Source organism: Diabrotica undecimpunctata, chromosome 3 (genome assembly GCF_040954645.1).
Source record: "Diabrotica undecimpunctata isolate CICGRU chromosome 3, icDiaUnde3, whole genome shotgun sequence".
NCBI lineage: Eukaryota > Metazoa > Arthropoda > Insecta > Coleoptera > Chrysomelidae > Diabrotica > Diabrotica undecimpunctata.
The window spans coordinates 139432140-140008855 of NC_092805.1; the positions used below are offsets into that span (position 1 = coordinate 139432140).

A 576716-nucleotide genomic window follows, 5' to 3' on the forward strand; every position below is an offset into this window, starting at 1 on the left:
TACATTTATAGTTAAAAATAGGATAGAACAGTATTGAGTTCAATATTTTTACGACTGATTTTTATTTTATTAAGTGTTACTACTTAAGTACAAAAACTATCATTATTTGAAATGAGATATTACATTAGGAACTACCGGGATACCAAAAAAATTGCTTTAAATATTCGACGTTCATATACTCATGTATTTTAAATCTTGTAGGACCTTGAAAGGTGAAAACTGTTATATATCAAATGAACCTTTGGTTATTTATATAAACTGTCTAGAAAAAGGTTAAGTTATAGGCAAAATTTTTGTGTTTGAAATGAATAAAGAGGACCACTAGTAAAATTGACAAAAAATTTTTAGTTTCTAATTATTTAAGAAAGTTTACCTTAGCTGAAAGAAATAGTAAGGATAGCTGGTTCTCTTATAATAATAAGTTTTATTAATTTTTACTTAATTTACCTAATACAACTACTTGCTTCTAATTATTAATTATTTACGTTGAATAGTTGTTGTTTTTTCTTTTTATTTCAGTTATTATCGAGCCTTGCGTAACCTTACCATTATTTGGTTTCAGAGAAAAAAAAATTAAAAATAAATTTCAATTTTTTTTTGTGTATCGTATATAAAATAATGATATTAAGTAAATTTGCTCAAATGATTATTCTTTATCTCGTACTCAAACAATTGCCTAATTAGTCTAGTAGTCAGAGATTTGGCCTTTAAAATCATACAAACAAGCTGATTTTTGCTGAGAATGTTAAATTTGGTTAGTGGTGAACAAAAAAGGTTCACCACTCCTAATAAAATTCTCTAAGGGCCCTTAAACGCCCTCTCGTAGGAGGGGAAAAACGAAAAAAAATCGATCTATCAAGAATCCGTACGCAGTACAAAAAATTTTAAAGAAATGTTAGAGAATCTAAAACAAAAATTTTTATTTAACCGTACGCTAAATGTTTAGAAATATTTGGCCGGATTTAGCTTGATATTAGTAGAAAATTGTTTAATCCTTTATTTGCGTAGTGAACGTATATAAAACTTTTCATCAATCAATTCTGTTTCGGTTTAAGTTAAATACTGTTTAAAATGTTGTAAAAACGGACACCTCAGCAACGAATGCCCCAAAAAATCAATTATCTGTCCATACTGTAGATAACAATACAGGTCTACTGCATTCCCCACGATAGGTGTTTTCAAATGATCCAACTGTAATGGAGGCCAGCCGATATGTTCACAAAGATGCCCACACCGAAGAATACAACAAAAAGACACAAAACAAAGACAACCCATACACACTTTTAAACAAATCCCCTCATACAACCTATCCTCGGACATGAAATCCCTAATCCACTTTACGTCCTTGATCCTTTGCAATGTCTTCCCTAAAACGAGGAGTGATACAATCCGCAATTTAAATCAAATGTTCAATGCATTGTATGCGTTCTCCATATCAACCTCCTGCTACAATAATTTAATAAACCAAACCTTACTCAACTACACATAAATACACAATACACATTCATTATTAATCTATACACTTATCATTTACCCACACTTACACTTTACCTCCACCCAAGCTCACAAATCATAAACATACTTTCTTTCTTTCTCCCCTTCCTTTTACCCTATCAGGGTGTTGGATTTGGGTTAGCTATTTTAATTTCCATTTAACCACCTCTTCCATTCTTTTCTGTTTCCTGCCATTATTTTTTAATTCCTTGAGTGATTTTTGTTTAAGTTTTCCGCCTCTACTACTTGCTGTATCCATTTTTTTCTTGGTCTGCCTTTTTTTCTTTTTTCGATGTTTTTTGCTTCATAAACTTTTCTTGTTATTCTATTGGATTGCATCCTCATCAGATGCCCATACCAGTTCATTTCTCTTTGCTATTTTGTTCATTATCGGTTCCTGGTTGGCCATTCTCCTAATAGTCTCGTTGCTTAATCTATCCCATTTTGTATTTCCAACTATCTTTCTTAGATGTCTCATCTCCATTGCTTTAATCCTGCTCTTATTTTTTTTTCAGAATTGTCCAGTTTTCACTTGCCTAGAGCACAGTCGGTATCACTATTGTGTTATATATTTTTTTTTTTGTTTGTCGTGCAAGTTCTCTTTTTCCCATTATTGGAGCTAACGCATAATATAACTTGTTTGATTTCTTTGCTTTATTTGTTATTTCCCAGTCTATTTTTCCGTCATTAGTTATTATACTTCCCAGGTATTCGTAAGTTGTTACTATTTCCAATTCTGAGTTTTTACAATTTATCTTGATTTGATTATCTTCCTCATCTCCTTTGCCGCTGATTATCATTATCTTACTTTTTTCCTCGTTTATCTCCATTTTTAGTTGTTCTATTTGTTCTTCCCATATATCCATTAGTTTCTGCGTTTTATTCTCGGAATCTGCTATTAGTACTATGTCGTCTGCATACATTAAGGATTCTATTGTTACCGGTTGTAATCTGCGGTAACCTATATTATTGTCTGTAGTTGATTGGTTCTGACTCTAGTATTTCTTATCAATTCGTTCATTACTATTATGAATAGCAAAGGGCTGAGACTATCTCCTTATTTAATACTTCTCTTCCAATTAAATGCTTCCGATCTTTCCCCTGTTATTTGTACCCTTCCTTTTACCTCTTTGTAAGTACTTTCTACAATTTTTATCAAAGCATTAGATATGTTTATTTTTCTCAAGCATTTCCCTATAATATGTCTTTCTATCGTGTCAAATGCTGCTCTTAGGTCTATAAATGCTAATACTAGTTTTCCCCCCGTATCTATGCTTCTTTCTATTAGGTTTCTAATGATATATATGTTGTCATTTGTCTGTCTTCCCGGTCTAAATGCCGTTTGTTCTTCTCCCAATACCATTTCTACTTCTTGTCTCACTCTCTTCTGTATTATTTTCGTATATATTTTAAAGAACACCGATGACAGACATATTGCTCTATAGTTGTCGCAGTTTACATGTTCTCCTTTTTTGTATATTGGCACGATGATATTGTTCTGCCAGTCTTTGGGGATTGTTTGTTTTTCCCACGCCTCTTTATATATTTCCATAGCCAGTTTATTCCTTCTTCTCCCATGTTTTTTACCATTTCCGGTTCAATTTCATCATCATAAACATACAAACACCAAAAAATTAAACAAGCCAACAACACACAACCAATAACTACACAAATCTGGTCATTCACACACACCAAACACTAAACAGTGAGCACCCCGTACACTCCTTAAGAGTCGCATTCAAAATCACAAGGACAGGGGGAGAATGGTTTTTAAACCGGACAAAACAAAAAAAACAACAATTTGGAAAGGATCGTTTTTTCAACAGAGCTTGTACTTAGTAAAAGGCTTGGTTGAACCGGTATCCAAAAGGTAGAAAATAATTCTGACACTACTGCACCACTTAGTCTCGGAAAGCGGCAATATGCAAATTCACGTTTATCCAATAATTAAAAAATTACCCTTAAAGTGGCAACAGAGCCTTAACAAGGTGAAAGTAAAACAACATGTAAAGCTTTGCATTCTACCAACGAATACATGCTAGCTTAAGCTGTCAAGTGATTTTGTTTTGTGTTACGTGAAGTTACCGATAACGGATACTAAGCACAAAACAAGGCACACGGATTTCTTAAAGGATTTCTGAGGTAAACGATATTACCTTCCTTAAATATTATTTACTTATAATTAGAAAGTATACCAAGTTTTACATGAGAACGATTTACCTGATACTGAAAAAAAATCAATATCACTAACTTAAAAAACTGATCAAACCTTAATTAGAGAAAGTAAGAACAAGTATGCTGTTTAAATTGGTTCAGGATTTAGCTATTTTTTATCATCCTTACAGAAATTATATTTATATCAAATCAATTAGAGTACCTAGTAAGTATATTAAAAATAATTTTAGTTACATACTTGCCAATTACATATTTCTCCTCCTAAATATCTTTCAAAACTTTGCCATGCATGTCATATGCAATGTTAAATGTATGTAATGTATATATATATATATATATATATATATATATATATATATATATATATATATATATATATATATATATATATATATATATATATATATATATATATGTATATATTTATAAGTTTTTTAATACTTTATATAAAATCGTAACAAAAAGAATACACTCTTCAAGAGAAATTCTCATTTTTCTAGTGGTCCCCTATATTTCTCTTAAATTATACATCAAAATATGACTTGATACTCCATTTTGTGCATATAATTAATATAATTTAACAACTATTGTGCACATGTTTAATAACTATTTGACGTTTGCCGTTTGACATTAATTACATATTTACATTTCGTTTCAGACTTTTGCATGAAGTGAGAATCGTGCCTAAACTCAAATTTCAAAAAAATATATAATCTGCTGAAATACACAATACGTATGAAAAAAAACCTTGAAATTGTATACTATTGGATTTAATATATTATTTTGTATTAAATAAATTTGCTTTGCTTGAGATAGGTTGTTTGCTAGAATTTTATAATAATCCAGTTACTTTTGAGAGTAACTTTGATATTCGAATAAACAAAAAACATAATATGTGAACTGATAGGATGCGAAATGATTACTTTAACAATTTGAAAGCTGATCAAAAAAGAAAATATAAAATAATAAATATAAAATTAAGTTCTTATTTTTTTTCTATAAAAATTAGCAGATGTGTAATGATTATAATTGTTAAAATTCTTCAGGGCTGATTTTTACGCTAGATTTCCATTTAAAATTGCACGATCCAAAAATTTTTATTTAATACGAATCGACATGAATTTTCATAATATAGTATTACTACGGTGAATAATTGGGGTGTTATATTGGACGCGGAGGTCAGCTGGAAAGCTTAGTACCCCAGGAAACAAAGCCAAAAAAACTAAAAAAAATCGAAAAATTACTGGGCGCTCTCTTTCAACTGAAGTATCTTGGAGAAGTTAATAGAAAAGGCGTACCATCTCGAGGTTATCAAAATTTTTACTTCTTCATGGATTTACATTAACAAAACAATCATTTACGCAAAAAGCGACTTTTTTCATCAATTTCATTTTTGTGAAAAAACTGCGCATTGTAGATAAACATGTTCAACAAACGACTTTCTTGAAAATAAACTCACTTTCAAATCAAATTTTCCAAATTATAAAAAATTTTTCAAACAATAAAGTTAAGTATTGCAAATTAAATTTGAAAGTTATCTTTTTTCGATTGTTTATAAACCTGAAAAAAACAATAAAAATATTATAACACCCTTTAAAATGTGAGTTTTTATGTAGTTATGTAGTTACTATGTGCAAAAGATGGGCCTGACCGGTCGAGTAGTTTTTAAAAAACTCTTATTTGTTTTTTTTGATAGGAAAAAGTTCATTTTTAAATGGCTGTATAGGTGCTTTGTCAATACTTTGGTTTTATGTTTTAGATCACATCAAAGTATAGCAAACAATCTAGCAGTCCTCCAGTAATCAATCATCAACGACTTTCAGTGCAAACAAGACGTAATAGCTGTTTCGTTTGATATCGAAAAATCATTCGATACTCTGTATAGGCCTCTTATGACAGCTATACTCGAGGCGTACAGTATATTTTGGAAATATATCTTTATTTATAATTCATTTTCTAAGAAATAAAACCTTTAACGTAAGAGAAAATGGCAAAATCTCTAGGACTTTCAAACAAACGAATGGCATTTCGCAAGGGTCGGTATTGAGTCCTACACTCTTTATACTTGTTTTAAACGATACATGTAAAACAATTGAGCTTCCAGTCAAGTTTGCACGGTACACAGTTAATTTAATAATTTTCTTCCGATGTAAAGACACTGTTGCCACTTGCAAACTGTTTTAGAATGCTACTGATCATTTTGTTTGACGACATTAGTAGGCGGATTTAACCTTTCTGTTGAGAATACAGTAAACTTTCCCGTGATTGCAATTTAAGAGATCTCAAAACTAAATGAGTGACAAATCTTAACATATTAATAACTCTGTCCTATTATCATTGGGGTGCAGACGAAAACTTCTTACTTCAGATTTATAATTGTCTATGATTTGTTCTAAAATAGTTAGCTAGCCCATTAAATTTAAAATTTCTGTACACAACACTGCATTTCGAGTCGGCCTTGGAGCCTATAGGTCAAGCCCCGCAAAAATTTTGTACAGAAAAGCTAATAAACTTCCCCTCTAGTTACATCGCCGGCAACTCCTTTTAAAATATTCTTGTCTCAAATCTCAGCTAATTCCGAAAATCTAGCCTACAAGTTACTAAGTAATAACCTTTTAAACTCTCCTTTTTTTATTAAACTTCAATCTATACCAAAATATCTTTCACCACATCTGAATAACATCGATCTTTCAGTCACAACTCCAATATTAATATCACCTAAATCTTTTTGGGATAAATTGAAAGCAGATTTTAATCTCTCTTATGATAAGCATCTGACAAATCCACAACTTCTAAAGCAGACCTTTAAATAATTAATTGCTAACAACATATTTGACCAAATTGTATACACAGATGCCTGTAAGAGTCCTATAGCTGTTGGATGTGGTGTAACTTTACACGCAGATTTAATCATATCTTGTAATCTTCCGCTCTTCTGCTGCATGTATACTGCTGAATTATTATCTATTATCCAAGCTACAAACTTACTACTATCACCAAAATATAAAAAAGTAGCAATATGTACAGACTCATTAGCATATATCTACTCTCTTAAATGTATGTACACAGTACATCCTTTTGTTTAAGCTATTCAAAACCTTTTGATAGTTTAATCTCACTAAGAGTATCCATAACAATGATTTGTATTCAGACTCATGTAGGAATACCTGATAACGAACAAACCGACCTTTAAAAAGCTTGAGTTTCCTTCCATGACACGAAAAAACAAATCGACCATACAAGACTAACTCATAATCATTTAATGGCATCTCAAGATCTACCTACATATTGTAAACACTGTGGTAATATTTTATCTGTTAAACATATTCTCGTTGACTGTCCTTATTTTAATAACAACAGAAAAAAAATTTTAGGTCGAAACTTACAAAATATTCTCAGCTCACCAGATTAATTCCAAAACCTTATTAATTTCCTCTATGAAACCAGGCTTTACCAGAAAATTTAAAACAAGAAACGTAGTTTAGAATTTGATAATTTAATATTTGTACCAATATTTGATGTATTTAATGTAATTATTTATCGATTATATTGTTACTGTATATCTTTGTAATGTAATGTAGTAAAATTGTACCTGTGTCAGTAACCTACGTTGTCGAGACACGTAAAGCTAAATAAAAAAAAATATCGATGGGTTTTTGACAGAACATCGTAAGTGACAATAAAGTATAAAATGCTCTTTTGGTCTCATACGATTGTTGGGGTTGTTCTACATCAGTCGTCATAAAACATCGTAAGATAAACGTAGCACAATTATGTTTTATTTTGTATCGTAAGCACATATTCAGTAAGCCGTCCTAAGAAATTGTAACCGAAAATTATCGTAAACACCAGTTGATCCCTACAAAACATCTTATGCGACATGAATTCGTGTCGGATACGTTGGAGTGGAAAGCGTTTACGATACCCGACTCTGAATTGCTGATAATAGTTCTCGCCGAAATAGAACGGTTAGTATTAGGTAATAACCACGTGTATAAAGTGTATCAACATAAAACTTTACAAATTAATCGTCATTATTATTATGGTGGTTATTTTACAAGATTTTTTGTGTGCCATTTTTCATTATTCTGGTGAGTTAAATGTTTAATAATTATTATTTTATTGATTGTTATTGTACAACACTTTTGTAGGTTAAGTATGGCTTATTCTTCAAGAGGTTGTAAAATTCTAATGGCATTGGAGAATGCTGAAAAGAACAGTGTTGCAAAAGCTCTAAAAAACAATGATAATTCTGCCATTGTTGAAAATATGGAGACTGATTGCTCTGTTTTATTGATCTAAAAATTGATCTAAATCAAGATCAAGAAACACCAAACAAAGACGTTTAGTAAATTATTCGAGTTCTGATTCTGAAACATCTCTGTCTTTTGCGAATAATTTCCAGAAATTAAAAAAAATTAAAAGGTTTGACTTCTGATTTTTTCTTTTCAAGCTCTGATTCTGATCACGACATTTCTGCTAAATTTTTAGATAAGGTGTTTGGTGCCACAAAATCTGTTCAGGAAAAACTCATGTGCCAATTTCACTGAGCAACAACGTTATGAGATCTTTGAATTTTATTGGGGTTTGGGTAGCTATCAAAAACAAAGGGATTATTTTATACTATGTATGAAAAAAAAACAATTAAAAAAGAAGGCGAACAGGCACTGAATCAAGAAGAAATCGAACATTTAAATATTTTATTGAATGGGATGGAACAAAAGTCGCAGTATACCAACAATTCCTTTAAAAAGAATTGTGCATATTCCAAATGACATTAGGATACACCAAAGATAATGCAATTGCCGAAACATTTGCTAAAAACGATAAAAGAGGCAGACATTATCCTGCTCACAAAACTAAAGCTCTAGATAAAAATTATGTTCACGAATTTATAAAGCAGTTACCAACAGTACCCTCTCATTACCGCAGAGCAAGTACATCTAAAAAATATTTGCCTACTGAGTTAAGAAATGTTTTTTTTTATATAGAATTTTCGTAAAGGATCAGAAAGAAAACCGTAACCTGCAAAGAAAAATTGTTTCTTTAAAAGTATTTTGTGACATTTTTCATAAGGATTTCAATATTGGTTTTTATTTACCAAAGAAGGAAAAATGTAGCATGTGTGAGTCAAAAAAGGATAAAGATATTACGTTTACAGCAGAAGAAATAGCAAAACATGACAACCAATTCAAAGATAAAGATAAATGCAAATCACAATTTCTTTCAGATCAAAAACTTTCAAAGCAAGATACTAGTTATTTATGTGTTAGTTTTGATCTTCAAAAAGTTTTAAACACCCCTCACGGAGACAGCTTACTTTTGTATTATTCCCCTAAATATGCCATGTACAACGAAACTGTCTATGAAAGTGGAAGCAAAGACGCTTTTTGCTACCTCTGGGATAAAACAGATGGTAATCGTGGTAGTAATGAAATAAGTACAGTTATTTTTAAATACTTAAAAGAAATTGATGAGAGGAAATATGTCAAAACAGTGTATACACAATACAAACAGCTTTGTATTGTTACAGCTGTGCTGGTCAAAATAAAAATAGAGCCATATAAGGCATGTTGCATACATTCTTAAGATCATCAAAACATATATGTAACATTAAAATAACATTCCTTCTTCCTGGCCACACTTATATTCCTTTTAACTTAGTGCATGCTTCTATAGAACGATTCGTTTGCAAACGTATTGTATGGGTACCTTCCGAATGGCCAACATTAATTGCCAATGCAAGAATTCACCCAAGACCGTTCAAAGTCATTGTTATGAAACATTTAGAATTTGAAGATTGGAAGACAAGGGCATCGCATAATTTACCTAAACGTATTAATAAGACGAGTGATGGTCGCGCCTTCCAAATTAGCAAAATAAGAGTAGCATATTTAAAGAAAGGGAAAGACTTTATAAAAATAAGTTATTCGTATTGCGATTCCGCTGATGCGTACATTCTGCCGATTTCTAGCAAACCAATAGCCTAAGGTAAGACTTATAAAGTGGTTATTTTTAACTTGTAATACTAATGTTACTACATTTTTTAGGCAAGAAATACAACGCAAGAGGTCAAAATTCTATATCCATCTCCTTTAAGTATCTCGGATAAAAAATATGATGATCTTAAAAAGCTCTGCGAAAATCATGTAATTTCCGAAAGATTCTGGAATGAGTATAAAACTTTAAAAGCAAGAACAGATATACCAGATGCCTTAGCAAAAACAGACGAAGAAGAAACAGAAATGCACATTTCTTAATATTAATAGTATTCTATGAAATAAAATTTCTGAATTTTCGGTTTTGTTTATTATTGAATAACTTTTGAGGTAACTTATATTAACAATATACTTTATTGTCGCTTACGATGTTCTGTCAAAAAGCCATCGATATGGACAAAAAATCGTATGTGCATCGTAAGCTACAATTTAAGCAAAAAGTTTGTTTGACAGAACATCGTAAGCGACAAAATAAATATAAATGATTGTTCATTTTTCCAATTTTGACCTTTAAAACAATTCTTGGGAATGTAGAAACCTACTGTAAAATTTTTATTAAATTTCAGTTTGAAAGAAAGTAGTTATTCAAAAAAATCGATTCCTGTAAAATTTGCTTCTTGTCGCTTACGATGTTCTGTCAAAAACCCATCGATTTTTTGATTTTTTTTTTGTTTTTTTTCTTAATCGTATTCTTTTTCTTAGTTTTTAAATTTTCTTTTTTTCAGCAATACATTTAGTTTTCATTGTTTAATTACAACTAATTGATGGAGAATGAAGTTCCATGTTTCGCCTTATAAGCTTTTAATTGTCCAGTATTGGTTAAATTGTCAAACTAAATTTTATTCTGTCAATATTGACCCACCATACCAGTTAAAGGTGGTTATTAATAATTTTTAATTTAAAATATCTTAGTGGCGTACTATTTTTTTCAATAAAAAATTTCAGACCATTACCCGTATGGGCGGCAATGGTGGATATACAATTATTATTGTATGTCAAAAAATGCACAATGGACCTCTTACATCTTACCAATTTTATTTGCATATTTTAACCAGTTTTAGGTTATAAATAAATCATCAGTTTGTAATAAAAATTTTAATATTCCGTATCTCGAAAACGAAGCCTTTGTAGACATACGTTTATGTAATTGTCATTCTTTTTCATGCAGAACTATCCCACACTTATATACTATTACATACAGGGTGTTTCAAAAAGGTATGTCATAAATTAAACCACGCATATCGGGGACAAAAATTAATTGATTTAATCCAACTTACCTTAGTAAAAAAGTGTACACAAAAAAAGTTACAGCCCTTTGAAGTTACAAAATAAAAATTGTTTTTTGCATTATCTCCTAAACTACTTAACATTTTGTAATAAAAATGTACACATAACTTTCTTGTTCTAAAAGCATGTTTCATAGAAAAGAAACAACAAAATCTAAATGCACAGAAAAATTTTAAGGGGGGTGTGCAGCCCTAAATCCCCCCAAACTTTTCAGTACGTTCAAATCAAATCAATTTTGTGGCATTATTATTTTAACACATTATTTTTAATACGTTTTTGCCTCTTACCACTTTTTAGAAAAACTAGTTTTTTCCTAGTTGGCCATAAAATTAAAATAAGTTTCTACGGATAGAATAATTACAAACAGTCCCATCAATAATAGTCAATAATTTGAAGCTATACTCGGTTCACTATTCCCAGTCCGAACTGTCTAGTGAATTTAGTAATTATTTTTTTGCGAAGGTAGTTACTTTTTGACACACTAAAGGTGGCTGGAAATTACTATACAACCAAGCACACGTACTCATAGCCAATATTAATAGTAAACAAACTAAATAGTAAATAAAATAGAACTTTGCGAATTACTGACATTAAATATTTATTTATCTGCACCATATAATAAATAGTTATGTTAAATTATAACAACTAAATATATATTTTTTAAATATATACTACCCAAAATTTGATGGGTTTAGTATACACTTCGACTATTTCGAATAACTCTTCTTTTTTTAAAGAAAGAAGTCTGTAATAGTAGGATACTTCAGCTATTAATACTGAGAAGTAGGAATTGTTGTGTTGTAGGTTTCCGACAATGAATCTGTCAAAATATGCCCCAGCTAAGCGAATGGAGTTTATCATTTTTATCGTGTGAATAAGATTAATATAAAAAATTTTAATATCACAATGGCCTACATATTTCACGAAATGGCAGATATGCCAGACATTTTAAAAATCAGTGAAGAAGTCCCTGGAATAAGTACAAGGATAATCGCTGCTCAACTAAATGTTCCTCACGTAAGGGTTTGGAGGGGTTTGAAGGATCAGCTGCTTAAACCCTATCACTTAACAACGGTTCAAGAGTTATTGGTTAAAGATTATCCGAAAAGGATTGGATTTTGCGATTGGCTGTTAATGGAAAACACTCGAAATGTTAATTTTATTAGAAATATTTTGTTTACCGACGAGGCTACCTTCAGTAGAAATGAAAAAACAAACGATCATTACGAGCATATTTGGGCCGACGAAAATCCTCACGCCAAAAAAACGACACATCACCAAAGGACTTTCAAAGTTAATGTTTGGTCAGGAATTGTGGGTAACAATCTAATAGGCCCAGTATTTATTTGCAACAATTTGAATGGTAATAAATGGTAATAAATTTATGGTAATCACGAAATCAAAGAACATCAGAGCTAATCTTGTAATAGACAATACAACGATTGAGCGTGTGTCCTGTTATAAATATCTAGGTGCTTGGATCACAGACGATACTGATCAAACAAAAGAGATTAGATGTATAATAGAAATCGCTAGATCAGTCTTTAATAGAATGCGCAAACTCTTTTGCAATCGTGATATCAATATAAAGTTACGAATACGAATGCTGCGGTGTTATGTCTTTTCTACCCTGTTGTATGGAGTAGAGGCTTGGACACTAAAACAGTTGACCACAAAAAACATCGAAGCTTTCGAGATGTGGTGCTATAGGCGCATTCTCAGAATATCATGGATAGACCGCGTCACTAACACGCAAGTACTCCAAACTTTAGACAAAAGATGCGAAATTCTAAATGAGATAAAAACTAGAAAGATGGAATACTTGGGGCACATTGTGAGAGGTGAAAAGTACGAACTTTTAAGAAATATCATGCAGGGCAAAATTAAGGGCAAAAGAAGTGTGGGAAGAAGAAAAATATCGTGGCTTCGTAATCTACGTGAATGGTTCGGGGGTAGTTCGATTGATCTTTTTAGGCGCGCTGTTAACAAAGTCGCAGTGGCCATGATGATTTCCAATCTCCGCTAGGAGTAGCACAAGAAGAAGAAGAATTTAAATGGTGATAATTATTTACAGTTCCTGGCAAACGATTTACAAGAGTATTTGGAAGAAGTGAATATTGCAATAAGGCAAAATTATGTGGTTTCTACAAGATGGCGCTCCACCGAATTAGAGTAATGAAGTCCGGGAATACCTTTGCAGGCAGTATCCTGGTCGGTGGATTGAAAGGGGTCGTGGCGCACCTAATTCTTGGCCACCCAGAAGTCCAGGTGTTAACTCCGTGGACTTTTGCTTTCGGTGGTTTATGAAAGGGAAAGTGTATTCTGTAACAATAGAGGACGAACAACAATTGAGAGTTGGAATAATTAAAGCTGCAAATCAGTTTCGTCAGAAAAATATGATTTTTCAGCGCATTCGGTTTTCCTTATTAAAACGATACCGAATGTGTATTGAAAAAAATGGGGGTTATTTTAAAAATTTATTGTCATATTATATTTATAGGTTATAGACATTTTTTGTACTTGTTTATTTATATAAGCCATTTACTTAGTTGCACGTAATTTTTTAAAGGTTAATAAAAAGGCCGTAACTCAATAAAAACTGTTTTTTGAGAAAAGTGATAGGAGGCAAAACAATTTTAAAAATAATGTGTTAAACTAATGGTGTTAAAAGTGACTTAAAAGTTTGGGTTGATTTAGGGCTACACGACCCCCCTTAAAATTTTTCTGTGCTCTTAGATTTTGATGTTAATTTTTTATGAAAAATGCTTTCAGAACAAGAAAGTAACGTGTCCATTTTTATTACAAAATTTCAAGTAGTTTAGGAGATAATGCAAAAAACAATTTTTATTTTGTACCTTCAAAGGGCTGTAACTTTTTTTGTGTACACTTTTATACTAAGTAAGGTAAGTTGGACTAAATCAATTTATTTTTGTCCCCGGAATGCGTGATTTAATTTATGACATACCTTTTTGAAACACCCTATATAATAACCTGTATTATGCAGTTTAATTTTCACGAAACATTTTAATGTTTATATGCTTCAGTTTATAAATATGTTTTTGTTAATACTTTGAATAATAACAGTTATTTAATTAAACATATACACACGTTGTTTCACACATAAAATAAAAATTAATAATACAGAGTATATTTAATCTACTAGTATTTATACCCATAATTAATTAGTTATTAGCAAACTTACTAAATATTTCAGTAAACACATATCGAAAATATGTTTAAATTATCGCCTATTTAAAATAAAAACAACTTTATTTAAAAATCATTGGACCGGATACAAAATGTGTATTTATATTAATTCAATTAATTTTAATTAAAGCTAATTATGAAATATCGAAACGCGATATATATACAAAATAATTATTTAAATGTATTTTTAAAATTCAATTAACATTAAGGAGGGGCCAAAAATATTATTTGCATCTTTTTTGAGTTGCTTTGTGTATTCAAAATAATTTCCGAATCGTGCCAATCTTGTTTAAAAGACCCTTAAAAAGCACGAAGAATATTAATTTCCCTTAACACGACATAATAGGGAGTATAAGACATTTAAAATTCAAGAAGAAAATTAATTATTTATTATTTCTTGCTAAAAAAATTGATTTTTAGGAGGCACAAGAAGCTAACCTAATACGGTCATAGGTATCATCCAAGGAACAAATAGTTTATCGTATATTTGTTAACGTACTGGTAGATCTACTGTTTACCATTTGTTTTGCATTACACAAATTATTGAAAAGAAAATAGCCTTTAATCAAGAAGTAGATTTATTGTATGTAGACCTACGAAAGGATTATGATAGGATCACATTATAAATTATGGGAAGGGTTAGAGAAAACAAACCTAAGAATGAATTTAATAAATGCGACGACGAAACTGTACACTAATGCTAACTCAAAGGTAAAGGTTGGAAATAATCTGTCAAGTGGATTCCAAATGAATAAAGCCCTTAAGCAGAGCTGCTGTCTCTCCCCCACATTATTTAAAATTTATGTATCTAGAACAGGCTCTAAAACTGTGGAAGCGCAAATGTAGAAATATGGGAATGCCGATTAACAACAATACCATATACACTTTGTCATTTGCAGATGATCAACTAGTGATAGCATAAGATTATGAAGATATTGAGTATATTCTCGAAATTCGAAAATTAATCGGGAAGTATAAAAAATGGGGACTTAAAATCAATATCCAAAAAACCGAGTATATGTGTATCGGCGGGAAACAACATAACCTCATATTAGAAGATAGAGAAGTTATCAAACATTGCAACACATATAAATATTTAGGTATGATCATCACAAAAGAAGGCAAGGTAGACGACACAATTGGGGAGAAAAACAACCAAGCAATTTTCCTTCTCAATAGTATCCTTTGTGATCAATAAATCTCTAATAATAACAAGCACAAGATATATAATACACTAATTAAAAGTATAATTACAGTGAAGTATGACAAATAAAGGAAATATACAAGAGAAAACTTGAGGCAACGGCTATGGATTTTTGGAGACGTTTAGCTGGAAAATCTAGACTAGAAAGGGTAACGAACAACAAAATAAGAGCAATTATGAAATAGTAGACGATATTGGTACCCAACAACTCATATGGTACGGTCATGTACAGAAAATATCTGAAAAACGTCGCCCAAAACAAGTTTTAATGTGGTCTCCTCACAGTATAATAAAAAAAGAGAAAGACCCCGCCTTAGTTGAAGAGAAGGCTTTGGCTTCTTCAGGGCTGTAAGAGAATAAATTATAGTATGGTAGCTAATTGATAAATAATGGTAAATGGTAGCTATGGTAATATGGTAGCTAATAATAATGGTAGCTAATTATAATTTATTCTCTTTCAGCCCTGAAGAAGCCAAATTAATTCTCTTTGGCGAAAACGTTCGGCGAAACAATTAATACTCATTAGAGTCTTTCTTGCAGATTTCCCCAATATTTAGGAGTTTGATATATATATATATATATATATATATATATATATATATATATATATATATATATATATATATATATATATATGCATTTGTTAACGTATATCAAATGTGATTACTTGGAACCGGATCACAGTCCTAGAAGGGACAACCAAACTCAAAGAGTACTACTTAATCAAGGAACTAACGATTTTACCATGAAATTCGTGATAAAAGGGTGCAGACCGGTAATTTATATAAAAAAGTTTCACGATTTTACTGAAAAAGTCGATTTTCTGAAAATTATTAATAATTTTTCTAAAAATACACAAACAAAACTTTAACTATGCATGAGAAAAAGAACAATATCACAAATATTAAGCTTATACCTAATACCTTAATATAAAAGGGATATTAAAAATTATAAAAATATTGTCGCTTTCATCGAGTTGCTATCATCAAGTTCTCGTAGACACATCGTCTCAGGACCAGCAACTTCACGAGGAGTCTTGTCCCTAAACTAAATTTTAAAAAACAACTTTTAACGGGTTTGTACCCACATATTTAGTGGCTCAATAGATGTATACCCACCTACTGCACTGATGATGGAATATGGATTCCAAAAACGTTTTGTGATATAGTTCGATTGGGTTTTTTAAATTATATACCTTTTATAAAGGATTTTTAATAAAATTTTTTGTTATATATGGTATAAAGCCAACTACAGGAACTTAGATTCCTTGTGGATAAAAATACCTTAGTATAAAAGGGATCTAAGTGTAATGTTTTGAGTATTGAGTTAAATACAGATTTGAATGATGAATCCAACTTAAAAAAAGATCCACAACCAATGGTAGATAATAGTGCAACTTCCTTTACTATAGAGGCTGAATTTGAAATCGAAATAATACCTGTTAAACAAGTGATTGAAGAAGATATGGACTACTTAAATTTTTTGCAACCTGTGAAACTTTTATATAATCCAGGTCAGAATTCTTCAAAATGTAACGAAGAAAAAGAAAATACGTTTATTTCCACAACACTTGAGGTATTTAGTCCATCTCAAAATGTTCCAGTCCGCAGTGAAGTAAAAACTTTAAATAACACGGTTATACAAGAAAAACACAAAAAGAAAATAAACAATTCAAAGACAAACAACAATTCATTGACCCAACATTAGAAGTTTTTAATTGATCAAATTTAAAACAAAATTTTTAAGGTGAAAATGATCCAGTACAAAGAGAAAGAGAAACTGTAAAGAATAGTGTAATTCATATTAAAAAATCTTAAGAAAAAGAACAGCAGTTAGATTTAGAACAAGAACCAGATAGAGAAAATGAAGAACTTGGTATTACAAAAAGTGGAATTAAAAGGATACAGAAGAAAACAAGTACACCTTTAAAAGAAAAAGTACGAAACAGAATAAAGAAGTTGAAAGAAGATCATCCCATGCGCGATCCTTGTGGTGATAAATGTCGCTACACATGTCGTATAAAATTTTCGGAAGAGTGGCGACAGCAATGTAACGCCGAATTTTGGAAAAAAAATTTCACCGAAAGACGAGAATTTATCGTCTTATGCGTCAATGCGCTCCCGGTTAAAATGACATCGAGGTATATGGCAAACCAAACACACTTCATTTCGATTTTTTTAATGACCAAAAAGGCGAAAGAGTCATGGTATGTAAAATATTTTTTCTAACGACTCTTGGATTTTCTAAAGAAAATAACTCAGTTATTTATGATACTCTAACATCTGGTGACAAAAATAAAATGACAGGTACGGCGTCAGGTGTAACCGATAAAAGGAGAAAGCTTTCTAATCATAAGAAAATTGACAGAAGCGTCATTAGAAATCATATAGAGAGTTACAACCCAAGTATTGCTCATTACAGAAAAGAACATGTACCAAAACGCCAATACCTCCCAAATGATGTGACCATTCGAAGGATGTACTTTATTAATCAAGACAATTATATAAAAAGCATACAAAATTACAGTCTTCCAATGACACCATGCTCTTTTGTGCTGATCTTTAAAAAGTCATCATGTTGCCACGCATGGATTCCTTTAAAGAAGTCGTGTTTACTCGACGAATGGTAGTATTTAATGACAGCTTTGCACCTATTAGTACTAAACGTAAGACCAAACCTCTCGCGGTATTGTGGCGTGAGGCAATAAGTGGAAGAAAAAACAAAGACATCCTAAATGCCTTTTACTTGTTTTTTACCATTTCAGAGATGTAGAGCATATCTGTATTTGGCTGGACAATTGCTCAGCACAAAATAAAAACTGGACTTTCTTTACCTTTTTGGTTTATATTGTTAATTATTGTCCGAAGATTTCTGTCGACGCCATTGATATTTTTTATTTCGAACCAGGCTGCTGACTCCTTTCACTATCAGGTAGAATTAGCTATAAAGCATAGTGGAAAAGTGTATGATTTTCAAGATTTTGTTAAGTGTGTTCAAGAAGCAAACTTAGAAAGTGGAAACAAAGGAGCTTAGTGGTAAGGATTTTTTCGCTTGGAAAGACTACACTTTTAAAACAAAACTTAAGCATCGTGGCAACTATAGCGTTCCGTATCTTACAGACATTGTAAAAATAATAGCTAAGCGAGGCAATACAAATCTGCTATATTCCACTGATTATCAAGAATCTAGTACTAGAGACTAGAAACTAAGAAATTTAGCACCAAAGTGCTAAATTTCTTATAAGCTAAATATATCAAGAACTTTTCAATGCCTGAGAAAACTAAAGGAGTGAGAGGATTCATTAAAGCTAAGAAAAAGAAATAATTGAACAAGTGTGCCCTCTTATGCCATCTAATCGCCGTGGATTTTGGTGTGTCATAAAACCAATTTTTTCCTTATGTTACTTAATTTTAAATTATTTCATAACTTTAAATTTTTATATGTCTATTCATTTTTAAAAATTACACAGCTCTTAAAAACAAACAAATTTTATTTTCAATAAACTTTTTATGTTCGGTATGTATAAAATTAGTTAATTTTTAAAGTAAAAAGCTTTAACTGCCTATACGAGGGAGTTAGGGCTTCTTAGAATCTGATATGTCAGCATCCAGCTTTAAAATAAAAAGCCCTAAATCCATTTTTCTACTAAAAAATTTAATAAATGTGTACGTTAAACCATAATTTTAGCATTAAAACACAACCATTTACACATTAAATTCATTTAAAAATATTAAAACTGTGATGCTGGAAAAAAAGTGGTTTTCCTTGTCTCCTGTAAAAAATTTTTCTTTGGAGATTGGGCTTTTTAGCTTACGAGGACAGTATAGTCACGCATCGTCAAAATTGTAATTTTACAAACCCGCGTTTGTATCATTATATTGGTCTAAATTTAAATTCAATTTTCGCCGCTGCTTTATTGTCCTTGAATGCGTGTGTAATCTTTAGCAATTTAATTTCCGCAACACCTCTACTAAAAGGTTCATGTTCCTTAAATATGCATGTCCGAGCTTTAGAAAATACCAAATATTTCGGATAACATCTGGGGTGGAGACCTCATCTATCATTTTTAAATTTCGACATATTTCCATGTGACGTCTGTGAATTACGGGCGGACCGAGATACTGACACTGATTTAGATTATTCTGTGTAAGTCGAGTGGTCATGTTACAAAACCGTAAATTAATATTTCGGCATCGGTTGTTCCGAAATTTGTTTGATTTATAACTGAGATCCATATTTTTTGCAGAAACCTCTATCAAACAGCTTGTCTAATAAGAAAAAATTGAATACAAAAAGTATTCATTATTTATTCCATATTATTTTGTTTAAATAAAAAACAGAAAACAGTTTAAGCAAATATGTTTTATTTTAAAATAGGAAATAACCTACAATGCAGTTTGTGTTACTTTTCACAACACTATTGTTCTCAACAACTCAGTTTTTTGTCCTTTCTTGTTAGCGAAACACGTAAGAAACGAGAATTTGTGACAATATAAACGTCACATGCTTGTTAGTGTTCTTTAAATATTTAGTTTATTTTAATTTCTTTTGATTTTTTTCATCTATTAACTTCAGCTTTTGTTTTATTATTTTTATTCTAAAAATAGTTGTCGCTCAACTATTCAATTAACTTTCTATTTATTAAATATCCTGTTATACTTTAAATTCCAATTTTAATTTTTACTTAATATTCGAATTTTCTGTATTTAGACCCCATTATATTTTATAAGATAAAACATATATAAATTTCTATGCCCCACTTCAGACGACAAAGTATTATATCAGTTGGCAACTCTTGACGTATGTCATGCAGTCTTCACTCTAAACCTAGACGATGGTGGTAGCAATATTTTTTTCATCTTTATTCTATTTAAACAGATGTCTGTGCAAATACATTTATTTAAATATATCGTTAAAGCTTCTCTAAGATAAGTTGATTTCTTTATATTTAATATTTAACCAATAACCAGTGTTTTTTTTGGTAATTTTTTATATTTTTCTATTTGAGTTAACCTAAAACTACACACCACGTTTTATTCTACAATGTATTATTCCCATATGCAGTAATAATCTTTAAAATAATTTAGCTAATTTGTTTAATAATAATAATGTTCTTTTATTCCTTGGCAGTGTTCTGTTTTCTATTTAATACTCGGTTTAAATTTGTAATTATTTGTAATCCTCATATGGCAAGGAAATATTTAAAAAGTTATGATATTGCTAACACCAGGTTCATTATTTAAGTTTTTGACAATATTAAATATAGTAATAAACAGTATAATAAAAGGGACAACAAATTTGGCCTTGTAGTACATAAGGAAAACACAAAATACATGATAATTGGAGAAAGAGATAAAGAAAAAGAAGACAATTTGACATTGGATGTTGATGGAGAACATACATGCATGTTCAAAAGAGTTTTAGAATTTGCTGTTTTTTAAGTATTTTAATTCTAAAGTTCATATTCTTTTTTAGGGTCTACAGGGTCTACTAGGGACATTTAGCAATAATAACCTGATCATCTGCAAAAAATAGTATTATCAAGCAAAGATCTTCAATGGGCTATCCCCATTCCTGCACACTTTCTTCTTCTGCCTTTTAAATTCCTCTTGTATGTATATTTTAAATAGGGTAAGCGATAAACCACACCCTTGCTAAGTTCCGTTGTCTGCTTGAACGGTTCCAAAGTGTTTAACCCTTTTTAATGACGGAATTTTAAAGAAAATGATAAAACTGAAAAAATTTACATAGAATGTTTCTATGATACAATGAAATAAATCTACAATGATTGCCCCAAATGTGACATAATAATTATTTTGCGTGATCAGATAGAGCGACGACATATGCATCTAAACAAGCAAGAATCATAACACAATAATAATGCATGGTAAAATAAAACCTAAGGGACAGCCAAAAATATGATGTATACACAAAGTATAAAAGGATTTAAGAAAATTCGAAAAAAGAGAATAAAAGCTAGATAAAGGAATAAGTGATAAAATTATTTAAACAAAACAAGACATTACCGGGATTGTGGGGCTAACTGTGATTCATTATAAATATTATTCTTGATAAAAAGGACTATTTTACTCTTTATAGGAAGCTATAATAATAATAATTGTTTTTAATATTCTCATCAAAAACAATAATTACCCCATTAGGTACTATCGTGCCATATATGATCCACTAAACAACGATCTTTTCATCGTGACTTACAGCGCTTAAAGCGTAACCTTCAGAAACTTAGTAGACGTTTTTAGACCTATGTGTTTTAATAAAAGCCTATTATTTTACCAGTACATATTAAAAATTTTATATATCTAACTATATATAACATTTTGTTCAGGTGATAGGTTGTTAACATTTATGCATGTAAAAAAGAAACATTAGATATACGCAATGCTTATAAATTTTGTAACGCAATTGTTAAATCTACAAAAATGTTTTAATTTTTTGCTGCAGACTGACAGTCCAAGAGATTGTAGATCTCATTGAGTCAGAACAATTTTGGGAGGATTTTGACAATGAAACAGTTGATCGGGTTTATATAGAATCCTCAGAAAATCGAGAAAAATCAGACAAAGATTCCGGAGATGAATCTGGTGGAGGACTAGACAATTTATCAGGCAAGCAACTGCAAGCTTCGGCAAAAATAATATTCAATAGTGGAGAACGAATTATTGGTGCTGACGATTATGAAAATACTCAGGATATTGCACATAACGACTCTAATAAAGATAATACCATACTTCGTACTAAATCGGGTAAAAATAAAAAAAAAATAAAAAAATAGTAAACTGGTTAAAAAATCATGACTTACCCGAGATTACAAACCAAAACATATTTCCAATTTCAAATTTCTCGAAGTATACAAATATATCACCAGTCGACCTGTTCAAGCGCACCTTAATGGTTACCTTATCAATTTTAAGGTTTTTTAGGAAAATATGCCAAATTCTAATCAAGAGCTTGAAGAAAAATTTGGTAAAGTAGCAGCTCCGTTATTACAGCTTATTGAAGAGATGCCCAAGGAAACTAGATCTTTGCCGTACTATTTTTATTTTGATAACCTATTCACATTCCTTGATATTCTTTATTATTTAAAAGAGAATAGTTAGGAAGCAACAGAGACAGAGAAAATAAACTAACAATGAATTGTCCACTCCGGAGAGTAAAAGAGATAAAAAAGACACCTAGAGGTATTTATGACTATGCCGTAACCACAGATCAACAAGTCATGGTTACACGCTGGATCGATAAGTTTGTAGTTGCTGTAGCATCAAATGCAAGCCGATCATAGACTAAGAAAAAGAAAGTAGTTATTCCTGACCTAATTGTATTGGAAAATATAATGCATTTCTGAGGGTACCTATCAAATGGATGCGAATACAAATGTTTAGAGAGTTAGAATTAGTGGCAAAAAATGGTGGTAGCCCATTTTTACTTGACTAGAAAACATCACTCAGGTTCACCCAATTAAATTTTCGAAGAGACATAGCAAAAGTTTATTTAAAAAGATTTTAAAGCCTACATAGAGCTGCTGGAATATTCATATGAAAGCAGGACTGCTGTTGATATTAGGTACGATCACAGCGATTAATCTGTTGAATATATTCCGAATAATAAAAGAAGACGTTATGCTGCAGTGGCGTACAATCGAGCGCTGTGAGAATACAATCCGGTAAATGCAATGTAGGGTTGTGTATTCAGTGCTTTAGTCACTTTCACAAACAAAATTGCAAGTTGTGTAAACAATTTTTATATTTTTATAATTTTTGTAAAATTAAAAATAAAAATACATCTTTCAAATATTTGTTTACTTTAGTAGTATAGAGTCCTAGTGTGTCATATATGGTATATTGTGTAATATCGTTATTACCAGACGGGTATTTAAAATATGAGTTATGTAAAGTATTTGGACACTCCTATTATAAAAAAAAAATAAAAACTACAGCAAATTCCACAATTTAAAAATTAAATACTTAATGGCTTAATACAGCAATTGATATTTAAATAGGAATAAGCCACAATTAAAGGTTCTCAAAATACCGATTTCCGAAGTGGAAATTTAAACGTCAATAAACGTACTTTAACCTTTATTTGTGGCTTATTCTCATTTAAATAGTAAGTACTTTAAAATGCCACAAGAAACTATCTTCAGAACAGGCTTAATACAGCTAATGATCATTTACTGAAAGAAAAACTCTCATTGCCATAATCATATAATAAGAGCAAATCATTATGTATTTAGACATTGTTTAAAATGGTCGATTTATTTTATATCAAATTTATAACAAATCCATAAATATATCTCTATCTCCTAAGTAAAAGAAAGCGTTGTTGTGTTTGCCACCAAAAGTAAAAAAAAGAAAAATAAAAAGAAAAGAAAAAGCTACTACTGTAGATATTGAGTGTTGTCATAAGTAATCTCCTTTTAAATAAAATATATGTTTATTCAATTTTTTTTTATTTTATTCCATATAGTCTCCATTTCAACTTCTTTATGCCGTCTGATAAATACGATTCGAAAAGCTCTGCAAAATAGGAGTTTGTTTTGTCAATTATCGGTTTATCCGAGCTGAATTATTTATTGAAGACTCTTAAGACTTGGGAACACATTATAATTAAAGCCGTTTCTCTAAACACGTCAACTTTCTGCAGTTGACAAAAATACACTAATGGTTTCATCGTGCTAAAATTTAATCCGTATTTCTAAAAGGTTAAACTTTCTAAAACTAATGTTTATTTAATCCACCACCAAATAAATGCTGCAGTAAACTGTAGCGCAAGAATATTTTAAAAGAACGACAGAATAATTAAAAAAAAAAGAATAGAAAGACAACAAAAAATAAAAAGAACAAGGTTGTATTTAAATAACGTCACTGAATTACCAGTTCTCTTCTGGGTTATCTCTTCTTTTGTATGTATTTCACTAATTGGGATTATATTTTGTTAAGCAGTGCAGACGTCCATACCTTGTCAATGCTGTAGTCTCCCAGAGTTTGTCAGCTTATACTGGTGTTACACCTCAGGATTGAAGAGCAAAATAGTTAGAGCATAAATCTGTGGCTTGGTAGAAAAAATGCCTGAGTCACGTTTTGCACTTTTGACATGTTTGGTTCAAGTGTCTTAAAAAACCACAACGGTTTCAGTGCAAGACATGCCTAAGTCTATCTAACCTTAAAAATCACATTTTCATACAACCAAGAAATACCTATCTCTCAAAGTCTCGTTTAAAATTAGTACTAGAAATACCTATGTACACATAGGCTTTCTGGTTAAACTGAAAATTTGTACAAGAAATGCATAAGTCGACTTATGCTTAAGCATTATTAAAATTTAAATTTTTAATGTCAGAACTGCCTATTTCGTAACAGTCACTTGTTGTTTAAATGTATGGTTTTTATATCCTTTTTTAGTACTTACTTTTTTTATTATTTCATACATAATCTACAGTTGCATAAATAAAAATAAACATGCCGTTTGTTACGTTTGGGAGGAATCGATAGGCGCTAGAGGAGGACAAGTAATAGCATCCTGTTTGAGGCACTATATCCTTTCCTTACCGGCAAATATTAATAAAATTAACATGTACAGTGACTGCTGTTCAGAACAAACAAGAAATATTTATATTACTGTTATGTTGTCTCTTTTGATAAAAGATTTTAACAGAAATAAAAGAAATCTTATGATTAATCATAAATTTCTTTAACCGGGGCATACTCATCAAGAAGCGGACACGATCCATACAGCTATTGAAAAAGTCTAGAAATATACAACTGTCAAAATAAAAGTACCCAGAGACTGGGCGAACTTAATTAGAATGGTTTCGAGAAATCTTTTTATTGAATTTATAGAAATGGAACAAAAAGATTATCTGAATTTTTCACAAATTCTAAAAACTCACTACGTGCATCGCAAACTAAACAATGACAATGAAAATATTTCCTGGCTTCACATAAGATGGGTACATTATCGCACAGATGCACTTTCAAAAGTTTTTTATCAAACTTCTTTTGATTCAGATTATTTTAAGGTAATATATTTATCAAGAAATAAAACAACATGTGTTACACGTTCAGCTCAACTGTCTGGGCTTGCATCAAGCAGTAGTTCATGAGAAGTTACGTTTACCCCACTAACCAATCAGAGAATTCCACTATCAGATAAAAAAATTAAAGACCTCAAGGACTTAATGCCTTACATTTCTGTATCAAGCAGGTACTTTTATGAATGTATTTTTGCTTGACCAGCACCAGCCCACGCTGTAGATGATGAATATTTACCTGACGAGTGCATTATGTAAACACCTGGAATTTACTTGCCCATCTTTATTTTTAAGTAGAATATGTATCGCAGATAATTTGTATTAAATTGTCTATATCAATACACAATTATTAATTTACCTAAAATTTTTATTTCATGAAATGACTATATTACTCAAGCATACAAAAAAAAAGAAATTTTGGTAAATTTTTAACTGAAACTTATAAAACAACTTAGTATCTCAACAAAATCACATGATCAGTGTCAAAAATATATTAAATAAACTATTTGTACAACACAATTTTAAGGGAGACAAATTTGGCCTTATTCAAAAACATCACATTTTGACTTGTGTAGGCACTTCTTGTACCAAGCCACACAAATATCTCCGTAAGATGTGATTCTTTATTGTGGTGTTGGCCTTCTGGTTATTGGATGACTGAGATTTGTGTGTTTGTATGTATAATGCTGCCGCTGTCTCTGTGCCATGTTTTCAGTTCATCCGTGGTTGTTTATTTGGTAGTACCTTACTTACACCTATCCTATTTTTCTACTTATCCATCCCCTTTTCCTACTTCACTGCCACTGCCACCGCTATGTCTTAATAAAATCAGTAATTAATTTAATAAGGCTTTTATACATTTTTTAATTTAAAATTTTTTTAAAGTCTACTTCCGTATTTTGTCATTTTTTTAAATTTATAAACATATAGTATATTGTTTTTGCAACGGAAATAAATTCTGGCATATAAAGGATTAAACATATAAAGCTAATAGCTGTAGTTTATTTTGAAATGCAAAACGCTTATTCGGTTTTGTTTTTACTATAAAATCCTACAAAAAAACACCAACTGGTATTTAGTTAATAAATAATGCGTTGAACATATTTTCAATGTTATTCTTCATAAAATATTCTCCCCGGTGGTTATAAACTGAATGCTTCCGTGGTCGTTTATCGTGTTTTTCATATTTTTCTTTATGAAACTTTAAATAAAAATATGGTAGTTACATAGGATTAAAAGTTGGGAACCAGTAGCGCATTGCGTTGAATTTTATGGTTTTATGTAAAGCTCTTTGTGTCCTAAGGTCATATTTTATTAATATGAAAATAACATAAGTATATTGTTAAATATACAGTGGACATAATATTTTAAAGTAAATACCAAATAAAAGTCAATTAACCTCAGAAAATCATCTAGAACATAAAATTTATGGTAAATTACCCGCAAAATAAAAATGTAAACATTTACTTTCTCTAAAGATCATCACGTACAGGTATTTTAGGTAATGAAATGGTTGACGCCTTATCAATTAAAGCAACCTCATATAAAAGCCTGGATATTATCAAAAAAAATTCCAAAAATTCCAGTCACACATAATTTGGTGACTTTGACTCACTTTCGAAGTTTGAACGTAGATTTCAGTATTCTAAATAGTATGTTTCTAAAAAGTATGTTTCTTAATTTATTTGTATTTGAGTCTTTAACTACTTTTTTAAACAAATTACACTAAAACACAACGAAGCGCTTACTTAATTACAAAAAAAATAAAAATGTGGTGTGCAAAGTCGCTTGCTGGTGTCGGGTGACTTTGTCTCAAGCCACATTTTACATTAATTATCCGTGATTATTAGTGTTTGGGCTTAAGTCACCCTACACGATGAATAATAAATAAACATTTTATTGGTTAAAAACATATTTATTTAAATTTTAAACAAAAAAAACTAAAACTAAAATGAAACTCTACATAGGACCCTAGGTTTACAAAGAACATCATTTTTAAACAAAAAATGAAAAATAAAACAATTAACACGCTTGTTTTTAAATCTGGAAAGAAATATTGAATATGTCCAAGTTCCAATGGCTATGTGAAATCAACATTACCCAGGTGGTAGGATTTTCTTACGAGAACTTTGGGCCATTGCCACAAACTTCTTTCACCAAGTACCATTACTTGCACCCAACCGTAACAGTTATTACTGATTCTTACAAATCCATCGAATTTTCCTGGAAAGCTGTCGACGTAGTTTAATAAAATTACGAAGTCTTCAACTCCAATGGAAAGCTTTTCTGGATCAGCATTATTGCTGTAGCTCTTATTAGATGCAGAATTAGACGTTCTATCTGCAATGTGTCCAAAATCTTGTATTTTATTTAAACGTTGTGTTTTTTCTACCGTCTTATATTTAGTCACTTTACTACAGCGAGCTGCAGCAATGGTCGTTTGTCTAGACATATCTTGATCTAGGCTACTGTCAAGTACAACTTCGTTATTAACGTCTCCGAGGACCTCATTTTGTTGTAGATGTTGTTTCTCTGTTTCGCAAATCTAATTATTGGCTTAATTATTCGCCTGTTCAGTTTTCTTTCCAATCTTACTTTTTGCTGTCATTCTAGTTTTGGTTTTTGATTTTCTTTTAGTGCCATTTTCTTTTACTGACTTCTTCTTAGCAGCTTTTATTGCAACTGCAGCCTCTTGTTGGCTTTTAACATCTTCAGCACTTATACTTTTTCCTGCAGCAATTTCTATTTTTCTTTTTCTTTTAACAACTTCATCAGCTATGAACTTTACTCCCCTTTTTTCTGCAAGAAAATTTAAAACAGAGTCACTTAGAATTCAACTTAATACTTCTGCGTTTAGGGGAAAAATGCCACACTTTCTAAATCCACTTTCCAAATTTTTTCCGCCATTTACATTAATTATGTCAACCATTTTTTTTAATAGGGTGGGAAAGGTACTTTTTGGGATTAGGTTGGTGTTAACATTCAGTGTTTTGTATTCTACCAAAATATTTCGCCAGGCTATTTTCATCGGTCGAAAGTAGGCGACATCTAATGGCTGTGTTAGGTGCGTAGAATTGGCAGGAAGGCAGACGAATTTAATATTTTCTGTTGCACAAAGCTGTAAAACTTTTATTGATATATGGGACGATAAATCGTCACCAATTAGCACTTTAATGCCAGGAATGGGTTTCAATGTTGGCAATAAAAGAAAAGCGAACCAGTCTTCGAAACAAGCTGTGTCGAACCATCCGCTTTTCGATCTGTTGTACCGTGCTCCATTTGGACCATTTTCTACCCAAGTCAATTCTGCCCAGTACATTTTATTTGATTTATATACGACATATGGAGGTAGCATTTTTCCAGCCGCATTTCCACAAAACATTATTGATGTTGCCGATTTACTAAATTCATCATTCTCTCAGGATATTTAGTTCCACGTTTTGTTAAAATTTTCGTTTTGCCGGGGTCGTCACTTAAATTTGTTTCATTATAGTTCCAAATGTTGTTAGCTGGGACATCGGTGAGTTCATTCTGCAATTGGTTAAAGAAGTATTTTATAGTGATTTCACTGATTTCTGCTCGCAATCGTTTGATGTTGCTTGCAAAACGTTGCGTTAACAACGGATTTCGTTTAAGGAAAGCATTTAACCAGTCTATTCCTGGCAAGTTATCTTTAAATTGCTTAATAGTTCGACCATCACGATCTAAATAGTTTTTCACTAAATTTCGTAAATCTGTCTGATCCAATGAAAATCCGTATAAAGATAAGCTACAAATATGAGACGTGAAGGCGTCCTATTCAACTTTTGTAAAAATTATTTGACCACCATATTGTTTTGTATGCCTATTTTTAATTTATTTTTTAAAGTCTTTACTGGCACTCCGAATTCTATTGCAGCTTTTCTTTGAGATAGGACTCCATTTTTGATAGCTTCTAGAGCTCTTTCTATTGTGTCTGCCGTGTAATTTCCATAATTTCTACTACCAGCAACACGTTTGTAATTTGAGGCCCATCTAAAAAAAAGTCGTTAGTTCTATACAGTTAACAAACTCTGCAGTTGTTACAAGGCTAAATTTAAATTAAAAATCAGCATTTACTTACTTTAATTTAAATATAGAACCAACGAATGACCAAAATCCAACATTCAACAACCTGGGCCAAAGTCACCCGAAAACCGTTAAATTCTGTACCACTTTGCAAATAACAACCGACCTTATTAGCATCTACGTTTAGACTGAAATACTGACGACGGGCGAGTAAGAATTCACAGATATTCAATGTGCAACTATGCAATTAATCTTACTCTTTGAAGTACTCTTGGTTGCCAACCAATTTTTACAGTCAAGAAGTCTTACGTAAAATGGCTATATTTTAAAAATTTTTCTTATTATAACCAGTATTATCGTGATTTATTAAAATTTTCCTAAAGTTAATATGGTACTGATGGTGCGGTATAATGAAATGTACATGATAATATATTGTACATATGCACTAGTTACTAAAATATCTTTTTCCCAAAATGAGCCAAAGTCACCCTGGCGGGCCAAAGTCACCCGAAATTACGGCACCCTTAACCTTCCGTTGGTCGCATGTGTATCAAAATGATACAAGCTCGCCAATTTTCAATGCTATTATTGAACCCTAAGGTAAGGATAACCCACCTTCATAGTACGTTCCTAGACTCTCAATCGATAGTTGTATCTCAATTAAACTGAAGATTTTCAATAGTTTCAATAAAATTACAAAACATACATCTCAAAGTAATCCCTCATTATGCTATAAATATGTTTTCGTTTTTTGCCGCTCCTGTAAAATTGCTAAAAATGAATTACAACCTTGTTCGATAGGGGTCTTAATATATTAGGAAAAAGTCTGAACAAAGCAGTCAATGTAATTGAAGGTATGTGTCCAAATGTGACTATATTCAACATTGTTGATTATATACTGTATACTAATTAAATATGTTGAAAGAAAAACGTCAAAAAACTGTCAAAGTGTTTAGACGCATTTCAAAGTTTCTTTTAAAAATTTAAATATTTAAACGATTATTTCTTCAGTTCTAAACATGTAAATAGTGAATTATATTAAAATCAAAATCATGTTAGGGTCTAATCTAAAATAGCTCGCAAAGAAGTTAATTTTATAGTGGTTTAATAACTTAAGAAAAGTAATTAAGTATAAAAGTGAAAGTGATTTGTATACTGAATATTGGAATCGTGAGTAGATAAAATATACTTTTTTCATCTATTTGGATTTATGTATTTAAGTAAACAACTGCAATCAGTTATAAGTATTATCCAATTTACATGAACTGGTATCACAACGAAAGCTGTAAAACTGCACCGGTTTTAGTCGGATTTTAAAATCCATTTAAAAGATGTCATCTTCCAATCAGCTACCACAAAATGCATCATACTCAAAAGCAGTTAGTAAACCACGTAGTATATTAATCCCAAGCAGAGATCAAGCTATTTTGTTTAACACTCTAGATAATTGTACAATTAATGACTATCTTGAAGGATTGTATCTATCTTTGCATATATCATTCATCCAAAAACCTAGTACATAAATTCATGGCCGAAACAAAGAAAATAATAGTAAATGAAAATATACTAGAAGCGAGAAGATTAATAACTCCATCAGTCCGCTTAATTCTGTCCAATGTATGTCCAAGCATACCTTCTAACATAATAATGGACGAATTATTAAAACTAGGTTTAAATCCTCTCTCAGGCATATCATATCTACGGATAGGAGCAACCAATCCTGCCATTAGTCATATTCTAAGCTTCCGAAGACAAATTTTCGTTTTACCTTTTCCAGATAACTTTGTACTACCTGAATCTTTTATTATCGAGTTGGAACAAACGTCATACCGCATATCTATAGCCCAAATCGAAAATTGTTTCAAATGCAAATTAACTGGACACCAGGCAGCTAATTGTCCAAATATTTTACCTTCTAACCATCCTCACAATGATAGTGCAATGAAAACAGAAATAAGACAAAATTCATCAATAAATCATACTCAACAAGATAATCTACAAAATACTCCCGCAATCTCAAATACCACTCCCTCCACACTTATTACGTCTTCTCAAACCACATTGCAAAGAGTAGCAATCCCAAATTTATCAATAAACCAAACCCAACAGTGCTCACTACAAAATACATCCATACATTTGACCACGTCTTCAGTTAACACTACAATCGCAACACCTACATCGTCTGAGTCATCCTCTAATACCCAAAAACATAAATCAACCTCCCGAAACAAGTCAACACTTACCTCCAAATAAAAATATACATTTGAATTATTACGAACCCCAAGTAACTTCTAACAAAGCAACCGGAAAAAGAACCCTAGAAGATGCAATCACGCCACCCTCCGAAGAAAACTTTGAAAAACCTAAGCTTCAATTAAAGAAAAAAACCAAAACTGATGACAAAAACTTGACAAAAACAAAAACAAATCTCCAAACATTATTGGAACCAGTTAGAGAATATGTAGAAAGGGAAAAGCAATTGTTAAGCTTCGATCAAGTAGTGGATCTATTTGAAAATATACAAGGATCAAAAGACATAATCAGCGTAACAAAATTGTACTCAGAAGACTCTTATATACTTATAAAGTTTCTAACGGAATTACATTCACACTACGACAAAAGAATGAAAACCATAAGCACCAAATTAATACGAAAACTTGGCAAACACATAGGTTTACTCTCTACAGTGAAAACTTCATTATCGGAAGAAGATTCCGACTCATCGGTAAATAATTCCTCTAAAGAATAATAATATCACTGTTGACTTCATGTCTGTTCCATCACAAGTCTTAGGAAAAAACATGAATATTAAAAAACACAATAAGTTATCTTTAAGACTCAGAACTGTATCAATTATTGTAATTTTTTCTACCTTTACCCGTATTATATTCTTTAGGTCGCTAATAACCCTTGTGGTTGCAGCGTAAATAAATAAAAAAAAATATGTTGAAATTTGATTAATTATAACAGTAGCAATTATCGATATGTTGAAATTTAAAGTCTGATTTATAGTGTCATTTAAAGTGTTGAATTTAAAATTAATTCAATACGTTTAAAGGGTTTTTATCCATTTATTTAGTGGCTAAACATGTAGATACAGTAAGTATTTACATGTTATTATAAAAAACCGCATTTTTGTTTTAAGGGTGGTAAAAATTTTAACTTTCACGTTTGCTTTAATAAAAGTGGTAATTCTTATTTTAGGATAGCACTGAAGATGGAATAGTTATTTCTTGAAGGTTCTTCGATGAAGTTCGATAGGATTTTTAAATTAACATACCTTTTATAAAAGATTTGTTTTAAATAAAATTTTTTTCACATTTTAGTTCATGATTTTTAATTATTTTAATATAAACCCAGAAACAATATACCCGCATTACTACTAACGGCAAAAAATAATATAAATATAATTAAATACATCAATAAATTAATTACATTTGCCTTTATGTTACCATATAAAACCAGAGTGAGTTTTAAATTAAATACAGAACGCATTTCAAAAATAATAGAATTCCAAATTTTTAATTAAATTAAAATTTGAAAATGCATGCTATAAATAATAAATATTAAATATCTATGAAATGTTATCCGGTCACCAAAATAATACACTTTAATAATATTAAAAATGAAATTGTATTTAAATTATTTAATTACACTTATATATTTAAGATGTCAATAGATAAATTATATTACAAAAAATTTACAAAAACACTAAATTAATTATTTAATTCTTCCGAAAAAGAAAATGAATAGTGAGAAAGAGCAAAAACAAAAAGAAATATATGTGCAACGATTTAATGATAAAACTGGGGTGATAGGAGAGATATGTGAAATTTGGGAATATGGATTGCTAGAAGTACTAATGGAAAAAAAACCAATCAGTAACAGAAATAGCAAAAGTAAAATTCTTAATTTCATTTTTTCTTGTAAGGGGCTGTCACTTGTTGGCGCCCCATTAAACAACATTGTATTGCAATATTTTTCGACTTGAAAAGGGCATTTAATACTTGTTGGAAATTCAATATTCTGAAAGAACTACATTTATGGAATATTCGTGGAAATTGCCTAAAATTTACTAAAAACTTTTTACAGAACCGGTCTTTTTGCGTACGAGTACATAATACTTACTCAGAGGAGAAAAGTGAAGAAAATGGAACACCCCAAGGATCATTCCTAAGCCCTACTTTATTCTAAATGGCAATAAATAATATTGTTAACAACCTTACTAAACCTCTAAAGGCTCGACTTTTCGGAGATGACCTTGTTGGCTATATCAAAGGAAATAACATTGCATCAATGACAAACGCTTTGCAGTGTTTTCTAAACCAATTAGAACAATGGTCTCTAACGACCGGATTTAAATTTTCAGTAACAAAAACATCAGGTATACTCTTCTCCAAAAAGGTTTCATCAATGGCTCCTACATTAAAATTATACAACACTATACTCCTATTTAAACTTACTTACTTTAAACAACTTACTTGGCAAGAACATATAAAACAAACAATTTTAACATGTCATAAAAGACTGAATCTAATGAAAACATTGGCAAACCGAAACTGGGGATCAGATCAGGAAACTCTGTTGAGAATATATAAAACACTAATTAGATCTAAATTAGATTATGGATCAATTGCATATGTATCTGATTCAAAAACAATACTTAAAAAACTTGACAATATACACAACGCTGGTATTAGAATTGCACTCGGAGCCTTCCGGACAACTCCTTCCAAAAGCATACTGAGCGAAGCCGGCGAACCACCTCTAAATTACCGAAGAATATACTTAGCTCTAGCGCATGCTACATCTATAACCTCAAATATAAAAAACCCCTCTACTGTAATACTTTTAATAACAAATATAATAATTATTACAATAATAAGCCTCGTGCCCCCAACCTTATTACGAGAGAATCCGATTATATAGCTCCAGACTGAACATTCAATTCCCAAACGTATTTCAAACGAATACCAATAACTATCTACCTTGGACTATATAACAGCCCAAAGTCAATACAGCGCGTTAAGTATATATATAATAAACATGAAACTAGTCCTATTATTTTTAAAGTTAAACTAAATTCAATCCCAGATCAACAATACAACGAGTGAATTAAAATTTATACAGATACATCCAAAGGTGAACTTGGCGTTGGAGTAGCAGTGGTAACCCCAAATGACACTTCAATTTAAACTTCCTCTAAATTCCAGCATCTATACAGCTGAACTATTTGGTTTGCTCAGAACCATCAAGCAAGTAAATATTAAAAACATCCCTTGTTGTCTAGTTCTTTCTGACTCTCTCAGCGCAGTCAAAGCTATGCAAAATGTATACCCTAAACACCCATTGAGAAAATTATCAGGGCCGAATTAATGAAAGCTCAAGAAAATTTCAGAAGAGTCCACTTCCTATGGATACCATCTCATATAGGCATAGAAGGAAATGAAGAAGCAGATACTAGTGCGCGTATCACCAGTGACGCATCAGAAATAGAGTGTCGGAGTATCGCAGGCGATCTAACAGTTTATTTTAAAAATAAGGTGTTAAGTGCGTGGAATCGGGAGTGGAATGACTCTAGTTCGAAACTCAGAACCGTCAAAAGTGATATTTTTTTATAGAAGTCCACAGCCTGAAGTAGAAGATGCCAAACTGTTAATGTTCAATTGTTCACAAATTGTAAATAATTGTTACAATGATTGATTGTTACAAATGTTAAATTTATTATTATTATAAATGTTACAGGAATGTCGATAATAACCTTTGGGTGGATGCGACTTTGTTTCTTTAAATAAAAAAAACGTAAAATTCAAAGAGCAGTCAATGAATTATTGACAAATATTTAATACCAGAATTGGTAAGAGTAAACTTTAAAGCCTTCAATACTATGGAAAAGGACAAGGGTCATATGGAAAAGCTTGGTATGGTCAGTAATTGACCTCATTGTCATGGAACTATTACTTACTTTTTCGCAAGTTCACAACTAGATGAGATGCTTTTTGGGAAACATCTCTATAACATTATTAACATCAAATGTTTATTATTTTTTTAATTAATATTTTATTAAAATTTCTGGTGTTTTTATTTATTTGTTAACTTTTCGTTTTATTTTTTTTTGTTTTTCACCTTCTGTATATTAAATATTGTATATTTTTTCAATTCTAATTTACACTTATTTTAATTCTATACCCAATTAAATTCTATTCCATATACATCTATAAAATGTCTATGATCTCAATTTGTTACAAACTTTATTTGCCAGCTGGCAACACCGTTCTGTCATGTCAGTTTTCAATTGAAGATAACAGAAAGGGAATAATTTGTTATGTATTTCGTTAATGCATTATGGTGGAATTTTTTCTCGTGCATTCGTTTATTTCGTTAAATCTCCATTGGGTTTTTTTGGCTTTATTAATTTTTTTTGTCCAACTTTTGGTGGGACATAGACAGGTAATAGTTCTTAAGCCTCGTGGTACCACACAGGTACACCTCGAAGCACATGGTCAACTATAAAATATCAAAAAATGTCTGATCCAAAAAAAAGTCGCAGAGGGAAACCGTGTCAAACTGGGTCTAATGAAGCAATACTCAAACTTTGTAGAAGTTATCTATTATAAACTTGTTTGCCGACGGGCCCTTTAATTATAAGTTTACGAATCTTCAAACTTCTATATTTTTTCTTCTTTTTATGTAAACGTGACTCTATCTATACTCCCGTTAAAAACCTTATTAATCGTCAATATATAGAAACTAAATATTTGACAGAGGAAGTAACAGTGCTACTGCCTTTTTTACACTAAATTGACACTCTTAAGTTTAAGTACAATATTTTCAGGTACAATTGAGATACGTAAGTTAAAGTTAAAGTAACGGAGTATTAGTGAAACTATTGAGAATTAAACTATGCTATTTATATTGACGTGTGGGCAATTTTTTACTGAATTTGCCTGTCATCAAATCTGAAAATAGATATAACTTGAGTTACAACCTTGTTCGATGGGGGTATCGATATCATATTAATTCCAGAATTATTTAAAATTCTATTAAATGCAAAATATATATACACCGGTTTAGAACGTCTTTCGACGTTGTCCGATACCTAAACACCATCTCTTCCTATCTTCGCAGTCGTTTGTTGTTAAATTTCTTTCGCTCATGGACTTGTTTACGCCGTGTTGCCATTCTTATCTGGGTCTTCCTCTTTTCTGTCGACCTATCGGTTGCCATTCTATTACTTTTTTGAGGAGTCTTGATGCTGGCATCCGTTGAACATGCCCATACCACCTTAATTGTTTCTTCTCTATATCTTGAGTTATATTTCCTTCTACTCCCATGCGTTGTTTTATTACATCATTTCTGATTCGGTCTCGTCTGGAAATACCTAAAGATCTTCTCATTGCATCCATCTCTACTGCTTCTATTCGCTTTTTGTTCTTTTCACTAATTCTCCATGTTTCAGCGCCATAAAGAAGAGTAGTTTTAATCATGGTCTCATATATATTAAATTTCCTTCCTTTCGTTATCTCTTTACTCCACAGTATACCATTGAGACATCCTAAGACTTTCTTTGCTCGAGTGATTCGTTTTTCTATTGCCCGTGTATCAGTTCCTGTAATATCAAAGGCAACACCCAAGTAGTCATAGCTCTGACAGCAGGAAATATGTTGTCCGTTTTCGAGGTCTATGTTATCTGACTCGTTTCCAATACAAAGATATTTGGTTTTTATTGTATTGACATTCATTCCCCAGTCGTTATATTCTTCTATCAGTTTTCTTAACATGTACTGCATGTCTTCCCTGTCGGTCGATAGCACTACACTACCTGGTCATCAGCAAACTGGAGTGTATATATACATTCATTACTAAGCTCTATACCCATCCTATGTACCTTTCTTTTCCATCTTTCCAATGCCGCTGCAACATATATCTTGAATAAGGTTGGTGAGATACAGCATCCCTGTCGCAAGCCTTTTGTAACTAGGAATTCTTCCGTTAGATATTTTCCTGTTTTTATTTGTGCCTTTGTGTCTCTATATAGTTCTTGTACAGCATTTATCAATGTGTGGTTGATGTTAGATCTTTTCAACGTTGTCCACAGTTTTGTTAAGGGGATGTTGTCATATGCTTTTTGCAGGTCTACAGAAGTAATATGAGTTTCTAGATTCTTAGCCGATCTTTTTTCTTTTATTTGTTTAAGACAAAATACGTTATCGGTGCACGATCTTCCTGCACGGAACCCGCTTTGTTCTTCCTCTTCATTGTGCTTATATTCTTCCTCGATCATATTTCTCAAAATTCGTCCATACAGTCTGCTCAGGGTGCTAGTTACCGATATGCCTCTATAATTATTACAATTCCTTTTATCCCCCTTTTTGTGTATTGAGGACATGCAAAATATTTTTAGATAATTTAGTTAGTTTAGTTTTAGTTTTTAATTAGATTTCACCAAAACTATAATCTAATGTCATAAAATAATTATTTCTTTACATATTTTTACCTCTTTACATACCTAATAAAATTTTATATTTTTTTTTTGTAATAAAAGGTAAATAAAAAACGAAACGGCATAGAATATTACAAGTTGATTTGCAAATCACTTTAGTAAGTAACCATGCCTGACGGATTTTCAAAAATGAAAATGTAGCTAAATATAAATCAAATGAGTCGAGCATATTTAGAAAGATAAAAGTCGTTTTTGATATCTGGCTGTTGTTTTTTTCCCGGTTTCTTCTAGTCGACAACAAAAGAAATCGGAATAAATTGTAATGCCTTTTGACTCGGAATCGATAAATTTATCGTCACAATATTGAAGTTATGTAATAGATATTCTTGATACCGTTGCTTTTCCTTTTCGTATTACTCGCTTTGAAATACAAATATTTAACGAGAAATTCGATTCTGGGTTTGACACATATGACACTTTATGTTTATGAGAGAAATCGACATCGGAATGAAAGAATAAATTGTGTTGGCAACACCTCATAGGATTTGTCTGTTACAAACGACGCAACATATATCTAATAAGTATTTCCAACTGTATAGGTACCGGGTACAGTGATTGACCACTTATGGAATTGCCAATTGAAATTAATATTATATTAATATTTTATAAGGGTTTTTAATAGCAATATATTATCAAATTTTATAAAAAAACTCAGGTTATTTTATTCATAAATAATAATATATTATTAAAAATTAACACAAATTTGAAAACTTACAGAACTACACAGTTATTGGCCATACAAACATAGTTATTGGCAAATAGAATTACGGTCATTGGCTATTCATAAAATTCCTAATTTTGTCTTGTTTGTGCAAGTAAGGCACACAAATCTACTTAAGTTTTCAATTTCTTTTCGTTTCTCTGCACAAGAACCAATATGGTATCCTCTATCACAAAATAGACATTTTATTCCAACTTTTGATTTAGATATATTATAGGAACAAGAATAACACAATCCTGTATACAAAAGGTTATTTACAGGTGAATTGGTGTCGTATAATTGTTTCACCGTTATATCTAAGATAATTTGTTTTTTTTTTTCATGTTCTGAATATCCCTCAGTTTCAAAAAATAACTTTCTTTTAGCCGAGTTACTAGCACGTTTTTTTCCAAATTTGTACATTTGCTTTGGGATGTATTCTTATTTGATAAATTCATATTGTTACAGACATTAAAAAATACTTTATCAATTGTGGGCAGATTAACGTTTTGGTTCCGTGACAAATTTGGTTTCGTGACATTTCTTGTTTTTCTTTGAGGTTAATCACTTCTGTTATATGTACTCTAACTCCAATTTTCAAAGTAGTACTTTTAATTGTACGATTAATAAGTGTGTGTACTTTCTAAATAGTTGTATCTGCAATATCGCCTGTATTAACTGTAATATTTTCTTATTCTTCATAACAGTTTGACATTTTTTGCTTCCGGAATTGACTCTTGTGGTAATTTTTTTTATTTCTTTTATCTTGATTTCCTTGTTTTTTTGACCTTTATTTTTTGCTTTTTCGTCAATTCACTTTTGTTTTCGTTCTAATTTTATTTCTTTTTTTGATCTGCTTTTTCTTCAATTTTATGCCTTTTTACATTTTGACGATCTGAAAAAGTGAGCACGGAAGGCAGCCTTTCTGTTTGCTTTTTCCCCTTTCTTTCTGGGGTTTTTGGCCAAAAATAAAACATTTGTCAGATTAAAGTATCAATTTTTTTAGATAATGAGTTGTCTTAGTTAACTTAAGGCAGATTATTGGATGTCGGTTAAATATATAATCTCATTGTATCTTCTGTAACATCTTTTATAGTATATTTAATATCACCTTTTTCTGGAATAAGAATATTTTGTACGTTGCATATGATTTCGTTGCCATCTACAGGGTTAACTATAATATCTGAAGATATATGAGTTTCTGTGATGATAAAGTTTTCTTGTATATCATTTGTGATTCCACTTGTCTCTGAACTCTGAATTGTGAGTAGATCTATGGTATTGTAAAATAAATTAAATATATTTAAGAGCAATTTTGAATCTCCATTTAGTTCTTCGCAATTATTCAAACTTTAAAATTCTAATATTTATGCAGCTCCGATTGTGTTTACAAAATTTTTATATGTTATTGATTTTGTCACAGAACTGATGTGATTATTACCTTTATTCGCGTCTTGAATCTTACCTAAACATTTGGAATAGTCTATTGCTTCAGGGTTCCATGGATACAATTTAGATGCTTTAAAACCATTAAGTATGGAATCTGATTTTAATTGAAAATTCTCTTTGGCAACTACTGAGTTCAGGTTTTCGCATCCGAACTTTAAGATTGCACGGTTCCAATTTATTTTTAATGGTATAAATGCAGCAATATCTGTAGGTTGTGTAATATAAGGTAAAACTTATACTTAAGGAGCTATATATCTATGTATCTACTTATCTACGCCAAGTAAAGCGATTTCAACTTACAATGTCTCATTTTATTTGTTATAATGTCAAATGTTTAATTAAAATATTTACAAAACATTAAGAGTTAAGTTTTATTTTATAGATTTAACCAAACGAAGATATGAAATTGTAGAAACACTTATATTACAGAAAGCTATTTATAAATAGTCATTTAAAAAAAAAATAAATATCAATTAAAAGACGGTTCAAATTAATAGTTATTTATGCCCTAAGGGTGATATTAAAATGATTATGCCCGCAGAGCAACATAATCCAGCCAGGGTCTCTCTGACCGAGGGATTGATGTTGCTCGATAAACGTAATCATCCAGTAACACCAGTGGTACATGTAAAATAATGCACATATATTTTTTCGTGGCAATAAAATAAAAAATAAAAACCTGCTCAATAAGGTAAAAGGGCTCAAACTTTATTTTTAAGGCAGCAGTAAAAGAAATAGTTAAAGGCCAGGACCAAAAAATATATTGGATCCTAATGTTCTTATGCATCAATGCTTATTTAAAATGTATATATATATATATATATATATATATATATATATATATATATATATATATATTGTTATGATATGTAAAATCGAGAAAAATATTGGTTTGTTTAAAAATATTTCAAAATTCAATAACATCAAAATAATTCAGATAAGTAGGATAATATCCAACAAACATTTCGAAGAAGGAGAGTTATTAATTTCTTGAATTACCTGTACTAAACAAAATGTAAGCTTTACATAAATCATTTCTTTGTTATACTTGAGTGACCCGCATAAGTTTAAGTGAAAGCCAAAGAATTGAACGGGGTTTTTCAAAATCCATTAATGCAGTGATTAAAGACAATAGAAGGGATTATAGAAAGAGGTTTTTGTTTGTTTTTAAGATTTATAGAAAAATATTATTTGTAAATAAGTTTTAGGAAATTTATAATTATAGGTAAAAATTTGTTTGTTATCGAAATGAAAAAATGGGGGAATTGTGACGAGTTTTGATTGGCGGAGATTGAAAAAGGTGGGATAAGTATGTAGGAAAAAGTTTAGCGAGATTGAGGAGAGAGAAAAGATATAATCAGTTGATTTTCCAAGTCTGTAAGAGGAACAGGATTGTTCTCTGGTGGTTCCAAAGAAGTAGCAAGCAGTAGTGTTGAATGTTAGTGAGTTTTTTGTGGAGTTAGTGTATCTGACAGAAGCTGAAGCAGCAAAATATTGTAAGTCATATTTTCCTACTTATATTCCAAGAGTCATTGTTCAGGCCAACGAGAGATTCAGTTTATCGTAAAGAGAAGATATTCCAAGAGTCATTTTTCACTCGGGCCAATGAGAGCTTCAGTTTATCGAGAGGAGAAAGGCTATCATAATTTGAATGACTGTTGCTTTTGAAAGAGATCATTAAGGACGATATATTTGCAACAATCTGTTGTAAGATTGCTGATTACATAGGGAGCGGTTGAGAGGAGATAATACAGTCTACAAGGAACAAGGATTTGGACCACTCATCATCAGAGAGAGATATTTTTGTTTTCTGCAGTTTTTTTTCTTTTATTGATAACACAATTTTTACACGTAATTTAGAAAGGATATAAATATTTTTATTAGGAGAGTTAGAATAGTTTGGGATTTTGAGTTTTCAATTAATATTGTTTGTACCATAAATTTTGATTGTTCACGTACGGAGAACAAAATTGTGAGAATCCTTATATGAGATTTGTTTATTGAAAACTTTTGAGTGTGAATTATTTCATTATTTTTATTTCAATATATAGTGTTAGATCATATGTGTTTTTTATTATTCCGGTATTCTCTGGACCTTACCTTTCACATGTAATAGCATAGATATTGAAGCACGAATTTAACCCTGAGATAAAAGAATTAAAAATTGTGATAGAGTCATAATCATATCATTTAAATAATTTTAATTAATCAAAAAAAATTAATTAGCTAATTATTGCTTGGCGCACCAAGACTTTAAATATCACAATAACTGGCTTCCAAAACGTGGGGCTTGAAAATATCGCAGCTTTACATTTGAAGGAAGGGAAAGAGATCTGGAATAAGTACAGGTGATCCAGAGATAAAAACATATAACATTGAGGGAATTTGAATTTGAAAGTATTTTGACAATTTTTCCAGAGAATATAAATTTGATTTATTGATTGATCGTAGTTAGTGGATATTTACTGCTATTGAATTATTTGATTTTATTTTCTTTACCAATCGTACATTTGATATTTATTTTGAATTATTTGAATTTTACTGATTGCATATTTGATATTTGTCGTGAAAATTTAATACATTTGGGGAGAAATATTGTCGTGTTCTGAAACATATAGAGTGTTGTAAAATTTCACATTTGGCGGGCACAAAAACAGTAACGAAAAGAAACAACATGTCGACCACAAGGAGTCAAAGCAAAATGCAAGAAAGGAAGGAGGATAACAGAGAAGAGGAAACAATTGTTGAAGAAGGATCGGATAATGAAGGAAATGTTACAATAGTTGAGGAAAAAAAAGAATTATCAGGAATAGAGAAATTATTAGCAATGATGCAAATACAGACACAATCAATGAATGAAACATCAAAGAAAATGGATAGAAATCAACAAGAAACAAAACAAACAATGGAAGAAAACCAACGGGAAACAAGACAAGCAATAGAACTAAATAACAGGAATATAGAGCAGCGTTTGGAAAACTATGAACAAGAAATTAAAGGATGTGTTGAGGGGATAAAGAAAGAACTGATACAACAGATAGAAGAAATAACCATAAAGAATGCAAAACAAGAGACAGAGATAAAAGATATCCAAAATACGATGAAGGAAATAAAGATTGTCCAGAAAAAGGAATTAGAACAGTTAGAAGAAAAATTTGAAATGGCGCTACAAGAAGACAGGAAGGACGTAGAAAGAAGATTAAAGCAAAATGAAAAACAAATGGCAGAAATTGAACTAAGAGGGGTAGAGAGAAAAGAAGTTATCATCCATGGAACAAGCGAGGCGAAAATACAATTTGGCGGGGATATTCGGAAAACACACCCAGTACCGTTTGTTAAAAATCTGAAAACCAAATTACAACATATTAGATATTTTGACGATTGCAAAGAAACAATTAGAAACCATTTGAAAGAAGGAGCAGCGTTATGGTATGAAAGCAAGGAAGATGAGTTTGAAAATTGGACAGATTTTGAAAATAAATTTCTCAACTATTTCTGGGGGAAAAATAAACAGAGAGAAATCAACCAAGAGCTACAGAATGGAAAATATCACGAAAAAATGGGAATATCTGAAGAAAGATATGCTTTGCAGATATATAACAATTCAAAATATCTAGAATACAAATATTCTACCGAACAGCTGGTAGAAATGATCAGCAGACATTTTGAGGAAACGTTGGAAGATCACGTGATTTTGAGAAACTATCAAGATATTGATAGTTTGTGCCAATTCCTTCAATTAAAAGAAGCGAAAAGAAAAGAAATGAGAAATAGAAGACAACATGACCAATATAATGGAGCGGAAAGAAGATATTCATCAAATTATGACCAGAGAAACCGACATCCCAGATCAACAAACGAATATAGGCCGAGAAATTACAATAATTACAATAGACAACAAAATTACGATAACCGGAATGATACACAAAATAGAACAAATGAAAATCACAATAGGAATAGAGATGCACAAAATCCTCCGAATAGGAATACGAACGAACAAAGGGACGATAGAAATAATCAGAGATTCCAACGACAAAACAGAAGAGAGATGAATCATGTGGCAATAGAAAAGGAGGAAGAAGAAGTATTCAATGAATCCAGACAGGATTTTCAATAAGGCATCCACTAAACAAAAGTAAAAAACTCTCCGGTATATTTTGTCACCCGAGAGAGTTTATACAGTTGGCGGGAAACGAAAAACAAAATTCTAATTCCAGTCTAATTTTTTTAGATGCATTTATAAAACATAAAGCGATTAAAATTCTGATTGATTCTAGATCGGAAATTTCGTTAATCAATAAAAAACTAGTAAAAGAATTAAATATGGACAGATTTGTGTATAAGATTCCGAGGGTTGCTTTAGTGGGTGCAAATAATAAAAAATTGACGACAGTAAACGAAGGTTTAGGAGTACGGATCAGAGTGGGAGACCAATTCTATATTATGCAATGTGTGGTGATCGAAGATCTAAATCATGATATGATAGCGGGAATTGATGAATTGAGTGAAAAACATATCACCATCAATTTTTCGGAAAATCAACTGGAAATCAGAGCAGAACCAGACAACATAGAAGAAGAAAAGGAAACAGATAGGAGAAAATTTTCTGAAAGGATAAATGGACAAGAAAAACATAAAGAAATCAATATGACGGTAGAGGATAAATCGAAAGCTCAAGAAAAAAATCAATCCGAAGAGGAAAAGAGACTAAAAAAAAAGAAGAAGAGTTCGAAAAGAAAGCAGGAAAAAAAGGAAGTTATAAGCAGAAAAATGGATGGAGCCGAAACATGGTGCTCGGAATACCAGATAGAAATTAAAGATAAAAAAAAATAGAAGAAGAAATAACGGAAGAGGACAGAGAAGAAATGGCAATTATGGACGAGAATCCAGAATTTTGTGAAGAAGTAATACGGACAGTGAACACATGTGAACAAACTGAGGATGAAAGAAAAATAATATGTGTAGAAAACATGGAGAAGGAAATAGAGAAGATTTTAGAAAATTATGGAGATCTCATTAATGAAGAAAGCCGAGTGGCTAAAAATTATGAACATTCTTTTAAAGTTAAAAACTTAGAAAATTTTAAATCGAAAACATATCAAATCCCGTATAAATACAGGCAAAGCGTCGGACAGGAAATTGAAAATATGATCAAAGACAAGGTGATCGAAAGATGTGACTCTCCATATATCAACCCGATAGTATGCGTAAAAAAATCAAATGGTGATTTGCGATTATGTTTAGATGCAAGAAACATTAATTCGCACACAATCGCGCAATACGAAGCGCCTTTGGACATAGAAGCCATTTTTGGACGAATCACAGGATCACACATTTTCTCCAAAATCGATTTGAAACACAGTTTTTGGTTAATACCTTTGGCAGAAAAGTGTCGAAATTATACCGCTTTTTCTATCGACGGAGTGGTGTACCGATTTAGGGTAGTACCATTTGGACTACAAAGTGCATGCGCTGCTTTGGTTCGCGCATTACACACAATTTTAAATAGGCATGGAGAATTTGTTGTACATTATATAGATGATTTATTAATTTTCTCACCGGATATAACAAGCCATCTACGACATATTCATACTGTTCTCGAAGAACTTGATCAAGCCGGATTAAAATTAAATATTCAAAAGTGTCAGTTTTTCCAAAAAGAGGTATTGTATTTAGGATTCAAATTAGACACAAAAGGGATTTGTCTTGCAGAAGATAGAATTGAAGTCATAAACAACTACCCTAGGCCAACCAATTTAAAAACTTTGCGGGGATTTTTAGGAATGGTAAACTATTTCAAAAAGCTGATACCAGACCTCAGTACAAAAGAAATACCGCTAATAGCATTACTTAAGAAAAATGTCAGATGGAAATGGGGAACGGAACAAGAAATCGCTTTCAAAAATTTAAAAGGAGCGTTTTCCACAGCTGTAAGAGTGCACCACCCAAGATATGAGCAACCTTTCATTCTCAGGACCGATGCTTCCATAAAAAAATTTGCAGGGGTGTTATCACAGATACAAGACGATATAGAGGTGCCAATATGTTTTGTTTCCCGTGTAACCAAAACGTATGAGAGAAAATACAGCGTTACTGAATTAGAGTTTGCCAGTGTGTTATTTTGTGTAAACAAATTACGTTTTTACCTACTTGGGGCAAGATTCACCATTGAAACGGACCACGCAGCGTTGATACACATAATGAAAAATAGGTTGGTAAATAATAGAATTCATAGGGGCATTCTTTTACTCCAAGAATATGATTTTGAATTTAAATATATCAAAGGAACGGAAAATATTTTGGCTGATGCGTTGACGAGAGATGAACAATTCCGCAAAGAGGATCACAAAACTCTCCACGTAGGCATGAACATAATGAGAGAAGAAGCAGGCTTATTTTCGTTGGCCAAAATCAGGGAAAATCAGGAAGAATTGAATGAAAGAGAAAAGCAAAGGGCTGAACAAGAAAATAACCTATATTTTAAGAGGGTCGATGGTAAAGAACTCTATGTAATCACGGAGCAAATGGCAAAAGAAGTTTTTTTAAAGTTACACTGTAACAACGGACATATTGGAAGTAGAAAGGTGTGGCTTATGTTCAGGGAGAACTACATTTGTCGACAGGACTATACAATAGCCAAAGAGGTGACTCGAAATTGTGTGACATGCCAAAAGTGTAAAAGTAGGAACTTTAAAAATGAAAACGTCACAAAAAACGTCGTAGCTCGGAAGAAACTGGATATTGTTGCTATTGATATGTTGAGCGATTTGATACCAACAACTCAAAGGAATAAACACATATTAGTTATGGTGGATCTTTTCTCAAAATATGTTAAATTGTACGCATGCAGAACCACAAAAGGAATTGAAATACTTAGGAAGATAGACAATTTTATAGAAACGGTGGGAAGACCAGACAATATTTTATTGGACAATGCGACATATTTTAGGAACGAACGTTTTAAAAGGGAATTAAGAGAGAGGGGCATCGATACAAAATTTATAAGCATCCGTCATCCACAGAGCAACCCATCGGAGCGTTTTATACAAGAAGTCACAAAATTTCTACGAATTGCCGCGGAAGAACATCATCGACATTGGGATAGAAAAGTGTTTGAGATCGAGACCTATTTGAATTGTGCTCCAAATACGGTTACCAAAGAGACGCCTTTATACATAATGAAAGGAACAATGCCTACAAGACCGTGGGAAGACACCGCCCCCAGACAATACGAAGAAGTGATCGAGTTGGTTCAAAGAAGATTGAGACGAAGTGGAGAGAAATATCTCCAAAGACAAGAAAGAACCCGAAGAAGAAGGCCGATCAAATTCCAGAAAGGAGATAAAGTCTTAGTGAAGGCACTGAGGGTGTCGAATTTACAAAATGGTATTTGTGCTAAATTGATGCCGATATTTGAAGGTCCATATAGGGTCAATACGGAAAATGGGGTAAATAGTTATGAATTAGCGCACATAGAGACAGGAAATATACGGGGTATTTTTAACATTCACGACATCTATCAATATCATGAATAGATTTTAATAACATAGTGAAATAATTTGATCCTAGAAAACTTTTGTCATTTTTAAAATTTAACAAAGAGTTTTCGGCAGATCAAATGGCGGGGATTTGTTATGATATGTAAAATCGAGAAAAATATTGGTTTGTTTAAAAATATTTCAAAATTCAATAACATCAAAATAATTCAGATAAGTAGGATAATATCCAACAAACATTTCGAAGAAGGAGAGTTATTAATTTCTTGAATTACCTGTACTAAACAAAATGTAAGCTTTACATAAATCATTTCTTTGTTATACTTGAGTGACCCGCATAAGTTTAAGTGAAAGCCAAAGAATTGAACGGGGTTTTTCAAAATCCATTAATGCAGTGATTAAAGAGAATAGAAGGGATTATAGAAAGAGGTTTTTGTTAGTTTTTAAGATTTATAGAAAAATATTATTTGTAAATAAGTTTTAGGAAATTTATAATTATAGGTAAAAATTTGTTTGTTATCGAAATGAAAAAATGGGGGAATTGTGACGAGTTTTGATTGGCGGAGATTGAAAAAGGTGGGATAAGTATGTAGGAAAAAGTTTAGCGAGATTGAGGAGAGAGAAAAGATATAATCAGTTGATTTTACAAGTCTGTAAGAGGAACAGGATTGTTCTCTGGTGGTTCCAAAGAAGTAGCAAGCAGTAGTGTTGAATGTTAGTGAGTTTTTTGTGGAGTTAGTGTATCTGACAGAAGCTGAAGCAGCAAAATATTGTAAGTCATATTTTCCTACTTATATTCCAAGAGTCATTGTTCAGGCCAACGAGAGATTCAGTTTATCGTAAAGAGAAGATATTCCAAGAGTCATTTTTCACTCGGGCCAATGAGAGCTTCAGTTTATCGAGAGGAGAAAGGCTATCATAATTTGAATGACTGTTGCTTTTGAAAGAGATCATTAAGGACGATATATTTGCAACAATCTGTTGTAAGATTGCTGATTACATAGGGAGCGGTTGAGAGGAGATAATACAGTCTACAAGGAACAAGGATTTGGACCACTCATCATCAGAGAGAGATATTTTTGTTTTCTGCAGTTTTTTTTCTTTTATTGATAACACAATTTTTACACGTAATTTAGAAAGGATATAAATATTTTTATTAGGAGAGTTAGAATAGTTTGGGATTTTGAGTTTTCAATTAATATTGTTTGTACCATAAATTTTGATTGTTCACGTACGGAGAACAAAATTGTGAGAATCCTTATATGAGATTTGTTTATTGAAAACTTTTGAGTGTGAATTATTTCATTATTTTTATTTCAATATATAGTGTTAGATCATATGTGTTTTTTATTATTCCGGTATTCTCTGGACCTTACCTTTCACATGTAATAGCATACATATTGAAGCACGAATTTAACCCTGAGATAAAAGAATTAAAAATTGTGATAGAGTCATAATCATATCATTTAAATAATTTTAATTAATCAAAAAAATTAATTAGCTAATTATTGCTTGGCGCACCAAGACTTTAAATATCACAATAATATATATATATATATATATATATATATATATATATATATATATATATATATATATATATATATATATATATATATATCGAGAAAAGGAGTACGACCGTCAATCCAAAATAAACTAAGGTACACTCGAAGAGTGGTGGGTTTTTCGGTCAAAGTGGAGAAATAAAAGACAAAGAAGACAAACAAAGGAATTTGTTTTCTAAAACTAAAACACCTCTGTCCCTTCTGGAACAAGTTAATGTAATATATCATATACCTTGTGCTGAGTGTGACTCATGTTACATCGGTCAGACAGGGAGATCACTGAGAGGACGTCTTACGACACACCGCAGTGATATTAATTTATCTAAACATACTTGTGCTCTTGCCCAACATGCTATTAGCACTAAGCACGAAGTAAACTTTAATGAAGTTAAAATTCTTGGCACTCAACGTAATCTCGTTAAAAGGCAGTTTTTAGAAATGTGTTCAATATTAAAACATCCTAATACCCTTAATAAGAGAACCGACATTAGTAATTTGAGCCAAATTTATCATGCATTAATTTTGCAGAATTAGGCCTGATATGTTGTTTACTTAAATTTTGTCCCACAATGGGTTTTTTTTATCATATTTTCATATAATAAATTCAAATAAAAATAAATAAAACAAATTATTCTTTCTTAAACTTAGATTCATCAACTTACATTTTATTAACTATTTGTCAATATCACTTTTACATAATTAAGTAATTGTTCTTTTTGATGAACTTGGTTGTTAAAATTTTAAACTGAAATTGATTCATAGAATCTTTTTCATTACGGTCCGAAATGATTTGAACCTTTGGACTGTGGAAGTTCTATTAATCTTCACCTGTTGGCTGGCTAACCAGTGACGTCATATTATTATAATATATGATATTTTGTTTGACTTCGCATGCTTTGTTCTTTGTTGACAAATCAATCACTGTAGGATAAATGGTGATCTAAACTACCTTTTCCTTTCATTGTTTGATTTCTTAACGACAAGTTGTCAACCAAATTTATCACATTTTTTGAATATACCGCCCTATTACATAGAGGTTGGTATTTCGCCTTGCTGTTCTTGTCATTTTGACCTCAAGGCCATCTCTATTCACGTTGTTTGCGTGGGTGTTAAACCTGTAAATTCATTTATCGGCGAGAATGGACGGCGAGAAAATTGTTAGAAGTGCTTTCTCATGATCTTTCTAGTTCTTTACACTTTAAAATAAATCTTAATGTTTTTTACTTAAGTTTTTATAATAACTTTTTTATATATATGTATGTTTATCACATGTTTTTTTGCTGTGCTAATTTTGTTAAATTGCAAACTATACCAAGTTTCAATTAACTGATTTATACAACTTTACTCTAAATGTCCAGTTTCGTAAGCTTTTTCATATTTTTAACATCTTTGACTACTACATGTCTTTGTAAGGTAACACACTTTTATTGTAACTTCTCTATGGATGTTTGGTTTCATATTGTTCTTTTTAGATGAACTGATGATGCTTTCTGAGCAGAAAGCGAGACGTCTTCAATAAATAGATGAAGTAGCCACCTTCTTTGTCTTTTATTTCTCCACTTTGACCGAAAAACCCACCACTCTTCGAGTGTACCTTAGGTTATATATATATATATATATATATATATATATATATATATATATATATATATATATGTATGTACATTATGCAAGAAGTGTTTGTCAAGTACATTTACTGTTAACCTTTCCGCTGCGATCGATAAACCGGGAATGTTCAGCAGGTAGAAGCTGTAGTTATGTACATGAATAGTTCTCATAAAATCTTAATATTGCAATTAAACTACAAATCCAGAGGATGCAGATCTTTGTTATCTGCCTCAAACATTTAGTAACATACCCGAAGTAATTAGAGCTTGGCAAATGTGTAGTTATTACTATGAACAATGTTGATGTATTCCAAAGCTAAAGTGATTTCAGATTACAGATATTCAAGACAACATAAATTTGCAGCGCTCATGCTTGTGTTCTCAATTACCCCTACAGTTCTATTTGTTGAAAAATTGCATGCAAGTCACGTAATACGAAGACCATTTGGATAGATCATGGTAACAAAGGCGCTCTGTTAGCGACTGGAATAATAGAAATACTTAAAATTTATCTTGATAAGCTATACAGTATATCTCATATATTTATATATTACATATGTATATTATAAACGATGTCAAAAATTATAAATTTCGCTAAAGAATAAAGTAGGTACTTTTATATATCACAATATCGAAAATTGTTATCATTTTTCTCAAAATACCGATACCCAACATAATTTTTATTTATTGCAAAAATGATAACTTTTTTATTATTATTTTACGAAATTTGTTTTACATAAAAGGCTTTGCATTATCTAAAACTTAAAATGCAACCATCAAATGAAAAAAAAATATATGAATTTCGTTCAACAGTAAATTACCTTTATATTTTACAATATCGAAAATTTGAATTATAAAAAGTTGTTTAAAATTTTATTTCTTACTGATATAATAACTCCCGTTTCGACAAAAAATGATAAGCAAATTTGAACAAAACAAAATACATCAAAACTGTAATGAAAATTGAAGAATTAATAAACTTTTTTAAATAGGAACAAAAGAGTTATCATTAGACTTCGGCAAATATGCATATTGCATATTTTGCATATTGTGCATATTTTATGCAAATATTTCATATTTTGGCATATTTGTATAAAAGTTTGCATAAAGTGCATAAAAGTTCAGATTTTTATACTGTATTTGAAAATTTTTAAACATACCAATTTATTTCAATTCTTGTATAAAATTTTGTAGTTATTTTAATCAAGAAATGATCTAAGTACGTAATCTCTACAGGTACAAAACATTTACAATTTCAAAGAAGATCAATTTAAGTAGCCCTCAACATTCTTAGAAAGTCTCGGTCACTGAGGCATTCAGTTATTGAATAATCGCTAAGGGTTCGCTCATTTGCATTTTATGATCTAATCCCCAAATCTATCTACAATTTATTGTATCTTGACAGCAGGTAAACTGCTAATAGTTTTGTTCCTAATTTAGGGATTTTCCAAAATCTCCCAGTTTATTGAATTAGGTACCTAAACATTTCTAATTTGATGCTCAGATTGGTAAATCATTTTTGTTTTGATATTCAAAGCGTAAACACTCGTTGTGCGTAACAAAAAGGAAGATTGTGATTTTATAATGCCTAAAACAACCAGTGCTTCAACTTGGATTAAACCTTATAAAGAGCTGACTATGGATATTGGAAAAATCTACTGTTCAGTCTGTGGCAAAATTGTAAGTATCTAATATTTTCTATTAAATATCTAATATTTCATACATACAGGGTGTTTCCAAATGACACTTACAACGTTTGACTGTAGATACTTCTCGAAAAATTGAACAAAACGATATAGTTAATGAGGGGTCAAACTTATTTACTTTTCGAGATACAGGGTGTTAAAATAAAAAAAAATTAAATTCTTTTAGTTAATAACAACAATAACTTTAAAACCAATAAACGTATTTACTTGAAATTTAGTACTCGTAGGTTGTTTTTAAATGAAAAATAGCTTCCTTTAGTGAGAAAAAATTGTCCATGATACAATACAATGGTGTGTATTTAGAAAAATTTTTCACCTTTACTTTTTTTTATGAAGTCAGCTATTCTAAAACACAATTATTTTTATTGTAATTGAATTAACAAAAAAAAAACTTTTGTTGTATTTTAAAATAAGTTATATGATGTACTAATGGTTAGTAACAAAAACTAATTTGTGGATTAATACTGCATTTAAAACACTTAGCGAGTGTTTTTTTTTTCCAAACCAGTTATTTGATTAACCAAAAACACCTTGTATATTTTTATATTTTAAAGGTTGGGTTAAAATAAAGGTTTTTATTTTTATTTATAGATAGCATGTGAGAAGAAATTTCAGATAGACCAACATGTGAGAACTGCTTCACACATTGCAAAAAAAGGAAAAATAGGAGGAAAACATCAAACTTCAATGGCTAAATGTTTCCAATCTACTTAAAAAAAATTAGATGAGCAAGAAACTTTTAATGAAGACTTGTGTCGCGCATTAGTGTCTGCAAACATACCGCTTTCAAAATTAGCAAATGTAAATTTTAGTTCGTTTCTAAAAAAATATTGCAAACTTAATGTTCCAAGTGATCGGTCTCTAAGAAGAAATAATGTGAACGGGCTATACTCGTCGGTGTTAATTAATATTAAGGAAGAAATTGCAGATAATTATTTTTACATATCTGTAGACGAAACCACTGATTCCTCAGGAAAGTATATTGCTCATTTATTAATTGGTGTTCTTAAAGAAGATACCTTACCAAAATCTCATCTTATTTCATGCCAGCAACTTGAGAAAACAAATGCTTTAACAATTTCGCGTTTTATACAAGAAACATTAGCAACTTTTTTCTTCCGACAACTATTCCTTCTAATAAATTACTGCTTATTTTATCGGATGCTGCTCCTTATATGGTGAAAGCAGCACAAAATTTAAAAATATTTTTCCCAGATTTAATACATGTTACTTGTGTAGCGCATGGATTAAACAGAGTTGCAGAGGAAATACGAAAAAAGTTTCCTCTTGTAAATACCATGATATCCAGTGTCAAAAAAGTATTTCTTAAATCTCCTATAAGAATTCAACTTTATAAAGAAATGCTACCTAACATTCCTCTTCCACCACAACCTATTTTAACGCGATGAGGAACATGGTTAGAAGCAGCTAATTTTTATGCAGATCATTTTGTTAAAATAAAGAACATAATTGATACGTTAACAGATGAAAGTTCCCAATCTCTTTTGGATTCTAAACAAACTTTTCAGAGTAACTTGCTTCAACAAGAACTTTCATTTATAAAATCAAATTTTAGTTTTGTTCAAAAAACAATTACTCAGTTAGAATCACCAAAACTGTCATTGTTCGAAAGTACAGCATTAATAAAAGAATTTGCGTCATGTTGTCGGAACGTTAGAGGTAATATTGGAAAAGATATTTTAAAAAAATTTGAAGCTACTATGGAAAAAAATAAAGGTTACCATATTCTTTCTGAAGTAGTCAGTGTTCTAGCTGGAAATATTTCGGAAACAATTAATTTAGAACCAAATGTTTTGGTTAGTTTGAAAAATGCTCCCGTTACATCAGTTGATGTTGAACGAAGTTTTTCCATATATAAATATATGTACTCAGACAGAAGCCACAAGTTTTTGTTAGAAAATTTTGAACACCACTTGGCCATTTATTGTTACCATAATTCTAAATAAGTTTATTCATACTTAAAAATGATGTAGTTACTTAAAATAAATGTAAATCTTAATGAATAGTAGGAAATATTTAGTTATGTACACTTTTTTTTTAAATAAAATTGTTACTATTTTACGATTTTTTTATTTATTTGTATGCATATTTTGTAAAATATTTGCATATTTTCGGGTAAACACGTGCATATTTATGCGCATATTTTCTACATTTTTATTTGCATATTTGCCGAAGTCTAGTTATCATATTTGTAATAAATAAAAGCATATGTTGAGTATTGGTTATTTGAAAAAAATTGCATTTTTTTTAATTAAAGGGACGTAATAACATATTAGAACATAATTTTTAATTCCAAACAACTTTTTTAACAAATTTTTTCAATATTGTGAAATATAAAGCTACTTTACTCTTGAGCAAAATTTATATTTTGTGACTTACCTCGTATAATACTGATAAAATTACATATATATCTGATGGTTGTATCTTGGAATGGAGAGTTTTGTAGAATAACTTTTTTTCGTATAATTAATAATAAAAGAGGTATCAGATTTGAAATTAATAAATGTGATGTTAAGTAATTTGGGAAAAATTTGAATTTTTTTTTCAATTAGATGAATTTAATTGCATATTAAAACAAAGAACTTTTTATCATCTGTAGTGGTGTTACAGCCATAGTTGAACCATGACCTTCGCCAGTCTGTTTCGTCGTTTCTACTCATCGTCAACCATTGCCAGTTTGCTGTGCCGATCTTCCTCTCGTCTTCGTCCACAACATCCCTCCATCTCAGTCTTGGTCTGCCTCTACTTCTATTTCCTACTGGTGCTGCTAATAAAATTCGTCTGGGTAAGTAATTTTCATTTGATCTTGACATACCAAACAACTTTTAATAAACAAAAAAATTTGATATTGTGAAATATCTTTACTTTTGAGGGACATTCATAATTTTTGACATACCTCGTATATTATTCATAATACTTGATATTTCGTAATTGCGTCTTATGTTTTAGTCCATGCACAACTTTTTATAAAGGCTGCACAACTTTTTTTTTGTAAAATTAATAACAAAAATTTTCCATATGATCTCGAATTAATTGAACACACTGTTTATAATATAAATATAATATATATTTTGTAAACATAATATACGTATATGCATTTTGATAAGCAAATCTAAAAACAACGTTATCCTGAATACTGCATATGTGGTATTACCAAGCGGATTTAGTAGCTCAATCGTACTGTTTCCAGTGACAAGGCCTGATAAAGGAGGAGGGTTGTAGCAGCAGCTTAGTTCCATGCTGTAGGTAAAAATCAAAATTGCCCAAAAACCGCTACATCGCCTCGTATATACTGACAAATCTAATGATAGAGGACAAAAGCAACGTCAACAGTTAATGAATATAGAACATGTTATTGGTAGCAGAAAAACGTGAAATGTATTATCTGTACCGACACAAACAAAAAAGACCATAGCGCTGAACGTTAAATTGTATTTACCGAATATGTCAAATTTGCAAAAGAGAAGAACAAAAAACCTTTGAACTAAAGTTCGTTTACTGTAGAATTTAACAAGTAAAACTTGGGTATATTTCAAACAAAGAAAGACCAGTGCGATTTATGTATGGCCTACGAATATGGTCATGAAACAAATAAAAATTATTAAGCTTACCAGAAAAGAAAAACAGAAGCAAGAAAAAAAAAGAAACAGCTTTATGTAACCCAGATAAGTGTTTATTGCTCACTGTTGATACGCAAGCAGTAAAACTTACTGTTGATTTGCGATATTCCGCTATGTATTACAAGAGAAAGTTCTCTCTCTTGGTCAACCATTTTCCATCCATTCCTGAATGTAGGTCTCTTCCAATTGCTTCCATCTTTCTCTATCTTGCGCCGATCTAATCCACTGTTTGCCCGCCACTGCTCTTATGTCATCTACCTATCTTTTTTGAGGTCTTCCCATGCTTCTTGTTGTCGTCCTTAGTCTCCACTCTAGAATTCTCCGTGTCCACCTGTTGTCATTATATCGGGCTACGTGACCTACGCCATTTCATTTTTGTAACTTCTTTCACAATATCTCTAATCTTCGGTCTACGTCTTATCTCGGTGTTTCTAATCTTATCTTTCAGTGATATTCCAAGCATGATTCGTTCCATTGCTCTTTGCCTTGTTTCTAATTTTTTTGCAGATTTTTTGGTAAAGGCTACTGTTTTCAAGCCGTAGGTACAAACTGGTATTATGCATATGTTATACACCTTTTTCTTTAAGTTTACAGGAATAAAGGTGTTTTTCAAGATATATGCTAGTTTGCCGAAAGCGCCCCATGCCAGTTGTGTTCTTCTTTTAATTTCAGCATCTTGATTTGGTTTTCCCAGTTTTATGGCATAACCTAGATATACATAATATTCAACATTTTCTATGGTATGATTTTGTATTGTTATATTTGTCTGGTCTTGGCTCAGAATTTTTGTTTTGTTGTAGTTCATTTTTAAGCCTACTGCTCCTGAAACTGCATTCAATTGTTGTAACATATCATTTAGTTCCTGGATATTTTCGGCTATTAAAACTATGTCATCTGCGAATCTTAAGTGGTTTAAGTATGATCCGTCGACGTTGATACCCTTGTTGTTCCATTCTAGTTTCTTAAAAATGTCTTCTAGAGCAAGGGTAAATAGTTTGGGAGAGATGGTGTCTCCTTGTATTACTCCCCGTTGTAGTCTTATGGAATTAGTTTTTGTGCTTTCGTCCAGCTTTATCTGCATGGTGGCATTTTCATATATGTTTTTAATTATGTTAGTGTATCTTGAATCTACACTTGTATTTTCTAGAGATTCCAGCACAGCCCATAATTCGATGGAATCGAATGCTTTATGGAAATCGACGAACGCCATATGAATTGGAACATTATACTCGGTGCATTTTTCTATCAGTGTTCTTACGGTGTGCAAATGGTTTATGGTACTAAAATATTTTCTGAATCCAGCCTGCTCGATAGGTTGATAGAAATCGAGGTTATGTGTTAGGCGGTTGTTATATTAAGTTAGCGGCAATAGTTATATTATAGTGATGGTTGCTGCTACCAAAATCGTAATGTTGTTTTGTCAAATGCCTTGCTTAAATTATCATAGATTTTTTATTATCATAAAAAGAATTTTATGAAGGCATATTGAAAGTGTATACGGACTCATTGCTTTTAATTATTACAGAAAACAAATAGATTAATGAATTTAAACGTGATAGTACAAGCCTGAGGACAAACAATCAAATACAAACATATTTATAGACTTCTGTAATATATAAAATAAGGCCAATTTTTGCACAAATTACATCTTAAAACTGTAGTTGTTCCAGTATATTAGTGACTTGTTTACAATATTGGCTGTTAACGTATAAACAATATCGATCTACGCTAACTTTTGTGAAATAGTATTCTAATCTGTATACAATAACTAATCTACAATACGTAATTAATATTGAAACCTATTATTTATATGCTCGCATTTATATTAAGCTGCTTTTGACATCCCAATGTAACTGAATGTTTATTGACGTGCGAAGATTTAAGTTTGACTGTTCATACTACAGTTAAACATACACGTCAGTTCATTGTTTCTGTAATTATTAAACATTTATATTCTTAAACTTTTAAAACTAAACTCTTAAAACTTTAATTCTTTATATTGTATTGTAAGACTTTTTTGCATCCAATGTTTAGCAGACATTTTTTTTTCAGCAAAATTTAGAGACTTTAGTCTATTATCATTATACTGAATCAAAACAATGATACTAATCGGCCAAGAATGTGTTTTTGGGACGTTTTTTGACTATCAGTTTTTTTGTGATTCGAAAGGAATAGTGTGCCAGCGTGTCATATAAGCATTTTGACCATGGCTAAAATTTATTAATTAAAGTTTCAGTTGATGCATCCGCCTTTTTCACCAGATTTGGCCTATAGTGACTTTAGTTCGTTTTAATACCTTAAAAATTCATGTGTGGACATAAGATCTATGGATGCATATTTTGCAGCCTTTGTATATTCTCATGTCAGGGATGAAATTCAGAAATTGAACTCTCGTTGGAACATGTGCATTGATATCAAGGGAACCTATTCTAACTAATAAAGTGTATTGTTGTGTTTTTCTTATCAAACCGCAAAACGTACTACACAGCCTTTTATCTTAGTAACGTATTTCCTAAACGATGGATTAGTAGAAATGCATTTAAATAACCATCAAGACGTATTTATTAAGCAGTAAGAACAATTCGTTTTAATAAAATAATAGAGTCTTAATAAAAGGTTACAATCTTGTGAGGTATGCGAAAATATTTTTTGTATTGCTGTCTTTTTTAAGAGTTCTACTATTCTAACATTAGAACACTTTACACATGTTACACACAGGTTTATCAGCACGTTGTAGTTGGTTTATCAGCACATATATTTACCGAGTATGGCCAATCCGAAGGCGAGTGACGGGTACTTGTTCTCTCCTATTTTTTAATTTTATTAATATGTAGAAATGTCGATGTCTGCCTCGATGGAAGTCGAGGTTAATTTGGCGAAGAATTTTATTTTTTTTGGTTGCATCAACTTTTAATTTTTCGATCATTTATTTTAGGGATTTTTTCAGTATATCTGAGACTTTAGTACTTTCATTGGTATACATTCTTGCAATGCTTGATGGGTCTAAAAATCCTATATAACTGTAATTTTTGGTCTCTAAATAATTTTTCTGTTGGTTTTATTATTTCCTCTAGCATCTTTTTTGGTTTCTTGTCTTTGTTTAATTTAGTCTTTTTTCTCTTTGTTAATTGGTAATTTAAAAATATGTTTTAATGAAGAAGGTAGGGACGGTGTAGAACTCTCGGAATCTGTGTGTTCGGGTGTTGCACAGCTTATTCGTTCTGTAGGGTTCTCGACTGCTTTTGGATTGTGAGTTATTAAAGTTGTGTCCCCTGATACAGATACCTTTTCTTGACAGTCTTGTGCTAAATGCTTGGTATTTTTGCATATTTGGCAAGTCTAATTTTCTAAAGAGAAGTATATTCTATATGAACTTTGATCAGATAAAAGGCATATATCGAGCACAGTTTAATTAAATCTTGCCCACTCCAGTTTCTATTTTATCAGAGTTTATTTACAACACAATTCAGTCTATCACTAATTTTAAACCTAAGTTCTCCATCAAAAATTCTTTAGATCTAATAGAACGGTTAAATAACATTAGGATAGAAGAGGGTTTTTATTTAGTTTCTTTTGATGTTTCCAATCTGTTTACTTCTGTACCAAGAGATGAAACATTACCTTTAGTACACAATCTTCTAGACAATTGCAACATATCGGCAAAAGACAAAGATGCTATCTTAACTATACTTAAATTCTGTCTGGATCAGGACTTCTTTCAATTCAATCAAAAAATATATAAACAACCAACAGGTTTAGCAATGGGATCTCCACTATCACCTTTTCTGGCTGACATTTTCTTAGACAGCTTAGAACAGAAGTTTGTTAACAACAACAACAAAATAGTTTTTTGGTCAAGGTATGTTGATGATTGTATAGCTCTCATACAGGGAACCCAAGATGATGCTTTACAGATTCTGGATGATCTTAATAACCTCCATCTCAACATCTCTTTTACTCTGGAACCAGAATCTGATAAAAAGTTGAACTTCTTGGATATGACTATTTCCCGTAATAAAGATTCTTTAGAGTACAATATTTACAGAAAACCTACCCAAACAGATCATGTTATACATGATACATCTAATCATCCAACCCAACATAAAATGGCTGCTTTCAACAGTTACATTCATAGGTTACTCAAATTTCCACTTTCTAATGATAATTTTAATTCAGAACTCAATACTCTTAAACAAATTGCTTTCAATAATGGTTATGATCCTAACATTATCTATAAGCTTCTAAATAGAGCTAACCTAAAAATTGCAGAAAAGCTTGCATATTCATCACAATGTTTTCTTCAACCTACTGCTTCAAATAACACCAGATATTTCTCCTTCACCTACATTAGCAGCATTTCCAATAAAATATCTAAACTTTTTACTTCTGCAATCGATAACATCAAAATTTCCTTCAAGTCACACAACACCTTAGGTTCCTTCTTAATCAACACCAAAGATAGGATGAACACACTTGACAAAAGTGGTATTTACAAATTAAAATGTGATGATTGTGATGCCTCTTATGTAGGTAGAACCATTAGAAAGTTATCCACTAGAGTTTCAGAACATTTGAAAAGACCAAACTCTTCAAGTTTTGGTCAACACTTATTATCCAGTAAACACAATTTTAACATCAACACTGGTTCATCTATCTTACATGACATTAGTAGAAAGAAAAACTATATGGAGTTGGATTTATTGGAAGATTTGGAAATTACAAGGGAAACAAATGAAAACTCTCACTGTCTTAATACTCAAATTAATTTAAATTGTACTAAATTTAAACCTATTTTTAAAAACTTTATTACAGCTTCACCTCGTAGGGGACCCAGCTCGACTGTTTAGACTTCCTGCACTGAGCACATCCATAGTAATTTTATAGTTATACCATTGACTGTGGGTTCAACTGAACTACTTGGATTACACCCCATTTATATACTTTGCTTTCCATTTTGATTTTCAATTATTCGTATTTTAATTACATAGTCAGATCTCTTCCTTTTTACATTACAGATAGTGCTTGGTAGACCATTTTATTGTAGTCAACCACCCACTGTCTAACATATTGTTTAGTCCACTTCTTGCATTTTTACTTTTCGTCTATTTCAGTTGCTCTCAAACTAACACCTTAATTATTACAGACATGTTTGAGTGTGAGATCTGGATTATTCAATCTACTTAAAAAATATTCTATATAATTTTATATTTCATCAGTGACCTCCTATAGTAGTGTCAGTTGGACTTTTGGTCAATACTTAGTTTCATAGAATTGTAAAAGGTGCAGATCACATATCTATGATTGTGACTGCTCATCCAAGTTGTCATTTGTCACATGTCACCCCAACATTTCCGTTAGATCAGGAGCCATTCTGTCTCCGGCTTCTTCAAGTAATGTAGCCTTCCTTAAATTATTTTAAAGTGTTTGTTTGTCCATTTGTATTGTAGTGTAATGTACATTTATATGTTTATGACATCTTGTTCTTGCCGGATAGGCCACAATTGACGAAGTAAGTCTATAAACGTTAATCACATAAAAACCTTTTTTCAACCATAAACTTCGAGTTTTTATCGAAGTTAATCAATTTCTTTGGTTATAAAAAAACGTTTCTTGGCTTATTTCAGATGCCCCTGAAGATGATCTAGGGATCGAAAGTACTTGGGCAAGATTTAATTAAACTGTGCTCGATATATGCCTTTTATCTGATCAAAGTTCATTTATTCGAGCATTCAACCTTATATTTATTTATATTCTATATGTCTCCTCATGAGTGATAACACAAATATCGGGTAAGGTATGTTAGGTTAAAGTGTATATGTATGTTTGCCGCCTAAAGATTAATACATGCTGGAATTTAGGGCTTGATGTTCCTATCCGTAAAAGTGATTAGGGTAACAAAAGGTTGACAACAAGTGTTTGCCATACAGATTCAAAGATTAAGTGTGGAATAGACTGACATACGTTAGAGATTACTAGTCGTTGGCTGGGGGTGATTAGTCGATGTGCTTGTAAGAGCTGTTGATTGTTTTAATTTTTCCGTGGTTGGTAATAAAATATATGATGATACAATAGTGTTTTCTGATAGCATAGAAGGGCTGCAAAATATAATGAACAAAATACCGAAAACAAGTAGAACATAATTATGAACTGGATATAAACACCATCAAAACCAAACTAATATTCATCAACAAGAAAAACATAACTGAAGCAAATCTGTATGTGAACCAAATGACAAATGAACGTACCGAGAGATTAAATAAGACATAAAAAAGGCAAAAAGTGTATTCTTGACTATGAGCTCTGTGTTCAAGATCAATGACCTCACCCTAGAAACAAAAATGTTACGAGTACTCAGTGCTTCTATGCGGAGTAAAAACGTGGACATTAAAGGCTGAAACTCTATCGAAACTTCAGGCTTTTGAGCTATGGTTATACAAAAGGATCGAGAATATACCATGGACAGACAAAATTACCAATGAACAAGTATTACGGAGGTTGAACACAACTGCAGATTTGGTCAACATCGTGAAGGGCCGTAAGCTGCAGTATTTGGGACATATAATGAGAAATCAAGGCAGATATAAGCTACTTCAATGCACTTTGCAAGCTAAAATTAAAGAATAAAGCGCCCCAGGATGAAGAAGAATATTCTGGCATGCTAACCAAAAAGCATGGTATAGAAAGACCTTAACACATCTATTCCGTGTAGCAACCAACAATGTCATCATAACCGGAATGATTGTCTATATTCGAAACTGACAGGTACCCTAAGAAGAAGGTAATAAAATCATCCAACAATTTTTCGTTTGCTAATTAAATGTATATTCTGTTGTTGGATAGGCTTAAACAGAAAATAATATTAATTGGTCGAATTATTAGGCTTAAACTGTAAAGGTAATCTTCAATTTTGGTGTTGTTAATAGCGTCAAATACGATTGCTTGATTTCTTGGTGGAAAAACATTAGCGGTTGTTGTCTGGTTACTGAACTGAACTGGTACGGAAGAGTTATTTTTAGATTGTATAGATTGTTGGTCTAGTGCAAAACTAGGTTAAGTTGACATAGATGAGGATGCCATAATGTGGTTACTAATATTTTGTATGTCAAAATATTAATTATTTGGGGCCAGAAAATACTGACCTATTTATTGAGTTGTCGATATAAATACAGTCACCTTACCAATGTTTATTGTTAAAATACATATTTAAAAAACACGTTTTTAACTTTTGCAAAAAACATATAAACGAATATTTAGCATTTACCTTGCCTTCTCGTTGACTGTTTTGATAAGACTCCCATTTTTTTTTAATTTTATGTTTAGTATATTTTATTTAAGACAGCTTTATATATTTAATAAAATTATACAACGTGTTTAACAAATTAAAATAAACATAATATATTTGTTTTTTTTATGTACTTTTTTCCAAATCCAATGTGTACTGTAGTATGATGCTGAAAAATTTCCAGTAATTTAAGCTTGTGAAGTAACTATACTTACATACACTAGCGACATTGACGGGTTACAATAGTCATTTGAGGAGTATTGAACATTGTAGAATCCCTTGAATGGAGCCTCGAGCGAAAATTCTCTATTCTTAGCTGTGGATGTTCGAGACTCCAAATATATAGTATACTATCGATCTCTTTGCTTCTAGTTTTCAATATATATATAATTTGGTATGAGTCAGAAGAACTTGTTTATTTAAAAAAGCAATATTAACAGTATTAGTACGAAAGCAGCGTTTTCAAAATATTGACATTTTAGATAGTAATATTACAGGGTGCGCCTTATAAAATTAGATTGAATCTACTAGAAAAGTAAATATAGATAATTATTTAACTTGTTTTGGAAGGATTACTTAGCTAAAAACTTAACTAGATATTAAATACATGATGTGTCCAAAACAAAAACAAAAGACTTTTTTTTTGTACATTTATTTTGAACATTTATTCGTTTTTAGTTGATTTAGGGCCATTCTTATTTCATAGTCGGTTATGTCCGGTATTTCTTCTGAGCCGGTGTTAATTATTGTTGTTTCAATACGTCGTTGTTGTGGTTGTGTATTTACCGAGTATAATTTAGTGTAGAATTTTTCAATGACCTCGCTTATTTTCTTTCTGTCTCGGACGGTGACGTTTTTCTCATTTTTTATTTCTATGATTTTTGGTATGCCGCTTGAGTTTTTTGCTTTCAGTACTTTCATATTGCAGTTATCCTGTATTATATCTTTTACTATATTGTTAGTATAGTTTCTATGATCGTTCACAATTTCTTTCTTTACGTTTTTGTTTAAACTTTTAAAGCTGTCCGAAGTTCGATCTGTTCTGTTTCGTCTTTCTTGGAGTAGTTTAATTGTATTAGGTTGGAGTTTAGATGTTTTGGCTGTTTTCATGTTTGAGCATATTTTCTTAACCGATGTTGTTACAGTTACTTATATTATTGGCTAGTCCGTTTATATCCATTTGTTTTAGTGTCTCTATTGATCTTATTCTTGTACTTAGTTCTTTTTGTTATTCCGTTTGTTTTTGAAACAGATCATCGGTGGTTGGGTATCGTGCTCGTTTAATAAATTTGTTTCGTTCTACTTCCATCTATATTTCAATATTCGCTCTAACCAATCTATAGTCACTCCCGGTATAGAATTTGTTTAGTGACTGTCACGTCGGTGCATATGTTTTTGTTATTGGAGAATATGTAGTCTATTTCGTTCTTAGTTTTCTTGTCTGGGCTGATCCATGTCCATTTACGTTGTTTATATTTTTTAAAGAAAGTGTTGAGACAAAAATAAATTTTCGTTGTTTAAGTAGTTTTTAACATCTCACCGCAACATAACCATGAATAATTGGTTTATATAAGTAGACTTCTTTTAAGGTTTACTGCAAAAAAATTAACAGATGATTGAACCATCCTGGAAGACAAGAGGAAACTGCTGCCAGAATTCGTTAGCTTCAAAAATATAGAAGTAAAGAGCACTATTTTTGGACTTACAAATAACATAACTTTACTATCCCCTTGGACTATACAAATTTCATATTGTAACACAGATTGGTCAACTTATACAAAGGACAATATCTTTTTCTCCAATACTTCTACAACATTAAACATAAATAGGTTAGTCTTTGTATGTGGGTATATTTTATTTTATAAAAACCCTTAAAAGGGCAACATTAAAAGCACGAACGTTTTCCTAACAACTGTTCCATCATCAGGTTAAAATACCTAAAATAAGTATAAACCATTTAATTACAGCAAACGTGGTTTAAAATTTTGACAAAGGTTAAAAAAACAAAATGGTTATACTTACAGGTTACCATGCCTGAGCCACCAAAATGTTTGGGTAAAAACCCTTTAAAATGTAATGTGTTACCAAAGATTGTACATGATGTTAATAATATTATATGATGTTTAATATTTTAATTAAATTTTACTTCAGGTAACATACACCCATGCTTAAGTGAGTTCCAGTGTCCGGAGAGTAAACCTCTTCAAACGGACTACAGCTGGTAACTGATTGATAAGAAGATACCCATGAACGGTGTCAAAAACAAAATGTCAATGTACCATGAAACAATATTAGTTAAACATAGTATTACTACAGCCAAAAGATTAAACAAATTTTTGATGATGTTAAAATGATAACAGCAATCCAGGTGTTGGGATTTAAAAATTTTTCTATAATTATTTAATATTGGATATAAAAGATGTAAATTACTGGTGTTGTTGAAGGTCATGTTTAAGAGTTATTAGGCAGCTTATGTTAAACTCTTAAACATGACCTTCAACAACACCAGTAATTTACATCTTTTATATCCAATATTAAATAATTATAGAAAAATTTTTAAATCCCAACACCTGGATTGCTGTTATCATTTTAACATCATCAAAAATTTTTTTAATCTTTTGGCTGTAGTAATACTATGTTTAACTAATATTGTTTCATGGTACATTGACATTTTGTTTTTGACACCGTTCATGGGTATTTTCTTATCAATCAGTTACCAGCTGTAGTCCGTTTGAAGAGGTTTACTCTCCGGACACTGAAACTCACTTAAGCATGGGTGTATGTTACCTGAAGTAAAATTTAATTAAAATATTAAACATCATATAATATTATTAACATCATGTACAATCTTTGGTAACATATTACATTTTAAAGGGTTTTTACCCAAATATTTTGGTGGCTCAGGCATGGTAACCTGTAAGTATAACCATTTGGTTTTTTTTTAACCTTTGTCAAAATTTTAAACCACGTTTTCTGTAATTAAATGGTTTATACTTATTTTAGGTATTTTAACCTGATGATGGAACAGTTGTTCCGAAAACGTTCGTGCTTTTAATGTTGCCCTTTTAAGGGTTTTTATAAAATAAAATATACTCACATACAAAGACTAACCTCTTTTGTTATACGTGGTATACAGCCAGCTGCAGGAATTATTTTCCTTGTGGATTTTATTTTAAACATAAATATTCATCCTGTCAACTAGTTTATACCGATGCATCAAAAATACCCGAATTAGAAATATTAGGATCCGAGGATTGTCCCAGAGGATTCTGTGCTCAAGTTTCCACTACCTAAGGACTACTTAATATATTCTGCTGAACTTTTTGCGATATCCAAGGCAGTACAACAAACTCCTTATCGACTCTGAAAACTTGACAGTAATATTCACATATTGCTTAAGAATTGCTTAAGTACAATCCAGGGAATTCAGAAAATATATCCGAATCATCCGATTTTAAAACAGATTAAAACATACCTTGTGACTCTACAAAATAGTCAATTACAACTAAATATTATGTGGATACCATCTCATGTGGGAATACCAGGAAATGAGATAGCTGATCAAATGGCCAAAGAAGCTTGTAAAATGGAGAGATCCGATGATAGAACTTACCAAATTCCTCACTCAGATATGACAAAATGTATCAATGAATACACGAAAAACTTATGGTTACGAAGATGGCAACACTTACCTAATAATAAATTACGGTTATCAAACCCAGACCTATCATCGAAAACACCAAATTTAGTAAAGAGAAAGCACCACTACAAAAGCAGTTGTACTACATTGTATCCAAATAGGACACACCAGACTGACGTACGAACATCTACTAAGAAAGGAACCTCCTAGAATATGCTACGCCTGTGACACCAATATAACTGTAGACCACATTGTTATAGACTGTCCATTATATCAAACGGAAAGAGAAACTACTGGACTAAGAAGTAATATAAAGTGAGCTTTAGACAGTGCGGAATGTGAAAATCATTGGGATTTTAAAGAAAACGAAATTGTATAATCAAATAGAAGTGATACTTCAGGAAAAATTATAATCAACTTTGTAAAAACTTTATAGTTTATATTTTATATATTATTCATTATAATATATTAGTCTAGTTTGTATAATAGTCTATATTGTACCACCGCTAATAACCTTCTATGGTTGATGCGGGTTATTTCCAATAAAAAAAAATAGCTTTACTACTTTTTTATCATACGTACCAAAAAAAGGTAAATCTGTTACATTGTTTTCGTCGATGCACTATAATCGACAATCTTAATACGATGCTATTAAAAAACTGTACTAAAACTATACTGTACTGTAAAATAATATTGTACTTCAATGAAACCTAGGGTGCTATTGATAAAGTAGATAAAATAAAAGGTAGTTATTCAGTTTCACGTAAAACCTGCAAGACTCGTCTTTCAATAACTCTTGCCTAAGAATTATGTACTTAACTAATGCTTAGATGACTGAAAATGGATATTCCTCTAACAATTAAAAGCAATATTCGTAGTGTGCTAAAGATTAGTAAACCAGGAAAACCTGTAGTATCATATAGTATCGTATAAAGGTGTAAATACTCTACCTCAAAGAAAAACAGAAAAACAAGTACAACTTATTACGCTTGCCAAAGGTACATCTACTGGAAACATAGAGTTGGCATGTGTCTAAGATGCGTAGGAACTTAAGAAAACTTAGATTTAGTTACTATTATTACGTATTATTTTTAAGCTTTTAGAAGGCAAGAATTTTTTTTAAAAATTGTGTATATTTGGATTGTTTTATTCAAAATAAAGTTAATTTTTATAAAACGTGTTTTACATATCAATGGAATGAATTATAACGTATAAAAAGATAAAGAAATAGATCAAAACGACCAACCGCGAGTATTCGAGAACTATCTACGAGCAAGTGGTTTGGGTTAAGGACCCTATATGCAGAAGACACCGAGATTATTACACAAAAAATCGACAGTCTCCAGATACCTCATTTAAAGAAGAAAAAAAGCTGAAAAAATCTTATACAGATATTTGAAGATTCTAACAGGTACATGAGGGGTAGCTGATAAACAATCCATGCAGACGTACAGCTGATTTTGCCTTGGTATTATTTTAAACAATCTTAAAAAGTATTTTTCATATACATTCTAGAGAAAAATGTTTCAAATAAAAGTAATAGTCCATAAAAGGTTCTTCATTATTAGAATTTCCAAAATAAAATAAACATACATAACCTACATAAACATAAACATAACATAAACATACATAAACATAAACAGTTCACCGAGATAATTATAAAAAACACTTATTTTTAGTAACTTATAAATGTTAATAACTTTGTTTTTTGCGTAACCACATGATATATAACTACTTAAAATGGTGGCAGTTAATGAATTATTAAAGCATTCCAAATTTCAAACAGATCGACCAAATAGTTTGTTTATAAGTTATTCAATTTGTTTATCCCGAAGTGCGATTATTAAATCAACTGTGCTTGCCCAAACAGTTGCTTTAGAGGTATTTTATAAATCGCAATTCTTTCTTTAGGCTGCTAATCATTTATAAATTACTACAAAAATAAGCATTTTTTGAAATTATCTCGGTCAATTCTTTATGTATTTAAATTTTGAAACTCTCACTATTAAACAACTTTTGATAGTGTATAACCTTTATTTAAACCGTTTTTCTATAAAATGTCTAATAAAAGTTTTTTAATCAAAAACCATTTTTTGTCAATTTTTTCGATTGTTTAATAAAAAAAACAAAGCAAAATTAGCAGTACATCTTCACATAATTGTCATCAACACCGCTCATATACCTTTTAGAACCTTTAAACTTCTCTATACGATTTTTTTACCTTTTTGCCTTGACTGGGGTAGACTGGGACAGTCTAATGTGAAAAACTGTGAAAAAATCACTGATTCTACGTAAAAATCATTTTCAGCCATGTAATAGTTCGAAAAGCTAAATGAAGAGTAGCTGATCCGAAATCCGTAAAGATTTACAGCTGGTTTTGCTTTTTTTACTTAAAAAGTAAAAAAAAAATATTTTTGTGAAAATGCAAGATATTTTTGAGATCCCTAACCAAATTAAAAAAAAAAGCGAAAAAAACAATGCAAAAGTTACTACCAGATAAGTCGAGAGATGCCTACGATAAGGTATATGAAAAATTACAGCACTGGATGAAAGAAAACCATGTAGAACACATTAGTGAAATTGTGCTACTTGTATACTTTTCCGATCTGGCCGAAACATTTTCTCCCTGTGGTCCAAATATTCAATGGTAAAGAAGACTTTTTTCGAAGTAAAAATATTCACATTTCCAAGTACCATAAATTGACCAAATATTTGAAGCAAGGCTCGAAAGGATACCAGCCAAAAAAGTCTAGTCTTGTCTAGAGAAAATGTTTTAAAATTTATTCACGAAGCACCGAACAAAATATTTTTAATAAGCAAAGCAGAGTTAATATTTGGTATATTTGTTGGGTTTCAACAACAAGAACTTGTGAATATGTTGGTTACTCACGTAGAAAATATAAAATCAGTTTTTGTCGTAAACATACCAGCGACAAAAACCGATAAACAACGTGTTTTTACAAATATTGACGAAGATGAACTGAAGAGTTTGAAGTCAGTACGGGATTATATGTCTTGTAACGTGGTTTTTCAGAAAAAGGCTTTTTTGACCTACAGACAAGGTCGTTGTACTGTATAGCCAGTTGGAAAACACAAATTTGGAAAAATCCCGTCCACCATTGCAAGATATCTGGGTTTGAGCAGTCCTGAGAAGTACATAGGTCATTGCCTGCGTCGGACTTCGGCAACTCTTTTGGCAGAAGCTGGATCTAGTATGACCACGTTGAAGCGCCATGATGGATGAAAGAGTACGTCGGTTGCTGAAAGATATTTAAAGGACAGCATATCTTTAAAGAATGAGGTTTCAAGAATGCTAGCAGGCATTCCTCCTGGATCCGGCGTTTCCTTACAGAAACTTGACACCCAAGCTATGAAACATGAGTCAACGTTTACCGCGGTAATCTAAGTATCATCGGATCCTTTCAGAATCGCCAGTTGAATGTGAATTCTAAATAATGATTTAAAATGTTGTTAAATAAAGATGTTTCTAATAAGTTGTCTTTTTGTTTGTATCTTTACGCTCGTACGGGCCACAAAGTATACTATTACGTAGTTGGTACCTAAGCAATAAAAACACAATAATAAACTAATATGATATAAAAACAGTTTGGAGTTGCAAACACATGGAAGTTACTTCATTGTCCTTTGTAACTCTGCACGTATTTTTCTCTACAGCTTGGGCTATTTGTGCTCTTTGTCTCAAGTTTGAAAACATCTCTCGCATTCATGTCCTGTGCTTTTACCTTAACCTACTTATTTAGTAAATATGTTCCTAACATTTGTCAATTTAATTTTATTTACTTGGAAACTCAATTTGTTAGTTTTGTTAATTATGTATTTACTAAATAAATATTTCGTTTTTATTATTTTATATTTTTATTTTGTTATTTTTTCTAATAATTTGATGTACATTTTTATACTTTATATAAAGTAGAAGTTAAACCAATTTTATTTCGAAAAACATCTAAACTGTTCGAATTTTAATCACTCTCTTAATATACATACCCTGTATATACTTCTGTATATTTAATTTTTAATTATAAAAATTTTAGGGTCAAATGATATTTTACCACAATGAAATAGTATTTAAATTATTTAAATAGTTCAGCAATATGAAAAAATATTAAAGATTAGAGCACCAAGTAACACAAATTCTCACTTCATTTGGCTTTTTGTTTACACCTGCTTATAACAGGTAACAACTTTTACAATATAAAAACAAATAAAAATACTGTTAAATAAAATGGACTTTTTGTTGTTCCACCGCTTTCAACGATGTTAACGCCTGGTGGACTACCTTGTTTTACCGTAATAGGAGTTGGTCTATACTCTGCGGGACAGGGCAAATCCCGTACAGGAATTGACATCAGAAAGACTTTACCGCTGTCCGCTTCATTATCCTTATCGAAGTAATCATCTTGATCGAAGTTTTCTTCTATGGAGTTCGAGAAGACGGATGGTGAGCAAACCAGATTTTCGACCACTTCTGTGGTAGCCGTGGTCCTGTCGTTATTCATTGAGCATTGCAGTTCCTCCAAAGAATTGCGAATGTGAGATTGAGCTGTCTTATCGTGGAGTACGTACATCCAGTCCAGACGGCAATCGCAACTAAATCGATTCCCTGAAATAAAAAAAGAGATTAAAATAATATGTCATATATTTTTAATAGAAGTGTACAATAATAGCAATATACAATACAAGTAAGGAGTGTGGGATTAGTAATAAACGTAGGTTTCTTTATATTTTTATGAACTCTATTATTTAAGAATATCACATGATAGATACAGTTATGACACAAAGTGCCATCATTGATATTTATGACAATTAACATTAAACATAAAACAAATGTGCTATCTAAAATAAAACATAAAACTAATAGTATAATACTTAGAGCTAAATATATGACATCTTCCTCTTTTTAATTTTTTTTAACATAGAGAGAAAATAACAATACTTGGGTTGTGTGTTAAGAGGTGAAATATATGAATTACTCCAAATCATATTGGAAGGTGAATTTCAGATCAAAAGATCAGCCGGAAGACGCCAGAACTCGTGGCTAGAAAACCTAAGGAGATGGTTTAACCGCTCATCCACAGAAATCTCTCGTGCAGCAGTTTCCAAAGCTACAATTGCCATTTGGACCGCCAACCTTCGAAATGAGACGGCGCAATAAGAAGAAGATACATATTGTTGAAATTTATTCGGTTGCTTAATTACCCTTTCCTTGTTACTCATGCGTGGAGCCAAATTAATTATATATAGTTCAGCTCAACAGGCCTCAAAGGCCTAAGGCTTCAACGGTTTTCTTCCATTTCTTTCTATCTTGTGCTAAGTTTTTCCAATCTTGTATCCTCAGCGACTTCAGATCTTCTTTTGCCGACTCCAGCCATTTTCTTCTTTTGTACCACCCTCCGTGTTTATTAATTCATTGGGAACTCTTCCTTCCTTCATTCTTGCTATATGTCCGAGCCATCTTATTCTTTGAAATTTAGCGAGTTTTGTTATTTTTGGTTGCCCATATATTTGCATTATTTCTTCATTTGTTCTTCTTCGCTAGATGTTCCCCTCTTTTACACCTCCGTATATTCTTCTAAGAATTTTTCATTCCCATCTATCTAATTTTACTTCCATATCTTTATTTAGTGTCCAGGTCTCGCTAGCATAGTGTACTGTAGGTCGTATAACTGTTGTATATATTCGTATTTTTTCTGTTCTGGATATTATCTTTGATCTCAGTATCTTAGTCAGGCTCCCAGCACTCTTACTACCTTTGGCCATTTTTTTTATAATTTCTTGGTTCTCTTCGTTCCTATTTGTTAGTGTCACTCCTATGTAATCGAATTGGCTAACAACTTCAAGGTTATATTCTTTACTTGGGCTTTGTATCTTAAAGGACTGTCCTAGATGATTTTCGTTTCCCCTCATCACCATATATTTTGTTTTTTCTTCGTTTATTTCTAACCCATATTCCCTGGCTATTCTCTGTATTCTAGTAAAGATTTCTCTTAATTCTGCAGGTCTCCTTGTTATTAAGGTAACATCATCTGCATACGCATTGATGCCTGTGATGATCCAAAGGGATGAGGAGCCAAATTAATTACTTGTTGATAATTACATTTTATTATTAGCTTCGGTCCTTTATTATTAGCTTCGTTTTATGTTTGCCCATTTCGATCCCTGGCACTGTTATTCACTACATCATTTCCAGCACTTCTTCGCTTAATTTATTTCTTGAGTGTTTTAAAAGTGTCCTGTTTCTTCGAATCATATTGCTATTTTATTTTTCTACCATGTAAGATTTAGGGAAGTTTTTAACCTTGAATATAATTCTAAATGGTCACCAGGTTGATTCCTCTCCCATTACAATATTTTTATTATTCTAAATTCATTTCTGTTCTGTGTCGTTCAGTCATAATACTGCTTATATATATTTTTTTTATTTCCGTTCTTATTTCTTTCACAAACGTCGTCAATGTTCTCTGATTCCAGCAGATCTTCTTTTATTGAATGAAAGCTTTGTTCACAATCTTCTGCTTTTTAACAGCTTAGATAAAGATTTATCTGTTTCTAATACTGGCGTGTTTCCATATTCTAATAATGCTATATTCAAATCTTCACATTTTCTTAACATATTTTTAAATATTTGCACTGCCCTTTTTCTTAGTCCGTTTGACCAAAGGTAACATGGACTGAAGCTGCAAAATTTAAAATTGCAGTTTTCGCAAAATTCCTACCTCCAGAAAATACCTCCAATGTGATTCCACACCATGAGAATATTATTTTAAAACATTGCGCTACTATTTCAACAGTTTTATGCTTTACAGGAATTACCTCCAACTTTTAAGATGGACTTTCTGCTTTTTCATGTGTCATCTCCTCTAAGAAGGTTGGCAATCATCATGGCAATTCGCACTTTCGATACCGCTACTCTAAAGAGGTCAGCAGAAGTACAGTTAAACCAAGCTCTCAAATTGTTTAACCAGGAGATGCGTCTTCTTCCGCGACTCCTTCTACCCTGTATTCTTCCTTGTATTATTAATTGCAACAAGTTATAACGCTCGCCCCTCATGATATGTTCTAGATATTGCAGTTTTCTGACTTTAATTGTATTTAAAACCTCTTTATCTTTTCCCATTCTTCTCAACACCTCGACATTCGTGACTCTATCCACCCAACTTATTCTTAATATCCTTCTGTAGGCCCATAACTCGAAGGCTTCTAATATGTACGAAACATATTTCTTTAATGTCCAAGCCTCCAACCCATAAAATAATACGGAGAACACGAAGCATCTCAGAAGACTTGTCTTTAAAGAAACTGAAATGTCCCTGCTACAGAGTACTTTTTTCAGTTTGTTGAAAGAATTTCTTGCCTGTCCTATTCTTACTTTAATCTCTTCTGTGTACTCATTATTTTCGTTAATTATTGTACTCAGATATTTATATTTTTCAACTTTAATTTGTTCTCCATGTATAGTTATGTTTTCTTGGCACTGTTGGACTTTTGTAATTACCATAAATTGTGTCTTTTTGTGTTTAGGGACAGTCCGTTTTCTTCACTGACTTCTACCACTCTGTCAACCATTTGTTGTAAATCCTCACGACATTCATATAATACATGCATATAATCTAAAAATGTGCTTTCGAAAGAAGTGAGGTTACGAATATTGGAAATGCTGTCAGGATTATAGAATAAAAATTACAATGAAAGTACTCACCCCAAGAGAATATTGCAGACTATAAAATGAAGCTTATTATAATTCCTACCTTCTTTTATAAATTTTAATTATAAACAAAAAATAATCCCACCATTAAAGGTGATTGACAGAAAGTAGGAAGGGACTGCATGAAGTTAGCACAAATGTTATAGGATGTTCATATATGATGAAATTAGCTTTTCTGTCAACATAGAACAGAATATTTAGTCTACCGGATAGAAAGATAGAGGGCGAATATTTATTCTACGAGACAGAAAGTGAGGGAAAAAAAGATAAAGGGTGCCAACTACTTTTTGAAAAAAAAAATAGTAAAAACGAAGCTGGAGGTTAAGAAATTAATAAATTAATAAAGAAATTAAAATAAAATAATTATTTAAATGTAAATTAATAAAGACGTGACGTTTATAACGTTACAAGTTTTAAATGATTTTGATATATTACTTTGTGTTCACAATTTACATTCGACTTTTATCATTGTTATTTTTAGTACTACGACGAATTCTTTTATTGCTCGAAGGTGGATCATAGTCAGATCAGGCCTGTCACTAGAACCGTAAGCTATCTTAAATCCACAAAGATGTAATGGTAATTTGTGCTGTCGTTATTTCTAAATTTTTTTTGATGTAAGATATACATTTATAATCATTGATAGATATGCTGCTCAAAAAGCTTGTTTGGTCATATACGATGATATTGTCAGCATAATGTTCTAGCCATTCGTGAAAAATTAAGAATGTATGCCCTAATAAGGACGAAAATCCGTATAAAGTTAAAGCTAATTAGTTCAGTATGTTTCCGTTTTTGTATAGAGCGCACAACATTTCTGTATTCCATTATTTAGACACAGTGTTGTTTTTGCCATACCTGTGTCAGAATCAAGAAATAAACGTTTAAATGTTGTAGTTACAGGTAAATAACCTTTTAAAATGAAAACAAAGTAAATATGTAATATAATTAAGCTACTTCCTAGTAATAAGTTTTTGTTTGATTTAAAAATAGTTAAGTAAGAATTTTTATATGTTGGTCATCAGTATTTTTGAAGTTATACTTCTATACGCCCGCTCCACATTGGAAATTTGTATGGGAGTGAATCTGTGAAATCATTACATATGTAAGATAATGAGTAAGAGAAAGACAGAAGATATATTTTCTCTCTACTTCTCTCTTGAATATAAAAATGTTCCTTTTTTATATATAATTTAATATTATATATATTATACAAAGATATATATACATATAATATTATAAATATATAATAAAATATTTATTAATATTATTATTTGTGTGATATGTTTTGTATTATTTATTAAATGTTCATAATTATATTAGTCTTTTGTATTTCATAATAATAATCTCAATAAATCACTGTATGACCCAGAACTGTCAATTTTGAAATAAGTTTGTGTCATGTCCTCGGTAGTATAGTAGTCAGTATCCCCGCCTGTCACGCGGGAGACCGGGGTTCGATTCCCAGGCGGGGAGGACTTTTTTATTAATATTATTACATGGTAAATTAAACATATATGCGTAAGTAGAAAAGTTATGTATATTATTGTCATTTTTAAATACTTATGAATATTGCATTTTAATTTGTATTCTATTATTATATTGAATTATGTTGCACTGTATTGTAGTGTATTTTTTTATGTATATTATTATCATTTTTAAATACTTATGAATATTGCATTTTAATTTGTATTGTATTAATATATTAATAACAAAATAAACAATGAATTTTACTGCAGAATATGTGTAAAAAAATTGTTGCATTCAACTCCTTTCATACATACATGAAAATAAAAATGCTGTTGTGAATTTATTAAAAGGTTCAATATTAATAACACTTACGGATTTAATTTATTTCTTTATTTATATTAACTTATCTGACAATAATTTATATATATCCGTACGTAACAAATTCGCTAGCGCGGGTCTTGAGAATTAACTGTCCCTTCCAAATAAAGTTCCGTTATTATATACCAGTGCCGTTATCTCGAAAACTCTAAAACCTTCGATGGCGAAACGGTAAAGGCAAACTGGATTTCCCTCGCATCGGTTCTGGAAGGTCGCTCAGGTAAATCGAAGTCTCTCGTAAATTCTAAAACATATTAGAATAAAAACATGTTTACAGGTTAAAACTATGACTCATATTTTTACGTAACAATACTTATACATTTTCATCAAAATATTGATTGAATCCTTTATTTACTATACTCTTATTACAGGTCAAAAGTTGTTTATTAATTGTTAGTAAGTTGTTATTAATTATGTTTCATGTTCTGCTATATCTTACCTATAGCATTACATATGTAGTGATTGTGCAGATTGACTCCCAAATAAATTTGTAACGGCGAATGCGTGTATAGAAGTGTAACTTCCACCGACAGTCCCACTGTTCTGCCACACCTGTTTTTTTTAACGTACCTATAAGCTTTTTATGATAAACTTCTAGTAAAAATTTACAGAACACATCTAACGTTCATCTATCTGTGTCCATATTATTTCTAAATCCGATTTGCGTGTCAACAATTTCGTAAGTAAGAGTTTCCCCAATTCTGTTGTGTATAATTTTGGAGAATGTTTTAAGTATGTAACCCATTAAAGTTATTAAACACATCGAACCTGCAATGATATAATGGACTTTAAAGTTCGCGTTCGTGTAAAGTTATTATATAATTATTAAGACGTTAATTACTTCTAGAACTTTACCTGCTTTAATCAGATAGGTATGTACTACAAGTATAAACAACATGGTGCCACAAAACTAATACAAGCGCTAGAAAATTTGACATAATAATTATCAGTAAGAACAAAGTTTGGCCGTATCTAATGCAATCAGCGCCAGCATGACTGTAAACTGGGGGTAGACATTTGACAAATGATCGATTATGGAATGAAATTTCAAACCACTCAAAATCAGACACTTTGCTACACACACTCGCTAGAAAGCATTAGGTTGAGTTTTTTGTTTCGTAATAAAATCATATTTTAAAAATGAAAATGTGACGAAATGATTAAAAAAAAGATAGTATTTAAAATATTTGTTTTAAAGCAAAGTTTTATTACTTTTTTCTCTACAGTAAAATGCTGAGGCGAGCGTCACTCACCTAGCGCCACAAGATGGCGTCGTCATGGGTAGCGTCTCGATCAATTGGACTCTTGTATCATATAATTTTTACTATAGACATTAAATAAGAACTAAAAAATGTAAGAATATCTGTCACTAAAAGATTCAATTCGCAACGATTGTCAAAATGTGAAAATACTCATAAAATATTATCCGAATAATAACATTGAATCATCTGTTTAAATTTTTATAATAATTCTCATTTTAAAATAATTTCATATAAATCAAATTATTATTTTTCGACATATGATTGAGAAGCGACTGAATGTAAATTAGTATCCATAAAAAAAGTCCTAATAATTTTGGGAAAAGCTCTTCTATTACATGAGACTACCTAGGTGAAACTTGATTTTCACAAAGTATGGAAAGTGTATCGGTATTGAGATATTTTCAAGTAACTATTTGTCAGAAGGGAACATTTTTTCTGCGTCCAATATTTATGAGTTAGATCTAAAATTAATAACATATATATACCCTGCAAGTAGTTTGTATTTTTATAACTATGTACTTCAGTCGTCAGAGACGAAAATGATACTGAATCTCTAAAAATCATACGAACAAACTAAATTTTGCGGAAAATGTCAATTTTAGGAGGCCAAAATTTTAGGCTTTCTCCTAAAACCCACCTAGTAGAGAGGGAAAACGGATAAAAATCGATTTACCAAGAATAAGTACGCCATGGAAGAGAAAGTTTTAAATAAAAAATGTAGCTCAGATAATTTTGAAGAAAAATGTTTATTATAAAATCAATTCAGACGGTATCATCTCGACGGTAAAAATTCGAAATTTTTTGATCCGAGTATTCTATCGACAAAAACTAAGATGCGTTTTAAAGGTAAAAAATATTTACCTTTAATTTATTTAAATAAACTTATTTGTTATCAAAATGCCACAGAAATAAACGTGGCACGATTTTAGATAATTTTTATAATTCTTATGAGATCAATACAATTTATACCCTTTATTAACCGGCCTTTAAGTTTCGATAAATAGAGTCTAATCTTTGAAACCAATAACATAAAATTTTAGCTTTAAGTTATGGCAACAAATATGAGGCATTTAAAATATGCTTATAAACAATGAATTTTCATATTACAACCGATCTAAAAGATTTAAAATTGCTCTATTTTAATTAAAGTAGTACATTTTTTAAAACCACCTATTTTCTGCTACAAATTACACTCAAAACTATCTACCTTGAGGCATTTCCCGTGACGTTCGATCTTTTGTAATGTAAAAGTTTAAATTCTGCATTTTTTGGTAATATTTCAAATTCCTCATATTTGTTGCCACCACTAGTATGCTATAGGTCAGAGCTTCCCAAACTTATTTGTACTGTGACGCCCTTGGGACTTTGCTATTTTTTGAGACGCCCCTTCAACCCAACCCCCAATAATACTTACCAACATTTATATTTTTTATTAAAAATTAAGAATCAAATCAAAACATAGGCACAAAAAAAATGTATGTTTATTTATGTAACTGTCTGGTTAATGTGGGGGATGTGCTTCCTTTTTTGAGCACAGCTTATGAAACCGGGGCTCCAGTTTAGACATTGCCACTCTCATTTCTTTTTTTAAGTTTATGTTTGACCTCTACTTGTTTTTAATTACTGCAACTGTAGAAAATCTTGTTTCGCACAAGTACGAAGTCGCAAATGGTAATAAAACCTCAAATGCAGCAGTGCTGATGGCATGATATTCATGAGAAAGTGAGCTCCAAAATTTAAACAGTTTGTCCTTGTCGCATTAAAGCTATATGCTGGAATTACAGGACAATTCTGTCAGTTATTTTTTGTCCTCTGTTGAAAGTGTCGTTGGCGTGAATGAGAAGAAAGGGTTTCTAACCCAGTCATATTTCTTCATATCTTCGGGAAAATATTTCTCAAAGTGTTCGCTGAATAATAACATGTGTTGTGTAAACATATTTTTTTAAGAGGGATCAAGTATTTCTATTGATTTTTCTTGCCTAAGAGCAACTACTTCTGAAACACAGTAATTTTATTTGCCAATTGTAGGATATGAGTATTGTTTCCCTTTAAAGACTCATTAAGATTAATTTAATCTTGTTTTTAACGTGCGAGTACGTTGCCTTTGGACAGCCAACGAGAGTTGCAATAATAAATTAACGAGGTGTGCTTGGCTCCCATATCTTCACAAAGTTCATGGAAAAGTTTTGATTTCACTGGTCGTCTTTTAATATAGTTCACCACTTTAATAATAATATCCACCACAACACGTAATTCAGGAGTAACGTTCTTTGCTGCTAGGGCCTCTCTATGTATGACACAATGTGTGCATTTTACATTTGGAGCCTTGGTTTTGATGAGAGCTTGTAGTCCTCCATACTGTCCAGACATCGCTCGGGCACCATCCGTACACACGCCTACACAGTTATCCCAGTTAATATTATTTTGAGTCATATATGAGTTTAAAATCTCGAATAAATCAGCAGGTTTACAATTTTCACATATTTTTCTGCAAAATAAGAAATCCTCACATATATTCGTTTCTTGTATGTATTGTACACAACATATCAATTTAGCACCATCATTACTATCAGTCGCCTCGTCAAGTTGAATGACAAATAAACCTGAAAGTTTTCCCACAATTTGATCATTAATATCTTCTGCCATGTCGTGAATATGGCGACTAACGGTATTGTTTGAAAGAGATATATTTTTTATTCCTTTAGCTGGCGATTCTCCAATCAGCACTGTTACCATATTATCAACCGCTGCAGGAAAGATCAGTGCCTCAGCGATCGTATGTGGTTTTTTACATTGGGAACATGGTAAGCTACCATGTAAGAGGTAAGCAATGCTTTGATAGGAATTAATGCTTTTGAAACCATAGCCGTGGTCTGATGTTTTAGCTCTCGCAATTTTCTTACAAGAAAGGCTCTTGGCTTACCTTGTAAATGACTGTAAGTTCATTTCAAATCCCGTTTTAGTTTATTAGGAAGCATACTTTCAGCCGCCAACACTTTGTGACAAACAATACATTGTTGAAGTTCTACATTCACTTTAGTAATGCAGGTAAATCCGGAATCCAGATATTGGTCGTCATATTTCCTATATTTCTTCTTTTTACTTAAATTAACATTACTGCCCTCGCCTGATTCTTCACTTCGTTTTCTATTATTTTGAATGTAAGTATCCATTGTTGATAGCAAAAAACTCCACGGGCATAATAAAACAAAACAAAATCTTGACTAAATAACATAACACACGCGACAGTAATTTGCCACATTTTACAAAAACCACATTTTATAGGATATTAAGAAAACTTAATTTTTATTATCAGCGCAGGTTAAGAAACGCCCCTTAATTAGACAGAGAAGGCATTGTAATGTGGCGTCGAGAATATATTTAACAGATAAGGACTGATAGAAAAGAGAACCGCAAAATTTATTATCTGGATGAGACATGGTTAAACGCTGGGCATAAAAAATCTGAAATATGGGTAGACACTACAGTCAAACCGTCTAAACAATCTTTTTTGGATGGATTAACTACGAGATTCAAAAATCCTTCAAGTAATTTATTACATTCTACATATTTTAAATTCCAAAACTTACATACTTTAAATTTTTAGGTAAAGACTTATTATTTGTCACATTACCAGCGAGAATGGGTCCACTGTGCATTGCAGTCGAATAAGTCTGGTGATTACCATCTTTTAAAAATCTTTTAAAAATGATACAATATCATTGTTCCTGAAAACGCACCGTACCATTCTCATAAAATAGAGACAATACCAACAAGTGCATCTAAAAAAGCAATATCGAGAATTAACCCCGAAAAAATATAAAATTTAATGAACATATATGCTTAAAATACACCTTCTTACAGTCGTAAAAAAAGCACAAAATTTTTTATGATAAATACGTAATTGATAAAAAGGCAAAACAACCTAGAATAAACTGGTATTGAGACTTCCTCTGTATCAATCTGGTCAAATTTTAAATTTTATATTTTAAATTTTAAAATTGCAGGAAAAAAACACCAACTTCTCATTTTTAGATGTCATAAATCTATTTTATAACTCAATTTCATTAATTACGCTAGAAATATGAACAAACTGCATTTTACATGGCCAAGAAAAAGTAGAAAAGAGAATGTGGCGGCTGGACGACATAAATAAAACACATGTTGAACCACCCATTATAATCGTTGATAATACTGACCTTATTATCCAGTTCATCAGAATAATGTTCAAAACTAGCCGAGATCTCGATCTCTGCCATATATTTACGAACTAACCGTTTTGCAATATTTACACTTTTTGAAATCGTACAAATAACTGCAACAAAAATTATAAATAAAACTTATATTTTTTGGAAACACCTGTATCCCTAGAAAGATAATCATATTGTGATGTACATAAAAGATAATCATGCGTAAAATTGACGCATGCCAATATGTCGAGGTTTATACATTAATTTGAATAAACTGTACGGCAATTTAATATTTACTCACATATACAAATAATAAATAATACAAAGAATTTATTTATATTATATTTATTTATTAAAAAAAATCAAAAACTAAACTTCTGTTATACATTAACAAAATTTGGGAACATTCTTCCTTACACCATAAAACTTACTTTTTACTATAATAATAAGAAATTTTGTATTATAAAAGAAATAATAAATATATCTTATATATAATAGGAATATAGTTACATAAAAATTCGTTACAAACAGTTTTTACACATATCAATATTATGCTCTCGACAACTTTTAAACATTTTTTGCACGATGCATTTGCCTTTCGCCTTATTTTTGAAGGGCAATAAGTACAGTAAATGCGTTTCTTCGTTACTGGCTCTTGAATGTCGTTTTCTGATGTACCAGGCTCTTCTTGCGATATCATAGTAGATATATTGTCGCGCAAATATCTCTTCAAAGTAGGAGCTTCTAAACGCTTACGCATAAACGACGATGACAGTGCCTTGCTAAGGCTGTTCATGAAATTTTTGCGATTTAGAGCCTTTTCACCTTTGCTGGTAACATTGTGGCTGTAGATTATATAAGCGTTTATGCAGGCAATGTTTATCATTCCATACAATAAAGCCATAGGCCATCTGTTAGTCTTCCTATTACAGGACATAAGAGAACACATTTGGTCTAGTGTGTCGACTCCGCCTTTTGTCTGATTATAATACATAATTATTTCCGGTTTACCAGTAATTTCATTGATGGTAGCATCCTCATCACAAGATGATAATAAGTAAACCATCTTAGTTGGCTTCGGTTTATAGGAGACCAATGTCAGAGGTCCGTCAAAACAAAACATCGATGTACCCACTGGCCTAGAGCGACTGTTTTTCAGTTCTTCCGGTATTTCGCGTTTATTTGATCGCACGGTTCCCACAATAGTCAATTTATACGGTTCTTGGAGTAAGTTTTTTGCCAAAGGGATTGAGGTAAACCTATCACACGTAATATTACGACAACTACCATGCACAGGCTTTGATAACTCCTTCACGTAGTATTCACCGAGGGGTACACCATTGGTCTGGGTTCCTCTTCCCAAATAAGGTATTCCATTTATCATATACTTTGTAACACTATCACACATCATGAGGATTTTTATGCCATACTTACTTGGCTTGTTTGGAATATACATCCTAAACGGACATCGCCCTCTAAAGCCAAGTAACTGTTCATCTATCGTCAAGTCAGCCCCTGGAGTATAATTACGTGTGCATTGATAGATAAACATATCCCATATTTTTCGAATAGGAGTAAATACATCGTTTTCTCGTAGTGTGGGCCGTATAGTTTTGTCATCCATTCTAATGCATCGTATCAAAAAATCAAAACGATCACGACTCATCACAGATACGTACACCATCGATGAAGATCGATCAAACAGCTCATCGGTGGACATATGGTTGTCTTTTCTCACTGCCGTCATTACCAGAATACCAAATAAAGCTCGGATTTCATCGTCATTCGTGTCACAAAATGTAGCACCTGTCATAGATTCCCGACGTTTCAGTGATATCTCTGCATTTGTCCATTTTATTATTTCCGTAATCATCTCGTCCGTAAAAAACAAGTTGAAGTATAAGATGGGGTCAAATATATTACGGCACATGCGCGTGGGACCTCTTTATGATCTAACAATATTCTGTGCTAAAACTCGGCTACGCCTCGTGGACTTCGAAGTCGACCAGCAATGTTTATTCTTACCTCTAATAATTCTTTGTGGTAAGACTAAGATTCGGTCGGAAGAAGAACCCGGTTAAGAGACTGGTTGTTCAACAATGCCTTGTTCATCTAAGATTTCATTTCCACTTGGCGTCGGCTGTTCATCTCTCATCTCAGCTTCAAAAGCTTCTTCTATGTCGCTCTGCACATCATCTTCACTTTCGTGGTCTGCTACTTCACTACCGGAATCCTCACTAGGAAGATCATCATAACTTTGTAAAAGAGCGGCCAGGATACGATCATCTAAATTTCTACTTGCCATTCTAGTATACTATAGTCACAATACCTATAAAAAAAACAACAATATATAATAAGTCTAAAAACGTGAAAAAGTAATACAATTACTATATAAATCAAAATGTTAAAAGTCACGTAAAAGATAATCGTGGGTAGTTTTGACTCAGGCAGTCGTTATATTTCAAAATGGGTGACACTTACCTTAGGGACCACTACGTATCGTGGAAGCTCCTAACAACGACTGAGATGTCCTAAAAGCTCAGCGACAGATTCGCGCTATTTAGAAAGAGAGAGCAATACTTACAAAACGCATGCGTCCATTTTACGCAGAGTATCTTTCTAGGGGTATGTAAAATTTGTTGGCCGTTTTTGAGAAAAAAAACTATTCCTGATTATTTTTTCGCCACGTATTTCTTCACAGTTTCTTTGTCTTGCATTTTCGCAAAATTAAAATATAACTTTCGTATTTTACAAGATAATAATTCTTGCAAAACGAAAAGATAAATGCGGCCGTGCTAGAAGCCTATACCTGCCAATGTTTACGAATCCTGCATAGGTTATTGAATTTTAGTAAACGCATATAACAGGTAAGTTTTGCTTTTGTTAAAAACAACAAGGAATACCAACAAAAAAAATACTTAGGTATGTCTCCCTCAATTTTGTTACAAAAATACTACTCATTTGTGAAACAATCTTAGCATTTCTTTACTATGTTGTCATTAACAATGTATACTTTTCTGCAGCTGTAAACTTTTTGAATAAAATCTTATTTTTATTTTTCAGTTATTTATTTTACTTATTTAATTTTTTTTTATGTCGATTGCCCAATGAAGCTTCAATATATACTGCCAAACTATCAGCTTTATTTCTTGCGTTAAAATATATAGCCTCTAATGGTATGAATAATTATATCATTCTGACTGATTGTAGAAGCATTATGGACAAACTCACTTCTATCAAAACCACAAAAAACCTAAACCATATTGAGATAGAAATAAAGAAGTTACATTATGATATTATTTCCGCAGGTAGCTCGATTATTATTTGTTGGGTCACTCTGGAATATTAGAAAATGAAGAAGTCGACAAATTAGCTAAATCTGCAGCTTTAACCAAACATAATATAAACAACATACTTCTTCCAGTAGCAGACATAGATAATATCAGTAGAAACAACTGCAAGCAAAGATGGCAACGTTTATACAACCAAAGTACAACTGGAATAAACTTTAGAGCTTGCCAACCACTAATACCCAATGAGAGATGGTTCAAATATGAGACAAATAGGTTATTTATAAAAACAATAAACAGAATAAGATCAAACCACGCACTCACTCCTGCATACAAACACAGCATAGGTATTACTGATAACTCATATTGCTCCTGTGGTAAAGTGGGAGATCTGCAGCACTTTATGAGTCTGGACAGTACAAACAAAGTATCAAGATGATGTATGAAAAACTAATTGAGCTAAATTGTTCATTTCCTGTCAATTTAAATACAATTATTTTTTCAAATAATAAGCAGATATTAAAATGTATCTACGAATACATAACATCCTGTAAATTTAAATTATAAGTAGTTTTAGGTATTCAAATCAAAAATTGTAAATATGTCAAAAATTGAATGTGTATACCAACATATTACTTCCTGTAAATTTATATTATAAATAGGCTTAGGTAATAAAATCAAAAATTGTAATTACCACAAATAGTCTGGCTAATTGGCTATGCCAAAGCCATTATACAATAAAAAAAAAAAAAAAATTTTTGTCTCCCATTTTTTTAATCTCTTTTAAACATATTGTTTATTGTTATTAAATAAAATCTTTTCCGTATGCAGAACATTCCTTTAATTTTCGCATAATTTTTTATTTAGTCAACCAATCGATAATATATTTTTATATAGTACTAGATCCTGGTTTACAATACTGTGAGCTGCATTAGCAGAACTGGTGATTTCATTTATTTGGCCAATTTACGCAATAATTATCCTTCAATATATTCAGGTCGCGTCCAATTCTTAATGCAATTAATTTTAATTGATCTTTTGTCTAACGAGACTTTTCTCCTTAAACATTTTAACAAAATTAGGTGGAAGTCGACATTATTTGAAACCATCAGGGAAGGCTTAAAATTATGTAAAATAGATTAAAATTTCTTTTAAAAAATCACTGCTGAAATATAAAAAGAATATTATAAGATCTAAAATTATTAAAATAACGGCGATTAATATGTTGCAAAGTGAAAGTAGGACAGAGATAAAACTGCAAATTGTCACTTCCCTTACTTTCAGTACTACAAACTTTTTATTTTAAGTACACAGTATAAACATCATTAGACAGGTATTCCGCTAGAAAAATTTGAACATCCATGACTTTTTTTCATATTAACCATGCTTGTGAAAAAAAAATTATCAATTTATGAAACTATTACATCTTTTAAAAATTAAACATAACGCAAATGTTTTACTAGTGTCAATTTTTAATTTTCATCACCTCAAAAGCTATTACATCAATAGGAAGCTTTATTAAATATAATGGAATTAAAATAAACTAAATTTGGTATTAATTAATTTATAATTCAAAATAGTTTGCCCATCAGCTATAATAATTATTTAATTAAATTTTCAAAATGATATGCACTACCGTCCACATGATTATAAATTCGCTGTTCAAAATGACGACAAACATTTTGTAGCGTTTCAGGGGTTACTATAATTCAGGGGTTATAGACTATCCTTCTACCACTGACGCGTACTTTCTGGAACATAACTACGGATGTGGTGACATGTAGACCCCATGTAATTTCTATTTGGTATTGCCAACATTTTTTAAAAATATGACAAATTATGTTCACTATAATTTCTTTGATATATTTTACATTAGTGAATGACTTTTTTTTATAATATTTTTCCAAATTGTTAGTTATTAAACATATTACAAATTACATGTCAAAATAATCTAAATAATGAAACGGTTTACTTAAACTGTTGTAATTTTTATATCGTTTAAAATGTTTATAAAAAAGTTATGCAAAATTAAAGACCAAATATACGAAATATGAAAAAACGAAATAAACCAAAAAATAAACCCCCATCGAAAAAACTACAACATCCAAACTCTAGCAATTTTGGAATTCAAATAAAAAATTATTTTGCACATTATTTACAAATATTATCTCTACAGTTATCACACATTGATACCTTACAAACATTACATGAAGTCTTAGTCTTTTTGTCATTGTTGGACAGAGCCCACAGCTTTTTCGTTTTTGGTTCATATCGGGATGCACGTTTTCATCAGTCATCGGTTTGTTCAGTATTCTACTGATGTTCATTCTCAATTCTCTTGCAAGTCTTTGGTTGATAATTCTTCTATTTAAATGTCGTTCAACGAATTGCTAGGCGAGCAGCTTTACAAATTCTGCCCGTAGTATGTTATTTGCTTCTGGATAGGTTTGGTATAATATATATGAATTAACTCCTACGATTATGATGATGAAATAAAATACCGCCATATGCCAACGCCATATAGTACGTCTACTTGAACTACTATACATTGCACAATTTTTGTCCAGGGCATCTATGCCCCCTTTAATTTCATTAGAAAAGACAATCATTTCAGGTTTGCCAATTTTAACATCAGTGTATTTTTTTAATGTATCGTAGAAACTAAAAGTACAGCCTTGCTTTTCTTTGGAACATAAAACACAATTGTAATATGTTTAGTAAAACCGTAGATACAACTCCCTACTTCTCTCTTTCGGTTAGGCAAAAATTCGGTGGGAATTTCTTTCTTGTTCTTCTTAAGCGTACCTACATACGTTAATCCTCTTTGTCGCAACTCATTTGCAAGTTCAATAGAGAAGAACCAATTGTCTGCAGTTACATTTCTTCAACAAATTGGGTGATACAGCCAAACGTCTTTCTTTATCTGTGAATAATTTGCCATCGCTGCCTTTGCCGGTATAAATATATCCATTGAAAAAATAATGAGTACGGCCATTTAATAAAACTTTACCCAATTCCCTTATATGTATGCTATAATGCGTAGGTTTGCCTACGTCTTTTAGTATTTAACAGATTAAATAAAAAAAATTAGTTATTTTACTTTCCATTTTACTTTCCATTGCGACAAAAAGCAAAAGCTTTCCAAAGCTCTCCAATGTGACATATACGCTTGTCACTAGAGTCTTAAATCTTTTCATACAAACCGATAATTTTCTACCTGCCAAAAGAATATGCCATTTGAATTAGTGTAGGGTCCTTTAGTGTAGGGTCTTGTTGATGAACTCGATGGTGTTTACTTTTGTTATATCAATCATTCTTTGCAAGTGAATGTCTTGTTCATTTTTAGTATTTATACTATACAATAGACTGAAAATATCGCCTTTTTCATCATTGTACAGCATTTCTTGGAACTCCTACAACAAGGTTGGCTTTAAGGGACTAGACAGTAGATTTGCTATAGTTTAGAGGTTAGTCGTCATTCAAAAATTGTACAAGCACTTTCTGTGAACAAACAATAAGCTGTCACAACTTTGTGAACATTAAATATTACATTATAAAGACTTTTACCAGCAAGGTAATCCACTATAATCCATGTTTTCGTGTTCAGAAGCACGTTTTACAATGTGCCTTTAATTTGTTTTACATTAATAACACTTTTTCTTTACTTCTGTGTCAGAAATCGTGAATGCCTGTCGCTGTCACTCATTCTTGAAAAAAACTAAAATGTTTTCAAATTTACGAATGTCACCTCTAATTAACCCTCTAAGTACTGGTGGGCTAAGCGTTAAGACACATTTTAAACAATTTTTATGCTGTAGCTTGGTGTTCCTTGCGCTTAGACACAGTCCATACGTGGATTTTTGAGATCTCCTCCAACGACTCGCACATTAAATTTTGTTTCGCTGATCGTTGGTAATATTTTTATAGTGGTATGTTTACAGTGGCTTAGCACGTGATTGATGGTGCTGTAATTTTTATGAGTTTTTCTAAAAATATATTGTATAGATAACCTATATTTGTTTGTATTTGTATGGTAATGTTTATTGATGAATTTAGTACATTTTACACCTTGTAATTATGGTGGTGGCAGTGCTGGGACACAAGGCAAATGCATGCTTTTTTGTTCCAGGCAAAAATAAACATTCCTATATTAATTTGGAGCGTATGTCTCAAGAGAAAATCTATACTCTAATTGAAGACATTCCATCTGATGTTGATTCAAATATTGATGACAGCTCCGATGACGATGAGGAAACAGATTTAACAACAAATATGAATCAAAATATTTTTGATATAAAGTCTTTTACGATTATCTTTCAAGACGCAGTTTCAGTGGAAAACCAACTTAAGGACGTCTTAGAGACAAATCAAATTAAAGCAGATAAGAGGGACGATGATGATACTCCTTTAGATGTACGTAGAAGAAAATATTTTCTTTCAAATACAATTTAGACTAGAGACTCCCAAAATTGCTTTCCCTATAAAAAGTTAATGAACCAGTCGGCCCCAATATACCAGATAATATTAATTCTCCTACGGATGTATTACTTGAACCCTTTACAAAGGACCTTATTGATAATATTGTCTTTCAAACCAATCTATATGCGGTCCAAAATAGCGACGGTGACGGTGAATAAATTTACACAAACCAATGCAGAACAAATGCGGGTATTCTTAGCAATGAATTTACTAACGGAAATAAAGCGACTTCCTAGTCTGAGAGACTACTGGTCTTCCAGAGCGGATCTTCGAGATTTGTATATTAGTTCTTGTATGCCAATAGATCGGTTTGTGTGGTTGCTCAAAAACTGGCATTTAAACGACAATTCTCTTCAACCTAAAAATACATGAGGCCAACTATGACAAACTATATAAACTTAGGCAGTTACTGAATCATTTATCAGAATTGTTTTTTGCTTGTTATAATCCCTCAGAAAATCAAGCAATAAATGAGTCAATGATAAAATTTAAAGGACGTAGTTTCTTACGTCAATATTTACCAATAAAGCCCGTCTTCCCTATTTACCAAAGAGGCTACAAGGTCTGGATCAGGGCCGACGAATCCGGATTTGTATGCCAGTTCGATGTTTATACAGGAAAAGTTGCTGATACGACGGAAAAAAAATAGGAGCTAGAGTCGTAAAAATTCTTACTTGTAAATTGGTAGGAAAGGGCCATAAAGTTTATTTCGACAATTTCTTCAATTCTGTGGAACTAATGAAAAACTTACGCAAAGACATAATATACGGGTGTGAAACAGCAAGAAAGGGAAGACAGAACACACAAACGGATATAATAGCGGACAATCTATTAGCGAGAGGTTAGTCGGATTGGCGAGTTAGCAAAGATGGTACAGTTTTTATGAAATTCAAAGACCGAAAGGATATTTTGTTTATAAGTAATTATCATAATCCCGAACATATTGAAACAGTGTCTAGGAAGATAAAAGATGGTACTATGGAGGACATTGTTTGTCCAATACTAGTCAAGGATATATAATGCTAATATGGGTTTTGTTGACAAAATGGATATGCTAAAGTCAATTTATGAGGTTGACAGAAAATCGAAGAAATGGTGGCACCGTATCTTTTGGTATTTTTTGGACGTGTCGCTAGTAAACGCCTTCATTATTTTCAAAAGTAGATATGGTGGACAATCGCTTACGTTGAAGATGTTTAGGTTAGCGATTATAAACAGACTTACTGGCGCCCTACCTGACGTACCAAGAAGAGGACGCAAAAGAGCTAATGACACTGAAGTAAACCACTTCAAAAGCACGGTACCCTTAGGAGTCCGATTTGATAAATATGCACATATGCCAATTCACATATTTCACAAAACCATGAAGGTGTGCTCTTTGCAACACTCAAAAAGAACCACACAAGTCTTCCTGGAGCTGTTCAACATGTAATGTAGGACTCTGCCTTAACGACAAAAAAAAATGTTTGTCTTTATACCATTCAAAATAAAGTTCTACTTCTGAAAACATTTTATTAACCGGCGTAGTGTCCTAATACTTATGACACGGTCTATAGCCTTTGTAAGCTGATAAAAAAAATAAAAAATACGATACATTGTTATTAAAAATAATGATTTTATATAAAAAACCAAAAAACTTGTTGTTCTTGTTAAAAGTTAAAAAAAAAACAATTCCGGCGTCAAGGGGTTAACTTCCTAATAGTTATTCCATATTGCAGCATATCCTCAAACAACACTAATATCAGCTAGACAACACTAGATGCAGGTTTGCCAACCAACTTTGCCAACGTTTGCTACTTTACTGCATAAAAGTACCTCAGTCACTGACTTGGGTCCTTTTCTGTAGTAAACGAAAAGTACGCCATACGATTTCTTTATTACAATAAAATGTATCGGGTCCCTTTCTACAACAAACGATGTGTCTACCATCATAGTGAATGAATTCACTGATATTAAAAAGTAACAAAAAACTGACGCAAGTAAATTTTTGAAATAAGCTGTTCATATCGTCGGTATACTGCGAAAACCAAGTAAATGACAAATTTTAAAATATTGAGTTAAGTATACCAAAATACTCAACTTTTTTCGCTCTACATACAGGTAAAAACCAATAAATGATACGACTTTCTATTCAGCAGATAATTTGTGTAACAAACAAATAAGTTAACCTAACACACCTAATAATACACCTAACCAACTTTTTATTTTCAAATAAAACAATATATCGCTGCTTACTTCCATAAAATCAAAGTTCTGTTGCATGTAAAACAAACTAAGCCCACATATTATTATTATGCCGGACAACAATATATTTCTACTACTGCATACCGTATTCAGTAAAAAGGTGATAAGTGTCTTTAATACATTTTACGTGTATAATTTACTAAAGTTTCTCTTTCATATCGACTAGCAAAAACCTTTAAGTACACTTACTTCATTCTACTTGAAAATGGGTTGAGTTAAAATTTAGAAATGATTACTAAGCTAAAACCATAAATGATCTTATAACACATACACAGATATAATAACTGAAGACAGCAGTTCAATTATAGGCCAGAAATATTTTCTTATTGCAGGTATTAAAGCGGAGCCACCAAAGAGAGTCGTGGCAGTTCGTCGAAGTTTAAAAACCACGTACATTTTTCAAAAAGTGTTACTATTCTTTGAATGGTCAAGACACACAGGTATGTGAGAAATTTTTTTGTAAGACACTTTGTATATCAGCGTCGTTAATACAAGATGTTGTAAGAAAAACTAATATTCTAGGCTGTTATGCAGATACGGATAAAAGCGGCAAGCATACACCGCCAAATAAAACAAGCAATAAAACCCGAAAAATCGTGAAGGCTCATATTGAGTCTTTTCCAACCATGGGTCCACATTATATTCGCCAAAGTTCAAAGCGTAGATATTTGGACGAAAATTTAAGTATAAGAAAAATGTACCAACTTTATATAAATGACTGTGAGCAGAAGAAACTGGAAGTTGTTAGCGAAATTACATATCGAAAAATAGTTTCTCATCATCATATAACGGGGGTCCTACGGCGATTGCCGCCTCCCGCATTGCAGCCTCCATCTTTTCCTATCTCTCCAATCTCCCTCTTCTAAGCCTCTAGATTGCATTGTTTTTGTAATTTCTCTTCTCCAGGAATTTGGTGGTCTTCCCCTTTTCCTTCTTTCTGGCGGAACATACATTAAGGCTTTCTTTGGCCACCGCTCCTCCTCCATTCTCATCACGTGACCATACCATTGTAATTGCCTTCTCTGTTGAGGTTGCCGATCAATATGGCAAATTTCTCTCTGTTCTGGGCTTGATAAATTAATTCATTTCCTTTTGTGTGGGTCCAATCTCTGATGTTTCGTAGCCAAGATTTTTTCTTTCGTCCTATGCCCCTTTTACCTTCAATCTTGTCTTCTAATATTACCTGGAGCTGCTCAAATTCCCTATGGCGCATTATGTGTCCTTGATATGACGTCTTTCTAATTTTGATAGTATGATAGTATGATAGTAATAAATATGATAGGGCTAATCCAACTGACAAATCGGATTTAGAAGACAGTTACAGCGAACATCAGAAAAGAAAAGAAGTATGTAATCTTAAAAAATAAAATGATAAGAAAAGATCTAATGAACAACGGGATTTTGTTTCAATTACTTTCGATCTACAGGCCGTACTACAGATTCAGATGATTGACTGGACAACTATATTATTCTCGAAAATTATGCGTCTAAAAGTTATGTGTATATGAAGCCGCATTACCAAATGCAGCTTACTGTTTTGCCTAGTCAGAAATTAACGGTAGACGAAGAAGTTCTGAAATAGAAAGCAATATACTCCACTACTTATCAAAATGTGTTCCAGAATATCGCACCCTCAGTGCAAGACTGCAGTAACTCAAAATTGTATGAAAATGAAGTAATCATGGAATTCGATTGTAAACATGCATATCTATCCCCTGTAAAACTTTAGTAACTTTCAAATGCTTAACCGGCCAAATATTACAACAACAACAGTTTAACTATTTTGCGTTTTTGTACATAAGTTCCGTGCAAAACTGTTGTAACTCTAATGTAGCAGAGTTACAACAGTTTTGCACGGAACATTGCAATGGTTTCGATGACAAGCAATGAAACGCACGAAAAAAGTAAGATATTTGTTATTTTAATATCTATATCTGTGGTGTTTAATTTTAATATACACCGTGTTTACGTCATCCATTAACGACCGAGATAATAAACAAAGATTTACGAGACCAATATATTCATGTAAGTTTTATGTCCTTTGTGTGCTATTATATTTTTCATAAAATGTGTGCGATGTCGTTCGACCATTTATTTATTAGATTGGATTAAAAACACATAAATTAAGACTAATTATTTACAGCCAAAAAGTATTTTTTCTTATGAAAGGAAAAACAGTTATCTTAAAACTTGTGTATTAACAATACTGACAGATTAAAAATATCTATTCTCAGAAAACTTGTTTTATAAAAACTTAATCCCAAATTGTATTAAATCTTCTTGTAACCTTTCGGGGCGATTTTCTGATCATATTCTCCCCCCGTAATTCCCAACTTTTACTGAGGTAGTGATTTTCATTCCCTTTGTTATTCACTATCCTCAAGGTGGCAGCCGTAGCTCAGTGGCTGTGTTACTGGCTTTAACAAGCTGGAGGGCTCGGATTCGAATTCTGGTACCGACAAAATTTTCAATTTCTAATGTAACTGAGCTGCCACCGTGCTTCGGAGGGCACGTAAAGCCGTCAGTCCCGGCTACGAAAGTAGTCGTTAAGTCATGTTAGGGGCGCTTGCGCGACCTGAAAACCCTAACACTAGATCTTAGCCAGAAGGTTACACAAACTTACTTACTTACCTACTGTACTCAAGGTAGCCTGATTTGCATATTTTTATTATAGTCCTTTTGTTTTGAATTTAAATAAAAATATTGAAAAGTTCAAATGACCAAAAAGAAAGATTTGGTATACTTATGCCATTCGGGTATGATACCAGAAGCTCACCATAGTTTTTATAAAAATATTTTGGCGAAGATGATATACGAGAAGAGGACAACAATTAACAGAAAATGTGTCTACACTTTTTACAATTTTTCCGCGCAAAAGTGTTGTAACTTTAAATTTCTAATACTAAATGTGTAGTGATTAACAATTTTCTCCGTGCAAAAGTGTTGTAACTTTGAAATTCCTAATTTTTTTAGCATTAATATTATTTTATTTAAATTTCTATTTTTGGATAATGTAACATAGGCTGAAAAGCATACAAAATCATAATTAAATGTTAATTTTTCTTAAAACTTGTGTCTTATTTCACCGATATTAGCACGAAAAGAAACAAAATCGTCTTTATCTCGAAACTTACTTATTCTGACTTACTGCATTCTTGCACCGAGGGTGCGATATGTAAGTGAAATAAGTTTATTTTCTGATACCTGCGGAGGACAGAATCGTAATTAGCATATTGCAGCCTTACTATTATGGGCTGTTCAAAACATAGACCATTTAAATATTATTGAACACAAATTTTTAGAGTCTACACATTCCTATATGGAAGTTGACTTTATGCATAGTAGTATCGAAACCGCTAAAAAACACAGATGTATCTATGGGATGCCAGATTAGTTGTCTGTTTTTCAAAATACAAGAGGAACTAAAAATATCAAGGTTGATGATAAAAAGTATGCACAGAACCATACAAATGTAAAGAATTTAAATACTACGACTTTTATAATTTAAAAAATTTGTCACATACTTTAATTAAAAACCGGACAAAAGACCAAAACAGCGAAAAAATAATGAGGTTGAAGATAAAAAGAATGAGATTCGTGAAATGAGAGACAAACAGAATCTATTAATTATGACAGGTCAACAAGCTTCAATTATATCCTTACTGATACTGCACGACAGTCAACAAGAAAAAAGCACGCCAAGTTATCAACTAATACAAGCAATCTCGAAGAACTTTACCGACTTTATGATGCACATTTGCCAATTAGCATAGCAAAAAAGAGAGATTTGTACAGCTATGTGATAAGGGAGTGATACCGGAGGAATATCACGGGTGGTATCGTTATTTGAAAACGGGAAATTATGTAACAGACATCTTGCCAGAGCGTGCTTTCAGTGACGAATCGGACGAGGAAGGCTCATAATAATAATATTGTTATTATTATATTCGAAATAAATTTGTTTTTTTCTATAAAACTGCCTATCTTTCACATCACTAATAACTATAACTACAAACAGCTGTTTTTTCATTTCAATTTTCAGGGAAAACCAGTTAAATGTCATAAATATCGACTAATACCTTAAAACATTGCTATTAGCTAGTAAACGCCTCATATCTCGATCACAAAACTGGAAAATATTATACTTGATTTATTATATTTGTGTTAAATATGTTATTTGAAGAGTAATTGATTTATTTAGATTTACAGGTAAAACCAGGTAAGTGATAGCATTTCCAACTTAAATTTATGATTAGTCAGATAGGTGTCTTAACTTTTTCAAACTAATGATAGAATATTATTTCAGATATATGCATCTTTCACTAGAATAATTAATATTAAAAACAAGCTGACTGCTTAATTCACAATAAAAAACTAAACTTTAAAAACGTTTTTTCTCGATTTCGGTATTCCGACATTTACCTGGTTTTCGCAGTATACCGACGATATTTAATATTTTTTTATATAAATAAATCCAGATTTAATAAAATAAATGCGGCAAAACTGTTAATATAATTTTAAAATCAATTAACCAATGTAGCCCGTAGACACTGTTAGTTAAAACGTAATATTTAAATTAGATTCAATTTTCCGGTTCCAAACACGATGCCGGAAACCGTGAAATTTTCACTTAGTACGCGGTTGTAGCAAAAACTGGTTTGCAAAAGGAAATAGGATACAGAAAGTCGTTATGTTGTTATATGCGTTAGAAAGCTTTAGAAAGAATACTACTATTTACATGATTTGCAACATTTCGTTATGTACTACGGATAAAGTTTATACACAAGTATTTCTCGTCAAGGAGAATTGAAAATTTTGAATTTTATTTATATTGATTTAACATATTTATACAACACTTTTAAGACATTAATGTGTCATTATCATATCCTCTAATTTAGTTCTTTAAGAGACTTTATACATTTATTTAGGAAATGTATCCTAACATTTTCATACTTTTTTCAAAAACTACAATGAAAGAATGAATGAAACATTAAATTCTTAACAACGTTTAGGACACAAGAATACACGTGTAAATACAGAAATTAATAACAAAAGTATTTATTAACATTTAATAAACATAAAAATCAGAAAATAAAAAAAAACAAAAAATATATATTATGTCACTTTGAACGGACACTAGAAAGTTAAAGAAACGAGCAGCGCAGATCCAAAAAAAAGTTAATCGCCATAATGAAAGATGAGGACGTGCATCATTATAGTATAGTCCTACCAGAGATCTAAGAGGGTCATTAATATTTATTAACGATAAGTGTCTACCGCAAGGCGGCTGGGGATCGCCTCTGGGCAGGATCGTCCATTTATTTTCGATTTGAATTTCTTATTCTATTGTTTGGTGTATTTAAAAGCCGGTCTTTATTATTGTCTACTAAAGTTATAATAGTTGCAAAAATATTTACATACACTACATTTACATATTTATAAAGCTTTATCATTTTTTAATAGAGTACAAAAAGAATAGAGACAGAAACGTTATCAAATGAATTTTAAAATATTAACATAAATTACGTGTACATAGAAACCAGTGTAGTGTACCATTTATAACTGTATGAACTTTCTGTCGCCAAACTGTCGCAATAATATTGCTTTCTGATAGAAAATGATTTTAAAGTTTCAAGTAATTGTTTCTTAGAATACATATCTTGATAATATATATAATTTTCTAGCATATATTCCTGGATTTTAAGTTTGGTATGATTCTAAGACTGTGGTAGCTGGCATTGTCCATCACAATTACACTGTTTGGTGCTATATCTGGCAACAACTTCGTTGAAAACCAGTTTTCAGATAATTCTGATATGGTGTCATCATGATAGTCGACAGAGGAGTCCTTAATGTTTTTGCATGACAAGGCTAAAGCATTAGGTATAAAACCATTTTTTGTTTCTGCACGGATTATTGTAATACGTTTTCCTTTATTTGATGGAGCTTTTGTTGTAAAGCAACGAGAAGAATCTTCCCAACCATATTTTGGAATGTCATGGATGTTAAACCACGTCTCATCCAGATAAACAATTTCTCTTATAGACAAGCAGATATCTTAATCACTTGGCGTTTATCGATCGTTTTTATTTTAAAGCCGTTTTTTAGAAGACATTGCCATTCTGATTCACTGCAGCAATTGATTCCTGTTTCATCTTTATGTATATTTTGCATGATGGTTTTTAACGTGGGGACCATCTGTTCTTCAAACATGTTATTTTTTTTTTAATTTTTCTTCTAATGATCTCCACATCACTCCGGTCTAGTTTCCTAAACATACCAGCGTCTTTTTTTTTTCTATATACTATCGATTGTTTTATTATGGATCACACTATGTTCATTGGTCTTCATGTTAAGGCTGCCGCTTTCTTCACTGCATTAAATTTGGAAAGTCCTAGTTCAAGGAGGGTAGTGTAAATGTGAAATATCACTTTTTTTGTGTTAACTGACAAAACACTGCGCTTTAAGGGTTTCTTAACAATGACGTCGAGTCTTTCGGCATTATTATTATCAATTACTTCACGAGAAGTACTAGGCTCTTCCCACGGATAACATATTTTAAAAAAACTATTGTAAAAACTGTCTTATCTAGTAAATGATTATTAGATAAGACAGTTTTTAGAATAGTTTTTTTTTAAATATCTTTAGCAGCAATTTATTAACAAAACTAATTTTATTTGGTGGGTTAATATAATTTTTTTGCTAGCTCCACTTTGTAAGATATTTTGTATTTTTTAGCAGCTCTTGAAAATAATTGTAAACACAATTGAAAGCTCGAGATAAAAAATAGTTAGCCAATAGCCCCTTTTATTGACTCCAACCCATCCCAAACATATTTATATATTTTTTTCAAACGAGTCACAAGTACTTCTTTTTTCTTACTCGTAATATATATATATATATATATATATATATATATATATATATATATATATATATATATATATATATATATATATATATATATATATATAGAAAAGAAATTTAATCTTTGCAGATTAGTTAAATAGTAAACTCTTAAATATTGGGGAAATCTGCAAGAAATACTCTAATGTGTATCAATTGTTTCGCCGAACGTTTTCGCCAAAGAGAATTAATTTGGCTTCTTCAGGGCTGAAAGAGAATAAATTATAATTAGCTACCATATATTATCTATTAAAACATTATTGATCTTACCGTAACTTAGAATTGTAGAGTTAGAATATTAAAAAACTTTGCTAGTAACATAGTGGTGTTTTTTGTTACTATGTGCAAAAAAAGTTTTTTATAAGAATTGAAATGTATGGTAGCTTCGAACTTGACACGCAAAGGCTTACCCAAGGTTAATCGAAAAACCCAATGCAACTACATTTAAAAGGAGGTAATTCTTTGAAATGTCGGCAATAACTAAATTTTTGATTTTAAATAGTTAAAAGTGAGGTTCTGTTTAAGCCAGAACGCAAGCGCTGACAACTTCATTATAATTGGTATGAATCTTTATGTCGTTAAGGTTCATTGGTAAAAAACGAATGAATTTAAATCCCAGTAAAGGGAAATATTATTTTGATTTTCTTTATTTAATTATATTATATTGTTCATGTATTATTGAATCTTATTGAGACGTATCTAAGAAAAGCAAGGGAATGTTATATATTTTTTGTTAATGAAAATTAATTATAAAGGTATGTTAGTTGTTAATGGATATATCAGTCAAGTTAGTAATCTGTGATATAGTATTGTTCTTGGTATCTGATTTAAGTAACAGGTGGTATATATCGCTTAGATTCTTGATGTCACTCTTAACATTAATGGAGAAATCGTTAAGAAAAATATAAGACATTTCAATGAACTCTCTTTTAGATTTATTGTTCTCACGGTGGAGAATTGTGGTGTTGGTATAGTCCATGAGATGACCAGTGGAATGGACATGTTTGGCTAATGCACAACGGTCAGGGTGAAGTCGAGAATCACTTTTGTGTAGTGTAATACGTGATTTTAATAATTGAGATGTTTGACCGATGTAGGAATTGTTGCAAGAGAGACATGGAATGTTGTAGACAATATTACTAAGCCTATCTATGGGAGTCTTATCTTTTATCTTAGAATAAAGATTATTAATTGTTAGGGCTGATCTACAAGCTACATTAAGTTTAATGTTGTTATTATTATTGCCAAAGCTATTTTCAACACTTTTCAGAATCCTTGTTAACCCCGGAGTGATATCTCTGAAATATGGTAATGAAAAATATTTGTTTATAGGAGTATCAGAGACTGGGTTCCCACTTAAGCCATCAGGATCAGCATTGTTAGTCGCGAAGGAAGGTGAAATATCTTCGTCATGGATAGTATTAAACAAAATCTTATTAACTAATGGTGTTGGATAAGCGTTTGAAATAAAAAGTTTCTGTAGGATTTGTGTCTAATAGTTCATGATGATATCATTTTGGCTATACCCAATGACAAGGTAGATGAACTATTAGACACTTTTAATGGTTATGACCCCTACATCCAGTTCACTATAGAGAGGGAAGATGGTAATTGGTCCGTCCCCTTTCTCGACATAAGGATGATCAGGGAAACCAACAACATCAAAATAGATTGGTATCGAAAACCGACCCATTCTGGTAGATACCTTAACTACAACTCATACCATAATAATTCTACCAAAGTCAACTTAATCAAACAGATGAAAAATAGAGTAACAAAACTATCAGATCCTTCATTTCATACAAAAAACCTACAAATCCTACAGAAACTTTTTATTTCAAACGCTTATCCAACACCATTAGTTAATAAGATTTTGTTTAATACTATCCATGACGAAGACATTTCACCTTCCTTCGCGACTAACAATGCTGATCCTGATGGCTTAAGTGGGAACCCAGTCTCTGATACTCCTATAAACAAATATTTTTCATTACCATATTTCAGAGATATCACTCCGGGGTTAAAAAGGATTCTGAAAAGTGTTGAAAATAGCTTTGGCAATAATAATAACAACATTAAACTTAATGTAGCTTGTAGATCAGCCCTAACAATTAATAATCTTTATTCTAAGATAAAAGATAAGACTCCCATAGATAGGCTTAGTAATATTGTCTACAACATTCCATGTCTCTCTTGCAACAATTCCTACATCGGTCAAACATCTCAATTATTAAAATCACGTATTACACTACACAAAAGTGATTCTCGACTTCACCCTGACCGTTGTGCATTAGCCAAACATGTCCATTCCACTGGTCATCTCATGGACTATACCAACACCACAATTCTCCACCGTGAGAACAATAAATCTAAAAGAGAGTTCATTGAAATGTCTTATATTTTTCTTAACGATTTCTCCATTAATGTTAAGAGTGACATCAAGAATCTAAGCGATATATACCACCTGTTACTTAAATCAGATACCAAGAACAATACTATATCACAGATTACTAACTTGACTGATATATCCATTAACAACTAACATACCTTTATAATTAATTTTCATTAACAAAAAATATATAACATTCCCTTGCTTTTCTTAGATACGTCTCAATAAGATTCAATAATACATGAACAATATAATATAATTAAATAAAGAAAATCAAAATAATATTTCCCTTTACTGGGATTTAAATTCATTCGTTTTTTACCAATGAACCTTAACGACATAAAGATTCATACCAATTATAATGAAGTTGTCAGCGCTTGCGTTCTGGCTTAAACAGAACCTCACTTTTAACTATTTAAAATCAAAAATTTAGTTATTGCCGACATTTCAAAGAATTACCTCCTTTTAAATGTAGTTGCATTGGGTTTTTCGATTAACCTTGGGTAAGCCTTTGCGTGTCAAGTTCGAAGCTACCATACATTTCAATTCTTATAAAAAACTTTTTTTGCACATAGTAACAAAAAACACCACTATGTTACTAGCAAAGTTTTTTAATATTCTAACTCTACAATTCTAAGTTACGGTAAGATCAATAATGTTTTAATAGATAATATATGGTAGCTAATTATAATTTATTCTCTTTCAGCCCTGAAGAAGCCAAATTAATTCTCTTTGGCGAAAACGTTAGGCGAAACAATTGATACACATTAGAGTATTTCTTGCAGATTTCCCCAATATTTAAGAGTTTACTATATATATATATATATATATTTATATATATATATATATATATATACATATATTTATATATATATATATATATATATATATATATATATATAGAGAGAGAGAGAGAGAGAGAGAGAGAGAAAAGGAGTACGACCGTCAATCCAAAATAAACTAAGGTACACTCGAAGAGTGGTGGGTTTTCTTGTCAAAGTGGAGAAATAAAAGACAAAGAAGGTGGCTACTTCATCTATTTATTGAAGACGTTTCGCTTTCTACTCAGAAAGCATCATCAGTTCATCTAAAAAGAACAATATGAAACCAAACATCCATAGAGAAGTTAACAAAGTGTGTTACCTTACAAAGACATGTAGCAGTCAATGATGTTAAAAATATGAAAAAGCTTATGAAACTGGACATTTAGAGTTAAAGTTGTATAAAACAATTAATTGAAACTAGGTATAGTTTGCAATTTAACAAAATTACCACAGCAAAAGAACATGTGATAAACATACATGTATATAAAAAAGTTATTATAAAAACTTAAGTAAAAAAACATTAAGGTTTATTTTAAAGTGTAAAGAACTAGAAAGATCATGAGAATGCACTTCCAACAATTTATTTATAATCAATTAGATGTTAATTTTAACTTTAGGTAACATTATTAAGTTATTTAAGATTAATATAGTAATAAAGATAAAATGAAGTTACCAGTCTTAAGCTTACTGAATCTCGCAGGTAAATAAATTGACAGGTTTAACACCCACGCACACAACGTGAATAGATATGGCCTTGAGGTCAAAATGACAAAAACAGCAAGGCAAAATACCAACCTCTAATACAATAGGTCGGTATATTCAAAGAATGTGATAAATTTGGTTGAAAACTTGTCGTTAAAAAGCCAAACAATGAAAGGAAAAGGTGGTTTAGATCACCATTTACCCTACAGTGATTGATCTGTTAACAAAGAACAAAGCATGCGAGGTCAATCCAAAATATCATATATCAATGACGACACTGGTTAGCCAGCCAACAGGTGAAGATTAATTCAACTTCCACAGTCCAAGGTTTAAACCATTTGGAACTGTAATGAAAAAGATTCTATGAATCAATTTCAGTTTAAAATTTTATCAAACAAGTTAATCAAAAGGAACAATTACTTTAATTATGTAAAAGTGATATTGACAAATAGTTAATAAAATGTAAGTTGATAAATCTAAGTTAATAAGGAAAGAATAGTTTATTTTATTTTATTTTTATTTAAATTTATTATATGAAAATGTGATAAAAAGCCCATTGTGGGACAAATTTTAAGTAAACAACATATTAAGCCTAATTCTGCAATATTAATGCATGATAAATTTGGCTCAAATTACTAATGTCGGTTCTCTTATTAAGGGTATTTGGATGTTTTAATATTGAACATATATATATATATATATATATATATATATATATATATATATATATATATATATATTTATGTATATGTATAAATACAGTCTTTGTTATCGGCAATATATCAAACCACTCAAATCAAATTCTTTCGGATGACTTGCCATTAGGGAGTCATCGAAGCGAAAAATTCAATCTGGTAATTTTCACCCCGAACAGCTACAGTCCAATCAAAAACTAATTTAATTAAAATTTCAATTACATAATCAAATAATATATGTTAAATTAACTTTGCCTAAAGCAACTAAACAAATATGTTTATAGAAATTGTTTTATAAGTAAATGCTCTTGTGCATATGTGCAATTAAATAGTCATGTTTGCATTAGACATAATTACCAAATTTTATTATCTAGAAATAAAAAATTCCACTAAAGGGCCTAAAAAATAGCATAATGGACGAAAAGTAAAAGAAATTGGGACATCAAATCAGTATCACGTGTATGACATCCAGACATATAATAATAATTCTAAGTAAAGCCGGAGTGGTGATCTATATTAATGTAAAAATTTTGTCGGTAAGCTGCTGAAATGACGATAAAGAATGACAGGACAAATAAAAGTTAAAGACGAGATAAATAAGAGAACACGAACTAATATTACTATAGCGTGTTACAGGGTCTCTAGGTTTTGTGTCTACTTTTATTTCTGGTTGAAATACAGAAATTACAATTTTATAAATACTCCATAGTCCAGCCGTCAGAGAGTTGACCCCTAAAAATCATACGAACAAGCTGAGTTTTGCAGAGAATATTAATTTTTAAACCCCAAAAAAGATGCAAAAAAGTTTTACCCCTACTTTTACCCCCGGGCTTCTTTATAGCGAGGGTAAAAAGGTAAAAAAATCGATTTACCAAGAATCTGTAGACTGTAGAAAAAATGTTTCAAATAAAAACTGTAGCTGAGATAATTCTCAACAAAAATGGGTACAAGCATTTTTTTTTGTAGAATAAACCGTTCTCTTAGAGACAACGCTTGAAGCGACCGTCGGTTTTTGCATGCCTGTTACGCGTGAGAAATCAATGTTCAAAAAAATTTGCATCAGCTCAAAGGAAAAAATTAGATATCTTTTGATCCATATGTCCTATCGACAAAAATCAACATGCGTTTTAAAGGCAATGATAGCAGCTTTTGTATGTATGCAGTGTTCGTATTTTGCCGAAAAAAACTCAGTTTTTATAAAGGTGTTAAATAAATGAACAAAAAAATTTTTTGCCATTTTTTACGATTCTCGTGAGATCAATAAAATTAATCACTTTCATTGACCAGTTATAGTAAAATTTATATTTTTAGAGATCAATCTCTAAAACATATGACATGAAATTTAAATTTTAATTTGTGGTAACAAATATGAGACATTTAAAATATGAATAAAAAACGCAGAATTTAATGTTTTACATTACAAAAATGATCACACGTCACGGGAAATGCATTTTAAGAAGACGGTTTTGGGTGTAGTTTATTGCAAAAGTTTTCTTCTTTTGAAAAACGTACTAGTGGAATTCAAAAAAAGGAAATTTAAATGTTTTAGGTCGTTTGTTGTGTGAAAGTTTAAATCAAGCGTTTTTTTGTTGCCAACACTCAAAAATGGCATCATAAAAAATGGCAAAAATCGCGCCACCTTTATTTTTTAACACCTGCATAAAATTTGTCATTTCTTTAATTTTGGGTAAATATATTTTTAAGTTATTTTTTTTTGAAAAATCTGTCCAATAAAGAAGATCCAAAATTCTTGATTGATTTATTAATACACACCTTCAACCGAATCATACTAATGAAAAAAAGAATAAAAAAATATGAAGAGGTTAAACAATAAACAACATTTTTCTGTTTTTCTAAAAACTTGAAAATATCACTAAGGGCCGGTGTCACCAACAACAAATAAATCACTGAATAGTTAATCGTCGAATAAAATTTATTAGTAGAATAAATTTTATTCCGTTTCAATAACTATTTGTAATCCACAGTTAGTTATTCGTCGAATAAGTTCAAAGTGTAATCATTGTTTAAATAGGACTAGTTAGACAATCCTTATGGAACAAACGTTTGATTTTTATTCTGCCGTTATATGGCGGCCTCTAGTCATAAATTTAAAAAACTATTAACAGAAACTTAATTCTCAGCAGGATTCTATTCGAGTATATTTTTACCTGTCTGGTAACTTATACAAACCTGTACACGGGTGCCAGATTGTGAAGAAAATATAAGATTTTAATAAAATGCTTATTGTTATTATCGTTGTATGCGTTTTGTGAAACATAACTTGACTATTTCGAGCGAATATTTCAAATTGTTTTTCTACTTTGAGACTTGATAAATCTAAACCGGTTAGTAATCTATTTAAATGAAGCAGGTAAATGCTGCCTTTTTTTAATTTTCATTAGTTTACCAGATATTTAATTTGGTTATATGATTTGTTAGAAAAGGATTAAATATTTAATTGAAATAGACTCGACTGCTATCGTCTTAGAACACTCATGCGGAGGTTTATTTTTTAGTCAAGACTTGAGTTTTATCATTGTTTAAAAAAAAATCTTTTTAAACAATGGTTTTATGTATGTTTTGAGAAAATTAAATTTTCAATCTTTTAATCTTTAAAATGACGTTTGAAAATATAGTAAATTTATGGGTATGGTTTTTTGATAATGGTTTTGAAACAAATAAACAGATCGATATGCCACAACAAGAGGCAACACATATTTAGGGACAAATTAATCTATGTGTTGGGATAAAAGGAATAATAATTAAAAACTTTAATAAATAGTACCCTTTATTTTATTTATTTATGTATTTTATAATATACACACCATTTTTGTATTCTGTTTACATAAATGAGAATGTTTTTTTCAATCAACTCGCCCGATATGACTGTTTATGCAAAAATTAAATTCACGTTATTTTAATAGTTAGATAACACTTATGAAAATTCTAATAACTACACCATAGACAATATTAACAAAATAATAATTCAAGGTAAAAAAACAAAACAAAATTGTTTACATTAATAGTTATAGAAATCGATTGTAACATTGTTTGCATGAACTAAAATAAGCAATGTATGAGTTGGATCTATGTATGAACCAGCAATACTAGTTTAAAAATATTAGATCGATGTTTAACTACAATGGTATCAAGTCCAACAAACGTTATGATAGTAAAGTGTTCAAGAAAAACTGCAGCAGAAAACTGAGTTTGTGGCTTTCGTGCAGTTTGTACAGATTTTGTCCTAATCTTAACCAGTCTCTTTTTTTAGTGCTGTTATGCGAGTTTTAAGAAGATTAATCCGTATTCGAGATGCATGTAATCTCCTTTAAAGTGTGTGATAATTATGAAATCTTTTTTTCTTGACCAATGGTGATAACGGCATATCTAAAAAGCTCATCAACAAAATCGTCAAGTTCAGAATTATCACTGTGCGAAACAGTATTGGCACTGGTTGATGGTTGTTTTTCTATTGAATACGTATGAAAAACGCGTGGTGTCGTTAACGAACCTTCCTCTTCTACCTCACTATATTTTTTTGGTATAGCAGTACTGGGTAAATATTTTGCATTTAGATATTTTTGGTCATATGCTTACTGCATAGATTTTTTTTAAATCGGGTAGCTCCAGACTTTCCAATGCAGCATTACCTACAACAATATTATTATTAACACAACTGAAAAAAAGCAACTTTCTGCACAATAAATTAAAAAAATAAGTTCTGTATTTAAGATATAGATAACTTGGCAGTTATGCCAATATATGTTTATATATATATATATATATATATATATATATATATATATATATATATATATATAAATATATATTATATATTATATTATATAAGAGTAAGAAAAAAAATTTTTAGATAGGAAAAAAAAGAAATTAATTACTATTTAAATGGGAATAAGCCACAATTAAAGGTTAAAATACGTTTATTGACGTTTCAATTTCCACTTCGGAAATCGTTCTCAAACATGTTTGTTTTTTAGAACGATTTCCGAAGTGGAAATTGAAACGTCAATAAACGTATTTTAACCTTTAATTGTGGCTTATTCCCATTTAAATAGTAATTAATTTAAAATGCCACAAGAAAATAGCTTCAGAACAATATTAGGAAAAAAAAAGATCCCATATCACTACCAAAAACAAATTTTTGATAGTCCTATGGGATCTAGTCATGTATGATGTTATCAGTGATTGTATCAACAATTACACTTTTTTCATTCCTTTTATTAAAAGATATGTAGATGATTTAGTTTTGGCACTTCCTAAGCACAAAATTAATGAAATAGTCAACATTTTCAACAATCATAATCAACATATACAATTTACAGTTGAGGAAGAGGTAGATGATTCTCTAGTTCCTTAGAGAAGGTTTCAAGTCCAGTGCTTTATACAGGTTGGTGAATTGTTTGCAGTCGGTAAGTTTGGTATGGTTGATTCGTAGTCTTCTAATAGTCGATGCTTCTCTTCTAGTTATGAAGTCTAGGGAGAGATGACCAATAAAAGATTGAAGTTTATGAAAAGTTGTTTTGCTCTTTTGCTATAAGTTTTGTCAAATATCCTCTACTGACTTTTTAAAAACGAATTTCGAAATTCGTTAGCTAGTTGAATTGGGGTGACTTCAGTCACCCCATGGTTGGTAGCTTCTTTGGCAAAATTATCTGCTGTTTTATTACCAGTAGTTCCGGTGTTAGAAGGCAGCCATATGAGAGAGACTTACATCGTAAGCAGAGAGATTTTGGTTTATGTCATGAATGTTTTGAACTAATAGGTGGTCAGTGAAAATTGTATTGACTAAATGGATATATGAAAGTTAATCTGAACAAATGGCAATATGTCTGTTTTGATGGGAGATGCATTTAAAAGCCAACAGAATACTATATAGTTCACCTGTGCAAACGTTGCATATTAAGGGTAACCGAGATGATCTTACAAGTTCATGTTTAGTGGTTACTGCGCAACCAATACCAGTGGTAGTTTTAGAAGCATCTGTATAGAAAATTAAATTCTAAAAATGCTTTCTTTATAAGAAGGTTAGAAGATTCAAGTTTGTTAAAAATGGTGAGAGGTATATATTGAAGGGAGATCTTTAGCCCAGAGGGGAAGTAAAGTTAGAGGAAATGAACTAGTCTGAAAAAGGTCAATATTTTTAAGTAGTGGACAAATTAATTGAGGTATAGGTTTTAATATAAGGTGTTGGTTATTGTTAGTGGAAGAAGACGCCATTGTGGCAATTAGGGAATGAACGGGATTAAATGGATTTGCGGATGTTGATGCAGCATACGAAAGTAGAAGTGATTATCGTCTTAGGGTAGGAGAAAGTTCATTAGATTCACGGTATACACTCTCAATAGGACTAAAGCGAAAAGCGCTCAGACCTAGAAGAAGTTTTATCGGCACCCCATTGAAGATGACTGAGGGTTTTAAAACAAACAAACAAACTTTTAAAACAATTGGTTTTAAGTTCAGAGATTTGACTCTTTCAATTTAATCTGGAGTCAAACATAAAACCGAGAATTTTACATTAATTAACAGCAGAAAGTAGAGAATTGTTAAATAAAATTTTGGTTAAGGGAGTGAAAATTCTTCTGGAAAATTTTACTAATTTGGTTTTGTTCTCAGTGAGTGAGAATCCTAGTTCGTTAGATCTATCTTGAAGTAGATTTACTACACTTTGTATGAGTTTATATGAGGTTGGGACCTCACCAGGGTTGAGTTACCAGTGGATATGATAACATTTGCCATGTTATTATATCCACTGGTAGCTTTAACATCCTAATATATAAGACTAAATAATGTAAACTAAATTGTAACATATAACTTTTAACGGGTTTTTACCCAGATATTTAGCGGCTCAAAACATGTTCACCTAGACACCGATGATGGAATATAGATTCCAAAAACCTTTTGTCTTCATGACAGCCCATTTGGGTTTTTAATTTATATACCTTTTATAATGGATTTTAACAAAAATTTTTTTTTGTAATGATTTTTCTTTTATATTAGTATAGATTAGGGCAAGATCTTTCATTGACGATTGTCAGCGGTATGTCAGTGGTAAATTTACTGGCTTCATTTAGAGGGTCGTTGGTGCCTAAGAAATTTTCGAGAAATTTTTCAAGATAATTCTAGAAAACCCTAATTTTTGTAAATTTATAGGATTTGAGTGCAGCTTTTAGTTCGAAATAGTATATAAAAGAGTTCGGATAATTGGTATCTTGTGAAACTAAGGATGAATAAGGAAAGGGTGAAGGAAGAAAAGAGTATATATGGTTAGGTCCAGATTTGTTCCAAAACTTTTATTTTATCAAGTATAACCTTTTGATTAAAAAAGGGATTGGATATTTTAAGGTTATTTTTTATTAACAATTTATTTTTTAAACTAGACTTGGGCTAGTATTTGAAGTACATAAAGTTTTCTTACTTAATTAAATATCGTGTCTAAATTTGGCAAAAGATGAAGTAAAAATATACAAAGAGCAGAAAACTCATGATATATGCCTATTGATCATCTGATGTTCCGTATTTCTTAGGGACTGTTCGATTAGTGAATGTGGGATGGAAGGAGATACATTTGAAATAAGGATTCTTTTGGTCGCAGAAAGAAGCCTGCAGATAAAGATGACGGTGAAATTAATTATGACGTTCGGTGTATTAGTTGATCAACGATGTCAGTAGAAGTGAGGAAAATGTAGATTCGATTATTCGAAATGCGAGATTTAAAAGTAATATTTTTTGGATAAACTATTTTACCAATTTCTTTAATATATTCAAATAAAACAGTATTCAAAATGGAGTGCATGACAATAACTTGTCCCCTTTTAGAAAACGAACGGGAAGGAGGTCTAGAGACTGCGGCAACGACATATGATTTTGGGTTGAAACTGGAGTTGTTTTGTGTAAATGTAAATATTTAATTACTGTTCATGATGTGTAGTTTTGGTTACCTAGACCGTAACACAATACCTAAACGTGAGTACCTAAAGGACCCTCTCCCAAACTGGAAAGAAAGAAAAAAAGGATCTCACCTATTTCTTGGGATTTTCTCTGATTTTCTTTAATTAAACCAATATAGCCACAATTAAATTCGACTATTGAAATATAAAACCAAATTTGATACTCGTCTTCTTATCACATTGTGATTAAAGAACTTCGCTTCGTATTGTTAACTCGTCGATGAATTAATTTATCTGTTTAACACTGTTTAAATCTTTAAAATCCATTAGGAACTTTAACAAGGGTGTTTAACCTTTGATGTTTTTTGAATCGATCGTTATTATTAAAAAAACGGTTTGCAAAAGTGCTTTTTAGCTTCTAAACATTTATACTACTTTTGATATTTTTCATGTCATACGGCTGTACGTGGGCTCAATGAAAAGCTGGCGTAAAAGCACAATTTAAAAAAAAAACAGAACTTTCTATAACCACTAACAAGAAACAAGCTGAGATATTGCAGCGGACAGATCTCCCTTGCATTTTTCTGTGGCGATATTTTACGAGTACCATTATTTTTTTGTTTCAAAACTAATTTACTTCTTCACTGTGTATGCTATTGATAAATCGAATTATAAAAATTAGATATTCTTTTACAATGTTCAATTTTCAGCTCTTAATGTTAATAAACAATGAAAATATTTGCAATTTCTTAAACAAGAAAAAAAAATGCTATTTGATTTTCTCTGGGCCATAGAAGGTTTTGGTTTTTTTTAATGTTTTTTTTATTAGCTTTATATTGAGCCTACATACAAGTGTATGACATAAAAAAGTCAAAGTTATTGGAAATTTTTATATGCTAAAAATTTGTTACTCTTCAAACTGATTTTTAAAAACAAATTTATTATATTCTTGATGTTTTTTTTTTAATAATTTAAAACGAAGCCATAAAAAATCGATTGCTATTTACAAAATATCCCTAGAGTGACTGTTTGGACAAGTACAGTTGTTTAAATAATCGGTCTCCTGGATAAACAAATTTAATAACTCATAAACTGTATGGTCGTTCTGTATGACATTTAGCACACTTTAAAAACTCATTAACTGCCATAATTTTAAATAGTTGTATTACATATCGTTATGCAAAAAGAAAGTTATTAACATTTATAAATTATACTTTAAAAATAAGGGTTTTTAAATTATCTCGGTCAATTCTATATGTATTTTAATTATAAAAATATCAATATTAGAGAACATTTTATGATCTATAACTTTTATTTTAACGTTTTATGCGCATAAATTTTTTCACTTTTTACGATTGTTTAAAAAAAAGCAAAGCAAAATTAGCTAAAGTCTTCACATAATTGTCATCAGCTACCCCTCATATACCTTTTAGAGACTTTAAATATCTGTTTAAGATTTTTTCAGCTTTTTTAGAGTTGTAGATCATAAAAAGTAATGTAACTTTTGAGAGTATCTAAATTAAAATACAAGAAACTATTAATCGAAATAGTTGCAAAAAACCTTATTTTTGCAGCTATTTATGCAAATTTATAATGAAGAGTTATTTATAAATTAAAATAACTCTTTTTTGTGCAAAAACATATAACATAGCTCCTTGAAATTATGGAAATTAATAAGTTATTACAGTGCGCTAAATGTCAATCAGAGCAAATGGTTTATAGGTTATTTAATCTGTTTATAAACATTTATATCTTTGATATCGTTTATGCCACAAACTTATATAGAGGCTAATGAAAAACTGATGAAAAACACACTTCCTAAAAAAAAAAGAATCTTCTATGACCATTACGAGCCAAGAGAGCATTTTATATTTAAAACCAAAGCATTTTATTCTTAAAATCATACTTCCATTGTCTATTAACAGTAAAAGATGAAAATTGAAGGGACTCTAAATAAAGATCTGAATTGTGCGATCCAGCTTACAGATGGCATATGCGGTAAAGAAGTAAAAATTTATAACCCGTTAAAATGATGGTACTCGTAAAATACCTCTTCGGAAGTAGAATGGAGAACCATCTGAGCTCCGTTTTTTTTTTTAGATTTGAACTTTTTTAAAATAAATCGCGCTTGTAAAATTTGCAATATCTTGGCTTCTGTGGCACGTAAAACATAATTTTTTTTTTTAACTGGGGTAGCTCAACAAAAAGTTGTTTAAATAATCGCTTTCCATGATAAACAAATCGTCACTATTTTTATTAGTTACATTACATACCATTATGCAAAAAACAAAGTTATTAAAATTTATAAATTTCTGCAAAATCAAGGGTTTTTTGCAACTATTTTGGTGAATTCTTTATATATTTTAATTTAGAAACTCACAAAAGGAAGAACTTTTTAAGATCTACAATTTTTATTTTAACTATTTTTCTCTAAACTGGATAAAAAACGTTTTATAAGCAAAAGAATGACCTCTCACTTTTTAAAATTGTTTAAACAAAAACAAACCACAAACAAACAAAAATACCTGTATGTCTTCACAGATTTATTATTAACTAACACTCGTATATCTTTTAGAACCTTCAAATATCTTTATAAGATTTTTACGTGTAATCAATGATTTTTTTACAGATGGACTGGTGTATAAATTAGTTCTCTAATTTGTTTTTCCGAAGTTTATTATATCATAATTATAATACCAACGAAAACGTAAAATTCAAATGATGAATGAAAAAAAAAAATAAACATTTTTTTAAGTTAATTACGTAACGGAAACGGTGTAAAATAAAAGAATATACAAAAGTTTCTATTTACTTACCAGAGTGTAATATCCATGTTTGACAAGCCGAAAGATTTTTTGTCGGAAATCTGAACATTCTTAAACCATGAATTTTGTATGATGATAAACCACATTTGTAATAACAACAAATATTTCCAGCCATCTGTAAAAAACGATTTATTTATTATGGAAGTAACATTATTTTAATTTAAAATCACTTTTTTCAAATATTATCGAATGTATGTATTATCCGCTAAAATTTATTTCTAAATACCTAATTTGTTCATTTCTCATACAAATGTTTTTTGTTTTAAACACACAGAATTAAAATGTTTTACTTACCTCGGACCAAATTTTTGTAATACACTTCCAAATAAAATAAAATATTTAAATTCTTTAAACTTATTTAGATATAGGAAGATTTAGAAGCCACAGTACGTTTATGTACAATTTTAGTTGACACGATATTTACTAGTTGATAGTAATAACTCTATTTTAAATGAATATCTTAAGTGATTCAAGGTCTGTTGTTTGTTACATGTTTAAAATGTTGTAAATAAACATGTTGCTACTATGTCAGTGAAATATTGCAACGCTGGTGAATTTAATTCAATGGATCAAAAATGGACGTTAAGTTTAGTCTTTAACTTTTTCACATAGCACCATCTAGTATAACGTATATCAAACAAAGAATGGTATATTAAAATCTATTGAGACAGAAAGAGTGGTGACATCTAGTGACTGTCTCAATTAGAATCAAACAAATTTATACATTGCGTTGACTAACTAGTTCTATTTAAACAATGGTGTAATAATTTTCCAAAGACTGTACTCGTTGACACCTCTCTTGGCCTCCACCTCTTAGGTGTTTGGCCAAGCGCAGCGTACTATTTGTCACTGGAATCATATACATAACCTATAATATTTAATATTGGTTGATTAATTTGTCAAAATAATTATAATTGTCAATGTCAATACAATTTATATAAAAAAAATCTGTTTGTTGTGGTTTTGAATTGTGAATTTATTGTGAAAATGGACAAAAAACGCGAGAGGAGTAAAAATTATTTAGAGGAAGAAAAGGAGAACTTAATCTCAATAATTGAAAAATATAAACATATTATTGTAAACAAGAAAACGGAAGTGTTTGGTCCAAACAAAAGAATGCCGCATTCGAGAAAATAACTACCGAGTACATAGCAAAACTGGGATTAGGAATGGGATACAGTTGAAACTGTTGTACGAGGGACTCGAAAAAAGAGTTAAAAAACTCAAAGCTGATGATAAGGTAGGCAGCATAAAATTATAGATATGTTTAAAATGAATTTTAAACAATATTTTTTATAATGAAATTTTTAAGCCTTGCAATTTTTACAGGTTCAAACATACATAACAGGAGGTGATATAAAGGTACCAGTGATGACACCTCAAGATGAGAATATTGTTGCTATCATGGGACCCCAAATAATCCCTATAGAGACGAGGTATGATAGCAATAATATGCATATGCCTGAGGATGTTTATCAAGGTGAAGTATTATTATATCTTAAGGTATTATTTGAGATTAACATAAAATAGTCAAGGTTACATATCATCTGACTACTTAAAGCCATATACATGCCACAATTATGTTCAAATTGTGTCTGCAGTAAGTAAGCAATAAGTACAAATAGTTTTTAATAACACAATTGCATTTATCCTTATTTTGCTTGTAGGTGACATAAGCCACTATGAAGGTGATGCTATTGCTATGGACTACATACCACTTCTATCACCTCCTGCTATGGATATCCCCAGTACGTCTAGCACTATTCTACCAAGAATCGTAATACAAGGTAATAATATAATTTTAAACACTATAATGATTACTTAACGATTACTTACAAACATAAATATTGCTTGCAACAATCATGGCATAAATATCAGTATTAAAAAAACCAAGTATATGGTCTTCAGTAAAAACAGCATTGAAATTGAATAAGTATCAAGTTACAAATACTTGGAAACTCTAATAAACAAAACTAAAGACCAAAACAATGAAATAGACAGATGTATAGAAATTACATTATAACAAGTGCTCGAAACAAATGAGAAGCATTGAATAGCCCTATTGGGAAATTTATTAACCACACATTTTAAATAATTTTATTTTCTATTTTCAAACCATTTATATATTTATATTTCAAATATATAAGTGGTTGTTGTATTTGTGAATGCATTTTAAAAAAATATTTTTTATGCAATATAAGTATCCACATTTTTCTACAAACCATAAAAATTCATGTTTTTTTACAGATGCGAAAGATTCATCACAGCGAGGTGAATCAGTAACATCAAAAACTCCAAAAAGCAAGAGGAAATATACTGAATGTGAGGAAATGGGGAACAAGAAGAAAGAAGTGTTGGAAAAAAAAATTAGAAATATTAGATATTGTAAAGCGTAAGGAGTTAGTGGAATTTGAATTAAGACAAGTAGAATTAGCAATAAAAAAAGCAGAAGCAGAATAAAAAAAATAGAGATAGGAGAAATCAATAAATAAATACTTTATACCTTAGAAAATGTGTTTTATTTACAATATAATATGCTTTATACAGGCTAAACCCTATGCATAAGTATTAGTATAAATCGTGTCAAATAAAATACCACACAATTGTTTACAAAAAATTTACAAAAATCTAAAACTTAAAAACATATACATATTATAAATATCGTCAATACATTAACAGAACACCTAACATTTATTTGTTTATTAAAGGGAGGACCCTTTTTTGCAGTTAAACTTTAAATATAAATATAAACATTCTAAACTAACTATAAAATAAAATAGCACACAATTATTTACAACAAATTTACAAAAATCTAAAACTTAAAAACATACATTATAAATATCGTCAACACATTAACAGAACACCTAACATTTATTTATTTATTAAAGGGGGGACCCTTTTTTGCAGTTAAATTTTAAATATGTTTATGTTTAACAACAATCAAAAATATAAACAGCAGCAACATATAAATAACTATATCATATAAGTGAATACACTATGACGTGTTAAACAACACACATACTCAAAAGTAAAAACACACCTTATGAGAAAATGAGAAGAGATCTTTCAGGGTCATAGGTCAAGTTATCATTTACACTTTGAATACTTGAGAATACCTCTGCAAGACTTGAATTATAGACAGCTGTGATCAGAATCATAAAAGTTACCAATATCCAGAACAGAAGAAAAATAAGATGCAAAAAGATTAGCTATTCCAGATCCAGTAATAAGCTTCATAACACTCTCAAGTCAAGTTTTTTACATTGAGATTGTAAACTAAAAAAACAATGTAGTCGGAAATGAGAATTTTTGAAGGTCATATGAGCCTTCTTTTTTTCCAATATGACACATTAGAAACAGGAAGAATACCATCGAGGAAAGCTAGAAGAAACAAACTTTTTAATAGGAACAAAATTTGCCATACCATTACTCAATACCTGATAAAAAATTTTATGGTAGTTTCAATATTATTCTTTACAATAGTTAAAGCTCAATTGACAAGTCCACAATAATCATTAGGATTACCATAATCAAAATTTTCAAAGTCCAAATATGATTCAGTGGCTGACCAGTTAAAGTAGTCTCTCTCTCTTGTCGTTTCCTCATTGCTGAGGATCGTGATTTCCTACAATGCGGGCTGTCAATTCTCTTCATCTCTTGCGATTTTGGGCTGCTCTCATGGACTCGGAAAACGTCTCTCCAGTGGCTTTCTGTACTTGATCGGACCATCGGATAGGTGAGCGTCCTCTGCCTCTACGTCCTTCTACTTTTCCGCACACAATTAGTCTTTCTAAGTTGTCATTGTCTCTTCTGGCAATGTGGCCAAAAAACTTTAAAACATTTGCAAGACACTGAGAGGAGAGTCTGGTCTGAATGTTTAGCTCTTCGAGAATCGACTGATTGGATCTGTGCTCCGTCCACGAGACGCGTAGCATTCGTCTCCAGCACCACATTTCGAATGCGTCAATCCTTTTCCTATCCTCTGATTTTATTGTCCATGTTTCGGCACCGTAACTGAAGATTGAAAAAATGAGTGTCCGTACCAGTCTCATTTTGAGTTTTTTGGATAAAGAGCGGTCCTTCCATATTTTTGACAGTCGACTCATCGCGTTCTTGGCCATCCCTATTCTTCTGCGAATTTCCGTATGGGAGGAGGCTGCATTGTTTAAGGAAGATCCTAGATACGTGAACTCGTGTACTTTCTCGAATTGATTTAGGGCGAATTGTTTAGGTACTACTAAAAGTAGTACCTAAACAAATATCACATTCAGTTGCAGTGTGGTGAAAATTATTCTCCAATTTTAAATCAGAGGCTTGAACTATAGTTACTGACTAAGGATGATTACAAAAGAAAAATCTAAGAATACGTTATGAGAGTTATGTATGGGTAAACTTGTTTTAAATCTAAAAAAGACAAATATTCATTTATAACAGTAGCAGGATAACATACAGGGAAGTGTGCTAATAAACCATCTTGATCAGGTGAATTTTACAAAGTCAAAGTATAATATCTAAAACTGTATTAATTAAAGCTGTTCTTACAGCATTATGGTTATTTGGCAATTCTTGAAGTGGAAGTTCTGGTTGTTCTAGTGCAATTGGTATTTCTTCATTTGGTACTTCATCACCAATTCCAATTGCTATATTATGTAAGACAGTAGTTGCAACTATTACAGCTAACGTTGTTTGCTCCTTGATGCGCATACCCACTGAAAGACATGGAAAACGTCTTTTCCAAATTCCAAATGCTCTCTCTACAACATTCCGAGTTCGTATGTGAGCCCTGTTGTATGCATGTTCTAAACGTGTTTGTGAATTCAGCAGTGGTGTTAACAAATACTTCTTACAAGCATATCCACTATTACCTTATAAGTAGCAGTCAGGAAATTCATTGTTTTCGAGTCTGGCCCGTAAGAGGGAATCATTAAAAATTGTTGAGTCGTGTACGCTTTCAGGCCACCGAGCAACTATATCTATAAATTTCAATTGGGCATTGCATGTTGCTTGAACATTTATCGAAAACCATCCTTTTCTGTTTCTAAACAATTTACCATGCTCTCCTCCAGGAGCTTGTATTTTTATATGGGTGCAATCTATTGCTCCAAGAACCCTCGCAAATCTTGAAATTTGGTAAAAATCATTTTGAACCTTATTTAATTCATTACGGTTCTGTGGCAATTGTACAAACTGAGGACGTAATAGGGCAATGTAATGGGATACTTTTCTTACAATGCGACAGACTGTTGCTTTTGAAACATTAAAGTGATCACCAGTACATATTTGCAACGATCCTGTTGCATAAAAACGAAGAGCAATTAACAATTGATTTCGCACATCTATTGGTCTATTTTTGTTGCTTACAGGATGCAATTGGTTACCGATCAAATTTAATAATTGATCTACTGAATTTTTTGATAATCTAAACCTAGTTATAAAGTCCACATCATCAAATTCAGCAAAAGGGTTTCTTCGTCGCAGCTGCAAGCGTGGTCTTCTCCTTCGCTGCTCATTTCCGTCATCAGAGGATGATGATGATGAAGATAATAATCTAAAATAAATTTAACGTTTACGTATTAAACATGTATACCTAGACATTGATGATGGAATATGGATTTCGAAAACGTTCTGTCTTTATGACTTAGCTCGATTAAGTTTTTAATTATATACCTTTTATAAAGGATTTTATTAAATTTTTTCTATATCCAAATGTTATTGCAATTCGGTGGTGACACGGAAGGAAAATGACACGGTATCGCCGTATTTCACAATAATTTTTTGGCGGATACGTCACGTCTGTGTTTTATATTAAATAATGCATGCGGTCTCGTATTGTACGCTGAACATAGCGTATGTCTGCTATACAGACATACATACGCGACGTACTACTTTATACGCAGTTTAACACGTTTATTGGAGGCCACCGCATTAGTAGACTTAAAATAAATGGTGACCTGTCAGTTAGCTAAATTGTAGAGCCCAAAACCCCTCATAATATCCGAAATCATTTAAATAACTGTTTTTTACTAATACTGTGATATTTTAATGAAAATTTGCAAAATTACAATATAACAAATAATTGGGGAGCATTCAATTTACTCCGAGGCGATAACTGAACGAAAATAATGCTGTTCTGCATTTTTAATTCACGGTTTTGTGGTTCGAATTCACTCGACGCGTCGCGACGTGCTAGTAATTTGTTTTTAATTAGACAAAACCGAAACCGGTGTAGATTTTTTAATTCACGTGCAACGCCTAACACATCCGATTCGAAGAATGCAGCTTTCAGAACACAATAGAGGATGAGACATGGTGCTGTTGAGAGCTGAGTTATATATAGTATCTGACTATTGTTAACGGTGGTGTGGAGGCGAATGTGAACTTGTTTAGGGAAAGCAGACCGAGATAAAAAAATGTGTCGAGTGAGAACAAAAGGGGAATTTAAATCTGTTAAGTGTAGTTTATTAAATCTGGTATTGTTAGCATCATTATTAATGAAAAATCTAGTACGGCTGCAATAATTAATTGAAACTGATAAATAATTAAAAAATACAAAATAATTAATTTTTCCCTTTAAACATTTATACAATATTTTTAGTACAATTTATGGATAGTTTTAATTAAGGGACGAAACAATATTTTTTGCCATATCTAGACTTATCTTAACCTTCCAAAGCTCGAATCTTTTGATATTGGTTAATCACTTGTATTGTTTTTTAAGTTAAAATAGCTGTAAGTATTAAGGATATTTATATAAATTAATTAATTAATTATATACGCTCTAGTGTACACAGAAAACTGGAAATGGACATCAATAATACCCAGTTTGGATTCCGAAATGGACTTGGAACAAGAGAGGCGTTGTTTGCACTGAACGTTATGTCTCAAAGATGTCTTGACATAAATCAAGATGTATTCATGTGTTTCATAGATTACAACAAGGCCTTTGATAAAGTGCGGCATGATCACCTAATCAGACTCCTGACAGAAAAGAATTTAGATAAACGAGACATCCGACTAATAGAAAATATGTACTACAATCAGAAAGCAGTAGTGAGAATAGAGAATAATACCACTGAAGAAACTGAAATAAAGCGAGGTGTGAGACAAGGGTGTATACTGTCACCAACCCTGTTTAATCTCTATTCCGATAACGTAATGAATAGAACACTCTCTGAGCAATCCGTAGGTATTAAAATAAATGGTGTTAGATTAAACAATCTGAGATTTGCCGACGACACCGTTCTGATCGCAGAAACACTTGAAGAGCTACAGACATTGGTGAATAAGATAGCAGACTGCAGCGAAGAATATGGACTATCTTTGAAAATAAAGAAAACTAAATTTATGGCAATATCGAAATCAACACAAAATGTCCAAAATTTATATTTACACAATGAAATTATCGATCGAGTTAGCAAATACAAATATTTAGGCACTTTTATAAATGAAGACAACGATAGCTCGGCAGAAATCAAAATAAGAATAGAAAAAGCCAGATCCATATTCACTAAAATGAAGAGAGTGTTGTGCGGAAGAGATTTGAGCCTTGAAATGAAACTTCGCCTGATGAGATGTTACGTACTTTCTGTGCTGTTCTACGGAATGGAGTCATGGACGTTGAAAAAGATTGATACCAAAAAAATAGAGGCATTTAAACTGTGGATGTATCGCAGAATCTGAGAATATCATGGACCGAGAGAGTCACAAATGTCGAGGTCTTGGGAAGAATGAATGAAGAAAAGGAAGTCATATTTACGATCAAAAAACAAAAACTGCAATACTTGGGACACATTACAAGAGGCGAAAGATATGAACTGCTTCGAATTATTATGCATGGGAAAATAGCAGGAAAAAGGTCCATAGGAAGAAGACGAAACTCCTGGCTAAAGAATCTACGGGAATGGTATAGCTGTAGCAGCAACGAATTGTTTCGGTCAGCAGTTTCGAAAATACGTATACCCTGATGATCGCCAACCTTCGAAACGAAGATGGCACTTGAAGAAGAAAAGATATAAATTAACATAAATATGTTAAACTATGTTAAAAAATTACTGTTACCATCCGGTTACTCTGCGCTAATATGTAATAAATAGAAACTATTTAAAAATGTACTTTTATTTAGAAAAACCTTGATAAATTGAGCACTTGTCAGAGCGGGGTAAGGCTCTAACTATGGTTAGCTTTTTGTCTTAGTTAGCTGCGATAATCTCAATGTGTCAATTGGACTGCCTTTATATAGAGATTACCCCCCCAGAGCCTTCATTTCATCTAAGCATCGTGTTGAAGATCTCTCTCTCGGTCGTCGGCCCTCTACCTTTTCTTTTACTGCCAGTATTTCTAGAGTTGCCGTTCTTGTAGCTATGTGGCCGAAAGATATTCGTAGATTTCTTCTGTAGACCCACATTTCGAAGGCTTTGATCTTATTTGTATCGATTTTTTTGGAGAATTTTTGCAATCTATTTACTATATAATTTGCCACTTGGTGCATGTGCGGTAGATTATTATTTTCCTTATCTAGGATCATTATTTTGGTTTTCCCTTAGTTAATCTAAAGTCCGAATTATTTACTTATCATTCAGTGATGACAGAAATTTCGACCTCATTTGCTGCTAGTATAAGTGTATCATCTGCATACCGCAAATTATTATTCAGAATATGTGTTCAGAATATAATAATGGCGATAGTATGCAGCCCTCTGTAGTTCCTTTTTTTTGTTTTGCAACACATTTCAATATATTTTGTGTACTTTAACTTTGAATGTGTTTTCATCATACATATTTGTTATTAGGTCAACCAGGCGACTAACTGGTCAATGTAGTAAAGAGAAGCAAGTTAGAATACTTTTGTCACTACTATTATTTCTGCTTGAGATGAAAGCAGATGAAATCTTTTTGTTAAGTGAAACCATGTCTGAAATGAGAAATACTAACGTTTCTTATATCTGTATTTTTGTATAGTCATAGCACCTAGCGTAACCATATGGTCACACACAAGTATATTACACAAAATATTTATCTAATGCACGTCACATTATACTACAATTATTATAAAGATATAAAATAACATGTTTTTACTGAGAATTCAAGAATACAATAAAATAATCCAATAGGCTTATAGTAAAAAAAGTACTTAAGTAATGGAAACGAATGTTCATATTTTCATAAATTCACCAAGATTCCTCAAGATTAAAACGATTTTTACCAAAACCTGTTACTTACGATTACTTTTCTAAGCGAGGTACGCATTAAAATCATGTCTTTAGATTTCTATTAAAATAAAACAAATAAACCTTTCAATTCCCACTGTGATCATATGGTCACAAGTATATGTTACATTGGACAATACCTATTATATTTAAAGGTGTTACATTGGAATTCAAAACAAAGTGTGCTGCGTTAGGGTACTGATCGAAAGGGTCCTACAGTTTCAGGATGATACACAACATGGAAGTTTTACGGTATAAATAATTAATATTTAATTTAAGTTATAACAAAACTCATCAATTCTTCAGACATAATTACTATTTAAATGGGAATAAGCCACAATTAAAGGTTAAAGTACGTTTATTGACGTTTCAATTTACACTTCGGAAATGGTTCTCAAAATACAAACATTAGTAAATTAAACAAATTTTTTTGTTACTTGTTTGTGAAAAATTTTTCTAATAATTTAATTTTATGTGACTCATTTATATTGACAATACAGACATACATTTTACATTTTAAAGTAGACGACTTTAAAATGATATTGCCAATATTGTTGAGTTGCGTTCCTGAGACGACTTTACTTGTAAGATAGTTCATTCGATTACATGAAATCACCTTTAACTTGAGAATATCCGTCAGAAAAAATCATAGCTTGTAAGCTATGGTTACATGTAACACATAATAAGTATTTGGTCGTGCATTTAGTTTACTTTTAATAAACACCAAATTCTGATTTTATATGTTTGTTATTTAAAAGACATAAATGATGTATCCTCTATATGTTACCATCTTACCAATAGTGGTATTTTCCTTTTAATAACTTCCTATTTTAATATGGGTAACCAGATCCTACTACATTCTGCCAAGGAATTTGCGACACAATTGGTCTCATTTAGCATAATTAGAGCCACTTCTTTGATTTTTCTCTTTTTGCCATCCGTTTCTTTTAGGACTATATTTGAATCATTCCATTGAACCCTAAGTTCATTATCTCATGCGTGTTTACATATTTGAGATCGATGTTCACTTATTCTAATATTGAATTGCCTTGATGTTTCGCCTAAATAAAACTGATCGCATTCACAAGGTATTTTATAAATGCAATTATTTGTCCTTTCTTGTTCATGGTTAGGTTTGGTTTTAGACAATATAGATCTTAATGTGTTTGTTGTTTTATATGTTGTTGAAATGTTGAATTTATTTCCTATCACTTAAAGTTTTTCTGAAAATCCTTTTATGTATGGTATTGTTATTTACCTCGTATTATTTCTTGTGTATGCTGTAGGATCTCGTTCTACGTTGGTCTATTCTATTCGGTCGATTGTTGAAAATTGCTTATTTATAAACGATAAAGGGTAATCATTTTTTAATAAAACAGATGTTAACATTATTGACTACATTATCATGAACCACAAAAGCTCCATCAAAGTGAAAGACATCAGAGTGAAAAGAGGGGCAGAGTGTGGAACAGATCACAAACTTGTGGTGGCATGGATGGAATTCCCCTATATCTGGACAAAACAAAAACATACATCGACTGTTACAACGGGAACGACAATAAACGAAAAGAGGCTCAAATTACATCTATTGCAGGAAGAATCAATAAAAGATTTATACAAAAGAAGACTAGACCAAAAACTAGAAGAATTCAGATATGACACGTTAGATGAAATGCATGAACACATAAAAACCTGCCTGATTTCAGCGGCCTTAGAAGCTCTTGGAGAAGACGACCAAAAGAACACCCATCAGAATATCAAATTAAGGGAAGACACATTGAAATGCATAAAAGAAAAGAAAAAACTACACATAAAATACCCAAACACCAAAAAACAGGAAGACTTAGACCTACATAGAGCGAAAAACAGAGAGGTAAAGAAAAGAGTAACAAATGAAAAGAACGAACGATGGGAACAAGCATGCACAGAGATAGAACGACATATCGGAGGAACGAGAAATTCAGAATCATGGCGAATATTAAAAGCACTTCAACGAAATAAGACAGAGAAAACCCAGATCGGCAAAATTAGTGAAAACGAGTGGCAAGAATACTACGTAGAACTACTTACAGAAAACCGTCCCCAATTTCAGGAAGAGAATATAGAACATGCAGGAAATGGGGCATACGACCAGATAGAAATAAGCCTGGCAGAAGTTAAGAGAGCAATCAAGACATTGAAGAACAAAAAAGCCAAAGGACCCGGAGGAATACCAAACGAACTAATTAAAAACGGAACGGAAAAGTTATTCCGCATGCTACATAGAATGTTCTAAAGAGGACTAAATGGAGAAGAAATACCTGCGGAATGGACACAAGCATACATCACATCCATACATAAGAAAGGAAACAGGAAAAAATGTGAAAACTATAGAGGAATTAGTATAATATCGTCGGTAGGTAGACTTTACGGGAAAATTATTAAAGAAAAACTAGAAACTGAAATAATAGGAAAAATTGGAGAAGACCAAGCAGGGTTCACAGTAGGAAAATCATGCCTAGATCATACGTACACATTAGAACAACTGATAGAGAAGAAAATGGCAAAAGGTAGACCGGTCCATCTGGCCTTTGTTGATCTAAAGAAAGCATATGACTCAATACCTAGAGTCAAATTATGGGAAGCAATGAATGATCTCGGAATCCGACCAGCACTAATAAAAGCAGTTAAAGCACTATACAAAGAAAACAAAGTAGCTATTAAATGTGGAAATAAAGCCTACAATGCATTTAAGACGACAAAAGGACTTCTACAAGGCTGTGCTACGTCCCCTACTCTGTTTAAAATATTCTTGGAAAAGACACTCAAACCATGGAGGAGAAAGTGCGAAGGAATGGGCATACCAGTAAGAGACGAATACCTATACACCTTAAGTTTTGCCGACGATCAAGTAGTCATCGCACAAGATGAAGAAGATCTCAGCTTTATGCTCAGAAAACTAGAAGAAGAATATAAAAACAACGGAATGGAAATAAACTTAGAGAAAACCGAATACCTAACAACAGAAAACAAGGATATGAGAAACCTAGAGATAGACGAGGGAAGACAAATAAATGGAACAGATAAATTCAAGTATTTAGGAACCATAATATCGAACCAGGGAACAACAGAAGAAGATATAAACAACAGACTGAGACAAACAAGAAACTGTATAAGACAACTAAACTCAGTGTTGTGGGATAAGAACATTACGATAAAGACAAAAAAGAGAATATATAACACCCTGACAAGAAGTATCCTGACATATGGGTCCGAAAACTGGACAATAAACAAGAGAAATAGAGGTAGAATAAGAGCAGTAGAGATGGAGTTCCTGAGGAGAAGCTGTAGACTTACAAAAAGAGACAGAATTGAAAACGCAGAGATTAAGCGGAGAATGGGAGTGCAATCAGACATAATCGACTATATAGAGGAGAAGAGACTATCCTGGTACGGCCACGTCAGAAGAGCGGACAGAGGACGCTGGATAAACAAAATCACAGAATGGAGCCCGATTGGAAGAAGAAAGAGAGGAAGATCCCGAAGGTCATTCAGAGATGAAATCGACGAGGCTATGGAGAAAAGAACCCTGCGAGATGGAGACTGGAATGACAGGGAAAATTGGAGAAAACGGTTGAGTGAAGGAAGACAGTGAAAACTGTGGAAATCCTTAGTAGTAGTATGTTAACAAATGTTTTTCCTCAAAGAACGAATTTTCGTTAGAACAAGTAACTTTGGCTATATAGTATATTTTTTAGATATTGTCGTTTTAAGTGAATAAACTATCATGATAAAAATAACTACCATAATATTAAAACATGTTGCGTTTTAAATACCTACTGAGTAAAGTTAAAAAGAATAAAATGTAATAAAAAATACCGTTCAAATATATCCACGCACTAGTTACCGTTGCTATTTTATTTTCCAACGTTTAAATTATTCGAGTTGTATTAACGAGTACAATTTTTAGATTAAGAATATGAATTCGAATATCTATTATCAATCCGTAATCTGAAGATTAATCATAATTCCTCAGACGTTCTTAATATCTGGGTTATTAGAGGCCTACCAAAGCGTTTTAATATTATTTTTAACAAGTGGTAGAATAAAACGGACATTTGTTCAACAAATTAGGATGGTGATCTTGCTACCATTTAGAGCGTAGTAAGTAATGTAATTACTTCCAACTTAAAGAACCAAACACTGGCGTGGGAAATAAGAGCACAAGCAGTTTAAACAATACGTAGTTTAATAATTGAATGTTACTACAACTAAGTTAATATCTAGCCTAAGTTTTAGCGCAAGTTTTAATAAAACCGCCGATCACTTTTATTGAAACCGCCGATCACTGGCCACCTTACACTAGCGACACACTACACGCGCACTGATACAGATTAAACCGTAACTAATAATTATTACTTTAACTAAGGATGTTTTCTTCATAATTAGAATACTTGATTAAGAATGAGCGTTCCGCTTTTAACTATGAGCTATGTAACAATAACTAATATGCGAGAGTTCAGACTCTAACCAAGAAGCAACACGCTCAGCTGGGATACAATTTTATACTGACTAATTAAAATTCTGATTTTTAATGCCTGACTATTGCAAGGGATTTGCGGGGGACGGGGGACAACTTTAATATTTCTATACAGAGGAAGGTAAAACCCATCTTTTTAATTTTTTTAAAGAGGGACATTTTGGGAAGTGGTCGGAGGAAGTTAATCTGTGGGTAAAAATATCTTTTGAATACATTTTCGGCTTTCATGAGAATTTGTTGGAGAATTTACCCAGGTAGAATTTAAGACGTGTAAGTTAATTGCTACCAGTGGCGTAGTAACACTTGGATACATTTCTAAATGAAATTTTTCCAACAAGAAAACCGCGTATATGATGGTGTATGGAGCAATTGTCATGTTGGAAAATAAAGTTTTACTTGGGAAATGTGTGTTGGTTTCTCACATAAAACATTCTTTTGATTAAATTATTTTTATACCTTTTGTGTACAAATGTATTGTGAATGTATTGTGAAATAACTATGTAACAAGCAAGAACAACTGATAACTAGTAGCATAATTATTGAAATTATATTCGCAAATCCAGAATTACGTAACGAATAATGCTTTATCCATCTAGCAAATCACCAGATTATTTCCAGAAAAACAGCTTTAAAAATAGTGTTTTAAATAAACCAAACGCGAATTTCATTAGAAAGTGCCTGGGGAATTTCGAATATAATTTGATTAATTAATTAAACCAATCATATTTGGAGAATAAATACTAGCGTTGTGTTCATTTAGCAGATTGTTGTTTTGGGTTAATGGAAAAGAGAGAGTTTCATCAGAAGTAATTATATTATGAAACCGTTTTTATTCACTTCCAATCTACAAATGCGGAGAATATTACATATCCTTTATGATTTTACGTATATATTGGTATACTTAAAAATAAAGAAAAGAAATCCAGTACTTCAACAAAACGTTTTTCCTAATTAATTCGCAATTCTTTATTTAATTTACTAACCCTTTCAGTTACAGTGTCCTCCTATGAGGACAAACTAACAAGCATTATATTGCCGAATAGTGGCATTATTTGAAGGGTCCGGTTGTAAAACATGTTAAGTAACATTACCTAAGATTTAAATGTTTTTGTATAAAAAAGTTGTTAAGTAACCATAAAACAGACTTCAATTTTTAAAATCACATCGTCAAAATCTGTTAAATGTCAAATATTATGTTTTTTGCATATAAAACCTGTGAACTGCTGTGAGCACACTATAAGTGTACTTAACAAGTTGCCTGTTTTTTTTATGCTTAAAAATGTCGAAAAATATTGACGTTTCTTCAGCAGAAGAGCCCTTTGAGGGCTCAGATTCGGATCCAAACTATAGTGACGAAGAAGGTTCAATCAAAAGTTTCGATTCAGAACAAGTAAGTTTTTAGGTTAAGATTCTAACACTGAATGTAAAATCTGTTAAATGATGGCAAATACCACGTTTTACTTGCTATTAGTAATATTTATTTATTATACTGGTAAAATCTGCTAAGTCATATGATACATATAACCTGTTTTACTTGCATAAATAGCTAGTCATATTGCTTAGTACTATGTAGACATTATTGAACATATTAAATTTACATTTGTTTAGAATATTAATGTAGAGAATGAAAGAAAAAAAAAGAGACATATAAACAGACAAAAGAAAACAAAAATATTAAAAGATTCTGAAGAAAAATATAAAAAATACAGAGGAGGAAGTGGTGGTAAAGTAAGCAAGAAAGCTGTTAGGCCTCCATGTACATGTAAAAGCAAATGTTTTGAGATAATATCAGCAGATGAGCGATCCAAAATATTTTCTAAGTTCTGGCAGCTCTCAAAATATGCTATACAAAATACTTAATTCGAATATATGCGTAGAAACAACATAAAACGAAAGAACAAAAAAAGGGATACGAGGAGGACTTCTACTTTTAAAAACTCTATTCAATCAAACAACGAAAGTTTAAAAATTTACAAAAATGCATTTATTTCTTTGCATGGAATCGGTTGAGGTTGAGTAGAATATATTGGGAGTAGGCTTAAGAAGAGTGTTATTGTTCCCGAAAAAGACCGCGAGGTAGACTTGGCAACCAAAACAGAAAGTATTTGCAAAACAACATTGACGCAGTTCATCGTTTCATTGACTCTGTTCCTCGATATGAAAGCCATTACAGCCGAACTGATAACACGGATAAAGAGTGTATTTATGAGCCTTGATTACAATATTAAAACATTATACGAAAAGTTTATAGAAAGTCGTCAAGCACAAAAACTTGAATTTGTTTTCTTCAGACAAGTTCAGAAGAATTTTTACAGAGGACTATAATATTTCTTTTTAAACTTCTAAATCTGACTGCGAAGAGTTCCAAATTAATATAAACCATTCTCAAGAAATTGGTGATAATGAAAAACTTAAGGATATAGAAACTTTTAAAGAGTTACACTTAAGAAAAGCAAAAGCTGCAAGAGACGTTCTTGAAAAAGCAGTGGAAGAGTCTAAAGAAAATGACGTACATGTGATAACGTTTGATCTTCAATAAGCTCTTTCTACACCTAAATTAACCACCGGTCCGTGTTTTTATAAAGAAAAAGCTTTGGTGTTATAATTTTAGTGACCAGTGCTGCAACAAGTCAGACGATGGCTGCTTTTTCCTTTGGGATGAATCCATTGCTAAATTGCTAGTTGCTTAAATAAATATTTTGATACGTTTAATGTTGGTGGTGACACACTTTATGCTATATCTGATAACTGCTGAGGTCAAAACAAGAATTGGACTATCGTAGGATTTTGGCTACAATTCCTGGCATCTAAAAGGTTAAAAAAATAATTCAAGTTTTTCCACAAGTAGGGCACACTATGCTAACTAGTGAAAAATTCGCAAAAACTAAGAATGCAGTGTATTCTCCTAGTAAATGGGACGAAGTTCTGAAAGGAGCCAAAACAAAAAGGCAATTTATTGTAACTCCCTTTAAGCGAGAAGATTTTTAAAATTTTTCTAAATTAAGATAAAATTTCAGCAAATCGTATTTTGGAATAAGCAACTCCGTGAAGCTGGAGTTTAATATTAATAATCATTATGTTATGTTTTCTTATGACACATACAATGGAATTCCACAATCCATTAGTCTTAAAAGAAAAAGGGGTAGACCTAGTCTCTCACTGGAAGAAGATTTTAATAGAAACTTGACTCAGAAGTATCCAGAAGCGTTGCCCATAAAAGAGTTAAAACTAGGCCATGTGATGTCATGCCTCCCTGTGGATTCCACCAGTACATCATTCTTTCTACTATTCACTGAAATCCCAATATTTAACAGTTTAAAATTATTTTTTATGTTCATTTGTTGTTCAAATTCAGTTCATCTCTTGTTTTCTTATAAACAGTGATTAATAACCTGTTAAGTGTCTTTATAGTTGCTTAAAAGATTTTTATTTCCTCAACTAAGACGCATAAAAAACTTGTTAAGTACCATTTTTTGACGTGACAACGTCTTAAATTAGGTTGTGGCTCGGAGTCACTCATGAAAAAGTGTAACGCCCGCTCACGTCTGTTACGATGAGTCACCGAACGAGAGAGAGGCCCGCCGGACCGGCGAATGCCTTGCCTCTCTCCCACTCAAACATGATCGGTCCGCTGCGCGCGTAGCACTAGAGAATTAGGCGCGTTGAATCGGTGCGTGCTTGTGTCTCTGTCTTTCTCGAGCGTTCTTGGCGTTGGAAAACCGAGAAAGCGTCATAATACAAGTTCACACGTGTGGTTAAAGTATCGTCAGCTGTGTCTGTAGTGAAAATGTGGAGTGCTTAGATTCGTCATTTACAACAACTACAACAATAAAGGTAAATAATTGTACACTAATATTTCATTATCGTAAACTATGATTGATTGATTAATTGTTAGATTGACACAAAAGTTGAGAAACTGAGTTTATAGGTTATGTCATACTATTGACAAATGTTGATAGTGTTAAGTAAATTATTAGTTTAATATTGTTGTGACGTCGTCACGTAAAATCTTCGCCCGTAAAACCGACTTTACAGGCAACCGATTTTTTTCTAAATTTCTTCTTGTTAAAATTTGAAAAAAAATTTAATTTGATAAAAACAATGTCTATAAAAATATTTTGTTAGTCTTTAAAATGGGATATTATCAATTTTTTATTTTGTCATTTTACGACCGGGCCCTTTATTTATGCTTACGTAATAACAAGTTACGTAATAAGTTATAATATTCCGCAGGTAATCCTTGCCTTTTTAAAGATTCCAAGATGACAAAAAGTTATTGTAAAACATATGAAAATTTACCAAACGTAAAGGGAGACACTAACATTAATAAACTGACAGAGAGTAAAAATTGACATCTGATTTCTCATTGCTTACTGTCATTAATATATAAACACATTTACATGGGCGTATTTTTGGTGTTTTCAAAAGAGGTACAGTCAAGATATGTTACAACTTTAAGAGTTTTTTTGATTTTTAAAATTTTTATACTTTCGAAGTCAAATTTATGCTTCCTCTCATTCTTATACTTTGTGAGCACAGTGGTGTTGTTTTTGTTATACTGGGGGAACGAATTCTGGATTGAAGCAGTTGACTGGTTTGCAAAATATAGACACCTTCACAATTAGTACATGGTATCTCGAAAGCACCATGTGATTTTTTGAGTTTTTGAGTTTTTTTTTTAGTTTGTTACAATATTTATTTAAAAAATTCTTGACTTTATGAGCCACTATTATGTTATCTTTGGCTAAAAGATTTACTGGTTTTTCGAATTAACCTTTTAATAATGATACTGATATTGATATTCGATTTAAAAAAACTGCAGGTAAAATTTTTCTTTTAACCCGAAAAAGTGTTTATAGTAAAAAAAGTAAATAAAAAATTGATGTACCTGCATGGAAGAGTTACCGGAATTTATATATATTTTTAAAATAATACAATTATAATATTATTGGTGCAAATACACAGTTTTACCGCTCATTGAATATAGATTAAGACAACTTTTTTTGGTGCAATTTATTATTAAGCATTTTCTTTGAAACGGAAACTGTAAAATACAATCTAATTTCATGAAAAATTCGAATCGAAAAAATCCAGCCGAATTGAAAATATCTAGTAATATTCAGCAAAATGGCGAAGTCTACCACAGACAATAATTTCCGAAAGAGGCAAGCGTCAACGCCCCCTCATCACTTTATCACGCGACGTTGACGCATCGTGAAATTAACGTCCCAATGATGTCCTGAAGTGGGGACACGCCCCGGTAGCCACTTAGTCTGACAAATTTAATAATTCCGGAGTTTAACACCTGTTAATATGTCTAGGTGTAGACACCGGAAAATATGAAAATTTAAAGTGACACTGAATAACGTTACGGATGCTTAATACTATTTACTTAAAAATTTCTTCTGTTCGTCGGTATACTATGAAAACCAGGTTAATGACTAATTTTAAAATATTGAGTTAAGTATACCAAAATTCTCAGCTTTTTCCGCTCTACATACAGGTATAACCTAATAAATGATACGACTTACCATTCAGCAGATAATTTATGTAATAAACAAATAAGTTACACCTAATCAAGTTTTCATTTTCAAATAAAACAATATATCGCTACTTACTTCCATAAAATTAAAGTTCTGTTGCATGTAAAACAAAGTAAGCCCACATATATTATTATGCCGGACAACAATATATTTCTACTACTGCAAACCATATTCAGTAAAAAGGTGATAAGTGTCTTTAATACATTTTACGTGTATGATTTATTAAAATTTCTCTTTCATATCGACTAGTAAAAACCTTTAAGTACACTTACTTCATTCTACCTGAAAACGGGTTGAGTTAAAATTTAGAAATGGTTACTAAGCTAAACCCATAAATGATCTTTATAACACATACACAGATAGAATAATTGAAGACAGCAGTTCAATTCTTGATGATTCTGAGAACAATATAGTCTCAATGATGGAATCCATTTTTAATAGTGACTTTTCAGATGTAGACCCCACATATCAGCCAAGTAAAGAGGGATCGCTCTCTCTAGGAAGTCTATATGATTTACACACTTTGATAGCCTAAATGATGAGAAAAAAGATACTGAAATAGGTGCACCCACGAACAATTTAGTGTCAACTGACATAGCTAGTTGGATATTAAATCTACTTCTTGACAAAGTAAGGAAAGACGTACGTCCACCAAAACGTTGGAGAATAGCTAACCCCAAAGATTGGGTAATAAATGTCGCAAAAAGGAGGCGTGCTGAGGGTTTGCCTTATAAGATAAAAAAAGACCATAGACCAGCAATGCCAAAACCAGTTAATTGTTCAGAGTGCTTGTACAAATGTGCCAGTTATTTCAGCGAAGATTACAGACAAAGTCTTTGTCGTGATTATTGAAAGTTAGAATATATAGGCCAGAAACATTTTCTTATTGCACGTATTAAAACGGAGCCACCAAAGAGAGTCGTTGCAGTTCGTTGAAGTTTAAAAAACCACGTGCATTTTCCAAAAAGTGTTACTTTTCTTTGAATGGTCAAGACATACAGGTATGTGAGAAATTTCTTTGTAAGACACTTTGTATATCACCGTCGTTAATACAAGATGTTGTAAGAAAAACTGATATTCAAGGCTGTTATGCAGATACTGATAAAAGAGGCAAGCATACACCGCCAAATAAAACAAGCAGTAAAACCCGAAAAATCGTGAAGGCTCATATTAAATCTTTTCCAACCATGGGCCCACATTATATTCGCCAAAGTTCAAAGCGTAGATATTTGGATAAATATTTAAGTATAAGAAAAATGTATCAACTTTTTATAAATGACTATGAGCAGAAGAAACTGGAAGGTGTTAGCGAAATTACATATCAAAGAATATTTTCTAACGACTATAATTTAAGCTTTTTTGTTGCTAAAAAAGATCAATGTTTAGTTTGTAATAAATATGATAGGGCTAATCCAACTGACAAATTGTATTTAGAAGACAGTTACAGAGAACATCAGAAAAGAAAAGAAGTATGTAATCTTAAAAAACAAAATGATAAGAAAATATCTAATGAACAACGGGATTTTGTTTCAGTTACTTTCGATCTACAGACCGTACTACAAATTCCAAGTGGATTGACTGAAAAACTATATTATTCTCGAAAATTATGTGTCTACAATTTGTGTGTATATGAAGCCGAATTACCAAATGCAGCTTACTGTTTTGACTGGTCAGAAATTAACGGTAGACAAGGAAGTTCTGAAATAGAAAGCATTATACTCCACTACTTATCAAAATGTGTTCCACAATATGTAAGTGAAATAAGTTTATTTTCTGATACCTGCAGAGGACAGAATCCGTTTAAATATTATTGAACGAAAATTTTTAGAGTCTGGACATTCCTATATGGAAGTTGACTCTATGCAGAGTAGTAACGAAACCGCTAAAAAACACAGATCTATCTATGGGATGCCAGATTACTTGTCTGTTTTTCAAAATGCAAGAGGAAATAAAAATATCAAGGTTGATGATAAAAAAGTATGTATAGAACCATACAAATGTAAAGAATTTAAATACTACGACTTTTATAATTTAAAAAACTTATCACACACTTTAATTAAAAACCGGACAAAAGACCAGAACGGCGAAAAAATAATGTGGTCGAAGATAAAAAGAATGAGACTGGTGAAAGAAGAGACAAACAGGATCTATTTTAATTATGACATATCAACAAGCTTCAATTATTTCCTTACTAATACTGCACGGCAGTCAACAAGAAAAAAGCACGCCAAGTTATCAACTAATTTAAGCAATCTTGAAGAACTTAAGCGACTTTATGATCCACATTTGCACAATTACCATAGCAAAAAAGAGAGATTTGGTACAGCTATGTGATAAGGGAGTGATAACGGAGGAATATCACGGGTGGTATCGTAATTTGAAAACGGGAAATGATGTAACAGACATCTTGCCAGAGCCTGCTTTCAGTGACGAATCGGACGAGGAAGCCTCATAATAATAATATTGTTATTATTATATTCGAAATAAATTTGATTTTTTCTATAAAACTGCCTGTCATTCATATAAATAATAACTATAACTACACACAGCTGTTAATAAAATTTTCAGGGAAAACCAGTTAAATGCCCTAAATATCGACTAATACCTTAAAACATTGCTATTACCTAGTAAAAGCCTCATATCTCGATCACAAAACTGGACAATAATATACTTGGTTTATTATATTTGTGTTAAATATGTTATTTGAAGAGTAATTGATTTATTTAGATTTACAGGTAAAACCAGGGAAGTGATAGCATTTCCAATTTAAATTTAGGATTAGTCAGATAGGTGTCTCAACTTTTTCAAACTAATGATAGAATATCATTTCAGATATATGCATCTTTCACTAGAATACCTTATATTAAAAACAAGCTGACTGCTTAATTCAAAATATAAAACTAAACTTTAAAAACGTTTTTTCTCGATTTCGGTATTCCGACATTTACCTGGTTTTCGCAGTATACCGACGAATGTACTTTAAATATAATCAAATTTTTAGTCTTTTAAATATTATTAATAAATAAAATATACCCAGTATTGTATGTTTTTCAACTAGATCTTAAATACTGGTATTAAATCATTGTAAAACTAAAGAATTAACCAAAATAATACCTCCTAACACTATTAAAAAAAGACTAAAATAAAAAGAAAGATAAAAAATGTTGTTTTTAAACTATTCTTAAAATAAGGGTCTGGGTTTTTTATTATTTTTTAAAGAAATGTAGTCATCAAAAAAATTGGAATTAGGGCAGACAATGAGATTAAACAAAAATAAGACATGTTGCTTGTTTGGTCACTACCGAGTTTCTCTGAACTGCATGACTTTTAATCGCTCGGCCGGCAAAACCTCGTATTTTGTACTTTTTAGTAAATTGTGATGTGGAGTAAGACAGGGATGCGTATTGTCGCCAATTCTTTTCAACGCCTACTCCGAAGAAATCCTGAAAAAAGCTCTTGAGGGTGAAACAGCTGGAATAAAGGTAAATGGAGTTCCCATTAACAACATTAGATATGCGGACGACACTGTGATTGTAGCCGAAAACATTGAAGATCTTCAGAGACTGGTAACCAGAATAGCAGAGTATGGAAAAGAGTATGGTCTAACAATGAATGTCAAGAAGACGAAATTTATAAGAATATCGAAAACTCAAAGAAATAACGAGAATCTTCTAATAAATGAAACCAACGTCGAACAAGTGGACAAATATGCATACCTGGGAACAATGATTAACTCCACAAATGATTACAATCAGGAGATAAAAATAAGAATAGAAAAGGCTAGAGCAAATTTCAACAAAATGAGAAGAGTTCTATGTACCAGGGATTTAAAACTGGAACTAAGAGTTAGGTTGGCGAGGTGCTATGTTTTTTCGACCTTATTTTATGGAATGGAATCCTGGACCTTGAATGCTACATCAATGAAAAAACTGGAATCATTTGAGCTGTGGGTGTACAGAAGAGTTCTGAAAATATCGTGGACAGAACACGTCACAAACAAAGAGGTTCTGAGAAGAATGAACAAAGAAATGGAAATTTTAAATTCAATAAAAACAAAAAAATTGGAATATCTCGGACATATTACACGTGGAGAGAAATACACCTTGCTCCAACTGATCATGCAGGGAGGGGTCCAAGGAAAGAGAAGCATGGGTGGGCGTGGAGTGTCATGGCTGCGCAACCTGAGAGAGTGGTACGGATGTACATCAAATGAACTTTTCAGAGCAGCCGTCTCAAAAGTTCGAATAGCTATGATGATTGCCGACCTCCGCCGTGGAGATGGCACTTGAAGAAGAAGAAGTAAATTGTACTTTTTTTGTTTACTTTTTGTCGTCACGTATCAAGCCGCCTAAAGGTCGCATAGTCGTGTAAAATAATATTCCAAAGTCTTTCTTAACCTCGTAGCCCTTGTTCGTAATAGTCGAAACTTCACTTCATATTCGAACGGTGAAGAGAAACAAGAAAATCTTGTAGGAGACATTGGTCTTGGAGAACGCAACGATAGAGGGAGGGGACCGATTTGTAGAATTTTGTTAATAAGTAAATCTGTGTAATATGAAACCCTTTTTAAAATACCAAAAAATAGACTATATGATCGGAAAGCTTCAGCAGACAGTCCTGAAAAATCAGAAGGAATTAGATAGTTTACATTAGTATCAATGAGCGTTAACTAAAGTTGGTAAAAGCTGTTAAAACATATACTAAAGCTAATAAGCCTTTCGCACGATATCCTTTTAGTCGGTGATTTAAAACTAAGACTCAAAAAACTTTGAATAAAGTTTGACGAACTTTATATAAACATAATTCTTTTAAATAATTTAACACATGTTCGGTGTTCACAGTTAAAGTGATTTTAATGACATTTAAGACTCCATATTCTCTTCAATGCTTCACCGCCAACACACAACTAACATGTGCCACGTCATGGCAGACAACATTTTCTGCAGGTTGCAACGATTCTATTTTGATTAAGAATTTATAGGTTAGTGTTGTATATCCAATTGTAATTATTACTTAGTATCTTCTATTGAATGGATTATTAATTTAAACCCGATTTAACACAAGCTGTAAAATGTTTATTGCTGAAACTAGGTTATTAGATTTGGTGTAAATTATTAAATTATCCATCTGAATAAATAATAGCTTTACTAGGAGCCCTGTAAGCATATATACATATATATATATATATATATATATATATATATATATATATATATATATATATATATATATATATATATATATATATATATATATATATATATATAATTATAAGAAAGGACTTAAATGATTTGATTTGGACGCTACAGCGACATCTGATAATAAAAGTCGAAATCCAAAGATTTCTATTGACGATACCAAAATTCAGATTTTTGCTATGATCTGTGCCTTCTATAAATTTTCAAGGCAAAACAGACAATGCAAAAATATGTAATAGAGATATGAAGGATCTTAAAGTTGCATCCCACAACGTATCTCCTCATCTAAGCACAAATCTTTGGTAAATTGATTTTTTGTACTCCTAAAGAGTATACCGAAATATGTGATGGAAAAGATTTGTTTTCGCGTTTAGGGATTCTATACCAGACGCTCTGACGTTTCCTGCTATGGGAAATCAAATCTTAACTTTCCTTTCTTATATTTCGATATACCCTTTATAAGTACAAGAAACCAATGCACCAAAGATTGGTGCTTAGATAAGGAGATATGGTGTGTGATGCAACTTTTAAATCCTCCATATCTCTATTACATCTTTTATTATCGTCTATTTTGCCTTGCAAATTTATAGAAGGCGCAGATTAAAGAAAAAATCTAAATTTTGTTTTCGTTAATAGAAATCCTGGGATTTTTATTTTGGAGATTTATTATCAGATGTCGCTATAGCGTCCAAATCGAAGCCATTTTATTTTTGCTTTCTTTGATGAAAAATATTTGATTTTACGTTTAGGGCTTCTGTACCAGTCGCTCTTATGATTCCTTCTAGGATGAAATACATGTAAGCGAATATACAGAGGCACCATGCGTGAAATCAAATCTTAGCTGTTCTTTCTTATAGTTCGGTATACCCTTTGTGTGTATAAGAAACCAATTCGCCAAGAATTTTTGCTTAGATAAGGAGATATGCTGTGAAATGCAACTTTAATATCCTCCATATCTCCATTATATCTTTTAGCATCGTCTGTTTCGTCTTGCAAATTTACAGAAGTCACAGATTAAAGCAGAAATCTGAATTTTGATTTCGTAATAGAAATCTTCAAATTATACTTTTTTGTATATTTTTGTAAAAGCAATATTTAATTTAAACATTTCTTCTGTGCTGCTTGATGGAAGATGTAAGGCACATTAAGTGCCAGAAGTTGACTATGGCGCACAAAGAAAGAAATTTAAAAACCAAGATCTTAGAAAATACAGCAACATACATAAAGATATAAAATAAAAACGACGAACTGTAAAAGAAGCACGATCTATTCAATTTTACCAAAAATATAAAATAGCGAGAGTTTTGAAACGCTGGCGCTGTCTTATTTGACCGCCAGAGGTATTAAAAAATGTGGTTATTTTTACTCTTGCATTGTCTGCTTAAAATATTTAAAAATATTGAAACAACGTCCCTCTCCTTAAATAAAAAATCGACGAGTTTTTCAAAAATAGTGTCTCTATTCAGGACAATACATCTGTTTCGTCTTCGTCCGGTCATCCTATGTAGTACAGAAGCTCGCCCTTCTATAAGCGCTTAATTATCAATTAAAAGCGATAATTTAAAATAAAATATGTCCAAAATACTCACAGGGAACTTATAGAAAAAGTTCTGAAATTTTAAAAATACCGATATTCATATATTCAAGTTTATAAATTAAAACTAATTAAGTTTAGAGACAAATTGGATGTTATGGTCTCCTATTGTCAGATTCTGTAGGTTTCTTTGATCCGTCGATTTGCTGGTCTTTATGTGTTTGGTTTTTAATTCGTTAATGTTTAGGTCACTGTTTTGTGCCGCTCTTTCTATCGCATTAAATGCTTCTATCATCTTTTTTTTACTTCTAGCTTTAATATCAACATTATCTGCAAATGCCAATATTTGTACATTATTTTCTTTAATGTGATGTTCAATAGAATACAGGATGAGGCATCTCCCTTTCGTAGGCCCGTTCTCACATGGATTGTATCTGTTAGTGCGTTTTGAATTCAAATTTTGCTTTGTACTTTAAGTGTTTCTTTTACTATATCAATGAGTTGAGTTGGAATATTAAACTCTTTCAGTGCATGGATCAGAAATTCTCGATGGATGCTATCATAGTCACTCCCAAAATCAATGAAAAGATGATGTGTGTCTATATTAAATTTACTGGTCTTTTTCAAGATTTGCCTCAAGACGAAGATCTAATCTATTGTGAACTTCTGTCTGCAGAAACAACATTGATATTCCCCAACTCAAATCTCAACCCCAGAGAATATATGAAAGGAAGGCTAAAAACACACAAAAGCACGAGGATATAAACAGAGAATGGAAAGCGTGTAAAAACATCATACGAGCCGTGGCCAAAGAGATTCCGGGTCTACAAAAAAAAAAGCTCAAATCAACTGAAGGACAGTAGTTCCATGAAGAGTGTCGTAACATAACAGAGAGGAAAAATAATGCATATCAACGACTACATCAACGACATAGAACACGAAAGGCAGAGGAGGAATTTAAAATGCTAATGAGGGAGGAGAAGAAAATACATCGCAGAAAGAAAAGAGAACACATGGAAAAAGAACTCCAAGAAATGTAAGAACTAAATAAACCATCAGAAAACAGAAATGTTCTTGGTTTAAAAAAAAATTTAAACGAAGAACAGTAATGTGCAGAGACAAAGAAGGAGATATAGTAACTCAACAGAGTGAAATACTACAAATATGGACAGAATTCTTCAAAGAAAACTTTGAAAAAAACCAAGATCCACTATATGATGGAACTATAATGGATCAAACTGATACAAGAGAAACAATCCCCCCCTTCACTAGCTGAAATTCAAGAAGCGGTTACCAGACTGAAAAACAAAAAATCACCTGGATTAGACAACATTATCGCAGAATTAAAAAGAAGGCGGAGACTCCCTATTGAATGCGATACATGAACTAATAGTGAACATATGGAATAATAAACAACTGCCACAAGACTGGAATACTGGAGTAATTATCCCACTACATAAAAAGGGAGATCAGCTTCAATGTAAAAACTACGCAATAACGCTACTAACTGTGGCATACAAAATACTTTTAAATATTATGTATGACCGATTGAAACCATATGGGGAAAATTGGAGATACCCAAATAAAAAACTAATTCCTGCTACAAATTTGATAACAGTATTTTGCCTAGAGTATTTTTATATTAAAGCAACCAGTCTCTTCTCGTTAATTTGTTTAATATTGCTTTCTAATTTAAGAAGACTTACCAGTATGCTTAATAGAACTAATATTATGTCAATTTTTTAACACTTTTTGATACAATATTTTGAAAACTTAAGAAATGATAAAATTTAAATAAAGCTTCGATACGTTTTGAACCAGAGATACTGATTATAATGTAAAAGTATTACAGAATTCTTGGAAAACTAAAGGAGTAACCTTAGGATGACGACTGGATGAGAAAAAAATATATATACTTAGTTATTATAATTATTTAATTATATATTATGTAAATAATTATTGTCATATATTTAACGAACAATATTTACATTAATTATGCTAACAATAAATTTGGTAACAGTTTCTGTTTATAATTTATGCAGCCATGAATAAGCTTCTATCGTATAATGAGACAGTTGCTAAATGCATAAAATCACACCTCCAGGAATTTCTGTTTCTATTCGGTAAACCTGCAAAGCATTTGCATGTTCAATATGTTCGGCTTGTCTTTAGATAATGTGTTGGGAGTGTTAAACCTTGGGGAAATTGATATTGTATGCCCCAAAGCTCTACCTACCGACCGTGATTTGCGTTTTCATTAAATTACTAAACTATTGAAATTTTCGACTTCAATTAAATGTTCCGGGAGTTTGTTTAAGTCAGATGGACTGTTCAAAAGACACTTGCATTAAGTGGTTTATACATAGCTTAAAAATATGTTATAATTTTACTAGTGAAACAGTGAAGAGGGCATAAAATACTAGTTTTATCTGTAACATATTACAATATATAAAAAAAATAGTTACATCACTACTTTAAATACAACAATAAATAAGATAAAAGTGATTGTACGGAATAAAGAAAATAAAATTGACTTATGTGCTATTTAAGAACATAGTGCTATGCATAAATAAAATACAAAAGACACTAGAAAACCTATCGATTAATGGCATAATTTATTAGAAAAAGATCTTATGTAAAATTATGTATTTTATATCTAATATCCTAATCGGGTCTGTTGTGGATAAAAACGTTAATTTTTTATTTATTTAGATGCTATTTTACCAGGCGGTTTGTTAATTCCTATGTAATACAAATAATGTTTAGCCAGAAATCACTTTTTTTTTATTTATTTACGCTGTAACCAAAAGGGTTATTAGCGACCTAAAAAATATAATAGAGGTAAAGTTAGAAAAAATTACAATAATTGATAGAGTTTTAAGTCTTTATAATAACTTATTGTGTTTTTAATGTTCATGTTTTTCCTAAGGCTTCCTTTATATTATTTGGGATAGTGTGCTTCTTTCTTGTTGCTTCATATGTTTTGAACTGAGTTAGTATATGCTCACGTAGAGTGTTACTTAACAATTTTCATATATTGGCGGCACAGTTCGCGTAAATAGATGTTTATATGTAAAGTTACTGTGTCCTAGTCGCAAACGTGTTATTCTCACTTGGTCGTGTCTATTCGCTGTGGGTTGGGGCCACGGTTTCACTAATTGTTTAATTTCCTTGAGTTTATTTTGTAATGCACTCCACTTATTTTGCCAAGCACTTAACATATTATATTTTTTTTCTGACTTGAAGTCATCTGAAGAAACCTGATTAATAAGAATGGAGTCCTGACTGAAGGATGCCAAGCGGGCTAGTTCATCTGCTTTTTCATTTCCTTGTATACCTGAATGTGATGGAACAAACATAAAGTCAACAGTGATCTTATTATTATTTAGAATCTCTATTTCTGATTGGATATGTAAGGCAATTGGATTATTGGTATATAAACGTCTGATAGTGTGAAGTGAGCTTAGTGAATCGGTTATTATGAGAGACGGGGACTGTTTTGACTCTTTTATGTGGATAAGTGCTTGTAATATTGCAAACAACTCTGGAGTATATGACGAAGTAATGGGATTAAATTTAAATTTTAAGGATGTATTGGGTGTAAGGATGGCTGCACCAACACCGTCTAAAGATTTGGATGCGCCAGTGTATGTCTTATAGTCATTTTTATAAGTTTCTAATTTCTATTAAGAATGATTGTTTGATCAGGTCTGTTATAGCCTTACTTATATATATATATATATATATATATATATATATATATATATATATATATATATATATATATATATATATATGGAATCTTCCAGCGTTCTGTGTTTCTATATTTTTTACTGTTATATTTATTATATTAATTTTTTGATGTTTCTTTGCAATAACAACATTGTAATGCTACAGATCTTTTAAAGGTAAGATCATTTACTTAATTGTTTTTTCATATAAGATGTATCGCTAATAACACTCTTTTAGATGAACTGATGATGCTTATTGAACAATAGGCGAAACGTCTTCAATAAATAGATAAAGTAGCACAACTCTTGTCTTTTTTATCTCCAGACCGATAACATCTCATTCACTTACGAGTGCACATTTTTTATATATATATATATATATATATATATATATATATATATATATATATATATATATATATATATATATATATCGAGAAAAGGAGTACGACCGTCAATCCAATATAAATTAAGGATCAATCGAAAGAGTGGTGGGTTTTTCGGTCAAAAGGTGGAGAAAAAAGACAAAGATGATGACTACTTCATCTATTTATTGAAGACGTTTTGCTTTCTTAATCAAAAAGTATCATCAGTTTATCTTAAAAGAACAATATGAAAAAACCACACAAGCATGGAAAAGTTGTTAAATGTGTTACCTTAAAAATATATGTAGCAGTCAGTGATATTAAAATTGCAAAGACGCTTAAGTAAATGGACATTATACGATTACGATGTATAAACAATAAATTGAACTGAATAAAGTTAGCAATTTGTTCAAACTAAGCACAGCAAGAAGAACATGTGGTTTTTTATATTTTTTTATTACATGTATAAGTAAAAAAACATTGAAAAAGAGAATGAAGAACTAAGAAAATCATAGATGCACTTCCAACAATATAGCAATAGTTATGATTTAATTTTAACTTTAGGTAGCATTATTAGAGTAATTAATATTGAAATTGAATAATTTAATGTATAATGAAATTACCACTCCTGGCTTCTAGAATGCTGCCGGTAAAATGGTGTTATATTAGAACAAACGCGCCAACAACGTAAAAAGACAGTAAACCTGACAGTGAGGTCATTAATTATGACAGAACAACAAGGTGAAATACCAAACCTAATAATAGAGCGGTTTATTTAAATGATAAGATGAGTTTGGGTGACAACCTGCTTGTAAGGAACCGATAAATGAAAGGAAAGGTGGTTTGGTTAATAACACCAAATTTCTCCCAGTGTAGTAGGCAAACATCAGGTAAATACACAGTGCACAATATGAAACTTGCAGATTTTAAAAACTTTAAAATGCTGTTCGATAAGAAATTGTCATCTAATCCTCCTTTTATAAGTAGAAAAAAAATGTTAATTAAGACCCTGTTCTACTGTCAACATGTGTTTTTCTACAAGCTCTTTTATAAGACCGATTTCAATAATCAAAATATGTATGAAGTATATGTATTTATAGTAAATATGTATGAACTTCATGAGGTATCGAAGACAGCAAGTAACGTTTCCAGCCCAATTAAATCAAGTCTCAGTAATTCCATTACAAATCACAAAAAAAAGTACAATGACTTAATTGCACTACTGCCTTTTGTTCCGTCAGTTTGTCATGCGTTTTATCAAAATTTAACACATAGCGATGTAGCCACAAACGATTAGCCACAAGAAGATGAAGATGATATGGAGCATCTTTAACAATTTTGAAACTTGTCGTCTATAATTTTACTTAATTATTATAACATTATAATATCTACCTCTAATAAAATAATAGTGTAGGTTGTTTAATGTGTTTATATTGTTTATTTCGTAAAGACCTTCAAATGCAATGCCACATTATTTAAAAAAGTTTTTAGAGGTAAACAACACTATGTCCAACTACACATTTTTAAAAAAATTTTAAATAATGAACGGTAAACCTCAGGTATATAACACTTCATGCATGGAATGAAAAACGATTATACACACCACAATAATTATATATTATTCTTGGTTAAATATAAGAAACATTATCTTATAATAATGTTATATAATTATATCATTATTAGAGTATTTACTGATTACAAATTTAAAAATTTTTAAAACTGCTCTCCTGAAAAAGTAAGAAAATGGACATAGTGTCCTTTACCTCCGAGGTACCGATATATATATATATATATATATATATATATATATATATATTTTCTTCAAGTGTTTGTACCAAATGCTTAAGATAATCCTGCAATATCATCACACGCCTTACATATTTACGAGAAATTTTTAGTATATCCATCTCATTCAAATGCCAATATTTTACATAAAAACAAAAACACATTCCACCTGAGAAATCGACCTGACTGACCCAATGAAAGGTGTGCAGTTGATTTATAAACTTGGCAAAACTTTCTATGGAAATAAAGTTAGAAGAGTTTCAATAAATCATGCGAACAGCACACAGACAAGCTAAATTATAAATGATGAGGATGCCGAAATTTTAAGGCGCGCCATAAATCAAGTATCGTATGTAACGTATGGAAAAGTGTGGCTTGGCTCGACTTGGATAATCAACAACCTGACAAGTTGGGAAAATAGATTGAAAATTTTATAAGCGCATAGATATAATTGGATAAGTGGGAGACGAATTAAGTAATTATTTAACAAAAAACTTATTTCTCAATCACACAAATGATTAATGACACTTTTAAATCGTGTTAATAATTAAACCAATAAACCTTATTTAGTAGCTATAAAATATTAATATCGGTAACTGCAAACGATAGAAGGCCAGTCTCAGTCAAGAGAAAATATTAAATTCAAGTTAACTGAAACATAGTTCCATACCAAATAAAAGAAAACATATACAGGGCGCACTAAACCTCTGGCTTTCTCTTATTACAGCTGAATTATGGAGTATACAAAAAAATTATATTTATAACGAAACTGATGTATATCAAAGACGTCTACAAATATTATTTTCGAATATATACAGGTTTCATCGGAACAACGGAATAAAACAAAGTTGTGTGGTTTTTTTTTAAATGGGATACCTTGTATATTAAGGCACTTGGAAATATTTTTTTTAATAAACAAAGTTTTTATAACGTTTTAAAGGTCTAAAATAGTATTTTTTTAAAATATTTACACTTTTATTGAGAAAAATTCTAATATTTAAAGGATTGTAGTTTAGGTTTTTAAGATAATAAAAATATATATTGTTCTAATGCGTAACTTTTAAATAATTTAATCTCTTTTACATATATTCATACAATATACAGTATGATGGCTAGTTTAAAATCCAAAATTTTCTTATTTATCTCATTCATTATTCTCATCCAACAACACTCTGTATATTACTTTTGCATTTTGTAGGAAATATTACAGCCTTGATCTAAATATAAAGTTATACATACCTGGCATGATTCGTTTTGTAGATATTTAAAAAAGAACTATGGATTTTATATTTTTGCGGATTTTTTATTAATTTTTTTTTTGCAAAAATAATGCCTAATTTTAATCTGATTTTATAGATATTTCACTCTGCGCCTTGTTAGAAAAATGGCCAATGTCCAAAATATGCTATAATGAGTTAACATCACTATTAAAATACGTAAATTTGGTACACTTATCAGAAAATACGCCAATGTCCAAATATATTAAGTTTTCAAGTTATTTTTATCATAATTTGGCCTAAGTCTATTTTCATTAAAATGAAAAAAGGCCAATGGCAAAATCTCACTGGAGCTTGGCCCTTTAATTATTATTTTAAACAGGGCCAAAGTCCAGCTTCCTGGACATTGGCCGTTTATTCATTTCTTTCGTGGACATTGGCCCTAACTAAGACGTTGTGACAGTTGTTTGTCTAACCTCAAAAAATTTACCAGGCTGTGGTGTGATGTTTTTTCTAAGGGTATATTATTATACAATATAAGTAAAGAATTCTAACAATACTAGAAAACTGTAGATTGTTTTCTAAAAATGGTAAGTTATTACTGTTGTTAATTTGTTTTTTTTTACACCCTTTATTTATTGTAATCTGTTTCTACAATAAAAACAATAATCAATAAGTTTATCACGTAATTACAGGTGAGATCTGTCCAGTGACAAAATTGCTTTAAGATAAATTTCTAATATATATATATATATATATATATATATATATATATATATATATATATATATATATATATATATATATATATATATGTATATATATATATATATGTATATATATATATATATATATATATATATATATATATTTGAAATATAAATAACACTTTACAAAGACATTTACTAATATATTAAAAAAATAGCAATAGTTAAAATACACACACAATTATAAGTTATAAAGGCCAATACACTCAGATGGACAGGGCATGTGATACGCAGTAACGACAATCGCCTTATAAACAATGTGTTCTGGGAAATGCCAAAGGGAAGAAGGTCTGTAGGGCGGCCTAGAAAAAGGTGGAAAGATGCAGTCAAAGAAGATCTAGAGAAAATGGGAGTGCGACAATGGGAAATTACTGGCACAGGACCGACAAATATGGAAGGCAATAGTAAATGCGGCAAAGACCCACAAAGAGTTGTAGCGCCATTGATGATGATAATGACAATTATAAGTTATAGGTATATATAGTATAAGTTGTAGCTATAAAATGATAGAGTATACGTTTATGTATGTAAAGTTACAGAATGGTCTAAGGAAACACGGCATTGTAGTCTTCCTCTCCTCGGTCGCTTAAGTAGGTCTTGGGCAAGCGTATTTGGATGGTTCAGTAGTCTATTTTTGTGCCACTGAGTGAGACAACGGTGTCTTCAATATTTTGGATCTGAAGGTCTCGATGTATAACATAATTGGGCACATACCACGGTGCATTGGTAATATGTCTCAAAACTTTAGATTGGAAACGTTGAAGTTTCAGTAAATGAGAATTAAATGCTGTACCCCATATCTGTATACCATAGGTCCAAACTGGCTTTAGAATACATTTACAGTATTTACAGTACATAGAATACAGTAATAATTTATTATGTAGACTTAATTTTGATTTTTGGTTCATGAACCAATACATTTTCCTGTATATTAATTCTAGTTGCAGTCGCTTCGTCCAGATGTGCTTTCCCCAATTTAGTCGGCTGTCAAAATGTACTCCCAAGTATTTAACATCACTTTTTTGGGTATTATGGTATTGTTTATGCGCACAGATGGTACACTCTCTTTTCGTAAAGGTAATGTTATAAGTGCTGATTTGCTGCTATTTACTTTTCTCTAGTTTATTTAAATGAATTTGTAAATTTTGACAGGCTATAACATTAACCAAGCTAGAAGCCATTATCACAGTATCATCTGCGGTAGCAATTTTGCTGTTTACTCTTGTGGGAATATCTGCCGTATAGAGTAAGTATAAAGTTGGTCCTAATATACTCCCCTGAGGTACTCCCGATAGAATTGGAGATATGATTGATACTGCTTCATTATATCTGACCTGAAAATATCGATTCGTAATATAGGATCTCAGAAGTACATACAGAGAATGAGGAAAGTGAGTTTTTATTTTAGATAGCAGCCCCTCATGCCATACTTTATCAAATGCTTGTGAGACATCCAAAAAAGCTGCAGTGTAGTATTCTTTCTTTTCAATTGCATCTCTTGCTACTTTGGCAACTCTATGTACCTGCTCAATTGTTACATGTTGTTGCCTGAATCCAAACTGATAATCAGGTATTAACTTTTGTCTGTCGATTATAGAATTCATTCTTTGAAGGAGTATCCTCTCAAATATCTTAGAGATAATGGAAAGCAAACTAATTGGACGATAGGATGAATGTTCGTGTGGATTTTTATTTGGTTTCGGTATTAGAATAATTTGTGCCATTTTCCATTGCAGATAACCTTACTTATTTTCGATGTTATTTTATGGATGTTTGGTCATACCAAATGGGTTTTTCTAGGTTTCTGCACCAGTATAATTAGTTACTACCTACTTTTATGTTTTAAAACGTTGATTTCACATCTAATTTTGTAAAAATGTTCACTGTTTATGTATGTTTAACCTGTTGGCTTCAACTTCATAATACAAATTATTATGTGATATATTTTAGTTAGCGAAGGTGCTAGTACAAGTAAATTAACGTCCGCAAGATGTGTTTCCCCTGACTTAGGTTGTATCGTCAATAATAATATGTTACTATTACGTCCTTTAACTCCTAGTAAATGGGTAAGTAAATAAACTGTTTGTGTACCTTCTTAGTTGTTTGTTATTAATTTACTTTTCTATTTTGTGTGGAAAATTCATGATTCAGGTTTTACGTATTTTCCAACTAGGAAGAATTTTTTGGGGAGCAAAGTATTAAAGAAATAACAACACTAAAGGAAATTCCATTTGAGGTAATAATTTAATTTATAAAATTTATGGGTTACAAAAAAGCTTTTGTTGGTAGGTAGGTATATTATTTACCAACTGACAAAAACTTGCCATAGCAAACTACCTATACGTTAGGTAACATGTTGATTTTGTGATGTTGATGACACATTTTGGCCTAGAAGAAATACAGCATGTTCCTGAGAGTGATGATAATTTAAGTCGAAACCCTGATTATGTGCCGTTGGAGGGTGCAGAATACCCGGTTACAGCAGATTTTGAGCTAATTGATAATGAAATATTACAAGATAAAAAAGAAAAGACACCATTAAAAGATAGGACAGGAAGCGAATGAGGAATAGTAAATCCTGAAAAAAAAATAAAAGACCAGAACTGAAAGAGAAAGAGAATCCTGTTGTTACAAAATTAAACATAAAAAATTCTTAGTTTCATTTTTGGGTTTCTCAGACCCAACCAGTCCTTACTTGTATCAAAGTATCACCCGTGTACCAAAGGGATAGACTTCTATAGTACCTTCTAGTGTACCAATTTTATTGTGTATTTTGTTTCGATTGTATTTTTGCTATGCAGATCGTTGGACACATTTATATAACACTTGTAAACCCCCTGTTACTTGATTGTTAACTTTTGCCTTAAACAAAAGGCGACAAGATAAAGTTTAGAAAGTTTTAAATAGCTATATTTAGAACAAACAACAATATACAACATATATATTCGTTACACAAGTTTATAGTTAAGCCATGAGATTAATGTATTTTCATTACTAATTAGCCATGGATACATCCGACAGACATGCAGAATTATTTGTCATTACAAATGGATTTTCTACTCCCGAATGTAAACTAATTTGCACAACGTATGCCCTTTGAACTTTTTTAAACTCATTAAAAATTGGGTTAGTATAGCATGGTTGTTGGTTCGATTTTAGGTAGCGGTGAACGTGCTCCAATTATTGAATTATACTTTGTTGTGAAAACTGATATCGGGGTATAAATTTCAACACACAAACCTCTAATAAACTTTATATAAACTAGATTAAAAGTATTCGTTCGGTTTTCTATCTTAATTAAATTTAATAAATCATAATAACTGTAGTACAAGAAATTGAGGAGGATATTTCACAGCCAAAATCGAATACCTCGGTCACATCATGAGGAACAGAGAAAGATATAGGGTGCTGCAATTAATTCTACAAGAAAATGTTAAAATTGTTCTAAAGCTATTTTCATGTGGCATGTTAAACTAATTACTATTTAAATGGGAATAAGCCACAATTAAAGGCTAAAGTATGTTGATTGACGTTTCAATTTCCACCTCAGAAATCGTTCTTTTCTAAAAAATTTCAAACGATTTCCGAAGTGGAAATTGAAACGTCAATAAACGTATTTTAACCTTTAATTGTGGCATATTCCCAATTAAATAGTAATTAGTTTAACATGCCACATGAAAATAGCTTTAGAACAATTTTAACATTTTCTTGTAGAATTAATTGCAACACCCTATATCTTTCTCTGTTCCTCATGATGTAACCGAGGTATTCGATTTTGGCTGTGAAATACCCTCCTCAATTTCTTTTTTATTAATTTTATTGAATATGAATAATTTTACTCCCCTCCTTTAACATTTCTACAAGTATTTCATCTGGGCTCGTAGCCTTATTGTTCTTTAGTTGGCCATAGCTTGTTTTAGTTCGAATAATTCTATGTTAGGGAGTATTTCTGACTTGACATTCGTTATCTTTGTCTTAAGGTCTCTCTATTCAGTGTTATCTTGGTTGGTGCTTGAGGATTTCGTACTATTCTCTTATTTCTTTTCCATCTTTATCCTTTAATAAGATTATTATAGGCTTTCATAAGTTTGATCTTAAGCATGTCAGGCCTCGGTTCTTTCCTATTATTTTTTCTACCTTGTTTTCATTGTAGATCCTTAAAACCTTCTTTATTTGTTTATTCAATTCTTTGAAACCATCGGTGTTTCGTTTTCCTTTGCTTAGAAACGTGCGTCTTTTTTCCATTAACCGTTTTGGTTTATCACTTATTCTGTCTTCTTTATTTTTCGTTTTCTTTGCAGCAGTCAGTCCTGCTTTCAAGAGCTTTCGTTGTATTTATTTATTAATTATGTGTTCATGTCGAAATATTCTTGTTGATAATGTTCTACAAATTCTTTTCGTAAGACTTCTCTGTACTCATCTCCTTTCTGTCGCATTTTAGTTTGATCTATCTGATTACAATAATAATGTGGAATGCTTCTACTGGTTTTCGTCTGTTTAACAAGAATCTTTACTCTTAAAAGACGATGATCGCTGCCAGTTGTGAATCGATTAAGAGTAGTTACATCTTCAAAAATGTCTTTGTTCCCACACAAGAAGTGTGGGGACCAAACCGAACCGAATCATATAACTCGTTCAAATACCTGGCATACAGCCCTAACATATTTGGTAACCTTCCTTGAGACTATGAATCCTATAGCAGTACGATGATAATTGAGGGGGCAAGAAGGGGGCAGCTCTATTTTTAGCCCAATTTTAGTTTATAGATGCATATTATGTAAAAAAATTAGTTGAATCGATTGGTGCAAGAAAGAAGCAGATCCATTTATAAATGGTAAAGCTATAACTGTTTATGTACCTGCCTCCGAAATTCCATTCGAGGCCAAGCTCAAAGCTTCGAAGCCAACGGAATTTTAAGTTTAGTATTCAGTCCATGATTCAGTCCATTGAAGTCCATTGCTTTAACGGTCAAACGTATTCTCGCAGTGCATTTTACGAAAGTTGACTACGTGTGTGTCTATACTATTGTTTATTTATTTTTTAAGTATTTTTTATTATTTATCTGTATCATGAGTGGTGATTTTGATTATGTTAGTCTGTTTAGTAGAAGTTCGTCTGATCTGTATGATCCATCCGAATCGGATAAAAGCTTTGATCCTGAAAAAGCAGAGCCTTCAGTGAAAAGAAGAAGTGTAAAAAACACAGGCTTCCAGTCAATACAGTTCAAAACGAGGTTCAAAGTATTTCGTTTGCGAAAAATAGAAAAGTGTTGATCCAGCTAAGTGGAAACGAAACATTAAGAGAGCAATACGTGGGATATCCAACAAACGAGTGGATAATATTGCTCAAACTTGGTGCAGAAAAAACATTACACCCTCGAAGAGCAAACAAGGTAAACATAAAAATAGAAAAAACGGCATTTCAAAGGATGTACTACAGAAGGTTGATAATCACATAAAAAGTTTTCCACGACGTCAGTCACACTACAGTCGAGTGAAAACGTCCCGTTTTTATTTGTTTCCTGATCTCAATGTTAAAAAGATGCATGAACTTTATTTGCAAGTGACTGAACCGAAAAGTGTTATTGATAAAAGCTATAAACCAAAAGTAACCTACGATTTTTATTGTAGGTATTTTAAAGCAAATTTTAATTATAGTTTTGGAGCGCCTCGTTCAGACAACTGCAAAAGATGTGACATATTACACAATAGCCTCCAAGATCTAGCTCTTGATGATAGTGAAAAGGAAAATTTACGACTCGAGAAGAAAGTGCATGAGGTTAAAGCAAGTCGTTTTTTTACAGACTTAAAAGAAAAGACAAAACTGAGCAAACAAAATAACGACATAGAAATTTTAACGTTTGGTTTTCAGCAGAATCTTTATCTGCCAAAAATTCCGGCCGGCTTAGCCTTCTACCAACATCAACTATGAGTCTACAATTTTTGCATACATATGGGCAAAACAGGCAAAGCTCATTTTTACATTTACGATGAAACAACCGCTAGAAAATCACCCAATGAAGTTGATTCTTTTCTTTATCACTATATAAAAAATATCCTTCCAAAACTGTTAGATAACTGTATCTCTTTTCCGAGAATGCTGCAGATCAAAATAAAAATTCAACGATACTAAATTTTCTGCATCTTCTTGTAAGATCCACGTCTTTGGAGAATATTCAACATCGTTTTCCGGAACCAAGGCACAGTTTCCTACCGTGTGACCGTTGTTTGTTTTGGTATTATAGAAAAGTTTTTACGAAAAAAAAATTATGTTTTTTCTCTTACACAATACTGTCAGTTTATGCAACAGAAATCCAAATATTTTATACCCAATATGGTTCATCAATATATGATTTACAACTTTAGCAATCAGTTTTAAAACCATTTTAAAAAAGTTATAATCAATTCTCAGAAACAGCGGTTTAAGATTTCTCAACACTATTTTTAAATACAGCAAGGACCACATGGATACAGTTAATGTGTCTGTTACAACTGGTATTCCTATTTTTGAATCGTACTACATTTTGAGGGACAATAAAAATAATCTTTCAGTTGAAACTAACTTGATGGTGTACTAGTCATCAATACCCGTAAAAAGGCCAAGCACAAAGAATAATTCAGTTAGCTACCAACGACGTTCCAGCCAACGAAATGGAGTTTTACCAATCTCTTAAATGTGATGACGTTGGTAATGACAACCATGATTCCCAGATTTCAGGCAAGGATGACGTCCTTGCAAGCAGACGAATAGACTGATTTTCTGTTTGAATATAAAAGAAAAACCGTTTTTTGTTAATTTTTATTAACTTTTTTTTATTTTCCAATAATAACTACAATAGATACTATTTTTTTAACATTTTTGTGCAAGAGTGTCCAGCTCCAAATTTTTTTGCATTTTTTCTGCAAAAAGAAGCTTATATAAATAAAGGAAAACGTTGGCAGGTATACAAATATGATTATTTTTTAACAAAACTGTTTTATTGTAATTAATGCATGAGTAAATTTTTATAAAACATTTTTTCTATTTTCCCAAAATTTGCTATAAATGGAGCTACCCCCTTCTTGCAGCAAGGTCCTCAATTGCTGTCTTTTCTTGAATACTTACTCCATAAATATCTAGCCACCTCATTTCAGTAATACCCAAAATTGATTTGTTTAAACGGTTGACACTTACCGTTAAATTAAAGCTTGCAGTTAAGTTTCATGCTGATATTACTAAGTATCAAAAAACTTTTTAAAAACCAATAGGAACTAGCGAATATGATAAAAAATGGGGATGGATTTTATAGGTATTTCTATAACTGACAAAATATAAAATTTCCAACATGCCTTACTTTTTTTTATTTATTTAACCAAACTACCTTGTATTTTTATCTCTGTTTGACTACCTTTACATTCCCTTTTAAGTACATTTGCAGAATAAACACTTGACATTTCAGCTACAATAAACTTTAAAAAGTTTCCGCTTTTTCATTCAACTTTATTCTACAACACAAAAAGGTGATTATAAAATTACTAGCTCTACGGCTTATAATTCTCAAAATTTTTACTAATTAGAGAGAAAATGTCTTTCAACTGGCAACTGTTGGAGTTTCTGACGAAGCGAATAAAAAGTAAGCATGAAAAGTTGAGCTGCAAATGCAATTAACTGTTTAATGTCACACGGACTGAATTATTACCTTCCGCAAATATTATAAATGAATGGTTTCATTTGGGTCACTTAAAAAACGGTACTTTTTAAACTAATATAAAAACACTTTTAAATTCAAAAAAACGAAGCAAAATTTTATTACACATATATACTAACCCAGATGAAAAAAAACATCGCAGAGAAAATTTTGGTCAAGTTCAAAGTATTTTAGTTTTTTTTATTTTTAGTCCTATTTTGACAATTTTTTAGAACACTGTGTAACAATTTATAAATTTTAGTTTAGTACAGTGAGTTTTTTAATAAAACTTTTATATTGGACTTATTATACGGGGTTAATCGAAAAGTAGTTTTTTATCATAACTTTGAAACATTCTGTGGAATAATTCCGTCAGCGGATTTACGTAAAACTTTATTTTTCGGTCGCAACCGTGTCTTCTACGTATTATGTTATTTGTTTTATGTGAAAATATGGGTTGGTTCATTTTTAGGAGCAAAATGACTGTGACACCCATAATTTACGACTTTTCCTGTTATTACCATTATCTTTGGTATTTGTATTACGACGATGGGGACATTGGTGACAGATATCGAAGGAATGTCATATCAACATTCTAGAAGCAGTGTATTTAAATAATGATTAAAAGCAACGAGATGATCTTGGTTTAAATGAACAATGATAAGAATAACAAAACATAAAAAACAACTTAAATGTAATTTAATCTAGGTACGCAAACAATAAAGAAAAACTACTATAAAATAACTTACTACTTTGCATTGCATCCTCTAGCCTCCATAACTGCCTGTACACGTCAGCTCATGCTGTCTATGAGATTGCGTATATTATCTTTCTGGATATGCTATATTATCTTGCTGGATGTTTTGCCATTCCTCTTCTAGAGGCAGGCGAAGTTCGTTAATTGAGGCTGGTGCGACTTTGCGACCTCTACTATTTCTAACATAAATGTTCCCTGGAAATTTGTAGTCTAGCCACTCTGTGCCGTAAAAGTAATTTGGTCCCAGTTGCTGGTCTGCAACATTGCAAATCAAATTTATGTAATTTTTGACGAACTGTAAATACACTTACATTATTGCCTCGAACCTCTTAAAGATGATTTCTTGTTTGCACCGCTGTTAAATGACGATCATGCAAAGCGTTGACTCGTATAAAACGATCATCTAAAGCGGTAGTTTTTCACTTCCTGTTACTTTCCTGTCGCTTTACGCTTGTTTGTTCCAGTGCATACAAAACGTTTTATTATTCTTTGGATGATACAGAGATAAGTTTGTAGTACTCTAGCCACACGTTTATAATTTTGCTCATCTTCAACCACAGCAACGGCTTTCGCACAATATTTCGACACTAAGAACCATAATCAATCATAGGTATGACATAATGGTAACAATCACCAGAGTCATCTCATTTTATTACAAAATAACTTCAAAATACATAAACATAATTAAAAAAGGCCTAAATTGTGAGTGAGAAATTCATATGGCTCTAAAACATGAACCAAAGCACATTTTAACATAAAATAAAGAACATAATGCTTAAGAGACATAGTTTCAACCGAAAAACAAGGTTTTACGAAAATTCACAAACGGAGTTATTCCACAGGATGCTTCCAATTTAGGATAATAAAACCAGGTTTAAATATTAACCACGTAAATTAAGTCAAATATAAATTTTTTTCAAAAAACTTCTTCTTCTTTCAGTGCCTATTCGTTCCGAATATTGGCGATCATTCTGGCTATAATTATTTTATTAAATGATTCAAAAAACTGACTATACCAAATTAAAATTTCTAAATATATACAGTATTATAAAAATCACCATCTAATTGGGAGGACACACAAGCAGCCCATTGATGCATCGTTGGAGGACACACAAGCATCCACTGCATTGGCAGGGTTGATTGGTTCCTGTTTTTAATAAATATGATTAGTTAAAAATTGTTTTATTTGCTATCAGCTAAGGGTTCAGGTTTGATTCTCAGTTTAAGGCAAGACGAACTCACACTTAAGATACTGAGATAGGCGAAGCATAGACGATAAGCTCCCATGGTTAATTGATGTATTATTTTTATAATAGTATTTCAATTCTCTTTGGTAGTCTTATCGTTACAATTGCTAGATAGTTCATACGTAGATGTTTTAGGATTTTTTTAAACATCTAGAAGATTTTCTTTACTCTTATCTTCACGAGTTGCTGTTTTTAGGCTGCCAGATTTTGAGCGATCTATTTTAGCAAGGCTGTTTAATGTATAAATCCCATTTGGTGTTTCCAAATCTTCATACAGGTTTGCAGACGATATTTTCTTAGCAGTAGCTATTGCACTCTTTGATTTTCTTTTCTTCCTTGTATGTTATCTTGTTGTCTTTTTTATTGGATCTGCCATATCTCTTTTTAACCTCATTCTTCTTACTTACCTTCTATTGCACCACACTGTCCCACCAGCAAGTTCACCTAGAAGGCCTTATAACAGATCTTTTTTCTAGCACTTCCTTTCCCACTCATACTATAACTTTACTGTTAGCTTCCCACCATCCATTTACCGTATCTTGTTCCTCAGACTATTTTAACACTATACTCAAGAAGACTTTTGGTGAGTCCCTTTAATTTCTACCACTTTATTTTCTGATGTCCTTAGACCAACAATAAGTTTATAGTTTTATCTATTGTTCGCAATAAATATTTTTTACAAATTATTGTGAATTCTTTTCTTTTTATTTAACGAATAATTTTTATATATATTTTTTTTTAATTTGTAAAAAAGTTACAAGCTGGTTTAGAATTCAACATCTAAGAAAAATGTCGACTGAATTTAAGAGAAACAATATTTTGGATATACTTTATACAACTCGAGCGGAATATGATATTTTAGAGGTTTTATAAAACCTGATGGGATTAGCCAAAGTGTTAAAACACAAAACCATATTTCTAAAAATTCTTTGCTATACAGCCAACCTCTATTTTACTACAAGATTAAATTGATATGTAACAGGGTCAATATTTCGCTTTGAGTCGGTTTAAGTAGGCGAGATGGCTAGGAAACCTACGTATCCCATATCAAAGAAATTTGTGCTGTGGAATCCATTGAAATATTAGACGGCTATCTCATATATACAGTGCCTTTATAATGCGATACATTATATGTAAGTATTTCCAAATCCAAAATATCAAGATGGATTAGAATATGGCTATGATTACATAGTATCAAATATTCAGTGTTTTTTATTAATTGCATCAACCCTGATGGTTATTAGCGGAATTTTTAGTTACTTGTAAATAAGTCATATGAAATCAAAGATTTTTATTTTTGACATGTGTGGAATATAAAACTATCTCGAGCGAAATTTTTGCATAATTAGAGGAGATAAAAAAAACAGATTAATATTTTGATACTGTAAAATTTTTTACTGCCCAAAATAGTTTTATCTTACCGTTCATAATTTGCTACATAGATCAGAGAACTAACGATTTCCTCATGACACTCGTATCAAACAGAGGTCTCTAACAAATGCTTCTGATAAATTTCGTGATAACAAATATGATAACGATAAATTCTTATCCAGGCAACACATTTTACTTACATAACACAACTATGGTACGTTGGACCCACCACTGTTCTAGAATGTACTCTTCAAATTTACCCATATATTTCTAATATTCTTTTTTGATTTTTTATTAAAGTTAAATTCAAATTGTCTAGATTAAAATGCTACTATAGTATGCAGTTTTGCAGTCAAAATATTGAAATGCAAGAAAACTTTTGTAGCAAAAATATTTATTCACAAGTAATAAACATTTGGAACCAAATAAATAATTAATAAATAAATAGAGACTTTTGTAAATCTACCAGGCCATTTTATTTGAAAAGAAAGGTTTATGTTTACACATACCCTGGAAAGAGATTAGGCTGTTGTTGAATTTCATTATTGTGTGAAATCCCTTCTGAGTAAAGATTATGATAATTAGAAGCTCATGTATAAAGTACCGACAAAAAGAATATTTACAAAATGAATAAAACGCATAATTCAGAAGAATATTATTATTTTACTTTTACAAATTAATACTTTGTCATATCAATTTATAGTGTATCCAGAAATTTAGTGTCTCATTATAAAAGTTATTTTAATAACAGCTGTAAAACTGAATAATCCCTTGTAAATACTCTATTGTTGTATAATTATCACAGCTACCAAAGCTGCCAGGATCGGCATAATAGCCAAGCATAGCACGACTGTATATAGGTATATATAATCAGATCAAATATTATCAATAAAGCATAATGTCACAAAACTCTTTTTATAAACATACAAATTTCCCATAATTATTGTTATTAATCATTATTTTAAGTCTCAACGAAGAAAATGTTGTGTGTGTGTTTTGTGTTTTATTGGCACTAGTTTTCACACTGGCCAGTCAATTCATAATGATTTTTTTAGTCTATAACTTATCACTAACTCAGGGGAGTACTGAGTAGTGTCTGTGTTAAGTAAATGTCTTGTTCCTTAGGTAAAGTCGACTTCATTGTCTTTACAAAGAGACGCTAATTGTATCTGAACGTCTGAGGTCCCTTCGGTGAGTACCGATTTACTCGTTTTAAAAGGTTCATATTTATCCATGTTGACTTGTTATGTTTAAGTTTTCCGTTTCATGTCTGAAAAAGTTGGCAAAAAATGGGAAATATTCTTTATTAATAATTTTACGAAAAAAAATTATTCTTCATTAAAGGTTATGCATCACATAGAAATCATTAACAGATAATCTTATAGAATATTAAGTGGTAGATAGGAAAAATCAAAATTATTAATTAATTCTGAAGAGGAAAGTGATTTTAAATTTAGATATGCAAGAAAATGATATTTTAAAATGTTTGTAGCTATTAAAAATTATGTCCAAGTTTAGATTCATGGCCTTCTAATAATTAAATAATACATTTAAAGTAAAAAGTAAATAAAAAAATACTTTTGCATTTGTTGATTTTGTATATTGAATAAGGTAAATTAGAAATAAAATTAAAAATTAATGCACCTACTGATACATCATTAAAAGGCCATGAATCTAAATTTAAAAATAATTTTTAAATCCTACAACCAAATTAAAATAATATTTTATGCTGCACCTAAATTTAAAAGCACTTCACTTTTAAGCATAAATCAATATTTTTGATTTTCGGTGTATACCACTAAAACTTTTATAAATTTGATTATTGATTATTGATTTCTATGAAATGCAGAAATGTTTATGAAGAATAGTTTTTTTCATGAAATTAATAATAAAGAAATTTCCCATTTGTTGCCAACTTTTTCAGACATACTTTATACCTTACTAACAATTAAAATACTTCTTTCCTTACATGAAGTATAAAATATAATCATATTTAGCTGTATGTATATATCTACATTAATTCATTTTAATTTTCACTTCACCATTTTATTATTTCAATTGCAATTTTTTTAACAAAATAAAAATTGTTTATGACTTTCAAAATTTGGATATATTTAATAAAGAATCGAGACAGAAAATATAATAATTAATTAATTCTAATCCTCCATCAGTTTATGTATTTTTTCCCTTAATTATCTAGATATCTATTTAAATTAAATATGTTATGTAAATGACAAATAAAATATAAAATTCGTTAAGCCGACCCTTTTTACTATTTACCTGAAGAGGCAAATCCCTTTATGGCTTCAACTTTATCAGCGGGATACTTTTAAATTCTGCATAAGTCAGTTCTTATAATTGTGAATGAAGTATACAATTTAAGTTGGGACTAAGACATAAGATTAGCTTATTCCCAACTAGAATAGCAAATTGATATCACAAATTAAATTATTATTAAGTATTATCATAGTCATCAAAAGTTGAATTTTGTGTGGAGTAGTCATAATAAGGTCTTGCTAAAAAAACATGTGGGTGTAATCTTGTGTTTTTTAAAGTAGCTTCTGCAATGTGTTTTTCTACCGAGGCCAAAATAATACCGTTTTCTTTTTTTTTGTAATTTGAAAATAACATCAGATTGGGCAGCTGTACTAGAACCTCAAAATGGAAGGCTATGTCGAAGATGAGACTCGAAGAAAAAAAAATATGTTATTTTGGAAGATTCTAAATTGTTTTCCTTCGAAACAGATCTTATTACATAGCAGGCTGAGATGAGTTTCTTACTAAACAAATCGATGTGAAGGGACCATTTAAGGTTGCCGTCTATAAAAATACCAAGAAATTTTACAGAATCAACGATACTGATCTGGCTATTATTAAGAAGCAAGGGTCGAAAAGCTCCTTTATAGGATAATATTACTTTCTTATCCACGTTAAAAGAGAGTTAGTTAGAGTCGGCCCAAGTTTTTATTTTAAGTAGATCAGAAGTTATAATTATATGAAGAGTTGCAATATTAGAGTTCCTCCAGGTAAAGGAAAAGTAGAGGACCCAATACTGAACCTTGTGGTACTCCACATACAATGCTTTTGTGACTAGAGTCAGTACCATTTGCTCTATTTAGTTGTTTCCTATTCCTCAAGTAAGATTGGAACCAATTAAAGAAATACATCGAATTCCGTAGAAATTTAGTTCTTTTATCAAAATGTCGTGATTTACACACAGCGAAGTTTTGGCATAGTCAAAAAAAAACATTGGCAGTGTAAAGAATATTGTTTGTGCTTGATAAATCTCATGTACTTATTACAGAAAACATATCATTGCTGGTATATTTATTACAGAAAAAGCCGAACCGACTTTGTGACAAAATGTTGTTTTTAACGAGAAAGGACATAAGTCGGGCTTTTATAAGTTTCTCAATTATTCTGGTAGTCAGACAATGGGGCTATATTTGCAGACATTAGATTTTTCACCACCCTGATGAAGAGGAATAATAATGGCTATCTTAAGGCACTCTGAAAATATACCTTTTTCATAGGAATCGGTAATTAGTGAGACCAGGACTTTCTCATTTAGTGAGACTGACAATCCTGAGACTTCGTTGAGCTGATCAAAATATTTAGAAAAAATAATTTCTTTGATGTGTTATTTCAACTCAACCTGAGATCAAGCGAAAATCCAGCTCTAGGCGACAGGATACTTAAAATAACAGATTGTAAATTATAAGTGCTGCCAAATGTCAAGACTTCCGGAAAGGGTATTTTCAAAACTTGTCAAACTAGTTATTTCAGGCAATATTAAATACTACACAAGGACTCTTTTTGATATCGAAAATGTGACTACCGCTAACCCTCATGGTACTGGGAATAAAGAGGAACATAATCGAAAGTGATGTCGATATATATGAATAAAATTTGATGTATACTTACATCATATATTTTTGACGTAATTCTAGTTTTTATTTTTTTTTACAAAAAGTAGTCTCAAGTCCATATTTAAAAAATATTTTTTTCTCATGAATAAATATTTTTTTAATTATTTGGTATCGTTTAATATATAGTTCAATATACAGTGTTTCCGTAAAGTATGGAATAATTTCGATATTTCCTAAATGAAAAGCGTTTCTGAAAAAAACTAAATCACGTCGATTTTTAAATTTAATGTTGTACATTTTACAATAAAATTTCATTATACAAGGGAATAAGCCACAATTAAGGTTAAAGAACGTTTATTGACGTTCCAATTTCCACTTCGGAAATAGTTCTCAAAAGACAAACATTAGTAAATTAAACAAATTTTTTTTTACATGGTGAAAAATTCTACTCATGTAATCTGACTCATTTATATTCACAATTCAGATATACATTATACATTTTACAGTAGACGACTTTAAAATGATATTGCCAATATTGTTGAGTTGCGTTCCTGGGACGACTTTACTTGTAAGATAGTTCATTCGATTACATGAAATCAACTTTAACTTGAGAATATCCGTCAGAAAAGATCATAACATGTAATTCGTCTTTAAAAAGACAAACACATGCCGTGATGACAGTAAAAAATCTCCTGTTAGTAATTCCATAGTAAATTATGAGGGAAAAACCAGGAAAAAAATTTTCCTCTATTAATATGGTTAACCAGATCCTACTACATTCTGCCGATGAATTTGCGACACAATTGGTCTCATTTACCATAATTAGAGCCGCTTCTTTGATTTTTTTCTTGTTACCATCCGTTTCTTTAAGGACTATATTTAAATCATTCCATTGAACCCTATGTTCATTATCTCATGCGTGTTTACATATATGAGATCTATCAAATTCTCTATTTTTGATATAAGATTGATATAATTACGCAAATTCTTCGAGTCGATTATAGAGTTTGGTAAGTATATTGTTTTATTTAAAGCAATTATATTATATTGATAAAAAAACCTGTCTTTGGTTACAGCAATTGTAGTTTTTTCAATAATTAAATTTTACTGACGAATAGAAAAGTAGGAATTTAGAGGTTGAAAACAGAAAATTAAAGACAAATATTTATCATCAACAAAGAAATTATGTTTGATATTACATTTATACTATATTAGATTACTATTGTATTCGTTTACGTTTTATTTATAAAATAATAATATTATACAATAGAACAAATCGATTTTTAAATAAAGTATAAAAAATAACTTTAGTACATATAATTTTCTGCCAATGCCAATGAAAGTATTATACCGTGAATACCCGCATAAGCACAACGCCACAGTCTTGCAACAAAGCCACACTTGAGCACTCTCCTAACCCACAAGATTATTTTAAATGGACACGTTTAAGGGTTGAAGCACTTTGCTGTAGTTGGCTTTCCTTATCGAAGTACATGAAAGTTTCCGAAGTCAGGAGAATTTGTTTTTGTCACGGCATACTTCATAGAACAACTCTCCCGAGGATATTTCCTTATTAAAATTCTTGATCGGAGCGTCTGGTCGTAATGCAACGGATATTTTTCAAAAACTAGTAAAATGTTGTTAAGAACGTCAAGAAAGTTTATCTACGAGTAAAGACGAATACTACTTTAATTTTATACTTTTATACAGAATATTGTGATGTTTATAAAGTATTTTTATATTAAAAATAGGAATCCTAATATTTTTTACTGTTTGAAACCAAATTCAATTTTTTACCATTGTGCTTTCAAATACTTGCAAAGTAGACAAGATAATCTGTAATTTGCATTCCACATGCCGTTCATTACGGCAAAAAATTTTAGTGCATTTAGTATCTGGTACTCGAAACCGAGTAAAGCAGAAATACGGTAATAGATTTAATTTCGATGCAGGGCATCCGCAAGCCGCTTACACGTATTTTTATTTCTATTTTAATAATCTTCTGCTTCATTGCCTTATTCTCACCGGAAGTGGCGAGCATTTTTCTACAATTGTTGACAATAAATGCAAGATTTTGATATTAAGTGAAGCTTACTTCTATAGTCTGTCCCACCTTGACTTTACCAGGCAATGTTCTCTCGGATTTGCTCCTTAACCTCCCCCTACACCGTATTCGTAACCGTGAGCCGACGTTTGTGGGTCCCCAGGGCTTGTCAGTCATCGATCATATCGTATGCACGTACGACTTAATTGATCGATTGGCTGACGAATGCTTCCTGGGTGATTCGATAACGTCGGATCACCTACCTCTGCTGGTTAGGGAACAGATACTAAATCCTCCACCTCCTGACCCTCCTAAAGTAATAAGAGACTACAAACGCGCCAACTGGAAACTCTTCCAAACATACTTGTCAAATAACACTCCAGAGTTAGGCAATTTTATGTACCCAGATGATATCGACCGAGGTATCACGGTAATTACTAACCTGATAAATCAAGCAGTTGATTTGTCGGTCCCTAATAGGGTTATCAGCCCTAACAAACCACCTCTACCTCAGTTTATCATTGATAAAATTAAACAAAAGAGACGTCTCCTCCGTCAATTCCAACGTACCCGTAATCCCCTTGTCAAAACAGAATACAACCGTCTGTCTGCGGCGATCAAACTTCAGGTCAACAATCTGCAGTCCAGACAATGGGCTGCAGCGACCTCCAGTCTTGATTACCGTGACAGCGGTAAATTCTGGCAAAAACTCAAATGTCTAACCAAACAAAAAACGAATAATCCTTCTCACCTTGTGGTGAACAATCACATTATTAACTCAAACGAACAGAAAGCAGAAGCTTTCAAAACCCACTTACAAAATACCTTAGTATCCCCAGACGATCCGAGATTCGATCATGCCTTCTGTGATCGCGCAGTGAGAGACATAACACGACTGCTCAGAACCCCTTTCGACCCTCAGGCACCCCATGAACATCCAATCATGGCGCCTGTGGATCACCAAACCTTCATACATTTCTGCCAAATCGGCAAATCGGACGCACCGGGGCCTGACAAGATTGCCAGGAACTGCGTGCGACACCTCCCGCTGAGCGTCACTCTATACTTGACGAACATAATCAATGCCACTCTTAAACTCTGCTACTTCCCAAAACCTTGGAAAGTAGCACATACAATTATGCTCTTGAAAAAGGGCAAGCCGCGTACCGATCCTCACTCTTACAGGCCGATATCTCTCCTTAACGCCCTGGCGAAAGTCTTCGACAGAATCCTTAAAGAAAGACTCGTAGACTTCACCACAAAACACAGCATCATCCCACCCTACCAATTCGGCTTAAGAGAAGGGTACTCTACCAAAACGGCATTGACTGAAATCGTCACACACCTTACACAAAGTATGAACGACGGCAATTTGTCACTAGGCATTTTCCTCGATGTTCAAAAAGCCTTTGACCAAGTCTGGCATGTGGGACTGGTCAAAAAACTCGTGAGCATTGGGCTACCAACTCCATTCGTCAGACTCATCCACTCTTATGTCTCTCAACGGCGGATTACAGTCAAGGAGCGTGATCGATACTCTACATCCTTCACTCCCACTGCGGGAGGCCCTCAGGGTTCCGTGTTGGCACCAATACTTTACACAATGCACTCCTTACAACTACACCACACGTCGACTCTATACTTAGGTTCGCTCGAAATCATCTGCTCCTTGTTGAACAATGGTGTCAGAGATGGAGAGTGACACCTTACCCTAACAAAACACAGATGATCCTTTTCAGACACCCGTATCGCAGCCAATACATTACACATATCATCACCGAAAGGCACAATTTGAGTCTATGGGGAGAACGACTCCGTCTCCTAAACCAGGTCGAATATCTCGGCGTGCTGTTTACGCAAACACTACGCTGGAGTGACGACACTGAAAGAACCTGTAATAAGGTTAGGAGCCGACTCGGACTTCTCAACGCTCTTACTGGCAGATTCGGCCGCACTCACTCACGCACACTCTCAAAACTACCTGCTCGTCCCTCGGCAATGTATTCAGAAGACGACCTAAACCCAAACTCCCATTCCTACCCGCTATTCTGCTGGAACTCGCCAGCAACGAGCTCCCTGATGAATACATTGACATTCAGAAGGCAACTCCCCTCTATTACCGTCGCTTATTATAATACTAAATGTTTACAACAAACTGACACCGACGGGGGGGGGGGGGGGGATCGGTTTTCTGTGGTTTTTCGATCCCATTGCACAATGATACCCCGTCGTTTTTCGAGGCACCAGTCCACAGCTGCCCTCATGCGTCGCGACATTCATTCAAAAATTAAACAGATTTTGTTAATTAATAAACATATAATTTTCATATATTTACTAATTATGTTTTAGACAAAAAAAAAATTCTTCACTTGTATCCCTTTCGCCCCCGATTGTTCAGGACTAGTAGAGCAGCATCAACCACCAACAAACACCGCAGCACCAGTGGACACATCAAAAATCGCAGTGCCACACCCATCACAAAGGAAACACGTCCTGAAGAGGCACAAGCCTAAAACAGGACAGCGGATACACCCAATACACAAGATATACACACAACACACAAAATCAACGCTACAATGAATCCTTGACTTTACAGTACAGTGATGACCTAGATCTTATGACCAACAATGATGCCAAATTTTATTATAAACAGGTTTGAAGCAAATATACTTTTTTTTATAGGATAACTATACATAACTTAGGAATTAATATTGTTGACAATTTGTGGCCGTCAAGGGTTCTAAAACTTTTTTTTTTTTCGAAAAATACCTTTATGTGAATAAAGTAAAAATAATTTTGTATAAATCATTTGTATAATAATGTATTTAAGCGCATAAATATGTTAAACCGTAAGAAATACGTAGGTACCTACATAAATATTTAAAATGTATTTACACTGTGTATTTTACATTTCTTCTATACTCCCATCTTTCTCACTTTCACTGCCACTTTCGTCATTAAGGTTTATTATAACTGGGTCTACTCGTTCTTTCTTAAAGTTTGTGTTATGTCTTGCCACGAATCTTTTTATTTTACTCCAGCTCTATCGGATCTAATTCACAGTGATATAGAGGTAATCTTAGTAACTTAATATTCTTACTTTTTGCAATTTCATCTAAGATACGCTCATTATACTGCGATTTAAAATGAGCTACAACGTACAACTGTTTGGATTTTAGGTAATCTTCGAAATAAATATCCTTTGAACGCCACCACTCCTTTATTTCTTTCTTATTGTCAGAATTGTTCAGAATTCTTGTCAACTTACTGGAGCGATACAACGCATTGTCCAATAACACTATTACAGTTTTATCGGGAATATTTGGAAGAAGTTTAGTTTTAAAACAATTTTCGAAAAGAGGTCCATCCATTTCTTCATGAAAGTCTACTATATTTTTCTTTGCTAAAAAAGTTAGTTGGTTTCATTAATAAAACCATCTTTACTTCCTGTATGCAGTAAAATGAAGCGCAGGTCACGTGCAGTATGGACTTTCAAGCCTGTAGTGAGTCCACGAACAAATGCATCCATATGACGATAAGGAAGTGTCCTTTCATTCATAATTGACACTGTCACCAATATTTACCAATGATTCGTCCAAATATACAATATTGGAGTTTTGTTCCCGAAATGTAGGAATTTCTCGCAAATATCGATGGCGCCAAGAAATAATTTTGGCGTATGTAATAATAACTATGTCCTTAATTAGTCTATGCAGTGTAGTCCTAGAGAAATTAGGTAGATGTTCGTCTTTATTTACTACTGCTAATAGAGAATGTAATGTTGGGGGTGTATTCTTATGGAAGAAATCATGCACTATTCGACGAATGCTACCCTTTGTTCCTTCATCGTAAGATTTATCACCGTGATAATGAAGTTAGCTTGTTCTTGGATCGTCTCTTTGCTGGTTGTAATCCAAGTGCCAAGAAATTTTGTTTTCTTACAGAGTAAATTGTTTTTTTGGAAATGCCGGTTTCTACTGCCACTGTTTGTATTATTTTTGAAAGTAAATCATATTGTTGATTTACACGTCACCATGTTGACTAAGATTTGTTTCTCCCCTTATGACAATGCATTCCCCTGGGAATGTTTGAGAGTACTGTTCTCCATTAATAAATTCAATCGTTATAACAGAAAAAAAAAACACAATAATAACTATAGTCGAAATGAACTTCAACAAATTAAAAGAACTAACTAAAAAATGAACTAACTAAACTAACTAACAATGAATAAACTTCAACGAATCAAATATAGTCACTGAAAAATAAACTAACTAAAATAAATTTTAAGTTTAGAATTTATACTAAATTTTAATAATTTTAATGAGGGTGTAAACACTTTAAAATGACATTAATGTCAGGTTGGAAATCAGTCATTAAGAATAACAAAAAACTGCAATTAGAATCCAAATTTTCAATAGTAATACCACTAGTGATTCAATTTTCGCGATAAGTCTGTCGATTTACTTCTAAACGAAACTGAGTTGCTTGAAAACACCACGAGTCCGTAGGACGAGTGGTGTTTTCTTTAAGAACCTCAGTTGAGTTTAGAAATAAAAGACAGACTTAATAAGCTAAATTAAATCACGAGTGGTATTTTATTAGACTATTTCATGAACAAAGTGATGGGTCAAAAATTCAGTAGTATGAGAGGAAGGAATTTAGTTAGTCTTTCGTTGTTATTTTCTGCATCTAATTTGTAGTTGCGATCTACACAGAACATCATAAATTGTCTCCATATATAAGATTTAGATTTTCTTGTGTTACTCGGTATATTTTCTTCAATGTTTTGGTTTATAACTTCGGTTGAAGTACCACCGAAACGACTCATTTTGACGTATACAGCTACAATAATTTTTTTGGCAAACGTCAAACTTTGCTTTGCGATCGGTATCCATGGTTACGTCGTTGAAAACACGAAGCTAATAGACCAATCAGAATTGAAAAACAGTTGGTGTTTTCGCGATAACACAAGCTATCTTTGGTTTGTGATTGGTCAGATTATATGAAAATTTTAAGATGAGTTAAATAGTCCAAATAAGCAATAAGTTACTCAATATAATCTCATCAGTAATAATTATAAGCATATTTGATATTCTTTGTTATAATTTAATTTAGGTGAACTGACCATCAACAATTATAATTTATTTATTCTCAACTGTAGGACAATATAAAACTTTACTCAAACTTGACTGACAATCCATTTTATATTTTTCTTGACATTACTTCAAATCTGTTTATACTGTCAATACATAAATTACCAACCATAGAACAACATTCACTTTTAGTGTTGGATATTCTAACATTCTTTACCAAAAAAAGTTAGTGATTACGTCTATCGATTATAAGATTGCTGTTTACTTTTCGAAAATGACTATCACTCACAAAAAACAATGAAAAATATTGTTTTACTATAATTCTATTGACTGTAACGGGTTAGTTTTAATTTAACATTTTTAGGACCCTACATTTTTAGGACACTGGTAATATTTGTGCTGGTAAAAAAAAATCGCCGCGATAAAAAAAAAAAAAGGATTGCATTGCCGTATGTGCGTGTACTGTAAAGTACATTATTTTGGAACGTTAACTAAATCGAGAGTATGGCTACCAAAGAGGACCGTTCTCTACGATCAGGCGTTTTCATCCCACAATGGATGAAGACTAAAAGTACCAAATTCGACTTAGATCCAAGCACTTTTTCACCAACTGAACTGGACGACAGCTTCATTTTGTACTACAGAAGATCAAAACCGGAATTAAACTTTTCTACTACCACCATAACTACAACTAATCTACCTGAAAACATCACAGTTGCCGCAGTGACAACGAAAAAACAAGATTTCTCGCAACATCCTGTCCTTTGTCAAAAATAGGCGTACGACCTCAAATCGCCTGGTACCGACGACGGGTTCAAAGGGGATGCAGCCAAATGCGGTTTTTCTATAATCAAGGTTATTTCGCAAATGATTTCGAAACACGACCTGGGCCTTTGAACCTGTTATCCGGAGGAACCCACAGAAGGGTCAATAAGTATTTCACTGGGACATTTACCGATGTGGCAAATCTAAAGGTAGTTGGGTATTGTCAAATTTATACGCCAAACGAGAAATATTTCAATTAATTGGTCAAAAAAGGAAAAAGTAAAGGAAGATCTCGAACACACTTCGTCTGCAGGGAATCTCATCGAACAGCAATAACAGACTATCAGAACGGCGCCTGTCTACCAAGCCAAAGCGTCCGAATTGCGAGAAATGAATTTTTGGTCTCCGACATTAATGTAATTTATTGTTTATTTTCGCAGTAGGTATTATATTACTTAAAGTTTTGAAAAGAATCAATAATTTTATGACTGCTTTGTTTTATAAGTAAAACTAGCACCACGAGACGAGCTTTTTAAGTTATAACAAAAATAACAATAAAAAACCGTTTGAAACAATTTGTATCGTTATTATGCATTATTTGATTCATTTTTAGTGCTAAGATGTTAAAAACATCGACAGAAAGAATTTTTTATACTTATTGTATAATTGTGTCTCCCCTAGGTGGAGCCATTGGCGTACCGCAAGCCGTTTTCTTGGCGCAGCCAAGAGAACTTCTGTCGTCCGATGCCATGCCCCTCCTTCGATCTTTTCTTTAAAATATCCCCTTAACATGCAGCCTTTGCTGCTGCTACTGGCGTTGCCTACTGTCCTGCTCGAAATAATTCCACGACAGCATTTAAATCAAATGACTGCTTACATACAACTACCACAGTGCTGCATCAGTGTACCATCAGCAATGGGCGGCATAGAAATTGCCGCGGCGAGAGCTGTGTGTGTTTCAAGTTTACAAAATTATCTTAACGTTTTAAAAACAAGTGATGTAGAAAAATCCGTCGATGTCTGAAAAAAACTAACTTGTGAGGAATCCGGAGTATTTTTTAACTTTTGCAGAATGTCACCCATACATTTTGAATTTTTGCTTTAGAAAATTGAGCCCATGATAACAAAACAAAGTAAAGTTAGAATTTCAATACCACCAAAAAAAAAACGCTTGGCAATAACATTACGATATTTTGCTACTGGGAAAAGTTACTAAAGTTTCCATTATTTATTTAAAATATTATCACCAGCAATTTCGCTAATTATGCCGGAAGTTTGTAAAGCAATTAATATCGTTTATTAATTAATTTATTATTAGTTTAATTAATAGTATTAATTAATTAGTTTATTTATTAATTAATTTAAAGGACAAACCGCATAGGGTATATTGTGTTTTTTTTTGTGGTCTTTATGTGAAACATCCCTCAACAATCTCAAGCTAGCATATAACTCTAAAAACTTTAGTACTTGGTCAATGCTCCACGCAACCATAGTTAACGAAAAATTTACCAAACAATAAACAAATAAGTCCGTGCGAGAGCAATAAGACAGCGAGTAGTATGTAAACAGTCACTGTCACTCGCACTGCAAGTCCTTTGATTTCCGTTGAAAAAAACCGCCAACGAAGGGAGCGTCCGACAGTGGCAGTGGCATAAAGGTCGATTCAAACACATCAGTCCCGTCACAGTCCCGGCGCCGAACCGGTCCCGTCTGGTCACAAAACAATTCGTTTGTCTATTCGCACACACCCGAAATGCATCAGTCTTCGGCGACCAATCTGTTGGAAAGATGGAAAGTTTCTCGGATGAAGAATTAGCAAATATTATTATTATTTCCTGCCAAATATTATTTTTAAAATTAATGTCCATGTATTTAACATGCGACAAATCATATAAAACAATATATTTTCTCACACGTTCTATTAATTGTTCGTCAATAATTTTATTTTGTTCACTTGTACCGTCCGTCATGTTCCCGGCAAAACCAAAAAATTCGTCGCTGAGATTATAAAATCGGCCGGGCGATAGACGTGTCGAAACCTGACTGCTGTGAAACTGTTCGTCAACTGATGAATGTGAATACCGGCGACATATTTCTAATAAAGAATATTTTGTATGACGGATTGTTCGCTTCGGCGCCGGGACTGTGACGAGACGTGACTGATGTGTTTGAATCGACCTTAAGTATTGCAGCGCTAGCGACGTATTTACATACTTATGCTGCCAACTTTCCTGCTCAGTTCCCTGCTCACTGCCGCGGAAGTGAGTTGCATGTAAAGGGGGTATATCAACTGCAGAAAACCATACTTATCGTTTATAAAGTACTGGCCAAAATAAGAGAATTTACTTCAAACAATATATTTAAGTGTTTTTTTTTGTTGCCGTTTGGCATGGCGTACATTTATTATTTAATTACTTTGCCTTGCATTTGTATTCTTTGATGTTCTGCCCTTACTCAGATGGTCTTGTCGCAATTGTTTTGCTAACAAAAGTAGGAAATTTTGTCCAGGTATTGTTGAATATTGTATGGCCATCTGATCCGCAACATCTACTCTGTATTTTATGTGATTGTGGTAGGTAATGGTTTCCGGTTTCTTTTTTATCTGTGCATAATTCAATATTATTTCACTGTAGAGAATTTAGCACAAGCACATTTTTGTTTGTTTCTTTTTAAGACAGACATAGTCTTCGTATTTGAAAATATTTATTTTGTAAATTTTCATGTTTCCATTTTTGTTGACAGCGGAGTATCCTTTCTTGCTGTGTTTATTGTTTCACAACTGTTGGTATCTTTCTTTATTTATAAATGGTCCCATTAGATGGCCAACTACATGTTCCCCTAAGAGTTGATTGACTGCCCGTTGCTCATTTTACCCCAGATAAGAAAATCCGTTAAATAAATGTTTGGACTGGACATCAGCTGCAATCCTGGACATCAAAATTTAATTGCAAACTTATCGGGTATTTCGCCGTGTACTAGATAAAGAAGCATCTTACCTTCGTGAGGAAAAGCTGTTCATCGATAGATATATTTTTGCCAGCTGTTTAGCATAATATACAAAACTCTATAAATGGGTTCCACTCGCAAATTTATTTGTTGATAATCGCTCAGGCTTGGTACTCCTTATATCGAAACGGATAAATTTAAATTTTTGTAAACATATTTTTAGACATCGTCTATTGAAAAATTTTGGATCCTATGTACGAGACCATAGCATCTTTATGTAAATATATCTTGTTGTATAAGCTTCCCAAGCATACAGTAAGGATATAAATGCCTTGATTTCTTCTATCAAAATTTGTCAATTTTCACCTTTCATTTGACTTTTACCTTTAGCAAGAGTACATTATCTATTTTATATTACGTTCTCCAATAATGCTTTTATTAGCATAAAGAGCAGGTTCAGCAACTTTATTTAGAATATTTTGAATAGTTTGTATTTCTAAAATAAACTGTACTTTATTCAATTTTAAGATAAGCTCCAGGTAGACAGTTTCTCGGTAAAAGGTTTTAATACCCCTTCCTAAAAACTACATTTGAAGTTAAAGGTGAGCAAGAAAGTAGTGAGCAGCTCCCCAATTCCAACTTCATCTACAGAATCACTATCTGGCGGATGTCCTTGATCAACTATATCAGGTATAATATACTCATCATCTTCATTATTGGACATTTACTCTTACAGTTCCTGCTCGTCAAATATCGACGAGACATGATAACAGCAAAAAGCAGAAAAATCACAATGAAAAGTCAAAAAACAGATTGAACACGCAATTGCAAAGAGCACACTTCAAGTAACTAACACTTTTTGATGCTTTTTTTACAGAAAATAAGTATAAACTTCTCAGAAAAGTAGAATAAGCCGTCATAAGTTGTAACATAATATGTTACAACTTATGACATATGTTACAACTTATGTTATAACTTATGAGTATACTATACTAGTGCATAATGTTCCTCCTCTTCTTTTTTTGCCCTAATTTACATCCTTTTGTGATTGCAATACATTTATTTAAATTATTACGATTCCACAATATTCTTATACCATTTTTGTTTTTAAAAAACTGTACTGGTTCTCCATACATATATCATTTGAATTTCTACAAATACTCACACATATCCAACTATCAATACTCTTTGAATTTAACCAGAAACTCCAGTTTTGCGGTCATGTTTACGAAACCATCATATTATTCTTAAAATATATCCTTGTATTCCTTACATCCTTAAAATTCAACCAATCATTATTGATTTTTTTTATAAAATTCTTATTTTATTAGTCAGTTTTTTAAATGACGTCATCGCTTGAAGGCAAATATTTTTTTAACTTTTTAATTATTCGTAATACAATAATTCTTTTTCTTTAACACAACAAATATTTTTTTAATTCATTCATTCATTTAATCCTTTAAAACAATAATGTATATTTAATTCGAAATAACACCCTTATTTTGGTAAAAAAAAAAGAAAAAAAATTTCAAATCAGAATAGGCAAGGACAACCAGACCTGCGAATTTCAACGACAAATAACACTTGCTTGAGCGGCGTATGGTTCACTAAAAGACATCTTTAAGAGCAACATCCCGATAGCTATGAAACGAAACACATTTGACCAATGCGTTCTTCCTATTATGACATACGGAGCAGAAACTCTCACTCTCACAAAAACAACAGCACTAAAAATGCGAGTGGCACAAAGGCGCGTGGAAAGATCAATTCTCGGCGTGACAAAAAAGACGAAATAAGGAATCAATACTTAAGAAAAAGAACAGGTATCAGTGATCTCGTCGAACGTATAGCCAAGCTGAAATGGAATTGGGCAGGTCACATAGCGAGACTGAAAGACACAAGATGGATCAGAAAACTAATTGACTGGCGCACAAGAGAAGACAAACGCAGCAGAGGACGACCACCAACACGCTGGATGGACGACATTGGACGAATATCCAAGAAATGGCAACAAGAAGCACAGAACCGTGAATAGTGGCGAAAAATTGGAGAGACCTATGTCCAGCAGTTGTTGATGGTTGAATGATGATAATGATGAATAAAACCCTTATTAGGCGTCTACTATTTGATGATTTTTTAAAAATCTACTCATTATTTTATCTTGCACGTCTTGCCATTTCAAAACAATTTTTACTTCCTTGTGTCAACAATTGGTTGTTACCTCTCAGGTTCCATTTTTTGAGCTAGAAAGTTGTACGTTACCTTTTCTAAGGTAACGTACAACGTTCCTTGTAATTTAACCTCATGTGACCTCATCACGTCATGTCTCTAGTTCCAACTACTGTATAGATGTAAGTAATAACCATTTTTCCAATTTAACAGTCAAAATTTTACCCTTTTGTTTTCAGTTTTAGTTATACTTTTAGGTTTTTCACTAATGATGATATGATAGGATCAAAAACGTTCTGAAACTTTATAAATCCATTTTGGATCATTTTTAAAAATTTTAATAATAAAATTTTATACCATTTTACAAAAACAAGTTTTTACAACATCGTAAGTTTCTTTTAGTTTGCTAGTACAAAATTTCCATGTGTTGGATTTATATTTTCATTTTTTTTTTATTATAATAATTTCATAATCGATGAATATAAATATAAAAATTTTTTAATTTAGTTAATGCATTTTGACTACGGATTCAATTCAATAAGGCGGAAAAGGTTTTTTTATATGTCATAGTAATTTCATCTAAAATTAAAAAAAATGTATATTGAATAATAAAAATAGTTCTTTTTATTTCAAACGTAATGATAGCTATTGCGACATTGATATATAGTATCACAAAAAAAGGTTTTTATAAATTATAGGTAGAAAATATACATATACAAATTATTAGATAAAATATTTTTAATTTAAATTGCTTTCTGTTTGTTTTTTTTTTCGTGACTTACAGTGCTAATTTACTGCTATTCGCAACGTTATCACAATCACCAAATCACTCACAAATGTTTAAAAACAAAATAAATAAAACAGTTGACAGTCATTATCGATATTCTATGAAAAATATACAGTATAGTATTTTTCATATAAAAATGCGTGCACGTTACTATTTATGTAAAGTGACGTCACTTATATTTAAAATTTCCAGAACGTCAACCTTAGAGTTCAAATTTTCCCAACACTAAGCTAATAATACGAAACCCATACGAAACTGCTCGATCTTTCATATGCGTCAACATGGTGTAATAATCAGATAAATGTAATCATCATTATATAGGGAATTTTAGAATTATATTGATTAAATAACCAAAAACATTTGTTATTAATATTAATATAAATTTTATGAAATAACCCTTTAAGTCTAATATTCCACAAAATAATAATTTTAATTAAATATATTAGACAACTATACGCAACCGATACTGGAATACTTCAAATTTTTGACAGTTCAGTGTGTGGCAAAATTGTTTAAAGTGTTGCCGCTTGTGTAGAGTAAGAATTTTGGTTATGTTTTGGTTTCTTACACAATATGATCATAATATATTATATATTTATAAATTGTATTTATAAATACATATTAAATTTAGATTAATTGCTTTAAAAACTAATTATTGATGTGTATTCTGATTGTGCTATGCCAAAACAACTAAATAGTCTATAGAAAGCTGAAAAGCTTTCATATAAGATAGATTATTTTAAACAAGAAATAATGGCAGGATTTCTACTATTAATGCTCTAAAATAAGTAAGTTTAAAATTTAGAATATATAATTTTCTATTAAAATGTTTTCTTATGTATTTTAGTGTATTGAAATAGTCTTAAAACTAAGTTTATTTAATGTAAATATACTAGTTTGACAAATAGTTGACATTTTAATAATTCCTCACTTACTAACTATTCTGATGTTTTGGCAACGCTGTGGGGTTCTGACGTTGTAAATCTTGAATGACGTGCACCCATGTTTATATGAAAAATACTATACACAAAATGATAAAAATTTAATCATCATTAAATTTAAATTCCATTCGCTACAAATGTTTTTGGCCCCGTCCCCGATTTTGAAACGGGCCCAGATTAAATCTCAACCAGCAGACTGATTCAGTCGATCAACAACCATATCCAATGCAAACATCATACATACTTCTACAAGAGCCAAACCCAATATTGGTAGATATGTCACAGTATCACCAAACACAAAAACAATCCTTCCCTAATAATTCTGCTAATCAATTTAACCTTCAGCCACAACCATCTTCATCCGTTCAAGTTATTACAAACCCAAAGCAAAGCTTTAATGTATTTCTGATTCTAAATCTGTTGTTATAAGACTACCCAAGGTTGATCTGTCCCTGCGAAATCCACTTTGTTATCACTTAATTATTAAAATATTAAAATCGTAGATTAATTTTCGAAACCAAATTCAGAATTTCGCTTTAATCTGTGCCTTCTAAGAATTGCAAGGCAAAACAGACGTTTTGTCTGAGTAGAATATTATCGTTTTAACACTTTGTTGTGCCTTGAGATCTAAAAATTTCCAGAGGCAACTGGCAATTTCATTAGGACCTCTTTTAGCCACCTGCTCGTGCCATACATAGCAGTAACCCTGATTATTTCCAACATCATAAACTGTAAAGTTATATGTAGAGTATTTGCTTTTGTAGTAAAAATCACTTACGTTAGACAAATGGGTAGCTAAAACCTTTTAAAGGTCAAAGCAAGCCACACACAAGCTCTTATCATCTAGTGCAAGCTGTTTGTCTATGTCTTTTAAACTTCTTTGTTTTTCATATGGGACTCATATTGTTCGAGCAATTTTGCTTTTTCAGCATAACTAGCCATATTAAAAACAGAACATACAATACACTGGTCCTTTTTTGGTCTAAAGAACCCAATATTGAACTGTTCATTGAAAATATCTCTATACTGGCGTGACGTGGCAGCTGTAGTGATGTTATTTCTTTTGCAATGCTCGTTGTACAATCGGTACATTTTCTGGATAGTTAGCCCTTCTTCAAGGAACATCTTCATCGTATTCTTACGGGTATAATGGAAAGGTACTACAGGAAACTGATTTATGTGATTTTTTACGTTGTCTATAAGTTCTGGTGATAGTTTATGTGGTCTGTTAGTGTGGTTTCCACGTTTATCTTCCTCTAATGATCCACCATCCTTCAGTTTCCTTAATGCTGTAGTGATCCAAGTTTCTGAAACGTTAAGGGTTTCCAAAAACATAGTTTTGCAAACACGTTGTTTTTCATTGCGAATGTAGAAGTAATATTCTCGAGAGTAATTTCTTCGAGACCGTTGTTCTGCAGTAATAGTTACTTGTTTTTTGGCAACCTGTCTCACATGACGAGCAATAAAATCCCACTTTCTCGTATGATCTTTTAACTTCCAAAATTCATTGAAAAAAAGGTCTCTATCTTCTTTAGCTATTTTGGTAGCACATTTTAGTCTACATGTGTTTGCGCATGGTGCACCCATCTGTCTTCCTTTAATTTGAATACCTTTTCGATTTTCATGTTCAAGTCCCAGGTTTAGACTTGTTTTAGATTTTTCATCCGCCCACTCACTAACGTCTCTAATTCTTTTTCTACTTACTCTCTCTATATTGCCTCTGCTTCTTCTATTTCTATTTGTGGTTGCTTCAGTTATATTCTTATTAGGTTCAATTATTACTTCAGGGATGTTTTTGTTTTCTGTCGGAATGTAATCTGGGTCAGTATCAGAGTCTGCATGAAATGGTTCCTCATCGCTTTCCTTCTCAATTATTTCATTTTCATTCCTATTGGCTTCATTCTCTTCTAAGCTTACTAAAATTAAGGTAAATGCCTACGTAATATTTTTTTATGCGGAATTTAAACCAACCTCTAGAACATTCAGGATTAATATCAGTCTCGTGGTCACCAGGATCCTCATTCGCCTTTTTGTATTTGCTTTCTTCTACAATACTTTCAGCAATATGTTTACCTTAAAAAATAAGTAGGTTTTTACTTTGCTGTTATTATTTTAAATAAAGTTTATTATAAATTTACCTTCAAAAGAACGATAAGAAATATCCGTTTCAGTGTTTTTATACGCTTTCTCAGCTAATTCCAATATTAACTCACTTCTGGAACACATTATGGCAATTATAACAAAACTAAACTTTTGAACATAACCTTAAACTAACGCAGAATACCGTAGTAACTCATGTTACGATACCTATGCTATCGCCTCAGATAACAACGAAGACTATTGTAACTCAAGATACGATGATTTTCTACGGTTGTTTTTCATAAATCGGAGATACTATAAAACTCTTACACGTAATATTGGTTGCATAACTACGTTTACTGAGATACGATTCTTTCCTGGGGAAGATATTATGTTTTATTGTTTTGCGCTCGTAACTCAAAAAGTGGAAAATTTGAGTTACTACAGTCTTCGTTGGACCAGTCGATATGTAAATAATTAATTTTAGGTATTATTTCTGCTAACAACAAAACCGACAGAATACATTTCTCTTCTGATTATTATTATTCACAAATTTGATATTTATTGTATTTACTTCATTTTCAATTATAATAATAGCAATTATTAATATGTCGTGAATTGATTTAAATTTAATAATTAGTTTAATGGATTATATTTATGTGATTATTATATCGGCATATTAAACAATTATTTACAATTTTTCAATGACTGCAACTGAACAATAATGTGTAATTACCGGTAGATTTATTAGGAAATTTATATCAACACTTCATACAAATAATTACCTATACTGAAAAACTACAATTCGGCAGCTGTTTGGGAAATTATGTGGTATTTATTTTCATATTTTCTTTAAAATATATTGTTCCTGTATCCTGTTATTTTGTAAAATCTTATAAAATTGTTACACTGGCTTAAACAGATGTCTGGTTTTAAGTACGTGGTAGTATATTTACTATTTTCCAGCAGTTTCTAGGTTTATTATTGGAATTAGTAATAAAATCACAGTAAGCTAACTTTTTAGAAATTTGTAATTGCCGATCATATTTCAATTTTTGTTGTTTATATCAGGATCCTTAGTGGCATCTGCAATGTATTTTAATAAGAAAATGATTAGATCTTAGTTATTAATTCATTATTAAACCATTGCACGGGTGTTTTTTCAGCAGTTTGTCATACTTTTTGGGAAAAATGCTTTAATTATAAGTTGTTATAAATTTTGGTAAGAAAGACGGTGAAAAAATAAGGATCATTATGAATATCATAGAAAAAGTCCATCTTTATAAGAAGAATATCATAACAAGTAATAAACCGTTGAAATGTTTAATTAGTGTCAACAAACTTATACTCAGAGTAAATAAATAAAAATTGAGCTCGATGGTCAGAAAGGCAAAATTCAAATACGCCCACTCTGTAGATATTTGCAGAAAATATTGTCATAATGTTGTCGATGTAACTACTGGACTGGGATGTGATTCTAGTATAATCGTTTATAGTTACTTTTAGACCAAAAGATGTTTAAAGTTTGTAGAAGCTTCTAGGTTTCTTACTCCGTCTTATTTATGTGCTGAAAATTAGTTTTAAAGTTAAATCTCCTAATTGATGCTTCTTGGGGCCAAATATTGGGTCTGTAGACTTTGTCAATTTTATCAAAATTTTCCTTTCTCCTGATTTGCTTATTGTAACTCCTAGGTATTTGAAGTATTCTACTTCTTTAAACTTAGAACTTAGTATTTTGATTTTTTTTTTTCATTGGTATTTTTCCTAATCTTAATACTTTTGTCTTTTCCTGATTTCATGTTAGCCCCATTACCTACCCTTTCTCTCTTATTTCTTCTAACATTTCTTTCATTATTTTTCTGTTCTTTGCAATAATAGCAATACCGTCTGCATAAGCAATTATTTGACCACCTCTTGTTCTGAGATTTCCTTTATTTATATTTCGTAGTACATATTCTAATGCTAGATTATATAGCATTGGTGATAAGGTATCCCCTTGTTTTTTTTTTATTTAGAAAATCGCATCGACCAAATGGCAATGGATTACATTTTAGGTACAATTACTGCATTAAAATTTGGTTTATTAAATATTGTGGTACTTATTAATGTCTTTTAATAAATTCAGAGCATTGTTTAAGTTACAGTCTGCACCTAGAGCTTCTAGATGTGTTCCTGGTATCTTGTTGTTACTTCGTTGTTGATTTTAGAGGGGACATTTACATAGTATATGCATTATTGTTAGTGTCGTATTACACGTTTCACATCGCGGAGGTTCGCACTTTTTAATTAAGTAATCATGAGTTAACCTAGTATGTCCAAGTCTGAGGCGCGTTACTATTATTTCTTGGCTTCTTGACGTAGGTAACATATTCCATGTCTCCATGCTGGGTTTCACTTGTTTTAATTTGGAATTGGACCCATTCCATTTATTTTTCCGTGCACTTAAGATTGATTTTTTTATGTAAGCTTTTATATCCGTTGATATCGATGTGTTTACGATTTCGGAAACGTCACTCACTATCGCATCTTTCGCACTATGGTCAGCAGTTTCGTTGCCTTTTATTTCTATACGAGATGAGATCCACATGACATTTATCTCATTATGATTGATATAAGCCTGAAACAGGACAGTTTTTATTTTTTTTAAGCGGGTTTTTTGAATAAAGTTGTCGGATGCCTTGTATTGCACTAAGTGAGTCTGTTAAGATAATATATTTGCAGTTTGATGTCAGATTGATTAGTTCTATGGCGCGATAGAGAGCATAGAGTTCAGCTGTATAGATAGTACTAACATTAGATAGTTTGAATTTAAGGACCTTCTTTGGAGTTACCACAGACGCTCCCACACCTTTGGATGATTTTAACCATCAGTGTATATCTGGGTATGGTTTTTATAACGACTTAGGATTTTTCTAAAACGGAAAATAATTAAATCATGATTAGTGGAGTTTTTGTCAAATGACGTAAGTTCAAAGTTATGTGATGGTATGTTTTGAATCCAAGGTGGATTATGGTCATATGTGTATGGAAGACATTCAGGTATGACAATATCAAACAGATGCAAATGGTCTTTTATTATTTTATAGAAAGGTTTAACAGAACGGTGATTTGCATTGAGGTTTGGGAAATTATCAGTAAAAGTATTTCTATAGACAGGATTTTTTGCATTATCCTTAATTTTTGTTGCATACGTTAGACTAAGGTAAGCTCTTCTATTATTTAACGATAATTCATTTCCTTCGCAAAGTAAACTTTCAATCGGTATTGTATAAAAAGCTCCCAGACATATTCTGAGAGCTGTGTTGTGAATAGTGTCGAGTTTTTTAAGTACTGATTTCGATGCTGAGTCGTAAGCTATAGCCGCGTAATATAGTTACGATCGTATAATAGGTCTGTATGAAATTAACAATGTACTCCTGTCTAAACCCCAATTCTTGTGTGCTAGAATTTTTAGTAAATTTAATCTTCTGTAGCATGTTAGATTATTGTTATGTTCTTTCCAATTCAACTTTCTGTCAAAAGTAACTCCTAGCAAGTTTAGCGAATCATTTTGTTGTAGTGATTGGTTGTATAGATATAATAGAACTGGTGTAATGACTTTGTTTTTAGAAAATACCATATATTTAGTTTTAGCTGTTGAAAAGATAAATCCAGTTTCCTGTGACCATTTTTCAATATCTAAGAAACTGTGCAAGTTGTAAAAGGTTTTTTAAGTTTATCTCCTTGTGTTATCCCTTAATTTATACTGAATTTCTCTGTCTCTCCTCTTTGTGTCTTTATGCTTATTTTTGTAGTTCTCATTGTCATTTCTATTAATTTTCTGAGTTTATGTGGAATTGTTAATTTTTTAAGTGCTATCATTAATCCGTTGCTTTTAATTGAATCAAATGCCTGTTTGAAGTATATGAATATCATTTCCAATTCTAATTTATACTCGTTTGCTTTTTCCATTATTTGTTTTATTGTGTGTATGGCATCTATTGTAGATCTTCCTTCTGTGAATCCACATTGGTACTGTCCTACTGTCGTCTTTGTAATCTTTGATAACCTATTTTTTAATAATTGATGTCAATATTTTATATTATGTTGTATTTAGTAACGTTATTCCTCTATAATTTTCACAGATTTGTTGGTCTCCCTTTTTATGTATTGTTATGATCTCCCCTACCCCCCAGTCCCCTGGCATTTTCTCTCCTTTTCATATATTTTTCAATAGTGCCAGTATTTTTCCTCTTATTTCCCTTCCTCCGTATTTTTTTAGTTCCATATTAATTCTACCTTTACCAGGCGCTTTTCAATTTTTGCTCCTCTGTATTACTTTATCCAATTCCTCTAATGTTAATTCTTTTGAAATTTCGATGTCTACTTTATCTACTTCATCTGCTTCTTCTTCGTGCACCGTTTCCTCCTCGTTATGCATTTTTTCTTCTGTTGTTTCCTCTGTCAAGAGCTCTCTGTACTAATCCCTCCATACTTGCTTGTATTCTTGATCCTCTATTATCACTGTTCCCTCTCTATTTATTATTTTATTTGTTTTGCCTTTGTATTTTTTGTTTTATTTTTTAATCTTTTTGTAAAAACTTTTCGTATTTTTGTTTTTTCTTTCCTGCTCTATTTTCTGCATTTTTTGTCTACCAATCTACTTTTATTTTGCCTTATTACTTTCTTAGCATTCCTTCTTAATTTTTCATACTCTTCTCTGTCTTCTTCTTTATCTGTTCTAAGCCATTTATTTCTGGCTTGCACTTTTTTCCTGTTAGTTCTCTACATTTCTGGTTATATCATCCGCTTTTTGTTTTAGCCTGACTTTTACCTATCTGCATATTTGCACCTTCTTCTATTGATTTTTTGATCATCTCCCATTCTGTGTTTATATATTCTGCTTTATATTTCTCTTTTATTTAAATTGTTACTGCCTCTTTATATCTTTTTCTTACTTCTTCATTACTCATTTTATTGACATTCCACTTTTTATGTTGGCTTTTCTGTTTTGTTTCAATTTTAACTTTTTGTCTTATAGTGGCTGTGACCATGTAGTGATCTGAATCTGCACACGCACCTCTGAATATTATTAAATCTTTTATTGACGATTGTTTTCATTTATTAATCATTATGTGATCAATTTGACTATATATTTTTTGATCTGGTGACCTCCATGTTACCTTATGTATTTTAGGGTATTCAAATTTTGTTGAGCTTATTAACAAATTTGTTCTTGTTGCTAGGTTACATAGTCTTTGCCCCCCATTGTCATTCGTGTTTTCGTGTATTGCATGCTTTCCTGCAATTTTTCGTGAAAAGTCCTCTTTTCCAATCTGGGCATTGAGGTCTCCTAGTACAAATATGACATCTTCTTTGGGTATTTTTTCTATCTCCTCTTCGACCCTATCATAATATATATATATATATATATATATATATATATATATATATATATATATATATATATATATTATAAATATTATAATTATTGTACTTTGTCCCCCCGCTAATAACTCTCAGTAGTTGATGCAGAAAAAAAAACAAAAAAAAGATTGGAATGCTTTTAGCCAAAAAAATTGTCCAAGCAATAATAGGTTCTTACTCGGTTACGCTAGTGTCTCTGGGTCAATTTAAAAGCAGGAAAGTATAAAAATAAATTATCATATTTATGATAAACTATAATGGCGTCTGTTCCGCGTGTATTAAATATTTTCTATTGACAAATTCGAACACATGAACTTTCGATTGGAATTTTGCTGTCAAGAACAAGAGTACGCTTAAACATAATTCAATTAAACTTAACAAATGTTTATATGTTTTACATACAATTAATGTAAATTCTAAAACACTGTAGAACATTTTTAATTAATTTTTAATTAAAATGCATCTTTTACATGTTAAACGCCGTAAACAGAGCTATAATAAATATATAGAAAACTTCAACGCAAATAAAGTAATAAACTGCTTATCCAAAAGTTTTCGCGAAAAATGTAAGTTTGTGTTCTTTTTATAAGGTGTTTTCTGTTTACAGTTTTCAACGAGATTTCGCAACAAAGTGTTTACATTTTAAAAAGGGGTAAAATATTTTAGTTGGAAATTGTAATACTATCGTCAAATGCAAAAAATTGAATTATCTTATAAAATAACTTTAAAACAGGTATGTTCCATCAAAACGGAAAAGGAGCCACTTATAAAGTTGTTCGTAGTTTTGAACTAATTCATTTTATGATTATATATATATATATATATATATATATATATATATATATATATATATATATATATATATATAATATATATATATATATCATTGGTGCTATAGTCCTATAAAAGAGCCTCGACCTTCCCAATTATATTACGCCAGTCAGTTCTATCCATTGCCAACTGTTGCCAGTTTGCTGCGCCTATTCATCTACCATCCTCATCTACACCATCCCTCCATCTGAGTTTTGGTCTACCCCTTTTTCTACTTTCCACAGGTTGTGACATAAGGATTCTTCTAGGAGGATTATTCTGCTGTGATCTTGCCAGATGTCCTGCCCATCTTAGTCTTCCTATTTTTATAAAGGATACTACGTCTTTACACCAAATATATGTTTATATCTGTGATATATCTCGTAGTTGTACCTCCTTCTCCAAACACCATTTTCACAGATGCCACCAAATATTCTTCTCAGGATCCTTCGTTCAAATATAAGCAGGAGATTTTCATCTGCCTTGGAAATGGTCCATGCCTCCGACCCATATGTCAACACTGGTTGTATAAGGGTTTTGTATATGGTTATTTTTGTTTTTTTGGCTTAAGTTTCTGCTTCTCATATGTCTACTCAGTCCAAAATAGCATTTGTTTGCTAGGATTATTCTTCGCTTGATTTCTTCCGTCATGATGTTCTCCTTGGTGATCAGGGAGCCTAAGTATGTGAATTTGTCCACCACTTCAAAGGTAGAATTATCAACTGTGAATTGGTGGCCGATATTTCTGGCTCTATTGTTGGGTGTTGATGCCATTATCTTAGTTTTATTTTTATTTACTTGCAGGCCCATATTTTTTGAGGCGTGTGACAAGGTGGTATACATTTCTTCTAGCTTGCGTGTTGTGCGGGGAACTAGATCAACATCGTCTGCATATGCCAAAATTTGGAATAATTTATTAAAAATGTTTCCTCTTCTGTCTATTCGGGCATCCCTGACCGCCTTTTCCAAAGCTATGTTGAAAAGGAGACACGCCAGCGCATCTGCCTGTCGCAGCCCAACATGCGTTTCAAATGCATGTGATTGTTCGCCCTGTATTTGGACTTTGCAAACACTTTTACGCATTGTAGCCTTAACCAATCTTATCAGTTTATCGGGGATGTGGAATTCATTCATGTCTTCATACAATTTATTTCTTAGGATCATAGGCCGATTTAAAATCTACGAAAAGATGGTATGTGTCGATATTAAATTCATTGGTTTTTTCCAGTATTTGCCTTAGCACAAAGATCTGGTCTGTTGTTGATTGACCAGGCCTAAAACCACTTTGATATTCGCCAACAAGCTCCTCTGAATATTCACTCAAGCGACCATATAAAATACTCGAAAATATTTTGTATGCTGTATTAAGGAGGGTTATTATTACCCTATAGTTTCTACATTCTAATTCATCGCCCTTTTTGTGTAGCGGGCAAACGATCCCAAAACACCACTCTTCTGGGATTTGTTCCTCATTCCAGGCTCTCAGTATGATTTTATATATATGATTGGTCAGAGTAGCACCTCCACATTTAATAAGTTCCGCCGGTATACCATCACTTCCTGGAGATTAATTATTTTTTATTTTTTAGGTGTTTTATTGCATCCCGTACTTCCTGAATTGATGGAGGCTCCAATGGTGTATTGTTGTTTGCTTCTGGGGGTGGTTGATTTGGATCTTCTACTTTGATAGTAAGCAGTTCTTTATAGTGTTCCACCCATCTTTTCAATACTTCTTCTTTTGTATTGAGTATATGGCCCCTCCTTATCCTTACATAGTCCGATCCTTGCTTTAAATTTTTTTCTTGCTTTATTTAGATTTTTATAGAATTTTCTTGTTTGATTTTCCTTTTTTAATGCCTCAAGTTCTTCCAATATTCTAATTTCATAAGTTCGCTTTTTTCTCCTATGGATGTACTTCTCTTCTCTTCTGAGATTATCTGAGATCTTTATATTTTTGTTCTTTTTCTCGGGTTCTTCTTTGCTGCATCAGTTTATATGCATTGTTCTTACTTCTTGTAATGTCCTCACACTCAGTATTGAACTATACATTGCGTGGTGGTGGTCTTTGTGGCCCTAGAATGTTATTTGCTGCGTCTTTATTATGATTTTTACACATTTCCCATTGTTCACTAATTGTTAGATTCTCTTTAGTTATGTATTTAGTTTCGTTTTTAGTTATTTAGTTAATATATATATATATATATATATATATATATATATATATATATATATATATATATATATATATATATATATATATATATATATATTTTAATTTCATCTAAGGTTTTTCTATAAATACAGCAAAGTCTTTGTTACTGAATTGTAAATTTTCTTGTGAAAACAAAAATAAAATGTGATAAATGAGGGCAATATTTATTTTATTATTAACAGCGTTGTTAAAAATTATTTTAAACCCAAACTAATGGCGTATATGGGCTCCTCTAACTCGCCAAACTTGTTGTATGTTTCTTAGTGGCTGACGATTCTTCATGCGCTTCCCGAGTGTATTTCAAATCTGATCAATGACCATAACCTGAATCTGGTCGCGTACGGCTCGCATATTCTTGCTGAAGGATAAATGCTGGACCCATGTTTTCAGCAAATGGGACAACATGTGGTTCAAGAACTTCGTTAATGTACCGCTTTGCAGTCATCGAATCTCGCTGAATCGAAGTACTAGATCAAAGCGGCTATTTAAAGTTATCCCACCCCAAACCATAACTAAACCTCCGCCAAAAGCCTGGGTTTTTTGAATTGTGGAATTCAAAAAGCGCTCGGTTGAAACGCTCGCAATAAACATTACGTTACTTCATTGTGCCCTCGTCCAATTCCCTTCCCATGTTCTGCAAAAAATCGTATGGCTCAACGATTTGCAAGAGTAAGACGAAGGTATTTTAACTTGAGAATACCCAGAAAAAATTATGGCATGTGATTGGTCTTTAAAAACAAAACCACATAATATAATAATACAGTAAAATTCTCCTGTTAGTGATTCCATTGTAAATCATAAAGAAAAAACCAGAAAAAACCTTTATAATACTTTCTCGACATGGTAAGTATTTGGTCTTCGATCTAGTTTGCTCTCAACATACACCAAACTTTGATTTTCTATGTATGTATTTAAAAACATATATAATGTATTCTCGGTATAGTATTGACTTGCTAATAGTGTTCTTTTTATTGTCTTCCTCTTTTAAGATAAGTTATTAGATCCTACTGCATTTTGCTGAAGAATTTGCGACGCAATTGGTCTTATTCAACACAATTAGAGCCGCTATTTTGATTTTTCTCTTTTTAGCATCTATTATTTTTAGAACTATACATAAATCTTTCCATTCAACTATTTTTTCATTTTCCCATGCTTGTTTATATATTTGAGAAAAATAGAGTCAAATTCTCTATTTTTAATATAAGATTGATATTCCGGTTCCTATTCCGGAATCAGGCAGTGACCCCATACAAAATTCGGGACCTTGCAATAGAGTTCGTCGAGGTAACCCAAAAGGACGTGGAATCCTATAGCAGGGAGATATGGTTTGGGACGCAAAAAGCACCGCAGTTCTTCAAGGTGAAAAGCCTCTAGTCGATAAAATAATGTAGGTAAGGAAAGTGAGGCTCTTTCAGATGCTTGGATGTTTTCTTCGACCGCCATTCAACGGTTAGCTCAGGTTTCACAAGGTAATTTATAAATACAATTCTTTGTTCCTTCTTATCCATTGTTAGGTTTACTTCTGGATAGATCTCAATGTGTTTGTTGCTTTAAATGTTACTAAAATTTTTAATTTATTTCTTTTTGTTTCAAGATTTTTCGATAATCCTTTTAGGATATTATAATCCTTGTTTTACTCGTATTATTCATTGCAAATGTTGTATGGTCCCATTCTAAGTAGTTCTGTTAAGGACTGCTAAGGATAATCGTTGCTTAATAAAACAAATGTTAACAGATATTTCTCCTCTAAGAACGAATTTTCGTTAAAATAAGTACTTTTGGCACTATCGTATAAGGAATTGTTGATTACTATTTTAAAATTTTAAAATTGATGTGATTTTAATTGTAATTTAGACATCTGTTGGTTTATGTTGGTTTTCTATATACATAAGTCTCTTATCAGTATCCTTCTTTAAGATTATACTGGATAATTACTATTTAAATGCGAATAAGCCACAATTAAAGGTTAAAGTAAGTTTATTGACGTTTCAATTTCCAAAAAAAAATTGTTTAATTTACTAATGTTTGTGTTTTGAGAGCGATTTCCGAAGTGAAAATTGAAACGTCAATAATATTTATTTTTCATAACACTTTTTTTTCTTCTACTACTATTTTTCTTATTTGAGGTGTTTGATTTCCTACATTTCATTATGATTAATCTATTTTTTGTTGTATCATTTTCTTCTATAATTATTGGTTATATATATATAGCATAAATACTATATGTTCAGTAGATCTTTATGTTGGATTTTAATTAATATCTTGTATTTTTAATATCTTTTTAATTATTTTCTACTTGTTACTGTCATATCCAAAAATATTAAATATTGTTCTGAAGCTATTTTCTTGTGGCATTTTAAATTAATTACTATTTAACTGGGAATAAGCCACAATTAAAGGTTAAAATACGTTTATTGACGTTTCAATTTCCACTTCGGAAATCGTTCTCAAAATACAAACATTAGTAAATTAAACAAATTTTGTTTTTTGTTTAAACAAAAAAAAAAAACAAAATTTGTTTAATTTACTAATGTTTGTATTTTGAGAACGATTTCCGAAGTGGAAATTGAAACGTCAATAAACGTATTTTAACCTTTAATTGTGGCTTATTCCCAGTTAAATATTAAATATTATCGCCAAAATCTTTTCTTCAGCTTTTCACCAGATTTATTAAATCTTTGCTTTTGCCTTTTGTTCACATTTAAAATTTTCAAATTTTTTGCTGATAATTTTTCTGCTGTTATTTCCCATCGTTTGGATTTTTTCATCTTCCAATATCCCTTTATAACATTAACTACTTATTGATTACCTTTCCTGTCTATTTTCTAAAAAAATGTCGAAATTAGCTAACACCCGAGCTACATAAAGTAACCTAATTAGAAAATGTTTTTTGCAAACATTTTCTTGCTTACCTTTGTATACGGGTAATAATCTCGAACAAAAATGGAATTTTCGCCGATACCTTCTAGAATTAATTATCGTTTTTCGATTTTCGCGAAAAACCGGCGAAGCAAAGTTTACATCGCCTTGGAAGTTTAAAGTATGAAACTTTGCTTCCGTTCGGTAAAAACAGGTTTTTAAATAGTTCCTCTAAAAGCATTTTTTGGGTGTTAAAAGTTTTCAGTTTAATTCTTTCGTTTTAAAATAAGCATCTACTTGTTCAAAGTATTATAAGTTTTTATCAAGTGAACGTAGTAATCTGCAAAATCTATAGTGATTTTTTATCATTTTAATGTATAGACTGAAGCACATAAATAACCAGTAAAGGTGACGAAATACTTCATTCTTCTTCTAATCTTTTTATTGTTTGTCTAAGTATATCCTTTTATCTACCCGATTTAATTCTATGGTCTCGGTTTTGTGTCATGTCGGCCAGACCATCCAGTCGGCCTAATCAGATCGTATTTATAGAATTGCCTAAACTTTGATACCGTTAGATGGTAAAACCATTTAAAAAATAGATGTATCCGAGCGATTTTGGTTATCTTTTAAATAAAGGGGTTTGTACAAGGGAGTAAGAATTTATCCTTTTTAAGATCGTTCTTGCCGTATCAATATCAATATATATTCAATCCTTTTTGGGTCTCCGAGATTTATAAAAAACACCTTTTAAAATTTGTTTATACAACACAGATGTATATATTATATTTCTTTGATCGAGAGCCGCTTGAGGATATAAACAAATTAACATACACAGTTTAATAAAAAAGTTCTTGAACAGTCCTATTCATGTTGATATTCTTTGAAGCAGGGTTCTACACATAAAGGAGGCTTTTCTTCACATGCACCACATCTATATCTTGTTTCTCGACACACACACACACACGCAGTGATCAACCCTGCCCCTAGGAACATGTGTATACCAATGTAAGAATGGTATCCACATGTCCGAAGATCAAACCGGTCACACTTCGCTAGTCGAAGTGGTACCTATCTGACCCCCAGGCTTTTCTACCACCCCTCCTCATCGTGTGACTTACGTGAGGAGGCTTATGATCTGAAATTTACTTAAGATGCCCTGGGTAATAGGACATCCTCGGTTTTTAGTGAATGTGGTTATGCCACCTAACTGTAGGGGTAGCCACATCTAGGCTTTTCTCCCTATTTACTTTACTGACTCTATTGATTTTACTCTACTTTACGTCGGGACTTGAGTCCCTAAAAAAAAGAAAAAAGAGCGTATGTTCCGACCATAGAGCCATCAGCCTGAGCTGATTACTCTATGTCCGGAAAAAAATGTGTGCTCGGTCACTCAGCCGCCGATTTGGCAAAATAAATTTTGTTCTCCTCGCCGGCTAAGCACCCGAGAGGGGTCCGGCCACCAAGCCCATGTATGCCGCACATGACATCAGTGCTCGGATTTCGCGAGTAGATCTTTCATTCGATCTGCCTTAAGGGCATAGTCCGCGAAGCGGTATATAGATGGCCTGACGGGCCCCTTCTATATTTGCTTTATAAGGTAAATTTACGTTAAACGGTTGAATGAAAAGTATGAATATATCAATATGAATTTACGTAATTTAATCAGAAAACACATTTTTTGTTTCTCAACGACGATTACGAGTGGTACATATGCTGCAAGCTCTTGTTGGTCATTGTTTCTTTTCTATTGGTGGTATACTTTCAAGGCAATGGAATTTTGTTGGAAGATTTGGTGTAGCTTTTGGCATATTATCACCAAGGAGCGTCGAAATAAACATCTTTCGAAATTTTGTACATTTTATTTTGCTGCCTGTTGACTTACGGTAGAGCAAGTATGCACTGTTTACGTATATTTCGACAATATGCAAAGCTACTTTTTTCGGCCACCTAATGTTTTTTTTTTTCAATGCTAAGCACTGTAGTAGCTTAGCATTTGATCTGACTGGTCTATACCTGACATTTCAGCGTTGTAATCCTTGATTATGTTAGGTTTCCAGGCAACTTTCCCACTTCTGAAATGAACCTTGACCATTTCTACTTTATGCATATTTGAAATCATTAAAACTTCGTGTTTGTCTTTCCACTTACACACAACTACCGATAGCCTCCAAAATGGCATCTTATACATAATATTTTGAGACCAGTTATGTTCAATTGATGATAAAGTACATGGGCCCATTTGTAGCAAAAGGGCAATAAATACTTGTAGTTCTTTTTTGTCAGTTTCAACCCATCTATTCATTCGAGTAGCTTTGTAAGTGTATTTTTCTGAATTTCTTGGGCTGCATACAAATTTATTTGTTGAACCAACATGTTCAAAAATGCATCAGAAAAAAACAAGTTAACCAGATTGTCGATAGTCAGTTCACCTTGATGTTTTAGCCCAACATCCTGTGTAGGTGGGTAATTCTCAACATCACATCATTTTTCTTCGTTCGATATTTCAGCAGTTGGCTCTAAAGTAGGTTGTTCCAATTGTAATTGTGACAAAGGGCTCTATTGATAGTTCATAGTCCGAGTCATCATCCGAATTATCCTTTCCCATTCAGACTCATTCATGTTCGCATAGTTCCCAAATTCTTCCGAAGTTAAGCCTCGTTTTCTGGACATTATTTATAAAAAAACGCGAAAATTAAACCGAATTCACCAATAAAACACACAAAAGACGCACAGCTGTATCCCACGCCAACTCAACAGAAATACTAAACACGTGGTTCTGCAGACTCTTCTATCCTACCAGAGGTTCGACAGCTAAAACGGCCTAAAACTACTGGAATCTCTAAAGCGCGCGTAAAAATTGTTTCGAGATATCTCCTGGTTGTGCTTCAGAATACCCATTCTGATCGGGAACACCCGACCACGAGATATTTCGAAATAATTTTTTACAAAAAAAATGAGTGGAAAGCACGTGAAAATGCTAAAAATAAAGTTTTTCAGCATATATGATTCATTATTTTGATTTTCATATTGTGGCGTCCTGGACCCGTTTCCTTGACAGTGCCTTGTCGGTCAACGAGTTAATAAAACAAGTTTATTAATTAAAATTAATTTATGAATGCGTGTCGAATGCAATTCTGCACTTTTAATTAAATGACATATAATATACCAGTGATGATAGTGCTGATGAAGACGACAATGATAATGGCGTTCTTTAGGATGATCCGACATCTGAATCGGAAAATAACCACAATTGGTGTGGTGACATAATATTATAATACTATAATGTATTTTAATTTTATTTATTATTGTATTATAATTACTATTTTGATTTGTTTCACTGTATTATTTACTTGAAATGATTATCATTATTATCTTTATATTAACACACACAACTTACTTATATGTAAATTTATTCACAGACAGTTTCCAAAGTACAAAATTCATTATGCAATATGTTGCACATTATCACATAAATGTGCATTATCAATATATTGCACATTTTTGTTTAAAAATTGAGGAATCTTCATGTTTTTACTTACAAAATAAGTGTGTAAATTTTGGATCCAGCAGTTGGCCTTGATATGTAATCCCTTGGACCCGAGGTACAATTTTTCGTCTTCACGACTTGCAATTATTGTGCCTTTTTTTGCAGCTTCTGCACTACACTTGCAGACACTAACCGATTAACATTGCATGATTAGGTTTAATTAATACCTTTAGGGTACCAGTAACCTTTAGGCATAATTTTTAAAAATATAATCAATACTCCATTATCGATTTACACAATGGCGTAAGGGAGAATATTGTCATACGACACAAATTTTGTGTAATAACTAAAATTCGATTTTTAGAAGAAAGCCACCTTGTTCAACTCTAATTTTACTTTTCTGGTTATGTGGTATGACATTTTGAGTACATAAAAAGGCATAGGGGAGAAAATCGTGGTTGAACTTCGTATTGAAATCCGATGTTCTACGTAAAGAATTGGAAGTAAATATAAAGTCGTTGGGTAACACATTAATAGTTTAAATATATTCATGTTACCAAACAGGTGATCCATAATACACCAACTCCATGTTTATAGTAAAAGTGAAATTATAAATTGAAACAGTAATATCCTGTACAGTATCGATTATTTTGTTCTATTTTCACACCATTCGCTATTACACTTGTTAAAAGCATCGTTCAAATAAACTCCGTATTTTCACGTTGTGATAAAACTAATGGCAGTATTCTCTGGCACGGTGTTTCGTTACGCTTCCACAAAACGGGAAAATGGAACACATTGCTGATTTCTTTCAATAACCAAAAATGGGACGGGAAAATCGCTTTCAAAAATGTTTGAATTTACTGATTCAGAGAATAAATTTGTGCTAGTTTGGGAGATTACGGCAATTACTCATGCCCGTGAATCGGTATTCAAGTTTTTTATCTAAATTTGCGTTATTGTTCACATGAGTACTGGTTATTGGGAAATTGTTAAGCCAAACAACGATAATTGAAATAAATCTGTTTTGACAAAGGTTTGCTTTTGAACAAACACAAATGGAACTTAACATTAAATATCCTAAGATTAAAGTATTTAGGAATAAACCTAAACTAATTAGAAAGTGTAGACTAATTAGGAGATTTTAATGCTAAATTGGGCAAAAAAGAGGAAGAACATTTAATTGGTAACTATGGCTACGGGAAAAGAAACGACAGAGGAGAAATGCTTCTAAATTTCATGAATGAACATAACATGTACTCAATGAACTCCTTTTTCAATAAAAAACCAAGCAGAAAATGGACATGGATGAGCCCCGATAAAAAGACAAAGAATGAAATAGATTATACCTTAACGAAGAACAGAAACCTAGTAGAAGACGTATCAGTATTAAACCAGTTTGACCTAGGAAGCGATCATAGACTAATAAGAACAAAACTAATAATTAACAAAAAACTAGAAAGAAAAAGAATACATGAAAAAAGATACAAATGGACATCTGAAGAAATCAAAAATAGTGAATTTAATAAAAAGATAGCGCATGCATTAAATCAAGTTAGCATGCAGCAGATAAACTCCAATGATATTGATGATTTGAATAACCTTATTACCGAAACAGCGAATAAAAGCCTTCTACAACTGAAAAAACCAAAAACAACATACAATGAATTAGACAAAGAAATATTACAACAAATAAAAAGAAGGAAGATCTTAAATAAATCTAACAAAAGGGGAACCGACGAATATAGAGAACTTAATAGGCAGATTAGAAAAGGAATCAGACAAAAAAAAAAGAAAAGAAAACGAAAAATAATAACAACAACTATTGAAAAAAATAAGAGTATGAAATGCCTCAGACCGACACTAGGACGACGTCAGATGATATCATTAATGGGAAAAAACGAAAATGAAATCACAACTAGAGAAAACATACTGACACGAATAGAAGAATTTTACACAGAACTTTACAGAACACATGATGATGAGATGAGACAAGCACGGAAATTAATAAAAAATGTTGGATCAGAAATAATGCCAAAAGTAACAATTTCAGAGGTAACTACAGCATTGGAAAATATGAAGAGAAATAAAGCTGCAGGAGAAGATAATATTAACACAGATATGATATTAGAAGGATGTAAGGAACTAATTGCAATTGTAACTAAGCTTGTGGACAGTTGTTTACATCAGGGCAAAGTCCCTAAGAGCTGGAACAACTCTAAAGTAATCTTATTACACAAGAAAGGTGATAGTCGAAAATTGGAAAACTACAGACTCATCAGCCTACTGTCACACCTGTTTAAAATACTCACCAAAGTCATAACTACTCGACTAACAAGGAAATTTGACGAATACCAACCATATGAACAGGCAGGTTTTAGAAAAGGCTATTCAACCTCCGATCACCTGTTAACCACAAAAATATTAATAGAAAAATGTAACGAATACAAGTTTCCAGTTTTCCTAGCATTTGTAGACTACGAAAAAGCTTTCGATACCATAGAACACACGGCCGTAATAAACGCAATGCAAAATTGTAGAATAGACAGCAGATATATTAACTTAATAAAAGAAACTATGAACCAAGCTACAGCTACATACTACCTAAATGAAAATGAACACACGAACCCTGTACCATTAAACAGGGGAGTCAAACAGGGAGATACTTTATCACCCAAACTGTTCACCTTAGTTTTGGAGGACGTTTTTAAAAACCTAAATTGGAAATATAAGGGAATAAACATCAATGGCCGCTACCTCAGTAATCTACGATTTGCAGATGACATAATCCTGATAGCTACTGACCCACAAAAAATGCAAACCATGCTTTTAGAACTACATACCAAATCTTCTAAAATAGGACTGAAAATAAATTTAAACAAAACAAAAGTCATGTACTCCGAAGACACCGTGACAATAATAAACGATAAAGTTATAGAAAAAGTTGAAGAATATATATACTTAGGACAAAAAATAATACTAAATAGGGAAATTCAAACTGAAGAAATAAAAAGAAGAAGAAAGTTAGCTTGGGCAGCATTCGGTAAACTGAACTATATACTCAGAAATCAACAAATTCAATTACATCTTAGATCTAAAGTTTTTGATGCATGCATTATTCCGATATTAACTTATGCGGCACAAACATGGACAATCACAAAAAAGAATATAAATATACTTAGAGTCACTCAATACGCGATGGAAAGAGCAATGCTAGGTATATCACTTAAGGACAAGAAAACAAACACATGGATAAGACAGAAAACCAAAGTCACCGATGTGGTGCAAAAATCATTAAAGTTGAAATGGGAATACGCTGGACATGTAGCTAGGAGCGATCTAAACACATGGCACAGATCAATTTTAACCTGGAGACCATACCAACACAAAAGACCCAGAGGCAGACCTCCTATGAGATGGACAGATGATCTGAAAAGGACTGCCGGGAAAAATTGGCTACAAGTAGCGTACAATAAAAAACAATGGAAAGGAAGACTTGAAGAGGCTTATGTTCAGATGTGGACGTGAATGGCTAGACGAAGAAGAAGAAGAAGAATTAGAAAGTTGTATGAAGTGACTTTTATTCTAAGAGTCATACAAAAGATTTGATACTTAATGATATTGAACTTTTTTATGAAAGTGGGTTTTGCCTTGCAAAATAAGGAGTTTATAATGTTGTTTTATAATTTATACAAAATATATAGAAGTAAAAGGCAACCGTTAATACGTATTTCTGACCGATGACGAACAACTAGTTTAAGGGTTGTCATCTCTGCCTTTTTATCATTCTTCTTGTTCTCTCTAAGTCGAGTCAGGTTTTTGGCACGTATGTTATTATTGGTCTGACTACTGGTTTGTAAATTTTGTGTTTCATTCCTTTAGCGATATTTCTTTTTCTCCATATTGTTTTATTCAGGCAACCAGCAGCTTGGTTTAATCTATTCATTTAATCTTTCACTTCCGTAATCTAGAGCTAAGCTTCTGTATGGTTTCCCTAGCTAGATAGTATGATACCTAGATATATAAACCTAATTATCAATTCATATGTTATCTGACCCTTCGGCTCTTAGTTACGCCCTAGTAGATTTGCTGTTAGAACCATGCATTTTGTCGTTTTTGTTAAAATTACCATGTTAAATTTTCTGGAGGTTATATTAAATTGGTGTAGCATAGGTTGTATATTAATATACACATTCAGATAGTGGTATGGCGTCCTCCCATTTGGTATCCTTTTTTAGTTCTTATTTTTTATTTACTATCATCATTTACCCTTATGCGTCCACTAATGGACATAAGTCTCCCTCAGCTCTTTCCATCTGTCTCTGTCTTGTGCGGTTTGCATCCAGATAGTGCTAATATGCTTCAGGTCGTCAGTCCATCTGGTTGATGGACGTCCTCGGCTACGTAGTGCTTTTTGTCTTGGTCTCCACTGAACAATACGTTTTGTCCATCAGTTATCTGATAACGTCTGATACGACGTGTCCTGCCCAATTTCATTTTAGTGATGTCATTCTTTTGATGGCTTTTGTTGTTTTTGTTCTACAACGTATTTCTTCGTTTGGGATTCGGCCTCTTAGGGAGACACCCAACATCTGGTGCTCCATAGCTCTCTGAGTCACGCAAATCTAATTAACTACCTTTTTTTGTGAGTGTTATTGTATCCGCTTTATAAGTAAGTACAGTCAACATACATCTTTTGCTCCATAGCTCTCTGAGTAACCAAATCTCATTTACTATCTTTTCTGTGAGTATTAATATTGCCGCTCTATAAGTGACTACAGGTAACACACATTGATCAAAGATTTTCCGTTTGAGGCATATGGGTAGATCCAATTTAAATACATAGTTTAATTTATAAAACGAAGCCCAGGCTAGTTCTATGCGACGTGGGTGCTCACATGTCTGGTTGTTTCTGCCCAACCATATTTCATGTTCTTAGTACTTATACGATGCAGTCTGCACAATATCTCTTCCATCAACAGCACTACTTCGATTTAGCACCAGATTAGTAGTTATTTCTTGCATCTTGTTCATATTAATATTTAGACCGACCTCCAAGGAAGCATAATATAATTTTTCAAACATTGTTACTGCATCATACATACGATCGGCTATGAGGACGATGTCATCTGCAAATGTCAAATGACTAAGCTTCTCTCCATTTATGTTGATACCATGCTCGCTCAGATTTTCCTTTTTATGTTCTAAAAGCGTCGTGTCTAACTTTTGAGAGACGGTGTCTCCTTGCCGTACTCCTCGTTGTATAATACTGTATACAGAATTTATCTGTTTCTTTTTCAGATAGCCTTGCGCTAGCTAAGGCGTTGGTTGTAAACTGATTTTGTTTACAACCCTGTAATTTTACAAATAGAATATTTCCTTTGTTTATTATTAAAAATTTACTCCACTCTCACTGTCTAAGTTGACAGAACTGTCTGTTAGAAACTATCGCGGAAGAAGTATGGTGTTTTAATAAGAAAATTTGTCTCCGCGATTGCGAAACTAACAAGTATGTGTAACAACGTATATTATCACATATTGTACCTACTTGTTTCTGTTACCTATAGTACGTAGAGAAATAAAAGTTAGTTGCAAGTTACTCGTATTCTTTACGTACCATAGACAATCAAAATAATACAGTCCACTCAAAAACCTCAGATATTAATGGCGGGATAAGTTAGTAGAAGATTAAAAGTACGTGGAATCACACATAATTCCATCTCAAACGCCGGCATTTTCTCCAGGCATTTTGGAATATATTTATTATGCTAGTTTAGCTATGGTCTATTTAGCATTCTGTGATTGCTTAGAACATTTTCTGCTGGCTTATTGTATCGAATGCGGACTTCCCTCTCAGGTTCTTTATCACTAGTAAGTGGTCGTTAGTGCTGTATCCCGATCAAAATCCAGCTTATTCTCTAGGCTGATAGAAGTCTAACTTAGCGTCCAGTCTTTTTTTGATAATTTTTGTCAAAAGTTCATATTTGTGTAAGAGAAAACTGATAGGATGGTAGTTTTTTAGAACTGTTATGTCTCCTTGCTTTTGTAATAAAATAATTACTACATTGTTGAATTGAGAAGGAGTTTTTCTTTAATAGGTGCATTCGCTAAAAAGCTTGGCCAAAGCGTGAATAATTTTATTTCCACCTAGTTTTATTACCTTGATCACAACTAAACCTGGTGATTTGTTATTTTTCATTATGTGTGTCGTTTTGATTTTGCATGGAGGTATTTCTGGTATTAATTGTATTTTCTGGTTTGATTTTGTGCAGGGGCTGATCTTGCTTTCGTCGGTGCTCTTATATATTTCATGATAAATTACCTTAAAGATTTTGTTCCGTAGAAAGGTTTCTATCTTTGTTTATTATTTTGTACATATTTTTGTTGTCTATATTATTCATTTCACCTCGAAACTTTAAAATTTTTGTTTTCTTGAATTATTTAAGTTATTTTTCCTGTATTGTGTTCTTTTACATCTTTTCGGATTAACTGGTGGATATCTTTATTTAATTTCTTCATTGTTGTGTAGTTGGAGCCGTATTTTTCCGTCGGCTGTCTTCTATTACCTATAAGCTCTTTGGTATTTTGGCTTAGTATTTTTTGTTATTTTTTTTATTAGTTTATCCATAATTAATGTAAACAATAAATGCCTCAGGGACTTATGTATTATCTCATTGCAAGCTTTAATTGACTCAGTTAGTTTTTCTTCTACTTTGGTTTTTATTGTGTTGTACTGGTAGATATTTTTAATCGTTTTGATTATTTCTTTATTTCTAGAGATATGGTTCTTACGTACAATAAATGGGAAACGTCCTTTAATTTGACCCTGTTACATACTTTGTTGAGGTCTACGAAACACAAATATGCCGAGTAATTAAGATAACTTACAGTAAAAAAAAAGAAAAGTTGTCTTAAAGAAAATTATGTTAAGGACCCAAAGAGAGAATTGATCTTGGGATAGCAATTCCTTGGAGCCCAAATTAACACAGGTAACTTTATATTCTTCCTTTTTACGTCCCATCTCTGCGACGAAGTTTGGCAATCATCACTGCTATTCTAAATTTTGACACTACAGCCCGACAGAGTTCAGTTGAGCTGCATCCAAACCATTCTCTGAGGTTTCTCAACCAGGTTATTCTTCTTCTACCTATGCTGCGCTTGCCTTTAATCTTTTTCTACATTATTAGTTTTAGGAATTAATATCTGTCACCACGTGTTGTATGGCCCATAATATATTGTAGTTTTCTTATTTTGATGGAATTCAATATTGAGAGAACCGTGCTGTTCTCTTTTCTTCTTAGTACTTTTTCATTGGTTATTCTGTCTGTTTAGGAGATTATCAGCATTCTTCGATACTTATACGTTTCAAATGCTTCCAAATTATTAAGAAATTGTTTATTTAAAGTCCATGTCTCCACACCATACAAAGAACAGAAAATACATAACACTTTAGTACTCATTTTCTTAGATTTAGGCTGAGGTGTCTACAACATAATATTTGTTTCATATTATTCAATGCACTTCTAGCCTTTTCTATTCTAACTCTAATTTCTTTGGTATTATTGTTTGTTTCATTAATGTTTGCCCCTAAATAGTTATAATTCTGAACTCGTTCTATAACCATGAATTTTGTTTTCATTATGTTTAGAGTGCAGCACTCGCTGCAACAACCTTGTCTAAAATTCTTTGTAGATCTATAATATTTTCTGCTATTAGTATTATATCATCAGCATATCCAATTTTACGTATGCGTAGGCCATTTATTTTTATGCCTGCTACTTCATCTTCCAATACTTTTTAAACATTTTCTCTGAGAATGTATTAAACAGTGATGGGGACAAGACACAGCCCTGTCTAACACTTCTTTTGATTAGTAGTTTTTAAATTATTTATTCAGTTTGTTGTTCATAATACAGATTATTTATTATTCTTATATCCCGTGTATCGGTTTTCTTTGTTTTCAGTACCTAGTATTGTTAACGGATTATGTTTCACTGCAGCTAATGCCTTGTTATAATCTAGGAAGCATATATAGATGTTCTGGTTTACATCTAAACATCTCTGTATTAGCACATTTACTGCATATAATGACTCTCTGGTTCCTTGAGCATTTCTAAATTTGAACTGAGTTTATCATAAATAAAAAACATTACTTATATGGTTTTAAATAAGGTAACTGCACTGATGATGGACATATTAATGCGAAACCGTTCTATAATATAACCTGAAAGGGCATTTTAGGAATATTTATATAACTTTTTTAAAAGATTTTTTAAATAAAAATTTTTATGCTTTATGGTTTGCAACCAACCACACGAATTTAATTTTCCTTGTGGATCATAAAAACTTACAGCCTGAGGTTAGTCTATAAATTTATTTACACTTTCACAAAACATTTAGTTTAAAATTTTTATTCTATTAGCAATAACAATGTTTTAATTTTATGTGGGTTCATGAAGTACATGTTTAAATAAATAATTAAGAAATTAAATCTATCTCAGAATTCTGACATAAATTAATCCATTGAAATATTTTAGCATATTCTGAGGAAGCAAATTAGTATAGTCGAGTAAGACGAAAAATAGGCCTAACCTTGCATGCTGAGCTGCCTCAAATTTAATTATTTTAACATTTAAGGGATTCAATAGTACTGTGAATTTAAAATCGCGATTCAATTCCGCCGTTGTGTTAACCGCCATCTTGAATTTATCTCCGCCATTTTCAACTTTTAAACAAAAAGGGTAGGTACTAAAATTGTTAAAAAGATATTTCCTATATTTTTCTTTTCAATTTTTTTTATGCGGTCGACATTTTCAGAGTTAAGGGAGAAACGGTGTGAGAGAATTATTGAATTATGTTTATTATTACCTTTAAGACCTTAAATATACATAAACAAAAATAATAAGAATTTTGTTTTATACTTTTTTTGCTGAAATCAATATTTGAGGTAGTACGTATGTAGTAAAGGCATGAGTGTAAGACCTTGCAGGGATTGGTTTTATAGGAATCGTTTTTATTTAATATCTCGGTCATTTTTAACTTTTCGACAAAATAATAAGGACTTACATTGCTGCAATTATAATTTCCTATAATTTCTTCTTTGCAATTTTTTTTCGTGCGGTCGACATTTTTCGAGTAAAGGGGGAAAATGTAACTAACTATAATTATGGAATTATCTTGTTTATTATTAACTTTACAAAAATGTATACGAACAAAAATTAAGAGAATTATATTTTAATTCATTTTGACCTTTTTGATTTTTGTGCTACAATTAACATTTAAGACCCTAAAACTAATGAACCCTAGACGGCGACGTCATCAACAGCAAGCTATAAACAGGAACAAACCTACATTACACGCAAACAACATTAAATACAGAGTTTAGCAAAATAATGAAAGAGATCAAAATTGTACAAAATAAAATTCTCCTCATTTTTGCTTATGTACGTTCATGTATATAAAGCAAAGGAACTTATATAAAATAAAAATAAAGCTATTTTCCTATCACTAAATGTGACCTCATTTTTGCTACCAATGCACTAGGTTGTTCAACATATAAAACTGTACCATAGAAAAAAATGTATACGAACTGTAGTGGAATGTGAGGAAAGTTCTATTACTGACAACCTGAAAAAAAAACACCGTAAATAATGGCATTTATTAGATGACGAGGCCTCTGACAACTGCACTCTTAAATTATAAAATCATAAAAGAAGTTGTGGCCAGATTTACAGAGATTTGAAAAAGCTCCATTGTTCCAAGCTCCAATACAAGATGACCTTCTAGAAGTCATACAATAGCTTACAGGATGTGAAAACACAGAAGAACGTGCAATTGCAAAATGGAATAAAGCTGACGACAGTGGGCACCAATAATTTACGGATAAAGATATTGTAGACTTGTGTCTACAATATCTTTATCTTGACTGTGGTCCAACCTTAAGGCCACACTAATAAAGATGAAGAAAGCGAGGAAAAAGTTTCCCTGCCAAATAGAGTGTCATACGCAGATGCCACTTAAGCTCTGGATGTGGCTCTACGTTACGTAAAGTAGAACTCAATGTGTCAGAAGAAAGCGACCGACTTCTTTACTTCTTTAAGAATGCGCCTTAGGGTTGCCAACGTTCTCGTAAGAGTGTGGACAATATTTTTGCACAAGTTGACTACAAGAGAACCGACGTAAGTTTATGTTTAACGTTTATGCACATCGTATAAAGTACGTATTTTTTTTTTAGAAATTTTAAATATCCTATTTATCCTACATTGTTAAATTTTCTGGTTTTACTCTCTATATTAAACATGTTTTTGGTTTTAGCAATAGCAAATTTTTCATGTTCAAAATATGTAAAATAACAATATAATTATTTATATTTATCATTGGATTAATGTATACATTATTAAAGTAGCTTGAACAAATACAATCTTTATTCATACAAAGCCTTTTGTATTTTACTTTTAAATTATCATCAAGTATTACGGACGAGGAAACAGTCCCCTCCTTAATCTTCCTATTAATCATTGATATTAAATTTCGCTCTCATAACGATGTCACAAAGAACCGCTTTTCTTTGTTTTTGAATGATTAGAGGAGAAATGATCAATCAGAACTTCTTGTCTGATTACAGTTGGAAGGAAAAATGGAAGGTAATACAAATTAGCATAAGCTGGGGGTTTGCTTTAGGATGAACATGGAAATTTTACTTTAAATAAACCTAGTTACGTATAAAATAGACATTTAGGGATAAAATAAAAAAACATTTCAAGAATAAACGAAACTTTTAAACACTAAGCTACGTAATTAAGTTTTAATTTAAATTCGGTTAAATTCATAATTTATTGTACAGGGATTTAACTTTAACTAATTATAGGTAACGACATAAATATGTTTTTTTTATTTCAAATTAACCTATATCGATATCTTTGGTCATTGACACGGGAGCAAAGGTATACAATAGTACCTATAGAGTTATGATACACAGTTTACAATAGTAAAGACTAGCAATATTATGTAAATATTTAATAATAATAATATATTTTGTTAAACAACTGGGTAGTATTAAGAAGTCTATTATGCTCTTGAGGCGGCTTGAACAGTACATAAGTTCTTTTAAACTCTGGATTATATTGTTGGCAAGGCGAGTGGCCTGGTAGCGTTGACATTCTGTGAGGCTGTGCTTGATGGTAAAAGGAATATAGTTGCAGTGAAGGCATAACTGTTGGTCTGTTAAAGATATAAGATCACTGTTTGGGTAAGTATTTAGTCTTTATTTTCATATTTAACATTTTATATTCTTTTACTGTACTATAAAGTGATCTCATTTAATGGTCTATTTTAACCACTTATTTGCTTTAAAATATATTTTTTTCTGCTATTCAGTAAAATCTTATTGTCAAACTGGCTAGCACATGTATCTGTTTTTAAGTTCAAAGAATTTGACTTCTTTTGTTATTTTGGAAATTGTCGCCAGCATACAAACCGCTGTAAAGTATCATATTTCAGTGACCATTAAGTTAGATTATCGCCATTCAAAAGTGCCATACAATAGCGCTGAATTATGGGAGCACTTGTCCCATAGAATACCTAAGAACAGTCAGAGCGTTTTTCTGACCATCTTAAGACACACTTCCTTTTGAGACAGCGAACGAAACGCATCAAGTTGATCGATTACGTCCTTATTTTATTTTGCCTCGGCGCCGGGCGTCGGTTGCGACGGGCTCGATACAACTGCACTCCACTGGCTACAATAATTAATACACCAATATTTCAGAGCTAAGTCTCCTACTCTTTGTACAGATAACAGTAATGAGTAAAACCAATTAATTATCGTAATTTATTTACAATTTATATCTGCTATTTTCTCTTATTTATTTACAGTCAAAATATTGCATTTTTTCTTCCATTATTAATTCTAAAATGATTTAACCAGCGACCTCTACGTTTTACACAAAACATAGACCGTCTGTCATACGTGTGTGCCCTTTCCTCAATTTTCGTATTGCTATCTTCTCTTTTCTATTCAGGAATGCTAGGGATAAATAGCTATTAACATTAAGTTATATTTCTCTGAGATTTGTGTTTTGCTGATTCAAAGTTCGTGCCACTTGGAGCTGCATGTTGTAAATAGGTAAAATGGATGTAGATGCTTCTTTTTCAACGCTGTCAGCCATCTTATTTCCTTGGATGAAGATATGAAAAGGCACCCATATTATTGTTATTAAAGTCCCTCAGGAAGGGTTAAAATGGATCGATTCTAGAATTTTTTGCACTAGGTGATGTTAGTTGAAAATATTTTTTAACGAATAAAGTGCCGATGAGGAATTAGTGAACAGAGCTACACTTTGATGATTGTCAAATGGGAACTCGACAGGATACGTTCGTTGGATATTCGGTATTCTCCTAATACTGTATTACTTCTAGTAACTTCATCTGAGTTTTGAGAAGCATCGGTAAAAAGCACCTTATTACAGTGGGATGTATTCACAATATCCTTGAGAGTTTGTCAAAAAATGATATTATTTGTTTGTTGCTTATTAAATTTGCAGAGGGAAGTGTTTATAAAAAGAGATATGCTATACCATGGCGGGTATTCTGATTGTATAGATGCATGTGTTTAAGATAGTTTTGTTTCTTGGCACAAGGGTGGTAGGATTGTACAATTTTCATTGTTTTATATGTCACTAAACGAAGTTTCCTTCCCAGATTTAGAACGAATGAAATAAAAGGTGCAGGATCCTATGTTCAGAATTTGGGAGTGTTAGACAAGAAAAAATAATGGCGGGACGTTCTTATTATTAATGCTCTAAAAGTGGTAACTTTAAAATTTAGAATATATAATTTTGTATTAATATGTTTTCTTATGTATTTTATTGTGTTGCAGTAATCTTAAAACTAAGTATATTTACTGTTAATATAATAGTTTGACAAATAGTTGAAATCTTAAAAATTCCTTAATTACTAATTATTCTGATGTTTTGGCAACGCTGTGGGCTTCTGACGTTTTAAATCTTGAATGACGTGCACGCATTTTATATGAAAATTACTATAAATATACTGTACTCGTCTTGTCGCTAATATCCTTCGTAAGGATGCGGCTTTTTTATACAAAAAAATCTAAGCTATATGCTAATTTAGATAGAAGTTTTAACTGCTTTTCAATAATTATTTTTAGTCTTTTTCTAAGAACATTCAATTAATTTTTATATAACATCATTAGGAAAACAGGAATTCAAAACTTTTGAATTTTTCGTTATGTTTTCTATGAGCTATTCATCCAGTGACTATTTCTTATAGGTTATTTTATTTGATTAATAATATTTTTGTATCAAATAAATATTTTGTATAAAAAAAGTTATTTGTAGTAAATTAAACACAGTTTGCTTGATTGTGATCATTAGCAGCTCTAAATATCAATAAATATGCAGTTTAAATCGTCTTTGTAATATACTAATTAAACTGTAGAACAGTTTAAATGACGGAAGTTTTGAAACTAATTTTGATACAATCCTACCTTGAGCAACTCAGTCCCAGATCTCAACTAATTGAGAAATGCGCTGACCTGAATTTCAACGTTGTAGTATTATTCTGTGGTTATTGCAGTGTATAAGATATGACTTTAATATCACTTACACCTTAAATTTGTCTCTAAGCTGTAATAAACTATATATTTCTATTCAGAAGTTAAGTTGAAATATATATATATATATATATATATATATATATATATAAAGTAGTTAGGTATTATTGATTGACACGTTATGTAAAATAAAGTTTTATTTTGGGGTTGCAGTCATTAATAGGCCAGGAAAGTAAAACTCTTTGTTCTTTATCTAGCTTTCGCAAAATTTATTTGCTTCTTCAGGATAGGCTAAAATATGGTATCAGTAAATACAATGAAATTAAAATTAAATAGCATTGTATAAAACTAGTATAAAAACTTACAACATGAGGTTAATCCATTAAATTTTCAAATTTACAAAACATTAAAACTTAACTTATTAAAATTATCTAGTTATGTAAGTACAATATTTTAATTTTATTTAATTTTGTACAAATTCATTATGACATTGATTATGTTGATGCTTGATTTATGTCAGAAAGACACTCGTTTCTGTTTATTATATTTTTTGTTGTTGATAACTAGCTTTTGATTGTTATTATGGTTACGTACAAAGTGGCGCCAAATTAGAATATTGAAATTTTTTGAAATTATAGTGTTTATAGTCAGAAAATCTAATATTAGAAAATTATAGTATTAATTTTCGTAAGACAGAATGTAATTATAGATATTGCTTAGTTTATCAATATCAGTTTTTTTTATTAACGCATTAATATTTATTTATGCATACCATTTCTAAGAATTCTCTTTTATTTAATTGGTTTTCACGTCTTAATATATTAGTTTCATTGAAATTAAATGAATGATTTTTATTAATTGCATGATCTATTAATGCACAAGGATTTTTATTATTTCTAAGGTCACTTTTATGTGATGTTAGTCTGCCTATTAGATTTCTAGATGTGTGTCCGATGTATGACTTATCACAATTTTCGCATGGTATTATATAAACTACATTTGAGCTTTCTATAATACTAATAGGTGATTTAGTTTTTGTATACAACGATGCTAATGTTTTAACATTTATAGTTGCAATTTTAATATCAGAATAGTTAGCAAAGACTTTGGTTAGTTTGGGTGGTAATGTTGGTATGTAAGGTAGTGATGTGAAAGTAAATTGAGATTGCACGATTTGTTGATTTGCTTCTCTTGTTTGATTCATCAATCATTCTATTATTAGGATTGTTAAATAAAAATTTGTTAATTATTTTAATTGGGTATGAATTCTCTAATAAAATGTCTTTAAGTTCTAATAACCCTTTGTTGATGTTATTGATGTGTGATAATTTGACTATTCTGTTTTTTAAAGCCAATATCAAATTTATTTTCATATGAGGTGGATGTTGTGAATGATAATTAATAAATCTGTTACTAAATATAGGTTTTCTGTACCATTCAGTTCTTAATACATTTTGTGCATTACGTTTGATTTTTATATCAAGATATGGGATGCTATTTTCTATCTCTTTTTCACATATAAATTGTAAATGTTCACTATAATTATTAAAAGTTTGTAAAGTTTCATTTATTTTGTCTGCAGGTAAAGCAAGTATTAAGTCATCCACAAATCGTTTGATAAATGGGATATGAAAAGGCAATTTATTTAAAGAATCTCTTTTTAAATCGTCTAGTACATAATTACATAATATACACGATTTACTTGAACCCATAGGTGTGCCAAAAATTTGTTTATAGAATGCATTATCAAAAATCAATACATTAGAATCAAAAATGAATTCTAAAGTGCTTAAGAACGTTTTTTTGTTAATTTTGCAATTTATTTTGATTTCATCCCAATGTCTGTTTATACTATCATTAATAATATGTAGTGGTAAATTAGTAAATAAAGATATAATGTCAAAGCTTACTATAATATAATTATTTGGTAGTTGATAGTTATTGATAAAATTACTTAGTTCAAAGGAATCTTGTATAGAGAAACTATTATCTAAGTTATATGACCTTATAAGAATATCATTCAAAAATTTTGCTAATTTACTGTTTGGTGAATTAATTGAAGTTACAATTGGTCTCATTGTTAAGTTAGGTTTATGTACTTTTGGTTGGGCATATGAGCGTGGTGTGACAGAGTTATATATAGTGAGAGTTGAGGCTTCTTCTTTAGTGATCATTTTTTTATTTTTCAATTCGGTAACTATTTTGTTAGCTTTCTGTTGCAAGGTACTTGTGGGATTGTTCTGTAATTTTTTATAATATTTAGGATCATTTAAAAGTTCATAACTTTTATTATAGTAATCATCTTTGTACATTGCAACAGTCACATTTCCTTTATCACTTATCACGATGTATATCTCAGGGTGTTCTTTGATAAATTTATTTTTGTGTAAATAGTTAGTTATGATGTTAGTGCATTGAGCTCTGACTATGTTTTTATTATTTTCAAAAAATCTAGTTATTGTACTTTCGATATCAGCCAGTATATTTGAAATTTTAAAATCTTTAAGTGTTGGTAATAAATTTATTTATTTTTATACTAGTTTTATACAATGGTATTTAATTTTAATTTCATTGTATTTACTGATACCATATTTTAGCATATCCTGAAGAAGCAAATAAATTTTGCGAAAGCTAGATAAAGAACAGAGAGTTTCACTTTCCTGCCCTATTAATGACTGCAACCCCAAAATAAAACTTTATTTTATATATATATATATATATATATATATATATATATATATATATATATAAAGAATCTGCAGGATACGACTTAGTTAGTGCTCAAATTCTGAAAGAACTTTCGTACAAATATACATTGCTGCTTTACTTTCGGCTTTTATGGAAGGTAACCCAAATTATACTAATGTCTAAGTCAGGAAAACCTGCTAAGCAAACAATATTCTACAAACCTATTAGTCTCCTTTACGCTATAGCAATGTTACTAGAAAAATTACTTGTGGAAAAAAAACTCTTAAAGAAAATTCTAGTCTATAAAAAAAGTCTATAAAAATAATATATAAATCATTTGCAGATCAAAAATACTGCTCTACTACCTTTTTAGATTAGCTTTTGACACAGTTTAACCTGATGGAATTATATACAAAATCTGAAAAAGTTTCTTCTTCTTCTTCCTATGCCGTCCCCATTAACGGAGGTTGGCGACCACATTTTTAAAAGATTCTCGGTCTTTTGCAACTTGGAATAATTCGTCTACAGTCATGTTCGTCCAGTCTCGAATATTTCGCAGCCATGACTTCCTCTTTCTACCTATTCCCTTTTTGCCATCGACTCTACCCTGCATGATGACCTGCAGAAGACTATATTTATTATTTCTCAGTATGTGTCCAAGGTACGCAGTCTTGCGTATTTTTATCGTTCTCAACAATTTTTTGTCTCGACCCATCCTTCTCAGCACTTCCTCATTGGTGACCCTGGCGGTCCATGGAATTCTCAACATTCTCCGGTATATCCAAAGTTCAAAGGCTTCAATCTTCTTAACTATTTGCGCTAAAAAAGTTTACCGAACAATATTTTCCTTATCCTGTGACAGGTAGGTCTTTTTAATAGCAGACTCAGTAAAACGTAGGTAATAAAAATATTTTCAAAATAAATAAATAAAAAAATAAAATTAGATTATGAGATTTAATATCTGCGAAAAATAAAATACAATTAAAAATATAAAATCTAAACGGCACAATTACGCTGTGTTAATACACTTACACACAGACTCCGACACAACGGACGGAGTCCAATCAGTACTTGGACACAGGAGAGAATAGGTATGTCTCAGATGAATACTCCAGGTACGGAACTGCCAATGGATTATTATTCTAGTAGAAGCGGTTGGCCTTTAGTCAATACCCTAGGACCAGTGGAGTTGTTGTCAGATCAATACCCCGACAAAACTCTGCATATTTTTGCGGCGGCTGCTCTTTCATACGGTCGAAAAACCTTTTATCTCTGCTAGTGCATATCGCTGGAGGAGCAACTTCTGGTAGGGATACGTGACTACGAAATGCTTACGGTATCGAGGCGATGCACATCGTTAAAATCCTTAAATCCTCCGTTTAAAATAGACATTTTCCAGTAAGGTATCAACACAAAACCACAGTTTTTAACCCAATATAAAGTCTGACAGGCCATGGGAGAGTGTACTTGGTCCGCTCATCTATATCATCTCTATAGCTGATCTTTCCACTAGTAAAAACATAACGACTGTAACATATGCAGATGATACCTCTATTATTTCACCAAACAAAGATCCTGTTATTGCTTCTAAAATCTCGCAGACTCACATGGTTGTTAACACATATAGCTTAAAACTTAGCAAATTGAACAAGATATTAGATCGTAAATCTTAATTAGCAGTCGCCAACAAATTGTTAATTGACAAAGCCGTCCTAGAACCGATATGGACCTACAGAATTCAACTGTGTCGGACAGCATCCCACTCAAATATCGAAATCCTTCAAAGATTTTAGTTAAAAGTACTTTTATAGAATAATATTAACGCTCCATGGTAGTGCTATTGCTTGTGATATTAAAACTAAATCTGTCAATCTATCCTACGTCTTCCAGACGTATAACTCACGCATAGAAAATCACTCTAATATATTGGCTCAGTCCCTAAGGAGCCATGCCGTTTAGCGAAGGTTATAAAGGCATCTAAAATGTGATGTGCCTGTCACATTTTTATAACCCTTTTAAAGTACTGCTCTTTAGTGTAGTGTTGTGTCGTAGTTTAGTTTTTCAGACCCAACCTTAGATAAGTTAAAGAAAACTGTCACTGGAAAGTTTTCCTAAATGTCTTGTTACTATCAATAATATTTGCTTATTGTAAAATTTTACAGACGGCAAATTAAATAGGATCTTTATTAAAACAAAAAATACTTTTACTGAAACCCATACAATTTAAATTGTAAGAAACTCCGATAATGTATTTTTGACAATGATTATTAATATCATTAATTTAATGGTTATGTGACCACTATGACTTCACATTTCTGGCTTCACTAGCGTTAAAGCCGTCTGCACTGAATTAGTATCATCCCCAAAGTGGTCATAATCAATTTTCAACTACCACCAACTAGTTCAAAGCATACACGATATAAACAATTCCTTCATGCTTAAAGTACAAAGTTACGCTCACCTAGCCTCTGTCTTAAATAACTAGTCTTGATGAAAACAAAAATGCTGACCAGCATGATTAAAGCTGCCTCCGTAATTGACCAAAATCTAGCTCAGTAATGATCTTAAAGCTATGGTTAAAAAGATAATTTTAAATTCTGGCAAACTGACTGAAATAACAGTAATACAACTCCACACAAATCCAAACCATTCTTGACCAACTATGCCTAAAAAATATAACTTGATGCAATGTACGAATAATCGTAAGAGCATTAATCAGCCACACGAGATTAACACATGCATTTAATGTCCTTCGAAGAAGATCCAACCTACGCGATTTACAATAGTGTCCTTTCTGTTAACCATATACCAACAGACTGCCAGTTAAAGTTAAAAACTCATTTTGTTATTAATTATATGCTCTTTAAAATATTTTTAAGACTATTTTCAATAATAAATGTTTTATTAGTTCTACCTCTCAAATCTTTTTTGCTCAATAATCTCAAACCTAAAAACACTGCGTGGATAATCTAAATTCGCTGATTGTTGTGTAGATTTCCTAAATCCAACAAAGAGAGAAACGTTCTAAAACAACTGACACTACAAAGAGTTCTATTCAAACTTGAAAAAGTATAATACTGGATAAATTTCACTTCAGAACAATGGAAGCTTTCTAGTAGATACCCGTAAGCACGAGAAAACTTTAGAATGACATTTTTAAATCATTTCGGGCGGGTTAGTTTCTTTTCTATTTTTCCGACGCGTTTACTTTTTACAGAAATTCGTTGCAAGTTTAACAATGCCACGACGAATTGGAATAATATTCTGCATACGACATGTAGCAATCTGAAATAAGAAGACTTTGTAGGTGAAATTTAGAAATTTGCAACGCTTTTATAAAGAAAGAAATATTCTAGGATTTATTTTATTTTTTACACAATATTCAGTAATTGTTGTACACAAGACCACCTGGCAAATATTTTTAAGGCGAATCTTCTATACAGTCGTTTTTCTATATAGTAAAATGCTGAGGCTTGCATCACAAAACTAGCGCCATAAGATGGCGTCGTCGCGGATAGCGTTATAAAACAGGGGTTCTTTATTTAGTAAAACTTAAAAGGTAAGTAAACTAAGGGGTAAGTAATATAATTAAGATATAATAAAATATGTCATCATATTAACATTGGTGGATAAAAAATAATTAATTTTCCGTTTGAAGAGGTTTACTCTCCGGACACTGGAACTCACTTAAAGCATGGGTGTATGTTACCTGAAGTAAAATTTAATTAAAATATTAAACATCAAATAATATTAATAATATTATGTACAATCTTTGGTAACATTAAAGGGTTTTTACCCTAATATTTTGGTGGCTAATACATGGTAACCTGTATTTTTAACCTGATGATGGAACTGTTGTTCCGAAAACGTTCGTGTTTTTAATGTAGCCCTTTTAAGGGTTTTTATAAAATATACCCATTTACAAAGATTAACCTCTTGGTGCAATTAAACATGGAGCAATGGACGGTAGAACATCGCACGTTTGCATTCGATACGTTTATCCGAAATCAAGAATCAGTGATCCCGACGTAGCGGCTTTTTCGCACTCACTTTAATATTGGTAGGCGTGGAGTGGTTCCATCTCGCAACACTATCTTAAGGTGTATAAAGAATTTTAAAACAACAGGCTGTGTCATGAAAAAAAGCAACAAGGTCCGAATAGAACAGTAAGAATTCCTGTAAACCTACAGCGAGTGGGAGATGCCGCCGTCAGAAGCCCTACACAGTCCGCCCGAAAACACGCAATTGAGCTAAACATTAATTGGAAATCGTTTAGAAAAAAGTTGCATAAGGACCTAAAATTTCACCCCTCCAAATTGCAGTTTGTCCAGAAATTAATGGAAAGATATGTTAAACAACGTGAGGATTTCGTTACGAGACTGCAAGTTCTTTTGCGGGATAACTGGAGCGAAACTCATTTCTATTTGGACGGAACACTTAATAAACAGAATAACAGGTACTGGGCTCCTTAAAACCTACTAAATCTCCATGAGCGTCCTTTACATTCGCAAAAAGTCACAGTCTGGTGTTTCATTGGTACGACTAGCATTATTGGGCCATATTTTTTCGAAGATACTGGCTATACCATCACCTTTAATTCTAGTCAGATAAACCTAAGAAATGTGTTTTAGCAGTATGGTGCCACGGCACATTCTCAACGAAACAAACTCATTTCGGGTTTTGGAGATTTGCCGTGGCCTCCAAGGTCTCCAGACCTGTCAATTTGATTTTTTTCTATGAAGGTGTTCAAAGAGTCGTGTATATACTAGCATGCCTCGTAATTTAATTGAGTTAAAGAAAGCAATTTGCCAGGATATCCTGACTTTTTATCGAGCAATCTTAGAGGATGTTATAGAGAGGATCGAAAACTGCGTCCAACGTGATGGTCACCATCTTGATGACATTATTTGCCATACTTAATTAGATTGCAAATGGCATAATATAAGCTTTATTTATACTTTAATAAAATAGTGTTTTCTTACAAAATTTTTGTGTACCATTTAGTTCAAAATACCCATATTTTTAGCGGAGCAGCTGCTACACTAATTCAAAAGTTATTTTTAACATTAATATTTTTATAGTTGGTTAGTGTGGCTACAGTTTGAAATTGTATTTGATGACATGGCTAGACCAAATATGACATGGCTAGATAAGATACTAAAACAGAAGCAGATAATCGTTAAAATGAATCTCTTATATGAACTAGGAATGTTGTGAAAATTCAATACAGGGTATGGAAACGATGATTTCCATTTTTTTAAAATAAAATGAGATTAAATTTAAAGGTGACTATGAATTTAATAGTAGCCAAATCAGTATTTCATAACATTATCATAGAGAATGGAGTCTTGTTTTCTGTAGATCATAATCTAGACCAACAAGAAAACAATTTAATTAGAATCATAAAAACAAAAATACTTTTTGAGAAACAAGCGCCTGTTTAGAATTCGTGACAAAAAGTTGCTATATGTCTCTAAATACAGCCAAGTTGTCTGATTCCTGCATTTTTTCTTTTGTCGATTTATCATCAAATCCGATCAAATTGCTTAGCTAAGTAAATCTGTCACGAGATAGAGCTACTGCTGTAATAAAAACTTCAATAAATGATTCGAATTCTGTAATATCAATGTCTTTCTGTATGTTCTATTTCTTCGGATTTTGTTCACTGTAAGTTCGGTGTAAGGGAGTTGTTTCTTGATTGCTATGTTCACAGATACTTGCCTTTATGTCATGTCAAGTAAATAATAAAAATCTCAAATGTATTTTTGGGTTTGCTAGCATATACCAGCTGGTTTGGTAGTAACAATATTTCTCGAAGAACGTCGAGATGAAAGAGGAGCGTCACAGCTCCACCTACTCCCAGATGTTGCAGTATACATTGTATTGCTTCTTCCAACTTCCTTCTCTATAAGTTCTTCTTCCTTCTCTTCTTTAACTTCAATATTTACTATCACATCTTCAGCCGTGTCGTCTTCGTTCTCCTTAACACCTACGTTAGTATGTTTTTAGTTTCTAATTAATTATCCCCTTCTAGCTAAAAATCGTGATCCTGAATGTTATCATTTGTTTGATTGTTTTTACCGCGTTGATTATCACTGCAAAAGTCACTTAAATTATTCTTTTATTTCCTTAAACTCAGCGTGGGTTAAGGGTTTGTTCTTTGAGTTGAGAAGTCATGAGAAGCATTTTTTTTAATTTTACTGCTGTCGTCATCCCTTTAGAAGCAAACATCTTGCAAATTTTCCTCCAGCATTGTTTTTAATAGTTTTATAACTGTATTTTGGAGAAACGTTTGTCAACATCCCCAATCAGTTTATCAACAATAATTATCGACAAAAATTTTGAAGAAAAAACAAACAAAAATTCAACAATTGTTGGCAAACCGCTTTCAGAAAACAGACATGTGTGGCACAGGTGATGCTATAAAATGCAACTATTACTAGTCAAGCTATTTTGAACAACGAGCCGGAGAGTCGTCCCAATCATCAACCAACTCGGTGTTAATACCTCTAAGCGGGCGCACTGCTCGGTCTATAACTACCCATTCACTGAACACAAACAACTTTCTGATTCAATTTTACTTTAGGTAAACACTTCAGTCAAAAGAATCGCGTGTGTCATGGCAATAATAATAGAACCATTGAAGAAATATGTTAAGGTCACTCAAAAACTAGTCTCATGTATACGAGATCGTTCGATAAGTTTACAACAATACCTAAAAGCCTTAATTAGCGCCAAGAAATAAAAATAATACATATCCAAATATGTAATGGAAAATACTACGTGGGGTTTTCCAGGGACCCCACTTGGTAGAAGGTATTAGAAGTTATGTAAAAACCTTAAAAACTCAGCTATGCAAGAGTTTGGGGATAAAATTGGCCATTATTCAACTGGAGTTTGATAAACATTAACCTGGGGTCCCAAAAAGATTCCATAACGTTGTTTAAGGGTTAAGAAAATTGATAAAAGTTGATAGATTTAGACCTTGCTTTATTAGCTCTGTTTCTAAAATAGAATGTGGTATGCTGAAACATACATTGGATAAAACAATTCTTTGTCTTAGAGTAGTCAGTTTTGCGGGCAGTGAGAATTTCATTGATGACTTTAATTGAACCATAATTTTTTAAATAGTTACCTACCAGTTCTTTTAAGGAAATGTAAATGCATATTGTATTTTGCGAAATTTGTGAGACGAAATTATTATCTTTAAGATTTACAACACTTCAGGATTTACAATAATTAAGTACTTGGCAGCGATTATAACATCTGAAAATAAATATGAAAGGGACGTGGCAGCCAGGATCATAGCAGGAAACAGGGCATATTACTCATTAATGACCGTACTTAAATCAAAATACTCTCAATACCAGCAAAAATAAGAGTGTACAATATTCCGTTCCACAATAAGGTATGGAAGCGAGGCATGGATTCTGAACCAGTAGGAAACGACAAAATTACTGGTAATGGAAAGAAAGATACTGCAAACTACCTATGGGCCTTGGAGAGAAGAAACAGGAGAATGGAACAGAAGACACAATGATGCACTCCAGACAGTATATGGAGATAAAAACATAGTACGCTACATTAAAGCAAACCGAATAAGATGGGCGGGCCACGTACTAAGATCGAGTGACGATAGAATCCTGAACGCCACATTCTGGGAAAGGTCCGATGGCAGAAGGTCATTTGGTCGGCCAAGAAAGAGAAGGAAGGACGCAGTAGCTAGTGATCTACGCAAAATGGGAATACAGCAATGGGAAATAGCTGCTCAGGACCGACAACAATGAAGAGAAATACTAAACGCGGCCAAGACTCACATAGAGTTGTATAGCTAAATGATGATGATGATGATGATGATTTACAATACTGCCCAAGGCTATTAGATAATCTTCAATTTTTACGTTCTTAATCGAAGTAAATAAGATAGCTGGCTGTTCATCAGGAACTTTGGATAATGCTTAATTTTTTGTTTTAATTGATGTGTATGATTGGAAATTATATTGAGTTTGGTTACTAGTTATAAGAAGATTTTTTGTTATCTATTATTTAAACGCCAAACGCCACATTATTAATTTAATGGCCCTCACTGTTATTCTTTTCAATTATTATTATTACCACGGAAGACCTTTTAACGATATTGATAATAAATATATACCTCACTAGCTACTATTAAAATCATACTTTACAGAATATCACTATCAACTCAGATTCCTTACAGAAACTTCATTATCATTACTATCCCATGAAATCTAATGTCACTCAAGGCAGTGTCCTTGGTCTTCTCCTGTACCTCATATACACGGCTAATATCCCAAGAACAAATCTTACCACAGTAGCCATGTTCGCAGATGCTACCGAGATAATTTCCATCGATGATGACCCTCAAATAGAATTAGAAAATTTTCAAATACACCTGAATCTACTACAAAACTGGATGAGTAGATGGAAAATCAAAGTTAATCACACCAAGTCTTATCGTATTACATTTACAAACAAAAAAACGCAATATGCCCGAGAATCGCACTAAACTACACTTGAGTGCAAAATAATCGACTCAAAAGCAACATTTGAGATTACACCTTCTGTTTCAATGTAAAAATTATGAAAATAAAAAAAAATAATGTGCAAACAATAACTTTATTATTGAACTTACAAAAACTTCTATTGCATTATTTGAAAGTCGCATTTTAAAAATAATATGCAATACAAACAGAGTTTCCTAAATATTCATCATTGGAACTAACGCAAGAAAGACATTATGAACAGAGAAATCATCAGTTACAACATGAATTTCTTAATTATTCAGTATTTAATATTACCACCCCTACTCCTAATTACACTTTTCAATCGATTTCGCATGGATCGGATGACTTTTCTAATAAATTCTTGAGGCATTGCTTCCCATTCATCATTAAGTGCAGCTATCAATTCCATTATGCTCCTTGGTGCATGATTTCTGTTCCGGACCCTTCGTTTAAGCTCATCCCAAACATGCTCTATTGGATTTATGTCCGGGCTCAACGCAGGCCAATTTATTGTAGGTATACCGATCTCAGTCAGATAGGTGGTGGTGACTCGTGCGGTATGACATCGTTAATTATCATGCAATAAAATAAAGGCATTACCAATAAATCCCGCGTATGGAACCACATGTTCTTCCAAAATATCTCTGATGTAACGATCCGCCGTTAAACCTCCTCCACGTCCTCCACCAGGCACGAAAACCAACTCGGTTTTCCCATCCATAGAAATGTCTGCCCAAAACATACAAGAACCGCCACCATTGCCGACACAATTTCTCGTATACAACATTGAGCAAATCGTTCCCCTGGCCTTCTATAGACTCGACGCCTCTTGTCGTTGCCATGTAGGCAGATCCTACTTTCGTCGGAGAATAATACCGGACTCCATTAATAGTCGTCCCAATCCAGATGTTCGCGAGCAAATTCTAGTCGCCTTTGCTTGTGGGCTGCAGTTAGCTTGGGATCCGTAGCTGCCCTTTTTGGTGTCAGGTTGGCTGCTTTCAGTCTCCTTCTGACTGTCCAAACGCTGGTAACCACACCTCGAACCTCTCTAAGCTCTTCTTTGAGATTAACACCAGTCAAATGTCGATTTCTCAGAGATTTAGATACAAGAAATTGATCATCTCTCTCTGTTGTTATTCGTTTACGACCTCCTCCTTGTCGGCGGACATAAGCACCAGTATCTTGGTACCAACGATACACTCGAGACACAGCAGATTGGCTTAAATTTAGTCGATTTGCCACGGCTCTCTGGCTCAGGTCTTCTCTCAATAATGCTACTGCTTGAGCTGCTTTGACGGATGTGGTATCCATTTGTCATGAAGTTGCGAACTTAATTGACTGATGTATTAGTGGTTTGCTATGGAAATTAAGGCTTACGATGTTCACCGAACGCGTTAAGTCGGTGCGTGTCGATTTCAATGAGTCAAATTCTGACCCCCTCTCTACGTATTGCATTATTTATTTGTAAGACGTCACCCGATTTACCAAAAATCAAAACTTTTTTCAAACTCAATAATGAGGTTAATAATTGTATACTAAATATTTTTAAATTTACACCTTTTTTGATTGAAACAGGAGACGAACTTTCGCAAAATAATTTTGAGTCAATTTTTTTGCACTCAAGTGTATATATTACTATCAGTATAAACATAAGTCAAATACCTGGGAATGGCACTTGATCGAAAGCTCACTTGGAAACTAAACATCTTGGCAGAAAATCTTATATCAAGATAAAAATACGTTAAATAAATTGGCTAATAAGCCGAAAATCGCAGTTATTTACATATAATAAACTTCTCGTGCTTAAGTACATAATATAGCCGATATGGCCATATGGAGTGTAATTATGGGACTATGCTAAGCCTTCTAATGCTAAAATCATTTACTGAATCCAATCAAAGATACTCAGATTGATTTTCAAGGCGCTGGAGTATGTTAGTAAAAAAAAATTGCATGACGACTAGGTATACAGTTCGTTGCAGAAAAAATCAGCAGACGAACAAGAAACTATCTACAACACCTGCTTTAATTTCAATATTACTTTCAAATTTAATCTAACATTAATTTAATTTGTTTTGTTAGTATTGGGAGTGTTATCAGTGGATATTTTCTCCTCTTATGTATCTACAATATTTACATTTACTAATAGCTTCCAATATCCGATTGTAAATTTGCAAATTTAATGAGAAAAATAATAATAATAATAATAATAATAAATCTAGTTTAAACCTTGTTTCCTTTTTATTTAGAATTATTTACTAAACCAATTAAAGCTCAGTAATGCTTGGAATTAAAATCTAATTCTGCGGTAATAGTTTAAATTGAATACCTATATCGATTCACTCATTTATTTATCGTCGTCTGGTATTAACTATGTGTATAAATTACGGTTTTAATTAAATCACACTCAAAAATTACATTTGTGCTACAATAAAATAGTCTAAATAAAAGCACATTATTTGTTAAAATTTTTATTGTATATTTAACTGTAAATGATTAGAGATAAAGTATGTGCAAGTAATATCTTTAGATCTTTTGCATGTGTTTGGAGCCAAATTCAAGTTTTTTAAAGGGCAATTGTTAATACAGTTATATGGTCCAGGATATGATGGTTTTCTGCTTAGAAACCTTTTTGTACGCATAAATTTGCTTGAAATTTTGACAGTAGGTAGAAACTAGCTCAAAGATCAAAATATAGCCTATGTCAATGTGTGCTTTTCCTCTGTGGGTGGTTACTACCTTAACTCTTTTTCTTCTTTTTCTTGACTCCTTTGCAACTCGGGGTGACTCTTATTATTGCCCTTCATCTTCTATAATCTTGCGCTTCCACTTCGCATTGTTGTACCACAATCCTAGATAAATCAGCTTCAACATCATCCTTCCACCTTAGTAGAAAATAACCTAAATATTAAAATCTAGCCTATACCAATATGTGCATTTCCTCTGTGGGTTGTTATTATCCCAACTCTTCTTCTTTTTCTTGTTGACTGAATTTACAAGTAGGGTGAGTCTTCACCGCATTTACTATCTCCCTTTATCTTCTATAATTTTGCATTTTTATTTCTCATTGTTGTACCACAATCCTAGATAAATCAGCTTTAACATAAACCTTCTATTTTTACTGGGATGGCCTACTGATCTTCTATCGTATGGTCTCTCAAAAACGCTGTATTTAGCATAATGTTATCCTCTGATCTTACTACATGACCTGTCCATACTATCCAGTTCGCTTTCACAAGTATGACTGACGTTATTTTCAGTATCATACAGAGTCTCCAATTCAGTATTGCGACGCCTTTTCCACTATTCTGTTAATTCATTTTTTTCACGGCCAATTATCATTTTCAGAACCTTCCTTTTAAATACCAGCAACTTATTTATTTTCCGCTGATGTACAGTTCATATTTCACTTCCACGACATGTTACAACTGGGAGAATAATTGACATGTACAATCTTTACTTAGATTTTCTATTTAGCAGCTTAGATCCTAATGATAACGATAGGGAGTATAATGCTTTGTTTCCCGCAGCTATCTTTGCTGAGACTTTTTTTTCTATGCGGTTGTCATCTGTAATTACCGCCCCCAGATATTTAAACTCTTTTACTACTTCAAAGTTCTAGTTACTTGGATTTTTGGTTACTATCATGTGTTCATTTATTCGAAGATTTAGACTATCTGTTTTCTCGTTAAGTTGTGGTATTTTACTTATTGTATATTATAAGGCCAAATTGAATAGCAACGGTGATAAGCGATCTTCTTGTCTAAGTTCTGATAATATACTAAATGGCATCGCTGTTCTGTTTTTTATCTTTATCTGTGCATATTATTGTGTCACACACATTTGAGTTAGCTCCACTAATTTCCTTGGTATTCCAATCTCTACCATTGCTGGGAATAGTCTGCTCTTTTGATGATAACATATGTTTGCTGGAAATCTACGACAATTTGGTGTACATCTCGATTGAGTTTCCAGTTTTTTTCTAATATTGGTCGAACCATAAATATTTTATATATTGTTGAACTACCAGCACTAAGCTGCATTGATAGTCGGCTAGAATATCATCCATATAAGGAGTGGGCCTCTTTAACAACTTGAAGGTCGAAAATGTTATAAAAAAAACTATTGGAATCGCTAGAATAGTGAATTTTAAGACAAACATGTTCTTTAGAGATTTCTTGAAACGTCAATATTTTTGGATTTATTCGTGACTTAAATTTCACACACCACAAGGTAAGAAACATGTTTTTAAATGGTGTTTCACAAAAAAATTTAATTCACGTCTCATCCCAAAAACTATCGAAAAAACCAGGCTGAAAGAGCCTTGCCGCCTGATCAACCCAAAAACGTTCTACATTTTACCAAAGATGTCACTTAAAAATAAGTAGAACTCTTTATCCTTTAAACATTAAAAACAGTTTCCACGAACATACCTAGGACAGACAAACCGACAAATCCACCATAAATGTATTTACGAACATTCTATATCAGTAAAGTTGATTTTTTGTAATCCTATAAATTGTCTTACAATAAAGTCCCAGGAACGCAAATCAGCAATATTGGCAGTATCATTTTAAAGTCGCCTACTTTTAAATGTATAATTTATGTGTTAATTTAATTAACATCCCTCCCCTCAAGAAACTTCCTTCTTAATTGTCAGACAGTTACAACATTGACCCAAGATCACCCATTATCTGCAATACGGGATAGTTTGAACTATGTATCACCAATCACTATATAAAAACTCTTGTACCGGAATGTAAGTAGTATTTTGTTTATTTCTAATTTATTACAATTCTACAGATTTTTTCTCTTACCAATTTGTGGGTTGTTACTTTGTCTGCTAAAGTAATTTTATGCATATTAATAAACACAGACATGTAATATTGGCATAATTACTATAACTTTTTTGATCTATATCTTTGTAAGACAGCACCCTAATATGGGCTTTTTTATCATTTCAGCATTTAATTTACTTTGTACCACTGACCTGATGATGCTTTGCAAATCTTAGAAAGCGAAACCGGTCGTCTTGGGTAGTAAAATTAAAGTGATTGTGAGTAAGTCTAATTATTTATTTTACCTCTTTTGTCAATAAACTTATTTTAAATTTAAATTGTGGCTTATTTTAAAGAGAAATAGTAATTGGAAAAAGGAGATACTGGACGGAATTAGTTGGACGCAAATTGTACAAGCAGTGAAGATCGACAAAGGGTTGTTGAGTTACACAAACACAGAAAGAGAGAGAGAGAGAGAGAGAGAGAGAGAGAGAGAGAGAGAGAGAGATAAATTCATAAATTTGTTAATTTTTTAAAAAGTTTTGTTACTTTATTTCCAAAGCATTACTTACTAAAAACTAAATGTGGAAGTAAAGGTAACATGTGCATGGTAAGCATAACATGGTTTAAACTTATATAACAATTTTGCCTTGGAAGCCCATTTAGTGAAATTTAAGAGAGTTATACGGCATTTCATTAAATTTACCTAAGAAGAAGAATATTACCAAAAGAAATTACGAAAATAAACAGAAAGTTTATTTTCGTCAGAATAAAATTATTTAATACGAATGTGTTTTTATATTTTTATCATTAAAAAAAAAGATTTATTCTGCAGTATACCGCTAGCCTAAGAAATACAAAATCGCCAACTCGACAAATGTTAGCAATATTTTAACTTCAGGAAAACTAACATATATTGGCATTTCTTTGTACGAAGTAGCATTACTGTCTCCGTCGTCTCCAAAACTCTTCTCTTTCTTATGTAATCACACCGCTACAAAAAATCGTGCTCATTCTCGTTACAATACATTACTCTTGCAAGCGTACAAAAGAAAATGACGCGACATATCCATTCTCCGTCCTTTTTTTTACAAAAGTGACCTCATTTATTCCCCTTGGAGAGGGCAAAATCCACCGACTCCGATACAGACCATTGTGTTTACCTAAGTCCTATTTTCGTGGAAAACTTCTTTCTTGAATTGTCGGATGATGGCTGCTTCAAATGCGTGGGATTGAATATCAGGGGGTGTAAGAAAGAAGATTTGTTGAAAGCTATTAAATCAGAAAAAACTAAATCTGCAGCTCTCGCATCAGCTTGGTATAAGTATATTCTGAAAATAAACTTATTCGGGAATGGAATGGAATATTCTAAAAGGTGGCCCAAATTCAAATAGTATAGAGAGGAAATACGATTATTCCATCAGCTGATTTTCCTATTATATTTCGTTGCTCTGTGTTTACAAATATACAGTAAAATACAAAATTATTTTATATGAGTTATAACTTTTTCAAGAAAGATACTCTACAAACAAACTCAAACAATAAAATTGTGTAACACTATTATTGTAAATAAAAAAAAATCATTAAATATATTCCTAAAAACATAATGATGCTTAAGTAAGTATTTAAAAATATTAGAAATTATTAGTATCTAGTACTCGACTGAGTAAAAAAATAAATCAAAAAGACGGTTTAGATTTAATTTTATTGCAGGCCATCTGCCATCCGCTTATACGTATTTTAACCTTATTAAGCATCATTATAGCGACATATGCAGAGGCTCACAAAGTGTGAGCACTCTTGTAACAGTTATTTCAGTATAATCACCCAACATCTTCAAGTTATTTAGGAAAAGCTCACCAAAAAAGCATCTGAACTCTACGAAATAACTAACTAAAACTACTACTACTACTACTACTAAGGATTTCCACAGTTTTCACTGTCTTCCTTCACTCAACCGTTTTCTCCAATTTTCCCTGTCATTCCAGTCTCCATCTCGCAGGGTTCTTTTCTCCATAGCCTCGTCGATTTCATCTCTGAATGACCTTCGGGGTCTTCCTCTCTTTCTTCTTCCAATCGGGCTCCATTCTGTGATTTTGTTTATCCAGCGTCCTCTGTCCGCTCTTCTGACGTGGCCGTACCAGGATAGTCTCTTCTCCTCTATATAGTCGATTATGTCTGATTGCACTCCCATTCTCCGCTTAATCTCTGCGTTTTCAATTCTGTCTCTTTTTGTAAGTCTACAACTTCTTCTCAGGAACTCCATTTCTACTGCTCTTATTCTACCTCTATTTCTCTTGTTTATTGTTCAGTTTTCGGACCCATATGTCAGGATACTTCTTGTCAGGGTATTATATATTCTCTTTTTTGTCTTTATCGTAATGTTCTTATCCCACAACACTGAGTTTAGTTGTCTTATACAGTTTCTTGTTTGTCTCAGTCTGTTGTTTATATCTTCTTCTGTTGTTCCCTGGTTCGATATTATGGTTCCTAAATACTTGAATTTATCTGTTCCATTTATTTGTCTTCCCTCGTCTATCTCTAGGTTTCTCATATCCTTGTTTTCTGTTGTTAGGTATTCGGTTTTCTCTAAGTTTATTTCCATTCCGTTGTTTTTATATTCTTCTTCTAGTTTTCTGAGCATAAAGCTGAGATCTTCTTCATCTTGTGCGATGACTACTTGATCGTCGGCAAATAACTAACAGGACTCTATATTACGAATGCAATAATATTGAGCTACAGCCTCTTCATAAATTGGAAAAAATGGAAAGAAGCTCATATGATAATGATTTACAAACCAGGAAAGAACAGCATTTTTCCGGAAAATTGCAGGCCGATAAGTTTCTTCCCTGCAGTCAGCAAAATAGTAGAAAGAAAAAAAATACAAACCAGACTCCAAACAAAGATAAACTAGCTTGAGATAATTCCTGAAGCACAACACTCCAGCGAATATCAAGTACTTTGATTAACCGAATACATTGCAGATGGATTCAACCATAAACAATATACAGCAGCTGGCTTTCTGAATGTAAGAAAAGCCTTTGATAGAGTACGTTATCAAGAGCTAGTACTAAAAATGAGAAAATATGAATACAGCAGGACCATAATAAGACTAGTGACCTCGTACTTTAGCTACCGTTGGTTTAGGGTCCGAATAGGACAAGAACTGTTCGAACACAGAGCACCGGATGTCAAAGTACCACAGGGACACTATTGTTTTCCCAATGTACAGCATATACACTGCTGGCGCTCCAATAACACCCGGAACTTTACTCAGACTATATGAAGAAGACACTGCTATATCGGCGAAAGATAGAAAGTCGTGAAAAGTCTACAGACGGCAATAGATACAATAAAAGACTGGTGTATCTAATGGAAAATAGCAATAAATCCAGAGAAGACCCAAGCGGCTATCTTCTCGAAGGAAAGAGATAACCCGGAAGAACAACTCATAGTACAAGACTTATCGAATAAAAAAACGAAGCCAAATACCTAGAAGTCACATTGGATTAAGGCCTTACATTTATACCACATGTAAACAAAAAACGGGTGTGGCAGTCCAGTGGGACTGCCGGTGGACGTTACACTTCTATACACGCATTCGCCGTTACAAATTTATTTGGAAGTCAATCTGCACAATCATTACATATGTAATTTTATAGGTAAGACATAACAGAAAGAGAAACAGAATTAATAACAACTTGCTAACAATGAAGGATTGAATCAATATTTTGAAAATGTATATTTTTATTTTCATATATGTATGAAAGGAGTTGAATGCAAAAATTTTTTTACACATACTCTGCAGTAAAATTCATTGTTTATTTTGTTATTAATATAATAACACAATACAAATTAAACACAATACAAATTAAACTGCAATATGCATAAGTATTTAAAAATGACAATAATATACATAAAAAAATACACTACAATACAGTGCAACATAATTCCATATAATAATACAATACAAATTAAAATTCAATATCCATAAGTATTTAAAAATGACAATAATGTAATAATATTAATAAAAAAGTCCTCCCCGACTGGGAATCGAACCTCGGTCTACCGCGTGACAGGTGGGGATATCGACTACTATACTACCGAGGACATGACACAAAGATATTTCAAAATTAACAGTTCTGGATCATACAGTGATTTATTGAGATTATTATTTTGAAATACAAAAGACTAATATAATTATGAACATTTAATAAATAATACAAAACATGTCACATAAATAATAATATTAATAAATATTTTATTATATGTATAATATTATAGGTATATTTATCTTTATATAATATATATATATATATATATATATATATATATATATATATATATATATATATATATATATATATATTAAATTATATATACAAAAGGAACATTTTTATATTCGAGAGAGGAAGAGAGAGAACATATATCTTCTGTCTCTCTCTTACTCATTATCTTACATATGTAATGGTTTCACAGATTCACTCCCATACAAATTTCCAACGTGGAGCGCGCGTATAGAAGTATACTTCAAAAAATTCAAAAGACAGAATTATATCTCATATTGCCGCAAGAGCGACAATTAGAGGACAAATAGAAAGAAGTCACTCAGAAGTGAAACAAGATACAAGCAGCCCACGACAAATGCTTAAGAAAAATAGCGAAGGTGCCCGATATGTTGCTGAGCGCTATCTGTTCAGAGATCTGAAAAAAGTAAAAGTACTGGAGATAACGAAACAAAAATCTAGGGAAAAATTCGCTGTGCTTGAAAATCACTCAAACCAAATCCTGTGAGAATCGATAGGATATGATGTTTTTCATAAATGGTAACACAGAATACCAAAGCAACAAATAGTAGCAAGTGCTTAACCCTTTCTTTACCAGACCTGATCAGCGACGCAGTGCCCCCGTTTCCAGGGTTTTTGAAGTGCCAGCAGTACCAGCGACGCGACGTATATATACTGTTGCTCATTAAATGCAAAGAAAAACTCAGAAAATGCTCGTTAATATTCAAAAATTATATAAAACGAAAGTATTTTTAATAACTAACTATACACTACATATGGAATGAATACGAAAGTAGTCATTAGAACTATTCCTGGGTATGGTAAATGCCAAACCAAGGATGTGCGCCGAGATCCACGTCACATTCCCGACACATGTACCTTGATTCGCGTCGTTTCTTTGCTTGAGCAAACAGTGCATCTATGAACTTTGTTGCTAGGGACAATATCAGGAAAATGTCTACCTACAAGACGAAAAACGTTCCGCACAGGCACTGCAGTTTTATGTTTTAGTAAATAATACCTAAAAATAACATCTCATTGTAACAAGATAATTTTAAGATTAGGTCCACATACCTGTCTAGAAGCTGACGAAAGATTCAAGTGAAACTGGGCCAATGGTATTTTTTCTGGGTGTTGTATAAGGTATATTGCATGTACATTTAGAATAGAAAGGTCCAATATGTGAAAGAAGAGCTTTTTATACCCTATTTGACGGTTTTCCTGACGCTTTTTGTGGAACTTAGTAACATGTCAGTCCTGTCCATTGCTCCCATATTCATGTTGTATTCTACTACACAAGCTGGTTTTTTAATAAATTCGTTTGTCTTTTTGTCTTTTTTAGACAATTCTACCATTATTTCTTGATGCATGGTAGTAAGCCTAGTGATTTCTCTTCGATCCTTCTATTTTAGTGCCGTCGACTCGACATTGAGGAAGTTGCACATTTTTGTAGTTTTTATGCTAAATTAGGCATGTGTTTTCTGTTAACCCTGACTGTTTCACAAGAGTTAGTTTTATGGTCAAATAGATAACTTGACAAACTAGAAGACGTGTACCAGTTATCAGTAAAGAGCGAGCGACCTTTGTCCAAGTAGGGTTTCATAAGAGTGGCAACCACAGATCCTGAGAGGCTGATATCCTCATAATGATTTATTTTGGTGTTTTTACCTACATAAACGATAAACTCTAATACATAACCCGTTTCACAGTAACACAGAAGAAACAATTTTATTCCAAATAGATGGCGTTTGGTTCTTATAAACTGTTTAAACTGCAGGGTCCTTTGAACAGAACCAAACTTTCGTCGATTACTAGATTTTGGAATGGCGTAAAATTATTAGCAAATGTGTTTTTACCCGAAAAAAATCTATACCTATTAGAGCCATACAGTTAAAGCCTTACAATAAGAATCACAAATTTTGTAAAGATTTAAGATATTATGCCCAGGTAATTTAAGGATAAATCAATGGTTGTTTACTAAAAAATTCCCCTTTCGCCAATGAGGAGCTTAGCTTTTCAGTCAACTTGCAACAGTAACTTGATACTACAACAATGTAAGATATTTGACTGTTTAATATATATAGAAAACATAATAATAAAAAATTAAAGCTAAACAGAAAAAAATTGTTCCTAGTTATAAAAGTGCACATGTCAGTTTTATAATCAAACACGTCAAGCAAAATCTTATATTTAAAGAAAATAAACTAAGATAAATTCTTGATGCCATTTAAAATTAGAAATAAGTTTTAGGATTTTCAGTTAGAAATTAAAAGAGAGAGCTGCAAAGTTAATATTGGAGTGACAAAGTTAGGAAGAGTTAGTCACAATGCTTATTACTTTTTTTAAGAATTAATTATTACAGAACTCTTACCAGAGACTTGAGAAACTCTAAAATCTATTATATTTAAGTCGTGAATAATTTATAAATGTCGCCTGAATTTTTAATGAGGGAAGGGTTTGTAATCGGAGTTGGCCCTGTGTTTAAACAAGTCGAGCACCACTCAGAGAAAGATACGTTTAATGTCAGGGGATCAACATCATCTCTTTAACAATACTTGATGAATTTAATGAAACGGTCAAAGGATCTTATAAATGTGACAAGAGCAATCCTTTTATGATACCAGAATTAAAGGAAGAGTTATGCGGATCATCAACAATTTGCGATTTTCTGTTTGATTGCAGAAAGGGGTGATTTTGGACTTAATTTAATTTTATTATTTTTCATATTAAGATCTTTAAGAAGTTGCATGGTTTTAATAAATAAAAACTCTTACATAACTTTAATTTTAATTTTCCAATATAAATAGTATCAAAAAGTAACTAAATGGTGTTAGTAAGAATAAATTGTCAAAATAAGTTCAAACTTTTTTTTTATTTACTTTTAGATTTTAGAGAAATATGCACCATGTAACGAGGACTAAAATTTAGGCTAAGTCTTAAATTTCTTCACTTAAACTTTTTAATTACTTAAACTACAAAATTTTTATATGTAACATATATAGCATTTCTAATGAATTTTTAGCCGAACTATAATATATAATTTATTCAAATCAAGTTCGATAATACTTAGATTTTATAATGTCAAATGTTCAATCACTTAAGAATTTTTATCCAATTTCTTTGCCATTCCCCATTTAAAATACAACAATTTTTAAACTTTTATATTTACTAACTCAATTTACAAAAAAGTTTGTATATACCAAATGCCATTGTGTAGGAGCGTTAAAAGCAATCAAGTATAAAAGCGTACTTTATACGAAACATCAGAAATAATTTATTTCGAATAATAACAGAAATATTATAATGGTGTCGAACTTGTTCTTAACGATATTTAAATTAGTTTTTTTTATATAAACTGATGGACAATTAAATTGTAAGTTAGTCAAATATGACTAAAACTAAAAACTAAAAAAAGTTTACCAAAATAACAGCCGATGATATAGTATTTTTAAAAGTATTTTAAATATAATAATTGTCACTTACAATGAAAACCTGCACTTTGTAATCAACCGATATACAGTAGGACATATATAAGCACTCCCCAAAAAGTTTGTTTTATAAGAAAGTCAAATACTCTACACTTCTACGCCTATAAATCAAATATATTATCGACCAAAAGTTAAATTTTCTACATTCAAATGGCCCACATAAAACGAGTACAGTTGTTATAAATTTGTAGAATGGGTTAATGCAAATCATATACAGTCGAAAAATGAGAGATTGCTCATGCGTTTTCGATGATATGCATACGAATCAAACCAAAACTTTCTAGTCAAAACAAAAGTTTAATATCTACCTAAAGTTAATACTGAAAATAAATGGATGTGACTACTATTCCAGTGTACGATTTTTCGTACAACAGGAATTTACCAAACAATTTTTGTGATGGTATTCTTGTTCTGATAATAATATCTCCTGGTGATAAATGTTACTATCACTACCATAATTAACTATTTGATATAGATTTATAATACAAAAATAATGAGTAGGTAAGTAAATATAGTTTTATGAATCTCTCTATGTTAAAGTTGACAGTAAATAGTAACATGAATTTAAAAATGTCGTTTATGTCAGCTGCATTAAGCGATTTAAAAAAAAAGTAAGCTTAATGAATTCAGATATTCTTTTAATACTTTACTATGCTACTTACGAAAATATCAGAAATGAAAATGGAGACCTTCTGACGGACCTCTGCAACATAAACGAGATACGTAATATTAATACATTTTCCCTCAAAAACCACAAAGAACAATATAAATATACTTTTGAAAATAGTAGAGGACAAAGATTTATGATAGACTTTATTCTGTCGAATAGAGAGTTACAGCCCCCCCAAATCTTGGATGTAAGAGCAGTAACATTAGCAGAAATAGGAAGCGATCATAAATTGGTATTGTGCAAAAGCTGAATGAAAACACATATATGTGCTAACAAAACACCAGAATATACCACAAAGATAAAAGTCGAAAGCTTACAGGATGACTCCACAAGATACCTATTCAAAAAAATAATAACCGAAAAAATCAGAAATACATATATCATAGAAAGTGGTGGAGTCGAAGAAAGCTGGACAAAAATTAAGTCTAATATCCTCGGCCAAGGAAGTTCATGTTGAAAGAAATATAAATAAAAATAAACCATTCCCAAAGCGAAGAAATCCATCGTTCTGTACAGAAGTGAAGGAAAAATGTAAGGAAAAGAAAAAAGCTTACCTGAAATTCATGTCAACCAAAACACAAGAGGGCATACCATAATTACAAGACAATTAGACACGAAACACATGCACTTGTAAGAAAAATAAAAAATGATCACTGGGAACGCCTTTCGAAAGAAATGAAACATGAAACCAAGAACGGAGGTACGGGAACTAATAGAACCAAAACACATACAAAAGGATACGTGGATTGACTACCTTAAAAAGCTATATGCAGAGGAGGAACATACAAAGCTACAACCGGACACACCAAAAATTATCACAAATAAAGAACTTAATACAAATATACAGGAAGTTTGAAAAAATATTGAAAACCTAAAGAAAAGAAAAGCAGCAGTTAGAGACGGGATACCAAACAAGTTACTGAAACATTGTGGAGCAGCAATGACACAACAATTAACAACATAAATTAATAAAATTATAAAACACAATAAAATACAGGAACAATGAATAACGAGCGAACTAATTCTATTATTCAAAATAAGAGATAAAAAACAGTCAGAAAACTACAGAGGTATAAACTTGTTAAATACTAAGTAAAACTTACAACTCAAATTTTACAAGTGCCAATAAATCAGAAGATAAGTTTAGCGTTAAACCATAAAAGATTTTGTGGGAGACAGTTGGAGAGACCTATGGAATTTCATTGAAGGACCTATGGATTAGTGCAATTGTTAAAATCGACCTCGTATAGGGATAGTAACAAAGATAATAACGACTTGGACTTCTTAATTAAAACAGTTTTAGTTAAAAAATAAAATATTAAAACACTATAAAAAAATCGTGTATTTTAACAACAATAAAATATTTTAAAATTTTTATTGATTATTATAAGCTAAATTTATATTTATTAATTCCTTGACATGCTATATTTTAAATTGATTGAATCAATTTTAATGTTTCTAAAATAAAGCTAAAGTTTAAAGGTAGTTAGTTTTAAAATTAACATGTATTGTGTCAAGAAGTTTGATGAATCACTATTAAAATTTAAAATTTTAATTGCAAGCGAATAAGTTATACACAAAAGAAAAACAATCTACAACAACTACTACAAAAATAGGAAATCAACATTTTATAGATACACACAATTAACATTGCCTTATATTAATCACTATCAGAATCTGAATTGTCCTCAACAAAATTTATAACAATATTTTCAATAATAAGGTTTATAAAATTCTGTTCTCGAGTAAACCAGTCTTCGATAAGTTTTTCAGTGTGTCTCACACATTTTTGCCAAACTTCTACATAACAATTTTCTAATACTTTCTTCATGCTTATTACTTTATTGTCACTATGTCTATCCCTACCCTACTGATTATAATATGATTTACAGTTAACCCAAATTAACTCAATAGCATTAAAGTCACGATGATCATTTCACAGTGTTAGCCGTACTACTTCATGACCATGCTCTGGTAAAAGTTTATCAGTAACATAATTATTTTCTATTCTATTCATTTTGTCGTTGTAATAATTCAGATTTTGTAAAAGTTACACTGAAATTAATATTATTTGCTTTTAGCCAAATAGTTATTTTATCTTTCTGGAAACATTGGAAGGATGATTTTTAACTAGCATACTGTGGTAAGGAGCATTATCCATCACTATTAGTGACTGTTACCTTTAATTATAATTTAACTGTGTAGTAATCCACTGTGTAAAGTTGTGACCATTCACTTCTCCATGATAGTCCATCGACAAAGATTTTCAAGGAAACAGTAAACTTGCTTTTTGGACGAACGTTTTCGAAGAAACTGAATGCACAATTGCCATCATAACCTTGTGGTTTGCGTGCACTTTTTATATAACTATCCTGCCAAGAATTTATTTTGGTTCCTTTGGTATAATATATCAGTATGTCCTTTGACTAGCAGTACTGGCACGTTCCATTATTGATCTTCAGTTATCATCCTTTTTATATTTATATCTCAATTTTTTCAAAACCTGGTATAATGATGAATTGCTTATTAATAAAATTTTGTAAAATGTTAAAATATTTTAATATTATTTTTAAATAGAACGCTAAAACAATTCATTGCGATCTGTTAAATATCTCTATTTCCACTGTTTGGATGAGTACCTACAGTTGTTTAAATATTCACCCTTCGGCAAAAACAAATTGAATAACTTACAATTCGGTCAATTTGGTCTTCCTGGTTCAGATCTAGCACACTGTAATAACTCCATCTACTGGTATTAGCAATCCCCGACTTACTGACCAACGGCTTAGGGCGGATGAGTTAGTGAGTGGTATGGCATTCTTTTGTCCTGGGGTTGAGAAATCAACCCTTAAGACGGATGAATCAACAAGTTAAGGTCAACGGCTTAATAATGCAGAAGGCAAAGGGGAACCAATACATTAATGGCTAATAGAGCACACCCAGGAAAATCATCATTGAATTGACACTCCAATTGCAAACCGTTACCAATCACGGAACACGGAAAATAAAGAAATCTAATTTTAGAATGCGCACATGGTATGTTAGAAATCTATTTGAGGCTGGAAAACTTGACAACGCAATACAAGAAATGAAAAGAAGAAAAATGGACCTACTAGGAATCAGCGAAATAAGATATCCAGAGTCAGGATCATGTAAAAGGGACGGAAGTGTATTATATTATTCCGGTAACAGCATAAAAGACCCGCATCGCAAAAATGGTGTAGGTATATTAGTAACATCAAAACTGAGTAAATATGTGACCAATTTCGTACCAGCCCTGGATGGAATAATATTACTTCAAATAAATACTCAAGAATTTAAAACTAACATACTTTCAAACCTATGCCCCGACTGCAGATAGAAAATATTACGATGAAATCGAGAAGTTGTATGAACAGATCCAAGACATCTTACAGAAACTTAATAAACACGAAATTATATATATTGTACACGACTTCAATGCAAAAATTGGGGAAGGTCGACGAGGTCAGACTGTAGGTCCTTATGGTCTAGGACAACCTACCGATCGAGGACAGAGATTGTATGAATTTTGTAAAGAAAACGATATGATCATTGCAAACACCTATTATAAACTATCCAAGCGACGACTAAGCACTTGGAAAGCGCCATTTGATGATTGTAATAACCCTGAGTGGTCAAGAAACCAAATAGACTATATACTTGTAAAGTAGAGTTTCCAAAATGCCGTCAAAAAAGGTACCACATTTCCTGGGGCAGATATTGCATCTGATCATCAACCACTTGTAGCAGATATTAAACTAAGGTTAAAACGAATTCAGCGACAAAAACCAAAAACCAATGTACTTAACTTTGACGATATAAACATAAAACATAACATTAAAAAGAAATTTACCACTAGAATAAAAAACATCGGAGAACAACTAGAAGATCCAGAAGAACTATGGAGTTAATTTAAAAACCACGTTAACGAAATCTCCACAAACAATGATTATAGAAAAACACTTAATCAAGAAAAATAAATGGATGACAGACGACATCTTGAAATTAATGGAACAACGTCGACTGATAAAATCCAATGAAACAGAATATAGACACCTGCAGAGAAGAATAAAAAAGGAGATCAAATTAGCCAAAGAAAAATGGATGAGAGAAAGGTGCGACGAAATGGAGGATGTAATATCTAAATACGACTTATTTAATATGCACAAAAAAACTAAAAGAAATGAGTAACATATTTAAAAAACGAGTTCCCTATGTACTCGTTGGCAATAATAACAAAATTTTTGTAAATAATCACGAAATGAGAAAAGAATGGCAGCTGTATTATATCAGAGTTGTTTGAAGATGACAGGAATAATATTGACGAATTCTACCAAAACTGTATTAACGGCCCAGAAATTATGAAGTGCGAGGTAGAACACGCTATAAATAATACAACTGATCTTTAAAGCAATAAATAGTGAATGCATTCAAATGGGACTTGACATCAACACAGATAAGACCAAATTTATGATAGTATCAAGGAGTCCAATAAATAATGAACAACTAACTCTTGGTGGACAGCAAATAGAGAGAGTGACAAAATGTAAATATCTGGGAGCTTACATCGACACAGAATTAGATCCAGACCAAGAGATGAGGGTACGAATAGAAATGGCAAGAGCAGCGTTCTTAAAATTCAAGCAATTGTTCTGTGACAAACTTCTGAATACTGCGCTGAGACTGAGGTTTGTTGAATGTTACGTCTGGTCGCAACTATTGTACGGGGTAGAAACATGGACATTAAAAGCGCAAATAGTTAAGAAGCTTGAAGCCTTTAAACTTTGAATGTACCGGAGAATGTTTCATGGACTGCCAGGGTCACCAATGAGGAAGTGCTGAGAAGGATGGGTCGAGACAAAAAATTGTTAAGAATAATAAAAGTACGCAAGACTGTATACCTTAGACACATACTGAGAAAAGATAAATATGGTCTTCTGCAGGTCATCATGCAGGGTGGAGTCGATGGCAAAAAGGGGATAGGTAGAAAGAGAAAGTCATGATTGCGATATATTCGAGACTGGACAAACATGACTGTAGACGAATTATTCCACATTGCAAAATACAGAGAAGCTTTTAAAAATGTGGTCGCCAACCTCCGTTAATTGGGACAGCATAAGAAGAAGAAGAAGATCCGTAAAGGTAAAATAAAGGAGCCGTATAGCTGTAGGAAGAAAACAAGTTTCTTGGTTAAAAAACATTCATGAATGGACACCGATAACAAATGCAGGACAATTATTCCATATTGCAGAAGATCGAGAAGCCTTCGCAATGGTGATCGCCAACGTCGGATAATTCTGATATGGCACTCGAAGAAGAAGAATAACTCCATCATAATAATTAATTGTCATAATTTCAAATACTTATACTACAGACCATTATACAAAAAAGTTATTAACATTTACAGATTACTGGAAAAATTAAGTCTTTTTGCAATTATTTCGCTCAGTTGTTTATGCATCTTATATACTAAAACGCTAAGCCCTTTTCTTGTCCACCACTTTACTCAAAAACCATATTAGATAATAAAAATATTTTTTCGGAAATTATTAGTATTACGTATGAGATTGTCAACATATACTTTTGGTACAAAAATTCACTTCCGGTTTTGAGATGACCGGAAGTTAAAATTTACTTTAAGTTTTAGACCCCTCAATGTATATAGGGATCGAAAGGTCTCGTCGAGACGAATCTAAATATGTACTTCCGGTTGCGATCCGACACCGGAAGTGACCCGAAACGCTCATAAAACGTCAAGATAGAGCAAATCTGACACCGGATTCGTGATCAGCATGCAAAATTAACTGCTAAATTAACTGCTAAATGATATTCATGTCGACATTTGATGAACTAAAAATTGCATTCCGGTTTTGAGGTCGACTTCCGGTTTCGTTTTTATTAGTCAAATCAATAGAGAATTCAACGTAGAGTTCAAAAATGTAAGTTCACGAAATTATAATTTATAGTTTTTGAGTTATTGTTAAAAATATTTTTACTTAATTTTTCTCGCAAAATAAAAATTTCATTTAAAAAACTCGATGTCGAGTTGGTCCGCTAGTTTTAATTTAAAAACTCGCAAATTGAAGAATTTGTTTAGATCAACAACTTTTATTTAAATAATTTTTCTTTCAAATATATAAGAAAAGCTTTATAAGCAAAAAATATTTATTTTTAACTAAGATACTTAAAAACCAGTTGAAACATTTATTTCTTTTAAATATCAGTTATACAATAGATCAGACGATTGAGCGGTTCGTTATCCCTGGTATAACTAAAAATGAGATAATTGTTCCTAGAAGATTACGTATCGGTCACACTAGATTTACACCTTATGAATTCTACACCTTGTAACCGTTTCAAAAGATTTAGAAAATTCATTATAATTTCTATTAATTTTTTTTAAATAAAATTCCTCCCGCCATCTATCAGCCAAGTACTTTAATTAACTCAAGGATTCTTCTGTAATTCCAAATATATCCGTTAGATGAGAACGTTCATTAAGTTGTCAATAGTCTCAATTTTTAGCGGAAAGGAGGTACGATCTTTCTTTTATCTCTTAAAACGTCAAACTGTTAAGACGTGATTTTGTTTTGTGGTCTCTTAAAAGAGGTAAGCCAAAAAAAATCCTTTTCCTTTCTATATTTTCAGATAAATATTTATTTTTAGACCCTTATCGTGAGGCTAGAGATGTTAAATAATATACTTATTTGACTCGAAGTAACACATTCTAAACTCAGTCTAGAGGGTAAAAAGAGCCTTTTCTTCCTAACCACCAGCAGTTGGATAAATCAGGTTGTTTCAAATTTCATATTTCTATTCTCTATTGAGCAAACGAGGAATATTTATAAACTTTTAAAATTAGTGAAGTGTCTTATTTTTATCTAAAATTATAATAGATATTCTTAGTTAATAAATAACTATATTTCTTTGAATGTGAACGAATTTCGAAATTTGGGATAATACATTAAATTCATTCTGAGTTTAACATCATGATATTAGAACGTTTGTTTACATACGATTCTAAAATTAGCTTTATATAAACATTTCTCACAACCAAATAATGTAAACATAAGTTGATATGTTAATGTCTTTCTGGAATGACGTAACTTTTACAGTGTCTTTTATTATTGTTTTTTTGTTCATTACTTGGAAATAAAAGTGTTTGTTGTAAAACTTTCCCTAAATTCTTATTTTTTTCTTCTCTTCCCCCTTCGAGATTAACCAGGGGTGGTGCCCAATAATAAGTTCTAAAATAATACAGTTTTTATATATGTTTGAAAGAACCACGCCCATCTCTCTCCGACAGGAGCAACCTGTGACCTTGGATATAAATTTGTAAGTACTCAATGCTACAACCTAAGCCAATCTGTCACTATTGCGAATCTCCACTAAGCGTTCTACACATCCTTGTGGACTGCCCTCATTACAATAAACGACGCCAAGAACTGGGCATGAAGGGCGACATCACAGATATATTATCGAACCAGAGTCAAGTCATCACAGCTATCCAGTTCCTGAAGCTAGAAAACCTACTAAATAATATAAAACTATAGTATATTATAATATGTAATTGTACCTTATATATAATTGTATCCACGGTGCCTCGTGCTAATGGCCGAAGCTGTCACAAGCACGTTAAATTAAATAAAAAAAAAAATAAAAAAAAAATTAGGTATTTGTTCATAAAACTCAATTAAATTTTTTATTTTTATGAAGACCGATAAAAATCACATTAATGATTTGTAGCAAAAAACCTATTTTTATTACCCAAAAAACTTTAACATTTGTATCCGCTTTTTTATTATCCCTTGTTTTATATTTAATTTTTGGACCTTTCCAGGCACCATTCCCATTCACCAAAACGATTTAATTAAAAATTTATCTGCATATCTAGAACAATAACGATATATAGAGCAATATTCTGTATAACATACCAAATTCCACGTATCGCAAAACAACAAACAATGCTAAAGTAAATACACATAGTGAGACTCATAAAACATTATTGTTCAAATATTAAAACGAGACTAAAGTTTGGGACATATTGAGTAATAAATGGTGACAAAAATTGGTTTATTGCATTGTCGATTTTAGTAACAAAAACAGTCACAGCTCATTTACACCAAAGTTATTGTGCTTTTAAAAACTAAATATACAGAGTTAAAATGGATGATTTATGTAGCCGTTAATAACAGTATATCCAGTAGTTTATTAGCGGAAAAAAATATGAAATAAACCTTTAATTAGTTCATGCTGAAAAAGGAAAAAGAGAGAGATAATAGATTTTTAGCATGTAACACCATGTTGGTTCATACAGGATGGAAACTATTTTATCTGCAGATTATAACGGGTAAACTTAAATTTTTTTATTGAGATTTAGTGAGTCCACCATATGATGTCTATTATTTGTTATTAACGGTGATACAGTAGATTATTCTTAGAAATACAAATTTCATATCTTATGTAATAAATATTACATATATTTTCAATACATTATTAAACTCAAACAATAAATACATTGAATATATAACAAAAAGGACACAAAAGGTTAAAGAAAATTACAAGAGTGTCGACAAAAAGTCTAAAACAAAGCTGGTACAGTAATCAGTATGGTAGACTGGCTTGACTCTGTATTATCCATTAAATACATTGAATATATAACAAAAAGGACACAAAAGGTTAAAGAAAATTACAAGAGTGTCGACAAAAAGTCTAAAACAAAGCTGGTACAGTAATCAGTATGGTAGACTAGCTTGAATCTGTATTATTTTTTCTGTATTTTTAAAATTTAAATAATATTTTTAAAATAGGAAAAAGTAATGTTATTATTTATTTAATATTTATTTTTTAAACAAATTATGTTACATTAACATAATTTAATAAATTATTAAGTTTGCTCCTAACACCACCTTCTATCGTGTTAAAAAAGCATACGTTGTTTACTTCTACAGACGTGTCAAATTCAATCGAAATAATAAATTAATAATAATATAAATTATTATTATTATTTAACAGTAAATTTAATTATTATATAGTAAAAGCCAAATAAAGTTGCATTCACGTCATCATTGTGAACATTTGCAGCGTTGTCAGATGGTTCATAAAGTATGAAAATCAACAGAAAAGAACTGAAGTAAACAAAAAAGGTGAAGGTAGCAAATTTCACACTATATTAAATGGAATTTAAAAAAAAAGTGTTTTTTTTTTCAATTGTTTTTTGTTAATTAAATTCATGAATAGATTTCAAAAAGTAAGGAATTCCACATTAAAAGTGGTAAGGTTATCACTGAGTTACCAAACAATAACTACAATCTAAATAAAACCACAAGCAATAAAATAAAATATTTTTTAATAATGAACTTACTTTTAAAGACAAAACATGACATTTAAAAAAGCAACATCAACTAACTAAACATTTTTTTGCATCTGGTTCCAAATTAGTGTAACTCTCTCCAATATTAACATTTATTACTATTGGGCTAATTTCTTGACGAACAAATATTTTTTCTTTCTCATACCATTTAAATATTTCTCTTTCAGTATGATTGATAGAGTTTTTCCACATATCAGGAGTAATCATGTAAAGTGCCTCATACCACATGTTTACGCAGTTGTTAGCGCTGTTACCATCTCTACCAATGTGCCTATTGTAATAATTTTTTGCTATGCCCTAAATTAATTCAATGTGGTTAAAGATACAATGGTAAGGAGAAAGACGTAAAACTTTGTGTCCATACCGTTCTGCCATATCATCCACTATATACATGGTTTGTGGTTTATTTCTAAAAAAATATTTAAAATAAATGACATTTATAATGTAAGATTATATATGTATATTTACTGAGAAAGGATGCGCAACAGTTCTGTTTTGGACATCATATGGGAATAGGAAATGTTTTTTTCTGTCAACCACTCCTAAATAGCACTTTTTGACCATCCTGTATTCAGAGTTTTATGCAATAGCCTACTGTGATAAGGTGCATTATCAAGTACAATTAGAGAAGGATTCTGTAAGTTTTACAGCAACTGATATTTAAACCATTTCAAGAAATTTGCCTGGTTCATTTCCGCATGATAATCACTAAGTTGAGTTTTTGAACAAAATATTGCTTCAGCACCCTCTAAAAATTTGGTTTCATTTACAGCATGGAGTATAATATATCTGCAATGATATTATTTAAATGTCCATATAACAACTTATGTTAATACAACAAACCTTTTGCAATCCGTGTTAGAGGTTTTAACCCTCTTTATATTTTTATTTTGCCAAGAGTGACCAATGATCCAATTTTGAAATATCCAAGTTTTCTTTGTTCTTTCTTGTTCAGTGTTAGGTTTGGTTTAAGACAAAATTGATCTTAATGTGTTTCTTGGTTTGAATCTTGTTGAAATGTTGAATTTATTTCCTATCCTGTTAAGTTTTTCTGATAATCCTTTTATGTATGGTATTGTTATTTTCCTCGTATTATTGAATGAACTATTTTACAAGTAGTCGTCTCAGGAACGCAACTCAACAATATTGGCAATATCATTTTAAATTCGTCTACTCTAAAACGTATAATGTATGTTTGAACTGGCAATATAAATGAGTCAGATAAAATTAAATTATTAGAAGAATTTTTCACCAAGTAACAAAAAAGCAAAATTTGTTTAATTTACTAATATTTTTATTTTGAGAACGATTTCCGAAGTGGAAATTGAAACGTCAGTAAACGTACTTTAACCCTTAATTGTGGCTTATTCGGATTTTAATAGTAATAACCTTTTGTTTGATTGTAAAAGTCTATAAACTCAGGTTGATTTGATTTGTGGTCAAAATCTCTAACATGATGAAGTGAAGAAGCTACTAACACTATTTTATTTTTCTTCGGGACAAAGGACACCAAAGAAATGTTTTTTTTTAAATCCGAAAATTGCGTGATTTTTTATTACTATTTTTTATTAGGAATTATTAGAAATTACTTATTTTTAGGAATAGTTCCAACAGATGTTAACCGATGTTCACTAAGCAAATGTTCTATTAGCGGTATGCTGGTAAATCAGTTCTCGAATGTAATGTTGCGGTTAGTACCACGTATTGGATTTACAAGCCCGTTTACTACATCAAATGGTCAATTACTAAATTTAAAAGGTACTTCAGGCTGTAAGCCAACATATACCTCTAAATTTGAAATGTAGAATGTTTTGGCCTCCACTAAGGCAAATATTTAAATGCCATGGGGATATAAAAGATATTGGGGATATATTGCCGAAAGGAACAACGTCACCGAAAAGATTCTAATTTTTCGTCGATCATCAAGTATGGACTAGGAATAAAATATTTTTGACAATTGGATACAAATCGATCAAAAATAGCTCGTATAGCTGCTTTTTTATCTATTCTTTTTCGTTCTTCTCTATTTTCGATATTGTCCAATCGTAAGCACTTTAAAAGTAATATAAATTTTTGCAAGGCATTGTTAGCCTGAAAATGTCAATTTCTGTTTCGTCTGCAGCTCAAAGATCCTCCAGATGTAATCTATTTGCTTGATAAACGCCTGGTAGATATAATAATCTGAAAACTGTACAAATTTTTTCTGCAATCGTAGGCTTGGTGATTTACTTATGTTGGTCATTATAATTCTGAGCGACTAAACTGATTTTTTTAATTAGTGCATTTGACAAAATATTTTGCAATATTATTAATGAATAATTCTCAGAAAAAAAAAATGGGTAACTTGCAATGTTTTGCATTATTTTGAACATCAGAAAGTAGAGTAATTACATTGTCTTGTCGTGTTAAAACTGATTTATTAAAACAGTTTTTTGCCCATTCTGTTTTTCCATCCCGCTCAATACAAAACTTTAATTGTCTTACTCTATCATCTTCAAAAGTATTTTTGTCTTAAGAAGATTCTGACAATTTTCCACTGATTGAAGATGGTTTTTTAAAACATTCTCACTGGGACGAAGGCTATTCTGCTTACTTCCATTTTTAGATTCGCTTTCTGATCCTAACTCTGATCCATTTAATTGATCCTGCCAAAGTCTCAAGAGGGCTCAAGAATTCTCCTACCAATTCAATTATGTTTCTGTTAAAAAAATTAAATTAAATTGCGGAAAATTGCCAAAAATTAAATAATACTGGACTTCAACTGTGTGGTGGGGTCAAAATCACCCACAAGTCCAAAGAACGCGACACCATTAATTCAAATCTTATTTGTATACTGAAATTTATAATGCAACACATATGTTATATTACGGGAAGGTACTGTGGCTATGTTGCCGCTATTTTAACAAGCGCTAATGAACGACGTGGGTGATTTTTACCCCACGACACAGTTGCCGGGTTAAATTTTAAATATTGTTACTAATTTTGACAATCGTTACTAATTGAATCTGACAGATATTCTTTTAATTTTTTACTTAAACATTTTAAAACACTTTAAAGTTTTACGTTAAAGCAAGTGAGTATTTCTGATTATTGGATCTGGTAGCTAATATTCGAAATCAAAGATCCTAATATTATACGTAATAAAAAAAAGCTTGTCAGCGTTTTCTCCTAACAAATTAGTTCTTCTGTCAGCGTAAAGTTGCCCTGCACTGCTGAATAACTGCTCACTAGGTACACTCGTTGGTGGTGCCGATAGAAATTTTTTGGCTGCAGTTTCTAAAGAAATATAGGGACTTGATTCCTAATAATGAAATATGTCGGCACTTCTTAAAAACAAAGCCTTTCGTAAATACGAATCTAGGTAATCTGCATTGGGATCGTTATCGTTATGAATTTCTTGTGTTGTATCTAGAACGGCTGTGACAAAAGTATCATGTGAATTCCAAAGACTATTGTTTTCTAGATCTACTACATGTGTAGTTGTAGATGATGATGTTGAAGCGATAGCCGTAGGAACTTTATTTGTATAACTAAACTTAGAGCTATCAGATTCACGTAAAAATTTTAAAATACTTGCTTTACATGTAATTACTTTCTCGTGTGTCAAATATTTTGATTTAAAGCGAGGATCTAGAAAAGTCGTAATTGACAATTCTGCAAATTTGTAATATTTGTTTTTGATTAATTCCTGTTTTAATAAAGAATCATAAATAACAAGTTTTAATGAGTGAACCACACATCTTAGAGATGTAAATTGTGTAATACGAATAGCCGCGACCATATTTGCTGCGTTATTAGTCACAGTTACATGAATTTTGTTTTTTATTTTGAAATTTTTAATTATTTCATTAAGTTTACTTGCAATAAACATACTACTGTAGTCATCATTAAGCACACTAGCGCCTAATATAACTTTAACACGTTTTGAACCATGAACAAAGTGAATAAATTAATTACTATTTAAAATGCCACAAGAAAATAGCTTCATGAACAAAGTAAGCTGTAAAACTCAAAAGAGAACAGGTTTTAGCAAGATTGCTCCAAATGTCTGACGTAAAGCTTATCCATTCGGCTTTAGAAACTAAATATGATACTTTTTTTTCCAAACTCTGTCATAGGTAGCTGGCATTAGCTGGAACTAGTTCTAAAAAACTTTTCCGTTTTTTTTTTTGTATTTGGAAGTAACATTAGGATCTCCAAAATTTAAACGTTGAAAAGCTTCTCCTTCAACGACAGAGTATAACATGTCGACAACAATAAGGTCCATGATACCCTTATCAATCCTAGATGATATCGGATGATCATCATGATAGAGCAGGTGAATTAAGTTCCATTCTTTGATGTAGGTTGGGTTGAAATGTCCTGGAAACTGGTTGTGTAACATCATGCGGAGTTTTCATATGTCCAATTTTCGAACTTTTATTCCCAGTCAATTTGTCAATGTCAAAGAACAAAATTTCAATACCAATACTGATAAAAGTAAAAGTGGTGACAGTTAAATAAATCATAAATCTGTTAGAAATATTGCATATTTAATTGGAAAACACGAACATCGTTGGTCTACACAACAATCCTTAAGACGTGGACGTACAGCCATCAGAAATAATGTAACATATTTACTCGGTCCGAAAAAAAAAACCAGGATACTCACTTTAGTGTCCTGAAGAAACCTGAAACTTACTGTTCGGTATTTAAATTATAGATATTATAGTTTTGTAAATGTTTACAAATGAAAAAATTATCTGCAAAAGTAGCCCAAAGGTATAACAGATTGAAAAATAAAACAAAAGTAAAATCCATCGTTGTGTATTTTTGTCAACTTGTTCATTATGTGTTTCGAGCTCTAACGGGAATAAATTGCATGCTTTAAATATAAGTTCTTTGCAAAGATCCTATTTTGTCCCCACTTTGAATATATAACTGTTTGTCTTTTGATCACACCTATCTACAGATCCCATTATATTTTTACCCGATGATCCCATCTCTTGGAAATAAATTTTTAATCCTATATCAAGAGCTAATGCAGAAAGATTATGACATAGTTCGCTATCCGTCAGTGCATTCATGACCAAGCAAAAATCCGTCTATTAAACAAGATGGGCGCCCAATACTCTATACCCATGATCTGTAGTAAATAAGGCAAGAGACATTTTAAACTTTTAGAACAGAAAATTATATATAAATTTTTCCTTACACACAACTCTTCAATCAGCTGGTTTTATGTAGCTGAACAGTGCAACTCGCTCTCTAATTGAATCAAGTTAATAGAAATAGTTGGACCAGTAGTAAGAGTAACCTCAAAAGTTGTTGACGAGAGACGTTGAATTACTAAAGAGGTGTATAAGGTCTGTTACACATTGGTGCGCCCGACCATAGAATTAAGTCTGGTCTTCATCAAGCTGTTTGGATTATTGCAATATAAAATGTAGCGATAATTGTTTTTCTCCATTCTGTTATTTTAAATACCAGTTATTTCGATTTGTTTTTCATCTGGTTTACTGTGAAATAATAGGTTGACAACAGCTATTCATATCTAAAATGCGGCCAGGATTATTATGACGTAACGCACTGGTTTAAATTTGTTTTAAGAAGATGTGAATAACAAGTAGGGTGTAATCTCCTCAATATCTAACCTATATTTTGGAATGTAGTTAAAGCAGCCAATATCCGCCTGTATACGTCAACTACTGTCTAGCAGTAACGATAGAATACTGCTAGAGCCTTCTTTCTGCCTATCGTGGCGATTGATTGGAATAAATGGGAGGTGAAGAGCATTCATTAAATCGAAGTTACTACTCGACAACTATTACAGAAGTAGGCTCCTCGACTGAGCTGCCATCATGCTTTGGAGGACACGTAAAGTTTTTACTTTATCCAGACACTATCCAGACCTTATCCAGAAGGTTACACGAATTTTCTTACTTTTTTCCTCGACGGTAACCTGGCTACATGCTAGGTCCTGACCTTATTCTCAGCTGTGTTCACCTTTCCACCCGTGGTAGGTATTACGAACAGGTGTTCGTGTAGCAACACAGGAACTACGGGGATGGTAAAGCCCCTCGCTACATTAGCAACGTGTCACCTTCAAATAATGTCGGACACGTAGGTGCAATGGAGTCGCTTACGGTCATTTGTCGAAAGGCCAGGAAGACCATGGTTACGCTTTCCCGCTTTCGCAAGAGGGATAATACGAACGCACTTCATGTATAAGTCAAAGCACCAGTTGCCGATTCAGAAGCAAGATGTGAGTCATATTATAGTAGTTGTAGCAGCAGCAATAGATAAACAGAAAAATAACCACATGATTTCAATAAGATTATCTTGGATCCTTATTCATTAAAATACTAGAGCAAAACATTTAAGTAACAAAAAATTAAATTAAAAAATTCAAAATTCATCTTCAATAAACTTCAAATCCAGAAATATCCAAAAAATCTAAAAGAAAAAAATATTTTTGAGACAAACGAGACAATACTAAATAATTGTACCCCTCGCAGTGTGTTCCCTGTATTTATTATTCTGTCAAATTTTAGTTATCAAACAAACACATTTATGTTTTTTCAACCAGCTCATATTCTCTTTTTTTATTTTCACTATCTTCTTCACCAAAATAGCTTGTTAACAAATCTCAAACATAATTAACTAGGTATATGCCTATCTATTAGGCGAGCCAAAAGTTGACAACAGCAAGAAACAAACACAGCTATACGTTTTAATTAAACCGTACAAGTGGAGAGGTTGCGGTTGGCTCTAGGATACCGCTGTGGAGGTGCAATTACAGGAGTTTATTTTGAGTTATAGAGTTGAATTCGTGAATAAATAGGTATAACTAAGTTTTTCTATATTATATTAAACAAAGTTTTGTCATGTTTGTTATATCGTAAGACGACATACCTACATAAACTATATACACATTACATATAGTATTTTTCATATAAAAATACGTGCACGTCACAATTTATATTAAGTGACGTCACTTATATTTAAAATTTCCAAAACGTCAACCTTAGAGTTCAAATTTTCCTAACACAGCTAATAATACGAAACCCATACGGAGCTGCTCGATCTTTCATAGGCGTCAACATGGTATAATAATCAGAAAAATGTAATCATCATTATATTGTAAATTTTAAAATTATATTGATTAAATAATCAAAAACATTTGTTATCATTAATAATACAAATTTTATAAAACAACTTTTTAAGTCTAATAATCGACACAATAATAATTTTAATTAAATATATTAGACAATTGTACGCAACTGATACATGAATACTTCAAATTTTTTGACAGTTCAGCATGAGGCAAAATTGTTTAAAGTGTTGCCGCTTTTTTAGAGTAAGAATTTTGTTTATGTTTTGATTTATTTTTGATTTATTACACAATTTTATTATAATACATATATTAATAAATTGTATTTATAAATACATATTAAATTTAGATTAATAGCTTTAAAAACTAATTATTGTTGTGTATTGTGATTGTGCTATGCCAAAACAACTAAATAGTCTGTAGAAATCTGATAAGCTTTCATATAAGAGATTATTTTGAACAAGAAATAATGGCGGGACGTTTTTAATATTAATGCTCGAAAAGGGGTAAGTTTAAAATTTAGAATATATAATTTTGTATTAAAATGTTTTCTTATGTATTTTAGTGTTTTGCAGTATTCTTAAAACTAAGTGTATTTACTGTTAATATAGTAGTTTGACAAATAGTTGACATTTTAAATTCCTCACTTACTAACTATTCTGATATTTTGGCAACGCTGTGGGGTTCTGACGTCGTATATCTTGAATGACGTGCACGCATTTTTATATGAAAAATACTATATACCGATATGCAAATGTATTGTTTAAAAAATTATAGCAGACAACGAAATGTCACCTTTAAATAAAGGAACTGCTGATATTACCTTTGATTATATTCAAAAGGAAAATAATTTTGGTTTTTATTAAGTAATTATTACAATAGAAGAGTCTCAAAAACAATAATCAGTTACGGTAGAATAATATTTTTTTTATATATTTTTATATGTTTTATTTAGGTTATCCTAAATAAGTACATATTTCATTTTCAGTTTTACAAAAATACTGATATTTGGCAAGCAATAAAAAGAATATATATTGGGGCTAAACACCCCACACGGGGTTGCGCCTCTTAAGCTCTCTAGATCTATGTTACGAGGTAAATCAGTCCTCATTTTCTTTATTTAGTTTTTCCTGTAATTTTTCTCCACTGTTTCCTATCTCTAGTTTTTTCTCGCCATTGCGGTACGCTCGCCCTGTTGAGATCATTTGTTACTTCTTGTAGCCATGTAGATCTTGGTCTTCCACGTCTTCTTTTACCAGCTGATGTCCATTTAAATATTGAAAATATTGTCGTAAATGGTCCTGATCTCCATATATGCAACTATATCCTCTTTAATTTCGTTTAGTAGTTCATGATTCGTTCTTTGTCTATATTGGTTTTCATTCATTTTTATTGGTCCTAATATTGCTCTTAGTATTTTCCTTTCTAGTATTCTAAGGCCTTCCTCTTGTTTTTTTGTCATGCTAAGGGTTTCGGCAGCATGCATCATAGTCGGTCGAATTATTGTTTTATACAGATTGAACGAATTTAAAACGGAACATACGAACACAATGTATTTCGGCTCAACTTCGCTCTAGGTGGTTGGCCAACAAAAGGTTGTCAAATAATTATATTATAAAAATCCAATACTTCAGCGGGCTGCTGGATTCTGAGCTAATTCAAGAACAAGTCAAAACTCCACCCAAATAGGTTGCCTAGAATCACTGTGAAAACTAGACTAAACAAGCAGTTATTATGCTGTCAAACCACATATCGCTTCCTTATAGTCCAAGAGATACAGCCGAAATTTTAAAGTTTTTCTAAATTTTTTTTTCTTATCGAAAAAATCATTTGAAAATTTTTGGAAAAAAATCATGGTACAACTTACAGAAAATCGAAAGGATTCTACAAATTAGATTTTACCTCAAAAAATTACGAAAATTTTTATTTACGGAAATTTTTTTGGAAAGTTTTGAGGAAAACTCTACTTGACGCTTTTCAGAATATTAACAGAAGTGAGCATACAAATTTCAAATCAATCGGTATAAAAATATCATAATAAAATCAGTTTGAAAATTGTTACCGAGACCTAAAATGCGCAGGCAAGTGGTACATTTGACCCCGTTTTATGGCTCTCTGTATCAACACATCTGTCCGCCCTTTTGGATTTAGAGTTATTAGGGGCTAAATAATGAGCCATGAAAATGGCGGACATATTACTTATCGTTAATTTTTTCCCAAAAAATTGCAACTTCACCCCTGTCCGCCACCCCTTATGTATCCACTCTCGCTTCCGCCCTTTGGGATTTCGTCTAGTTATACCAAGATCTTACTCTGGGCAAATTTTCAGCCATATTATCGATCGTTAATTTTTCCAAAAAAAATGACAACTTCATCCCTGTATAGCCACCCCCTGTACCACGAGGGGCGTCCGCCTGTAAGGCAAAGTCTTAACCCAGTTACAATGAATATATTCCAATAAAGAAATGTCATATTACTGATCAGTTCAAAATTTCGGCTCTATCTCTCTGACTATTAGGCAAGCTCCTCTTTACTTTATCTAAGCAGTCAGGTAGATATTTTGAGCGGTGTTGCCAATCTCATTCCTCTAGATGTTTTTCAAATAAGGTGTTAACCATAAAATATTTACAGGAAAGAAAGGAAATAACAATACATACATACAATACAGACATACAAACCATTAAGCTTATTTTTGTTATTAGTCTGTTGTAGTAGATTGGTAAATACAATGAAAAATACAGGCAAATATCCGATTTATTTAAAGATACGAAGAAGATATAACTCTCAAAAAGATCCGCAAATCGGATTATTACACGGCGATTGACAACATTGACTTTGGGCGGAGCTATAGACTATGGTGCGTCCTAAAAGGAGACAAATAGTTAAACGATATTTTATACAATGTCTATCACCGGGTATGGATTTATTTTTGTCCAAGTTTTATATTGGTCCACTATTTCAAATGCAGTTCAAACAGACATATATTAAATTGTATGTTCCGTTTTAAATTCGTTCAATCTGTATATCTTCATTTTCGATTTCTTGCTCAGTAATTTATTTTTTAGAAGTTTTTTTATTTGCATGGTATGTCTTATTTGCTTTCTCCATTGTTTGTTATTAATATTCCCAAATACTTGGGAATATTAATACAACTTTTCTACTTCTTCAAATATATATTCTCCCAGTCTAGTCTGTTTGTTTTCATATTTTTTGTCAAATCTCATTATTTTTGTTTTTATCTTGATTTATTATTAAGCCCATTACTTTCCCTTCTGCTACCAATTCTTTTAACATATTTTCCATTGTTTTTCTGTTCTTTGTTTTTACACAATATCGTCGGCATATGCTATTATTTATCCCTCTCTCGTTCCAAGTGTACCTTTGTTGATTTTTCTGACTATATATTCCAGGGCAAGATAAAACAGAGTTGCAGATAATAAATCTCCTTAACGTACACCTTTATTTATAACAAATTCTTCTGTGTCTCCTTCTTGTGTTTTTACAGTTACTACAGTTTTGCTCATTGTCATTTTTATTAATCGTCTTAATTTGTTGTGTATTCTCATTTCTCTCATAGCTGTATGCAATTTCGCTCTGTTTATTGAATCAAATGCTTGTTGGAAGTCTATAAAAAGCAATTCAATTTTTATTTTATATCCATAAGCTTTCTCCATAATTTGTTTTACCGTATGTATGGCATCTGTTGTTGACTTTCCCCTAATAAATCCGCATTAATACTGTCCCATGATATTTGTAGTCGCTTCGGCCAGTCCTCGTTGTATTAAGGTTGACATGATTTTATACGCTGTGTTTAATAATGTCAGTCCTCTATAATTATTACACATTTGTTGGTCTGCTTTTTTATGGACTGTGATAATTTGTCCTTTGTACCATTCTTCTGGCATCTTTTCTTCGTCCCATATGAATTTTATTAATTGGTATATTTTTTCTCTTAGGTCATATCCACCATATTTTATAAGTTCCATGTTTATACCGTCTATACCTGGTGCTTTACCATTGCGACTACTGTTTATAATTTCCTCAACTTCATCTTTCGTTGGTTTTTCTAGCTCGGTTTCTATCATCGTGATCTCTTTTACCACGTTTTCATTTAAGTCTTGGTCCTCTTGTACTGTTAATAATTCTTTAAAATAATCAGTCCAAATTTCATGTTATAACAGTCTTGATTATACAATTTTTTTTGTTCTTTCTCTCTATTCCTACATGTTCAGAAGCTGTTTCATTTATACATTTTTTTTTATTTCTCCATTCTGTTTCAACATCCTCTGTATGTTTACAGTATTCCTTCAGTTTTTTTATTATAATATCTTCTGCATATTTAATTCTTCTATCTGTAGCATTCAGTTTTTCTATGTACCATTTGTCCTTTGTTATCTTATTTTTTATGGTGTACAGGCGCCACTATGGTATAGTGGCGATAAACACGTATTTGTGTCGCTGGGAGAACAAATCAAAATAACTTTTATTTTGGTAAAATTTTATAATTAAAAATTGATATAGTGCACAGCTTAAGTATGTGGTATTGAATAGTGTAAAAGTAAGTATTAAAATAATAGAAATTATTTATTGAATTAAGGTTAAATTGATAGCAAAGCCATTTATTTCTAAAATAAAAACTTGCTCTCAACTCAGGCGATAAAATCAGTGAACAATCATAGAAGAAAAAAATGGATAGCGACTATGATTATACTTCAGAGGACAGCAAAAAGAGAAGTCGAAAGTAAGATGAAGGAGATATTGTCAACAAGAGCAAGAAAATCACCAGAACCCCTCTCAAACAACAGAAAGATGAGAGCAAAATTGATCAACTCTTAAAAATGATGCAAAATTTAACGGAACAAACAAAATACCTAACCGAAGAGGTAAAAGTAATAAAAGAAGAACAACGAGAATACAAAAATGAAATCCGTGAATTGAAAGAAGAAATAAATGGATTCAAACAAAGTAACCAACAGCTAAAGAAAGAAAATAACGAAATTAAACAGGAACTAAATATAGTAAAGATGAAGATAAAACAGCTCGAGAAATAAAGAAAAGCTAACAATGTTATAGTAAAAGGACTGTCGATGGATATGGATACAAATAATCCAAATGAACTTAACAAGACCATGACCAATTTTATGGAAAAAGAATTGGGCATACAAGTAAAAATTAAAGAAGCTTACAAACTAGGTGAAAAAACATACGTCTTATAAAAACAAAAAACAGAAATGAAAAAAAAAATTATGCGAAATAAAAACAAACTAAGATCAACGCAGCCAGAAATATACATTATTGATGATCTAACGCACGAAGAGATGAAGATACAACAGGAAATATGGGAAATTGGAAAATTAGAAAAACTTAAAGGTAAGAACATCCGAGTTGGCTATCAAAAATTAAATATTGACGGGGGACAAATAGAAATGGAAAAAAAAAGGGTTGGAAAAAGATAAACAAAGGACGTGAAAAAACTGATACAACAAGAAATATCGGATACCCAACAAGAATCGAAATACGAAATGGCAAAGAAAAAGGATATGAACTCTCAAGAAAAAATAACGAAACATGCGTACATAAATAAACATAACAAAAAAATTAAAAAACACGAGCAAGTAAAAGTAAGTACGTGGAACATCAGAACAATGCTTGAGCCAGTAAAAATGCAAGAGATTGTCTCAGAGCTGGAAAGATACGGAATTGAGGTTGCAGTAATTCAAGAAATTAGATAGGCAGGTCAAGGAGAAATAAATAATAAAAATTACCCATTACACTACTCTGGGCATGAAAAATAAGGTCAATATAGAGTTGCATTTATAACTACGGAAAAAATACAAAATAATATTATGCAATTTAAACCAATAAATGAGCGCATGGCATACCTGAGAATTAACGCCAAACCATTTAATATATCCATCATAAACGTATACGCACCAACTAAAAGTGCTGTAGCAGAGAAAAAAGATAACATTTATGAGAAACTGGAACAAGAAATTGAGTCTTTACCTAAAGCAGACACAATTCGAGTAATGGGAGATTTTAATTGAACTACTATTGAAATTGAATTGAATTGCTACTGAAATATAGCAAAAATTGTTTTTATCTATTTTATAACAATTATAATTTCAAATATTTAAACATTATATATAGGTAAATAATAATTTTTAGGCCATCATTTAAATAATTTTTTAACTTGTGAACTAAATTCAATGATTTATTGATTAATTAAAAAAAAACCGTAATAAAATCAACAACAAAATGCCTTGAAATACGGTAAAAAATAATTTTTTTTTGAGTTTTTTTTAAGTTTTAATCAAACAATAACATAGCCTTCAAGAATGAATATTACGAGTAAATATCTTAATACTTTGACATTCTTACCTCACAAATTCACGAACAAAAAATAATACCAATTGCACGGAATAAATGTTCAAAACCAAAAGTCCTTATTTACTATTTAAACAATTGAAAAAATCAATATTTTCAATTTCTTATGGGACAAATACACACGGATTAGAAATATCTGGAAAGGCTTTCTAAGCCCCGCCCAATGTGACGTCAGAACTTAGTCCGTTGAAGAACAGAGGGTACAGTACCCGATTTTAAAAAGGATTCCTGCACGATGTTTATAAAAGGCAAGTTTGTAAGGTTTGAGTGTAGCTTTGGTGTCTCTTTTGTTCAAATGGCTATTTATTTGATAGTATACCGTATGGAGAAGCGTCGAATGATAAGAAATTTGAATATGGTTTCGGTATTGATACAGTTTTAGAACTGCTATCAAAAAAAAACCAAGCAATCATAATATGTTTTTAGTTTTTGAAGTTATACTTCTATACGCACGGTCGGCGTTGGAAATTTGCATGAGAGTGAATCTGTGAAACCATTACATATGTAAGATACTAAGTAAGAGAGAGACAGAAGATATATTTTCTCTCTCTTCCTCTCTCTAGAATAAAAATGTTCCTTTTGTATATATATTTAATATTATATATATTATATATATAATATTGTATATATATAAATATATATAATTTTATATGTATTAATATTATTATTTATGTGATATGTTTTGTATTATTTAAAATTAAACGTTTATAATTACTTTAGGCTTTTGTATTTCAAAATAATCACTGTTTTAACGAGAACTGTCAATTTTGAAATCCGTTAGTGTCATGTCTAATTGGCAAATCCTGTACGTGTTTATTCATACGCTGGTGGTTGTGAGTTCGAATCCCAATTATAAATTTCATTTTTTATTTTTGAAATATTTAAAAACCTCACGTTAATCTTATTAAATATATGAAATATACGCAAAAAACATATATTTTAAAATAAAATGAAAATTTACAACATAATCCGAGTTGTTGGTTTTTTATTTTTATCTTCGTAAAGTAAGTTATGTATATTGGCAGTTTTAAATACTTATAATTATTACATTTTAATTTATATTATATTATTATATTGAATTATGTTGCAGTGTATTTATTGTATTGTAATTTTTATATTAATAACAAAATAAACAATGAATTTTACTGCAGAGTACGTGTAAAATTTTTTTTTTGCATTCAGCTCCTTTTATACATATATAAAAATAAAAATATATATTTTCATTAAAATATTGATACAATCCTTTATTTACTATACTCCTATTACAGGTCAAATGTTTATATACAGCAAACGATGCACCATATATCTATATAACTAATTATTTTTCTCTTTTTGCTCTTTTTTACCTATAGCATTACATATGTAATGATTGTGCAGATTGACTCCTATATAAATTTTTAACGGCGAACGCGTGTATAGAAGTATAACTTCTACCGGCAGTCCCACTGGACTGCCACACCCGTTTTTTTTTTCTGTAGATATACAACTTCTGTATATAAGTAGTCATCAGAAAAATAAAAGATAGATGGTATGTACACTTCAGAAACACTGAAGAATGTCAGAAACAGCAAAAAGGATAAGGAAGAAATTAAGATATGAATAAAAAATGAAATCATAAGAAAGCATTTTTCTGTTAATTTTAATAAATTATTTACATACCTATGGGTTTATAATTTTAAAATTTAAAAATACTTATCTGTGTGTAATTGACGTATAAATGAAACACATACCTGAAAAGAAAAAAATTATGTAAATAAATATGAATAAAAAGCACATATTAGATATTGTGTGTACCAGAATATCACTTATTTTAAAATTATTATAAATGCCCAATAATTAAAACTTGAATAGTTTTCTTTTTGTCGTGTTCTAGTCTAAACTGGGTAAACACCATCATCTTTTTTTTTCAATTTATACATTTATCTTGCTGAGGTAATTCCAAAAACGCATAGCAAAGGGTTTCAAATTGCTGCAGGGTGGCAAAAATGCAGATATTCCAAGTTACTTACATAAGAATAAATGCTAAATAAACGTTTTAACCCATTATCAAAATGAAATTTCATATTGGTATACAACTGCTTTAATAAACTGTTTCCGTCGACCGTCCATTTATGATCAATTTTGACACCCTCAAAAGCATTTATTAATGAATGATTTTCTATTAATGAACGATTTCATTATAGGCAACACAACATACATTGCTTGCATAAATTAATAATTAAACGCTCCGTGATTGACAGTGACCTGCGGTGTAGGCAACCAAACATATACCTATTTATATTCCCACTAAAAAATTTATAATGAAGTAGCCGCTGTTAGTACTATCTGTCATTGTATGTCATTATTTACTTTATTGTTTAAAATTCTGTGTATTTGAAAAATCAAAAAAATGGATATTGACAAAGAGTTTAATTTAACTCCACCAAAAGTGGCACAAACTGCAAATGAAATATCTTTATGTTTACTGCCTGAAAAAAGCAAAGTGTTGTAAGAAAAAACATAATATGCTGAATTTATTGCATGGTGTAACGAGAGAAAAATAGTACGATATTCAGAATCTGTATTTTTCAAAGATGCCCGAAAAAAGACTAATAACAAGTTTGTGGCCCAAATATTCGAAAAGAACAGTTTATGTACCAAAGAAATCAAAAACACTTGAAAAAGAACAAGAAGTCCAGAAATTCATCTCTGACTTTTGACGGAAAAGTTTTGTAACGAACGCGTGAATTAAAATGGCAATTAACAATCTCGAATATTAACGCGCTCGCTCCGCTTACGCGTTAAAATATCTTAATTGTTGATCGCCCTTATTAATATACTTGTTGGTTAAATAACTATTAAAAAGACCTTGGATTATTTACAACATCGTATCTAACAGCTGTTATTAGTGATCCAAGCTCCTGAATTATAAAAATATTTTCTAGCAGCTTTTATTAGTGATCCAAAGCCCAGAACCAGAAAAATATTGTTATTGATTTACAGTATTTTTTTAATTTCTTTTTCATTTTACGTTAAAAACTGTCAGAAATAGTAAAGTACAATGTATGATCCACTTATAGCAGCATTTGGATCTTATGAAGCAAGAATTGGTTGAACTTTTAGCGTCGATTAGTAACCGTTGAAGTAGCGAAGAGTTGCACAATGGATCAGATTGTTTATGGTCTCTGTATTTTGGAATTGCAAATGCCTAATTTTAAATGAATATTTTGGAAAAGATTAAACTAATAATAGCCAATATCATTGTGCATTACTGGACAAACTGAAGTAGGATCTTAGTGAGAAATAGCCTTATATGCAGAAGAAACAGTATTTCCCCAATTCAATGCACCGGCTCGAAATTTACGTTATACAGTGGTAAAAATTGATGAGTCAGGCTTCGAATTACTTTCTCATCAAGCTTATATTTCTGTTTTGGCCCCATCTGATTATGATATGATTCCAGATTTGAAAAGATGGCTCTTAAATAAAATATTTAGCTCCAACTAAGAGATATTTGGCAAAACAAGTGCTTATTTTGCAGAGCTTCGAAAACTATATTATTCGGACGGTATAAAAAAGTTATAAAATCGCCAATGTCCTTGCATTGTGCTAAAAGAATTTTTTGTTAAAACATGTTTTTCATTTCAAAATTGTACCTACCTGACCGCCTAGTAAAATGCGTCATCATTTCTTAGGTGCAAGGATTGATCTGCCGAATAGTTCTGTAGTTTCAGTACTATCATTTTTAGTTTTTCAGTTTAGAACCTGATTTAAACATTTTGAATCAACAAAACCCAAATGAGATTTTTGCTACAATTATAAAATTGTCGAGACAACTTGTACTCAAAACCAATAATTTATTACAAATTCATGAGTCGCCCTAAAGGGTAATTTTGCATTTTCCTTAAAACGATAATCTACCCACATTTAGTTGTATTAAATACCGATTACTGTCATTCATTTCGTGTTCAATATATATTCAATTGCTGGCACTCACGTATGCTGCAAATTGTAAACAATTTGGAAATTATTCAGATTATCCCAATGGCAATGTAATAGGAAAATATAAACCGTATAACAATATAAATCGCAGTGGGCATGTTAAACCTTTTGCGTGGATTTTAATAATGTTATTTAAACAAAACAAGATGTGACTTTTAGCAGTATTAAGTTTTTTTCCATATATAATATATTTATAATCATACATCAAAGTTAACATACAAACTTCGAGTGATATTAAGATCAAATCCAGTGCCTTTCATTAAGAACAATAAAAAATAATTTTTTTGCACTACTTTTCGCCACAATAATTTTTCTTTTACCGGTTTAAAAACACACTATCTGCCAACTTTTTTTAATGGTGACGTGGTTTGGATAGGGGTTGGCATTGGAATGGGCGTGGGGATTGGCGCGGGGGTTGGTGCATCCATTTTGATTGGATGGTGGAGAGGACGATATTTCTTTATGATAGATCTTCATTTCGAAGGTAACCGGATAAAGTCATCAATTTTATGAGGATAATTTACCACCGCGCAGAGTCCTAAGATGGCAACAAGAAGCCAATTGGCAGCGGTAAACTGGTCGAAAAAATCAGAATCGTCGAATTGACAGCTCTACACTGTCTCTTGATTGCACATTGCAATCACTTAGCCGTCAAGCACATACAAGTGTTTTCGTCTCCATGTCAAGCACCAATCATTCTAATTCTGAGCAGTTATCAGTAAATTTGAACTCTGATAAGGGCTTAAAATTTAAATCTAAAAACCCTATTTCCGATTTCAAACAGAGATTTTCTCACCAATACGAAATAATCATTGTAACATTTGTGAAAATATCGAGGAAACCAACGCAATTAAGTCTGTCTAAGCTTTTTGGAGTACTAGTGAGCCAGTCCGAAATTAAAATCGAAGCAGAAAAGAACCGTAACAGGCAGCGCTCCAGAGAAGGCTCCTGGGATTCCGCGGAGGGGAAACAAAACAATTCCGCTAAAGCATGGAGGTAGAAAGAATAATTCAGTCATTGAAAACATTAGCTGACAAAATAACGCACAGGAGGCAAGAAACGAAATTTGGTCCACGAGAATTAAAGTGGTCAATTGGTGGACCTAATAAAGGAAATTAAAATACTACGAAGCACAATAGAGATAAAAGACAAACAAAACAGAAAGATGACCGACAGAGTATAACCTCTGATAGAATAATCGCAATTTATGACAGAATATGAGAAAAACAAAAATGCAAAAAAAACAACCTCTGCAGAAGTAGGGGGTCTAAAGGCGGCGGAGAGCGTCTTGAACTAGTTAAAACGTGCATGATTGTAGAAGATTACGACTGGAAAATCCAGCATAATCCAAAGAAATATAGATAGAAAAACAAGAAGGCCAGCTAAAAGCCTGCAGAAAGCCAAACCAGCGAAAAGCGAGAAAAAACTGATAATCCAGACAAAATCGAGAAATCGATAAGCCAACAAAAATCAGCGCTGCTATAAAGTTGACAAAAATAGCTTAAAAACGTAACAAATAAGAGTTTGGCAAAAAAGTCAATCAAAGGCAAGAAAAAGACAACACTAAAGACGAGGTAGTCAAGACTACCACACCAGAACAAATAGCAACGACAAAAATCACCGGCGATAATATTAAAATTTTCTAACAAGAGTTAACAGATTTTAAAAATGGTAGCTGATAGAGGAATAGGCTTCTCGAATAAGTTTGCAAAGTATGGCAGATCGATATAATAATTCAGACAAAAGGCAGAAAACACTACTTCGCGATGGTAAAAGTACTAGATGAATTCTAGAATAAAATTCATTGCATACCACATGGATCAGGAGAGACCAAAGAGAGTAGTAATCAGAAGTCATAAAATGACGTTTATTACACGTCAGTTAATGATATTTCATAATTAAATGGATCAAATGAACTAAAATTACAAAAAAAAACTAAAATAACAAAATAATAGAACAAGTGATGGAAACTGACTACTTGGGAATAAAACTGTCAAGCTACGGAAAAGTGGAAGAAGAAGTACAAAAACAAGTGAACATGGCAAACAGAGCAGCAGGATGTCTCAACAACACAACCTGGAGAAACAAATATCTCACAACGGAAACGAAAACCAGGATATATAAATCAACAATAAGACCGATAATGACGTACACAGGGGAAACAAGAGCAGATATGGCGAAAACACAAAGACTACTGGAAACAACAAAAAGTCTTACGAAAAATAACAAACCAAACTCTAAGAGACAGAGTAAGAAGCGAGGAAATGCGAGCGAGATGTGGTATAGAAGAAAATAAACACGTGGACCAAAAGAAGAAAAGTGGAATGAAATCAACACATCGAAAGAATGACAGAAAATAGAATAGTATGAATAGCAAGAGACAAATCGCCAAATAGAAGATCATTAGGACGACCGAGGAAAAGATGGTCAGACAACGTCAATTGAGGCTAAAAACCGAAGTAAAACAGGCATTTTGCCTATTTATTAAGTAGGAAGAAGAAAAAAAAGAAATGAACTAAAATTGTAGAAGTGAAGAAGTATAAAACGTTTTAAATTTACAATTAAAAAACAATAAGTGTCATGCATCGAGAAAAACATATCTTATCTCCTAAGTTGGACCAACAAATACACTTTTACAAAAGTTTATTGCAATCGGTTTAGTGGTTTTTTAATATTAGCTTGGACAAATACCGTGACACAAAATTTTTATGATATATATACATATATATATATATATATATATATATATATATATATATATATATATATATACATTTAACTCTTTAGTTATTGAGTTATTGAACTATGATAATTTCGTGTCCTTTCTATTTTGGCAAGGCGCCGAAAGGGTAAATGTTCCCTTTCGAAGTTCGTCCTTGCCGCTTTCATTAAATATTCCGGTACTAAAGTTTACGTAATTTGAAAACAATGAAATATTATACTAGTAGTTAGGATCCGGAATTCTAATTTTGGATCGCTGATAGTCCTGTCATTGGAAAACATTATCCTGTTAATTTATTAACCAGTATCGCCACCCTACTACATTAGGTAGATAATTCAATTGTTCTGAACGTCAATAGTAATGTTCGCAGCGATGTTTGTATTAGGAAATCAATCCTACTCCTGGGACCGTACGGAGTCCAAGCAAATTCGGAACAAAGCACTTGCTAAATTGGAAATTAAACGGATTCCTAGTCGGTCTCTTTTTAATATTTGCTTATTTGAAGACGCACTAATTAAATTTGCTCTAATGTGTAGAAGAAAAGTTCGCTTTAATAAAACCTCTCTGGTGTCTGCAGTAATTAGAATTTGATGAATAGAGATAAATAACTCAACAGCAATCAAATAAAAATCATCCTGAAAAATAATAAAAATATTGACAAGAAAAAAAATTAATTATTACGGATACGTAATATACCACTATTTTTTTTTAAATCGGCAATAATAATTTGCAGTTTTCTTTTAGAATCTGTGAAAAATCCAGAATTATTAGATTGTTTTTTGGTTCTTGTTGCTTATAATCAAAGTTATTATCTACTTACCCAAAAGTTATAACACCTTGATTTGAGATTATTTCTACTATGGTTTGTTTTTTAACCAGGAGGAGTAAACTAACAAGACAGATTCACACCCAAGAAAGTTACTAGAAAAGTCACCAAATACATCTTCTTCTGTTTGGTTAATTATCTCGGCATTGCGGTAATCCAGCAATCAGTATAGGACAACCTCACACATCGATTCTAATTTAACTTTGTTTGTTTATGTTTGAATAATAATTTGTCCAATTCACTTCCAATAAATGTATTTTTTGTCTTAACTCTTTCATCGTATGTTGCAAGGATAGAAGGTCGATCGCCAATATTTTTAGGACATCTTACTATTCCACTCTGCTTATATTCCTTAATTGTTCTGTAAATAGTTGAATTCGCAACACCTAAAATTAGCACAGTACTGTTGTAAGTCTTGATTTTAACAATAACTTTTTGCTACAATGGCTATTATTTTCAGGTAAGGATTATCAATTTTTATTTGTTTGTACATGTTTGTAATGCATTGTTTTTCATTTGATATCAAATGACTTAAATCTACTCGTCGTTTTTTAGGTGGAGAAGGATAATTATCACTAGTACTTGGCATTAAATCCATATTGTTATCTTAACCTTCCGCTACCGGAGGGGGGTACAGATTGTACCCCAAATTCGATTTTTCATGAATAATTTTTAAAAATGTTGGAATTTTGTTTAACTGTTCTAGTTACTTCTTCATTGGGATGTGTAAAAGTATATCCAACCATTTGTTTTCAATTTGACATATTTTTACCTATGAAAAGTGCAGCACTGTGCTTGGGGTACAAGTTGTACCCCCTCGTCAACCGCGGTACAGTCATTGCGGTCGACGCCACTGACTAAACCAGACGTTTTGCGCACGGCACCAAACCTGTTGTTTGCAATAACACACAAATCAGTTCTGTGGATCCCTTAGTGCTAACATACTGTTTTAGTTTATCCATTTGTGATTACACGATTTACCGCTATGTCGAAAAAAATAAAGTTAGACCTTCGGAAAGAACAGGATCGTGAAACTGCAGTGCAGTGGTTAGAGGAAAGTGATGATGATTACCTTTCTGAAAGAGATAGTTTATCGGATGATTCAAAATTAGATGATAATTTAGAAGTAGCGGAATATGAGCCTGAAATTCTGCAGGTAATTTTTATTTTTGTTTTATGTACGATATTTCTATCTTGAGTTTATTATATTTTAGCCATCTGAGAGCGACAGTAATGATTCTGATAAACCAGTTTTGGGGGCAGTAGATTCCACATTCATTGCCAAGAATGGTACAGTTTGGAAAAATCGTCCTTTTCGACAAACTAGATGTCGCACAAAAAACTTGCTCGAAAAACCAGGGCTTACAGAAAAATCTAAAAATATCGCTAAAATTAGTGATTGCTTCAAATTATTTGTAGATGAGAAAATTATAGGGATCACCGTCAAATGTACAAACCAGAAAGCGGAGAAATACTTTCAGGATTGAAATGGAAAAAATCCTAATAAAACAAGAACCTGGTTTCCTACTGATTCAGTGGAAATTTATGCGGTCTTGGGACTCTTGATTACGGCGGGTGCGCTAAAAGCCAATAGGGAACCAGTGCACTTATTGTGGTGTCAAAACCCATTGTACAGTCGATCTATTTTTCCGGCTGCCATTTCACGCGACCGATTTCTAGATTTAAATTCACTTATGCGATTCGATGATTTGAACACTAGAGAAGAACGTAAAAGTTCTGACAAACTAGCAGCTTTTAGGGAAGTGTTTAAAAAGTTTGTAGAGCACCGTAAAGAAAGTTTTAAGTGCCACTCTCATCTAACTGTTGATGAACAACTTGTAAGTTTTAGAGGTAAGTGTCCATTTAGAGTCTACATTGAATCAAAACCAGCCAAGTATGGCATCAAAATATGGGATCTAGTTGATGCAACAATCACCTATGCTGGTAACCTTCAGATTTATACTGGAAAAGATGGTAACAAACCAGAAAAAGACCAGGGCAAAAGAGTAGTACTTGATTTGGTCTCATTTCTAAAAACTGGTTATGGCATCACTACTTATAATTTCTTCACCAGTGTTCCCTTGACAAGAAAAGTCCTCAGTTTTTGCCTTCACTGAGGAAATAACACTGGCGTCTTACGTTCCTAAAAAGAATAAGGCAGTAATTTTATTGAGTACAGAACATAACGACGATAAAATTAGCGGAAAGGAGACGGACTATAAGCCAGACATAATCTTGCATTACAATTCTACAAAAGGTGCCGTAGATACTATGGATAAGATGGTAAATGAATATTCTTGTAAAAGAGCCTATAAGAGATGGCCATTTGTTTTGTTTTAAAATCTTCTAGACATTGCAGGTCTGAATGTATACGTACTGTGGACGACAAAGAATTTCATTCGTGCGTATAAAGCTTCTCACAGACGCAGAGAATTTTTACTAAACCTGGGTCAAGAACTTATAAAGCTTCATGTCGATAGGCGACTACAAAGTCCACAAAAATTCCATAAGCGAATTATAAACGCGATGTACGAATTATGCCCACCGCCACCAAGGGAGAATCGCGAAAACGACGCCACCATCTTGAAATCCTCAGGGCGATGTTTACTTTGTCCACGCAAGAAGGACCGCAAAAGCAGAAAAACGTGCAATTCTTGTAAATTCTTTGTTTGTGTTTGTTCTAATCAAAAAAACGATAATTAATTTTTTCAAGACACCATATATTTTTTTATTGTTACTTATATTCAATAAAAAATACTTGCATTTGTTCTAATTATGTTTTAACTAAAATTATTGCATTATGTTAATATTTAATCTATAAAAATGCATGGGGTACATAATGTACCCCCTCCGTCAACTACAAAACAACTTGACCCTTCGGTAGCGAAAGGTTAATAACACTAATACGTCGATCAATAGTTTTAAAAAGAACTGTTTTTGTGAAAAAAAAAACTAAAAATTAAACGAATAACGCAGAAAATACAATTAATCGTAAATATAAAATTTGAATTTTAAAATTTCATAAATGTCATTAGTATCAAAACGTCATAATTTAGTGGAGTAAACCTTCCTGCGGTTGATCCAACTACAAACGAGCATTACGGAGCAGTAAATTTAAATTGTATAATAATTTTAGTATATAATAAAATACCCAAACGGGCAATATCACAATTTACAAAACGTTTTCGGAATCTATATTCCATCATCAGTGTAACCTGAAAGAACTTTAATTAAAAAGACGTGAAATTTGAAATGTTGACTAAGGTTGATGCAAAAAAATTATAATAATATAACAGTAGTATTTTAACTTATTCAATTTTTAATATTGCTGGCTTCTGTCATATTTAGACAAATACCTTAAGTAACACTGACTGCTTTGTTCCGACTTCTGTCCTAACATGACTTAAGTTTTACGAGTTAAAAAATTACTTTTTAAAAAACAATTTTATTAACAAGGACTAAATACAAGGATAATGACAATACACAATCTTAAGCAAAAGTGATTTATGTTTACATTTACTTCTATTTATATGTTTCTACTAATCTAATGTACATAAAGAATGTTTATGATAGAAAGTACAATGATTACTATAATGACACTATTAACCACATTTTTTAGATACATAACTCCTCCCTTCCGAGATCAGAAAATAAGGGTTCCTTTATTTTCTGTGGTTCTTGCTTGGGGGTGAGCTTCTTCTTCTGTCTTGGATTGTAGACTTTAATATACCAAAAGGCACAAATTATTATCATCAAACTCACAATAATGATGATTGTGTTGGTCCATGCATGGCTGATACTTTGAACTGTATGTAGTTGACTAACTTGTAAGTCGGTGGCAAGAGAGTTTATTCTTTGTATATTTTCTTCATCTATTTGTTTTATTTGAAATGTTCTTTCTGGTCTATTTTCTACTTGTTGTGGCAAGTATATTTGCGGTAATTCAAGAACAAATTCTTCATGACTGGTTTGTTCTATTTGAAAAATCTTGTTACCAATCGATATCTGGCAGTTTTCTAAGGTTACGATGCTTGGGATCTTAATTTCTTTGATGCCTTCTTTTTCACATTGTGATTTGATATTGAATGGAGCTGCTGGTATTACTAGAATATCTTTTGAATTTATTTGGATGGCACTCGTCTCAGTAAAATGAATAGAACAGGTGGAACACATAGATTGGTGGACATTGATTTTTTCCTGTTCTTATGAGATTTGCTAGGCACTGTTGCTGTTTATGTAATTTACTTTGTAGACAAAAGTACCAATTTTCTACTTCTGGACATTTCTCTGCGGAGGTCCAGTAGTTTTCAGTGTTCAGTAATAGGTATGGATTTTCGGGTAAAACAGTTTGATTCCGGAGAGGTATGGGATATACTTGAAAATATTTATATATTGAGGACACTATTGGTGTGTGAATCTTGAATATAATTGTTTTATTTTGAATAATAACTTGTGTAGAAAATAAAGAATAATAATTAATGATTTTATCTAATTTTGGTACTTGTTCTATGCCATATATTTTTTCAAGATCACTTAACATTTGTTTTATTTGAAATGGACTTATAATCGAGCTATGTAAGATATTAAGTCTTGCAAATGATAATGATGTTTCTAAATTGTTTATTAGGATTAAATATAGGACGGTTAAAATTTGGTCTTTGATTATTGTTATTTGTAGTCCTATTTGTCGTTATATTTTGTCTTTGTGGTTGTCTGTCTATTTGCCTTAAATTAATTTGTTGCTCCATTAAAGAATGATTAACAACTAAGTTTGTAGCTTCTTCAATATTTTTTGGTTTATTTAACATTAGCAACGTTCTTAATTCTGCGTGACAGTTAGAAATTAAGACAGTTACTGCTGTAACTTCATTTTGATTTATTAAAATTAATTTAGTAATTGGTTCGATATCTGTATCTGAATTAATTTTTAAATTTAGTCTCATTTTTATCATTTTTAATCTTTCTAAAAAATCTGTAATATTTTCATTTCTGTTTATACTTAAATAGATAAATTGTTGATGCAACACATGTCGGTCAACTTTGTCACCAAATTTTATTTTTAAGGCATTTTTTACTTCTGGCCATGTATTTAAATCAGGCCTGCAGAGCAAAAAATCACCAGCTTCTTCAATAATTTTAGAGCAGATAGCAGCAAATACGAATTCGCTACGACTATTGTCTTGTGTTTTGCCATATCTGTCATGAAATTTATCAACAGAATTTAAAAATGAATTTAAATGTTCACTTCGTCCAGCAAATGGACGGATTGCATTTGCAATTTCTTTAGCTGCTTGAATAGTAGCCATATTATTATCAATTTCAATTTCAGTTATAGCTTCTAGCAAAGAATTTAATATAATAGGCATAAAATAAGTTAAATAAAATAGTATATATAAAGTAGTAAATTCAATAGATTCGAAAAATATTCAAATTTCACAAACAGTAAATTTAAAAGGAAAAACAAATAAAGGATTTGAACTCAACACTTACTTGATCAAGAAGTCTTCAGAATTCAGCCTAGGTCTTCTTTCCAGATGAGTGGTTGAAACCAGCGACGAAAGGACACTGTACTGTAAGCCAATTCGCCTTCAGGAATCCTACTGACTGCGCCACTTAAGTTTTACGAGTTAAAAAATTACTTTTTAAAAAACAATTTTATTAACAAGGACTAAATACAAGGATAATGACAATACACAATCTTAAGCAAACGTGATTTATGTTTACATTTACTTCTATTTATATGTTTCTACTAATCTAATGTACATAAAGAATGTTTATGATAGAAAGTACAATGATTACTATAATGACACTATTAACCACATTTTTTAGATACATAACTCATGTCAATATTGTCATTTTAATCAGTTGTTATCAGCAGGTTCTCGTAGACACTTTGCCTCATGACCAACGAACCTTATGTAGAGTCGTACGCTGACATGTTACCAATTCCACTGCTAACTTTAACATCTCAACTTATAAGAACATATAATGTAACAGAAATTTAAACTGATAACATTTAACGGGTTTTTACCCAAATATATATGATATTTGGGTTTGATATAGCCCGTTTGGGTATTTTATTATATACCTTTTATAAAGAATGTTAAATAAAAAATTTTTTGTGATACATGGTATACAGCCAGCTACAGGAACTTAGTTTTCTAGTGGATTTTAAACTTGAATTACTCCTTCTGGTTAAAAAACAAACCATATGGTTAAATATGGCCCATATCGTGGTTGCAAAATGTTGTAAATATTCAATTTATAGTTATTATTTTATATTTTATGAAATTAAATATTCGAATGCAAACTTACATTTGCCACATGCCGAAATATACAGGTGAGTCCATGGTTCTTTACCCGTGCGTCATTGATACCTGGCGAGATAAAACACATACTTTTTATCTAGCATCATTGTCTTCCACACATGAGACTAAAGGAAACTAGCTACCGCCTGTTATTAAGTAAAGACACATGTTATTTTTATGAACGCTCTAGACCCATAAATCAAACAAATGGTGGAAAAAAGTGTTCCGTCGCTAACTTATGATATCAGTTGTAAACTTATGGATTAATTATAATAAAAAAAAATAAGAAAAAATTCCTCTGATACAATTTTTGGTACTTCTGGTAGAAGAAATGATTATTGAAGGACAAAAAATAGCTGCTGTACGACGTTTGTCTAAGAAGGGAAGAGTATTTAAAACAAGAAAACGTTTCGAGAGTGTATCATTACATCTTTCAAATAAAGGAAAGACACGAACATAAAGTAAAAGGTGCACTGATAATAAAATGCAAACACCTGCAAAAACCACAGTATCACCTTAAATAATATTTTGAATTTTTGAGAAATTTTTTTGTATTCTCGAGTAATTCTTTTGTATTTTTGAGTAATAAATAGCAATATATGAAGCTTTATTATATGTAGCTGAAGTTGATTTTGCCCATATTATAATTTTGTCGGACTCCTTAGCAGTGTTAAAATCCATTGGTAAATATGGACCACCAAACTTACAAGACTGTCCATACATTTATAGAATTAAAGATATTATTCAAACTCTTTTAACCAAAGGAACCAATGTACATTTTCTCTGGATTAAAGTACATGCAGGATTTGAACATAATGAATATGTCGACTTATTGGCCAAAGAAAGCATTTCAACCGATACTGGTATTCTACATAAAGTAACGCTTTCTGGCAGTATCGTTTCTTGCAAGTCAACATTGCTTCGAAAGTGGAGCTACCAATGGAAGAAATTCTCTTTTGTGAACCAAAATAGATACTCGGTAATTCAGCCAGATATTCCCAAATTTTCTTGGTACAAGTCTTTTAGAGCTTTCAGGAGGCACATAACTTCCATTATTAGAATACGTTTCGGACACGCATGTTATCCAAAACACTTATTTAAAATAAAGGTTTTGGATGATGACAAATGTGGGCATTGTGGAGAGGAAAGTGATTTAGATCATATATTTTTTGGTTGTTCTAAAAACAGAGTCTACTCATCCAAACTTATAAATGATTTATTAAAATATAAAATAGCAGCTCCTTGGAATATACTATATTTATTATCACTTGGTTCTGTAGATATTTACAACTCTTTAATTAAATTTTTAAAAGACAGCAAATTATCATTATAATCCTCTAAAAATAATTTAGTTAATCTTGTTACTTTTGTTTTAAACCATTTCTATAACTTCCTCCTCTCATTCAATTATTAGTATTTTAATTACATAGTCAGATCTCTTCCTTTCTACATTACAGATAGTGCATGGTAGACCATTTTATTGTAGTCAACCACCCACTGTTTAACATATTGTTTAGTCCGCTTCTTGCATTCTTACTTTTCGTCTATTTCAGTTGCTCTCAAACTAACACCTTAATTATTATAGACATGTTTGAGTGTGAGATCTGGATTATTCAATCTACTTAAAAAATATTCTATATAATTTTATATTTCATCAGTGACCTCCTATAGTAGTGTCAGTTGGACTTTTGGTCAATACTTAGTTTCATAGAATTGTAAAAGGTGCAGATCACATATCTATGATTGTGACTGCTCATCCAAGTTGTCATTTGTCACATGTCACCCCAACATTTCCGTTAGATCAGGAGCCATTCTTTCTCCGGCTTCTTCAAGTAATGTAGCCTTCCTTAAATTATTTTAAAGTGTTTGTTTGTCCATTTGTAGTGTAGTGCAATGTACATTTATATGTTTATGACATCCTGTTTTTGCCGGATAGGCCACAATTGACGAAGTAAGTCTATAAACGTTAATCATATAAAAACCTTTTTTCAACCATAAAACTTCGAGTTTTTATCGAAGTTAATCAATTTCTTTGGTTATAAAAAAACGTTTCTTGGCTTATTTCAGATGCCCCTGAAGATGATCTAGGGATCGAAATTACTTGGGCAAGATTTAATTAAACTGTGCTCGATATATGCCTTTTATCTGATCAAAGTTAAAAGAAAATAGTTTAAAAAAATCGCTAGAAAATGCATCTGCTGAAAATAAGGTTTCATTGGAACAAAAGCGGAGGAAATTACGTACTGAGATAACTTTGCACAAATAGAAAGCTGACAGTTTTTATATAAAATAGAAGCTAAAAGAATTAGTAAAAAAACTGCTAAAACTGTAGCTATTGCCATGGACTTTGGCAGGAACCTACAAATTCCAGATATATCAAAAAGTCAGGTATACTTCAGACGCCAATTATTTTTTATTTATTTAATGTCCACGTTTTAGCAACATCTAAATCAGTATTTTACACATACACACAAACAGAGCGTAAAAAAGGAGCAGACGATGTTGTCTCAATGATAAATCACTACATTGAAAACTGACACAAATAGAAAGCTGACAGTTTTTATATAAAAGAGAAGCTAAAAGAATTAGTAGAAAAACTGCTAAAACTGTAGCCATTGCCATGGACTTTGGCAGGAACCTACAAATTCCAGATATATCAAAAAGTCAGGTATACTTCAGACGCCAATTATTTTTTATTTATTTAATGTCCACGTTTTAGCAACATCTGAATCAGTATTTTACACATACGCACAAACAGAGCGTAAAAAAGGAGCAGACGATGTTGTCTCAATGATAAATCACTACATTGAAAACTACTTAGATAAATCAGTTGAGGAGCTAAAAGTATTTTGCGACTCATGTAGTGGCCAAAACAAAAACTTTACTGTACTTAGATATTTCCACTACATGACTGGTATTAAAAAAAGATTCAAGGAAGTGACAATCACGTTCCCTATAACCCATATTCTTCGCATATGGGTTTGATCCCAAAACTTTCGTCAGCCGAAATGCCTGAAGATTGAAGGGACATTATAGCATCAGCAAGAGTCAAGCCTTCGCCTTTTCATGTTGTGAACTTTGAAAGAAAAAACTTCAAGCTATGGGGAAATTTCCTCTTAACTGAGTACACGAAAAAATTTAGAACTGCAACACGTCCCATTCGAGAAGTAAAGATTTCGCAGACAAAATCACTAACAATTGAACACCGGGATAGTTACAATGGAGCGTTCACTTCCACACAGATAAGGAGTGTTAACAAACCCTCGTCCAAAGCCCCTACGGAGCTACAGTCTTTATATCCAGAGCCGATACCTGTACAAAGCTCCAAGTACAGCGACCTTCAGGTCTTAAAGAAGTTCTGTAAAGAGTTCTACAATAGCCTTCCCTACAAACAGCAAGGTGAAGAGGGCAACGATGATGATTATCTTTAAAAGGTTAGTAGATACATATCTTGAGAGACTTCAATGTCATGAAAATTATTTATAATTTATATTAGATAACTAAACAAGATTCATTTTTTAGATTAAAAAAGACAAGACTTCCCCGATTAAAAAAAACATTTTTTGAACATAAACTTTGTTTCTTGTATTGTAAACAAAATAAGTTAATAAAATATAATCCATCCAAATTAAAAAAATATTTCATGTACAATTAAATTACGTTAAACAAACAGCTGTTTTGTTTAAATTCTCTCAAGTTACAGGGGAATAATGATCATTGTCCATGCAGTAGTTTTTTTTACAACAGGTATAATAAGAAATCGATTCTGATACAAGTTTAGTATTAGAGTTATAGCATCTCAATAAGATAAAGTTAATTTTAAAATAAAAATAAAGTGCATAAAAAACATCAAACATTCGACATTTCAAGTCTTGAAAGTTTAAAAACGCTCCCCTGAAAAATTTACTTTTTCTGACTATGATCGTTCTTCCCCTGTACCCTTCAGTTCATAAGTAAAGTTTATACATATATTCTTTTTAACATACAAAGCAGCTGCAGAAAAAATATTGTACGTAACACGATCCAAAAGTAATTTTACGAAACTCGCAAGATTCCAGGACTCGCCTACGTCTCGCCCTGGAAACGTCCTACTCGTCTCGTAAAATATCACTTTCGGAACTTATTACGTAAATTACTATTGCCAGCTTTATTACGTAACAAAATATTTATAATTAAAAACCTTCAGTTTTCGCTTTTTTCAATCTCAATTACAAATATCAATAATATTTTAAATTTGTTTTAGATGGTAGCAGCTCCACTTAAATTGGCTAGAAAAACAGTATACAATATACGAAAAAGAAAAGAAAAAAATACTGTTTTATTTTCTCCAGGAAAAAAAGACCTAATTTTGTTTTTCAGTTTTCAGAATATTCAAAAGGCTCTAAATTTTTTTTTATGTGTAACATTTTTTTTAATTAATATATTAAATTAATTTTAATTCCTTTTACCCATGTGGATGATACGTTGACGGTCGTGTTTACGATCAGAAATTTTTATTGGAAAACTACCGAAATATGACTGAAGAATCTACCTAAGTATTTATTTAAAGACGCCGGTCTGGCGAATCCTTAGCTAATCCTCTTTTTCATAAAAGCGGTAATTGTCGTCGAACGCCCGTTATAATGTTTTTCGGGAAAAACCTAATCTAGGAGATTTGATGTTTCATCACGTTTGTAGGTAGAAGTATACCGTTATGTTCAATGTTAATTAGAACTTTTTACCTTCTCAGAAATACATACAGCTGGCCTATCATTTTTGGGGGAAGATACCCTCACCCTTTCTTGGGTAGCTTGGTAAAATTTTTAGAGGAACCAGGTCACTTATCGGTGGGCATTCGTCGAGTTAAGACGCTTAGTTCACATTATCGTATCTGCTACCTTACCGTCTCTGTGCATTTTCTTTATAAGTGTGTATACACTTGTTATTTTGAGTTTCTTCATCCTATACTATATTAGATTAAATATAGTCATAAATTCAGTGTTTAATACAAGTACAGTATTAACTTCAGTGAATTAAAGCAGCAGTCTTCAGGAATTACTGTAAGTGACATAATTTTAATATCTCCACCTATCTGGGCAAGTCGTATGGTATGGCATCATATCATCTTCCATGATCTGGACGTATCTAACGATCATACATGTCTTCAAATGTAGTTGAGAGTAGCTACTGAATTTTGCAGTCAATTAAAGAACATTCTATATTTTTTTTTGTTACGAATCAAATAATCGACTTAACCAAGTGCGGTTTGGTTAAATTTTTATGTTTTCACTTCAGTAACTTTTTTTGTATTTTTGTAAATTTAAATTTTATTAATTTTTGTTATCTTTGGTGTTTGTTATAATTTTTTATTCATTATTTTTTGCTGTAATATCTCGAGATACACCAAAACTTTATTTGTGCATGATTGTGTTATACTTATATCTTTGTAAAGGTATTTTCTAATTATATTTCTGCTATTTTTTTATATGTATACCTACCACCATTTCATAGTTGTTTGTGTATTTTTATTACTTGTGTTGCATTCAGCAGCGTCGTAATTTTGTTGTTGTTTAATATATTGTTATTGTTTTATGTATGTATTTTATTTGTCGACTCCTAACAAAGTTCCCTGATATATTTGCTTTTTACCTTTAAATATAACTATACCTTTGACCAGTAGAGAAGATCAGGCTTATTAAGTGTCGTAGGTGAGGAAGTATAATACCTAATATCTTTATTATTTGTTTATGTAGAGTGTTGACCAAATTTATTGAGTAATTAACTGTGATATCTTTTCTTGGGTTTGATCTCTGAACCTAAATATCTTTCCTTATCTCTTTTCTTTTCTAAGGTTTCTTAATTTTCCTTTTTTTTTCCTTAAACCCCAAAAAATTAAGTGGCGCCCTGTTCCCTATCTTATCTTATCTTTGGTAATTTTACCCATCTATCTTTTTGTTTATTTCTGTATCTTTTCCAATATCTCTTATCGTATCTTTACTTATTTCGTCCGTTGGACCCATTCCTGGTTCCAAAAGCTAGTTTCGAACCCACGACTCGCTCTCCTCCAACCATCTGGCTGCCGTCCGCAGTGTCTCCATTGGTGACCTTTGCCATCCAAAAAAGGTTTCCGAGGTTACATAGGTATTTACATTTTTGGGTATACCTAGTAATTTCAATCATATCTTTGTACTTCTAATTTGTTTCCCCATTATCAGAAACTTATTCCAAGTTCTTTGTAGATAACTAGAATATTTTTAGTTAGAAAATCTCATGATTTACTATTGCCTGAAAGCTTTGTATCAACGGTATCTACTTATCACAATCTTTTTGGAATACCACACAAGTAGATAAAACATACATCGTAATTTAGGGCTTTAAATCAAAGCTGTGTTCAACATTTCTATCTAATCTATTTATCCTATTTTTCAGGTACATCGGATGCAATACATTTAGTTAATTCTGTCCTTTTTGGATTTATTTTAACCACCTTTGACTACACATATCTTTTGACATACTAACCGTAACATTTTCAATCACGATCCAAATTAAATGACATATATTACCTTCCTGTCGCATTTTTAGTTATTAAGGCATTGCTTATCCTATTACGGGTCCCTACTTAAATATCAAAATCTCTATTGAGTTAGTAATAACTGTATGTATAATAAGCTCTGTTACATAATAAATCTCTTTTTATTTTTCATCCCGAATGAATAATATTTCCATTACAGACAACGCGAAACATCAGCAAAAATGTTTTGATACTATGAGAAAATAAAAAGTATGCAAATGTGTTAGTCCTTTCTTGTATCGATATTGGTATCAAGTCGTATTATATTACATTAAGCCATGTTCTGAAAATACAGTTTGTATACAGTGTGATAACTTCCTATGGAACATAACTATTTTTAATATTAATTTTTTAACGGTGTTGTGTTTTTTAACATTCTACAAGAGAAGGGTCTAGAAAACAACGATATTTAATTCACAGAAAACCTTTAATGGGAGCAAAGAGCATTGTTAGCAACAGTAGAATAGGTCGAAAGGAATGAACTGCTAATACAATTTTAGTAGTACTTTAAATAAACATCCTCTCGATGAATAATTATTGCTGACAACCCAGAAACTTTTCAACAACTTCTAAACTGCGTAATTAAAGAAGCAGATCTTTTGGAATTAAAGAATACCAGAATAATACCACTCTGAGTAATGCTAAATGAACTAGCAAACATTTGGCGGCAGATGAGGCGAGATCAATTTCTGTTCTGATCAATCACAGATCACAAACATATAATAAAAGAAACATAAATCTAACCACTATGGAAATATATAATGGGAACAAATTACGGTCTTGCTAGGAACCATCTGACTAGAGATTTCGGAATATGTTTCCAAGTCTGTCACACTAACATAGAGGATATAAGCAAACCAAATACCGAGTGTTACAAAAAATCGTACACGATAATGATATTGACTTCGTAGTCATACATGAGATTCATGCCGAAGACTAAATTCAGTTTAATTTAAGGGAAAAGGTACCTGGCTACGACTTACTAGAGCCACAATCTATAAACGCAGTCGCAACCTACATTCGAGAAATATAAAACATGGTTTTCTGCTTACTGCATAATAATTAAAACAATATAATATACAGGGTGAGTCATGAGGAACTTTACATACTTCTACCATATGTAGAGTCCCTCAGGGAGCATATCATGTGGCCACTAAAAAATGTCAACTCCTCTTCTTTATTAATTAACAGGGTGATTTGTGTAATTGACCATTTATTTCATTTTACTGTAGTGTTTATACGGCTTATTTGATTTTTTTAATTTTTGCATGATACAGTACACTACTATCAAGCATTCGACTGGTATTAGCTAAACTAAAAAATTCCAGGACTGGCTTTGGAAAAATTAATTTAGGGATTCGTATTAAATATTACACCCTGTATAAATTTTTTTTAAAATGCAATAAGTGATTTTCAAACTACATAAATAGCCAATGAAAACGACATATGCGACAATGTTGTCGCACTTTTATTAAATTTTTAGTGAACGATCAAATCTTACCAAAAATAGAACAACCATAATGAAGTATCAAATTATAAGTTATTAATTTAAACAAATGTTATAAATTTAAAACATTTTAATTAAAATGAGTTCCTACAACATAATCTAATACGTAGAAAATTAACATCTTTACTGTCACTTTGTATTATCTCTACGATAGAATCAATTGTTTTTCAATTTTAAATTGTTACTCATAGATCGTATTGGGGCATTATTTTCGATAAATAATAAATTAAATTGATTAAAAAGTCAACCCTCTTGTATGTGTTAGTTTTTGTTGATTGTAAATTATTAAAATTTTATGTCAAATAATAATACATTGCATCAACTGTACTAAATAAAAATAAATCTAAAAAACTTTAAAATGAAGGTTGGTGTTGACCGTTTGATGTTTCTTGATATTTTATACCCATTGTCATTATTGCCATTATCAATTGTTATTTATGTGTACAGGAATAGATATTTCTTCTGTCATATCTACGTTAAGTCCATTGTGTTAGTTTTGGTAGAGCTTTTGTTACTTTCGTTCAAAATGCCACATCAGTTTTAGACCACAGAATATGCAGACATAATATTTGTTTATTCATTCTGTAATGGGAATAATAGGGCTGCTAGTAGAGAATATCGCAGGAGATTTCCTAATCGTCGAACTCCCAGTCATCCAACATTTGGGTCAGTTTTTAATTATTTGCGAGAAAATGGCACTTTTCCTAGTGGAACAACAGAGCGACATGTAGATGAAGCGCAGGAAGATGACATTATGGACGCCGTTACTATGAACCCTACAATAAGCACTAGACAAGTAAGTCGAGAACTCAATGTTACTCAATCAAAAGTAAGTAAAGTCTTACAAAAAAATAATCTATACCCATATCACATTCAAATGGTTCAGAGACTACATGCTGGAGATGAGATCGATAGGTTGAAATTTTGTAAATGGATTACCAATAATCGACCAACGCTATACAGGACACTATTTACAGATGAAGCCCAATTTACCAGAGACGGGATAAATAATTCACGAAATTCACATGTGTGGAGAGAAGAAAATCCCCATGCTATTCGAGAACGTCGTTCTCAGTTAAGGTTTTCGGTTAACGTGTGGATTGGTGTCATAAATAACCAATTAGTAGGTCCTCACTTTTTTGATGGTCCTTTAACAGGGCAGGTCTATTTGAACTTTCTACAAAATATTTTGCCGAATTTGCTTGCCAACGTGAACGTTGTTATCCGAGGGATGTATTTTCAGCATGATGGGGCACCCCCACACTTTTTACTGGCAGTGAGACAACATCTCAATAATGTTTATGGCAACAGGTGGATAGGACGTGCAGGTCCTATTTCGTGGCCTTCAAGATCCCCTGATTTCAATCCCGTTGATTATCATATTTGGGGACGATTGAAGCAACTAGTTTACGCAGTGAATATTAATAACCGACAACAATTAATTGATAGAATTATACATTGTTGTAATACTATTAGAAACGATCCCCAGTGTATCCGTAATTCAATACGTCAATTAACAATTCGGCAACAAAAATGTGTACAGGCTGCAGGGTTCCATTTCGAAAATCTATTTTAAATTATTTTTATTTTGTTACCATTATTGTATCTTTTCCAGTTCTAATTTATGGGTTTATCATAACTATGTACATATTTTTAGTTTTTTTTTTTAATTGTTCTTCGTTATTGTTAGTAGTTACTGTTTTTTGTTGTGCAGTGACTCAGTTTATCATTTCAATTAAAATGTTTGAAATTTATAACATTTGTTTAAATTAATTACCTTATAATTTGATACTTCATTATGGTTGTTCTATTTTTGGTAAGATTTGATCGTTTACTAAAAATTTAATAAAAGTGCGACAACATTGTCGCATATGTCGTTTTCATTGGCTATTTATGTAGTTTGAAAATCACTTATTGCATTTTAAAAAAAAGTTATACAGGGTGTAATGTTTAATACGAATCCCTAAATTAATTTTTCCAAAGCCAGTCCTGGAATTTTTTAGTTTAGCTAATACCAGTCGAATGTTTGATAGTAGTGTACTGAATATCAAATATAAAATATAAAATATAAAAATATATAAATATAAAATGAATATCAAAATCGAAGAGATTACTGTAATTAACATATATAAACCTCCAGCTAACTACATGAAATCCATAGGTGGTAAAGACATCCAAACCCTACTAAATATATCGACGACTTCAAAAGACGAAGTTGATTAGGAAATGTGTAAACTACGAATAGGAATACATATCTAGGCTTTGTCTTAAAAGATACCAATGATAGACTATTAACTTCTGCGCGAAGTATTCTTGTAGACTTCCCACATACTCAACATTATCCTGTGCTTATAAGCATCGGCATACCAATAATAATAATCACTCTCTTGACATGAGTCTAATCTTAGAAAAATTAATCAGAAGAAGTTCTCTAAACAACTAGGTTACACCTTGTGCTAAATGCCACCAACCACCAACGATTTGTGGGTGCAGTAATAAGCGCCGCAGAAGTAACAATTCCCAGATAATATCACAAAGAATGTGTCTGGATGGACTGATTTGCGCAGAGACTTAAACGCGCAATTTCTAGATAGTGGTGATTAAGAAATAGCCGACGAGCTAGTACACAAAGCCAAATAGCTAAATGCCAAAAATGGATAAAGACTATCGAAAACCTTTTTGAAAAATTGAAGGAGCTATTTACGTGAAGTCTAGAGAAAATAAAATATCTACTAATAGTTGCCTTCCATATAATGTCTCTATTTAAAGCTCCACGGAACCGAACGTACATTATCGAGGTGAAAAGAGACCTAAGGGTATTTATACTAAGTATATTTGCAATATTCCACACTGATACACTTTACTCATCCAAGATTCCTTCTTCACAATCTAGCAAAGATCATTGCAATTCCGAAACTAGGTAAACCAGATAATAATTTAAGCAGAAAACTATCACTCCATAGCCCTATTTAGCATGGTATATAAACTATTACAAAAACTTCTTCTCAACAAAATAAGTCACAGTACACTAGAAAATGTTCCCACTGAAAAAGCAGGCTTTGGCCCTTATCGAAGCTGTTCGGACCAAGTCATGTCCAATGAAAATATTAAGAGTTGTCAAAATGCAAGTCCAAAAATGGAAAATGCTGTCTACATGTGGTTTGTTTAAAAGCGTTCTAAATACATTTCTATATCTGGAGAAATTTTAAAATTCAAAGCAATCGAATTTTATGTAAACAAAATACAAATAAAGATAATTATTGTGCCAGTGTTGGCTGAATAAATTAAAAATGAGATTTTATATCAGTCTTTAAACTATATCGAAGTAAAAATTGTCAAGCAATAAATCTACCGTGCCGTCATTTATCCAGCAATTTAAAGACAATGAAGAACTGGGTCGTACTTCTGATCAAATCTTCAATGCAGACAAGAGAAGTCTGTTTTGGAGACTGTTTTCCAACAATACATTTATATCCTCTAAAGTAGTAATCGTACAAGACCGTAAAATAAGTAAAGATATAATCACATTTGGGATATTTTGGAATTCTACTTATTTGTCTACCTATTTGTGAAAACACAAATTGGATTTGTTCCAATTTGTTCTTTCAAACAATTTGTCTGTCAGTCTGGTACAAAAACCAGTTTTAAAAGTTGCGTCACGTGAGAGGTATTTAGTGAATGATCCATAAAGACTTTGTTCCAGAAGTAAAGAAGTTTATGAAAAAAATCCAGCTAACTTTACTCGAACTTTACTCCTACCACCAAACTAGACAACTTGATTAAAGCGAATGGATTAAAATATTATCTAAAAAGTAAAGAGCTTATCTAAAATATATTAATCATCCATTTATTTTTTAGTGAGCAAACACAGAACTTTAAAAATGTAATTTAAAACACAATTTATTCTCGCTTGTTCTCGCATAAAGGTAGACAATTCGAATGTAATTATAATTTCGAATTGTTTCTAATTCCCTGTGTTCGATTCTTCTCGATCGACGATGATAAAATAAAATGTTAAAGTCGTGGAGTAAATATAGTTTTCATGACAGCTACTGAATTATTACGAAATAGTTGTTGTTAACTTAAAAATTTATAATATACTGCGCTTCAAACTAGTCCCGGAGCTATATTTATAATCTCACTAAAATGCTACGATTTATAAAGAAAGTGTATTGCCCTCTGTATAAAACAAAAACCTTTGACTTTTGAAAGCTAGCAAATATAATTTGAAACGAGGAAATGATTGCAAGCATTTCCTCAAAACCTAAAGCAATCTACAGTTTGGAGAAAGTCAAACCAAGCTAGGAACCGATATGATTTACAATTATACACGGTGAGACTATAAAAATTCAGGAAATTAGGAATAATGTAAGATTACAAGTTAATAGTGTAATTTGTGGTTGAACAGAGGTCTTACAGAGGTACAAGACTTAATCCAGCCCTAATAAAAAAGCTATGGCTTATAATAACTGCTATAATCGGAGTCAAAAAAATGCGATCGTAAAAATATTCTACCTATTGTTGATATATTTTAAACTTTATCAAAAAGGTAATACGAGACAAGTAAAGGATATATAAATTCTTGGTTTGAAAGGGCCTGAAGAAACAAAACAAATTATGATAGATAAAAAAATTTGTAAAGCCGTATAAGAGGAAGAAGAAAGCCTGCAAGAAATATTGGAACCACCAGCAACTACAACTGTAAAAGTTAAACCAGATACAGCTTTAAATTGTTTCAATATTTGCATAACATGCACTGAACCAAACAGCGTATCTGCTACAAATATTATAAATCTGCTAAAAAAAACACCCTCTACAGTGATTGGGACTGATTGGGACGCTGATTGATCAGCTGATAGCTGATTGGGACGCAACATCGGCACGGCATTTACCCAATATCTAATTTACGTACAATTCTCACGCATTCTAGTACTTTATTACTATGACTGAATTCTTCTGTCCCTTTGTTATCCCTGTTCATATTTAATTTCGACTCTTCTCATTTTGCAATATCTTTTTGCTTGCTTCTGGGCACTCTGCATTCCTTTGGGTCGCCTTTTTTCTTATTCCTTTTTCTGCAACGTTCTCCTAATATATCTCTAAACTGTTCTCCACCAATTTGACGACCTAAGTATCTCCTTCACAAGTTCCGTGACTAATTGCACCCTACTTCCTAGCTCTCTCTCAAGCAAGCTTCTCTCATCTATCCATCTATCGCATACCAATAGAGTGTTTAAGACAGTGTCCGATATTTAACAGTAGAGGCATTTGTCATTATCTGCCTTTCCAAATCTGTAAAGATATGCTCTAAAGCATGTCCTGTGAGATGGCAAACAGGTCGATATTTGTCTTTCCAGTTTGGGTGTAGCACAAGCCTCGAGATCTTCCAATTTGACGGAAATCGCTGAGTTTCAAGCAGTGCATTCATGTGTTCCAAAAGCCACGTCGTTTCTCGGAGCTCGAAGCCTCGGAGCCTTTTGTATCTTTAAAGCACTCAACGCTTAGTTGAGTTAATCTACAGTAAAAGGTACAGATTGCTAAGCTTCGGCGTCCCACTGTGCTCCATGCCAATGGCCAAGTGGAAGCAGCTCTCGGGTAACCTCAAGCTTCCTGTCCAGTGGCATATCATTCAAAGAGTACAGCTTAAACTGATTTATTACGATTTTATATCCCTGACCCCAAACGTCCTCATCCAACTTCTCACACAATTCTCTCCAGTTCCTCTTCTTCTCGGCTTAGATCTTCCTATTTAGCTCCTTCTTTCGTGTACTGTACGCTATATCCATTCTGCTAGCTTCGTTTACTTCTCCTCTACCTCTTGCTCTTAAGGCTTGTCTTATGATGGCAATATATTCCTTCCTATTATTGGCGATCTCTTCACACCACCCATAAGGCATTTTTCTTTTTTAACCTACCGGGTTTATGCAATTTCTCATAGTTCAATTAGCTGGCAAACTCTGGTTTTTATTAGTGCTGAATTAGTAAGACTCTACTGTATTTGTCTTAATTCACTGAAATTTCTTTAATTTCTAAAATGTTGTATTATACCACGTATTATGTTATTTTTACTTAAATGTATTTAAAAAAATCGAAAATATTTTAAAATATAAACAAAAAAAATAATAATCTGGATTGTGATTTGCTTGAAAGACTACAGCTTTATTTCTTTTCTCTAGGGTTTTATCCTGTATGAAATGATTATACGAAAAAATGTCTAAATATATTTCTTTAAAAATTCGCCAAAAACCCAAATCTCTTTCTTAAAAGAAATCATTGACGTTTTCCCCACAGGACTTCCTTTGAAATAAAAGGACAATACGAGTTGTTGTAAGTCAAATAAAATATGCTAAACGAAATCTGTTTCCGTTTATTTAAAATTCACTCCCATTTTGTTTTGCTACATAAGACACGACGCACATTTTCAGCCCGAATTGCCTAACAGTGTACCACGGATGTGATATTATGCAACCAGATTGTTTTCTGAATTTTTCAAGGTTTTATTCATGATTTCCGTCCGAGAAAATTAATAAATAAAACATTCATGGAGTATTCAAATTCGGTTACAAAATTAGAATGGCTGATAAAAGGTTAAAGTTCTAAAGCCTGTTTAAACGCCAAATATAAGTTAAATGTATTGTGAAGCATAAAAATATAAAATATTAATGCATTCAAAGAATACTTAGAGTCTTATCAGAACAGCCAACGAGTAAGCACGTTAAATTCCAAATATTTCCTTTTCTGTTTTTGCAAAAGTTAAAAACGCGTTTTATTTCAACGATGAACATTGTTGGTGGAGTAGTTTTAGTTGAATAAATATCTATAGCCTAGGACAGGACTTTCTGGCCCTAATTAATTAATATTTTGGCATGCAAAATATCTGGAAAAAAGCATACAAGTCTATATTCTAATATATATATATATATATATATATATATATATATATATACATATATATATATATATATATGTATATATATATATATATATATATATATATATATATATATATATATATATATATATATATCATTTACCTGCGAGATTCAGTAAACTTAAGACTGGGAACTTCATTTTTTTGTATTTATTACTATATTAATCTTAAATAATTCAATAATGTTACCTAACGTCAAAATTAAAATTTAACTGATTATAAATAAATTGTTGGAAGTGCATTCTCATGATCTTTCTTGTTCTTTACAGAATAAAAAAAACTTTAATGTTTTTTATATAAGTTTTTATAATAACTTTTTTTTATACATGTATGATTATCACATGTTCTTTTGCTGTGCTAATTTTGTTAATTTGTAAACTATACCTAGTTTCAATTAATTGTTTTATACAACTTTAACTCTAAATGTCCAGTTTCGTAAGCTTTTTCATATTTTTAACATCATTGACTGCTACATGTCTTTGTAAGGTAACACACATTTTTTAACTTCTCTATTGATGTTTGGTTTCATGTTGTTCTTTTTAGATGAACTAATGATGCTTTCTAAGCAGAAAGCGAAACGTCTTCAATAAATAGATGAAGTAGCCACCTTCTTTGTCTTTTATTTCTCCACTTTGGCCGAAAAACCCACCACTCTTCGAGTGTACCTTAGTTCATTTTGGATTGACGGTCGTACTCCTTTTCTCGATATATATATATATATATATATATATACCATGCGGTCCATATGTATGGAATAAATTCATTTTTAGCGTTATTATGTACTATCTGAAAAAAACCTGAAACAGGTCGATTTTTATTCTTAAATTGACAATTTACAGTATGAAAATAGTATCCCCTTTCAGCACCTCCTACTTTTCAATATCGATGGATGAATTAAAAGCGATTATGAAAAACTGTAAAAACTAGTTACCCTGGACCAGATAATGTACCCACTATTTATCTAAAAACCTCACCGATCCATCTAAAGAGCAGTAACCTAGCATCTGCTCTACAACCTAATATTTTTATTTTTTTATTTCTAAAATTCTGGCGAAATTCAATAATTATTTCTGTTTCTAAACAAATTAAATCAAAATTAGATCCCGAAACATATAGACCAATATGTCTTACTTGTAGGAAGGGCAAAATGCTAGAAAAAAAAATAAATAACAGACTTATGTGGTATCCGGAATCATAGAAATTAATTATACCAGAACAGAGTGGCTTCCGAAAATATCGTTCTACTGTAGACAATCTTATTAAAGAACTTTAATCAAATAAAAGGCAGATATCAAGCACAGTTTATTACTTAAATCTTGCCCAAGTACTTTCGCTTATCTTATTAATGTAGAATCGGAAATATATGATCGCAAGTAAACACTGAATCGGAATAATTTTCTAGATTAGTAAAGCCTACGATTCGGTATTAAAATACTGAATTTAAAAAACCTTAGCGGGTAGAGATTAAGAAGTATTATAGTTAAATACATATCAAAATTATTCAAAACAGACAGTTTTAACTCTGTTTTTTATAGTTATGAACCCTACTACCTTAAATATTAAATATCCTGTTAAAAGAGGGTATATTGAGTTTAACATACTATGAAATGATATGATATTATTTATAATTTGCAGGGGGAATAACTTAACAACCATCCATAATCATGTCCAAAAAAATCATAAATTATATTGAAGCGTGATCCATTACGAGTGGATTTCCCCCAAAACCAGATCAGTCTGTTTTATGAAAAGTCACAAATTACATCCAAGAACTTACACTTAAACGAAGGACTGCTTAAATATTTAAACGAAGTAAGATTCCTTGGTGGTTGTCGTTGGTAGGCGTTATAACAGGAAGACATCTGTTTGCAGGATCTTCTTCTAATCAGAAATGGGATGAGATGTACTCGTCTACCATGAATTTAACACAAGCCAGCCATCCCCAGGGATGGGTTGACCTGGTACAATTTTTACAAATTTTTATCCTCAGAAAAGAAAAAGATTGCTCGTTACAATCTTTGATCAAAAACTGATTTGGAAGATATATTTAGAATACATAAAAAATATATGTCAGCCTTTTTACATGTTATCTCCTCCAAAAAAGGTACTTAAAAAAATAGATGTGATTTAAAATACAGGTCTTCGAATGTCCTTAGGAGCACATTACACAAGTCTAATACAAACTCTATACTGGAAGACTGGAGAGATCCCAGTTACATTTAGAAGACAATAGTTAAGTCTTTCCGAGGCCGTTGCAGTATCATCTAATCAAGATAATCCAGTTATATACAATGTCTACGGTGATCGGTTTAAAAGTTGTTTTAAAAGTCTAAATCGACTGTTTTTATTACTGCTTACAAACTAACTTGTTAAAAATAGTTATCCATTTTACGGACTCGTACGATATTTTCGCTATCCAAGCCCCTCCTCCTTGGCAAATTTGCCTTTCCTCTAAAAGTTTATTGCGCCTAAACAAAAAAGAAACGTCAGAAAGATAAATTAATTAAGAATTGTATAAAATAATAAGCAAATGTGAAAGCTGTTTTAAAGTTTACACCATTGCCTCCAAAAACAAAGATAAAACTGATTATTGACAATATATTCATTAGATTACACTGCAATTTACAAATTACCTTCATATACAACAATTTTTTTTATAACCTTCTTCGGCACTAGGACAACCGGGCTGTGGTATTTCGATGTCGATGGCTCGACAATTCACTGATCTCTTAATTTCAACATACAAATTTTGATACAAAGGATACCATAGTTATATGTTCCTGAAATCCAAATACCGAGGACTGTGGTTGTCTGTTCTTAAACTGTATAAATTCTGGGGTAATCTTTCGATTGTTTTTCCTCAGAGTTCCTACTGAAGTTAAACTATGTCATTCACGCAAAATTTTCACAAGTTCGTAAGAGGTATACCACTTACCGAAAGTGATATTTCGATTTTTACCAGAAATAGGTGCTATCAGTCTTTGGACAATATCAATAGGTTTATTGCTTATTTGGTACGGCCCATCTGGCTGGGTGCCTGCATAAATTTCTATATTAAAAACATTAAAAGTACGGGAGTCTACTAGGGCCTGAATTTTTATTCCGTATTTCACGGGCTTGTTCGGAATATACTGCCGGAATGAGCAACGCCCACGAAAAGACTCTAACTTCTCGTCAATAGTCAAGTACTGTCCTGGTGAGTAAGCTTGTTGACAATTGGCGACAAAGTTTTCAAAAACTGCTCTAATAAGAGCCAACTTATCAGATTGTTGCCTTTCTTGTCGATTGTCTACATTATCGAAACGTAAGCACTGCAATAAAAATGTAAATCTATTGAGTGCCATAACTAAATGAAATATATCGATTCCTGTACCATTTGTTAGCCAAAGGTCTTTTAGATTACGATGACCATTTCTATATACACCCGCTAGGTAGAGGAGGCCAAATAATGCCTTTATTTCAACAATATTGGTCCTGCTACAAGATGCTTTATCTTTGTAGGCTAACGCTTTTTTATCTATCAATACATTGGTGCAGACCGTGATACCTTTAAGCATTTCTTCATAAAAAAAAAGAAGAATCCAGCAATTTAAAAGACTCTTAGTGTTTTAAGCATATGGTTTGGATCCTGGTAAGTTCGAAATTATGTTCTCTGCCCTCGATCTAACTGCTTTATTACTATGGTGTTTTCTCCATTTTGTTTTGGAATCCCTACCTAAATAATAAGAATATTTTGTATCTTCGTTTCGCTTATTTTCAGATTTCAATACTTCTAATTCCTCAATTACTTTATTTTGTTCACCATCATACTGATAACTTATGTGATCAATTTCGTTTTCATCGTCGGAGTCCATAATTTCGTACTCATCATCTTCGAGTTCCTGCCAAAGTGCCCATCGTTTGGCTTATTCTTTTTCGTAATTCAATCTAGAGTAAAAAGTTTATATGTACAATACATAACGCCACGAATTAAAATTGCATCTTCGTTACCCAGATGGGGTCTAAGCGGATTGCAGAACACTGTACTCTGACGATCAACTTACAACTGAAATTGGTGCAGAATACCCAACGGCAACATGTTTTAGGAAGCTATAGATAACCAATTAAACATCCGTGTATTAACCATAGAATTATGCTAGTTCTAAGTGTGTTGAGGGTACCATTAGACCCCACCTGAGTGACGCCGGGTGTACTGTGGCCGACGCATATAACTTGTATAACAGAAAGGACAGGATATTCATGTTTTGGTACATATTATTCCGTCTTCAAAAATATTTAAAATAACTTACTTTTAAATATTCTCAGTTTTTTTATCCTTATAAAATTACGTCAAAATAATGCTATTTTACGTTAAGGTTTGGTTTAAAAGTTATTTTAATCATTAACGGACTGAAAATGTCTTGCCCATTCTTAGCTAGAAACTAACTTTTCTCAGAACTTATCCATTTACCTTTATTGTTTCAGAGCCAAACTACAATACAAACTTTTCTCCACACAATGGTTTAGAGTATAGTTTAGAGTAAGTGTAGAAATTTTAAGCCAGTAGCTAAGTATTTTTAAAAGATTAAAATATGCGTTCGATTTACGGGATTGTGAAAAGGTTGTTCCGGAGTTTCCAGGAAGAAAAAAAATTTGGTATTAATTCGGATATTATAAAAAATTAAGTAAGAATAGTATAAATATTTAACTAACGTACTATTTAATTGGTATATTATCAATAATAAATTCATCATTTAATAATTATTAGTGACTCTTAAAGACCTGTTTCGCATAGTAAAGTTTTTGAAAAGAAGGTTTTATATTGAAAATAGCCCCTATCAGTTCTCTGTCTATGTTTAGTCGAGACCTATGTTGTAACTAAAGCAGTCATAGCAGAAGATTTGACTAAGTAAAAGTAAGAAGTTAAAAATATCAATAATATACGAAATGCTCTCGTTACGCCATCCACTCTTACCCAAAATTGCCACTTGTGATAAGTCTATATGCATTTCTTCTTCTGCAGTTAAGAAATATTAGTGGGTCTAAATGGATCATTAACCCACTCGTAACGTGCTACTTGGTTACCGCCCGCAAGAAAATAATTTTTAATTGTTGTGTTAACATGGCTAAATGACTTCCTATTTTCACATTATCACAAAAACAACACACGTACCGTTCTGTGTCATTGTATGTTTTGACATACTTATTCATATTTGCAAACATTTTAAGATTTTATGTTTTACATTTCTGCTACAGTTCCAACTTTTTACAAAAAAAAAACAACTTACTTAATCACTAATATCTAACATATGTGCGATTACTCCTTTAAGTTGTAGATTAAAAGTATTTAGTAATTACGTTATCACAAATAGAGTTTTAAACCGATTTGGCTTCCGGGCGACATTCCTGTCGCCCGTGGAAATTTCCTTCTCCTTTACTACGCTCAATCAAGTCTTTAATGAGGTCTCGCATAAAGGCATACGTTATAAGAAAGAGAAACAATTGTAATATCCTTTTTTTCCACTCCTAAAATACTACTTATCTTTACTTCCTGGTAAAGCAGTACGATGAATACACTCAACTCCACCCCAATAAACCCGTAGTTCCACAGGGGAGCTTACTACGACCAATTTTATTTCTAATATACACTTTACACCTCTTACTCAGCAGAAACACAGAAGTTAATTTTTTTGCAGAGGACACCGCAATACAATAGTCCCACAAAAGCATCAGAAAATTTACGAAAATACCTAAATAAAATAGAAACTTGGCTGAAAAAATAGCGGAATATAGTAAATGACCCAAAATACTTAGGTATTCATTTAACAAACGACTAACCTGGCAGAAGCACAACTTTGGTAGATTGGTCAAAACTAGATCTATGGTATTTATCTATGGGACACCGCTAGCAATTCTAATCTGTCCCCCCAGAAGTTAAATTGATAGTCGTTTCTCATATTTTATTAGGTAAGTAAATCCGTTTAAAAAATATTTGGACTGGACATCAGCTGCAAGCCAGAATTTTAGTCTGTTAAAAAGTAACTAACTTCACAAAAAATAATAATAAATATTATAATAAATAATATAATAATAATAAAAAACTTAATAATCGCTAATCCAAGAAACTTAACCTGATAATACACTACAGGACAACAACGAGTTACGCGATACTCGAAAATGGCAAGTGCTGTACACGAGTTTAATGGAACAAATCCACTTAGCAGACCACCGCTACCAAAAATAAACTCTTCTAAAAAACTAGGTGCTCTGGTACAAATTCTGAATATCGAAGTACTACCCAAATACGTCGTAGAAGCCCATATACTGGAATATTTGCACATTCTTATTTACCGTGGACAGAACACGACGGGGTACCATTGCAGGAGGGACAGATAACAGAGTTGCACCCTGGGAGAAACGGCTTTTAAACAAGATTGAATTATTGCGTAAGGACATTGGTCAAATGACAGAATATATACGAGGAACAACAAGTAGAAAAGTCATTAAAAAAGCTGATCAACACAGCCCAACAGTGCCTGGATACATTAAAATAAAAACTCTCCGTTTATTCAGGACGACTAAGGAGGTACAAAGTTAGTGACAGCCGGAAATATGACAATGCACTTTTTGAGCATGCCGAGAAGGCGTTCTATCGGAAACTCAATTCCACTGTCGAAATAGCCAATAAATCATACCCAAGCCAAGAAGAAATTCAGGAGTTTTGGGGAAATCAATTTTCCACACCAGCTGCTTTTAACACCAATGCTGGATAGATAGAAGATACGACGCACAGCTGTCAACACAACCGTACAATTGTCTATGAACCCTTCCCACAGAAGAAGTCTCTAATATCATTAAAGAGCTTCATAACTGGAAATCTCCTGGACCAGACGGAGTTTAAAACTCCTGGCTTAAGAAGTTCTGGAGTGCTCATGAGTGCTTATCAACACTAATTAACCGTGGTGTAATTTCTAATCCGCAGAAAATACCATCATTCCTAAATCAGGGAATAACTTATTTAATACCGAAGGATCAAAATAATACCCAAGATCCAGCCAAGTACCGGCCAATTACGTGTCTTTCAACTCTGTACAAATTGGTCACATCCTGTGTAGCCCAGCTTATCTACAACACTGCGCTCTAAACAATATCATAGAACCTCAATAGAAAGGATGCGCTAAAGGTTCCATGGGTTGCAAAGAACAACTTATTATCGACTCAGTCATTTTTAACCAGGCATACACCAAAAAAAGGAACCTCTTCACTGCCTTTATTGACTATAAGAAAGCCTTTGACTCAGTGCCTCATGAATGACTGGTAGATATATCAAGAATATATAAAGTCGATGATAATATCGACCCTTTTAAGACATTTAATGACAGATTGGAAGACTAAAACTCACCTACAAATACCTGGTGAAAGCAATATCGAAACGGTAAATATCGCAATTAACCGCGGCCTATTCCAAGGAGACTCACTGAGTATATTGTGGTTCTGTCTAGCGATGAACCCAGTATTCCAGCTATTGAACTCCACTGACCCAGGTTTTAGCATTAAAAACAACAATACTGTAGTGGCGAATCTTAATCATCTGTTGTATATGGATGATTTGAAACTAATAACTTCCACTCGAAATCACTTAGATCAAATGCTAAAAACTGTAGAAACGTTTTTAACTGATATCAGTATGCACTTTGGATTAGACAAATGTCGTATACTAAATATAGTTAAGGGAAAGGTTCAGCCCGGAGGATTCAATACAACAAGGATTCGAAGTAAACAACAAAGAAATGAGTTAACGCACTAACTTTTAAGTCTAGACTACCATAAAGCAGCCGAGTGGATGAAAACTTGCAAAGCGGCTACAGAAAATAGTGGAAGGTATGCGAAAAATTCTATATTTAAATTAAACGCGGACTTTTAGTCCGCGCGCGTGTATTGCAAGGTTAGCATCAGAGGGTGTGTTCTATATTTACCCAGAAACAGTAAAGTTTGCAAAAAAATTAATGTACAAGATGAAATGCCCGTTTCCGATACGCAACATTAAAGAATTTAAGGTATGAAAGGAGCATCAAAACATGATCATGTTTAGACCGAGCTGTATAGATCAAAGAAGGAAACGGAAGAGGTAGCTGTTTGAACCAAGGAGAATTTATTTTTTTTCAAAATAAGTTATAATGGTAAAATTTAAGTGTCATATCTCCAAAACTGCTTTTAATATTTAGATATTTTTTGAGGACCGATCAACATATCCAAAGAAGACTAAGCCGATTTGCAATGTTTAAATTTTTGTGATCCAGCAGGTCAACAAGTTCTTTCTACCTTTCCTCACAATTAAGTTTTACATAGCAGCCACATAAGCAGAATGTTATTTTATTTTCTTTAATACAGAGATTTAAAAAAATACTGTAAGGCAATTGCTTTTTTTATTCAACAGGGGAAACAGCAGCTAAGCCACTACCCTTTAAGATACAATGTTGAATTCTTAGAGCTGGAATTATAAAAGCAAAGGTACACTATTTACACGATGTGAAGAATATACCTTTTTTATATTTTTTTGTTAAAAGTTTTACTCAAGCTAGCAACAAAAATACAAAGGACTAAAAGTTAAAAAAACCAATAACTCTTTTTCGTCTTCTTACGGTGCCTAAAAATTCCGGATGTTGGCGATCAGCATAGCTATCCTAACTTTACTTGCAGCTATTCGAAATAGTCCGATTGTAGACGTATTGAACCACTTCATAAGATAACAAAGATATTCTTCTACTCCCTGGTTCTCTCTTTCCAAATACCTTGCCCTGAAGAATGAGTTACAATGAGCCATATCTGTTTTCATTTCTCATAACAAGGCCTCGAGCTTTCCTAAAGAAGCTTCCGAGGGCGTCCGTGCCTCTACTCCGTATAATAATGTAGAAAATACATAGCATCTGATAATCAACATTTTGGTACTAAGTGGTAAACCGTGACTTCTGAAAAGAGATTTCATCTTTACGAACGCTGATCTTGCTTTCCCTATGCATTATTTCATTTCAGTAGTGTGGTCCCATTCATTGTTTATTTTAGTACCAAGATATGTGTAGCTCTTAACCCTTTCAATTGGCTTTTGGTTTACCAAAGGATGTATATTTAATATTTCGCGCTTAGTAACTTCCATGTACTTTATTTGTTCGTATTAAGATCCAGCCCATATTCTCGACTTATATGTATATGAGCGACATTACTGCTTGTAAACCATCTAGGCTATATGCAACAGCTACTGCGTCAGCAGCATATCTAATGTTGTTTAGACGCATTCCGTCAACTAAGACGCCTTCCTGTAGTGGTCCCAGTGTTTGCTCGAAGATACGCTCCGAGTACATGTTAAATAGAACTGGAGACATACTGCATCCTTGTCTCACTCTATCTATGGAGATTGTCTCTGTCAACTGGTCATTCACTTTAATGTTAGTAGTTTGGTTGAAATATAAATTATATATAATTCGCAAATCTCTATCATCTAAGCCCGTTTTTTTGCAAGATGGATACGAGCTTGTCATATTTTACTCAAACAAATGCCTTTTTTTAGTCGATAAAACTAATATATACATCACAGTTGACGTCCCTGCACCTCTGGATAAGCACTTCTGGGTATAGCGAATAGAGCTTTTCGGGTACCTAAGGTATTGCGGAATCAAAATTGTGTTTATGTCACGTATTCTTCGCATTTTTTGTATATTCTGTTTTTTATCACTTTTAAAAGCGTTTTAAGTAAGTGGCTTATTAGGCTAATTATTCTGTAGTTTTTGCAGGTTTTTAAATTATTTAATTTTTTTTGGGTATAGTTACGAAGGTTGACTTTAACCAGCTTTGGGAAATATTTCCAGTTATATATATATATATATATATATATATATATATATATATATATATATATATATATATATTTTGTTAAATATAATCGTTATCCATTTTATTCCTTGTTTGTCCATAAGTTTCAGGAATTTTGTATAAATTTTTTTAGACCCTACAGCTTTATCATCTTTAGTTTTTCTAATAGCTGCCGTGACTTCTTCAATGGTAATCTGGGGTCCTGTTTGGCATTCTATATCTTCAATGACAATCTGCCTTTCATCTGCAAATGTTACTTCCACATATTTCTTCCAAGTGTCTAGTCTCTCTTTCACACTTAGTAGTGGATTACCTTGGTTGTCTGCCAAACATCCAACTCTTCGAGGCTTGTATAAGCCTGCAGCTTCTCTTACTTTTTTGTGAATATTGAATGAATCGTGTTTCTGTTGTAAAAGTTTTTTTGCCGCACATTGTTTTCTCATCTGTGTGTCTTTAACTATGCTGATTGCTTTTTTAATCTCTTTGTCTATTCTTTTGTATAATGTGTTCTCCTGATCTTTGACCTTTCCCCTTTCTTCCATCCTATCTAGAATCTCATTTGTCATCCACGAATTTTTGGTTGTTTCAGGAATTTTTCTTGTATGTCTTGTCCAACAACTTAAAATAGTTAAGATGTGACGTAGCCGGTTATTTTTATGTAACATTTATATATTATGATATTTTCATTTTAATTACATATAACTACCTTATTTATATTTATTTTAAAAATTGTTTTAAACCTTAGTCAAAGTATTTTTCTGTATATGTACTAATAAAACTGCAAGAAGAATGAGAAGACAACAATAAGCATTAGCACCAAAATTTGCTAAAAATATATAAATTGTTTATTATACACCAGAGTTTTTTTAATTTATTAAAATTTTTAGCTTTATTTATAAAAAACAGATAAAACTCTGTAACAGTAAAATACCGTATTTCAAAATTATTCACTCTTCAATAAATATTAATAAAATGAAAAACAAAATTGTGTGTTTGTTTCATGTCTTTTCGCTCATTTGAATCAAAGCTAAAGCAAAGCTCAAAAATAACAATGTTACACAATTTTGCATCACACATGAATAGTAAACAAACAAGTTTTACAAATCGTCAAGCTAATTGCTTTTGATTTAAACTAATCAACGTTCGCATTCGAAAGGGTAGGATTTGTCACCAATTCAATCGTACATCACATGAAGACCACCGCAAACGAAACATAAATTATCCGAACGTAACGAAGGCTAACTAAACATCGATACCAGCCACAGCTGATTGCTTGATTACATGCGAATTTATATCAGACATTATTTAGGATGTGTTTCGTGATTTTGCCTCGATGTTGGACAAATATTAAATATAATTTGTGTAGTCCCTTTCGAATTTCGCTATACGTATTGGTTATACATCATTGAAGTTAAAACTTTTGGTATATCAAACTATATTCCAATAATCGTTGGAGGGTCTATTTATAGAATCAGGAATCTAAATATATACAGTTCTGAAACGGCATTTAAATTCTATTGATAAATAACACACCCATTAGTTAAATTAGTTTGACTAAAAAACTATTAAGCACGAAATATAATCAAATTAAATTTAGTTTTGTTAAAGTATATAATTAATAAAAGACAATTGGTTACTATACACTATACTCTTTATTTTTATTACCTGTTCTTCTTCTTCTTAGCCTTCTGTCGTCCATGTTTGGACATAGGCCTCTCCCAACTCCTTCCATCGGTCTCTATCCTAAGCAACATATTTCCAATTTGTTCCGGATATTCTTTTAATGTGATCAACCCATCTCATCTGTGGTCTTCCTCTTGGTCGTTAATTTCGTAAGGTCTCCAATATTGTATTGTAGCATTCCAACGTTGGTCTTTTTGTCTAGCAGTGTAGCCCGCAAAGCTCCATTTAAGTTTGGCAATTTTTGTTGCTATACCCTCGACTTTTGTTTTGGATCTTACCCAGTCGTTCTTCTTTTTATAAGACAGTCGTATACCTAACATTTCTCTTTCCATTGTTCTTTCTATTGTGGCTAGTTTATTCATGTTTGCCTTGATTAGGGTCCAGGTTTAACATCCATATATCATGATAGGAAGGATGCATTGGTTGAACACTTTGCTCCTCAAGTATTGGGGTATTTTGCGATTCTTAAGTATCCAACTAAGTTTTCCAAATACTGCCCATGCTAGTCTTGTTCTTCTAGTAATTTCCGCACTTTGGTTCTGTTTGTCAAGTCTCAGGATTTGGCCTAGGTAGATATATTCCTGGATTTGTTCTCACTGCCATTTATAGTTATACGTCTGGGGTCATCTGTGTTTGTCATTATTTTTGTTTTTTTCATATTTATTTTTAGGCCGACGTATTGGGAGCTGGCTGCTAGTTCCCCCATTATAATTTGCAGTTCCTCGAATGTGCTCGCTATAATCACTATGTCATCAGCGAATCTGAGGTGGTTTAACTTGCTGAGGTGGTTGACATTAACGTTAATGCCATAGGTTGACCAATTTGTAGTTTTGAAGACGTCTTCTAGGGTTAGGTTGAAAAGCTTTGGCGATATTATGTCTCCTTGTCTCACTCCTCTCTTAATGGGGATGGAATTTGTATTTTCGTCTAGTTGTACTATCAAAGTTGCATTTTCAGATTTATTATGTATTAGTTGCCTATATCTCGAATCTATTCTACAATTATTAATAGCTTGTTCTATGGCCTACATCTCGATACTATCAAACGCCTTTTCATAGTCGACGAAGGCAAGAAATACGGATAGTTGGTATTCATTTGCCTTCTCTATCAATGTTCTCATTGTCAGCAAATGGTCTGATGTACTATATCCTTTGCGGAAGCCAGCCTGTTCAACAGGTTGGTAATTGTCCATTTTGTAGGTTAACCGGTTGTTATTAATTCTCATAAATAGTTTGTATACTTAAGTGAGCAACAATATAGGTCTATAATTCTGTAGATCACATTTGTCCTCTTTTTTGTGTAAGAGTATTACTAGACTCTCGTTGCAGTCTTTAGGGATGTTGCCATTATGGAGACATCTATTAAATGTTTTCAAGAGCTCGGCAATTATACCGTCGTGTCCTGGAGCTTTATTATTTTGTAGCTCTTTTAAAGCTCTTTCTGTTTCGAATCCCTTTATATTTGGTAGTACTTCTGATCCTACGTTTTTTATTTTTCTTTTGACGTTCTCCTTTGTTGTTTCATGAGGCTGGCCTTGCGAGCTGTACAAGGATGTGTAGAAGTCTACGACAATATTTGTTATTTTATATTTCTGTGGCTGGAAGGCAAAAGGGGATAAGTCGATTTTTTGCAAAATAGTGTTATGTATACCATTCGACAGCATTTTTGATTCTTCACAATCTTAGTAAAGAGAGTTAAGTGAAAGTTTACTAATTAAAATATTATTATTGATCAAAAAGGAGTAACTTGGCTACAATTTAATCGTTACGACTGTTTTAAGGATATAACTCAAGATATGTTCTGGAGAGCAAAATAGTAATTACTAGTAAAATGGTATATGTGCACATATTTTCTAACATTATGAAATTAACTGAGAAGCAAAACGATTTAAGTCATGTTAACTTGAGAATTATTCGAAATGTGTGCTAGTAAAAGGCATTAAATCAAGATATCCCCTTTTGCCGAAATGTGATAGAAGAAATATATATGAAAGTATTGGTAGGATATACAAAGTTATCCCTTTTTGCAAGAATGCGGTGTTCACGCAAATCATATTCGTATCAGTTTCTTGTCAGTACTTGTCTAGATTGTGAAGAGAGCACACGCAAATTTTATCAAGGAACGTTCACTACGATGGCAACTCGAAATAACAATTATTATTCGTCCACGTATGGTATAATTGTTGATTATTGATCACTAGATTCCATATTTTTTTTAGTAAAAGAAAATGTACAGCAAGATTTTGACTCAGACGACAGCGTAAAAGACCCGGCCTATGATCACATTCAAGAAGACCACCATAGTGATTCTGACACCGAACAGTAGAAAAATGGCTCAGATGAACCAAATTTTAAAAACAATAAAGAACATGGCCAACCAATGCACAAAATATTGAAAGGAAAAGTAGGAAAAAGAAAAAATAGACAGGTTTTACGAAATACTGGTAAAGGATATGAAACAAACAAAGGAAATGCAATAAAGCTAGGCAGTCACGGTCACTGCGAGATTGTAGAAGAAAGTGTAAAGAAAAAATATTTGATGAACATAGATTATCTTTGTTTCAAAATTACTGGGGAATGGGCAACTACGATAGAGGGGCAAGTTGTATTGCCTCAATAATTCAAACTTCTGACAAGAAGATTACTACTAACAGAAGTGATACTGATAAACCTTCAAAAAATAGGAAAAAGTATTTTACATATTTTATAGAAATCCAATGCTGCAAAGTATGTTTTTGTGCTATTTTTGACGAAAGTAATAAATTTATAGAAACTGTTACAAAAAAGAAAATGTCATCCAACTGTGGTATTCCTATGGCTGATGGCAAAGGCAGGCATCAACCAAAAAAACTAAATTTCTGAATCTAGAATGGAACTCGTCTATAGCCACATATCAAAATTCCCTGTCTATGAGTCTCACTACTCACGAAAACATACTAGTAAAAAGTATCTAGTAGCAGAATTAATAAAAACTAAAATGTATCAATTGTATACTCAGGACATAACATCTGAACCGGTTTCTTATAAAGTTTACTCTCAAACAATCGATAAATTAGGCTTAAAGTTTAAAAAACCAAGCAACGATACCTGTATAAATTGTGATATTTTTCACAATCATATTAATATCAGTAAGACAGCTGATGCAAGGAAAAAGTATAAGAGTTTATTAGCAGATCATCATATAGAAGCTGAAACTGCTTACGAGTCAAAGAGATTAGACAAATTAAAATGTATAAACAGCAAAAGTCAAAAAATATTTGTATTTGTCTTACAACAGGTTTTCCTACTCCTTACTTACAAACTAATACCGTGTTTTACAAACGACAATTAAATACGTATAACTTAACAATTAATGATTGTTTTGCAAAGGTCTCCACTCATTATGTATGTCATGAAGGAATCGCGGGATGAGGTGCCAACGAAATTGCTTCTTGTTTATTTAAGTTTTGCTAATTTACCTTCTGAAATAGAGCACGTCATTTTATACAGTGATACTTGTGACGGATAAAATAAAAACTCAATTGTGGCAGCAATGTCTACGCTTTTATTAAGTCAAAATAATAAAAGGTAATTGATCAAAAATTTTTAGTGCCTGGCCATACTCACATGGAGTGTGACGTAGATCACGGAACAATAGAATGATTTAATAAAAAATGCCCATTTCCTATCCATGTACCTAGAGATTGATATAACTTAGTAAGATCTGCAGGAACAAAATGTACAACTACCGCTAAACAAAAACAAAAAACAGAGGAAACAAACCAAACAGAAAAAAATAAGTTTACGGTAGTTGAACGTACCCCAATTCTTTTTTTTTTATTTTAAAAATTTATTCAAAGGAATGTTAATAAAGAGAAAGAAGAGAGACAATAAGACTGAAATTTGCTGGAGAAATATGAAATGGCTAAGATACACTAAGGAATTTGGCATTATTAATTTTAAAACATCGCTTCAGAAATATGAGCCATTTCAAGAAATAAATTTTAGAAGACAAAAAAAAAGATACACTTATCGATAACAAGAACATTACTTTAGATAATTTGTATGATAAGCTAAGAAAAATAAGTGAAAAAAAAAGTAAGCGATCTTTCAGACCTTATTGAGTTAGTTGATGAAAGTGCAAGAGAATTTTATCGTGGACTTGCCCAAATCCCACGAAATTTACAAGATCTGGATAATACTGCTGATACAGATCCAGACATAGATAATTATTTTAATGATGACGATTTTTAATAAAATATTCTAAAATAAATATTTGTGGAATTTATTATTTTAAAGAAACAGCTTCCGAAAAATATTTGTGTTCATCAAATTTTTTTTTCTTTCTGCGAAAGCTATTCTTTTCGTATTATATAAAATACGTGTTTTTATTTTGTGTTTACTTTTTGAAAAAATTTACGTTTTATTTCTTATTCTGTCAATGCTATATCCAGAACAAAATATTTTCTTTGCTTTATTGTCGTTGCCCGTTGTAAGTAGAAATAACTGCAGTTAACACTACAGTGCACATATAATGTTAGCCAAGTTACTACCGAGCATAAGGGTATAAATCTACATATCCCCCTTTACCAAGATGATTTTATGTGCATTTCAACTATAACTTGACTTATCTCCTTATGCTTTCTTGAAATAATTAAAAATAATAAATATCCTAAAATATTTTTTTTAATTTATCAAAATATTGGACACATAGATATTAATTTAAGAAAAAACACTTAAATATATCTAACAGAATGTAAGTCGGTTCTAAAAATATACAAACGTTACTAATATTACGTCTATAAGGTAACAAAAAGACCATATGAACTAAAAATGTCTGTAGTGAAAAACTTCCAAATGAGAGTTATCCCTTTTTGCCTTCTAGCCACAGATTTGTCCTTCTCTTCCTTATTGTTGGCGTCTTTAATTTTGATGATATTTTAAACTCCCAGTGTGGGTCTTAGACATTTTAAACCTCTGTTGTTTTCAATGACTCGCTCTATTAAGTTCTCGTTCCATTTTTGTATATTACGTTTTAGTTCTTTTCTAATTGTTTTATTAAGTTCTCTGTATTTTTGAGTATAGCGTTTGTTTTGTGCTAGTAATTGTCTTCTTTCCGTCATTGGCTGTCTAGTTTCATTGCTTATTTTGTCTTTCTTAGGCCTTGTTTTATTTGCGACCTGTAGTCCTGCAGTCCTGCTGCGAGAAAATTTATTACCTGTTAGTGATACTGAAATCAGGAATGTTTTGTTTAGATTGAAAAATTCACACCGCATGCATTTTTAATTAAAAAAAAATAATTGTGAAAACAACGATATAATTATTGACTAATTAATTATTATTTATAATAATTGTCTTACTGAAGGGATTTTCCCGGATGTATTAAAAGTAACAAAAGTGCTACCAATGTTCAAAAAGGGAGCTTTGTAATTTTTTGTTCCCATGTTCGTTTGAGAGAATAACTAGAAAAATATAAAGTATTTCACTTTAATCAATATGACGTTAGAAAAAAATGTGTAGCACTACACTAGCTATACAGAAAACTGTGAGATATATAGTTGATGACTTGAGGTTTGGAGGAAGGACATTTTGTATCTTTAACATTGTGTGACTTATCCAAATCTTTTGACTATGTTTTGCATGAATTACTGTTGGAAAAATGCATAAATACGGTATTAGGGGAAACACTCTTATTCTATTTAGATCATACCTAACAAATAGAAAACAGGCAGGTTTAGTTGAAACCGAGTTCAGCAGGTGCAGTTTTTAGGCCACTATCAGAGAAATATTCATTTTTGATTTCAGTTTTGGTTTCGACTCCACGACGGATAAATCCCTAACCCGTTGTCTCAATAGAACACAGTTCTTCTCCTTAGTTCTATAAAACTCTTACAGTATATAAACACAATTAAAAAATGTTTTGTTCGGTAAAATGACACAAATGCTATAGAATATACACAAAAAATAAATTTAAAAATTTAATTTCGATTCAGATAAGTCTTACCTAAAATATATTAGAATTATTGACAAGGTTAATAACGGGAATTTAGGTAGATTACATTCTCTCAGGCCAGCGCCTCACCTGTAAAAAGACGCTTACAAAGGGATTATACCCACTTTTTTTTTGTATTAGTATGAACCAAACCTTCTTACTCGATTATTTAATTATATATACTATTAATATATTTTCTTCTTCTTCTTCAAGTGCCCTGTCCATTGCGAACGTTGGCTATTAACATGGCAATTCTGATCTTGTTTGCGGCGCATCTGAATAGTTCGTTCGACCGATGTGCGCCCGAACCAATTCCTCAGATTTTGGAGCCACGAGTGTCTTCTCCTGCCTGGCCCTCGCTTACTGTCTATTTTTCCTTGGACAATCAATTGCAGTAGACAATACTTATCGTGTCTCAATATGTGGCCTAGATATTCAAGCTTTCTTTGTTTAATTGTATTCACGATTTCTTTCTCCTTTCCGATTCTTTGGATTACCTCTATGTTGGTGACATGTTTGGTCCAGAATATACGAAGAATGCGTCGGCACACCCACATTTCGAATGCTTCTAGTTTTCTCGTGAGCGTCTCCGTCAGCGTCCAGGCCTCCACACTATACAGTAAGATCGGAAAAATGTAGCATTTAACTAGACGTAGTTTTAGGGGAAGAGACAAATCCCTGCTTATGAGGAGCCTTTTCATATTGCTAAATGCTGCTCTAGGTCGTTAATCTCGCCTTAATTTCTGTGGCCTGTTCCAATTTTGCATTTACGTTGGTGCCAAGGTACACATAAGATTCTACATGGTCAATTAGTATGTTACTTATCCGTAACTGTCGAGCAGGCTGTTGCTTCCTGCTTATCAGCATCCACTTTGTCTTCTTGAAGTTGAGGCTCAGGCCGTATTTCTCACTAACTGAATAAACTCTTTCCATTACCTGCTGTAATTCGTCTATGGTACTGGCAAGGATCACCGTGTCGTTAATTATATTAATATATAATTTATATATTTATTAAGACGCTTACAAAGGAAATATACCCACTTCTTTTTTTTGTATTAGTATGAACCAAACCTCCTTACTCGATTCTATATATTCTTCCAAATGTATTTTTTTTTTTATTTTTCCAAGTAGACCAGAAATTGTTATTAAACAAATAATTATGTTCTGAAGCTATTTTCTTGTGGCATTTTAAAGTAGATACTATTATATTGGAAATAAGCAACAATTGAAGGTTAAAATAAGTATATTGACTTTTTAATTTCCAATTCAAAAATCGTTCAAAAAATACAAACAATATTAAATTAAACAAATTTTGTTTTTTGTTAATTGGTGAAAAATTCTTTTAATAATTTAATTTTATCTGACTTCAGACACATATTATATATTTTAAAGAAGACAACTTTAAAATGGTATTGCCAATAATGCTGAGTTGCGATCTTTGGACGACTTTATTGTAAGATAGTTCTTTTGATTACATGAAATCCTCTTTAACTTGAAAATATCCGTCAGAAAAAAAAATTTTATTTATAAAATACCTTGTGAGTGATTTTTGTGATTTTTATATAGGTGAAACGTCAAGGCCATTAAATGTTAGAATGTGAATATCAAAGCTCGAACGGATGACGTCATAGAGTTGTATCCAAAATAACAGTTGTATCGTTCACAAATATAAAATCAGAAATATATAATCACAAAATAGTTTTGCTCGATGTTCAGTAAATAATAAAATTCATTTAAAATCAATATTTTTTTGAGATGTTAATATTGAATTATATTGAATTTTATCCGTTACTTTAAGGAAATATTGTCATTTGACGTCATAAGGTCAAATAATACGTCAAATGACATCTCAGCTCTTAGCTTTGCTTAGAACTACTTTTGGCACAACTCAGCGACTGTAAATATTTTTTTTAATGTACTTTTTTAGAGATAATATAGGTTACTTTCTTTATACATACGATAAAAATATAATATCGAAAATTTTGTGGATGTAGTACCTATATTTAATTAGATTTTTTACATTTTTGAACATTCTCAGTAGCTTTTAAATTTTAAGTTTATTTAGAATTGTTTCATTTAATTTATATTTATTAAAATATATTGAATTAATACACATACTTAAATTTTTAACTTAATTGTAGAGAATATGCCAAAAAATAAATTTTTTATTGTAAATAAACAATGTTGAACATTTTAAAATTTTTTTTAATTCTAAAAATATTTCATTTATATTAATTTTCAATGTCAAAAATAAAAATATTTTACTATTGGCTAAAAATTCCATTTTTTAAAACACTTTATATTCAACTAATGAAAGTTGATATCTGATGGTATATGTTCAGTACATATTATAATTGTTTGTAAGGGATAATAAAACTGCTTTTACTATTTTTCTTACAATTTCTTCATATTTTCCCGAGAATAAGAAAAACGAACAAAGTAAATATTCTTGAAGTTGTTGAACGTCACTTAATGTTTGAATGACCTATCACTGTAACGTTACACTGTAAAACATTTTGAATAAGAGTATAAAATAACTTTTTGTGTGGGATAATAAAACAGTTGCTTCTACTATTTTAATTATAATTGTATCATATTTTCTTACCTATTAGACCTTCCTAGGACTTATATAAATAAATATTTTAAAACCAAAATTAGCCAAATAAATTTAGTCGTTCTCGATTTATTCTAAAAAAAAAGTTATAAAAATATAAAATGAGGTGTCACTCAGACTTTGCACTGTCCTTTTTGTTCCATAAGGATTAACATTTTTTCTGTAATCCATTTTTGTTTAATGAATGTATTAGTTACACTTTGTTCTTTTAGCATCCTGGTCATACCTTCATGAAATAATTTGCATATTTTTTTCAAGAACTGCGGTTGTTCCCATTTCTTTCACGTAATTGTTTACATCACTTTCGATTTTATTTTTGTTGAAATGTAAAATAGTAACAATCTTTTGATGATATTTTTTCTGTTCCTATATAATGATAATAAGGCTTTTTTATAACCTCTACGTGGTACTGATTTCGTCACAGGAAAAGCTCATCAGAAATTCGCGATTATTTAATTTCAATAAACTTTTTATTTAATCTCTCCATAGCACTAATCCCTGCATTTCATATTCTTAAAAACAAGCAATATCCAATGTAATAAATGAATAAATTCAATCCAAATATGGGCTCTTATTTAAAAAAATTGGCTTTAAAATGGCTAAATACCTATAATGAAAATCTAGTAAAGACCTAAATACCTTATTCAAATTTCGTGCAAAATTAATTTCTATTGATCAACACCCCGGCTATAAATAGCTTTTGGGAGGAGAACAAAAAATGAATTTTTAAGTAGGGCATAGCAAAAGGTTATAAAAGAATTACACAGCATCAAACTTGGGTAGCAACTCGCAAAATTAGTTATAAACTTCGTGGAGTAGCAGCCACTGGAGTATTCATGGTTTTAGCGTGAGTTATATTGTATATTAAGAAATATTGGAACTAATATTTCTGGTGTTACGATATTGTTCTTTAACATTTGGTTTTTATTATTTATTTTTTGATTTACTCAACAAATTCTAATATCTAAGTAGAAAATATTTAAGTATTAACAATACCTTAATTATTCGTAACACATACTTCTTTTTAACGGCAAGAAGTTTATTTATATTATCATCCCTTAAAAACAAAATCATTGAAGAAAACTAGCGTGATATTAAAAACTCGATGAACAATAAAAGAGTAGAAGAAATATTAAAACCCAAAGATGTAAAACCAAAGAAAAAATGTATGCCACAAAGCATATTAAAGTTGATGGAGAGAAAATGAAATCTCAAGAACAGCAATCATAAAGATTACGTGCTATGAGAATCTTGAAAGAAATTGAGTACCTTTGAAACATTCATTATGATTTAAATTTACATAAAACTCTCAATGAATACTGTGTAACGACGGAAGAAATGTATTGATAACAAACTAGAAACGATTTAATTAGTGGCACCATACCCACAACAACAGTTATTTAACGATACCAATCGTGAGACTCCAGAGACACTAATCTTAACTGGTTATAAAGCAGAAGACAATTCAAGCGCTCTAAAATCAGAAGCTCAAAAAGCATACAAGGAGTCAAAAGTAAGAAGAACTCCTGAACCCGATGAAATCCCGGTTGAACTAATAAAACAATTGGATGATAAAGGTATATCTGTCCCATGCATTAAAATAGAGAACTGCCATGCGACTGGCAAAGATCGATATTCACTGCTTTATTAAAAAGCAACAGATCCAATAGATATGATAACCTCCGTTTGATTAGTTTGATTTAACTGATCATACAGGTCAAAATTTAAAAAAATAATGAGAAAAGATAAATAATAATAATAACAGAGATGGAATGCCTGCGAAGATGCTGCAGAGTAACAAGAATGGATAGGAGAAGTAATGATGAAATAAAGCAAAGAACATCAATGGCTTCTTTTATTAGATCAATTATTAGCATTAAACTGTATTTAAGTGAAATCTAAAAGAGAAAAAAAACTTTATATCAAATTTGGTTATTCAGTCCTATGGCACGTAAAAAATTAGGTACCTATTATTGTTGTCGTTCTAGTACAGAGAGAGGCAGTCTATTAATATATGTTGCAAAGTGAGTTTACTATCACACACGTAACATATTGGAGGAGGTTCCTTTATTAAAATTAAATCATGGGTTCTTTCCGTAAAATATTTGAAAATTTTGCTTTGTGTGTCATGTTTCTTAAATGCAGAAAGATGTGTATTACAATCAAAGAGAGAAATGATCCATGGTAACGTGTGTTGGCTGACTTGTGAAATATTGAAAGTGGGTAAAATTATTGTTTCTAAGCTTTGTAACTTTGCTTTCATTCGTTGATAAAATGGAGGATTCAATATTTTTCCACAATTAAAAATTGATGAATATGTAGGTGTAAATATGTCTTCCTTAACAGGTATCTGTGGATTAGCTGATAATCTTAAGGCATATGTGATGGCAAGGTATTTTCTCCTGAGTTAAAGGGATAGTTCGCCTGATCCAACATACTTACTTTAAACTAAGCTTGTGTGGTGTGCTCCCAATGCAATACTAATCGTTAAATAATGTACTAGATCTAGCACTTTAAAGAGTGAACCTTTGGCTGAGTCGAACGCAATAGCACCACTACGTAACTTTTAACGAGGTTTTGTACAAATTAATAAAAGTTTGGAAGTTGGCACTCCATGGTTTATGAGAAAAATTATTCATTAAGTTGAGTCCGTATTGAGATAGTCGAAGTGAGTGGACGTGACCTTGCCTATATAGTCGATTATCCAGATTTATTTTTAAAAAATAAATCGATTCTGAATAAATAATTGGTTAATTCTATAAAAAGAGTTTCGGTGGGATAATGTGCTTTTTTGGAGTATTATTAAAGATGTTTGCGTTCGTTTTAGTGGGACAAAATTCTAGGCCAGTAGTGTTCAACAAATTCTCTAGTTTGTAAATTGCTTGCTGAACATGGGTCGTCATTTATTATTGATATATTTTTCCTTGACCAAATATAACAAGATCATCAGCAAATATACTGGCTTTGACTAATGGGCTAATGGCTTAATGATTTAGCGATGTCGTTGATGGTAATAAAGAGAAGTGCAACACTAAGAGTTACTTTAAGAACATTTTCTATTCGAATTTAAAAAATTCGTCTATATACCTAGGAAATTACTAATACATTTGATAATACTTCCTTAAATCGACCCACTTTATAGACTTCTTATGATATACAATCTAACAATTTTGTCTTATAAATTACAGATTCATTATCCACTTCTTCTTCTTAAAGTGCCCTCTCCTCAATGGAGGTTGGCTACTACAATTTTAAAATCTTCTCTATCTTCAGCTGTTCTTATTAGCTGTTCAAAATTTAGCCCTGTCCATCCACTAGGTTTTCTAATGTAGATCTGGACTTTTTTAATCCATTTTGTATAGAGGTAATAGTCCAGTCATTTGGTAGTTTCACCTCTAAAGTTTTCCGGGTGTTTTAAAAATCAATCATTATACAATATAGATTTAAATGTGATCATTCCCAATTTTAACTTTGCTACCTAGTATCTTTTTTTATAATATCACCTTTTCGACGCATGTTACAAAAAATAATTATTATACAAAATTAAACCATTAAACATTTCCTACAATTTATGTATTTACATTTTTTTTTTGTAAAATTATTAGTTTTGCGGCGTACGAGTGCCGCAAAATACATTTCAATATAGGTTTTGAAAAAAAAAACTTATTTCCACAGCACCTGGAGCTAAAGTAAACATCGCGTTTTCTTTTATTATCGTATTTTCGGTACGCCTAAGCCTAATCTACATGTGATCTCTCTCTCTCTCTCTCTCTCACTTGTTGCTTTACCACTACTAAGGATCGTGATTTCTTTCAATATTCCTAAGAATTTTTCTTTATTGGTCTCTATTTCAGCTGCTCCGAGAGCTTCACAGAATGAGTTTTCAGCTGAAATATTAATTTGGTCGGACCATCTGGTTGATGATCGTTCTCTTGATCTTCTTTCCGGAACGTTTCCAGAAACAATTAATCTCTCCAAAATATCGTCACCTCTGCGAACCACGTGACCGAAAAATTTCAGAATACGTTGCAGATATATTGTGGACAGCCTTTTCTTAATCTCGAATTGGTTACGAACGCAAAATATGTGCAGCATTCTTCTCCAGCACCACATCCCAAAGGCATCAATTTTTTGGCGACCGCGTCTGCGAAGAGTCCAAGTATCTGCCCCATATAGAGATATTGAGAATACAAGGGCATTCATCAGTCTCATTTTGATATTTTGACAGATAGATCTGTCTTTATGTCTGTCAATACGTCTTCAAACTACTGCTTTACAGTTACTATCGTAAGTTATAGTAAACTCGAGACAAAACTGTCCACTATCTGGTATTCCTGTAACATTTTAGTCAGTTAAATAGTGTGAAATCTGTCGACTACTATTATTTTTGTCTTAGCTTTATTGATTTTTAGACCAGCTTTATTACTTTCGTTATTAACTTTTCACAGGAGATTAAATTGAAAGTTTTCCTACCAGCCCCTGTTACTTCACCGGTACATCCATCTTAAGCCATTCTCATGACATGTTCACCATAAATGTTGAAGTCAGGTTACAACACACATCCTTGTCTAACACCTCTCTCGGTCTTGAATTGGTTTTAGAACTTAGATTCTTAATAAGGGTCACCAGGTGCATTGGTGTGCCCATTTCTATTAAAATGGGCTACAGATTTATACAGCTTACACAATCAAATCAATAACGAGGATATGTGCAGCAAACTGGAAGCATTTGAGACGTGGCTATATCGGAGAATGCTTAAGATCCCTTGGACTGACCGAGTCACAAATGAGGAGGTCTTCAGAAGAATGAATAAAAACCAAGAGGTACTGACCACCATCAAATCTCAAAAGTTGCAGTTCTTTGGACATATTATGCAAAATTATTTTAGATATGCTTTCCTTCAAGCCATCCTGCAAGGAAAAATATTTGGAACACGAGTTTCAGGAAGAAGAAGAACATCTTGGTTAAAGAACCTCAGAATCTGGTTCAATACAACATCTGTGCAGCTTTTCCGCATTGCTACGGATAAGATAAAGATTGCCATGATGATCGCCAACATTCTTAACGGATAGGCACATCAAGAAGAAGACATAATCAAATGCCTTTTGGTAGTACTTGAAATTCTCTAGACTTTTTAATGAGTTATCTCAGGTTAAAGATTTGTTCCCGTGTACCTTTACCCTTTTACAAACCCCGCTTGTTCATGAGGTATTTGGTAATGTAGATAGGTTTTTAATCTGTTTATGATGATATGTAACAAGATTTCACTAGCATGTGTTACTAGTAACAGTGAGCGGTAGTTTTCACATCTGGTAGTAGTTTCTTTTTTGTGTAGCTGGGCATAAATTGAGGTACACCAATCAGCCATTTTCCTGAATTGCAAACAGCGACACAGATAGAGTAGATGATAAGTAGTCCTTTGTTACCTAGTGAGTGTAATATGTCACCTGGTATTGAATTAGTGCCTGGGGATTTATTTCTCTTTAGCGATTTAATTGCATCTTTGACTTCAGCGAGTAAGACAGTAGGTTTTCTAAGGTAGTCAGAGAGCCACTGATTTTCTGCTGGTATCTCGTTATTTTTATATAGCTCACCACAGTAATTTCGCCATGTTTCCAATATTTCGTGAGTATTGGTCTTTGGATTACCTTCTTTATCTATTAAAGACCACGTTTGAGATTTAAATTCTCTGATAAGGAGTTTGGCCTTCTAAAATAAATTCTCCGATTCATTTCGACAGCCATGTGATCCACACTTTTAAAATTTAGCGCATTTTTCTTCTCTTTGCTGTTCCTGATAAACCAGGCATTGCATGTTCATCTTGGGTACAGATCGCGATATCTCAGATCGAAATTCCGTACGCATCATCTGCGATGTGATTATCAGACTCATCACAAGCCTCTTTATTTTCTATTTTATCAAACCCTGGATTTTTGCAAAGATGTCGCAGGATGCGTCCTTTAAAAGTTATTTTAATATTACTTCCCTTGACGGACAATAATTGATTTCATGTTTACGGCTTTATACTAAGACGCTCTGATAAGTCTTAAATAGGACGAAATATGTATAAGCGAATTGTAGAAGCACTATGTACCAAATTGAAATTTAACCGTCTTTTCTAAACCTTTATTTACTCGTATTTTTTTAGTATTAGAAGCCAGTTTATCAAAGGTTTTTACTAAGATAAAACTATATGATATGGAATGCAATTTAAGATTCTCCATATCGATTTATTTCATCGTCTGTTTGCTTTGAATATCGTAGAATGCACAGATTTGAGTAAGGATCTTAATTTGGGTTTCGAACATGTAGCAGAAATCTTCGGATTTTTAATTTTTGCTTTTCTCTAATTTAATTTAGAAATAATTTGCTGCTAATGAATAAATACAGTTTTTAAACTTGTATTCAAAGCACATGATTGTCATGTCTTGACTTAAATCGTTTAAACCACCAAGTGATTGCTTGAAAATATGACAAGTCTCCAGGTTTTTCATTGAATTAAACTGATTTTTCACATAGAATCAAATCAAAAATAGGTTTTCTCTGGTATATGTTTTAAGCAAACCACTTATATATAGCATCACTTACATTAGTTTTTGAGGCAAGTTTCATCATTTTACGACTTGTGGATATGTCAGAAGAATTAAGCTGGGACATAAAGTCAGTTACGCTAGTGTTTTGTCGGGAGTTCGAATAAGCGGTCGTTAGGTTGATCGACATTCGGATAATCGACACTACTATTATTAAATCGGAATGTTATCATCATTATCATCTTGGTGCTACAGCCCTTAGAGGGCCTCGACCTTCTCAAGCTTTCTACGCCATTCTATTATGTCCCTCGCTTACATTTTCCAGTTGCCGACTCCGATCTTCTCGGCATCTTGTGTTGCCCCGTCCGTCTACCTCAGCTTTGGTCTACCCCTTCTTTTCATTCCCACGGGTGGTGCTGTTAGAATCTTTTTTATCATGTTTGACTCAGGGGCCCGGGCTACATGTCCTGCCCACTGTAGGCGGTTTCGCTTAATTATAGTGGTAATATCTTTACCACCAAATGTATGCGTGTAGATATTCTGCAGTTCAAAGTTGTATCTAAGCCTCCATATTCCGTTCTCACAGACCGCTCCGAATATCTTGCGTAGCACCTTTCTTTCAAAAATGGATAGAGCGGATTCATCTGTTTTCGTTAGCGTTTATGCCTTTGATCCATATGTGAGAACGGCGACTATCAGTGTTCTATACCGCCTTATACGAGTTTTTTGAGACAGACGTTTGTTAGCTAAGTACTTTGATAGACCATGATAACACCTGTTTGCAATTATTATTCGCATCTTTATTTCCTCAGATGTGTTATTACTGGGGTAAACCGATGTCCCTAGATATATGAACTCTTTGACTGCTTCGAAGTTTTGGTCATTGATGATTAAATTTGTGGCAAAATTTCCAGCTCTTGTGTTTGTGTTAGTCGCCATAAATTTGGTTTTATTTTGATTTATCTGTAACCCCATTCGTTCTGCTGTCGCTACTAGCTCGGTTAGGATTTCCGCAGTTCTCGCCCTAGTTCTTGTTATAATGTCCACGTCGTCTGCATATGCTAGAATTTGGACTGATCCATGATGGAGCGTCTCATACAACTTTTTCTACGGCGACATTAAAAAGCTGACACGCCAGCGCATCTCCCTGCCTTAACCCCCTATGTATTTGAAATGGGGTTGACGAGTCGTTTTCAATTTTTACTGCTGATAGCATCTTCGCCATTGTCACTTTTATCAAACATATGAGTTTTTTTTTAATTCCTAACTCATTCATAGCGTTGTAGGTATGTATGTTGTATTCATCGGTATTTTAATATATCAAATTTAAAAAACTGCATTAAATCTTTAAGAATTTTTAGTAGACTACCTAGAATTCATCTGCTTTTCTAGAACACAATTAAAGTAATAGATATTTTTTGATATACCTGTAATAAGGTATCAAATTCTTACTTCTTTCGTTAATATTTAGAGCATTCACTTGAGATTTACGTAAATTAAAAAAATTGTCATAAAACTGAGCTTTTGTATCCTAAAGTTTATTGCGTATTTTGTTTCACCAATTTTAAATATTTTGATGAAAGTCAATGAAGCAAATTTTAAAAAGCATTGTACAATATTTATGCTCTGCCACGGCGTTCAGTCAAGAATAACAGGTTACTTTTCCAGGTAACACTATCCAGCTCTTATTTCAGAGAAGTGCTTTTTAACAAAAACATTCTTTTATCCTCACTTTGACAGAACCTCGTGTTTGTGGCACTCCATAGTCCACTTTTCCTCCGCGTGTTTTGCCTCCGAGGTATTCTCATTTTATGTCCGTTGTTTTGAAGTTAACACTTTTTAATTAATGATAAACGTACACGGATAGTCATATAAAGTCGAGGTTATGAAACTTTTATGTTATGTTTAGAGACAAAAACTTTAGTACAAGTAGCTTACGTGAACATGTTTAAATATTTAACAAAAGTTTGAATTAAGCTTTTTCTCATGGTAATTTGTTTCAAGATATTTATACATCAGCAAAAATCGATTCATTTTACGGTACACAAATTGTAAGACAACCATTGCAGCCAAACAATAACAAAAAGTTTATACCTCTAAGGGGACAAAAAAAAACATGTTCATCTTCAATGAAAGTGAATTTTGCAACAATAAAGAAATTTAATAAAACCATACAATAAATACTTACAAACACTGGGAAATACAATTGAGTAGCACTGAATAGATTAAAAATAAGGTAAAATAGAACATTGAAAATTTATATCTTATATTTTTTATATACCTACAGTCGAATCTGCTTATTGGAATAGCCTTCGTGCCAAGAAAAATATTCCTGTAACCGGAATATTCTAATTACCGATCATTGTTGGCTAGTAGAAATATGTCAATCGTATTATAATGATATATATTTTTAATAAATGGTTGTTATTGTGATGATGATATATATTTATTTTTTTTATATTATATTAATTACATTGAGCGCCAATTTTTTTAAATTTATAATAATAATACTTATTAATGTTATGAATGAACTTCTACAGTTTCCTGTAATTTTCAGAGCTTAAGACCTTAATCCGTAGAGGGCAAATGTACCGGCTATATTTAATGTTTTATTAAATAAAATAAAATATAAATGTTTTTTTTTGGAAAATAAAGGAAGAAATGAAAGATATTCGTTACAAATATTTACAAGTATATTGTTGAGTCAAAGCAAAACCATAGGGTAAGTTAATACAATGATTTAGACAGACTAAATATATTTGCTTATGTTTGATAAGATTTGTTTTAAATAACGGTTAAATTTTTAGGTTATCTTTGAAAATATTATTGAAGATATTATAGTGAACTAAATGAAATGAGAATGGAGTAAACAAGTAAATAATTATGGTGCTTCTGATTCAAGACAACCCAAAAAATTTCGAATTAAATATATTTAAAACTTATACTAACTTATACTTAAACTATTATTTTCATTATCTGAGAATCTGTATTTAATACGGTTATATTTTCTTTAAATGTGCACAGTTAGTTATTTGTGAACTGTTGAAAACAAATTTTAAACAAAATTTTTAAATTAAATGATCACCTGGTAGCAGGAATGTTGTACATTACTGGTGAACTTCCTTGGAGTCAGGTAACAGCTAAATATGGACGTGTACGAACTCATCACTATATAGCCCCCCATAAAATTATTAGACCCTCAGAGATATAGTAAACTGATCACCGGCATCCTTTGGAGATTGGTAAACTCATCACCGCAGATAGGTAAACTCATCACCGGGATTTTTGCCTGGTTTCTAATGCGAAAATTGCCTTACCTCTTAAACTTTTTGTTTATGTAATAATTTAATAAAATCAGAAATTATTTTAAGCAAGTTGCTTTAAAATTTAACTGAGATATTAATATGTCACACGGTGTGGCCTATTAGACGTATCTGCCAATCTAAATGGTTTTGAGATCTAAAAATTTAGTTACATAGGATATCGATAGTGAACTTTAAAATGAAAATATTTGTCAACATTTGCTATTTTTGTTCATATCGGAAGTAGTCCCAACTTCGTTATTTGATTTTCATTTCATTTTTATATTCCTCATTGAATTCTCGAAATAATTTGTTAAGCATATATTCAGTCTAAGTCTTACTGTTTTGGCGTTATTTGACTATCTTGAAAAAAATAGACGATTTTGGAGAGGAAGTAAATATAAAATGTCTAAAAAATAGGAAAAGCTAAAAACTTGAGTGTGCTATTAGTGCATTGAAGTCGAAGGAAACTTAATTTTTTACACGTGCAAAGCACGTACATTGATGGCATCATTGGCGGAAATTTTTAAATTTGAATTAATCAGCAATACATTTATTGTGACAGAATGCATCAAAATACTAGATATGAAAGATAAAGTACAGTTTCCTGTACTTTATCTTTCAATGACTTGTACAAAGATCCCACAATTAGAGTGCTTTTAAAAGCATTTTTTTACATTTTTTGGTTAGTTTTCGCCATTATTTGTAGGAGTCAGATGAGTTGTTCATTTCATTTTATAAACATCATGACAATTAACCTCAATACTCAATACAGGTAGCACCCTGATGATGTAAATAAAGATTTGCGAAAGCTTGGTAGACTAAACAGAGTACTTATTTGTCCTATCTTCAGCTGCACACCCAAATAGTTATGTTTTGAAGTGTAACTGATCAGCCTTGACTACAAGCATTTATCTCTTTTTCATATATATATATATATATATATATATATATATATATATATATATATATATATATATATATATATATATATATATATATATGAGGAGTCCAATTAAGTCGGTACCATATGGAAATTTTTTTTATTTTTATCTTTATGAAAAAAATTTATTTGATCTAGAACTTCAATCATCAGAATCAGATATTAGTATTCTTCAGTCATTTACGCGGTTCGTTAAACAACATGAATTTTATTAAGACTTAAGAATATCCACAATTCATTTTTTTAACAAACCGCGTATACAACTAGAAAAATTTAATATCTGATCATTGTATTCTAGGTTTTAGATCATTCAAAACTTTTTGTGTAACATAATTATTTTATATAACAAAATTCATAAAACTAAAAATAAAAAGGTTTCACATATGGTGCCGACTTAATTGGATACCCTGTATATATAATATATATATATATATATATATATATATATATATATATATATATATATATATATATATATATATATATATATATATATATATATATATATATAACAATGTGTGAATTAAACAATTTAATTAGAAATCTCAAAATGTAATATCAGAAAAGGTAATCTACAGCAACAAAGTGATATTATGCCTTGCCTACAAGAAACATCTTATACAGTTTACTTAAAGAACTTAATTACGCTGATTTTTTTCTGTTTGATCAGAATGATTCGCGAAAACCAGTGCAAAACAACTAAACAAAAACGGTATAAAATTTCTACTCACCAGTTGTATGACATTTAGCCTTACACCCTTACTTGTCGCGCAAGTCCACAAAAGGCAATTCGATTTTATTAGAGTCTTTTGCAATTGAAATTTGATATTATTGATAATCATTATTTTTTGTTCGCGTTGGCTCAAGACGTAATCAATTAGCAGTTCACTATCCATGTTGAAGAAACAAGGGCAAACGAAGAGAAATTTTTCTTTTCGCATGATTTTAGGTAGCTATCAATAGAATTTTGAGGAATTCCCAAATAAAAACCAATAAATTGCAGTTGCATTTAAGATATTTGGATTTGGATTATACTGTGAATTTACCAAAAACTAGCCGTTTGCTGGGATTTTATGGTCTATACCTGATCCGGGGTGCAGGTAGGCCAGTGATCAGTTTAACAATCTCTTAGGGTCTATTTTGAAAACCCCACTTTTATGGCGGTGATGAGTTTGTACTATGTACGAGGGTATTTATGGTAATTGGTGATGAGTTTACGTGTACCCCTAAATATTACGTCTCTAGAACAACTTTGTTTATCTACACTGGTTTGCAGTTTTCCAAAAACACTTTTTATACTTTTTTCACTAAAATGTCACAAATGTGTTTAAATGGAGGATGAATGTTAAGAGTAAATATTGCGATATATTTTCATATTGAATTTACAAAATTTTCCATATTTTGGCAATTTTATGAAAGCAGACAGCAGACAGCGTGTACATTGTACATCCTTACACGTTTCACAAAGTACTCTTCTCTATTGCTTCAAATGCACTGTTTTTATACCTTTTCCTCATAAAATTAAACAAAATAAAGTTTAGTCCACTACTAAAGTTTAGAAGTCTACTTTTGATATAAAATTTCGAAATATATGCCTAAATTGTGTTTTAATGTTATTATTTGAGTAAAATTGAATATTGGAATTATATTTAATAAATTCTCTACATTAATTTATCATATGTCACATTTTTAATTTAGGTTACTAAAACATATGTGGAAAATATTGCATGAAAATTAGAGAACGGTTTAACCTTAACATCAAAACGTAAGAGTAAATGTGGGAGAAAACAAGTTATTCACCACGTAAGGTTCGAAATTTAATCAGACTCTTCCGACACAAAATATGAAAAAAAAAAAGATTAGCTTGGCAAAAAATACAAGAACTTTCCTGTAGAAGACTGAAAATCGTTTGATATGTTTATAGATTGTATAAGATGATTAAAATAAAATTATTTTTGTACTTTTTTTAACAGATTTTCTTCAGTGACGAAAGTACCCTTAAAATACTAACCAATATAGCTCAATATATTAAGAGAAGACCTAAAGAAAAGTATTTACTTTAATATGTTGTTAAAACTGTAAAACATTCAAGAAAAATAATGGTGTTGTATACCATAAGCGGTAACGGACTTGACAGACTTCAAATAGTTAAGGGGATAAATGCAACAAGATCAATACATATCAATATTATAGAATAGACGGATAACCCAAGTGGAAATTCTCCTGACCTTAATCCAATAGAGAATGTTTGGAAGCTTCTAAAACGAGAAATTTTAAATAAAAAAGTCACTAACAAAATTGTTTTGATTGCAAAACTAATTTGGTATTAGAGCCACAATGACAAATTGAAGCAAAGTGCCTTTAACTGCATTCAGAGTATGCAAAGACGTATAATCAAAGCTAAAGGGGGCTCAATGAAATATTAAAAAAATATAAATGTGTAATATGTTCAAATATTTTATTGTTTTTTAATATTAAATATATTAAAGTAAATGTATTTTACATAAAAAAATAAATATAACAATAACTTTTTAAACAAAAAGTAGGGGAATAGTTCATTTTTGTAAAAATTTAAATGTGGTCATAATAATTTGGCCAGGGACTATACATACTTATGTATGTATATTGTTTTAGGACTTTTTTAGTGAATAATCAGTGGTGTTACTATAAGATATTGTATTTAAAAATCAAATTACGTTATCTCTCATGGCTATTTATGGATTTGAAAAATAAAAAAAAAAAAAAAAAAAAAAAAATATAAAAAAAAAAAAAAAATAATAAAAAAAAAAAAAAAAAAAAGGTTAAACACATTTAACTCCCAATGTGAACAAACACCTAAAGTTTACGGTTGAGAGAGAGAGGCAGATGGTATGATTCCTTTTTTAGACATGCTTATCGATCGTGGCAGTGATGGCATGCTAAGAACGGAGTGGTATCGTAAACCTTGTTTTATTAACCTTTTCATAAATTTTCATTCTCAACATCTATCCAAGATGAAGACAAATTTAGTTTTGGCCTTAAAAACTAGGGTTAATAACTTCACACATCACATGTGTCACAACGTCATAACGTCACACATCAATTTCAGGAACAAGGAACTAAAAAAGTTGAGATCTATACTACTAAAGAACTCCTACCCCATAGAGCTTTTAAATAAACTCATTTTCGGTTCTCCTTTTCCTTCGCAATTTTCATACCAATGAGGTGCGACAATTGACATTGAAATACAACACTTCAATAATACCATCTAAAATAACGTTGGTTCCTTACCCTACATTCCAGCTCTGACACCTAAGCTAACGAACATTTCCAAAAATGTTAATGGCTTGAAAATTACAACCAAGAATGTGAAAACGGTATCGAAGTTATACACAAACAGAAAAGATCCTTTCACAATACAGGAGTCATCGAATGTTGTTTATTCTATACCGTGTGCCAATTGCAACTTACATTGGATATTCATCTCGTAATTTTCACAGTAGGGTGATCTCACATCGTAGTGACATAAAAACCAACAAGATAAATACGTCATGTGCACTCAAAGAACATGCAACAACTCAGAAACATAAGTTCAATTTCGAGGATTCCTGTATTTTGGCAAAAGAAATAAACCATGCAAAACGTGTTTTCTTGGAAATGTGTTTTATAAAATCTAGTACATCTTGCATAAATAAAAAGTCTGACATAGATAAATTGAGCAACATTTATTGTTATTTACTGAAAAAAACATCAAAAATAAAATTAATATTAACTTCTACATATTCTTGTATGCATCTGGTTGCATACCATTAAGACAGGTTTCATAATTAAAAATCAAAACTTTTTAATATGGGCATCTTGTTTCTTGAAAAATAAATACAGTATTAAGAACAACTAATTACTTTTTAATCACATTGTTTTTTCTTTCTGTTCTCTATGTATCAAAGGTAAAACATACTATCAAAAGATGTCATGAAATAAACTAAGATTTACTATCCTGACCAACATTTTTAGAATGTATTGTCCATTATTATATTTTATATTTGTGTTATTAATGTTGAATGTCAAAGTTTATTTTAAATAATCTTAACGACTAGTAAGTTGCACTGACGAATTGTGATATTTTGTAAATATTTACACACTTTTTATATATTTTGTATTATATTACAGTGTTTTGAAAAAGGAATAAAACAATTTCGAAAGCTCGACAAAAAGTCAAAAAGAGTGTTTCGCTAACATCTCGGTCAAACTTCTGACTGCAGCCCTAATAAACTGGTGTTTTTGTTTATATCGACAGTCACTAATATCCTGCATTTCTTATATATATATATATATATATATATATATATATATATATATATATATATATATATATATATATATATATATATATATATATATATATATATATATATATATAAGTTTTTATTAAATTCTTTTTCTATTTGCCGGTGACCTAGTTCATCAACTTGGGTTATTTTTATGTTAATTATATGTACAGTTTAATTCAGGGCGACGAAAGACGCCACCCTATTAAGTTTACAGCGCGATTTGTGCATAGCATTACTTGTTCGCGATTTTTTATCGCGTGTGGGGATCTAACCCCATTTCAGAGATAATACGGAGGTTGTGTGAGTTAATGACTCACTGTAGTCGTCGTATATCATTTTAATTTCACTCATTAGCTTAAAAGAAAAAAGAAGTAGCTATTATAGTGTCATTTATTACAGAAGCTCCGAGGTAAATAACGTCGTCGATGGCTTTAAAAGGTCGTTACTTTTTTCATTTGAGTGATAAATATATTTACAATGGTATATTATAAAGTAGCTTTTAAAGTTACAATGTAATGGTTATCTAGTAGCGGGTGTGGAGTTACTTGTAAAATTTAATTTTCTTGTATACCTACCTCTGTTGTTTAGTAATTTTAGAGTCCTTAAGGATTAAAATCGATAGTATTGCACTACTAGTTCAAAAATAATAGAGATAATACAGTCCAGTACAGTCCCTAAAATTTCAGAGTTTCCAAAGATACTATTTAGAGAATATACTTTTCCATTCCATTATGCTTCTGATATCGGTATTAATTAATTTAATTTAATGTAGTTAACTCAGTATTCATTTTAGATTGAATGTTTTGCTCAACATAGTGAATATCTGTTTCATCTGCATACTATTTCCGTATTATTTACTTAAAAATACGCTGGAAATTTTTTTAAATTGTCCTTCAAATTTAGAATACAAAAAAAGTAAAGTTCGTGTGACCTTCCGGCAAAGATCTGGTGTTAGGATTTTCAGTAGCGCAAGCGCCCCTCACGGGACTTAAGATCTACTTTTGTATACTAGATCAATGGCTTTACGTACCCTCGAAGCTCGGTGATGGTCTCGTATAGGTTTTAGAAATTGAAAATTTCGTTATCGTAAAACAACTGACGTAAGTGTATACCGTGGATTAGAATGTGGATTCGACCATCGTTCACTTAATATTATGGCCAACTTAATAGTTAACTATTGCAAAAACAATAACACTCAGCTACAGAATATAGGAAAAAGACAAAAGTAACATCCCCTAAATATAACCTAGAAAGCTTAAAAGAAGATTCAACGAAATTTCTTTACAAATTACGACTGGCCAACAAACGGCTTATAAAATGCATTCATGAGGCTGCAAGTGAATCTTTGGGTTATAAAGACAAACATGAAACAAAAAATCAAGAATAGTGGTCAGAGAATATGCAAATGTTAGTAAACAAGAAGAAAACTGCTTATCAGAAATGGATGTCAACGAGGAAGAAGGAAGATTACAAGATATAAAAAAAAATAAATCAAGATGTAAAAAAAAGTAGTGAAAAGTAAAAATAAGATGTATAATCGAAGATTTGCAGAGGTGGGTAGGTATAGGGGTGCAACAAGAGTTTGGCAAGTGTGGAAGGTGGAAGGTAAGTCTCTCCGGAGGGAAGGAAAAGAAAAATCTAACTTACAGTTAATAGATCTGAAACAGTGGAAACATCATTATAAGTCTGACTGACAGAGGATAGATGTAAATTCCAAGAGATCGAAATGAAAGAAATATCTGAACATACACAAATAATTGAGATAGCAACCGGAAAGTTAAGCGATGCCCACAAAGATCGAAAAACAGTAAAGCAGCAGGACCTGGAGACATCCCAATTAAGTTATTAAAGTATGGACCAAAAATATTATATGAGATATTGGTTAAACTATTTAACAAATGCTGACAAGGACAAAATATCTCTGACGATTGGAATGTTGGATACATCAGCTCAATATTCAAGAAAGGGTATAAACGCAAATGCTCTAATTATAGGGGAATAACTGTTATCAGCTTAGTGGGGAGGTTGTATGGTCGAATACTAAAGAAAAGAATAGAATCAGAATACGAAGACATAGAAGAACAAAATGGATTTCGTACAGGAAGATCGTGCATTGAAGATATATTCGTTTGCAGCAGGTAATCGAAAAACGGAAGGCAAGGAATCTATCTACCCACCTATTGTTTGTAGATTTAGAGAAGGCATACAATACGGTACCTTTGCAACAACTGTTTCAAACGTTGACGAAAGTAGGTCTTAGTAGAGAGTATGTGAGCACAAAAGAGAGTATACAAAAATGCAAGAACTGTCGTTAAAGAAGGAAACTTTATATCTGAATAATTTTCGATAACAAAGGGGCTCTATGTTACACTCTTTTAGCCTTTACTATTATCGGTCGATTTGCATTAATACAATAATATTGCCCAGTACAAGGACCTTTGCAACCTTTGCAGTTATTAAGAGAACAGTACGAAAATATGATCGCATTTATTTTCCAGGCCAGTACAATGCCATCATAGAAAATGGGTTAACCTAACTTACAAAGTAAATCCTTAAAGATAAAAGGATTTTTTTTGTCATAAGCATATCATAATCATCAACCTGCATGCGTCAACTGATGGACATGGGTCTCTTTGAGTTCTTTCCATCTGTCTCTCTCTTGTGAAGCTTGCATCCAGTTATTGCTAATATGCTTCAGGTCGTCAGTCCATCTAGTTGAGAGGCGTCCTCTGCTCCGTATTGCTTCTTGCCTTCATGTCCACTCTAAAATACGTTTTATCCATCTTCTTCTTCTTCTTCAGTGCCTTATCCGGTCCGGATGTTGGCGATCATCAAGGCTATCATGGTTTTGTTGACTGCTCTGCGAAACAGCTCCGCTGAGGTCATCCCAAACCATTGTCGGAGATTTTTCAACCACGAGATACGACGGCGTCCCGGTCCTCTTCTGCCAAATACTTTACCCTGCATAACAAGTTGAAGAATTCGATATTTTTCTTCGTTCCGCATCACGTGGCCGAGGTACTCAAGCTTGCGTTGTTTAATTAAATTAAGCACTTCTTTTTCTTTTGTCATGCGCTGTAGGACCTCAACGTTGGTGACATGGTCCACATAAGATATTTTTAGTATCCTTCTGTATATCCACATCTCTTTTATCCATCGGTTGTCTAATAATCTGGCGACGTGTCCTGCCCAATTCTATTTTTAAGAATTTTTTCGATAGCGTCTGTTCTTTTTGTTCTACGACATATTTCTTCGTTTGGGATTCTCGCGCTCCATAGCCATCTGAGTCACGTGAATATTATTAACATAATAACATCATAAGCATATACTGTCATCTAATTTACAGAAGGGACTAGACAGGATACAATGTTCTCATATACAAAGTAATCAGTTTCAAAACATTGTACAATAACAATATAATAACTCGACTACGATTAGGACATACTATACCAACCCATATTCAACCCATATTCTGTTAGAACGCAAAACACCCAAGGAAGAAGAAAAAATCACCTCTCTACCAACACGAAGGATCTACTAAGTTTCCAGTTCAACCAAGTGCTGAAATATTTGAAAGACATTAAATTTTACAGTGTTTAACCCTGGAGCGGACGCGCCTAAAATTATCGTGTGAGTGGACGCGTGATGCAAATATGCTACCAGCAGCAAATTAAAGTTCTAGAACTGTTTAAATGGCTTATAAGTAAATAAAGTTTTAGGAAATTGTTTTAAATATTTATTAAACGTATATTTTACATAGCAAACAAATAAACAAACACTTAAACATAAAAAATTAGTCACTTTCATCAGTTTCCACTAAATTGGTTTTATATCGGTGACAGGTAATCGTAGTTTCACTGTGCTCTTGACAGACAAAATTATCACATTTGTCACACAATTGTGACGTAAATTTATTTTTCTGTCTTCCCCATATGGCGCAACGTCCCCGCTTTTTTCTTGGTACATCATGATTTTGTGCCTGTTCTTTAAGTTTGTAAGTCGTTAAAATAACTGAATATCTGAAGGTAACGACGACATTTTAGACCTTTTCTCTAAGTGAGATTTCATAAGTTGAAATGATAATTTTTTAAAAAAAATTCTTCTTGGCCTCTTTGCGTTGTTTTGGTTACTGTTATATAAAATCTGGGCATTTATTCCAGTAACATTGAAAAGAGCATAAAATATTGCTAAGGGCCACCTTCTGGTGTTTCGCGAAACAGAATATCCCCCACATAATTGGTTGACTGTACCGACGGCACCCTTGGTCTTATTGTAGTCTAGAATTATCTCGGACTTTCCAGTTTTTTCGTCAATTTTTCCATCATCATGCATAGTAGAAAGTAATATTAAAGATTCTTACTTTTTCGGAACGTAAGACACCATACATACCTCTTTTTGAAAACCATAGCACGAAGATCCAATTGCACGATCTTTGTGGGGCAAAAACTCAGAAGGTATTTCTGATTTATTTTTTCGCAGAGTACCAATGGTTGTAATTTTGTAGTTTCAAAAGTGAACATGCCAAAGGATAACTGGTGTACCAATTATCGGTGGTCAGATTTCTATTAGTACCTTTTATATGCGCAGCTAGTCTGTTTACTATATCCGATGGAGAGATATATTTACAGTAGGGCCCCTCAGGCTGTTTGCCACAGTAAACTTCAAAAGCACTGGTATAATAAGTTTCGGCATCGCAAAGCGCAAAAAATTTTAAAACGTATTTGGCCAGTTTAATCGGGATATATTGGATAAAGCTGCATCGTCCTCTAAAAGATTCCAGTTTTTCATCTATGGTTACATAGTATTGCTTGTCAAATTTAAAGTGATACTTCGCCGATTTGAAATTAGGCTCCACCCACGATGCGCATTCGACCACAACACAATTCGTCCTTATTATTTCTTGGCCCTTCGAAGTGCAAGATACTTGTATAGTCTGCGACAAAGTTTTTTTTTATTTTACTTATGTTTAAAGTTACTGTGTGTTGAAGAAATATCGTATTACAATAGATTTGACTTTTTAAATAATTATTGTTAAGTATTTTAAATTATAAACATGAATTTTCATTCAAAATTAGAAGGCAAAGTCTTGTCTGGACAAACAAGGGAGGTAATAGCAAAGGTAATTATTTTTATGCAGAGAGAATCGATGCAAAATTCGCATGTTAAAGATTTTAAAAAAGTTCAAGAGCGTGCTTCCTTAGCAACGGGAGTACGTATAGCCACTATAAAACGGATCTCTCGTGAAATGAAAAATATAGAAGAAGGTGCTTCTACATCATTTTCGACGCCTAACAAAAGAATGAGATCTGCCCCAAAATCCAACTTGGGCGATTTTGACAAAGGTTTACTTCGGCGTATAATAATAAATTATTATGTCACGGAAAAACGAGTCCCTACATTGCGACATATAACAAAAAAAATTAATGAAGACAATATTTATACAGCGTCGCATGAAACTTTGAGAAAAGTGATGAGAGATATGGGATTTCGATGGAAGAAATCGAAGTATAACAGGAAAATCCTAATGGAAAAACCCGATATACAAGTGCTCCGGAGGAAGTTTCTCAGAAATATTAAACAATATAGGGAAGAAAATGGGCCCATAATTTACATGGATGAAACTTATATTCATTCCTCTCATACCCATGACAGATACTGGGGAGACAACACCACCAAAAGTTTGCACAAGCCAGTATCCAAAGGGCAAAGGCTGATTATTGTTCACGCCGGCGGCCAAATGGGGTTCATAAAAAACGCATGTTTGACATTTAAATCTGGTACGAAGTCTGGAGATTATCATAGCGAAATGAACTATATTAATTTTAAAAAATGGATTCATGGAAAACCTATTCCTAATATACCAGCCCGTAGTGTATTGGGTATTATTATACCAGCCCAACAAGGCTGGTATTATTCTATTGTAAAGAAATAAACAACATATTAAAATATTTATGACTTACTCAAATGCTAAAATGCCGAAGATCCGAAGAATAAAAGTATACGACTATAATATAAAAATTAAGTAATAAATGTTTCGTCGGTATGTTCCAGGTATAAGATTAACTACTTTTCTTTTATTCTTGTACAGTTTACTGTAACGCAAATGTAAAGCTTTTATCTCTGCCAATATTCCTCTTATAAAATTACAGAACGAGACATTTATAGTATTCAAAAAACCTGCCACTTCAACATGATTGAATGTTTAATATTAATGAGTCAAATAAAATATAATTATTAGAAGAATTTTTTACCAAGTAACAAAAACAAAATATTTTGTATTTTGAGAAAAAATTCCGAAGGAAAAATTAAAACGTCAAAATAACATACAATATAGACATATCATAGAAGTTCCATTAATAAATAAGGTCACTCTCTGTAAACTTGTAGTATGGAGTGTACCAACGAGGCGAAGAGACCGAGCGCATTATGTATCTCTTTTCCTCCGAATGCGTTCTCACTTAATTTTCTACGCAAGTGGACAAATTTGTCAAGTATCACCTTAAATTTGACAAGCTGTAACTGTGATTATAATATTTCTTACAGTTGTCTTGAAACTTGTCTAAAAATACTCTAATTGCCGCCAGTTTATCCAATTTTTTACGTTGTTCTCGTGTTTCTTTATCGTCAAACCTTACACATCGCAGCAATAATTAAAACCGCCTATAGCTCATGCAGGCCCTCAAAATTGGCAAACCTGTTCCGTCATTTGTCCACAGTTCCTGGACATTAGTCCGACTTCCTTTTTTAGTACTAATTAGAAACAATAATCCAAACAAAGCCATCATTTCAGATTTATTTGTAACTTTAACTTCTCTTTCTCTGCTATAATTAACCCTCTTTCTCTTTTTTTCAATATACAGATTTGTAAAATGCACGATATCATTTATAATGCTATCATCAATTAATTTTGAAAAAAGCCTCAATCTAGGTGGGAACGTTTTTTGCAGTCCCTTTCGGACCAGGATTCGTTTTTAAAAGATTTTTTGAACTGGTCTTGGAAGTTTATGAATGGTAACTAGTTTTTCTCCATTTGGTTTTCTTGTTTCTACCGGTATAAAAGTTATTACCGATTTCGCCAGGCAGACTGTCAGAATCTACTTCCATATCAGAACCGGAGTCACTAGCATAAACAGCCTCATTTTCCTCAATGTCTTCCAACTCTATCTCTGAACCTGAATTATGATCTTCTTTGGTTACAATCTCTCCGTCTTCTTCGCTCCATTCTCCGTCATCTGAGTCATTAATTTCTTCTATATCGGACATATCTTCTAAAATTTTTCGAAGCACTTTCTCCGTAAGTCGTTTTGCCCTAAAATAGTGTAAAATGTAAGATTTGGCAACGCTGTAATACAAAGAAACTGATTAACGACATTTTTTTAGCAATCTATAATTAGTAGTAGCAGAAAAAATATTATAAAGAAAAAAATAAAAATTAATTCACTTACATGACTGGACGCGTGGTAGCAAAAATGATCCAATTAAATTTAAGTTGCCGTAGACAAAGACGTTAACGAAATTAAATCACACAAATTCAACTAACACTTCCTCATAACATTCAACATAAAGTAATATTGGTAGCACTATTGCACCAGCGCCTCCACTCGAGGGTTAATAGAATATATTTAAGTTATACATATATATACATTGTAAGAAATTGAATACTTGTAATTTGTGTTTGTACCCCCTGTTAATAACTCTTAGTAGTTGATGCAGGGTCATTTTTGTTTAAATAAAACAAAATAAATAGCAATATACATTTATTCCCAATCTTATTAAAATAATTTTTTTAAACCTCTTCTCGATTATTCCCCTTTTATAGATGCATGTTTTCTTAGATATTCTCGCTGTCCTAAAAGAGAATTCTTTTAAGTGATGATAGTTAAAAATTTCAGAGATTACAAAAATTAAAGTTGGAAGAGTTTCCTAAAACTATTATTCTGAAATGCTTGCATTGAAACACTTTTATTTTTTACAAAAGTTTTCTTTAGTTTTCTACAGAATTAGTTTAGAAAATTTCCTGGGCGATTAAATTTTGATTTTTATCCTCACCAAAGGATTTGCCAAAGATTTCGAGAAATTTTCAAGGATCTAACTACAACTCTTAGTGGAGAAAAGGTCGGAAACTTTATTAAGTTTTATCACAGGCGGTACGAGAGAGCGATAAAAAATTTGAATTGTTCTTCTCACTTTTTGTCGAGTTAAAGTTTTTCACTGACTGGCTTTAGAAAACACGTTAGGAAAAAGAAGTTTAAATTTTTAACAGCTTTTCAATAGCGGCTGTGGTTTATGGAAACTAAAGGTTTCCTAAGCAACGAAAGTTTTGTACAAATTATGCCGTGGAATGTATAAAGCTCTAGGACATTGATAAGCTTAACTAACTTTTAAAGGGGTCCTTTGAGGAACCTTGTTATGGTATAAGTTTTGCTTAAGAAAGTTTCTTGAGCGGAAAATTTAAAATAACTGAATATATCATGTATGCATAGCGATATTACTATCATCAACTAAACTTTATAAATATACGAAATTGCCACAGCTAAATACAATAAATATGTCTATGTATTTAGAGTGGATAACTAAAACATTACTATTTTACAATAATTAACAGACTTCGCGAACAATGCTTCACTTATGTAACAGACGAGTCCACACTATTTTTTTAACGAATTCGAAATACATCTAAAATTCGAACTTTTATTTATTTAACCCTGCTGTACCGTTCGAGTCAACTATGCAAATGTACTTTTCGGGTCAATATGACCCAATTATGGTTTACAGTCCTTAATCGAAATAAAATTAGGTAATGGTGCTTAACAAAACTAACAAAAAATTATAGTTAATTAAATAAAAATTATGTTGCTAATGTATATTAAAACTTATAAACAAAAATAAGCATGTAGTTTATTATACCATGAAAAATAAGAGGCATTTTTTTCTTTCCCAGAAAAGCCTAAAAACAAATACCTACAAAATTTAATTTAGTTTACAACTGGAACAGTAATAAAAAGAATGGGTTTTACAAATATGTTTGTGACATATACAACATAATATATTAGTCTTGTTATCGTTTTTAGAACAAAATTTACAGCGTGCTCGTTAAGTAGGCGGAGTTGGTTTGTCCATATACGGTTCACTAGGATTTCCATCTTCACTACTCGCTTCTGTTCGTGTTCTTTTTACCAGTTCTTGTGAGTTTTTAGTTCTTGGTAAATTTTTCCTGGAAAAGTTAAGTGGTTTCGCCAGTGTTTTTCAAAATTCCTCAAGAAAAATCCGCCGTTTTGTAAGTTTGTTGGTGTTCCATTGGAGATTTATTGATATCCATAAAACGAACGCGTTGTAGGCAGAAATGTCCAGCATATTATAAAAAACAATCATAGGCGGGCCAGCCATTTGTCTTCCTCTTACATGTATATGTACCAATAAGCTGATCTAGAGTATCCACTGCTCCCTTACTGGAATTGTAATCTAAAATAATTTGGGTCTTTATGTCATTTTTGTCACTAATAGCCTTATCATAATACAAAGATCCCATAAGAATAACATTTTTATTCTTTTGTATATACCTTATTTTTCAAATTCAAAGCCTCTTACTAGAGACTTTTAACGACGCTAGAAGTATCTTTTTACTTCAACATGCATCTACGATTCACCTTTGAAAATTTGTATCTTTTTCGCTCTTTACGTAGAGAAAGACGTTTAAATGAAAGTAAAAGATTGCATTTCATTTCAATCGGAACTCCACCATTGCTCTACACGTGTTTCGAGTTATTCAACTCATCATCAGGAGCACTTGTGGAAGTTCAACTGAAATTGTATAACTAGTATTTGGTTATTATAACCAAAATAACGGCCAGGTACGTATATATATATATATATATATATATATATATATATATATATATATATATATATATATATATATATATATATATATATATATATATTCTTTTTTGGAATATAGTTAACAACAGTGGTACCTTACGTAAAACAAAAAGACGAACTATGAACTTCTTTATTCGCAATGTGTGCTGGAATATCTGGCTTATTTTTTTTATAGAGTCCAGCATTTTTTTTCCTTTTAGAAGAAGTTGTCCTAAATTGTATGATGTAAAAAAGTTATTACAAGTAATATTGTGGCCTTTCACACCACTACACAAGTCGTACACCACTCGCATTCCCTGATTCCGTTCCGGCGCGGCACCTGCTTTCTATCCTGTATAGATCTGCAGTTTTAAGGCATACGAACTTTAACTGTCACATAAAGTCCGAATTTTAATGCCGTATTTCGCTGGTTTGCTTAAAATGTGCTGTTTGAAAGGACAGCGGCCTCTAAAGGCAACTAATTGCTCGTCGACGGTAACATTATTATCATTGTTAAAAAATTTTGGTAGATTTTCTACCAATTTTTCTTAAATTTCACGTATTGCAGCAAGTTTATCAGTACGTCTCCTATCCTGTCTAGTAGTCTTGTTATCAAAACGTATTACTAGTAAAATTTTTGTAAATACTTCCAGGGACATTGTTGCTCGAAACACACTACGACCCGTTTCTTAATTCCACACATTTTTAGTTGATTCGCCATGGGACTTGAAAACTCCAACTAACATTAAAATACCAATGTATGTTAAAAAACCAATTTTATCCAAGTCTTTCCAGTTGGTTCCAAAAACACGCTATGTTGGTCATATTTAAAATTTGGTTTGCAACTATGTCAGAAAAGAGTGTGTCAAATAAATTTTTATATCAAAAATTCGTGTACATGCGTACCTTGTAACTCCTGGAGCAATATTTATAACATTGGCTGTGGAAAAACTACCGCGTTGATAAGGAGGATTAAGAAACCACTGGATATTACCGTCTCTTAAAGGAACTGTTACAGAAGATTCTACAGAATGTTTTACGAAGAATGGAACAGCAGAATCATCACTACTTTCTTCCTCACTCTCACTACTTGTATTGTGTTCTGTTTCTGATATGCACTCATCATACATTGACATATTCGCGAGCTCACGAAGCCCATCTTCGGTTAGCGTTCTTCGATGCAACATTATCAACATACAAACATGGACTGAAATTTGACATGTAAATGAATGTGCTTGGAATATCAGTGTCCTAGCAGCCTACTACTTGTCTATCACCCCCACTTCCTTCTGCGTGACATGCCCTTCAAAATGACATCGTCCATCTACACTACACATTTTTTACAAGTTCTAGCTTGCAGCAACTTGTTTCTATTTATAGACGTATCTGACTGACAAACTGTTAGCAAATATATAAAATACTGCCAACTAAACATATGTACAGAGGTAATTTTTAACGATTTAAAAAAGTGGGTCATATTGACCCGAACGTACTATAGGTAACAATTTAATTTTTATCAAAAAAATCAGGAAGTTGATTTTGTATCTCGTCTGCAATTAAAAGACCTCATCATCATCGTCATCGGCTCCACAACTCTTGGTGGGTCATGGCCTGCTTAAGGATAAGTCTTCATTCTCACCTATTCTTCACCTTGGCTTTCCAGTTTCGTACTTCCAACATTCTCAAGTCTTCCTCCACCTGATCCTTAAATTGTGCTCTGGGTCTGCCTCTTCTTCTCACTCCATCTATTCTTTGGTTATAAATATGTTTTGGCGGCGCTATCTCATTCATTTTCTTTATGTGACCTAACCACCACCTTCCCTAGAATGGGAAGGAATTATCTAGAAATATAGAAACAAGACGTCAATAGACAGAATTTAACCTTTGTTGTCAGTAGAATCTTCGCGAAGATAGTTATGTCTATGAAATAAAAAGATTCGGATTAAAGATGGTCAGTATAAGGTCAGTTAGCCAGAATATAGTCAATTAGTATAGTAAAGTCAGTCAGTCGGTCAGAATTTCAATATAGAAGGTCAGTAGTTCAGAAAGTCGGTCAGTTGTTCATTAATTTTAAGATAGTAAGGTCAGAAAGTCAGTCAGTCAGACAGATTTTCAAGATAGTCAGTCAGAAGGTCCAGATGTTCAATATAGTAAGTTCAATGAAGATTAAGAAACAAAATAAAGAGAATATTATTAAAGATTAAAAATTATCTTAATATATATTGAATATTGTGATTGGAGATATATTTATTGGAGTTAATGTATATTGGATTGGAGTTAATATATGGTGATTTGAGATTGGAAGAAAAAGAAAGAGATTATTAGAAAGAAGAAAAAATAGAAAAGAAGAAAGAACAATATTTTACTGATTTATAAATACTATTAAGAAGAAAAATATTCTAAAATGGTGGAAGCTGATAATTAAAACATTGTGGTGTATTTGGCAAGGCAAGTTTACAAAAGAAAGATAACCGAGGCTGACAACGAAGACATTGAGTGGTGATTAAAATCTTTATTGTGAAAAACACTTTAATTTAGGCATTCAGTGACAGAAAAGGTACCAAATTTTGTTAATATAATTTATTTAGTGTCATAAGAATTTCAATTTAAAGATAGTTTGTTTTAAATTTACATTGTCTATATTAGATATATATGTGTGTTTCATAATAGATGTAATCAAGATAATTTCAAAAAGTGCTTACAAACTAATTCTTTGAGAACCGCCATAAAAACCCTATATATATTATTAAAAAATACTCATTGCTCATGAAACATCATTCACAAACAAAACATCATTACAATATATATATATATATATATATATATATATATATATATATATATATATATATATATATATATATATATATATATATATATATATATATTGAATAGAATAGGGGATATTATGCGTCCCTGTCGAACTCCAGATTTTAATTTGAAGTTTTTTGAAACCACATTATTAACTCTTACATTAGAAGTATTATTTACATATAGTTTTTGTAATAAATGGATTAGATGTTCTGGCATACCCATTTCTCTAAGTATATTCCACATTTTATCCCATTTTTCGACCTCGAAAGCCTTGGAATAGTAAACAAAGCATAAATATGTTAAACTCTCGACATTTTTCGATAATTTGACGAATATTAAGAATATGTTTTCTGCTTTTCTAAATTTTAGCTTTAATTGCGGCCTCAAAATCTGATTTTAATATTTGAGATTCTTTTTCATAACTTCTTTTCTCTGTATTATTATCTTTGTCATTGTTAGAGAATAGTATTTTGAAATATTGTTTCCACACTTTTGCGATACCGTCTGGGTTTGTTATGGTGTTTCCACTATTATCTTTGATGATCTGTATCTGCGGTTTGAATTCTTCCTCTAGATACGTGACTTTTGAAAAAAAAAAGTTCTCTAGATTCTTGGCGGTCAGCACGTTCCTCTAGTTGTACACATATGTTTTTAATATAATTATTTTTGTCCCTTCTGCACAAGTGCTTTATAGTTATATTTATGGTCCATATCTCTATTTCTTTTAGTTTTGAATTTGATGTGCCGTTTCTAAGTTTTCGTCTTTCTTCTTCAAGATTGAGAGTCTCTTCAGTTATCCAATGTTTTTTTCTAGCTGTTTTGTCTTTAGGATTGGTAGTGTTAGGCTTCAGTGATCCATTTCTTTGTGTATTCCCAGGCTTTGTCAGGGTTTTCCGGTAGTCACTGGTAGGTCAGCTTCTGCCAATGCTTCTCTAAACTTTTCCGAGTATTTTGGAATTAATTTTTGTCTTTTATTTGTGATTGTTTTACTCTGTAACTTAACGCGAAATTCTGCTTGTAACATTTTGTGGTCGGACCACAGTCTGTAGCTAGTTTTGTCTTCACGTTAATTATTGAGCTCGTTCATCGTCTAGTGACAAGAATATAATCTATTTGATTCTTGTATCGTCCTTCAGGCGAAGACCATGTTGATAATATCCGCGGATGATGTTTAAACATTGTGTTTACTATACTAAGATCTATATACATGGCAAATTGAAGGAGCTGTTCACCTCGTTCATTTCGCTCGCCGAAGTCATGCTAACCTATCGTTTCTTTCAAATGGTCATCTATTTTCGTTTTTCCTATTTTTTCATTCCAGTCTCCTATTATCTTCATTGGTTCTTTTTGGGAATGTTAGAGATGGTTTCATGTATCAGATGGTATGTTTCTTTTACTGTATCTTCTGCCACTTTGGATGTTGGCATATATACCAGTATAATATGCATTTTGGCTGGTTGAGCGTTGAGAGTTATTTTGATAATTCGATCATTTACTGGAAGGTATTCATGTACATATTTTGTCCAAAGTTTTTGAATTAATATTGCTACGCCTTTTTGTCCTGATTTGTTAGCTCCTGATATGAAAACTTTGTGAGTGGCCTCCCAATGTCCTTGGCCTTCCCAGTGTGTCTCAGATATCCCACAGATATCTATCTTCTCCTTGATCAGTTCATTTTCTAATACATACAATTTACCTGGCAGCCCCCTAACATTCCATGTTGCGATGCGGTGCTTTTTATGTAATGTTAAATTTGAACTTCCAGTATCCCATTTCGCAGATACTGCCCGGTCGCCGATTTCACACCACTCGACCCGGAATCGATATGGCGCCGGCTGCTAACCCAATTGCAGAGCACATAATTTTCTTGCTTAGTCGTCATTTTATAACGCTCTCTGGAAAGATAATAAGATGGTTTTCCGTTGCCTGCCTGATCGCAGTCTCACAGTCGGTTGAAGTAAGTCGTAGTTGTAGCTTGTGATTAATTTACACTAGACGTGTATGGATCATACAGCTCCAGTGCAATAATGATATAGCTGCTGCCCTACGTCATGCCCTCAGTTGACCCGCGGGTAATTACTTGGTTGTCTTGCATATCTACAGGAACGTTCCCTATCAGCCATTAAGACGCGCCGTGTCGGGGTTGAGGACTTCCCCTGCCCCGTCCATCTTCCGTGGAGTGCTGAAAAGTTCCTACTCAGTTCAGACCTCTTCCCCCACGCAAGCTAGAACCAGCACGGGAAGACTTACTTCGAAAAAGTAATAAAAAAATACTTCCTGAGATGTCCTGGGCAACACTACACAAGAAGATTCCTAAAATATTTAAAATCAGGACGCCGTTTAAAAGAATCTTCTTGCATCTTGGAAAGAAAGTTTCCTCTCCTTAGATTTAAATACAAAAAACACTGTCCCATACAAACCAAAACTATCTGGACTGATAGGAGACCCAAATTGAAGGCTAGCAAATATCAAAACTGGGCCTAAAGTTATCCTGGATGATAACAATATGTTTTCTTTAAAATCCGGCTCCTTATTTTCCAATCAAAATCATGTAGGCCCACCTTCAGAAACGCTGTTATCAGATTTCTTGACACAGAATACAGCAACAGAGCAGTGATTATCTCACTTTACAAAGAGTTCCACATAGAATTTCGAGATCAAATCACCTTCTTTTTATCAAAACTTATGGAATTAAATAAAAATTTCCCGGTCTTTAAAACGAATTTCCGATGACAAAATTCTTAATGACTTTAACAATGAAATCGATAGCTTTTGCGGCTGGTCCAACAAGAAGTGACCTCATCCTCAAAAATCATTCTATTGTTAGCATACATTTTCCCGCCAACTTAGTGGAAAGATTCATATTTATTTCCAGCGTAAATATCTAGGCGGAACCAATATCAAAAGAAAAAGCAATTTGTGTTATTATAAACAGATTAAAAATGTTTATATTATCAATCTTAGAGACGCAAAAAGATTAAAAATCTTCTTCGGTGTTTTATTATATACGGGGTAAAAAGAAAATGCTACAATACGTGGAGAAGTCTTGGAATAAGTGAGTCACGAATTTAATAATAGGCTTGCAGATTATAAGGAAGTGATGAGCGAGTATTTTTAATATTTAAAGTGATTGTATTAAGTTATTATTTCCATTGGTCTTAGTAAATAAATTTACCTATTCTTTGGCTGTAAAGTGATTTCTTTCTCATTTAAACAAATTTTTTCTGTATGGTAGGTATGTGTAAATTATGAATAACAAATTCGTTTAAAATCTGCACCAATATGCAGAGTTTCAGAGTTAAACTGATGTGATATGACTATTATTTTGTAACAGGTATTGGAATTAGAGAGGCTGCATTCTAACATACAATGGTAACACTAAATTGGTAAACATTGAATGAGGAGTACGTCAAGGTTGTGTTGTGTCCCAATTCTTTTTAACGTATATGCATATATAATCCAATCTTCGTTAGAAGAACGTCCGATGAAAGTAAGAATTAAAGGAATTGTGATAATCAACATTAGGTATGCAGATGATACGGTGCACGCAAGCTTAGGATAGACAACACTTTGACATACTATTTACAAACCACAATAGAGGTGGTACATATGAGGAAAATTTGGTATACATTTTGTAATCGGAACTTGGGTGAGATACTACTTGAGTCCTGATTGTTCTCGATCTGTTTTATTTTATGTCCCATTTTCTTTTGTTATTTTCTTTTTTGTGAACTAGTTTTTCTCCTCTGGGAATAAAGCAGTATAAATAAATTAAATAAAAAATAATAATGTTCTGGAACGTTTCAGGTCAATGTCGTAGAGATTTGCATGGTATTTACATTCTGTATAATTATATACACTTAAACTCAATCGATTTGCTTACGACCACAACAAATGACGTAATTTATTATAGATACAGTGCAAACCAAGTTGTCTCATCTATTTTAATCCATTTTAACAATTTCACCAAACTGCATTGTCGACGACGAAGTCAAACTTTGTAGAGGTGGAGCTTCAAAGTTTACTATTATTGTCGGTGTAGTTTAATTTAATTTGAAACGGACGTTACAAGTTTGAATTCTACGGGGCATTTGACAAAATTTAATCTAACAAACAACTACGTTCTACATTAAACTATAGCTTAAAGTAATTAAACGTTTTATAATTCTCACTTTGATCTTTTTAAAGTAAAGTACATATCAACAAACTTTGTATAAGGCCATTTATCACCTAAAAATAAGAGACAATTATATTTGCATAGCATACCCGCAAATAAAGCAGTTAATAGCAACAACAGAATTTATTATAACTGATTTTAACTAAGGACTAAACTATGTCTTTTTTAGACGATCTGTATAATAGCCCCGTTCGATAATCGTATAAAATTTAATAAAAGACGATGTAAATAGTTTTAAAAAATTTTCGCTCCTTGATTTAATTTTTACAAAATTATCAATAGTAATACCACTAGTGATTCAATTTTCGAGATAAGTCTGTCGATTTACTTCTAAACGAAACTGAGTTGCTTGAAAACACCACGAGTCCGTAGGACGAGTGGTGTTTTCTTTAAGAAACTCAGTTGAGTTAGAAATAAAAGACAGGCTTATAAGCTAAATTAAATCACGAGTGGTATTTTATGAGACTATTTCATGAACAAAGTGATAGGTCAAAAATTCAGTAGAATGAGAGGAAGGAATTTAGTTAGTCTTTCGTTGTTATTTTCTGCATCTAATTTGTAGTTGCGATCCACACAGAACATCATAAATTGTCTCCATATATAAGATTTAGATTTTCTTGTGTTACTCGGTATATTTTCTTCAATGTTTTGGTTTATAACTTCGTTTGAAGTACCACCGAAACGACTTATTTTGACGTATACAGCTACAATAATTTTTTTGTTGTTGAAAACACGAAGTTGATAGACCAATCAGAATTGAAAGACAGTTGGTGTTTTCGCGATAACACAAGTTGTGTTTGGTTTGTGATTGGTCATATTATGTGAAAATTTTAAGATGAGTGAAATAGTCAATAGAATTAATAAATGTAACAATGTCCACTATCTATAGTCCTTTTTTATCATATTAATAGCACATTATGTATGCAAATCCTCAACAGGTCAAAAAACCATAGGCGTCACAAATAAATAAAATTAATATTTTAAGATGCCGTCAACAAATTCATTATCTTTTAAAAATCTTCTGTAAAATAAGTGTCCACTAATCTCACTATACCTTTTTTGTGCGTAAAAAACGTCGGTATATATGCCACACGATTATTGTTAATTATACACGGGTGATTAACGAGATAATTCAATGTTTCACGAAATAAATTAATGTAAACAGTAATTTAAAGGTGATTATTGTTTTCTTTACAAGTTATCGCCTGACACAAAAAGAATACCTTCTTTGAACGATTACCTGGAATTACTGATAAGGCTTCACTAATGATAGTTTAAGTGGTTTTTATGCCACATTATAGCTTATGCCAATAATATAAATTAGAAATTGTTTGCATCTTTCATTTAGTTTTTAGATGTACATTGTTCATGTCTTACCTACCTACGTTTTTGGTGTCGATATTTTTTTATTTGCATTTAAAAATGACGTCGACAACAGGTTTTATCCCGGTTAAGTGTAGTTTTAAAGGTGCCTTCAGTCTAAGAGAGAACAATATAATATTAAATGTACACGATGCACTTGTACATCAACGCCCTTTAAGTAATGTTCGTGAAATCGTTAACATGTGTTCACATATGACAGGGGTTGGAGAAGCAACAATTTATAGATTCCTAAAAGAAAGAAAAGGAGGAACTGTTTCATCTCCCAAGAAGAGTGGGGGGAGTAAACCCTTGGAACCTAAAGAAATACATAAAAACATGATAAGACGCAGCGTCCACTCATTTTTTTTTTAACAAAGAATTTCCAACATTGGACAAAATCCAAACATTAATTAGACAAAACGAAGAGTTACCAATCATAAGCAACAAGAAATTATGGGGACTATTGAGAGAGATGGGATTTCGTTGGCAAAAGAATAGAAGAAAATCCGTTTTAATTGAAAAAGATTACATTGTGTGTTGGAAACGAGATTATCTAAGAACTATTAAAAAGTACCGAGAAGAAGGGAAAATAATTTTTTATTTGGACGAGACTTGGCTAAATTAAGGTCATACTGTACCATATCTATGGGTTGATACAAATGTGAAAAGTTCCCGTCAGGCATTCATCGAAGGTGTATCTACAGGAATAAACAATATTCCCGTTGGAAAAGGACGCATACTCATAATAACCCATATTGGAAACGAATACAGTTTTATCAATGGTGGATTATTAAGTTTTGCCTCAAAATCAACCAAAGATTACCACGAGGAAATGACTGCTGACGTTTTTGAAGAATATTTTGAGCAAATGTTGGATTTAATTCCAAAAATTAATAATAAATGTAAAAGAACTGCTTTAAGCATGGTAAGACTTTACTAAACATACATCAAGAGGAAGAACAGGCAGAAAATATATATTTTGTGGTGGACCTACAGGTAGAGGACCCCAAAATAGATGAAACATTGCAAGCAATTAACAAATTGAAGAACGGAAAAGCTCCAGGCTCTGACAATATACTGGCTGAATTCCTTAAGTACGGAGGAGAAACTCTACATAGACAAATACACAAACTAAACTAATAAAACTCATATGGAACGAGGAGAAAATACCAACAAAATGGAACGAAATTGTAATAATCCCCATCCATAAAAAGGGAGACAAAACCAAGTGCTCCAATTATAGAGGCATCTCCCTACTTAATACGGCATATAAAATCTTATCGAACATCCTATTAAGTAGGCTGACACCGTTTGTAGAAAATTTTATGGGGGAATACCAAGCCGGTTTCAGAAAACATAGATCGACCATAGATCAGATCTTTACTCTAAGACAGCTGCTTGAAAAAGGATGGGAATTCAATAGAACTATCCATAATCTCTTCACAGATTTCCGGCAAGCGTACGACAGCATTAAAAGGGATCAGATATGGAATGAAATGGCAGAACTTTCAGTTCCAAAAAAACTTATCCAACTTGTTAAGTTATGTGTGAATAGCTGTAGATCCAGAGTACGGATAGGTAACAAACTTTCAGAATCTTTCGAAATAAGCAATGGCCTGAAACAAGGAGATGCGCTGTCACCTTTCCTCTTAAATATCATGCTGGAGAAAGTAGTAAGAGCAGCACACCTTAAAACAGAATTACTGACAGTAAATGGACAAAAATAACTACTAGCATACGCAGATGACATTGACATTGTGCGAAACACTGTTACCAATGTGAAGAAGACTTTTAATAAATTTGAAGTAGAGGCAAAGAAAACTGGTTTAAGGGTAAACGAAGAGAAAACCAAATAAATGTGCATCAACAGACAAAAGGGACGAGATAGAATAGGGCAAAATGTGACATAGAAAGAGTGGAGAGTTTTAAATATCTCGGAGCAACAATCACTGCAGATAACGATATCGCGAGAGAGATTAAAGGAAGAATTCAGACAGCAAACAGATGTATGTACAGCCTCCACAATACTATTAAATCTAAAAGCCTAACACGAACACCTAAGATTAGAATGTATAAAACGGTGATTAGACCGGTGCTCATGTATGGGTGTGAGACGTAGACCCTGACCAAAGAAACTGAAAGAAAACTTAGATGTTTTGAGAGGAAAATCCCCAGAAGAATATTTAGGCTTTATCACGACATTAATAGCAACCAATACCAAACGAGAACAAATGCTGAGGTCAAGAAGATGTATAGAGCAAGCGATATAGTCCAAGAGAATAAATCCCAACGTCTTAGATGGGTTGGCCATGTCCATAGACTCCCTAATAACTGCCTTGCCAAATTAACATGGGAGGAAGTCCCCACAGAAAGAAGACCCTTAGGACGTCCACGAATGCGATGAAGAGACAATATATGCTCAGATCTAAGAACAATGGGGCTGCCCACTGACTCAACTATTATGGACGACCGTTCAAGATGGAAGCAAGTTGTGCAGCCAACCAAAACCCACTCCAGGTTGCAGTGCTACGAGAAGAAGAAGAAGAACAAGAATTGAACATGAAGAAAGTCTGTGCGAAGTTGGTCCCAAAAAATTTGACCCCTGACCGAAAGCTTGTCCGTCAACAGATCTGCTCAGCTTTTCTTGAGAGGTTACATGAAGAGCCTGAATCATTGGATAACATCATCACTTGCGATGAAACCTGGATATTCAAATACGATGTTGAAACTAAGCGACAATCCACGCACTGGAAAACTCCTGCATCGCCAAGAATGAAAAAATCAAGGATGTCGAAATCAAAATTTAAAGCCATGCTAATCGTTTTTTTCGACATTAACGGAATTGGGATGACTGAATGGGTTCCAGAGGGTCAGGCTGTAAACCAAACTTACTATTTAAAAGTTTTGGCAACACTGCAAGAGCAAGTTCGTAAGAAACAGTCGGAGTTGTGAAAAAAAAAAGCCGTGGATCTTGCCTCAGTACAACGCACCTGCCCATAACTCGCTGTCTGTGAAGCGTTATTTAGCTGCTAGAGGCATTCCAGTACTCAAACACCCGCCGTACTCGCCTGATTTAGCACTCTGTGACTTTTTCCTGTTTCCGAAGATCAAGTCTGCCTTAAAAGGAATCCGGTTTGAATCGATGGAAGAGGTGAACCGAAAAATGGGGGAGCTCCTAAAAGCTCTAACAAAAGAAGACTTCCAGCATTGCTTTGATCATGAAAAAAATGAAAGGAACGGTTTGTGGCGAGGGAAGGTGAATAGTTTTTAAAATAAAACTCTTTTTTATAAGCAGTCTCGTTATTTAATAGCCAGACCTCGTAATACCTTTCAACAAAATGAGCTTCCGTACAATTCATTTAATTTGTTTTGCTTTGAAAATGGGAAATAAAAAATATCAGCTAGGTACATTTTTCGAGTGTCATGGATTTTAAAAAATATTCAAGTGAACCGTAAAACTTTATATAACTAATTGTTCTGTCTGGTTTTTGCTTTAAAGTTTTATTTTAAAATTAAAAAGCTCGGCAGAATATGCTAAAAAATAAACTCTTTCCACAATGGACATTGGGACTCAGGCGGCTTTAAATGACCCGCTTAGACAAGTTATTCCCTAGGCTTTTATTCTAAAAAATAAATGACACAATTCTCCAGTTCAGCTATGCGCATGCAGTCGTCGAGGTTTAGGTTAAAAAGAAATATACGTGTTCATATTTATCCTACAGAAACTAGTTCAAAAGAAGACGGTAAATATTCAAACATTGACCCACGCTCTTTGTATGCAAATGCGGCTGTAAAGAAAGTGTGAAGTACACACGTAATATTTTTATTGCAGATGAAAAACGTGTACTCTAAGCACTTACTGTAATAAAAGACTATCCTAGTTTTTTATTTATTTTCCCTGATTCAAGCACGAGAAATTGTAGTGTTGACTGACTAAAAGCGAAAAAGTTTTTCATAACACGAATGTAATTCGGCGCTTCTTGAACTTTTTATTCTTAATACAGCATTAAATGTTTATTTTACTGCCAGTGAAGTACACATCAATTGCAGAAACAAATAATAAATAAATTCAACTGCTCTATTTTCGAGACAAAACCACAAATATAATATAAAAATAATTTCTATATAAATTCGATTCCGTAGTTAACCTTCCACGGCTCGCGCGGACAAAATCTACGTGCCGATATAAACTTCTCCATTTTTCAGAAACTACCCATCCTTTTTTTTGGTTCGACTATGTATAATCAATCATGTTATACCTCCCACAAATGTTAATTGATTTATTCATACCAAGCGTCAGTCGCATTCTGTTCGTTGATGTGAAGGCACGTGAAGGTATAAGTGATTGCAGACAAATTCTCCGCGCGTCAGCCGTGTTGTTTTGAAATTTTGAACGTTTGCAAGTTATTGTGAATTTTAAAATGTATGCATATAAGGCAGAACAAGAACGATTGGAACATCTAATGGACGAATGCCTTTTAGTCGACGACGAGAATGAAAATATTGAGTACGACGATGACGAAGAAGAAAATAACATAGATGAAATGGATAAAATTAGTGATACAAAACAAGAAATTTCTGATACCGAAGGTGCTGAATTAATGGCTTATGCTGGGCCTTTCTTTCTTAGTAAAGACACAACTACTAAATGGATGAAACATATTCCTCCAAGAAATGTTAAAACACGTTCAGAAAACTTAATTACGCATTTGCCAGGTGCTAAAGAAGTTACCAAGAATTTAAAAAGTGAACTAGATATTTGGAAATATTTTTTTAACGATACCATGATAAACATTATTGTTGAATGTACAAACGAACATATTAGACACTTCCAAGAAAACTATAATCGAAAGAGAAACGCAACGGAAACAGATGCTTTAGAAATTCGTGCTTTTATTGGTTTACTCTGTTTGGTAGGTGTTTTAAAAAGTGGTAGATTAAGCACAGATGAACTTTGGAATAAAGACGGTACAGGAATTGAGATGTTTCGACTAACAATGTCCAGGTACCGATTTAAATTTTTTACTACAACACCTAAGGTTTGATGATATATATTCACGTGAGAAAAGAAAACTATTGGATAATTTTTTCCCAGAAATCAACCATAGACTAACTATGGGCCAATTTGCCAAACCGCAACAGCTAAGCTGATTAAAATATGAAAACACCGAACAATACCAAGGAATACTTGGTACTACGGAGGAGATTATTGGTGAATACCAATGTGGCTTCAGACCAAAGAGGTCAACTATAGACCAAATACATATGTTAAGAGGTATACATGAAAAATGTGTTGCATATTCTTCTTCTTCTGGTTCCTATCCGTTTCGGATGTTGGAAATCATATTGGCAATTATGACCTTGCTCGCTGCGGCTCGATATATATAACATATATGCATATAACATACCTATTTACAACTTGTATATCGATTTTAAACAGGCGTTTGATGGAGTAGATCGACAAAAGATGTTAAAGCAACTATCTATGTTAGGGATAGCCAATAAGTTGATTAAACTTATACGAATGACTCTGGAGGGTTCCAAAGCTATGGTGAGAATAGATGGAGATATGATGCAGGCCTTTGATATTGAAAATGGAGTTAGACAAGGTGATGCCTTATCAACAACCCTTTTTAATCTAACTTTAGAAGCTGTTGTTAGAAAACTGGATATAAACGGCTGTATTAATACAAGATTAATGCAAATATGCGCATATGCGGATGATGTTGCCATCATATGCCGCAACAAAAGGGTATTAAGCAAAAAAGTTATAGAACTGAAACGAGAAGCTGCTACGTTTGGTCTATATATATATATATATATATATATATATATATATATATATATATATATATAAATGAAAGCAAAACAAAATATATGGAGTGCACAAAATCGAATGAACATGAGAATCTGAAGGTAGACAACCTTACCTACAAATATGCCTCCACTTTTTCCTACCTAGGCTCAATAATAAATAACAACAACAACATCAGTCAAGAAATACAAGCACGGATTCTTAGCGGTAATAAGTGCTTTTATTCATAAAAAGACTTATTGAAAAGTAAGTTACTGAATCGTGAGTCTAACCTGAGAAGCTACAGTAATTAGACCAGTGGTCTCATATGGATGTGAAACGTGGACCCTCTCAACCACTGATGAAAATCAACTGAGAATATTTGAGCGCAAAATACTAAGGAAGATATTTGGACCAACCCAATGCAGCGATGGTTCGTGGAGAATTAAAATGAACCACGAGCTGGATGAACTAATGCAGAGCGCAGATATTGTCAGATTTGTTAAATCACAAAGACTAAACTAGCTTGGTCACCTAGAAAGAATTCCAGATAATCGAGCTGTAAAAGTAGTCCAGAGATGGAAGCCCCAAGGAAACAGAGCAAGAGAAAGGCCCCGTAAAAGATGGATAGACGAAGTAGAGAGGGATCTTAAAACCATGAACATCAGGCACTGGCGAAGGAAAGTATCCGACAGGGCAGAACATTGTTAAGCAGGCCAAGACTCACAAAGGGTTGTAGCGCCATTAGAAGAAAAAGAAGAAGAAGATCAAGGAATACTTAGCTCAAATTATTTAATGCCCTTATTTTTCCCATTCCTGCATACGCAGCCAAAACAAAAACTCTTAAAATAATCGATAGGAGTAAGATTGAAGCCTTCAAAATGTGGGTCTAGAGAAGAATTTTACGCGTGTCCTGGACAGAATATAGAACCCACCTATCAATTCTGAAAGAACTTTATATAAAATATAGGCTATAAAAACAGGTAAACCTAGCATACTTAATTTACTTAGCCATAAAGCTGGAAGAACGGGGACTATTGGTAATAAAAGAAAAGGTAGAAGTACGAAGATCAAAAGAAAGATCTCCAACATGATGGGCAGACCAAATGAAGACAATGGTAGAAAAATCGCTACATGAAGCCGACCATATGGTACAGGACCGTAGCCACTGAAGAGAATAAGCTAATAATATTTAGAGTGTTATTACTGACACTCTGAATCTCTGACTCTGACAAGGGCTCAAGGAATGAGGAGAAGGTCAAACTGCCAAAGAAAAAAATACGTACAGAATATTATTATGTAAAACAATATATTATATGTTTATTTTGAACAATATATTAAATATGGTGAGAATTTACTGTTATATCTTTCACCACACTTTGCTACAAGTCAATGTTTTTACACCTAATAAAGAAAATTTTTTAGGGTATACCTATAAATTTATAAACTAAGTCTTAATAAAAATAATTCTGTTGCATAGTCCCATGACTACGTTATATATTTGATATCAAATACAGACCTTCTCATATGACAACCGTATATCTGGAAACTAAAGCATCAATACCAAAATTGAAACAAGTTTATGAAATAGAAATATTGTAAAGAGAAAGCCTTCGAAAACTATCATTTCCTTGAAAATAAAACGTCTCGCTCCAAGGAAAATGTCTAGATGCATATTTGAAAGGGATACGTCTAAATCTGTTTCCGATAAAATAAAGATGTATTTTGAAATATTTATATTTGACTTGGATGAGTCTGACTGTTTTAAGGATATTACCTACAGTAAGTCGTATTGGAACTGCATTGTAGTTTATTTTGTAAAAAGAAAATTTGATCTACTAAAGCGGACGTCTTCGGTTCTAAAATAACTTTTAATATCCAGAGAAAAATTCTACACGACAAAAATGAACAAAATAGAAAAAATGAATAAAATAAATGTACTTCAATATTTCCAAAGGGATGTAGTCTAGCTCGCGTACGTAAAATAATTTTACACGTGCACCCTCATTAACGCTAAATGAGCTAGTCTGAAAGTGGTTATCATTTAGAAAACTCCTGTAGATGATAAAACTATTCCAAACTGTATAGGCACAACACCAGAATTTAAAATATATCTGTGGCTGTATAATATACATTCTTAGTAAGATAGGAAAGCGTATCTGGTAGACACCCATAATGGCAACCTTCAATTTATCAAAGTAAAACACAATTGCTAAGATTTACAATTGTTGTCTCTAATTTAATATATTTTAAACTATTGTCTCATCATTATCCTTATAATTAAAGCGATCCTAAAAAATATCCCATACAGTTTATGGTGTCAACTAATATATCACATCCAGACACAGGTATCCAGACACAGATAATCCGATCCATTTGTTTCTAAATTTAAAGAGTTAAGCTAGAATTTAAAGAGTTAGCTAAAGTAAAATTTAAGAGTATTTCTACAAAATTGTTTTACAACAATAAAGCAAAAACTTCTCAGCTCTATAAGTTACGATAGATTCCTTTTAAAAGTGAAGATTTGAAATTGCAATTAATTCTTCAAGAAAAAGTAGAAGGAAAACGAGGACCAGAAAGGCGTAGAACTTTCTGGCTAAAAAATCTACGTACAGTAGACTCCCTTTTAACCGGTCCCGCATTAATTGGCCGTCGTATTAACCGGTCACTCCCCCTTCCTACTGTTTTGCGTACAAGACGATCATCAAGCGGCGCTTGATGATCGTCTCTCGCCACCGGTTGTCAGCTCGCCACCGGTTGCCACCGATTCTGTTTTTGCTTTCAAGGAGGATTGAATTTTTCTTGTGCAAAAATGAGTGAGAAGCGTAAACGTGTGGTTGTGACGATGGAAATGTGCTTAAACGGATCGACAAAGGTGAATCGGTAAAGAAAATTTGTTCTGAGTTGAATGTGGGGAAAAGTATAGTGAATGACTGGCGAAGGGATCGGCGTTCAATCGAGGATTTTTGCGCCCAAATGAAATCAAATAAAAATCTAAAAAGTAGATGCATTACAAAAAACCAAATTAGAGATAGTAGACGAAACTCTTTGGTTGTGGTTCCTTTAAGAACGGCGAAGGGGCACACCTATTAGCGGCCCGATTCGAAAGGAAAAGGCTTTATGTATACAGGCTGGCTGACTTGGTGGAAGGCACGTCATGGAGATAATTACTATGTACACGCAAGTGGAGAAAAAATATCCACAGACGCTTCAGGTGCAACTGATTTTACCACCAAGTTTGTAGAAATTATAAAAATGGAAAAATTAAAACCGAACAAGTATATAACATAGATGAGATGGGTTTCAATTTTAAAATGCTTCCAGGAAAAACATTTTTGGGAATTCATGAAAAATCGACTTCTGGATTTAAGAAAAATAAAGAGCGCATTACAGTTGCTGTTTGTTCAAATGCAGCAGGAACATACAAAATTCCTCTTTTCGTTGTTGGTAAGTCCGTTAAACCGCGTGCATTTAAAAATTTATATCCAACGTCCCTTTTCGTATTCTACAGATCACAAAAATTAGCATGGATGAGCGCTGATCTATTCAAAGAATGGTTTGAGCGTGAATTTGTTCCGAGAGCAACGCGCCATCTTAAGATCGTAAATATTTCCACTAAAGCAGTCTTACTTGTGGATAATGCTCCAACTGATCCTGGAAACCTAACATGTAAGACAGATGACATAAAAATTATCTTTCTTCCTCCTAATGTGACAAGCTTGGTGCAACCGATGGATCAAGGGGTGATTGAAAGCTTGAAAAGACGATACAGACGTAAATTACTGTTTGAAATTTTACATCACGCAGAAAGTGAAGATCTTAATCTTATTGATATTATCAAAAAAATGAACTTAAAGGACGTAATTTATATGTAAGCTTTCGCCTTCCAATAAATTCCTGCTTCTACTTTCGTTAAGTCTTCGCGAAAACTTTGGGCCAACATTAAGGAACGTGTTTAGTATCAACAATCACACGAAGAAAATAATTCTATCATTATTATTTAAGATCTCCAAACGTTATCCGAAAATGTCCAATTGCACGTCGAATATATTGAAGAATGCATATACTGTGATGAGGAATTTGAAAACGAATTTTTGAAAGACGACGAAATAATTACACTAGCTAGCAACACATGAAGAGCCCTATGAAAATAAGGAGACTGATGATGATGGTAATAACAGAGAGGAAAAGGTCGGCCACACCGAAGCGAGGGCCACAATGGAGGTGGCCTTGAAGTATATTGAACAACAACCTGGGTCATCTTCAATAGACGTCTTGGTTTTTAAAAAATGGAGAAATGTAGCTTTTAAAAATTCACTTAATATCAAGAAATAGAAGAAAGTTACCGATTTTTTTAAAAGAGGTTTATAAAATATTTAAATATGTATATATGTACATAGAAATAAATAGTATTTTTTAATTGTATACTCCGTGATCTTTATTAATATACACCTTCCTATCAACCAGTCAGGCTCTGGTCCCAAGGTGGCTGGTTAAGAGGGAGTCTACTGTACGTGGTTCAACACAACAACCACAAATCTTTTCTGAGCCGCAGCCGCAGTTTGCAAAATACAGATTGCCATGATGGTCGTCAATATCCGAAACGGATAAGCACTACAAAAGTCATTAGTCATTATTTACTGTCAGGAAGACTCTGATAATGAAGATGATAATTCATCAACCAATGATTCAAATACAAAACTACCTACAAAACAAAAATCTATTAAAAAAAGTCATATGACATGGCATCCTTCAAATACTGTGCGAAATGTAGATGAACTGAATTTTGAAGATGGTACATTGCATATTTTCAACCAATATATTGTAAATTGATATAAAGTTGAATGCTCGAATAAATGAACTTTGAAAATTAAAGCTAGACATCGAGCACAGTTTTATTAATTAAATCTTGCCCAAGTACTTTCGCTCCCTAGAGCATCTTCAGGGGCATTTCGTCAATTATGGGTTATCCAACAATTGCAGAATGTCATACACTTCAAATTAAACATAAAGTTGAACATAACACTACACTAAATGAGGACAAACAGTTTAAAATTATTTAAAAAGGCGAGGCTATAGGAGAGAGGATCTCTCTCCTATTGCCGACCAGAATGTAGCCTTGACTTTTTTCGAAAACCTCGAAAATTTTTATGGGGATACTGCTGCAGATATTTCAAATAAGACAACCTTCTACAAGACGCTATTGGGCTCCGACAATAAGAATTTCATAAGTTGCAGACGTAATGCCTATCAATCGTTTGAAAATATTTATATGGTTTAACATTTTACAACAAATTTATAACAAATAAAAAGATCGTTTGTAGATACCTTTGGAAGAATACTCATCTTGTGACAAACAGGATATCTCGTTCAAAAGTGGTTCGAGTGTAAAGAAATACAATCCCAAAATGTCTCGTAATTGTGGCTAAAAGACGTAGGTTTTCTTACGAATCTCAGGATTTTCATATCACTTTGTAATTTCTGGTCGGCGAGACAGGAGAGAGATTCTCTCTCCTGTAGCCGCAACTTTTTAAATAATTTTAAACTGTTACGCTAAACGCGAAATAAAGCTTGGAAAACCAAATGGATCAAACAGCGGAGAAAATGGACTTTAATAGTTTAAGCAGACAATCTGTAGGCCGTTTGAAAAACTATGGGAAAGTGTCCGACCTATTTGAAAAGCTCACTTTGATATCTAATAGCTAGTAAGATAGCAGAATATTGTCCCTATTTGAGACTTCACGTGATAAAAAAACATGTAAAAGCATTTTTATTTTTTTAAATAATTTCTTAATATAAAATGTTTAAAACAACGACTTTTATTGTCATACTCAAAAAGAAAAAATAGCATGTGGCCTATTGATCGTTCACTTAAAGTAATGTTTTAGTTGCGTATCACTAAACTAAATGTCGTTTGGTCTATATTGATGTATTACACAATTACATAATGTACCGAAAATCGTAAGTCAACCAAAAGCCTTTTTACTTTTTTTCTTTTCTTCTACATTAACAAGTTACTATTTCGCACTTAAAAGTAGACATAAAAACTTGTCTTCGAAAACAAAAATTACGACAATTATGACATAATTATACTGAATTTTAAGTGAGTGAAAACTTTGAAGTTAAATATCTCAAAATCAGTTTTGTATGCTTGGTCTAGTGATACACCACGCTGTCCAATTGGTTTACGTCAACTTGCAGGTTGTCCGCGGTCCACATCTTAGTTTTAGTTTTCTCAACGAAATTAGTGACATAATTGCGCCAACTTTGCTTTGTTGCGCGTGCGAAACCCTTGTCGATCAACTGGCGCACCTCTTTCATTTTAAAATTAATATTATGGATAGCTACATATTGCTCAACTCAGTTCCACACAATTTCTATAGGATTTAATTCGCAATGGAAGGAAGTCTTAAAATAAAAACATTGTCTCCGTAATGTGAACATAATATAACATATTATGTTGTGCAACATATTGATCATATGTTGCAACATATTCATCAAGATTAAACTTATTGTATTAGTCTTTAAAAGCAAGCGCTGTTTTATAGTCTCTGAGCCGTATTTTAACTCCAATTTTTTGGGAAAAATTTCACCACAAACAAAAAATTGCAAAATTTTACTTCAAGCTTCATCAGCACAAAGAATGATCAGCATAATCGGTAATAAACATGGGTTCTACTGGTATATTCCAAACCCCAATAAATAGTCAAAAAAAATGTAGAGATTCTAAAATTACTTTCTTGTGACAAGTTATATATTATGTTTTTATGGGAATAAGCCACAGTAATGGGTTGTGATTGTGATGAAAATCACATTTTTAATTAACTAATAATTTACACTCCGGAAATCGTTCTCAAAAAAGGGGATTTTTTACAGACTATGTAAAAATGAGTATAACCAAAAATTTTGTTATTGGTTATCACCATTTTTTATTAAGTTGGTATTTGTTATTGGTTATTGGTCATAACCAATAACAAAATCTTTGGTTATATATATCTTTACATAATTTCTACATAAAACCTTTTTTGAGAACCATGTTCGTAGTGGAAATAGAAACATCAAATATTAACTAATTAAAAATGTGATTTTCATCACAATCACAAACAAAAATTATGCTAATTCCATAAAGACATAATATAAGTTAAAAATGTTTGACTGATCCAGTCCTTCCTGGCATAATAACTGGTCCTTGAATATATTTGCTTCTTTCATCTTCTATTTCTAAATGAATTTTAAACCACCAACAAAAGAGTTTTAAATTTCTCTACTGCCTTTTTATCCATAGCCAATTCGCATCTTTGATTGTTCAATTATACGCTTTATTAAACAAAAATATTTAACACGAAGATGCTTTTACCTGAAGTTCTGCTCGCTTGTAGAATTAAATATATTCAAGGTGAAGCTTGTTTGAGAAACACTTCAGTTAAACGATGTTGAGAATTCACGACATTGAAATTTATGGATATTTTTATTGCCTTGACTAAGACTTCCTTTGATGAGCTTTGAGATTGTTCGGTTTCGTTTGAAATTTAACAACTGGGTGTCTGAAGATAATGACTTTAAAAGTTTTAAATTAATTAATAAGAATGTTTTTGTCTAAGTTACGAATGCTTTTTGTTTTTTATTAAAGAAAAGTAGGTCGTAATCTCATTAATAAATAACACTAAGAATGAGAAGATATAAATTTCAGAAAGTTGATTTTTGAGAACTTTGGTATTTTATGGCTTTCAATTTATTACATAATAGCTGCTTAATAATCTACATACATTGTAACAAATGAAAAATGTTTGTCAACAATAATCTTACACTTAATGGGCTAGCAGACTCACTTCATTGTTAGTAGCTTATTGCTTTCTTGGTATAATCAGCACTCCAGTCAAAAATTTTCCGAATGTCATAAAACTAAATATGTCCAATATCCGAACTTAACCTGGAATTATAATTCTTGGAATTATAAGTTAATACAGATAATTCGATGAGAGAAAGGCCCAAATAGTTCAGTTATACTCTTTTTTTGTTCTTCTTTTTTTTCTATTTATCTCTGCCACTTAAGCATGATGTATTATAACAAAAGTCCCATTGTTAATATCGAAATGCGAATGCGAAAACATGGAGTTGATTCCAGTTTACACCAATTGGCCTCTTCTACTTAAATCTGACTCTCACCTTTACGCTGGTGCCCCCTGTAAACCGAGCAACCCAACTAGAGATCCGGTATCTAACCCAAGTGGAAAGTTGGGTCGGGAACAGACGAGTGCGGGTGAAATGGCCCTCTGAAAAGGGGGTTTGGCGTTGGGGTAACTATTCAACCCTGTAAAAAACCTTTTGTTATGAGAGCTACAAAGAAAGAAACCGGACTGTCTAACCCATGACGAACTTGCAAATGAAATAAGGATAATGATTTAAAAATTTGCACGTGGAACGTAAGAAGCCTTCATCAGCCTGGAGCCACAGCTCTGCTTATACAAGAAATGAATAAAGCCAAAACAGATATCATTGCTTTACAGGAAATGAGGTGGACTAGCTCAGGCATCCTGAAAAAAAATAACTGCAGTATTTACTACAGTGGACATCCTACCCGGCACGAATTTGGTACCATATTGATTGTAAGCAGCAAGGTCAAACATAGTGTAATCGATTTTAAAGCTATTGATCATAGGATATGTCGAATAACACGTCGAGGAATAAAGGGAAGTTCGCGAATATTAGCATCATTAGCACCCATGCTCCAACGGAAGGAAAAGAAGATGGTGAAAAAGACATAAGGCAGTAGACCGAGAGTACGATGAATGTCCAAAAAATGACAACAAAATAACAGCAGGAGATTAATGCCAAAGTTGGAAGAGAGAATATATTTTCGCCCACCATCGGAAAAGAGAGCCTACACGAACACTCTAATGATAACGGTTTTAGAATCATAAACTTTGCGAGTTCTAAAAATATGGTAATAGCTGGACACGATTTCCCCATAAAGATATAGATAAGTGAAATCTCCTGATTATGAAACGATTGACCAAATAGATCATATAATCATCTATGCAAGACACTGCTCTAACTTATTAACCATATTAACTTCTGTATAATCATAGCTCAAAATCCTGATAGAGTCTACGTCTTCAATGTCCACGTTTCTACTCCGTATAGAAGCACTAAGTACACGTGACATTTAAGGAGCAATATTTTTGTTTCTAAAGTGAGGTCATGGCTCTTGAACACAGAGCTCATAGTCAAGAATGCACTTTTTGCTTTTCCGATGAGACATTTAATCTCTTGGGTATTGTCTCACGTCTTATTGATTATAGTTTCGAAGTAATTGTATCGTGAGACACGTTCAATTCTCATTTGGTTCACAAACAGATTTGTTTCAGATACGTTTTTCTTGCTGATGATCATTAGCTTGGTTTTGCTGGTGTTTAATCGATAAATCTTCTTGACCTTAAATCAGATACGGTTATCTTATAAAGACAGAATGGGTAATCTTTGTGCTTCTAGGCTTTTACAACTTCTTTTTGTATATTTCTATTTGTGATAGTAGCAGTGGGTTTCTCACTAAGTTTTATTATCCACGTTTGTCTTGTAATGCAACTTTTAATTGTTTTTAATATATATAATTCTCTGTTTAAAAATTCCTTTTTAAGCTTCCATTTTAATTTTCCATTGTCTTATTGCAATACATTCGACTAAATGCTCTTAATGTATTCACTAATCACTATATTATTTTAAAAAAAGTTCACTTATAACTCATTTCTCTACAAAATACTAATATTCACGTCCATATAAATACAAGTTGACATAAAAATCGATAATATTATATAATAAAATTTCATACTTATCGAGATATTAAAAAAAATCAATGTTCGATAATATATAAGATAAGAAAATCGATATTCCATAATAAAAACAATTCGAAAGGAAGTTTTCGTAGAAACAAATTAAAGTTTTACTTACATACTATAATATACACTGTGTTTTTGTCACAAGTCTTTCCTTCCGGTCCATTTTCGACTATTTCTCCTATTTATTATAACTATTTCCATTATTCTTCAGGATCAGATCAGCCTCGTGTTTGCAGAAACGCCATCTATTATAATAAAAGTTCCATGTGGTATTAGAGGAATGATAAGGGTTTATTAACTATTTCGTACTCTCCCAGTTAACACTATTTTATTTCTTTACATTAGGTTAACGGATTGCATTATCAGCCGAAACATTAACAATGCAGCATCGCCAAGTATCATAATAAAAGTCCCATGTGGTATTAGTGGGATGATAAGGGTTTATTAACTATTTGTTACTTTCCATTTAGCTCTATTTTATTTCTTTACATTAGGTTAACGACTGTGTTTGCATTATCAGCAGGAACAAAAAGACGATAACTCGATACGCCAACCTAAGTTAATTGTTGTAAAACAATATTCTAATACATCTAAGATCTGATATGTACCGTATTTATACCTATAAATACAAAATATCTGTGTCATTTTAATGTTAGCTTAAATGATATTGTTTATTGAAATGAAGCCACTGTCTAGGTTACCAATAAGTACTTCCAATTTGGGTAAATGGATTAATTATTGCCAAACATATTATTAGTTTAATAAAGATAGGAAGAATTTAATTGCAAAAGAGGTATTACTAAACAAGGTCAAGATAGTCTCAGCTCTTTGCTATTGATAATAGTAATACAAAATACTAGAGTAAGAACTAATCAACTACAGACAGTAATAGTAGATTCTGAGAATAAAATGCAGAGACTAATGGATAATATGGGTAAAACAAATAGAAAAACTTAAAATGGAAATTAACGAGGAAAACTGTAGGATAATGATAATCAGCGACACAGAAGATAAGGAAAATATTGATATAAAGATCAAATGTAAAAACTCAGAATTTAAAATAGTTACAACGTACGAATACCGGCGAAGTATAATTACTAAAGACGAAATAATAAACTTGGAAATAAGAAATAGAGCAAAAAGATCGCATAAGTTGTACTATGCGTTAGCCCCAATACTGGGAAAAAGAGAACTTACACGAGAAAAAAGAATAAAGATATGTACACAATGGTGATACCGAATGTGATCTATGAAAGTGAAAACTGGACAATTCTGGAAAAACATAAGAGGATAAATGCAATGAAAATATCTAAGACATCTAAGATGGATAGTTGGAAAGACAAAATGGGATAGATTAAGCTACGAGATTATTATGAACCATCCATGAACCAATAATGAATAAAATAGCCAAGAGACAAATGAATTGGTGTGGACATCTGATAAGGATACAATCCAACATAATTACAAAAAAAAAGTCCATGAAGCAAAGAACATCGTTTAAAAAAAAGCAGACCAAGAAAAAAATGGATACAGCAAATAGTAGAGGCGGGAAAAATATCACTCGAAAAATTGAAAATATTGCAGGAAATAGAAAATAATGAAAGAGATCAGTGAATGGAAATTAAAATTGGATCCAAATCCGACACCCTGATAGGGTAAAAAGAAGGGGGAAAATAGTATGAGTGTAAAAGGCAGCAAAAGATAAAAGGCTTATTCCAATGCCTGTCGTAATTATAATTTTTTCGATGACTCTACACTCCGGATTAAAGGCTTGATATAGTTTACCAATAATTTTTATACAGGCCATTTTCTTACGTAATAACTATCCATTTAGGCAAAGAATAATAAGATCTGTTTTAATTACATTTCCTAGAAAATATCTTGAGACTAAATAGTATGTAGCTAACTTAACACTTTCGCTACTGGCTTCTATGATACGGAGTTGCCTTGTGCGGCATATTTTTTCCAAAAATTTTAATTTTTTGGGTTCGCATATGCTCGCAGACGTATCAATATACTTTTTACTAATTTAAAAGTTTATTGAAGACAATTTTAATAAAACTCAGTAAAAACAGTTAAAAACAAAACAAAACTATTAAGAAATTAGATGAACAATAAAAAAAACTTCAAATTCATAACATTACTACATAATTTGTTTATAATGTATAACACAAAATGTTGCACTATTGATGGTAATTGTTAAAACATTCGTCGCATAATCCGGGCTCTTTTGTACATTGTTGGCAGTGGTAAAGCGTCATTTAACCGATTTTGACTGCGAATACCGTCTCATTAGGAAATTTTGAAAACGGCAAACATATTTTAAATACTTTGTGCCTTAGTAACACGCTAACAAGATCTAAAATATCTGCTGCATACGTTGTATTTAAAATGCTCTTTTAAATATAACAGGTCAGATGTCACGCAAGTATGTCGTCAGCACCTGACAAAATAACTTAGGGTCACGCATGCGTGACATCAGCTGTAAACGTGTTAAGGTGAGTTAACCCATCATGCCTGGACAATTAAACAGGGAGATAACCTTTCTTGTTTTTAAATTAATTTGCCTGTTTTCTTTCAAACAAATTCAAAGTCTTTGTGTTTTCTGTTGATTTATAAAAAATATATTAAATATATTTCGAATTTTTTCTCCAATTTTTTTTATTTCTGTTTTTTTTTTTAATTTTATCTTTCCTAACTTGTAAATGAAATTATTAACATTACCTTGTGGATTGGCATTAACACGTATCTAGACCACTGTATCTGATAATTTAGGCGACTAAATTATTTGTGAGTTTCATGTACTCATTATTTTTCTGGTGCCATCTCATATCAAAGGTTAGCAATAATTACAACTATTTTTATCTTTACCGCTGCCACCCAGAATAGCTTAATGGAGGAGCAGTCAAATCATTTGCGGAGGTTCCTCAACCATGCGATTATTAATCTCCCCATCTTTTACATTTTATTCATTTATTTCATCCATTTAAATTTAATTCTAGTCTAATTTTTAATTACCATAATATTGGTTCAGCCAAAGCTTTCCGAGTCTTTGGCGACAGTCGCTTATCATAACGATCAGGAAAAATGACTTATCTTCTAACGCTGCCAGTGCCTACAGGCCAATCTCACTAACATGCACAATATGCAAACTACTAGAAAAGATGATAAATAAACATTTGCTTTGGTTTCTGGAAGAAAACAATCTGATAGATGCAGCACAGTCGGGATTCAGACCCAATCAAAGTACGATGGATAACCTGGTACTTTTCCAAACAGAAATAACCCAAGCTATATCAAATAAGAATAAAGTCATCACAGTTGCCTTAGACTTAGAAAGTTCCTTCGACATAATAAACAGAGCTGCTATTATTAGACATCTTGAGCAACTCAATTTAACGGGTAATATTATCACCTTCATAAAAAATTTCCTACAAGAGAGATCATTCAAAGTAGTTGAAAACGGGAAAACAGCTAATTCACATATCTCACAAAATGGAGTTCCCCAAGGCTCAGTTCTCAGCCCCACACTATTCCTTCTTAGCATCAACGATATAAACTCTCTTTTTCTTCCTCCAATAAAATACTAAATATGCGCAGATGATCTTCTTCTTTATTGCCTAGGTAGAGGTACAAGGAGCACATGCTCTTTACTACAAAACACTCTTAACAATCTTCATAACTGGTCCACTAAAATTGGAGTCAAATTTTCATCTGGAAAATCTAAGTCATAAACTTCTCTAGAAGACATCACACTTACACTCCTCTACTTTACCTAAATGGCTCTCCTCTTCAAGTGGTTGATAAACACAAATTATTAGGAGTAATATTCGATAATAAACTTACATGGAGAGATCAGATACAGAATACAAAAACAAACTGCCTAAATAGAATCAATATCTTAAAAACTCTAGCTCATTATCAATGGGGGGCAGCAGAGAAAGTACTCTTAAGAATTTACAGAACATTGATCCGCTCTAGGTTGGATTACGATAGCATTCTCTACATATCTGCTTCAGATACTCACCTTAAAAGTCTGAATACAATTCACAACACTTCTTTACGGATTAGCCTCGGCGCCTTTAAATCAAGTTCTTCTGAAAGTTTTTATATCGAAGCTTCAAAACCTCCTCTTTTTATATGACGGCAACGTTAACTTCTTTCTTATTTCTCTAGAATTTCTGCTAATCCAAAAAACCCAGTAATTAGACTAATTAAAACTCCCCACTCTGTCCCAGATAATAGTCACCTTTGAGCACATTCTCTCTCACAAATTTTAAAAACTTTGCTAAAAGACACAGACCTAAAACTCACAACTCTGTTTACTACGTCCAGAATTCACCCATGGACCAAAAAGTTACCTACCGTTCTTACAGCTTGAACCGATACAAAAAAGAAGAAACGCCCAGAACTCTGTTGGTACAAGCATTTGAGGAACTTATACGGACACAGCGTTATGACAAAATACTCTACACAGATGCCTCCAAAGAAGAACAGGCCGTCGGTTGTGCCATCAGTACCTCAAATACAACAGTAGCATCATATTGGCTTTCTCCCTGATGCAGTATACACACAGCCGAACTGTATGGAATACTCAAGGCATTAGACTCGCCCATTGCTAATGAGAAATCATTAGCAATATGCACCGATTCTCTCTCCGCCATTGACTCAATCAGAAATATATACTCCATACATCCCACTGTACAGTGCATTCACAGTATCTGCCAACAGCAGTCAAAAAATGGTGTTTCAGTAACTATCATATGGATACCATCTCATGTTGGTATCAATAGAAATGAGAACGTTTATCATGCAGCAAAACTGACCTGTTCCTTAGAAAATTTGGAAAACATACAACTTCACCAAGACCTAAAAGCCAGTATCAAGAACAACGTACTAAGCACTTGGCAAACACACTGGAACATGCAAAATACAAAACTACGCACAACTCAACCAACTGTTACCTCCATTGACATGCCTCAAATGAGCAGAAAAGATAATATTATTATTAGAAGGCTCAGAATAGGTCACACTCGTCTTACTCATGGATATTTGATGTCTTCTGAAAACCATCCTCGCTGTGAACATTGTAATGAGTCCTTAACAGTCCAGCACATATTACTAGAATGTGTCCACTACAAACCTCAAAGAGATTACTACAACTCAAGATAATTTAAGTGATCTACTCGATTCTACAAACATGTACAGTGCGATAATTCGTTTCCTGAAAGACTGTCACCTTTACTACTTAGTGTAACTATATTAAGATGTTGTTAATGTATCCTAACTTGTATATAAACATATTGTATATGTATGTAAACATAAACATATTGTAATAAACTTGTACCAATGTCAATGGCTCATAGTTGCGGACACACTTTAATTTAAAATAAAAAAAAATAAAAAAAAAATAAAAAAAAAAAAACAAATTACCATAATGTAGTCTCCGTAAAATTAATTGTTTTTTCTTTCATTCTGTATCTCATTTTACGCAGTGTTGTTTTCCGTTGCTCTATTTTGTACCGTTCTTTTAAAATTCCTGACGTTTCCCTTATTTCCTTGCTTTTAATAAAGTCAGACTAGAAGTCGTAAATATGAATACATAATATTACAAAATATACACGTTATACGTACGACATATTTAGCGTTCAGTGCACCAGCGTTAATAAATAAGCTGGAAGTATTTGCATTTCCAATATTTTACATAAAAACTGCAAGGAAAAATAATTTATTCATCCATTACCCCAATATCCGTGTCACTGGAAAATACGTTCAGCTATTCATACACCTTATGAAAATGCATAACTTAGCCCTTACCCAAGGAAAATAGGGAAACCGATATTTCAACCCTTTCACGGAAAATTGCAGGGTTGCAAAAGGAACGGCTTTGGAGAGGTTTAGAAAAGCAGGTGAATATTTGGTGAAGGGATTTATTTTTGATATGTCGCAATATCATCATTGAAGGGACATAACGATTGAATGTGATATGAGATAAAAGTGGGTAAATGGCACATTTAAGCGTTTGCAAAATGCTACGTGTTGGAAACCACTTGAACGTTTATTTCAAAATAAACCACCAATTAAGATCATTATATCGACATATTTAAATAACTATTTTTAAGCTGTTTCCACTATGACGCAAAGAAGAAATAATTTACTTTAAAAAGTCGAGTTAAAAAATCAATGAATATTTCTATTTATTTTTCAATAATATTATTTTTGTTTTTGTTTCTAAAAACTAAGTAATATAAAGGTTAGTGCCCAAGTTTTCTAGTGTAACTAATATTGTGCTTAAAATTGAAACGGAAAACATCGAAAAGGTTAGTTTAGAAGATAAAACGTTACTACAGGCTATTCTGTATTGGTAATATATAGACTATATAATTTGAAAATTTGGTGTTAACTATATTATTTTTATATTCAAACGAACAGATAGCATGAAAATTCCGATATTTAATTTTGTTTTATAATCATTTAGTATTCAAATTCTTGGTATAGTAACTAACAAAAGACAGCGGCTTTTGGTTTGGCCTGGAATTAAGGGTTTGTGTTTGCCAGTTTATGTTCTAGGTGAAAATTTTTATTTTGCCCCTTAGTTTCACTTGGTTTCACTTTTGATGTAAAATTGAAAACGTAAACAACGTGTATTTCTAATTGTGAATAACTATTGTACTTTGAAAATGCCGAAAATAAGCAATGTTTTAACTTGTATAAAACCTTACAAGAAGCTATCTATGGATATGGATAAAGTTTATTGCTCATGTTGTGGCAAAACCATAAGTACACACGTATTATTTTTTATTTTATTTTAAAAATTTACACTGTGGTACAAACAAAGATTTTAAAATTGGAGATTATATTTAAGAAAAGTACCGACATAAGGTTAGTTCGCAATAAATCGATGTATTATTTATTTTTTCAAGCATTTTTTAAACTCCTTGCGATAAAAAATAGGATACCTATTTAAAATTCAAATCATTTAATACTCTACTGAAAGGTAGCTAAAATTTTTTTTCTAACAATAGATTTTTGCTTTAATTTTGCTAAAAACAAAAACATATCATATATTGGACTTAATTAATTAATTGCTTTTAATTTATGCTCACAGTATTTTTTTTAATGTAAACAGAAAAGACCAAGAGCCTCTTGTAAATAGTTGGGGTTCTTCCTTCTTTCACAGTCATTTCTTGACCTTTTCAAGATTACTACACCAATATTTATTTGATTTAATTTATTATTAACATTTTAATTGTTATGCAAAAACGGTTCATTGTTAGTTTATTTCTACAATCTTAGATTTTAAAAATGGGTACAACCATAAAATATTTATATTCTTTTTTAGATTTCATCTAAAAAAAAGTTTCAAATAGATCAGCATATCAGAACCGCGAAACATTTAGCTAAAAAAGTAAAACCACACCTGGTGAAAAATATCAACATTCACGAGCCAAGTGCTATCAGTCAAGTTCCAAAAAACAAACCGAACAAGAAACTTTTAACGAAGACTTGTGTCGTGCATTAGTATCTTCTAATATACCGCTTTGAAAATTATCTAATAAAAACTTTAGTTCTTTTTTAAAAAAATATTGCAAACAAAACATTCCCAGTGAACAAACTCTAAAGAGAAATAATGTCAATTTGTTATACTTCTCAGTTATCCACAACATAAAAGCCGAAATAGGTAATAATTACTTTTACAAAAAGAGAAAGCAAACAATTTCTACCTGGCAAAACCGAATTTCTCTTTTTGTTTTTAGATGGCGTAGTTACGTCCGTATATAGTTATTTTGATACCGCTCTGAGGAGACCTAAAGATGTCAAAATAAGTATTAGCGGCTGTCGCTGCCCTGTATCAAAACAAAAATCTAATACCGTCATTATGTTTTAATTACTTTTACATTTGTGTAGACAAAACGACTGCCTCGTCATAAAGATACATTGTGCACTTATTAATTGGTGTACTTAGCGATAAAACCTTTCCAAAATCGTATTTAATTTCCTGTAAGCAAGTCACTGCTTTAACAATATCACGGTTTCTACAAGAAGCATTAGCGAACTATTTTCTTCCTGCTGCTGTGCCTAATGATAAATTATTGCTTATTTTATCTGATTCCGCACCATATATGGTGAAAGCAAAACAATATTTAAAAATATTTAATCCAAACTTAATACATGTCACTTGTTTAGCGCTTGTAATAAACAGAGTTGCAGAGGAAGTAAGAAAAAAATTTCCACTAGTTTACAGTTTAATAGCGAGCGTCAAAAAGGTATTCCTGAAATCACCTGTAAGAATACAATGTTCCAGAGATCTGCTTCCTGCTATTCCAATTCCACCGCAACTCATTTTAACACGTTGTGGAACATGGTTGGAAGTAGCTAATTTCTATGCTGATCATTTTGTTGATTAAAATAAAATTAAACTTTTAACGGATGATAGTTGCCAATCTTTATTGGAAGCTAAACAAGCCTTCCAAAATAACATCCTCCAACAGCAACTGTCATTCCTAAAATCAAATTATAGTTTTGTCCAAAAAACTATAACTTAATTAGAATCCTTCAAATTATTATTGTTAGAGAGTACAGTTTTAATAAAAGAATTTGTAGTAAGAAGTCGTAGTGTCAATACGTTAAAGGTACTATTGGAAAGGAATTTTTCAAAAATTTAAAGTAACCATGGAAAAAAATAGTGGTTACCATGTTCTTTCTAAAGTGGTTCAAGTACTAGCTGGGACATTTTCCGAACAACTTAATTTAGAACCAGTTACATCAGTTTCTGTCGAAAGAAGTTTTTCTATTTACAAATATATGTATTTGTAAATACATATATTTGTAATAAGTATGTTTTTATTAGAAAATTTTGAACATCATTTGATAATCTATCACAATTCAAAATAGTATGTATATGTTAAAATAATTGTATATGTTATGTATTTATAATATTGGAAGTATTGTTGTAAATAAAAAAAATGTTTTAAGTATATTGTTTATAGTATATTTTTGTAAATAAAAGAATGTTTTAAAAATATTTTTTATTACATGCATATTTTTTAGATAAATATGCATATTTTACATAAAGTACTACATAAAGTACTGCATATTTATGCGCATATTTCAAACTTTTTTATTTGCATATTTGCCTAAGACTAGTAATATATCTGTACCTGGGAGTGAAAGGGCACTATCTTGTGCCTATCTAAAAACTTGTGCCTCTAAAACTTTTCAGTACGCTTTTTAAAAGTTTTTTTTTCAAATTTATTTGCTTATAGAGAGTATGTTTTTAGAAATATCTGAACAAAATTTTGTACATTTAAACTTATGACTGTTTGCTTGTAAAATAATATAATTATATATTTTTTAAATTTATTTTCATTAAAAAAATTTATATTTTTAATGAGTAGCAGACATAGTGCCCTTTACCACTGAGCATGTCCTTTATTAGTAGAAATGGTGGTAATTATTAATAAGGCACTATGTTTTGTGATAATCTATAAAATACTGTATTTATTAGCCTAACATACAGCTAGAACAATGATTATTATGGATTAATACTAAGAAAAGAGTAGGCCTATTGTCCATTGGTCATCAGGATTTTCATCGTCTTCAGCACTTGGGTAGGCTCCTGTCAAGTTTATACACTTCAAAGTATAACATACAGTTGGTAAAAATGGCAATAAGAACATAATAATATCGTCATACTTTTGTTTCCTAATGGAATGCAATTGATTTGTTAAAACATTAAAATCCTCAGGCCAGGGTAATATGTTGCTTATTCGGGATCGTACCAAGTCCATGCATTTAAAATCTTAATTAAAATATGTTTTGAAAAAGAACTGTCCTTCATTTTCTTTTCTTACTTCTAAATGAACACGTTGTCAGATGAGAACAGGTGCCTTTTCAGTTTTAATAGTCTACTTTTCTAGAAAACAGGCATCCTTTCCAACTAACACATCACAAAATTTCTTAAAATCCTCCAATTCCATGTTGTACACAGAATACTTGTCTAATGTGCTGCGAATTAGCTGTTGCCAATCTCAGGGGGTAAGTATGCTCATTTTTGATGCCTTTTTTTTCTATCAGAGCATGAATGGTGTCCGCTTTCATCAATTTTTGATTAATTTCCTTGATCTCAGTGTATTCATGGATAATCCAAAAAAAGGACATTATGACAGATTTATTTTTGTTTTGTTCATAACAATTGTCGGTCCACAGCTATTTTCTCAATAGCTGATTGAGGGATATTATTATCAGCCCATTTTGTTATAGCAGAAGCGATCTCATTTCCTCCCCTATCTCTTTTTTTTTCATACCCCATCATACAGTGGGCTGACAAATTAGAAAGTCGTGAATGATAAAATTAAGAGTCTACAACTTTCTTTTTGTACATTTTTGACAGTCCGCTGTCAAAACCTTATGACCATTAGTCTTATCTTTTAAAGATTTAGTATCTGCTTTTATAGGTCATACCTGTTTTTTGATCTGGCGTTCGGTTGTTAGGTTTGGACCGAATGAGGTCTTTATCTATTGGATTTAAGTCCAGTTTTAGTTGGGCAGAAAACGCGTCGCAAGTATCATATGTGTCAATTTCGGGAGCCTTCAATGATAAATTAAAACATTTAATAAAAATGTCCCGATAATATTACCTTTTAGCAACATTTCTTTTCATGAACATTATGTCTTTGCAGTGATCCAAGGTCTCGGGAGGTATCTATGAAATTTTCGAGAGTCTCGGAAGGTATCTTAATATTTGTGGAAGTGTTTCTGCCTCTCTTGTCTAGCTCAACTATTCCAAAAGTCTTTGTTTTTTTTTTAAAGCATTGATAGCTGCTTTATTTGAAATGCACAATGTATTTTCAAATAATATTTTACATACCCCTTCCTTGAGTTTATAGTAAAGTGGTACAATACTTTATTATAAACTCTAGAGCTAACTAATTATTATTTTCAATTAGATATGAGTTTAATTAAAAACCAAACTCATCTTTTATAAAACTGCACAGAGATTGTAACCATTTAAAGTAAGTCTAAAATTAGAAAAAATCATGTTAAAAAATTGTAATTACACCTTGCAGGGTCATACAAAAATTAGCTGTACAATTTTATAAAATATTCATTTTTTCGGTTACCTCCAGCATTTGCTACAAACTTAGATACTCATGAGAACTGTTTGTTTACTGTAGCTGGCTCAATAGTTGAAGCGTAAGCAAAAAAGTGTAATTTTTATTTAATGTTTTTTTAAAGATTAATAACTTTTTAAAACTCATTTAAGTTCCTTTTATTTAAGGATACTATTAATTGAAGTAAGTTTAACTTTTTTAATTTTAAAAATATTGTTATATTATGAATTTTATTATTCTATAACTGCTTTGTCAGATTAGCTAGAAGATAAATTTCATACACTTTAAAGGTATTTCTTATAGTTTTTTTTTTACTTAAATAAATTTGGACAAAATAAATTACTTTATTTCTTTGATTAATACTTAAAATGTAACATATATTGCGTCTTATTATCATAGACATATATTTTACAAACTTTATCAAACACATAATCTTTTTTAAGGAAATGTATTAAGAAATTGTAAACCACCCTGTATAATATATTCGTAAGACAAATCAAAACGACAACAGCGTATTTGTATGATTTATGCATAAAGTTATGAGTATATTCCAGACCTACGGCACTCATTCATCTTCGTGTCTTATGTATTGCGAAGTACGGAAACGGAAGCAACAAAGCTGGATAAGACGTAAGTCGGAAGGCACATGCCAAAAGCTTTCTCATGCAAGGCAAGGAAACCATAATGAACTGGTATTTTACAGTAAAGGTTTACTTTGTTTCTCCGGTTTCTATCTTGTTTGGAGCGATCGTTTATTGTAGCTTATCGTAGTAATATAGAGAGTTTATTAAATGCATAAGCAGCATACTGGATGAGTGCTCCGTATTTTTAACCGTATTATGTGAATTGCTGTGACATGTAATAAAAAGTTTTAAATCGCTTTAGACACATTAAATGAAAATATGCTTTTTTACCATTTATAGTCAATGACGGTTTGAAAACTATATAATATCTGCTAAAGCATAAACTCTGCAATATTAAATACTTTGTGAGGGTTTAAAATGTAATATGATAATATTGATAATACACAATACCATCAAAAATCAGTTATATAATGTAAATAACATATCGTCGGCTTACTGATAAAAGCATCTAAGTCTGAGTAGCAAAACTTTTCAGGAGAAGCAAAAAACTGCTACTACCGTTATTATGGGACCCTCTCTTATAAAATTTTGTTAAACACCACTAAAATGTAATTTTAGTTAAATCAGTAAAAGAGGATTTAGATGCTTTTCATTTATTTAATCGGTAAAAATAAGACTTACAAGTTACATAAGAGTCGACATTTGCTTTAAATATAATTAGTTTGTTGGACAACCGATGTATTTAAAAAAGTGTATTACACAAAAAATCCTCATGTAAGTGTATTACCAAAAAAAATTTCCCATATGAAATATTTGACTAATAGATATTAACCATAGATATATTAACTGATAAAGTAAGTTAATATATCTAAGTATCATAAAGTATCATAAAATGTATGAAAGTCTTTTGGTATCACGGATTTTACTTCTTGTAAGTGATTATATTTTTGTAATTTTATTTTTAATGGGCCATTGTATAAAGGAGACGGAATGGCACCAATCTTGCTTTTATTGCAACGTCTGGGAAATAAAGTCCACGGCATTTTGTAGTCTACTTTGTATTCAAGACTTAGGACTGAATTGTACTTTATACATCTGAAGTCATAGACAGTTGGATTTCCAGATTGATTTCCAGGTCTTATTGAACTATAAAAATTAAAATTGGAAAATTTTTTCAGAATGTATGATCAATGAATGTATGTACTTCATATAGTTTAGGAGTGAGTCTTACAGTTTTAAAAAGGTCGACATAGCAGCCTTGTGTATAAGTTTCACGATTTCTGAGTTTTCTTTCAATTGTGGAATGCATTGAATCACACTTCATTTGTGTATGACCTTTTTCAAGGTACCTATGAACCACCACAATTTTATTTTCATAAGCCACAGACAAAAGTACGTTTGATAAAATAATATTTCGATTCTGGTAGCCGCAACCATCACTGTAAAATGTTATTTCATCATTATCCTGAAGAGTTGGTATCTTATTAAGTCTAAAATAAGAAATTATTGTAGAGAATTCGTTTGCGGACAGCCCACCTTCTCCCTCGTGCCACACAAAACAATAACCATCTTTGTTTTTGAGATCAAATATGGTAAAATTGTGGACTATCAATGTAGTCTTATAGTACAGCGCTAAAGCTTTTAAATTCGGTGCAAGAAGTACACTCTGTAAATCCATGGTATATACAAATTTACCCTGCTCCTTGTGTTTGGACTTTTCCGCCCTAGCATTTTCTTTATTTTCTATGTGTCTTTTGTAAGCATCCTCTGACACATTTTTAACCCTAAATCCCACAGAGAGGTTACACTGGTCTTTTTTGGACTGGTGTGTGCTAAGATTTATCTTTTAGAATTTCTCCATAAATGTTTTAACTGGATTTTTCATTGCACTTCATTTCATATTCCCGGAATACTTCCATCTTTGGTCTCCATACGGGTTCTAGGTATATTTTTGTAGTAGATGATCTACAATAATATGAGTCAATCTTTGGCAGACTTATTAGAACTGAACGCAAAATATTCCTAGGAGAGTCATACTTTGCTTCCTGAGATATTTTAGACCGTTTCAGATTTTGTGAAGACGTATCACTGGGTGTTGCGTGAGTGGCAAATGGCCCATTTTATCCTTGAGGTTTCTAGTGGTCATTTAGTGCTATATAATATCACTCGCATGCGTTTATTGAGGCTTGGCAAGCCTCTTTGGTTTATTTTGTCGCGCATTTTACAATTTCGTTTATTTTTATTTATAAGACAAAAATATAAAAAAATTACACTGGACCCAATGTGGACAACTGTTTAAAGCTAACCTTCTATACTGGAATTGTATAACGTTTTTTTCTTTACAGTAAAATGCTGAAGCGACCGTCACGGAACTAACGTCACAAGATGGCGTCGTCACAGTTAGCGTCATGTAGTAGCGGTTCTCTGCATCAATTTACTCTTCTCGATCAATTAGTTTCTAGTTAATATATATTTACCATAATCAGGTTTAAATTAAAAACTGCATGAAAAACAACTAACAAAATATAGACATTAAATGGGAAGTAAGAAATTTAAAGAATATCTGTCACTAAAAGATTCGATTCGTAACGATTGTCAAAATTTATTAAAAGTCATAAATGCCATTCTATTAGTAGTAACATTGAATAATCTGTATACATTTTTATATTAATTCTCGTTTTAAAATAATTTCGTATAAATACACTTATTATGTTTAATATTATTTAGTTTATATCATAATTAAATTTACTATTAAATGATATTTATTTATATATCAATATGTTTACGTTAGGTTTTAATGTAGTATAATTTACCAATGAATAAAAATTTATTATCTGTTTTATTTTCTTATTTTTATCCAGTTTATTCCGCGTTATCTAAATTGATCCAATAATGACTCAATAAATAAAAAGGCTAGAATCACATGGTACAATTAAATTATTCCATTTTCATTTAGGGATGTTTCCATAAATTTTCCTGTACAATAAACAAGATGCAGCGTTCTGTTTGTAGAGAGTACAGACAAGCAAGAAGAAGAGTTTGGGTAAATTAACATAGTTTAGATATATTGCTCGAACAACGGAGTTCCTTCATGCGTTCTCCGTAGATGATTGTGGTTTGTTGTGTTTCCTTTGAATTTCAGTGACGTGAACAATGAGTTGTTACAGATACGTAATGAGATCATCCACATCCAATATAATGCAAACGATATTCATAAACCGGTAAAATGATGAAGGAGGATCCTCGTCTGTAAGTTTTCGGCTTAATTAGCGATGCTGGAGTTGGGAAGATGTAAACTAAAACTTTCAGCAATACAGAGTGATTTAAAACGATTCTAGTGTTTTCGCTTACAGAAACAATGTAATTTAATTCTAAATATTACCGCGTGGCAAACTTTCTCACGCATTAGAGGAAATGCAGTAAGAAATTCTAAGTCATGTTTCCCTAATTATTTTACATCAGAAGCCATTAAAAAGTATTCAAAAAGACTGCAATACTTAATAAAAAAAATTGTTTAATTTACTAATATGAAAAACAAGTCTAAATTTGTTTTTCAAATTACCTATACTCTAAAAACGAAATAATGTATTAGCTATGTGTTCAATTTTTTCACATGCGACAAATCATGTCAATTTTTCGCTGTATTACTAAATATGATTCTAAAAAAATTTTACAATCGTTACACTACTCCAACCCTCCTATTACATTTCAATCCCACTTCATTAGAAATACGGACAGTTGAACCATAGCAAACAAGAAGAAGACCCTCTTCCCTGTTGACGGTCGTTGGTAACAGGGGTGTTCTCTCTACTGCTGACTGCCGCTAACTAATTCTCTCGTCCGCTTATAGTTACGCGAAAAATACCGCAAATACTATTTTAAATCATGCACAGACGCAAATGTGCTCTATCTCGTGACCTCAGTGTTAGTACCGCAAGACACGTGTTCAGAATCCGGTACCCGGACAGATTCCTCGTATGAAGGAATAACCGCGAGTGACAGCCTGTAGTGTATATGCAGCAGAAGAATTGGTAAAACTTTGTATAAACTTAATTTGCTATAATCTGTATAACCTTTTACCACATATCCTAATTTATTTAAACCAGCCCTACGTAATACAGTCCTCATACACTAAAATTATACTGATAATTTCACATATATACACTCTTTTTGTACACTATATGCAAACTTCGTATGCATTGTGAAAAATTTAAAAGATTTTATGGATATTCAAAAACACTGTGACCTTTACTTCTAATTGCAGTTGTACAAAATAATATTAAAAATCGTTACCCTTATGCTGATAGGTCGTAACACAATTTAACGAAATTTGACAGAAGGCACAAAAAACTCTATAGCATAATTATAAAAAGTTGAAATCATGAATGTGTTGCTTGTGTGAGTCCATTTTAAAAAGACGTAAAAGAAATAAAATTAAATTAGACTTACAATCAATTTAATTTTACTACCCAACACGACCGGTTTCGCTTTCTAAAATTTGCAAAGCATCATCAGGTCAGTGGTACAAAGTAAATTAAATGCTGAAATTAAAAAAAGCCCATAATAGGGAGCTGTCTTAATGTCTCTTGAGTAATTAGTAAGTACTTTAATAATTTAAATGATAAAAAACATCACATTTTCTTTCAACAAACAATAACATATACCTTACTCCTATATAATCTGTTAACATCCCTCCCATCAAGAAACTTCCTCCTTAGTTGTCAGACACTTACAACATTGACCGAAGATCACTCATTATCAGTAATACGGGATAGTTTGAATTATGTATTACCAATCACTATATAAAAACTCTTGTACCGGATAGTAAGTAGTATTTTGTTTATTTCTAATTTATTAAAATTCAACAGATTTTTTTCTCTTACCAATTTGTGGGTTGTTACTTTGTCTGCTAAAGCAATTTCATGCATATTAATAAACACAGACATGTAATATTCGCATAATTACTAAAACCTTTTTTTGATCTATAACTTTTTTGATCTATATCCTTATAAGACAGCACCCTAATATGGGCTTTGTATAATTTCAGCATTTATTTTACTTTGTACCACTGACCTGATGATGCTTTGCAAATTTTAGAAAGCCAAACCGGTCGTCTTGGGTAGTAAAATTAAATTGATTGTGAGTAAGTCTAATTTATTTCTTTTACTTCTTTTTATAACAGGTTACTTGTGTAATGTTTTCTTAAATAAATAATTATATAATGGTTACTAAGTGAGTTTATTGTAAAAATATTTTTTTTTATTTTTGATCAGAGTACCATAAAAAAAATGAGGATTCCATAGGTACAACGAGTTACTAATATTGAAGTACTTCGTCGCATGTGTAAACAAAAAGAATTACTAAGAATAATCAAAGAGAGGAAAATGCAATACTTGGGTCATGTGCTGAGAGGCGAAAGATATGAATTACTTCAAGTTATACTGGAAGGAAAAGTACAGGGCAAAAGATCAGTAGGAAGACGCCAGAACTCGTGGCTGAAAGACCTGAGGAGATGGTTCGACCGCTCATCCGCAGAGATCTTTCGCGCAGCAGTTTCCAAGACTACAATTGCCATTTGGATCGCCAACCTTCGAAAGGAGACGGCGCAATGAGAAGAAGAAGACCAAAGAATACAACATATTCTAACCAACATCATGGCAGCTTACGAGTTTATCGAACTCTTAGAAAATGTAGTAAGTTATTATAGCTCTAAGGTTTTCCCATAAAAGTGCGGTTTAAGTCACTTTAAATCATAATCCATATTTGTTTATTTTTAATCAATTAAAATAAAAATAGACACAAATTTGTGCTCACTTTAAATAAAATGTAGCACACTAAAGGTGCACAAAAAAGGGTGTACTTATGTGAAATTATTAATATAATTTCATGTATGAGGACTGTATTAACAGGGCTGGTTCAGAATAATTAGGATAGGTAATAAAGGGTTATACAGGTAATAGCAAATCAAGTTTAAAAAAAGTCTTACCAATACTGCTGTTACAGACACACTTGCGGTATTTATAAGCTTCCACTTGCGGTTGTTCCTCGTACGGGGGGAGCTGTCTCGTGATCAAGAGATATATGTAGCATGCAGAGGATTCGCGGTATTTTTCGCGTAACTATCAGAGAGAGAGAGAGAAAGAGAGAGAGAGAGAGGGTGAGAGAGAGCGAGAGACAGAGGGAGAGAGAGAGAAAGAGAACAAGAATGTCTGTTACTAGCGGCAGTCAACAGTCAAGAGTGAGAACGTCTGTTGCTAGTGAAAGTCAACAGTCAAGAGGGCGCGTCTATTGCTGGTAACATTCAACAGTCGAGAGAGAGAACGTCTGTTGCTAGTATCAGTCAACAGTCTAGAGGCAAACTTTCGTTTGCTATGGAGTAAAGTTAAAGTGAGGGTAGAAAGGGTTGGAGTAGGAAACTGATTTTAAAATTGAAATAGAGAATGATAGGAATTATTACAGCGAAAAATGTGACATGGTTTTCGAATGTGAAAAATTAAACAAAAGAAATAACATTTATATAACATTACAGTTAACATTTAAGAAGGAAAAATAGATAATATTGAAATAAACTAACGTTTAAATTTTGGCTTAGTTTTTTTTTTGTTGGTTTTTTTATTCATTCATTTATTTATTTAATCATTGATAATTAAGTCTTCGTGAAGCAACGTATCATAAAAGTTATGCACATCTGCCGGTAGTTGTTACAGATTTAAGTAGTTGAAAAATTCTGAAAAACTTCTCGAAACGTATGTCAATGTAGGTGTTAATATGTGAAACTTTAATATGTTAAAAATTTTGTAAAAGTAAAGGATGATAATTTCGTTTTATTTAAGTTTATGGCGTTATTTTTTGTATTGTGTAAGATTATTTAAGAAATCATTCCGTTATTCTTGTCTGTAGTGTTTAATTTGGAAAGAAATCGTTTTTATTTTTAACTAATTTTGGTAAGATATGAGAAATTTGATTTTTGGTTCGTAATTTGATGAATTTTTAGACTTTATTTATTTAATACGTTTATCCAAGGTTAACTTGAAACTCATTACCACAACAGTTTTCTATTGTTAAAAAGACTTTATTTTCTTCTTAGTTACGTACCATATAAAAATTGTTTTAAGCAAGAAAGTTATACAGAATAAATAAAAAGTTTATTTTTTTAGCCGACCAACCCAGATACTGGAATCACTTGAGGATCAAACTCGGGAAAGAATTTTGTTTAATTTATCATTGGTTACCACTTTTCATTTAGGGATTTCTCAAGCTAAGAATTCAATCCTTGTTTAAGACCGGCTGAATATCTGTCTCCTTACCTAATCATTCAGTGATCAAGGAGATTGGACTAAACCATTTTGGCAGTTTCCTTGCCATTCCACCCAGGAATTGGGAGTCATCGAGGAACGCATCGCTGGTGTTTTGCCATTCTGACATTAATATTGTTTTGTATTTATTACTTATATTAGTAACATAATTACTGAATATACTGTTTGCCCTTGGTAAAAGGTGGTTTGCACAATAATTGGTTATTAATTGGGATTTAATTGTTATTATTTTTATTAAATTATGTACTAAAATTCACTTAATATTTTAAAACCTTTTAATATTTGGTTCTTTTTTGTAATTGATATGTTATTAGTCTAATTATTATTATTGAATAAGTTTCTTACAGGCACTTTCTCTTTAAGATAGCTACCTTGCTTTTTTAATTTAAGATTTATAAACAAGCCACCTTATGAATTATCTCTTCAATATGCGTCCCTATTTTCATTTTTAAATAGTATATCAACCTTACTGTACGATAATTGTCAACTAATCTTAAAGGGTAAAAGCATTTAAAATTAAAAAATGTTTATTAATTTTTATTACTCTACATAAGATTTTCATATATTACTATTCTACAGAGTTATTCCCTTACGGCTCACACTCCCCCTGAGGGAAAATTCACTCATCCCAGATACCTGCGGTATCAAAACTAAAGTAAGTATACAAAACTAAGTATACTAGGAAAGATACATCTTTAAAAACTTGCAAAGAACAGATATAACAACAAACCTATTTTAATAATAAACCAAGTAGTTAATTAGTACCGTTGAAATCCAATCAGCTAAACTGATTTACTGAAAAAGCACATATGCAAACGTAGAACGCTAGAGCAAGCAATAAATAACTTCCAATCATACAAACCCTCGAGAGTAGATTTGTTCAATCACAAATTAATCCCTTAATTTGTAATCTCACATTATTCTTAACCTTTTATTGTTTCACCGTGTATAATTAAAATATTGTGAAAACTATATCGAGTAATATTTTAATAATTAAAGTCCATTCACCTGAAAAGCTGCACTTAATAAATTTCGAATAATATATTTCCAAATTGAACTTCCTAAGTGTTGCAATAATGGTTTAGATTAAATTGTATTTGTAAGCTCATAGTTCAAAGTTTGTTAGTATGATAGAAGCATTAACCTCTGTGCTGAGGTATACATTATTTGTGAAATTATAAATTGGGGATTTGAGCTCTTTTTAGCGCAGTGTAGTGTAGAAAGTTACCTAACCAACATCTATGGTGTAATTATTAGTAGCTGTCAATAAAACCATAATTTTACTCAACATCTTCAACGTTTTATTGTATTTATGATCGTCGATCGAGAAGAAGCGGACAAAGGGACATGACAAAACGATTCGATCCTTATAACTACGTTCGAATCTGTCCAAGATTGAATCCCACAGTTTTATTATATATGGGTTAAGAGAAGATTCTATAGTGTATCATAAGAATCACTCAGAGAATCTTTGAACTGAAATATATACCAGAGATATAAAAAAAGCTAGAGTTAACTTCATTACCAAAATAGGAAAAGAAGATAGAAAAAAGTAGAACATATATCGACTTTCTAAAATCTATTGATCTTATATGATTTGCTTTAACAGGTTGACTAATAGGCGGTCGTATACAACTGACAGTTGTAGTGTACTTGACAGAGTCGTGTAGAGAAGCGGAGTTACTGCAATATTCGACCGCTGTAGCATAGAGTCATCGCAGATACATATCAGTTTTCATTTTGGCAGAATAGAGCAGACTAAAATGATATCGAAATTTTGACATGTCTTTATTTTGTGTAAAAAATATCAAAATGTAGAACATATTCATTGCAAACTAAAAGACATGCAAAAGTTAAATAAAAACATAAAAGAAATTAAAAATTATCGTTTATTTGAAATATTTGTTAAAAAAATCTAAACAAAGTTGTAGTTGACCTTCGCAATTGTCACATTAATTTACTACTTTTTTGACCCAATTTTTTGTTATGTTTCCCTGAATTTTCCCTTTATAACAACCTTAACAGTATTTTTTTAATTTATTATATGGTTCTTCTTCTTTCATATAAGTATAAATTTGCATCGATCTACTTGTAGTTCGTATTTGTTGTTGTTCCCTTTCGCAATCATTATATGGTTCAATGTTGTCTCTTACATGCCGTCTAGATTCAGTTATTTTCATCTTTTTAGCGACTAGTTGGTTGAAAATAATGTGAGAATTTAAGAATGATGTACCAAGAAGAAATTCCGCAGTCAGCTTCCTGTACCATTATAGTCTGAACTTTCCATCTGATCTGACTGGTTAATTAAGGACTTTGCCTCATTGTATTTCATTAAAGCCTGAGGTATATGAACAATACCACTTCGTTGTTAAATTGTCCGAGTTTCGGTAGTGTGTTCAGTAAATAATAATAACAAGACATGTCTTTTATCCTTCCACTTTAAAACGTAGATGCCTCTCTTCCTTTTCCAACCCAAATGTTTCCCCTTTTTTCAATATTTTATTTATTACCTTTTTTTTTGGGTTTCCACGACGATTTGTTCTTAACGTCCCAATATAGTAAATAATTGCCTTGTTAAGTAAAATTTTAGCTAATTCAAGGCTTGTATAGAAGTTATCAGGTACTATTGTAAGTCCTGAAATTCAAAAGGCGTTCTTATAGGTTAGTCACTACTTTAGTTGGTACAGAAGCGTTACCTTCATTTTTCCCCTTTCCTGCATAAATTCCTATATTTCATGTGTAGCCATTGTTACTACAAAGCTTAAACAGCATAGCCCCATACTTATGCGTTTTTTGCGGTATGTACGGCTTCATTACTAGCCGACTTTGTAACCTTTTACGTATCCTCACTTAATGTTTACCTAATCTCAGACTCATCAATACAGAATATAGGCCCTGCTTTATAAACTGCTTGAAAATTCTTAACAAGTCTATCTATCAATTGCTTTACTTTGTTCAAGCGGTCACCATCTGGACACGTGATATTATCGGATAAGTGCCTCATTCTTAGAAGAAGCTGAAATTGATTTATAAGCCTAATTTTCGGAACCATACAATTGTTGTAGAAATTGTCAGTGCTCCAGTGTTTGTCTATAAAAGGCAGCCTCACACGTCGCATATAACTCACAAGGCAAACAAACTGTATCAATTCTTTTCTGATGGTTGGATTCCATCGATGTAGTCTACATTCGTTACTGATATCATCAATATCGTACAAAATCTGGGTGGCATACAGTTAGTTTGATTAAATATTTCATCGATAACTTCATCGTCCACGAAAATTTGAAAACAAATATAGGGGGACAAATATTTTATAAGAGCTGCAGCGTAATTTGCCTGTAATCCAACTTCCGCAGAATATTTGAAAATCTTGTGATTGCCATGTTTTGTTGCCTTTGTTATAGAAATGTAACTAAAAAAAAGTCATCTAATTCTTTTGAAGAAATAGCACTGTTCAATTCCAAAGGCTGTAGTTTGTCAATATTTTTTAAATTTTTACCCGAAGAGGGTATTTCTTTTGGAATGTTATCCCGACTGGAAAGTGACTTAGAAGAGCATGGCTCGTACCAATTTCTCTTTTTTCAACAAGAGTATTGAGCTTTTTACGTTTATTTTTTAAATTATTTTCTGCTTTCGCTTCTGACCCATCGGAGCTATATGCAATTTTTTCATTGCTGGACGATAAGAATAGAAAGTATAGGTCAGAATCAAAGGAACTAAAATAATTGGGTTCGACAACAGAAAGAACAAAAAAATTTGTTACCATGAAACTCAAAAATTTTCATAGGTCCTAACCTAAGGTAAATTATGCAATTTGCAATTTATTTAAATTTTGCAATATATGTCTTGCTTTTGTTTTACTACATTATTTTTTATTTGTATTTACGATTTATATAATTTAAGTAAATTGCATTAGTTATTGTTTTTTATTCGGACTCTTTGTATGCTTTGCCTATAAATTTTTCTATATAACTATATTGTTTGTATAGCTTTCAGTGACAATATAGCATATTTCTAGTCTATTCTACTAATAAATAAAAGTGTATTTTTCAGAACATTATCTTGCTTATTGTGTTCGTAATATGATCTGAAACCATGAAAATTATATCTAACCTGAACGTTCATTGCTTTCCAAAACCATATAAACCATCACTTTACCGCATCTTTCCATTTTATTTCAAGAAATAATAATTGTTTTTACTATTACCTAACTCTAAAAATATCACGAGCATGTTGCCTTACTAAGAATCAAACCTCTAATGATGAAATATTAGTCAAAGTCTCATCATGAACAGAATGACCGTCCGAGTAGAAAGTAATCTACTTTGGTCCACTTTGACCTTTGACCTCTGATGTCACAGGCCCCGTCCACCTTCGTTCCCTCACCGCGCTTAAGCCGCTCCAGTCATGCCAACTACGTAAAAGCTGTTCAACGCTGTTCAAGATCTGTTCGAGACATGATTAAGACCTTTTCGAGACCTGATCTAAAGCTGTTCAAAGATTGATCATATACCTACATTTTACGATGAATAAATCTTTTTGAATTATGTGTCCTTGTTTGAGTTGTCTCAATTTACTTAGAATGTTTCTCCATTTTGTTAGTTGTCTATTGATAAAAAGTTATCTTTTCCAATCTTTATTCATCGTAAAATGTAGGTATACGATCAATCTTTGAACACCTTTAGATCAGGTCTCGAACAGGCCTTGATCAGGTACCGAACAGGCCTTGATCAGGTCTTGATCAGGTCTCGAACAGATCTTGAACAGCTTTGAACAGCTTTTAAGCAGTTGGCATGACCGGAGCGGCTTGAGCGCGTAGTGGGAACGAAGGTAAACGGGGCTTGTAACGTTAGAGGTCAAAGGTCAATGTGGACCAAAGTGGCTTACTTTCAACTCGTCCGAACGACCGCTTGGCACCACGAGAATAAGTATATCGCCTACGTCCCGGTGGTCGTGTTCGACCGCTGATATATTTTTTAAAAATTGGGACTAATAAATAAAATTGGTGAAATATTAGTAATGGAAGTATTTTAGTTGGTTGCCAGATGCAACTAGGCACAATGGACCTTTTTTTGTGGCAGTCAACTTATTAAAACTATTATAATAAGATGTAAATAATTCAAAACACAATATTGGCCAGTACAGTTATTTTGGCTAATTTCAGCATGGAATAATCTTGAATCAAATATGAAAGAAATTGTTACTAAAAATAACAGAATAAAGAATTAGATGAGATAAAAAAGAGGCCTGGATGAAAGAGAAATGAAAATAAATAAAAGAAATAAAACTGTTTGATTCTAAGCCCGATACAAATTAAATATACAAAATATTTAACTACAGAGACAAAGTTATATCTAATGAGCAGTAACAAATACATATTTATTATAAGTTTACTATGATTAGAGCTGTAGAAGATAAAACATATTTCTTCATAACTCATTAAAAGACATATTAAAAAATCAGAAATCGGATAATTATTTTAGAAAAAAAAGACGTTTTGGAGTATTGTATAAGCTGCCGGATACATAGGTATAATATTATAACAATTTTTGTAATTTGCTTTCCCGATCTATCGTGGGAGTACAAGTATAAGAGCAACGTGTAATAATGTACACGGTATTATATATAAAAAATCAATAGGCAACTTCCTCCTAATATTGAATTTTGCGGCATAAAACGGCAAACTTTTTACACAAAATACAACTTTGATATAATCAACTCCCAGGTAAAATCTAATAATAAAAAAACCGGTGCGTGTCGGTATTTTACGACGAATTTTCGATGCTCCCCTAGCTAAGCATTTTTACTGCACACAAAGGAACCAAAATCGTTTTCGAACAACATTTTATTACGTGCACTTTTCAAGTTTTTTAATAATGTGCAAACTTGTTCTATCAACTACAGGAAAACTAATTTCATTTCAAATTTTCTACGAAAAAATTTGTTTCAGATATTTTCGACAAAGCTGCTGGTCTTTAATATTAAGCTCGTCCAAAGATTACTTGTTCAGACTTTTATTTAGAATATTTTGTTACTTTATTTTTATTACATAACATAATCAATATTTGTTTTAAAAGTAATTTAGGTATTTTTAAACTAAAAATAAAAATAGGAACAAACTACACGGAAAAAAATTGTTCATTATTATTTTATTTTTTTCTCTTTGATTTTATCCTTGTTTCTTACTTACCTCGTCCATATAATATGACAGTTTTGCCATATCTATCCTCTGTTATTTTTTCTTTTTAAATGTTTAACAGTTAACCTTTATACAATGACGTGGGGTCCCAAAAGGACCAGGTTTTTCAACCTCTAATTAAATATTGGCCAATTTTATTGCTGAAACCTCATAGCTTAGTATTTAAGGTTTTTACACAACTTCTTAATACCTTTCACCAAGTTTCAATAACTAACATCCATGAAAACTGCATATTGATCAGGGAAATCCTTGGAAGACCCAAGGTAGTATTTTACGTTACACATTTGGATATATATATTGTTTTTTAATTTTTGGCGCTAATTAAGGCTTTTAGGTACTGTTATAAACATATCGATAGATCTAGTTTATACAAGACTAGATTTTAAGTGACCTTTACATATTTATTTTATGGTTCTATTATTAGTTGGCATTGCTGGCAGCTCGGCGGAACTAAAATATCTAGTAATCAAAGTGTTTTCTCGTCTAAATTTGCCTTTCCGGAAAAAGTTGCCTGGGTATCTAATGTTCGAAAAAAAAACTGGTTCATGTCTTATCTACACAACATTAGAATAGATCTGGTTCTAATGAAGAAACTAAAAAACCATAAATGATAATATTATCATATAATTCCACCAAAGGGGCAGTTGATAATGCCAATAAAATGATTTGGGAATACACGTGTGCTGGACGCACTCCTCGCTGGCCTTATTTACCTTTTATGATTTTTCTTGATATAACTGCCCTAAACAGTTTCATTATATATGTAGCTAAGAATCTAGGTTTCTCATCCATGAAATAAATTCTTAAAATATTAGGCCGACAGCTAGCTATACTTAACATGCAACGTCCTGCTTCTTTGCACACACCCTCAAATTAGAAGAACACCTGAGTAAAGTTCAACTTGCATTCAAAGCAGGACTTGGATCGAGGGAAGCACTTTTTAGTTCTACTTTAGAAAGCCAAAAATATTACCTGCAATTTGTATACATGTTTTATTAATTTAGAAAACGCATTTGACGAAGCACAACATTTGAAACTCATCCATATTCTAAAAACATTATGACTCGATGGTAAGAATATAATTTATATCTCCAACAAAAAGCAACAGTGTCATTTGAAAATAAACTGTTCGAGATGCAGACGTATATCCTGGCTGGTAAATCTTGAGAAATCGAGTGGTCTAACGTTAACTGATTTATTTCGAGCTGCTGCTGCAAATAAAATAATATGAGTCAATGTGGTCCTCAAAGGCACTTGTAGAAGAAGAAAAAGTACTGGTCCCGACTGGCTGATTTATATGGCTCAACTGAGTTTATTTTCTTATTTGATTCTGTCTTGGCTTAGAATTGAATAAAAATATGCTTCATTCTCACTGAAAATTGAACTATTTTATGGAAAAGGCTTACAAAAAGTCAGAAAAATAACAATAACAATCTAAAATTTACTGCAATTACATAAATCGTCAATATAACAAAATAAAAGATAATAAAATATACAATCCATTGCAAAATTCAAATAAATTGCAAATTGCGTAAGAAAATTTTAGGAACTAACAAATTTAATTCGCAAATGTGATACCCAAATATGTATAAAAATACTTTAACTACTTGTACATAAAGGTACTGTAATTTCTTAGTTATTCGTTAAGAATCTCTTTATCTGAATAATATGGTCTTTTAGATAGATAGACTTTTGTCATTTGACGAAAGTTTAAGGAAAGAAGTTGCAGATTTAAGTTGCAAAGGGAGATGGTTGTATAATTTTTTTTACTGAATATAATATATATTCTTTCACTAACTCAGTGGTAGGGATGGGAAAAACCTACCGGTTTAAACCGAAAATCGGTTTTTTTACTTCGCAATAACCGGTTTTATCGGTTGTTTTTTTGTCCAGGTTATAACCGGTTTTTTATTTTTAAAGTAAAAACCGGTTATAAGGTTTTTACGGTGATTAGGATTAGATTAGGTATTATTTTGGATCCCAATCATAATTATTATTTTCAAGTAATTATTCCAAACAAAACCATAATTCAAATTTTATTTTATTTTATAAATACAGAAGCAAACTGAAAGTGCAAACTCTCATCAGCCAGAAACAATTAAGTTTTATTATAATATTTCGTTGAAAAGGTATTTGTAATCATAATATTTACATAAGAAGTGATCTGTAATGGTACATCATCTATTTTTCACACTTGACTCTTGACATTGAAAGTGGGTGAATGGCTGTTTCTGATTAACAAAAATAATGTTCTGACTATAAATATCGAATTACCGATTACGAATACGAATCTCCAAGGATTTCTCTACGTTTTCAAAACGATACACCCATACAGGAAGTATTAAATAAGTTAAAATGTACCTATTATACAAATATACAAACGTGTTAAAAGTAATACATGATAATTTTTTTTTGATGGTAGTAAATATAAAAGATGAATTGCATTATTCAATTTATTTTTAAGTAAAATATTTATGTTGATATTATTTTTTTTAAATCCCATTTGAAAGAGTCTGGGAAATTTTTTATAAGTTGAAATGGTTGGGGAGGGGAATTTTTTGGGTTTGGGAGGGGAGGAAAATTGGTGGATAAATTAGAGGATTATATTTTTAAATGGTAAATTAAATTTGCGTCATTAATTGAATACAATAATTGCATATTATATTCTACTTTTATTATATTCATTGACAATAGAACCTGAATTATTTTAGAGCTCTCTGTTGAGCAGTAGTATAATAATTTTGGTTTACTGCTCTCTGCATCTGACTACAACCAGATGGAATTCTGTCTACCATATGCTTAAAAGATTCACACTAATGTCCCCATATATATAGCTGCAATATTGGCAGATCCCTCGATTAAAAAAGCACCAAGGATGATTTCTGGTTCAGATATAAAACTAATCACTGAAATTGTAAGAATTTTATCCCCTTTCGATGAGGCCACAAAAGGGATCTCGGGTTCCCAGTACATTACTGCTAGTCTTGTTATCCCCTTGTGTCTATTTTCGAAAGATTTTTAAAAAACCTCAAGGCAAACCTTAGTACAGCTCAAAAGTTATGCCAAAAGCTTATAACTAGCCTTCAAGAGAGGGGCACTAAGCTTTTACGAAATCCCCTGCTTTGCCATGCTACAATCACGGACCGGGGGTTCAAAAACTATATCTGAATCCGTATATAGCGGAGACAGTCACATCCAATTTAGGCTCAGAAGTTAGGACGTACCTTACTGAAATCGGAAAACTTTCTCCTTCCTGATCCTTTCAGAATGAAGAAGCCAAAGTGAGTTTAAAATAAATCCCTCTTTGGTCTTCACACGATCTGGAGTTGGTGAACAGTGGTTTCAGTTCAAGTTCTTAGGACACACAGATTCTAAGTTTTTTTCAAATGAACTGACTCTATATCTGCAGCGGCCTTTGCTGCCAAGTTATCCGTTTTCATTCTGGGATCAGAACAGAACCTGTATGCCAGGCTTGGCTTTTATAGCTAAAAAAATACATGTCGTTGGTCGGAAGTTCGGTGGCATCAGAGAGACTGGTGTCATCATTGAATGATATTGTGTCAGATGAGAGAAGCCGCTTAACCGACCAACATTATATATGAACGAGTTTTTCTCAATAGGCTTCATGAAAAATACTGGCCAACATAATGCTAAATCCATTTCATATAATATATAACCTATTTGTAACCTTCTAACCTATACTTTTTTACTTAAAATATTACTTCATATTCTTTTAATGTATATTATTGCAATATGTATATATTAATCTTACGCTATATTATATTTAATAATAATCACTAAATATCTATTAATAATAAAATAATAAATAAATATAATAATTAATAGAATAAAATGGTTTTATTAAAAATTGTGTTTTATTTATATTGATATTGATGTTCTTTCGATAGTACTAATTTTGATCATATTGATATCGAGCCGAATGAAGTATCGCAAACTAAAGTGCATTGTAAATATAACTTTGTAACTATTGGATTAAAAAAAACGAAAACCGGTTTTTGCAAAAACCGGTTTTTTTTGGCCGGTTATAACCGCCAGGTTAAACCGTAAGCAAAAAAAACTGGTATAACCGAAAACCGGTGTTTTGTCAAAAACCGCCATCCCTACTCAGTGGACGGGATCGGTAAATACACATCAAAGGTTACATTTCTGGTGGAGTAGTCATGATTAGGTCTTGCTGGAGAAACATATAGGTGTTTACTAATTAAGCAAACCGTTTTGAAAATACCACTTCTTTTGCTACATGTCAGTTTTTCCTAGAAACACAAGTCACGGTACACAGTCTAGTTTCATTTTATGTATCTAGTGGTATTGATTTTATTTTAGACTCAAGAAAGTGCATATCAAAAATCTCTCTCAGGGTTTCTTAACCCTTGTGAACGTATTGCCCGATTCCTTTTGGAATGAGGAAATATTTATCTAAGGGTCCTTTGGTAGAACTTTTTGGAGTTTTCATATTTCTGCAGTATTTTTTATATCCTTCACGATTCCCTTCTTAAATTTTTATTACATTTAAATCTTTGGAATAATTGCCCTAGTCAGTTGATTTGTAATGAAATTCCATTTTTGTGCACCATAGTACTTTCCTGCTGGAATTTTTCACTATCTCCAGATAAATTCCTTCTGATGGTGACATTACAACCCCTTGAAATTGAACATGTCTTGGCTAAACACTAGTTACGGTCCAGTTAATATGCGTTCTAGTTTATTTTACAAGGATTATGATAAATACTCTTTACGGGTTTATTACATGTTTTTAACCTTCCACTAGGTATTTGACTGTTCTTTTTTTTTTCATTTTTACTATGTCCAACATATACACCTCTGAAGAAATACCAACAGAATGGCTTAGCTCTAAGTTTATTGTACTTCAAAAAAAGCAGGAAGCAAAAAATACGAAGAAGAATATTCCGCGATAAGCCTTATGAGTCATCTCCTAAAATTGTTTCTGAAGATAATCCATAAGGGAATATAGAGTCTATGTGAAAGTTAAATTTCCCCCAACCAGTTTTGGTTTATAAACGCTGTTAATACGAGGAAGACTTCGTTCTCATTACAAGTCTTATTTTAAAGATGCAGTTTGTTGAAGTACAGCGTCTAATCTTCAATCTTTACTCTGAAAACATATTTATCAAAGCTTTGCACGAAACTAAAAAAGGCAATCTTCTAAACGGGTACCAGCTAAACAACATTAGATATGCAGATGACACCATAGTATTTGCGGACAACCTAGAAGACCTACAAGTCCTTATAAACAAAATCGCGTATTAGAGTCAACAATACTATTTTATACTATCCTATTCCATATTCATGTGTTCCCACTAGCTACTATATCATCATTTATATCATCATTTTTTCTGTCTAAGAACTGCATCTCAAGAAGTTTATTCCATACAACCAATGGTTTAAATTCCTTATCGTTCTTAAGTAAACAATAAAACAAAAAATATAAAACTGACATTACATACGCAAAGACCATCTATTTACCTCTTTGTCATTTCTACACCCACCTGCCACATCGTTCAGATCTATGGTATTTACAATTTATATACAATATCTAATGGTGCACTATTAGTAACAACGATCATTTTATTCAGAAGTAATTTTCAGCAATAAAACAATAAAGTACTTTATTCCCGATAGCGAATATGTGCCAACAAAGAAAGCAAACCATCGAAACTCTTTAACAAATTGAATTAAATTTCGTTGATAATGCGAATTCGCTTCATGAGCTTCGGATTCACACATAGTTCGGAAGTAGTCGGCAAATAAATTAGCTATTTCCGCGCCATTTCTTGTGGTTTATTATTGAATGTTATCGTACTTGGCGTGTTTCCAGCACCTCGTTTTTTGTGTGATTTACTGCTTGGGCCAGTTATAGGTTATATAGGGTTTACTTATCAAAAACCGGTAGTTTCATTGTGCTCGACAAAATATATTTCTAAAATACTATTTTAATGCAGTAATATCAGTTTATCTTTCAACGGTTTTTTTGCCACAATTTGTTATTAATATCTCTTGCATAGTCTTTGTTTGCATATAAAGTTTTATATACATAAATAGCTATGTATACAGTTTTAGTTTAAAAAAATGTTATATTATATTTACATATAAAGGTGGGCCGAAAAAACACTTTCTATTTTCTAGTTTTTATACTATTTTTTATACTCCACAGATAAATGTGACTTATATAAAAATTCTGCAGAGCCTGATGTGAAAACTATTAAGGTAGCACGCTTCAGATATGTAGGGTAAGTGTAGTCTGCCATAAAACCATAATATGTAATAAAATAGCGATTTGTAAACACAATTAAATAACAGGAATTTTTTTAGAAAGGCCTGAATTATCAAAATATCAATCAATATCAAAATTTACAAGTAAATTCCTGTAGTGTGTGCCTGTGTAAAAAGGTGCGGATTTGTACGGCTCCCGCAGTGAAGCATAAAATTTTTAAATGTATTGTAAATTTGGATATAACATGCTTAACTCTTTTCTATAGGTAACATACAATACATAAGCAGTATCTGTTTCATACGGTTTTCGCAGCGAATGCCGAAAAAGGGTACGCGTATTTAGCCGGTTCCCGTTGTACGGGCACGAAATTATTTTACGTGTATATCTGGTTCCGGCAGTGTTAGCGCTACTTACAGAGGAAGCAAGAGATTATCGCTAAGATACAGACTGCCAAAATGCCTTTGAGACCTTAAAAAAACATTTAATCATAGCACCAATTTTAGGATATCCACTGTGAGGAGGAGAGTTCATCTTAGATACAAATGCAAGTAATGTGGGAATTGGAGGAGTGCTATCTCAGATTCAAGGAGGACAGGAAAGAGTCCTTGGATATCTTAGTAAAGTTCTCTCAAAACCTGAGCGTAATTATTGCGTCACGAGAAGAGAACTTCATCAGTAGTAAAATCAGTAGAGCACTTTTATCATTACCTCTACGAAAGGAAGTTTTTAATTCGAACCGACCATGACGCACTTAAGTGGTTGATACAGTATAAGAATTCAGAGGCTCAGATAGCCAGATGGATCGAACGACTCCAAGAATACGATTTCAAGATTGAGCAACGGGCCGGAGTTAGTCACAGAAACGCTGATTCTCTTTCCAGAAGGACATGCCGAGCAGAGTGTTCCCACTGTAACAAAATGGAGGCCAAGGAAGCAGCAGTGCTAAGAACAACGATGGTCAACGACGATTCGACTACTACTAAGATAAGGAAAGAACAAAAGAGAGATCCAGTTATACAAAAAATTCTAAAATGGAAAGAGGAAAACCATCGACCACCTTGGCAAGAAATATCAAACCTATGCTCAGTAGTTAAGACGTATTGAGCCCAGTGGGACTCATTTATCATGAAACATAGCTTGCTCGAACGAGTACTGGAAAATAATGACGGTTCAGAGAAGAAAAGACAGTGGGTGATCCCAAAGAGCAGAATAGCCGAAGTACTTCGTCAGTTACACGAACAGTCCATCAGGAGGGCATTTCGTTGTAAAGAAAACCATTCAGCGAATTCGGGAACGGTTTTATTGGATAAACAGTTCCGACGACGTAAAGGACTGGTGTAAGAAATGTACTATTTGTGCTACGAGTAACGGGCCTCACCGAAAAAGGAGAGCTCCTATGAGACAATATAATGTTGGAAGCCCGTTTGAAAAAATAGCTTTGGACATCGCTGGGCCATTTCCAGAAAGTGAAAATGAAGGCAAGTACATGTTGGTTGTAATGGATTACTTCACTAAGTGGTTTACGCACTTCCAGACCAGAAGAGCTCCCGGGAAAGCCTTGGAGGGTTATCCAAAGTATAGTGGAGGAGATCTTTAAAGACACCGAAGTCCAGGTGTTAGTCTGTTGCAATCCGCATAGTTACTGGTGCGGAGAGAAAACCGTCCCTTGCCATTTTTATACAAGTGAAAGTTGTAAAAGAGGTTCCAGTTGCCGATACCAGCATACCGTTCCAGTTCCAGTTCCGACAAGGTTTTAGAAGGAACCATCTTTTAAGAGGGGGGCAATGTTACGATAAATATATGATTCATACTCGTATTTAACTGTAAACATTATAATTCTAATTCTATTCCCCCGGCTTCTCCCCAAAACCACCCCACCTCTTAGAGGAAAAAACGGAAAAAATCGATTTACCAAGAATCTCTGCGTCGTAGAAAAAATATTCCAAACAAACAATATAGCTGAGAAAATTGTGAACAAAAATATTTTGCACGTTTTGTGTAAAACTGTTCTTTAAACGTTCTCTAAATAAAAAATAAAGATAAACGTAAACGATAATAAAAAATAAACGTTGTGCAATTTTTGCCATTTTTAAAGATTATCATGAGATCATTTAAATGTATCACTTCTCCATTAACCGGTCACTCTGAAATTTTCATTGTTAAAGCCCAGTCTTGAAAACCTATGAAATTTTGGTTTGAATGTTCGACAACAAATGTGGGGTATTTGAATTATGCCTCGCTCGCACAGATTCTTGGTAAATTGATTTTTTCCGTATTTTCCCCAAAGACGCGAGGGTGGTTTTGGGGGGAATTGGAGAGGTAGAAATAGTAAACTTTTTTGCATATTTGTTGGGTCCCAAAAATAACATTCTCAGAAAAATTTATCTAATTCGTATGATTTTTAGAGGTTCAGTGGCATTTTCATCTATAACGAGTGGAGTATAAATTAATCAATTTATTTATAAGTAAACTAAGGCACTATGATGACTATGGTTTCTTAGATGGCTCTATTTAATTTACATCTTACAAAAATGAAGAAAAATTTTTGGTGAAAGACAAGAAAATAGATTAGAATAGAACAGAAATATGCTTTATTGTCACTGAAAATTGTTCAATTTTATGGGCAAAGCAAAAAAAATAATAACAATAAAAATTAAAATTTACTTAAATTAGATAAATCGTCAATATCACAGAATAAAACATAATAAAATAAAATAAACAATCCATTGCAAAATTTCAGTTGCTTGTACCTAAACATACTGTACTTTCTTAATTATTCGGTAAAAAAAAAGAGAATAAGTTGTAGATTTAAGTTGCAAAGGAGATGGTTGTATAATTTGTTTGCCGAATATAATATAGATTTCTTTACTAACTCAGTGGATGGAATCGGTAAATACACATCAAAGCTTAAATTTCTGGTGTAGTAGTCATAGCTAGGTCTTGCTGCAAAAACATGTAGGTAGGTGTTTACGAATTAAGCAAACAGTTTCTAGAATATATAGAGAGGAAAGAGTTCAAATCCCGTGATTTTTGAAGTAGCTTTTGCAATGTGTTATTCTACTGAGGCCAAAAAGATACCGTATTGCTCTTTTTTGTAATTTAAAAATAACATCAGGTTGGGCAGCTGTACTAGAACCCCAAAAAGGAAGGCCATATTGAAGATAAGAATCGAACAAAGAAAATTATGTTATTTTGGAAGATGCTAAATTGATTTCCTTCGAAACAGATCTTATTGCATAGCAGGCTGAGGCTAGTTTCTTACTTAACAAATCGATATGAAGGGACCATTTAAGGTTGCTGTCTATAAAATTACCAAGAAATTTTACAGAATCAATTATACTGATCTGGTTGTTATTAAAAAGCAAGGGTTGAAGAGCTTTTTTAAAGGATAATTCTACTGTCTTTTCCACGTTAACAGTGAGTAAATTAGAGTCAGACCAGGTTTTTATTTTAAGTAGATCGAAAGTTATAATTGCATGAAGAGTTGCAATATTAGAGTTTTTCCAGGTAATACTGATATTATAAGCAAAAAGAAAAATGTCTCCATCGATTTTTAAGTTAGTGATGTCATTTATAAAGTTAAGGAAAAGTAGAGGACCCAGTACTGAACCTTGTGGTACTTCACAATGCTTTTGTGACTAGAGTCAGTATCATTTCCTCTAACTAGTTGTTTCCTATTCCTCAAGTAAGATTGGAACCAATTTAGGAACCATTAAAATTTAGTTCTTTTATCAAAATGTCGTATATTACATAATAAAAAGCTTTGGCATAGTCACGAAAAACAGTGGCTGTATAAAGATTATTGTTGAGTGCTTGATAGACCTCATGTAGTACAGAAAACATAGCATCGGTGGTACATTTACTAGATAAAAATCCGAACTGACTTCGGCGGAGAAAGGACATAAGTCGAGCTTTTATGAGTCTCTTAATAATTTTGGATAGGACCGGTAATAAGGCAATAGGTCTATAATTGCAGACATTTGATTTATCTTCACCTTTATGAAGAGAAATAATAATGGCTGTTTTTAGGCACTCTGGAAATATACCTTTTTCAAAGGAATCTTTAATTAGTGAGACCAGGACTTCCAACACATTATTTGGGAGATTTAAGAAAATTTTTATGGATAGTTCATCAGTACTACAGGAAAATTTTTGCTCTTGATACTACTGATTGTTTGGATCAGTTCAGAATTATGAACTGGTCTTATAAAGAATGAATTCGAGACATTTTTTAAATTTGGAAGATAGGAAATAAAATATTGTTGTGGCAAAATAGCTGATGTTATATTTTTACTCACATTAACGAAGTATAAAGTTAGATTTTCATGGTTTGGAAGAAAAAATGTTTGAGCTGAGTTAGTTTTATTTCAAAGATCGTTTATTATGAACCTAGTTTTCCTTGCAACATTTTTAGAGCTTCCCAGACGATTCTCATGTACTTGTACTGAAAATATATTCATATATTTATTTATATTCTATAAATACATTCTTTTATGTATACCGATTTTAACATTTGAAATACCGAGCGCAATACCGATGGCTTTTATTATTATAATATAAAATATAGTATAAATATCTTGAAGATATGAAAATTTAAATTGAGAGCTGCGAAATAACAAGGTAATGATTTAACGATTATCATCCTATTGTGCTCTTAAATGAATTGTTTTAAAGTTAAAAAATTAATATTTTAATTTTTTCATTATTGTTCCCGACTTAGTTGAGAGAGGGGATGAGTCAAATATTATTACTAAAGTTATCACCTATTTATTTCTGTAAAAATCCGAATGCCACATTCAAATTTAGGCATTTTTTACAGATCCGCCCTGGTGTATCAAATTTTATTTGTCTACAAATATTTCTACATACTGCTTTTATAGTACGCGTTTTAAATTATTATTGAAACCTACAACATCCAATAAGGTTTTAGGATATAATAAAAAAGCATGCCCATATATAAAACTTACCTTTTAACTCAATAGTCCCGTTGTGCATTAAGTTGTTGTAAAACTGTTCGATGGAATCGAAAACGAGAGTCTCCAGTCGATTATTACTCAGATCTAAATTCACGAGAGTAAATACGCTGGCAAACAATCCAGCAGGAAACCTCGTGAGACGATTGTTTTCCAAGCTTAAAGTTTTCAAGAAACGTAAACCATCAAATGCTCTGTTCGATATAAATTCGATGTAGTTGTCGTCAAGGTACATATCCTGAAAATAAACCAAATATTATTTTAATAACAGTTATTAAAATATTATTCTGTAAAACATGATTTTTTAAATAAATAAAACGCAAAGAATATTTTGCATGATTAACACATCTGTTAATATTTAGAATGTTAGAATTTTTTTAACTTCACCTGGGCAGTTGATGGTTGGATCGAGTAGCTTACCAACTGTCACTGCCAGTTTCATGTCATGATAAAGGAGGAAAGTAGTAGGGTTAGGTTAGCAGTCTGAAATACATAAAAAAGTAACAAATGCTCAAAGAACCTGTAAACAGCCACATATTAGAACGGAAAACATGGTACAGTCGCGGCAACATATATTGTAGAACGCTTTGAATGCAGCGACGTGTTTCTGATCCCTGCGGTCGGCAATCGACCGGATCAGTAAGATAAGAATTTTACTTGAGAAGCAGTTCGTTAGTAGAGTGTTAAGTGTTTGTGGTAATTTTATTATTTTGAATAGCGGAGTGCGGGATGAGAATACCATGGGAGTACCAACGATTAAGAAAAGAAAGACCTCGTACCTAGGCTACATGATGAGAAATGACAAATATAACCTACTACGATTAATAATTGAAGGAAATTAAAAGAGTCGAAGAGGAGTAGGCAGAAGAGTCATGTCATGGATTCGAAACATCAGAACTTGGACGGGTATGAACGTTCAACAACTAATAATGGCGCAGAATAGAGAGCAACCTTCGGTAATGGAGTGCACCAGAAGAAGAAGAAGCATCATATTATTACTCAAGAGATACTTCAAAACTGGCTTCATAAACACCGCATACCTTTGGTTGCCAAAAACAATAATTTTCAAAACTAGCATCGGCCTCATCCAATAGAGGATTTTTGGACTTTACTGTGTACTGAGATGGTTTATCAGGAAGGCTGAAAAATCCAAGACAAAGAAAATATAAGACGGCGAATTTAGGAAAAATGAAGAGAAATTGATCTGAATTTCGTCCAGGACCTCATGACAGATATTCGAAAAAATTAGCATCTGGTAAAGCAGTTTGCACCTTAACATTAATGGTGCAAATTAATTTATTATTGAAATGAATTATGATCGTGACGCAGAAAATACGAGAAACGGAGAAAATGAATGAAGTGTATAAGTATTTTGGGTGATTCCGTGTTAACTTTTATGTTGTACAATTAATATTGCCACAAATTTCAAGTGTAATAATGAAAAGCCCCCGTTTTAAAAAGTTACCATATTTTTCGTATTTGTATTTTTATAAAAAATAAAAAAAAACGGTAACATGCTTGCATTTTTTGCTAAATTTTGAAAATGTTAAATTATATACTTACGTAAATTTTTTATTAAACTCTGTTTTTATGAAGTTCTTTTAGTATAAATAATTGTAACGGGGTCGTTGTAAGGTAAAATGTATACAGTGTGTAAAAGCCAAATGGAATAAATTCATTATTTAGGTTACTGTACATATTTATAAAAAATCCCGAAACACGTCAAATTTAAATTATAACTTGACATTCTTTAACGTGAAATGCAACCCCTACCTTCAAGCCCCTTAGAATGACAGGTACAACCCCCAATTTTTAAAATAGGTAGTATAGGCTTGTGATATATCGTTTGAAAGGTCTTTTCATTCTCCATTCAAAAAAATGTTGTCTCTTTCAAGTTAAGATTAATTAAGATAAAATAAATTAAAATCATGTGGTTACCGAAATTCGCTATAATACAATCAAAAACTAAAATGTAATGCAAAACGTAATAAAATGTAGAACACGAAAAAAAAACTATCAATGTTAATGAAGTAGATGTTTAAAATGTTCACAGCGAACGTCTTGGCAACATCCTAATCTCAAATAAAACTGTCTTCTAACATTATTTACCATAAAATAATAAAAACTTTGGAAATCATTTTTAAAAATAGATTAGATTGGTTTTTAGAACATAATCTCGTTTTTAAAAATACTCAGGCAGGTTTTAGAAAAGGTAGAGGAACTGCCAACAATTTATCCCTCCTTCATACCTTCATTTCAGAAGCCTTTGAATCTTCCCATTCAGTCCTTGCCGTCTTTATTGATATTAAATCAGCATATAATAATGTGAATAGATATAAACTTAAATACAATAAATTACAAAATTTAAATGTCCCTTGTCCTATAATTAATATTATTTTTAAAATTTTGCAAAACAGTCTTTTATATACTAGATCCAATAACAGTGACTTTTTGGGCCCGTCTGTAGCAACTAAAGGTTTACCCAAGGGTTCACCTTTAAGCACAATTTTATTTAATATATACATATTGGATCTATTTTCCATTCTTCCTAAAGATATAAATATTAATGGGTATGCTGACGATTTGGTTTTATATGTTAAAGGATCAGTTATCCAACAAATGGTTAATAAAGTCAATATGGCATTATACAATGTACAAGAATGGTTGTTAGAACATGATCTATCTCTTTCTATAGACAAATGTGAAGCTGTATGGTTTTCGAAGAGAAAACGCAAAAATTTTCAATCTTAGTAACACAATTATACCAATAAAAGATCAAGTTAAATTTTTAGACATAATTTTTTAAAATCATCTCAAGTGGGACAAATATGTTGATAATATATTAGTTAAAACAAAGAAAAATATTAATATTTTACGTGCAATTTGCAGAGTGTGGTGGGGTGCAGACCCTAGGACTCTTAATAGTCTTTAATGCTTTAATAAGATCTCACTTAGACTATGGTTCATTCTTATTCAGACCTATATCTCAGAAATGTATTAATAAACTTAACACAGTATTTTTTGAAGGGCTAAGAATTTCTTTAGGTTGTATGAAATCTACCACTCACTTGGCTTTGCTAGCAGAATCGGCGCAATATGATTTAAAACATAGAAGTTTAATATTAGCTACTAAATTTTTAAGTAAGATCGTTAATATCAAAAACCATCCTTTGATTTTGTCCCTTGTTAGCTTACGGAATAAGCTTATATCAAACCTAATTTTTATAATAAAGATAACTTTCCTTACTTAGTTTTAACACTAGAATACGTTTTTCCATATTTTAACAAAATATATAAAGGTAATAATTTTCCATGTTATAAGATGGATTTTGATACATTAGTCAGTCCAGTAAAAACACTAAATTGCGAAATAACAAAGAATGAATATATATGATTAGAGAAAAATTTGCAATATTTACTGAAAAATATATCAATGATTTCACGTTCATTTATACGGATGCCACAAAAAATTGTAACAAAGTAGGTTTTGGCATTTATATTCCTAGTATCAATTACAAATTTTCATCCAGACTACCTGATGAACTGTGCATATGCAAAGCAGAAAACATGGCTATATACCAAGCAGTTAATTTATCCATTAATAGACAGATCAATAAAGTTATTATATTTTCTGATTCTCTTAGTGCAATTTCTAAAATTATTAATAGCAATATTTCTGCTTCGGTAGATTATTGGTGCCTTAAAACAAAAAATCTTATTACATCTGCAAATAGAAACGGATTTGAAATACTTATCTCATGGATACCGGGTCATTCCGATATACCGGGCAACCTAAAAGCTGACACACTCGCCAAAATAGGGAGAGATCTTAATGTTCCTTTACAGTATTACAGATTACAAAATATTTTCCCTAATAAGACATGGTTTCAAAACTTTTCATATAAAGATAGGAGACACATTACAACTATTATAAGAATGTGGACCGGTTATTGTTTAACAAGTCAACATCTTTTCAAACTGAATTTGGTGGACAACCCTTACTGTGAATGTGGCCTAATAGAGAACCTAAATCATATATTCTTTGAATGCCCCATAAGGATCATTCCGAGTTTTGACCTATACACAAAATTCATTTATATGAATTATAATTCACCAATTACCATATATTCTATATTAAATAAACTTACTGAAGAATCAGTCAGCATTTTGATAAAATTCCTTTCAATTCATAAATTAAATTTGTAATCGACAATGCTCAATACTTTTTGTAGTGTTTACTAACATAACCTATTAATTAACTATTAATGAATTTTTTTCTACAAAAATATTTGGCACAAGTAAGTGGCCTCGAGTTGGATTAGAGCCAGACTTTATCGGGGTCACCAGAAAATTGAGCTGGCGTATCACCATGACGTGAAAGCCATAGAAACAAAAGAAGAAGAAGAAATGAGTTAAAATAATATTTTATTCAACAAAATTCTAAATAAACTTTTTTAAAAACGATTTCCGGAGTGAAATTAGAAACGTAAAATTTTCGTAGTTAAAAATGAATCGTCATTACAATCAATTCTGGCTTAATGCCATATATAAACATTTTATTTAATTTTTAACATACAACAAGAAAACAGTTTGAAAACTGCTTTTAAAATCAATATTATTATTTATGAACAAGACGATAATTAACAGCTGCATATTTGCATACTTAACGCATACTTTTTAAAAAATATTTGCATATTGTTGCCAATGTTGTGCACACAATTTTTGTTTTTTGTTGCAAATATTTCGGTCTCAGATATCACCAATAAATAAACAAAAATTATTCTCGTAATAAAATATATAATATCTGAGTCGACAAAATAATAAGAAATTTTCTTTTTGTTAACAAAAAACCTCATATCTGTAAAACCCATATTTTTTCATCACGCCACTGTCAATGTTTGAATTTATTTATCAAGCTGTGCCAGAAATAACGTTTTAAGTGAAAACGAAAGAAAATTGAATGTATTTTTTCTTCTTTGGGTCTGCTGTGACATTTTTTGTTTTTCCAAAACATACAAACCGTATTACTTAAAGCCAATAAAGTAGTTAATAACAAAAACAGCCATATCAAAGACACCAAAAAAGCATTTTCTACAAATTTAACTTTTGCTGAGAGGATAATAACAGTTCAGGAATACTTAAAATTAAGTCAATTATTACTTGAACACTCTTGATTAAATATGTAACGAAAAAACAGAAATTAACTTAAGATTGACCTAGGGAAATATATATGCTGGAGATAGCAAAACTATTAAGGCACAAAAAATATCGTGTATCACAAAAATATAGGTATATAATACGCATACGCACAATATTATTACTACGATATTATATTTATATGAAATAATTTTAGAATAAATACAACCTAAACGAAACCTTAACTAATGGTCACTTTAGATTTAAGTACACTTTAGTGTAAAATTCAGTTTCATAATACATAGAGCCCATTTCATTATTAAAAGTAAACTTTTGTGTATAAATAGGTGTATAAATTATTAGGTTGGTAATTGTGTTTCTATCAATTTTGCTTTGGTTATGTCGAAAAACCTAATTTTTCTTGTTATATGCTCTATAGCTCTTCAGGCCTGAAGGCCCACGATTTCTATTTTCTCCACTATTTTTTTTCACTTATCTCCGTTTTTCGTCTGTTCCTCCCAGTCTGGCATTCTTAGTTTTCTTACATCGGTTTTAACCTCTTCTAACCACTTCTTTTTTCGTATTCCTCGTCTGCGCTTTTCACCCGCTCCTCCTGTTAATTAATAATTTATTGCATATCTATTTGTAGACATCCTGTAAATATGTCCCATCGAACGTGATCTTAATGCTTTTACTTTTTTTGTGACGCTTGGTCGGATGTGGAGCTATTATTGGAGTATTTACGGTTGGATCTGCTCAAATGACGACATAACTTTATCTTTTGTCAAAGGAAACCTTTCAAAGAAATATAAATCATCATACTAATTTATTATTATTCCTTTGCTGTAAACTTTGGGGAGGCGTACATCTATAAATTCATTTTTGAATTAATTTGAACTTAAAAAAAACTGAAATTTCCACTTAAATTGTACTTTAAATTTATTTAATGTTGACTTTAAATTGATTATATTATCAGGTGTTAATAAACAGACGATTTTTGTATTGTTACTAATTGAATGGGATGACATTTATGACTTTTGATGATCAATTTTGACGTTTCAGAATCGTTACAAATCAAATTTTAGTATTAATCTTTTATTAGTATTATTTTTTATTATTTATTATTTATAGTATTTATATAGTATTAATCACATAAGAAGAATGGGAGGAGAATTAGAAATAGAATTGGGGGAGGAACCTGCAACTTCAAAATATTTTAAAACAAATATGGAAACCCGGCAGCTTTTTTATTATGCAAAAGATGGGGTATCCTGGAGAAAACATGATCGGACAAGAAGTACTAATTTAATTTCATACTTACCAGGTTTAAAAGGAAATGCTTGTCAAGTAGTTGATCTTTTTAGAGTGTTGGAAATGTTTTATTTATTGATGATAATATTCTCGAAACCATTGTACAGAACACACACATATTTATTTTTAAACTTAGAAACAAATATGCAGATCCGAATGAAGCCAGACCTACAGATACCGTGAAAATAAAGACGTTGATTGATGATTGGTCTATTTTACCTGGCTGATGTTTTTAAAGCCAGCCGCCGAAATTGCAAAGAATTTTGGGATACTGATAGAATAGGCGAAATGGCGTTTCCAGCTATTATGGCTCATTGGCGATTTGTATTATGCTACATTGCATGTGTGGTGTTGATGTAAATACTAGAGAAGAAAGAAGAACCGTAGACAAACTTGCAGCAATAAGAAACGTTTTTAATTAATTAAATCAGAAATGCAAACTTATTCCTAACCCAACCATTCCCATTCCATTATTTTTTGACCTTAGTGGACGCCAAATGTTTTTACACGATAAATATGGAAGTATACGTTGGAGCTCAGCTTCCAAGGCCATATTGCATTAGTACTAAAACCACCGATTAAGTGGAAAGAATATGTGAGCCTGTGTTTGAATCGTCTAGACAATATACCCATGGATAATTTTTTAACAAGGTACGAAATTGTAAAACGAATGCTAAAACAGCACAAAATTACGATTGTTGGAACAATTCGAAAAAATAAAAGGGAGATTCTAAAAGCAGACCACCTTACTGTTTACATTTTCCAAATCCATTACTTTGGTGTCTTAGTATATGTGTTATCATCTTTTCACTATGACGACTCGATTGATGAAGATTCTGGAGATGCCTGTAAGCCCAATATTATTACTTTTTATAACATTACAAAATCTGGCGAAAACTAAGTCGATCGGAAATATGCGGCTTATAACGTAGGCAGAAACATTCGAAGATGGCCAATGGTCATTTGTTATAATCTACTCAATATTGCAGGCATAAACTCTCACGTCATACATAAATTTAATGCAAATGAAAACGACCTAATTTCGGAACGAAGATTGTTTCTGAAATCAATTAGCTTATCCTTGACAAGATAGAACATACGAACCAGAGCAAAAGCCTCTCATCTGCAATAGGATATTAGAAACATTGCCCAAAAATTAAGCAGAGTACATGCAGATCCAGCGTCTCTGCGTCCAAATACATGAGTTCGTTGCGCCTATTGTCCATTTCGTAAAACACGATATTTTCGTGTCAAATGCCAAAATTGGCTATACTTAGAGTATGTTAAACCGATTTGCGAAGATTGCAATGAAAATTGAACCAAGGATTACAACTTTGTTTATTATATGAGGGAGAAGTACATTTTTGTTAACTTTTTTTGCATTTTCTTAAAGATGTTGTTTATTATATCATTGGGTTTAAAATGGTTAAAATATACTAAAAATGAAATAAAACAAGATTGTAGATATATCCAATGTGACGACTGCATTTTGTAGCGCTAGTTCCGTGACACTCTCCTCAGCGTGTCACTATAGAGAAAAAAGTAAAATGCAACGCTTGTATAGAACATTCGCTTAAAAAATGAGAACTGCAAAGGAATCAGCCTAAACGGCTTGTTAATGTTTTTATATAGTTTTGTCTGCTTTTATAAACTTTGTGTTCTATTTATTATCATATTTTAGCCGATTTTAGTGATTAAAATCTTAAGTTTTCTATTTATAAATCTTTTTTTAAGTAACCATTTTTTCGCATTAAACTTTATCAGCAACCAACGATATACTTTTTCCGATATCCCTTAGGCATTTTGTAAGAGGTACACCTTGTTCAATGAACCCAATTTAAAAACTTTTAGTAAAATAAAAACACTTCCGTAAAACCCACTGTCACTTACAAAAAGATTGGTTTAATACAAGAACCCTCGGTATACAGGGGTAAAATAAAAGATCCATTAGGTGTTGGTTGTGTCCTCCGGAGGCGTGTCAGCCAATTTGGATATAGGTCAAAATACTTGGGAATTCCAAGTTTGGCCAAATCCAAATTTCTTATTGATTCGATGCAGGGAAATTCCACTTTTGCTACGTAAAACACAGGATTTGTTTTACATAAAAGCAGGTAGATTTTCTCTCATCGATCAGTCGAGCTTGCCTCTTCTACTGTAGACCTAGTCGGTGCTAATATTGTTCCTACTAAGTTATTGTTTTATTTCTGATTTCCTATATACCATTTTATTTTAGCATTATTGTATATTCAGACCTTTTCAGGTTAGAATATTATATTGATCTATATTTGTTCATGTACTGATTGTTTGATATTTTATTTGATTATTTTGATTGTTTATTTTTCTTGTATTTTGTGTCTAAGTTGTTCTTCCGTAGGTTAAGAACACTTAGAAATATTTATCTTGCTTTTTCTATTTTATATTTTGATTTGTACTTTGTCTAAGTAGTTGTTTCCGGTAAGTCAAAGAACTCTTAGAAATATTTCTCTGAATATTTGACTTATTTTAATTGTGCGTCTAAGCCGTTCTTTTCCGGTAAGTCAAAAGAACACTTAGAAATATTTTCATAATCATTGTTGCATTATGATTTCCGATATTTTATCTAAGATATTTTCTCCCTTAAGTTAAGAAAATACTTAATACATTTGTCTCTTTCATTTTCTATTTTATGCTAAGTTGTTTCTTTCGTAAGTCAAGAAACACTTAGCAATATTTCCACATCTTTTCTGTATTTGATTTTTCGTATTTGTAAGTCGTTTCTTCCGTAAGTCAACAAACACTTATAAATATTTGTATTCTTATTTTTCCATATTTGATTCTCTTGTTTGTTTTCAGTCTAAGTTGTTTCTTCCGTAAGTCAAGAAACACTTAGAAATATTTCCATACCTTGTTTCATATTTACATATTTCATTTATCTGTATTTCTGTCCTAAGTTGTTTCTTCCGTAAGTCAAGAAACACTTAGAAATATTTCTGCACTTTTCTATTCTTTTATCTTGTGTATTTTACTTTTCATTCTAAGTTGTTTCTTCCGTAAGTCAAGAAACACTTAGAAACATTTTCTTTGCATTGTACTTTTGTACCATTTTATTTTTCTTGTTTACTAAGTTATTCCTTCCGTAAGTCAAGAAATACTTAGACTATTTTACCTGTTCTGTTTTCTATTTTTGATCTGTTATTTTGTAACTGCTCCTTGGAACTGTTACCTATAACAGATACTTGACACGGTAACCGTTATTTTGTACCAGTAGCAGTATTAAACCATTTCATCAGTGACAAGCAAAGATGGTCAACACCCGGTCTAATTCCGAGGACAGGAAGAAGTCCGCAGAGCCGGCGATGGGTCCTACAGGCCCAAATGCCCCCTCTCGGCAACAGTTGAGAGCATAACCTGCCTCTCTGTCTTAAGGCCAACGGCTACAGTACGCCCACCGGTGTAAAACAGATGTCTTAAAAATTCACCCAAGTCCACTGCGGAATAAAAGTAATTTTTTAAATTATGAGTTGGTTATATGTTTTCCATGTACCTTCTTAGATATTAGATATTTTAGCTTTCAAAGTGCGGGTTTGCTCTCTTTAACTTCTAAGGTTATTCCAAGACGAACACACTGTGTTATGTTTATGATTCTTATGTGATATTTTTTGTATCCTTGATATTTACTGGCTCTAATTATAGCTTACGCTTTATGTATCGATTTGTAAAATTTGGACCGCAATTGGACACATTCCAATACTTCTACTGCAAGTCCTGAGTAGGCAGCACTTGAATTGTTTAATAACAAATAACATTATTATAATTGAACTTTGATCAGATAAAAGGCATATATCGAGCACAGTTTAATTAAATCTTGCCCAAGTACTTTCGATCCCTAGATCATCTTCAGGGGCATCTGAAATAAGCCAAGAAACGTTTTTTTATAACCAAAGAAATTGATTAACTTCGATAAAAACTCAAAGTTTTATGGTTAAAAAAAGGTTTTTATATGATTAACGTTTATAGACTTACTTCGTCAATTGTGGCCTATCCGGCAAGAACAGGATGTCATAAACATATAAATGTACATTACACTACACTACAAATGGACAAACAAACACTTTAAAATAATTTAAGGAAGGCTACATTACTTGAAGAAGCCGGAGACAGAATGGCTCCTGATCTAACGGAAATGTTGGGGTGACATGTGACAAACGACAACTTGGATGAGCAGTCACAATCATAGATATGTGATCTGCACCTTTTACAATTCTATGAAACTAAGTATTGACCAAAAGTCCAACTGACACTACTATAGGAGGTCACTGATGAAATATAAAATTATATAGAATATTTTTTAAGTAGATTGAATAATCCAGATCTCACACTCAAACATGTCTGTAATAATTAAGGTGTTAGTTTGAGAGCAACTGAAATAGACGAAAAGTAAGAATGCAAGAAGCGGACTAAACAATATGTTAAACAGTGGGTGGTTGACTACAATAAAATGGTCTACTATGCACTATCTGTAATGTAGAACGGAAGAGATCTGACTGTGTAATTAAAATACTAATAATTGAAAATCAAAATGGAAAGCAAAGTTTATAAATGGGGTGTAATCCAAGTAGTTCAGTTGAACCCACAGTCAATGGTATAACTATAAAATTACTATGGATGTGCTCAGTGCAGGAAGTCTAAACAGTCGAGCTGGGTCCCCTACGAGGTGAAGCTGTAATAAAGTTTTTAAAAATAGGTTTAAATTTAGTACAATTTAAATTAATTTGAGTATTAAGACAGTGAGAGTTTTCATTTGTTTCCCTTGCAATTTCCAGATCTTCCAATAAATCCAACTCCATATAGTTTTTCTTTCTACTAATGTCATGTAAGATAGATGAGCCAGTGTTGATGTTAAAATTGTGTTTACTGGATAATAAGTGTTGACCAAAACTTGAAGAGTTTGGTCTTTTCAAATGTTCTGAAACTCTAGTGGATAACTTTCTAATGGTTCTACCTACATAAGAGGCATCACAATCATCACATTTTAATTTGTAAATACCACTTTTGTCAAGTGTGTTCATCCTATCTTTGGTGTTGATTAAGAAGGAACCTAAGGTGTTGTGTGACTTGAAGGAAATTTTGATGTTATCGATTGTAGAAGTAAAAAGTTTAGATATTTTATTGGAAATGCTGCTAATGTAGGTGAAGGAGAAATATCGGGTGTTATTTGAAGCAGTAGGTTGAAGAAAACATTGTGATGAATATGCAAGCTTTTCTGCAATTTTTAGTTTAGCTCTATTTAGAAGCTTATAGATAATGTTAGGATCATAACCATTGAAAGCAATTTGTTTAAGAGTATTAAGTTCTGAATTAAAATTATCATTAGAAAGTGGAAATTTGAGTAACCTATGAATGTAACTGTTGAAAGCAGCCATTTTATGTTGGGTTGGAGGATTAGATGTATCATGTATAACATGATCTGTTTGGGTAGGTTTTCTGTAAACATTGTACTCTAAAGAATCTTTATTACGGGAAATAGTCATATCCAAGAAGTTCAACTTTTTATCAGATTCTGGTTCCAGAGTAAAAGAGATGTTGGGATGGAGGTTATTAAGATCATCCAGAATCTGTAAAGCATCATCTTGGGTTCCCTGTATGAGAGCTATACAATCATCAACATACCTTGACCAAAAAACTATTTTGTTGTTGTTGTTAACAAACTTCTGTTCTAAGCTGTCTAAGAAAATGTCAGCCAGAAAAGGTGATAGTGGAGATCCCATTGCTAAACCTGTTGGTTGTTTATATATTTTTTGATTGAATTGAAAGAAGTTCTGATCAAGACAGAATTTAAGTATAGTTAAGATAGCATCTTTGTCTTTTGCCGATATGTTGCAATTGTCTAGAAGATTGTGTACTAAAGGTAATGTTTCATCTCTTGGTACAGAAGTAAACAGATTGGAAACATCAAAAGAAACTAAATAAAAACCCTCTTCTATCCTAATGTCATTTAACCGTTCTATTAGATCTAAAGAATTTTTGATGGAGAACTTAGGTTTAAAATTAGTGATAGACTGAATTGTGTTGTAAATAAACTCTGATAAAATAGAAACTGGAGTGTTACAAAAACTTACTACAGGCCTTATGGGACAATTGTGTTTATGGATTTTAGGAAGTCCATATAACCTTGGTGTTATAGGATTAGATACAATTAACTTTCTGTTGTTATATTTAGTAATAGTATCATTAAACAATTTGACCATTGCTTTTGTTTTATTAATAAAGGTGTTAAGTGGATTTTTTTCCAAAACTACAAAACTGTTATCTGAAAGAAAAGATTCTACTTTCTCTATGTATTGAGTTTGTTCTAAGATTACAACACAATTACCCTTATCAGCCTTGCTGAGTACAAGAGAATCTCTAATCAATTTTTTGTTTAATTGATTTTAGCAAATCCTTTTGTTTTTTAAAATTATGATGATTTCTATGAAAATTGCGTTTGTACTTACATTGTTGTTGTTGAAGTAAGCTAATGCAAGAGTTTCTCAAATATTGTTTAGTATCAGCATTGTTAGTCATACCTTCTATTAGAGTGTCCAGCTCTACTGCAAATCCTCCCAGCACTGAGTCACTTCACCTAAAATTCTGACAAGAAAACTTAAGGCCTAATCCTAAAAAATACAGTTCATCCTCTGAAAAGTTAGTGTTACTTAGATTTAAGACTCTAGGATAAAATTTGTTATTATTATTAGCTTATTTTTTTTATTATTATAATTGTTTAGTTTATATTTATGTTTTTATATAGAAAACTTGCGTTTTTATTAAATAACTCTCATTTATTAAAACTGTGGTTAAATATTTTAAGTTTCCATATTTTATTTCCTCCCTTCAACGGGCACATTCATTCAAAAGACACTTATTGCGTTTAAAATTTAATCTATCAATATTGGCAACATAATAGTGTATTTTATTCCGTAACGTATTATATATAGATATAAAAAGCAGATAAGATATTGCATCAAACAATAAAGAAAGAACAGCATATATTTCTATGAGCAATATTGCGATACAAGTAGACACATAAATATAATGAAGCAAAATATAAACGTATTCCCGAAGCAGAGTTTACAAATTAATGTATGAATTATATATTATACACCAAGGTTAGGTCGAAGTAACAATGAGAATTTTTAAACCTAGCAAACTCGAGAACAAAATATCATTTGAATATGAAAAGAAAAACTCCGCATATGCTCTTTTGATAACATTGTTGGAACCGCGCATTTATTCAGCAATAACTTCTTTACATATTCAAAATAAGTGTTTTAACACTCCAGTACACGAAATTTTAATTTCTGCTCGAGTAGTCGCAATCTATTTGTCAGATCAATACTTGTTACCAATTCTGTATACGAAACGATACATGCTACGTCTATAGTGTATAAAAAACTATATTTATAAATTAAAATAAATATTATTTACAATATAGACAAATTAAATAATTATTATGAATAAAAATTTTTATTTAACAAAATTCCTTTATAAAAGGTTTATTAATATAAAAACTCTATCGGGCTATATTACAGAACGTTTTTGGAATAAATGTTGCATCATCTCTCTCTCTTGTCGTTTCCTCATTGCTGAGGATCGTGATTTCCTACAATGCGGGCTGTCAATTCTCTCCATCTCTTGCGATTTTGGGCTGCTCTCATGGACTCGGAAAACGTCTCTCCAGTGGCTTTCTGTACTTGATCTGACCATCGGATAGATGAGCGTCCTCTGCCTCTACGTCCTTCTACGTTTCCGCACACAATTAGTCTTTCTAAGTTGTCATTGTCTCTTCTCGCAATGTGGCCAAAAAACTTTAAAACATTTGCAAGACACTGAGAGGAGAGTCTGGTCTCAATGTTTAGCTCTTCGAGAATCGACTGATTGGATCTGTGCTCCGTCCACGAGACGCGTAGCATTCGTCTCCAGCACCACATTTCGAATGCGTCAATCCTTTTCCTATCCTCTGATTTTATTGTCCATGTTTCGGCACCGTAACTGAAGATTGAAAAAATGAGTGTCCGTACCAGTCTCATTTTGAGTTTTTTGGATAAAGAGCGGTCCTTCCATATTTTTGACAGTCGACTCATCGCGTTCTTGGCCATCCCTATTCTTCTGCGAATTTCCGTATAGGAGGAGGCTGCATTGCTTAAGGAAGATCCTAGATACGTGAACTCGTCTACTTTCTCGAATTGATTTAGGGCGCCTGTTGTTTGGAGGATATTCGCGTGGTCCACAATCATGATTTATGTTTTCTGATTATTAATCTTGAGCCCACACTTGTTACTTTTGGTTTCTACTCTCTTTATCAGTCTCGACATCTCCTCTTCAGATGTTGCTATCAGTGTTGTATCGTCTGCGAATCTTAAGTTTGACATCTTTTTTCCTGCAATGGAGATGCCGCCTCTCCATCCATCGAGTGCGTTCCTCATTATGTATTCTCCATATAAATTGAACAGGTCTGGAGATAGTATGCACCCTTATCGTACACCTCTGCTGGTTTTGAAGGTATCAGATTGCTGGTTTTCAATTCTTATTTTAACTTCTCTTCGTATAAGTTTTTAATTAATATTGCCAAATGATCTGAAACTCCAATCTCATGAAGAACTGTCCAGATAACTTCCCACTTCACACAATCAAATGCCTTTTGGTAGTCTAGAAAACAGATTATTATTGGAATTTTAAATTCGCAGGCCTTTTCTATGAGCTGCCGCATATTAAGGATTTGCTCTCTCGTACCCTTCCCTTTGACAAAGCCTGCTTGTTCTTGGGGAATTTGTTTGTCTAAGTATTGTTGCAAACGGCGTTTATTGATTCTTAGTAATATTTTGCTTGGATGGGAAATCAGTGAGATGGTACGATAATTACTACACTTTGTAGTTGTTCCTTTTTTGTGGATTGGTATGCACAATGATGTGCGCCATTCTCTGGGCCACTTTCCGCATCTCCAAATTTTATTACAAAGTTTCCACATTATGTAACATCCTTTGTCTCCCATGTTCTGAAGGAGCTCTCCCGTGATATCATCGCAGCCAGGGGATTTATTCTTCTTGAGGTGAGTTACAGCTTCTTCAATCTCGGACAGTAGAATTTCAGGTTCAGGGTTGTATGCGATGTTTTCGAGGGCTGAAGTGTGGCCTAGATTTACGTGTTCTTTCCTGTAGAGCTCTGAACAATAGTTTTTCCATGTTTCCAACACTCTGTCGATATCACTTATGATAATACCATGTTTGTCTTCTATTGCATAGTTCTTGGGTTTAAATTCTCTCGCAAGAATTTTCACTTTCCGGAAGAGGTCTTTGGTTTCATTTCGATATCCGTGATTTTCTATTTCTTGACAGATTTCAGATATGTATTCTTGTTTGTCTTTTCGGCATCTTCGTTGAATATCTCTGGAGAGAGCTTTATATGTCTGTTGATCACAGGGGCCAACTTTAAGTTGCTTTCTTTGTTCAATCACTTTCCACGTGTTTCTGCTGATCCACGGTTTAATGCTATTATTTATAGATGGTTGGCGACATTGGTTCACTGTTGTTACAATGGTTTCTTTAATATCTGTCCAGGCTTCATCCACACTTTGTTCTGCCTGATTGTTCTCTATTCTGGTTAGTGCTGGTTCAATTCTCTCTTTAAAGGTAGCTAATTCGGAGTCCGTTAGCCTAAAAGAACGGAGAGAAGCTTTGCGTATGTTCTTGAAACGTATTCTGTAATCAGCCATCAAGAGCTGGTGATCGCTTCCGCATTCTGCTCCTGGAAATGTTTTTGCGTTGGTAATTAAAGACTTCCATCTCGAACTGATCAGAATAAAGTCTATTTGATTTCTTGTTCTATCTCCAGGTGATTTCCAGGTATAGAGTCTACGCGGATGATGCTTGAAATGCGTGTTCATTACAGAAAATTTCCTTTGGTTGCAGAATTCTAATAGTCGGTCTCCTCGCTCATTCCTATCTCCTAGATCATATGGCCCTACAATCATCTTCATGTGGTCATCTAGATTCGTTCTTGCAAGTTTGGCATTAAAGTCGCCTAGTATCACCACTATGTCTTTGTTTGGTATTTTATCAAGTACACCTTCGAGAGCCATATAAAAGTCTTCTAGTGTTGCTTGTTCTACCGTGGATGTCGGGGCATATATTTGTATGATGTGGAGGATGGATGTTGAGCACTTTAGTCTCAGATGTATAATTCTGTCATTAACTGCATCATATCCACATGCATCATCAGTGCTATTCTAAAATAAGTATTACCACTTTATTTAAAGCAAATGTGAAAGTTAAAATTTTGAGCAAGGTTATAACAAAAATGTGGTTTAATACTGACTGGATTTACATGTTTGAAGACTCTGGATATGTGGGTAAAAACCCTCTCAATGTATTTAAATTAATTTTAAATTATATGTGGTATATGTGGTGTAGTTTAAATTATAAATTACATGGTAACGGAAGACTTCACTAGTGTTACTAGTCCTTAGACGAAATGTCTGTGAGGACTTGTTGACAGCATCTGGTTAAAATGACATGTTAGGATGAAAGTCTGAACATAACGGTCAATGTTATCGGAGGTATGTGTCTGAATGTGACTATGGCCAACATTATGTATAATTAAATTTGTTAAAATTTAAATAATTACCCTAAATTAATAATAATAAAACCCCAGTCAAACAATAAAGAGAAATGACAGCCTATCTCGCTCACTAGGACTATAACCAATTATTTATTTTAACACTATCTGGGGGTCTCACAAATAAAATAATCAAACGAAGCTTAATTCCGCAATGTATATCATGGATAAATAATATAATATTAGAAATAGATAGGCAACTCAATGTATAAATTTCGTTCGTTAGGACCCCTTGCGGCTGGGGTCATTACTAATCATCTTTTGGCGGCAAATTCAAATGGACACCCCTTACATACATACCCTTTAGCGCCTCTTGTGGGCTATTTAGTTACTAGTTAAAATTTACTGGAAAATATCTTATTATTTAAAATTATTTATTATGAAATAATCCCACATGTATTATTAAAAAATAAAAGGATATATAAAAAATGCACAATTTTTTCTAGATATACGTATATTTCTTTGTTGTTTAAGATAAAAGATTTATAAACTAATTACATAATATTTTCAGAAACAAATGTTAAATACTATTATTCTTTGCTTCCTGACAACTTACTATTTGACAACTATCATTATTCTTTATGTAATTTTTCCATAATTTGTACACAACGGAACAATACAATAATTCACCATGTTTAGTTTTTTTACTAGCATGACACAAAAATTATTTGCTACAATAGGTAACTAAAACTAAACTTTAAAAACTAAGGAACCAACTTAAATTAAAATTACTATGAATAAATGCAAACGAAAGTTAAAGATAATACAATAAAATTGAAAGCTTGTAAACGAAAAATTCTGTCGTTACTTTTGACAGAATTGACATTGCTGAATTAAACTTCGTTTGATTATTTTATTTCGTTTATGATTGGTTAAAGTCTTCGTGAGAGAGATAGGCTGTCATTTCTCTTTATTGGATGGGGGAATGATCCAAGGTCATTCATATAAGTTTCCGGGGCATCATGTATATTGTGTCAAAAGTAATGACAGATCTTCTATTGGTTTACTGCTTTCAATTTGATTTCATTATCTTAACTTTCGTCCGTATTTATTCTTAGTAATTTTCATTTAAGTTTGTTACTTGGTTTTTAAAGTTTAGATTTAGTTACCTATTGTGGGATTGTGGGAAAGAATTTTTGTGTTCTGTTAGTAAAAACATGGTGAATTATTGTTTTGTACTGTTGTGTACAGATTAAAAAAATTCATAGAATTCCATGGATGATGATAGTAAGTTGTCACTGAAACTCAAACTATTTTCTTGTTCTAAATTAATGAACAATAATATTTTATTAATATCATTTTATATATTGCAGTTCTGTCAAATTTGGATTGACCAAATTAATAATCAGAAAGTAGCCATCAGAAATTCCAGTAACAAATGGTCTGAAATATTTTTAATAGATTGTTTGAATAAGTCCCTGTCAGAGCGTCAATTTTAAAAATTTTCAGGAAGCAAACAATAATAATAGTACTTAACATTTGTTTTTGAAATTATAAATGTAAAAAATATTATGTAATTAGTTATAACTGTTTTATCTTAAACAACAAATAAATACACGTATATCTAAAAAAAATTGTGCTTTGTTTATATATCCTTTTATTTTTTAATAATATATGTGAGATTATTTCATCGGAAAATAATAGGATATTTTCAATTTTCCAGAGAAGTTTAATAAGTAACAAAATAGCCCGCAATAGGCGCTAAACGGTATGGGAAAAGGGGTGTCCATTTAAATTTTCCGCCAAATGATGATTAGTAATGACTCCACTCGCAAGTGATGCTAATAAACGAAATTTATACATTAAGTTGCCTATCTATCTGTATATACTATATTATTTATCTTGGCCTAAAAGTTTGTTAAAAGAAATGTAAAATGGGTATTATTGTTAGTGGATTTAAGTTCCACCTTAACTTAAGATAAAAGTTATGATTGTAGGTAAGTAACCATCTATACATACATATGTCTGATTCAAGGGTGAAGATGTCTTTGTCAACATTTGGTGCCTGGAATATGGAAATCAGATATGTGCAAGATGCTGGATTCTTTATAATTACAGATTGAGATCAGAAAGAACAGAATAAATGGTTTAATATACTGCTGGTGGGATTATGAATAAACCTCAGAGTTAAGATAAATAATGTTGCTGAACAGTTATATTACTTGGATGTAAATATGAATTATAATTTTGTTGTAGACAAATGTTGGAAACATTATTATTGAAAGGTCACGAAATGATTAGAGTAGTGTTCTGTATTGTTTAAGGTTGCAATTATAGTAATATGGCATTAAGTGGTATTAAGTTATAGGCGTGTGGTATTTTCACACTTAAAATTCTAACATATTGATGGTTGCTACTGTTATAATTATATAATTATACACAATGTTATCTATAGTTACATTTAGACACATACCTCCGGTTACATTGACTGCTTTGTTTAGACTTCCATCCTAATATGTCACTTTAATCAGTTACTATCAACAAGTTTTCACAAACACTTCGTCTAAGGGCTAGCAGTCCTAGTGAAGTCCTATATTACCATGTAGCTAATTTTCTTAATAACCTTATCATCCCAGCTTTTGACATCAAAGATGTAATTTAAAAATAATTTAACTACATTTAAAGGGTTTTTACCCACGTATTTAGTGGCTTCAAACATGTAAATCCATTAAGTATTAGACCACATTTAGTTATAACCTTAATCACAATTTAAACTTACGTTTGCTTTAATTACAGTGATAATACTTATTTTAGGATAGCACTGATCATGTAACAGTTATTTCAAAAACGTTTTGTAATAAAGCCTACTACAGGAGTTTAGTTTCCTTGTGGATTTTACAGTCAATAAGTTTAGAAGAAAAATTAACATTTATTTTAACCCAAAAAATATAAATTTAGTTGGAAACCATTAAATATTAAGTTGGAAAATTATGTTTTTACTTTATAGTTTATTAAAATCTATTGGCTAAATTTTTTAACTATTTATTAACCATATCTTAAGAAACATTAAGTTTTGGTTTCTTTAGTTGATGATTAAAGGAATGATTAGAGGACGAACAGATATCGGATGAAAGAAGTTTTCTTAACTGCAACCATTTAGATCAATGGTTTGACATTAGGGGAAAAGCAAAATTATACGATTAGCACAAGATACAGAAGATGTTAATGGTCGCAACCTTACATGAGAAGAGACCACATAAAAAAGGAGAAAAAGGTATATTTAAACTAATAAAGGAAAAACTCCCAGTGGTTGGCTGTATACGTTAGTTTAAAAACTATACCATTTAACCATCTATCAAATCGTCAGAAGATGCCAAAGAAGAAAACACTTCAGCTTTTTCTATTCACCTAAAAGTTAATAACTCATATAGCGATCTTATTAATCACGATAAGATTACTATAAGAGGCAGACAAATCAGCAACCTGCGTTACGCACATGACATACTTATGTTAATCGCAAACACAATTCGCGAATGAAGTCGAAATGATTACCACCACTGAACGGCTAAGCCGGATAAGCGAAGAATTCCGACTTCAAATCAACACATTCTTCTTTATGTACAATATCCTTTTAGAACGTCGTTTCCCATCATAGCTATCTTAATTTTATTTACAGCCTCCCTAAATAGCATGTTTGTATCAATACCATCATACCAATCTTGCAAGTTCTTTAATCATGAAGTCCTTCTTCATCCTAAACTGAGTTTGCTGTTATTTTCCCTTACATAATATTTTGTAACAATCTATATTTGGAAACTCTCATTATATATCTGAAGTACTACAGCTTTCTCTTCTTGATGCTTTTTATAATCTCAGTCGTCTTACTGAGATGGTCTAGTATTGTTGAATTTCGAGTTTTTCCAGTCCACAGTGTGACACCTTATGTTTCACCAATCTATTGAGTTATACACTAGCCTATTGGCCACCTTAGGCTTATGAGTTCCCCATGCTGCTTAGCTATCTAATCATGTATATATGTAAATTATATATATATATATATATATATATATATATATATATATATATATATATATATATATATATATATATATAATTTACAGATAGTAAAATGGATTTTCTATTGAATGACAAGACAACATACCGTGAAATGAAAAATGATCCTACGAATATTTTCCAGAAAAGAAATAACGAATTAGTCGACAGATGGGAAAAAATGTGCTACATCTCACCAAACACTGATAATTCCCTTAAGATACATAATGCTGTAATTCCGAAAATATACGGTCTACCCAAAACACATAAAGAGGGTGTGACCTATTGTTTCATGCATTCAGTCTCCTTTTGAAAACCTTTTAAAATAATTGAAGAACATTATTTCCAACGTAATAAATAAAAATTCACACTATTTAAAAGACGCTGATCACCTGAAATTAAAACTCAAAAATATACATTTACCTCCAAATTATAAATTAGTTTCTCTCGATGTGGTATCTTTATACACCAATATTCCAATAGCTTTAGCGAAAAACATTATTAAAAAAAAGTGGAATGAAATCAAAGCATTCACAGACATCCCTCTAGAAGAATTTCTGCTAGCAGTCGAAACAAAATTAAAGTCAACCTATTTCCTATATAAAAACAAAATCTTCCAACAAACAGATGGATGTGCTATGGGTGCTAGCATATCCAGTGCCATCGCTCAATTAGTTTTAGAGCATCTAGGGGAAATTGTTTTAAATAAAATAGATTTTGATATACCTTTTTTCTATCGCTATATTGATGACTGTTTGAGCGCAGCATCAGAGGATAAAATGGATATTTTACTAAATGAATTCAATAACTTTCCAACTAAAATTCACATTAGAAATTGAAAAACAATATCAAATTAATTTTCTGGACCTGACCTTACATAGAGAAAACAGCACTATAACTACTTCATGGTACACCAAAAAAACCTGGTCGTCGAGATATCTGAATTTCAACTCTCATCATCTCCTGTCTCAAAAGAAGATTATCCGATACTATCAATAGAACTTGGGCCATTAAAAAAGCAAAAACAGCACTAACACTTAATTCATACCCACACCACCTTATCGACAACACTTTCAAATCGCGACTGCATAAATTTTACAATAACAATAATAACAATGAAACCAACACGGTAAAGAAAAACTATATGTCTCTTCCCTATCTAAAAGGATTATCAGAACAAATTGCAAATCTTCTGTCCAAACATAATATTACGGTTGCTCATAAAGGCACAATCTTTTGAAAAAGAATTTTACAAGATTAAAAACAAAAACCCCTCTATTAAAAAGATCGCATGTTGTATATGAAATTCCCTGCTCGAATTGTAATGGAGTTTATATTGGACAAACCAGTCAGCTATTTAACTCAAGAATACTTTCCCACAAATATGACAAAAAACTCAACCGCCCTCACAAAACATGAAAACGAAAAAAAAAACAAATTTGATTTTGAGAAAACCAAGATCCTAAAAAGTGAACCCAACAGGAAGAAGAGAGAGCTTCTAAAGTCTATACGAATAAAAAAAAATAATAATGCAATAAATGATAAAAAAGATGTCAAAAATTTGAACAAAATATATTTTAACTAACTAAAATAAATTTAAAAACACATAAAAAGACAATCTCAGATCGCCTATGATGTTAAAATAACTGATTGTTTAAACGATAAAATAACATCAATAAACAACACATTAGATTTAAAATACATTTTACATGTAGTGACTTAGTGGGTATGTCCTATGTTTTTAATATTATTTTAATTGTGACGTCTACTTATTAGTACCGAATTTTTACATGCTTGGGAAGTCAAAAGTTTAACTTTTAAACCGTATTATGTATGTCATAAAATGTTTTTTAGTCAATATTACTTCTTGAAAAAGGCATGGATTTCCTGCCGAAACGTCGAAAAAATATATGAAAATGTCTTAGTATCAAATCAAAATTTTTTTTATGAATCTAAGCCCAAGAAAATCCACTAAATATATATATATATATATATATATATATATATATATATATATATATATATATATATATATATAAATATATATATATATATATATATATATATATATATGTATATATATATAATAAGTATATTATATTTTTTATTGGACGGGTGTGCACAAGGATCTAATAGATGTATATAAGCCCTCTTTCTTTGCTTTTGTACTTAAGAGTCGAAGATATATAAAATATTCTTTGGGGACTAAGTGAAAATAAGTTTAATAATCGCATGCTACATAGCATAAAATTAGTATTGTCTTTTCCTTTCATACATAATTAGCGGTCTAGTTATCTTGCCACTATCCGTTACTAAAGTAATGTATATATTTTATATTTTTTCGTTTTAGTTATAAAGGCAATTTACTAGTCATAAATAAATGGAAGGCCCGGAATAAAATCCAAAACATAAAAATAAATTTTCCCATTTGTACGACGCTTAAAGAAAGACGGCTAATATACATTTATTTGATCCTTAAGTGCACGCCCATCCAATAAAATATATCGTGTATAAGCATCTAGGATAAGACTGCCACTGATCCGCGGCATTATTCTGTTTTTATTTCATTCAGTTTTCGTCTGAGGCCCACTCAACAAACATAAAAGAAATCTGCCGCTGACATTTGACATAACATAAACTTAAAAAAGAATCAATACGCTATACCTCCGATAAAATAAAGTTGTATCCCAAATTTCGTACATTGGGGATTTATTCTCCTAAAGTTTATGTAAAACTTCTTATTTTACTTTGGCATTCATGTTTTATTTACTCGATTCAACTTTTCTAACTTACCTGAGCTATAGCTTCACTCCTTGATTATCTAACTTTGAACGACAAAAGGCTAAAGCGTATCAAATTGTGTAACCAAACTTTGTAAAACATAAAAATAAAAATAATAGATGGAACAATAATTGGGTTATACTAAAGTTTAATTTTAAACCCAAAAACCTATATTAAAGAATTCTTATTCTTATTACATATAACCTTTCGCTGATTCGTACCTACTATTAGATATAATTATGTGCTCTTCACGATTTTCAAGATTACTCGGTGAAAAGTAATTATTTCGTAAATATATTGAATGGCCCTAATAAGGTTGCAACCTACAAAAACATGTTATGGCGGAAAACGTTTTTTTCGCTTGTAATCGAATTTAAGATCAAAAATATACTTTGTATTGTTAAATGAGGATAACAAAGAGACTTGTGAAAGTCTCAAACTTTTATATATCAAAAATTACGTCTATAACTGCGAAAGAAAATTTGTTTAGTGGAACAAGGTTGTAACATCACTGAAATTCATCAACATGTGTTAGTCACAAACTTTAAACATTTTGTAGACATCTAATAATTACTTTACTGACTTAATTCTTTTAGACCTGCACGTTAAACTCTGTCATGCAGTGCTTCTTCTTCTTTTATCTACAATACGAAATGAATTTTGGCCTATTCATGGCAAAAATGCAGTCCAGAGTATAGTCCATAAATGTATTAGGTGTTGTCGTGCAAGTCCACCTAAAAATCTGTCTCCAATTATGGGTGGTTTACCGAAGGATCGTGTTGACCCATCCCCTTCTTTTTATACCACAGGCGTAGATTACGCGGGTTATTTTTTAGTCAAGGATCGAAAGGGGCGTGGATGCAAGATTTTAAAGGCATATTATATAGCCTTATTCGTGTGTTTTACTCGAGTTCCAAATGACCTCGTGCTGTTCATTTAGAACTCGTATCCGATTTAACTACCCATTCATTTATAGCAGCCTTTAAGCGCTTTGTAAGCAAAAGAGGAAAACTAACTCTTAGAATTAGTTAGACAATGGAACTAACTTTCAGGGTGCCAATCGTGAACTAAAGGAGTTTTATGATTTTATTAAGACTAATAAGCGTGAGAATCAAGGCCACTCAATAATCGAAAGTATTGAATGACACTTCATACCTCCACAATCGCCGCACTTCGGTGGCCTTTGGGAGGCCGGCGTTACGTCAATGAAATCGCATTTAAAACGCGTCGTCGGCAATGCTCACCTCACGTATGAGGAAATCTCTACAATACTCACGCAAGTAGAATTTGTCCTTAATAGTCGTCCTATATCTGCGCTTTCATCAGACCCCAATGACCTTTGTCCTTTGACTCCGGCTCATTTTCTGACCGGAAGCCCTTTTATAGCCATTCCTGAACCTGATTTGATGTCCATAAACGAAAATAGATTGAACCATATTCAGCGACTTTAAGAAATGGTGCAGCACATTTGGTCAAGGTGGTCTAAGAAGTTCAAAGGAGACCTGCAGCAGCTAAAAAAATGGAAACAAGTTTTCAAAGACTTAATATTTTCACACTAGTTCTTATCAAGGAGAAGAACTTGCCACCTCTAATTTGGCAGTTGGGACGTGTAGTCGAGCTGCATCCAGGTCCAGATGGAGTTTCCAGGGTGGTGTCCATAAAGACGACGAGAGGCATCATCAAGAGTGCAGTATCTGTCATCTGCCCTCTACCATGCAGTAAACAGTGCTAGATTCTTGAACAGTTTTGCTCATTTTTGAAATTGTTAAGTTATTGTATTATTTTAAAAGACTTTAGCCTGTTCTGTTTCGCAACTATATTTATTTTAAGTTATTTGTCACAGTGATAATGTATTCATTTTTTGTCTTCAAATATAAGTGCCACTAGCTGGAGCGCTTTGTGCTTTTGCCCGTTGAGGTAGAGGCCGGCTTTTGGCGCGAACAATTCACTTCGCCATCAACACTCGACCAAGTCGGTCGATATTTTGTATAATCGGCTTTTTAATGATTGCAATTATAACATACGTAATAAAAAGGGTTTCAACCCTCAAGATTTTTCTTCACCTACATCAGTAACACAAATAAAAAAAATATTTTTAGTTTTCTCTTGAAGGAAAGTTTAAATAAAATTCCCTATATTCTGGGTTAGGAATACAATAGGGATAATATTTACTAAGTTGTTTTTTTTTTATTTATTTACTGGCAAATGATTTTTATACAATACAGGAAGACTTTCAATTGGAATGGCAACTGGTGGCAAAAAAACGATTTCTAACTCCGCTTTCTATATTAACCAAAAGATGATTAGTCCAAGGTCGCAATACATTGTGGCTTTTTCGAGATCATAGATTTGTAGGATCAATACTTGTGATTTTGTGCCAAACTGCTTCTGTTATTTTAGTCTTGTTTTTCAGTAAAGCTGACTTGCAGATACCGCATCTTTTATGGTTTCAAAATTTCAAAGTGTTGTGGTATGCATAATATCCACCACATATCGAAAATTTAAATATATCAAAGCTAGTATTTTGCATCTGTATCTTTGGTTGCCTACCAGTCAAGAGAAAGATCGTTATAACCTCATTCGTTTGTACACGTCTAGTGAATGAACGGAATCTTACGTATGACTCCAATTTGAAGCAATCTTTTTTATCGAAATAGTGAATTTATTTTTGTTGTAAAAAATTTTTTGGAGTAAAGTAAGTATTATTTTTTACTGTAAAAATATTTTTCTACATCGATATTCACAATATTATCTAGCTTTATGATGTCATTTATTATCAAACCATATATACGGTTTCGTATGCATTTCGTCTTAATTGGTATAAATCCGTAAAATCCATTATTAGTTTCGAATGCAATCAATCCAATTTTAGTTATACCGTTTTTAGAGAAATTATCATTTGATTTTTGTTTTCAGAATGGATCCTGGGAAGTTTTATTGCTAATCTAAATACGTTAACTGTATTCCTGGTGATGGAGAACTAAGTGAAGATTATTTAGGTTCAGATTACGATAATAAGTATATTCCTCCATGTCGTAAGTCTTAGTCTGATGATAGTGATAGCAATGAACAAAGAAATTTGGAAGAAAATATACCTATTTGCTCTGGTATAAATAGAATTTTCAACAAAAAAAAAAGAAACCTGAAAAAAAATTATGGAAATCAGAGTATTTGAAGCATTTTAATAAAAGTGATTATGGATTTAAAGGCATTATAGAGCTACCAGAATTTATCCTTGTGTTCGAAAATCCTACAGTTTTTGCTTGTTTTGGTTTCTAGAAGAATTAATGTTCATGATTTTTGAACAATCAAACATAAAAGCTTTTCAGGATAACATAAAAAAACCTGCCAAAATTACCGAAAACGAAATGTGGCAATTCATAGGAACTGTAATATTTATGTCATTTTAAGAATGTCGAGAATTATTGCATGACATTTTAGTTAAATCTGACAGTTGCAGGATCGTAATTGGTTAAATGTGAAAAGGTTATTTTTTTTAAATATAAAATAAAAACTTTAACAATTCAAAATTGTATTTTAATATTAAAGGTAAAATTTTTAATTTACATATTAAAGGATTCGTCCTGTATATAAATTTTTATTGTGCATGATATATGAGAATATAAACATTCTGTATACACGAGTTCTAATAACATGTTAATAGTTATTGGTTAATGAACGGCAGAAACTGGTAATAAAGTTGTCTCAGCTTCTTTTTCTAATTGAAAATAATTTAATAGTTTTAATATTAGTCTTTGTTCCTTCTCGGTATATCTCGGCATATTTAAAATATTTTTATGACAATAAATACAAAATTAAATTTTCACTCTAAAATGTCTGAAAATACTAACCTGGAATGACAATTATCATTTTATCAGTTGACATTGTGAAAGTACTGTCAAGATCGAGACCTTCTGCGTCAAATTATATTTATGCGCATCATTGATTGGATATATATTTAGCGTATTATAAACTCCAATCAATTATACATCCGTAAGTAGAATTCGCTTTAATATACAAATACCCGTAAACGATACATAATTTTCTAAGTTCTATGTATAATAATCACAGACTCACGTTTGTTTCTGTCACTTCTAGCTTAATGCGTTAGAGATAATTCGATCAACTATGACGCACTGAAAGAAGGGTTTGGGACGAACTATATTATCGAAACTACTGATATGCAACTGTGGGTTAACCACAAGTATTTGAATCTATGACCTGCAGTAGATGGGAAATTATAAAGAAACACCTTCATTTTAGTGATAATAGTAACTCTGTTCCTGTTGGTAATCCAGGTCGTCATAAGCTGTTTAAAATTTGACCTCTATTAGATAATATTAAACACCACCTTTTACTGGTTCCCAAGGGGGAAGATCTAGCCGTTGACGAACAAATTATCCTTACGAAATGCCGTCACCACCTCAAATAATATATTCCTTCAAAACCCCACAAGTGGGGATTCAAAAATTAAGTACAGTGCACAGATTCTAAATGTGCCGGTGGGAGATGGCTTCTATGCGCCGTATTATAGTCGATGTATGAGAGAAAGTTTTCAAAATAATGAAATAACAAATAATAATATCAAATTTGTTATTTCATTATTTCGAAAACTTTTTCTCTCATACACCAACTATAATACAACGCATAGAAGCCATCTCCCACCGGCATGTTTAGAATCTGTGCACTGTACTTAGCGGTGTATCAGGTTTTAGTTACGACTTTGATATTTTTACTGGTGATCAAAGTATTACTTTTCCAAATGAAGCGGCTGATTTAGGAGTCAGTGGAAATGTTGTTACTAGACGGACAGAGACAGTGCCAAAGAACGTTAATAATAAAAATTTTTCGATAACTGGTTTATAAGTCAAAAATTATAGATTTATCTTACAAAAAATTAATTGTTGCCTTTAGTTACGGTTTGATTGAACCGTGTTTCAAATTCAGAAATCTCATCCGAAAACGAAATAAAAAAAAGAACTTGGTTTTATTGTAGACAAAGTTGCCCTTGTTGAAGATGTAAACATAAGTCTAATATCTTTGTTCGAAAATAAGCCAGTACATATGTTATCAACTTACGTTGGTATTGAACCTAGAATCACAAGACGTAGGCTTTTCAAAAAAAAAAATGTACAAAGAGATTTGTCTATCATCGTTATAACATTCGTGTACACTTCCCGTCATATAAAACTGGTACACTTTTTTTCCCAATGTAAACCTGGGTTCAGACTGGATACAGTGGTTCGTGAATTAATTCGCTGTTGACATCACAGATAACGGAATTGCACTAAATCTAATTTAAAAAAAAGTTATTATAGATAGGTATTATTTTTATCGTTAACAATAAAAAACCGTATTTAATAAATTAATTTAATAACCAGAGATAGGGTTCAGCTAATATCCAAAATATTTGAAGGATCTTTAAACCTAGATTGTTGGCACAGGGAACATTGGAACGCATCTACTGTATCTAATTTTTTACTTCAATTGCCTAGCGAACACGAACTGTATTTTGTATCAATAAGTTTAGTCACAGGCCAACTACCAAAATTAATTTATTATTTATTATATGAACGATAACATTAACAAAAACTAACATTATACTTTATCCTACGTAGATTATAAAGTGACAGATCCAATACCTCACTGTAATGTTTTATTATAATAATTTAAAGTTATGTCTAGATTGATTTTATCTATCACTATATTTGAATTGAAATATTTTCATAAATTATAATAAAACACAAATCAAGGTATGAGTACTTAATTGAGATAATGAAAAATTACAAAATTAATATGAGATTTTTTTAGGATGCATGTTTAAACAAATTTAATGTGACTGACTGATCGAGAATGCTCGATGTTTTAGTTTTTAGAATAGCGGAATATTTTCAAAACTAGCGGTCTGTCACACAGCCCTGCTTTTAGCTGATTTCATATATTTTCGTTGAACTGGCAACAGTGCCCTAAAAATTAGAATGACACATGTGACAAGATCAACTTACACAACTTGAAAAACCTGATTTTCGGTAATAAGAGTTGTACCAGTTTTTTATGACGCGAACGGTACACTGTTATAATAACCCCAAAAACCCCCCGAGTAATGACTTTTGACTGATTTTGAATGAAAATGGCATATAACTCCACGAGATGAGATCCATCCGGGGCACTAGGTAGCTGGTGGACCATCGTCTTTATATTATATTCGTATTTAGCGACCACCAAAACTCCAGAGTAACCAAACTCAAAACAGTTACTCATAATGATCACCAAATAGTCAGATATATGTATTTACGAATTTTGTTGTTTTGCGAGACATGCCATTCCATTTTTCCTTTATTATTCACTCGCATTAACCTTTTCTACTAGCGGACCAACTCGACATCGAGTTTTGATGTAAGTTTTGCTGATATTTAAGAGGGGCGGAGTCTAACGATCCATCGTTTCCGTCGCCTGGTGTAAATGTTCCAAAAATCCTAAAAATAAACTGTATCGACGCCAATTTTTTTAAATTGAAAATCGATACAGTAGTTTTTTAGGATTTTCAGGAAGATTTACATTAGGAAACGGAAACAATATGATTGTTAGACTCTGCCCCCCTTAAATAAAAAACGGAAGTAAAACAGGAAGTAACTTTTTTTTGCATATTTTAGATTGTAAAATGCCACGTTTAAGAAAAAGAAGTCTGTTTGAGAACTCTAACTAACTAACTAACTAAATTTATATTTAAATATTATTTAAATTAAAAAAATAAAGAAAACAGTATGATGCTCCGCGCTAGTCTACACTACCGCCTACTGTTCCACTTTTTTGAGAATACGCCACAATTTTACTTTATAATAAGTTTATTTTTTATTTATTTATTTACACTAAACCTAATTTAAAGTAAAATTGTGGCTTATTCCCAACAAAATTAATAATATATTTCTAACTAATAAATTAAAAACAAAGTAATGCTTACCTCATTATTTAATTCTTCAAGTATTAAACTCAAAACGTAGTCTACATCTCTAAATATCAATCACAACACCTCACACACGCTGCACTAGTTGGAAACAGAATACTTTCTAACTAAACATAAAAATAAAAAAATACCAACTCATCAGATAGTGTAAAACAGACCCCATAAATTAAAATCGAAGACAGGAGGATCCCGAATTTTGAGTGGTCATTATCGTTATTTCTTAAGTGAAAACACTTGGTGCATTCCAGCATTCGGGAATTGACGCGTTGTTGCATTGTGTATAATATTGAATGAGAAATGGATTTTAATATATTTATATATATTTTAAAAATACATTGAAAATTAGGACTTTAAATTTTGAAGAATGAAACCTGTAAAATTCCTATACGTTACTATAGGAAAAATTCATTTTATGGCCGCCATTTTTAAGCTGGTTCGAATTTTTTAAATTTTAAACGTTAGGGGGAATCTACTTAACAATCTGTTTAATTATCCGAAAAAATTATTCTCCTATCTATCACCGTTTAGGAGGAGTATTGCGCACAAGAAAAGGGCTTAGCCTTTTAGTATATAAGATTCGTTTTAAAAGTTGTAACATTTGGATTTGCTTTCCTCATGTAGCTGTAGCTTCCTCCGTGAAAAATTCTTCAATCATTAACAGCTTAAATTATTTTTATCATCTTAACAACAAAAAATTGATTGTTATACTAAGAGGTATGAACTAGATGAATTTGTCACACGATCCATGTAAATGTATCACATTTCTAACTTTATTTCAAGTATTAACAACTCAAATAATTTTAGAAATTCATTATATGTAATATAAAAGTTTACTTTATTACACAACACCACCAGGGTGTTTAAGTATTGAACACATTTCCAAAAACTGCCTTTTAACGAGATTACGTTCATTACCAAGAATCTTAACTTCATTAAAGTCCACTTTGTGTTTAGTGTTAATAGTATGCTGGGCAAGAGCACAAGTAGTATGCTTAGATAAGTTGATATCAGAGCGGTGTGTCGTAAGACGCCGTCTCAATGATCTCCCTGTCTGCCCGATGTAGCATATTTATATATATATATATATATATATATATATATATATATATATATATATATATATATATATATATATATATATATATATATACAACCATATAATCAGAAATACGTATTTATGTTTGCCGTTTATTATCGATGTACCTATTTTGTTTGTTGTTTTCCTATTTTGCGGGACATGGCATTACATTTTACCTTTAGTATTCACTGGGACTAACCTTTTATATATATATTATTTATTAAAAAATTTGCATTTTTAATTAATTCCGCATTGAAAATACCTATTTGCTCTTTAATGTTTTTTCTGTGTATATACTTCCATAAATAAATACCGGGAAATGACACGTTATTTTTTCAACTATATTCTGGATCAGTGAGCATTCACGTTTCCGTGCACCGCATCCGGATTAAAATATTATATAATAGAAGGACTGTCAAAACTTTCCCGCAAAACATTCGCCGTTGACAAGTGATGGATTTTGCAGTCTCGTTATTTGTGATTCTTGAAACCGGTGGATTTGTCGGTCAGGCGCTACGTCATTAATTATAATTTATCCCCTTACCTTTGCTGATTCTGTAGCAATTTATTAATCAATGTAACGATCAAATAAATTAAAAAAGTGTTTTTCACACCAACACTCTGGAAATTAAATTGAAATTTGTCAATTACCATAAAGTTTAAATATTGTTAAAATTTGTGATATCAAAACTGACTAGCGTATTGTTGGAATTGTAAATTATTTATGTTATTTGTTGTGGCTTAACTGCATATAAACATTATATTTAACTTTAACAGGCCGACGACAAGTGCAGGAAATATATTGAGGAACTGTTTGATGACGAAAGAACAGAAATACAAATCAAAAATATATCGACTGGTACTAACATAACCTTCGATGAAATGGAAAGAGCTATACAACTATCAAAGAATAAAACTACTCGACGATGAATGCAAACAATCTCTTCTAAAACTATTTAATAAAATATACGAAACAGGTCAAATACTAATAGACTAGCTACTGTAAAACATTTGCTATGATACCGAAGAACATAAACACTAAGCAATGAAGCGATCATCGCACTATCAGTATGTATTAAAGATTTTCTTGAGAATACTACACTTAAGAATTTACAACAGAATAAAAGTATAACTAAGTGAAACACAGTTTGGTCTCAGAAACAATATTGGAACCAGAGAAGCATTATTTAACAGAAGGCCTTTGAGTGGGTCACCCACGACAAACTGATCATTTTCTTGAAACAGGTGGAAATTGGTGACTTAAACTTCTGTATTATCGGAAATTTGTAGTGGCATCAATGTGCAATCATTAGAATTGATCAGAACACGACAGAAGCAGTGGATATACGACATGGGGTAAGGTAAGGGTGTAATTTTTTATGGTATGGTATGGTAATTTTTTCATAAATGAATAGGGCTTTCTATGAAGAATACAAATCCACTATAAAATACAAATCTATCGAGGTGGTCTTAAGTCGTCTTTGTAACTATGCTACTCATATGTTTTCAATTATATGTTCAAAGGTACTGATCGCTATGGTACTGATTGCTTTTAGTGAAAACGAGTTGCAACGATTTATAAACAGGGTGACCAAAACATGTGTTGAATATGGGCTAAAACTTACTATTTATAAGACAAAACTAATGGTTGTCAGCAAAACAGAGTTACACCAATGAACATTAGAGCAGATGGAGTAAAGTAAGAAAGAGTAGTCGATAAAATCACCTATTTGGGCACCAATGTTAAATGTAACTCGGATATGAGCAAAGAAATCAAAATACGCATTAAAAAAGGAAGAGCCTCCTTCTATAAAGTAAATAAAATTCTCATTAATAAATCAGATTATTACGCTGCTACATATTCTCCACATTGCTGTATGGCATGGAGAGCTACGCTCTTACAGAAAAAGTAATGAAAAAATTGGAGGCTTTTGGGATGTGTATTTACCGACGAATATTGCGAATAAGTTGGGTTTATCGAATAAGAAATTTAATAAAATAGTTTTACGCTAAATGAAAAACAGCACAGAAATAACAAAAACAATAAAACTTTGAAAGTTACATGTAATGAGACATTCAGAGAGATATAACTTTCTGCACCTGGGCAAAAATGGCCAAAATTTCGGAGCAAAACTGCCGGAAGAAGGGGCCAAGGCCGAAGAAAAACATCCTGGCTCGTAAACCTCCGAGAGTGATCAAGAGACATCCGCTAATCTGTTTCGAGTAGCTGTAAACAAAATTATTATTGCCAATATGATCGCCAACTTTCGATACTAGGACAGGATACTATAAAAAGAAGAAAACAAGCCACAATAACAGTTTCAGAATATGACTTTAACTACAATTTTATTTAAATTAAAAGAGGGAATTTGTTGAACTTTATGCAAGTTCTACATAATATAGGTTTCAAATAAAAAGAAACTGGATACCAGAAAAAACCTTTGTGAGAGAAGTTCTGGTATACACCAGACAATTAAATGTCTAAGAAAATATAATAATATAAAGTACTTGGATCAGCGTTTCCTAACCTGTGGTCCCCGGACCCCTGGGGGTCCGCGAGCATGTATTAGGAGGTCCGCGGTTTGATCTATGGACGTTTAAATTATTATATAAATGTCAGCGATCACTACACAAAAACAACATACAAAGTGCGCTAATAGTGATGAAAAGGTCACATACGATCCATTCACAAAGATCGAATCTCTTCGAAGACCCGAATTAGGGTCATTCGAACTATAGGGTCACAGGATGTGATTTTATCAATCACGGTCTTCGATTCATATCGATATCCGAGATTCATACGATAATTCATGAACCGCAAAGGAATGTTCAAACGCTGATTTCAGTTTCCCAGAACGGCGAAACCTTTATGTTGCAAAACTGTAAAATTATATGAAATTATATACACTCGAATTGTCCAGTCAACGAGTCAATGGTCCATGGTCCCGTAAAATGTTCTGTTTATTTTAAGGATTAAAATTGTTGTTTTTATTCATTTTATTAGTCGTGGGTTTACACGCATTGTTTTGTACTGTGTTCCATTGAAGTGTGGATCACTTTATAGGTAAGTATTACGTTTTTAGTGTGATTGTGGCAATGAAATGCTGGTAGCCAAACGATTCCGAAGCAAATGAAAGACCATCGACTTCAAAGATTATACGTTAAATTATCAGGTAAAATAAAAACTATAACCCGTTTAGTCTCGCGGCCTACAGTAATGGATCTCTTTGAATAATGATAAAAAAATTATTCAAAAACATCGACGCCGTTTAGCATACTGAAGAGTCACTTGGACGTATTAGCGTCAGCTACTTAGCGGGGTGCGGGCGTATGCACAGTTTTCAGCAATAATTGGCGGCCACTGGTTAAGGGTAAAGCTAAGAACAAATTTTTAACACGTGTCGTATAACACGTGTCAACACGGCATGTCAGAATGCGACATATTAGATATGCCAGACACATATATGTGTTGTAAAACGTGTGCTGACATTTTGATGTTTTAAAACTAGTAAAATAGTACATAAAATATAATTTAGCACCTACAAGAAGAGATAGATTGGTTAGATGAGGAAGAGGACATAGTAGCTGTTACTGCAGCATTGTTTGTGCTACGATATAAATCCAGAGAGTACTGGGTTCATCCAATACACGAACGTAGACACGAATTTGTTGAATATCATGTTCTGTGGCCCGAAATCAGCAATGGTGATGAGAGGTGTAAAATGTATATCAGGATTACAAAAAAGGAATTTTTTTTTGATGACAGAAAAAAGGAAGGGAACGACTTTTAATTACTTTAAGGTAGGTAACAACAAAATCTTCTTCTTCTTCTGGTTCCTATCCGTTTCGGATGTTGGAAATCATATTCGCAATCATGACCTTGCTCGCTGCGGCTCGAAACAGCTCCGTTGAGGTTTTCTTAAACCATGTTCTTAAATTCCGCAGCCATGATATTCTCCTTCTACCGGGTCCTCGCTTACCTTTGACTTTACCTTGCAATATAGACTGCAGCAGGGAGTAACGGTGCTGATTTCTCATAACGTGTCCCAGATATTGCAATTTTATGCGTTTGATCGTAAACACAATCTCTGGGTCCTTCTTCATTTCAACAACAAAATAAACTACTATAATTTCTTAAACACAACCAATAAATCAAGTACGAAATTATTCTAAAACTAGACATAATATTGTTGGAAAAGTAGGTCATATTTTTAGAGTTATGTAAAATTATCTAATGAGGTGGAAATGGTACTTCCTTGAGTATTTTCTGAAAAATTAATAACGGTTTGAGATTGTTCATCATTGTGAGGAAAATAATGTCTAGATGGTGACTGTACAAAAATTTTAGAGTCATTCGAGTAGGTAGTTACAGAAGACAGAACTGGTGAAGTTAGTGTTACAACTTGGGGTTGTACGACGGGTGGTATAAAAATACTGCATCCCTTTTTTTATTTTCGTTCTATCTCAAACTGCCAATATCCCAAAAGTTTTCCGTCTAAAAGCGTTGGTAAAATGATCTTTAGAATAATTCAGATTTTCAGATGTTTTTTTGATTAGTCCTTCTTGTCACATAAAAAATTTTAGCTTTTTCTGCATTGGGTATTTTTATTTAAACTTTAGAAGGTCCTTATATTTTTCATGTTTCATGTATTTCATGTATACGTTTCATATTTTATTAGGTGAAATTTAACCTGATTAGCGCGTATGCAAAACCAGATAGTAATAGGACTGCCTAATATTGGACTGGATTACTGTTTTGTTAACATTTTTTTAACGTTATATATGTATTTTAAAACGTATTTAAATTCACTAATAACTATGATATTACCTATATATACGCTTTGTCGAAATCTACAAAAGCCGTGTATTACATATAATAATCAAGTTTTAGTCTAAAATAAATTCTCTGATACTAAATGAAATAGTGAATATTAATTACATATGGATTATTTTAATTAAATTATGGATTTACTGTTAACAAAAAACCAGAGCTATCTAAATGATTAGTTTATTTTCAGCCTACTTTATGTTTAAATAGGGGTAATAATTTGAAATATATGTATTTCAAATTATGACCAGTGTATTTAATTTTGATAAACGAAGGTTACATAATTAACCACTTTTTTTAATTAATCAATCAATCAATAATTCCTTGCTCATTCTCAAACATAAATAAATAAAACCTTAAAATTAATAAATAATAATTTAATAACTATTCATATAATATTGGCATAGCAACAAACTAAATGCGTTTATCCTACTGTGTAAAACTTAACTAACTAACTAAAGAATTTAAAACCAAAGCATGATGAATAGAATATTCTAACTAATAATAGTAATAATATTTTTAACAATAATAACAAGACACAAGTCAAATATCATAATAATAGGTATCTAAAATTAGTTAACTTGACTATTAGAGGAATTGAAGGCAGTATTACTTAAATCTGGTTATTAACCCTGGAACTGCACGGTTGGGTCTCAGAAACCCAGAGAGTCATTCATTGCAATGTGACATGCGTATGAGTGGTTTATGTGTGTCGTCACTTTATGTAAATTCAGTCTGTCGTAAGCCGAGTTAGAATACGGGTCATCCGCTGCATTTTAGTGAAACAACGAGGTAAGATATTTCCAGAAGTAAAAGCATGGGTACCCTGGACCCAAGGGTGATGTTTACGGTAATAATTTTGTTTCAACTTATTTTTATTTATTTTAGTATAATGGCGTTAACTAGTAGAGAAAATAGTCGAGTAAAGGCATCAACTAGCAGAGAAAATCGTCTTCCCTTAACTGAGGTAGAACTACAGAGAGAGGCAGACAATTTATGGGAGAATAAGAGTGAAAACGACATCGTAGACGATATGTTTGGAGGGGACGAGTCTGATGAAGATTATGTTGAAGAGCAACTGTCAGATAGCAACAGTTAACAAAGCGACAATGAAGACGAAATAGTGGATGAACCAGTTAGAAATCTAGTTTACTGGGGAAAAATGGTCATCGGTGGAGCACACAAGCACCAGCAAGACAGGGTCGTACAAGACGAGAAAACATTGTAATACATTTACCTGGCCCCAAAGAAGAAGCAAGCACAGTTTAATCTCCTGAACAAACTTGGAATTTGTTGTTGAACGAACAAATGATAGATGTTGTTTTGCACTCAAATGAAGAAGTCATTCGTAAATGCAATGATATTAGACAGCAGAGTTACATAAGACCAGTAACTAGAACAGAAGTGAAGTCTTTCATTAGGCTGTTATTTTTAGCAGGTGCATTACGATTATCTAACTGTAACTTAGATGAACTTTGGTCAGTAAAATTTGGAAATGGAATGTTTCGGGCGACGATGTCACAGCAGCGATTCCAATTTATAGCCTTATGTCTGAGGTTTGATAGTAAGGACAGTAGAGCAGAAAGAAAATTACTAAGCATGCCGAGAAGGCGTTCTATCGAAAACTCCATTCCACTGCTGAAAATGCCAATAAATCATACCTAAGCCAAGAAGAAATTTAGGAGTTTTGGATAAATCAACTTTCCACACCAGCTTTTCTTAACACCAATGCTGGATGGATGGAAGATACGACGCACAGCTGTCAACACTACCGTACAACTTTCTACGAACCCTTCACCACAGAAGAAGTCTCTAATATCGTCAAAGAGCTTCATAACTGGAAATCTCCTGGACCAGACGGAGTTCAACACTATTATTAATTAACACTAATTTATCGTGTTATTTCTAATCCGCAGGAAATACCATCATTCCTAACTCAGGAAACAGCTTATTTAATACCGAAGGATCAAAATAATACCTGCGTATTAAAAGCGATTAACCCACTATCTCAGCTATTGAACTACACTGACTCAGGTTTTAGCATTAAAAACAACATTACTGTAGTGGCAAAGCTTAATCATCTGTTGTATATGGATTATTTGAAACTAATGGCTTCAACTCAAAATCACTTAGATCAAATGCTAAAAACTAAAGAAACTTTTTCAAATGATATCAATATGCACTTTGGGTTAGACAAATATCGTGTACTAAATATAGTCAAGGGAAAGGTTCAGCCCTGAGGATTCGATATGCAAAATGGAAAAGACATCTAGGAGTAAAGCAAGCGCGCAAAATTAACTATAAACAAATGAAAATCGAATTAACATCAGAGTTCATACGAAGAGTAAAACAGCTACTTTGCTCACATCTTAATAGTAAAATGGATATAGAAACTCTTCAGCGAAAAGTACAAACACACCTCACAAAGGCACAAAAACACCATCCTCGAAGTGCAGTAGAAAAAAACGACATTACCGCGGTATTTAGGAGGACCGAAGAACCTCCTAGAAAACATAAAAAAGCTGGGACTAATTAAACATCTATATAAGATCATGCAGAAAGCTGTGCTAATTTCGACGTCCAGATGCGTGCAAAAATTTTTGGGAGATACACCGACGTACCAAGTCACCTAGTACTCGATAACAGGGAAAGAGTCCCACCAGAACTCAATCCTTTTGATTCCATAGGTATCTGGGATGAGTGAATTTTCCCCTTAGAGGGAGTGTGAGCCGTATGGCTAAATCTGGATAATATCATCATCAGTGGTGCTACAGCTCTAGTTGAGCCTTGACCTTTCCTAGTCTATTTCGCCAGTCGTTTCTGTTCATCGCCAACCGTTGCCAATTTGCCGTGCCGATTTTCCTTGCGTCCTCGTCCACACCGTCCCTCCATCTCAGTCATGGTCTGCCTCTACTCCTATTTCCCACTGGGACCGATAATAGAGTTCGTCTGGGTGGGTAATTTTCATTTGCTCTTGACACATGTCCAGCCCATCTAAGCCTACCTATTTTTATGAAGGATATTACATCTCTACCATTTACTATTTTTTTATACTTCTCGTACAATTCGAAATTATATCGCCTTCTCCAAATACCATTCTCACAGAATGCGCCCATTATTCTTCTTAGTATCTTCCTTTCGAAGACGAGCAGAAGATTTGCGTCTGTTTTGGAGATGGTCCATGTTTCTGACCCTGGATAATAACAAGCACAAAAACTCTTACAGGATAACAAGCAGATATATGTGCTACTCTTGACGTCAAGATGCCTACGAACATTTTTGTGAGATACTCCGACGTGTCAAGTCACCTAGGGCTTGATAACATAGGAAGAATCACACCATAGCTCAATCCTTTTAATAATGTAGGTCTTTGGAATAAGTGAATTTTTTTCTCGCCCAAAAACAAAACGTTTTTATCGTCTTCACTGACTACAACAAAACCTTTGATTCAGTACCGCATGAATAGCCTATAGATATAATAAAAATACATAAAGTCGATGATAATATAGTGACTTTTTTAAAGCATTATACTGACGAAGTAGATTACTCAAACTAACATTCAAATACTTGATAAAAATAACATCGAAACTGTAGATATCCCAATTAACCGGGCCTTTTTTCAGGGGGACTCGTAAGTCCACTTTGGTTCTGTTTAGCGATGAACCCACTATGTCAGCTACTAAACTTCACTGACTAAAGTTTTAGCGTCAAAAATAACAATACTGTTGTGACAAATACTGTTGTGACGAATGCTGAAAATACCTTGGACAGCAAGGAAAACTAATGAAGAAGTGCCAAGGAGCGTCAAAAAAGATAGAGAACTACTAAAGACCGTTAAACATCGAAAAATGTCTTATCTGGGACATATAGTAAGGGAAAGTCGATATTAAATATTACAACTGATCCTTAAAGGTAAAATAGAGGGCCTTAGAGGTGTAGGAAGAAAACAAGTTTCTTTGTTAAAAAACATTCGTGAATGGACACAGATAACAAATGCAGGACAATTATTTTATATTGCAGAAGATCAAGAAGCTTTCGCAATGGTGATCGCCAACGTCAGGTAATTCTGATATGGCACGCGAAGAAGAAGAGAAGTTTGGGCAAAGCTTAATCATCTATTGTATATGAATAATTTGAAATTATTGGCGTCCAGTCGAAACCACCTGGATCAGATGCTGGAAACTGTGGAAACTTTCTTAAATAATATCAGTAAGCACTTTGGACTAGACAATTGTTCTAAATATTGTCAAAGAAAAGGTTCAGCCTGGAGGTTTTGATATGCAAGATGGTCAAAACATCGAAGCAATGGTTGAAAATTATATATAATATTATCTCGGGCTAAAGAAATGGCGGAAAATTGACCATAAACAAATGAAAACCGAACTAACTTCTGACTTTGTGCGAAGAGTAAGACAACTAAATCGGTCATACATTAATAGTAAAAATCTGTTTAACATTTGTATTGTCTCTGGGTACGCCTGGACCCAGTAGTAAAATTTAAATGTTTATATATTATTTATTATATCGTAAATTTTAGAAGTGATGTTTCATCATATCCTTAAGATAAGGTGTATATACAATTTAACGTATTTGTGTTTTGAAATATCAGTTTGGTTTTCTTTAAATTGAAAGAAACACATCTACTGTTTATATCTGCACCTGTATCCAGAAGTGTTTCCAAATGTATGTGATGTTTGTTTTGTTTATTTTTCGGAGAAGGGTGATTCGATTTTATGGGTTCTATTTTCGGAAGCGTTTGTCGAGTATCTTTAGTGTTGTACCAGACTTGATCGCTTAAAGTTTAGAGTTGAGAGTGGTGTACAATCATTTGTGAGAAACAGAATAATAAGCGCTTGTTGAAAAATGAGCTCCAGGAGAGGACTTACATAAGAGGAATTACTAAAAATCCTTGAAGCAGACTCAGCAAATGAAGATAAATCTACCAATTTAAATACCATCATCAATATAGAACGTGGCATAAGACAAGGAGATAGTCGGTCAACGGCTCAATTTAATATCATACTAGAAGGAGTATTTAGAGACGCAGACATAAAAAAGTCCATTTACAAAAGTTATGAGGAAGTGGGAAAAGATAGAAGACAAGGATATATGCGGAATAATCTACCATGGTTAATGGATTAAAAAAGCTTAACTCAATTATTAAGCGATCTATGCTCTACCTTAATTTATCAGTCTGGATATAACTAAAAACATACACTGTCATAAAGATTTTTTTTATCTAAGGCTAATTGTGCGCGTTTCTTGCAAATATTGCCCAATGCATTATACACTCAGGTGCAAAAACATCGATCCATGGGTATTATTTGCTGAATAAAGAAAACGTTTGAAGATATTAGTTTTAAATCAGGTATATATATGTAAAAGTATATGTTAGATTAAAATAATTTTTACAGATTATGCAAAAAAATCTATTTATAATAAATATAATCTAAATATAAATTTATTTATAGAAACATAAGCCAAAACTCAAAAATACAAGAATATTCAAAACTTTCTGAAATTAAGAAAAACATTGATAATAAATCAATATCTAGTGTTTCCCCTCGGGTCCTTATAATAGCCTGTACACGTCTAGGCATTGAGGTAATTAACCTCTGGATATCAAATTGATCCAATTGGTTCCATATTTCTTGAAGAGCCGCTGTAAGTTCAGCCAAGTTGTTTGGACAGGGTACTCGTGCTCGAAGAGGTCTTCCCATCATATCCCATAGATCTTCTATGGGATTGAGATCGGGACTGCAAGCTGGCCAGTTCATACGGACAATTCCCACCTCTTCTATAAATTGGTTGACGATTCTAGCACGGTGAGGACCCGCGTTGTCGTCTATAAAAATAAAATTAGCTCCAATGAAAGGAGCAAAAGGTACCACATGCTAATTGAAAATACTTGTTATGTATCTTGCAGCAGTCATAGAACTTCTATCTACAATAATAATCAGTATGGGCTTCTGAACTGATACCAGCCCAAACCATAACGGAACCCCCCCCCCCTCCGTGTCTTCTCCAAACCCTTTCTTGGCCATCTGGTGACCTTAGACAAAATCTGGACTCATCTAAGAACAATACATTGCTCCAATCTGAATCACTACAGTTTTCTTGTTCTCTTGCAAAAGCAAGGCGAGCTCTGCAATATTCTATGGATAGTATTCCTTCTGGATAATAAATTACCTTCTACAAGTCGTCAACGAACTGTCCATCTGCTTACATCCACATTTCTTACTTCGCTTAGACGATTTGCCAGTTCAACTGAAGTTAGATGCCGATTTCTTAAACATGATGAGACCAGAAATCGATCATCTCTATCGGATGTTACTCTTCTACGACCTGATCCTGGTCTTCTTGTGAAGTTACCGGTGTCGATAAAACGCCGAACTGCTCTTTGAGCCGAAGATCGACTAACACCCAACATTTCAGCTGCATAATATTGGCTACGACCATCTTAAACTAAAGTAATCGCTCTTGCAGCATCTGTCGGAGTTAGAGACATTTAGAAAGGATAATTAAATAAAAATATAACACGTTTTAAAAACAAAATCACTACACTAGTTGAATTAAAAAGAACATTCAATGAAAAATATCTACTTGCTTCAGACTCTTTCTGACAAAAACCTAAAATACCAATTTGTTTTAAGAAATATAAAAAGCAATATTAAAAATATTATTTTATTTCTTTTATGTAGGGTACACCTAAATTTACATACGTAATTTAATGTCTCTAAAATTATACAACTTCAAATAAATAAGAAATTAATAATGGATCGATTTTTTTGCACCTGAGTGTATAATAGAGTGTCTGAAATGAATAATAATTAGTATAAACATATTGACAGTGTAAACTGCAGTAAAAACTAAAGGTTTATTTCTTAAAATCTGTTTGATAAATATCTTTCCAAACTTATTTTTCAAACCATTGAAATAGAAAATAAACCACAAAAAATTACAACTATAAACATTTTTTAAATAAAGAATTCAAAAATAAATTCTCCGTAAAGTCATATCTTTCGAATGAAGTTTAAACGTAGTAACGTTCCTACCAAACATTTCCACATTGAACTGTGACACGACAAAACTTTCCTGCAAAATATTTGCAGTTGACAAGTGATAGATCTACCTGTCTCGTTATGTGCGGTTTTCTGAAATCGCTTGATTTGTTGGGACGTTGGAACGCATCATTAATGTAAATTATAAGATGAATAGGAATGAATAGCATGCCATTTGATGGTATATGGCGTACAGGACTGCGCCTTTCATGAAAAATCACAGTCGTATATCAGTTGATCTGAAATCAATGCCATAAATTTTGCTTTATACCTCTTTGGAAAGCACAGCCAACTGCAGAAAATAGTTTATTATAGATTATTCCTGGTTTAAAATCAATTTTGTAAGTAGTGCAGTATTTTATGTAACTTACAAAATATAATTCATTTCTGAGCATACGTGCAGTCTCTAAAATCTTTAGGAATGAATAAAAGCAAGCTTTCACAACTGATTTCGTTGCAAAAACATTGAAAAGATTATAGCTTTGATTTGTTTAATATAGAATTACAAACGATTTAAATAAGCTAAGCAAAAAATTTTAAAAAGTCAGAATAAAAATAGTTATTATTATTATACATAAGGGAGGGCAGAGGAACTAAGTCCCTATTATGCCCAAAAACAAAGAAATTTCATTGATAACCTACTAGTAAAAAACAAAAATTACAAATAAAAGAAATAGAATTACAATTTTTGGTTAAAAAGAAAAACAATATTTTAACTATAATGTAAAAAGGTCAAGTGTGTTTTTAAACGAGTTGGTAGAGGGAGCAGAGACAATGTTATCGTTAAGGTTATTCCAGCACTCAAAAACTCTATTTGGTAAAAAGTTCTGCCTTGATCTTGTAGAAAAATTTTCTTTTTTCAGTTTGAACTGATTACCTCTGAGGCGTTCATCTTGGTTAATGGTAAGCATTTCACCGAGATTTCCAAAATTGAATTTTAGTATTTTAAAAGTTGTAATTAAGTCTCCACGTTCTCGGCGAAGTTCAAAAGAAGTTAGATTAGCAATACTAAGTCTTTCTGCATAAGAAGGTCTTCTCGGTCCCAAAGAAATTCGAGTGGCTTTTCTTTGGACGTTTTCCAACATAGTCTTGTCTCGAACCAGATCAGGATACCATGTTGGTCTAGCTTATTCAAGTATGGGTCTTACGTACAGAGTGTAAAGTTTACAAAATGATTGCATTAAAACTCTCGAAAAACACCTCCAAATAAAATACAGTCTGGAGTTCGCACGTTTACAAATAGAGGTAATATGGTCGGACCAGTGGCGGCTAGTGTGGTTAAATTTTGGGTAGGCCAAGCCAGCAAATTACATATAGCTATGTGTAATCAGTGACGGATCCAGAAGGAGGGGTCACGGGGTCATGACCCCCCCCCCTAACTAATTTTTTAATGATTTCTCTGTTCATTTTAACTTCTGCGTGGTATCTAATTTTTGCGATTTTTGATTTTTCATCTAGCAAAGCCCGAACAGAAAACGCCCTCTTCTGTACATCCTTAAAGGGCAGGAAATTACTTAAATGTTCCTTGAAACTGGAATGTTTTTTAAGAAGGCGGGCATATTTTTTAAATCAAAGTATCCTTCACAATTCCATACACATTTCTTATTAGAAAATAATAAACACGGCCAACAATATAGTCTGTTTTTCGTAATACTTCCAGACAACCATTTGTAGACATCATACCTACCAAGAGAAATTAAAAGTACGCACCTTTTTCCCATTTTTTTGGTCAATGCGCAATGTTGGAGTAGGCCTTTCATTCATAATAATTTTTTTTCTATCAATTTCAGTCATTTTTATGTATCAGTTATAAAACAATCTCACAATATATAAGTTGCATACAATCAGGCGATATAGAAATCACGCAAATCTGATTTTTTTTCTTCGAATTTTATTAAATTTATTTGGGCAACCGTGCACTTGTTTGCAATTGTGTTGTTTGTTTAAAAATATGTTACAATTATATATTATGTTGCATATTTTTTTATCATAATTTAAAAGAAAATTTATATTACAATTTGATAATTACGTTACAAGTGACAACGATGGTCGCCGTAGGCCCGATCGTCTGGTGCCTAAACAGCAAGCATAAACACGACAATAATAATCGCTGTCCGGCAAGCTGCATAACTTCAAACGCTTTTTGTACGGGGATCTTACGTGAGCTGGGTCGGCCAGTTCCGATCGGGCCTATTAATGATATTTAAAATGCCTTAATACGATTCGATGCTTTCTGTGGTAATATAATAACATAGTTATTTTAACTGAAGTTAATGTATTGAGTGATTTAGTACATTTAAAAGTTATTTACATGCATTAACATAATTTTTGAATATATGTTTTTCAATTTTGAAGCTCTTAAAATTATTAGGTAGGCCCGGCCTATCCTGCCTACCCCCAAAAGCCGCCACTGGGTCGGACCAAGTTAGGCTATTGTTTATGCTAACACCAAGATCGTTATACGACAACACAGAATCTAATGGCTGTCCGTTAACAAAGTATGGCACAAGTGGGTTATTTTTACTAATTCGGTTAAAACTGTTCCAAAAAATACTCAATAATAATTAATACTAAAATATTTTTAACAGTTTCATTAACTAAAACTGGTTAAAAACTAAGTAGTGTGCTAACTTTAACAGTGAAAAAGTCGTGAAATTGGACGAAATCTGTAAGTGATTTTAATCTAATTACAGATACTTACGTCAAAACAAGTTTCTATTATCTATATTTCCTTATGTCATTATAACCAAAATGGATGAATGTAATACTTCAGGGGCATCGAGGTTTTAAACCTTATTGACATCATATCAAAGCTTCTCATATTCTGCAGCATTAATCAACTCAACTCCAAAATTCCCTTTCAAAAACAAGCTATTTTGTATAAAGCCGGGTACACAGATGCCACTAAATTGGAAAAGTAGCTGGCATACCAGTTTCTTGCCAGTAACTGACAAGCACAAAACATATTCTTGCTAGTAATTGGCATGCCAGTAGCTCGCTTGCCTATACTGGCAAAGCGAAAAAGCAGGGTCGATTTTACACATGCCTGTGCTAGTAAACAATCGAGTGGTTTTCATCTGAAACTAAAGTACTTGTTTTGTAATTTAAAGTTTTTGAGTTTCCAAAAAAAAAAACAAATTGGATCCATGGAAGATATTCGGAAATAATTAAACAAGCAAATATTGCTAATGACTACAGATGTTGTTAGAAATTTAATAATGAATCTAAAGCAAAACTTAAAAAAGGGAAAAATTTGGACCAGAAATCGGATTAGTAGGCGAAAAAATCTTGGAGTAGGTATTTATTTACTTAGAGACATGAGATTTGAAGACTTAGAAGGGGAGAGTAACCATTTAAGAATGCTTCTGGTAAATTTGATGAACTGCTTGGAAAAATTAAGAGCAATACCATATGCGAGAAGCGATCCCAGCAAGGACTAAATTGGAAATAACTCTTAGATTTTTGGCTACTGGCGATTCATATAAATTATATATATATATATATATATATATATATATATATATATATATAAATATATATATATACATATATTTATATATATATATATATATATATATATATATATATACATACACTACACATCATATAATATTTGTCAAGAAAATCAATGTATTTATTATTTGCACTTTGAGTAAGTAATATGAAACTCAATATTAGATTAGAGTACTATAAATTTGCAGATGTAAATATTTATTTTTAAATTGAATTATTTATGTATATCGATAGATATAATTTTAATTTTTGAGATAAAATTATTTGTACAGATAAGATATAGTTTTGTTTTTTAGTATCAGCTGTAGACGAACATTCTCTTGATTAAATTTGGAAAAGTTTGTGCTGAGGTAGGTAATATATTTTTTCTTTTTCGGTGTAAATCCAAGGTTTATTTATATTTGTTTTAACTTGAATTTTCTGAATTCTATATAATTTTATTTTTTAAAAGCCTTTTGTATTTATTTTTATTATTTCTATGGAACGGAAAATTTGTTTTTTGGATCAGCAGGGTACCTTTCTTTATGCATCGAAAGGTGGATAGTTAGAAACTATTCTATCTTATGTAAAATTTTTCGCTGAATACTCGAAGCACACTATAATACTAAATTTCAATAAACGATGCAGGGCGTGTAAACAACGATAAAATTGTATTTTAATTGTTAAAGATGTTTCAAATTTATCTACTCGTTCCTATAGTAATAGTATATTATTAAGATCACCTAATCAATTTTTTTTCCGATTATTAGTTTTTATTGCACAGTATATAAATTATTGTAATTACTGAATACATAGTTAAAAAAAATAATCATATTAATAAAATAACCATCTCTACTATGTCGGAAAAATTGCTAGTCGAGTTCGTCGGTAACTAACAGAGGACCTTCGTCGGACCAGATTTAATATTTTGGTATTGAAGTGTTTTATTTTGAATCTATTTGTCACTAATCACGATTTAGTAATATTTTTGTCGTTTTTAAGTATTTATTTTTATCTGTATAACGACTTTAAACTATATAAGTGATTACTGTTATTGAAAACAAAAATGTCGTCCACTGATTTTGCTGATGAATTAATTGAAAATACATGGAGTCCTTCTGGAAAAAGAACTACTTAAAGTCCTCTTAGCGGTTAAGTAAAATAAATAATTTTAAATCTATTTAAATAGAAAACAATAGAAAGTCCCAGGTTAGTGGTTGGAGATATTTAAAAAAAAATTGGCGAGTTAAGTTGGATTTTGTGATCGAAGTGTATTTACGGTTATAAAGGAATTTTTTTCCACAGAAGAATGTGGAAAATACCAAGGACAGAAAGATTAACAAATCAAGATGTTCTGCTTAAGATGGGGAAGGAATGCGAAGTCATAAAAACCATACAAACGAATAAACTGGAATATCTGGGCCACATTAGGAGAGGAGAAAAGTACTCTCTGCTTAGACTCAAAGAAAAATCTCGGGAAAGAGAAATGTGGGACGTAGGAGGATTTCCTGTTTGCGAAATTTAAGGGAGTGGTATGGGTGCAGTTCAATACAGTTGTTCAGAGCTGCAGCCAACAAAGTAAAGATTGCTGTGATGGTAGCCAACCTCCGATAGGAGACGGTACTGCAAGAAGAAGAAGGAAATTTTTAAATACCAATCGTGGATACGGTTTTAAACAAGGTGAAACGTTCTTTTATTAGACACAGACGACATTGTGTTGTAACGATGAGAATACTTTTAAATACGTATTTTTAGAGCAGAGAAGCGCAAAATTTATTATCTGGATAAAACATGGTTGAACGCTGGGCATACTATATCTAAAATATAAGTAAGGACTACAGTCAAATCATCTAAACAAGCTTTTTTAAGTGGGTTGACAATGGTATTAAAAAATCCTGTAAGCAGTTTATTACATTCACAATTTTAAAGCTCCCACAACTTAAAAATATTTTAAATTTTTAGGATAAGCTAAAAGACTTATTAGAAAGATTATTTGTCAAATTAGCAACGAGAATGGGTTTCTTAAATAAGTCTGGTGATTACCATGAAAAGAAGGTCAGATCGAGATCAATTTTTTGGAAATTGGTGAAAATTTTTAATGTCTTACCAATATTGAAGACAAATCTATCATTGTTCTTGACAACGTACCGTATAGTTCTCGTAAAATAGAGAAAATAGCAACAAAAGCATTTAAGCACTTACAGTACGTACAGCTTCTTTAAATTGTAAAAACAGCCAAATTTTTATGATAAATACGTAATTCATGAATTGAAAAACATCCAGAATAAACTGTTATTGAGACTTTCTCAATATCACTGTAAGTTAAACCCTCTGGACTTATCTGGGCAAATATTAAAACTAATACTGCAGAAAAAAAAAACACCTTTAAATTTTTAGATGCCATATATCTATTTTATAATTCAATTTCATTAATTAAACCAGAAATATGAACGAACCGCATTTTACATGTTCAAGGAAAAGGAAATGTGGCGACTAAAAAATATAATTGAAACACATTTTAAACCACTTGATGATAGTGACATATTATCCAGTACATCAGCATGCAACCGTTTTGCAATATTTAAACTTTTTGGAATCGTACAAGCAACTATATTAACAATTATAATTATTATTATAAATCCGAAAATTTCCGAAGTGGAAATTGAAACGTCAATAAACGTATTTTAACCTTTAATTGTGGCTTATTCCCATTTAAATATAAATTAATTTAAAATGCCACAAGAAAATAGCTTCAGAACAAAATTAAAAATAAAACTTATATTTTTTAAAAACACCCTGTATATAAAATTTGTTTGCTGTTTATGATATAAAAAAATAATTTTTTGGTTTTTTCGTCCTGTATAATATTGTGGACAATCAACTTAAAACAATCTGTACTATTCTGAAGCTATTTTTTTGTGGCATTTAATTACTATAATGCTATAATGTGGCAAGTAATTACTATTTAAATGGGTATAAGCCACAATTAAAAGTTAAAGTACGTAATTATCAATTTACTTATGTTTGTATTTTGAGAACGATTTCCAAAGTGGAATTTAAAACCTTAATAAACGCACTTTAACCTTTAATTGTGGCTTATTCCCATTTAAATGGTAATTACTTAAAACAATCAGGTTCTTTGTCTCGGATTTTTGTAAAATGAAAATATAAATTTCGTATTTTGCAAGATAGTACTTCTGGCCAAATGAAAAGATAATTTTAAATGCGGTCCTATTAGAGGAAAACACCTGCTAATGTTTATGTCCCCTGCATGGCTTATTAAAATTTAGAGCAATTCACTCTTCCTTCTTTATGTGCCGTTTTCTACCGAAGGTTGGCGAACATCAAACGATAGGTTTCTCTGTTTTGTGCCGCATGTATTATGTTCGCAGCTTCTGGTATTTGAAACCATTCTCTCTAGTTTCTCAGCCAGGATTTCTTCTTTCTGTCCAAACCTACCTTCAATCTTGCCTTCCACGATAAGCTGTAACAGACTGTACTTATCATTACGGAACACATGGCCCAGGTGTGACGCTTTCCTCCTTTTAACAGTTGTTAACAATTCCACCTCTTTACCCATTCGTCTTAATACCTCTGTGTTGGTCACTCTGTCTGTCCAAGGTATTCTCAGTATGCGTCGATACAGCCACATTTCTAGAGCCGCTAACTTCTTTATAGTTGCTGCTGTTAACGTCCACAATCAACTCCGTAAAGTAGCGTAGAGAGTACGTAGCATTTCGTAGCGCGCCATCGGAGGTTAACGCTTAGGTGGCGGTTGCTTAAGAGCTTTCTTATTTTGATACATTTGGATTTGGAAATTCACTCCAGAGGTCAAAAAACTCTTTTAATTATATACTAGTTCGCTGCAAAGACCATATACTAGTTCGCTCTCGTAGTTTGGCAGAGTAAGTATCTATCTACTAAGTTAGAATACTGCCAAATATAAACATTTTCATTCAAACAGAAAGTACCCTGCTATCAGACTATTAGTAGTATTAAATGTTTTTGTTATTTTTGTTACACGAGTTTACTTAATGTTACTGGTTGTCGCTATTATAACAAAACTAACAATTCTGCAGGTTATGATTAAAGATTTAAACAGACAGAAAAATAAATCTTACCGGAAATGAATGAAAATGTACAATTTTATGCCACAGAAACCCACACTTTTGTTTAAATAAAAGAACTGCAACATTTGAGATAAGTAAATATAAAATGATTGTAAAATTATTAGCCACTCATTTATGACATTTGTTGAATATTATTAGCTATGTCACAAAAAATTCTGCGATCAATAATTTTCAAATAGCGTATAGTTTTTATTAACAATGAGTTTTTAACGAAACAGTGTATAACTTGGGATAAATGGACAAACTCTATGCTGTTCTTTAAAGATAAAGACAAATCATAGTTATCATTACTTATCAAAAATCAATTAAGAACAAGCCAAGGCAGTGCTGGAAAGATATTATAGACGAGAACGAAAGTGGGACGAGTTAACAAACTTGAAATATTGATAATGCCGGGAAACAATAAAATGATTAGAATACCAATAGAAGAAAATAAACAAATCTTATAAAAAATATTTATTTTATTTTTATGTATTAAATATATAAAATAGGTATGTAAGAATAATAGTGCAAATTACATAAAATTTTGATATATAAAATTTAAAAACAAAAAATATTTATTTCTTCCTATCTATTTTCAACATTATTGTTAATTATTATTGTTTTACAGCGAAAACAAAATGAAATCAATAATATTTGTTACTTTACTGATTGTTGTACAGAGTCTTGCTAATGAAGGGAGATGGCAGCAGTTTAAAGTAAGTTTATTATAAAAAGATACTTTAATATGTTAAATAAATTATGTTAAGACTTTTTTTTATAATACAACTAGCTGACCCGGTTACGCGTAACTGTGACTCGTTTTTTTTTTGTACGAATAATATTATGATTAAATTGTAAGCTGATCCTATTTACTTGTGGAATTATCTGCTTTTTTAGTCCGATAGAACCTATACTTTTCGCGTGATGGTTTCTCAGCTCACTTTGGTGAATCAGCTTGTCATTTTATTAAGAATACTTATGAAAACTAATGGATCGAAAGAAATGGTCCAAACAATTAACCCCCAAAGTTCTTCAGATTTTACCCTTTGTAATTTTTGTACTTGACATTACTTAAAATCGTTTCTTCATGCTGTTTCAATAAAATTTTATCACCAAATTTGGTACCGGCAAACCTGTAGCACAATAAAGCAGCTTCAGTAGACAAGCAGCTTGAGAAGTTTCGATATGGTTTTGTGAAAGAGACCTGGATATACTGGCGTATAGAATGTTTTAGAGCTTGTATACAATATTTTGGCCAAAGTATGAGGTCTTGTATACTACGTAATCGAAAATAAACAGCAAGGCAATTATCTTCGATATGACTAGTGTAGAAAAGACTGCTTCTAGAAAAAAAAGAAAAAATCATATTTAATTTTCGTAGAAATTTGCATTAGTGATGACTTATCATACTTTTTGAGTTCTTTAGAAATTTTAAATTCAGGTTGTGATTTCCTATATTTTTTACTGGTAGTTAACTTTATTATAATTGCACTATTATACCAAGATTTTAATATTTATTGAAATCAGGGTTAAAAGAAAATATCAATGGTTTAAAAAATGATATAAAATTATTAAATATTTTTAAAACGTAAAAACTGTTTGTATTGTTAATATCCCTTTATATTGTTATTTTAGAAATTATATAATAAAAATTATGATACTACGAAAGAAAATTACCGATTCAACATATTTATTAATAACCTAAAAAGAATTGAAGAACACAATAATCGCTACCAAAATGGTGAAGTAGAATACACCTTAGGCATCAATCAGTTTGCTGACCTTACTGCAGAAGAGTTTATTTCCAGAATTACAAACCCAATTTCTGATACGTTAACCACAACTAGTAACACTGTAGAGATTACAGATGACGTTCCAGATGAAATAGATTGGCGCGAAAAAGGAGCAGTAGTAGGAGTGAAAAACCAACTAGAAGGTTGCAAATCGAGCTGGGCTTTTACTGCGGTAAGACTCTATTGGATTATTATTATTTATAAAATTTTACATATTCTTCCCATAAATGTCTATAAATTTTTTATATGTGCTGTAGAAAAAAAAATATTTACCTTGTGTCATGTTTCTCCAAACATACACACAATTTTTTGTGCAATCGGTTGCATTTTGTTAAAAAAGTTCTTTTTGTCTAAATCTACAAGTTTTTTAAAAGTTATTATTAACTGCTTGGCCCTTAGGTTGATCGAAAACTACGATAAATTATAACGATAACGACTCCAGCCGACTCCTAGTGGTATATCACATGGTCGCTGCGAGGATTCTCATTGTCCAAGAGGACATTGCTGATTTTGGTTATAAATTGTTCATAGATTTTGATTTTTAGGCTAAATTTATATGCTACTTTATAAGCGGTTAATGCCATTTTTGATTCTTTTCTCTTTATTTTTGTATAGTGTTTTAAAATACAAACAATTTGATGTAGCTGACTCAATTTTTCGATTTTTCGATAACGGTCTTAATCGTAACACCAATAAACTCCTAAGCATCCATGACATTTTATTTATAATATAAACTATTATTATAAATCTATATTAAATATAAATATTATTATTCAATTTTAAAATATTTTAGACTGGGGTTATTGAAGGACAAATAGCTATTCAGAACAAACAAAACATCTCTCTAAGTGAGCAACAATTAATAGACTGTTCTACCGAATACCATTATAACCGTGGATGTCGAGACGGAAATTCAGATTATGCTCTGTTGTTTATTCATGACCATGGAATATGTTCTGAAAGTGACTATCCCTATACAGCTACAGAAGGTTCGTGTCAAAACTGTTCTCTAGTACTGGAGTCAGTAGCATACCCAACCAGTGTGCTGGAAAACGAAATTTCACTGAAGCAAATTGTAGGTATGTAGTCACAAAATACTATGTACAGATACCTTAAGAATACAGTTTACTGATGTAATATTATGTTTTACTAAATTTTTACAGGATTCTCGACATCTATTCTTTACTTATTTTAGTTTATACAAGTTTAAATATGCAGTTTCCTTTTGTTTTGTTTGTTTTCTTCTTTTAATACCCTGTTTACTGATTCATATTTTATATTTCATTATAGTGCATCAAAAAAAGTACAAAATCATCTAGACCTATTACAAAACTGGCTTAAGCAATGAAACATCAATTTAAATGCCAGCAAATCAGTACAAATTACTTTTACAACAAGCAGATCTCCACAAGTTTCTATCAATAATACTCTCATTCCCATAAAACCAGTTGTCAAATACTTTGGATTACATCTGGATAAAAACTCACATGAAAAACGCACATTTGAAACGCACACTGAATGGAAAGAACTAAAACTTAAACTAAAAAATATAAACTTTAACCTTTTGTTAAAAATATTTAACAAAAGGTCTTAGTTATCTCTTGAAAATAAACTGCTTCTGTTTAAAGCTCTACTGATGTGTACTTATGCGTACGGAATAGAACTACGGTACTGCAGTAAACCTTCAAATACAAAGATACTTCAAACATTCCAATACAAAATACTCCGTACGATAAGTACAGCGCATTGCTATGTTTCTAACCAAACATTTTAAAATGATCTGGACATCCTACTAATCAAGGACATATTAAAGAAATATTTAATAAAATACAAATATTACTACTGTTCAAAACACCATGCTGATAAATATTTTATTTACCCAATCATTTTTCGAAAAAAGACGGAGGAGATGACCAGAAGATCTACGCAATAATACTTAGACGGTACCCAACTTACGTTAATGTACTACATAACAGATCATTTACTTATTCCTCTGTGTAAAGTGTAGATTGTAAATACGCAATTTAACAATAAAGTTAAATTATAGTGCATACCATATTATTAAAATTTTTATTATGTCTAATAATATGTCTATCCCAAAGTCTCCGTCCATTTTTTTGATACATTTCATTGTCAATCAACTAGAACTATTTCTTTCTATGTGGTTGTGCTTACTGAAAATAAGAATCTTGTTACTTACGTTCTCCAGCACCTTTAATTTCCGGGAGTTTTTTTCTTTACTTTTAGGTTTTTTCTGGATCTTGTCCTCTTGTCAGATATTCGATTTTGTGTATATTTTGTTTTTATTTCTAGTCCATTTTCGACGTAATCTTGATTGAATTTTCGGATCCTAATATGATATGATATATGCATATTTTCTACTTCTTGTGCAGTTAGAACTTGGCTATTTGTGAATCTTATTGTAAATAAAAAAAAGGTATCTATGAATGGGACACAGTTCAGCTCCTGATTTTTTTTACGGTTTTAGAATGGGTTCTAGAGCGTCGAAGAGGTTTTTTTAAGAATTTTGGTTTTACTCAATAAGACTTTTATGGTCTTTAATCTTCAAGTCTTTTTATTTGGTTTTTCTTAGTGGTTTTATTAGTAACCCCATTTGTAAAGAAAAACATGATTATCCCGAAAATTTTTTTATTTCACTTAATATGAAATTCTTTCCCTTTTATCTCAACATAGCGATTCCATATGCCGCATATGCCACATTCGAATAATACGATTCGGGAAGCTTCTGAAAAATAAGCGTTTGTTTCGTCAATTGTATCTCTTCGTAGCATCTGAATTTTAATTTAGGAGAATAAGATGGATGAAAAGCAAATCCAAGCAAAATTTAACATTTATATCTTCTGCATATGGAGCCACTTTCCACTAATCTTTTGCTTTGACTTGTCCAATGATGCACAATAATATTTGTTATTGACAGTTTTATAGGTCAAACTGGCAACAGGTATATGTTTTTAAAAACTTGATAGTGTGCAATTTTTTTATTAAAGTAAGCTAAGTACTTTCAGCATGTCACATGCCATCTTTAAAGCTTTTTATAAAGAAAAATATCTAACTATTATTAACACAACACTTATATTATTTACAAAGACTAAAAAACTTACTTCTTATACGAGGTTATAAATACCTCAAGTAAATGTAATTGCCAACATAAAAAATATGAAAAGACACATTAAAAAGACCAGAGCCTTTGTTATAGGGATTTTTGAAAACCCTTTTTTAAATAATCACATTTAATAGTGCTTATTAGACCAATGGCTGCCTGGTTAAACCACGAGGACAGTCGAGCATTGGAATATCACGAAGGTAGAAGCAAACCTAAGCCACCTCTGTCAACAAATTAAAATTGAAAATGACGAAGTTGTCATATGTATAATAAACTTTTGAAGTTAAGTTTTAAAAGTAAAGATTTAAATATCCAAAAATTATCAACAATCAATTAAATCAATAAATTTTGACCAATTCTAAAAGAAAATTGTAAAAAAATAGAATCAGAAGACGTCTTATTTGCTAATTTTGGAACTGCACTTTATTAAGGGTGATGATAAATTTAATCATGGTTAGATAAGTGGGTATATACTTGAACAAATACCAAAAAAACTTACTCCCCGAATAACTTGTACATAAAATTAATGCATAAACAATTAAATTATAGGATAATGATCAACTAAAATAATAGTTAGGACTAAATAAATTTGTTAAAAATAGGATCAAATTTGCAACTTTAATTAATCTGAGTATTAACACAGCTTTGAGGATTTCTTTTTAGTTCTCTACTGATTTGTAGGTCTTCCAATAAGTTCGTTTTTGTATAGTTGTTAATAGGAATGTTGTGTAGGATCCTACTATCTCATTGGGGTCAAAAAGTGTAATTAGTCTATTGCAAATGATGACGGAAGCTAGATTTATCAATATTTGGCAAGTGTTCTTTAATCCGTATTTTTAACGGTCTCACAGTTCTCCCTACATAAGTAACTGGACATTCTCCGCAGAACAACATAATTGACACATTTTGATAATTTGTTAATTTTATCTTTATTGTGTGAGAGAATAGATTTAATATTTTTACATTTAAAGGCTAGTTGTGTTTGAAATTCTATTTAAGATTTTGGCTATATTTTTTGACGGATATTCTATATGTGATATTGATCTATACAAAACTTCTGAATTAGAGTTATTAGGGGCAGAGTTGTAAGCTAGAGATATATTCCTTTTATGCCAATTATGTCAATTATGCCTTTTATGCTTTTATGTCAATATGTTATCTACCAATGTAGCAGGGTAATAACAAGTATGAATACTATAAGTACTGGATTGTTGAAATTATACGTAGTTTAGAACTAGTATAAAAAAATTGAGAAAGTTACAGAATACAACAAGCGATTGATATTAATATTTGTAGACTTTGAGAAAGTCTTTGACTCAGTCCAGCATACCTCCAGGTTAAGAGTTCTTACAGAGTGCAGTATTGATCATAGCTACACAACTCTTCTTCGGAACATATATAATAGCGCAACAGCTGCAGTTAGAATGTATTATGGCAACACAAATACATTTCCCTTCGAGAGGGGTATTAGGCAAGGAGATACCATATCTCCTAAGCTATTCACCGCTTTGTTGCAGAGTGCTATGAGAAACAATAATTGGGAGAATATTGGAGTCAACATAAATGGAGAATTTCTGAACAACTTGAGATTTGCAGACGACATAGTCCTTATTGCAGACCGGGAAGATTATGCCTGCCAGCTTCTTCAAGACCTTCAGAGCTCATGTACACGAGTTGAACTTAAAATTAATTTCTCCAAAACACAATATATGACCAAACTAGTACTGGCGAAAAACATCTCAACTAACGGCACGCAAATTGAACAGGTGTATAGTTATAAATATCTGGACCATGAGATTAAATTACGAAGAGATAATCAAACAACGGAGCTAAACAATAGGACTGGCATCGGCGGCTTACGGAAAACTCAGAGAAGTCTTTAGATCAGATATTCCCAGTGCTTGAAAAGGAAGGTCTTTGATCAATGTGTACTCCCAGTTCTAACGTATGGAGCAGAAACATTGACCTTTACCAGAAAATTAATCAATAAAATACAAGTGGCACAGAGAGCGATGGAGAAGTCAATGCTGAATATATCCCTTAAATACAGAGTATCAAATACAATAATTAGGAGAAAAACTGGTGTTACTGACGCAGTTCAAAGGATTACAACATTGAAATGGAATGGGTGGGGCATGTTGCCAGATTAAAATATGAAAGGTGGACGAAGAAAATTCTGGAATCGAGACCTAGACACGATGCTTATCGTAATCGAGGACGTCCTCCAACAAGGTGGTCAGATGACATCAAGCGCATTCAGCACAATTGGATTCAGGGTGCTCAAGATGGAATGCATTGGAAAAATTTACGGGAGGCCTATGTCCAGCAGTGGACTCAAAACGACTGATGATGAGTAAAGTTTTAACTTTGTATTCTAGGGAAGGACATTGTTGGACAATTGAGTAGATGTTTCTGGGTATTGGTTAATAGTATAACTGATGAATAACACTAGTTATTTACGTTCCACGTGTATAAAGTTTTTATTGTCGAAAAACATAATTTGGTACGCCATCACTTCTGTCTTAAACATCTAATTATACACACACTCAAAAATGTTTTGCATAATGGAATATTTTCAAAATTATCCACCAAATCTGGTGAAATCTATTTTTTTTTTTCAAAATACTTTATTATATATATATATATATATATATATATATATATATATATATATATATATAAAATTGTATGTTTTGAAAAAAACAATAAACAAAATTTAAACGATTAACAATTTATTATTATTATTTTTAATATGTATTAGGTATAAATATATATTTTTTTAAATAAGTACAGATATAGAAACTAATACTTAATATGCCGTATTTCCACCTCTTGCATTAATGCAAGACTGACTGCGATGTCCCATGCTTCTTATAAGTGTATTAATGTAGTTCTGGTCCATCGTGCCCTATTCTTCAATCACTGCTATTCTAAGAGCTTGTAGTGCCCTTGGGGGTAGCTGCCGGGATTAAATTTTTCTTTTGAGCATATCCCATCAGTGCTCAATGGGATTGAGGTCAGGTGGGCAAGGTGGCCATTGTAATCTGACGATATCTTCTGTCTCTAAAAAATCTGCCACATGTCTCGTACCATGGGGAGGTGCAATGTCGTTCATACAAATAAATTCTGGACCATCAGCTTCTCGCCACAAGCGTACAACAGGCCTAAGAATGGCATCAACATACATTTGTCCATTCATGTTACCATCAATAGGAATTAAGGGAGTTTTATTATTTAGCAAATGACGCCCCAAAACATTATGGAGCCAGCTTTATATGGGACTATTTGGACAGCTTGGTTAAGTCTATCCTGTCGATTTGGGTTTCTCCAAATCCTAATTCGGCGATTATCCGATAAAAGGCTAATTTTGGTTTCATCAGAAAATAACACGTTTCCCCATCTGTTGTCATGCTATTGTAAATGGTCATTGGTCCATTTCAGTCGAGTCCTTTTCTGCTATAACGTAAGCTTTGGTACAAACAATGGTCTTTTTGTAAATAAATTCGCCGAATGTAACCTGTTTCTAATAGTCTGATCGCAAATTACAATAGTATGAGCTTACTGGAGTTTTTTTCTAGTAGCTGGGGCAGTCATAGAGGGGTTTTTCCGGCAGTTAACGTTAAAAAGCGTTCTTGGACATTGGTAGTAATTTTGGGTCTTCCGCTTTCCGACGATCGCTAACAGAATTCATCTCTCGATATTTTTTCACAATCCGAGACACATCACTCTGATTAACTTCAACCCGGACAGTAACGTCGACTTGTGTGTGGCCTTCCTTAATCAAAGTAACGATTCTAGTTTTGTTGAACTCAGATATCACTTGTCTATTCATATTGTTCACTACAACTGATGAACGCAATATGCATAGTGAGAATCTTTGCGACGATTAAGAAACAAAATAAAAGCAATAAAATGCATTATTTTAGTAGACAAAAAAAAATCAGTGCAAAAAATTTCAAATGAGAAACGTTCAGTGGCGTTACAGATAATATGCAAAACATTTTTGAGTGTCTGTATTTGACTGCGAGATTATACTTACTTTGATAATATTTTTAGCAAGATAATAAATTTTATTAATAAAGTAAACATTGGTTAAATTATAATTTTGGTTGTTTTTAAGCAATATTTATTAAACACCCTTAAAGTATAATATTCCGTGGTTAACTTATAAAAGTTGATTAAAATATTTGCGTACAATATTTTCAACAATTATTTATAAATTATCATATTGTTACTTAATTATTTATTTCAGGAACTGTAGGCCCAGTTGCGGTTGCTCTTTCTGTCAACGAAAATTGGCAATTGTATGAAGGTGGTATTTTCGATGATTCCACTTGCACCGGATATGCTATCAACTACTGGGCTTTGGCTGTCGGTTACGGTACTGATAATGGAACAGATTATTGGATAGTCAGAAACTCACTGGGTGAATCTTGGGGAGAAGATGGATACATAAGAATGATTCGTGGAAAAAAAGTTTGTAATATTAACCAACAACCTTGGTATGCATTATTGTAATATTTTAAAAGCTAGTAATAAATTTATGTAAATGGCATGGATATCCTGCCGAAACGTCGAAAAAAGTCAATAAATATATATAAGTATCATAGACAATCTTTTTTTTTAATCTAAGCCCAAGAAATTTTACTAAAGAATATTATATATTAATGTTCAAGAACAAAACTTAAATTATTATATGTATACATACATACTAGCGGACAAAAAATTTAGGTAGTAGTAGGTTTTGAGGTACCTAGTAATTTTTGGATTGTTTCAGTTTCTTAGTAGGCACTGATATATTGCTTTCCTAGAAATTATGATGTATCGTTTGTTGTTGTTATCTGTCAGCTTTTTTTTAATATCTGCATCCACTTTAGTGGAACCTTTACAGTTAATTGCGAATTTTTCAATTAAGTGTTTTTTTTTTTGTGTAAAAGCTATCTGTGGTACAGTGTATTGGTAATGGTGTATATCTAATGAGTTATAATGCCTTTAGACGGTCTTACTGTGGCAAGAATTATAGCATTGATACAAAATGGCTGCGGACAATGCGAAACTGTAAGAATTGTTAAAAGGAGTTTATGTGCAGTTCGAAATGTGTACCAAAGACGCGATCGGTTTCTGGTGTCCGCTAGTTTGCGACATAGAAGAGCCTGTGCGGTTTTCTTACGAAATCAACTTTAAGAGTTGAGAAATATAAATGTTAGTAAATGGACCGTTAGAAGAAGGCTTCGAACTGCTGGATTATCTTGCAGAAAGATGGCTAGAGGCCCACCATTACAACGGCATCGGATAGCAAGATTAATATTTGCCCAGACTCACCTCCATTGGAATAATGTAAATTGGAGCAACGTACTGTTTTTAGATAAGTCGCGTTTTTATCTCAATGGGCCAGTCGTCGGGTATGGAGAAAACTTAGAGAAAGGTATGCTGTGGCTTGTATTAATGAGTGACTCCAATTTGGCGGTATTTAGGTTATGGTATCGGCAGCAATTACTTAACAAGCACGCACGTAGTTAGTCTTCATACGAAAATAGCTCCCTTACGGATTACAGATACATTTCAGACGGTTTAGATAATCTTGTTATGCCTTTCATGACTATTATATGCGAAACTGTCATTTTCATGCAAGATAATGCTAGACCCCACACTGTTAGAGTTGTCAGAGAATATTTTGAGAAGGCATAAACCTTCTCCAAGAATTGCTCAGAAGCAACGAGAATTGTTATTGGAAGAATAGAATAACATCAACCAGAATGTAATTTAATTAAAAGTATGTCCCAATGCATACAGGCTGTAATTAATGCAAGATGGGACAATATACGCATATTCTATTGATATAGATTTTTCTTTTAATAATATTTAGTTAATTTAATTAGTGATTTAAGAAAGAACGATCTGCATTAATTACGTTCTTTATTTCCTCCTGCATATCATCCATTCTACGAAAATCTTGCTTCTTGCTTGAGAAGGGTAACTGCTGAAAATCTCAGAAGATAAACTGAATTAAGAATTTTTTAGTAGGAACATTCTTTACCGATCTTATAGGCTTACCAAGGCTTTTTTTGGTATTTTTAACCGTCTATCTTTATTAGAATGAATGGAAAATTAACTAACCCACATTCAAAAGTAGACAAATATAATTTATTGATATATTTTATATATAACGTTTTTATTTTCTAGCATTTATATAAATTGTGGTAGTTCACTATTGTTTATATCCCCATTTTTCGACTTTAGTTTCCAAATAATTTGCCAACTAACTGTGAAACAGTGCATACCTTTTTGAATTTATGTATACCATTGTATTATTCATGGAACTAATGTAATGTGAGATAATTCTACTAGAAGCATTTATGAGATGTAATAAGAATATAGCAATAATGGAAATTCCGTATTTATTATATCTCCGTGAGTTTCTAGCGAAGTATGATACAATATGTTTTGTAATATTATAAGTGCTTTTAAGCAAGTATCTGAGATAGTTCTATTTTAGCGACAGAATATATCTACTATACTGCACAAACCTTATTTTCATTCGTCTGTTTATAATAGAATTTTATTTTATATTTTGCAAATATTATCTGGTAATAAAATTGTATTTCTATCTTATATCTCATATTATATATCAAATATGTACAACCACTTTAATTTTATTACTAAGTAGGAAAGCCTAGGAAAGTGTTTCAATCGGGAGGAAAGAAAAAATAAAAAATTATATAACGGTAAGTTCGATTTATATACATTGTTATATATACAAAAGCACGGAAGTTTATAGGTACACAAACATTTTCGAAGAGTTAGGAAACGAGTCCGCTAGATGCAAAACTCTGTATTTGCAAAAATTGTAAAAATTGAGTTTTAGCTGACAGTTATTTGTCACATGTTATAGCTATCTGCTGATGTAGAAATTTAGCAGCAAAGTAAGGTATTTACTAAGAAAAAGGCATTAGAAATCTTAGTAGAGATTACAGCAAAGTAAGGTATTTACTAAGAAAAAGGCATACGCAAAACTCTGTATTTGTCAGCCTATGCCAGTTGCATAACTGTGTAATTGCAAATGGCCAATCGCTTACATTATTTAAGTCACATGACACGTCTCATGTGCACATGTCAATTATTCCATCATTCGCCATTACCGGTTTCACTGTTTGTTATTTGAGTACTAAAAACACCAAGTTTATTGCAAATAATTAACATTATGGATCCTCATGTGCATATTAGACCTTGTGAAAAAGGAAAAGGGAGAAAACGAGTTGTACAAACAGAAAAATGGAAACGAAATGTAATGAAACTTAAGAGGTAAAAGGTGTCTACAATTAACTAGATAGGTTTGGGACTTATTGTCAATATTTTTAGGCATAAACCTAAGGATTTACCCGGTTTTCCCACCTGTAACCATACAAAGAAAGTGTATTGTTGTATAGATTTAAAGATACGAGACATTCAGCGTTTCCATAATAATCTGTATTCAAAAACTGACAAAATAAAACAAGATATTTTTTTGCTGAAATTTTGTGAAGGTCAAAAGCCCAAGAGATCAGGTACAAACCTACATGGAATTTCAATTAAATATTTTGTTGCTACAGTAGAGGGTGGACTTTTAAGAGTATGCAAGACAGCATTTTTCTTGGAATAACTCATTTAAGTTCTGAAAGAATAGAGCGTGTTGTAAGAACGTTTGTTATCTGGGGTGAAATACCAAGAGGGGGAGATACAACAAAAGGTAGATTTGATCCAATAAAATTATCTATCCAAACATTTATGGGGCGTTTAAACGGTGCAGAGTCATTATAATAGAGGACGATCGACTAGATTGTATTTACCATGTAATCTGAATTTTACAAAGCTTTACAGAATGTATTGTCAACGTCATCCACATCATTCCGTAAAGTTATCATATTTCCGAACATACGTTAATGAACACTACAACATATCATTCGGCACTCCCTTAGTAGATGCTTGTTCTGCGTGTCTTAGAGCGAAGGAAATTTTGAGAAAAGAAAATTCAGAAGAAGAAAAGTTAAAGGTTATAACAGAGCAGAGAGTTCATACGTTAAGAGCTAAAGCCTTTTATTCTTTGTTAAAAAATGAATCAAATCATAACATACAAATATTTTCTTTTGATTGTCAAAAAAATCTTTCTTTGCCAAAGCTTCCCGACCAGGCGGCTTATTTCTCACAGCAAATAAATTTTATAATTTCACCATCGTGGCTGGAAATTCGAAATCCCATCTTTCTTCTGCAAATGTGACGTCATATGTGTGGCTGGAGTTTGAACATCCAAAAGATTCAAATGCTGTTGCCTCTGCTGTACATGATACTCTCATAAAATTCAACTTTAAAAATCAAATCGAAAAAGTTCACCTATTTGCAGATGGATGTGGTGGACAGAACAAAAATAGCACGATGATGTCTATGATAATCTACTGGTTGGTTTATGAAGCACCTGGTCACATCAAGGAAGTGGAGTTTACGTTTCTTGTTGTTGGTAATTCCTTTTTGCCACCAAATAGGATTTTCGGTATGATAGAAAGGGAGATAAAAAAGAAGAACGTTGTAATAAACAGAAAAAAATATGAAGACATAATTGGAAAACACTCAAAGGTGCTGAGACTTGGTAAAGACTGGCAGATATCAGACTGGAGAAAGACGAGTGACGTTGTTGTTAAAAAACCTTCCCAGTGGCATTTTAAATGTAATGCAACGAAACGATTTATATTTTCTAAGGACAAAGATTATATGGCTACGGTAATGGGAGAAATATTTTATCGTTCTGACATAGGGTTCAGCAAGTCTATAATACGAAAAGGGAAAAAGATTTCTTTATTGAAACCAAAGTTACAACAGATTGAATGTTCATTGAAAGGAGATAAATCGTCCATAGGCACTCTCCTTAGAAACCATTTTGGTGAAAATTGAAGAGACCAGCCGGATCTCAAATTTTATAAAATTATAGATACTGGCGTACAAGCAAATAATATCGAGAGTGCTGCAGAAAATGATCATATTGATGATGAGGACCCAGAGGAACTTAGAGTTTAGGAATTAATATAAATATATACATATTATAATTTGTAATACCTTTTGTACTTTGGATAAAAATAAACTTCACTAAAAGTTTACTTCCACGTGCTTTCTTCCTTATTCCTAACACACTAGGTTTAGAAAACAGACTAATATAACAACCACTAATATCATTAATGGTTGACTATTATCATGTATTTGCAAATGTTAGTTGCATAAATCTGTATTTACATAGTTCACCTGCAAAACTCGGTATTTTCAAATTTTTCTTCCTTTTCTAGCAAACCCAATAACTTTTGTAAGAAAAAAATCATTATATTTTACCTAATTAAGCATTTATCTATCACAAAAAAGTGCCATTTATTATGTCTAAGGTTTTTTGCAAAATTTATCAGTTTTTTGCAAATAACTCAGTTTGACTTATACAGTAAATACAAAGTTTTGCATCTAGCGGACTCAAATTCAGGCATTGTACACCTTATTTAATTAATTTGATTTTTGAAGTGAAGGTTCTATACAGGCGTTGTATTTAACAGAAAGTCATTTTTTGTTCTAGGAAAGAAATGATTGTATATACAAAAAATTAGGGTACCACAATACGCTGAACTTGGACGGTCATACCTAGCAATTGTGGTATATTTTTCTACATAAAAAAGGCTCGTTTACTTCAAGTCAATCCTCTGTAACCGCAACTATCGGGGGAAATCCTAATTCATCTAGAAACAAAAATTAATCATCTGTTTTATATATTTTAGAACGAAAAATAATTAGAACCATGCTACAGTTGTTATCACTATAATAATTTGAGGTTTCGAGTCCCACAGAACACGTCGTAATATTTCGAAAATTTAGTTTTGGAGAGACAACGGAATAGTAATTTTGGTGACTTTTCCTTGATTTTTGCAGGTGAATAATTTCTTCGAAGTAAGAAAGAAACTAAAAGCAGCAAGATCAGTTTCTACCTTAGTTGGACCAATTTCATAGGCATCGTTAATTCTAGACTGTTCCTCCATACAGTTTATATTGAGTATATTCTTGTGTTTAGAATAGATACTAGCGACTGTCATGTTTAGTGCTGCAGCTTATCAGTAAGTTTATCAGTCGTAAGCCATTAATATTACTGACGTTGTGTATGCTATGCTTTTTCTTCTCATGGCGCCGTTTCCTTTCGAAGGTTGTCGATCCAAATGGCAATTGTAGTTTTGGAAACTGCTGCGCGAAAGATTTCTGCGGATGGGCGGTCGAACCCTCCCCTCAAGTTTTTCAGCAACGAGTTCTGGCGTCTTCCTACTTATCTTTTGCCCTGTACTTTTCCTTCCAGTATAATTTAAAGTAATTCGTATCTTTTGCCTCTCAACACACGACCCAAGTATTGCATTTTCCTCTCTTTGATTATTCTTAGTAATTGTTTTTTTTACACATGCGACGAAGTACCTTAACATTAGTAAGTCTTTATACTCATGGAATTCTTAACGTTTGTCTGTATATATACATCTCAAAGGCATCTATTCTTGTTTCTATTTCGTAGTCCATTGTCAAATTTTTACAGCCATACAGTAAGACAGAAAAAACGTAACATCTGATCATTCGGATTCTAGGCTGCAGACTAAAGGCGGGTACACATATGCGAGCAGAACTGTTCGCGAACCGTTTGTGAACGCTATATTCGTTAATTTGTACGATGAGACGAACCGCTTGCGAGCTGTTCGTTCGTTGCTCGTCAGGAACCACCGCCTGTCGGTTTTTGGGACGAACACAAAGAATGTTCGCAGAACTATAAATTGTGTCTATAAATTGTTTCTGCTAAGTGTGCGATGAGATCATTCGTTTAAACAAAATTGCTGAACGAGCGCGGCTTATTCAAAAGTAACGAGAGAAATTAATAACAGATAATCTAAACAAAATACCGAAATGTTTAGAATAACGAGGTAAATTAATTGTCGGTTTGTTATTAGATACTTAGGGTATTGGATAGACTGAACATAAACATATTTTCAACGAACTCTTCGCGAACAGCTCACGAGCAGTTCGCAAACAGTTCGGCTCGCATATGTGTACACACCCTTATGCTTCCTATAGTAGGGATAAAATCTCGCTCTCGTCCTATTCTTGCATTTGTATCTCCTAACACTATCGTATTATCAGTTTTATTATATGTTCTGTAGGCTTGCTTTAGGTGGTCGAAAAACTGCTTTTTTATTTTTTTTTAGTATGACATCAGTTGAAAATTAATCACACGATTAAATAAAACAAATACATAAAATGCATATTCTCGGAAAGTATATAAAATCTAACTTTTTTTCATACATAAACTTTCATAAGCTTCATAAACTACGTATTTCTACAAATATACTAAATCTGGTAATAATTTAAATCGCAATTCGATCGTGTAATTAAAAATGAAATTTGTTTAATGCATTTATAAAAAATGCATGAGAAAGGTTACAGGAATCTGTATGTGCATCCAGATTAGCTACTGTCCATTTTTGCAGCGCTTCTGACCGAAATAAAAAAAACGTTATTTCAAACTGGTCGCTATGTAAACTTTTCAAATTAAAACTTTTATATGATTACTACCAATAACATGCGCTTCGGGGGATTTATATTTAGTTGCGGATAATGAAGTCCCTAATTGAGTTTTATTTTAAACTTTGGATTTATATTTTTCGATTTAATCTAATTTTTTTTATATAATAATTAAAGAATTTGGTTCTTTTGTTCTTAATATATAATATCACAATAATTATACCGGTTTTTAACTTTCAATAAACAAGCAAATTTACAAGTTTTTTGGACTCTGTTATGTAAGGTATATTTTTTATTCAGTACATATTATATTATAGACTTAGCCAAACAATATAACAACATATACCTATTATATGTTGGAATATATATAATGTAGAATGCTATACAGTAGAATTAGCAAAATAATACTGCAACATATACCTGTGGAAAAAGCAAGATTTCGACAAAACCACAGCTGCACAGACCCAGTTCTAGCACTGACTAACTACGTAAAAACAGGCTTTCAAAAACAACTAAACATATCTACCGTTTTCATTGATTTATCAGCAGTGTAAGATATCGTGTGGAGCGCTAAGAATGAGCAACAATAATTTTGCTAAGATATTGCAACAGAAATTTACAAGTCATCGTGGGCGTTAAGAATAGTATCCGAATGAATCTAAACAATGGCCTCCCGCAAAAATCGATGCTTTTTACTGCACTATTTAGCCTTTATATAGCAGATATACCCGAAAACACATTAAAGAAGTTTGTATATTCAGACGACTGGGCGATTTCTACGAGCCATAAGGAATTAGGAAATACTGAGTAAGTATTAACAAACGACCTAGCTACCCTCGAAAGATATTTCTGCAACAGGCCATTACAAACCAACGCTGCCAAAACGGAAGTGTTGTGCTTTCACTTAAACAGCAGACTGGCCAACAAGCAAATAAAAATCCACTTTAAAAATTAACTCCTTAACCATACTAAACACCCAAAATATCTAGTTGACACACCAAATTAATAACGATAAGGATTAAAAAAAATATTATAAAGACGACTGCAAAACTTAAAACACGAACTATTCTGAGAGTCTAAGAATTCTGCAAAAGTTATGCGGTACTGGGACTCGTGTATCTCGTTTTGGAGTATTGTGCACCGACGTGGCTCAACAGTCCATACACCAAACGTGTTGACGTCAACTAAACTAGGATTTACGTATTATATCGGGCACAATAAAGGCCACACCAACATGCTGACTACCAGCACTAAGCCACATAACCCATCATACGCTCGCCAACAATATGCAATTGTCAGAAAGTGCTCCACTTCCAGGTTAGTATCACCTGCAGAGACATCATAAATAAGCTTTGTTCAGCAAACAGCTATTGGAAGTCTAACTGAAAGAAATTTCAAGATATCAAATCGTTGGCGAGAAGCTTGGGAGAAAAATGCATCGCCTGTCACCCGGAATATACCATGTATTACCAGCAAGCCAGAGGGTTTTTACCAACCAAGGAATCTGTACCACACTCAACAAAATCAGAGCACACTGTGGCAGTTGCTCTGACTTACTTTTTAGGTGGGGCAAAATATGCTCTCCAAACTGCGATTGTGATGCAGATAGACAAACGATTAAACAACATAGAGTGGCAATTCGTCTGATTTCTTAGTTGCGACCAAAGAGTAGATTGAATATAATTTTTAACTTAATTTTTATTTGTAAAAATTAATTATTATTATTTGGTCTTTGTAATGTATTGTCCTCTTTAATTGTACACTTAACTGTGATGTAGCTATACGCTAAATTAATAAATTCAGTACAGCTGCTATACAGAACATCAAATAATTATTTACATATTAAGAGATTATCAATACCGGGATTCCTGACCTAGAAGTTAACCAGGATAGTAGGAAAATATCGGCTATTAAGTTAAGTGAATTTTGAGTTAAATATACTCATTAAAAAATTACAAGGGTGAGTTAGTGAAGTTCCTGAGTAGAAGTTACATCAGAGGCTCTGAAAATCAGATTATGTAATAATAATAATTATTAGTAATAACAACAAATAGCCATTTGACAACAAAAGAAGAACCTCCGAATGTTTCAAATACAAACAAGAATTTCTTATCTTTTTTGTGTTTACACCGGCTTAATCTCTAATTAGTTCATTAGAAAATGTAAAATTCAATGATAACCTTGTGTCACTTCGATTAAATATATCTTTAAGGTATAATGTTTTTTTCACGTTTAGCTAATAATAGGATTTGCATTTATTTATCTAAAGAAGATTATTTAACAAATTTATCAATTTTGATCAAGGAATAATCAAAGTAGACAATCAAATAATACAAAGAAGAAGATAAATTACTCCTAGTGAACGACTAATATTATTTAATGTACGCCCAACAATTCCACATAATACTCTTGAAACAGAACTACATAACTTATGTCTACCATATCGTTCCTTAGAATTGATACATCTCGTCCCAAATTTTAAAACGTACTAAGTATCCGTAATTTAAAAAATATTATCCATATCGCCTCAAACTGTCCTCAAAAGCACTTTAGACTTTAGTTCAATAATAAATAATACAGTAACTACAGCCTACATTATAATTGTCGTAACACACCATTCAGCATAAATCTATTCAAAACCAAATTATTTTGTAGGAGACACTCAATCTAAATAACACAAAAATAAAGATGTAGATGTAAATAAACCAAGGTCATAAATTGATAACCCGCTTACAGATAAAGATATAAACGTTAATAAACCGGGATCAGAAACCATTGAATCACTGTTCACTTTACAAATTAGCGCAGAACCTATACTACAAACACAGAGCAAAAGAGTTTTTACCGAAACACCAGTTACACCACTCGAAACTCCTGAATAGTTTATACAGTCTGCTTAAGATACACGTTTAAAAAAGAAGAGACTAACTATCCCAACAACAGATCTTACTGATATACAGAAATTGATGGAGCCAACTAAACAATTTTTTGAAGATGACGCAAACGAAAATGCTCTTAATTACCAAGAAACTATACACTTGTTTGAAAACGCGTATGGTTGACCCGACCCATTGTGCGTTGCTTAAACTTTTACAAAAGATATTAAGTGGTTACTATAAATTATTAGGCAAAATCTACCCTCTGTTCAATGAAAAAATAATGAAAATACGCGCCACAAAAATTAACCGTAAAATATCCAAATTGCTGGATACAAATACCTCCTCTGAATGAGACAGTGATCAAGTACAAGAATAAAAATTAACATATAGGACAAAAATGTCTATACTTCAGTGAAATATAACCGGTTATTATACACAACTAGAAATATTCAAATTATTAATTACTAAACACTATAATATGTCTCCAATAAACAAATTTTACTGACCAAAAATTGGTAGAATTAAACGCATTTAAAGGTATCATAAAAACATATGTGATTTTAAAAAACCTTTTGAAGGAGCCTTAATTTATGTTAATAATAATTTGGAATTTAGACAAATACCTTTAATACCTCGAGGTAGTAGCAGTAACCATAAAAACTGCCAAAACTAACATCTGTAATATTTATTTTCCACTGAATACTGATATAAGTACATAAGATATAATCCATATTCCATCAAATTACATCGCCTAAGAATTTAATGGAAGATATAAATGGATACAATCCACTTTAAGGATCTAGTAGATATAACAAAATAGGACACATAATAGAAACTGTCGTTATTAAAAACAATATTACTTTGCTTAACCATGGATATTCAACAAGATTTTATTTTTTTTTTTAATGTAAAGACTAGTTGTACCTACTTATCTCTTGCAGACCCTTCTTAAGTACAAAACATAACTTAGGAAGTTAGTACACATTAATTGTATGGAAGCGATCATTTTCCCATAATAGTCTAGGCGGGATCTGTTTGGATTGGACATTTTCCATAGGAAGCTATTTTTTTCCTGGAATCACTTCAGGATGTGCCCAATATCAATAATCATGATATGCGCCAGTCGCAAACCCTGTGCGAAAGTTTTTATTTAACAAAATCTGAAAAAAATTTAAAATTTCTCATTTTTTTGCTCCTATTTTCGTTTATAATTCGGAAAATATTGATCCTAGAGAAAAAATTATAACAAGTTAAAAGTTTCGCTATTAAATTTTACACAATATTTTGTTAGCTAAAAATTGAAAATGTTTTGTTTATTGTTGAAAAAATAGCAATAATTGGAAAAAAATTACAAAAAAATTAAGTTAATCCTTTAAATGTTTTCGTTTTAAACTTGACCTACAAGCTCCATAGCCCGCCTAGAAAAACCTTTTAATATGTTTAAAACGTGTGCCAAATTTTGTTAAGATCGGTCGGATAGGTTTTGCATAATAATTTTGCAATCCAGCCTACTGGAAAAAAATCGCAAATTTTCAAATTTATAGTAGGCTCTAAATAAGGCTCTCAGATAGTTGCAAATTTTTTTACATATAAAAAAAGGCTAAAACTTTCAAACGCTTTTTGAAAAATTTAAATCGGTTTACTATGAGGCCCTAGAAATTTTTTTTAAAGTTTTAAACATTTTTTAGGCTTATAAACAAATTGAATAACTTTACGAGCTTTAAACATATCAATTTCAAAATTTATACACTTAAAGAACATTAAAAGACGCTTCTTTTAAAAAAAAAAAACGATACATTCGGCTTCCTGGTTGCCGAGATATTGAAGGTCAAGGTCAGACCTGAAGATTCTTGTCCTTCCAAAAAAAGAAAAAGACTTTAAAAAAAATTATTGAAGATTGAGTCAAAATAAAGTTTATTTATGAAAAAAAATTTTTTTTTCGTTCGCCTTTGTTTTAACAATTTAAATTATTAACAATTTATAAATACATATTTGTTTACTAAAAGTGACAATTTACTTCAATGTATAAATTGCAAGCTCAAAAAAAATGCATGAAAAAAAAATGCAATTACATGTTTATTGCAAATTTCCCAATTTTGAACTCGTCGATTCACATTTCGAGTGAATGTCCCCCACCACCACCTCTCATGCATTTCGAGCGACAATTTAAGCGAAAACGATTTTTATTTGTGTTTTTTATGGATGTTGCATTAAGCGCATTACGTAAAACTTTTCATATAAAAAGTACTTGACAAGACGAGGGTATTTGTTTAAAAAGGAGCCCTCTATCACTTATGGTTACACGGCAAATGTATGCCAACTTTGACCTTTAATATCTCGGCAACCAGTAAGCCGAATGTATCTTTTTTTTTAAGTGGCGTCTTTTAATGTTCTTCAAGTGTATGAAGTTTGAAATTGATATGTGTAAAGCTTGTTAAGTTATTCCATTTGTTTATTTGTTAATTTTAAGCCTAAAGAATGCTTAAAACTTTAAAAAATTTTCTAGGCTCTCCTAGTGCACTGATTTAAATTTTACAAAAAGCGTTTGAAAGTGTGAGCCTTCTTTTATGTTTAAAAAAAATTGCAACTATCTGAGGGCCTTATTTAGGGCCTACTATAAATTTGAAAATTTGCGATTTTTTTCCAGTAGGCTGGGTTGCAAAATTATTATGCAAAACCTATATCTGACTGATCTTAACAAAATTTAGCACACGTTTTAAACATATCAGAAAGTTTTTCTAAGCGGAATATGGAGCTTGTAAGTCAAGTTTAGAAAGTCGAAAACATTTAAAGGATTAACTTCATTTTTTTGTACTTTTTTTCCAATTATTGCTATTTTTTCAACAATAAACATTAAATTTTCAATTTCTAGCTAACGAAATATTGTGTAAAATTTAATAACGAAACTTTTAACTTCTTATAATTTTTTCTTTAGGTTCAATATTTTCCGAATTATAAACGAAAATAGGAGCAAAAAAATGAGAAATTTTCAACTGTTTTCAGATTTTGTTAAATTAAAAATTTTGCACAGGGTTTGCGACTGGCGCATATCATGATTATCGATATTGGGCACATCCTGAAGGGATTCCAGCAAAAAAATAGCTTCCTATGGAAAATGTCCATTATGGTCTGAATTTCTACAGATCCCGCCTAGTCTATAATGATACATTTTGAAGACAAACAAACAATTTAATCTTACACTAGAAAGAATACAGAAATAGAAGATTGGTTACCGTATATACAATTTATGGAGAATTAATTGAATTCTTGTTAAGATCCATCTCCGAATTACAATATAAACGACTTACTTTTTTTTGTCATACTTTTCGTAGCAAATCAATCATTGTCAAGATTCTATAAAGAAGACTCACAGACCATTTAATAAATACAGAATACAAAAACACAGGGAAATCTTCTAAACTATAAGAAGATAAGGGCTACTAGTAGAAAAGCGGTAAAAGAAGCAAAAAAGGAATCGTGGAAAAATTTATTTATTAACAATAAACAGTTCTACCCCAGCAGCAATAGTGTGAAAACAAATTAATAAAATTTCGAGACAATAACAAAATTCATACATCTAGATCTGCAATAGCCAATGTATTAGCATGATCCTACGAGTCATATTTAAGTAATGAAAACTTTTCGCAGGAGTTTTTACAACTTAAAACCAAAGAAGAAGTAGTAGAATTTAATTATGATAAAAGCGATTACCTACCAATAAATGTATCAATGCTAGACAAAGAGTTAACTGAATCAATAAATTCTATTAAAAATTATGATCCTGGTTCAGTTGATATTCCTAATATTTTTGTGAAAAATTTGCCTTAAAGTTAAACTGATTATTTACTAAAGATCCTTATATACCAAAAAATGGATAAAACGAGTGTTTCCACAGACTTGGAATAATATATACACAATACCTATCCTTTAACCTGGTAAACCACGTTCAGACCCAAACTCCTCCCGTCCAGTATATCGGTATGTCCAGTAAAGTTCAAAAAATTTTTTACCCAACGCCTTATTTGAATACTCCAGCAAAAGATCTGTTCTATCTAACAAACAAACTGGACTGTAAAAAGATAAATCAACCCTAGATCGAGTACGAAATACATGAAGCGCTAGCAAATAATCAAAGCTGCACAGCGGTATTTTTTTTTATATAACTTATACAACATGGAATAATTGAAACTTAAATTGAAACAGAAGTTAGGTATACAGGAATATAAATTTTATCACTAACTTTTTAAAAAACCGAAGCTTCTAAATAAAAGTAGAAGATTTCATCTCTAAAACTAAAATACAGGAAAATGGTATGCCTTAAGGATCCTCGAGTAGTGTTACTCTTTCTCTTGCTATTAACAGTATTATGAAAAATGATACTCTACCAGTTAAGAGTAGTCTATACGCAGATAATCTCATAAATATTTTATTTTAAGGGAAAAAACATAGAACTAATTAAACACACTTTACAAGTAACTGTTTCTGCATTAGAAAAATGGTAAAAAAAATCAGGAATGAAATTTTGTTTTAACAAAAGTAAATGTATCCATTTCACTAGAAAACGTAATGTTAGTAGTCAAAAACTTACAATCTTTAATAAAAAAATAAAATATATTGATTGTATTAAATTCCTTGGAAATAATTTTTAAACAAACATTTAAATTTTAAGTAACATTATCTCAAGAAATCCTGTCAACAATATTTGAACATAATGAAAGTCTTACCTAATAAAAATTGGGGATGTGGTCAAAATATTTTATTGATAGTATATAATATAAGCCTCATTAGATCTAAAGTCGAATACGGCTCAATAGTTTATGGATCTACCAGGTAACCACTTGTAGTGGAGTTGCAAACAATCCAAAATGCTGCTGTAAGAATAGAAACTTAGGAGCTTTTTGTACCACACCCACAGATAGCCACTGGAATTAAGAAAACAACATCTTAGTCTAGCCGATTTTTAAACGTTTCAGCAAATAGTGAAAATCACGTCGGAAACAATTTGCTTCTTGTTTCCGCACAATATATCTTTAAAAGAAAAGATCTAAACCCCTTTATATGAAATACTTAATAGATACAGGCCTGGTAATAATATTGTCTTTCTAAAATATAGAAAAGCAACCACTTAACTGCTTCCCTTTCTTCTTCTTCTTAAAGTACCTATCCGTTCCGGATGTTGGCGATCATGACGGCTATCTTTACTTTATTTATTGCAGCGCGGAACAGTTCAGTGGTAGTCGTGTTATACCACTTTCATAAATTTTGAAGCCAGGAAATGCGTCTTCTTCCCGGTCGTCTCTTACCATTCACTTTCCTTTGGAGAATCAGCTGGAGAAGGCCGGAACGTTCTTGATTTCTCATTACATGTCCTAGATATTCCAACTTTTTAGTTTTGACGGTCATGAGAATTTCACATTCTTTCCCCATTCTACGCAGGACCTCCACATTAGTAACTCTGTCAACCCAGGATATACGTAAGATGCGCCTATAACACCACATTTCGAAAGCTTCGAGCCGATTCATAGATGCAACAGTCAGTGTCCATGCTTCCATTCAGTAGAGCAGAACTGTGAATATGTAGCAGTTCAATAGACGGCATTTTGTTTTTAATGATATGTCTCGACTGTTAAAAATGGTTCTCATTCTAACGAATGCTGCTTTTGCTTTTATTATTCGCTATTTAATTTCTGTTGAGTGGTCGCATTGGCTATTTAAATTGGTGCCTAGATATGTATATTGCTCGACTCTTTCGATATTCTGTTGGTTGATTGTAAGTTGAGCGTTTAGTATTGGTTTTTTACTAATTGTCATAAATTTGGTTTTCTTTATGTTAAGAGCTAGTCCGTATCTGTTGCTGACTTCTGTTATGCGATTTGTTAATATCTGTAGGTAATTCAGATTATCTACAAAAACTATAGTGTCATCTGCATATCTAATGTTATTCAACCATTCACCGTTTATTAGTATTCCTTTCGCACAACCGTCTAAAGCTTCCTTATATACCCATTCAGAATAAATGTTGAACAACAATGGAGACAAAATACAGCCCTGTCGTACTCTACGTTATATTGCAATTTTATCAGTTAACTGGTCTTCTATTTTGATTTTGGCCGTTTGATTGTAGTAAATGTTTCTGATAATCCTAAGATCTTTGTTGTCAATTCCAATTTCTTGCATTAGAGTCATTAATTTGTCATGTTTTACTCTGTCAAATGCCTTCTGGTAATCTATAAAGCATACGTATATGTCACAATTCACATCCCTGCATCTCTGAAATAGCACCTGTACAGCAAAAAGGGCCTCCCGTGTTCCCAGAGCATCACGAAAACCGAATTGTGTTATTGTTAGTTGTTCCTCACATTTTGTATATATTCTTTTGTGAATGACCTTTAGAAATGTTTTAAGTAAATGGCTCATAAGGCTTATAATTCTATAGTCTTCGCACTTTCTCGCATTGGATTTTTTTGGAAGATTTATAAAAATTGACACTAACCACTCTTGGGGAACCACGCCCGTATCATATATACTGTTAAATATATTTGTCAACCATTTTATGCCATCATAGTCCATAAGTTTTAAGAATTGTGAGTGAAAATTATCAGGGCCTACTGCTTTACTATCTTTGGTGCTTTTGATGGCATATTTTACTTTTTCGACTGTAAATGGTGGTCCAGATTCGCAATTGGTGTTTTTTGTAATACCAGTGTTACTTCGTATATCTTCAAAAGTTTTTTCTACGTATTTAATCCAAATATCTCTTTTATGCTCTATTTCCAGTACTACGTTTCCCTTATTATCTGTCAGGAATTTAGTGTTCTTGTGTTTATATAAGCCTGTCGTTTCTTTAATCTTTTTATGGAGGTTAAATGAATCATGTTTTTGTTGTAATGACTCTATCTCTGTACACTTCGAGCTAAACCAATTTTCTTTTGCTATTTTAATAGCCCTTTTTATTTCGTTATTTATGTTGTTGTAGTAATTCTTATTATCTTTAGCGTTTCTTCTGTCTTCCATCATACATAGAATCTCCTTCGTCATCCATTCCTTTTTATTTGTTCTTTCAGGTTTTAAGTATTTCTCTGTTATTTCTTGACTTACTTTGTGTAAATTTTCTAGTTCTACATCTGTGTTATCTGTTTCTGTACGGGCCCATGGTTTTTCTGTACGAGCTCATGTTTTTTCTTTTAGGCGTTTTTGTACCTTTTCCTTTACTGTTTTATTTTTCAGTTGGTTTATATCGTACTTCATAATTTTTGGTCTTTGAACTTTCTTTAAACTAAGTTTCATTTTGGCGATAAGTGGATTGTGGTCCGAATTTATGTCGGATCCCGGGTACGCTTTAACAGATGTTATAAAGTTTCTAAATCGTTTGTTAATAAGAATATAGTCTATTTGATTTCGTACTGTGTGATCTGAAGTATCCTGGGGAGATTTCCACGTATATAGTCGTCTTGGAGAAAGATCATAAAAGGTGTTTGTCACTACGAGCTGTTCTTCAGTTGCAAATTTAATCAAACGGTCTCCGCGTTCATTACGTTCCCCTAGACCAAAGGATCCCACTAAATTTCCACTTTGTCCTTTGCCAACTTTGGCATTAAAGTCTCCCATTATTAGTATTATTTCGTTTTTCTGAATCCTTTTGACAATATTAGTAAGGTCATTGTAAAATTCTTCTATGATTTCTTCTGGGGCGTCCGCTGTAGGAGCGTATACTTGAATAATGTTTGTTTTTATGAGAGTTGTGTTTAGCTGAACTAAGAGCATTCTTTCTGATACAGGTACAAAGTGACTGACACAGTTGGCGATTTTATTATTCATAATTAGGCCCACTCCATTTATATGTTCGTTCTTAAGATTTCCTGAGTAGAATATTTTGTGATCTTTGATAACTCGGTATCCCGTATTTGTCCAGCGCATTTTGCTTATTCCCATAATATTAATCGAGAGTCTTTCCATTTCTTGAATGGCATTATAGATTTTTCCCGCCTTGTACATTGTTCTAACGTTCCATGTACCTATCTTTATGGCTGTTTGCAATACTCTTAGAGATCCATCATCTAAAATGTAGTTTGGTTCGTGAGGATTTCTCTTGATAACGACCCCTTTGCATGGTCAGAAAACTCTTCCTAAACATAAGTTTAACAAAGACTAGTAATTAACTTAGTGCTTCCTCTATGGTTTAACAATTTTACAGTAAGATTGATAAGTTTTACCAACAAATTTATACTGATGCTGACAGATCAGAAAAAGAGGAGGGATGTGCCTTTATAAATAATGACTATATTACTACATACAAAATCTAAAATTTTAGCACAGTATATATACAGGAAAACTATTCGCTATCTACAAAGCATTAGAACATGTCCTGAACGCTAACTTAGACAGATTCTAAGATTCTGATAATAACAGATTCCTTAAGATTCATGAGTAGCTTAGAAACCATTTACCCAATCCACCCATTGTTGCGATTGATAAAAAACCATTTGTAGCAACTTCAGCAAAATAATGTCATTGTATAATGTATGTGGATTCAATCACGAGTTTAGTTAACAACGAAAAATTTACATAAACTACATATATAAGAAAGATCAACATCACTGGATTAACTCTACGTTCAAAGAACGGTGGCTTCAAGAATGAAATCAATCTCAACAAAAACTACTAGACATAAAAACAACATACTGGAAGTGTTGATCCAATGTGAACCAAATAAGACTTCAACGTGTCTCACAGTACAATTACTTGGGAACTAAAATCAGTGAGTCGTGGGACAATACCCAAGAGATTAAATGTCGCATCAGAAAGGCAAAAAGTGCATTTTGACTATGACCTCTGTGTTCAAGAGCAATGAGCTCACCCTAGAAACAAAAATAAGGCTCCTTAATAGTAGAAGATACCGTGGACAAAAAAATGTCACCAAAGCTAAGAAAGAGAAGAGAAGGATAAATCAGTGTAACTAACATACAACGCTTCGTGACTGTCTAGAAAGGAACTGTGTCTATTCGTCAGTTTTAAGATTTCTTGAATTAATAGGAACATATAACCAAATATATACATCAGTGCGTGTAAAAATAAATGTTTGAAAGTCAATGCTTGTAAAAACCAATGTATTCAGTTTATCTCAAGTCTATGTATGTAAAAATCTATGTATGTAATAATCTACGTATGTAAAAATCAGTTTATATTAAGTAGGTATCTAAAAATGTAAAAAATTATTGGAAGATGTTTTACGTGTTCAAATATCAGAGAACAAAATGATCTATTTAATTTATGCCGTAATTTTATATATAAAAAAAAATAAACAAGGCCATATGACAACAACATACTGAACAACATACTAAAATTTTTTAAAACACGATATCCTTACCTATTATTGTACATTGTAGCCAGCGCATAAGTGGCATTTTCTTTGTTGTGATTATGAAAAATTCATTCGTCAGCTCGGTTCTATGTCAGTTCTTTGAAAATCCACCCTGTGTCAGTAAACCGTATTAAAATCGGAATAATGTACACGGAAGAGAACAATACAAAATGTTTCGATATTATTTTGAATTAATATATAAAATGTTCAGTATTGTGTTATGAATGAACACGTTGAAGGGTCCATCAGTTTACACAATAGACAGCAGCAATCAGGATTTTTCTCTCGTCTCTAACATTATGGTTAATAAATGATGTTTTTCACGTACAGGGTAATTTACCCGAACTACACAAAATACATTATTTCAAAATTTGTACAACAATATGATTTAATCTCTGTTTTTTTAATATAACACTACATAAAACAGTAAATAACATTTTGTTTTATTAACGTTTTGGTTTTTTTGAATTTGGTGTTAAAGAAGGAAGGATTTAAATAAAATTAGGAATTAGTAATAGAAAATTTAAAAAAATACCAAATCAAATAAAAATAAAATGGAAAAAAAATAATAGAACAGAAAAGATACTGAGAAACTAACTCAGAACAGAACGGATACTATGTATTTGGAAACATACAACCCATATCAACTACTCAGGGTTATAAGTGGAGTAATATACACAAGGCTTTGATTAATTTACATTAAATAGATGTTAACTAAACATAAATCTTTTAAATAATTTACTCTAGTTTTGATGTCACATTTTCATACAGTTAGCTTCAATTAGGTTTCTAAGAGTTTGTTTTTTTTTTGTTGTATATTGTGACTTTATTTGACTTGTGTTTGCTAGGTTGTCCACTTTCTTATTTCTAGCTATTCCTACATGCGGAGGTAACCAGATAAATGCTATTTTTTTTGAGATTTTTATGGCCCGAAACATTGGATTTGTAGGGTATATTTGTATATATATATTTAGGGATTCTACAGTATTCACTGCCTTCCCTCGCTCAACCGTTTCCATCTCTCTCTGTTGTTCCATTCTCCATCGTTTAGGCCTCTCTTACTCATGGCGTCGTCTACTTCGTTCCTCCAGGATTTTCGGGGTCGTCCTCTTTTTCTCCTTCCTATGGGGCTCCATTCGGTTATTCTCTTTATCCATCTGCTGTCGCTAGTTCTTCTTACATGTCCATACCACTTTAATCTTTTTTGTTCTATATATATTTGGCTATATTTGTTTTACACCTAATAAAGCAAGTCTTTTATACCTAAATAGGGTATTTATCCTCACTATGCGTTTTGAAGAACATTAAGGCTTCCAAAATGGCTTTGTTCTCACCTGTAAAGATGCAGCAGTTTGTAGGTATGGATATGTAGTGTGAGTAGTGTATTTACTGTGAGTAATTTGAATGTAATTAGGATAATGAGATATAACTTCGTAGCACAAGTGTTTGATGATGATTGGATTTGTAGTTGATTTGATGTATTTTGTGAGGGTCAGGTCAATGATAAGTAGTTGGGTTTTCCATAGAGTAAAATTTACACGTATGTACCCGTAGAGATCGACTTAGCTGACATATATCAAACTAAAAAGATTGTATTCGTTCTACAAGGGGAGTTCTACTTATAGTTTGTTTCATAGAACCAATACTGGGATTTCAAATTTGGAAGAATATTGGATTTTGTTTCTGTGTTGATATTTTTCCTATATAGTTTAGGCATAGTTATTGGCGGCTTATATGTAAAGGTAGTTCTCTCGCTAAAACTTATAATCTTTTAATATAACTAGTTCTAAAGGCATTCAGTGGTAATCTTAAAGCTGCAGATTGTATGCTATTCTGTTTTTGTAAACCGTTTTGCTTGCGGCACTGCAAATATTAAACCGTAATATAATTTACTTTTAATAAGTAATTTGTATAGGTTAATGAATGTTTCAAAGTCGGCACCCCAAACTTTATTAGATAGTATTTTAAGTTATGTTTATCTGGTTTTGACTTGTTTGTCGTAATTTATAATTATGCTCATTCCAATTTATTGTTTTATCAAAAGTAAGGCCTAAAAAAGTTACTTCCATTGACTAATTTATACAGTATGTAAAAGCCAAATGGAATAAATTCATTATTTAGGTTACTGTACATATTTATAAAAAATTCCGAAACACGTCAAATTTAAATAATAACTTGACATTCTTTAACGTGAAAATGCAACCCCTAATGGGCCGGGAAAGATTTGAATTTCTTGTATAATGTTTACGTTTTGATGTTAAAATATCTAGACCACACAGAAAGGAAACAGACCTATTAGCAGCCATTCGTGAAATATGGGATGATCTTATACAGAACTGCAAAACGTCCTATAAGCCCGGATCATACCTAACAATCGATGAGCAGCTACTGGCTTTTAGGGGAAGATGTCCTTTCCGGATGTATATCCCAAACAAGCCAGCCAAATATGGACTGAAAATAGTAATGCTGTGTGACGTAGGTACCAAATATATGTTCGATGCAGAATTGTATTTAGGAAAGGGAACTAAAACCAATGGACAGCCTCTAGGAGAATATTATGTAAAACAATTAACTCAGGGTGTATACGGAAGTAAGCGTAACATAACCATGGATAATTGGTTTACGTCAGTACCACTAGCAACGGAGCTCTTAAAACCTCCTTACGATTTAACTATTGTTGGTACCCTACGGCAAAATAAAAGAGAAATACCTCCCGAGATGATAAATCTCAAAAATCGTGAAATTGGTCATTCCTTATTTTGCTTTGATGGTGAAAAAACAATGGTATCCTATAAGACAAAAGTAAATAAGTCTGTGCTTCTTCTGTCGACAATCCACAATGGTCCAGTAGAATGTGATCGAACAGGAAAGCCAGATATCATTAAATTTTATAATGCAACCAAGTACGGAGTAGACACATTTGACCAAATGTGCGGAAACATGAATATTTCCAGAAAAACACGAAGATGGCCTCTTTGCCTGTTCTATGGCATGTTAAATATAGCTTGCATAAACTCTTGGATAATTTGTAATCATAACCAACAACGACAGCAGAAAAAAACCATCACCAGAAAAAAATTTATGGCCATTTTGTCTGAACAACTGACTAAACCTTGGCTACAGCATCGTGTAAATTGGCCAACTTTGAACCGCTCGGTAAAGTTACTTATTGAAAATATTTTAAATCTGGAGCCGCAGCAAGAACGAATATGCCCTACTGTGTCAAAACGTGCCATGTGTCAATTTTGTCCGTCTAAAAAACGTCGAATGACAACTCATCATTGCGAACACTGCCGACGTCCATTTTGTGGTGAACATCGCGCCCTTTGTTGTCAGCAGTGTAGTTCTAAAATTTAGAATTTATATTTTTTTGTGATTTTCAGGTTTTAGAAACATCTCTTTGTTCAAAATAATTTGTAAAATTACGTTAAATAAAATACTTTTTCAGTGACCACATTTTTTTTCTCAGTGTAGTAAATTTTACGATGGTTAGTATAAATGAAGGTAAAAATAAGGTTAGTATTCTAGGGTTAAAACTACTTACTCAAAACAATTAATTGATTTTTTTATTTTTTCCTATATTCATGCTTAGGATGAAGGGGCCTCGGTGTCTGTTTAAGTAAGAGCTTTATTCGTCAATAAAATATTAATTAAAGAAACACAATACTTAACCTTGTTATCTACTTAATAATAACATCGACTAAATCAAGCCACTTAAAAGGTATTTCCGCCTTCGTAAATCAATTTCTAAATTATATCCTTGTCTAATAAATCTACGAATTCATACAAAACGAACCATAATTCATACTTTGTTCGGTAGCGGCTGGCGACGATTTTATTATGCTTGTAGTGCGTCTTGTGGATTAAATTGTTCACTTATTTATCAGATTCCGTTCGATTCGGGGCTTTCTCACGTTCCGACGCGAATAATGGAGTCTAGAATTGTGCCAGGTCGTTATTTTTAATGATTTGATTCTTTCTATTGACTTTTCTGTGAATCTATTCTTTTCAATCATCTCTCAATTTTCCAATTCCATTTCAAACGAGTAATACTGATTTCGGAATGCATTGTACGCTACACTATTTACAGGTTTAAAATCTTGAAAAAAAAAAAAACAAACCTGTTGAACATAGTTTTACACTGTTATTTGACTAAGCAAAGAAAAATCTTTGTTTGTTTGTCTTATAAATAACATGATTTTAAGTCTTTATATTGTAAAAATGCCGAAAAAACATGAACAAACTATGGCTTCGGCAACGAAGGCTTTAACCCTTTGCGGACCGAATTAAGTATTAAACAAAAAACTGCAAAGTTATTACAAGTTAGGGATACAGTGATACAAAAGATAACGTCAAGTGTCAATTAAATTTTTTTTATATAAGGGGTGGTTTAGTTTGAAGGTGGTTCCATGGTGGAACCACTGGTACTGATTAGTACTATCTCAATTTTTATAAAATGATAATAAATATTCATAAAGGAGGTAAGTTCACTTTATTTTTTATGATATTCTAAAAAACAATTGATTTTTTCAGATAAACATAGTCCCACCTTACATACAGTGCAATGCCACCTCGTTCGATGAGGTTGGTTTCTTGTGCTGCATCGAGCACATCTTACTTTGGTTCCATGTATTGGCATATGCTCCGACTTGTTGGTGCGTATTTCAATAGGAACGCAGATTTTTAATTTATTTACCTCAGAACCGGACGATTTTCTTCCTTTCTGAGTAAGCGAAGGAGTACCCATAAGTCCTGAAGAAACTGCTAACCGAAATTCTTTTAGAGAAAGTGTTGATGCACCACCAGATCGTTCTTTAAAAATAATGAAGGCATTAACAACCGTTATGTCAACAAAATGCCAGAATATTCTAGGCCACCATTTCTTGGATTTGCGGTTAATTTCGTAACACGATTTGAGCATATCTGACTTGTCCACATAACCCATATGCTCGTTGTAATCTTTGACCAAATTTTGGCAAGTAACATTTTCTTTGGAGCCATCCTTTTGTTTCCTTGAAATAAGTTTAACATCAGTAGGATCATGAAAATTACTCATAAAATGAACTGCTCTGTTATCCATCCATTTCACAGCAAGTACACCAACATCACTTATCTTCCATTGAGTGTCTCCCCTTTCCATGGTTTTGTCCTCTAGAAAATTACATTCTGACAAATATTTAGTATTAGCTTTTACTGTTCCACATCCATATATATACTTGGATCTAAGTTGTTCCAAAAGATCATACGAAGTAAAATAATTGTCCATAAATATTTTATGGCATTTTCCAGCAAGACTGCTTGTGAGGTCTTCTACAACTCGTGCACCTAAGCCTTTTTCAGGTAAGTTGTTAACTTTACCAGTGTAGATTTGAAATTCTGAAACAAAACCAGATTCATTAGCACGAATCCAAACTTTGTAGCCCCGTTTTACAGGCTTCTTGGGCATATACTGGCGTAAAATGCTTCTACCTTTGAATCTAATCATTGACTCATCTACTGACTGGCATTCACTTGGCTTATAATATCGAATGAAATTGTCAGATAACCTATCGAGCATTGGTCGCACTTTATACAATTTGTCGTAGCCAACTTCACCTTTTTTCGGTTCAAGACTGTTATCATTTAAATGAATATGTCCCAGTAACCAACTGAATCGATTGCGAGACATATAAGATGCAATAAAACCATCACGTAGATCTGTCCTCGAAGACCAGTAATCCTTGTAGCTTGGTAAATGCTTTATTCCCATCAGAATGTTTATCCCCAGGAAACACTTCATTTCTTCGCGATTAGTATGAGTAAATTTGTTAGCATTTCCCTGATTCATTTGGGTTGCATAGAGATTTGTTTGAAACACTAATATATCTAACAGCTCCTCTGAAAATAACAACATGAACAACTCCAACGGATCTTCAAGTAAATCCGGTATGTCAGGACCCACTTCTTCAACAAAAGATGAAGGTGTCTTGTAATAAGTTTGAATATTTTCTGACCATTTGACAATCTCATTTTTCTTTGCATGTACATTATTATTTTTTTTCCTTGCAGTTTGTTTTTGTTTTGTAAGCTTTCTTTTCCTTTTCCCAAAAACAGATAGCGGCGTACAATCATCCGAATCACTGAAAACACTTTCGTTATTTTCTTTTTCATGTTCACCTTCGTCAACCATTTGATTCATTTCTTCCAATGAATGTTGATTGCCCGGGATGCCGTTATCTGGTTCACTATTTCCAAGATCCTCAACATCAGAATCAATATCTGACGCTTCTGACTCTCCGTCAGATGGTATTTCCTCAATCAAAGCAAATACACCATCATTACCCATAGCTTCTAAATTATTTATTGTCCATTGTTTTCTTTCTGTAATAAAAATGAAAAAAATGTTCAGGAACTGTAAAGTCTTTCAAATCCCGTATCAATATATTACCCCGTATAAAAACAACAACAAAAAATAATAAAAAGTACTTGTGGGTCCATACGGAACCACACCTTTTAGATGACTTGAAAATATAAAATATACAAAAATATCAGAATAAATTGTATACGATCTCTTTAACAACCATCAAAATTACCTAATTTAGCTGTTCTTACCTGCCATTATCAATTTGTTTACGTTCAGTAGAAATTTTAGTAGTTGGCGCGCAAAATAGCGAAAAACGTGTCACATCAATCACCTACTAGAACACACTATAGCGCTCCAAAACCTGATCGTATGCATGGCCGATAGTGTAAGAGAGGGGATTAAAGAATTTGTCTGTGGTTCCGGCCGGCGCTTACCGGGACAGTAGGATAAAAATTCTTGAAATTGTGGTTCCACTATGGGACCACTGTCCCACAAAGGGTTAAGGTTAGTTCAAGTTTTTACCTGAAAAATTCGTTATCAAATACCAACTTTACAACCAAACTGAACAGCTACAAAAAATATGTGACGAATTTATTTTGCTTGACTAACACATCCCGTGTAAATATAGAATATAAAATTTTTTTAGAAAATGTATCCAATATAAGTAGTAAAATGTTGTTTAAAAAAGCTTCTCTAGCGTTTAACAAAATAGCAGTCGAATCATTTGATTCCCACTACGGTTTCCTTTCTATTAAACGATCAAGGCCGACTCACCTCTCTAACGGACTATTTGGACATCGCCACTGATGGAGTCTGAAAAATATATTTGCCCTCGCAACCAGAAGAAATTTCGTTGTATAAAAACGTTTAAAAAGGTGAAGCCATTTCTAAAGACGACGTGCTTTTTGGTCAGAGAATGTTTTCTCCGATATAATACCTTGTCAGAAAGTGAATTCGGAGTTGTTGAAAGAAAGTTTTGAGTCGTTAACCCGTGGCGCAGTTGTCTCTATTGATAAAAAAGGAAATTGTGTATAATTTTGTGATTTTCTAGGAATTAGAAACTAAATAGAGGCTTAATGTATTCGGTAAATTGTAAATTACGATTGAAGCAATTGGTATCAATTTATTAATTTATCACAGTTATCAAAAAAACCGAAAATATTTATGCAAAAATATTAGAACTAGGAAAATAAGTTTCTAAAAATAACTACCTTTTGATGAATATTCAATACAATAAAATAAAAGATCAGTTTTTCTTTACTATAAGAATCAACATTTATAATATATGCAACCTTCTGTGAATGTATATTAGATAACTAGCTACAAAAAACAATCTAAATAGAAAAAAAATACAAACGATGCATAATTTAATTCGGTACCTACACAGGTACCGACACATCTAATGCTTAAGTTTTTCCATGGTAGGGAGGCAGAAATCAATTCTTTAATGTAGTAAAGTAAAACTTAACCGGAACAAGAACTTTGACAAAGATGATATAAAATATCAGAAATTGACGATAGAGTTGTAAAAAATAGAAATTAAAATTGAAACTAAATTCTGAAACTACTTTTTTTGGCATGTCTAATTTAAATATGTTTTTATAAGATTAAGCCACAATTATTGGTGGTGATTGTGATGAAAATCACATTTTTAACAACCTATTGTTTAACGTTTAGACTTTCATTTGGGAAGTCATTCTCGAAAGAAGATTATAATAAAAAATTTTTGGGAAAAGCTATGACCATAACCTAATACCAACAAATAAAGGCTTCTCGATCTTCTGCCAGATGGAATAATTGTCGTGCATTTGATATCTCAGTTCTTTCACGAATGTTTTTTAAACAAAAGACCCATTTTTTTTTCACCTCTACGACTTTCTATTTTGCCTTTAAATATCAGTCAGTTGTAGTATTCTATATTACTCTAGTGGTCAGAGATTTGACCCCTAAAAATCATACGAACAAGCTCAATTTTGCCGAGAATATCAATTTGGGAATCCAAAAAAGGTGCAAATAAAATTTACGACTTTAACCTCCGGGCTTCCCCCTAAAACCCCCCTCGTAGGTGGGTAAACGCAAAGCAATCGATTTACCAAGAATGTGTACCGCGTAAAAAAATATTTCAAATAAAAATGTAGCTGAGATAATTTTGGACAAAAATGTTTATTGTCACTTTTTGCCTAAAACGAACCGTTCTCTAAGAAACAACGCGATTGAATGTCAGTTCCGCGAGCGAAATCAATGTTAACTCTTATCTGGCAGTCAGATAAGGTTTTTGTGGATTACCTACACGACTTTTATGATTCCGAAAATCCAATAATAAAGGCTGATAATGTATCAAACAATGTAAACTTCTCTTTGATGTTAACATCAAAGAGATGCTTACAGTAGGTGTTACATCTATTCTAAATGAATTTTAAAAACATATAACCATTGTTGAAATGCAATTATATTGTTAGGTAGGTACCTATACATATTTTGTATAAAATGAAATAAATAATGCATCTGCTACCAGTCGTTTCATATCGATATTAGTGTCGGCCACCAAGCTCCTAAAATTATATGAAATTACAGTGAAAGAGGATAATGCGAATAAAATGTCCCGAAAACCATTAGTAGCTGCAGAACTGCAAGATGATGTGAGTGATAATAAAGAAGAATGTGTGTAGCTACAATTTTCCAGATTTCAGAGTGTGTATTTTTGAAACTAAAGATGGAATTAACTGGAAGAGTCATTAACTGGAAGCGACATAATAAAAAGCAAAGTACACAAAGTAATGTTAGCCCCTGGTCAAAGTGTAGATGATCCTGTTGATTCCTATTGATTGTTTGTGGACGAAAAAATTGTGAACGAAATAGTGAAGTGTACAAATAAAAAAGCCGAAAAATTCCTGGTGATATAGAACTGACAATATTGCAATTCTACAGAGTTATATACCTTTATTAAGCTACTACTAACTGCAGGGCATGTAAGTGCTAACATCCATAATGTAGATATACTTTGGAGTAAGTTTTATGGACCTACTATATTTAAAGCTACTATGAGGTTAAAATGATTTAAAAATTTGCTGAGATTTGTTCAAATTGACGATAAGGACACGAGGTCGGAACAAAGAAGGAACGATAGATTAGCAGCAATACGCAATGTGTGGAATCAAGTCAACCAAAACTTTCAGAAATACTATTTACCAAAAAAAATATAACGGTAGATGAGCAACTTGTTCCGTATCGAGGTAGGTGTCACTTTAAGCAGTATATGCCTTCAAAGCCAGATAAGTAGGGCATGAAAGTATGGTAAGCCTGTGACAACTAAATATATTACTCTTTAGGTGAAATACCATAATACAGGAAACAAGAAAATACAGTAGCCAAAGCTCTTGCATCTCACGTTGTAAAGCAACTCGTTGAGCATTATTATAATTACAAGAGGAATGTGACATGCGATAACTATTTCACTGATCTTTCTCCTACACATGAATTACTAGCAAATTCACTAAATCTTGTGGGCACAGTAAAAAAAATAAGGGATTTGTTGCTCGGGAATTTTTACCAAACAATTTTCGGATTCAACCCAAAAGCATCTCTTGTTTCTTACGTTCCGAAAAAACAAAGAAGTGTCCTAGTACTATCTAGCATGTATCACAATGCTTACTATGCAGATAATGTTGTTATATGTATTTCAGTTTTGTTTAAGATTACTTTAATGCCCATTTCCTCTCCTACTTCGTGAATACGATTAGGTAGAATTTAGAGACCTATGACATTTTCTGACACCATTACAGTTTCGTCCACGTATCTGATTGCAATAAGCAGTTCCTTGTTGATTTTTATTTTATATGGCTGTCTCTCAAGTGCCTTTATAAAATAAAAATAACTGGTCTGGTTAAATATTGAATAATGTTGGGGACAAAATGCACCTTGCCTAACATCTCGTTGTATGGAGAATTTGTCAGTGTAGTTATCTCCAATTTTTAAGATAGTAATTTGATTTCAGTAAAGTGTAATAATGACACGAATATCCTTGTTATATATTCCTATATTTTGTACCATCTGTATTTTAACATGCTGTAGCTTATCAAATGCCTTTTTAAAGTCTACGATTTATGCACCTATGTATATCTGTTTTTTGATGACAGCATTTTTGTAATAGGATATTAAGTGCAAAAAGTGCGTAATTCTGGAGGAGATTTAACCGAGGAAAATTAGTTTTTGATTAATTTTTCTCGGAGGTGAATTTGGAGTTTTAAAAACATCAAAATTATGTAGACCCTCATTTATATAGGGTGTTTCAAAAAGGTACGTCATAAATTAAATCGCACATTCCGGGGACAAAAATAAATTGATTGAATCTAACTTACCTTAGTACAAAAGTGTACACAAAAAAAGTTACAGCCCTTTAAAGCTACAAAATAAAAATTGTTATTTTGCATTATCTCCTAAACTACTTGACATTTTGTAATAAAAATGGATACGTTAGTTTCTTGTTCTGAAAGCATTTTTCATACAAAAGAAACAACAAAATCTAACACAGAAAAATTTTAAGGGGGGTGTGCATCCCTAAATCCCCCCAAACTTTTGAGTTCGTTCAAATCAAATAAATTTTGTGGCATCATTAGTTTAACATATTATTTTTAAAACTTTTTGCCTCCTACTACTTTTTCCAAAAACTAGTTTTTTCCTAGTTGGCCATAAAATTACAATTAGTTTCTACGGATACAATAATGACAATCAGTTCCATCAATAATAGTCTATAATTTGTTATAAGTTATCATTTATTGTGTGAATAAGATTAATATTAAACATTTTGATATTACAATGGCCTACACATTCCAGGAAACGGCAGATATGCATTTAACTTTGGGTAAGTTGGATCAGATTAAATTATGATTTCAATACACTATCGGGAATATCTTAGGTGAATGTCAAGGAAATAGTGCAGCAGCCGCAAAGCGTTATGCAGTAAAATAATACCCCAATCGAAATACACCCGATAGACGATTATTTCTGACCATTGAATGTCGTTTACGGCAAACGGGTACATTCCAACCGCAAGTTGCTGGCAATAGTGGTCGTCCAATAATGGATGCAACTGATGAAGACATTTTAGAAATCATTGAAGAAGTCCCTGGAACAAGTACAAGGGTAATAGCTGCTCAACTAAATGTTCTTCACGTAAGGGTTTGGAGGCGTTTGAAGGATCAGCTGCTTAAACCCTATTACTAAACAACTGTTCAAAAGTTATTGGTTGAAGATTATCCTAAAAGGATTGGGTTTTGCGATTGGTTGTTAATGGAAAATACTCGAAATGTTAATTTTTTTTAGAAATATTTTGTTTACCGACGAGGCTACCTTCGGTAGAAATGGAATAACAAACCATCATAACGAACACATTTGGGCCGACGAAAATCCTCACGCCAAAAAAAACGACTCATCGCCAAAGGACTTTCAAAGTTACTGTTTGGGCAGGAATTGTGGATAACAATCTAATAGACCCAGTATTTCTTCCCAACAATTTAAATGGTGATAATTGTTTGCAGTTCTTGGCAAACGATTTACAAGAGTATTTGGAAAAAGTGAATATTGTAATAAGGCAAAATATGTGGTTTCTACAAGATAACGCTCCACCTCATTACAGTAATGAAATCTGGGAATACCTTTGCAGGCAGTATTCTGGTTCGTAGATCGGAAGGGGTCGTGACGCACTCATTTCTTTGCCACCCAGAAGTCCAGGTCTTAACCACATGGACTTTTGCTTTTGGGGGTTTATGAAAGAGAAAGTGTATTCTATAACAATAGAGGACGAACAACAATTGAGGGTTAGAATAATTGAAGCTGCAAACCAATTCCGTCAGAAAAATATGATTTTTCAGCGCATTCGGTTCTCCTTATTAAAACGATACCCAATGTGTATTGAAGAAAATGGGGGTTATTTTGAACATTTATTGTAATATCATATTTATAGAGGTTATAAACATTTTTTGTACTTGTTAATTCATTTAAGTCATTTATTTACTTGCACGTAATTTTTTAAAGGTTAATGAAAAGGGCCGTAACTCATAAAAACTGTTTTTTGAAAAAGTGATAGGAGGCAAAAACAGATTTTAAAAATAATCTTTTAAACTAATGATGCCACAAAATTCATTTGATTTGAACGTACTCAAAAGTATGGGGGGATTTAGGGCTGCACACCCCCCTTAAAATTTTTGTGTGCGCTTAGATTTTGTTGTTTCTTTTTTATGAAAAATGCTTTCAGAACAAGAAACTAACTTGTCCATTTTTATTACAAAATGTCATAGTTTAGGAGATAATGCAAAAAAACAATTTTTATTTTGTAACTTGGGCTGTTACTTTTTTTTGTATACTTTATCTACACTATATCTGCACAAAACATCTATTATTTATTTCTATTATTTCATAAAATATTTTACTTGATAATTATGTGTTGGTATCGAAATCGCTATCATAAGATGATAATAATCCATTACAAAATATACAAAAACTCACCTCTATATCCCAAAGCTCCGAAAATACACTCGAAACTAGATTCACAATTTTGTTTACACTTAAGTCAATCACTTTTAACTTCGATAAACCGAAAAATGTGAGATTAGTAATATCGCAAATATAATTTTCCGAAAGATCAAGTTCTAACACGTTTCCTAAAGCGGAAAATGCCTTATCCTCGATTCTAGAAATGTTATTATTATTTAACCGCACATACTTTAATTCCGGAAGGTTAAAAAACACAAAAGTTGGAATAACTCGTATACGATTTCCACTTAAATCGAGTTCTTTTAGAGAAAGTAGGTTAGCAATGGAAAATTCTTCCAGATACTCGATTTGGTTTTTGCATAATTTCAATCTTTGCAAAGAAGTCGAATTCCCAAGTACATATTTCTCCAACTTTTCAAGCAGCGCAAAGGAAACTGTAAAGTTTTTTAAAAATAGCATTTTCTGTAAAAATTCAGCAGGCATTCCTTTCAGTTGACCTTGATTGTTAGCCATTATGCTAAATTCTGATAGATACGGTTGGGTATCAACAATTAGTCGCCAAATGAAACTGTCTCTTGTAACTGGCTCGAATATCCAACACTCTGCCGATAATACTTGCTGGTATTTGTCTTTCGTACAGAAGCATCTAATACTGTTCGTATCTGTTGGCTCCAGGCTGCACATATTATTTGGTTTTACAGGCTTTGGTTTCGATTTGCTTCTTGAACGGATTTCTTTTAGAGATGCTTCGTTTATCCAGAGAATGGTAAAAAATATCGCCATCAGCTTCATTTTGTAATCTGTAACAAAAAATAAATAGTATTAGATTTGATGTTTCACATATAATTAAGTAAAAACTAAAGATTTCAATAATGTAGTTAATGGAAATGATAATAATAATATATTCAATATTTAGTGGCGAAAACTATTCATGTAATCCCTGAATACATTTTGCTTAATATATTTATTCAAAGGACTAAAACATTTCTGCTTCAATACTCTATTTGATCAATACAATTATTTCAATAATATTACAAATAAGCAATACCTTCATTGAATGTTAATGAATTCAAATTCTCGAAATATCTGTTCACATCAGCGATTACTGGAATTGGACGGAAATTTTGAAGCGCTATCGTCTTTTAATAATCATAATAATCATTCGGTATTTTGGTTAGAATGCACCAAAATATATTTACTTTTGTAGAGTGTGATAATTGAGTAATAGCTGAATAAAATACGTGGCATTATGGATGTTAGTTTAGCGGCGGATCCGGCATTCTTAAGAGGGGGCCGGCTTAATATCTAGATAATATTAATAATGTTTATATTTTTTTTTTGTAATAATAATTTTTTTTTTAAATTAATTAATTTTCAAAATTAATTACTAATTTACTAATTTTATAATTAATTAAAATTAAATACTTAAATTAATTTAATTTTAATTTTGTTTTATAATTAATTGCAGTGAATCGTATAGCTAAATCTAGATAATATTAATTAATGTGCTGATACCTAACAATAGTAATCTACGTGGTAAATACAATGAAAAAATCATCATGTACAGAGAACTGGAAATTTAAATATAAAGTCAATGGAGTAAGAAAGTACCCAGACAATACTTTTTATTCTCTCTACTACTAATATCATTTCGAAGAACCTCCTAAAAAATATAAAAAAGCTGAGTGTGAATGAATATCTCTATTAGACGATGCAGAAAGCTGTACTACTCTTGACTTGCAGATATGCACAAAAATTTTTCGGGGACTCTCCAGCATATCCTGTCACCTAAGGTTCGATTACACGGATAGAGTCCCACCACAGCTCAATCCTTTTGATACCTTTGATATTTGTCTATCTCTATCTCTATCTATAGCCCAAAATTTATTCATGTGTTGAATATAGGCCTATATTCAACTTATTTGTCTCTATTTGTCTCTGTCTTCTGTTTGTCTTTTCCACATTGGACCTGCGCTTTGCTCAATGTCATCTTTCCATCTCATTTGCAGTCGACCTCTTGACCTTTTTGCAGTATATTTGCAGTATTACCGCTGAGAATATGTTTTTGTCTTTATTTACATTAAAATCCCCCTATTCTCTGTATGTATTGTGAGGTAAAAAAATTTCCAGTTACCCAATTTAAAAGTAAATATTTCAAGATGTTTTTTTGTCGGTTCGTTGCTAAGAACGAGGTCAAGAGGGGAATTTTGTTTGTTTAGGTTCGTAAACCACAAACTGGCTGCAAGACGTGAAGGGGAATTATTTAGGTTGAATTTGTAAAATGTAACGCAGATAAGGGGTCGAGCAAGAGCATTCAAACGAGAAGGACGTTTGGCGGATTTTGAATCCACAGCCAATTTTTTGTGTGTAATGTCTTAGGACCGGTCAAGGTGATAATACTCTTTGCATACTGGCAGTTTAGAACAGAGTAATCATCGTAAGATTTATGCAGTGTACCGGAGACTGATGAAATTTTGAAGAGTAATATATAGGGTGTCCCTACCAGCTTTTTTGTTTGCCTGCTCGTTCCAACTCCATTTACGTCTCAGATCGTCGTTCCCGAGTATGGAAATGGTTTCCTTTGTTCCTGTGGAGAATTTGTCCGGTTAGTTTCAATCCCAAAGATGTAGCAAGTTCCTTTTTTAAGTGAAATAAGTGAAAAATAAGGTAACATTCAATATATTAATTTTCAAAGTAAAATAGACATTTAAAAAAAAAACAAGAATTGCTTTCATAACAATTTAAAAATTGTAATATGTATGGCTATGCTGTCAATCTATTTGTTCTTTGTCATCAAAATTAAATGTGGCATCTGACAGCTAGGTTTAATTTGTTTTTTTTGTTGTGACAATTTTTAATTTGCTTTCATAACAATTTAAAAATTGTAATATGTATGGCTATGCTGTCAATCTATTTGTTCTTTGTCATCAAAATTAAATGTGACATCTGACAGCTAGGTTTAATTTGTTTTTTTGTGACACTTTTTAATTTGCTTGTATAGAAAAGATGTTTTATAGAAAAGGTTAAACGTTACGATATCTTCAATTATAAAGATATCTTTGATTTTAATAATCTATTTTGGCCAGTGATAAATAACCTAGGAACCATTTTGAAAGATTTTGTATAAATAGCAATCTCCTTTGTAAACAGATAGACATGTAAGTTTTTTTTATTCTGTATTTTGCAACTATTTATATAGTATATTTTTTGTGCCATTTGTATTTTTGATGACTGTTTGTTTGAGACAAAAATAAATGTTTGATTTATTTCTCTGATTATTTTTTGTCTTTATTTTAGAAAAATCTCCTAACCTTTTTTGTGTGTTTATTTTTAGGGGTATTTCTTGTCTGTCAATTTTATTGATTTTGTCCAGGAGATTTATGTAAGTATCCCTTTGTTTCATTGTGTAGATACCCCAATCCGACCCATTTATTTCAACTTATCCACGACCCAGCTCTCCAACAACCCCCTGAGTGTCGTACGCACAAGTAACGATTGTTTTGCTTGCCCTATCTTCGCCCCCATAGTTTCTGTCCCCAATTTTCTACCCCTATGTTCTCACCCTATGAGGTAGGCAAAATATAATTCGTTACAATATTACGTCAAGTAGTCATTGCTCTTTAGATTAACACACAACAATTAATACTGTACCGTTGCCACTTACATCAGGAGAGTCAGATTTAACAATTATTACAGAAAATGAAGCTAATAATTATCAACGACAAAATCTAATCGACGAGATTAATTTAGATTTTTTACACCTTGACAATAAAAATCCTATTGCTTTAGCATTCCGCAATGCATAATTTTTTTATTATCGTATATTGTACTTTTGTGATAAATACAACTAAAAAGTTATGTACTGACCTTTATGTTTTCTTTCAATGGCTTGAAGATTTCTTCCCATACCTCTGGTATGAAATTAGACATAAAAGACCTTGAAACCCAATAAAAGAGTTTTCTGTAACTAATGCCGAATGAAAGAAAATTTAAAGTGATTTTCAACTTTACTGTTGCTGGAAAAACCTCTCCTATAATAGTTTGCTGTCGTTGAATTTTTGGCATCACAAGACTGAATAGAATATCAAACACTCAACTTATTATATATCAGATATCAAAATGTAGCTTTAAGCTATACAAAATTTATCAGCTAATAGATATTGTAACATTCACTAAAAAAGCCAGTGAAAAAAAGAACAAGAAAAAGACTAAAGCTGAGATACATCAAACAAGTATAAAATGAGATATCAACATTAAAAATAAGAAATTAAAGGAAAAAAGCACGAAGCAAATCAGAATGCACAAAAATCCAAAAATAGGCCAAGATTGATTAAGGGTTGTTGAGCCAGTGGTAATAATGATACTAACTAAACCGTTTTAATCTTACTTTTATTATAACTGATAAGTTGCACCTACCAGAGTATAACCATGTATTTTTCTTCTTTTGGTAGAAATAGGTATGTTTCCAGGATCGCATCTACATCAATGTTATTATCAAAGATTTTCATATAGACTAGGCGGGATCTGTAGAAATTCATACCATAATGGACATTTTCCATAGGAAGCTATTTTTTGCTGGAATGCCTTCAGGTTGTGCCCAATATCGATAATCACGATATGCGCCAGTCGCAAACCCTGTGCTAAATTTTTTATTTAACAAAATGTGAAAACAATTTAAAATTTCTCATTTTTTTGCTCCTATTTTCGTTTATAATTCGGAAAATATTGATCCTAGAGAAAGAATTATAGAAAGGTAAAAGTTTCGTTATTCAATTTTACACAATATTACGTTAGCTAGAAATTGAAAATTTAATGTTTATTGTTGAAAAAAATAGCAATAATTGGAAAAAAAGTACAAAAAAATGAAGTTAATTCTTTAAATGTTTTCGACTTTCTAAACTTGACCCACAAGCTCCATATTCCGCCTAGAAAAACCTTTTAATATGTTTAAAACGTGTGCTAAATTTTGTTAAGATCGGTCGAATAGGTTTTGCATAATAATTTTGCAATCCAGCCTACTGGAAAAAAATCGCAAATTTTCAATTTTATAGTAGGCTCTAAATAAAGCCCTCAGATAGTTGCAACTATTTTTTACACATAAAGGAAGGCTCAAACCTTCAAACGCTTTTTGTAAAATTCAAATCGGTTCACTAGGAGAGTCTAGAAATTTTTTTAAAGTTTTAAACATTTTTTATATATATTAGGCTTATAAACAAATTGAATAACTTTACGAGCTTTAAACATATCAATTTCAAAATTTATACACTTAAAAAACATTAAAAGACACTTCTTAAAAAAAAACGATACATTCGGCTTACTGGTTGCCGAGATATTGAAGGGCAAGGTCAGACCTGAAGATTCTTGTCCTTCTAAAAAAAGGAAAAGACTTTAAAAAAAATTATTGAAGATTGAGTCAAAATAAAGTTTATTTATGAAAAAAAATTGTTTTTTTCGTTTGCCTTTGTTTTAACAATTTAAATTATTTATTAACAATTTATAAATACATATTTGTTTACTAAAAGTAACAATTTACTTCAATGTATAAATTGCAAGCTCAAAAAAAATGCATGAAGAAAAAATGCAATTACTTGTTTGACATACAATGGTTTATTGCAAATTTCCCAATTTTGCAACTAAAAATGGTATTTGAAAATATGATATTTGAAATCCTTGTCGTCCGAGACATCGATTAAAAAAAAAAAGAGCAAATTGGTTAACAAGAAGCCGAGATAATGCAATTTTTAGCGCGCGCTATGATTTTGAACTCGCCGATTCACATTTCGAGTGAATGTCCCCCACGCATTACGTAAAACTGTAAGCGCATTACGTAAAACTTTTCATATAACAAGTACTTGACAAGACGGGGTTATTTGTTTAAAAACGAGCCTAGTGAACCGATTTGAATTTTACAAAAAGTGTTTGAAAGTTTGAGCCTTCCTTTATGTGTAAAAAAATATTTGCAACTATCTGAGGACTTTATTTAGAGCCTACTAAAAATTTGAAAATTTGCAATTTTTTTCCAGTAGGCTGGGTTGCAAAATTATTATGCAAAACCTATCTGACCGATCTTAACAAAATTTAGCACACCTTTTAAACATATTAAAAGGTTTTTCTAGGCGGAATATGGAGCTTGTAGGTCAAGGTTAGAAAGTCGAAAACATTTAAAGGATTAACTTCATTTTTTTGTACTTTTTTTCCAATTATTGCTATTTTTTCAACAATAAACATTAAATTTTCAATTTCTAGCTAACGAAATATTGTGTAAAATTAAATAACGAAACTTTTAACTTGTTATAATTTTTTCTCTAGGATCAATATTTTCCGAATTATAAACGCAAATAGGAGCAAAAAAATGAGAAATTTTCAATTGTTTTCAGATTTTGTTAAATAAAAAATTTAGCACAGGGTTTGCGACTGGCGCATATCGTGATTATCGATATTGGGCACATCCTGAAGTGATTCCAGCAAAAAAATAGCTTCCTATGGAAAATGTCCAATCCAAAACAGATCCCGCCTAGACTAATAGGCTACTGGCCAGTTGGAGCCATTTGTTTAAGTCGTGTAGAATATATTAGCATTACCCAGAAAGCAATTGCGGTATTAGCTATAATATTACAATATTACAATATACACTTTTTTAAGATTACGATTATAAATTATTTTACTCTTAAATTATTTGCGGTAATATACCAGCAAAACATCAAAATCCAGTTTTCCGCTTTGGAAAGAGTAATACATTTTTAATGTGTATATAAGCCGACAGCGTAATTAAGAAGGTAGTTTTCACTGTTTTTGCCATTAATTATATTCGGGGAAAGCTCTCTGGATTTGACAGTGACGTTGACAACATATAAAATTCTATTATAGTGCCAACTCCATTAAAAAAGTCATCTTTTTACATTTTAGCGAACCACACTAATGAACTCTGCTTTAAGTTATTTCGACTGCTCCGTCTTACAGCACTAAATTAATATTTACTCCACTACTTCTGAGAATCGTTAAAAATAACAGTTATAAATACCGGTTGTCCCAATATCAAAAGTTTTAATAAGCTAAAATATCACATATTTTCTATTTTCTCTATTTAAAATATGATATTTTGGAGGTAATAAATAATACGTAGGGTAGTAATATTTATAGACACGAACGGGTTGAAGATACAGTGGTAGGGAGAAGGGCATAAAATATGTTTTATAAAACAAGCTACCGCTGAATTTTATTCTTTTTTCCTTTAATCTTAGGAAATATATTTTTTAAAGCACTGTGCTAAGGTACAGTTGTCATAATAACCTTTTCTCTTCAAAAATATTGGATTAAATTTACTACTAATTGGTTGAACTAGCTATTTAAACAATAACTGTGTTTAAAAATGTTACCAATAAAAATAAAGTTGTTTCCTTAATCGAAAATAATAAACAATTATTAGCAGATATTTTAAGAATACAAACGGAAACAAAATGTTCAGTTATTATTAATTTAACAAACGATAAAAATTTCATAAATATTGAGAATACAAATTCGGTTACAAATAATAGTGCGCAATAATGGAAATTGGTTAGACACAAAAAAAATGAATGGACGTGTTGTTATAGGTAATAATAAGAACTCCTAAATCAGTGGTGTCCCAAAATTTAGCAATCTTCATGTTACTAGAGCAGGCCAACATACAACGGCAGAAAATCTTAACAAGATGTTAAAAAAACAATTTCCAGAAGTAATATGTACGTCGTTAACGGCTAAGCATCCCAACATATATTCATCTTTTAAAGTTTCAATTTTTAAACAAAATTTCGGTAAAGCGATAGACCCAAAACTATGGCCAGTAGGCTCCTATGTAAGTAGGTTTTTTATAAAGCGCCCAACACATATGCAAATAAAGTGAAGTATAAAAAAATGACTTTTAAACAGGAAAAAGGAAGGGATGAGTACGATCTCCTATTGTCAAATATTCAGGGACTAAATCAATTTAAAATGGATTTTTTATTTTACTGATTATAAGGAGTCTGATTTGAAATTTATTTGTATGACTGAGACGTAGTCAGCAGATGGCAAAGTGATTCATTATATTTTTCCAAATTTTAAAATTGTAAATTCTTTTAGTAGGTAGATCCCAATATAAATGTGGTGGCGTTGCAGTTTGGACAGGGGATGGTATAAAGGTTAGTTCCGTTTTACTCGATCAGTACTGTGATGAAAAAGACATTGAGGTATGTGGGTTGAAGTGGCATTATAATTCAAATCAACACACAATTTAAGGTTGCTACAGATCTCCTAAAGGTAAATTTGATGTATTTTATGAAAAATTTAATCTTATTTTAAATTCAAATTTTAAACCAAATCAATTTATATTTTTAACAGGTGATTTTATTGTAAATTCTATGACACTAAATAATTCAGACAAATTTTCGGGTCTTCTAGCGCCTTATGGATTGTCACATAGGAACTTTACACCTACGAGGTGGACTTCCGTATGCGGAAATGTTTTGGAACAAGGATATACAAATTGTGACGTGTGTGTTGTTAGTTTCTTTTGACTGTGTACTTAATCCACTAGCCAAACTATAGGTACTGTAAATGTAAATACCGAATCGGATCACGATATATTCCTTTTCAGGTTGAAGTTTATTAATCTGACTATGACATCAAGTCGAAATACTTTCAGAGTAACACATGAAGGCGCTATAAATGCATTCAACAATCTCTTAAGTAAAGAAACATGGCAAGATGTTTACCATGCAACTGATGTTGAGGGTAAATATAATGCATTTTATAATAAATTACAGTTCTATTTCAATATAAGTTGTCCTATTAAAAAAACCAAACATTACCAAAACCAAAAAAACATGGGTCACACAAGAAGTAAAATCTTTTTCAGATAGTCTGAAGGATTTGTATATTTTTAGTAAGCATACCCTGAGCTAAAAACTCTATATAGACAAAAAAAATGTCAGCACAAAGTTCCTGCTGAGATCACAAAGGGCCAGTTTTATTTTAACAAAATCTCTGAATTCTTTAACAAAAACAAAATGAGCTGTTATAAATAAACTTAATGGAAAACAAAAAAATCACAAAAATGTCTGTCTAAAAATAAATGATACTAAGATTACAGATTCAGACATAATATCAAACAAATTTAATGATTACTTCATTGATGCACCAGTAAATATAATTAGTAAAATACATTAACCAAATTTAAATTTTCAGCATTCCAACGATTTTGTTCAAAATAGTTTGTTCGTAACAGAGGAAGATAATATCTTAGACATAATAAAATATAAAATTATAAACAAAGCATCGTGTGGTTTTGACGAAATATCAGGTATAGTAATCAAGAAAATTCCGTCTCAGATTTTGACACCACTTGCTCGCGTTATAAATGCTTTTTTCAATACAGGTGTTTTTCCCAGTATGCCGAAAACTTTTATCATTTCACCGATATTAAAACAGGGCGATCCTGAATTATTGTAAAATTTTCGACCATTGTCTTTCATCTTTGATGAACTTTTATTATTTTTAGATATCAACCAAATTATCACAAAGCATCAACATAGATTTCGAAATAAATTTCTACTTGCACAGCCATTAATAGTTTCTATGAGAAAGTCTTAATCTCAATTGAAAACAGTGAAAATCCTTCTGCCATTTTTTGTGAGCTCAGTCGCGCTTTTGATTGTGTGCAACACGATGTACTCCTCGATAGATTGTACAGATATAGTGTTAGGGGAGTTGCCTTAGTTGGTTTGCTTCCTATCTGAAGGACCGACACCAAATAGTTAGAGTTAAAAATAACTTCAAGATTTCAATCAGGTCTGTTCCTATTGTTAATAAGAATGGAGTACCACAGGGCTCTATATTTGGCCCGATATTATTTATTTTCTATATTAATGAACTGTCATATGCAATGTATGATGCATTTGTATCAGTTTATGCGGATGGCTTAACAATGCTATATCGCGATAAAGATATAAATTTGTACAAGATAAAATAACAAACTCACTGAAGACCTTCTCTGATTGGTCCACTAATCAGTCGCTCCTGCTCAATGTTCACAAAACTAAATTTTTCTCATTAACATTCCGTTCAAATTCTTTTAAACCTGGTTGAAGTATTATCATCAATGGTATTTTGAGGTGTGGTGATGTAAAGTTTTTAGGAGTGACATTCATCTCTCATTTATCTTTTTGAACTCATTGTTGGAATGTATGTAAAAAACTCAATTTTAAATGTTATCAATTAAGAAATTTGGGTAGAATACTTAGTCTGCAATACCTTCGTTTTTTATTTTGGTGAGGTACAATCGACAATAAGTTACGCTATAACTGTCTAGGATGGCTCTTCTAGTATAAAGGACGTTTTCAAGGCCCAAAAGCGTATCGTCAGATGTATTGCAAGTGTTCCGTATGGTTGGTCTTCATGGTACAATGAATACACAAGGTATGATATTGCGCATGACATTTGACAGCTGGCCCAGGAGTGTGACGTAGTTAAGATAGCCTGAACCACCTCAAACCCATTATTACAGCATAACGTACACATTAATTTTGAAATTATGGTTAAAAAGTGATCTATTTTTTTTTAAATGTTTTGTTTTAGTTAAAATTGAATAAAAAATATATTTTCAGTAGCGTAAAACCTTTACTTCTCCTAGAGATTCAGGCGAAATTTTTATTTTTGTTTTCATACATATACTAATAAGTACTCTTTTTGTATGCAAATCTCTTGAAATTTAAAAATTTTCTGCAGAGGAAATACTGTGAATAGGTAAATAGTAGTAGATTTGCTTATTCTGATTCACTGTCACTCACTTCCAAGCAGTTTTACTAAAATAAAAACAAAATAGAGTACAATAGAGAAAAATCTGTTTTAGAATTTAATATGGTATTTTAGATGAGTTATAATGAAATTTAGTAAAATAAAAAATATACACATTACTATAACCTACCGATTATTATATGCAAAATTTACTTATCAAACAATATAATAATATGAAAATAAGACACAAATTAGTTCAAACGCAAAACACAATAAATATCGACTTCAGACGACTTTACACCGGCAAGACAGAAAGCTTGTATAAAAACAAAAGTTCAACAATAATATCGGTTATCAATGGTGACTATTGCAAATTTCAAGTTATGAGATAATAAATATATTTTAAAGTATCTCAATACTGACTGAGTCATCTATTTTATAATAGAAAAATAATTTAGATATGTGCTTATATATGTGTCTTTATACAAATGGTGTTTAGTTACTATTTATTTATACTGTATAGTATTTTTTTGTAAAACTAAAAGTTTTTATTTGCCATTGTATATCTGGTTTTGTACCTTTTTCAAAGTACGCTGTGCAATTGCTTGTTGCAATAGTGACAATGAAGATAAAATCTTTAGGTTTTATACATTTCCTAAAGATAGCGTGACCAGAAAACTGTGGATTATATCTTGTTGCAGATAGGATAATTTTAATTGTAATACTGCAAGAATGTGTTATACACATTTTAAAACTGAAAATTACCAAAGAAATCTACAACAGGAACTTTTAAATTACGTTTCTAAAAAGGGTCTTAAACTCAAACCTGAGACAGTAAGTAGCCTTTATTTGCCTAAATCAACATCGGCTACCCTTTTAACCAACCAAAAGAAACGCGTACAATGAGGCGAACACAGAGAGTCCAAAAAGTATGTTGAGCAGCTTCTTATTACTTCTAGGTCAACGACGTAAGTCTAAATCTTTATTTTTTATTAATTATTAGTCATGAAACCTTAAATGGTTTTTTCATATCGATTTGTTAAATAAGAAACTAGCCTCAGCCTGCTATGCAATTTGCAATAAGAACTGTTTCGGAGGAAATCAATTTAGCATCTTCCAAAATAACATATTTTTCTTTGTTAAATCATGTTATCATTATTAAAATATACAATGTTGTCATTATTATAAACAATACCAAGATAATTTTATGTGTGAATATTACAAAAATGTCATTTTAAATGTTGTGCAATATTGTGTGCCCTCACTACACTCATATTCGATGGCCAGCTAGCGCATTCGATATAAATAAAGTTGACTTTGTCATTATTTATTTTGATTTTGTGTTTAGTTCAGTAGGTATATATACGTACAAATTTTGTGTACCTCCATTACCACTTTTCTGTATCTTTTTAAATACCTGAAATATCGAACTCTGGAGTATAAGTTAATTAACCTGTACCTACGTGTAATAAAAGATAATTAAAACTTGTCTTATAAAGGATATATATGTTTTATAAAGGATAAATATTATAATAACATAATTTTATCATCTCTTTATAATTACTATAATTAAATTAGCCAAATTATATAAAAAAACTTAAAATTAAAAGTCTTTCCTATACAACTACATTCAAATGTTGCGGGAATAAGCGATCTTGACTACGTCATGCGCGAAAGCGAACCGATTTTGGAACATTATGTATCATACCTTGTGTATTCATTGTACCATGGTTGGTCTTGTAAGAACCTATTTAGAAATTTAAATATAAAAATGTATGGAATTTACATTTTGGAATTGTTGACACTAATTCATAAAAATAAAAGAACTTTTTTCTGTAACAGTGATATTTACTCACACCGCACAAGAAATAAGGGACAGTTTGTAGTACCCTATCGACTAGGGTGTAGTACGATTACTAATAAGTAGGAAGTCATCTACTGTCTGTGTTTTACTACTGTATAATCAACTTCCTTAAAAAATTTAAGAACATTAATTCAACTGCAGTCTTTAAAAATCAAGGGTAAAATATTTGTTAACAGATTATTGGGACGTACGGTAAACTAGCCTATTAAAGTAGGTCCGATTAAAGAGCACGGCAGAGTTTTAATTACAATCTCTAACTTTTATAAGCTAGAAAACTTAAACGAAGAATGATTTATATTCAGTAGTTACTTTATATTCTAAAAAATGTAGATTGAAAGCAGGAAAAGTTATTAGTAATGATAAGAGTCACGGTATATATGCGAACATTTTGTTATACATGTTTATAACCAATTTGCTTGTATTTGCATTTGCCCTAATTTATCCAGATATTCCGATACACACTGGGGTATTTTATGGTTGAATATGTTTATTTTGGAACATGATAAATTTCTAATTTGTTTTGTTTTCTTTATATGGATGTGCGTGTTTTTTATAGTTGTCAAGTATAAACAAATGGCTCTGATACGATTTTCATATTGGTCTATAAATATTAAAGATTTAATATTCCGAGTGTGTCTTCCCCTATAAATTCATCTTGAAATATTGTCATCTGCTTAGGGTGTCGTAAAAAACTTAGAGATTTAATTTTAGGGTTACTTGAATACTGAAGTTCCTTGATTTATTATTGAAAGTGCCTTTGTAGGTCAAAAAAACATTCTAACAATGCAAAAAAACAAGCAATAAATTTTAAATTAATATGATATTGACAGTCCCGAATAACTGCTATATTCATATATACAGGATGATAATTTAAAAACTTCCCGCCATTAATATCTTTATTCTCGTAAATATTATAAAAAATCAGAAGACAGTTCAATTTTGTTTCCCAGTTGGAGACTTTCAGTGATTATTTTGAACCTTTAAAGGTCCAATCTCTTAGAATTAATAGATATTACCCTTACAATTTTAAAAGAAAAAATTCTGGACCTATTTAATGAAGTATATAAAACTGGAAAAATCCCACAGGAATGGTTGGTGTCCACCTTTGTAGCAATACCAAAAACAGTATATGCCAAAGATTGTTCAGACTATAGGACAATATCACTAATAAGCCATACCCTCAAAATATTTCTAAAGGTGATTCATGGACGATTATATAGAAAACTAGAAGATGATATGGATGATACTCAGTTTGGGTTCGGCAAGGGACTGGGAACGAGAGAGGCATTGTTTGCTTTTAATGTCCTCTCTCAAAGATGCTTAGATATGAACCTAGATATTTATTCCTGTTTCATCGACTTCGAGAAGGCATTCGACAGGGTCCGACATGAAAAACTAATAAAAATACTGAGAAACAAAGATATAGACAGACTAGACTTACGAATCATTATCAATCTGTATTGGAATCAAAAGGCCAATATAAAGATAGAAGAACAAAAGTCCGAAAATATAGATATGAAGAGAGGAGTAAGACAGGGCTGTGTTCTGTCACCATTACTGTTTAACGTGTACAGTGAAGCCATATTCCCGGAAGCGATAGCGGATCTGGGTGATGGAATCTCTGTAAACGGAAGAATAGTAAATAACATAAGATTCGCTGATGACACCTTATAATGGCAGACACCCTGGAATCGCTACAAGAATTGGTAAATAAAATTAACGATTATTGCATTAGATACGGACTAAAAATAAATAAGAGAAAAACTAAATTCATGATTGTCTCAAAAACGCAACATGGAAATGAAAGATTAATGATAGAGCAAACCCAAATAGAAAAAGTAGAGACATATAAATATCTGGGAACCTGGGTTGATGACAAAAATGACCAAAGCAGAGAAATCAAAGTCCGAATTGAAACTGCAAGGCAAGCATTTGTGAAAATGAAGACAATGCTTACCAACAGAGACCTTCAGTTGCATCTCAGATTGAGGGCTCTAAGATGTTACATATTTTCTATCTTACTATACGGAATGGAAGCTTGGAAGCATTGAAGAAACAACACATAAGGAAAATAGAAGCGTTCGAAATGTGGTGTTACAGAAGAATATTAAAAATTCAGTGGGTTCAAAGGATTACCAATGCTGAGGTACTACGACGTCTAAATAAGGAGTTAGAAATTATGAACAGCATAAAAAGAAGAAAACTAGAATATTTGGGTCACATAACCAGAGGAGAAAAATATGAGCTGCTGAGAATTATTATGCAAGGAAGGATCCAAGGAAGAAGAAGCATAGGAAGAAGACGCATCTCCTGGCTGAAAAACCTTAGAGAATGGTTTAACTGTAGTTCACTACAACTTTTCAGAGCAGCAGCTAACAAAGTGACCATAGCCGTTATGATATCCAACCTCCGATAGGAGATGGAACTTTAAGAAGAAGACCCTTACAATTTTAAAAGGAAATAGTATCAAGTGGCCCATCTTTTTAAAAAATGTTTAATTATCTTTTCAATATTATTCCAATTTAATATATTGCTTGTTTAGTATAGGCAGTATATGACGAAAAGCAGACCATAATGTAAGTTTTCCAAAGGAGTCTATTATTTTGCTGGAATCACTTCAGAACGTACCTTATATTAATAGTCACAATATGTGCCATTTGTAAACTTTGTGCTTAATTTTTTATTTAACAAAATCTCCAAAGTAATTTGGTAAAAGTTTTGTTTTTTAATTACACAGATTATTTGACTAGCTAGAAATTAAAAATTTATTTTTTACTGTTTAAAAAATACTAGTCATTATAAAAGCTTTTCCTAAAATTTTTTTAACTCCTTATGCATAACTTACACCCTTCATATTTGGCCCGAAAAACTTTATAATACGACTGAGACTTGTGCCTTATGTCATTTAAATCAGTTTAATACTTTTTGCATAATAATTTTTGCAATTGTCCGCAAAAAAATGCAAATTTACAAAATTGTACTGTGGACAAAATAACAACTATATCTATTCAAATTTGTTGATTTTTTTACATATTAAGAACTAAGAGCAACAACGGCACATTCCACAAAAGCCAGTTTTTAAGAAAATCAAATAGGTTTTAATCTAATCCTAAAATACCAAATAGAGATCAGAAATTCAGCAAAGGGTGATATTTGAATACTGTATATCCACTATCCTTAAAACGCTAGGCTAATTTTAATAAAGTCGTTTTTGTAGAAAAATAAATAGTAAAATTTCAAGAAATGTGGCTTGCACCTTTATCACAAGAAAATTATAAATATTATAAAATATGTATCTCAAACCTCGATGCTCATGCACTCTTTAGAGCCACACAAGACCGAGAGGAGTATGCCAGAATTGTCGCCAACATCCACTAATTGGATAGGGCACTATAAGAAGAAGAAGAACATAGGTATCATAATATAATATTACAAGTAATATGTAGTATTAAACGAGAAAAAACAAAATAAATTGCAATACTATCCTCAAAATTATTTAAAATCACTTTTATTTTTATCCTCCAGATCGCTAAATTTGTCCAAATTTGTCCAAAACTGTCTCATTACCTATATCATTATATGTTCCCATATTTTCAACAACATCAATTTCTTTATAGTAAGTACGGTAATGGTATTGCTAAAGAAGCATCGAAAGATTAGATATTCTTTATGGATTTATTGAAATGTTTAATTTTTAAATCTCTTACACTTAGGTTTACTGCAGTTCTTACATCCCTCCTACAAATATTGATAGAATTAAATTCTTCTTTTCAAAGATGTTTATAAAACATAACATTCGGAGTTTCTTTAATTAATTTAAATGTACAGATTTTTCTGAAATTAAGCTGGTCTTTTTTTTCTTTGAGATTTTTTGTTAAAATTTTGGATTTTAAAGTCTTTAAACGAACAATTATTTGCTACTGTAGAAAAATGACATTAAAAGAATTTTTTCTATTTGATTTTAAGACTGCTTGATACCAGTTAGCAAGCGTATACACCTAATTTAAATAACGAGGTTTATGCTTTTCAATAATTGCTAATAATTGCAATAAGTCACGATCAGAAGGAACATGCATGTGTCCCAGTACTAGAAATCTATCTTCCATTATATCAACAAAAAAAATTTTAACTAGTTGTTGCCATTAACATACAATGTTCAAATTTTTTGGTTAGTCTAGAGCAATTATCGCTATATACAACAAGCTTCATATGTTGACTAGGATTTTTCTTCAAATGCTTATATAATATACCAGCAATCTCATTACTCCCACGTTTTGCTGAGTATTCGGCCACATATACATACATATATCCCATAACTTTAAAGCAGTCAGATATTTCTAAGGTATAGGTCCAGTTTTTTAGTGAATAAAAAACCTAACCAACTGTCAACAAAGGACAGGTAGAGCTTGCCGTGAATTAAAACTGATAACAACGTTGTCTTTTATTTTCTTAGCATTTTCTACTTCATCTTCCATGCTTTTTTGCAACACTTTGTCCTTACGATGGTGTAGTTCAAGTTAGAGTCTTTAAGCTGTCTACTAATGCTCCTGTAATGGTAACATTTCTAATCTAAATATTTACATGTTTGGCAGGTATCCGTTTTCGGTAAGTTAAATTAAATGTTAAACTCCTTGCAAAAAATGTTTCTGTAGTATCTTTCTTTTACTAAATTTGCATTTCTATATCTACACCATTTCAGATGATATTAATTGTAATAAAGATCAGAAATTGATAAATTATTATCTATGTATAAGTGGTAATGAGGAAGCGGACTCTCTGGCAAGCAATGCAACCACCGACCAAAGTATTGCTATCATAAATCAAATGCCTTGGACTGATCAAAAAGTAAATATCAAAGCCCACGTGTACAGAGCGTGGCAAACTACATGAGATCACACTGCTAACAAACTCAAAGAATGTCTAAGTCAAGTAGGAACCAAACTCATCTTACCAAATAATAGAAAAGACCAAGTCACCATCAGCCGACTCCGAATAGGACATACTTTCCTTACACACAAGCATATCTTCAACCAGGAGGCTGCTCCGATGTGTTCCCAGTGCAACACTTAGTTATCAGTGAAACATATAATTGTTGAGTGTCCAGTGTACCAGAACGAAAGAATCGCGTGTGCCCTTAGTGATAATTGAAAAAGTATACTAACGTCAAATTTACAGTTTTTATTAAGTTATCTTAAAATGACTAAACTATATACCAGATTGTAAAAAATATTTTTTTATGTAACAATATGTATCTTACTGTTTGTGTATGTCCCCCCGCTAATAACCCTTAGTGGTTGATGCGGGTATATTTGTTTAAAAAAAAAATTATCTATGTACAGTTTGTTTGGATTTTCCTCACTACTATAGTGACTAGTGTATTTTTGGATGGACTTGATATATGTTTTTACGTTTTACGATTACAGTAATTATTTTTTTACTCTATTCTGGTGTTTGCCACGTTTCTCTGCTTTTGGAGTACTAGCACCTTCCTTCATTTGTTTGCATTAGAATTAAATTCTTTTTTTTATTTTTGCAATCCATAGTCTGCAAGTAACTATGGTTTGCATATTATTTTTACATCTATACAATTGATTTTTACAAAGTATTGAAACGTATTGAAATATTTGGCAACGATACATGTCGTTTGGTTTTTTGGGGTAGGTTCTTTTTTTGTAACATATTTGATTTGGCAAAAAAAGTTGTAAAAAGGATTTTCAAGCGGTCTATAAAGGGTGTAAGTTGTGTCTAAGAGATTCCAGAAATTTAAAGCATAAACTCAATCATTTGCTTTGTTTTTTGCGCTTTTTTTTTCAGTTAAAGCTATTTTTTAACAATTAACGTAAAATAGTAATTTCTAGCTAGTTAAGTATTATGTGAAATTAAAAAATGAACCTTTTACCAATTGTAATTTTTCTGTAGAAGCCATATCTCTCGAGTTATAGGCAAAATTATGGGCACACAAAGCCAAAATTTTAATTTTTTTTCAGATGTTGTTAAATAAAAAATTAAGCACAAGGCGCATGTGACTTTATGACTGGCGCATATCGTGATTATTGATACAAGGTGCATCCTAAAGTGAGTCCAGCAAAAAAATAGACTCCTTTGGTAAATGTCCAATTCAAAATCGATCCTGCCTGGACTAGTTTCCAAAAAAAACGCGACTAATGTTTTCCTTACTAACAGTGTTTATTAAATAAATATATTTATGTACCTTCTGAATTGCCTGCCTTCTGACAACCCTGACAAAAGATCATAAAAACAAAAGGAAGACAACACTGCAGTAGGATTATTACTATACAACGCATTCATCAACAATTTTTTTTTTTTAATTATAAAATGGACATTAATGCGACCATTTATGAGATGTTTATTAGGTTTAGAGGTAACTTACACCTTATTATCTATATGCAGAAAAATATTTTAAGTATGTCTTAAAAGCACAAGTAATTTGCGACTCGAGACATTTTACTTTCACGATGGATACATATATTTTGAGAAATGATGAGACAGAAAAGGATTATCAAAAGAAGAAAAAAAAGTTCAAGTATCCACACAGTGAAAAAAATTTACAGCACATTTTTTAGGAGAAAATAAGAAAATAAAAAATGAGACTAAATCCATTATTGACGTTTCAATTTCCACTTCTGAAATCGTTCTCAAAATACAAACATTAGTAATTTAAGTAGTAATACTAATGTTTAAATTCATTATATCTTCGCATAACAAAAAAAAAATATTTTACAATTCCTTATAAAAGGTATAATAATAACAAACCCTATCAGGCTACATTACGGAACGTTTTTGGAATAACTATTCCATCATCAGAGATATCTGGATGTACATATTTAAAGCCTCTAAATACATGGGTTAAAACCCTTTAAATGTTATATGATTAACTTTGAGTAACATTTTTGACAATTAAAATTTAGGATGTTTAAGTTACAATAGAAATTGATTACAAGGCAATGTAAGACTCCACTGAGGTTGCTAGTCCTTGTAACGTTATAAACGTCACATCTTTATTAATTTATATTTAAATAATTATTTTATTTTAATTTCTTTACTAACTTATTAACTCCTTTATCTCCAGTTTAGTTTTTACTATTTTTTAATCAAAAAGTAGTTGGCGCCCTCTGTCTTTCTTTTCACTATCTTTCTATCCCGTAGAATCAATATTCGCCCTCTCTCTTTCTGTCCGGTTGACTGAATATTCTGTTCTATGTTGACAGAAGTGCTTATTCCATCATAGGCATACGGCCTATGTCATCTGTGCAAGCTTCATTCCACTTAGTTTCTGTCAATCAGCTTTTCTGACATAGTGGGATATGTTTTTTGCCTGTTTCTAACATTTATAAAAGAAGGTAAGAATTATTATAAGCTTCATTTTATGGTCTGCAGAATTCTCTTGGGTGAGTACTTTCAGTGTAATCTATATTCTCTAATTCTAACAACATTTTTAATATTTATAATCTTACTTTTTTTAAACCACGTTTTTCTTGTGCAGTGGGAATCTTAACAAAGAATTTAACTAAGTTTAATAACAATTATATTTTATTTTATCCTTGCCATTTGCTGTTTGTTTAATTGTAATTTGGTAAAATGGCAAGAAAGTTAAACTCCTTTTGATGTGTCTCTAATACAAGCTCTTACTAATATTTTAGTTTATTGGCTGTATTAATTGGCCGTATTCTACATGTTACTAGCCGTATTATGAAGATTTATTGACTTTATTGGAGGACCTAACCAGTTAATTGGGAGGCCACACACATATGGAATAACTGCAGCTCTCAGGAGGACCTAATCGTCTAATTGGAAGGTCACACAAGCAGCCCATTGATGCCATTGATGTCATAAGTATTATCCACATTGTATTCATTGTAAAGCATTGACAGGGTTGATCGTTTCCTTTTTTTAATAAATATGATTAGTTAAAAATTGTTTTATTTTCTATCAGCTGAGGGTTTATGGTTTGATTCCTAGTTTAAGACAAGACGAACTCACACTTGAGATACTGATCTAGGCAAAGCATAGACGATAAGCTCCCATGGTTGATTGAGGTATTATTTTTATAATAGTATTTTAATTCTCTTTGGTAGTCTATCGTTACATCCTTAGACGGAGTGTCTGTGATGACTTGTTGATAGCAACTCTCAACCAGTACCTATATACTTATTTTTTTTTTAATTGAAACTATAGAAACAAGAATTTTTTAATCAAAATGTTACAAATTTATTTTCTTTCAATTTAAAACACAACCTCCCGCATATGCGTTCGGATATCTCCTAAAATATTTAATTGTTTTTGTACCCATAACTCGGTTAGACTTTAAGCTATGAAGTACTTAAAAACCCGTTTTTTAGATTTTTTTAAGGACAATAAAATCATTTTAATAAATTTTTTCAAACCATTACTTTCGAAAAGGTTGTAGTTAAAAGGACTGAACGATATCTAGTTTTAAGATTTTTCGTAGCCTTAGATGACGGTAATATAAAGAGACTCACCCGAATTCTCAACCACATATATGTAGAGGGCAACATCCCGGAAGAATGACTTATACTATATTTTTACCTCTACCAAAAAACAACAATCCCAAATCATGTAATGACGATAGATTGATAAGCCTAATGTGCCACCCTTTAAAGATTCTCTTGAAAATTGTTCAAAACCGAATTTATAAGAAACGTGAGGAGCAGATAGATAAAACTCAGTTTAGCTTCAGAGGAGGCATGGGTACAAGAGAGGCATTATTTGCGTTGACGGTACTTTTGCAAAAATGTCGGGAATATAACAAGAGTGCATATGTATGCTTCATAGACTTTAGGAAGGCTTTTGACCGAGTGCAGCATATGAAGTTAATAGATGAATTAGAAAACATCAATTTAGACAAAAAAGACATTGAGTTTATTAAGGCTATATACTGGAACCAGAAAGCAGTAGTAAAGGTGAACGCATATAACAAATAATATACCGATTGCAAGAGGGCTTAGGCAAGGATGCGTCTTGTCTCCGACGCTTTTCAACGTGTACTCACAGATCATGGGAAAGAAAAGAGGGAATAAGAATTGGTGGAGAAATCATAAACACCATGAGATTTGCAGATGACATGGTAATTATGGCTGAGAGTATAGAAGAACTACAAACTTTACTAGATGCAATAAATAGTGAATGCATTCAAATGGGACTTGACATCAACACAGATAGGACCAAATTTATGATAGTATCAAGGACTCCAATAAATAATGAACAACTAACTCTTGGTGGACAGCAAATAGAGAGAGTGACAAAATTTAAATATCTGGGAGCTTACATCAACACAGAATTAGATCCAGGCCAAGAGATCAGGGTACGAATAGAAATGGCAAGGGCAGCTTTCTTAAAATTCAAGCAATTATTCTGTGACAAAAATCTGAATACTTTGTACGGGGTAGAAACATGGACATTAAAAGTGCAAATAATTCAGAAGCTTGAAGCCTTTGAACTTTGTATATACAGGAGAATGTTGAGAATTCCATGGACTGCCAGGGTCACCAATGGGGAAGTGCTGAGAAGGATGGGTCGAGAAAAAAAATTGTTGAGAACAATAAAAGTACGCAAGACTGCATACCTTGGACACATACTAAGAAATGATAAATATAGTCTTCTGCAGGTCATCATGCAGGGTAGAGTATGGCAAAAAGGGAATAGGTAGAAAGAGGAAGTCATGGCTGCGAAATATTCTAGACTGGACAAACATGACTGTAGACAAATTATTCCACGTTGCAAAAGACAGAGAAACTTTTAAAAATGTGGTCATCAACCTCCGTTAATGGGGACGGCATAGGAAGAAGAAGAAAATTTTTCGTAGCACTAATACTTTTTAAGCTATTTTCATAAAAAGGATTTAAATAATTAAAAAAAAAATTCTTTAAAACCCAATTTTTTCCAAATAAGCACTTTAAATCAGTCAAACTTACAGACCCTATAAACTGTACATAGATAAAGTAAATTTTAGAGCGGTAATGAATAATTTCATTTGATGAGCTAATTGATGGGGTGATTTTTACGATTTTTTTACCCAAAAAAGACCAACATTACTAAGCGTAATTCGCCCTATTATGGAAATTAGAAACCAAAAAAAAAAACAAATATAAAGTTTCTTTCACATTTTTTAGTAATAACAAGTTTTAGTGAGTTTTTCTTAAAAAGTGTTTTATTGTTTGGATATTTCACGTTTATTTGATTTAGAGTTTGTCAAATAAAAACTTACTTTTCATGATCTACAACTCTGCTTTTACCAGGTCTACAGACTTCATAAATACAGCATTTTTTTGTTTTTTTTATAAGCTAAATTTAAGCTAGGAATATTTTTTTCGATAAAATACTTACTTTTTTTAGTTATTTGGGAAAAACCGTCTGAAAACGTGGTTTTTATTTTGAAAAGTAAACATTTTCACTTACAGAAACCTAAAAAGATATTGACGTAGTAAAGAACTCTATAAATCAATCAATAAAATTGCTTAGAATTAGTCAATTTATCCACTTCTGGACTCACTTTAAACGTATGTTTTTTTTACCCTTTTACCCTCACTTAAAAGCAAATCTGAGCTTAAGTCCAGAAGTAAAGTAGAGGGTAAGAGAAACCTAAATCCAAATTATTAAGTAAATCCGTCGTGACGAGGAAAATTACACTAAAAAACTGTCATTAACTGGCATAAAGCTGTTAGCAACTTGTTTTAATCCGACGTAGACCACTTTCAGCTTTGGAATTTTCCAATCGAATCGAATTTTTCTTCTTATAAATAAAATATATTACTAAATAATACTATGTATTATTGTTTTGTCAAATATTAATAAAATATCTATAAGAATTCAATCCTTTTGTCACAATACTATACTAAAAAACAACCAAAAATAAGAATTATTATATAAACTGTCTTACTCAAACAATTAGAGAGAAATTCGTAACAAATGATCAGTTTTGTTCACTCAACTCTAAAAGATATACGATCGTTTTCTTGAAACTAACCGTACGTTAGTTATTACCAGAAATCAAACCCAGCTCTGATTGTTAGGTAGACTGGCCGGGTATTATTTATAGCGATGGAAAATCTGAAAGAATAAATCCTCACTTTTCATTAAGTTTAGATCACGTAAAATTCCCAACGTGTAACGTACAAATCTTTATTGAATGTCGGAACCCGGCACTTTTATGGGAAAATTCGATTTTTAGAGGTGATGAATTAGAAGCAACTGGAGTATATTTACGATGCGAAAAGTGAAAAATTGTTCAGGATCCATCCTTGCTACGGTTGTTAGTAATAGACGACTTTATTACCGTTTGGAATAAGTTAGAATCCATTATTATTAATGAAGGCGACTCTAAAAGATTCACGTTACGTGCTTATTTATTGGTATTAGAATTAAAATTAATTGAATCAAAGTTATAATTATTTATCGTCCATCTCGAAGTGACCAAATGTTTTGTATAAAACTTAGGAGGTAGCTGGTTAAATGATATAAGAAAAATAATGGAGAAAAAATGCAATATTTTTACTGGGTTAAAGCCTAACAAAAAAAAATGACAAACACACATGACCCCAGACGTATAACTATAAATGGCAGTGAGATAGAACAAATCCAGGAATATATCTACCTAGGCCAAATTCTGAGATTTGACAAAGAGAACCAAAGTGTGGAAATTACTAAAAGAGCAAGACCAGCATGGGCAGGATTTGGAAAACTTATTTGGATAGTTAAGAACCGCAAAATACCCCAATACTTGAGGAGCAAACTGTTCAACCAATGCATCCTTCCTATCATGACATATGGATGTCAAACCTGGACCCTAACCAAGGCAAACATGAATAAACTAGTCACAACAGAAAGAACAATGGAAAGAGCAATGTTAGGTATACGACTGTCAAATAAAAAGAGGAACGACTGGGTAAGATCCAAAACAAAAGTTGAAGACATAGCAACAAAAATTGGCAAACTTAAATGGAGCTTCGCGGGCCACACTGCTAGACAAAAAGACCAACGTTGGAATAATACAAAATAACATTGGAGACCTTACGACAGTAAACGACCAAGAGGAAGACCACAGATGAGATGGGTTGATGATATTAAAAGAATAGCCGGAACAAATTGGAAATATGTTGCTCAGGATAGAGACCGATGGGAGGTAATTGATGGATTCGACCGTTACTTGATGGAAATTCATTTTATGTAACAATAAAATACTGAAAACTTTGTTTTCAAAACTTCCACAAAATTTATTTTAAATTCTTATCACTACAGCTGTTTCGGCTAATTGCCTTTTTTAAGTGATCTGTTTCTGGCGTGGGTTTACACTTTATAGTCTCTAATGAAATAGGTTGAGGAGGGGAGAACTGTTTGTCTCAAGCTGGTCATTCAGAATTATATCTGTGTTTTTAATTTGTTGATTTCCATAGATTCTAACAAAGATAGCTTAAGGCCTTTATTTTGAATGTGTAGAATTTTAAATTCGTCATTAAAAGAATGATTATGATCTAGAAGGTGAAGTGCGTATGTAGAATCTGTTTTTCTATTATTGAAAGCCCTTTTATGTTCTGCTATTCGTTTATTAAAATTATTCTACCTGTTTGACCAATGTAAGTTTTTGGGCAGTCGCCACATTTAAGTTTGTACACACCACTGTGTAAGTGTTTTTTGTGTTGGCTCTTGTTGTTTTTAATATATTTGCCTAGGTTGTTATTTGTTCTGAAAGCTGGTGTTATTCCTTTCTTTTTTATGTGTTTGGCTATTTTTGTTGATATTTTGCCTGTATATGTAATCGAGCAGAAGGTACTGGGTTTTTTCTCTGGTGGTGGAAATACTAAGTTCAGGGCTTTCTTGTGTAGTTTTTGATTTAACATTTTATTAATTGTTTGTTCGTTGTATTCATTGTTTACTGCTATTTGCTTAATGATATTTAATTCTGTCTCAAAATTGTATTTTGACATAGGAATTGCTGTTAATCTATGTAACATACTATGATAGGCTGCCAGTTTATGTTGTGTGGGATGGGATGATGAATTGTGAATAGTCGTGTCAGTATGGGTAGGTTTATGAAATATGGAGAAGTCATGTTTGTTTTTAAGTCTGGTAATTTTTAAATCTAAAAAATTTATGGATTGATTTTGTTCTGTTTCTATTGTAAATTCAATATGACAATATACGATAAAAATTGGTCGAGTTTCCTGTTAGTTCCTGTGAAACATACCAGTACGTCGTCTACGTATCTCCACCAATATAAAAACTGTTTGAATATGGAATGTTTTGAAATCTTTGTCTCTAGATGATCCATAAAAATATCTGATAGCAATGGGCTTAGAGGATTGCCCATTATAAGTCCTGTACTGTTATTTGTATATAATTCATTATTAAATTCAAATTAGTCCTGGTTTATGCAAACTTCAAGAAGATGTAAAATTTCAGATGTAATGATTGGATTTGTACTATTTTGGTCTAAAAGGTTTTTTACTAGAATAAAAGTTTCTGTAGGAGGAATACTAGGAAAAATATTTTTTACGTCAAATGAAATTAATTTGGAGTTGTTAGGTAACTGAAAATATTGTATTTTATTAACTAGTTAAGTGCTCGATTACATATACAGGCAAAATATCAACAAAAATAGCCAAACACATAAAAAAGAAAGGAATAACACCAGCTTTCAGAACAAATATCAACCTAGGCAAATATATTAAAAACAACAAGAGCCAACATAAAAAACACTTACACAGTGGTGTGTACAAACTTAAATGTGGCGACTGCCCCAAAAACTTACATTGGTCAAACAGGTAGAAATTTTAATAAACGAATAGCAGAACATAAAAGGGCTTTCAATAATAGAAAAACAGATTCTACATACGCACTTCACCTTCTAGATCATAATCATCCTTTTAATGACGAATTTAAAATTCTACACATTCAAAATAAAGGCCTTACGCTATCTTTGTTAGAATCTATGGAAATCAACAAATTAAAAAACACAGATATAATTCTGAATGACCAGCTTGAGACAAACAGTTCTCCCCTCCTCAACCTATTTCATTAGAGACTATAAAATGTAAACCCATGCCAGAAACAGATCACTTGAGAAAGGCAATTAGCCGAAACCGCTGTAGTGATAAGAATTTAAAATAAATTTTGTGGAAGTTTTGAAAACAAAGTTTTCAGTATTTTATTGTTACACCGATGGGAGGAGTTGGGAGAGGCCTATGTCCAGGCATGGACGACAAAAGGCTAAGAAGAAAAAGAAGAGTCTAAAGAGACTACGAGAATTAACTGGTCTTAACTCATACTGTTGTGTGTACAAAGAATATAGACTCACCTTTTAAAATATTGATGTATTAATAGCAGGTAGAAGAATTGGTCGCGGTGCGTCACGAGGCCATCCGAGGCACAGAAGAAAAGACGTCCCGTGTGGTGTTCGCTGTTTCGGTAATGAAGTCGAAGTGTCGTCTTGAGATCGTCAGAAACCACCCCCTGGCCACGTTTCGAGGTGGTCGGTAGTAAGAGGGTATACCAGTAAATCACTCTATTGTATTGCGATTTTAAATGGCGATCATTTACAATAATTAATTATGTTTTTAATTAATAATTAATAATTATAACTTGGATTCAATTAATTTTATTTTGTTTAAATTAAATAATTGTTTTGTTTTTTTTTCAATTTAACTTTGATTCGGTCCTTCGGCATTATTCTAAACTTAATTTACATAGGTAATTAAATTGGATCATATTTACAAAGCAATTTTTCCCTTTATTTCTATTTATTTAATTCATAATATCAATAGGTAAAATATTTTTATATATATTTTGATTAATATCATATATTGATTATATATAAATATTACATTTATGATTTATTGTTTTACATTGTGCTGATGTTTGTGAATTATTTTTGTTCTACTTGTATCATACTTTCCAACTTATTCTGTACGTCTTGCGTGTTAATTTAAATACATTTCATTTCATTTCTTTTGTTATTACACCTTTTGTTACTTACCTTTCGTTATCGATATTCTCACTTGTTTGCAATTGATTTAATTAAAAACCATTCGCTTCTTTAAATCTAGATGTTCTCTTTATGTTGATTTATTAATTTATGTTTGCATTGTCTTCTCTTTCGTTCTTTTATTTAACAATGCCCAACAAAATGAACAAATCCAACTTTTTGCGCCATACTCGGAATTCTCTAGATTCAAGGAGGCCTATGCAACGCATTCAAGTATCAAAACCACACACCTTCATTATTGTTCGTCGCCAAGGTAGATTCCCATACATCTCACATCCTCGTTTTAATTGAATTTCTTGTCTTCTTTTACCCACTCTCGATCATCACTGTCTTATTTCAATATTTCGATCAAATCTCCGTTAAGTACCTGTGGTTTTGTCAGTGCCACAAAGCACCCTAAGGTAACTAATCAAGGTGTTAAATGTGTCTTGTGTTCTGGTTCTCAACATTCATATAAATGTTCGTATTTTTTGTGACTTTTGTCGTTGATTAATCCACATAATTCTTGTGTACGCGGCCTGATTTCACCTCATTCGGAGCGAAGAATTGTATGGTTTGCGAATCACGGCCTTGCGTTTTGCTTCGTTTGTTAACCAACCGTCAAATTTATTTTATTTCTTTAGACAATCACTTCTTCAAATACCAATATTTCTAATTTGCTACACAAACACATTTAATGCCCTCGTCTATTTCTTTCTGTATCCTACTAGATACATGCTCCACAGCCAATTTTATTTCAGTGATCTACCAAATCATGAATTTTAGTAATCAGATCTTATAGACATACTCATAGCTGTTGAATTGGTTCTTCGTTTCATAAATTCTGGTTAAAATTCTTGGCGAACCAAATCATCCTGTGGCCTTGGAAATCATTTTCAATTATGTTCTATAAGGGCGAGTCTCTACGACTTATTCTATATTTTATTTCACATATTTCGTTACTTCTATGTATACAAACATAGATCCTTTCTACGAAGGTTTTGGGAAGTCGAAAAGAGTAGACACCTGTTAGTTTTGTTCCAACACGACCAAGCTCGTGTAGGATATTTTTAAGTTGTTGATTTTCCTATAGTTAACAGGCCGATTTTCTGTTTACCGCCGTTTTTACAACCCAATTATTTATTTATCTTTTTCTCTCGTTTATTTTCGCTACTTATTTGTTATTCTTATGCATATCTTCGTTTTGTATGCTAGAGAATCGTTTCAGGTAAAATTTTTATTTCGCTTCTTTTCTCCAAAATTCGTACTAGCTTCGACGCCAATCTATGACGTTCGAGGTGTATCTCTAATCGACGCTTTTGATACTGGTCCTCAAAGGGCATCTTGTTCTTTACTTAATTTTCAATATTTTCTTTGTTGTTTTATTTGCGATATAAGGCAAGCGTATCGACAAATTAAACTAAATAAGGAATTTTAAAACTATAAAGGAGTTCTCTGGAGATACGAATTTTTCTAAACCTTTCCAAGAGTTTTTACTACGTACCGTTATTTACGGCACTTCTTCTTTGTTTTATTTCGCTTAAAAAACTTTACAAGAGTAACTCTTTGATCTACTCACCTTCTGTAGTGAGAACTCGCTTAGCTTTTAAAGCTCGATGGTTTTCCGCTAGGCCATGGGCCAGCAACCATCTCGACGACCTTCCGTCAGAATCACGCTACAAGTGATTCTCTTTAACCTACTTACCTTCTGCAGTAAGCACTCGCTTAGCTTCTAAAGCTCGATTTTTCTCTGGACAAATCAACAACGTCAGCAACTATTTTCGTTTTTCTCATTCTTTTCGTCCCTTTGACAAACCTTGTACGAAGCGGGCTATTCGTTCGTAAATCAGTCGTATTTTTGTTGCTATCCTCTTGTATTTATTATTTTTTCATGTATTTTTGCTAGTCAAACATCTTCTACAACCGTTGTGGTACTTTAATGTATTCTGGGATGATGGAACATCTGAACAGATACATCTGACCTCTGTACTTGTATGTGTTACATTTCTGGTGTTATTTCCATACAAGAACATCTATCGCAAGATCGGAGCTCTTGGCCGCTATACTGCTGACTGATCTAGTCACTTTTGTCAACTAGTCTCGTCCAATTTTCATGCTCGCTCTGACATTACAATATTGGAACTCTTGGCAGCCATAAGGCTGGCTGATCTAGTCACCTTTGTCAAAGGGTTCTCCTTCCGATCTTCCGATATTTGATCTGACTCGACGATTGCGCTCCCTTGAGCTAATTTTTTTACCCATAAATTGCCAATCGTATTAAACACATACAAACACTGATACAAATTTCTACTCGGCACATCGGTTGGTCTTATCACCGGCACAATTGTTGCAATTTTTACCAAACTGGCATTTTCCTACCGTGAAGCTCGTCGAAATATCATTACTTGCCGGCTGTCATTAAAGACTTTCTTCTGAAATGTGACACCATGCCGAGATTTCGACGCTGTTCTTCTTCTTGTTTTTCGCACCCCACGAAATTCTTATAGGAAAAAGGGCCAACGATATTGTGTTTGACACAGTCTTTTTAGTTTAGAAGGTCCAAAAATTCTACTGATTCGACGCTATTCTTTTCTAATTGATAGTATTTTACGCGTTGTCAATCTGAGCACGGTTTCAGATGGTATCCAACAATGTCCTGTGGTCAAAACATGACCGCTGCTTATTTGTCAATTCATATTTTATTCTTACATTAGAATATCGGTCTTTTCGTGTCTATTCTTTATACTTATACTTTCAGCTGTTCTTAAAAACATTCGTTTTTGTAGCGGAAGAATGTTATTATTGCCGGTTGTCTCCTCATTTTCTTCTCCACTGCACACAATGGATAGATATTCCAAATAATTATATTTGCCACAAAGAAACCAGGTTTTTTTGTTTTTCTTCTGCTGCAGAACGTACAACTTATTTACACATTATTCTGGATGGGTTGATTTCTTAAATGTACCTACGCAACAAATTTTGGCTAACCGCATATAATTTTTTTGGAATATTTTGTTTTAGGATCTTTCTATGAGAATGTTCATCAATACGATATAGAAAATTACTGTTGTTTTTATGATCAATTGAACGTAGTATGTTGACGTGTAGGCAAACTAACTATGAGCGCTTCTCACTCAGCTAATGACTACTTTGTTACCATATGAATTAGCACTTTTTTGAACTTTTATTAGAGGTCATTAAGTTAATCTGAATATAAAAAAGTTAATAAAACTCGGCTAATAATTTAACACAACATTTATTATTTCTAATAAACAGTAAAAGTTTTTTTAGTTGGTTTTTAACATGTTTATTTTTTAGTTTTTTTAAACCTTAAAATGTGTGGTTCTTTTTTCATTAACCATCATTAAAAATATATCGACACTTAAAGCGCAATAATGGTTTTTTCCACTACATTGAACATTTATTAAGTTAGTTTTAAAACAGTAAATAGGAGTTTTATAGAACGTTCAACAGCAGTAATGTCCTTGATGACTATAATTAAAGAAAGCGTAATTGTGTGGCAGCCCTTATAACAGCCATCTTATGGCTACATTTGTTAACCCAGCAATACCAATTATAAAACTTATTGAAGTTAACGATCCAGGATGAAATTCTTTCATAATGGACTTTTTAATGTGATTCAAAGCTTTATGTGTTAACAGTAAGGATTACATGAGTCTAATACGGCAATTTTATACCTAAATAAAAATAAAAATATATATTTAAAAATACGATTTAGTTTAATGTTTCGTTACTTGTTAAATTTAGTGTTTACGATAATGACGGATCAAAAAAGTTAATATTTGTATCATATGCCAATCATAAATTTAAAGTGTTTCTTTAGGCGTTTTAAATAATTTGCCGAAGATAATTAGCTTGTACCAAATAATCCATCAATAAACTAGTATATCATTAAACAGATAAATCAAATGGCTTATTGAAGGTATAATACAAAAAAGTATTTACAATTGCATAGAATACAGGGTGTTTCAAAAAGGTACGTCATAAATAAAATCACGCATTCCGGGGACAAAAATAAATTGATTGAATCCAACTTACCTTAGTACAAAAGTGTACACAAAAAAATATGGTATACATACAATTTTTGGAAGTTTTTACTTTTATGTGACATGAAGGGCACATCAGCAGTGGTGTTAAAGAAACTGTCTTAGTTATTTTATAAGCTATAAAATGGAAAGTAACTCCAAAACTAAAACTTATATTTTGGAGCTATAACCGCGCTGCACAAAATAAGAAGATGCTTTTGTACATATGGTTTTATATAATTGCTAAAGGACTCATTGATCAAGTTGAACAAAAGACCCTTGTTTCAGGTTACTCTTTTTTGAGTTATTGTATCAGTAAGACTAGAATATATTTGGCATCCATAATGGAAAATGAAGATTTTTTAAATTTTAAATCTGCAGCCGAGAACACTACCAACGATATGCAAATTTCTACAGTGCAATGTATTAAAATTGAAAAATAAACCCGGAAAGGTTATGACCAAAACAACTCTGAATGACATAGAGGAAAAGATGGAAACTACAGTGTTCAAGAAAAACATTACAATGGAAAACTTGACAACGAACAAGAAAAAGGATTTAAGGGGTGTTTTAAGTTACTTAAAAGATAAAAATAACGAATTTTAAGAGAACTTGGTAGAATAAAATATTTTAATGGGTTAACATACTTTATGTTTACACATTTTTATGTTTTAACAATGATTTATTTTAATTTATGCAAAAGTTAAGTATATTTGATAGTTTAATGTAATAGCTCCATTAAATGTAAAGTTCTAAAATAATTTAACTGTTTAAACCTAGTATAGATATTTTTCCATTATTGAAATTTTTATCTGTACACATGACTCATTTTATAAGAATATTCTTCTGTACATTGCCCATTATATAGGTAAACATTGTTTGACATACCCTGTTTTACTTTTTGAAGCTTACATATTTTTTTGTCATAGTTAACTATAACAAAATATAAAACAAAATTGTGTACGGGAACTGGCACTCTTAACAAGAAAACTTATTCCATAATATTATACCTGCAATGAAAGCCAACATATAGATGGGGTGGGGCGTATTGTAAACCGAAGAACAAAAGGCCTTATTATTGACTTTATAGCCTACAGTAAAAGAATGTGCTATTTGCGCTTAAAAGAAAAATTCTTTAATTACATTTTGAACAATGCACAATGCACATGCCTCAACTGATGACAAACCAATGGAAATAAAAGAACAGTTCTTCGAAGACCTAGAGCAAGCCTACAGGAGATGCCCTAGAAATGAAATTAAGATTCTATTCGGTTACATAAATGCAAGACTAGGGCGAGAGCGAGTTTTCATGCCCTCGATAGGAAAGCATATCCTACACAACATCAGTAGCGATAATGGATTACGACTAATAAACTTAGCAGCAGCATTGAACATGACAGTCGCTAGCACCTATTTTGAATACAAGAACATACACAAGGTAACCTGGACCTCTCTTGATGAAAAAACAACGAGTCAGATTGATCACATCTTAATAGATTCAAGGCATGAAACAGACGTAATAAACTGCAGAAGTTATGGCGGCCCAAACATAGATACGGTACATAGATACTCGGAAAACATCACCAACAGGCTTATAAATCAAAATGTGAATAAAAAAGGTCGGACAGATATAGACTACTACTGGACCAGAATAAAGAAGACTATTGGTTTAACGATGAATGCAAGAATGCAACATAAGAAAAAAATTAAGCATACAGAAAAATGCTTACACGACGAACTAGAACAACTGTAGAGAATTACCAGACAAAGAGAAGAGAAGAGAAAAGGATACACAAGAAAGGAAACGAAACCGTCTAAATAAGGAACTTAAATATATAGAAAACCTCAATAGGGAGAAAGAATTTAGAGCATTCTATAAGAAAGTTAACATCAACAGAAAAGAATTCAAGGCAACCACAAGAAGAAGATAGAGAAAAAAGAAGAAAACCTGGAACACAAAAGCTATTAGGAAAGAGGAACAGATGAGAGGGAAGAGAAACCACCAACGATTCTTGAAGTTAAAGGTGCAGTTAAAAAACTAGCCAGAAACAAATCGCCCGGAATAAATAATCTCCCAGCTGAACTATATGAAGAAGGTGGCCATTATACCATAGAACAGGTATGTAAAAATTGTACAACTAGGTCCTTTTTACTAGTAGATCTATTTTAATCCAACAAATTCAAAGCCATTTCCAAAAATTGTTTAACGAAAATATCTTATTTGTATCCGTAACAACAATATTAAATTTGAAAAAACTATAATTGCGTTTTTCTCGAAACTTAAAATTTAGACTTATACCACTTTTCTCCAACAACCGCCAATTATTCCCTAATTAACTGCTGCGGACGATGTTAGCAGTTGTTAGATGTTGGAAATGGTAAAGTCGCTGTTGACACCTCAATCGGATTAATTTCATTACCCAAAGATTACCAGATTAACAGGATCGAAAGAGGAGTTTATTGAACTTTGATACATTATTTAATTTTACGGCGATACTAAGTTAGGCGAGAATATTGTTATTTATGACTTTCACATTTTAACAATCGTTACGTAGCTTTTATTGACAGATATTCTTTTAATTTTTTATTTCTCATTTAATGCTTTTATTTTGTTAGTTATTTTTCATGCAGTTTCATGCATGGATAGCAAGAACCGCTATTCTATGATGCTACCCGTGACAACGTCGTCTTGTGGCGCTAGTTCCATAACGGTCGCCTCAGCATTTTACTGTAGAGAAAAAAAAAAGTAAGATAACGTCATTATAGAAGCTTTGCTTAAAAAAATTGCGTGCTGAATCAGGGTGAAACCTTTAATTGAAGTACCTTTAGTATCTATTAAAGATGTTTTACATACATAATGTGTTTTCAAATGAGCTTTCCGAGCAAAATGCTTAAAAAAATCAAAAATTTAACACGTATAAGGCTTTTCTCCGATATCTATATATATATATATATATATATATATATATATATATATATACAGGGTGGTCCATATTACCATATATAGAACTCCCTTCCCAATGATTGGAACATTGAAATACTTTGCATCATACACAAAAAAGAAGATATCGTTGAATGATCTAACCACAGAGGAACTACGCTTCTAAATGTAGCGTATAAAATATTTTCCACAGTACTATGTCATCGTATGGCATCATATGCAAAATAGGTAGTAGGAAAATACCAGACTGGTTTCAGAGGTGGTAAATCGACAATTCATCAGATTGCAACCATCAAACAGATTTTGAAAAATAAAAACTGGAATATGGCATTGATACTCATCACATATTTATAGACTACAAAGTAGCCTACGACTTTGTGAATAAAAGAGAAATGGTCAAAGCAACGAAAGAGCTAGGAATACCAAATCAGTTGGTATATTTAACAAAACTAACTCTTAAAAAAGTTGTTGAATGTAGAGTACGAATTCAGAGGGAATTGTCGTAACCTTTTAAAACAAATAACGGGCTACGTGAGGGAGACCCTCTCTTCTGTACACTGTCCAATCTGGATCTGGAAAAAGTAATATGTATATCAAAAATCGCAACCACCGGTTCAATATACAATAAATCAGTGCAAATCCTGGCTTATGCTGTGTGCAGCTACAAAAATTAGTTTAATAATAAACACCAAAAAAACAAAGTATATGAAAATAAGCACGCACCCACAAATCCTACGAAAACTTGTTATAGAAAACGACGTCATCGAAGCAGTGAACGAATTTGAATACCTGGAAGTGCTTCTTAATACTGAAAATAGTACTACCGCGAGATAAATCGCATGATAAACATGAGAAATATGGGAATACGTCCTTGGCAGTTAAAGGTGATGGATAGGGATGACTAGAGAAAAATTCTTGTGGAGACATACGCAGGGTTGTAGAGCCAGAATGATGATGAAAACAAAATTTTTGACTTATTCAAACGATATTAAATCGTAGGTCATCGTATTACTGCTCAGTTAACCGCTTAGTGTTAACTGAGTAGTTTGCCAAGAAACGACAATTTAAATACTTGCTGGGAGTTCGTACACCCCACCTCGCCACTTACGCGATTTTCGTGTTCATCTTCAGGTCTCCGGAAAGGTTAACTATTATCGAGCCGACATCATTTTATTTAAGTTAACCTTTTCGAAGACCTGAAAGTTTGGTGTTCGAAATCGGTTGTCCTAGAATAAAATAAAATAGATTGTATGTACTAGTAAAATATTTACTTCTACCACCCTGTTGAAATGGATTTCATGGGCAACCCATTCATCACTTTTATCTTATTAGTGTTAACGTTTGGAATATGTATATAGGTGTCAGACATGTTTATGCATCAACATACATTGTAATTATATTGGTGTGATGCTCTCCTTGTCTCCGCCTCGTACAAATCTTGTACGAACATATTAAATATTACAGAATATCAAAAACATCGTTTATTTGTTTTCTTTACGGTACTAATTCCGTAATAAAGTACATATCTCTAAAATGAGATGTGAGCGTAATATGTACCTAGTTATTCTAAATGTGCAAAGGCAACATTATCGTTTCTAATTTGTTCATATACTACTGTTACTGCGCTACAACCGGAAGTAGGTATAATTAGCAATTAGAAAGACGATACCTGTTCCCAATGCGCATTATTTTAATTTTAAAGTAAATATAATTATTGCAGTAGTCAGTTTTCGGAAGCTGTAATTACTGTTTTACATATAGGCCAGGGTGTATTGTCACTTTGTGCATATTATTATATCCTTAGATAACAAATATTTTTAGCCTACTCATTCGCAATATATAAATTGTTTCTGTCTACTGAACTATATCAATCACAAAACTAAATAGTAAAAACTGTTCAAAACATTCGTAAAAAAACAAAGCGTTGAAGTGTCAAATTGGAAATATGCCACTTATCTTATGCTTTTCTGTCCGGGGACTATGTTATAAGGATAATTAAAAACAATAAAACACTAAAAACTTTTATTTTCAACACTTCCATAAAATTTATTATAAAATATTGTCACTACAGCTATTTCAGCAGAATGCATAATCACAAGTGATCTATTTTTGATATGTATTGACACAGTAGTCTTTAATTGAATAAGTTGAGAAGGAGAGAACTTGAAATCCGTCATTAAAATAACGATGATGGTCTAGAAGGTGAAGTGCGTTTATTATTAAAAGCCCATTTATGTTCTGCTAGACATTTGTTAAAAGTTCTACCAGTTTGACCGATGTAAGATTTTGGGCAATCGCTACATTTAAGTTTGTATACACCGATGTGTAAATGCTTTTTATTTTGGCTCTTGTTGTTCTAAAAGCTGGTGTTATTCCTTTCTTTTTTATGTGTTTGGCTATGTGGCTAGTATTGGGAAAGATTATGCTAACGATGATGGTCTCGTGGGGTTTGATAATTTCATTCTAAACCAATCGATAGCTATTATTCGGAGGGTTTTTGAGGTCGAACAATACGAATATGATCACGATGATAGTCCTCGAGCAACCTTGTGCCAAGGATAGTCCTTGTCATATATAGAACATATAAAACATATACAGAAAATATATACAGAAAAAACATATACAGTGTTACGTTCCTCCACACATATTCTTAGTTTTTTATTAATAATTTTTATTATTTTATTTTTATATTTAATTCTTTAATTAACGTGTGTGTATGTCTTGTCAATCGTGAATTAATACGGACCTGTACGGTCCGCCCCTTAAGACTTAAGGGAGCAAAGCTACGAGACGACACGCACTTAGTTTAGTCTTGTATAAATCAGCGCGATAAACACTTCAGTATTTTTGTGTAACCTGACCACGCGGCTGGGGAGATTCTGTCCCCGAGTCAACTCCAGTGTACTGTGGGAGAAGAAGAAGTCCTAGATCAACATCACAGGTACCGTAATTTGATTGCATACACACACAGTATTTATATTAATTGATAAATTTACATATAACTTATTTTCATATTAAAATTATACCAGCACCTAAATAAACATTTATGAGTGAGTGTTTCTCTTATAGAATTTACAAGCTCAATCATACAGAAAACACATGCACCCATATTATCAAAGTAAACGCATGAAAAGTTTAAGTACAAGAACAAGAAGAACACTGATGTCACAGTTTTTATCTGGACTAGCAGTACAACAAGAAACAGAAGACTACTCAGATATATCATCAATAGAATCATCGTAAGAATAAAATGACGCATATAGACACAATTCTGACATTCTCTTTGGCCATCTTTGATCATTCATCCTTTCTGCATGGCCATACCATTTCAGCCTTTTGCATTCTATAGTTTCCAGGACGTCAATGTCTATGCCCATACGCTCTCTGATTTTAGTATTTCTTACTCTATCTCTTCTAGTTAGTTGGCAACATCTTCTCCAATAATTCATTTCCATTGCTTTTATTTTGGATGCGTTATTTTTATTTATTACCCAAAGCTCTGAACCATATGTAGCAATGCTTTCTATGATACTTTTGTATATCCTAATTTTTGTGTTTCGGGTGATGTGGTTATTCCAAAGTATACTATTCAGTTGACGTATTGCTGAATTTCCTTGACCAATTCTAGTAGCAATTTCTTTTGTATTCCGACCATTGTTTGTAATGTTTACACCGAGATATTTATAGCTATCAGTATTTTGAATTTGTTTGCTTCCTAGTTATAAGTGCTTTCCTTCACCTCCCACTACTACGTACTCTGTTTTTGATGGATTAATTGATCTTAAGCCTCACTTACATACTTTAATAAGAGACAAAATCAACCTTTTTACGAAAGAATTAGACAATATACAAATAACGTTAAGATACAACTACCAGATTTCTTTGCATCAAATACCAAAACACCTCCTTCCTGGATAATTTCCCCATTTCAAATCAATACTGACCCAACTAAATACAACAAAACTGAAATAAACCACAATTACATAAACAAGCTTTTCTTGAGATAATGAATTAGCATAACGATTATCTTCCTTTATATACCGATGCCTAAAAAATAGAACAACAACTTGGAGCATCAGTAATATCTCCTAACGCTGTTAAAACTTTTCAATTATCTTCGTTTAATAGCATCCGTACAGCCGAACTGTACGCCATCTTGGAAGCAGTAAGATTTGCAAAATCGACTCATCACTCCAAAGTTATAATAGTTAGTAACTTTACCAATTAGAAATTAAATTATTATGGGTTCCATCACACGTAGGCATGTGGCAAAACAAGTAGAATACAACTGCAAAGAAACTTAAAACAATAAAACCGAATGTGAAACCGTGGAAACAACTAAATATAAATCGTGTGAACCAAGCAAAATTGGCAGATTATGCCTGGGTCATACAAGACTCATTCTTACCTATTTTATAGAGTCAATGCTCCTAAGTGTGAGTTTCGTAATAAAGACCTAAGTGTGTATCACATACTAATGGAGTGTAACAAACACAATAATATAAGAACTAACCATAACGTAGCAACTAACCTCACATTTATTTTAAAAGAAGACTGTAATTCGGTAAAGGTTATAAACTTTTTGAAGAACGTAGGTCTATTTCATCAGTTGTAATTGTAATGTAAATATATTTGTAGAGCAATGTAATGTGACTTATTTCGCTAATAAGTTGCTCTTAGTAATTAATGCAAACAAATGAAATAAAAAAAAATTGAAAATAGTCTCACCATTAAATTTCTACTGAAATATGAAAGATAGTAGCAAAGAACAGATTACGTTAAGCATCAGGACGTAAACAATGATTTAGTTTTATATATTTATGTTTATCACAATACACTGTTCAAAAATAGATATTTTTTAGGCCCTGCACTTCACGACACTGTATACTATACTACTGCCAAAAAAAAAAAGGTACACAAGAAAATCTAACACTACATCAGAAATGGAACCAGTATATCAATCATTTAAGTATAAGAACTACTGGGTTTTAATCAAAATCATAAACGAGATATAAAACGAAAACAACTGTTAGAAGAAATTTCTATCAATTTTTTCGGTTTTTTTTGGGAAAAGATCAATCATAGTATTAAGGCAGTTTATCTTGTTGAATATTTTATTTGAACCTAACTTTCCAATTTTCCTTCTTCTCTAGCTTTACATGGCTTGTGCATTTTAAAAAACATTAGTTTTTTTCCAGGTCTTAATTACAGAATAAACTTATAATACATAAATATATACCACGCTTATTTTTAGGTTAGTAATGTTCAGATATGAACTAACTTTATTTCTTTCTTTCTCCCCTTCCTTTTACCCTATCAGGGTGTCGGATTTGGGCTAGCTATTTTAGTTTGCATTTACCCACCTCTTCCATTCTTTCCTGTTTCCTGCCAATATTTTCAATTCCTCGAGTGATTTTTGAAGTTTTCTTGCCTCTACTACTTACAGTATCCATTTTTTTCTTTGTCTGCTTCTTTTTCTTTTTCCGATGTTTTTTGCTTTATAAATTTTTCTTGTTATTCTATTGGATTGCATCCTCATCAGATGCCCATACCAGTTCATTTGTATCTTTGCTATTTTGTTCATTATAGGTTCCTGGTTGGCCATTCTTCTAATAGTTTCGTTGCTTTATCTATCCCATTTTGTCTTTCCAACTATCCTTCTGAGATGTCTCATCTCCATTGCGTTTATCCTACTCTTATCTTTTTCCAGAATTGTCCAGTTTTTACTTGGATAGAGCACAGTCGGTTCACTATTGTGTTATATATTTTTATTCTTGTTTCTCGTGCAAGTTCTCTTTTTCCCATTATTGGGGCTAACGCATAATATAACTTGTTTGATTTATTTGCTCAATTTGTTATTTCCCCGTCTATTTTTCCGTCATTAGTTGTTATACTTCCCAGGTATTCGTAAGTTGTTACTATTTCCAATTCTGAGTTTTTACATTTTATGTTTCTTTGATTATCTTTCTTATCTCCTTTGCCGCTGATTATCATTATCTTACTTTTTTCCTCATTTATCTCCATTTCTAGTTCTTCTATTTGTTCTACCCACATATTCATTAGTTTCTGCATTTTATTCTCGGAATTTGCTATTAGTTCTATGTCGTCTTCATACATTAAGGACTCTATTGTTACCGGTTGTAATCTGTGGTAACCTATTATTCTCTGTAGTTGATTGGTTCTGACTCTAGTGTTTCTTATCAATTCATTCATTACTATTATGAATAGCAAATGGCTGAGACTCCTCCTTGTTTAATACCTCTCTTCCAATTAAATGCTTTTGATCTTTCCCCTGTTATTTGTACCCTTCCTTTTACCTCTTTGTAAGTACTTTCTATAATTTTTATCAATTAATTAGGTACGTTTATTTTCCTCAAGCATTTTCCTATAATATGACTTTCTATCATGTCAAATGCTGCTCTTAGGTCTATATGAATGCCAATACTAGTTTCTTCCCTGTATCTATACTTCTTTCTATTAGGTTTTTAATGATATATATGTTGTCATTTGTCTGTCTTCCCTGTCTAAATGCCGTTTGTTCTTCTCCCAATACCATTTCTACTTCTTGTCTCAGTCTCTTCTCTATTATTTTCGTATATATTTAGATATGAATTAACAGATTTCTTAATATTCCAAAATTAAATATGAGACATATCAATATATTTGAAGGTTTGAGTATATTTAACAGATTCTATTGTTTATTGAGATCAAAAGAAACAAACGAAGTTATGATTCCTTCTCTATTTGCGTATAATCGCGGTCACATACCATACAGTTTTGCCCACTAACCAGAAATCTTTATTCAGTCGACTCAAATAAACTGTTTACACAGTAGAATAATAGGACAAATATAATAACTCTATTTTGGTTCTAGTGGGAAAAGTTGTCAGGCCACATTAATACATAAATGTAATGTGGAAGTCAAAAACCTTCACTTAGAAGAAAAAGATTTTTTGACAAGACCCAAAAGGTACTATCAACTTGCAGAATGCGAAGTTTTTGAGCATGTTCTGACTTGCCTTGTTGAGGTCAAGGTTACTTGTAGCAGAATCACTGGATTCTACATGAGCCTGAATTTCACAAGTTTATCCTGTTTATTTAACAAGTTTAAGTTACAAGTAATATCCTTGTGTAGGCAATAAAAACTAAGGTTTGAAAATGCAGAACAGAGATCAGAGATGTTGTCATAATATCACATATAAAGTTAAACTGGGCTGGATACGTAACGAGAATAAAATGAGGATGATGTTCTTAATATCTGTACCAAAATATCATAACAACCTAGGTCCAGTACATAATAATATTACAATATTTGTTCTTACACTTAAGATTCGTATAAAATATTGTTGTGCTCTTTATATTTATTATATAAACATATCAACATATTTATATTTATGAAAGTCCCTTAATATTGTTATTCCTGGTCTATAACCAGGTACCCCAAATGCATATAATTCTCATTTTATATTTCCAGCTCCGTTCTCAATTTCACCATCTCTTAATTAGTAATCCAATAAGCGTACAGAGAGAGCAAATTTCACATTATTCCCAGATGTTCGCCGAAGTATCGTGACAGTGCGAGTTAAGTAGCTCCTAAGTCCAAATTTGAGGTATATAATTTAACCGCACAAAGGGACGACAGAAACTGTCTTAAGAACATTTCTGGACGTGTTATCTAGATTTCCTTGCCGAATTATTATTGTTGTCAGGTTTCATACATCCCGCTAAGTTTTATTGGACTTTTTGTTGTTCGCAAATTGGATATTTCCTCTTACTGTAACACGGTTCGGCCAAATTTGTCACCAACTGCTTTTTATATGAATTTTTTATGTTTTATATAGAGGGCGCTAATATATATATATATATATATATATATATATATATATATATATATATATATATATATATATATATATATACGTATATATACAAATCCACATAAAATTTCGGATTTTTAATAAACTTTTCAATTCCGGAATTTTCTGTTATAAATATAAAACATTTAACCACTTAATGACAATGAAAGAAGCGTTGGCTGTGTATTGGTCTGTTTTTAAACTCTATTAATATTAAGCTGGTCAGAAATTTGAAATGAAAAGTGACCATAAGCCTCTGCAAAATATCTTTGGAGAGCATGAGCTAACCTAAAATGGCTACTGGGCGCATTCAACGTTGGTCATTGTTTCTCGCTGGTTTTAATTGTATTTTTTGTTTTATTAAAGGAGTCGACAACACTTAAACTGATGTTATATTAAGGTTACTTTTGCCTGTATGCGAAGATGAAATTTACATAGATTTACCTTTTAAATACATCAATTTAGTTGAAAACTTACTACAAGTTGATTTAAATTTATTACGCTCTAAAACACTAAAAGTTGTGGTTTTAGATATTGTGTATTTAACACATTTAACATTTCAATTTTCAGTTAGAAAGAATGAATTCTCGATAGGGAAGGTAACATATGTCTGTAGCCTCAGAAAATTGCTTAAGGAATTTCAGAGTTATCATGAAGATAAAATTAAAATTACTTACTAGCCTAACCTAGATTCTGATACAGAACAAAGAGTAAATGGTTGTAAATTCTGTGGACATCTAAAACCCGAGACCACCAAAACTAAATTAGTCAAAACTCAAGTATCGACTTATTTTTATGAAACGATTCATTTTGATTTTATGGGACCTATTGAGCGGAAAAGGAAACTTTATAATTAATAATACTTTTTCAAAGTAGCCTGAAGATTACTGTGAATTATTGAAGCTAACAATGGATGGATAGAGTCAGTTTACCTATTTTAACCGGAAATAATTATTATAATAACATTTGCTTTAACTAGAATGCCACCCATAACGTTTCTATAAATACTGGAAGGTTGTGATTACATTCTCTAGTCTGACCTAGTTTCTCTAGTACTCTAGTTTCTTCTTCTACCTTACAGAATCTGCATAGGTCATCATGTGCCTTCACTTGCATAGATCATCATTGGCTTTAACTGCCTATTTATCTTACAAGGAATTGTTAGTAGACCTTCAATGGCTTTTACTGTTTTCCTATCTTTGCTGATTAGGTCTGCCTTTTCACTAAATGATCAGCATTTGCAACTAAGATAACTTGACATAATCGTGCTACGGTCTATAAGAGATAGATGGCAGGAGGTTACAGGAACACAAAATAATAAAAAAAAACCAAATATGTTACCAGGGTCAAGAAAGCGAGGTTTTCTGCACAAAGAACTCCAAACAAAATAATTTTGATGAAAATGCAAAAAGTTTGTGTGTTTTTATTACAGTCTTTGATGTCCTGCTTATCTCACTGTTAACGAAATTACACAATACTAAATCATTGGCTAACATGTATGTTTAACAAAACATTTATTGTTTTTTATAATTTTGATTTTTTTGTCACGTTATACATTAATAATAAGTTAGAGGTCCTAAAATGTGTAAATTTTTTATATGTATTAAGAATATTAAAAATAGATTTGCTTTTATTTTAACAATAAAAGTTTTCTATATTAACTTCCGTTGCTAAAGATTCTTCTTCTTAAAGTGCTATCTCCTCAATGGAGGTTGGCTACTACAATTTTAAAATCTTCTCTATCTTCAGCTGTTCTTATTAGCTGTTCAAAATTTAGCCCTGTCCATTGTCGGATGTTTCTAAGCCACGATAGTCTTTTCCTTCCTAGGCCTCTCTTTCCCTCGATTTTTCCTTTCACTATAAGTTGGGCATATTGGTACTTATTATTTCTCAGTATGTGGCCTAGGTATGATGTTTTTCTAACTTTTACTGTGTTAAAAAGTTCTCTTTCCTTGCCTATTCTATGCAGCACTTCTTCGTTTGAGGTATGCGATGTCCATGAAATTTTGAGCATTCTCCAGTAGATCCACATTTCAAAGGCCTCTAATTTATTTACGGTTGATGTTTTTAGGGTCCACGTTTCAACTGCATATAGAAGAGTCGAACAGACGTAGCATTTTGATAAACGTAGTCGAATTTCGAGTTTTATTCGAGAATCACAAAGCAGTTTTTTTATTTTTTCGAAAGATTTTCTCGCCTGTTTTATTCTCGATCTTATTTCTAGATCAGGATTTAGGCTGCTATCGATCCAACATCCCAGGTACTTAAATCTATTGACCTGTTCTAAAATGTGCCCATTTATTGTGCAAGGTTGAGGTACATTTTGGTTTTTTCGGATTGACATCACTTTGGTTTTTTTAATGTTTATTTTCATATCATTATTTTCAAAGATTAAAAAAATCATTTAGAATCAGAATTTTCATAATTGTCTCCTAAATTTTGCTCATTGAGGACTCATGCTTTTCTGTAGGGCGCCCCGATTGAAGGGTAAAAGTTACATCTGTAATACTTTGTGAAATAGATATTCTTAAATCCCTATGACAAACGATTATGGTATAATATTAATTAACTGCGGATTTCTTAAAAAAATAATTTTAAACATATGTTTCATGTTGATGAAAATCTGTTTAATATTGAAAAAAATTATATAAAACTTTAATATTAAAATTTTTATTAAGCACAATTTAACTTGATAATCGTCGATAGGCTCATAAGATAATAAATTGCTTGTTATTTAAAAGCATATTAATTTAAAAATTTCGAACGAAATATATTAGATCAAATTAGATTATGTTATTTTGTTCCTGTCGCATCTATATTCTCTACTTTTTGATTTGATGAAATTCTGTTTTATTACGAAATTCATGATATTGGACCAATCAATTTAATAATCCCACTTACGCTGAACGTAGTAGTGCTCAAGATTGATTTATAAAGTATAAATAAGAAAAGAATATAAAATGGATAAAGCAGTTCTACAAAAATATATTTTAATATTATGAACAAGACTACTTTAGCGTTTTGATGACCCAAGCAGGTAAAAATATTATTTGTTTACACAAATTTATTTTTCAATAAATTTTGTTATCCTTTTTTTTTTCTTTATCTTGCCCTGCTTAACAATGTTAATCCATTCTGCCTCCCGGTTATTTTAACGATCCACTACACGCGCGCGGACTGTTAGTCCGCGTTTGATTGAAATATAGAATTTCTCGCATACCTTTCACTATTTTCTGTAGCCGCTTTGTAAGTCTTTATCCACTCGGCTGCTTTATGTTAGCCTAGACTGAGAAGGTAGTACGTTAACTTGTTTCCAAATTATAAGCAAATGCGGATTGAGAATCCGCGCGTGTGTACTGTTGTAACTGACATAAGTTTTATATTCATTGGAGTATTTTATTAACAAAAGGTAAGATCATATTTTTTCAACATATATTATTTTAGTTAGTATGTGAGCATATATTCTCATAATATTTATGTGTAAATTAATCTTTTTTCCGCAGAATCTTACAATCAAAACCAATTATTTTTATAAACAAATAATCTTTGCAAATAATTAGTGGGTAGCACAATTTTGGACGAAGTTTATTTTCCAGATAGCGTCTTATGAATCAGAGCAGAACCGCGTTCAAACGTTGTTGAAGGAAGCATTATTAGACGATGAGGAAGTAGAAACTTTCTATGATGATGATGATCCCCAAGAAAAAAAAATGTAAAAGAAACAAGTAATAATTCATAGAGCGAACAAAATATTTCAGATATTAAAGTGAAAGCATCTCCTGTCACAGAAGCGTTTTTTATTGGCAAAAGCAAATCTGTTAAGTGAAAAAAAGAAGCATTATCAAAGATTGTTAAAACCAGATCTGTAAATTTATTGAAACATTTACCTGGTCCGAAAACTTTAACTAAAATATTAAAAGATCCACTTGAAAGCTGGAAATAATTTTTTAATACAGATATGTTAGCAATTATTGTCGAATATACAAATCAGCATATTGCTTCAACTGCAGCCAATTATTCTCGTGAAAGAGATACATTATCTACGGACATGTGCGAGCTTCAAGCACTCTTTGAATTGTTATACTTACCCGGTGTCGCTTAAATTTAAGAGACTTATACTCCACTCCTCTTCCCAAAGAAAAGGAGGGGGAAAAATGCTTTTAGTCCAAAAAAATGCAAATTCAGTTTTTGGCGCTAATATTATAGTTCAGTGACGTCTCAACCACGAAAAACACTACTAACAAAAAACTCTCAGTTAGATGTAATAGAGGACGAAAGATACAGTATAACGGGAAAGAATGATTTCAGTTACAGCGCGTAGATGGAAAAACGATCAGGGTCTTAAGAATGAGGTGGTGGACGAAAGACAGTCAGTCAGCAAATATTTGGAATCAATCCCAATCTCCTGTGTAAAATACAATGACCTAAAGTCTTTAACTAAATTTCTCATTAATAATGAAGATAAGATCTTCATTATTCTATAAGATCTTCTACAACAACTTGATGTAAGATGGACGTGAGAGATAATACTGCTCAAATACCCAGAGATGCTAGTGGAGGCTAAGGGAATTTTTAAATCTAGCATCCAATTTGAATATTATCAACACATATAGTTACATTACACATTAGGTTTTATATTACATAAAACATGATTTTAAATTAAAATTAAGTTTTTAGAAGAGAAATTAAACCTCATTTTTAAGGCACCAACTTTGTTTTTCTTTTCCCGAAAATAATTTCTAAAGAACTAAAACCATTGTTCCTCTTGATCTTTCGATCTGATTTCACGTTCAAGGCTTCTGTACCAGTCGCTCTGATGATTTCTGCTAGAATGAAATATGTATAAGCAAATATGCAGAGGCACTATGCATGAAATCAAATCTTAACTCTCTTTTATTTAAATTAGAACATCTGTGCTAAGTTTGGTTTATTCATGGCAGAGTACTGTGCACCGGTCTGGCTAAATAGTCGTCATGTGAAAATAGTTGATACGCGGCTTAATATAGCAATGAGAATGATTAGCGGCTGCATCAAGACTACTCCACTATATTGGCTTCCGATCCTTAGCCATAGTCCTTCGCCTATTCTACAAAGACAAAAGGCCTTGATAACGGAGTATTCGTAAGTAAATAGCAACTTGCAACTACCAATCCATGAAGACATCCCGAGTTTAGTAGCAAACCGACTCCCATCCAGAAAACCACCCATAAGAACAGCCCACTAGCTAACAGCAGATGATTTTAATGTTACCTCCAGGTGGCGCACGCTGTAGACTGAGGAAGCCCCACCTTAAGTATCCAACCTTATTGACCCAGTCCACAAGCCTGATGGCTTCGACTAGCCACGAAACATATGGAAGAGCCTAAACTGAATTAGAATGGGACATGCAGTATGCGCACACAACCTGCATAAAAGAGGAAAACAGCCCACCTCCAGCTGCGGCTGTGGAGCTCCAGATCAAAACATCCAAAACATAATGGAGAGATGTGTATTGAGGACATATCGAGGGGACCCAGAAGACTTTTTCATAACTACGCTTGCAAACCTTGAATGGATAGCTCAACTTGACTTAAAGATATAACCCTATCTGTTTGTATTATCTTGTATTTTATCCGTATTTTGTCTATGTTCGTTTTTATATAATCTTATGTTTGTATTTTTGAATTATGTTCTTACGTTTTTTTACAATTATTACTGTATTTATACATATATACATATGGATCAAAATATATAAAGTTTGTGTTCACTTATATTTTTACTGTATTAATTATTATTATTCTTCACCTTAATTTTAAATTTGTTACCCTATTTTAACCCCTAGCAATATTGTGTGTAGAAACCGGTAAAGACAGCTCCCTCGTACAAGAAATAACCGCGTGTGAATATCGCAAATGAAGGCCTATAAATACCGCGTGTGTGTGTAACAGCAATATTGGTAAGACTTTATAAACCTAATTTAACTATTTTTTTACCTACATTTATTACCTCTCCTAATTATTTTGAATTAGCCCTATTTAATACACTTCTCATACTCTGAAATTGTATTAATAATTTCACATATGTCCACCCGTTTTTGTACACTTCTAAAGAGAGATACAGTGATATTGCTATCCCTAGAAATGGAATACTGGACACAAATGGCAGATATTTTAAGGCTAAACCATGTCAGAAATGATAAAATTAAAAAAATTATAAATATAGATGATAAAATAATCGAATCAATAAAAAAGAAACAACTGAAATGGTATGGTAAATGGCCAAAAAAGAGTCCTTGAAAAAATGGTTCCACTAGACCAAAAAAAAAACGAGGTAGGCCATTTGGAAACTAAAAAAGAAGCCATGGAGAACAGATGCCTCCATGCTGCCAAAATGTTTTTGAGAAAACATATTTTCTTTGAGAGTTTTTGTGAACTAACATTATCTGGTGGTAGCTCGTTTACTTCTATGAGAAAAAAATACAATATATTAAAAAACGTTTAAACTAGTAGAACTGTGATAATTGTTTTTACACATACATATTATTTATTTATTTATGTCTTTATCTATAACGTAAAGAGAACGAACCAGAAAAAATATACTACAAACGTAACAAAAATGATTTTCAGGCTATAAATTATTTTTACGGCTCTTAAAAGTTTTCAGTACATTTACCATAAACTTTTGTGTAGCCGATGACGTAAAACGAATAAAAACTTTTAAACAGAGCCATAAAGCAGCCTTTCTCTGCGTTATTCAAATATTCGCATTGTAAAACAGTTTTCAAAGTTTAATAACTTGATTGGCAATTATTTTACTATTTTGGAAAGATAGATGAAAAATATTCATAAAATTACTGTGCTTAATTAAAATAATAAGACATAAATTAAATAAACTTTTAACACTATAATAAAGCTGTAGTAAAAAAAATTACAATGACGTTTTAAGCTTCAAGTTTAATTGTTGAATTAAATTAGAAAATTCTGGAAATATTCAAAACAATTTAAAAAGTATCAAAACTTTTGTAAGGTAAACTGTGTTCAAATTTTTTGTCTCTATGGATATTCGTTTATTTAAACAATTTAGAAATAAACTGATGATCTGTATGAATTAATACACGAAACGTTTTCAATAAAAGGATAAAGTATCTGATATCCTTTTTTTATTATTTAACATTTGACCGAGAATCTTCCACTACTATCATAGTAAACTACATTTAGTATATATATATATATATATATATATATATATATATATATATATATATATTAATATATATATATTAATATATATATATATATATATATATATATATATATATATATATAGTATGAGCATTAGAGCGATATCGATATGATAGCAATAGTCGGCATTCATTAAAAAATTATGTCAAATGCACAGGTATAGGAATTCTTTGAATACAAATTAAAAATCCTGTGTGTATACAGAATTTTGAAAGTAAGGAGAAAGCTTTTAGTAAAAGATGTGAGTAGATAATAATCTTGATATTTAGTTATATTTTTATATAGAGACTTGTAAGCAAAAAGAAAGGAATTATTTGTGAAATTGGAAATACTAAATAATATATAAGGTCATGACGACAGCGAGTGTTTATTTACTAATAAAGTATTAAATGTGATTGGTTGAAATTTAAGGTGTAAAGTATATGATGCTGGAATCTCATTAATAGACGCGTAGGATAGAGAGAAACGACACCAAATCGATTTTGCGATGCCGGAGGAGATTTGACTGTGTTCTGAAGCTCTGAAGAAGCTGGTTGTTTTGTTGCTCCATAGCCTGAAGTAAAAGTAAGCAGTTGCTTGTAAATAAAAATTGTGTATAGTGTTTGATGTGTCTGTGGAACAAGCCAAAGGAGTGGTAGCAGTTCAAAGTGAAATTTACATCCTGTAATAAGGAAAACAGGTGTAGCATATTATGTAGTGCTAATCGGTGAATTAAAAATCGTTTCGATAAGTAAGAAAGTGTATTCCTGTGGGATAAGTGTTTATCTAGGAGGTATTTTGGAGACTTTCACCAGTTGAGGAGAACAGCGGACTGTAAAGCATCCAAGAATACGAGCAGTATATGGTCAGAGCACAGTCGGAAGAGAAAAGGAGCCAATAGAAAAATTGTGTTAATAAAAGGTGAGTCTGATATACAATAAAAAATGACTTTCAACCACACTCGTTACCATTTCATAACTTATTTGTTTCTTTCAACATTTTGTTCAGCTATTGGCTTTCATAATAAATATAAAATTTAATTCTCAAAAAGAGATCTTCTTTTTGCGTACAAGTCATAATAAGTACATATTGATAATTTGTGTAATAAAGCAGATGTTATATGTTTGGTTTAATTATAAATTTATTTGATTTAATAAATTGAAAGTTATTTTTAAAAATTGTTTGATAATTTATTATCATAAATTTATTTATTTTCCCATTTTCCGTTTTTCCGTCAAAGGCAATAGTGTAGATATTACTTTAAAGCCACGTAGAAAAATTAACGATAAAAAATAGTTCTGAGATTAAAAATTAATTAAGAGAAATTTATTTGTTTTGCAAAATTAAGCCTAAGGCAAATTAAAGTTTAAAAAATATCATAAGGGTCATAATTTGCAATTCATAAAAACTGGCTTCCCAACACGTGGGGCAATTAAAAAAGTAATAGTAACATTTGAGAAGGAAGGCAATGGGTAAAGAAATTCACGGGTATTTGACAGTTTATTGGTCGAAAAATATGTCATTTCTATAATATTTGTTTTTATTAATATTTACAAATTATAACAACTTGATTTAAAAAATTTATTAACATTTAATAACATTTTATAAAGATTTGAATTTTTGATTATTTATATTTCTGTGGAAAAAAATTGGCCTATTTGCCACAAATCAAGAAAATTGTAAAGTTTTGACATCCGGTGGGGAGATTTCATTAAATACAAATTTCGTATCTGGCGCAGAAGAAGATTTATTCAATAAAAACAAAATGTATGGTACTAGAAATAAAAGCAAGGAAAACCAAAGACAAGAAGAAATTATAGAACAAGAACAGATTTTAGAAACAACAATGGTAGAGAGAGGAAGTTAGGAATTATCAGGAATAGAAAAAATTTTACAACTTATGCAATTATGCAACTTATGCATATATTGCATTCAGAGAAATGCAATATAGTTTATACGTTTGGTTATATTACTTTCTTTATTTATATTGAATATTCTTATCGAAACAACTGTCCCCCAACGTGAAACAGATGGCGTAAATACTAAACAAATTATTGGTAGTATCCGTTTAATTGGTCCAACTAGAAATTTGAAACGATTTCGTTTTGTAGCCAAGTAATGTCCACGTTGTTAGTAGTGATTACGCTGGCTGTAAACTAAACAATAAAAGCCCGATACCACGACGTAACTTCATTTGGAACGCCAATTTAGTAATTTGTGTTAAATAACAAATTACCTATATAATGGCGGGCTGCAGAGTACACAATTACTTTTATTTTGATGTTATGTGAAAAATAATTTCGCTGGTATACTTCGCAGGTAATGGAACGGCTTTTACTACGTTTGAGCATGCGATTCGAAAATGTGTGGTTGTAACAATAACATTAAAAAGGAATTATTGTTGTTAATGTTTTCCAGATGGTTATGAAGTGGAGTTGTAGGGGAATGTTACTTTAAGATAATATTAGTATGCATCGGTAAAATGCAAAATAATTATTATGGATATTTTTTTGTAAAGTGAATGGATTATTAATCGGTAGAATAATATGATAAGTTTTACGTAGACCAGACATAAAAATTTACAAACGAGATAACAAATTTTATAAATATTTCTAGGAATAAGTGTAAAAAACTGGTCCAAATGAATGGCCTTATGTACAGGGTGGTCCTTAGGTAATTGTACAAAAAGAAACAGTAGATTCTACACTTTCAAATATTACGATTTAATCCAAATTGCTTCAATAAAATGTTGATATTAAGAAAGATACAGGGTGTTAACGTGCAAATTTAAAATTGTATTTTTTGCTATAACTTTTATGTTTGTAAACATTTATGCATAAAAATTTACAACTGGGTACTTTTCTGGCTACTCTCTTCTGGCTACTGTACTTCTGGGTACTCCAGGCAACGAAGGAAAAATAGACAAAAACATTAATAAATCTAAATTTTGGCATAAAATGCCTTTAATTAAAGTTAATAGTTAACGAAATATTAAATAAAATAAATATATTAGCAGGATAATTAATAATAGGATTTGACAAAAAACAGAATAATAGGATTTTACATCAAACATTTTACGTTTTATGTTAAATTAAAGTCATAATCAAAGCATTTTGTTTACAAACCAAATTAAAAAATGGATAAACTAAATAACATAACTTTTTGTCAAAGTAAATGTTCGATATGTCCACAATCTTCTTTAATTCATTTGCCAATATATTCCATAAAACATCGTCTCATACTAAATAGCATCACTGGTTTTAAATAAACTGCTTCCCATGGTTTGTTGCAATTTTTTAATGGGACTCTTATAGATACGTTGTTTTAATACGCCCCATACACTAAAATCAAGCGGATTAAATTCTGGGCTACGTGGTGGCTATAATGTATAATGGATGAATATATTCTTTTGAATACATATCCAAATCTTCTGGTATATTATGGAACTACATCTTATTTGTCACAGAGGTAAAATAATGTATTAAACTGTAATGTATCTCATTCACTGGTTACTTATATACACACACGAAATAACCTATCGATGACATTACTTATTTATATGATTACGTTACAGTTTACGAGTAACTATAATTACATCTCGAACAAATGGACTATTATGATTAACAAACGAATTAATATTATGCTGAACTAAATTGCCTGTATGTTTACTATATTTATAATAATATCGGTTATTAGGCCAACGATGATGTTTTTGTAAAAATGCTGAGTCTTTAAGGTTAAATTTGTAGCAAAAGTATTATGAAACAAGACAGATTATGTTATTCAATACCTGTGCTTTAGTTTCTAATTGTCCTAATAAAAATGGGTAAACAATTTACGTAATGAATAATAAGTATTCTTTTGGTATATTTTAGAAATTAAATAATTATATCAATATCTCACCACATTGCCAAGGAATATTACTTCAACGACCAATCCAACGTTCTTCTCTCTTAAATGTTGTAGTGTGCCATCTTACATAAACCAGATATTTTGGGTTTTCAGCATTTTACAATAGGGAAAAAGTAATACAACGCTAGTAGGTATAGAAACCTAAGAAGCAGTAGAAAAGGGAAATTGTAAACATGATGACGGTCAACGTCTGAATACGGACACGCCACCTAAAGAAGAAGATGAGGAATATTTTCTCCAATAATAAATTTAGCAGCCATAACAAAAATTTTGTAATGTTACATTATCATCTTTGAGTTGTTTTAATAAAAATAAACTCTGAATTATGCATAATATTTACATGTATTCAGTGCTTTACCGCACAAATATCACAACTAAGAACTATTATGCAGCTGACTTATAACATGCGATTATCTCGAAAACGGTTAAATTTTAAGGTGACTAATAAGCATACTCTTTCTTTGTAAAAATAATGTATCTTTAATATTTTTTAACACAAATAGAGCTAACTTAAAGAGCAAAAAAGTTAAGCGCAAATCTATGCCACGCATGTAGCATATGTGGCGTCCTCTACAGGTTACAATAAAGTGTGTATAAAATTATAATTTATCCTACTAAATAGCATTCAATTTTAAATTTTTGTCCAAAAATATTTTCTAACGTAAAAGTTATAGCGAAAAATAAAATTTTAAATTTCCACTTTAACACTTTAACACTCTGTATCTTTCTTAATATTAACATTTTATTAAAGCAAGTTATCTTAAATCGTAATATTTTAATGTGCAGAATCTACGGTTTCTGTTTGTACAATTTCTTAAGGACCACCCTGTATATACATACACATGCATCATACATACATATACAGCGATGAGTGCCTTAAGAACCGGCAAAATAACGCAAAAGATATAGAAACAAATAGAAAACATAACACGTTGTGAAATAAAAAGAGATGAAAGTAGTAGAGGTGGGAAATTATCGATAGAAACCTCTAATTTACATTACATTACATTAGGACTATCGATAGTTTCCCACCTTTGGACGTTAGCTTATGAGTTAGTTGACTTCAGTCATACTAATACAAGTATGACGTCGAATATTTACATTTTTTAAATTTCGCATAAAGTAAAAACTGATTGAAGGCAATAAAGCAAATGTAAGTAAACAGTTTGATTGGTAGTAATTTGATAATTAATTCTGTGTTGACGAATACAGAAAAACAAGCTATGATAATTCTGTATTGAGAAGAGTGTATGCGACGTCTCAAATCATAGTTTATTATTGATTAATACTTTAATTTTGGATAAAAAAATACTCCTACTTAAACTGTTTTTACTTACATTACGTGATACGTATTACTATGACTGAAGTCAACCAGCTCATAAGCTAACGTCTAAAGGTGGGAAATTTTCGATAATTCTAATGTAAGGTAAAGTAAATTATAGGTTAATATCGATAATTTCTCACCTCTACTACTTTCATCTCTTTTTATTTCACAACGTATTATGTTTTCTATCTTTTGCGTATATGTGAGATTTTAAAGTAGAATTTCTTATAAAATATTTTAAAGCCTTACTTTATTTTAGATTTAAAACCTAGCGCCATCTAGAAAAGAAAATCTGAACTACTCACATCAGACATTTTTTGTTCTTGAAATGATCAATTAAAAACGTTCAATTAAAAACACTAACAGTATTAATTACATTTATTATTACATATTAATTACACAGATAATTAATAAGACGAATATGTATTATCTTTTTCGCAAACTTGACAAAAATCTTGGTTGCTCTTATTTAAAAATAAGATTTATTTTGCAAAATAATTTAAAGCATTCTGTTAGTTCTGTTTTCTCAAGAGTAAGAAAAAAGACAAACGTAAGCGTCAAAGTTGTGGATACACCATCGCAAGGAAAATGAATACAAAGAAGCGATAGAGTTTTTACTCAAAATATAGTTTTTAAAAATGTTTTGTAAGATTCTTCTTCTTCTGTTTTTAAATGCGTTAAAATGTGTTCTTGTATACAAAATTAATTAAATAACTATTTTGAAATTAAAATGACTTGTTACAAATGAATAAATCAAGGATTTGAAGTAATTTTTACTAGAAAAATTAGAGGGGGTAAGCGAAAAATTGGAGAAAGTCTGAGAAAATTGAGTGCTCGATGTTTCGGCACCCATTTTGGAAGCATTTTCAAGATGGATACGGTTCAGTTCGAGTTTGGGGTTTCAATCTGCCTACTCCCCTTACTCCACAAGTGACATACCAGTATCGCTTTCTGTATAAATGCAAGAACCGTCAAACGGCACTGAGGTCTCAATCTACCTACTCCTCAGTGTCAAGTAACGATACTGTCACTGACATGAAAAAAGTTAATAGACATGAGGTTTGTTAAACGCCACTTTATGTTTAAATAAACTATCCCTATAGTAGAGATATAATCTTAATAAAACAGTTTGTAGAAGGTTATAATGTAACTGTTTGTCTGGGAAAATACAGCTGTTGCTTCTACTATTTTCTGTATAGTTTCATATTTTCTTACCTATACGACCTTCCTAGGACTTTAAATAATTATTTTAAAACCAAAAAAAGTCAAATAGACTTAGTCTTTTTTCAGATGGTAAAAATATTTTGAAAATCTCTATCAAACCAATAAATTTAAACATAATACCAGTATTATATCGACCCAACCTCGACAATAATTATGGGCAAGCAACTCAGTTTTATGCGAGAATCCAGGAATTACTGGAGCTTACGTACCTACATGAAATTATCATTATATAGAGTGATTTTAATTTAAAAGCGAGTAGGTCAAACATGACATACGGAATATATTGTCCAGAGTGGGCAGAATATATTCTGCTTGTTCATTGGTCGATTAATACCTCTGTAGGTTTTTGTGATAGCAGTCGCTGAATATGAATATACTTTAATCGAACTTTATTTTATTTCTTTAAAATTTATGACTTAATATGACTAGATTAAGTATAGCTACATGATTAGTTTAAAACGTCTATCTTAGTAGTGTGATTAAATAATTTTTTACGTCATTTAGTGATGTTATTACTATTTTTTTTATTTCTATTTCTATTTTATTCTCGATATTTTTGCTTTTCAAACTTTATAGATGTTCTGATATGATCATTTTCCATTATATATCTCTTTGCATAGCATACCCTATTTCCGTAAGTTGTTTCACATCACCAGCCTGAATTTTGTATCGGTTAATTAGGCCTACAGATCATCAAGATACAACCATTTTTATTGCTTTAATATTTTTGTCGCAGTGTTCTATAAGACGTTAAGTTTTTTGCTCCATAAAATAAACTACTTTCATAACGTCACATTTCGTCTTTGATAACAGGAATTTTGATTACTACTGGGACTACGGACTACCCCATCGGTGTAGTCCATAGTCCCAGAAGGGTTTAAGTATGGCTTTGTAAAAACTTGTATTTAAGTTTTGATTCTCGTTCTAGGAGTCAGTACATCTGCCAAAATTTTGTCGAGTTAACTTCTTTTGTTGCGAGGAGTTTTTTTAAAGATAGAGGCCAAGGTATATTGTCCATTTTTAAAAGTAGGTACGTGTTATAATGGTTGGTAAATGTTATCTGGGTTAATTTTCCTTCGTTTACTATTGTTAGTAATCTTCTGTCCCTATCATTAAGTAAGTACCGATGATGTTGCAGATCCTATGAAACTTGGATGAGATATTCGTTTACAGCAAATATCGCTGCGTCGTCAGCAAAGAAGACAAGAAGAAGAAGAAGATATTATTATACTGTGGTACATCTGTATAGAGTGAGAAAATTACCAGCCCTAGAACACAAGACATTTTCCAGGAATCCAGTGTTGCAGTATTTCTTTTCTTTAAGACTCGTTTATATTTAATTTATCATTCGATGTACTTGTTGAGTAACTCAGTAATTTTCCCCAAAATCAAATAGATATTTTGGTAGTAATATTAGGAATTTATGATCTGCGTACACTGTTTGTAGTATTAATCTTTCAAAAACTGTGCTTACGGTAAGTAGCAGGCTAAAAGGTCAATTAGATGCTACTTCATTGGGCTATTTTCCTGGCGAAGGTATCATGATTATTTCATTTAATTTTGATATTCTTGGAACGTATTACACGTCTAAAGCTATGGTTTGTTAGAACAGTAAGCGACGCATAACTCAGTCAGTCGAACGCCGCGCACGTCCGTCAAAATCAAAGAAATGGATCTCTATGATAACGTTTTGTGACGCAAACGTTTAGCTGAGCTCACAGCGTACACATCTATACCGAAATTATAATTGTATCTCGAAAAATTGTAAAATATTCTCGAAATTTTTCCTCGTTTTGAAACAATCTTTCTTCGACTGTTAATTTAAAAGCACCTTTTGTATTAAGACAAAAAAATTTCGTTTACATTTTAATTTCTTTTATTTAGATTTAACGTTATCATCTCTTCTTCTTCCTCCTCTTCTTGGAGTAATAAAATTATTGCGTTAATTTGCGAGAATTTATTTTTATAAACGTACAACCTTGAGAGAATAAAGGTCGTGGCATATTATCGTGCACGTTGCGTTTCCAGCACATAGCGTTTAGTTTCCGAAAAATATAATTTAAATGGTTTTAAATATGACCAACGCACACTATCCGGAACATAGCGTTTCAGACACTTAACGTTTCCGTTCAGTATATTTGAAAACAATATTTTACTGATGCCGACGGTTACGTAACGAGCCGTAACCGTTTGGTAAGGATAATGTGAATTAGATCTCCGTCGTTTTCCCCTTGTTTATTTAGGTATTTCTTTGATTTTGATACAGAGTATTTTAAAAAATAATTTTCGAGGCTATTTTGTCATTTATTCATGTGTTTTTATTGCTTTGTGACAATTAATCATGATAATCTAATAATATCAGAAAAATTGTTACTGAAAACACTGCAAGCATCAAATTTGAAATCTCCATATTGCAGTATAGACATATCCTGATATTTTAGAGAAAATTAGAAGTTTGCAGACATTTAGTTCACTTTGTATATAATCTTAAAAAGTTTAAAACTTTTTTTAAGAAATGTAGTGTGGTAGTTTTATACCAAATATCCTACAAAAGGGATACTGTTTAAATCACAAGAGGGTTAGAGAAGTGGCAGATAGAAAGGGACCTAAAACTTACCTATGCCAAGACAAACACAATTAAAGGTGTTATCAAAAGCTTTTATTAAAGCAGAATTCCTTCCTAATTGTTTTAACATTTTATTATTTGTGTGATTAAATATTTATAGCATGCGTGTTATTATGTTCATACAATGATGTTCAGTATTCTCTGTAATAATATCAAGTTAGTTTGAATTATTGTGTTAGTACAACAAATCTCTTATGAGACAATTACCAATAACCAATCATCCCCACCACCTCAATGTATGTATGCCAATAATAAGCCCACCCTGTAAAATACAAATGTCACACAGTATGCTTAATTATTCAACGCCTCCCAAACCCAACTATGTGGCTGTCCTCTGGCGATATTTGCTGGCGAAATAATTAAACATGAGCTGTAATGGGAGAGTATTAATGATGCACACAAATGTCTCCGGTCCGCAGGTGTGTATATGCATTAAGCGGGATATAATACCAACGAGGATACTTTACTTTGGGATAGCACATATTTATGATGTTTAAGATATGAAAGAGTCATTATGTGCTATGCATAAAAATTTTGAAAACGAATTCCGAAGTCAAAAATATTTATCCTAAAGTAAACTTTTGGCTTATTTCCAGTAAAAATAGTAAATTGTATTAAGATAACATTATCACTAAAGCTCGGATTATAGGCAAAATGCCTTTTTTGCCTATTATAATTGTTTTTTGCACTTTTTGCCCTTTTTCGTAAATTCCGCCTATTTGTGCCTTTTCTAAAATTTCATGGTACTACCCATGATATTATTCTATTACTATAATATAATATAATATATATTACTATAATATAATATAAACCATTCTATAATAAAATTTTGGGTCAATAATAAAATATCAATGGTTTGTTTATATAACAGATTTCTAGGAAAATGTACCTGATCGAGACTTGAGGGTTAACTATTTGAAAATCCCTAAGCTTTATTAGTTTATTATCAGTTGTACAGTTGGTTACTGTATCGGAGTTTAGTCACAAATTGCTATATCCTAGTTTAGTTTTGTTGCGTATACCAAAAAGCAAAGAACGCGTTTTAAAACGTTTTAGACATTTGCATGCAAAGATGACATCTAAATTAAGGCTATGGATCGCACCTTATTCGGAACTTTCTCTAGAAGGAGATGAAGCATTTTGTAAACCATGCGACAAACCAGTAAGTTTTTTTTTCTCGTCCCACAACATAACTAAATTCTAAAGCGGTTTTAGAATTCTAATTATTTTTTTTTAATTCTCAGATTTCAAGTAGAAAAAAGTACTTTCTTGGCCAGCATTGTGGAACCCCACTTTATAAAAGTAATTTGGAAAAATTAAATTCCTCTAAGTTAGCCCAAATATCTCTGCGGGATAGTTTAAGCAGTTAAAAAAAAGGAGGAAAAGCATTTAAATTTGAATTATGCCAGATGATGATTGCATCCAACATTCCTCTATATAAAGTTAATAACCCTAGTTTTAAATGCTTTTTCGAGAAATATCTTAATAAATCCTTACCGGACGAGAGAACATTGAGAAAACATACTGTGTAAAAATGTGGAATGTATTTCAAAAATTAAGCGGGAGTTAGAGCTATTGTTTGTATATTATCGTGGATGAAACGACAGATGTATGCGGCAGGTATATAGCTAATTTAATGATTGGAATTTTGAACGAAAACTTTGCATGAAAACCTTATTTAGGTGCCGTTAAAGAATTGGAAAAAACCAACAATTTAACAATAACTCAATTTATACAAGATAGTTTAACAAACCTCTTTTTACCCAACGCTATACCAGTGAATAAAATAGTTTTAATGCTTTCAGATGCTGCGGCATATATCGTCGGTATACTGCGAAAACCAGGTAAATGTCGGAATACCGAAATCAAGAAAAAACGTTTTTAAAGTTTAGTTTTTTATTGTGAATTAAGCAGACAGCCTGTTTTTGATATTAGTTATTCTAGTGAAAGATGCATAGGTATATCTGAAATGATATTTTATCATTAGTTTGAAAAAGTTAAGGCACCTATCTGACTAATACTAAATTTAAGTTGAAAATGCATTTACACAGGTAAATTGACCATTCAAAGAAAAGTAACACTTTTTGGAAAATGCACGTGGTTTTTTAAACTTTAACGAACTGCAACGACTCTCTTTGGTGGCTCCGTTTTAATACGTGCAATAAGAAAATGTTTCAGGCCTACATATTCTAACTTTCAATAATCACGACATAGTCTTTGTCTGTAATCTTCGCTGAAATAACTGGCACATTTGTAAAAGCACTCTGAACAATTAACTGGTTTTGGCAATTTTGCTGGTCTATGGTCTTTTTTTTATCTCATAAGGCAATCTCTCAGCACGCCTCCTTTTTACGACCTTTATTGCCCAATCTTTGGGGTTAACTTTTCTCCAACGTTTTAGTGGACGTACGTCTTTCCATACTTTGTCAACAAGTAGATTTAATATCCAACTAGCTATTTCAGTTGACACTAAATTGTTCGTGGGTGCACCTATTTCAGTATCTTTTTTCTCATCATTTAGGCTATCAAAGACAGCTGTGTGTAAATCATATAGACTTCCTAGAGAGAGCGATCCCTCTTCACTTGGCTGATATGTGGGGTCTACATCTGAAAAGTCACTATCAAAAATGGATTCCATCATTGAAACTATATTGTTCTCAGAATCATCAAGAATTGAACTGCTGTCTTCAGTTATTCTATCTGTGTATGTGTCATAAAGATCATTTATGGGTTTAGCTTAGTAACCATTTCTAAATTTTAACTCAACCCGTTTTCAGGTAGAATGAAGTAAGTGTACTTAAAGGTTTTTACTAGTCGATATGAAAGAGAAATTTTAATAAATCATACACGTAAAATGTATTAATGACACTTATCACCTTTTTACTGAATATGGTTTGCAGTAGTAGAAATATATTGTTGTCCGGCATAATAATATATGTGGTCTTACTTTGTTTTACATGCAACAGAACTTTAATTTTATGGAAGTAAGTAGCGATATATTGTTTTATTTGAAAATGAAAAGTTGATTAGGTGTAACTTATTTGTTTATTACACAAATTATCTGCTGAATGGTAAGTCGTATCATTTATTGGGTTTTACCTGTATGTAGAGCGGAAAAAGCTGAGAATTTTGGTATACTTAACTCAATATTTTAAAATTTGTCATTTATCTGGTTTTCGCAGTATACCGACGATATGGGAAAAGCTGCTGTTAATTTAAAGATTTTTTATCCTAATTTAATTTATTGCTCTTGTGTAGCCCACGGGGTAAATAAAATTGCTGAAGAAATAAGAAATCTGTTTCCGTTGGTAAATAATTTTATAAGTTTTATGAAAAAAGTTTTTGTAAAGGCTCCGTTGAGGGTGCAAATATATAAAGAAAGACTTTCTGGTGTCCCTTTGCCACCTAAACCAGTAATTACAAGGTGGGGAACCTGGCTCGAAGCAGTTTTTTTTACTTTGAACACTGCGATAAAATAGAATTGGTTATGTCAGATCTTGATGATGATATTTCGGAAGCCATTCGAGAAGCAAAAAAAAATATTAAAAAATCCCAAATTGAAACAGGAACTCGCTTATATCAATGACAATTATAAATTATTAGTTACCACAATTACCTTATTAGAAAAACAAGAAATGAATTTATGTGAGTCAGTAAAATTAATAGATAATTTAAAGACGAAAATTAAATCAACACCTGGAAGTAACGGTCAATTAATTTTAAAAAAAAATGAAATATGTTTTCGACAAGAATGAAGGTTTTTCGTTTTTATCTAATGTTGCTAAAGTTTTGAATGGGAGATTTTCCGAGGAATTTCAAATTATGCCAGATTTATTATCCGCTCTGAAATATACTCCAATTACATCTGTCGATGTCAAACGTTCGTTTTCAATGTACAAATTAATTTTAAGTGATCGAAGACATAGTTTTAAGACCGAAAATATTGAAAAACATTTAGTTGTTTGTATTAATGATAAAATTTTAAGTGGTTACAATGTTTATTTATTAATTTACAGTTATTTAGTTACTAGTTTATTTATACTAATGTTATGATTATGATGTGTAAATATACCTGCCTTAAGTTAATATTACGTTAATTCACTTTGTACAATAAATAATAAGTTATATTCCTTTATTGCCTATATTTTGCCTAAATGTTAATATTCCTGCCTTTTTTAATAAAAATCTTTGCCTACATAGGCGGCTTTTTCTTCAATTTTTGTTGCCTATAAATCCGAGCTTTAATTATCACAGTAAAATAACTTCAGAACAAAATTTTGCAAAATATACAAGCAAAAGTAATTAAGCAGGAAGTGAAAACTTATAACCAGAGAAAAAAAATACTACTGTTAATGAGTAAAAGAAAACAAACAAACAATTCAATTAAACATAAGAAACCATTCGTAAAGACTAAAATCAAATAAGCTAACTAGAGATTGTTACATAAGCAATACCATGATCTGGAACAATTTGAGACAAAATATAACTTTTTCAACATGCATAAAAGGATTAAGGAACTAACATAAATGGGAAAAATAGATGAATTAAAGCAATTAAAAGATAAAAATGGTGCACTTAGAACATAGCTACTTAAACCAGAGAATGCAGAGATAGACGGAATATATAGCACAATTTTTTGAAGACAACGAGAGAACTAAAGCACAAAAAGGATTTAATCTTTTAGTAGACGCAGGTTGTGTAGAAGAACTGTAAGTTTGTAATTTGTAGAACCGGTGCAGTAGACCGTGTGAGTCTAGAGAAGTAATAGAAGTTTGTGATTTGTAAGTAATTTTTTTATAATTAAACTTTACTTTAAGATATTATGGATTATAAAAAGAGCAAAAAAGATTGTAAGCACTTTTTGAAGAAGTTTCGATAGATGATTAGTATGATGATAAAGATGAATCGGGAGAAGAGTATCATGTAGGGGAAAACTTGGAGGGAAGCGATACGAAATAAAAAAAATGAGAAATTAGGTGACGAGATAGATTTTGCCATTGGTCCATATTTTTTGGGTAAAGATAATAAAACAAAATGGGCTAAGCATATAGCCCCTAAGAACATCAGAAGTGAAGTGGAAAGATAAACGGGAGGTTTAAGTGCTGTCAACGCAGCATAAGGCCAAAATGGTTACTAAACAAAGGCGAGGAAACAAGATAAAAACCTAGGATTGTTCAAGACTACAACAATACTATGGACGGCGTCGACAGAGTCGGTCAATATCTTGCCAATTACCCTGTAACCAGAAAGCGTGAAAAGAGGTATTACAAAGAAATATTCTTACAACTTCTAGAACATTCTGAGTAGAATGCTTTTGTGCTGTATAAGAAAAGCGGAGGACTAGGAATGCATCTAGAGAATTTCGAATGGGATTGATAACGCAATTGATTGAGGTTTGCTACAAAGATAGAGGTGTGCAAAGAGGAAGACCTTCAACGCCTCCAAACCCACTTAGATTTACCGGTCGACATTTCTAAAGTTTTTCCTGTCACAGCTGAAGAGCTTATTCAACTAGAGTGTGTGTTGTGTGCAGTAGGGCGAAGGATGTATCCGAAAAAAAGTTTATGCGTGAATCAAGGTATTACTGTCCTGATTGAGATGTGGAACTTTGTGTAGCGCTCTGCTTCAAGACATATCATACGTTAACTAACTTTTAGTTTCTCTTGTTTGTGTTAATTAATATAAAAATATAAAAAATATAAATACATATATACATGTTTTGTTCTTTACGCTACAATACAACTGTAAGCTCTTTTGAATAAATACTTTTCGATCATCATCTGCAGCGTGCATAAAAACTTTTGTTGTCTAGTCTAACAAACATACAATTCTTTAGGCAAGGTAGACAACAAAACCTTTGGCTCGCATGTTTTATTTATCTAACCAAAAATCCACCAACAAGATATCTCGGAATAGTTATTATGCATATTTTCAACCGTTAAAAAAATAAAAAAACAAAGCAAAAAATCAACCTACAATAACATTTTTGAATTCGGCAAGAAGTGAAGAAGCATTTGCATTAATAAAAAATTGGTTTTTTGGGACCGTTTTTAAAAAAATAAATGGATCGTTAAGTGGTTGACGGTTTTAGCATTACAATGTAAGGTAAAGAATCTAGTACAATTATCTAAATGACACATAACATTATAAAACATTTACCTACTTATATATTAATTTTCACACAGAATTGATAAAAAATAAGGATGTCGCAAGGAAAAGAATAAGAGCACTTTTCTCTAAGAGTTAGTTTTATGGTTGTCATTTTCTTTATATTTAGTTAGGGTGAATAAGCATAAAAGCAAATAAAATATAATATTATAAGTTAATAACTTGTATCCTAGTACATTTTGATAACTGTGTTATTTTCATGATTTTATAGGTTGATGCATAAAATCTTTTTAACATAAATTTACCTTATTGAGTCTCTGTCGTAGTGAAAATTTTAAAAAGCTCCGATTCATATACTCAGAAAAACTTCGATGCCGTATTCTCTTTATAAGACTCTGAAAACAATTCATAAGCTTTCAAATGGTGTAGTCAAGATCGAATCTTTGGAGAAACATATACGGGAATCCAGGCAGGGAGATTTACCTCCTGCGATTTTATACCATATTTTAAAGCTGGTCCATCTATAAACGGTCAATCCCCTGTAAGCAATCAATATTTTAGACATTCTTTAGCTCGCTTTAGTGAAGTGCCTTTTTATCTTGATCAGGCAGGAATTATCGTCTGAAAGTCTAGAAAAGAGCTTATAATTGAATTTTACTTTTTCATCCCTTTTATCGAACTACGGAAGAGACTTGAAAGGTCGTATCTCTAATCCCAATAAAACCAATTTTTATTTATATTACTCGCTGAAGCATGTCCAAAGGGTTCGAAGTTACTGCTTTTGCTTTTGTTAATTATTTCATTTTATATAACTACATAATACGGACAGTTTTAATTCTTCTTGTTGTTTTTGATGAACATTTTGAAAGCACAAAACTTGAAATTTCTATTGTTAGTTTCTCCATTTAAAACAAGAAATTGTCTTAAATCAGTTAGGTTTGAAATTTAATTAATCGTCTTTTAATATTAACTTATTCCTAGGAAGTATTTTCTTTAACCTTATCAATAAACAGTTTCTTAACATAAAATATGGATTGATATTTGTCTCTATACAAAAAACATTCGAAAATGAAGTTAAATCATAAATTAATTTTCTATATTTAAAAATCTCTTTCAAGTCTCTAACCCGAGTATTTTTCTCTTAATTATCTGGATCTTCCTCTTTTTAAACTGGTTTCTATTTGGTGATTTTCTTGATAACTGAGTTTGGATGTCTTTTTTTTTTAAGTAATTACTATTTATATGGGAATAAGCCACAATTAAAGGTTAAAATACGTTTATTGACGTTTTAATTTCCACTTCGGAAATCGTTCTCAAAATACAAAATATGTATTTTGAGAACGATTTCCGAAGTGGAAATTGAAACGTCAATAAACGTATTTTAACCTTTAATTGTGGCTTATTCCCATTTAAATAGTAATTAATTTAAAATGCCACAAGAAAATAGCTTCAGAACATTATTTTTTTTTAAATATCCCATTTATCTAAGTATTTGTAACTTGATTAAACTGACGATGTCTTATCCTTTTAAACATTTCATTATTTCGTGGTTCATCGAGTTTTCAAAATAAACATGACCGATCAGGTTATTATTGACTCTATATATCACTCAGACGTAACAAACGTACGCAGCAGACGAGGGGCAAATGCAGACTTGGATCAATACCTAGTGGCAAGTAGAATAAGAGCCAGAATCTCAAATATTAAAAAAGAGAAGGGATCCAAAATTGAAAAATATGAAATAAAAAACTTAGCAGACAACAGCAAAAAGGCGAAATACAAAGAATATATAAAAGAAAGGCTAGAAAAGAAAAAAAAACACGAGGATATAAACAGAGATTGGGAAGCTTGTAAAAACATCATACAAGATGCAGCCAAAGAGACCCTGGTTATACAAAAAAAGTTCAAATCATCTGGACAGTAGTTCGATGAAGAGTGTCGTAAGATAACAGAGAGGAAAAATAATAAATATCAACGACTACAACAACGACATAGAACACGAAAGCATAGGAGGAATATAGAATGCTAAGGAGAGACGAGAAGAAAATACATCGCAGAAAGAAAAAAATACATAGAAAAAGAACTCCAAGAAATAGAAGAACTAAATTAACCATTAGAAAACAGAAAATTCTACCAAAAACTTCACAAAAGTAGAAATGAATTTAAACCAAGAACAATAATTTGTGCAAGAGACAAAGAAGGAGATAAAGTAACTCAACAGCGTGAAATAATACAAAGATGGACAGAATTGTTCAAAAAAAAGTTTGAAATAAACGAAGATCTACTATATGATGGAATTATATTGGATCAAATGGATACCAGAGAAACAACCCCCCTCAGTAGCTGAAATGCAAGAAGCAGTTACCAAACTGAAAAACAACAAGTCACCTGGATTAGACAATATTAGCGCAGAATTAATTAAAGGAAGGCGGAGACTCCCTATTCAATGCGATACAAGAACTAATAGTGAACATATGGAATAATAAACAACTACCACAAGACTGGAATACCGGGTTGATTATGCGACCGAGGATTTATTAACAGCGTCATGAAGGCCCTGCTACACCGTTTTGAGTAGAATATAAGCAACCGAGTTTTGTTATCATCCAGGATAACCCGAAGCTAAGTTTTGCTGTTTATTTTCCCCAGGATTTGTCAAGCTGCGAAATCCATTTCTTGTCCTCGATGGGTAGAAACCAGATCGTTTGAAGTTTGTGTGGGACAATTTTTTTTATTCAAATCTCACAAGGTCACAAACTTTTTTAATAATTAAAAGAGAATTATTAGCCTTAAAGGCAAGTGGTTTTGTTAATTTTTTCTAAATAAAATAAACATTTATAGTTAATATAAAAAGATTTGCTCTCATGGCAATTTAAAAGTTTATAAGTAAATATAAGTTTGATGTATCAGCTAATTGTCATATTATAGTTTTCTTCTAAATAAAATTTACTTTTGATAATAATTAATTATTAATTCAGAAAAGTTTAGTAGTTTTATTTCGACATATGACAGTTAGTACATCTTTTCTGTCATTTGGTACATAACCGTAGTTTTAAAGACTGTTTTGTTAGAAGGTTCAATGTAACATTTGTTGATTAACATGGTTTTAATTCTGTTTTGTTAGAAGGTCCATTTCAATGTAAGGGATTTTAAAAAATTTAGATATTTTTTTATTTGTAAAAACTGTTTATGTAAAATAAATATGTAATGTTTCTTTTTAAACCAGGAGTTTAAAATTATTTCTTTTAAAAATATATGCACCCTTAAAATTTTTTAGGAGAGAGAAACCTTCCTTTCTATCCAACAAGAGGATTTTTTTAAACGGCGTCCTATTTTAAATAGTTAGTAGTATAGTCGCCTCGTATTTCGGTGAGACTGTGTAAAAATATATTTATCTGTAATAAAAGCAGACAATAAAAAATAAAATAAAAGTACTCTACCAGGAGTAGTTATTAACTGCAAAATTATCAATGACTGAGATGTATAATAATACAAAGTTTTAATATTCTCATCGATATTTACATTTAGATGAGCCTGGTAAAATATGTACAGTCGCTCAGATAAAGTTATCATCGATGCATTCTTTGCGTAAGATAACAATTTTTGCCTGAGCAACCGAAACCATAAAGTAGTTTGTCCCAATAAATTTCGTTTCGACCGTCCAGAGGTTTACAATTGGGTAGGCAGGTATAATATTTTATATTATTTTAAACTTTATTTTTAAACGAAATATTGTTTATTTGGATGAAACCTGGTATGGTATTCATGACACCGTGAAAAAAGTTGGACGAATAATAACAAAAAGTGTTCTAATTCATTACCGCCCAATAAAGGACAGAATTATAATTTTACAGTGCGGTGTAGAAAATGGATGCATCGACGATTTATTATTAATATCTGTAAAAAAAATAAAGACGTGAATCTAGATTATCATGAGGATATGGAGGGTTCAATTTGTGAATCATGGTTTGAAAAATCTATATATATATATATATATATATATATATATATATATATATATATATATATGTATATATATATATGTATATATATATATATATACATATATATCGCACAAGAAGTTCGAGCGTCAATTATAATGCTTTCAGCTATCAATATGATGGAAATGAAGTATAAAAAAAGTTCAACTCAGGAACCATAGATGTAAACGTTTAATGTTTTTTTTTGAAGAAAAAACAGAAGTTAGTTTTTATAAAACTAACTTCTGCAGCTGAAGAGCCAGCGGAACCCTCTAATCAATTGGAATATCTTTACAAAGCCGTGTAGTAAAATGTAAGCGACATTTTCAATACCTCTCTGATGATACCATCCAAACATATGCTGAAACATGTTTATGAAGAATTGTGTTCTAAATGGTCTAAATCAGAAGCAATTGTAGAAACATGTTTATCAGATTGTCCAAAGCAATCTGCTACAAGACTATAGGAGAAACATCTTACCTACATGACAGGACAGAGAATTATAATTTTACACTGCGGTGGAGAAAATAGATGGATCGATGATGTATTATTAATACTTACAAAAAAATATTAAAGGAACCTTTTCTTCCGAGATTACCTAAATATAGTGTGATTATCATGGACAACGTATCATATTATTCAAGATTAATGAGAAAATTCCAAATATTACTTGAAACAAATTACAAATTCAAGAATTTGTTTGAGAAAGATTTGTACTTTGAGGCATCATATAGTAAAAAGGAATTGTTGGAGGTTGTTGACAGTAGACAGTACCAGAAGGAATATGTTGTTGATAACTGTACTCGCAGTAATGGGCATACCGTGCTTGGTATGCCCAGTATTACAATTACTTCCTCCTTACTATTGTAAATTGAACCCAATAGAGTTAATATGGACACAACTTAAAGGTAATAGAAGAAGAAGAAACGTGGCTCCTAAATTTTTGTCTACTGCTCTCCAGTTAATTAGAAGAGAAGTCACAAAGATCACAGCAACCAACTGGAAAAGTGTAATCAAACATGTAATCGCAGTGGAAAATGACTATGTTAAATATTTACCAGCATTAACCAAATGAACTATAAATATAGAAGATACAACTGATACTAGTGATAACAGTGATTATGAGTAGATTATTAAGTTCTTATTTCCAACTAGGTGTTAGTTGAAACCTTTATTTTTATTGTAATTGTACAAATTCTCGTTTTGCTTATATATCTTTGAAAATAGAGTACAAATACACTTCATGATAGAACAAAAACATACAACATAATTTAATTTAAAATAATCAAAGTACAGGTTAGGTTATTATAAAATACCTGCTAGATATATAAAAAAGATGTTCATAAAAGTTTTAGACCTATTACCCATTTTTAAATTATTGAGATACTAAGTCTTCTCTCACACGGTGTCAAACCAAAGTTGTTAATAGAATACGTTGTATATAATTTAAAAAATTAATTCTTTATTTTTTTTATTACAATAACTAAGTTATCAGGGATAAAATGTGATCATAAGTTTTAAAACTTATGAGCAGTTGTGTTATTAAAACGTTTGTATACTAAAATACTTGTACATAAAAAATTTATTTAATTGTATGTGATAATTACTTTTATGAACAATTTTTTATAGGTATTGTTATTTTACAATAAGTTCTATTTAGCCGAGTCGATTAGTGTTATCACTTCCTAGATATATCACAGAAGTTAACAACACCAATATTTTTTATTTAAACTTTATAGAAAATGAAACTTTTTCTTAAATAAAAATAAAAACTTTTATTTAATTAAAAATTAGATATCTACGCTACTGTTCAATAAAGTAGTGGTAACTCTAACAGTGTTGCCATTTTAGTAGTATTTTACTCCTCTGGTTCCTATAAATTTTCTCACGAAATTACGTGTCGACTATAGTAGTTATTAGTTTTGTAGTGTTATCCAGAACATCTCTGTAAGTATTTTTTTGATTTCTTTTTTGTAGTTAGCCCTCCCAGTCTTCCTCAAATAAAGGAATCCTTATCCAAGACTCAGTTCTTTAACCAAAAGACGAGTAGCCATTCGCAAACGTTTTAATTTATTTGCTTACCCTATCTTTAAGCCCAGTAATTGTTTAGTTCCACATTTTAGCCCCCTAAAAGCATAATATAATTGTTACAAACTTATATTTGAGAAAGTTAGTTTAAAGTATATTAAGTATGTTTTGTTTCCAGTCAGAAAAGTGTCACTAATTATAATGCTTCATTTATTAACTTTAACCGGTAAGTACTTAAGTGTTATACACTCTCGAACTTACTCTTTAATATTTATTTCTCTGGTATTAATTGTATTTGTTCTGCAGTATATTTTAGGTCTTTGTTTTATTCTGGTTTATTGCTAGGCCTCTATTAGATGCGTTCCCGTACTTTTCATAAATTGGTCTTTCAGACTGTTAAGATGTCTCAGTGCTATGTAATCAGTATATAAGCTAAATAAAGCTAAAGTAACCTTCGCTGGACAAAGCATTAGGAACTAAAATAATAAACAGAAATTAGAGGTTCATATTCGTGAACTAAATATTCGTTCATAGGTGTATTCGTTCAAGGTTTAAGTTTCTTATATAAGAAATTTGTGTTTTGCGATTCCAACCATTTTCTAATTTTTTGATGCCGCCTAAGTAAAGCTATTTATCTTTGCCCTCAAATTACAAGCCTAATTAGTGCATTTTTGCTATAGTTTTCATCAACTTGTGACACGGTGCATTTCCTTGGTGAAAAGGCAATGTTTTCTTAAACAAATAAGCCCATTTCTTTGCGTTTTTGGTCATTAAATGCTCCAATAAACCAATGAGTAGTCGTTGATTGTTGCTCTATGTTTCAAACAGTCAACAAAATAATTCATTGAGGGTCCCAAAAAACAGAGTCCATAACCTTTTCGACAGTTAATTGCATCTTTGGTTACTTTGGACGGCTTTTACCAGGTGCAGTCCACTTAGATCACTGCTAATTTAGTTCCAGAGTGAAGTGATAGACCCATGTTTCATCTATTTAGACATACTGATGCAAAAACTTTATTCTCTCTCATTAAATATGTCCAAACAGCGTTAAGATTCATCAATTTGTTGTTGTTTATGCACTGGTGTAAGAAAACGCGGCACCTATTTTAAAATCAGCTTTCTCATATCCAAAATTTTTTAATGTGTTATAGTCAAAATAGTACCCTTTGGTAACTGTAGGGTGTCAGCTATCTATTATAACTTTACTTTGCAGTTTCTCATAATAATTTTTCGCGTTTTTCGATGTTTTTGGTAATAACTGCCTGGAGTTGAAGCCTGGACACTGACGCAAGCCACTGAAAAACGAATCGAAGCCTTCGAGATGTGGATATACAAAAGGATACTAAAAATATCTTATGTGGACCATGTCACCAACGTTGAGGTCCTACAGCGCATGACAAAAGAAAAAGAAGTGCTTAATTTAATTAAACAACGTAAGCTTGAGTACCTCGGCCACGTGATGCGGAACGAAGAAAAATATCGAATTCTTCAACTTGTTATGCAGGGTAAAGTATTTGGCAGAAGAGGACCGGGACGCCGTCGTATCTCGTGGTTGAAAAATCTCCGACAATGGTTTGGGATGACCTCAGCGGAGCTGTTTCGCAGAGCAGTCAACAAAACCATGATAGCCTTGATGATCGCCAACATCCGGACCGGATAAGGCACTGAAGAAGAAGAAGAAGAAGAAGAAGGAGCGCTCAGCATCATTGGTGTCACTACGACCAAGTTTTAATTTAGAAAACCATAGTTAAATGTTTGTAATCGATTAAATGGTAACACTTAAGTCACTGCTTAGTTTGGACGTATTTTTTCTCATCAAAAAACAGTCATAGACCAACACATGAAATTGCTTTAAATCCATTGTTTATAAAAATCACAAAAGTAGCGCCACTTCAAATACTTTAACTCAATAAATAATAATCCGAATGATGTCAAAAGAAATTGTCAAAAGGAAAATTTATTAGAGTCGCCATCTCATGGTTATGTCCAGGATATATTGACAGATGTAGTGGATTACATACATAACAAGATGTTAAGGAAATACTAAAATCTAATAAATACCAAGTAAAGATCAAACAGGGAATAATCAGCTCAAGTAAGACAAAATATACGCTCATTAAGAAAATCCAACGACTAATTCAGCAAATGATTACATAAAATAGAATACCAAACGAATGGGGAATAGCAACCAGCAATAATGTTATTGTTTTTTAAGAAAGGTTTTCGGCATTATAGTCATAAACATTTTGACATGAATTGTGGTTTATCAGTGAGTTTCAGCAGCTAGCACAGTTTAATTAATGACCGTTCTCCATTAGTCTTGATTAATAGTTATATATATATATATATATATATATATATATATATATATATATATATATATATATATATATATGTAGTCCATTCTGCCCGTGATTTTTGTCGATAGAACACCAGAATTTTTACTGTAGAGTTTCTATAAATTTTGCTTAAAAAATTGGTTTTGCGCGTAACTGATATTTAAATTGGCCGGTCGCTTTAAGCGTTGTTTCTAAAAGAATGCTTTATTCTACAAAAAAAGTGCTAAGCTACATTTTTGTTGCAGTTGGACAATACCAGGCCAGATTTAATCCAGAAAAATCAACAATTGACCAGATTTATTCAATAAGATAGATCCTCGAGAAAACATTAGAATGTAATATTGAAACCCATCACCTATTCGTCGACTTCAAGGCCGCATATGATAGTGTCAAGAGAACAGTACTATATCAATGTGTGAGTTTGGTATACCAGACAAACTTATTCGATTAACGAGAATGACAATGTCTAACTTAAAAGCCAGCGTTAGGATACAGGGAGGAAATTATCGATCCTTTAAGATAAAGTATGGACTCAGATAAGGGAATGTAGTGGCTTGCCTCCTATTTAACATTGCCTGGGAAGAGACAGTCCGAGACACACGAATTAGAAACGGTGATACTATTTATAATATATCGATACAAATCTTAACACACGCTGATGACACTGACATCATAAGGTGTAGTAAGCGAGGTTGAGCAATGTCAACGAAGACAAAACCAAGTACATGTTGGTTATTACGGATCCTATATCAAATCAGCAACGAAAAACAGCATTTGGAAGTCATGTCTGTGAACGTGTTGACAGCTTCACATACCTTGGCTCGCTAGCAACTACCACCAATAAAACAATCTAAGAAATTAAAAGATGAATAAACCTTACAAATAGGGCATACTATAGACTCCAAAAACAATTTTACTCAAGAAATATTCAAAGATAAACTAAAATTATTATATACAAAATACTGCTAATTCATGATTGATTATGCTAAATTCATGCTCAAATCATGATTGCTCAAAAGCTACAGCTATTAGCTAAAGCTAAAACAACAGAAACACCTATAGGAAGAAAAAGCACAGGCCGAACGCGAATTAGGTGGTTAGATAAAGTCGAGACCGACTTAGAAATACTACAGATCAGAAAATGAAAAAGTGTTGCCAGAAATCGAACAGAATGGCGACTACTCTTAGAGCAGGCCATTATCCAGAGGACTGTCGAGACAACGATGATGAGGATGACATTTTTTTGTCTTGTTTCCTACGGCGTACAGATTGTTGGTAAGTCGGTATTTTCCGTCGAGGAAAACCCTCTATGAGAAGATTTTTAAGGAGGAAGCCATTGTTTTTTTTGCTGAAAACTATGGAGGAATTGCAGTTACTAGTAGTATTAGCAGAATATATGGGAAAATAACACAAAATCGAATAGAAGAAGAATACCAAGATATGGAAGCCGAAGAACAGGCTGGTTTTCGTGCAGGTCGATCTACAATAGACCATGTCTTCTCTATTACTCAGATAATTGAAAATAAAGTTGCTCGTGGCCAAGAAGTCCATCTGACGTTCGTAGACCTTAGGAAAGCATATGATAGTATCCCGCTTGATAAATTATGGGAGGCACTGGGGAAAACAAATATAAATATAGAATTGATTGAAGCAGTAAAAACGTTGTACTACCAACAAACAACAAGAATTAAAACAGGAAATCTAATAACACCGGGATTCAAAGTGACTAAAGAACTAAGACAAGGATGCTGTATATCCCCAATATTATTCAAAATATACCTCGAAGCAGCATTCAACAAATGGAAGAAAAAATGTACGAATATGGGCATACCACTAATAGACTTAACTTTGTACACTCTGTGCCTTGCGAATGACCAGGTCATCATCGCACAGGACTCTGAAGACCTTACATGATGCGAAAACTATAAGAAAAGTTTACAGAGTGAGGTTTGGAAGTGAATATGAAAAAAACTGAGTACATGAGTATCGGAGGAGATCAACATAACCTTCTCGTAGAGGAAAATCAAGAGATCAAACTATGTGATGACTACAAATACCTAGGAGTAAAGATCACTCAGGACGGAAAATTAGATGCAGCCATTAAGGAACGAAATACACAGGGAAGGAAAGGCATAGCCTTACTGAACAGCGTACTGTGGGATAAAAACATCTCTAAAGAAAATAAAAGAAGAATATACAACACCATAATAAAAAATATATGGATGCGAAGTGTGGCCCCTAAAAGACAGAACAGAGAAAATGGACAAAAATGAACATGACTGAACTGAAATGAACATGAATGAACAGACAAAAATGGATCAAAATACAGGTTCGGCTTAATTCGGCATTTTTTGTTTCAAGCTTAAATCATATTGGAAAGTACAGACTCAAAGTTAACATAACAAGCTATTAGCGGTCACACACTTAATTAAGTTCGACACACCTTAATTTTAAACATTAAAAAAATTAATTATGGATGTCAAGCAAAATAATATAATTGTTTAGTATATTTTGACGAAAGGCCATTGCGAATTAGAAGTAAATAAAATTGCGGATAAAGCCGAAAAAGGTACTCACAGTTACCACCACATTGACATAGTATTTAATTTAAAAGATCTGAATAATACTCTCAAACATAATATTAGTTGTAAATAGGAAGCTAATTATAAAAAAAAATGCAAATAAATCTACAAATCGTTATTTTAGCATTCACCCTACACTTCCAAAAAACATTGCTCATTTCGCTTATACTAGAAACCAAATATTAGTATTGACTCGTTTAAAATTAAACCATGGTCGCTTTCGATCCCACTTATATAAAATTGAAATACTTAATTCTCCTGTCTGTATTTGTGACAACGTATCTATTGGTGATCTAAATCACATATTCGTCAAATGTTCTCTGAACTCTCAGTTCTCTTCAATAATTCTGTATTAAGATTTAATTTACAATGAGTTTCCATTGCCGCTAAATATTACAACTCTCCTAGCTTCCTCAGGTAAATCGGTACTTGATTCCATCATAAATTTTACCCCAAGTTCAAAAATAGAGAAATAGACAACATGAAACATTTCAAGTAATTAATAATTTTCATGTTTTGTGGCAAACATATTTTGTATGATGGAATATTATTATATTGAATTATACACTGATACTAATAAATGTACTCACCATTTACAAAGTTTTCACACCTTTAAAAAAGTTACCTTGTGTAATTATTACCTAGACAGAAACATGAAGTTGTCAAGACCAAATATTTAACTTTAATATTTTATTCTATTTATATTATTTTGTGTATTATTATCGGTCTAACTTCTTCTTTCCTTAACGTAGTAGTTGGTAAATCGGAATTATCCTATATTGCACTTCGCACTTTTCAAAGATTTTCGCCAATGTATGTATTTTGCCTTTATTACATAAATATCCATGATACTTCCGCTTCAGCAGTTTTTATCCTGTTATTCCTGATCATTATATTTTATGCTTTCTTTCTTTTGATATTTAAAATATTGGAGCGTACATTAAATTTCTCTTTTATTATGGTATAAACTGTTGACTTTATCTACCCTACAACATTGGATATTTCCTTAACAACACTGTCAACACTACAGATTTTCAAAAAATAATGTTAATCATAAAAATAGTTTATCGATTCACGCTATTGTATGTTACTAATACAATTTTACAAATTGATACAACTACGGTTAAGGAGATTTCAGGTAAATTATTACTCTACGCCGCAGCGGAAAGCAGCGAAAACAACCATAGTTCAGTATCACTTCTGTCTTCATTTAAATTAATATTGGTAGTGTTCCGTTAATATCAGCATTTATATAGGAATCTGTAGCCCTAATTACATGCCTAGACGACGGTTTGTAGCTCACAATAGGCATTATCTTTGTCAGAGTTCTAATTATACTAATTAAATATATTACACTTGCGTTAAATGTCAGAGAATCGCTTTCTGAATATGTTTTAGATTGTACCTGACGCAACATGTATTCTCTAAACTTGTAGACATTTAAAGGTGGCATATTAAGATAGTAAGGTAGATAGTATGAGAAATAAGCTTTAGTAAAACAATTTATTACATTTACAAAGCCAACAACAAATTTTAAACCCGTAACTGCCACCCTCGTTACTGTGGATATAACGCCATGTTGATTCTGGTTAAAAAGTGCTACGTTGTAATCGCTCGCGTACCTACTTTTGGGTATTCCTTAAGGCTTATCCTCGAAAATCCTAACGGTAAAATTCAGTGAGATATCAATTTCAAAAATATCTTTCTTTACGTAAACAAAATCAATTCACGAAGAATATTTTAAACGTCATCCCTTGTACTAGATTTTATATTTATACCTACTTAAAACCCCCTGTGGTGAAAAGTCTTTGGTCTATACAATAAAGCGATCGGGCGGTCTTCTATTCAGTGCGGTTATTTGGTAATTAGAATAATACGAGTATACCAGAGTAATATTATTTATTAAATAATTAATTCACAACTTAACAAGGGTACATACAGGTAACAAATAATCGTCCTGTAAATGATTCATAACAATCAAATCGAAGACAAACTTTTATAAAATTTTATTACAAAATAATGTATAACAAGATATTTTGAGGTCACAGTACCTATTGGTTTTTTTATGTCTTATATTTTCTTTTGTTTATTTTTGTTACTTTTTTTACTGACAAATTGGCTTTTAACGTAGATTACAGTTTGATGATAAATATTCTGAAATGGAAAATGTTGAGATGTGGCGAATAAAAACATTCATGAAATTAAAATGAAAGGATTTACGTCTATTAGTGGTGCTCAAATGGTACAGACATGTCCAATGAATAAAAGACAGTAGACTACCGAAACAAGTACCTGTATGAACAACTACAGGAATTCAGAAGAGAGGACTACCGTAGAAAACACGGATGGAAGGAATAAAAAACTCAATGAGCTCGAAAGAACTTAAAGAAGAATGGAACAAACGAATTGAATGAAAAAACAGTTGCAGTCGAAGGGCCGACGAGTGCACAATTATTTTGTTGAACATTTTAAAGAATTTGAACTGATTTTGGGCCCGCATTAACGGTGGGTACCTTTAACGTTATTGTTTCTGCGTGATTTCATAAAAGGTAAAGAAAAATTTTAATTTAATATTATTAATTTTTAACTACAAAAAAGTAATTTTTTTACATACAGTGGCTAACGAAAATTAACTGGCCATCTGATTATCAAGACTACGATTCTGATGATAGTGAATTAGGAGAGTAGAAAAACAGAATATTGCAGAAAAGAAAAAAAAACTTTTACTACAAGTCAAAATGATATTACTCAAACTTGATGATTAAACCGTTTATGGCAAGGACTGTACCAAATAGTTAAAGATTCTTGTAATGGGAGGTAAGACCGCTGCCAAAAATATTATTGTTCTACCCTGCATTAAAGGACCACTATAAGAAAAAACTTTATCTTTAGTCTTAGATGCAGGGAGCAAAATATTTTCAAACGACATGTTAGATACTGTTTTACTTTATACCAACAATCGGATCGCAAACATACAAAATAATTACGGTAAATAAAAAATACGTAAAACACTAGACATGAAGGTGTTTAGAGTCTTTGGGATACTGGTGGACTGTTAGAAAAAATTTTCCTTGTACTACGTCCCTAAATCAGTACTCATTTTTGTTGGTCCGTTTACGTTTTGAGGATTGTTAAACTTTTTGGTAAATTCGTCGAACATTCTAAAGATAATTTTACTCCTGGACCAAAACTTACCATAGATAAAGATGATTATAAACATGATCATGGTTATAATCATTTGTGCCATAGGTGAAATATCCTTTCGGGGTCGCTGTGACTTTAAAGAATTATGGCTGACTTCAAGATATACTATATGGTTACAGCTAAAGTCTATATAGGGTTCAATAAAGAAAAAATTGGAGAAAACCTAAAAATGAATTACTTCATGCCACACCAGTTATATTGAGGTTAGTATATATATTTCTACAGTATTCACTGCCTTCCCTTGCTCAACCGTTTCCATCTCTCTCTGTTGTTCCATTCTCCATCGTTTAGTCCTCTCTTACTTATGGCGTCGTCTACTTCGTTCCTCCAGGATTTTCGGGGTCGACCTCTTTTCCTCCTTCCTATGGGGCTCCATTCGGTTATTCTCTTTATCCATCTGCTGTCGCTAGTTCTTCTTACATGTCCATACCACTTTAGTCTTTTTTGTTCTATACATATATGTTAGTATGTCTGTTTCTATTGATGTTCTTTGCTTTATTTCGTCATTACTTCTCCTATCCATTCTTGTTACTCTGCAGCATCTTCGCAGGCATTCCATCTCTGTTGCTACTATCTTACTGCTGTTTTTCTTGTTTATGATCCAATTTTCAGCCCCATATTTCATAATACTTCGCAATAATGTTTTATAAATCTGCGTTTTTGTCTTCATATTTAGGAGTCTATCCCACCATACTGAGTTAAGTTGTCGGATTGCTGTTCCTGTTTGTCCTAATCTTTGTGTAATTTCTTCCTCTATTGTTGCCTTTTTCGTGATTATAAACCCCAGGTATTTGAATTTATCCTTTCCTTTGATTGTTACGTTGTCATCAATCTGTAGATCTTCTATGGCTTCTTCACTTGTAGATAGGTACTCTGTTTTCGCGAAGTTAATATCTAGGCCAGCCTTGATAAATTCTTCTTGTAGTTTCTTCATCATGTAGCTGAGATCGTCTTGGTCTTGTGCAATCACTACTTGATCGTCTGCAAAACTTAACGTATATAGGTATTCGTTCCATACCGGTACTCCCATGCCTTCGCATTTTCTTTTCCATGTAGTCAAGGCTTTCTCTAAGTATATTTTGAATAGGGTTGAAGATGTGGAACAATCCTGCAGGAGCCATTTTGTTGTGTTGAAGTATCCTGTGATTCTTGTTCCCATTTTAATGGACACTTTATTTTCTTTATACAGAGCTTTTGTAGCTTCTATGAGTTCCGTCTGTATTTCTAATTTGTACATTGCCTCCCATAGTTCTGACCTTGGTACAAAGTCATAAAACCAATAATTAAAATTAGAAGAAACAGTTGAGAACTGGTATATTTCTACTGAATTAGTAAATGAATTACTGAACGAGAGTTGACATATCTCGAAGATATATCCCTCCAAAATTGCTACCAAACACTGCCTGGGGCGAGTGGGGAGTGGATTTAGTAGCTCCGCGGCTACCACAGCCGACCCCAAGCCCATATAAAATGTGAAGGGTGATTGGCAAGGTTAGCAACCTATTAATCGTAAAAACAAAATACTGTTCAAAGAAACAATATACAGCCTCGGAACCGGATTGATACTATGAAATCGACTATGGCCAGAAATAAGGATAAGCGAAAAACATTCAAAACCCAGATAAGAATTGCTAATTAAAACATTAGATCGCTCAACTAGGAATAACCCAAATGCTAAAAGAGAAAGAAATAGATATTTGTGCCCTACAAAAAACAATAAAGAAAGAAAATAGACAATCAAAATTAGGTGAATACATACTAATCTACAGTGGTGTAGCAAAAGAAAACAGGGCCAAAGAAGGTGTAGCCTCACTAATACACCAAAGGCACCAAAATCATATCAAAGAGTGTCAATACATATCAGAAAGGATTGTAACAGCAAAGATAAGCATGGAGAAGGAAGACCAGAACATCATTGGAGTATACGGCCCAGAAAATAACAAGCCTCAAACAATAAGGGGAACGTTTTATGACCAACTATAACAAGTAGTCAGATCAAATCAGAGGAAATATGATAATATTGGGGTATCTTAACGCTCGAATAGGCAATCAAGTAATTTCGGGAATTAATTAAAAACATAACCAGGATGTAAAAAACGAATATAGAGAACTGATGATAAACTTCTGCACGAATAACAAACTCAGAAATAAACATCACATTTTTTGTCTACACAGACTAACATAAATATACATTTAATAACTCCCGTGGACAAAGATCTATGATAGATTATATTATAACCAACAGAGATATACATTCATCGAAAACAATCGACGTAAGATGTCCCAACTGAGCAAATGTAGGTTTTTTTACACTTTGCTAAAAGTGAATATAATGAACCACCAACACCAGATGTGACCTCAAACGAAGAAATAAATATTAAGGAGAAAGAGATACAGGAAGCATTAAGGAAATTAAATAATAGAAAATCACCAGGAGAGGACAGAATACCGAACGACCTCCTAAAATACGGAGGACCAGATCTGACCAAACAACTATTAAGACTAATCCAAAAAATAATAGAACAAAACAGAATTCCTCATCCTCAGAATCGAGGTAAAGACCCAAACAATCATCTAGTGTTGGTTTTTAATCACAGAAACCTAAGTATTGCATTACCCAAATCAAATAAATCTATACAACTGCTAAGCCTAAAATTATTCTTTTCTGAATCTATAATAGTGCAAAAGGAGGAGTTGATGCTTTAGACAAAAAGTACGATTATTTAACATTCCAGCATACTATAAAAAGGGCAAAGGCCTTTTTTTATATGATATTATATGTGTTTGCTATAAACAGCCATATATCAATTTTTTCTACATGGAAAACAATTTAGGTGTAATGAAACTACTAAACAAATTAAAATTTCTTTATGTCAATAATATATTAAACGTCGAATTTTAAACCAAATAGCTAATTGCAAATAAAAAAGACAGCCTTTGATATGTTTAAAATTGATCCAGAACGTTCTTCGAACTACCTGTGTAAGTTTCCAAATAAAAAAAAGATTTTCAGTATATCCACCATCGCAAAAGTATCAAAAAACAAACCATAATTGCGACACATGCTTATGTTAGCAATGTGCAAAAACAAATTATCAAAATTTTACTATATATTATGAAATATTTGTTTTTGTATAATCATTACCCAAAAAGCCCTTTTTTGCATAGTTTTATGTTAAGAAACCTGAGTTTTTCTCAAAGTAATATTCAAATATGACATTTGTGTGTCGGAAGGTGACATTTCTGAGCCACAAAGTTTTTTATGCACAGTTCCATATATATTTCTTAACTAAAATCATATATTATATAAGAAGTTAAAGTTTCATTTTTAGTTTCTAAGAACGCTAGCGATATTTTATCTAGCTATGGCTTCTTCAGTTTGACAGATGATTGTCTCAATTGGAATGTGATTTGAGGTAACAAAGTAATTGAAACTTTTTGATAAACCTTGAGTGACAATCGAGGAAATAAGAGTATCAGAAAGATTGTAAATCACTGTAATGGGTTTAAAAGTTTTACGTTTTGGAATTTGTTCGTTTATTAGATGCGGTAATTTGCTCGTCTCAGTTTCAGTCTTAGATTAGAAACTGTATAGGGCTTTCTGTGTGTTTATACGACCAACATACTTTTTTTTACATTAACAAACTATTAAATATTATTGATACTTTAGACAACAAACCAGTTTCTAATAATTTATCAACCTATCTAGAGAAAACAACAAAAGCCATCATCAATAAAAGCTCTTTTCCTTTTGACGTAAAAGAAACTCTAATTCTTGGTGGAAAGTCTTCTCGAACATCCTAAATATATAGCCTACCCAAAGTTCACAAACCAGATATTCTTCTACGTCTCATTGTCAGTGTATTATAACTGCCCTTCACAACTATTGTCCAAGTACTTAGCCAAAACTCTACAAACTCTTGCTTAAACAACCCTATCTTACCGTCAGATATTCTAGTAAGTTTCGACATAGTTTCACTTATTACAAACATTCCTATTGACGAAACCCTAAACATTCTCGAAACTAAATACCTACAGTATCCAGTAACACCACTTATTTGTAATTAAACTTTGTATGCCCAACACTTATTTTATCTTCCAAAATCAAATATTTTTCTTCTTCTTCTTTAGCCCATTTGCATTCACTCCTGAACAACGGCCTCTCTATGAGTTCTTAACTCTTCTCTGTTTTGTGGTATTTAATGCTAGTTGTCCCCACTTTTGCTTTGATGTAGTCTGCCTCACAATTTTTTTAAAACTTAAATCATAGTTGTTTATAATTTATTATGGTGGCTCGTAAATCAAATAATTAAGAACTACACTGTAACTATACGAATAAATTACATCATTTAAAGAAAATATATGGATTGTAGCAGTACGCTTGATTAGGTTGTTTAAATAACTCAATGATTCTTGTCACGGTAGTTTCCAATTTCGATTAATGGTTTGCATGTTAATAACTTGGCGTTAATCAATTTGGTTTTATCGTGATCTGATATATTTAAAATTCTCGAATTTCATTTGGAAAATCTGTAATAAATTAAGAGCCATCCAATATCATATTAAATTTAAATTAAAATCGATATGCCGTTACGTTAAAATTCATGCAGCAGAAATACGTTCTGAATAAAATTGAATAAAAATGTAATATAAATTACTGTTTTGGTTTTAATCCAATAATTATGGGAATATAGACCTTTACCTGAATAATGCATTAACTTTATTATTAAATAACAGGTTATATGAAGACATTTTAAATTATTAGACCCACTCATGAATGCAAATTACAAAAAATAATTAGATAGTTAGGTATATAGATAAATAGATAGATAGATAGATAGATAGATAGATAGATAGATAGATAGATCGACGTTTATTGTTTTTAAACCTAAAATTTCTTAAAAATGACTTTAAAAATTATACAAATTATAGCAACTGATCTAGAACATAAGTAGAGGAACATGCCTATTCCTATTGTGGAACCCGGGCCCTATTCCTAATGTGGACCCCTAGTTATTGTTTAGCAATGCAAGCATCATGATTTGGCCTTACACGAACAAATTTACGAAGAATAGCTGTACAATTATGAGCTGAAAGGAATTACGTTCAGCACCCTTTCAAACATGAAATGGCTGGGCAAAAATAAGCAAGTCTTTTTTTAAAACGCCACAAAAAAAATTATCAAAACAAAAATCAACTGGCACGTCCTTTGCACGAGCTTTAGGATTCAGAAAAGAAAATACCGATAGATTTTTTAATCTTCTAGAAGAGGTTTATGACAAAGAAAAATTTACTCCTGATAGAATTTTCAATGAGAACAATTTACCCCTGATAGAATTTTTAATGTAGATGAAAGTAGTATATCTATCAAATAGTCAAAAGTGGCTAAAGTAATTGGTGTGCGTGGAAAAAGGCAAGTTGCTGCACTGACATCTGCTGAGCGTGGATCTCTCGTTACAATCGTTGCCTGTATGAATGCAACTGGAATCTTCGTTCCCCCTTTAGGCATTTTTCCACGCAAGAATTTAAGCGATCAACTAAAAAAAGGGGCTCCACCGGGAACCATATTTGCGGCACATCCCTCAGGATGGATACAAGTAAATCTGTTTACAATGTGGTTCCAACACTTTATTGCATTTGTAAAACCTTCGATAGAGAATCCTGACCTTATCATCGTAGACGGACATTTCAGTCATACAAAAAATATTGACTTAATCGATTTGGCGAGACAAAACTAGGCTTTAATTGTATCACTTTCACCCCATTTATCACAAAAAATACAACCACTTGAGAGGATATTCATGAAATCTCTAAAAGTCATGTATAGAGAAGAAATTCGACAATGGTTACGACGTAGTAATCGGTCTGTTAGTGCTTATGATTTATTGGAGTTTTTTTTGGGAGAGTCTATATTAAATGTTAGAAGGCTGAGATAGCTGTCAGTGACTTCACAGTTACTGGAATTTTTCCAATTAACCGAAACATATTAGCCGAATTTGAATACATTGTAGAGGCACGTAAGAATCAACAGCTTGCTCCAAATTCTACCATTTCTCAGGAACTAGACAATCAGAGAGAATTAAATCCCAGTGAAACTAAATTGTATGGTGTTGAAGTTAACTTGGCTGAACCATTAACATCAAGAGCATCTGAGTTGAATGGTGTTGAAGTTGACCTGGCTGTACCATCAATATCAAGAGCATCTGATTTATTTGTTCCTCCAAAGTCATCTGGATCCTGTCAAGCTAACCTGTCATCCTCAGAGAAACAAAATTCTACCCAGAGCCAACCTTAGAATGAACATGGAACACAGCAAAATTCTTTCCTTACAAGCCCATTTAGTATTAACCCTATAATGAAAATTAAGAAAAGAGGACGTAAAGCAACCAGTTCAGCACTTTTATAACTTCTTCTCCTTACAAATCGCAATTAGAAGAGGCTGCAACAATTAGAGAGTAGCTAAGGCCAGTAAACAACCGACACGTGGTAAAAGTCGTGGTTCAAAATGTCTCCCGTTGCAAAGAAAAGAGAAAGCTAAGAGAAGTCTTGAGTTCAAGGGAGAATCTAGCTCCGGAGAAGACTCGGACGACACCATATCCTCAGGTTCTTCTGAGTTAGATATTCTACCATATGTATCTTCCGTCACATCTGAAGAGGACGCGGAGTGTTTGTTTTGTTGTGTTAAATTTTTCGATGACTGTAAAGTAGAGCGTTGTGTTAAATGCCTTATGTGTTCCCTCTGGGCTTATGTTGAGTGTGCAGGCGCTGAAGAAGACAACCTATATATGCGATTATTGTCGTACTTGACTGTCAATTATTATATTTTCAATTTAAAATTAAATTTTTTTTTATTTAAATTGTTAGTGTTTTATTTTTAAGTTTTTCTTATAATTTTCTCTAATACTTTTTTAGGGGCCCACATAAGGAGATATTTTTCAAACAAAAATGCAATGTTCAAGAAAAAAAAATTCACGCCTACAAGAGTTATTAAAAAAATTTAAATAAAATAGACACCTATGTAAGACATAGTAAGATATATATTAAAAAATGTTTTATTATTATTTTTTCAAATTTGAATTTTTAAAAATTCAAAAACAAAGTGGGGGCTTGGGTTTAGGCAACTTCCTCTATTAACAAATTAAACAAAAAGATAAACGCTATCACTAACTTAAATTAGGAACAGATTTAGTGAACATGTACTAGATACATAAATAAGAAACATAACATTCATTTATTTAACACAAATCTGCTGTGATAACGATAAAGCAGCAGGTGTCAAAGCAATGGTTTCAAGCTATTTTTAATTTAGGATTTTTTCTTCTACACAATTTATTATTTTTCTGAGTCTTAATTTTTAACAAAACAAACAATTGTGGTGTCTGGTTTGTAGCTAAAAATATAGCAGTTACTGATTTGTGTCCTAACAATGATACAATAATATTTCAAGTTGTTTTCTTAAGCAGTAAATGTATAATTTTTAGCTTTATGTAAATATCGGTTTTGAGAATAAAACAAAAATGTAGATTAAATTGTTAGCATATTGAAATAAAAAATAAAATGTAATTCTCATTAAAGCAGCGGTCGGGGAACATTTTTAATCATTACCCCAAAATATTTTTGTGTAAGTTGATATTACCTCATGGCGAAGAGCAAGAAAAAATGAAATCGCCTCTTTTTAGCATCTTTCATGTTATAGCCCCCATGATAATTTTGAAAAAAAAAACAATAATTAAAAATTTAATTTAAACATCATTTATTCAATTTATCAATGTAATACCTAGTAATCCATAACTTTCACCCCCACAGAAAATATAAGTAAATGATAATTTCTTGTTATTTTGTCATACAAGAAAAATATCATATGAATTACAAAATAACGAGAAATTATCATTTGCTTATATTTTCTGTGGGGGTGAATTTTCATGGGAGAGGTTTCATGTTCAATACAACTGCTTCAAAATTGGGACTTGGTGTAAGAGCGATTTGAACACAGTCTTCAGCGTTTAATCGATTTCTGTTCTTCGTTTTTATGTTCATTAGAGTGTAAAAGCCTTGTTCGCATAAATATGTTGTTCCAAATGGCAACAATTTTTTAACCGCATCTTCATGTACAATTTTGAAAGCCTTTGCAGCTTTTGACATCCAAAAAGATAACAGATTTGGTTTACTCTCAAATTGAATATTAGATCGAAGTTCAAGAATTCCTTCTGCTAAACCTGAAGGTTCTTCTGGTATCATAGCAATTTCACATGTAAAAGGATCTGCAATGCAACTGAGAGTAAGTGTATCAAGATCTGGCAAGTAATCTGAAAACCGCTTTCTGAGTTTGATAAGATGTCTTACAATTGTATCCTTGATGTCAGCAAAAGTAATATTTTCGCAATCTTCCAAAAACAAAGCTAACCTTGAAAAAGTAGCTGTCTTGTTCGGTTCTACTTTCTGTCTCCAATATTGCAGCTTTAACCCAAACGCTGACACTATTTCTCTCGCTGAAATGATATTAATATTCTTTCCTTGCAATTCTTTGTTTAATATATTTATACTCTCAAAAATGCCCGCTAAATATGCGAGATATGCAACCCAGGATGAGTTTTTAACTTATCTGCGAGAATATTTTTTTAATCAACCATAAAAATTTCGACTTCAGTTTTGAGAGTCCATACTCGATTTAGTACATTTCCGCGAGAAAGCCACCTTACTTCTGTATAATAAAGTAGGTCCGTATATTCAGCTTCACCGTCCTGACATAATTCACGAAACACCCGCGTGTTTAGTGCATGTCCCTTGATAAAATTTACAATCTTGATGATATCATGCATGACAGCTTCCAGTGTAGGTTATAAATATTTGACCATAAGGGCCTGGCGATAGATCATACAGTGAGTAACTTCAATATTTGGGTTATTTTTTTTACAAAAGCCGAAAAACCATTTATATGATCCAGCATAGCTGGAGCTTCATGCAAAGATTCAGAAATACAGTTTTCCCATTTTAAACTTTGCGCATTGAAATATTCATTGACTTTATTGTAGACATTAATTCCACGAGATCTCAACTCCAGAGAAGAACAAAACAGCAATTTCTCTTCAAAATTATCTACACCTATGTAGCGAACATATACCATTAGCTGTGAATTGTTACGAAAATCAGTTGTCTCATCAAGCTGAATAGCAAAATATTTAGCCTGTTTAATACGAAAATAACCTGTTCCTTTACATTTTCTGTTAATATAGAAATTTGTTCTTTCACAATTTTCGCAGACAAGGGCACTGAATTCAGTTTCTTTGCTTCTTTTTGACCACACATAATCTCTGCCATTTTTACAGCAGCTGGTTTAACCAAATCTTCACCAATAGTGTATGGTTTCTTATTTCGTGCAATCAATCAGGCTACTTCAGATCTAGCCCTTGATGCTGGACGCCGATCAAATGTACCAAACAAGTTGCTATTCAATATTTGTCTCTTAACAGGTATTTCTAAATTTGCAAAGTATTCTCGCGGTTTGGAAGACAGGTGTGAATGCAAATTATCTAAATTGTAAATGTTTCTTCAATTGACTTTTTTTGAAAGATTCTAAAGTCAGTACCTTCACACATAAAACACACTCTGGTTTCATTGTACCATTGTCTTCTATTTATGTAAAGCCGTAATTAAGGAATTCGTCTTGGTATGTTCTTTTTCTATTTGCTTCCATCTTAAGGGAGACAGAAAATAATAGTTGTAAAATACTTGAATTAAATTTTTAAATTGCGGCTTACCTTGATCGATATATCGATGATTATTGATAAAATGGTGATCTTGTCAGCAACTAATTAGTAAAAACTCGCTCTCTGACTCGTCAATGTATTTGTATCTTGACGGCATAGCACGAACTGAGCAGGTAGTCGGGGCCAGGACTGTGCTTTACTATGCAAAGATATAACTCGAGAACACTCTAGTGGTGGAGAGTAAGATGGCGTGGCTTGCATATGTCGCTTAATTGTTTAAGTTGAAAAAATACTAACAGGTTTATAAAATAGCAAATTAAGAATATATACTTTTTACTCACAAAAGTTTCATTTTTTACCCCCAAAAATTAAATTTTTACCCCATTTGGGGTAATTTACTTCGGTTCCCCGACCGCTGCATTAAAGGAAAAAAAATCGTAGTTATTAATATTAGAAAAGATATTCGAAATTGTTTGATGAACAGACTCCGCACTCATGAAGGTGTGGCCTGTCTCAAAATATTTAAGGGTAATTTCGGACGTGGCAACTACTTTTGTGTTTACCATTGTGACAAACATGGTTAATAAGTACCAATTTTTATTTTGGGCCGAGCAATGGTCTGTCTAATACAATACTTAATTAGCGTCTTTTTCTTTAACTAAAGCTCTACAAAATTCAAATGCAAATTTCTTTGTCTTTCTTCCAGTCACTACTTAAAACCATGAGACCGATGTATGTTTTTTTTTGCCTCTACTCTTTTGTCTGCCATTGATACAAAGGTTAGATGAAAATCCATAAGTCGTCTTGTAAAAAATGTCTTCTGGCTTTCGAAATTCCTTGGTAGCATTATAACTTTTAACAAGTCTACACTCCTAACTATTTCGGTTTTCAATTTTTCCTATGCTACATCCTTTTTATATTCAACTCCTTCTTTTGGCCTGCTGTAGCTAGCTGTAGCTGTATGCTGTAGCCAGTTCATGCAAGATGTACAAGATGCTTTAGTAATATTATTATTGTCTTCTGAAGTCTTAGGGAGATAATTTGGATCAACAATTAAATTGTCGAAATATCCACTGGTTTTATCTAGTATTTTTTTGTTGCCTTGTGCTTTATTAACCGATAAGCCAGCTGTTAAAAGGTCTAAATAATAGGTCTAAAAAATAATAGAAGGTCTATGTGTAGAGTTAAATCCTATTTTATTAAAAATCCAATGACTTACTTTCTTGATTTTATGCTTCTGACACAGGCGTCTAAAAAGCATGTAGTTGTGCTTCAGCAGTTGTAGTTATCATCATAGTTTCGTCTATAATTTTTTGGTTGCTTTATTTTTCGATAGCTGATACTGATGGGTTAAGTAGTAATAGGTCTAAAATATTATAGATTGGTCATCTGCAAAACGCAAGTTCTACAGTTTATGATCCTTAATTGGAATACTTATAGGTTCAAATTTTCTTTTTTAAAACCCCCTACAAATAGATCATAAATAGCATAAGCGCAATGCATCAGCCTTGACGAACTCCTTTGGTCGCCTTTAAATTTTTTGTTACTTTTTTACAATCTCTATTAAACTAGTTATACCGTCGTGCAACTTCCTCAATGCGTCTCCATATTGTGTACCAAGCACTTTTATGTTGTTCTTTTAGATAGAACATTTTATCTATACAAAAAACCAGTAAGACCAGTACGAAAACCACTCCGATCTTCAACGTTTTTCCAACAGTTTTTAATTCGACTTTTAATCTTTCTGTACATCTTAAAGATTGGGTTGGTTATACTAAGCTCTCAGCAATTCTTACATTCCTTTCTGTTTTAGTTTGTAAAAAATGCTGTTATATGCAGTTTTTCTTAACAGGGATAGCTCTTTACCTCTTAAAAATAAATTACATGTATACGCCAATAGCTAAAATAGTTTGTCATGGCCGTTTTTAACCAGTTCTATGAGTACTTCCCCGGTCCTGGAGTCTTCACATTTTACATAATGTTGACGTGTTTTTTCATTTTTTCCAGCAATATTTAAGTTTTTTCGCAGTAAGAACTATTATCATATTCTTAACCAATAACTTGAAATTCTTCTCGAACTTCTGTCAGCATTTTTATATAATGTTTTACTCGTGTTTCCAGGAATATTTAATTTAACCTAATACGTTCTTTTTTGTCTTTTCTACTACCTCTAATTATTTTCCGGGCTGCTTTATTTCTTGCGCCACCCAAAAAATTGTCTTCGTTATCGAGTGATTTATTCCAGATCTTAGGGATTAGATTATGAGATGTAGTTAAGGCCATAACCCTTACCGCACTTCCATTGATAGAGATTTTTTGTGAATACCATAATCTAGTTGCCAATAACTAGGATGCCATTACATTAAAGCGGCTACAGACACCATGCAAGCTTGTCCAGCATGCTTGTTTAATCTTTTTGTACAAGTTCGCTTAAGTTTTTGTAGGGAAATATGGTGCCAGCTTTGTGATTGTACAAGCGGCTTGAGGATTGAAAGGATCTTAATTATGTATTCTTGAGTTAAGCGCGCTTGCGTAAGCAAAACTGTACGTGTGTACCCAAGATTTTCAAGCTTGAACCAGTTGGCGTCCGTTTTGTTGGTTTCTAAGGTAGCATTTGAGTAATTTTCGTCATGATTAGTGATCGCAAAAAGGTTAACCATGAATCATTGAAAGAGTTTATTTAAGAATATCAAAATCTTTGGCACGTTAAATTCAGAGATTATCATAACAAAGCAAAGAGGGATGCGGCGTACAAAATATTATTAGAAAAATATAGGTAAATTGACTTAATGCCGACAAGGATGAAGTTATTAAAAAAATAAACTCCCTCCGGACTAATTCTAGAAGAGAAAGGAAAAAAGGTAAAGATGAAGAACTCACTAATAGTTGAATACTTCAGGTCTTCATAACTCCTTCCAGTCACAAGCAATCTCTCCTGTGGTGTGATGGCTTCTCTCATGATTGTCTTCTGCTTTTGAATCAAAGTTGATACAAGAGACAAAAGGTTTAAACACGTCTGCTCATCCATTCTAAGATAATTGTGCCAGTCACGTGGATATGTTTTCAGCTCACTTAGTAAGCTAATGTGAGAATAGGTTTTACTTTTCATCAACCATTATTTACACCACACCGCATGCTTTTTTATTCAGGATTTTCTTTTTTCACAAGACCAAAACGACCAAAGTGAGCGTATCGTCATCCGACCTCGACATATCTTATTAATTTACCTCCATTTTTATCAAGCATGCTTGTAAGTATGGTGCCAAAGGCAAATTGTGCATACTTGTACAAAAAGAATGAACAAGCATGCTGGACAAGCTTGCAGTTGTGTCGGTAGCCGCCTTTAAACTACCTCTATTTTTATCAAGCATGCTGTACAAAAATATTAAACAAGCATGCTGGACATGCTTTCACTTGTGTGTGTAGCTGCCTTTAAGTGACTTGTTTCCTATGTCAGAGGGCGCTTACTGACCTCTTCTAGAAATTTTAGACGTTTGCAGAACAGTACTATGCAGTTGCATAGTATATGTTATGCCGTTTCTTCTTAGTTATGAAAAATATATTTTTTTATTGAATGTTATTGAATGTGTAATATATGTAATTTTTAAGCTGCTATATATTTTATATACTGCCTTAACGTTAACAAAGTTTTTAGTAATTGGTTTATGACTGTTTTGAAGAGAATAAGGCTAATAATATCTCTTTATTGACCCCATTATCTGCTCTTCCTCAGATGGTTCATCGTTGGTTTTTACTCTTGTTCTATTTCTTCTTTTAATTTCTGGGATATTAAAATTGTTCTTTTGTAACAAAGAAAGACATTTTTTTCTTTTGATTGTTATAAGAAACTTCAAAACAAACCACCTACTACCAATATTTATTAATCAGTTGATATATTGTATTCAAAAACTAATAATTTTATTATGTGATAAAATAATCGATCACCTTGATCTTCGAACACTATCAATACACCAATTTACCATCAATTAATAATTATAATAGTATCCAACTACGACAAACTCCGAAATTAGACACAAATTCCACATAAACCATAAACACTCGTATACAGATATAAATACTCATAACCCTTCAACCCTTTTGGCACAACATACCAGCATAACGTAGAATGGTACATAAATTAACAGAAATTCCAATTTAAGGATGATGTGACACGAAATGAGTAAAATACATTTAATACTCGTATATTCTAAGTATAGCATATATTAAAAATTTATAAATAAACAGTCACGATTAACGTCAGTATCTTAAAGGAAAAATAATATTAACAATAAAAATCGATAAAGAAAAATAAAATTAATTAGTAGGTATTAATTATCGGTGTCACTGTGAACTTCTTCATCATTTTCTGCTAATGTATCAGTAATTTCACTTTTATATTTTCATTTGCTATATCAAAAAACTAATATTAGAAGTTATGTCAATTTTTAAATTTAATAAAGTGTTTTTGAGAACCATTTCCGGACTGGAATAAAAAAAAAACAAAAGCATGTAATTTTAATTGTAAAACGAGTATGTAATTTTTAAAAACATATATTTATTATTTTCTTAATTCCATATATATTTATATCAAAACACTTTCAGCAGTCTCGATTTATCAGTGCCATTAATAAAAACTGTATACCTACTTAATGTGTCATGCCTACAAATTACTCATATTACGACTATTGGTACCAAATTATCTGCTTTCGATTATACTGATAATAATAGTAACCAATCAGAAGATTTATACACATTACTAAAAAGAGGACACTGCCTTCTTTGCAGGTACCTAAAAATTAATACGGCACAGTGGGTGGATCAAATGAACACATTTGTAGTACCGCCTATATTATTGAATTTAAAGGAGTGATTATTGTGATTGAAAAATTTTTGAGATCTCTATATATATTTTATAAGTTATACACACACATATATATATATATATATATATATATATATATATATATATATATATATATATATATATATATATATATTGAAATGATTTCAATATGTTAAAAAGGATACAACTTAAATGGATTTTTATATGAGTTTGTTGTTCATGAATTTCATGAAGCCATCACAATGTGGGTTCGACTCTGAAATAAAAGAGAGAAAAAGATTAGTAAATTGTTAAATAAATTAATTTTGACTTACCTGGTATAGTGTTAATAATGTGTATAGGTGAATCGTCTAAACCTTAAAAAGAACAAAAAAAGAAGAATTCTTAAAAAAATATTTAAACATAGAAATTTTGAAAACGTCAGAAAATAAACTGTCAAGCAAGTCTATGGGAGCTAAATTAATAGGGGTTTTGTTAAATAAGAAATTACAATGATGTGGAGATGAAAAGAATAAATTGTATTAGCATTGTAATAGAATAAGTTTTATATCTGAACATTTTTTTTTATAAATTCCCAAATTAGATGTGATTAAAGTGATTATGAGAAATTAATGTGGATTGACAAATGTGTCAGAACAGGACAGTTTTATGGTTTAAAAAAAATAGAAGACGAAAAGAAAAAAGAACGTTGGTTGCTGTTAGCAACGAATGAGAGATTTTGCGGGAGGCCGACAAGAAATTTTGAAAGGAGAGTCCTGAAATTGTGGAATAGGTCGGGAGTGTTTTTTTAACTCGTCTAAAGAGAATTTTAGTTTTTCCACAGTTTCCACAGCAGAGATATCCAGAATTTGTTCCAGAGAGTAAGAGAAACAATTTAACTTATAAATTATTATTGGAGTACAGAAATGTCATTTAAATTGAGAAAATTAAAATTCATGAATTAACATAATTGCGATAGGCCTTAAAAAAAATTGAAAATATTAATGATCATTAAATTAAAAATAGAATAGTACGTACCTTAACTTCCGAAGAGAGGATTGATATTCCAGTTTCACCAATTATTTTGCGAGTAGTTAGTTTTCTTTAAATAAATCAGAACTGTTTTAAAGTAAGGTTGGATAATAATTTTGGGGATCATTTGAAATTTTGATTATATTTGAATGCAAGTTAAAAGTCAGCGGAATAAAGTGTTCATTTTCTTTTCTTTATAGTTCATTTAAACACTTTATAAAGTTGCAATATTTATTTAGTTTTTAGGTACTTGTATAGAGTCTCCACATTTTGTAATAAAATTTTATTGTCACGACTCTAAACCACATTAAGATTTAAACGATTCCTATTTTGTAAATTTTTAAAGG

General features: G+C 31.9%; 3 protein-coding genes across 3 annotated transcripts; 2 read left to right on the plus strand and 1 right to left on the minus strand.

The window, feature by feature from the left end:
• Positions 1-71068: 71068 nt before the first annotated feature.
• Positions 71069-482624, minus strand: LOC140437476 (uncharacterized). Its single transcript, XM_072527026.1, has 3 exons — positions 481838-482624; positions 388887-389130; positions 71069-71671 (listed from the first exon to the last, which is right to left on the minus strand). Exons 1-3 carry the CDS (start codon positions 482615-482617, stop codon positions 71256-71258), a joined length of 1440 nt encoding a protein of 479 aa, XP_072383127.1. The 5' UTR covers positions 482618-482624; the 3' UTR covers positions 71069-71255.
• LOC140437916 (uncharacterized) lies at positions 169724-170140 on the plus strand. Its single transcript, XM_072527704.1, has 2 exons — positions 169724-169966; positions 170021-170140. The coding sequence occupies exons 1-2, from the start codon at positions 169748-169750 to the stop codon at positions 170138-170140; spliced, it is 339 nt and encodes a 112-aa protein (XP_072383805.1). The 5' UTR covers positions 169724-169747.
• LOC140437477 (cathepsin L-like proteinase) lies at positions 436462-449811 on the plus strand. Its single transcript, XM_072527027.1, has 5 exons — positions 436462-436539; positions 440909-440996; positions 441916-442245; positions 442867-443152; positions 449450-449811. The coding sequence occupies exons 2-5, from the start codon at positions 440919-440921 to the stop codon at positions 449713-449715; spliced, it is 960 nt and encodes a 319-aa protein (XP_072383128.1). The 5' UTR covers positions 436462-436539; positions 440909-440918; the 3' UTR covers positions 449716-449811.
• Positions 482625-576716: the final 94092 nt, after the last annotated feature.

Coding starts and splice junctions, on each gene's coding strand:
- LOC140437916 (XM_072527704.1), top strand. CDS start 169,748: ATGGCTACCAAAGAGGACCGTTCTCTACGATCAGGCGTTTTCATCCCA. Junction 169,967..170,020: donor AAAACATCACAGTTGCCGCA/GTGACAACGAAA, acceptor TGTCAAAAATAG/GCGTACGACCTCAAATCGCC.
- LOC140437477 (XM_072527027.1), top strand. CDS start 440,919: ATGAAATCAATAATATTTGTTACTTTACTGATTGTTGTACAGAGTCTT. Junction 440,997..441,915: donor GGAGATGGCAGCAGTTTAAA/GTAAGTTTATTA, acceptor TTGTTATTTTAG/AAATTATATAATAAAAATTA. Junction 442,246..442,866: donor CGAGCTGGGCTTTTACTGCG/GTAAGACTCTAT, acceptor AAAATATTTTAG/ACTGGGGTTATTGAAGGACA.
- LOC140437476 (XM_072527026.1), bottom strand. CDS start 482,617: ATGAAGCTGATGGCGATATTTTTTACCATTCTCTGGATAAACGAAGCA. Junction 389,131..481,837: donor CGGAGCTTTGGGATATAGAG/GTGAGTTTTTGT, acceptor GTTTATTTTCAG/GATATGTACCTTGACGACAA. Junction 71,672..388,886: donor CGGGACTATTGAGTTAAAAG/GTAAGTTTTATA, acceptor TTTTTATTTCAG/GGAATCGATTTAGTTGCGAT.